Source organism: Ranitomeya imitator, chromosome 2 (genome assembly GCF_032444005.1).
Source record: "Ranitomeya imitator isolate aRanImi1 chromosome 2, aRanImi1.pri, whole genome shotgun sequence".
NCBI lineage: Eukaryota > Metazoa > Chordata > Amphibia > Anura > Dendrobatidae > Ranitomeya > Ranitomeya imitator.
The window spans coordinates 178767556-179218749 of record NC_091283.1 but is presented as its reverse complement, the minus strand read 5'-3'; the positions used below and the strand labels follow the sequence as shown (position 1 = coordinate 179218749).

Below are 451194 nucleotides of genomic sequence, written 5' to 3'. Positions count from 1 at the left end.
ACTGCATATAAAACATTCCAAGCTTGACATGTTCATCCGCTATCAGGTTTTGTCCTGTGTGACTGTGAAACGCGTTGACTTTGAAAACCTATTTGAATAAACGTTTTTAAGGAAATCTCCATATCTGATCTTCATCAGCAGTGCAGGTACAGACACATTATACCCGGATCAGCTATTCTGCTCGGTCTTTGGCCCCGTGTCCTGCAGCAGCTGATTTATGCATTGAACATGTTGCTGAGGTGCCGCTCTATCAGGTGAGTGTAATACTCCTCTATTCTCATTACATCTTGTTATCAGATAAGACCCTATTTTTCTCTGTTTGTTCCTCAGTATCTCGACTACAAGAAATCTCTGTAACGCTTTCAGGTTACTTGGTTAGAAGCAATCAAGGACTGCTTGGACCTTAACGGGGTCCATCTGAAACCCCAATGCAGAAGCCAAATGTCCCGAGAACTGGACCTGCTGGACCACAAATTGCCATTTCTCCAGGTTAGCAAATAAATAGTTGTCACGCAGAACCTGGAGAACCTGTCTGACATGCTCACCATGCTCCTCCAGAGTACGTGAGTAACGCAATATATCATCCAGGAAAATTACCACAAATCTACCAATCAGGGAGAAAAAAATATAATGACATTTTCAGAGACTGCCGGAGCATTGGTTACCCCGAATGGCAGCATCAAATGTTCAATCTACCCCTCAGGTGTATTGTGTGCGGTCTTCCATCCGTCACCATGGCGATACGTATAAGGTTATATGTCCCTTTCACGTTAAGGCTGTAAAACCATTTATCTCCAGGTAATTGGCTAAACAGGTCAGGTGTAAGGGGTAAAGGACAGGGAAGGTGAGCTGTGATTTTATTACTCTCTCTGAAGTCCAAGCATGGACGCCGCCCTCCATCCTATTAACAAAACCCCCACAGCGACTGGAGAGGAGCATGGCCGTATATAACCCTTAGCCGAACACTGGAAGGGGTTAAATAAGCGAGATTTCGGCATTTTAGCTCCCGGTGTGGAGGCGATAGCACAATCATATGCCGCCATATACTAGACGTCCGGTAACCGGTAATAATTCCCTCATGTGTGGGGTCTATTTGTCTCCAGAGAAATCACACGTTACATTCCACACATAACATTGTGTAGAAAAGGCGACGCGAGGTAATTGTGCCAGTAGTGAGGGCGAATAATGGCGGAAATGTCACTGACTGAGGAGAAGTCTCCATGTAGCGTCTTCACTGCAGATCACGTGACCCCTGACTCCTCCCCCTGTGACCTCATCACAGGTCCTGTGCGCACAGAGCAGCCATATATGTGGAGGGTTGTGGCTAAATCCAAGTCGGCTAAAGGACCTGGTCCCTCTGCCGACTTGGATTTAGCCGGCTCAGTATAGAGAAAGCTAAATTCCAGTCGGCTAAGGGACCTGGTCCTTCTGTGCACTGGGATTTAGCTTTCTCACACTGAGTCGGCTATTTCCAAGTCGGCAGAGGGACCAGGTCCTTTAGCCGACTTGGATTTAGCCTGCTCTATATAAGAAAGCTAAATCCCAGTAGATAGAAGGACCCTTATTGTATATAGATATATATGGATCCTGTCGTGTCATTTTTTTGAGCAGCAGACTAGATATGACATCTGATTACACATTTATTTATATGTGACAATTATACGCAAGAATTTTCCCCTTAATCCCAGTGTGTACAATATTCTGCGCCAATCTCATCCGCGTCTCGTTTTATTTTCTGGTGATCATTTTTGTAGATTACACAACCACAAATTTTTTTCCATGCATGCACCTAGGAGTGTTTTAACCCTCGGGCAATTTTCCGTTTTTTAACATTTTTTTTTTCCTTCCCATAACTTATTTTTCCATCCACATCGCCGTTGGGATTTTTTTTTTTATTTTCGCGGGACGTTATTATTGATACCATTTTGGCACGGATACATGTTTTGATCACCTCTTATTTCATTTTATTGCAATGTTGCGACGACAAAAAAAAACGTAATTATGGCGTTTCGAGTTTACTTCTCGTTATGCCGTTTACCAATCAGATTATTTTATATTTTGATTGGTCAGACCTTTCTGAACACATCAATTCCCAATTTATTTATTTATTTTTTTAATGGAGCAAAAGCGATATTTTTTTTTTCTTATATTTTTATGATATATGATGCAACTACATCATGTGAAGGGGTCAATTCTATAACTATTGGCCAAATGGACCAGGTCCTTCTGCCGACTTGGATTTAGCCTGCTCTCTGTGAGAAAGCTAAATCCCAGTTGGCTAAAGGACCAGGTCCCTGTGAGTGTTTTAATACTAGATCTAGTAGGTTAAAGGACCAGGTCCTTCTGCCAACTTGAATTTAGCCTGCTCTCTGTGAGAAAGCTAAATCCCAGTTGGCTAAAGGACCAGGTCACTGTGAGTGTTTTAACACTAGATCTAGCAGACTAAAGGACCAGGTCCTTCTGCCAGCTTGAATTTAGCCTGCTCTCTGTGAGAAAGCTAAATCACGGTCGGCTAAAGGACCAGGTCCCTGTGAGTGTGTGAGTGTTTTAATACTAGACCTAGCAGGCTAAAGGACTAGGTCCTTCTTTCAACTTGGATTTATCCTGGTCTCTGTGAGAAAACTAAATTCCAGTTGGCTAAAGGACCAGGTGCCTGTGAGTGTTTTAATACTATAGGAGGCTAAAGGACCAGGTCCTTCTGCCAGCTTGAATTTAGCCTGCTCTCTGTGAGAAAGCTAAATCCCATTCGGCTAAGGCCTCTTTCTCACTTCCTTTTCTTGCAATCCGTCGCAATCCGTCATTATGGGCAAAAACGGATCCTGCAAATGTTCTCGCAGGATGCGTTTTTTTAACCATAAACTTGTATTAGCGACGGATCGCGACGGATTGCCACACGTCGCGTCCGTCGTGCTACGGATCCGTCGTGTTTTGGCGGACCGTCGTCACAAAAAAATGTTCAATGTAACGTGTTTTTGTACATCGCGTCTGCCATTTTCGACCGCGCATGCGCGGCTGAAACTCCGCCCCCTCCTCCCCAGACTGCAGAATGGGCAGCGGATGCGTCGAAAAACTGTATCCGCTGCCCACGTCGTGCAAAACTTTCACAACGTCCGTCGGTACGTCGGCCCGACGCATTGCGACGAAAGATGATCTACTAGATCTAGCAGGCTAAAGGACCAGGTCCTTCTGCCAACTTGAATTTAGCCTGCTCACTGTGAGAAAGCTAAATCCAAGTGGGATAAAGGACCAGGTCCCTTGAAGTGGTTTAATACCAGACTTAGGCTAGGGTCACATTGTGTTATGTGACCGCGATTAATTGACTATGTTACACCGCGGCATAACGTGGTGTAACGTAGTCCGTTAACGCCGCCATAGCCTGTAATGGCGAACGCATCGCTAGCGCACGCCCACATTGGGCGTGCGCTAGCGATGTGCCGTCATTTGAGTGTCGGACCGCGAACACTGCTTTCAGCGTTCGCGGTCCGTTCCTCGCTAGCGCAGATCGGGGATCTGCGCTAGCGGGATCGGCTAATGCCATCCCTTTTGGGACATTGCGTTAGCGCAGTCCATAGCGCTATGCGCTAAACGGACTGCCCTAACGCAATGTGACCCTAGCCTTAGTAAGCTAAGCTAAAACAACAGGTCCTTCTGCCCACTTAGATTTAGCTTGCTGTATGTAACAAATTCTAGTGGGCAACGCAGTCCAACAGTGATTCACCAACTGATGCACTGTAATGATTCCACTGGTTCACTGTCGGACTTCCGTACTGTAGTGCCCCTGTGTCACGCAGGGGGCAGTCCGGCAATCCAACCTACTACAATGTTTCCGCCAGGTTATGCATATTGCCGGTCACTGTGCTCCTTGAGTTCACCTCAAGTGACAGTTGACAGCTCAGAGGGTTCTGTGATAACCGCAAACTGTAATCTCCAGTGACCTCACAGGTGGTGGCTTCCATGCCACCCTTAGGCCGGGGTCACACTCGGCGTAAGACAATACGGTCCGTAATTTACGGCCGTAATACGCAGAAAAGTCCCCAAAATAGTGGTCCGTAGCTCCTCCGTAGGCAGGGTGTATCAGCGTATTTTGCACATGGCATCCTCCGTATGTAATCCGTATGGCATCCGTACTGCGAGATTTTCTCACAGGCTTGCAAAACCGACCTATGGACATACAATGGATCCATGTGCTCAAAAAATTGTAACAACATATATACTGTCTAATATATATATATATATATATATGTCAGTAGACACATATATGTATATATATTAATATTTCATCCAGCGCGAGATAGCAAAAGCCGGCAATTGAATTATCGGCTTTAAAGCTATCTCCTTCCTAAGCCCGACATGATATGAGACATGGTTTACATACAATGAATGAACAAAACGCACCAACCCATTTCCTCAGGTTACCAATGGGCCACATTCCAAGCTCAATATAAACATATTGACCATAAGGTAATAAACCCTAGTCACGAAGTGTATTCTTTAAGACAAAATCTTTATTTAACATACATAAAACAACATATAAATATTAAAACAGTGCCTCACAATCAGATGAAATACTACACCAAGGTGCACAGCGAACATCACAGGTATATAATCTTAAGTGTATTTTATAGTTACCTAGAAATCATTGGATAGATATTTCCTATTTCATATCTCCACCAGAGTAGTAAAGCCAGTGACTGAGGGCAGATAGTCCATGGTTATTGGCCCCCTCCCTGGCTAAAAACATCTGCCCCCAGAAAAGGCACATCTGGAAGATGCGCCTATTCTGGCACTTGGCCACTCTTTTCCCATTCCCGTGTAGCAGTGGGATATGGGGTAATGAAGGGTTAATGTCACCTTGCTATTGTAAGGTGACATTAAGCCAGATTAATAATGGAGAGGCGTCAATTATGACACCTATCCATTATTAATCCAATTGTATGAAATGGTTAAAATACACACACACACACACACACACATTATTACAAAGTCTTTTAATGAAATACAAACACAGGTTGTTGGAATATTTTATTATCCTGGTAATCCACCTGAAGACCCTCGCTCTGTAACAAAGGAAAAATAAAAAAACAACAATATCTCATACCTTCCGATGATCTGTCACGTCCAACGATGTAAATCCATCTGAAGGGGTTAAAATATTTTACAGGCAGGAGCTCTGCTATAATGCAGCTGTGCTCCTGCCTGTAAAACCCCAGCGAATGAATGTAAAGTAGGTCAATGACCTGTAGTTACCTTCATTCGCGGTGATGCGCCCTCTGCTGGTTGTCCTCATATGACTTCGAGGCTGGGAGAATATTCTGAAAAGTTCCCACGCTCGAGGTCATATGAGGACAACCAGCAGAAGTGTCTATCAGCCATAGGCCGGCATCACACTCAGCGTAAGACAATGCGGTCCGTATATTATGGCCGTAATACGCAGAAAAGTCCCCAAAATAGTGGTCCATAGCTCCTCCGTAGGCAGGGTGTTTCAGCGTTTTTTGCGCATGGCATCCTCCGTATGTAATCCGTATGGCATCTGTACTGCGTGTTTTTCTCACAGGCTTGCAAAACCGACATACGGCTATACAAGGGATCCATGTTTAAAAAAAAACAAAAAACATATATACTGTCTATATATATATATATATATATATATGTCAGTAGACACATACAGTATATGTATATATATATTAATATTTCATACAGCGCGAGATAGCTTTAAAGCCGGTAATTCAATTACCGGCTTTTGCTATCTCCTTCCTAAACCCGACATGATGAGACATGGTTTACATACAGTAAACCATCTCATATCCCCATTTTTTTGCATATTCCACACTACTAATGTTAGTAGTGTGTATATGCAAAATTTGGCCGTTCTAGCCATTAAATTAAAGGGTTAAATGGCAGAAAAAATTGACGTGGGCTCCCGCGCAATTTTCTCCGCCAGAGTAGTAAAGCCAGTGACTGAGGGCAGACATTAATAGCCTGGAGAGGGTCCATGGTTATTGGCCCCCCCCGGCTAAAAACATTTGCCCCCAGCCACCCCAGAAAAGGCACATCTGGAAGATGCGCCTATTCTGGCAATTGGCCACTCTCTTCCCATTCCCGTTTAGCGGTGGGATATGGGGTAATGAAGGGTTAATGCCACCTTGCTATTGTAAGGTGACATTAAGCCAAATTAATAATGGAGAGGCATCAATTATGACACCTATCCATTATTAATCCAATACTAGTAAAGGGTTAAAAAAACACACATTATTAAAAATTATTTTATTGAAATAAAAACAAAGGTTGTTGTAATAATTTATTCTACGCTCAATCCTTCTGAAGACCCTCGCTCTGTAACAAAGTAAAAATAATAAACCAACAATATACATACCTTCCGAAGATCTGTAAGGTCCCACTATGTAAATCCATCTGAAGGGGTTAAAACATTTTGCAGCCAGGAGCTCTGCTAATGCAGCGCTGCTCCTGCCTGCAAAACCCCGGGGAATGAAGGTAAAGTAGGTCATTGACCTATATTTACCTTCTTTTGCGGTGAGGCGCCCTCTGCTGGCTGTTCCTGGAGCGTGGGAACTTTCCTAGAAAGCTCCCTGGCTCGAGTTCATATGAGGGCGCCCTCTGCTGGTTGTCCTCATATGAACTCGAGCCTGGGAGCTTTCTAGGAAATTTCCCACGCTCCAGGAACAGCCAGCAGAGGGCGCCTCACTGCGAATGAAGGTAAATATAGGTCATTGACCTACTTTACCTTCATTCCCCGGGGTTTTGCAGGCAGGAGCAGCGCTGCATTAGCAGAGCTCCTGGCTGCAAAATGTTTTAACCCCTTCAGATGGATTTACATCGTGGGACGTTACAGATCTTCGGAAGGTATGTATATTGTTGGTTTATTATTTTTACTTTGTTACAGAGCGAGGGTCTTCAGATGGATTGAGCGTAGAATAAATTATTACAACAACCTTTGTTTTTATTTCAATAAAATAATTTTTAATAATGTGTGTTTTTTTAACCCTTTACTAGTATTGGATTAATAATGGATAGGTGTCATAATTGACGCCTCTCCATTATTCATTTGGCTTAATGTCACCTTACAATAGCAAGGTGACATTACCCTTTCATCACCCCATATCCCACCGCTACACGGGAGTGGGAAGAGAGTGGCCAAGTGCCAGAATAGGCGCATCTTCCAGATGTGCTTTCTCTGGGGTGGCTGGGGTCAGATGTTTTTAGCCGGGGGGGGGGGGGGGCAATAACCATGGTCCCTCTCCAGGCTATTAATATCTGCCCTCAGTCACTGGCTTTCCCACTCTGGCGGAGAAAATTGCGTGGGGGCCCACGACAATTTTTTCCGCAATTTTACCCTTTAATTTAATAGATAGAGCCCCAAATTTTACACCAAGACACTTCTTACATTACTAAAGAGGAATATGTAATAAAAGAAGAGATATGAGATGGTTTACTGTATGTAACCATGTCTCATATCATGTCGGGTTGGGGAAGGAGATAGGAAAAGCCGGCAATTGAATTACCGGCTTTTCTGCTATCTAGCGCTGCATGAAATATATATATATATATATATATATATATATATTAATATATGTGTCTCACTGACATATATATATCCTTATACTATGTATAGACATTTATTTTAGCTATTCTATTCTAACCTGTCAGTGTGATTTAACTGTACACCGTACTGAATTGCCGGCTTTTCTATAGAACACCGCTGCGTCTTTCTCGCAAGACACACTGTTGGTCCGTGTGTAATCCGTATTTTTCTCGCCCCCATAGACTTTCATTGGCGATTTTTTTTTTTTTGCGCAATACGCTGACAAACGCAGCATGCTGCGATTTTCTACGGCCGTAAAAGACCGTATAATACGGATCTATAAAATACGGCAGATAGGAGCTGGGCCATAGAGAATCATTGTACCGTGTGCAATCCGTATTTTCTATACCTCTCATACATCCGTAAAACTCGCTAGTGTGACGCCGGCCTAACTCTCCACTCTGCCCTGTCCATCAAACCACACGTCCAAACTCTTGCCACCTCCTGTTGCCTCCAACTCAAACATATTGCCAGAATCCGCCCCTTCCTCTGCCCTCAATCTACTAAAACGCTTGTGCATGCCCTCATCATCTCTCACCTTGACTACTGCAACACCCTCCTCTGTGGCCTCCCTGCTAACTCTCTTGCACCACTCCAGTCTGTCCTCAACTCTGCTGCCCGGCTAATCCACCTCTCTCCTCCCCTCTGCAAATCCCTCCACTGGCTCCCAATTCCCCAACGAATCCAGTTCAAACTACTAACACTGACCTACAAAGCCATCCACAACCTGTCCCCTCCCTATATCTCTGAACTATTCTCCCAATATCTTCCCTCACGTAATCTTCGATCCTCCCAAGACCTCCTACTCTCCTCCACACTTATTCATTCCTCACACAACCACCTCCAAGATTTCTCCCCAATATCCCCCATCCTCTGGAATTCAACACCTCAACACGTCTGATTAGCCACTAGTGCCACCACCCTCGGATCCTTCAGACAGAACCTGAAAACCCATCTCTTCAGGAAAGCCTACAGCCTGCAATAACCATTCTGCCGCCTCCCCACCACCAGAGCTGCTGCACCCCCGACCTTCTGTCTCTTTCCCATTATCCCATAGAACATAAATCCGCAAGGACAGGGTCCTCTCCCCTCTGTACCCGTCTGTCATTGTAAATTTGTTCACTGTAAATGATATCTATAACCCTGTATGTAACCCCTTTCTCATTGACAGCACCATGGAATTAATGATGCTATATAAATAATAATTCATGCCAGGCTGCCCAGAGGCAAAGACAAACTGTCCTCTGTGGGAGGTGTACAGGTCCTTCTCAAAAAATTAGCATATAGTGTTAAATTTCATTATTTACCATAATGTAATGATTACAATTAAACTTTCATATATTATAGATTCATTATCCACCAACTGAAATTTGTCAGGTCTTTTATTGTTTTAATACTGATGATTTTGGCATACAACTCCTGATAACCCAAAAAACCTGTCTCAATAAATTAGCATATTTCACCCATCCAATCAAATAAAAGTGTTTTTTAATAACAAACAAAAAAACCAACAAATAATAATGTTCAGTTATGCACTCAATACTTGGTCGGGAATCCTTTGGCAGAAATGACTGCTTCAATGCGGCGTGGCATGGAGGCAATCAGCCTGTGACACTGCTGAGATGTTATGGAGGCCCAGGATGCTTCAATAGCGGCCTTAAGCTCATCCAGAGTGTTGGGTCTTGCGTCTCTCAACTTTCTCTTCACAATATCCCACAGATTCTCTATGGGGTTCAGGTCAGGAGAGTTGGCAGGCCAATTGAGCACAGTAATACCATGGTCAGTAAACCATTTACCAGTGGTTTTAGCACTGTGAGCAGGTGCCAGGTTGTGCTGAAAAATGAAATCTTCATCTCCATAAAGCATTTCAGCCGATGGAAGCATGAAGTGCTCCAAAATCTCCTGATAGCTAGCTGCATTGACCCTGCCCTTGATGAAACACAGTGGACCAACACCAGCAGCTGACATGGCACCCCACACCATCACTGACTGTGGGTACTTGACACTGGACTTCAGGCATTTTGGCATTTCCTTCTCCCCAGTCTTCCTCCAGACTCTGGCACCTTGATTTCCGAATGACATGCAAAATTTGCTTTCATCAGAAAAAAGTACTTGGGACCACTTAGCAACAGTCCAGTGCTGCTTCTCTGTAGCTCAAAAGTGGCTTTACCTGGGGAATGCGGCACCTGTAGCCCATTTCCTGCACACGCCTGTGCACGGTGGCTCTGGATGTTTCCACACCAGACTCAGTCCACTGCTTCCTCAGGTTCCCCAAGGTCTGGAATCGGTCCTTCTCCACAATCTTCCTCAGGGTCCGGTCTCCTCTTCTCGTTGTACAACGTTTTCTGCCACATTGTTTCCTTCCAACAGACTTACCATTGAGGTGCCTTGATACAGCACTCTGGGAACAGCCTATTTGTTGAGAAATTTCTTTCTGGGTCTTAAGGTACCGTCACACTAAGCGACGCTGCAGCGATACCGACAACGATCCGGATCGCTGCAGCGTCGCTGTTTGGTCGCTGGAGAGCTGTCACACAGACCGCTCTCCAGCGACCAACGATCCCGAGGTCCCCGGTAACCAGGGTAAACATCGGGTAACTAAGCGCAGGGCTGCGCTTAGTAACCCGATGTTTACCCTGGTTACCATCGTAAAAAAACAAACAGTACATACTTACATTCAGCTGTCTGTCCCTTGCCGTCTGTTTGCTGCACTGACTGCTGGCCGTAAAGTGAAAGCAGAGCACAGCCACAGCGGTGAGTCACCGCTGTGTGACTCACCGCTGTGCTGTGCTTTCACTTTCACTTTGCGGCCAGCAGTCAGTGCATCAAACAGACGGCAAGGGACAGACAGCTGAATGTAAGTATGTACTGTTTGTTTTTTTACGATGGTAACCAGGGTAAACATCGGGTTACTAAGCGCGGCCCTGCGCTTAGTTACCCGATGTTTACCCTGGTTACCAGTGAAGACATCGCTGAATCGGCGTCACACACACCGATTCAGCGATGTCTGCGGGGAGTCCAGCGACGAAATAAAGTTCTGGACTTTCTTCCCCGACCAGCGATCTCCCAGCAGGGGCCTGATCGCTGCTGCCTGTCACACTGGACGATATCGCTAGCGAGGACGCTGCAACGTCACGGATCGCTAGCGATATCGTCTAGTGTGACAGTACCTTTACCCTCTTGCTTGAGGGTGTCAATGATGGCCTTCTTGACATCTGTCAGGTCGCTAGTCTTACCCATGATGGGGGTTTTGAGTAATGAACCAGGCAGGGAGTTTATAAAAGCCTCAGGTATCTTTTGCATGTGTTTAGAGTTAATTAGTTGATTCAGAAGATTAGGGTAATAGGTCGTTTAGAGAACCTTTTCTTGATATGCTAATTTATTGAGACAGGTTTTTTGGGTTATCAGGAGTTGTATGCCAAAATCATCAGTATTAAAACAATAAAAGACCTGACAAATTTCAGTTGGTGGATAATGAATCTATAATATATGAAAGTTTAATTGTAATCATTACATTATGGTAAATAATGAAATTTAACACTATATGCTAATTTTTTGAGAAGGACCTGTATGGTCTATGTCCTCCCTGCCATGCTCCAGTGATGCCTGTGAGCTACTTTGAGTGCCACCCTGTTGTGTTCACGACATGGTGAAGTGTTGTTCCACAGAACTACTCACCCGTGCGTGCTGCAGCTGAAACTCCAGTATTGCTTCTGCTCGCACAGCCTCTACAGCGTATGCAACTTTTGAGTTCCACCTTGTTGATATGTCGCATATGAGGCGCTGATCGAGAAGGTAGAAGTGAAGCTGCAGTGCAGACCGTCGAGCAGCTGCAGGGTGTGAACGCCATAATTGTGCACAGACGACCTCTCACATATGGGTAATTTTTAAGAAAGATTTGCACCACTAAACTTGACACATGTGCCAGGCAAGGGATGTGGTCAAACCAGCTACGCCTAGAGGTGCTACCAGATTTCGCCCGTTATTGCACACCACCAGGCCTGGATTTAGGTCCAGCAGCACCAACCACTCATCAGTCTCGTTTATTCCTTGTCCACAGCTCTTGAGCAGTATGGAACTTGTCCCCCAAAATGATGAGTTTGAGAACAGCCTACTGTCTTTTCCCCCTGGCTGTGTTAAAGTTGCTGGTGCAAGTCTTACTGCTAGGTGATGGAGTAAGTGGAGTAGGCCACATGGGCGGAGCAATGTCCAACAATAGATGTAGGACATGCGCTAGAACGCCTTCCTCCTCTGTCCCAGCTGCAACATTTACCCAGTGTGCAGATAGGGAGATATAACGTCCCTGCCAATACTTACTGGTCCACGTATCGGTAGTTATCTGGACTGTGCCACTGATGGCGTTGCACAGTGCACACCTGATTTTGGTTGCAACATGTGTGTGCTGGGCAGGGATGGCCAACTTGAAACATTAGTGGTGGATGGGAACCATGTACTTAGCAACAGCCACCACCATCATTTATTTAAAATGTTTTTTCTCCATCAGCTGGAATGGCAGTGTTTCAAAGGCCAGGAATTGGTAAGTGCTGTTATTCAGGACCAGGGCCTGTGGGCGGGTAGTGGAGTATTTCCTCTTTATGGGGTTTGGGTGATGAACAGTTCCATGGGACAGGGTGGAGATGCTTGGTGACACTGCTGGTGCTGTCACATCCTGTCTTTGCGGGTAGGCTGTTGTTCGTGAGCTGGATGAAGAGGTCAAGACAGCAGCAGAAGAGGGAGCAGGAGGAAAGCTCACATCTGTCATGTTTTTTTTTTTTTTTAAGGTGTCTACTCTACTGCTGCTCGTACTTAGAACTCAGATGCAGGTGGTGCTCAGGTTCAGAAAATGTTAAAAAAATAATTTAAAAAATCAGAAGAGACTGCTTCATGACTTTGGGCTGATACTGCTTGGCCAATTTGCAAAGGGGTGAGGTGGTAGAAAGATGCCCACAGTCCTCAGGTGAAAACTGCGCTTTCAGCAGTGGACCCAGTGGAAGGAACTAGAGGCGCTCTCAGCCATCATAGATGAGGAGGTTTTATTGTCCTGTGATTTAGGTCTGATCCAGGGTTGTGAAGTCTCCAGGAGGTCTGAGGGAAACATTCCTTAATTGATGGAGCAAGACAAATACATGCGACACATTCATTCCAGCTGTGTCACAGGTCGTCAGAATTTTGTAAACCATTAGTACAAAAAAAATAAAAAAGTATGTAAATATTGCCTAACATTCCAGAGATACATTATTCCTCTGGAAAATATGTCACAGCCTGTCCCATCAGTGGTGGCAGCAGCACCCTCAGAGGAAGCCAGTTTATGTCTTTTACAGAAAAAACAATTATGGATTAAAAAAAAAACACCCAAGTGCGGGTCCGGTCTACTGGTGAGGACATCCCTACAGATAGTTTCCCCAATAACCTGCAATGTGTAAACTCAGCCTGATACAGATCCAACTCCTTACTCTCCACTAATGTCACCCCGCGCTTAAGAATTATAGAAATGAAAATTCAACTCATAGCTGTCAAACAATTTTATTACAAGTCAAATAGTTAGATATAAAAGAGATATATAAATATATGCATAAATACAAATGAATAAGTTGTGTTTTAGAAATCAAAACAATAAATTAAACATTAAAGACAGATTAATGATAAAAAAGCAAAACACATTTTGTACCAAAGTCCCCTGTGCTTTAGCTGCAAAAATTGTATTGTGGTGCTTAAAGGGAACCTGTCACCCCCAAAATCAAGGGTGAGCTAAGCCCACCAGCATCAGGGGCTTATCTACAGCATTCTGTAATGCTGTAGATAAGCCCCCGATGTATCCTAAACAAATGAGAAAAAGAGGTTAGATTATACTCACCCAGGGACAGTCCCGATCCTGTCCGATGGGCATCGCGGTCCGGTCCAGCGCCTCCCATCTTCATCAGATGACGTCCTCTTCTTGTCTTCTCACTGCGGCTCCAGCACAAAGTACTGCAGTGCGCAGGCCCCAGGCATCTCTGACCTTTCCCGGCACCTGCGCACCGCAGCGTGAAGACAAGAAGAGAACGTCATCCTAACAAGATGTGAGGCCCCGGACCGCGACGCCCATCAGATCGGACTGCCTGCGTGAGTATATTATAACCTCTTTTTCTCATCTTTTAGGATACATCGGGGGCTTATCTACAGCAACAGCATTACAGAATGCTGTAGATAAGCCCCTGATGCTGGTTGGCTTAGCTCAACTTGAATTTTGGGGGGAGGCGGAGGGACCCGACGGGGCCGGGGAGGCGGAGGGACCCGACGGGGCCGGGGAGGCGGAGGGACCCGACGGGGCCGGGGAGGCGGAGGGACCCGACGGGGCCGGGGAGGCGGAGGGACCCGACGGGGCCGGGGAGGCGGAGGGACCCGACGGGGCCGGGGAGGCGGAGGGACCCGACGGGGCCGGGGAGGCGGAGGGACCCGACGGGGCCGGGGAGGCGGAGGGACCCGACGGGGCCGGGGAGGCGGAGGGACCCGACGGGGCCGGGGAGGCGGAGGGACCCGACGGGGCCGGGGAGGCGGAGGGACCCGACGGGGCCGGGGAGGCGGAGGGACCCGACGGGGCCGGGGAGGCGGAGGGACCCGACGGGGCCGGGGAGGCGGAGGGACCCGACGGGGCCGGGGAGGCGGAGGGACCCGACGGGGCCGGGGAGGCGGAGGGACCCGACGGGGCCGGGGAGGCGGAGGGACCCGACGGGGCCGGGGAGGCGGAGGGACCCGACGGGGCCGGGGAGGCGGAGGGACCCGACGGGGCCGGGGAGGCGGAGGGACCCGACGGGGCCGGGGAGGCGGAGGGACCCGACGGGGCCGGGGAGGCGGAGGGACCCGACGGGGCCGGGGAGGCGGAGGGACCCGACGGGGCCGGGGAGGCGGAGGGACCCGACGGGGCCGGGGAGGCGGAGGGACCCGACGGGGCCGGGGAGGCGGAGGGACCCGACGGGGCCGGGGAGGCGGAGGGACCCGACGGGGCCGGGGAGGCGGAGGGACCCGACGGGGCCGGGGAGGCGGAGGGACCCGACGGGGCCGGGGAGGCGGAGGGACCCGACGGGGCCGGGGAGGCGGAGGGACCCGACGGGGCCGGGGAGGCGGAGGGACCCGACGGGGCCGGGGAGGCGGAGGGACCCGACGGGGCCGGGGAGGCGGAGGGACCCGACGGGGCCGGGGAGGCGGAGGGACCCGACGGGGCCGGGGAGGCGGAGGGACCCGACGGGGCCGGGGAGGCGGAGGGACCCGACGGGGCCGGGGAGGCGGAGGGACCCGACGGGGCCGGGGAGGCGGAGGGACCCGACGGGGCCGGGGAGGCGGAGGGACCCGACGGGGCCGGGGAGGCGGAGGGACCCGACGGGGCCGGGGAGGCGGAGGGACCCGACGGGGCCGGGGAGGCGGAGGGACCCGACGGGGCCGGGGAGGCGGAGGGACCCGACGGGGCCGGGGAGGCGGAGGGACCCGACGGGGCCGGGGAGGCGGAGGGACCCGACGGGGCCGGGGAGGCGGAGGGACCCGACGGGGCCGGGGAGGCGGAGGGACCCGACGGGGCCGGGGAGGCGGAGGGACCCGACGGGGCCGGGGAGGCGGAGGGACCCGACGGGGCCGGGGAGGCGGAGGGACCCGACGGGGCCGGGGAGGCGGAGGGACCCGACGGGGCCGGGGAGGCGGAGGGACCCGACGGGGCCGGGGAGGCGGAGGGACCCGACGGGGCCGGGGAGGCGGAGGGACCCGACGGGGCCGGGGAGGCGGAGGGACCCGACGGGGCCGGGGAGGCGGAGGGACCCGACGGGGCCGGGGAGGCGGAGGGACCCGACGGGGCCGGGGAGGCGGAGGGACCCGACGGGGCCGGGGAGGCGGAGGGACCCGACGGGGCCGGGGAGGCGGAGGGACCCGACGGGGCCGGGGAGGCGGAGGGACCCGACGGGGCCGGGGAGGCGGAGGGACCCGACGGGGCCGGGGAGGCGGAGGGACCCGACGGGGCCGGGGAGGCGGAGGGACCCGACGGGGCCGGGGAGGCGGAGGGACCCGACGGGGCCGGGGAGGCGGAGGGACCCGACGGGGCCGGGGAGGCGGAGGGACCCGACGGGGCCGGGGAGGCGGAGGGACCCGACGGGGCCGGGGAGGCGGAGGGACCCGACGGGGCCGGGGAGGCGGAGGGACCCGACGGGGCCGGGGAGGCGGAGGGACCCGACGGGGCCGGGGAGGCGGAGGGACCCGACGGGGCCGGGGAGGCGGAGGGACCCGACGGGGCCGGGGAGGCGGAGGGACCCGACGGGGCCGGGGAGGCGGAGGGACCCGACGGGGCCGGGGAGGCGGAGGGACCCGACGGGGCCGGGGAGGCGGAGGGACCCGACGGGGCCGGGGAGGCGGAGGGACCCGACGGGGCCGGGGAGGCGGAGGGACCCGACGGGGCCGGGGAGGCGGAGGGACCCGACGGGGCCGGGGAGGCGGAGGGACCCGACGGGGCCGGGGAGGCGGAGGGACCCGACGGGGCCGGGGAGGCGGAGGGACCCGACGGGGCCGGGGAGGCGGAGGGACCCGACGGGGCCGGGGAGGCGGAGGGACCCGACGGGGCCGGGGAGGCGGAGGGACCCGACGGGGCCGGGGAGGCGGAGGGACCCGACGGGGCCGGGGAGGCGGAGGGACCCGACGGGGCCGGGGAGGCGGAGGGACCCGACGGGGCCGGGGAGGCGGAGGGACCCGACGGGGCCGGGGAGGCGGAGGGACCCGACGGGGCCGGGGAGGCGGAGGGACCCGACGGGGCCGGGGAGGCGGAGGGACCCGACGGGGCCGGGGAGGCGGAGGGACCCGACGGGGCCGGGGAGGCGGAGGGACCCGACGGGGCCGGGGAGGCGGAGGGACCCGACGGGGCCGGGGAGGCGGAGGGACCCGACGGGGCCGGGGAGGCGGAGGGACCCGACGGGGCCGGGGAGGCGGAGGGACCCGACGGGGCCGGGGAGGCGGAGGGACCCGACGGGGCCGGGGAGGCGGAGGGACCCGACGGGGCCGGGGAGGCGGAGGGACCCGACGGGGCCGGGGAGGCGGAGGGACCCGACGGGGCCGGGGAGGCGGAGGGACCCGACGGGGCCGGGGAGGCGGAGGGACCCGACGGGGCCGGGGAGGCGGAGGGACCCGACGGGGCCGGGGAGGCGGAGGGACCCGACGGGGCCGGGGAGGCGGAGGGACCCGACGGGGCCGGGGAGGCGGAGGGACCCGACGGGGCCGGGGAGGCGGAGGGACCCGACGGGGCCGGGGAGGCGGAGGGACCCGACGGGGCCGGGGAGGCGGAGGGACCCGACGGGGCCGGGGAGGCGGAGGGACCCGACGGGGCCGGGGAGGCGGAGGGACCCGACGGGGCCGGGGAGGCGGAGGGACCCGACGGGGCCGGGGAGGCGGAGGGACCCGACGGGGCCGGGGAGGCGGAGGGACCCGACGGGGCCGGGGAGGCGGAGGGACCCGACGGGGCCGGGGAGGCGGAGGGACCCGACGGGGCCGGGGAGGCGGAGGGACCCGACGGGGCCGGGGAGGCGGAGGGACCCGACGGGGCCGGGGAGGCGGAGGGACCCGACGGGGCCGGGGAGGCGGAGGGACCCGACGGGGCCGGGGAGGCGGAGGGACCCGACGGGGCCGGGGAGGCGGAGGGACCCGACGGGGCCGGGGAGGCGGAGGGACCCGACGGGGCCGGGGAGGCGGAGGGACCCGACGGGGCCGGGGAGGCGGAGGGACCCGACGGGGCCGGGGAGGCGGAGGGACCCGACGGGGCCGGGGAGGCGGAGGGACCCGACGGGGCCGGGGAGGCGGAGGGACCCGACGGGGCCGGGGAGGCGGAGGGACCCGACGGGGCCGGGGAGGCGGAGGGACCCGACGGGGCCGGGGAGGCGGAGGGACCCGACGGGGCCGGGGAGGCGGAGGGACCCGACGGGGCCGGGGAGGCGGAGGGACCCGACGGGGCCGGGGAGGCGGAGGGACCCGACGGGGCCGGGGAGGCGGAGGGACCCGACGGGGCCGGGGAGGCGGAGGGACCCGACGGGGCCGGGGAGGCGGAGGGACCCGACGGGGCCGGGGAGGCGGAGGGACCCGACGGGGCCGGGGAGGCGGAGGGACCCGACGGGGCCGGGGAGGCGGAGGGACCCGACGGGGCCGGGGAGGCGGAGGGACCCGACGGGGCCGGGGAGGCGGAGGGACCCGACGGGGCCGGGGAGGCGGAGGGACCCGACGGGGCCGGGGAGGCGGAGGGACCCGACGGGGCCGGGGAGGCGGAGGGACCCGACGGGGCCGGGGAGGCGGAGGGACCCGACGGGGCCGGGGAGGCGGAGGGACCCGACGGGGCCGGGGAGGCGGAGGGACCCGACGGGGCCGGGGAGGCGGAGGGACCCGACGGGGCCGGGGAGGCGGAGGGACCCGACGGGGCCGGGGAGGCGGAGGGACCCGACGGGGCCGGGGAGGCGGAGGGACCCGACGGGGCCGGGGAGGCGGAGGGACCCGACGGGGCCGGGGAGGCGGAGGGACCCGACGGGGCCGGGGAGGCGGAGGGACCCGACGGGGCCGGGGAGGCGGAGGGACCCGACGGGGCCGGGGAGGCGGAGGGACCCGACGGGGCCGGGGAGGCGGAGGGACCCGACGGGGCCGGGGAGGCGGAGGGACCCGACGGGGCCGGGGAGGCGGAGGGACCCGACGGGGCCGGGGAGGCGGAGGGACCCGACGGGGCCGGGGAGGCGGAGGGACCCGACGGGGCCGGGGAGGCGGAGGGACCCGACGGGGCCGGGGAGGCGGAGGGACCCGACGGGGCCGGGGAGGCGGAGGGACCCGACGGGGCCGGGGAGGCGGAGGGACCCGACGGGGCCGGGGAGGCGGAGGGACCCGACGGGGCCGGGGAGGCGGAGGGACCCGACGGGGCCGGGGAGGCGGAGGGACCCGACGGGGCCGGGGAGGCGGAGGGACCCGACGGGGCCGGGGAGGCGGAGGGACCCGACGGGGCCGGGGAGGCGGAGGGACCCGACGGGGCCGGGGAGGCGGAGGGACCCGACGGGGCCGGGGAGGCGGAGGGACCCGACGGGGCCGGGGAGGCGGAGGGACCCGACGGGGCCGGGGAGGCGGAGGGACCCGACGGGGCCGGGGAGGCGGAGGGACCCGACGGGGCCGGGGAGGCGGAGGGACCCGACGGGGCCGGGGAGGCGGAGGGACCCGACGGGGCCGGGGAGGCGGAGGGACCCGACGGGGCCGGGGAGGCGGAGGGACCCGACGGGGCCGGGGAGGCGGAGGGACCCGACGGGGCCGGGGAGGCGGAGGGACCCGACGGGGCCGGGGAGGCGGAGGGACCCGACGGGGCCGGGGAGGCGGAGGGACCCGACGGGGCCGGGGAGGCGGAGGGACCCGACGGGGCCGGGGAGGCGGAGGGACCCGACGGGGCCGGGGAGGCGGAGGGACCCGACGGGGCCGGGGAGGCGGAGGGACCCGACGGGGCCGGGGAGGCGGAGGGACCCGACGGGGCCGGGGAGGCGGAGGGACCCGACGGGGCCGGGGAGGCGGAGGGACCCGACGGGGCCGGGGAGGCGGAGGGACCCGACGGGGCCGGGGAGGCGGAGGGACCCGACGGGGCCGGGGAGGCGGAGGGACCCGACGGGGCCGGGGAGGCGGAGGGACCCGACGGGGCCGGGGAGGCGGAGGGACCCGACGGGGCCGGGGAGGCGGAGGGACCCGACGGGGCCGGGGAGGCGGAGGGACCCGACGGGGCCGGGGAGGCGGAGGGACCCGACGGGGCCGGGGAGGCGGAGGGACCCGACGGGGCCGGGGAGGCGGAGGGACCCGACGGGGCCGGGGAGGCGGAGGGACCCGACGGGGCCGGGGAGGCGGAGGGACCCGACGGGGCCGGGGAGGCGGAGGGACCCGACGGGGCCGGGGAGGCGGAGGGACCCGACGGGGCCGGGGAGGCGGAGGGACCCGACGGGGCCGGGGAGGCGGAGGGACCCGACGGGGCCGGGGAGGCGGAGGGACCCGACGGGGCCGGGGAGGCGGAGGGACCCGACGGGGCCGGGGAGGCGGAGGGACCCGACGGGGCCGGGGAGGCGGAGGGACCCGACGGGGCCGGGGAGGCGGAGGGACCCGACGGGGCCGGGGAGGCGGAGGGACCCGACGGGGCCGGGGAGGCGGAGGGACCCGACGGGGCCGGGGAGGCGGAGGGACCCGACGGGGCCGGGGAGGCGGAGGGACCCGACGGGGCCGGGGAGGCGGAGGGACCCGACGGGGCCGGGGAGGCGGAGGGACCCGACGGGGCCGGGGAGGCGGAGGGACCCGACGGGGCCGGGGAGGCGGAGGGACCCGACGGGGCCGGGGAGGCGGAGGGACCCGACGGGGCCGGGGAGGCGGAGGGACCCGACGGGGCCGGGGAGGCGGAGGGACCCGACGGGGCCGGGGAGGCGGAGGGACCCGACGGGGCCGGGGAGGCGGAGGGACCCGACGGGGCCGGGGAGGCGGAGGGACCCGACGGGGCCGGGGAGGCGGAGGGACCCGACGGGGCCGGGGAGGCGGAGGGACCCGACGGGGCCGGGGAGGCGGAGGGACCCGACGGGGCCGGGGAGGCGGAGGGACCCGACGGGGCCGGGGAGGCGGAGGGACCCGACGGGGCCGGGGAGGCGGAGGGACCCGACGGGGCCGGGGAGGCGGAGGGACCCGACGGGGCCGGGGAGGCGGAGGGACCCGACGGGGCCGGGGAGGCGGAGGGACCCGACGGGGCCGGGGAGGCGGAGGGACCCGACGGGGCCGGGGAGGCGGAGGGACCCGACGGGGCCGGGGAGGCGGAGGGACCCGACGGGGCCGGGGAGGCGGAGGGACCCGACGGGGCCGGGGAGGCGGAGGGACCCGACGGGGCCGGGGAGGCGGAGGGACCCGACGGGGCCGGGGAGGCGGAGGGACCCGACGGGGCCGGGGAGGCGGAGGGACCCGACGGGGCCGGGGAGGCGGAGGGACCCGACGGGGCCGGGGAGGCGGAGGGACCCGACGGGGCCGGGGAGGCGGAGGGACCCGACGGGGCCGGGGAGGCGGAGGGACCCGACGGGGCCGGGGAGGCGGAGGGACCCGACGGGGCCGGGGAGGCGGAGGGACCCGACGGGGCCGGGGAGGCGGAGGGACCCGACGGGGCGCGGGGAGGCGGAGGGACCCGACGGGGCCGGGGAGGCGGAGGGACCCGACGGGGCCGGGGAGGCGGAGGGACCCGACGGGGCCGGGGAGGCGGAGGGACCCGACGGGGCCGGGGAGGCGGAGGGACCCGACGGGGCCGGGGAGGCGGAGGGACCCGACGGGGCCGGGGAGGCGGAGGGACCCGACGGGGCCGGGGAGGCGGAGGGACCCGACGGGGCCGGGGAGGCGGAGGGACCCGACGGGGCCGGGGAGGCGGAGGGACCCGACGGGGCCGGGGAGGCGGAGGGACCCGACGGGGCCGGGGAGGCGGAGGGACCCGACGGGGCCGGGGAGGCGGAGGGACCCGACGGGGCCGGGGAGGCGGAGGGACCCGACGGGGCCGGGGAGGCGGAGGGACCCGACGGGGCCGGGGAGGCGGAGGGACCCGACGGGGCCGGGGAGGCGGAGGGACCCGACGGGGCCGGGGAGGCGGAGGGACCCGACGGGGCCGGGGAGGCGGAGGGACCCGACGGGGCCGGGGAGGCGGAGGGACCCGACGGGGCCGGGGAGGCGGAGGGACCCGACGGGGCCGGGGAGGCGGAGGGACCCGACGGGGCCGGGGAGGCGGAGGGACCCGACGGGGCCGGGGAGGCGGAGGGACCCGACGGGGCCGGGGAGGCGGAGGGACCCGACGGGGCCGGGGAGGCGGAGGGACCCGACGGGGCCGGGGAGGCGGAGGGACCCGACGGGGCCGGGGAGGCGGAGGGACCCGACGGGGCCGGGGAGGCGGAGGGACCCGACGGGGCCGGGGAGGCGGAGGGACCCGACGGGGCCGGGGAGGCGGAGGGACCCGACGGGGCCGGGGAGGCGGAGGGACCCGACGGGGCCGGGGAGGCGGAGGGACCCGACGGGGCCGGGGAGGCGGAGGGACCCGACGGGGCCGGGGAGGCGGAGGGACCCGACGGGGCCGGGGAGGCGGAGGGACCCGACGGGGCCGGGGAGGCGGAGGGACCCGACGGGGCCGGGGAGGCGGAGGGACCCGACGGGGCCGGGGAGGCGGAGGGACCCGACGGGGCCGGGGAGGCGGAGGGACCCGACGGGGCCGGGGAGGCGGAGGGACCCGACGGGGCCGGGGAGGCGGAGGGACCCGACGGGGCCGGGGAGGCGGAGGGACCCGACGGGGCCGGGGAGGCGGAGGGACCCGACGGGGCCGGGGAGGCGGAGGGACCCGACGGGGCCGGGGAGGCGGAGGGACCCGACGGGGCCGGGGAGGCGGAGGGACCCGACGGGGCCGGGGAGGCGGAGGGACCCGACGGGGCCGGGGAGGCGGAGGGACCCGACGGGGCCGGGGAGGCGGAGGGACCCGACGGGGCCGGGGAGGCGGAGGGACCCGACGGGGCCGGGGAGGCGGAGGGACCCGACGGGGCCGGGGAGGCGGAGGGACCCGACGGGGCCGGGGAGGCGGAGGGACCCGACGGGGCCGGGGAGGCGGAGGGACCCGACGGGGCCGGGGAGGCGGAGGGACCCGACGGGGCCGGGGAGGCGGAGGGACCCGACGGGGCCGGGGAGGCGGAGGGACCCGACGGGGCCGGGGAGGCGGAGGGACCCGACGGGGCCGGGGAGGCGGAGGGACCCGACGGGGCCGGGGAGGCGGAGGGACCCGACGGGGCCGGGGAGGCGGAGGGACCCGACGGGGCCGGGGAGGCGGAGGGACCCGACGGGGCCGGGGAGGCGGAGGGACCCGACGGGGCCGGGGAGGCGGAGGGACCCGACGGGGCCGGGGAGGCGGAGGGACCCGACGGGGCCGGGGAGGCGGAGGGACCCGACGGGGCCGGGGAGGCGGAGGGACCCGACGGGGCCGGGGAGGCGGAGGGACCCGACGGGGCCGGGGAGGCGGAGGGACCCGACGGGGCCGGGGAGGCGGAGGGACCCGACGGGGCCGGGGAGGCGGAGGGACCCGACGGGGCCGGGGAGGCGGAGGGACCCGACGGGGCCGGGGAGGCGGAGGGACCCGACGGGGCCGGGGAGGCGGAGGGACCCGACGGGGCCGGGGAGGCGGAGGGACCCGACGGGGCCGGGGAGGCGGAGGGACCCGACGGGGCCGGGGAGGCGGAGGGACCCGACGGGGCCGGGGAGGCGGAGGGACCCGACGGGGCCGGGGAGGCGGAGGGACCCGACGGGGCCGGGGAGGCGGAGGGACCCGACGGGGCCGGGGAGGCGGAGGGACCCGACGGGGCCGGGGAGGCGGAGGGACCCGACGGGGCCGGGGAGGCGGAGGGACCCGACGGGGCCGGGGAGGCGGAGGGACCCGACGGGGCCGGGGAGGCGGAGGGACCCGACGGGGCCGGGGAGGCGGAGGGACCCGACGGGGCCGGGGAGGCGGAGGGACCCGACGGGGCCGGGGAGGCGGAGGGACCCGACGGGGCCGGGGAGGCGGAGGGACCCGACGGGGCCGGGGAGGCGGAGGGACCCGACGGGGCCGGGGAGGCGGAGGGACCCGACGGGGCCGGGGAGGCGGAGGGACCCGACGGGGGCCGGGGAGGCGGAGGGACCCGACGGGGCCGGGGAGGCGGAGGGACCCGACGGGGCCGGGGAGGCGGAGGGACCCGACGGGGCCGGGGAGGCGGAGGGACCCGACGGGGCCGGGGAGGCGGAGGGACCCGACGGGGCCGGGGAGGCGGAGGGACCCGACGGGGCCGGGGAGGCGGAGGGACCCGACGGGGCCGGGGAGGCGGAGGGACCCGACGGGGCCGGGGAGGCGGAGGGACCCGACGGGGCCGGGGAGGCGGAGGGACCCGACGGGGCCGGGGAGGCGGAGGGACCCGACGGGGCCGGGGAGGCGGAGGGACCCGACGGGGCCGGGGAGGCGGAGGGACCCGACGGGGCCGGGGAGGCGGAGGGACCCGACGGGGCCGGGGAGGCGGAGGGACCCGACGGGGCCGGGGAGGCGGAGGGACCCGACGGGGCCGGGGAGGCGGAGGGACCCGACGGGGCCGGGGAGGCGGAGGGACCCGACGGGGCCGGGGAGGCGGAGGGACCCGACGGGGCCGGGGAGGCGGAGGGACCCGACGGGGCCGGGGAGGCGGAGGGACCCGACGGGGCCGGGGAGGCGGAGGGACCCGACGGGGCCGGGGAGGCGGAGGGACCCGACGGGGCCGGGGAGGCGGAGGGACCCGACGGGGCCGGGGAGGCGGAGGGACCCGACGGGGCCGGGGAGGCGGAGGGACCCGACGGGGCCGGGGAGGCGGAGGGACCCGACGGGGCCGGGGAGGCGGAGGGACCCGACGGGGCCGGGGAGGCGGAGGGACCCGACGGGGCCGGGGAGGCGGAGGGACCCGACGGGGCCGGGGAGGCGGAGGGACCCGACGGGGCCGGGGAGGCGGAGGGACCCGACATTATCAGACACCCACAGTGTCATCACTTTGGGTCCTCACATGGATTGTGAGGCACAAGCATTCCACTTGGTGAAGAGAAGTCCAGTGATGAAATGACATCTGTAGGGAGGTCACTGCTCTGAGCGACACAGGATGGGGAAAAGCCACAATACCTAGAATAAAACAGAAAAAATCATGTAGAAAACTCAAGTAGTGGCTGACACCAGTGGCCACCAGGCTAATACTGAACAGAATAGCGTGCGAGGAGAGAATAAAGCCCGGGATCTGGAGACATTATCACGCAGTTTTGCTCCCAGAGGTCATAGGTCAGTCATCAACCTGACGTCATGTGCGCCCAATAATATTAATAAGAAAGTTTTATGTAAAAAACAAAACACACAACAGGACCGACTCACCATCAGGCAGAGATTCTCATGTTAAGTAATATCAATCCCTCAGATCTCCATCATCATTCATTCCCTCCCCTGTTCGTCCCCTCACACTATTCTTCCCTACACACACCCCACCGCAAGTGACATCACACACTGACCTGCACAGTACGTGACAACAGCCCCCCACACCATGCAGACCCATGCAAATAACATCAGCCCCACTCTGCAGGTAGACCCCCCTGCAAACAGATCCCCCACGCATGCAACATGACCCCCTTCCCAACAGAGACTCCAGCACACAGCCTCTCTTCCCCAGAGACCCCCAGGACGCAGCCCCCCTTCCCAACAGACACACAGCCCCGCTCGCAAGGAACATGACCCCCTTCCAACAGAGACCCCCAGCATGCAGTCACCCTTCCCCAGGCAGGCCCCTCCAGCACGCAGTCCCAGGCAAGCCCCTCCAGCGTGCAGTCCCATGCAAGCATCACCGCCGTCCCTAGGCAGGCCCCTCCAGCGTGCAGTCCCACACAAGCATCACCCCTTTCCCCAGGCAGACCCCCAGCACGCAGTCTCACGCAAGCATCACCCCCTTCCCCAGGCAGACCCCCAGCACGCAGTCTCACGCAAGCATCACCCCAGCACGCAGTCTCACGCAAGCATCACCCCCTTCCCCAGGCAGACCCCCAGCATGCAGTCCCACGCAAGCATCACCCCTTTCCTCAGGCAGACCCCCAGCACGCAGTCTCACGCAAGCATCACCCCCTTCCCCAGGCAGACCCCCAGCACGCAGTCCCACGCAAGCAATGTCACCACCTTCCCTAGGTAGTGCCCCCAGCACGCAGTCCCACGCAAGCTATGTACCCCCTTCTCCAGGCAGACCATCAGCACGCAGTGCCATGCAAGCATCACCAGCTTCCCCAGGCAGACCACCAGCACACAGTCCCATGCAAGCACCATCTCCCCTGGCAGACCCCCCCTTCCAGCATGCACATGCAGCCCCATGCAAACATCACCCCCTCCTCCCCAGACAGACCCCCTCCAGCATGCACATGCAGCCCCATGCAAGCCCCCTCCAGCATGTGCATGCAGCCCCATGCAAGCCCCCTCCAGCATGCACATGCAGCCCCATGCAAGCATCACCACCCCTTCTCCCCAGGCAGACCCCCCTCCAGCGTGCACATGCAGCCCCATGCAAGTATCACCCCCTTCTCTCCAGGCAGACCCCCCCTCCACTATACACATGCAGCCCCATGCAAGCATCACCACCCCTTCTCCCCAGGCAGACCCCCCTCCAGCGTGCACATGCAGCCCCATGCAAGTATCACCCCCTTCTCTCCAGGCAGACCCCCCCCTCCACTATACACATGCAGCACCATGCAAGCAACATTACCCCCTTCTCCCCAGGCAGACCCGCGTCCAGCATGCACATGCAGTCCCACGCACATGCAGCCCCATGCAACATCACCCCTTTCTCCCCAGGCAGACCCCCCGTCCAGCATGCACATGCAGCCCCATGCAAACATCACCCCCTCCTCCTTAGACAGACCCCCTCCAGCATGCAAATTCAGCCCCATGCAAAGCCCCCTCCAGCATGCACATGCAGCCCCATGCAAGCATCGCCACCCCTTCTCCCCAGGCAGATCCCCCCCTCCAGCGTGCACATGCAGCCCCACGCAAGCATCACCCCCTTCTCTTCAGGCAGACCCCCGTTCAGCACACACATGCAGCCCCATGCAAGCATCACCCCTTTCTCCCCAGGCAGACCCCCGTCCAGCATGCACATGCAGCCCCATGCAAGCAACATCACCTTTTTCTCCCCAGGCAGACTCCCACTTACCTGATCTGTGACTATGGAGAACGACCCAAAACACTCCAAATCTTGTACAAAATCCGGCCATAACATCAACAGCTCCCGCCTGTCTGCTCTGCTCTATGGAGGAAGAGGCAAATCCTGCACAAAACACTCAAAATCCAAATCCTGCACGAAATCCCGCCATGACATCCACAGCTTCCTCATATCTGCTCTGTCTGCTCTATGGAGGAAGAAGCGCCGCCCCTTCCGGTCACATGGGCACGACGTCAGCAGAGGTCCCTTAGCCGACTTGGATTTAGCCTCTACCCTGGGGATATGCTGCTGACAGCCGGGAGTCGGACGCTGGTGGTCGGCTGTGGGGGTTTAGCTGCCCGTGTCGGGAGGAGGCTGGGGTGGACATTACTGGGGGCGCGCACAGAGAAGTGTCTCCTCCGCCCGCCATTACCTGCCCCCGGGCACCGCCAGGCTGCAGCGTGGAGAAGGCTCTGTACTGTGGGAGCTGCCCCCGGCGCCCAGTGTGTGGGGAGAGTGCAGACATCCCATTACCAGCTGGTATACACCTGCAAGGTAGGTATAGAGCGCCCCCTGCAGACAGGGGCCTGACGGACAGCGCCACCGCAAAAATAATACCACACCATTATTTTGGGGGGTGCTCTCTGCATAGAGTGCCAGAAGGGGAGAGCGCCCCCAATAATAACAAAATGCCCACAGGACAATGGCAGACAGGCAGCACACCTCTCCCCTCACAGGATGACGGCGGATAGACAACACCTCCCCTCACAGGATGATGGCGGATAGACAGCACACCTCTCCCCTCACAGGACGATGGCGGATAGACAGCACACCTCTCCCCTCACAGGACGATGGCGGATAGACAGCACACCTCTCCCCTCACAGGACGACGGCGGATAGACAGCACACCTCTCCCCTCACAGGACGATGGCGGATAGACAGCACCTCCCCTCACAGGACGATGGCGGATAAGACAGCACACCTCTCCCCTCACAGGACGATGGCGGATAGACAGCACACCTCTCCCCTCACAGGACGATGGCGGATAGGCAGCACACCTCTCCCCTCACAGGACGATGGCGGATAGACAGCACACCTCTCCCCTCACAGGACGATGGCGGATAGGCAGCACACCTCTCCCCTCACAGGACGACGGCGGATAGACAGCACACCTCTCCCCTCACAGGACGATGGCGGATAGGCAGCACACCTCTCCCCTCACAGGACGATGGCGGATAGACAGCACACCTCACCCCCCACAGGACGATGGCGGTTAGACAGCACACCTCTCCCCTCACAGGACGACGGCAGATAGACAGCACACCTCTCCCCTCACAGGACGACGGCGGATAGACAGCACACCTCTCCCCTCACAGGACGACGGCGGATAGACAGCACACCTCTCCCCTCACAGGACGACGGCGGATAGACAGCACACCTCTCCCCTCACAGGACGACGGCGGATAGACAGCACACCTCTCCCCTCACAGGACGACGGCGGATAGACAGCACACCTCTCCCCTCACAGGACGACGGCGGATAGACAGCACACCTCTCCCCTCACAGGACGACGGCGGATAGACAGCACACCTCTCCCCTCACAGGACGACGGCGGATAGACAGCACACCTCTCCCCTCACAGGACGACGGCGGATAGACAGCACACCTCTCCCCTCACAGGACGACGGCGGATAGACAGCACACCTCTCCCCTCACAGGACGACGGCGGATAGACAGCACACCTCTCCCCTCACAGGACGACGGCGGATAGACAGCACACCTCTCCCCTCACAGGACGACGGCGGATAGACAGCACACCTCTCCCCTCACAGGACGACGGCGGATAGACAGCACACCTCTCCCCTCACAGGACGACGGCGGATAGACAGCACACCTCTCCCCTCACAGGACGACGGCGGATAGACAGCACACCTCTCCCCTCACAGGACGACGGCGGATAGACAACACCTCCCCTCACAGGACGATGGCGGATAGACAGCACACCTCTCCCCTCACAGGACGACGGCGGATAGACAGCACACCTCTCCCCTCACAGGACGACGGCGGATAGACAGCACACCTCTCCCCTCACAGGACGACGGCGGATAGACAGCACACCTCTCCCCTCACAGGACGACGGCGGATAGACAGCACACCTCTCCCCTCACAGGACGACGGCGGATAGACAGCACACCTCTCCCCTCACAGGACGACGGCGGATAGACAGCACACCTCTCCCCTCACAGGACGACGGCGGATAGACAGCACACCTCTCCCCTCACAGGACGACGGCGGATAGACAGCACACCTCTCCCCTCACAGGACGACGGCGGATAGACAGCACACCTCTCCCCTCACAGGACGACGGCGGATAGACAGCACACCTCTCCCCTCACAGGACGACGGCGGATAGACAACACCTCCCCTCACAGGACGATGGCGGATAGACAGCACACCTCTCCCCTCACAGGACGACGGCGGATAGACAGCACACCTCTCCCCTCACAGGACGACGGCGGATAGACAACACCTCCCCTCACAGGACGATGGCGGATAGACAGCACACCTCTCCCCTCACAGGACGACGGCGGATAGACAGCACACCTCTCCCCTCACAGGACGACGGCGGTGGATAGACAACACACCTCACACCCCCCCCACAGGACGATGACGGACAGACAACACACCTCACCCCCCCACAGGACGATGGCAGACAGACAACACAACTCGCCCCTCACAGGACGACGGCAGACAGACATCGTGTACCCCCTCAGAGCGATGGCGGATAAACAGTTCTCTCCCTCCCCCTCCCAAGAGAGTACGCCCCACACACGCTAGACAGTGCTTGAAAGACAGTGCGCTCCCTGCAATACAGATCTTGTCTGTTTATTATTTGTATTCAGGTTTGTTCAACAAGATCCACGAAAAAGATCTCGAAATCGGCATATCGGAGCGGCGTGGTGATTGTGAGGTGCCCCGGCTGCCAGAACCACCACATCATCGCCGATAATCTAGGCTGGTTCTCCGACCTGGATGGGAAGAGGTAAGTTGTGCGGGGCCTCATATAACTGCACATAAAGAGGGTTCCCGCCTAGGGTATTAGTCACTTACCCCCTATTATGGGGGTTTTCCCACTTTTAGAAGTGCGCACCCCGACCCAAATTAAATTGTTAGAGCTAATACTCTCCTCTTGCTGGGTCCAGCGCTGATTCTTCACCACTACTTCGGTCTCAGTCTTTTTGGCTGCGGTGTTGATGATGCTGACCTGTAGTGAGTGATGTCTTTTGTTTTTTAAAGTGGAAACCTCCCCCATTGAAGCCTTATTTCCATGTCCATGTAGTAATTGTGCTGTGATAATGGACTGGATGTATCACAAAGGCCCTGTAAGTGGTGGTCCCAAAGATGAGAACCCAAGATGGTGACCCTGCCACCCTGATAAGCTACATCATGGCAGTATCTCTCCTCATAGGATGCACAGCTGTCCGTGGTTGTATGTAGCCCCCTCCAGTGAAGTCTTTGGGAGTAATGGACAGACAGAACCCTGCTGGAGGCCCGTGTCTTTGCCATCTTGCTTCTTCTTTGAAGCTTAGTTAAATGATTGGATTCATAAAAGGATCTGTGTTTTTTTTTTTTCTACATTCTGCAAAACTATTGACCCTGCAATAATTTAATCAATGTAAGTCCCCTAAAATAAGTTTTAAAAAAGTTTAAATCGGCCCCTTTTTCACCATTCCAAAATGAATAAACTTACAAAATTCCATTTTTTTTTTTTTACCTTTTCCCCACACTTTTTTTTTTTTTCGTGTTTTTCAGCAGATTCTATGATGTCAGTGAAAGTTGCAATTTCTCCTGCAAACTAACAGCCCTCATTCGGATGTATCTACAAAAAAATTAAAAAGTTACGGCTCTTGGAAGAAGGAGAGGAGAATATGAAAAATGTCTGGGTCCAGTCTGTCACCCCTGGGACGTGTATGACCTGTTAATATGAGCATACAGGTTATAGAAATCTTACACTAGTTCTTCCTGTATGCCTCATAGCTGACGTCTTGTTGTGGAGAAATCCTCTTTTATTTCTGTATGGTAATGATTTCTTCCATGTTCTCGGGTGTGCAGTGCCTGGAAGAAATCTGTGCCTCCTGTCTTCATTATCATACCACCCCCCTGTCCTCCTCCCATCAGCGTCACTGGAGGCAAGAGATTTTCTTCCAGGCACCGCACTCCCCGGAGCTTGGAAGAAATCATTAGCATACAGAAATAAAATACAATTTCTCCACAACAAGCCTGCAAATATGAGGCAAGCAGGTAGGACTAGTGTAACATTTCTATTCCCTGTATGCCCATATTAATAGGTCATATACCTCCCTGGGGGTGACAGATTCCCTTTTAAAGTGTTAGTATGTTCATTTGCAGACACTATATGGATATTTTCCATAGACAACAGCACCACCTAGAGGATAGAATGTGAAATGACCACTGCTAATACTATGCAAGGTAGGGGTGCGCAGCCCATTGGATCATAACAAGTAACATAGTAACATAGTTAGTAAGGCCGAAAAAAGACATTTGTCCATCCAGTTCAGCCGATATTCCATCATAATAAATACCCAGATCTACGTCCTTCTACAGAACCTAATAATTGTATGATACAATATTGTTCTGCTCCAGGAAGACATCCAGGCCTCTCTTGAACCCCTCGACTGAGTTCGCCATCACCACCTCCTCAGGCAAGCAATTCCAGATTCTCACTGCCCTAACAGTAAAGAATCCTCTTCTATGTTGGTGGAAAAACCTTCTCTCCTCCAGACGCAAAGAATGCCCCCTTGTGCCCGTCACCTTCCTTGGTATAAACAGATCCTCAGCGAGATATTTGTATTGTCCCCTTATATACTTATACATGGTTATTAGATCGCCCCTCAGTCGTCTTTTTTCTAGACTAAATAATCCTAATTTCGCTAATCTATCTGGGTATTGTAGTTCTCCCATCCCCTTTATTAATTTTGTTGCCCTCCTTTGTACTCTCTCTAGTTCCATTATATCCTTCCTGAGCACCGGTGCCCAAAACTGGACACAGTACTCCATGTGCCACAGTAAAACTTAATTTACATATACATGTGCCCTGAATATTGGAGCCCTTATTGCGTATGGTATAGGGGGAGGTTTCTTATGGTGTGGTGATTTTTTTTTTTTTTTTTTTTTTTAACTCGTATGATAATATAATATTCTTCATTCTGCACTGAAGGAATATTGAGCAAATCTTGGCAGCTAAAGGAGAGAAGGTTCGTCGGCTGGTGGGTGAAGAGGCGCTGGAACTAGTGGCGGACGACGGTATAACAGGCGATGACACAGGCCCACCGGAGGAGGAGGACAAATCGGCGTCTCCTGCTCCCTGCGAGAAGACAGTGACTTGACAAGAAGAAGGCGGTAGACATTTCTTATTTTTATAAAGACACTCTATAATAATGGTATCATAACAGAGAAGATATCGTATCTGTACCCATCATTCCTTATATTACTGCACAATGGAGAAGATAATGACAGTCTGCGCCATAAGACTACAAGCCGTATTTGCCAGATACAATTTCTTGTAATTTTACATCGGGACTCGTGTTCTTACAATCCTGCCGCCCCCCCTACATCTCTATATGAGGCTGGATTTTGAGAAGCTCTATACCAGAGTACCACAGGGGGGCGCTGTAATGTGTGTGTGTGTCTCTCTATATATACACATACAGTACTTAGCAAACATTTTAGGCATGTGTGGGAGAAACGGCTGTAAAGTAAGAATAGTTTCAAAATAGAAGTGTTAATTTTTATCAATTCGCAAAATGCAAAGTGAATGAACAAGAGAAATCTAAATCCTATCAATATTTGGTGACCACCCGTTTGTTCATCACTTCTTCTCACTCACTTGCACACAATTTTTGAAGCAACTCTGCAGGAGGTTGTTCCAAACATCTTGGGAGAACTGACCACAGATCATCTGGGGATGTCACTCACTTGCGTAAATCCTTCTGTGTCTTTATGTGATGACAGACTGGATGATGCAAGATCAAGGATCTGAGGGGCCGGATCATCACTTCCATGACCCTTTGTTCCTGGGTTCAAATCCCACCAAGTACAACTCTGCAGGGAGTTTGGATGCTCTCCCTGTGTTTGCGTGGGTTTCCTCCGGTTTCCGCCCACATTCCAAAGACCTACTGATAGGGAATTTAGATTGTGAGCCCCAATGGGGACAGTGATGTGCAAAAAAAAAAAACTGTAAAGCACTGAGGAATATGTTGGTGCTATATAAATAAAAATATTATTATTGGCTAGATGTTTGGGGTCGTTCTGCTGCAGAATAATTTTGGAGCCAATAATTTACTACCATCAGTGAGGTGTCAGACTGCAAATTTATTCCACAGCAGAACCCAAACATCCAGCCAATGTCATCATGAAGTCATGGAGCCCTGATCTCACATCATCCAGTCTGTCTGGACTCGCATTAAGAGACAGAAGGATTTGCAACAAGTTTCGTACACAGAAGATCTGGGGTCAGTTCTCCAAGATGTTTGAAACCACCTCCTGCCGAGTCCCTTCAAAAACTGTCCTCAAGTCTACCTAGAAGAAATAACACTTCTTCTATTTTGGAAATCATTCTTACTTTGCGGCATTTCTTTTACAACTGTCTAAAGTTTTTTTACCGTACTATATACATACATTTATTACAATTGCCTTTAATGACCTGTAATAAAAGGTTGATTATGCAAATAAAGGTTTTTTTTTTTACAGGATGGTAATTACCTAGTGTCTCTTCCTGGCTGTTAAAGGGGTGTACAGTCAGGAAATGTTATAATAACCTTTCCATGTGATAGGTCGGCAATATCGGAATGGTGCCGTCAGATCTCATGCACCCTCACTCAATAGCTGTGGCCACAGACCCATACATGGAATGGGATGTCCTATCCCATGGATAAGTTATCTATATGTTCTATTCTAGCCAACTACTTTAACCCCTTTCTGCCATCAGACGTACTATTGCGTCCATGGGGGGTGGGCCCTACTTCCCAAGGACGCAATAGTACGTCATATGCGATCGGCAGCGCTCACGGGGGGAGCGGCGCCGATCGCGGCCGGGTGTCAGCTGCCTATCGCAGCTGACATCCGGCACTATGTGCCAGGAGCGGTCACGGACCGCCCCCGGCACATTAACCCCCGGCACACCGCGATCAAAGATGATCGCGATGTGCCGGCGGTACAGGGAAGCACCGCGCAGGGAGGGGGCTCCCTGCGGGCTTCCCTGAGACCCCCGCAGCAACGCGATGTAATCGCGTTGCTGCGAGGGTCTTGCCGCCCTCCCTCCCTGCTCCAGGTCCCGGATCCAAGATGGCCGCGGATCCGGGTCCTGCAGGGAGGGAGGTGGCTTCACAGAGCCTGCTCAGAGCAGGCACTGTGAAGCCTGCACTGCTGCATGTCAGATCAGTGATCTGACAGAGTGCTGTGCAAACTGTCAGATCACTGATCTGTGATGTCCCCCCCTGGGACAAAGTAAAAAAGTAAAAAAAAAAATTTCCAAATGTGTAAAAAAAATTAAAAAAAAATATTCCTAAATAATGAAAAAAAAAAAAAAATATTCCCATAAATACATTTCTTCATCTAAATAAAAAAAAAAAAAAACAATAAAAGTACACATATTTAGTATCGCCGCGTCCGTATCGACTCGCCCTATAAAACTGGCACACTAGTTAACCCCTTCAGTAAACACCGTAAGAAAAAAAAAAAAAAAAACGAGGCAAAAAACGACGCTTTATTATCATACCGCCGAACAAAAAGTGGAATAACACGTGATCAAAAAGACAGATATAAATAACCATGGTACCGCTGAAAGCGTCATCTTGTCCCGCAAAAAACGAGCCACCATACAGCATCATCAGCAAAAAAATGAAAAAGTTATAGTCCTGAGAATAAAGCGATGCCAAAATAATTATTTTTTCTATAAAATAGTTTTTATCGTATAAAAGCGCCAAAACATAAAAAAATGATATAAATGAGATGTCGCTGTAATTGTACTGACCCGAAGAATAAAACTGCTTTATCAATTTTACCAAACGCGGAACGGTATAAACGCCTCCCCCAAAAGAAATTCATGAATAGCTGGTTTTTGGTCATTCTGTCTCACAAAAATCGGAATAAAAAGCGATCAAAAAATGTCACGTGCCCGAAAATGTTACCAATAAAAACGTCAACTCGTCGCGCAAAAAACAAGACCTCACATGACTGTGTGGATCAAAATATGGAAAAATTATAGCTCTCAAAATGTGGTAACGCAAAAAATATTATTTGCAATAAAAAGCGTCTTTCAGTGTGTGACGGCTGCCAATCATAAAAATCCGCTAAAAAACCCGCTATAAAAGTAAATCAAACCCCCCTTCATCACCCCCTTAGTTAGGGAAAAATAAAAAAATGTATTTATTTCCATTTTCCCATTAGGGCTAGGGTTAGGGCTAGGGTTAGGGCTAGGGTTAGGGTTAGGGCTGGGGTTAGGGTTAGGGTTGGGGCTAGGGTTAGGGTTGGGGCTAGGGTTAGGGCTAGGGTTAGGGCTAGGGTTAGGGCTACAGTTAGGGTTGGGGCTAAAGTTACAGTTAGGGTTTAGATTACATTTACAGTTGGGAATAGGGTTGGGATTAGGGTTAGGGGTGTGTCAGGGTTAGAGGTGTGGTTAGGGTTACCGTTGGAATTAGGGTTAGGGGAGTGTTTGGATTAGGGTTTCAGTTATAATTGGGGGGTTTCCACTGTTTAGGCACATCAGGGGCTCTCCAAAAGCGACATGGCGTCCGATCTCAATTCCAGCCAATTCTGCGTTGAAAAAGTAAAACAGTGCTTCTTTCCTTCCGAGCTCACCCGTGTGCCCAAACAGGGGTTTACCCCAACATATTGGGTATCAGCGTACTCAGGACAAATAGGACAACAACTGTTGGGGTCCAATTTCTCCTGTTACCCTTGGGAAAATACAAAACTGGGGGCTAAAAAATAATTTTTGTGGGAAAAAAAAGATTTTTTATTTTTACGGCTCTGCGTTATAAACTGTAGTGAAACACTTGGGGTTCAAAGTTCTCACAACACATCTAGATAAGTTCCCGGGGGGGTCTAGTTTCCAATATGGGGTCACTTGTGGGGGGTTTCTACTGTTTAGGTACATTAGGGGCTCTGCAAACGCAATGTGACGCCTGCAGACCATTCCATCTAAGTCTGCATTCAAATGGCACTCCTTCCCTTCCGAGCCCTCCCATGCGCCCAAACAGTGGTTTCCCCCCACATATGGGGTATCAGCGCACTCAGGACAAATTGGACAACACATTTTTGGGTCCAATTTCTCCTGTTACCCTCGGGAAAATACAAAACTGGGGGCTAAAAAATAATTTTTGTGGGAAAAAATTTTTGTTTTATTTTTACGGCTCTCCATTATAAACCTCTGTGAAGCCCTTGGTGGGTCAAAGCGCTCACCACACATCTAGATAAGTTCCTTAGGGGGTCTACTTTCCAAAATGGTGTCACTTGTGAGTGGTTTCTACTATTTAGGTACATTAGGGGCTCTGCAAACGCAACATGGCATCTCATCTCAATTCCTGTCAATTTTGCATTGAAAAGTCAAACGGCGCTCCTTCCTTTCCGAGCTCTCCCATCCGCCCAAACAGTGGTTTACCCCCACATATGGGGTATCAGCGCACTCAGGACAAATTGTACAACAACTTTTGGGGTCCAATTTCTTCTCTTACCCTTGGAAAAATAAAAAATTGGGGGCGAAAAGATAATTTTTGTGAAAAAATATGATTTTTTTATTTTTACGGTTCTGCATTATAAACTTCTGTGAAGCACTGGGTGGGTCAAAGTGCTCACCACACCTCTAGATAAGTTCCTTAGGGGGTCTACTTTCCAAAATGGTGTCACTTGTGGGGGGTTTCAATGTTTAGGCACATCAGTGGCTTTCCAAACGCAACATGGCATCCCATCTCAATTCCTGTCAATTTTGCATTGAAAAGTCAAACGGCGCTCCTTCCCTTCCGAGCTCTCCCATCCGCCCAAACAGTGGTTTACCCCCACATATGGGATATCCGCTTACTCAGGACAAATTGTACAACAACTATTGGGGTCCAATTTCTTCTCTTACCCTTGGAAAAATAAAAAATTGGGGGCGAAAAGATAATTTTTGTGAAAAAATATGATTTTTTATTTTTACGGTTCTACATTATAAACTTCTGTGAAGCACTTGGTGGGTGAAAGAGCTCACCACACCTCTAGATAAGTTCCTTAGGGGGTCTACTTTCCAAAATGGTGTCACTTGTGGGGGGTTTCAATGTTTAGGCACATCAGGGGCTCTCCAAACGAAACATGGCGTCCCATCTCAATTCCAGTCAATTTTGCATTGAAAAGTCAAATGGCGCTCCTTCGCTTCCGAGCTGTGCCATGCGCCCAAACAGTGGTTTACCCCCACATGTGGGGTATTGGCGTACTCAGGACAAATTGTACAACAATGATTGCGGTCCATTTTCTCCTGTTACCCTTGGTAAAATAAAACAAATTGGAGCTGAATTAAATGTTTTGTGAAAAAAAGTTAAATGTTCATTTTTATTTAAACATTCAAAAAATTCCTGTGAAGCACCAGAAGGGTTAATAAACTTCTTGAATGTGGTTTTAAGCACCTTGAGGGGTGTAGTTTTTAGAATGGTGTCACACTTGGGTATTTTCTATCATATAGACCCCTCAAAATGACTTCAAATGAGATGTGGTCCCTAAAAAAAAATGGTGTTGTAGAAATGAGAAATTGCTGGTCAACTTTTCACCCTTATAACTCCCTAACAAAAAAAAATTTTGGTTCCAAAATTGTGCTGATGTAAAGTAGACATGTGGGAAATGTTACTTATTAAGTATTTTGTGTGACATATCTCTGTGATTTAATTGCATAAAAATTCAAAGTTGGAAAATTGCGAAATTTTCATAATTTTCGCCAAATTTCCGTTTTTTTCACAAATAAACGCAGGTACTATCAAAGAATTTTTACCATTGTCATGAAGTACAATATGTCACGAGAAAACAATGTCAGATTCACTGGGATCCGTTGAAGCGTTCCAGAGTTATAACCTCATAAAGGGTCAGTGGTCAGAATTGTAAAAATTGGCCCGGTCATTAACGTGCAAACCACCCTTGGGGGTAAAGGGGTTAAAAGGGTTGTTCACCTCCTGGGATTTTTTTTTACATTTTTGGGGTTAAAACCATTTTTGTCATTGGGTTTCTATTAAAAAAAAAAAAAAAAAAGTCCTGTTTTGCCTTGTCTAACCTCTTTGTTGTGCTGTCTATTGTAGGCTGCAGATAAGATTTCCTGGGATTCAGTCAGTGAGCTCATCTGTGACGGGGAGTTTATAAGGCTATGTGCATACGTTGCGGCTTCATGTGTGGATTTTTCCGCAGTCCTTTTGCAAAATCCGCAGGTAAAATGCACTTCGGATTTCCTGCGGATTTCCTGCGTTTTTTTGTGCAGATTCCACCTGCGGTTTTACACCTGCGGATTCCTATTGAGGAGCAGGTGTAAACTGCTGTGGAATCCGCACAAAGAATTGACATGCTGCGGGAAATACAACGCAGCTTTTCCGCACGGTATTTTCCGCAGCATGTGCACTGTGGATTTTGTTTTCCATAGGTTTACATGGTACTGTACACGGCATGGAAAACTGCTGCGAATCCGCAGCAAAATCCGCAACGTGTGCACATAGCCTAACTCGTCTGACTTTTTCTGAGCTCATCCCTTGAAATTTAAATATGCAGGAAAACAAAAAGCCTGTAGATGCCAAACGGTGGAAAATATTCAGACACCCAACTGTAAAAATAATTTTTTGTAAGCTAAAATACATGCAGTAAAAAAAAGTCTGCAAAATTGGACGAAACCTTTTTTATGTGTTAGTATGAGGAAGGCGAGGGCTCTGTTCGCATCATAATTTACTTGTGTATCTATAAAGACTCCATTCATCCAACGGAGACCAAAATGGTGTCCTTTGTCAGTCCAGTTACTTTTTTTTTTTTTTTCTTCACTGTATAAAAGTGTATGTCAGAGAAAGTCTAGCTCACCTTCCGATGCATTTACTTGTGTATATGAATATGAGCCTACAGATGACTGTGCCACAGGTGCCCACTGTATATAAGGGGTGCCCACTGTATATAAGGGGTCCGCACTGCCCCAAAGTGAGTGACCAGAAGGAAAATGGAATAGCCCCTTATAGAAAAAACAACCTTCGGCACCAGATAAGTTATGTTACTATATTATTTCAACTCTTGTGAGACAGATTGCCACTAACATTACTCTCCTTCTGGCCTTTAAAACAAGAAAAGAAACCCCAGGCACAGTGGACTATCATAAAATACAGACCAGAAATATTCAAATAAAATTGCCTTTATTAACTAGACAGTGACAAACAGTAGTACTGCATAAAACCATGTGCACGTATCTGTCTATTATATGGATTCAATTTAATAAATGGCGGACAAAAAATGGAAAAATATATAAAATAAAAGGTATTTACCCTTCGCCACGACAGCACCCACAATGAGAGAGGGACCCGCCCATAGCAACAGGAAACCTACAGAGATAAAAATGGCGGTCCCCCTCTCCTCCTCCTCAATTGGTTTCCTGTTCCTATCGGAAATCCCTGGAATACCTACATTGACGGAGGTGGTTGGAGCACCTCCAGATTACCTGAGCCTGTGCACCCGCATGTGTGGTCTCCGTGCGAACAGCAGGAGCTGCGGCGTCAGTAGCAGCGTCGGGGGAGCCACTGCGTGCAGCCTCCCCCCTCGTCTGATCACATTCCCGGCAGGTTCCAGGTAGCAGGCCCGGCCTATGGAGTGAAGGACGCAGAAGCGGTCGCTTTTAGGAGGCGGCGCCGGTGGCATCTCCTGGGTAAATGCGCTCTGCCTCACTGAACCGGAAGTAGTGGGATCACTTCCGGTTTGCGGCCCCGGCACGTTGGAAAAAAAAAAACCCGCCGCACAGTTTAAATATGGAGCCGGAACACAGAGCAATCGTGCGCAGGAAGAGTATCCACCAGCGGTGAAGCAGGATAGCGCTGGCAAGGACAGCAGCGCAAAAGGCTCAAAGTCTGCAGCAAAGCCTTTGAGAGAGTGGTCATACAAGAAGTAGAGATATGGATCTACTTAGACTCCGCACAGCGTCTCCACCTTCAAGATTGGTATAATGAATGCTTCACTGGGTGAGTGTATATAATCCTCTACCTATAATCTGATCCCTTCCTTCTCTATCCCTCTCCCCATAGGCTAAGAAAACCAGTAAATCGAAGCATAAGGAGTGCACCCTGGGTGTACAGCCCCTGCCTGATTCATGTCCAAAAAGGTTGTGTCCAAGCTGCATAAATCAAACCTTACAGGACGAGGCTGCGGTTACAACCACTAATATCAGGGCCATAATTAGGCAGGAGATCCATTCTTTGGGATCAAAAAGCCTAAAAAAAACAAGGCAAAAATCTTTCCCTCGTTTCTAGTTCATAGTCTGAGGAGGGTTTAATCCGGTCCTCTAATACCTCACGATCATCATCCAGTTCTTCTGAGGATGAGGGCGGAGCATGCTTTCCGCTTGACAGTATAGACAATCTTATAAAATCTGTGAGAAACACTATGGGTTGTCCAGACACTAAAGGGGTAAGATCAGCCCAGGATATCATGTTCGCAGGCCTAGGTCGCAAAAACGGCGAGCTTTCCCAGTTGTTTCCGCCATCAAAGACCTTGTAAAAAAAGAATGGAACAAACAAGGGACGGGGTTTCTCCCATCCTCTTCTAAAAGGCGTTACCCCTTGTAGCATGGCTAAAGGGTGTGTAGTCGATGGGAGGTATGTGCCACATAAGTGCCTTGTTGCTGTAATGTAGCCTGGAGTATTTCTTTGTTGTACATAACCATGTATATATATGTGTTTCAGGACCTGTGGTGATGTCAGACCACATGGCTAATCATGTGATGGGTTACTGGGTGTGGTTAGCTCTATATAAGACAGGCTAATGCTTAATACAGCAGATGTGTGTGGAGGTGAAACCCTCCTGAGTGTGTTAAAGGGACTCTGTCACCTGAATTTGGCGGGACTGGTTTTGGGTCATATGGGCGGAGTTTTTGGGTGTTTGATTCACCCTTTCCTTACCCGCTGGCTGCATGCTGGCTGCAATATTGGATTGAAGTTCATTCTCTGTCCTCCATAGTACACGCCTGCGCAAAGCAATCTTGCCTTGTGCAGGTGTGTACTATGGAGGACAGAGAATGAACTTCAATCCAATATTGCAGCCAGCATGCAGCCAGCGGGTAAGGAAAGGGTGAAACGAACACCCGAAAACTCCGCCCATATGACCCAAAACCAGTCCCGCCAAATTCAGCTGACAGGTTCCCTTTAAGGCTCCAGGACTGAGCCTGATGGACTGGACACTTTGTTTTCTTTTCCTGAGCTAAAGGCTATTTGTTTGCTGTTATTGTGCCATGTGGTTTATGAAGTAATAAACCCTGTGAACTTTTAAAGGAACGTGCCTCCTGAGTGTCAGCCGTCGCACCTGAGTGAGTGAAATCCCTACACCCGTCAGTGATGAAGAGTTTGCAGTATGGTCCAAGGTTCCAAAAGTAGATGCGGCGGTGGCATCCACCTCAAAACAGTCATCTCTCCCTGTGGAAGATGCAGGAATCTTACTAGACTCATTAGACCGTAAAACCGAAGCTCTTCTTAAAAGGTCTTGGGAGACAAATACAGGAGCCTTTAAACCCGCCATATCAAGTACATGCACAGCTAGGTCATTATTAGTATGGATAGACCAGCTGGAGCAACAGGTAAAAGGCAAAGTGACGAGAGACAAAATCTTACAAGCAGTTCCATTGATTAGAAGTGCTGCGGCATTCTTAGCTGATGCTTGAGCAGATTCTCTAAGGCTGGCAGCAAGATCAGCGGGCCTTGTCAATACAGCTCGTCAAGCCCTCTGGCTGAAAGGATGGAAGGGGGATGCACAGTCTAGATTATGTACAATCCCGTGCCAGGGTGAGTTCCTGTTTGGAAAGGTTCTTGATGACCTACTCAATAAAGCTGGAGAAAGAAGGAAGGGTTTTCCTTCCTTATCAGTTTCTTCCTTCTAAAGGCCCCTTCACATTAAGCGACGCTGCAGCGATACCGACAACGATCCGGATCGCTCCAGCGACCAACGATGCCGGTAACCAGGGTAAACATCGGGTTACTAAGCGCAGGGCCGCGCTTAGTAACCCGATGTTTACCCTGGTTACCAGCGTAAAAGTAAAAAAAAACCAAACACTACATACTTACCGCTGTCTGTCCCAGGCGCTCAGCTTCTCTGCACTTCTGCACTGGCTGTGAGCACAGCGGCCGGAAAGCAGAGCGGTGACGTCACCGCTGTGCTTTCCGGCTGACCGACGCTCACAGCCAGTACAGGAGGAGTGCAGAGCACAGCGCCGGGGACAGACAGCGGTAGGTAAGTATGTAGTGTTTTTTTTTTTTTTTTACTTTTACGCTGGTAACCAGGGTAAACATCGGGTTACTAAGCGCGGCCCTGCGCTTAGTTACCCGATGTTTACCCTGGTTACCAGTGAAGACATCGCTGGATCGGTGTCACACACGCCGATCCAGCGATGTCAGCGGGAGATCCAGCGACGAAATAAAGTTCTGGACTTTGTTCAGCGACCAACGATCTCCCAGCAGGGGCCTGATCGTTGGTCGCTGTCACACATAACGATTTCCTTAACGATATCATTGCTACGTCACAAAAAGCAACGATATCGTTAACGATATCGTTATGTGTGAAGGTACCTTTATAGGAGAGCGTTTAGAAGACGACCATTTAACAGAAGGAGGCCGTATGAGCCGCAAAGAGAACTTTGGGAAACGAAGGAAACAAAACCGAAAGGTGCCTTATTCAGTAACCCCGAAACATCTAGACGTGGGGATGGTACTTTTTGTACTATAATAAACCTAAAAAAAGTAATTCCTTTTTGCATGAACACACCTTTAAAATGGAATCAATAAGGTCTACTATTAAACTTTTTGTTTCCAAGGTGCTTTATGACTGGTCTAGATTTGAAGGATGCGTACTATCATCTTCCCATTTATGCAAAAATCACTGCACTCGTATGGTTTTCAAATGCATTAATTGGAAAGTTTATTTAAATTGGTGAAAAAGGAGATAATAGGCGAATTGACGTTTCGGCCAACCCGTGGCCTTGTTCACAAAACCGCCTGTTAGAACTCTGTTGTATATAAAGAAGGATCCTTTACTTTGTGTTGAGTCATACAAAAATGGTATGGAGGTATACCTAGCGGGGACGCTAGACAACGTGTGCCCACGCACAAAAGCCGTATCCTGCGGCCGGAACAAATCTTGTGGCTGGACTGTGGGTATAGTGAGCAAAAATATATCAGGTACTGTTCGTCCCGTATGTTCTGATATGTCCTCAAGGTCACATAGAGATATAGTGCTATGTTAAGTACGCATACAGTGGACCCAATGTGTTCTGGTGAGTTCTCATAGAGAAGACCCTCCTTAGGCATATGGTATGCTGCCAGTGGATGAAGGAACGCGTTCCACTGCCTAGACACAGGATTGTGTCGGCCTCCTCCACTACGCCACCAACGCTTGTGCCCTGCCTGCACGATAACTGAAACGGACGAGATTCCTTCATCCACTGGCAGCATACCATATGCCTAAGGAGGGTCTTCTCTATGAGAACTCACCAGAACACATTGGGTCCACTGTATGCGTACTTAACATAGCACTATATCTCTATGTGACCTTGAGGACATATCAGAACATACGGGACGAACAGTACCTGATATATTTTTGCTCACTATACCCACAGTCCAGCCACAAGATTTGTTCCGGCCGCAGGATACGGCTTTTGTGCGTGGGCACACGTTGTCTAGCGTCCCCGCTAGGTATACCTCCATACCATTTTTGTATGACTCAACACAAAGTAAAGGATCCTTCTTTATATACAACAGAGTTCTAACAGGCGGTTTTGTGAACAAGGCCACGGGTTGGCCGAAACGTCAATTCGCCTATTATCTCCTTTTTCACCAATTTAAATAAACTTTCCAATTAATGCATTTGAAAACCATACGAGTGCAGTGATTTTTTCTGACTTTATGACGTATGGGATTTAACATCCCGTTCACTGGCACCGTGAACTATACTGATTGAGTGCTAGCTTTCATTTCTTCTCTAAAGTTCCCATTTATGCAGAACACCAACAATACCTCAGAGTAGCGGTAAACCTACAAGGCCGGATCCGTCACTTCCAATTTACAGCCATGCCATTCGGCCTTTCCATGGCTCCTCGGGTTTTCACAAAAGTTATGCTCGAAGTGATGGCTTATCTGCGTCATCAGGATACGTACGTTAATTGTGCCTTATCTAGATGACTTCCTAATAATTGGAAATTCCGCCTCACAATGTAAATAACGCTTGACTAATAGCATTTCATCGTTACAGGCTTTAGGTTGGATTGTGAACTTCAAAAAGTCCAGACTACATGGCCAAAAGTTTTGAGAATGACACCAAAATTATATTTTCACATGATCTGCTGCCCTCTGGTTTTTATTAGTGTTTGTCTGATGTTTATATCACATACAGAAATATAATTGCAATCATATTATGAGTACCAGTAGGTTATATTGACAGTTAAGGTACCGTCACACATAACGATATCGTTAACGATATCGTTGTTTTTTGTGACGTAGCAACGATATCGTTAAGGAAATTGTTATGTGTGACAGCGACCAACGATCAGGCCCCTGCTGGGAGATCGTTGGTCGCTGAAGAAAGTCCAGAACTTTATTTCGTCGCTGGATCTCCCGCTGACATCGCTGGATCGGCATGTGTGACACCGATCCAGCGATGTCTTCACTGGTAACCAGGGTAAACATCGGGTAACTAGGCGCAGGGCCGCGCTTAGTAACCCGATGTTTACCCTGGTTACCAGCGTAAAAGTAAAAAAAAAACAAACAGTACATACTTACCTACCGCTGTCTGTCCCCGGCGCTGTGCTTCTCTGCACTCCTCCTGCACTGGCTGTGAGCACAGCGGCCGGAAAGCAGAGCGGTGACTGAGGAGTGCAGAGAAGCACAGCGCCGGAGGAGAGACAGCGGTAGGTAAGTATGTACTGTTTTTTTTTGTTTTTTTTAAATTTTTTTTACGCTGGTAACCAGGGTAAACATCGGGTTACTAAGCGCGGCCCTGCGCTTAGTAACCCGATGTTTTCCCTGGTTACCCGGGGACTTCAGGATCGTTGGTCGCTGGAGAGCTGTCTGTGTGACAGCTCTCCAGCGACCAAACAGCGACGCTGCAGCGATCAACATCGTTGTCGGTATCGCTGCAGCGTCGCTTAGTGTGACGGTACCTTTAGAATGAGTTAATGCAGCAAGTCAATATTTGCAGTGTTGACCCTTCTTCTTCAAGACCTTTGCAATTCTCCCTGGCATGCTCTCAATCAACTTCTGGACCAAATCCTGACTGATAGCAGTCCATTCTTGCATAATCAATGCTTGCATTTTGCCAGAATTTGTTGGTTTTTGTTGTCCACCCGTCTCTTGATGATTGACCACAAGTTCTCAATGGGATTAAGATCTGGGGAGTTTCCAGGCCATGGACCCAAAATCTGTTTTGTTCCATGAGCCATTTAGTTATCACCTTTGCTTTATGACAAGGTGCTCAATCATGCTGGAAAAGGCATTGTTGGGTGCCAAACTGCTCTTGGACGGTTGGGAGAAGTTGCTCTTGGAGGACATTCTGGTACCATTCTTTATTCATGGCTGTGTTTTTAGGCAAGACTGTGAGTGAGCCGATTCCCTTGGCTGAGAAGCAACCCCACACATGAATGGTTTCAGGATGCTTTACAGTTGGCATGAGACAAGACTGGTGGTATTGCTCACCTCTTCTCCGAATAAGCTGTTTTCCAGATGTCCCAAACAATCGAACCTTGAAACCAGGCCTTGCTCAAAGAGTCTCCGCCTCACAGTGCGTGCAGAAGCACTCACACCAGCCTGCTGCCATTCCTGAGCAAGCTCGGCACTGCTGGTAGTCCGATCCCGCAGCTGAAACAGTTTTAAGAAACTGTCCTGGCGCTTGCTGGTCTTTCTTGGGCACCCTCGAGCCTTTTTGACAACAATGGAAGCTCTCTCCTTGAAGTTCTTGATGATGCGATAGATTGTTGACTGAGGTGCAATCTTTGTAGTTGCGATACTCTTCCCTGTTAGGCCATTTTTGTGCAGTGCAATGATGGCTGCACGTGTTTATTTAGAGATAACCATGGTTAACTGAAGAGAAACAATGATACCAAGCACCAGCCTCCTTTTAAAGTGTCCAGTGATGTCATTCTTACTTAATGATGACTGATTGATCGCCAGCCCTGTCCTCATCAACACCCACACCTGTGTTAATGGATCAATCACTAAAACAATGTTAGCTGCTCCTTTTTAAGGCAGGACTGCAATCATGTTGAAATGTGTTTTGGGGGTTTAAGTTCATTTTCTGGGCAAATATTGACTTTGCAAGTACAGTAATTGCTGTTAAGCTGATCACTCTGACATCAGGAGTATATGCAAATTGCCATTAGAAACAATGAAGCTGTAGACTTTAAAAAAATTAATATTTGTCTCATTCTCAAAATTTTTGTCCATGACTGTACATCCGGAAACCCTTCAGTCCTTCCTAGGACTAATCTTGGACTCTGTAAAGGTACCGTCACACATAACGATATCGTTAATGATATCGTTGCTTTTTGTGACGTAGCAACGATATCGTTAACGAAATCGTTATGCGTGACAGCGACCAACGATCAGGCCCCTGCTGGGAGATCGTTGGTCGCTGGGGAAAGTCCAGAACTTTATTTCGTCGCTGGATCTCCCGCAGACATCGCTGAATCGGCGTGTGTGACGCCGATTCAGAGATGTCTTCACTGGTAACCAGGGTAAACATCGGGTTACTAAGCGCGGCCCTGCGCTTAGTAACCCGATGTTTTCCCTGGTTACCCGGGGACTTCAGGATCGTTGGTCGCTGGAGAGCTGTCTGTGTGACAGCTCTCCAGCGACCAAACAGCGACGCTGCAGCGATCAACATCGTTGTCGGTATCGCTGCAGCGTCGCTTAGTGTGACGGTACCTTTAGAATGAGTTAATGCAGCAAGTCAATATTTGCAGTGTTGACCCTTCTTCTTCAAGACCTTTGCAATTCTCCCTGGCATGCTCTCAATCAACTTCTGGACCAAATCCTGACTGATAGCAGTCCATTCTTGCATAATCAATGCTTGCATTTTGCCAGAATTTGTTGGTTTTTGTTGTCCACCCGTCTCTTGATGATTGACCACAAGTTCTCAATGGGATTAAGATCTGGGGAGTTTCCAGGCCATGGACCCAAAATCTGTTTTGTTCCATGAGCCATTTAGTTATCACCTTTGCTTTATGACAAGGTGCTCAATCATGCTGGAAAAGGCATTGTTGGGTGCCAAACTGCTCTTGGACGGTTGGGAGAAGTTGCTCTTGGAGGACATTCTGGTACCATTCTTTATTCATGGCTGTGTTTTTAGGCAAGACTGTGAGTGAGCCGATTCCCTTGGCTGAGAAGCAACCCCACACATGAATGGTTTCAGGATGCTTTACAGTTGGCATGAGACAAGACTGGTGGTATTGCTCACCTCTTCTCCGAATAAGCTGTTTTCCAGATGTCCCAAACAATCGAACCTTGAAACCAGGCCTTGCTCAAAGAGTCTCCGCCTCACAGTGCGTGCAGAAGCACTCACACCAGCCTGCTGCCATTCCTGAGCAAGCTCGGCACTGCTGGTAGTCCGATCCCGCAGCTGAAACAGTTTTAAGAAACTGTCCTGGCGCTTGCTGGTCTTTCTTGGGCACCCTCGAGCCTTTTTGACAACAATGGAAGCTCTCTCCTTGAAGTTCTTGATGATGCGATAGATTGTTGACTGAGGTGCAATCTTTGTAGTTGCGATACTCTTCCCTGTTAGGCCATTTTTGTGCAGTGCAATGATGGCTGCACGTGTTTATTTAGAGATAACCATGGTTAACTGAAGAGAAACAATGATACCAAGCACCAGCCTCCTTTTAAAGTGTCCAGTGATGTCATTCTTACTTAATGATGACTGATTGATCGCCAGCCCTGTCCTCATCAACACCCACACCTGTGTTAATGGATCAATCACTAAAACAATGTTAGCTGCTCCTTTTTAAGGCAGGACTGCAATCATGTTGAAATGTGTTTTGGGGGTTTAAGTTCATTTTCTGGGCAAATATTGACTTTGCAAGTACAGTAATTGCTGTTAAGCTGATCACTCTGACATCAGGAGTATATGCAAATTGCCATTAGAAACAATGAAGCTGTAGACTTTAAAAAAATTAATATTTGTCTCATTCTCAAAATTTTTGTCCATGACTGTACATCCGGAAACCCTTCAGTCCTTCCTAGGACTAATCTTGGACTCTGTAAAGGTACCGTCACACATAACGATATCGTTAATGATATCGTTGCTTTTTGTGACGTAGCAACGATATCGTTAACGAAATCGTTATGCGTGACAGCGACCAACGATCAGGCCCCTGCTGGGAGATCGTTGGTCGCTGGGGAAAGTCCAGAACTTTATTTCGTCGCTGGATCTCCCGCAGACATCGCTGAATCGGCGTGTGTGACGCCGATTCAGAGATGTCTTCACTGGTAACCAGGGTAAACATCGGGTTACTAAGCGCAGGGCCGCGCTTAGTAACCCGATGTTTACCCTGGTTACCATTGTAAATGTAAAAAAACAAACACTACATACTTACATTCCGGTGTCTGTCCCCCGGCCTCAGCTTCCTGCACTCTGTGAGCACCGGCCGGCCGTAAAGCAGAGCACAGCGGTGACGTCACCGCTCTGCTTTACGGCCGTCCGGTGCTGACACAGTGCAGGGAGGCTGATGGCGCGAGACAGACACCGGAATGTAAGTATGTACTGTTTTTTTTTTTTTTTTTTTTTTTTTTTACATTTACAATGGTAACCAGGGTAAACATCGGGTTACTAAGCGCGGCCCTGCGCTTAGTAACCCGATGTTTACCCTGGTTACCAGGGGACTTCGGCATCGTTGGTCGCTGGAGAGCTGTCTGTGTGACAGCTCTCCAGCGACCACACAGCGACGCTGCAGCGATCGGCATCGTTGCCTATATTGCTGCAGCGTCGCTTAATGTGACGGTACCTTAAAGGGGTTGTCCACTACTTTCATGTAACCCCCCAATGTATCCCCCCAGGACCCCTATTGAATTGTGTAAATACCTTCTGTTGCCGTTTTCGCCTGTGAGCGGCGCTATTGCTGCGGCTGGGTACGGGTCACATGACCCCCAGGCTGCAGCCGCCGCTTATTTCCGCCGACGTCACGTCAATTTCCAGACTCTGGAAATTGACGTGACGTCAGCAGCAGTTGTGACCAGCAGTCACTCAGCAAGAGTGACTGGGCTGTGGGCGGTCCTGGGGGGGGGGGGGGGCAGGGCTGTTCTGGCTCTGCTGGGATGATTGTGTGGACGCCGGGGTCTATGTGCCGCTCGGCGCCGGGGTCTGCGTGCCGGCGTGTGCCGCTCGGCGCCGGGGTCTGCGTGCCGGCATGTGCCGCTCGGCGCCGGGGTCTGATGTGCTGATGTGTGTGTGTGTGTGTGTGTGTGTGTGTGTGTGTGTGTGGGCATCGTCCGATGGGACTACAAGTCCCATCGGGCTCTGCCTGCTACACTGACAGTGACTGGCACATTAGCCAATGATGGGACAGTTGTAGTCCCATCATCTGGCTAATGTGTTGAATGAAAAAAAAAAAAAACCACTCAGTACATACATACATACGTACGTACATACTTGCATACATACAACACGCACCATGCGACGGCATGCGCCATGCGACGACATGCGAACTGCACAATGCGACGACATGCGCCATGCGATGACATGCACCATGCGGCGACATGCACCATGCGACAGCATGCGACATGCGTCACGGGACATGCGACATGCGTCACGGGACATGCGACATACAGTAGATACATACATATACAGACATACAGTACATATAACATAGAGTACATACTCACCATCACTTGTCACTTTGTTCCCCGAAGCCAGTGTCACCTGTAAAAAATATTAAAATAATAAACAAACAATATACTCCCAGATCTGCAGAAATCCAATTAAAACGAGTGTCCCACGACGATCTCCCGTGGAGAGCAGGAGCATCAGCTGATGCGACCACTCTCCAGGGGCTCCAGGAACACAATGATGGAAGGTATCCTTCAGCAATGTATTCCTACGCCCCTGTGAGAAAATAGTCCCTAGTCTCACTTTTGGCTTTGCTGGGTGAGACATTTTCCCATGCAGCAAATGCCATAAAGTGAGACCAGTGAACTAGAGTAACCTCAGTGATGCACCGCCTCCAGAACCGGTACCTGTCAGCTTCACTGGGTGAGTTTTTGAAACAGTCTCTTCCTATATGCTGATATATGTTCCTCCTGTATCCTTCCTCTAGACTAAGAAAAGGACACACAAATCTAAGCACAAAGAATGCGCTTTATGTACGCAACCCCTTCCGGATGATTATGCTAAAAAACTATGTTCGGAGTGTATCATGCAAACTCTACGGCAGGAAAATATTATGACTCCGTCAGATGTCAGAGCTATTATCCGGGAAGAAATGCAGGGTTTGGCGCAGACAAGTAGCGCCAGTACCCATCAGCTCAGCAGGTCCCAATCTCCAGTTAGTTCGGAGTCAGGGGATGTATGTATATCCTCAGGCGAAGTGGGATCTCAGTCGAGCTCATCCGAAACTGAAGGGGGACTTTGTCTTCCCAACAGTAGTGTGGACAACTTAATAAAATCTGTCAGGAGCAGGGCTGCCACTAGAAATTTCGGGGCCCCATGCTGGCAAAATTTTCGGGGCCCCCTTGAGACTCCGCCCAGGCTCCACCCCAGCCCCGCCTCCAGGCTCCACCCCTCGAACTGTCCACAGTCCCACCGCTCTCTCTTGGAAAAACTCCACTTCTCACCAATCACACATTAACAGTTCCCATCACCAGATCACACATATAGCAGGCAGCTTTTGTTTTGGCCAAAAGATTTTTTTAAGCCGCCACCATAACACGGTAGACACTTTTGGCCGGGCCCTACTCTGCTGTAACCTATTAAATATTTGTTAAAATATGCAATACAATTTAGGTATATTTTTATTTATTTTTCAATTTTTAAAATGCCCAATAATATCACATAGAAGGAACAAATACCACAACACCATGACCAGATGACATATTACCACCACAGTGATCGAATAATATCACATACAAGGAACAAATACCACAACACCATGACCAGACCACATATTACCACCACAGTGATCGAATAATATCACATACAAGGAACAAATACCACAACACCATGTCCAGACCACATATTACCACCACATAGTGACTGAATACTACAATTCTGATCAGTAATTTTTAAAAAAGCACCATACTATCACCATAAGTGCCATTATACACAGGAGATCTGTACTTAGTATGCAGTGTCTGTGTACAGATAATATAGTGATCACTAGTGAAATTATACACAGGAGCTCTGTATACAGTGTATAGTGTCAGTGTATAGGTAACACACTGACTCACCAGTGACGTCTCTAGGTGAAGTCCTTCATCTTTCATCCAGCACAGACCGCCATCATTTCATCCAGCCAGGACTTCTCTCTGCAGGAAATAACACAGTTATCTCGAGCTCCGCTTGTAGAATACATTACTTAATTTTTCACAACTTCTACATTACACCACATGAAGAAGGCGACATAGTATCACTCTATACAGTAACAGGACCGCCCCCCATTTAAAACAGTATACTCAAAAAATAAAATAAATACATCACTGCAGTAATAATATCCCTAAATTAGCCCCTATGGTATTAATAATATCACCCAGCCTGGCCCCGTGTGTCTCATTCCTGGCGTCAGCCAGATATTCTCCCATCCTGCCCTCATGAGTATCCATTCTGCCCCATATGATCTCCTTATCCTGCCCCATATGATCGCCCCATGTGATCTCTCCATCCTGCCCCATCTGTCTCCATCATATCCATCCTGCCCCATGATCCTGCACGATCTGTCTCCAATTCTTCCCCCAGTGTCTCCATTCTGCCCCATCTGTCTCCAATCCTGCCCCATCTGTCTCCAGTCATGCCCCCATGTCTTTCATCATGCCCCGTATCTCCATTCTGCCCCGTGTCTGTCTGCCCCTGTGTCCAGCATTCTGCCCCTGTCACTGTGTCCAGCATTTCTGCCCCACTGTGTCCAGCATTCTGCCCCAATGTCCAGCATTCTGCCCCTGTCACTGTGTCCAGCATTTCTGCCCCTGTCTCCAGCATTCTGCCCCACTGTGTGTCCAGCATTTCTGCCCCTGTCTCCAGCATTCTGCCCCACTGTGTGTCCAGCATTCTGCCCCACTGTGTGTCCAGCATTCTGCCCCACTGTGTGTCCAGCATTCTGCCCCACTGTGTGTCCAGCATTCTGCCCCACTGTGTGTCCAGCATTCTGCCCCACTGTGTGTCCAGCATTCTGCCCCACTGTGTGTCCAGCATTCTGCCCCACTGTGTGTCCAGCATTCTGCCCCACTGTGTGTCCAGCATTCTGCCCCACTGTGTGTCCAGCATTCTGCCCCACTGTGTGTCCAGCATTCTGCCCCACTGTGTGTCCAGCATTCTGCCCCACTGTGTGTCCAGCATTCTGCCCCACTGTGTGTCCAGCATTCTGCCCCACTGTGTGTCCAGCATTCTGCCCCACTGTGTGTCCAGCATTCTGCCCCACTGTGTGTCCAGCATTCTGCCCCACTGTGTGTCCAGCATTCTGCCCCACTGTGTGTCCAGCATTCTGCCCCACTGTGTGTCCAGCATTCTGCCCCACTGTGTGTCCAGCATTCTGCCCCACTGTGTGTCCAGCATTCTGCCCCACTCTGTGTGTCCAGCATTCTGCCCCACTGTGTGTCCAGCATTCTGCCCCACTCTGTGTGTCCAGCATTCTGCCCCACTCTGTGTGTCCAGCATTCTGCCCCACTCTGTGTGTCCAGCATTCTGCCCCACTCTGTGTGTCCAGCATTCTGCCCCACTCTGTGTGTCCAGCATTCTGCCCCACTCTGTGTGTCCAGCATTCTGCCCCACTCTGTGTGTCCAGCATTCTGCCCCACTCTGTGTGTCCAGCATTCTGCCCCACTCTGTGTGTCCAGCATTCTGCCCCACTCTGTGTGTCCAGCATTCTGCCCCACTCTGTGTGTCCAGCATTCTGCCCCACTCTGTGTGTCCAGCATTCTGCCCCACTCTGTGTGTCCAGCATTCTGCCCCACTCTGTGTGTCCAGCATCCTGCCCCCCGGGCCCCCCTGGATCGCAGCAGCTCTCAAAGAAAAAAAAAAAACACAACTTCTTACCTGGCCAAGCTCCAGCGCCGGGTGAAGCTCCCTCTCCAGGCTCCACACAGACGCACTCGCCGCCGGGCCCGGCGGCTGACAATGACGTCAGACGCCGGCGGCGGCGAGTGCGCACTGCGGCCCTATTCAGCCGCCAGCCTCAGACTGGCTGGCGGCTGTTAACTATTGACGTGCGGGCGCGGGCCCGCACGTCAATAGTGTGCCGCAGCGCCTGCAGGGGGGGCCCGGTGACCAGATGAGACGGGGCCCGATGCGGGCCCCCTCTGCTCACCGGGCCCCATACGCCAGTCACGGCTGTCATGCCCTGATGGCGGCCCTGGTCAGGAGCACGATGGGGTGCCCAGATGAAAAGGAAAAGAAATCGGCTCAGGACATAATGTTCGCGGGGCTAGGACAGAGGAAACTTAGGTCCTTCCCCGTCATACAAACCATTAAGGAAATCATTAAAAAGGAGTGGGATAAGCAAAATAGAGGTTTTCTACCATCGTCCTCTAAAAGACGCTATCCCTTCAGCGATGAGGAGCTGAATACCTGGTCAAAAGTGCCGAAGGTGGATGACGCTGTAGCCTCCACAACCAAGCAGTCGGTCCTACCAGTGGAGGATTCAGGGGTCTTGACAGACCCGCTGGATCGTAAAGCAGAAGCTTTACTAAAGAGGTCGTGGGAAGCCAATATGGGGGCGTTCAGGCCCGCCATATCTAGTACCTGCACTGCAAGATCACTACTAGTATGGATGGAGCAATTGGAGGAACAGATTAGAGGTAAAACTTCGAGGGAATCTATCCTGCCGAAATTTCCTCTAATTAAAGAAGCAGTAGCATTCCTGGCTGATGCCTCGGTGGACTCGCTACGTCTTGCAACCAGGTCAGCCGGCCTAGTGAACACAGCCCGGCGTGCACTCTGGCTAAAGAACTGGAAAGGGGACGCACAGGCCAAAGCAAAACTTTGCGCGATTCCCTGCCAGGGTGAGTTCCTTTTTGGAAAGACGCTGGATGAACTCCTGAATAAAGCGGGAGAAAGGAAAAAAGGCTTCCCTAACCAGTATCTTCCATCCTACAGGAGAGCCTTCAAAAGACGCCCCTTTACCAGGAACAAGCCATTTGAACAAAGGGAACGATGGGAGTCGAAGGACCCGAAGCAAAAAGGTGCCTTTTTTAGCGGGTCCCATAATCCGAAGCGCAAATACCGCTAACCAGGGAGTGGGCGGCAGATTAAAATTCTTCCTTCCCCAATGGGAACGGATAACATCCAGCCAGTGGATTCTGGACATTGTGCAATACGGCCTAAAATTGGAATTTAACCGAATCCCTTGGGATTCCTTTATAGTAACATCACCAAAGGGTCAAGACCAACAAAGGGCTCTGGAATCAGAGATCCTATCTCTTCTATCTAAAAAGGTCCTGATAGAAGTTCCCCAGGATCAAGAAGGGAAGGGGTTCTATTCTCCTTTATTCTTGATCAATAAGCCAGATGGTTCATTTAGAACCATCATAAATCTTAAAAGATTAAATTCCTTCCTGCGTAATCATACCTTCAAAATGGAATCCATTAGTTCTACCATAAAACTTTTATTTCCTAGGTGTGTCATGGCCGGAATAGACTTAAAAGATTCCTATTATCATCCTCCCATACATGCCGAACATCAGCGGTACCTAAGGGTGGCAGTCACCCTGGAGGGACAGGTTCGTCACTTTCAGTATGTAGCAATGCCATTTGGGCTTTCTATGGCTCCTCGCGTCTTCACTAAGGTGATACTAGAAGTGATGGCTCATCTACGCCAACGAGATACCTTGATAATACCCTACCTAGATGACTTTCTAGTAGTAGGAAACTCTATACTTCAGTGTAAAACTCGTTTATCTAATACGATCTCGTCCCTACAGGAGTTAGGTTGGATCGTCAACTTCGAAAAATCTCGGCTGAATCCAGAAACCGTTCAGACATTTCTAGGAATCCAGCTAGACTCTGTAAGTCAGAAATGCTTCCTTCCTCAGTCAAAAAGACTGACTATACAATCAAGGGTATCAGACGCAATAAGCAACCCCTACATGACACTAAGAAAAGCCATGTCCTTACTGGGGTCATTATCATCATGTATCCCTGCTGTACCTTGGGCGCAATTCCATACTCGTCAATTGCAGTACGAAGTATTGTCGGCTCAGGGAAAAGACGGATATCTAGAAAGTAAAATAGCTCTTTCCAAAGATGTCTTAGAATCACTATCCTGGTGGCTAGACATGGACCACCTATCGGGGGGTGTGCCATGGATAATGGACCCGTCTAAAATAATTACCACCGACGCCAGCCCTATTGGGTGGGGAGCTCATATGGAAGACAATCTGGCCCAAAATACTTGGGACCAGGCAGAATTAACGTGTTCCTCCAACTGGAAGGAGTTAAAAGCAGTAGAATATGCCTTAAATCATTTTCTTCCGCAGATTCATGGAGCAAATGTAAGAATTTACTCGGACAATTCCACCGCAGTGGCATATTTGAATCGTCAGGGTGGTACAAGGTCAGGAAGTCTAATGACCATAGCTGCAGACATCTTTCAGCTGGCGGAGACTCATCTAACATCCCTAACAGCCCTGCACATCAGAGGTGTAGAAAACATCAGGGCAGACTACCTCAGCCGGAACGAGTTACGTCAAGGGGAATGGACCTTAAACAAATCCATATTCAGAATAATAACAGAATCATGGGGGATACCACAAATCGACCTATTTGCCACAAGAGACAACCGGCAAGTAGAAAAGTTGGCTTCCCTGAACACCATGGATTACCCAGATATGTTGGACTCTCTCCACCATCCTTGGAAGTTCAGACTGGCTTACGCCTTTCCTCCAATGTCTCTAATTCCTCTAGTGATCAGAAAGATCAGGAGAGAACAAGCAAGAGTAATCCTCATTGCACCATTCTGGCCGAAAAGACCATGGTTCTCTTGTCTCCAGACCATGTGCCTATGCGATCATGGATTCTCCCATCAGACAAGGAGCTGTTGTTCCAAGGCCCCTTTTTCCACCCACAAGTGAAAGGTCTTCACTTGACGGCGTGGAATTTGAGATGCAACTACTAAGTTCAAGAGGGTTCTCAGCAGAACTAGTAAACACCCTCTTATTGAGCAGAAAAAGATCTACCACCCTAATATATAGCAGGGTATGGAATAAATTTTTATACTTTTACACGGTACCGTTCACTAAACAAGTTCCAATTACACCTATTCTAGAGTTCTTGCAAAAAGTCCGAGAGTTAGGGTTATCTGTAAATACCTTAAGAGTTCAGGTCTCGGCATTAGGAGCCCTATATGGATGCAATATAGCAGCTAATAGGTGGATCTCCAGATTCATAAAATCTTGTGAACGTAGTAAACCGGTCCATATTCCCCGTCTACCTCCGTGGGATCTAAATCTAGTATTAGAGGCCTTAACCAGCTCCCCATTTGAGCCACTAGATTCAATACCTTTAAAAGTCCTGACATATAAAGTAGCCCTCTTGGTAGCCCTAACCTCAGCTAGACGGGTTAGCGACATCCAGGCCCTATCAGTAGACCCACCCTTCTTACTGATATTTCCTGATCGGATAGTCCTAAAACCAGACCCCTCATACCTCCCTAAGGTAGCGTCCACCAACCACAGGTCACAAGAAATATTTCTCCCTTCCTTTTTTTATTCACCTGTGACTCCAGAACAACATAAGTTCCACACCTTAGATGTCAGAAGAGCCATCCTGACTTACATAGAAAGGTGTCACACATGGAGGGAGAGTAGGGCTCTGTTTGTCTCCTTTCAGGGCCACAAGAAAGGACATGGGGTCACGAGAGCTACCATATCTCGGTGGATCAGAGATGCTATCTGCTTGGCCTATACGTCAAAAGGCGAGATTCCTCCAGTGGGTATAAAAGCGCACTCAACACGAGCCATGGCTTCCTCCTGGGTGGAACAAGCGGATGTACCGATCCATTTAATATGTAAGGCCGCAACTTGGTCTACACCTTCTACCTTTTACAACCATTATAGACTTGATCTATCTACATCTTCTGATCTGACCTTTGGTAGAGCTGTTCTTAATACAGTAATCCCACCCAAATAATGACTCTCTGAAAATCTCTCATGTGGGGTGCTGTCGTGGCGAAGGGTAAAAAGCCGGATTACGTACCGGTAATGCTCTTTTAATGAGTCCACGACAGCACCCATGTATTACCCTCCCTAAATTATGCACAGCTCTTTCCTTTAAGTTCACAAGTAATGGTTGTATAGAGTTAAGAATTTTATGTTACTGAATAAGAATGAATACTAACACTTTTGCGGTTCCCTTTTTATACTCTGTAAACTAAACTGAGGAGGAGAGGGGACTGCCTCCTTTTATTCTGTAGGTTTCCTGTTCCTATGGGCGGATCCCTCTCTCTCATGTGGGGTGCTGTCGTGGACTCATTAAAAGAGCATTACCGGTACGTAATCCGGCTTTTTTTCCCAAATGTGTGCGTGTTTTATTAACCCTTTTCTACTATTGGATTAATAATGGATAGTCGTCTTATTGACGCCTCTCTGTTATTAACCCGGCTTAATGTCACCTTACAATAGCAAGGTGACATAAACCCCTTATTACCCCATATCCCACCGCTACTCGGGAGTGGGAAGAGAGGGGCTAAGTGCCGGAATTGGCGCATCTTATAGATGCGCCATTTCTGGGGCGGCTGCGGACTGGTATTTGTAGCCGGGGGGGGGGGCAATATCCATGGCCCCTCTCTAGGCTATGAATATCAGCCTGCAGCTGTCTGCGTAGCCTTTCTGGCTATAAAATATAGGGGAACCCCACGTCATTTTTTTTTGGGGGGGTCCCCCTATTTTAATAGCCAGTAAAGGCTACGCAAACAGCTGCGGGCTGATATTCATGGCAGGCTACAGATATTGGCCCCGGCCGTCGGCTTTCCCCATCTGGCGCAGAAAATTGTGCGGGAGCCCACGCCGTTTTTTTTCGCTTTTTTTTTTTTTTTAAATTCAACGCTCATTAAGGCCTCTTTCACTCTTGCGTCGGTACGGGTCCATCGCTATGCGTCGGGCCGACGTACCGACGCACGTTGTGAAATTTGTGCACGACGTGTGCAGCGGATGCAGTTTTTCAACGCATCCGCTGCCCATTCTTAAGTGCGGGGAGGAGGAGGCAAAGTTTCTGCCGCGCATGCGCGGTAGAAAATGGCGGGCGCGACGGCCCAAAAATTTTTCAATTGAACGTTTTTTCGTGCCGACGGTCCGCTAAAACACGATCCGTAGCACGACGGAGGCGATGTCTGGCCATCCGTCACGATCCGTCGCTAATACAAGTCTATGGGTAAAACGCATCCTGGGAGCACATTTGCAGGATCCGTTTTTTTTGCACCGGATGGTTTTTTTCCGCCAGATCCGTTTTTTTTCAACCGGATCCTTTTTTATCCGCCGGATCCATTTTTTTCCGCCAGATCTGTTTTTTTTCTCCTAGAGTTGTATTAGCGCCGGATTGCGCCTGATGGCCACACGTTTAATCCGTTTTTGCAGGATCCGTCAAAAAAGCTGTTTCTGCCGGACGGAAAAAACATACAGAGGAACGGTTTTTCGGTACGTCGAAAAAATGCACAGCGACTGATCTAGCAATTAACGGATGAAACGTGTGGCCATCAGACGCACTCCGGCGCTAATACAACTCTATGAGAAAAAAACGGATCTGGCGGAAAAAAACGATCAGGTGGAAAAAACGGATACGGCGGAAAAAAAAAGATCCGGCGAAAAAAACCGGATCTTGCAAATGTGCTCGCAGGATGCGTTTTGTACCCATAGACTTGTATTAGCAACGGATCCATCGTGTTTTGGCGGACGCGACGCACAAAAAAAGTTCAATGTAACGTTTTTTGTGCGACGTGTCTGCCATTTCCAACCACGCATGCGTGGCTGGAACTCCGCCCCCTCCTCCACGCTCATCACAATGGGCAGCGGATGCGTTGTAAAACTGCATCCGCTGCCCTCGTTGTGCTAAATTTAGCATAACGTCCGTCGGTACGTCTGGCCGAAGGTTTGTGACGGCCCTGTACCGACGCAAGTGTGAAAGTAGCCTTACATCTGAATTTGCTGAGTATAATGTAACCCCCCAAAGAATATAATGCAGCCCCCCATAGAGTATGATGCAATCACCCCTCATAGAATATAAATATAATACAGCCCCCCATAGAATATAATGTAGCCCCGAATAGAATAGAATGCAGCCCACCTCACCATAGAATCTAATGCAGCCCCATCAAAGAGTATGATGCAATCATCCCTCATAAAATCTAATACAGCCCCCCATAGAATATAATGCAGCCCACCTCCCCATAATATATAATGTAGCCCCCATTGAATATAATGCAGCCCCCCCATAGTATATAAGACAGCCTCCCCCATAGAATATAATATACCCCCCATAGTATATAAGACAGCCTCCCCCATAGAATAGAATATACCCCCGCAATAGTATATAACATAGCCACATAGTATATAACAGGGCCTCCCCCATAGAATATAATATACCTCCCATAGTATATATCAAAGCCCGCATATAATATAGCACAACTTGCATAGTATATAGCACAGCCTGCATAATATAGCACAGCCCGTGTAGTAGTATACAGCACAGCCCGTGTAGTAGTATACAGCACAGCCCGCGTAGTAGTATACACAGCACAGCCCACACAGTGGTATATACATAGCACAGCCCGGGTCGTAGTATATACAGCACAGCCCGCGTAGTAGTATACACAGCACAGCCCACACAGTGGTATATAAACAGCACAGCCCACACAGTGGTATATACACAGCACAGCCCACACAGTGGTATATACAGCACAACCCACATCTCATCCCCCCGATAATGGCTCCACAGTCCAGTAAAAAAAACAAAATCCTCTCCTCACCTTTCTTCTTGCCCGCGCTTCTCCTGTCTCGGCGGCGGCAGTCTGCCCGGGACACAGCAGGTGTGCGATGATATGACGTCATCGCGCACCCGCAGTGTCAGAGGCAGAGCGGGGAATGATGGGAGAGGGAGCGTCAGCGGACGCTCTATCCTCCATCATTGCATTGAACTATACCGGCGTCATAGACGCCGGTATAGTTGAATGCGGCGGCGGCACTGGCGGGAGTAGGGGGGGGGAAGAGTGCAGCGGCCCACTACTGGCACCGGCCCTTCTGGCATTTGCCAGAAGTGCCCGATGGCCAGTCCGGCCCTGGTCACCACCCACACACTTCCTTCCTCCTGAACTGCAGCGTTTCTCGGACCCACGTCCGCAGCAAAACTGCAGATATTTGTTACATCTCAATGAAAGTCTAAGGCCGGAGTCACACTACAGCGAGATACGGCCGAGTCTCGCAGGTTAAATACAAGCTCTGGCACCGGCACTCCGGAGCGGAGCGTGCGGCTCCATGTATTGCTGTGCGGCCGCACGCTCTGCTCTGGAGTGCCGGTGCCAGAGTTTGGTTTTAACCTGCGAGACTCGGCCGTATCTCGCTGTGTGTGATCCCGGCGTAAGGGTGCAGAAACGCTGCAGTTCGGCACAAAAGAAGTGACATGCTGCGGAAAAAAAAAAGCTGCGTTTCTGTGCGGCCTTTTCCGCAGTATATGCACAACAAGTCTGCGGCTCCCATAGACTTACATTGGTTGTGCACAACACTGTGGATTTAATGCAATTCCGTACGGCAAAAAACGCTGCGGATCTGCAATCAAATCCGCAACGTGTGCACACAGTCTTAGCATTTAGTGAACCTAGCAAAAAGGCAAGCAAAAAACAAGTGTGGGATTGCACTTTTTTAGCAATTTCATTGCACTTTGAATTTTTTTCACATTTTCTGTTACACGACATGGTAAAACCAATGGTGTCGTTCAAAAGTAGAACTTGTCCCGCAAAAGATAAGCCCTCACATGGCCATATTGACGGAAACATTATGGCTCTGGAAAGAAGGGGAGCGATAAACGAAAAAAGCTCCAGGGGTGAAGGGGTTTAGAAACATGGATATGGACATATCTATGGAAATAGATATATAGATATATAGATATATCTGTATGTATTTATCCCATATCTATCTGTCTGTCTGTGTCTATATCTATCTATCTATCTATCTATCCCATATCTATCTATCTATCTATCTATCTAATATCTATCTATCTATCCCATATCTATTTATCTAATATCTATCTATTTATCTATCTATCCCATATCTATCTATCTATCTAATATCTATCTATCTAATATCTATTATCTATCTATCTATCCCATATCTATCTAATACCTATCTATCTAATATCTATCTATCTATCCCATATCTATCTATCCCATATCTATCTATCCCATATCTATCTATCCCATATCTATCTATCCCATATCTATCTATCTAATATATATCTATCTATTATCTATCTATCTATCTATCCCATATCTATCTATCTCTATCTATCTATCTAATATCCATCTATCTAATATCTATCTAATATCTAATATCTATTATCTATCTATCTATCCCATATCTATCTATCCCATATCTATCTATCCCATATCTATCTATCCCATATCTATCTATCCCATATCTATCTATCCCATATCTATCTATCCCATATCTATCTATCCCATATCTATCTATCCCATATCTATCTATCCCATATCTATCTATCCCATATCTATCTATCCCATATCTATCTATCCCATATCTATCTATCCCATATCTATCTATCCCATATCTATCTATCCCATATCTATCTATCCCATATCTATCTATCTATCTATCCCATATCTATCTATCTATCTATCCCATATCTATCTATCTATCTATCCCATATCTATCTATCTATCTATCTATCCCATATCTATCTATCTATCTATCCCATATCTATCTATCTATCTATCCCATATCTATCTATCTATCCCATATCTATCTATCTATCCCATATCTATCTATCTATCCCATATCTATCTATCTATCCCATATCTATCTATCTATCCCATATCTATCTATCTATCCCATATCTATCTATCTATCCCATATCTATCTATCTATCCCATATCTATCTATCTATCCCATATCTATCTATCTATCCCATATCTATCTATCTATCCCATATCTATCTATCTATCCCATATCTATCTATCTATCCCATATCTATCTATCTATCCCATATCTATCTATCTATCCCATATCTATCTATCTATCCCATATCTATCTATCTATCCCATATCTATCTATCTATCCCATATCTATCTATCTATCCCATATCTATCTATCTATCTATCCCATATCTATCTATCTATCTATCCCATATCTATCTATCCCATATCTATCTATCCCATATCTATCTATCCCATATCTATCTATCCCATATCTATCTATCCCATATCTATCTATCCCATATCTATCTATCCCATATCTATCTATCCCATATCTATCTATCCCATTATCTATCTATCTATCCATTATCTATCTATCTATCCATTATCTATCTATCTATCCATTATCTATCTATCTATCCATTATCTATCTATCTATCCATTATCTATCTAATATCTATCTGTAATGGAGTGTGGGTTGGACAAATGTAAAAGAGGAGTTGGACAGAAATGACATCACAAATCTTTTGAAGAGAGAGGGGGAGAGGAGGGAGGGGTTTGGGTGTGTTTTTGGAGTGGGTGTGCCAGGTTCGGGCTTAGTGGCAGTGCAAAGCATCATGGAACTTGTAGTATTAGAGCACAATAACTCAGGAGAAAGGAAGTTGTCGATTAACCCCATAAGAGCTGAATCCAGCACTGAAGATGTGCTGCTACAGCATGATAACAGGTAATATTGCTAAAATAAACACAGTAGATGTTTTCAGTGGCACATAATAGCAAGATTTATGAAAAAAAAAACTTTATAGTAGTGGACAACTTCTTTAAGTCAAAGATGTCTCTTACCAGAAACCAAAAAATTAACCATAATCTCAAAAGTAACTATGGCAAGGTCTAATCCTCAAATGTCCCTAAGAGATGCCATGTCTCTCTTGGGTTCACTCTCCTCCTGCATTCCTGCGGTTTAATGGGCCCAATATCATACTAGAGCCAGATTCTTTATACACAATCACATTGCCATGGTCATTTAAATACAAAAATTACCGTCTAAAGACGTGCTTGCTTCACTCCTTTGGTGGTTAGATAAAACCCATTTGTCCAGAGGAATCTCATGGACGATAACACCCTCGAAATTAGTCACTACTGACGCAGGTCCAGAGGGGTGGGGGGCCCATCTGGATCAAAATATAGCTCAAGGCCGCTGGAATTCTGAAGAAATTCAGCCGTCCTCCAACTGGAAAGAACTAAATGCGATTTATTATGCCTTGAATTTTTTCCTTCCCCCAGCTCCGAGGATCTATATCAGGATCCTGTCAGACAACACGACGGTCGTCGCATATTTAAATTGTCAAGGCGGAACGCGATCGGGAAGTCTGTATTCAGCGGAAAATATCTTCAACTTAGCAGAACCCAATTTTCTATCACTCACAGCTCTCCATATCAGAGGAGTAGAAAACTCAAAGGCCGACTTCCTAAGTCGCCACACGCTCCACGAGGGAGAATGGACTCTCAATCCTCAAATATTCAGGAGCATAGTGGACATATGGGGTCTTCCACAAATAGATTTGTTTGCAACCAGGAACAACAGACAGGTACCGATATTTGCCTCCTTAAATACAGCAGATCATCCAGACATGATAGACTCGCTCCAGTATCCGTGGAAATACGATCTGGTCTATGTCTTCCCACCAATGATGTTAATCCCGTTAGTCATCAACCAGATACATCATATCTCCCTAAAGTAGCAACACACTACCATAGATCTCAAGAGATTTTTCTGCCTTCCTTTTATGACAATCCATCAAATCCAGAGGAAGAGAAGCTACATATGTTGGATGTTAAAAGAGCAGTCTTAAAGTATATAGAGAGAACCCAGGCCTGGAGACAGAGTAGGGCTCTGTTTGTATCTTTTCAGGGTCACCAAAAAGGCCACGGGGTCACAAAGGCTACCTTGCCTCGCTGGATCAGAGATGTCATCTGTCTAGCCCACCTAACTAAAGGTAAAGATCCTCCACAAGGAGTAAAAGCACATTTAGCTCGGGCCGTATCATCTTCTTGGGCGGAGAATAAAGACATCTCCATCGAGCTTATATATAAGGGCGCAACCTGGTCGTTGCCTTCAACATTTTATAGACATTATAGGCTTGATCTATCTTCTACATCTGACTTGGCATTCGGGAGAGCTGTCCTCAGCACGGTGATCCCACCCAGGTGAAGGTTCTCTGTAAATCTCTCATTGTGGGTGCTGTCGTGGCGAAGGGTAAAAAGCCGGATTACTTACCGGTAATGCCCTTTTAATTCAGCCACGACAGCACTGTCACTTCCCACCCTAGTTAGTAATGTATAGTTATTTATACAAAATATTCTCATGGGTGAATATAAATAAGATGAAATGTACAAACAAATTATGGACATCGGCGGTTCCTCTTGTACTCTGAAAAAAAACTGAGGGGAACCGGCCTTTTTATCTCTGTAGGTTCCCTGTTCCTATGGGTGGGTCCCTCTCTCCTTGTGGGTGCTGTCGTGGCTCACTAAAAGGGCATTACCAGTAAGTAATCCGGCTTTTTTGGTTACTGATCACAATATAAAAAACTTATTTAAAAAATGCATATGTGATCACATAGATCAACTCCCCCCAAAAATATAAAGTATAAGTGGACAAATACATAAAAAATATAAGAAAGCAAGAGTGGAGAAAAAAAAAATGGTGAAGCAATTACATAAAAATGAAGTTAAATCAACCCCCCAAAAAATATACATACTGTGGTGCACTAAAAGGTGTAGTGCTGGACGGAAGATATGTTTCTCCCAGCAGGATAAGTTTTGGCCTGTTATTTCCCTAAAGTTGAGGACCTGCAGTGATGTCACGATCATGTGATCAGCCCATGTGATGGATACCTCACCTGTGGGTGTGGCTATAGACTATGTAATGGAGTTTCTTTTGTTTGGCACATGTTATTCTGGGGATGGAACTAGGCTGGAAGGAGCCTGAACTGTTTTCTCTCCCACACATGTCACAAAGGTTGGTGACACGACTGTTAGCAGCCCTGGGAATGGCACCTGGCGGAAGCCGCTGACCGGGCAGCCGCTTAGTTAAGCCCGTCCCGTGTAAGGGTGAGTCTGAGACCAGTGGTTCTCCAAGCTGGAGTATGTTTGGTTTTTTCTTACTTTCTGTCTCGGACTGTTTAAAGTGACAATAAACCACTGAAGTTTTGACTGGAAGCCTGCGTGTTGCCTCATTACTGCGGCCCAGCCATTGCTCACCTGAGCTAATCCCTACAATAAATACATACATACTGTGTGTGTGTGTGTATGTGTGTGTGTATATGTATACACATATATGTATATGTGTGTATATATATATATATATATATATATATATATATATATATATATATATATATATATATATATATATATATATATATACACATACACACAGTACAGACCAAAAGTTTGGACACACTTCCTCATTTAAAGAGTTTTCCGTATTTTCATGACTGTGAAAATTGTACATTCACACTGACTGCATCAAAACTATGAATTAACACATGTGGAATTATATACTTAACAAAAAAGTGTGAAACTACTGAAAATATGTCTTATATTCTAGGTTCTTCAAAGCTGCCACCTTTTGCGTTGATGACTGCTTTGCACACTCTTGGCATTCTCTTGATGAACGTCAAGAGGTAGTCACCGGGAATTGTCTTCCAACAATCTTGAAGGAGTTCCCAGAGATGCGTAGCACTTGTTGGCCCTTTTACCTTCACTCTGCGGTCCAGCTCACCCCAAACCATCTTGATTGGGTTCAGTTCTGGTGACTGGTGGCCAGGTCACCTGGCGTAGCACCCCATCACTCTCCTAGGTCAAATAGCCCTTACACAGCCTGGAGGTGTTTAGTGCTTAGTGTCCGTAGGAGGCACACTGCGTCTGTTTTTTTTTTCTTTTTTCCAGACCTTATTTTTATTTTTTACTTTGCGCAAGAGGATGAAGGGGGCGACGGACCCTTTTAAGGGGGCCGATCTCCCCCGCAACATCAACAAGCGAGCACGGTGAGTTTAGTAGTACCCTTTCCTGCGACGTGGGATGTTCGGCTGTGGACTAGCCCTGTGAAATCCTAGGGGAGCAAACCCTTAGGATACACAGAGGCCACCTTCCCATGAGCACAGTCCGGCCGCCCTCGCTCTGCACTACCACTGTAGAACAGCGGTGCTGAAGGGAGTTTACCAGTCCCTCTCCACCTCCTCAAGAGGGCGGCGGAGCGAGGTTGACTGCACCTTCCCTCATACTTCGCCTGAAGAGGACCTAAGCGGTGAGTCTAGCAGGGGTGGGGGGGCTCCCGAGCGCACCGTGGGCTCAGCCGCATCTTGCGGCCGGGCACTGCTAATTTAGTCCCCGGCTTAGGCTTCAGCTAGGCTGCGTTCCGCACACAGCGTGCATCCCGCGCGCCGCCCGTCCACCGGTTCAGCGCTTCTCACACACAGCAAGAAGCGCCCCACAAACTCTCGACGGCCCCCCCCCCGATCTCAGTGCGGCATGTGGACACAGGACTGGGTAGGTGCGCAGCACGCTGACACAGGCCCTCATACTCCCGCACAGTGCTCCGCTTTACTAGCTGCACAGGTGCTCCACAGCCCTGCACGGAGGTTAACAGACAACATATCTCTGCCTAACCACAAAAAGTCTGCAAAACACAGTGTTCTTCACTTCTTGCACCTCCTGTCAGGCTGCGCTACCAAACGGGCATACTACTCCGCTCTGTAATGCTTGTGACCCTAAATGCGCTCAGGAGCCCCCTGCCGCAAACGAGCCCGCAGTGACCAGTCCCCCTGAGTGGGCTTTACTTTCGCAATCTATGGCTTCTTTGACTAAAGCTATCGAATCCCTCCAGGATCCAACGAGGAGCAGGGCCACTAATCCGTCTATTCAGGAAACTTCTCCTATGGCTGCGGAATCTTCAGCCTGCAGGTGCCGCTCTCATTCTAAGCACAGGCGGGCATCTAGGAAGCACGTCCGTAGCTCGTCCCCCAGGCCCTCTGGTGCCTCGGCATCCGTTAGCTCCGCTTCCCGCTCTCGCTCCCCAGGCACCTCTTACGACCAGGACTCTGATTCTGAGTCTGATGGGCCTCTAGATCTGGAGTCGCCAGGTTCAGAGCACTATAGATAGTCTCATTGAGGCCGTCAACCAGTCTCTTCAGGTTGTTGAGGAACCGGCAACCTCCAGTATGGATAATTCAATGTCTTTCAAAAGGACCAAACAGGGTGTTTGCCAATCACCCGGAATTCCAGGACATAGTCCAGCGACATAGGGAGCGTCCAGACAAACGCTTTCAGGGTCAGAGATCTCTGGAGTTCAAATATCTTTTTTTTTTCTCCTAATCTCTGCAGACAGTGGACAGAATCCCCTCCTGTGGATCCTCCTGTCTCACGTTTGTCCTCTAAAACTATCCTATCCATGCCGGAGACGGATCCTCTGTCAAAGATCCCACAGACCGCCTAGTTGACACTCACCCGTTCAGCTTTTGAGGCTTCAGGCTCAGCATTTTTTCCCTCCTTCGCTGCTACCTGGGTAGCCAAAGCCGTGACTTGTTTGGGCAGACTCTCTGCATAAGGCCTTACTGAACAGTGACCTTCCTTCTGACATAGTGGAGCTAGCAAATCAAATTTCCTTGGCTGGCGATTACTTAGCAAACGCTTCCCTGGACGCTGCAAACTGCTCTGCACTTACGGCTTCAAACGCTGTGGCAATTAGGAGAGCGCTATGCCTGAGGAATTGGCGAGCGGACTCAGCATCTAAAAAGTCCCTCACGTCCCTGCCATATCTCAGTGGCCGTCTATTTGGTGAAAAGATGGACAAACTAATTTCAGATGCTACGGGGGGGAGGGGAAGTACTTCCCTTCCCCAGCAGAGATTCAGGCAACCGTTCCGACGACAGCCGCAGGCTCGTTTTCGGCCCTTTCGTGGATCTTACGCATGGCATTCCTCAGCCAGTTCCTCTGGTTCGGGGCGCCGCGCCGGCAGAGACAAAAGCCCTCAGGCTTCATACAGGCTCAACCATTCCTGGAGGGGCTGCTCCACACAGTCTAGGTCCAGGGGATCCAGACCCCAAACATCTTCTAAATGACTCGCAATCTCGTCCGGACGACACCAGCAAAGAAGGCGGACGCCTTCTTTTGTTTCGTCATGCCTGGCTCGCAGTCGTTCACAACGAGTGGGTCTCGGATCTGGTGTCCTCCAGTTACAAAATCGATTTTCCTTTCCTCCTCCAACCCGTTTTTTCGCTTCTCGCCCTCCCGAAGCGGTATTGCGCGCTCGGGCTTTTTCCCAGGCCCTCCAGTCGCTCCGACAAGATGGAGTGATTGTCCCTGTCCCAGAGGACAGGTTCTGCGGTTTTTATTCAAATCTGTTCATGGTCCCCAAAAATGATGGAAAAGTATGGCCCATTCCGGACCTAAAGCTCTTGAACAGAGTTGTCAAAGTCCGTCATTTCAGGATGGAATCTCTCCGTTCCGTCATTGCCTCGATGGAACACGGCGAATTCTTAGCATCCATCGACATCCAGGATGCGTACCTCCACATCCCAATCTTCCCACCTCATCAAAGGTTTCTTCGCTTCACCATTGGAGAGGAACCTTTTCAGTTCACGGCCTTGGCTTTCGGCCTCTCCACCGCCCCCAGAGTTTTCACAAAGGTCATGGCGGCGGTCATGGCTATTCTGCATTCTCGGGGTCTAGTCATGCTTCCCTACATAGACGACTTGCTAGTCAAATGTCCATCTTTCCTGAGCCTGCGAGGAGTGCATCCGCATTTCCTTGGATACTCTTTCTCGGCTGGGCTGGTTTATCAACTTAAAAAAGTAATCTCCTGTTCCAGCTCAACGGATCTCCTTCCTGGGCATGACCATGGACACCTCCCTAGGGTTGGTGCTTCTTCCTCAGGACAAGGTCCTGGCTCTTCATCAGGGGGTCTGGAAGCTTCTTCAGCCGTCCCCCTGTTCCATCCGTTTCGGCATGAGGATTCTCGGGAAGATGGTGGCCGCAATGGAGGCGATTCCATTTGTGCAACTACACCTCTGTCCCCTCCAGCACGCTCTGCTGGACGCATGGGATGGCAGTCCGTTTTCCCTCGACCGAATGTGTCCTCTCTCTCCTCGGGTCAAGCAGACACTCCAGTGGTGGATGCTCCGATCCTCTCTTCTCCAAGGGAGGTCCTTCCTCCCAGTCCATTGGCTGGTGGTCACTACCGACGCCAGCCTCCTAGGCTGGGGAGCGTCTTTCGCCATCGCACTGCGCAAGGAACCTGGACTCATCACAAGTCTCGTCTTCCAATCAATATCCTGGCGATACATGCAATTCGGCTGTCCCTAAAGCGGTTCCATCATCTCCTAGCAGGCCGCCCCATCCGAATCCAGTCTGACAATGCCACGGCTATCGCTTATATAAATCATCAGGGGGGCACCCGCAGCAGAGCTGCAATGCGCGAGTTAGCGCACATCCTTCGCTGGGCCGAACACAACCACTCAGTCACATCGGCCGTTCACATTCCAGGAGTGGAGAATTGGGCTGCGGATTTCCTCAGCCGGCAAGGTCTTGCCTCAGGAGAGTGGTCTCTCCATCAGGACGTATTGCAACAAATCTGCCTTCGTTGGGGTACTCCGGACGTAGACTTGATGGCTTCCTGGTTCAATGCCAAGGTACCTCCAGTTTGTGGCCCGGTTTCAGGATCCCAGAGCAATCGGGGCAGACGCGCTAGTCCTTCCTTGGAGTTAGTTTTGCCTCCCTTACCTGTTTTCCCTCCCTGCCCCTCCTTCCCAGAGTCATCAGTAAGATCAGGGCAGAGGATGTCCCGGTAATTCTCATCGCCCCGGATTGGCCTCGCCGGGCGTGGTATGCAGAGCTGGTCCAGCTCATCGCAGACATTCCTTGACGCCTACCAGATCATCCAGATCTACTTTCTCAGGGCCCAATCTACCACCAGAACTTAGGGGCCCTGTGTTTGACGGCATGGCCGTTGAATCCTGGCTCAAGCGGGTTTTTCCCATGAGGTAGTTTCCACCTTGATCAATGCCCGAAAGCCGGCGTCATCGCGCATCTACCATCGGACCTGGAGGATCTTCTTTGATTGGTGCAGAAGCAGAGGTCGCCCTCTGATGGTTTTCCGCATCCCTACCATCCTGGATTTCCGCCAATCCTGTCTGGACTTGTGGCTTTCGCCGAGTTTCCTTAAAGGGCAGGTCTCGGCCTTGTTAGTCCTTTTTCAATGAAGAATTGCTTCCAAACCTCAGGTCAGAACATTTTTTTCAGGAAGTCTCTCACGTCGTACCTCCCTACAGACCGCCTCTAGAGGCTTGGGACCTTAATCTGGTCCTAGGTGTCCTGCAGGAATCTCCCCTTTGAGCCGTTGCAGCTCATCTCTCTTATCTCTTCTTTCATGGAAGGTGGCCTTTCTCGTCGCTATTACCTTGATCAGACGAGTCTCGGAGTTGGCTGCCCTTTCCTATCGGACACCGTTCCTTACGTTCCACCGGGACAAGGTGGTCCTCAGACCGTCCCCTACTTTCCTCCCGAAGGTGGTGTCTTCCTTCCACCTCAATGAGGATATCGTACTTTCGTCCCTTTGCCCTACTCCAACGCACCGAGTGGAGAAGGCTCTTCACTCCTTGGACCTTGTTAGAGCTCTCAGGAAGTACGTGTCCAGGACAGCATCTTTTCGACAGACGGATGCTCTGTTCGTGCTCCTGGCGGGACACCGGAAGGGACTGGCCCCTTCTAAGTCGACAATCGCCAGATGGATTCGGTCGACTATTCAAGAGGCTTACCACGTCAGAGGCAAGCCTATCCCTGCGGGCCTCAGGGCACACTCCACTTGGTCGGTGGGTGCTTCCTGGGCCATTCGGAATCAAGCGTCTGCAGAGCAGGTTTGCAAAGCTGCGACCTGGTCTAACCTGCACACCTTTTCAAAGCATTACCATGTCCATACTCAGGCATCTTCAGATGCAAGCCTGGGTAGGCGTATTCTGCAGGCACCGGTAGCGCACCTGTAGACAGCAGGTGCCATAAGTTTACACTGTTGGGTTGTTATTTCCCACCCAGGGACTGCTTTTGGACGTCCCATGGTCCTGTGTACCCCTATGTGGCGATGGAGAAATAGGGATTTTTGTGTACTCACCATAAAATCCTTTTCTCCGAGCCTCTCATTGGGGGACACAGCACCCACCCTTGTTTTGGCTTGTTGCCTATGATAAGAATTTTAGTCTCTGACATGTTGTTTCTACGGTTAAATCTTGTTAATCTCCTACTGCTTTGCTACGAACTGGTATTATCTGGAGCCAGTGGGTGGTGTATACTGCAGAGGAGGAGCTAACCATTTTTGTATTTACTTAATGTCAGCTTCCTAGTGGCAGCAGCATACACCCACGGTCCTGTGTCCCCCAATGAGTGGCTCGGAGAAAAGGATTTTACGGTGAGTACACAAAAATCCCTATTTTACCATGAAGGCCTGCTGCACAAAGTCTCCTCTTAACAGTTGTTGTAGAGATGTGTCTGCTGCTAGAACTCTGTGTGGCATTGACCTGGTCTCTAATCTCAGCTGCTGTTAACCTGCGATTTCTGAGGCTGCTGACTCAGAAAAACTTATCCCCAGAAGCAGAGGTGACTCTTGGTCTTCCTTTCCTGGGGTGGTCCTCATGTGAGCCAGTTTCTTTGTAGCACTTGATGGTTTTTGCCACTGCACTTGGGGACACTTTCAAAGTTTTCCCAATTTTTTCGGACTGACTGACCTTCATTTCTTAAAGTAATGATGGCCACTCGTTTTTCTTTACTCACCCCAAACCATCTCGATTGGGTTCAGGTCTGGTGACTGTGGAGGCCAGGTCATCTGGTGTAGAACCCCATCACTCTCCCTCTTGGTCAAATAGCCCTTACACAGCATGGAGGTGTGTTTGGGGTCATTGTCCTGTTGAAAAATAAATGATGGTAAAACTAAACGCAAACTGGATGGAATAGCATGCCGCTGCAAGATGCTGTGGTAGCCATGCTGGTTCAGTATGCCTTCAATTTTGAATAAATCCACAACAGTGTCACCAGCAAAGCACCCCCACACCATCACACCTCCTCCATGCTTCATGGTGGGAACCAGGCATGTAGAGTCCATCCGTTCACCTTTTCTGCGTCGCACAAAGACACGGTGGTTGGAACCAAAGATCTCAAATTTGGACTCATCAGACCAAAGCACAGATTTCCACTGGTCTAATGTCCATTCCTTGAGTTCTTTAGCCCAAACAAGTCTCTTGTGCTTGTTGCCTGTCCTTAGCAGTGGTTTCTTAGCAGATATTTTACCATGAAGGCCTGCTGCACAAAGTCTTCTCTTAACAGTTGTTGTAGAGATGTGTCTGCTGCTAGAACTCTGTGTGGCATTGACCTGGTCTCTAATCTGAGCTGCTGTTAACCTGCGATTTCTGAGGCTGGTGACTCGGATAAACTTATCCTCAGAAGCAGAGGTGACTGTTGGTCTTCCTTTCCTGGGGTGCTCCTCATGTGAGCCAGTTTCTTTGTAGCTCTTGATGGTTTTTGCCACTGCACTTAGGGACACTTTCAAAGTTTTCCTAATTTTTCGGACTGACTGACCTTCATTTCTTAAAGTAATGATGGCCACTCGTTTTTCTTTACTTGGCTGCTTTTTTCTTGCCATAATACAAATTCTAACAGATCGTTCATTTTCAAAAGTCACCGACTTTTGGCAAAGTCGGGCTTCATGAAACCCGACCCGATCCCGATGTGTGGGGTTGGCCATGCGGTACGCGACTTTCGCGCCAAAGTCGTGTTTCGTATGATGTGCTTGGCGCCATTTTTTCAGCCAATGCAGGAGCGTGGGCAGAGTGATGACATAGGTCTTAGGGGCGTGGACGCCTATCGTCATCTTGTCGATTGTGCGCAGTAGCGATTTGCAATGTGTAACACCAGCTTTTCTGTTCAGGGACAGAGAGAGAGGGGGAGAGGAAAAAATAACTAAAACAAAAATAAAAAAAATAAAAAATTCCCATTGACTTTGCATTGGGTTTCGTGTTTTGGTCGATCCCCGACTTTTCGCCATAATCGGCCGATTTCACTCAACTCGACTTTAGAGATAGTCGGGTTTCGCGAAACCTGACTCGACCCTAAAAAAGTAAAAGTCGCTGAACCCTACCCAACACCATTTATAAGGCAAGAAATCCCACTTATTAAACCTGACAGGGCACACCTGTGAAGTGAAAACCATTTCTGGTGACTACCTCTTTCATGGCCGTGACGTCATGGCAGGTCCTTCTCGCGCAGGTGCGCAGGACCTGTGATGAGGTTGCGGTCACATGCCCGTGACGTCATGGAAGGTCCTTGTCGCATACCATCCTTGCCACCGGAACCTAGCGCTTGCATGGAGCGGTTACCGGAGCGTCGTGAGGAGCGGGAAAGGTGGCGGAAGGTGAGTATATAATAATTTTTTATTTTTATTATTTTTAACATTCGATCCTTTTACTATTGACGCTGCATAGGCAATAGTATCAGCGACTTGGATTCCATGACAGACAGAAGCCGCGACCAATGAATATCCGTGACAGACAGACAGAAGGACAGAAAGACGAAAGTGACCCTTAGACAATTATATAGTAGAGATATATATATAGAGAGAGAGTCTTTTGGGTTGATTCAGATCATAGTTGTTGATCAATAATAAAAATAATCCTCTAAAATACAACTTGCCTAATAATTGTGCACAGAGTATACAGAATATGTCTGACACTAGTGTCTCTCTATGGTAATGATTACACAGGAAAAGTAATATCCTGGCAATCGGAGTTGTAGAAAAATACGATGGGGCTACAGGCAGCCATATATAAGTAGCACGCAATAGCATTAGCCTACCCTGTGTGTTACATGTCAGGGCTGGAGTAATAGCCCCATGTGTCTCATGTAATAATATCGCTCAGTCCTGCAGACAGTCATATCCTCTAAATCCGTAAGTGGCTCATGAAAAAGAGATGGTGGAAATGGAAGCTGCGAATGCTGTGTCAGCGCCCCCACAGCTCTCATCTTGCCTCTTGTAAACTTCTTGAGTGGAAGCCCACGTTAAAAACATCCTGGAAGTGTATCTTTAATGGCAGTGGACACCCCGCCAGCATCTCCATTATTTCATTTACTAATCCCTGCAGCCTCCTAAGAATCAATGATTGAGAGACAGAGAGCGTTCTGGACAGAGGTGGAAAGATGGCCGAGGTACGGAGGAAGGGCATCTCCATCTTGGCCTCATTGACCCTTACTTAGGCAGGAAGAGATCAGGCGCAGGCTGCACAGAGACATAAGAAAATACAGGTGCTTCTCACTAAATTAGAATATCATCAAAAAGTTTATTTCAGTTCTTCAATACAAAAAGTGAATGGTCATTACAGAGTGATCTATTTCAAGTGTTTATTTCTGTTAATGTTGATGATTATGGCTTACAGCCAATGAAAACCCAAAAGTCATTATCTCAGTAAATTAGTATAATTAACAAAAACACCTGCAAAGGCTTCCTAAGCGACTAAAAAGGTCCCTTAGTCTGTGTCAGTAGCTCCACAATCATGGGTAAGACTACTGATGTGACAAATGTCCAGAAGGCAGTCATTGACACACTCCACAAGGAGGGTAAGCTAAAAAAGGTCATTGCTAAAGAAGCTGGCTGCTCACAGAGTGCTGTATCCAAGCATATTAATGGAAAGTTAAGTGGAAGGAAAAAGTGTGGTAGAAAAAGGTGCACAAGCAACCGGGATAACCGCAGACTTGAAAGAATTGTTAAGAAAAGGCCATTCAAATATTTGGGTGAGATTCACAATGAGTGGACTGCTGCTGGAGTCATTGTTCCAAGATCCACCACACACAGACGTATCCAGGACATGGGCTACAAGTGTCACATTCCTTGTATCAAGCCACTCATGACCAATAGACAACGCCAGAAGCGTCCTACCTGGGCCAAGGAGAAAAAAAACTGGACTGTTGTCAGTGGTCCAAGGTGTTTTCAGATGAAAGTAAATTTCATTTGGAAATCAAGGTCCCAGAGTCTGGAGGAAGAGTGGAGAGGCCACAATCCAAGCTGCTTGAGGTCTAGTGTGAAGTTTCCACAATCGGTGATGGTTTGAGGAGCCATGTCATCTGCTGGTGTAGGTCCAGCCATCTACCAGGAAATTTTAGAGCACTTCTTGCTTCCCTCTGCGGACAAGCTTTTTGGAGATGGAAATGTCATTCTCCAGCAGGACTTGGCACCTGTCCACACTACCAAAAGTACCAATACCTGGTTTACAAACAACAGTATCACTGTGCTTGATTGGCAGCAAACTCGCCTGACCTTGACCCCATAGAGAATCTATGGAGTATTGTCAAGAGGAAGATGAGACACCAGACCCAACAATGCAGACGAGCTGAAGGCTTCTATCAAAGCAACCTGGGCTTCCATAACACCTCAGCAGTGCCACAGGCTGATCACCTCCATGCCATGCCGTATTGATGTAGTAATTGATGCAAAAGGAGCCCCGACCAAGTACTGAGTGCATTTACTGAACATACATTTCAGTAGGCCAACATTTTGGATGTTAAAATAATTTTTTCAAGCTGGTGTTATAAAGTTTTCTGATTTACTGAGATAATGACTTTTGGGTTTTCATTGGCTTTAAGCCATAATCATCAACATTAACAGAAATAAACACATGAAATAGATCACTCTGTGTGTAATGACTCTATATCAGGGGTCCCCAACTCCAGTCCTCAAGGCCCACCAACATGTCATGTTTTCAGGATTTCCTTAGTCTTGCCCAGGTAATAATTGCATCACCTGTGCAATGCAAAGGAAATCCTGAAAACATGACCTGTTGGTGGGCCTTGAGGACTGGAGTTGGGGACCCCTGCTCTATATAATGAGTTTCACTTTTTGCATTGAAGAACTGAAATAAATTAACTATTTGATATTCTAATTTTGTGTGAAGCACTTGTATGTCTGCATGGGAGCTGTAAACAGAAAACTGCGTTTTTTTTTTTTAAAGCTAATATATTTACAGAGTTGAATCTAATTCTTACTACAGTAAGTTGTAGTGAGCCTTTACTCCAATATCCATCATGCTGTGACAGCCTGCAGCGCCCACGATGTGCTGGCTGGTAGTTTGCTGATCTCTGCTACTGATGCTGCACTAACCCTTCTCTACAGATGAGCGACTTGTAGCCGCCATAGACCCTCATCTTGACTCGGGTTGTGTTTTTTCTCTCTTTTGTCTTCTTTCTCCTGGTTTCCCATGATATTGGCGGCATCGATGTGCCCTGAAGCGCGGGCAGTAATGAGTCGAGCATGGCAGCCACCTCTTCAGTGGCGGAGACGGCTGTCAAGTGTTTACACACAGTGCTCCAGGTGTGGAGCGGACCCTTCAGCACCAGATACTTCTGAGTATGGAGAAGAGGACGCTGATCTTCAGTCTTATAGTCATTGAATGCACTTATATATTATCTGATTTATTTTCGTGCAGTTAAAGGGGCTTTTTTACTATTTAAAGGGAGAAAATAATAAGCAACCAGAAACTGATGAGAGGACTCTGAGGTCCTGCAGCTCCTGGAGACCCCAGCAATCTGCAGTGCTTAGCCATCGTTTCATACTTTATCATTTTATATCCGGCGAGTGGAAATTTCTGAATTGCAAGACAGATTTAGTTGTACATAACCCATTCACTGTGCGAAATTCATATTTTATGGGTCAGTTTTCTACCTAGTAATGAAGTGTGATTTTATCAGTGATGAGTCAGCAGCAGAATGATGGGGGTTTGAATACACAGAGAGGCAAAAGACAATGGGGTCTGGTTTGAAGAGGACGGCAAGTAAAAATGTATTGTAATCTGTCATTAGAGATTCTTCCAGATTCTCCATATCAGCTTGAGACATCTTCCTGGTTGTCCTTGGAGGTAGACAAAGTTAGACTATGCCTGCATGGTGGCGTCTCGTGATGAGGCATTCTTGCCGTTTGTGGCACGATGGGACCACCACTGACACAAGGAGAATAAGGTGAGTAACGTTTTTGTTTTATGCTTTTTTTTTATATATATTTTTTTATATATATGATTTATTATTATATTTGGAAACCATAAGTGGTTGGATCTGCTTCCTCCGTTTAGTACTTTAAATTTAATCGGCTGAGTTTTCGGAGCAGGTTTGTGTCCAATTGGACAGGTGCGATGGTGAATGGGCTGTGCACAAGTTTGCCAGTAAAACACGAGATGTTGATTTGGATGCCACCACTGGAGATGGCAGCGTGGCTGTATACAGGTGTCAGTAATAGGCAGACATGGGAACATTGTCTAGGACTCTGTGATACAGGAGATGTGTAGGATGATGATTGTACATGGGCGCCACAGCCTGTCCTGTAAAACCCACACAGCCGTCACATATGGCTCAATTACCTGCCGGCGCGGGACTTAATAACATTTACAAATGGCCCCCAGCCTTCCCGCCCGCACATAATACATTTCTGACACCAAGTTTTCTGGCACTTGTAATGAAAACGATCTCTCGCTGACATTGAAGTTCAACCAGCTGAAGCGAAGAGATTAATACTGCTTGACAGAGCGTCCTCTGCCCTTTATCAGAGGAATACAATTATATGGAAACTTCAAGGTAAATCCCTGGATAGAGGACGGGGTTAACCCCTTCACAACATATTCAGTGTAGCAGTGCAAGCTGTAACCAACTCTACCAGGGGTCTCCGATATCAATTGGATAAGGGGTGTCTCATAGAAGTAATGTCCTCTGGTGTGTAGTGGATGTAGTGTCCTCTAGTCCATAGTATCTAGTGGATGTAATGTCCTCTGGTGTCTAGTGGATGTAGAGTCCCCTGGTGTCTACTGGGTGTAGAATCCCATCATGTCTAATGGATGTAGCGTCCTCTGGTCCTTGGTGTCTAGTAGATGTAGCGTCCCCTGGTCCCTGGTGTCTACTGGGTGTAGCGTCCCATCATGTCTAGTGGATGTAGCATCCTCTGGTCCTTGGTGTCTAGTGGATGTAGCGTCCCCCTGTACCTGGTGTCTACTGGGTGTAGCGTCCCTGGTGTCTAGTACATGTAGCGTCCTCAGGCCCCTGGTGTCTAGTGGATGTAGTGTTCCCGTGTGCCTGGTGTCTTGTCAATGTAGCATCCTCTGGTCCATAGTGTCTATTGGATGTATTGTCCCCCTGTACCTGGTGTCTAGTGGATGCAGTGTCCGTCCTCTGGTCCCTGGTGTCTGGTAGATGTATTGTCCTCCAGTCTTTGATGTCTAGTGGATGTAGGGTCCTCCAGTCTTTGGTGTCTAGTGGGGGTAGCATCTGTCCTCTGGTTCCTGATGTCTAGTGGATGTGGCGTCTTCCAGTCCCTGGTGTGTAGTGGATGTAACGTCCTCTAGTCCCTGGTGTCTAGTGGATGTAGCATCCTCTGGTCACTGGTGTCTAGTGGATGTGGAGTCCTCCAGTCCTTTGTATTTACCGAATTTGGCATCTAGTGGTTGTAGCGCATCCTAGTCCCTGGAGACTAGTCGGTGTGGCGCATTCTAGTCCCTTGTGGCATCCTAGTCTCTGGTGGCTAGTTGGCGTAGCGCATCCTAGTCCCTGGTGGCTAGTGGGTGCGGCGCATTCTAGTACCTGGCTAGTGGGAGTAACGCATTCTAGTCCATGGCAGTTAGTGGGTGTAGCGCATTCTAGTCCCTGGCAGCTAGTGGGTGTAGCGCATTCTAGTCCATGGCAGTTAGTGGGTGTAGCGCATCCTAGTCCTTGGTGTCTAGTTGGTGTAGCGCATCCTAGTCCCTGGTGGCTAGTGGTTGTAGCGTATCCTTGTCCTTGGCATCTAGTGGTTGTAGCTCATCCTAGTCCCTGGTGTCTAGTGGTTGTAGCGCATCCTAGTCCCTGGCAGCTAGTGGATCTAGTGCATTCTAGTCCCTGGCATCTAGTGGGTGTACGCATCCTAGTCTATGGCGGCTAGTGGGTGTGCGGATCCTAGTCGCTGGCGGCTAGTGGTTGTAGCGCATCCTAGTCCCTGGCGGCTAGTGGTTGTAGCGCATCCTAGTCCCTGGCGGCTAGTGGTTATAGCGCATCCTAGTCCCTGGTGGCAAGTGGTTGTAGCGCATCCTAGTCCCTGGCGGCTAGTGGGTGTAGCGCGCATCCTAGTCCCTGGCGTCTAGTGGATGTAGCGCGCATTCTAGTCCATGGCAGTTAGTGGATGTAGTGCATTCTAGTCCCTGGGGTCTAGTGGTTGAAGGGCATCCTAGTCCCTGGTGGCTAGTGGTTGTAGCGCATCTTAGTCCCTGGTGGCTAGTGGGTGTAGCGCATCCTAGTCGCTGGCGGCTACTGGGTGTAGCGCATCCTTGTCCGTGGCGGCTAGTGGTTGTAGCGCATCCTAGTCCCTGGCGTCTAGTTGGGTGTAGTGCATCCTAGTCCCTGGCGTCTAGTGGGTGTAGCGCACCCAAGTCCGTGGCAGCTTGTGGTTGTGCCGCCTCCCACAGTCCCAAGAGTCTAGTGGTTGTAGCGCATCCTAGACCCTGGCGGCTAGTGGGTGTAGCGCATCCTATTGCCTGGAGTCTAGTGGTTGTAGCGCATCCTAGTCCCTGGCGGCTAGTGGTTGTAGCGCATCCTAGTCCCTGGCGGCTAGTGGTTGTAGCGCATCCTAGTCCCTGGCGGCTAGTGGTGGTAGCGCATCCTAGTCCTTGACATCTTATGGGTGCAGCGCACCCTAGTCCGTGGCAGCTAGTGGTTGTACCGCCCCCACAGTCCCAGGAGTCTAGTAGTTTTAGAGCATCCTAGTGCTTGGCGTCTAGTGGTTGTAGTGCATTCTAGACCCTGGCGGCTAGTGGGTGTAGCGCATCCTATTGCCTGGAGTCTAGTGGTTGTAGTGCATCCTAGTCCCTGGCGGCTAGTGGTGGTAGCGCATCCTAGTCCTTGACATCTTATGGGTGCAGCGCACCCTAGTCCGTGGCAGCTAGTGGTTGTACCGCCCCCACAGTCCCAGGAGTCTAGTAGTTTTAGAGCATCCTAGTGCTTGGCGTCTAGTGGTTGTAGTGCATTCTAGTCCCTGGAGTCTAGTGGTTGTAGCGAATCCTAGACCCTGGCAGCTAGTGGGTGTAGCGCATCCTAGTCCCTGGCGGCTAGTGGTTGCAGCGCATCCTAGTCCCTGGCGGCTAGTGGTTGCAGCGCATCCTAGTCCCTGGCGGCTAGTGGTTGTAGCGCATCCTAGTCCCTGGCGGCTAGTGGTGGTAGCGCATCCTATTGCCTGGAGTCTAGTGGTTGTAGCACATCCTAGTCCCTTGCGTCTAGTGGTTGTAGCGCATCCTAGTCCCTGGCGGTTAGTGGTTGTAGCGCATCCTAGTCCCTGGCGGCTAGTGGTTGTAGCGCATCCTAGTCCCTGGTGGCTAGTGGTTGTAGCGCATCCTAGTCCCTGGCGTCTAGTTGGTGTAGCGCATCCTAGTCCCTGGCGGCTAGTGGGTGTAGCGCGCATCCTAGTCCCTGGCGTCTAGTGGGTGTAGCGCATCCTACTCCCTGGCGGCTAGTGGCTGTAGCGCATCCTACTCCCTGCCGTCTAGTTGGGTGTAGCGCATCCTAGTCCCTGGCGTCTAGTGGGTGTAGCGCGCATTCTAGTCCATGGCAGTTAGTGGATGTAGTGCATTCTAGACCCTGGGGTCTAGTGGTTGAAGGGCATCCTAGTCCCTGGCGTCTAGTTGGTATAGAGCATCCTAGTCCCTGGTGGCTAGTGGATGTAGCGCATCCTAGTCCCTGGCGGCTAGTGGTTGTAGCGCATCTTAGTCCCTGGTGGCTAGTGGATGTAGCGCATCCTAGTCCCTGGCGGCTAGTGGGTGTAGCGCATCCTTGTCCGTGGCGGCTAGTGGTTGTAGCGCATCCTAGACCCTGGTGGCTAGTGGTTGTAGCGCATCCTAGTCCCTGGCGTCTAGTTGGGTGTAGTGCATCCTAGTCCCTGGCGGCTAGTGGTTGTAGCGCATACTAGACCCTGGCGGCTAGTGGGTGTAGCGCATCCTATTGCCTGGAGTCTAGTGGTTGTAGCACATCCTAGTCCCTGGCGTCTAGTGGTTGTAGAGCATCCTAGTCCCTGGTGGCTAGTGGTTGTAGCGCATCCTAGTCCTTGGCGTCTAGTTGGTGTAGCGCATCCTAGTCCTTGGCAGCTAATGGTTGTACTGCCCCCCCACAGTCCCAGGATTCTAGTGGTTTTAGCGCATCCTAGTCCCTGGAGTCTAGTGGTTGTAGAGCATCCTAGTCCTTGGCATCTAGTGGTTGTAGCGCATCCTAGTCCCTGGCGGCTAGTGGTTGTAGTGCATCCTAGTCCCTGGCGTCTAGTTGGTGTAGTGCATCCTAGTCCCTGGCGGCTAGTGGTTGTAGCGCATCCTAGTCCCTGGCGGCTAGTGGTTGTAGCGCATCCTAGTCCCTGGCAGCTAATGGTTGTACTGCCTCCCACAGTCCCAGGATTCTAGTGGTTTTAGCGCATCCTAGTCCCTGGCATCTAGTGGTTATAGCGAATCCTAGTCCCTGGCGGCTAGTGGGTGTAGCGCATCCTAGTCCCTGGCGTCTAGTTGGTGTAGCGCATCGTAGTCCCTGGCGGCTAGTGGGTGTAACGCATCCTTGTCCGTGGCGGCTAGTGGTTGTAGCGCATCCTAGACCCTGGTGGCTAGTGGTTGTAGCGCATCCTAGTCCCTGGCGTCTAGTTGGGTGTAGTGCATCCTAGTCCCTGGCGGCTAGTGGTTGTAGCGCATCCTAGACCCTGGCGGCTAGTGGGTGTAGCGCATCCTATTGCCTGGAGTCTAGTGGTTGTAGCACATCCTAGTCCCTGGCGTCTAGTAGTTGTAGAGCATCCTAGTCCCTGGTGGCTAGTGGTTGTAGCGCATCCTAGTCCTTGGCGTCTAGTTGGTGTAGCGCAGGGGTCCCCAACTCCAGTCCTCAAGGCCCACCAACATGTCATGTTTTCAGGATTTCCTTAGTCTTGCCCAGGTAATAATTGCATCACCTGTGCAATGCAAAGGAAATCCTGAAAACATGACCTGTTGGTGGGCCTTGAGGACTGGAGTTGGGGACCCCTGGTGTAGCGCATCCTAGTCCTTGGCAGCTAATGGTTGTACTGCCCCCCACAGTCCCAGGATTCTAGTGGTTTTAGCGCATCCTAGTCCCTGGAGTCTAGTGGTTGTAGCGCATCCTAGTCCTTGGCATCTAGTGGTTGTAGCGCATCCTAGTCCCTGGCGGCTAGTGGTTGTAGCGCATCCTAGTCCCTGGCGTCTAGTTGGTGTAGCGCATCCTAGTCTTTGGCGGCTAGTGGTTGTAGTGCATCCTAGTCCCTGGCGGCTAGTGGTTGTAGTGCATCCTAGTCCCTGGCGGCTAGTGGTTGTAGCGCATCCTAGTCCCTGGCAGCTAATGGTTGTACTGCCTCCCACAGTCCCAGGATTCTAGTGGTTTTAGCGCATCCTAGTCCCTGGAGTCTAGTGGTTGTAGTGCATCCTAGTCCCTGGCATCTAGTGGTTATAGCGAATCCTAGTCCCTGGCGGCTAGTGGGTGTAGCGCATCCTAGTCCCTGGCGTCTAGTTGGTGTAGCGCATCGTAGTCCCTGGCGGCTAGTGGTTGTAGCGCATCCTAGTCCCTGGCGTCTAGTTGGTGTAGCGCATCCTAGTCCTTGGCGGCTAGTGGGTGTAGCGCATCCTAGTCCTTGGCGTCTAGTTGGTGTAGCGCATCCTAGTCCCTGGCGGCTAGTGGGTGTAGCGCATCCTAGTCCCTGGCGGCTAGTGGGTGTAGCGCATCCTAGTCCTTGGCATCTAGTGGTTGTAGCGCATCCTAGTCCCTGGCGGCTAGTGGTTGTAGCGCATCCTAGTCCTTGGCATCTAGTGGTTGTAGCGCATCCTAGTCCCTGGCGGCTAGTGGGTGTAGCGCATCCTAGTCCTTGGCATCTAGTGGTTGTAGCGCATCCTAGTCCCTGGCGGCTAGTGGTTGTAGCGCATCCTAGTCCTTGGCATCTAGTGGTTGTAGCGCATCCTAGTCCCTGGCGGCTAGTGGGTGTAGCGCATCCTAGTCCTTGGCGTCTAGTTGGTGTAGCGCATCCTAGTCCCTGGCGTCTAGTGGGTGTAGCGTGCATTCTAGTCCATGGCAGTTAGTGGATGTAGTGCATTCTAGTCCCTGGGGTCTAGTGGTTGAAGGGCATCCTAGTCCCTGGCGTCTAGTTGGTATAGAGCATCTTAGTCCCTGGTGGCTAGTGGGTGTAGCGCATCCTATTGCCTGGAGTCTAGTGGTTGTAGAGCATCCTAGTCCCTGGCGGCTAGTGGTTGTAGCGCATCCTAGTCCCTGGCGGCTAGTGGTTGTAGCGCATCCTAGTCCCTGGCGGCTAGTGGGTGTAGCGCGCATCCTAGTCCCTGGCGTCTAGTGGGTGTAGCGCATCCTACTCCCTGGCGGCTAGTGGCTGTAGCGCATCCTACTGCCTGCCGTCTAGTTGGGTGTAGCGCATCCTAGTCCCTGGCGTCTAGTGGGTGTAGCGCGCATTCTAGTCCATGGCAGTTAGTGGATGTAGTGCATTCTAGTCCCTGGGGTCTAGTGGTTGAAGGGCATCCTAGTCCCTGGCGTCTAGTTGGTATAGAGCATCCTAGTCCCTGGTGGCTAGTGGTTGTAGCGCATCTTAGTCCCTGGTGGCTAGTGGGTGTAGCGCATCCTAGTCCCTGGCGGCTAGTGGGTGTAGCGCATCCTTGTCCGTGGCGGCTAGTGGTTGTAGCGCATCCTAGACTCTGGTGGCTAGTGGTTGTAGCACATCCTAGTCCCTGGCGTCTAGTGGTTGTAGAGCATCCTAGTCCCTGGCCGCTAGTTGTTGTAGACCATCCTAGTCCTTGGCGTCTAGTGGTTGTAGCGCATCCTAGTCCCTGGTGGCTAGTGGTTGTAGCGCATCCTAGTCCTTGGCGTCTAGTTGGTGTAGCGCATCCTAGTCCTTGGCAGCTAATGGTTGTACTGCCCCCCACAGTCCCAGGATTCTAGTGGTTTTAGCGCATCCTAGTCCCTGGAGTCTAGTGGTTGTAGAGCATCCTAGTGCTTGGCATCTAGTGGTTGTAGCGCATCCTAGTCCCTGGCGGCTAGTGGTTGTAGCGCATCCTAGTCCCTGGCGTCTAGTTGGTGTAGCGCATCCTAGTCCTTGGCGGCTAGTGGTTGTAGTGCATCCTAGTCCCTGGCGGCTAGTGGTTGTAGCGCATCCTAGTCCCTGGCGGCTAGTGGTTGTAGCGCATCCTAGTCCCTGGCGTCTAGTTGGTGTAGCGCATCCTAGTCTTTGGCGGCTAGTGGTTGTAGTGCATCCTAGTCCCTGGCGGCTAGTGGTTGTAGTGCATCCTAGTCCCTGGCGGCTAGTGGTTGTAGCGCATCCTAGTCCCTGGCAGCTAATGGTTGTACTGCCTCCCACAGTCCCAGGATTCTAGTGGTTTTAGCGCATCCTAGTCCCTGGCATCTAGTGGTTATAGCGAATCCTAGTCCCTGGCGGCTAGTGGGTGTAGCGCATCCTAGTCCCTGGCGTCTAGTTGGTGTAGCGCATCGTAGTCCCTGGCGGCTAGTGGTTGTAGCGCATCCTAGTCCCTGGCGTCTAGTTGGTGTAGCGCATCCTAGTCCTTGGCGGCTAGTGGGTGTAGCGCATCCTAGTCCTTGGCATCTAGTTGGTGTAGCGCATCCTAGTCCCTGGCGGCTAGTGGGTGTAGCGCATCCTAGTCCCTGGCGGCTAGTGGGTGTAGCGCATCCTAGTCCTTGGCATCTAGTGGTTGTAGCGCATCCTAGTCCCTGGCGGCTAGTGGTTGTAGCGCATCCTAGTCCTTGGCATCTAGTGGTTGTAGCGCATCCTAGTCCCTGGCGGCTAGTGGGTGTAGCGCATCCTAGTCCTTGGCATCTAGTGGTTGTAGCGCATCCTAGTCCCTGGCGGCTAGTGGTTGTAGCGCATCCTAGTCCTTGGCATCTAGTGGTTGTAGCGCATCCTAGTCCCTGGCGGCTAGTGGGTGTAGCGCATCCTAGTCCTTGGCGTCTAGTTGGTGTAGCGCATCCTAGTCCCTGGCGTCTAGTGGGTGTAGCGCGCATTCTAGTCCATGGCAGTTAGTGGATGTAGTGCATTCTAGTCCCTGGGGTCTAGTGGTTGAAGGGCATCCTAGTCCCTGGCGTCTAGTTGGTATAGAGCATCTTAGTCCCTGGTGGCTAGTGGGTGTAGCGCATCCTATTGCCTGGAGTCCAGTGGTTGTAGCGCATCCTAGTCCCTGGCGGCTAGTGGTTGTAGCGCATCCTAGTCCCTGGCGGCTAGTGGGTGTAGCGCGCATCCTAGTCCCTGGCGTCTAGTGGGTGTAGCGCATCCTACTCCCTGGCGGCTAGTGGCTGTAGCGCATCCTACTGCCTGCCGTCTAGTTGGGTGTAGCGCATCCTAGTCCCTGGCGTCTAGTGGGTGTAGCGCGCATTCTAGTCCATGGCAGTTAGTGGATGTAGTGCATTCTAGTCCCTGGGGTCTAGTGGTTGAAGGGCATCCTAGTCCCTGGCGTCTAGTTGGTATAGAGCATCCTAGTCCCTGGTGGCTAGTGGTTGTAGCGCATCTTAGTCCCTGGTGGCTAGTGGGTGTAGCGCATCCTAGTCCCTGGCGGCTAGTGGGTGTAGCGCATCCTTGTCCGTGGCGGCTAGTGGTTGTAGCGCATCCTAGACTCTGGTGGCTAGTGGTTGTAGCACATCCTAGTCCCTGGCGTCTAGTGGTTGTAGAGCATCCCAGTCCCTGGCCGCTAGTTGTTGTAGACCATCCTAGTCCTTGGCGTCTAGTGGTTGTAGCGCATCCTAGTCCCTGGTGGCTAGTGGTTGTAGCGCATCCTAGTCCTTGGCGTCTAGTTGGTGTAGCGCATCCTAGTCCTTGGCAGCTAATGGTTGTACTGCCCCCCACAGTCCCAGGATTCTAGTGGTTTTAGCGCATCCTAGTCCCTGGAGTCTAGTGGTTGTAGAGCATCCTAGTCCTTGGCATCTAGTGGTTGTAGCGCATCCTAGTCCCTGGCGGCTAGTGGTTGTAGCGCATCCTAGTCCCTGGCGTCTAGTTGGTGTAGCGCATCCTAGTCCTTGGCGGCTAGTGGTTGTAGTGCATCCTAGTCCCTGGCGGCTAGTGGTTGTAGCGCATCCTAGTCCCTGGCGGCTAGTGGTTGTAGCGCATCCTAGTCCCTGGCAGCTAATGGTTGTACTGCCCCCCACAGTCCCAGGATTCTAGTGGTTGTAGCGCATCCTAGTCCCTGGCATCTAGTGGTTATAGCGCATCCTAGTCCCTGGCGGCTAGTGGGTGTAGCGCATCCTAGTCCCTGGCGGCTAGTGGGTGTAGCGCATCCTAGTCCCTGGTGGCTAGTGGTTGTAGCGCATCCTAGTCCTTGGCATCTAGTGGTTGTAGCGCATCCTAGTCCCTGGCGGCTAGTGGGTGTAGCGCATCCTAGTCCTTGGCATCTAGTGGTTGTAGCGCATCCTAGTCCCTGGCGGCTAGTGGTTGTAGCGCATCCTAGTCCTTGGCATCTAGTGGTTGTAGCGCATCCTAGTCCCTGGCGGCTAGTGGGTGTAGCGCATCCTAGTCCTTGGCGTCTAGTTGGTGTAGCGCATCATAGTCCCTGGCGTCTAGTGGGTGTAGCGCGCATTCTAGTCCATGGCAGTTAGTGGATGTAGTGCATTCTAGTCCCTGGGGTCTAGTGGTTGAAGGGCATCTTAGTCCCTGGTGGCTAGTGGGTGTAGCGCGCATTCTAGTCCATGGCAGTTAGTGGATGTAGTGCATTCTAGTCCCTGGGGTCTAGTGGTTGAAGGGCATCCTAGTCCCTGGCGTCTAGTTGGTATAGAGCATCCTAGTCCCTGGTGGCTAGTGGTTGTAGCGCATCTTAGTCCCTGGCGTCTAGTTGGGTGTAGTGCATCCTAGTCCCTGGCGGCTAGTGGTTGTAGCGCATCCTAGACCCTGGCGGCTAGTGGGTGTAGCGCATCCTATTGCCTGGAGTCTAGTGGTTGTAGCACATCCTAGTCCCTGGCATCTAGTGGTTGTAGAGCATCCTAGTCTCTGGCCGCTAGTTGTTGTAGACCATCCTAGTCCCTGGCGTCTAGTTCGTGTAGCGCATCCTAGTCCTTGGCGGCTAGTGGGTGTAGCGCATCCTAGTCCTTGGCGTCTAGTTGGTGTAGCGCATCCTAGTCCATGGCGGCTAGTGGGTGTAGCGCATCCTAGTCCCTGGCGGCTAGTGGGTGTAGCGCATCCTAGTGCTTGGTGTCTAGTTGGTGTAGCGCATCCTAGTCCCTGGCGGCTAGTGGTTGTAGCGCATCCTAGTCCTTGGCATCTAGTGGTTGTAGCGCATCCTAGTCCCTGGCGGGTAGTTGGTGTAGCGCATCGTAGTCCCTGGCGGCTAGTGGTTGTAGCACATCCTAGTCCCTGGCGTCTAGTTGGTGTAGCGCATGCTAGTCCTTGGCGGCTAGTGGGTGTAGCGCATCCTAGTCCTTGGCGGCTAGTGGTTGTAGTGCATCCTAGTACCTGGCGGCTAGTGGTTGTAGCGCATCCTAGTCCCTGGCGGCTAGTGGTTGTAGCGGATCCTAGTCCCTGGCGGCTAGTGGTTGTAGCGCATCCTAGTCCTTGGCGGCTAGTGGGTGTAGCGCATCGTAGTCCCTGGCGGCTAGTGGGTGTAGCGCATCGTAGTCCCTGGCGGCTAGTGGGTGTAGCGCATCCTAGTCCTTGGCATCTAGTGGTTGTAGCGCATCCTAGTCCCTGGCGGCTAGTGGGTGTAGCGCATCCTAGTCCTTGGCATCTAGTGGTTGTAGCGCATCCTAGTCCCTGGCGGCTAGTGGTTGTAGCGCATCCTAGTCCTTGGCATCTAGTGGTTGTAGCGCATCCTAGTCCCTGGCGGCTAGTGGGTGTAGCGCATCCTAGTCCTTGGCGTCTAGTTGGTGTAGCGCATCCTTGTCCCTGGCGTCTAGTGGGTGTAGCGCATCATAGTCCTTGGCATCTAGTGGTTATAGCGCATCCTAGTCCCTGGCGGCTAGTGGGTGTAGCGCATCCTAGTCCTTGGCATCTAGTGGTTGTAGCGCATCCTAGTCCCTGGCGGCTAGTGGTTGTAGCGCATCATAGTCCTTGGCATCTAGTGGTTATAGCGCATCCTAGTCCCTGGCGGCTAGTGGGTGTAGCGCATCCTAGTCCCTGGCGTCTAGTTGGTGTAGCGCATTGTAGTCCCTGGCGGCTAGTGGTTGTAGCACATCCCAGTCCCTGGCGTCTAGTTGGTGTAGCGCATGCTAGTCCCTGGCGGCTAGTGGGTGTAGCGCATCCTAGTCCTTGGCGGCTAGTTGGTGTAGCGCATCCTAGTCCCTGGTGGGTAGTTGGTGTAGCGCATCCTAGTCCCTGGCAGCTAGTGGTTGTAGCGCATTCTAGTTCTTGGCATCTAGTGGTTGTAGCGCATCCTAGTCCTTGGCGTCTAGTTGGTGTAGCACATCCTAGTCCCTGGCAGCTAGTGGTTGTAGCGCATCCTAGTCCTTGGCGTCTAGTGGGTGTAGCGCATCCTAGTCCCTGGCGGCTAGTGGGTGTAGCGCATCCTAGTCCTTGGCGTCTAGTTGGTGTAGCGCATCCTAGTCCCTGGCTGCTAGTGGGTGTAGCGCATCCTAGTCCCTGGCGGCTAGTGGGTGTAGCGCATCCTAGTCCTTGGCATCTAGTGGTTGTAGCGCATCCTAGTCCCTGGCGGCTAGTGGGTGTAGCGCATCCTAGTCCTTGGCGGCTAGTGGTTGTAGTGCATCCTAGTCCCTGGCGGCTAGTGGTTGTAGCGCATCCTAGTCCCTGGCGGCTAGTGGTTGTAGCGCATCCTAGTCCCTGGCAGCTAATGGTTGTACTGCCCCCCACAGTCCCAGGATTCTAGTGGTTTTAGCGCATCCTAGTCCCTGGAGTCTAGTGGTTGTAGCGCATCCTAGTCCCTGGCATCTAGTGGTTATAGCGCATCCTAGTCCCTGGCGGCTAGTGGGTGTAGCGCATCCTAGTCCCTGGCGTCTAGTTGGTGTAGCGCATCGTAGTCCCTGGCGGCTAGTGGTTGTAGCGCATCCTAGTCCCTGGCGTCTAGTTGGTGTAGCGCATCCTAGTCCTTGGCGGCTAGTGGGTGTAGCGCATCCTAGTCCTTGGCGTCTAGTTGGTGTAGCGCATCCTAGTCCCTGGCGGCTAGTGGGTGTAGCGCATCCTAGTCCCTGGCGGCTAGTGGGTGTAGCGCATCCTAGTCCTTGGCATCTAGTGGTTGTAGCGCATCCTAGTCCCTGGCGGCTAGTGGGTGTAGCGCATCCTAGTCCTTGGCGGCTAGTGGTTGTAGTGCATCCTAGTCCCTGGCGGCTAGTGGTTGTAGCGCATACTAGTCCCTGGCGGCTAGTGGTTGTAGCGCATCCTAGTCCCTGGCAGCTAATGGTTGTACTGCCCCCCACAGTCCCAGGATTCTAGTGGTTTTAGCGCATCCTAGTCCCTGGAGTCTAGTGGTTGTAGCGCATCCTAGTCCCTGGCATCTAGTGGTTATAGCGCATCCTAGTCCCTGGCGGCTAGTGGGTGTAGCGCATCCTAGTCCCTGGCGTCTAGTTGGTGTAGCGCATCGTAGTCCCTGGCGGCTAGTGGTTGTAGCGCATCCTAGTCCCTGGCGTCTAGTTGGTGTAGCGCATCCTAGTCCTTGGCGGCTAGTGGGTGTAGCGCATCCTAGTCCTTGGCGTCTAGTTGGTGTAGCGCATCCTAGTCCCTGGCGGCTAGTGGGTGTAGCGGATCCTAGTCCCTGGCGGCTAGTGGGTGTAGCGCATCCTAGTCCTTGGCATCTAGTGGTTGTAGCGCATCCTAGTCCCTGGCGGCTAGTGGGTGTAGCGCATCCTAGTCCTTGGCATCTAGTGGTTGTAGCGCATCCTAGTCCCTGGCGGCTAGTGGTTGTAGCGCATCCTAGTCCTTGGCTTCTAGTGGTTGTAGCGCATCCTAGTCCCTGGCGGCTAGTGGGTGTAGCGCATCCTAGTCCTTGGCATCTAGTTGGTGTAGCGCATCCTAGTCCCTGGCGGCTAGTGGGTGTAGCGCATCCTAGTCCCTGGCGGCTAGTGGGTGTAGCGCATCCTAGTCTTTGGCATCTAGTGGTTGTAGCGCATCCTAGTCCCTGGCGGCTAGTGGGTGTATCGCATCCTAGTCCTTGGCGGCTAGTGGTTGTAGTGCATCCTAGTCCCTGGCGGCTAGTGGTTGTAGCGCATCCTAGTCCCTGGCGGCTAGTGGTTGTAGCGCATCCTAGTCCCTGGCAGCTAATGGTTGTACTGCCCCCCACAGTCCCAGGATTCTAGTGGTTTTAGCGCATCCTAGTCCCTGGAGTCTAGTGGTTGTAGCGCATCCTAGTCCCTGGCATCTAGTGGTTATAGCGCATCCTAGTCCCTGGCGGCTAGTGGGTGTAGCGCATCCTAGTCCCTGGCGTCTAGTTGGTGTAGCGCATCGTAGTCCCTGGCGGCTAGTGGTTGTAGCGCATCCTAGTCCCTGGCGTCTAGTTGGTGTAGCGCATCCTAGTCCTTGGCGGCTAGTGGGTGTAGCGCATCCTAGTCCTTGGCGTCTAGTTGGTGTAGCGCATCCTAGTCCCTGGCGGCTAGTGGGTGTAGCGCATCCTAGTCCCTGGCGGCTAGTGGGTGTAGCGCATCCTAGTCCTTGGCATCTAGTGGTTGTAGCGCATCCTAGTCCCTGGCGGCTAGTGGGTGTAGCGCATCCTAGTCCTTGGCGGCTAGTGGTTGTAGTGCATCCTAGTCCCTGGCGGCTAGTGGTTGTAGCGCATACTAGTCCCTGGCGGCTAGTGGTTGTAGCGCATCCTAGTCCCTGGCAGCTAATGGTTGTACTGCCCCCCACAGTCCCAGGATTCTAGTGGTTTTAGCGCATCCTAGTCCCTGGAGTCTAGTGGTTGTAGCGCATCCTAGTCCCTGGCATCTAGTGGTTATAGCGCATCCTAGTCCCTGGCGGCTAGTGGGTGTAGCGCATCCTAGTCCCTGGCGTCTAGTTGGTGTAGCGCATCGTAGTCCCTGGCGGCTAGTGGTTGTAGCGCATCCTAGTCCCTGGCGTCTAGTTGGTGTAGCGCATCCTAGTCCTTGGCGGCTAGTGGGTGTAGCGCATCCTAGTCCTTGGCGTCTAGTTGGTGTAGCGCATCCTAGTCCCTGGCGGCTAGTGGGTGTAGCGGATCCTAGTCCCTGGCGGCTAGTGGGTGTAGCGCATCCTAGTCCTTGGCATCTAGTGGTTGTAGCGCATCCTAGTCCCTGGCGGCTAGTGGGTGTAGCGCATCCTAGTCCTTGGCATCTAGTGGTTGTAGCGCATCCTAGTCCCTGGCGGCTAGTGGTTGTAGCGCATCCTAGTCCTTGGCATCTAGTGGTTGTAGCGCATCCTAGTCCCTGGCGGCTAGTGGGTGTAGCGCATCCTAGTCCTTGGCGTCTAGTTGGTGTAGCGCATCCTAGTCCCTGGCGTCTAGTGGGTGTAGTGCGCATTCTAGTCCATGGCATTTAGTGGATGTAGTGCATTCTAGTCCCTGGGGTCTAGTGGTTGAAGGGCATCCTAGTCCCTGGCGTCTAGTTGGTATAGAGCATCTTAGTCCCTGGTGGCTAGTGGGTGTAGCGCATCCTATTGCCTGGAGTCTAGTGGTTGTAGAGCATCCTAGTCCCTGGCGGCTAGTGGTTGTAGCGCATCCTAGTCCCTGGCGGCTAGTGGTTGTAGCGCATCCTAGTCCCTGGCGGCTAGTGGGTGTAGCGCGCATCCTAGTCCCTGGCGTCTAGTGGGTGTAGCGCATCCTACTCCCTGGCGGCTAGTGGCTGTAGCGCATCCTACTGCCTGCCGTCTAGTTGGGTGTAGCGCGCATTCTAGTCCATGGCAGTTAGTGGATGTAGTGCATTCTAGTCCCTGGGGTCTAGTGGTTGAAGGGCATCCTAGTCCCTGGCGTCTAGTTGGTATAGAGCATCCTAGTCCCTGGTGGCTAGTGTTTGTAGCGCATCTTAGTCCCTGGTGGCTAGTGGGTGTAGCGCATCCTAGTCCCTGGCGGCTAGTGGGTGTAGCGCATCCTTGTCCGTGGCGGCTAGTGGTTGTAGCGCATCCTAGTCCCTTGCGTCTAGTTGGGTGTAGTGCATCCTAGTCCCTGGCGTCTAGTGGGTGTAGCGCACCCAAGTCCGTGGCAGCTAGTGGTTGTGCCGCCTCCCACAGTCCCAAGAGTCTAGTGGTTGTAGCGCATCCTAGTCCTTGACATCTTATGGGTGTAGCGCATCCTAGTCCTTGACATCTTATGGGTGCAGCGCACCCTAGTCCGTGGCAGCTAGTGGTTGTACCACCCCCACAGTCCCAGGAGTCTAGTAGTTTTAGAGCATCCTAGTGCTTGGCGTCTAGTGGTTGTAGTGCATTCTAGTCCCTGGCGGCTAGTGGTTGTAGCGCATCCTAGTCCTTGGCATCTAGTGGTTGTAGCGCATCCTAGTCCCTGGCGGCTAGTGGGTGTAGCGCATCCTAGTCCTTGGCGGCTAGTGGTTGTAGCACATCCTAGTCCCTGGCGTCTAGTTGGTGTAGCGCATGCTAGTCCTTGGCGGCTAGTGGGTGTAGCGCATCCTAGCCCTTGGCGGCTAGTGGTTGTAGTGCATCCTAGTACCTGGCGGCTAGTGGTTGTAGCGCATCCTAGTCCCTGGCGGCTAGTGGTTGTAGCGGATCCTAGTCCCTGGCGGCTAGTGGTTGTAGCGCATCCTAGTCCTTGGCGGCTAGTGGGTGTAGCGCATCGTAGTCCCTGGCGGCTAGTGGGTGTAGCGCATCGTAGTCCCTGGCGGCTAGTGGGTGTAGCGCATCCTAGTCCTTGGCATCTAGTGGTTGTAGCGCATCCTAGTCCCTGGCGGCTAGTGGGTGTAGCGCATCCTAGTCCTTGGCATCTAGTGGTTGTAGCGCATCCTAGTCCCTGGCGGCTAGTGGTTGTAGCGCATCCTAGTCCTTGGCATCTAGTGGTTGTAGCGCATCCTAGTCCCTGGCGGCTAGTGGGTGTAGCGCATCCTAGTCCTTGGCGTCTAGTTGGTGTAGCGCATCCTTGTCCCTGGCGTCTAGTGGGTGTAGCGCATCATAGTCCTTGGCATCTAGTGGTTATAGCGCATCCTAGTCCCTGGCGGCTAGTGGGTGTAGCGCATCCTAGTCCTTGGCATCTAGTGGTTGTAGCGCATCCTAGTCCCTGGCGGCTAGTGGTTGTAGCGCATCATAGTCCTTGGCATCTAGTGGTTATAGCGCATCCTAGTCCCTGGCGGCTAGTGGGTGTAGCGCATCCTAGTCCCTGGCGTCTAGTTGGTGTAGCGCATTGTAGTCCCTGGCGGCTAGTGGTTGTAGCACATCCCAGACCCTGGCGTCTAGTTGGTGTAGCGCATGCTAGTCCCTGGCGGCTAGTGGGTGTAGCGCATCCTAGTCCTTGGCGGCTAGTTGGTGTAGCGCATCCTAGTCCCTGGTGGGTAGTTGGTGTAGCGCATCCTAGTCCCTGGCAGCTAGTGGTTGTAGCGCATTCTAGTTCTTGGCATCTAGTGGTTGTAGCGCATCCTAGTCCTTGGCGTCTAGTTGGTGTAGCACATCCTAGTCCCTGGCAGCTAGTGGTTGTAGCGCATCCTAGTCCTTGGCGTCTAGTGGGTGTAGCGCATCCTAGTCCCTGGCGGCTAGTGGGTGTAGCGCATCCTAGTCCTTGGCGTCTAGTTGGTGTAGCGCATCCTAGTCCCTGGCGGCTAGTGGGTGTAGCGCATCCTAGTCCCTGGCGGCTAGTGGGTGTAGCGCATCCTAGTCCTTGGCATCTAGTGGTTGTAGCGCATCCTAGTCCCTGGCGGCTAGTGGGTGTAGCGCATCCTAGTCCTTGGCGGCTAGTGGTTGTAGTGCATCCTAGTCCCTGGCGGCTAGTGGTTGTAGCGCATCCTAGTCCCTGGCGGCTAGTGGTTGTAGCGCATCCTAGTCCCTGGCAGCTAATGGTTGTACTGCCCCCCACAGTCCCAGGATTCTAGTGGTTTTAGCGCATCCTAGTCCCTGGAGTCTAGTGGTTGTAGCGCATCCTAGTCCCTGGCATCTAGTGGTTATAGCGCATCCTAGTCCCTGGCGGCTAGTGGGTGTAGCGCATCCTAGTCCCTGGCGTCTAGTTGGTGTAGCGCATCGTAGTCCCTGGCGGCTAGTGGTTGTAGCGCATCCTAGTCCCTGGCGTCTAGTTGGTGTAGCGCATCCTAGTCCTTGGCGGCTAGTGGGTGTAGCGCATCCTAGTCCTTGGCGTCTAGTTGGTGTAGCGCATCCTAGTCCCTGGCGGCTAGTGGGTGTAGCGCATCCTAGTCCCTGGCGGCTAGTGGGTGTAGCGCATCCTAGTCCTTGGCATCTAGTGGTTGTAGCGCATCCTAGTCCCTGGCGGCTAGTGGGTGTAGCGCATCCTAGTCCTTGGCGGCTAGTGGTTGTAGTGCATCCTAGTCCCTGGCGGCTAGTGGTTGTAGCGCATACTAGTCCCTGGCGGCTAGTGGTTGTAGCGCATCCTAGTCCCTGGCAGCTAATGGTTGTACTGCCCCCCACAGTCCCAGGATTCTAGTGGTTTTAGCGCATCCTAGTCCCTGGAGTCTAGTGGTTGTAGCGCATCCTAGTCCCTGGCATCTAGTGGTTATAGCGCATCCTAGTCCCTGGCGGCTAGTGGGTGTAGCGCATCCTAGTCCCTGGCGTCTAGTTGGTGTAGCGCATCGTAGTCCCTGGCGGCTAGTGGTTGTAGCGCATCCTAGTCCCTGGCGTCTAGTTGGTGTAGCGCATCCTAGTCCTTGGCGGCTAGTGGGTGTAGCGCATCCTAGTCCTTGGCGTCTAGTTGGTGTAGCGCATCCTAGTCCCTGGCGGCTAGTGGGTGTAGCGGATCCTAGTCCCTGGCGGCTAGTGGGTGTAGCGCATCCTAGTCCTTGGCATCTAGTGGTTGTAGCGCATCCTAGTCCCTGGCGGCTAGTGGGTGTAGCGCATCCTAGTCCTTGGCATCTAGTGGTTGTAGCGCATCCTAGTCCCTGGCGGCTAGTGGTTGTAGCGCATCCTAGTCCTTGGCTTCTAGTGGTTGTAGCGCATCCTAGTCCCTGGCGGCTAGTGGGTGTAGCGCATCCTAGTCCTTGGCGTCTAGTTGGTGTAGCGCATCCTAGTCCCTGGCGGCTAGTGGGTGTAGCGCATCCTAGTCCCTGGCGGCTAGTGGGTGTAGCGCATCCTAGTCTTTGGCATCTAGTGGTTGTAGCGCATCCTAGTCCCTGGCGGCTAGTGGGTGTATCGCATCCTAGTCCTTGGCGGCTAGTGGTTGTAGTGCATCCTAGTCCCTGGCGGCTAGTGGTTGTAGCGCATCCTAGTCCCTGGCGGCTAGTGGTTGTAGCGCATCCTAGTCCCTGGCAGCTAATGGTTGTACTGCCCCCCACAGTCCCAGGATTCTAGTGGTTTTAGCGCATCCTAGTCCCTGGAGTCTAGTGGTTGTAGCGCATCCTAGTCCCTGGCATCTAGTGGTTATAGCGCATCCTAGTCCCTGGCGGCTAGTGGGTGTAGCGCATCCTAGTCCCTGGCGTCTAGTTGGTGTAGCGCATCGTAGTCCCTGGCGGCTAGTGGTTGTAGCGCATCCTAGTCCCTGGCGTCTAGTTGGTGTAGCGCATCCTAGTCCTTGGCGGCTAGTGGGTGTAGCGCATCCTAGTCCTTGGCGTCTAGTTGGTGTAGCGCATCCTAGTCCCTGGCGGCTAGTGGGTGTAGCGCATCCTAGTCCCTGGCGGCTAGTGGGTGTAGCGCATCCTAGTCCTTGGCATCTAGTGGTTGTAGCGCATCCTAGTCCCTGGCGGCTAGTGGGTGTAGCGCATCCTAGTCCTTGGCGGCTAGTGGTTGTAGTGCATCCTAGTCCCTGGCGGCTAGTGGTTGTAGCGCATACTAGTCCCTGGCGGCTAGTGGTTGTAGCGCATCCTAGTCCCTGGCAGCTAATGGTTGTACTGCCCCCCACAGTCCCAGGATTCTAGTGGTTTTAGCGCATCCTAGTCCCTGGAGTCTAGTGGTTGTAGCGCATCCTAGTCCCTGGCATCTAGTGGTTATAGCGCATCCTAGTCCCTGGCGGCTAGTGGGTGTAGCGCATCCTAGTCCCTGGCGTCTAGTTGGTGTAGCGCATCGTAGTCCCTGGCGGCTAGTGGTTGTAGCGCATCCTAGTCCCTGGCGTCTAGTTGGTGTAGCGCATCCTAGTCCTTGGCGGCTAGTGGGTGTAGCGCATCCTAGTCCTTGGCGTCTAGTTGGTGTAGCGCATCCTAGTCCCTGGCGGCTAGTGGGTGTAGCGGATCCTAGTCCCTGGCGGCTAGTGGGTGTAGCGCATCCTAGTCCTTGGCATCTAGTGGTTGTAGCGCATCCTAGTCCCTGGCGGCTAGTGGGTGTAGCGCATCCTAGTCCTTGGCATCTAGTGGTTGTAGCGCATCCTAGTCCCTGGCGGCTAGTGGTTGTAGCGCATCCTAGTCCTTGGCATCTAGTGGTTGTAGCGCATCCTAGTCCCTGGCGGCTAGTGGGTGTAGCGCATCCTAGTCCTTGGCGTCTAGTTGGTGTAGCGCATCCTAGTCCCTGGCGTCTAGTGGGTGTAGTGCGCATTCTAGTCCATGGCATTTAGTGGATGTAGTGCATTCTAGTCCCTGGGGTCTAGTGGTTGAAGGGCATCCTAGTCCCTGGCGTCTAGTTGGTATAGAGCATCTTAGTCCCTGGTGGCTAGTGGGTGTAGCGCATCCTATTGCCTGGAGTCTAGTGGTTGTAGAGCATCCTAGTCCCTGGCGGCTAGTGGTTGTAGCGCATCCTAGTCCCTGGCGGCTAGTGGTTGTAGCGCATCCTAGTCCCTGGCGGCTAGTGGGTGTAGCGCGCATCCTAGTCCCTGGCGTCTAGTGGGTGTAGCGCATCCTACTCCCTGGCGGCTAGTGGCTGTAGCGCATCCTACTGCCTGCCGTCTAGTTGGGTGTAGCGCGCATTCTAGTCCATGGCAGTTAGTGGATGTAGTGCATTCTAGTCCCTGGGGTCTAGTGGTTGAAGGGCATCCTAGTCCCTGGCGTCTAGTTGGTATAGAGCATCCTAGTCCCTGGTGGCTAGTGTTTGTAGCGCATCTTAGTCCCTGGTGGCTAGTGGGTGTAGCGCATCCTAGTCCCTGGCGGCTAGTGGGTGTAGCGCATCCTTGTCCGTGGCGGCTAGTGGTTGTAGCGCATCCTAGTCCCTTGCGTCTAGTTGGGTGTAGTGCATCCTAGTCCCTGGCGTCTAGTGGGTGTAGCGCACCCAAGTCCGTGGCAGCTAGTGGTTGTGCCGCCTCCCACAGTCCCAAGAGTCTAGTGGTTGTAGCGCATCCTAGTCCTTGACATCTTATGGGTGTAGCGCATCCTAGTCCTTGACATCTTATGGGTGCAGCGCACCCTAGTCCGTGGCAGCTAGTGGTTGTACCACCCCCACAGTCCCAGGAGTCTAGTAGTTTTAGAGCATCCTAGTGCTTGGCGTCTAGTGGTTGTAGTGCATTCTAGTCCCTGGCAGCTAGTGGGTGTAGCACATCCTAGTACCTGGCGGCTAGTCGTTGTAGCGCATCCTAGTCCCTGGCGGCTAGTGGTTGTAGCGCATCCTAGTCCCTGGCGGCTAGTGGTGGTAGCGCATCCTATTGCCTGGAGTCTAGTGGTTGTAGCGCATCCTACTCCCTGGCGTCTAGTGGGTGTAGCGCGCATTCTAGTCCATGGCAGTTAGTGGATGTAGTGCATTCTAGTCCCTGGGGTCTAGTGGTTGAAGGGCATCCTAGTCTTTGGCGTCTAGTTGGTATAGAGCATCCTAGTCCCTGGCGGCTATTGGGTGTAGCGCATCCTTGTCCGTGGCTGCTATTGGTTGTAGCACATCCTAGTCCCTGGCATCTAGTGGTTGTAGAGCATCCTAGTCCCTGGCCGCTAGTTGTTGTAGACCATCCTAGTCCTTGGCGTCTAGTTGGTGTAGCGCATCCTAGTCCCTGGCGGCTAGTTGGTGTAGCGCATCCTAGTCCCTGGCAGCTAGTGGTTGTAGCGCATCCTAGTCCTTGGCGTCTAGTTGGTGTAGCGCATCCTAGTCCCTGGCAGCTAGTGGTTGTAGCGCATCCTAGTCCTTGGCGGCTAGTGGGTGTAGCGCATCCTAGTCCCTGGCGTCTAGTTGGTGTAGCGCATCGTAGTCCCTGGCGGCTAGTGGTTGTAGCACATCCTAGTCCCTGGCGTCTAGTTGGTGTAGCGCATGCTAGTCCTTGGCGGCTAGTGGGTGTAGCGCATCCTAGTCCCTGGCAGCTAGTGGGTGTAGCGCATCCTAGTCCTTGGCGGCTAGTTGGTGTAGCGCATCCTAGTCCCTGGTGGGTAGTTGGTGTAGCGCATCCTAGTCCCTGGCAGCTAGTGGTTGTAGTGCATCCTAGTCCTTGGCGTCTAGTTGGTGTAGCGCATCCTAGTCCCTGGCAGCTAGTGTTTGTAGCGCATCCTAGTTCTTGGCATCTAGTGGTTGTAGCGCATCCTAGTCCCTGGCGGGTAGTTGGTGTAGCGCATCCTAGTCCCTGGCAGCTAATGGTTGTACTGCCCCCCACAGTCCCAGGATTCTAGTGGTTGTAGAGCATCCTAGTCCTTGGCATCTAGTGGTTGTAGCGCATCCTAGTCCCTGGCAGCTAGTGGTTGTAGCGCATCCTAGTCCTTGGCGTCTAGTTAGTGTAGCGAATCCTAGTCTCTGGCGGCTAGTGGTTGTAGCGCATCCTAGCCCTTGGCGGCTAGTGGTTGTAGTGCATCCTAGTACCTGGCGGCTAGTGGTTGTAGCGCATCCTAGTCCCTGGCGGCTAGTGGTTGTAGCGGATCCTAGTCCCTGGCGGCTAGTGGTTGTAGCGCATCCTAGTCCTTGGCGGCTAGTGGGTGTAGCGCATCGTAGTCCCTGGCGGCTAGTGGGTGTAGCGCATCGTAGTCCCTGGCGGCTAGTGGGTGTAGCGCATCCTAGTCCTTGGCATCTAGTGGTTGTAGCGCATCCTAGTCCCTGGCGGCTAGTGGGTGTAGCGCATCCTAGTCCTTGGCATCTAGTGGTTGTAGCGCATCCTAGTCCCTGGCGGCTAGTGGTTGTAGCGCATCCTAGTCCTTGGCATCTAGTGGTTGTAGCGCATCCTAGTCCCTGGCGGCTAGTGGGTGTAGCGCATCCTAGTCCTTGGCGTCTAGTTGGTGTAGCGCATCCTTGTCCCTGGCGTCTAGTGGGTGTAGCGCATCATAGTCCTTGGCATCTAGTGGTTATAGCGCATCCTAGTCCCTGGCGGCTAGTGGGTGTAGCGCATCCTAGTCCTTGGCATCTAGTGGTTGTAGCGCATCCTAGTCCCTGGCGGCTAGTGGTTGTAGCGCATCATAGTCCTTGGCATCTAGTGGTTATAGCGCATCCTAGTCCCTGGCGGCTAGTGGGTGTAGCGCATCCTAGTCCCTGGCGTCTAGTTGGTGTAGCGCATTGTAGTCCCTGGCGGCTAGTGGTTGTAGCACATCCCAGACCCTGGCGTCTAGTTGGTGTAGCGCATGCTAGTCCCTGGCGGCTAGTGGGTGTAGCGCATCCTAGTCCTTGGCGGCTAGTTGGTGTAGCGCATCCTAGTCCCTGGTGGGTAGTTGGTGTAGCGCATCCTAGTCCCTGGCAGCTAGTGGTTGTAGCGCATTCTAGTTCTTGGCATCTAGTGGTTGTAGCGCATCCTAGTCCTTGGCGTCTAGTTGGTGTAGCACATCCTAGTCCCTGGCAGCTAGTGGTTGTAGCGCATCCTAGTCCTTGGCGTCTAGTGGGTGTAGCGCATCCTAGTCCCTGGCGGCTAGTGGGTGTAGCGCATCCTAGTCCTTGGCGTCTAGTTGGTGTAGCGCATCCTAGTCCCTGGCGGCTAGTGGGTGTAGCGCATCCTAGTCCCTGGCGGCTAGTGGGTGTAGCGCATCCTAGTCCTTGGCATCTAGTGGTTGTAGCGCATCCTAGTCCCTGGCGGCTAGTGGGTGTAGCGCATCCTAGTCCTTGGCGGCTAGTGGTTGTAGTGCATCCTAGTCCCTGGCGGCTAGTGGTTGTAGCGCATCCTAGTCCCTGGCGGCTAGTGGTTGTAGCGCATCCTAGTCCCTGGCAGCTAATGGTTGTACTGCCCCCCACAGTCCCAGGATTCTAGTGGTTTTAGCGCATCCTAGTCCCTGGAGTCTAGTGGTTGTAGCGCATCCTAGTCCCTGGCATCTAGTGGTTATAGCGCATCCTAGTCCCTGGCGGCTAGTGGGTGTAGCGCATCCTAGTCCCTGGCGTCTAGTTGGTGTAGCGCATCGTAGTCCCTGGCGGCTAGTGGTTGTAGCGCATCCTAGTCCCTGGCGTCTAGTTGGTGTAGCGCATCCTAGTCCTTGGCGGCTAGTGGGTGTAGCGCATCCTAGTCCTTGGCGTCTAGTTGGTGTAGCGCATCCTAGTCCCTGGCGGCTAGTGGGTGTAGCGCATCCTAGTCCCTGGCGGCTAGTGGGTGTAGCGCATCCTAGTCCTTGGCATCTAGTGGTTGTAGCGCATCCTAGTCCCTGGCGGCTAGTGGGTGTAGCGCATCCTAGTCCTTGGCGGCTAGTGGTTGTAGTGCATCCTAGTCCCTGGCGGCTAGTGGTTGTAGCGCATACTAGTCCCTGGCGGCTAGTGGTTGTAGCGCATCCTAGTCCCTGGCAGCTAATGGTTGTACTGCCCCCCACAGTCCCAGGATTCTAGTGGTTTTAGCGCATCCTAGTCCCTGGAGTCTAGTGGTTGTAGCGCATCCTAGTCCCTGGCATCTAGTGGTTATAGCGCATCCTAGTCCCTGGCGGCTAGTGGGTGTAGCGCATCCTAGTCCCTGGCGTCTAGTTGGTGTAGCGCATCGTAGTCCCTGGCGGCTAGTGGTTGTAGCGCATCCTAGTCCCTGGCGTCTAGTTGGTGTAGCGCATCCTAGTCCTTGGCGGCTAGTGGGTGTAGCGCATCCTAGTCCTTGGCGTCTAGTTGGTGTAGCGCATCCTAGTCCCTGGCGGCTAGTGGGTGTAGCGGATCCTAGTCCCTGGCGGCTAGTGGGTGTAGCGCATCCTAGTCCTTGGCATCTAGTGGTTGTAGCGCATCCTAGTCCCTGGCGGCTAGTGGGTGTAGCGCATCCTAGTCCTTGGCATCTAGTGGTTGTAGCGCATCCTAGTCCCTGGCGGCTAGTGGTTGTAGCGCATCCTAGTCCTTGGCTTCTAGTGGTTGTAGCGCATCCTAGTCCCTGGCGGCTAGTGGGTGTAGCGCATCCTAGTCCTTGGCGTCTAGTTGGTGTAGCGCATCCTAGTCCCTGGCGGCTAGTGGGTGTAGCGCATCCTAGTCCCTGGCGGCTAGTGGGTGTAGCGCATCCTAGTCTTTGGCATCTAGTGGTTGTAGCGCATCCTAGTCCCTGGCGGCTAGTGGGTGTATCGCATCCTAGTCCTTGGCGGCTAGTGGTTGTAGTGCATCCTAGTCCCTGGCGGCTAGTGGTTGTAGCGCATCCTAGTCCCTGGCGGCTAGTGGTTGTAGCGCATCCTAGTCCCTGGCAGCTAATGGTTGTACTGCCCCCCACAGTCCCAGGATTCTAGTGGTTTTAGCGCATCCTAGTCCCTGGAGTCTAGTGGTTGTAGCGCATCCTAGTCCCTGGCATCTAGTGGTTATAGCGCATCCTAGTCCCTGGCGGCTAGTGGGTGTAGCGCATCCTAGTCCCTGGCGTCTAGTTGGTGTAGCGCATCGTAGTCCCTGGCGGCTAGTGGTTGTAGCGCATCCTAGTCCCTGGCGTCTAGTTGGTGTAGCGCATCCTAGTCCTTGGCGGCTAGTGGGTGTAGCGCATCCTAGTCCTTGGCGTCTAGTTGGTGTAGCGCATCCTAGTCCCTGGCGGCTAGTGGGTGTAGCGCATCCTAGTCCCTGGCGGCTAGTGGGTGTAGCGCATCCTAGTCCTTGGCATCTAGTGGTTGTAGCGCATCCTAGTCCCTGGCGGCTAGTGGGTGTAGCGCATCCTAGTCCTTGGCGGCTAGTGGTTGTAGTGCATCCTAGTCCCTGGCGGCTAGTGGTTGTAGCGCATACTAGTCCCTGGCGGCTAGTGGTTGTAGCGCATCCTAGTCCCTGGCAGCTAATGGTTGTACTGCCCCCCACAGTCCCAGGATTCTAGTGGTTTTAGCGCATCCTAGTCCCTGGAGTCTAGTGGTTGTAGCGCATCCTAGTCCCTGGCATCTAGTGGTTATAGCGCATCCTAGTCCCTGGCGGCTAGTGGGTGTAGCGCATCCTAGTCCCTGGCGTCTAGTTGGTGTAGCGCATCGTAGTCCCTGGCGGCTAGTGGTTGTAGCGCATCCTAGTCCCTGGCGTCTAGTTGGTGTAGCGCATCCTAGTCCTTGGCGGCTAGTGGGTGTAGCGCATCCTAGTCCTTGGCGTCTAGTTGGTGTAGCGCATCCTAGTCCCTGGCGGCTAGTGGGTGTAGCGGATCCTAGTCCCTGGCGGCTAGTGGGTGTAGCGCATCCTAGTCCTTGGCATCTAGTGGTTGTAGCGCATCCTAGTCCCTGGCGGCTAGTGGGTGTAGCGCATCCTAGTCCTTGGCATCTAGTGGTTGTAGCGCATCCTAGTCCCTGGCGGCTAGTGGTTGTAGCGCATCCTAGTCCTTGGCATCTAGTGGTTGTAGCGCATCCTAGTCCCTGGCGGCTAGTGGGTGTAGCGCATCCTAGTCCTTGGCGTCTAGTTGGTGTAGCGCATCCTAGTCCCTGGCGTCTAGTGGGTGTAGTGCGCATTCTAGTCCATGGCATTTAGTGGATGTAGTGCATTCTAGTCCCTGGGGTCTAGTGGTTGAAGGGCATCCTAGTCCCTGGCGTCTAGTTGGTATAGAGCATCTTAGTCCCTGGTGGCTAGTGGGTGTAGCGCATCCTATTGCCTGGAGTCTAGTGGTTGTAGAGCATCCTAGTCCCTGGCGGCTAGTGGTTGTAGCGCATCCTAGTCCCTGGCGGCTAGTGGTTGTAGCGCATCCTAGTCCCTGGCGGCTAGTGGGTGTAGCGCGCATCCTAGTCCCTGGCGTCTAGTGGGTGTAGCGCATCCTACTCCCTGGCGGCTAGTGGCTGTAGCGCATCCTACTGCCTGCCGTCTAGTTGGGTGTAGCGCGCATTCTAGTCCATGGCAGTTAGTGGATGTAGTGCATTCTAGTCCCTGGGGTCTAGTGGTTGAAGGGCATCCTAGTCCCTGGCGTCTAGTTGGTATAGAGCATCCTAGTCCCTGGTGGCTAGTGTTTGTAGCGCATCTTAGTCCCTGGTGGCTAGTGGGTGTAGCGCATCCTAGTCCCTGGCGGCTAGTGGGTGTAGCGCATCCTTGTCCGTGGCGGCTAGTGGTTGTAGCGCATCCTAGTCCCTTGCGTCTAGTTGGGTGTAGTGCATCCTAGTCCCTGGCGTCTAGTGGGTGTAGCGCACCCAAGTCCGTGGCAGCTAGTGGTTGTGCCGCCTCCCACAGTCCCAAGAGTCTAGTGGTTGTAGCGCATCCTAGTCCTTGACATCTTATGGGTGTAGCGCATCCTAGTCCTTGACATCTTATGGGTGCAGCGCACCCTAGTCCGTGGCAGCTAGTGGTTGTACCACCCCCACAGTCCCAGGAGTCTAGTAGTTTTAGAGCATCCTAGTGCTTGGCGTCTAGTGGTTGTAGTGCATTCTAGTCCCTGGCAGCTAGTGGGTGTAGCACATCCTAGTACCTGGCGGCTAGTCGTTGTAGCGCATCCTAGTCCCTGGCGGCTAGTGGTTGTAGCGCATCCTAGTCCCTGGCGGCTAGTGGTGGTAGCGCATCCTATTGCCTGGAGTCTAGTGGTTGTAGCGCATCCTACTCCCTGGCGTCTAGTGGGTGTAGCGCGCATTCTAGTCCATGGCAGTTAGTGGATGTAGTGCATTCTAGTCCCTGGGGTCTAGTGGTTGAAGGGCATCCTAGTCTTTGGCGTCTAGTTGGTATAGAGCATCCTAGTCCCTGGCGGCTATTGGGTGTAGCGCATCCTTGTCCGTGGCTGCTATTGGTTGTAGCACATCCTAGTCCCTGGCATCTAGTGGTTGTAGAGCATCCTAGTCCCTGGCCGCTAGTTGTTGTAGACCATCCTAGTCCTTGGCGTCTAGTTGGTGTAGCGCATCCTAGTCCCTGGCGGCTAGTTGGTGTAGCGCATCCTAGTCCCTGGCAGCTAGTGGTTGTAGCGCATCCTAGTCCTTGGCGTCTAGTTGGTGTAGCGCATCCTAGTCCCTGGCAGCTAGTGGTTGTAGCGCATCCTAGTCCTTGGCGGCTAGTGGGTGTAGCGCATCCTAGTCCCTGGCGTCTAGTTGGTGTAGCGCATCGTAGTCCCTGGCGGCTAGTGGTTGTAGCACATCCTAGTCCCTGGCGTCTAGTTGGTGTAGCGCATGCTAGTCCTTGGCGGCTAGTGGGTGTAGCGCATCCTAGTCCCTGGCAGCTAGTGGGTGTAGCGCATCCTAGTCCTTGGCGGCTAGTTGGTGTAGCGCATCCTAGTCCCTGGTGGGTAGTTGGTGTAGCGCATCCTAGTCCCTGGCAGCTAGTGGTTGTAGTGCATCCTAGTCCTTGGCGTCTAGTTGGTGTAGCGCATCCTAGTCCCTGGCAGCTAGTGTTTGTAGCGCATCCTAGTTCTTGGCATCTAGTGGTTGTAGCGCATCCTAGTCCCTGGCGGGTAGTTGGTGTAGCGCATCCTAGTCCCTGGCAGCTAATGGTTGTACTGCCCCCCACAGTCCCAGGATTCTAGTGGTTGTAGAGCATCCTAGTCCTTGGCATCTAGTGGTTGTAGCGCATCCTAGTCCCTGGCAGCTAGTGGTTGTAGCGCATCCTAGTCCTTGGCGTCTAGTTAGTGTAGCGAATCCTAGTCTCTGGCGGCTAGTGGGTGTAGCGCATCCTAGTCCTTGGCGTCTAGTTGGTGTAGCGCATCCTAGTCCCTGGCGGCTAGTGGTTGTAGCGCATCCTAGTCCCTGGCAGCTAGTGGTTGTAGCGCATCCTAGTCCTTGGCGTCTAGTTAGTGTAGCGCATCCTAGTCTCTGGCGGCTAGTGGGTGTAGCGCATCCTAGTCCTTGGCGTCTAGTTGGTGTAGCGCATCCTAGTCCCTGGCAGCTAATGGTTGTACTGCCCCCCACAGTCCCAGGATTCTAGTGGTTGTAGAGCATCCTAGTCCTTGGCATCTAGTGGTTGTAGCGCATCCTAGTCCCTGGCAGCTAGTGGTTGTAGCGCATCCTAGTCCTTGGCGTCTAGTTAGTGTAGCGAATCCTAGTCTCTGGCGGCTAGTGGGTGTAGCGCATCCTAGTCCTTGGCGTCTAGTTGGTGTAGCGCATCCTAGTCCCTGGCGGCTAGTGGTTGTAGCGCATCCTAGTCCCTGGCAGCTAGTGGTTGTAGCGCATCCTAGTCCTTGGCGTCTAGTTAGTGTAGCGCATCCTAGTCTCTGGCGGCTAGTGGGTGTAGCGCATCCTAGTCCTTGGCGTCTAGTTGGTGTAGCGCATCCTAGTCCCTGGCGGCTAGTGGGTGTAGCGCATCCTAGTCCTTGGCGTCTAGTTGGTGTAGCGCATCCTAGTCCCTGGCGGCTAGTGGTTGTAGCGCATCCTAGTCCCTGGCAGCTAGTGGTTGTAGCGCATCCTAGTCCTTGGCGTCTAGTTAGTGTAGCGCATCCTAGTCTCTGGCGGCTAGTGGGTGTAGCGCATCCTAGTCCTTGGCGTCTAGTTGGTGTAGCGCATCCTAGTCCCTGGCGGCTAGTGGGTGTAGCGCATCCTAGTCCTTGGCGTCTAGTTGGTGTAGCGCATCCTAGTCCCTGGCGGGTAGTTGGTGTAGCGCATCCTAGTCCCTGGCAGCTAGTGGTTGTAGCGCATCCTAGTCCCTGGCGGCTAGTGGTTGTAGCGCATCCTAGTCCCTGGCGTCTAGTTGGTGTAGCGCATCCTAGTCCTTGGCGGCTAGTGGTTGTAGCGCATCCTAGTCCCTGGCGGCTAGTGGTTGTAGCGCATCCTAGTCCCTGGCAGCTAATGGTTGTACTGCCCCCCACAGTCCCAGGATTCTAGTGGTTGTAGAGCATCCTAGTCCCTGGCGTCTAGTTGGTGTAGCGCATCCTAGTCCTTGGCATCTAGTGGTTGTAGCGCATCCTAGTCCCTGGCGGCTAGTGGTTGTAGCGCATGAGTCCTTGGCATCTAGTGGTTATAGCGCATCCTAGTCCCTGGCGGCTAGTGGGTGTAGCGCATCCTAGTCCCTGGCGTCTAGTTGGTGTAGCGCATGCTAGTCCTTGGCGGCTAGTGGGTGTAGCGCATCCTAGTCCCTGGCGGCTAGTGGTTGTAGCGCATCCTAGTCCCTGGCAGCTAATGGTTGTACTGCCCCCCACAATCCCAGGATTCTAGTGGTTTTAGCGCATCCTAGACCCTGGAGTCTAGTGGTTGTAGAGCATCCTAGTCCTTGGCATCTAGTGGTTGTAGCGCATCATAGTCCTTGGCATCTAGTGGTTATAGCGCATCCTAGTCCCTGGCGGCTAGTGGGTGTAGCGCATCCTAGTCCCTGGCGTCTAGTTGGTGTAGCGCATGCTAGTCCTTGGCGGCTAGTGGGTGTAGCGCATCCTAGTCCTTGGCGGCTAATTGGTGTAGCGCATCCTAGTCCCTGGTGGGTAGTTGGTGTAGCGCATCCTAGTCCCTGGCAGCTAGTGGTTGTAGCGCATCCTAGTCCTTGGCGTCTAGTTGGTGTAGCGCATCCTAGTCCCTGGCGGCTAGTGGGTGTAGCGCATCCTAGTCCTTGGCGTCTAGTTGGTGTAGCGCATCCTAGTCCCCCCCCCCCCACCCCAGCCCACCCCCCCACAGTCCCTGGAGTCCAGTGGTTTTAGCGCATCCTAGTGTTTGGTATCTAGTGGTTGTAGCGTATCCACATCCTCGCCCTCTAGTGGTTGTAGCACAGTTCCCAGAGTCTAGTGGTTGTACCGCTTCCTAGTCCCTGGCGGCTTGTGGGTGTAGCGCATCCTAGTCCCTGGCATCTAATTGGTGTAGCACCATTTGGTCTCTGGCATCTGGTGGTTGTAGCGCTCTCTGGTATCTAATGGATGTAGTGCCTTCTAGTCCCTAGTGGGTAACACCGCCACTAAACTCTGTTGCATCCAGTAGGTAAAGGACTCCTCTATGTCTGATATCTAGTGGGTATAGCGTCTTCCATTCCAGTACCTGCCATGATGTGGGTGAAGTGCTCCCGTGAGTCTTTTGTATAATGGTCCCCGGTTTTGTTTTCTTCTTTTGTGGGGGGGGCAGTGGTTTTAGTACCAAACTATAATGGATTTTGCCTTCTGAGCTTCCTGTGTCATCACCTTTTCTGCAGGCCCAAAGTGTCATTGAGTCAGTCAGAATCTGCATCCGCTGTAATGTGACGGACGTTTCCCTCTGATCTGTCTCCGTATATACAGGGACTGTGTCGGGGACTGGGGTACTTGGTTAATGACAGTCTGTATAGGATGGCACCACTTTTAGGCAGCCATTGCCTGGCAGCGTACAGCTTCCATAGTGGAAGATAACATCTCCAATATTGTGTACACGTTGTATTTGTGAAGGAACATGACTGTGGCGCCCCTGGGGGGCGATGAGCAGAGGCACAAGGTAAAGCTGACAATATGTTCTAGGCTTTATTCAGCTGCTAGATGCATTTTCTACTTTGTCTTGCAATTTATGGTAATTTTTTGTATGTTCATCCTAGAAGAGTTTTCCTTGTGATGTGCCCTAGATTATGTATGTGTATACAAATATCCAGAGCTGAGTGCAGAGGTGAGCTTCGGGTGATGAGTCCAAAATGTCATCAATTCAGGGTTCATGTAGCGATTTATTTGATATGCATGTGTGGTTAATACAAAGGACTGGCACATGATTTGTAAGAAATAAAGAACATGGGGACATTCATTACTGGTGGATGAAAGGGTTCTTTACAGTTAGAGCAGTCAGACTGTGGAATGCCGACCACAGGAGTAGTAATGGCAGATCGTATATCAGCATTTATAAAGGGGCTGACTGCTTTTCTCACAGCAAATGGCATTGTGGCTTATAAATGATGCAGCAATAGAGAATGTAGAACTGGTGGAGGAAGCGGATAAAGGGAAGCCCAGTGTCCGCCCCATGGTGCAGCGCCAGCAGTGTTATGTTTTGGCGCTGTCTCATGGTCAGGTTATGAGAATGTGTGTACAGGACTCAATGCTGATTGTATGCTCCAAGACCCACTGTCACTGCACCACGTAAGCTCTCAGACATGAAGAACACAGTCCACGCCATTAGACCACAAAATATGTTTTATTAATTAAGCACAAAAGAACAAAGTCTTTAGATATTTGGCAGATGTCAGGAAAAAGTCAAGTACCGTATATTATTTAATTCTTGTTACAAATCAAACTTTGAAAAAAAAAAAGAAAAACTCTGCAAATGCACATTGGAAAATAAATAGCTTTATTACATTCAAGTATGTGGCATTTCCGCTGTATTTGGAGTCCGGCGCCTACTTCCAGTTTTGGACTGAGTGCTCCCCTCCCGCCCCCCCATGTTATGGAGCAGAGGCTGCTCTGGTTTATTGCAGTGTTGGTCTCGTACCATAGACCGAGAAGAGGTGCCGTGGTCACCTTCTGCCCTGATTGCCTGGTAGGTGGTAGCTTACGCCTTACAATAATGGACTTGGGTGACGTCTCGTCGGCCATAAAGAGATGGTGCTAGAGCTGAGCGACGCTGCTGAATGCTGGCTGCCACAATTGCACAGGCCACGTCTAGGGGTAAATCGTGCACACATCCCATTAATTAGAATATGGTTCATGCATGTTACCCACCAGCGTCCAGTGGTTGCCTCTGCAACTGTCCTCAGCGAGCACCATCCCTTTAACCTGGACACATTGAGACCAAGGCTTAATTTTCAAGACCTTTTCCTTTTCTGTATTCTTACATGGATATTCTCCACTTGGGACGCTCCTCCTCGCTATGATCCATTGGTGGCCAACATGTAATGCTACATGTGTAGAAATATGCTGCCTAATTGGGCCCAACCCTTGGCGTAACCTGGAATATTCTGCTATATTATTACTGTTAATGTGTTAGGCCCAAACATTAGCGCAAATCACTGAGGACGTGGCCCCATTTATATAATGGGTCTGTGCTATATAATACACCAGGACCTTGGAAATCTATATTCTCAGTCTGGTAGAAGGGACGGACCTCTCCGATCATGGGAACAGGATCCAGAAATAGTTTTGCTCAACTCTAAACCCATCGCATGATGTAATAAATGGACGTGATACTTGTATGGTAATTATTATTATAACCAGAGAATCGTGACCTCATTATTATAGTGATTAATCTGTAAGGCCGGCGTCCGTCTCTATAAAACGTTACTGCTTATATTACTGAACTCTTTAGTGCGTGTTATAGGGGTCTTCTGCTATGGGATAGGATCATCTATAAATGTCTGATAGGCGAGGAGAACTGCGATGATGGGTAGAAGGCTTGCAGTACCATTCTCGGCCACTGCACATTATACGGCGCTGTCCTGGGGCTGGGGCACCTGCAATCAGCTGATCGCTGAAGGTGCCAGAAGTCACCCGGCAATGCGTTTTGGTTTTTTAACCGGCTCTGCTGTGTTAGTGAATGGGAACATTCGTGTTTATGCAGGAACACGGTCCAGGCCCTGCTACTTCTCACTGCTGAGGGATTGCTACAATAGATAATGCTTATCCTCTGCAATCTGAATCCATCCACATAACAGTGGAGTTGGCCACAATCCACGGGAAATTTGCGTGCGAATACTTTGGACTATTCCTATTGGCCAGTATGCCATCCCCGATCCTTACCCCTTTATTCTGTGTGTGTCCCGCTGTTGGGTTGTACTCTCATTGCATGCGCCTCGGCGTTCAGCAGTGAACACTGCGTCCGAGCGCTCACAGAGAAGAAATTAATAGGCCGGAGGTCATCAAAATACAGCTGCCCACGGGCCTGAGGCTCCCCACCCCTGCCTTAAATTAAGGATGGCTCTAATTAATAACTAGGATGCTAAAAATCAAGAGTAAAGCGCATTAAAAAATACTTCATATAAATCTGCACAATGAATGCTGACCTAGTAAAGTAGATATGGATTAGATATTGGTCCCGTGGTGGGTCGGTGAACACGGCCTCAGCCCATTAAGAGATTGGGGACACAACGGCAGTAAAATGAGTCTGGGCAAAGTTTTGGGACTGCACAGGTCTGCAGCCCCCCGACAAACTGGAATGTTTCCATTCACTGTGATAAAGCAGAGGTTTTGAAAAATGTAAATTGATCAGTTATGTAATACCCTGATAATAACAATCATACCTTTTTGATTTTTTTTTGGTTTTTTTTCTCTGCTATGTCTAGGTCCAGTTGTACCTTTTGCTCTGGGGGGCATAAAGCAGCATAGCGCAGACCCCTGATTTCCTAGCGTTGTGATTAGAGGAGACCCGGTGGGACGGACAGATTGCTCCAGCGTGCTGGCAGTTTGTAGCTTGCGATCTCTAGGCCTCATTCACTGAAGGGCAGTAAATCTAGGTCAGCGCCTGCCAGCTGCCTGGGGTATTATTGCCAGAATGCTCACAGTAGTACCTGCTAACCTGGTCCCTGCCAGGTCCGACACGCGCGTTCTAGGTTGTACGCTCTCGTTCCTTACGGGCGTCGTGTAGAGTTTTGTTCTTTAAAATCCATAAAGAATATAATATATATATATAAAAAAAAAAATCTGAAATCTACAAAATACAATTATTGCCATTTAGTGAATAAGGCCCTTGTGAGCTGGTCTGGTGTAACACCTGCTGTGATTCTTACCCGCTTACAACATACAGTAGTAACACCATCATCTCCCAGTAGACTCCTGTCAGGGGTCTTGTCCGCGACACCCCCCGTCTGTGACACTTGCACAGAAGTCTTCATGTGCTGTAAATATCATCCATCTTAAATCCGCTCCACTGTTACTACTTTTCCTGCTTTTGGCAGACTCTGCCTGGTGTCGCCTACTACAAATAAAGTCCTAGAAAAATGGAAGGTCCTTGTCATTTACTAATTGTCCGAAGACACTTGGATATGTCACATACGGTAACGATGCGCCTCAGCTATGCAAATACACGGGTTTCTAATTGAAAAGTCGTTGTTCTCTGCTTTCAGATACTACGTGGAGTCGCATCCTCAGGGGCTCACCTCCTAAAGGCTGGCGAAGAGCTAACACTTAGCTATTGTTTGGCCTCCGTTGATTACTATGATGTTCACCATCTTCTTCGCTGGACCCGATATCTACTCGCTGTTCATCCATCCTCTTGGCCTGGACTCTCTGGATGAGGCTGAAGAAGTCTTCGTCTGGCATTGTGGGTCCTCTGGGCGTGGGGTCCGGCGGGGCGCATCTTTGGTCGTCTATCCGTGAAGACTGCAGAAAAAGGTGAACAGCAAAATGTGAACGTAGAAAGGACTTAAAACTTTTCATTTTATCTGATCATCTGCAGAATAACAAGGTTCAAGAAAGTGAGGCAAGCCCTCGGGCGCAGCACAGGGAGATTTCTGATACTGAAAATCTTACAATATTAGAAGTAATCTGGCCTTGGTGGGCAGAAGATATTCTGCTAACACCCTGCTTAGGCTCTTACCAAGTGCCAATATTGTGGTGTAAATCATTAATACATGTGCTTTCTTGTAAGACTCCACATTTCTAGTCAGTGTTAACATTTCACTAAATCTGCCCAATGTGTCTGGATTCCAGTAAGAGAAATCTCTGCACAGTATTTGCTAGACCAGTGCCTGGCGAACCTCCTCGCTCCTGTGGGCATCCCTGTGCCTCTTCTGATTAGTTTGCCCAGCGTAATGTCATGTTCACGCCGGAGTATGGGGCTACTAATCAAGAGGCACAGGGGCTGTCAGCGGGTACTGGCAGGTTCGCAGGGCTCGGGCCTGTGCCGCTGGACCAGGGTCCTGCAAATCTTTTTGCTCTACTCTTGCCTCTTCATTAAATCTTCCCTCGCCAGGAGTTTGTATGTTCTCCCATTGTTTGCATGGGTTTCCTCTGGGTTCTCCGGTTTCCTCCCACACTCCACAGACATACTGATAGGGAATGTAGATTGTGAGCCCCAATGGGGACAGCAATGATAATGTGTGCAAACTGTAAAGTGCTGCGGAATATGTGAGCGCTTTATAAAAAAAAAAAAAAGAAATAAAGAAAAAGATTGACCTAAAAAAAAGAGAAAAGAGACTAAGTTGGCAAATTCAGGACCATTGCCAACTACACATCAGGTATTTCAAGGTGGTCTTCTGGTGGGTGATGCAAGTGCTCCCTGCGTTTTATGGAGTTAATCCAGAATTAGAAAAATATCAGAGCTTGTCCAGGGGTTGTCTTGTATTGCATGTTATCAGCAGGGACGCTGCAGTACCAGACACGGCCTGTAGATAGGAATGGCGCTGTATCTACAGGATTGGAGCTGTGACAATTTCTTATTCTGAATTTCTATTAAAGCAACAGTCGTGCTCTCAGTCAGACAGGAATCGGGGATGTGACAGAGGCTGATGGTAGAATATAGGATTTGCATCATTTACAGTAATGCTGGTCTGACCCCACAGAGGTCCGGACATGGTCACTCCTCTCTCTGGACGTTATCTACTCCTCCATTCTAGCATCTCCAGCTATAATGGTAGTCACAGACTCCAGCCACTGATGGAGCGCCACAATGAAAACCTGCTTGTGCCCTGGATCCTCCACTGACCGGAAAATGATCCTTCCTGGGCAGTAATGTGAGGATTTCACAGAAATTCCCAGAATGCAGGAATCCGATCATTAGATGGCAATGGAAAATCTGTGCGGAGAGGACTTATATCAAACAAGTGTGGACACCAGGGGGTGCTGTCCCATTGGAATCTATGCAATATGCACTATAGGAGAAAAGTATCGGACGCGCGTATTAATTATTGAGTTCAAGTTCTCATTCAAGGGGATAACGCTATGAGATTGTTATCAGGGGGCGGCCTCGGCTCCTTAGTCCCAGTGATGGGAAATCCTAATCCTTCAGCACAATACATTGTGGACCATTGTAGCTTCCAGCTTTGTGGGAACAATTTGGGGAAGACCCTTTTCTGTCCCTCATGACTGTGCCCAGTGCACAAGGACCATACAGACATGGAGGGGGAGTTTGGTGGAAGAACATGAGCGGCCGCACAGAGCCCGGACCTCAGCCCCATCCAAGAGCAGAGATTGTGACCCCAGCCTCCCCCAACATCAGGGACCGGCCACCACAAATGCTCTCCTGGATGAAGGGCAACAATTCCCACAGACGCCTCCAAAATCTTGTAGCAATCCTTCCCAGAAGAGCTGAGAGCCATTATATCTGCAGAGGGGCGACTCCATATTATGTCTATGGATGTAGGAGGGGAGGTGAGAACATTTCTGGAGAGTAATGTGGAGGGCACATCCTTCTCTCCATATAGTGTATGTTCCATGGCTGCTAACTTTCATATTAACAGGTTAAAGTGTCCCCCTCAGGCCTTAATGCCACAGTAGACCCCCAGTACCAAGTTGTTTTGCAGACACCCACCTGGCATTTCATCAGCATGTTGAAGAACTCGTCCCCGGGCTCGTGTCGGTCTCCTTCTACTCTCAGATGTCCCATGTTGTTGTGCGTTAATCGTAGCCCGGGCAGATTGCCCACACTCGCCCGCTGGTCGTCCAGACGTCTGCTCTGTGAGCTGGCTATCAGGTCAAAAAACTCTTCTGTCTGCGGTGAGGCCATTAATGATGAAGCAGCTGGAAGGGTAAAGGAATAAGGGGTTAAGTGGTCTCGCTGCTGCGGAGTCCTGTCCTATGGAGGGGATCAGTATTTATCTGTGGGGCAGTCACGTCATCTCTTCACCACAGGAGTGTTGGGAGGATGTGGCGTCATGTTTGTAGAATGGGCAGATAATTGGGAAATGAGAGTTTGTGGTAACGCTCGTTCCCTAGTATCAGGCTGTGTAAACAGGTGTATAGATCATCGATCTCGGCAGCACAGTGACCTGTGTAAACAGGAGATGTGCTGCCGATAACATTATATACTATGCGTGCAGAACGATGGTACTGTGCACATGGGAGTGCGGCTGATCGCCTATTTCGTGTCATGTGAGCCCGCCATTATCCCCCTCCCCCGGTGTCAGTACAGGCTGTACACTGCTCATGTTGTTACACTCTCCCACAATCCCCTGGGGTGGCTTTTCTATATCCTCTCATTAGTTTTGTGAGTGATGTAAAGTGCCCCTGTCCCACGTAATGACGCCCCACGGCTGAGCGATCGTGTGAAGGGGATAATTGGAGCGGCCCTCCTCCCGGTGGTGTACGGCGATGTGTGACACATAACACCAGTGATTACTGCGCAGTGCGCCGCTCTCTATTGGCGCCGGTATTGCCGGGCAGTGACCGGTACTAACACGTTCAGATGCCGTCACTGCAGTATAATCACACATTACAGCACAACCTCTAATAATCCGCTACTGAGGTGACAACATGAAACCTCACATTATAGGAAGGGGGATAATGATGGGAATAGCACAATGGTGCCAGTTATTTATCCTGTAGGTGGCGCTATAGCTTCGCCGTGGCTGATGTGCTTCGCCTCTTTGCCACACGGCCATAGAGGGGCAGAGAAGAAGCGTCTGCTTCTACCAGCCACACTGATGGGTCCCATCTGCCAGGATCCTGGCTGCGACAGGGACGTTCACATCTACACATTTTGCAGGGCTCCGATGTGTAAAAGCTACTTTTGCACCTCCTCTGACTTCACTGTAATCCCTTCTCAGTGTCCATCTCTGCCATATTTCATTGGTTAAGGGGTTAAAATACCACGATGGGAGAATGGGGGCAAATAGACAAGCGAAGGCACACGTCACAATAGCCAGAGCGGCCATTACAATGGCCCTTCACAGTAATACAAAACCATTGCTGGGCTGGGGAATGTAGTATATTGTCCCACTTTTGGCTAAAGATGAGAGAACCAATCCCCGACATTGGGATTCATTGGGTGAATTGGATTTTCGCTAGTGGTTGAACTTCTACTTACCCCCAGCGTTTGCTTCCTCTGCAGGGCTCGGTGACACCCTGGTCACTGCTGCAGAATGTGACAGCCGGTGGCAGGTCCCAGCTGGTCGTGTCTCTGCCGCCTCACGCTGCGTGTGCTTTATTAGTGATTAGATTGCCATGTCCCCAGACAAGACTGAGGAGCGAGCTGGTGGGGAAGAGACATCCGGCCATGTCTCTACGGTCAGCTAATGATCTGCTCTGATGTGATGTGACAGTCAATGCTGGTGCGAAAGCATTGCTGGAATCCCCCAAACAGCTGTCACATAGCGACATCTGATCACACGTGGCCAGCGTGGGCCGGAGGAAAAGGCGACATGTAATACTGAGAAGTGCTGAGCCTGTGGCCGCTGTCCAGCACCGACCCCGTGAGCGTATATACCTGGGAGTGGGCACTTACTGCAATGGAAACTTGCTGTGCCAGATATACTTTACTGTGTGCAGGCAGTAAAAATTAATATTCTTGTCTGCATCTAAAAGCGGGATCCCACACAGACCCCGATACCCAAGGTACGTGCTACAGTCGTTTCTAGATCGTCCGCTGTAAGCCAGACAGACGACACAGAGATACATCAGGAGAGAGGTCACAGAGGATTGTCTGCAGCGGTGGCACAAACCAGTTGCCTTCAGCCTCTGGATGGAAGAGTGCACCTATCCACCGACAACAAGCAGATGTTTACAGGTGTATAAGCTACTTTTGTTTTCCTTAAACATTTATTAAAGGGGTATTTCCAACTTACAAAGTGATGGGATGTGTTATGATCATGGTGGTCTGAGACCCGCAATGTTCCTAAAAATGAAGGGGGTACCAAAGCTGGCACAGCGCAGCGTATTCGTCCCCTGCTTTCCCCTGTGCGGTGGTGCTCCTGAACACCTCATGTCTAGTCCGCTGCCAATAAAGGGAATGGCGCTACATTGCCGTTCGCTGTACAGCCAAGTGTCGGGAGGACCACCGCACAGGGAAACAGCTCTACAAGCACCTTCATTCCTGGGACCTCAGAAATCAGACCCCCCCAATCCTAACACTAATCCATCACTTTGTAAAATGCCCCTTAAACCCCTTCACCATCTTGGGTTTTTCCGTTTTTTGAGTTTCTGTTTTTTTGTTCCTCTTACCAGAAGCCATAACTTTTTTATTTTTCCGTCAGTATGGCTATGTGAGGGCTTGTTGTTTTGCGGGACGAGTTGTCCTTTTGAACAAAACCATTGTTTTTACCATTTAAATGTACGGGAAAAACTCAAAGTGCAGTGAAATTGCAACAAAACCATATTTACTAAATACTAAAACTGACCGGCCATTATGATTTTCCAGGTTATTTTGAGTTCATAGATACCAAAAATGTATAAGTTCTTTTTTATTTAAGTGAATGAAAAAAAATCAAAAGTTTCTCCAAAAAAACAAAGTCAACACTTTTTGTGATTTGGGGCTGGGTGAAGGCTTGTTTTCTGTGCTCCGAGCTGATGTTTTTATTGATACCATTTTGGTGCAGATACGATCTTTTGATCACCCGTTATTGCATTTTATTGCAATGTTGCGACGACCCAAAAAAGTCTGGCGTTTAGATTTTTTTTCTTGTTTCGTCGTTTACCCATCAGGTTAATTATTTTTATATATTGATAGATCGGGCGATGCTGAACGCGGCAATACCAAATATGTGTATTTCTTTAATTATTTTTTTTCTCGAATGGTGGGTGATTTAAACTTTTATTTTTTAAAATATTTTTAAAACCTTTTTTTCACTTTTCCCTGGCTTCAATAATCACCAGAGGACAGTAGAAGCTGCGATCATACGATCGCCTGTGCTACGCAGAGCAGGAACATGGTCTGATCATATCGCAGCTTCTGGGCAGGGGGGGGGGAAGCAAAAAAAAAGTATACAGGTGTCACAGCACAGGATCACAGAAGATTCTTTTTGTGAGTAAAGCATTTCCCTGTCTGGGTATAAGCAATTTTTTTTTTTTCTTCAAAGAAAGAATCAGCTGTGATCCTGTGCTGTAATATCTGTATATTATTTTGCTTTCCCCCCTACCCAGGAAATATGGTATGATCCAACCATGTTCCTGTACGGTCAGACACAGCCATTACACAGTACACAGCAGGGGCACGTGTATAAGATTATCTCAGCACAGGAACATTTTATTTAAACACATCCAATGGTGGAACTTATTATTATTATTCCAAGATCTATTGATTAAAATGCCCTTTTGTTCTTGGGAAACCCCTTTAAGCTTTATTTATGTAAATCACTTTTCGGAGGCTTCCTGCAGAGCAGTAGTTTACCACAAATTACTAACATTTTCTTATAAGAGGTTGCATGGTTACAGATGACAGAATTGGTGTTTGGCGCTTTGTCTTTCCTCACTCCGTCTTAATCAGGTGATTTCTCCACTTTGTGGCAACTCACAGAACATCTCGTCTCTAGAAGAACATTTTTGTCTTCCTAATGACAGAACATTAGTTGTGACTTTTAGAACAATGGCAGCGCTGTGCTACTGACTCACATATCCGGTCGTCCAGTGCGGGCACAGGTGTCTCGGTCGGCTCCGGTCCTCCGCTCTGACTTTCTTCTAACGTACATCTTTGATCATCCATCCGGTTACTCTGAAATTTACTTAAGAGGTCAAAGAAGCATTCTTCATCAGAAGGAGCCCGATTGATTTTCTGCAAAACAATCCAGAGAAGCTAATTTAATACGGATTTCCTTGGCACTTCCAGCTTCTTGGGGCTATTTCTATAGCGATCAATGCCGCGTGCGAGTCTCCCTATTGATTGGAGATGGGTGCGCACCTCACAGTAGTCTACGGCACCTGGGAACATTTAAAAAAAAAAAAAAGTAAAATCACAAAATATTTTCTGATACAATGACCAATACTTCACTCTCTCCCGCCCCCATCCAAGTCAGGGGAGAGTAGGTACAACCCAAACACATCAGTGATCTGCTGCGATCGGTAGGTTAGGCAGAGGTCTGTGAAATGTGTGCGGCCTATGATTGTGCTGTAAGCGGACCGACCCAAAACATTCAGATGTGGATGGCAGATCATGTTCTGACCTGTACACGGTGGATTAACAAAAATCAGATCTGGAGTCAGTTCTCCGACATCCCCTCGTGTTAGTAGACGTGTCATAAATCTCATCTGTTTACCTGAGATCTCGCCACGTACACGTTTATTATGGATTTATCTTATAGGTTCCTGTTTCTCTCCCAAGTGATGAATGTAGCAGTGAATTATCTGAGCACAGACAGCAATCATGGCGGAGTCACTTCTGCACGAAACAGCTAAAATACAGGAATACTTTTCCCTGCACCCAGTGCGGTAGCAAGACTGTAGACTGTACTGATGAGAGATGGATGCCTACAGCCAAAGATGGCTGAACATTTGCTCAGCCGAAAACTATTCATGACCACTCCTATACACATGAATGTCCCAGCTTCTTTTCCTGTTCAGTGTATGTGTTTCCAATGTGGAATGAGGAGTATCCTGCTATCAGACATCTCTAGCAGCGGTTAACACCCCAAGACCAAAATAATTGGGCATATTGAAACAATATGCCCAATCTGTCATTTTCCACTAATATCTTCTGTTAGGGGAGAGTCAGGAGGCTCCACATACACATTAAATAGACATCCAGTCCCACCAAATTCAGCATGTTCAGGCAGCATTCATCCCCTGTGTATACAGGAGCACCTGGGGCCTGTGCGGCTGAGCAGTGGGCACTCCATGTGCCAACGGTGTCATTTCTTCGCACAGTCCCTTTCCCACATGTGACTCTCATAGTACAAGTTTGCGTCTCAATGTCCAGATTTGCTGTGACTCACATAAGAGGCTGCCGAGTTACGCTGCGCCATACTCTTATTGTGAAAGTGAAATATATGAGCCCAGCCCTACGGGGTTCTTCTTTCCTGGAAGCAATACTGCAGAAGGAGAATATCTAATTAATGTGGCATCTAATACAAGACAGATATATACAATTGTGCCCATACAAGTCCATAATAACCCACATGATTCATTCACCATATCCTAGTAAAGACAACTTCCTGATATATGGCAGCCGTACACATTGGAAATTTTCACCCCATGTTATAAGCAGAGAAATAGTTATTCTTAGTCCTTCATAAATATGGATTAGACCTGATAAAAGCCACCTTGCTCCTGTCAGCTGCTCTCTGGGCCCCTCCAATTCTCAATATTAAGGGTCCTTCAGGCAAATTACCACACCCCTTATGTAAACCTCATCTGTCTCCGCAAAACAAGACATTTCTTCCTCATGCTATACTTTGCAGGAGACCTAATGCCTGCAGCTTGTCTAAGGGTGGTGCGGCCGCTCTTCATTACATGGGCTCAGTTGGAAGCTGCTGATCCACAAGTGGAGGATTATACAGTCATCCCACATCTACTAAGCACATGATGAATTGGTAATGAGCACCTCACGATGGCGTCCCCCGGGGGGTCATGTACAAGTCATGTCTGTATGGAGGATGCAGAGGTAGCCACCTCCACCTAAAAGTGGCCATACAACTTAGATAAATATACTTCCTCAGTATGTGAATTTTACTGCATAGGATGTATTATATGGGGTCAAAGGTCAATATATGGATTGGGGCCTATAGATATGTTAGGAGTGTGCCCAAAGCCCTCCAGCAACATATGTAATAGTAGCAAAGTGTGAATGGAGGCTTACTGAGACACGACGTGACTCAGTGGTTAGCACTGCAGCCTTGCAGCGCTGGGGTCCTGTGTTCAAATCCCACCAAGGACAACATCTGCAAGGAGTTTGTATGTTCTCCCCGTGTTTGCGTGGGTTTCCTCCTGATACTCCGGTTTCCTCTCACATTCCAAAGACATACTGATAGGGAATGTAGATTGTGAGCCCCATCGGGGACAGTGATGATAATGTGTGCAAACTGTAAAGCACTGCGAAATATGTTAAACGCTATATAAAAAAAAAATAAAGAAAAATTACGTTGGCCGGCTCCAACAGTTATCTTCTGAATCCCCAGTTGACATACCGTAGATGGACACAGCTCCCATACATTGTGCCGTATACAGTGTACTGGTATGTTTTTACATTGCATTTTTTTTTTACAGGTGAAAATATTGTAAGTTTCTGCAGGCGCTGGAGGCTTTTATTGGTTCTCCACCATAGATATCTCGTGTATCTGGAATAAAGGTCATTGGTTTTAATTTTTTACCAAATTCTACAAAAAGTCTTCCAGCTCACAACATACAGTTGTGTGAAAAAGTGTTTGCCCCCCTTCCTCCTGATTTCCTATTCTTTTGCATGTTTGTCACACTTAAATGTTACAGATCACAAAACAAATGTAAATATAAGACAAAGATAACACAAGTAATCATACAATGCAGTTTTTAAATGAAGGTCTTTATTATTAAAGGAAAAAGATATCCAAACCAATAGGACCCTGTGTGAGAAAGTGATTGTCCCCTCCCCTTAAAACATAAATTAACTGTGGCTTATCACATCTTTAGGAATCTAAGTTCTCATTCCCTAGCCACACCCAGGCCTGATTACTGTCAGACCTGTTCTCAATCAAAACATCACTTAAATAGAACCTGCCTGCCTAAGTGAAATAGACCAAAAGATCCTCAAAAGCTAGACATTCTGCCATGATCCAAAGAAATTCTGGAACAAATGAGAAACAAAGTAATTGAGATCTATCAGTCTGGAAAAGGCTATAAAGCCAATTCTCAAGCTTTGGGACTCCAGCGAACTACAGTGAGAGCCATTATCCACAAATGGCAAAAACATGGAACAGTGGTGATCCTTCCCACTAGTGGCCAGCCAACCAAAATTACCCCAAGAGTGCAGCGATGACTAAAGCAAGAAGTCACAAAAGACCCCACAACATCCAAAGAACTGCAGTCCTCACTTGCCTCAGTTAAGGCCAGTGTTTCTGACTCCACCATAAGAAAGAGACTGGGCAAAAATGGTTTGCATGGCACAGTTCCAAGATGAAAACTACTGCCGAGCAATAAGAACGTAATGGCTAGTCTCAGTTGTGCCAGAAAACATCTTGATGGTCCCCAAGCCTTTCGGGAGAATACGCTGTGGACTGACAAGACAAAAGTTGAACTTTTTTGAAGGTGTATGTTCCATTACATCTGGCGTAGAAGTAACACAACATTTCAGAAATGGAACATCATACCAACAGTAAAATATGGTGGTGGTAGTGTGATGGTCTGGGCTGTTTTGCTGCATCAGGCCCTGGAAGACTTGCTGTCTGTTCATGACCTCAAGCTGAAGTTCACTGGGAACATTGTCCTGTTGCATAACCCAAAACAAACCAGCAAGTCCACCTCTGAATGGCTTAAGAAAAACAAACTTAAGAATTTGGCATGGCCTAGTCAAAGTCCTGAATTTAATCTGATTGTGATGCTGGTGCATGAATTTAAAAAGGCTGAAACCCTCCAATGTGGCTGAATTAAAACAATTCTGCAAAGTTGAGTGGGCCAAAACTCCTCCAGAGCGTTGTAAAAGGCTCATTGACAGTTATCGCAAATGCTTGATTGCAGTTGTTGCTGCTAAGGGCGGCCCAACCAGTTATTGGGTTTAGAGGGCAATCACTTTTTCACACAGGGCCCTGTAGGGTTGAATTTCTTTTTCTCTTAATAAAGACAGTCATTTAAAAACGGCATTTTGTGATTACTTGTGTTATCTTTGTCTAATATTTAAATGTTGTTTGGTGATCTCAAACATTTCAGTGTGACAAACATGCAAAATAACAAGAAATCAGGAAGTGGGCAAACACTTTCACAAAACTATATGTCTGTAGCACTACAAGCTGTCCCATAACTGGTATCGTTTCAGGTCTGACATGTTATTCTCCCTCTCCAAGTCAGTGTGACAAATGACATTCGCTGTCCTAAAACATTTAGAAATATCTTGCATGATGGTGCTGAAAATAAATCCTAATGTCAAGAAATGTTCCATATTTGTCACATGGTAGAGACGAGAGCTTACAAGTGACTCTCCTTCTTATGACTGGTAAATCTGCCCTAGTGCCCCCTTCTGCTATTCACAGATACAAGGGGACTGAATCATTGGTGACGCCAGCGTATTATTGACGCAGCACCAGGACTCTGTAGACTTCAATATTTGGTTCGCAGGAGGCTGAAAACATAATACAGACACCAATATGAAGCCCTATTACATAAAAAAGGAACTGGTCTCCCCAAAAAGGATAAAAAAACACCAAGGTTACTTATCAGTAGCCGTTTTTTCTGGAACCCGTTACACCACACCTGAGAAAGGGATTCGCCCAGCCAGGGCAGGAAACCTACTGAAATAAAATGGCGGTACCTGCCCCCTGCTTCAGTTGGATTACAGAGGATGAGAGGACCTCATATTAATTTACACACATAACCAACACCACATTATAAAAAAACACCCAAACTATAGTGCACACCCAGAAGGTGAGAAGAGGGAAATATAGAGGTGCTGTCATGGGTTCCGGAAAAAATAACTACTGGTAAATAACCTTGGTGTTTTCCCTTCATCCATGACAGCACACCTGAGAGATTTTTGGAGAAATGAAACACCTTATGGAAGGACCAACCCTTGCAGCACCCTTCTACCAAAGGTCATGTCAGCAGAGGACAGATTCAGTCTATAGTGCTTAAACAAAGTAGATGGTGAGGACCAGGTAGCGGCCTGACAGATCTGATGAATTGATACCTCCATCTTTTCTGCCCAGGAGGCAGCTTCGGCTCTGGTGGAATGAGCCTTGATGACTTCAGGAACCAGAGCACCACTCGTAGAGGAAGACAAACTAATTACCTCCCTGATCCATCTGGCAATGGTATTCTTAGACACCCCATATGCCTTTCTGCTACCCAGAAAGGCTGTCAATAGGGACTAGTCCTTTGTTTACTGACTGGTCATGGACATATATTTTAACATGGACCTTCTCACGTCTAACATATGGAATTGTTCTTCCCCTGGAATTTTAGGGTCATTACAAAAGGAGAGCAAAGTAATTTCTTGGCTCTTATGGAATTTAAGAACCACCTTGGAGTGATATGTGAAGTCCGGCCTTAGAACAACTCTGTCATCGTACACCTGTGTGTAGGGGGACATATGGACAGGGCTTGAATATCGCTCACCCTGCGGGCTGATGTTAGGGCCACTAGCAACACTGTCTTAAGCGTGAGAAACTTCGCAGATAAATCCCAAACTAGGTACAGGTCCCATGGAGGAATTTTTGGGACTATAACCAGTCTTGATCTACTACAGGATCTTGTAAACAGAGACACCCATTTATTTGCTGCTAGGTTGCAATTATACAAGGCACCCAGGGCCAACACCTGCACCTTGAGTATTAGTTGCTAACCCTAGTTCAAACAATGACTGCAGAAACTCTAGAATGGACCCAATCGGGTCCTCATCCCCTAAGAGCTGCTCTAAAAACTCCAGGAATTTCTTCCATGTTCTACCATAGATCCATGATGTAATCAGTTTCCTACTTTTCAACAGGGTGGAGACTAGCCCTGATGGAGAACCCCTGCCGACTCAGGAATGCCCTCTCAAATTCCATGCTCCTTGATGGAAGCCCTTCACTCGAGAGTGGCACATCAGTCCCTGGGTAAGAAGGGCCGGGATCTCTGGTAGAATCCATGGACTGGACCCGGACATTAGCCTTAGAAGGCAAAACTACGTTCTCTTCGGCCAGAATGGAGCAATTCGAATTACCCTCACCTGATCCTCCCTGATCTTCCTCACGACTGCTGGAATTATTGCTGTTGGGGGAAATTCGGCCATCCTGAACTCCCAAGGAATCTGAAGAGCATCCACTGCGAATGGTTTCTCCCTTGAGTTTAATGAACAGAAGTTTCTCACCTTCCTGTTGTGTAAACTGGCAAACAGATCTATATCCAGCCGCCCCCATGCCAGCACTATCTGCTGGAAATTTAGAGACCATTCCACGTCTAAATTTCTTGTGACTCAGGAAGTCTGCCTTTCTGTTGTCTATTCCCCTTATGTGAAGTACCGTAAGGGACAGTAGGTGTTGCTCCAGTAGCTGGAGTAGAATGTCTGCTGCTATCATTAGGGTGTGGGACCTTGTTCCCCACTGGTGGTTGATATAAGTCACGACTGCATGATTGTCCAACATGACTCGGACATGGCGAAGCTGGGGGAAGGGGAGAAAGTGTCTCAAGGCTCTTTCAAATTCAAACCCTGGCCTCTGTCTAGAGGTGACCAGGTCCCCTGAACTGAGTGAGACCTCAGATGTGCCCCCCCCATCGGGTATTGCTTGCATCTGTCATGATAAGGTCCTCCACTGGTCTTATCCATTGGACTAATGACAAAGAATGTTCTCTTACTGTCCACCAAGACAGGGAATCCCTTATTGCAGAAGATGTAACTTTCCCTCTAAATGCCCTTTTAACGACCTCTGTGCAGACTGGACCTCCCACTGTAGCTGCCTTAGGTGAAAGTGGGCCCATCTTACTTCCGGGATACAAGATGTTAGGGATCCTAGCAAGGACATTGCTTTTTAGTGTCATTTTTGGCTGATGTATCACTGACACTGCCAGAGCCATTATCTTGGCTACTTTGTTCTCTGGTAGGAGACTGATCTGGCGCTCGGAGTCCAAAACCAACCCAAGGAAGGATTGTATCCTTTTTGGTTTTAGTATTGATTTGAGAGTATCTACTATCCAGCCCTGCTCTTCCAGGACCACCGTTACCTCCCTCACCTGCTCTGCACAGTGATCTTCTGACCTTCCGACTATAAGGAGGAAGTCCAGGTACGGAATGATAACAGTGTTTTGAGAATGAAGGTAGGCCATCACCTCCGATATTACCTTGGTAAATACTCTCTGAGCTATTGACAGTCCGAATGGAAGGGCTGTATACTGGTAATACTTGACCCCTCCCTGGACATACAGAGACACCCTCAGGAATTTTTGATGGTCCCGATGGATTGGGACATGATAATCGGCATCTTTAAGTCGATGACTGCCATGAAACAAATCTGAAATAACAGCTTTATAGCTGTGCACACTGACTCCATTTTGAAGGAATAATTCACAATCCATCGGTTGAGCTTCCTCAGGTTGATAATAGTTCTTAGAGAACCATCCGGCTTCTTTATCCAAGAGAGGGGGGAATAAAATCCCCTTCCTATCTCTTCCACCAGGACTTCGCACAGAACCTGCTTTTGTAAAGTCTCAAGATTTCTGCCTCCAGGGCCAGCTGTTCTCTTGGTGATTTTGTGCGGGGTGTTAATACAAAGGTCTGGCGAGGTGGATGGACAAAGTTTATCTACATCCAGTGACTGGGGGAGATGTTCACCAAGGCAAGGAGAAAGAGGGAGAGCCTTCCCCCTACTGCTGACCTGACGTCATTGGGAGGACTTTTTAGAACATGTAGAGGGGCCTCTAAACATATATCCTGACCCCTTTCTATCCTTGAACTCCCAGCTCTTCCTTTCTCCCGGAGGACGTCCCCTATTAAATTTCCTCCTCCAAAAAGAAGGCTTCCTCGCTTCAGCCAGGAAATGGGGGAATCCCTTCTTTTTGTCGCCTGCCTTCTCCAAAATGTCTTCTAGCTCCTATCGTGGAATTAACAGGAAAAGTGCGCTTTCCTGAAGGTGCTTTCTCCTCCTTCAGGCCCATTGTTGACCTGACTGCCCTAATAAACCTATCCGTGTCCTCAGCCGGAAAGCAAGGTCAGCCACCTATATCACTGTCCAAGGAGGAGGATGGGGATTCATTATGGTATTCTCCAACAGACTGTGGAGAGGCCTCCATTACGACCTTCTGAGCTCTCTTGTTCCCCTTTTTAAACAGGGTCTTTAGGGAACCTTGCACCTCAGCCCTGATCATGTCTCATCCCGTATAGTTTTTTGATTGCAGTCAGAGCAGAGATTTTTCTGCAAATGAACTGCCAGGGTCCTACAAAGAGCACATTCTTTATTCTTTTTGGTGCTCTCCTTCCTAGGCCCCTAGTGATTTAGGCAAGAAATGGCCCTTATGAAGACGCGCTTCTTCTGTGGTCATCCTCCATTTTATGAGGGATTCACTGCACTTCACGCCTCCTCCGATGCCCACAAAGATGACTTCCCTCTCCCCCCATCGTCCCTGCCAGGATGTGCCAAGTCTCCATGCTCATTTGTCGATTATCAAATGTGGCTGGATGTAATTCCTGCAGTTTGACGTTGTCCCAGGCACAATCTCAGTCAGTTTAATGGCCAATCAGCCACATTACATCACACCGGTTTTAGGCTGTATGCACACATTCAGGATTTTTCGTGGTTTTTTTCACGTTTTTTTTCTAAAAACGCATACAGGTCCTTCTAAAAAAATTAGCATATAGTGTTAAATTTCATTATTTACCATAATGTAATGATTATAATTAAACTTTCATATATTATAGATTCATTATCCACCAACTGAAATTTGTCTGGTCTTTTATTGTTTTAATACTGATGATTTTGGCATACAACTCCTGATAACCCAAAAAACCTGTCTCAATAAATTAGCATATTTCACCCATCCAATCAAATAAAAGTGTTTTTTAATAACAAACAAAAAAACCATCAAATAATAATGTTCAGTTATGCACTCAATACTTGGTCGGGAATCCTTTGGCAGAAATGACTGCTTCAATGCGGCATGGCATGGAGGCAATCAGCCTGTGACACTGCTGAGATGTTATGGAGGCCCAGGATGCTTCAATAGCGGCCTTAAGCTCATCCAGAGTGTTGGGTCTTGCGTCTCTCAACTTTCTCTTCACAATATCCCACAGATTCTCTATGGGGTTCAGGTCAGGAGAGTTGGCAGGCCAATTGAGCACAGTAATACCATGGTCAGTAAACCATTTACCAGTGGTTTTGGCACTGTGAGCAGGTGCCAGGTCCTGCTGAAAAATGAAATCTTCATCTCCATAAAGCATTTCAGCCGATGGAAGCATGAAGTGCTCCAAAATCTCCTGATAGTTAGCTGCATTGACCCTGCCCTTGATGAAACACAGTGGACCAACACCAGCAGCTGACATGGCACCCCACACCATCACTGACTGTGGGTACTTGACACTGGACTTCAGGCATTTTGGCATTTCCTTCTCCCCAGTCTTCCTCCAGACTCTGGCACCTTGATTTCCGAATGACATGCAAAATTTGCTTTCATCAGAAAAAAGTACTTGGGACCACTTAGCAACAGTCCAGTGCTGCTTCTCTGTAGCCCAGGTCAGGCGCCTCTGCCGCTGTTTATGGTTCAAAAGTGGCTTTACCTGGGGAATGCGGCACCTGTAGCCCATTTCCTGCACACGCCTGTGCACGGTGGCTCTGGATGTTTCCACACCAGACTCAGTCCACTGCTTCCTCAGGTTCCCCAAGGTCTGGAATCGGTCCTTCTCCACAATCTTCCTCAGGGTCCGGTCTCCTCTTCTCATTGTACAGCGTTTTCTGCCACATTGTTTCCTTCCAACAGACTTACCATTGAGGTGCCTTGATACAGCACTCTGGGAACAGCCTATTTGTTGAGAAATTTCTTTCTGGGTCTTACCCTCTTGCTTGAGGGTGTCAATGATGGCCTTCTTGACATCTGTCAGGTCGCTAGTCTTACCCATGATGGGGGTTTTGAGTAATGAACCAGGCAGGGAGTTTATAAAAGCCTCAGGTATCTTTTGCATGTGTTTAGAGTTAATTAGTTGATTCAGAAGATTAGGGTAATAGGTCGTTTAGAGAACCTTTTCTTGATATGCTAATTTATTGAGACAGGTTTTTTGGGTTATCAGGAGTTGTATGCCAAAATCATCAGTATTAAAACAATAAAAGACCTGACAAATTTCAGTTGGTGGATAATGAATCTATAATATATGAAAGTTTAATTGTAATCATTACATTATGGTAAATAATGAAATTTAACACTATATGCTAATTTTTTGAGAAGGACCTGTACATTAAGCATTCTATTATTAGAATGCAATCCGCAATTTTTGTGCACACGTTGTGTTATTTTTCGGCGGCGGAATCGCATTCCGGAAAAAAATGCAGCATGTTCATTCTTTGTGTGGAATCCCGGGGATTCCGCACACATAGGAATGCATTGATCCGCTTACTTTCCACATGTGGCTATGCCCACCATGTGGGAAGTAAGCGGATCATGTGCGGTTGGTACCCAGGGTGGAGGAGAGGAGACTCTCCTCCAGGCCCTAGGAGCCATATTTCTGTAAAAAAAAAAAAAAAAAAAAAAAAAAGAATTAAAATAAAAAATTGTGATATTCTCACCTTCCGGCGGCCCCCGCAGCCTTCCCACTCCTCGCGATGCTCCAGTTCCCAGGGATGCTTTGCGGCAATGACCTGTGATGACGTAGCGGTCTCGCGAGACCGCTACGTCATCTGGGGTCATTGCCGCGAGGCATTACTGGGAACGGAAGCTGCTGGGAGCATCGCGAGGTGCGGGAAGGCTGCAGGTGATGCCGGAAGGTGAGAATATCATGATTTTTTTTTTTTTTTTTTAGTATTTTTAACCCCTTCATGACCCAGCCTATTTTGACCTTAAAGACCTTGCCGTTTTTTGCAATTCTGACCAGTGTCCCTTTATGAGGTAATAACTCAGGAACGCTTCAACGGATCCTAGCGGTTCTGAGATTGTTTTTTCGTGACATATTGGGCTTCATGTTAGTGGTAAATTTAGGTCAATAAATTCTGCGTTTATTTGTGATAAAAACGGAAATTTGGCGAAAATTTTGAAAATTTCGCAATTTTCACATTTTGAATTTTTATTCTGTTAAACCAGAGAGATATGTGACACAAAATAGTTAATAAATAACATTTCCCACATGTTTACTTTACATCAGCACAATTTTGGAAACAAAATCTTTTTTTGTTAGGAAGTTATAAGGGTTAAAATTTGACCAGCGATTTGTCATTTTTATAACGAAATTTACAAAACCATTTTTTTTTAGGGACAACCTCACATTTGAAGTCAGTTTGAGGGGTCTATATGGCTGAAAATACCCAAAAGTGACACCATTCTAAAAACTGCACCACTCAAGATACTCAAAACCACATTCAAGAAGTTTATTAACCCTTCAGGTGCTTCACAGCAGCAGAAGCAACATGGAAGGAAAAAATGAACATTTAACTTTTTAGTCACAAAAATTATCTTTTAGCAACAATTTTTTTATTTTCCCAATGGTAAAAGGAGAAACTGAACCACGAAAGTTGTTGTCCAATTTGTCCTGAGTACGCTGATACCTCATATGTGGGGGTAAACCACTGTTTGGGCGCACGGCAGGGCTTGGAAGGGAAGGAGCGCCATTTGACTTTTTGAATCAAAAATTGGCTCCACTCTTTATCGGACACCATGTCACGTTTGGAGAGCCCCCGTGTGCCTAAAAATTGGAGCTCACCCACAGGTGACCCCATTTTGGAAACTAGACGCCCCAAGGAACTTATCTAGATGCATAGTGAGCACTTTGAACCCCCAGGTGCTTCACAAATTGATCCGTAAAAATGAAAAAGTACTTTTTTTTCACAAAAAAAATCTTTTAGCCTCAATTTTTTCATTTTCACATGGGCAACAGGATAAAATGGATCCTAAAATGTGTTGGGCAATTTCTCCTGAGTACACCAATACCTCACATGTGGGGGTAAACCACTGTTTGGGCACATGGTAAGGCTCGGAAGGGAAGGAGCGCCATTTGACTTTTTGAATGAAAAATTATTTCCATCGTTAGCGGACACCATGTCGCGTTTGGATAGCTCCTGTGTGCCTAAACATTGGCGCTCCCCCACAAGTGACCCCATTTTGGAAACTAGACCCCCCAAGGAACTAATTTAGATGCCTAGTGAGCACTTTAAACCCTCAGGTGCTTCACAAATTGATCTGTAAAAATGAAAAAGTACTTTTTTTTCACAAAAAAATTATTTTCGCCTCAATTTTTTCATTTTCACATGGGCAGTAGGATAAAATGGATCATAAAATTTGTTGGGCAATTTCTCCTGAGTACGCCGATACCTCATATGTGGGGGTAAACCACTGTTTGGGCACTCGGCAGGGCTCGGAAGAGAAGGCGCGCCATTTGACTTTTTGAATGGAAAATTAGCTCCAATTGTTAGCGGACACCATGTCGCGTTTGGAGAGCCCCTGTGTGCCTAAACATTGGAGCTCCCGCACAAGTGACCCCATTTTGGAAACTAGACCCCCCAAGGAACTTATCTAGATGCATATTGAGCACTTTAAACCCCCAGGTGCTTCACAGAAGTTTATAACGCAGAGCCATGAAAATAAAAAATAATTTTTCTTTCCTCAAAAATGATTTTTTAGCCTGGAATTTCCTATTTTGCCAAGGATAATAGGAGAAATTGGACCCCAAATATTGTTGTCCAGTTTGTCCTGAGTACGCTGATACCCCATATGTGGGGGTAAACCACTGTTTGGGCGCACGGCAGGGCTCGGAAGGGATGGCACGCCATTTGGCTTTTTAAATGGAAAATTAGCTCCAATCATTAGCGGACACCATGTCACGTTTGGAGAGCCCCTGTGTGCCTAAACATTGGAGATCCCCCAGAAATGACACCATTTTAGAAACTAGACCCCCAAAGGAACTAATCTAGATGTGTGGTGAGGACTTTGAACCCCCAAGTGCTTCACAGAAGTTTATAACGCAGAGCCATGAAAAAAAAAAAAAAAATTATTTTCTCAAAAATGATCTTTTAGCCTGCAATTTTTTATTTTCCCAAGGGTAACAGGAGAAATTTGACCCCAAAAGTTGTTGTCCAGTTTCTCCTGAGTACGCTGATACCCCATATGTGGGGGTAAATCACTGTTTGGGCACATGCCGGGGCTCGGAAGTGAAGTAGTGACGTTTTGAAATGCAGACTTTGATGGAATGCTCTGTGGGCGTCACGTTGCGTTTGCAGAGCCCCTGATGTGGCTTAACAGTAGAAACCCCCCACAAGTGACCCCATTTTGGAAACTAGACCCCCAAAGGAACTTATCTAGATGTGTGGTGAGCACTTTGAACCCCCAAGTGCTTCATAGAAGTTTATAATGCAGAGCCGTGAAAATAATAAATACGTTTTCTTTCCTCAAAAATAATTATTTAGCCCAGAGTTTTTTAATTTTCCCAAGGGTAACAGGAGAAATTTGACCCCAATATTTGTTGTCCAGTTTCTCCTGAGTACGGTGATACCCCATATGTGGGGGTAAACTACTGTTTGGGCACATGCCGGGGCTTGGAATTGAAGTAGTGACGTTTTGAAATGCAGACTTTGATGGAATGCTCTGCGGGCGTCACGTTGCGTTTGCAGAGCCCCTGATGTGCCTAAACAGTAGAAACCCCCCACAAGTGACCCCATTTTGGAAACTAGACCCTGAAAGGAACTTATCTAGATGTGTGGTGAGCACTTTGAACCCCCAAGTGCTTCATAGAAGTTTATAATGCAGAGCCGTGAAAATAATAAATACGTTTTCTTTCCTCAAAAATAATTATTTAGCCCAGAATTTTTTATTTTCCCAAGGGTTACAGGAGAAATTGGACCCCAAAAGTTGTTGTCCAGTTTCTCCTGAGTACGCTGATACCCCATATGTGGGGGTAAACCACTGTTTGGGCACACGTCGGGGCTCAGAAGGGAAGTAGTGACTTTTGAAATGCAGACTTTGATGGAATGGTCTGCGGGCGTCACGTTGCGTTTGCAGAGCCCCTGGTGTGCCTAAACAGTAGAAACCCCCCACAAGTGACCCCATTTTGGAAACTAGACCCCCCAAGGAACTTATCTAGATATGTGTTGAGCACTTTGAACCCCCAAGTGCTTCACAGACGTTTACAACACAGAGCCGTGAAAATAAAAAATCATTTTTCTTTCCTCAAAAATTATGTTTTAGCAAGCATTTTTTTAGATTCACAAGGGTAACAGGAGAAATTGGACCCCAGTAATTGTTGCGCAGTTTGTCCTGAGTATGCTGGTACCCCATATGTGGGGGTAAACCACTGTTTGGGCGCACGTCGGGGCTCGGAAGTGAGGGAGCACCATTTGAATTTTTGAATACGAGATTGGCTGGAATCAATGGTGGCGCCATGTTGCGTTTGGAGACCCCTGATGTGCCTAAACAGTGGTAACCCCTCAATTCTAACTCCAACACTAACCCCAACACACCCCTAACCCTAATCCCAACTGTAGCCATAATCCTAATCACAACCCTAACCCCAACACACCCCTAACCACAACACTAATTCCAACCCTAACCCTAAGGCTATGTGCCCACGTTGCGGATTCGTGTGAGATATTTCCGCACCATTTTTGAAAAATCTGCGGGTAAAAGGCACTGTGTTTTACCTGCGGATTTTCCGCGGATTTCCAGTGTTTTTTGTGCGGATTTCACCTGCGGATTCCTATTGAGGAACAGGTGTAAAACGCTGTGGAATCCGCACAAAGAATTCACATGCTGCGGAAAATACAACGCAGCGTTCCCGCGCGGTATTTTCCGCATCACGGGCACAGCGGATTTGGTTTTTCATATGTTTACATGGTACTGTAAACCTGATGGAACACTGCTGCGAATCCGCAGCCAAATCAGCACCGTGTGCACATAGCCTAATTCTAAAGGTATGTGCACACGCTGCGGAAAACGCTGCGGATCCGCAGCAGTTTCCCATGAGTGTACAGTTCAATGTAAACCTATGGGAAACAAAAATCGCTGTACACATGCTGCGGAAAAACTGCACGGAAATGCAGCGGTTTACATTCCGCAGCATGTCACTTCTTTGTGCGGATTCCGCAGCGGTTTTACAACTGCTCCAATAGAAAATCGCAATTGTAAAACCGCAGTGAAATGCGCAGAAAAAAACGCGGTAAATCCGCCATAAATCCGCAGCGGTTTAGCACTGCGGATTTATCAAATCCGCAGCGGAAAAATCCGCAGAGGACCAGAATACGTGTGCACATTCCTAACCCTAACCCTAGCCCTAACCCTAGCCCTAACCCTACCCCTAACCCTACCCCTACCCCTAACCCTACCCCTACCCCTACCCCTAACCCTACCCCTAACCCTACCCCTAACCCTACCCCTAACCCTAACCCTACCCCTAACCCTACCCCTAACCCTAACCCTACCCCTAACCCTACCCCTAACCCTATTCTAACATTAGTGGAAAAAAAAAAATTTCTTTATTTTTTTATTGTCCCTACCTATGGGGGTGACAAAGGGGGGGGGTCATTTATTATTTTTTTTATTTTGATCACTGAGATAGATTATATCTCAGTGATCAAAATGCACTTTGGAACGAATCTGCCGGCCGGCAGATTCGGCGGGCGCACTGCACATGCGCCCGCCATTTTGGAAGATGGCGGCGCCCGGGAGAAGACGGACGGGACCACGGCTGGATCGGTAAGTATGATAGGGTGGGGGGGGACCACGGGGGGGGGGATCGGAGCACGGGGGGGGGAATCGGAGCGCGGGAGGGGTGGAACGGAGCGCGGGGGGCGTGGAACGGAGCACGGGGGGGCTGGAACGGAGCACGGGGGGGTGGAACGGAGCACGGGGGGGGGTGGATCGGAGTGCAGGGGGGGTGATTGGAGCACGGGGGGGTGATTGGAGCACGGGGGGAGCGGACACGAGTACGGGGGGGAGCGGAGCACAGGGCGGAGGGGAGCCGGAGCAGTGTACCGGCCAGATCGGGGGGGGTGGGGGGGCGATCGGAGGGGTGGGGTGGGGGCACACTAGTATTTCCAGCCATGGCCGATGATATTTCAGCATCGGCCATGGCTGGATTGTAATATTTCACCCGTTATAATGGGTGAAATATTACAAATCGCTCTGATTGGCAGTTTCACTTTCAACAGCCAATCAGAGCGATCGTAGCCACGAGGGGGTGAAGCCACCCCCCCTGGGCTAAACTACCACTCCCCCTGTCCCTGCAGATCGGGTGAAATGGGAGTTAACCCTTTCACCCGATCTGCAGGGACGCGATCTTTCCATGACGCCGCATAGGCGTCATGGGTCGGATTGGCACCGACTTTCATGACGCCTACGTGGCGTCAAAGGTCGGGAAGGGGTTAACATTAGATCTTTTTACTATTGATGCTGCACAGTATCAATAGTAAAAAGTTGGTCACACTTGTCAAACACTATGTTTGACAAGTGTGACCAACTTGTCAATCAGTTTTCCAAGCGATGCTACAGATCGCTTGGAAAACGCTAGCATTCTGCAAGCTAATTACGCTTGGAAAACGCTAGTGTTTAGCGGGAAAACACATGCAAATTCCGCATGCGTGTTACCCGCGGCACAGTTGCGGAATATCCACAGCAATTCCGCACGTGTGCACATAGCCTTAACGTGCTAAGAAACGAATGATACTCATAGGCAACAACGCTCATAACCCACACACCATGTCCTTTACCACAAAATGTGTACCAAGGAAAATCATACAATTCTACTACTAGAAGTTGAAATGGAGAGAAGAAGTGAACACTGCTGGTTCCTGCCCGAGGATGCGGCATTTTCAGCTCTCTGGGACGTTAAAGGTTTGTAAATATATAAGAATCTCACTGATGAAATGTAAACCATGGTCCTGCGAGCGGTATAATGAGGGATAGATACAGAAATCATTACTGCATCTCTGGGCGGTGGGAGGGTCACATGGCGAGTGGTCAGGTTGGCAGCTGTAATCGCCAGTCCTCTGTGCACTGGCATCCCGTCCCTTATTCTTCCTTGTGTGACTGATGGCAGCTCTTTGTTACCATTTTTTTTTTTTTCTTTCATGGAAAGAGATGTTGCTCCCTCCCGGCTGCGATGCGCTGCTCGCATTTGGCTGCAATTTCATGTGAACATAGCTGACTTTCCACCGGGATACACGGCCAATTACCGTAAAAGAAAAACTTGGGCTTCTCAAACCACCACACGTATGTCACTGTCATCGTGGGTTTTGTTCCAAGGCAACACATTAATCCTTTGATGAACCATCTAGAGATGCGGTGGCCTCCACATTGGCGCAGGCAGCATCAGAGGAGCAGCCTCCACCAAAGAAAGCAGATAATAATCAGCGCCCCTGTAACGTGTCATCTGCTGGTAACGTCTGGGCCTTCGCTAACACGGGAATCAGTTTTTGTAGATATTTATTCCTATTTTCTTCACCCGTACACACTAATGGTTGCCCTTGTAAACAGAAATTAATTAGAGGGGTTGTCCATCTTTGGGGCACTTTTTATGATAAATGCATGTATTTTGGGCCAAAATTCATTTTTGCAATCCCATTAAATATTTAAACCGTTTGGCTTTTACAGTCATATTGTTTCCTGGCACATTCAACTATGATGTGATATGTGACCATAAATCAGCTGTGGGGAGCTCAGAGAAAGCAAGACAGATAAGACTCTTTCTTCAGACCAACAGAAGGAGCTCACTGACGGATTCTCAGTGAACTCATTCTGCAGCCAGTAATAGACAGTGCAACGCAGAGGCTATGTAAGGCAAATGGTGCAAGCTTTTACAGAAATGTAATTGCAAAAAAATATTTCTAGCCCCAAATACATGCATCAAATTAAAAAAAAAGAACAAATTGGCCTCAAGGTAGACAACTGATTTAAGATATACCCCTGTATAGAAAATGTGACCAAATGACTGGACCACTGGAAGGTCCTATTTGAGGGCCGTTCAATCAGCGCAGACTATGTATGGACACACCGCTTTGGAAAGGGGAAGGGTAATGCCCAGTTGTTAGTTTATCCATACATTTCCAGAAAACAAAATATAATAGTGATACAATGCAAAGTCATGGAGTATTTGGTTAAAGCTGTGGGCGGCTCAACACTCGGTGCAGATTTCTCCAGTGTACCCCCAAACAAATCATCTGTAGTGTTGGTGCACATAGAGCCCCAACAGTCATCCTGTGCCCGAGCTCCTGTAATAGGGCCTCATCTTACATAGGCCAGAGAGAGGAGGGAACTGGACAACACCTTTTCATCTGTTAGTAGTGGTACGTCTTTATTGGCGCTTGTCCCCCAAATTAAACTATGCCTTTTCTGTAAAGATCCAATGTACCAGTCATGAAAAATCGAGTGTATAAGTCGAATCAGACTGGAAGCGTACTGGGGTCGTGTCACTGCACTTACAATGTTTCTTCCAAGTGCATTGACAGGCCACACTGTCCTTCCACTCGGATATGCATATGACTTCTACACTTGATTTCTCATGAGGGATACCTTTAGTTTTTTGTAGATATCCAGTGTATCATTATTATTGGGGGAAAAGCACCTACACAGTCATACTACTACTGCCATGTGTAATAAGATGCCTTTAAGTTCCATCTTACTTTCAGGCCAAAGCAGGCCATGTCGTAAAGGACTTGTACGTCTCCTGTCCTTTGTTTCCGCTCCTAGGTTTGCCTTAAAAAAGGCATCAAAAACTGCACGTCAATCCAGCCTTATGGGTTGCACATTAGCAAGTGCAACACTCATTAATGTATTTCCATCATTTGTCATTGTGTTAAATAGTTTTGTAGGGGGCGGGGGGGAGGGTGAGCCCCTGCCAAGATGCTCCCTTCTGATTTGTGGGCACTTGGACTAGTTCTCCCTCCCGCCTGCAGTTTGCGGTTTGTTGGTTTGAATTACAAACAGGAAGTGTCTGCTCAGGAAGTGAAGGGGCAGACTGGTGCCTGTGAGAGAGACAGGACAATAAGTGTGCCCTAACACTAGAGAGCTTCAAAGGAAAAGATTGTGTCCGATTACCGCGGCATCGATCACCAGAACTGTGTCAGAAGGAAAGAGTCGCATAGCACAGCAAACGTGGTTCTTTCTGAGCACATGTAACCTGAAAGAGAAAAAACGCTGTGGTACCGGTAATCCTTCAACATTGAAAGTGGAAACCTGAAGGAAGAGCTCAACACAATAAACTCGGCTGCACTACATCAGGACCAAGAAGCAGCTACTAAACATTCTCCTAAGCGCTACAGAACTGTGAGAGAGACACCGGTGTTCAGCTGTGTTAGGGTGTAGAGCAGGTTCCTTTAGCTAGGACACTATGGCAGAGTGTCTCGACTATCGGAAGCCAGGCAGGACGTTAGAAGAGAGTAGTTTGTAGAAATTGTTTATACTGTTTGCATTGCTATAGCTGGAGCGCGCAGTTTGGGTGACTGTATCTAATATTGATTTCATTTCAGTAACTGTTAGTCTTATTTTCTGGCATATAATCCGCTGTCTTTCAATAAAGGTGGTGTTTTGTTTCTGTCTCCTCATATACTGTACCATATTTGAGCCCTGCCAAGCGGTGTTTTTCAGTTTCTCAATTATTCCAACTGGAAATGTGTAATTGAATGGACAACTCCTTGTTAAAGGGACGTTGACAGCACTGTTTGGATAGTGTCAGACTTTATGAAAACGCCCTGAACTAGTACCTCCTAGTTGTCAATATGCTCCTACATTTCCAGGAGGAATAACAGAGGGAGGAGATATATCATGTCCGATTTAAAGTAAAGAAAAAAAAAGGGCTCTCTACTTACATTACTAGCTGGTTTTATTAATTTGATTTCATAACATTCCCTAAATAATATTCGGTGTCTGTCATCAAACAAGTTCACACTAGACCTGGTAATTTCTTCATATTCGATATAATATCTGGGAGTATCTCTGAGTCCCAGGAACACAGGCACAGGCCCCTCAGCAGCGCTGGCAAACAGCCACATGAGTGGTCTTCATGGATTATGAGTGTGAGACGATCTGTAATATTTAGATGTATCTATCAGGAGAGGTGCAATAATCTGCAGATCTCTGGAGACAATGAGGGTCTATTCCAGGAGGGGCCTATACATTCTAGAAATACACATCACAAATAAGTGGGAAATAGATCTCTGCTCATCCCGATCCCTCTGGTGCATGGAAAGACATTGATGTAAATCTATCAGATAATGAGGGCTGTTAGAGTGGGGTCCCAGGAGCACCGGGTTGGCGTAAGCCGGTAGGGCATGTGATGGGCAGACAGTATAAGACCACATGTAGAAGCGATGCCATACTAGACATTTTCTTCAGAATTGTGCTCCTTGTTCACAGGTCAGAGCCTTTAATTAGAGGCAGCGGTGACTGGAGAAGGTTGCAATAAATGTTAAATGAAGAGTGCAGGGGCGATGAAGCTTGGAAGTGCCGGGCCCCAGATACAAGCTGCAGACAAAGAACATGTACTTCAATTTGACAAACATCCCAGAAGGATTTTAATTCGTTCATGGCGATCAGACAGCGGCTTTTAGAGCTGCAAAATCCACAGGCAGAACACAGACCCCGGCTGCCCTGAGCTGTCACTGGCATCACAGGCGCGGGAGGGCAAGGGCACATGGAACCGGCCATTATGTACTGCACCCTCCAGAACCAGCTGCACGAGAAGACCCCCCAACCACACCACCTCCTACAGGCTGGAGTCACTTTCCATTGTCAATATTAAATACGGTATTTGATCTCGTGGTTTCCCGGAGAAACTGACAACCAATATGATTGCTATTACAGCTTCTACAGAGACTGTTATGGATATATTCTGGCTGCAATCTGTCATTGAAGAAAACTCTTTTAGGCTATGTGCACACGTTGCGGATTTTGCTGTGGATCTGCAGCCGTTTTCCATGCGTTGTACAGTACCATGTAAACCTATGGAAAACAAAATACGCAGTGCACATGCTGTGGAAAAAAAACGCGCTGAAACGCAGCCGTGTATTTTCAGCAGCATGTCAATTCTTTGTGTGGATTCCGCAGCGCTTTACCCCTGCTCCACAATAGGAATCCGCAGGTGTAAAACCGCAGGTGTAATCCGCACAAAAACTGCGGTAAATCCGCGGGTAATCCGCAGTGCGGTTTACCTGCGGATTTTGCAAACATAGTGCGGAAAAATCAGCAACGTGTGCACATAGCCTAAAGAGATTGTTCAGTTAACACATATCACCTATAAATAACACTGGTGAGGGTCCGACTGCTGGGACCCGGCAAGGACAGAACGGAGCAGCAGTGCATGTGCCCGACCGCTGCTCCAATCATTCCCCATGGGGCTGGCGACTGCTGTGCTTCGCTGTTCTCGGCAGCCGCACAGATCATAAATGGTTTGCAGTGCCACCTGGTAATAGGGAGAAAAGTTCCCCGATTTACCGATTAGTGTAGGGTCCTGACGTGGGACCCCCAAGGATCAGCACATTCTCCCCTATGCTGTGGACAGGCGATTACTTATTTTAGCCAGAAAAGACTGGTTTCATACATGGCGTTTATTCTGAAAAATTATACTTTTTATGTCAGTTTTTAACCTTTTTTTCTGATGTTGCATGCGTTTTGTTTTTGTGGCATCTTTACAGCCAGTGGCCTTTTTTGTTATGTACATGGCATTTTTTTCCCATTTTTATATAATAAAACACATGCATGTTATAAGTGTGACGAAATATAAACCGCTACCATAAAGGCTTGTAAAAACACTATGAAAAATACTTGAAACACATGGTGCTTATTACAATGCTGGGAAAGAATGTCTGTTAAGGGTTACATAGGATTAGAGGAAAGGGTTTTTTCTTCCAGAAACCGCGCCACACTTGTTCGTAGGTTACGTCTGGTACTGCAATTCTCAATCACCTCCATGGGGATAAGCTGGGGTATCACACGGACAAGAGTGGGAACCTCAGGTGAAATATTGTCTAATGGTGTCTACACACCCTATAAACATGTATGCTTGGCCGAGCGTTCAATGGGGAGAGTGGAGTAAGACTGTCAGACTCTTCTGGTGGGGACTTCTCTTGGCTGGGTAGTAACATGATTGGGCATTTTACCTCAATATGTCAGATTCCCTCTACTCCAACCAAAATCATTTTTTATCTAGCGTGCAAGAGCCTTTAACTATGCGGGAGTCCGTTGACTTATCAGAGCCGCGGGTAGCATTTAAGGTCTGGCTCGTAGCGGGGCAAATTCCACACTATGTAAGGTTTTTATTCTCGCTTTGACCACATGGGCATCTTTCTGAGAGCTGACCAAAGCCCATTTTAGATTTAGGGAGTTTGGATCTTTTTTTGCCAACACTTCTTAAAAATCAGTGTCCTATCTAAAAATCAGTGGGCGCTTCAAAGTTTGAATGGACGACTCCAATCTCTGCCATCTAGCTCATGGAGACAGAGGTCCAGTGGGGCACATAGAGAGGGGTGGTCTTATACACAGGGAGTCTGCGGGTCAGACTGCTCGGTAATCTAATGATTAGATGCCATTTGCAGATAATCACTTCAGTTGCTCTAGTTGTGTCTCCCATCCAGTGCAAGCCATTTCATATCTCGGCCCAGCGGCTGTATGTTCCCACATCTCAAACACAGAATATCAGTTCAGCTCAGCTGCATAAGGAAACTGCCAGGAAAAGACTTGTGTAAGGCTGTGTGCACACGATGCAGATTTAGTGCAGATCTGCAGCGTTTTTTCCGCGCAGAAACGCTGCAGACCCGCACTGTGATTTACAGTACAATGTAAATCAATGTGAAAAAAAAAAAGCTGTGTGGAAAAATCTGCGCAGAAACGCTGCGGATTTAAAAAAAAACTGCATGTCACTTCTTTTGTGCGGATCTGCAGCGTTTCTGCACCCCTCCATTAATAGAAATCCGCAGTGGTAAAATCTGCAGAAAATCTGCACAAAATCTGCATCAATTCCGCACTAAAACCGCAGAAAATCCGCAGCTGCGGATTCGGCCAGGAGATGCGGATTTTGTGCAGAAAATTCTGCACCTCTTTTCTTACGTGTGCACATAGCCTTAATCAGTAAGTGCTGCACAAGAAATAATGACTGGAGCAGCAGGAAGGAGCGAACGTCGCCATTTCCCAATCTCCTGCCAGGCTTCATGCCCTAGAAATAAGCAGGGCATGACCAAGGCTGCCTTGTAATTAGGAGACTCTGTACAGGCTGCCGGGTGACTGATTATAATAACAGGGACGACTAATTAACAAGGAATCTCACAAAAAGAAAAATAAAGGGTGACTAGAGACAAGATAAGAGGCAGCCGACGACCTTGACAATGTTCTGCTGGGAGATTGATGGCTTGTGGACAGATTTTCCTGAACAGATATGACTCCATTATGATCATCACATACCAGGACAGATTCTGTTGCTCTGGAAGGGAATGAAGTTTCCATTCACTGACAAGAAGCAGAAATATTCAAAATTAGCATAAAAAAACAGCAAAACCGCCCTGTATGAACTTACCCTTAAGCAAGTTGAAGATGAAATGATCTCTGAAGAAGGCAAAGTTAAAGATGACACATTTCCTTTGCATTTTAGGCAAATATATATACAAAATACTGTATAACACACAATTAATAACACTCCAACCTCTCCACCATGGCCAAGATCAAACAGCTGTCTAAGGACACCAGGGACAAAATTGTAGACCTGCACAAGGCTGGGATGGGCTACAGGACAATAGGCAAGGAGCTTCTGAGAAGGCAACAACTGTTGGCACAATTATTACAAAAATTGAAGAAACACAACAGGACCGTCAATCTTCCTCAGTCTGCAGCTCCATGTAAGATCTGGCTTCATGGGGTAAGAATGTTTCTGATAAAGGTCAGGAATCAGCCCAGGACTACATGGTAGGACCTGGTCAATGACCTGAAGAGACCTGGGACTACTGTCTCAAACATTACCTTTAGTAACACACTACGGCGTCATGGATTAAAATCCTGCAGGGCATTCAAGGTCGCCCTGATCACACCAACACATGTCTAGGCCCGTTTAAAGTTCACCAATGATGATCCAGAGGAGGCATGGGAGAAGGACATGTGGACAGATGAGATCAAAACAGAACTTTTTGGTATCTACTCCATTTGCCATGTTTGGAAGAAGAAGAAGGATGGCTACAACCCCAAGAACTCCGCCCCAACCATGAAGCATGGTGGGGGAAACATCATACTTTTCAGATGCTTTTATACACAGCCAGGGCAACTAAGGAGTGGCTCCTTAAAAAGCATTTCAAGGCCCTGGTGTGGCCTAGCCAGTCTCCAGACCTGAACAAAATAGAAAATCTTTGGAGGGAGATGAAATTCAATGTTGCCCTTTGACAGCCCCGAAACCTGAAAATTCTGGAGGAGTGGGCCAAAATCCCTACTGCGTTGTGTGCAAACTTGGTCAAGAACCACAGCAAACATCTGACCTCTGTAATTGAAAACAAAGGTTTCTATACCAAATATTAAGTTCTGTTTTTCTATTGTATCAATTACTTATTTCATGGAACAAAATGCCAATTAATTATGTAAAAATCATACAATGTGATTTTCTGGATTGCTTTTTTTTTTAAGATTCTGTCTCACAGTTTAAGCGTACCAACGATAAAAATTACTGACCTCTCTATTCTTTGTAGGTGGGAAAACTTGCAAAATCGTTTGTGCATCCTTGGAGATATGTGTGCTCAGATAATTTTGACCAAGGTTTCAGGCCTTAATTAGACTGTTCGGTTTAAGGCTTGTTCACCACCATCATCAGGAAAGACCTGGAGATACCAATTTCCCTGGTTTATAGAAATCCAGCCTCTAACCTTGTGCCAAAAAACAGCAGCCATGGGTTCTTCTAAGCACTCTGAAAATGAAAATAGCGGAGGTCGACAAAGAAGGAGAAGGCTATAAGAAGATAGCAAAGCGTTTTCAAGTTGCCCTTTACTCCCTTCGAAATGTAATTAAAAAATGGCAATTAACAGGAATAGTGGAGGTCAAGAGATAAGGTCTGGAAGACCAAGCACAATTTCAGTGAGAAATGCTCATAGGATTACTAAAGAGGGCAATCAGAACCCCACTTGACTGCAAAAAACCTTCAGAAAGATTTAGCAAACTCTGGAGTTGTGGTACATTATTCTACTGTTCAGAGACACCTGCACAAATGTGGCCTTCATGGACGAGACACCTCTCCTGTGTTCACACCATAAAATTCAGCATCAGAAGTATGCAAAAGAACATCTAAACAAGCCTGCTGCATTTTGGAAACAAGTCCTGTAGACCGATGAGGTTAAAATAGAACTCTTTAGCCACAATGATCAAAGGAACATCTCTCCAACCATTAAGCATGGAGGAGGATCAATCGTGCTTTGGGGTTGTGTTGCAGTCAATGGCACGGGGAACATTTCACAAGTAGAGGGAAAAGTGGATTCAATGCCAACTTCAACAAATTCTTGATGCAAATATAACACCTACTATAAAAAAGCTGAAGTTGAAAAGAGGATTCTACAAATGGAAAATGATCCTAAACACACGTCAAAATCCACAATAGATGACCTCAAAAGAACAAGCTGAAGATTTTACAATGGCCCCCACAGTCCCCTGATCTGAACATCATTGAAAATCTGTGGTGAGACCTCAAAATAGCAAAGGATGCAAGACGACCCAGGAATCTCACAGGACTGGAAGAATTCTCCAAGGAAGAATGGATGGAAATCCCACAAACAAGAATTGAAAGACTCTTGGCTGGCTATAAAAAGTGTTTACAAGCTGTGATACTTGCAAAAGGGGGTGCTACTAGGTATTAACTAGGTACTTTTTGTTTATTTTTTTTGCATATAGGTATTAACCATGCAGGGTGCACAAACCTTTGCCTCGAACCATTTTCCTTTTTGTAATTTTCAAAATGTAAAAGATGAAAATATATATATTTTATTCTTAAAATACAAAGGAGATGTGTCATATTTAACTTTAGGCCTTTTAGAGACAATTTAATCTTCAACTTGCTTAACTGTGCACAATAACAGTAATTTTGACCAAGGGTGCCCAAATTTTTACATACCACTGTACGCTAACTGGATAAAAAGTATAGTACACACGTCATAATCACTGAATTCAGGTTACTCAATCAGCCACTTGCTCACAATGTATAATATCTGACCCATTGCCTCCTGGTATATAACATCTGGCCCACTGCACCCCAGTATAAAACAGCTGGCCCCTCTCACCCCCCTCCGTGTATAACATCTGGCCCCTCGTCCCCCCAGTGAATAACCTCCATCCCCCGCCATGACGTCTGCCTTTACTAACATGTGACAGAGCGGTCGGTGGTGCAGAGCTCACTAATACCAGCGCGGTCCTGTAATAGGAGCCACCGGGGTAACAAGTCCGTTCATGATGTTTCTTCCTCCTAAATCTTCCCCATCACCTGTGATTAATATTATTGAGAAGTGGAAGGAACCGCAGCAACTTAGCCACGAAGTGGAGACCCTGTAACGTTACAGAGCAGGGGGTCTAGTGCTGAGGATCTGAGGGCAGAAAAGTCACCAACGCTCTGCTGATTCCATAACTGCAGAGTCCAGACCTCCTCTCGTATTAACATCAACACAAACACTGTGCATCCATTGGGAGCTTCATGGCCATGCAGCCTTGCATCAACAAGCACAATGCTGAGCGTGAGATGGAGTGGTGTAAAGCCGCCACCTCTGGAGCAGACTATTTCTGTGCAGTGACGGATCACACTTCTCTATCAGGCGTCTGATGGAGGAGTCTGGGTTTGGTGATTCCAGGAGAACGTTACCCCCTGACTGCATTGTGACCCCTGTACAGTTTGGTGGAGGAAGATAATGCTATAGGCTTGTTATAAGTGGTCGGCCTCGGCCCCATAGTTCCACTCAAGGGAAATCTTAATGCTTCAGCACAAGACATTGTAGACAAGTCCCTTTACTCTTCCCAATGACTGTGCCCAGTGCAGAAAATCAATGAAGATATAGCTTGGAGTTTTGTTGGGAAGAACATGACCGTCCGCACAGAGCTCAGACCTCAGCCCCATCCAAGACCAGAGATTGTGAGCCCGGCCTCCCCCCAACATCAGGGTCTGACCCCACAAATGATATTATGGATTGAGGGGCAAAAATTCTCCCAGACGCCTCCAAAATCTTGAGAAATCCTTCCCAGATGAGCGAGAGATTTTTAGCTACAAAGGGGGAACTAACTCCATATTAATGTCTATGGATGTACAATAGGAGGTCAGAGAAGCCCCTTTAGGTGTTATGTGGAGGGAGGTGTAACAATACTTTATTCCATATGCATAAACCGCTCCCGACATGGTAACGCACAACTGATCATCTTGTGACATATGGGAAGTTTCTAGTCAAGAGGAGAGGTAAAGGAGGACACACCTGTACATGGTTCAGGACCACCATCATAGGGAACCCCAAAAATATTAAAGTGGCTGCACCCACAGGTCTGGCTGCTGAGACTTTCTATAGATGTTCCTTATTTACCCAGCATAGGCCAAGAGAGTATTGTTCTGAGTTCAGTTGGGCCTTACTTGGATAGATGTGTCCTCCAGGGTGAAAGATGCATCATAGTAGCATCTCTGTCATCTAACATAAAGATCCCCCTCAGCGACATCCATGTGGCTTGATAGATGACAGGGTATAAGGGGGCACTTTGGGGGCACCGTGGGACTGCGTTCAGGCTATAGTTCACAGCAGCCTGTACTCTGCCTCCCTTTTGTTCCCCCTTGCAGAGGCAGCGGTTCTTTTAATACTCGCTGAATTGTCTCCAAATCATATCAATGTGTTCCTGTTTTATCAAATCATATCAATGTAGAGACAAATCCTCTTCTTGGTGGTCACGGTTCCGGATTCTAAGCTGGGAGTAGATAAGGAGAGGAAGTCACTTTGATATAGTCACAGAGTCAGCACATCCACTGCCGTCATCGCTGGAGGCAACAGGACCCAAAACAACAAACCAACAATAGCCGGCTCCGGGGAATCCACAGATCCGCTCCTGCTACAGAACAAGGAACTGTGTATGGAAAAGCCACGGAAAAGTTACATAAGCGCTGAGCAAGGAGGACGTTTTCACAGCAAAAATGGGCAAGTGCCATACACAGTCCGCACACTCACAAGGGACCGAGCTTCATTCTCAGAAAACATTTTCTGCTTAGAAGTAAAAATACGACAGTAATAATAAAGACACTCTCTTCTGTTCAGTCACAACGCTGTACAGCTGTACTGTTCAGGTGTCTGGGAAAGCAGGGTGGCAACCAACATGGCAGTCACTGCAGCCCCCATAGATATATTGCTAATCGGGACAAGTCTAAAAATCCTGACACCTCACTGAGCAGCCCAGGAGAACATTATGTTAAAGGGTCTTCCCAGCACTTTGGGATGACAATACGTGTATTTTTTTTTACCTGGTGTAAATGTCGCCGCTCTTCGTTCCTGCGGTATGGCCCCATCTTCTCTTCATATAAATTGAGTACTTTTATCCAAATGGGCGTCAGCTTCAGGACCACACCCACAAGGGCTTGATTTACACAAAAGGAAGAGAGGGCCATATATTCGGACCAGAAGGGAGCAGGAACAAAAGAAAAACAACGCTGGATTCAGACATTTACACCAGGCAAAAATACATATTTATGGCAAGTGACAGGTTCCCTTTAATATTGTTAGGATAGGACATCCATACCGGATTGTGGGGGCTTAAAAGGAATCTGTCACCTCATTTTGGCCCTATAAACTGCGGCCACCGGCATCAGGGGCTTATCTGAAAGAAACCTGAAAGATGAGAAATAAAGGTTATATTATACTCACCCAGGGGCGGTTTGATGGTCGTCGTGGTCCGGGGCCTCCTATCTTCATACGATGACGTCCTCTTCTTTGCTTCCTGCGCAGGCGTACTATCTGTCCTGGTGAGGGCAGAGCAAAGTACTGCAGGGGCAAGGAAAGGTCAGAGAGGCCCGGCGCCTGCGCACTGCAGTACTTTGCTCTGCCCTCACCAGGACAGATAGTACGCCTGCGCAGGAAGCAAAGAAGAGGACGTCATCGTATGAAGATAGGAGGCCCCGGACCGGACCGGAGACGCCCATCGGATCCGGACCGCACGGGACCGCCCCCTGAGTGAGTATAATATAACCTCTTTTTCTCCTCTTTCAGGATACATCGGGGGCTTATCTACAGCCTTACAGAATGCATTACAGAATGCTGTAGATAAGCCCCTGATGGTGGTGGCCACAGTTTATAAGGCCAAAATTAGGTGACATTCCCTTTAATCCCTGTAACCCCAACCATCAGCTGATTGGAGGGTCCATGGTGCACCAGAATTGGCACAGACAGTACTGCAGTTCTCTCATATACACAAATAGTACACAACATTTCCCCCATAGATTTTAATGCAAAACGTGAGAGATTGCATGGTAACGGTATATGATTTAGTTTTTTGTTTTGTGGCCAATTTTATCATAGTGGTTCGTCGGCAAGTCACAAAACCAAAGTGGTAATGTAGCCCTGGGCTTAAGTCAAAAGTGATCAATCAGAGCTCCAGTTTTATATAAATCAGTAACTAATGTGTGATGATCATCTTTAACCATTTCATACACTTTGCGGGAACATTTACATAAAACCGGCGTTCCAAATACAAAATCAATGAAAGCAGCGCCGGAGCGACATATACCAAACTTATTAAGCAGCGCACACTTTCTGACGCATTTTATGTAGCCTGTGCGCCACAGTCCGAAATCAATGCCAGCCATGAATTGGTTGACACTTCTGCTATAGATCACATTAGTTTTTAGTGAAGAACTGGCTAAACCATGCCCAGTTTAGAAAAGCATGGAGGGAATTGGTCAAAGAGTTGCAAATTTTACCGCAATAAACTTCTTAATGCCACACTATTGCTGAAAGACCCTTCATACTTTTTTTTCCCATTTCTTGACAAAATCTCTGCTTGCTGTCAGTGGATTCAATATATTTTTTTTTTCCCACCGGAGCCTGAAATCTACATATATAAGGCTGGTGATATTGGGCCAGGAGATCTGGACATCACAGTCGGTACTTGAACCGCGAATGTTGGAAACATGAAGCCAACCTTAGCTGGACAGCCTGGACTCCAGACTGATTGATATATTTGTCTGCGCTGATACACTGCAACAAAACCTCAGGACAGCGGAGATTCACAATACTTCTCATCTGAAAAAGGAGAAAGACCCAAAGTCCACAACTTTACAGAAAGCTCCATAGTCATCAGTGGATGAGCTGGACCCCGTCCCCCCTCCATCCTCCGGAAACAAGGACAGAGAGGAGCAGGTGAAAGTCAAGCGTTCCTATAGGTCCTGAATCAATTCCAGCTCCAGATAATGGACAGCGGGGGTCAATTTGTCCTGATGGATTAGTGATTGGCCTTTAATCTGGCAGCATATGTACAAGACAGATCGAGTGCAGAATTATTAAAGCACACCTAATCCACAACCTCTGCACCTACTGAGGCAGCTGCACAAAGCAACAAGACTAACGTGCAACCTTGTAACCAATTATTAATGTACAGGCAAAAAAATAGCAATATTTTATCTAGATGTGCAAAAACAAACAAACAAAACAACTGAAAATGTCAAGATTAAAGCTGTCATTTAAAGGGACAGTAACATAGTATGGGTGGCTATCAAAATGGACATCAGAAAAAAAACCTCGTCAGGTCTGTTTTGGACTCCTGAATGCAGCGATGTGGGGGGTGGGTATCAGTACACAGATTTGCCTTTCTGGGGTCTGGGAAAGCTGAGTACTGAATCCTGAGAGATGAGTAATTCAAGCCGCTGAATAGATATATTTCACAATAAGAAGCTGTCTAGTCCTCTCTCAGATGAGACTATAGTCCAGATAATGCCCTATATTTAACTAGTTCATCTCATGTCAGAGTTTGGGCCACATGGACGGTACTCTATACTTTATGTGTAGTGGTCCCTTTAAATTCCCTACATGAAAAGTCTTTCAATGAAGCAATGGATGCTCCCTACAGAACGCCATGTGGCGGCAGCAATAGGTGACAATGTAATATCTCTCCGGTGGATTGTCACAGACACACACCGATCTCGGTGCCATCGGCTGAACTCGTCCTCGGTGATAAAGTGTCCATTACCGCTCTGCAGAATGCTTGAGTTGCCGGAGACAGGCATTTCATGTTCAGTCCAATCTCCACCAAGTCATGCAAGAAGCGCCGAGCCGGCTAGAGCTAAAAGTCCCTTTCTTAAAAGATTTAGTAGTAGGTTAACCCATCGCTGCCCGATTCCATCCGCCTCCGATCCACGCACGCATTAGCTCGAAGCGCAAAGTTTAATTTACCATTTTTTACCCCCAAATATAAAGTAAATTAAAATACGTAATAATCCTAATTAAAAAGCAAAGCAAAAACCCAAATGTAACAAAGCCTCGGTCGTCCAGGATGCGCAATTCTTAAAGATCTGATCCTGTGCTGTAAAAGTGGGCTAATAAGTGGTACTTACATTAGGGGTTTCCAGAGTCTTGGGGGGAGAAGCAGGGAATGTCCTCTGTGATGTGCAGCTCTGCACAGGGACACACAGCTCCTGCTAGATTCCTTTGCAGCATCCAGCCATGTGGAAAGCACAGACAGTGACCTGCTATATAGACAGGCTGTGGGGATGATGAGGAGGATACACAACTTAGGGAGAAAAGAACACAAGGATATTGGTGGCTGAGGTACCAACCCACCCAGTAAACAAGTTCACACACCCTCCGGCACTCCTACTGGCAGGCTGGGCAAATAAAATCAGCCACATGCAGGGCTTATATAGAGCAGGTAGGAGCTTTAACCCCTTCAGGAAAGGAGTAAGTGGCAGAGATTCACCAGAACCATAGAGTGAGACTATATTATATAACTGGGGTGAAGGCTTTCCTCTGATGCTTCTGATACTCTTGGGACGTTCATCCCTCATCCACTGGTTTGTATTGTGGGAAACATTGTATCCTTAAATTACTATGGAAAGCCACCATCATGGTCTGCGGTGGGACCCCCACTGATCCCAAGAATGGGACACTGAAATGCCCCGTTGACATGGAGCGGTGGTCATGCATCTGCATAAAGGCTCCACTCTGCATCTGTGAGGCTTCCAGCGAAAGCTGTAATGGGGGCATCTCGCACCCGGACAGAGCCTCATACTCTGAAAATAAACACTGGAGGTCCCATCAATGCCAGAAACGCGTCTCATGTCACAAAACGTAACTATTATTTAATAAACGTGTCTTCTCTGCCAGTGATACATACTTAGGGCAGTTACCCTTTAAAAATAGACCTGTCACCAGATTTCACAATACAATCTGCACAGATTATTAAATAGATCTCTGAGACCTGTTGACATTGCTGTACTTACTTTAAAATTTAGGTCAGAATGGTTGCCTAAACATTTATGAAGATTTAACTTAATCTTCACCCCCCGAGGAAGCCCAACGCGAAACGCGCGTCGGGGCTGCTGGCAACACGCACTGGCACATGTATTCGGGTAAGAATGGTGGAATACCTATTGCTATTTACTTATTTCTCTTGACCACCCTAGGTAGGATTGATCACATGCCATGATCAGCACATGCTGATGGGATATAGCCTCATGCATCTTGGCACCTTATCTTTGCACTTAGCACTTTAGGATCACATGTTGTACTATATCAGGTTATAGGTTATCCGCCTGCCATGCCTTTGGTGTTACTACAGTGTTAGTGTTTTTGTATACGCGATCATCCCTGTATCCTGTTCTGCTGATTTGTTTATATGTGATATACATGTTTAATAAAATTACTGTTTATATTTGTATACTTGTTTATGGGATGTTATTACTCCTTGGTTTTTGTAGGATTGGTTCTGCTGAATCTCTGCAGCCTAGCCTCATTGAAGAAAATACTCGCAAAAGCAGTCGGCATGACGTCATATAAATATATAAATATTTAGAAAAGGTCGACCATAATGGATAACCAGCTGCACACAACGGACTACACAGTAAGGGCTAGTCGCTAATGAAATATGGAAACAGAGAACAAGGCTAGCAAGCCAAGAAGAACAACCAGAAAAGCCCATATGGTATATAAAAATGAAAATTCTTTATTCAATAAATAATGACACAGACAAATGGCTATCAGGATGGGAGACAGTATGCAAAACAAGTGACCCAAAGATAGCAATGGTAAAAAACCGAAACTGTGTGCGCACATACCAGAAATACCCCGCATATAATACTAGATACATAATAAACTCCCCATCAACTCATCACGGTATAGGAGAGGTTACCTAGATGAAATTACGTGACTATAGGTAAAGTGAGAAATACTCCAAGAGTTAAGAGCAAATGGCAAATACCAGACCTAAAATTAGGCTATAGATAAAAAGATGCCAAATAAACTATACCTTATTTCAGCTGGCAACAAATGCAGGGACTCCTGGGATGTGCGCACACACCCCAACGCACGTTTCGGATGTTATCCTTCCTCAGGGGGCCTAGCCTCATTGCTCAGTATTCCTCCTCCCTGCTGCTGATTCTCTGTGGCTTAACCTCATGTCTGCTCAGTATTCCTGCCCCCTGCTGCTGCTAAATCTCTGTAGCCTAGCCTCATTATCTGCTCAGTATTCCTCTTCCCTGCTGCTGCTGAATTTCTGCAGCCAAGCCTCAATATCTGCTCAGTGTTCCTCCTCCCTCCTGCTGCTGCTGAATCTCTGCAGCCTAGCCTAATTATCCGCTAGGTATTCCTCCTCCCTGGTGCTAAATCTATGCTGTCTTGCCTCATTGTCTGCTTGGTATTCCTCCTCTCTGCTGCTGCTGAATCTCTGCAGCCTAGCCTCATTATCTGCTCAGTATTCCTCCTCCCTGCTGCTGGTGAATCTCTGCAGCCTAGCCTCAATGTCTGCTCAGTGTTCCTCCTGTTGCTGAATCTCTGCAGCCTAGCCTCATTATCTGCTCAGTATTCTTCTTCCCTGCTGCAGAATCTCTGCTGGCTCCGTTCTGCTACTGAATCTCTGCTGGCTAGCCTCATTGCTTGGTATTCCTCCTCTGCTGCAGCTCAATCTCTGCAGCCTAGCCTCATTATCTGCTCAGTATTCCTCCTCTCTGCAGCTAAATCTCTGCAGCCTAGCCTCATTATCTGCTCAGTATTCCTCCTCCCTGCTGCATTTCTGCAGCCTAGCCTAATTATTTGCTCAGTATTCCTGCTCCTGCTGAATCTCGGCAGCCTAGCCTCATTGTCTGCTCTGTATTCTTCCTCTCTGCTGCTGCTGAATCTCTGCAGCCTAGCCTCATTATCTGCTCAGTATTCCTCCTCTCTGCAGCTAAATCTCTGCAGCCTAGCCTCATTATCTGCTCAGTATTCCTCCTCCCTGCTGCATTTCTGCAGCCTAGCCTAATTATTTGCTCAGTATTCCTGCTCCTGCTGAATCTCGGCAGCCTAGCCTCATTGTCTGCTCTGTATTCTTCCTCTCTGCTGCTGCTGAATCTCTGCAGCCTAGCCTCATCTGCTCAGTATTCATCCTCCCTGCTGCTGGTGAATCTCTGCAGCCTAGCCTCAATGTCTGCTCAGTGTTCCTCCTGTTGCTGAATCTCTGCAGCCTAGCCTCATTATCTGCTCAGTATTCCTCCTCCCTGCTGCTACATTTCTGCAGCCCAGCCTCATTTGCTCAGTATTCCTGCTCCTGCTGAATCTCTGCAGCCTAGCCTCATTATCTGCTCAGTATTCCTCTTCCCTGCTGCTGCATCTCTGCAGTCTAGCCTCATTATTTGCTCATTATTCCTGCTCCTGCTGAATCTCTGCAGCCTAGCCTCATTGTCTGCTCAGTATTATTGCTCTCTGCTGCTGCTGCTGCTGAATCTCTGCAGCCTAGCCTCATTATCTGCTCAGTATTCCTCCTCCCTGCTGCTGGTTAATCTCTGCAGCCTAGCTTCAGTGTCTGCTCAGTGTTCCTCCTCCCTCCTGTTGCTGAATCTCTGAAGCCTAGTCTCATTATTAGCTCAGTATTCCTCCTCCCTGCTGCTGAATATCTGCTGGCTCCTCCCTGCTGCTAAATCTCTGCTGGCTAGCCTCATTGTCTGCTCAGTATTCTTCATCCCTGCAGCTGAATCTCTGCAGCCTAGCTTAATTGTCTGCTCAGTGTTCCTCCTCCTGCTGCTGCTGAATCTCTGCAGCCTAGCCTCATTGTCTGCTCAGTATTCCTCCTCCCTGCTGCTGCATCTCTACAGCCTAGCCTCAGCAGTTTTTCCAAATCAGTCAGGAAAAAAATCCAATGTGTGTGTGAGATTTCTGAAATCTAATAGCTTTTGCTGGTACTGTAAAGCGCAGCTTAAAATTTGAATTAAAAAATGCAGCAAGAACGCAACGTGTGAACATAGCCTTAGGCCAGTATCTCGCAGTGGTGATATGCACTAATTTTAAGGTCCTAATTAAAACGAACACCCCCGTTCCCTGCAGTTTCTCATAAATGGCAGACATCTTACAATATGCAAATTGCCTCTTCTGAGAAAAAGAGGACTTAAACTCTATAGCGCCACCTATTGGAAGTAGCGATCCTACAAGTCACAATCAACCCTTTAACGAGTCGTGCAATATGACTTAGAATAAAAGCTAAAGAGATATCTCAATTCGCAGACACGGTGTTTCGGGCTGTTGGCCCTTGTCAGTGCGAAGCATGAGAACTAATTTGGCTAAGTGAGAAGCTCTGGACTGGGGTCTAAGGGGTATCGTTAGACAATCTTACAGTGATCTTAAAGGTCCCTATACACCTTAGATAGTAGTATCAGCCAAACAAGCCATCTCTGAACTCCCCCCATACACACATTTGATTTACTTGAGCACTCATATGTTTTCAATTAGGAGAGGGGAGTAGGCTGGAGGAATAAAAAATTGAAAATGATTTACGCAAGAATTTAGCAACTTTTGGTGTTTGTACACCAATTCTTGACAAGTCCGACAATTTTTTGAAAAGTAGATGGAGCTGAGGTGAGAGGTGGAGGGGAAGTGGCCCAAGGCAGCCGACAAATTCACTAACATTTACATTTCTTATGATGGCGCACAGCAGTTTAAAGATGTGTCAAATTCATTAAAAGGAGCACAGCCCTTGATGAATTTGGTGCAAATTTCTCCAGTGCATTCATCAAAACATCATTCTCAGACAAAGGGGAGGCATAGTTCGGACTTTGCTTGTTCCCCCCATGCCTCTGTGATGACCATTTTGGAGAAGGAAACGAGCTGCCAATATTACAGAGAGGCAGCAGAAGAGATGGTTCAGCTCAGGGCATTTATGCATTTCAATCGTAAATCAGACCCTAAAATGTGGATGTGTTTCTTCTTGTCATAGGCAGGTGTGGTACACAGTATTGATATCCATCAGGACTGCGCAGGTCCAAATGTCCTGCCCTTGAGCTGCTGTATTCTATACATTCAGTCTGTTAGATATTAACATGAAACGTGTAATTATTCTCTCCACACAAGGTCACGGGCAGAGAAACGAGAACATGCAGCTCGGCGGCAAGGCCTCACTGACTATGGAAATATATCATTTATATAACTAAAGAACTTGGACAACATCTGCAAGGAGCTTGTATGTTCTCCCAGTGTTTGCGTGGGTTTCCTCCGGTTTCTCCAGTTTCCTCCCACATTCTAAAGACATACTGATAGGGAACCTAGATTATGAGCTCCATCGGGGACAGGGATGATAATGTGTGCAAAACTGTAAAGTGCTGCGGAAAATGTTGGCGCTATATAAAAATAAAGATTACATATATATAATTGCCTACTTCTCGGCCATGAACTAAGTTAACCGTTTAAAGCCAGGTATCTCACCTGCTGAGCATGTAGTAATGCTATAGAGGAACCCATGAAGTCTTCACATCGGCAATTTGAACATTTCTCTTTGGTTGCCCACCCCTCATAGTAATCTTTTTTTCCTATTTCCATATTACGGTTTAATTTATTTCTTCCACATTGAAAGAAAAAGCCAGGGGTAAGATAAGCTGCTAGACCTGAGGGATTCCTGCTCTCCTGTCTTGTATAATGTCCTCCATGCTGCAGCTTCTGGACACAGCAGTACTGAACAGTGTAGCTGTTAATCCAGCACTGAGGTGAGATAAATCACTTACTAGAAAGCTGCGCCACTAGAAAACTGTCTCCATCTCCTCTAGTCTTCAACAGTCTGATCCCTCAGTGAGTTGACAGTCCATCTTGCTTTGATCACGACATTTTTTAGCTGTTTTCTGATCAGATAAATAACCAATTTTCCTATGCTTGCATGTATTATTGATTTATGCAAATCGTGCTGAAAGCACAGAGACCCTATAATCTACTAAAATGCCTGTGACGGGAAATACAGGTCGTGTATCCTGCTTGCCTCATTCATTTGTTTGGACAGATAATACCTCTTCCATCCTGTGCCACTGTTTTCTGAAACACTTGCTGTTTATGGGGGTCTGTGAAGGCTGTCTTGTTGGATGACTATGCCATAAGGAAGGCTACAGATCAGGCCCTTGATCTGTGTCCTGGACTGGTCTTTAGAATCCTAATATTGACCAGAAAAAAAAAAATAAATAACACGGAACTTCTTTTCAGGACTCTCAAATCAGCACTGTACGGTCACAAAGGTGGACAATGAGGCTGGTCGTCCCATAGATTGAGAAAAGTAGGTGCAGCTGGGGGTGGTGCATTTCTATGTTACTGCTGGTCCCCAGAGCCAGGGCATGGGTATATCCCAGTATGGGAATGGGGTAGTGACTTGTAACGTGGCGGTCTAACAACCCTGTTATCCTTAGGAAAAGAAGCCCTAGGGGATTATACCATCAAGTACCCCAAATACTCAAAGTTTTCACTATTGTCACATTTTAGTTCCCAAGATAAAATATTCGGTTCATATAAAGTATGGAAGGAATAGAGAATCCCAGCTAGTAGAATAGTAATCCTGCCCTGTAATTATGAGCCACTCAGAGGCTTGTACAATGGTATAATCAGCCGAGAAGCCAGGTATTAAGCTTTCCTCTGCGAGTGAGCATCTCTGTGCATTGACAGCGCAGGATCTGCTCAGATTACAATGTTTAGCTTGCTTTTATTCTTAAGAGTCAATTATCTGCTCCTGTGAAGTGTTGACAATATCGCTCTTGGGATGGGATTAGCCACCAATAACCAGAGAACGAATTGTCCCCCACCGACACAAAAACACAATGGAAACGGTAAATAATGTACAAATACAAGGAGCCGTGACAAAAGACATGTACTTGGGGGATAAAGACATACGTGATCAATATTATAAATCATATTTACTGACTACGGACACGTTCCCTAGTATATGGCATGGTAACATTTCCCAATCCAAGCCATGGCTGCCTTCTGAATGGCAATCTAACTGGTAGCAGGGCAGATCTGCTCACTCATTGCATGCAAAATTGGCAGCCAGACCCCTCTGAAGCCAGTAAACAGCTAAGAAAAAAGCTCAAACCCTTCATAAAAAGTTAGGCCTGCTTTATACTCCAGAGCTGTACTCATAATCCTTGCTGGCTGAGTGCGTAGCAATCTGTGTGACCTAGTCCCTGCATTAAAAAAGATCATCCATGGGTGTCACCACCAGTCATCGCAGCGGCTAAAGGTACCTTCACACATAACGATATCGTTAACGATATCGTTGCTTTTTGTGACGTAGCAACGATATCGTTAAGGAAATCGTTCTGTGTGACAGCGACCAACGATCAGGCCCCTGCTGGGAGATCGTTGGTCGCTGAGGAAAGTCCAGAACTTTATTTCGTCGCTGGACTCCCTGCAGACATCGCTGGATCGGCGTGTGTGACACCGATCCAGCGATGTCTTCACTGGTAACCAGGGTAAACATCGGGTTACTAAGCGCAGGGCCGCGCTTAGTAACCCGATGTTTACCCTGGTTACCAGCGTAAAAGTAAAAAAAACAAACACTACATACTTACCTACCGCTGTCTGTCCCCCGGCGCTCTGCTTCTCTGCACTCCTCCTGCACAGCCTGTGAGCGTCGGTCAGCCGGAAAGCACAGCGGTGACGTCACCGCTCTGCTTTCCGGCCGCTGTGCTCAATCAGTGCAGGAGGAGTGCAGAGAAGCAGAGCGCCGGGGACAGACAGCGGAAGGTATGTAGGGTTTGGTTTTTTTACTTTTACTTTACCCTGGTTACCCGGGGACCTCGGGATCGTTGGTCGCTGGAGAGCTGTCTGTGTGACAGCTCTCCAGCGACAAACAGCGACGCTGCAGCGATCTACATCGTTGTCGGTATCGCTGCAGCGTCGCTGAGTGTGAAGTTACCTTTAGAGGCACGGAAACTCTCAGGTAAAGGTAAGGGGATGGACATGGAGGAAGGAGAGGCCACAAACAAGGAAGAGACGACAAGATCCAGAAGACAGAGCAATGACTATCGTAATTAGAGCCTTTCCATTTATTGAAAGCCAATCTGTCAGAAGAATTTCACCCCCAAAATTATTTATATGTTCATGTAGCTCTTTCAAAGACAAGTGCAGCAATAAATTTACAGTATATTGTCAGTCCGTTCCCCCGAAACGGAGAAATCAGGGTTTGAATTAAAATGTAAATGAGGCTGAAGGGCTATTGTAGATGCCAGCACTGACTGACACACTCCTTCACCTGTTCTCCTGGCCATGATGTTTTAAACGTTGAAATAAAGCAAGATTTTTATGGATCGGTGAGTGCTATCCGTTTTTTCTATTTTCTGCATACTCTTTATGATGTTTTTTCTTGGATAAGCACCCGGTATCCTATGGTATATTGGCCACACACTGGGGAACACAATTTTTTAGGAGTTAGGTCAGACAACTGTTCTTAATTAAGTTTTGGATGCTGAATCCAGAAATGATCTCAGTATTTCTCTATCACGTCAAGTTTTTGAACTATAGGATTTTTGTCTTCTCAAAACTATGTAAACTACTGTACCTAAAAAGTGTTTTTTTTTTTTAATTAAATAGTACAAATATGAACAAAAAATGAAATATATAAGAAATAGGCATGACAAAGTTGTGACTACTCTTACAAGTTGCCACGTAGCTCTATAGAAGTCGAATTGTAATCAGATAACAAGTCTTATTACAGATATCAGTGCAATTGTGCTTCTCTGGCAGGTAAGTTGTGTAGGAAAAACTTGACGTGCTAGAAAAAAACTGACTACATTTTTGGAATCAGCATGCCAATTTTAGTATAAATCAGCTCAAAAACCTAACTCAACAGAAATTTTTTTTCAAATTGTTCCCCTGTGATATGTGATTATCAGACTTTGCTGCAAAGTGGCGCCGTCACCTTTTTTTTTTCTCTCTCCTTTTTTATTGTCTTTAAAAGAGCTGCATGCACATAATAGTTTAGAGTGTGAAATTCTGCCGACATAATAAATTTATATAGCTCCAACATTTTCCGCAGCGCTTTACAGTTTTGCACACATTTTTTTATCACTGTCCCCATTGGGGCTCACAATCTAAACTCCCTATCAGTATGTGTTTGGAATGTGGGAGGAAACCGGAGTACCAGGAGGAAACCCACGCAAACACGGGGAGAACATACAAACTCCTTGCAGATGTCCTTGGTGGGATTTGAACCCAGGACTCCAGCGCTGCAAAGCTGCAGTTCTAACCACTAGGACACTGTGCTGCCCTACGTATTCACTTTAAACATGCTCAGGAGCTCCATCAGGCAGAAAAGTGAGTGCAGCTCTGCAATATAATGTGGGAGGTAAGTCGGGTTCAGTCAGGGTAAGTAATGTAAAGTAAGTACACAGTGACTCCACCAGCAGAATAGTGAGTGCAGCTCTGGAGTATAATACAGGATGTAACTCAGGATCAGTTATGTAATGTATGTACACAGTGACTGCACCAGCAGAATAGTGAGTGCAGCTCTGGAGTATAATACAGGATGTAACTCAGGATCAGTAATGTATGTACACATTGACTGCACCAGCAGAATAGTGAGTGCAGCTCTGGGGTATAATACAGGATGTAACTCAGGATCAGTACAGGATCAGTAAAGTAATGTATGTACACATTGACTGCACCAACAGAATAGTGAGTGCAGCTCTGGGGTATAATACAGGATGTAACTCAGGATCAGTACAGGATCAGTAATGTAATGTATGTACACAGTGACTGCACCCGCAGAATAGTGAGGGCAGCTCTGGGGTATAATACAGGATGTAACTCAGGATCAGTAATGTAATGTATGTACACAGTGACTGCACCAGCAGAATAGTGAGTGCAGCTCTGGAGTATAATACTGGATGTAACTCAGGATCAGTACAGGATCAGTAATGTAATGTATGTACACAGTGACTGCACCAACAGAATAGTGAGTGCAGCTCTGGGGTATAATACAGGATGTAACTCAGGATCAGTACAGGATCAGTAAAGTAATGTATGTACACATTGACTGCACCAACAGAATAGTGAGTGCAGCTCTGGGGTATAATACAGGATGTAACTCAGGATCAGTACAGGATCAGTAATGTAATGTATGTACACAGTGACTGCACCCGCAGAATAGTGAGGGCAGCTCTGGGGTATAATACAGGATGTAACTCAGGATCAGTAATGTAATGTATGTACACAGTGACTGCACCAGCAGAATAGTGAGTGCAGCTCTGGAGTATAATACTGGATGTAACTCAGGATCAGTTTAGGATCAGTAATGTAATGTATGTACACAGTGACTGCACCAGCAGAATAGTGAGGGCAGCTCTGGGGTATAATACAGGATGTAACTCAGGATCAGGACAGGATCAGTAATGTAATGTATGTACACAGTGACTGCACCAGCAGAATAGTGAGTGCAGCTCTGGAGTATAATACTGGATGTAACTCAGGATCAGTACAGGATCAGTAATGTAATGTATGTACACAGTGACTGCACCAGCAGAATAGTGAGGGCAGCTCTGGGGTATAATACAGGATGTAACGCAGGATCAGTACGGGATCAGTAATGCAATGTATGTACACAGTGACTGCACCAGCAGAATAGTGAGTGCAGCTCTGGAGTATAATACTGGATGTAACTCAGGATCAGTACAGGATCAGTAATGTAATGTATGTACACAGTGACTGCACCAGCAGAATAGTGAGGGCAGCTCTGGGGTATAATACAGGATCTAACGCAGGATCAGTACAGGATCAGTAATGTAATGTATGTACACAGTGACTGCACCAGCAGAATAGTGAGTGCAGCTCTGGGGTATAATACAGGATGTAACTCAGGATCAGTACAGGATCAGTAATGTAATGTATGTACACAGTGACTGCACCAGCAGAATAGTGAGTGCAGCTCTGGAGTATAATACAGGATGTAACTCAGGATCAGTAATGTAATGTACGTACACAGTGACTGCACCAGCAGAATAGTGAGTGCAGCTCTGGGGTATAATACAGGAGGTAACTCAGGATCAGTACAGGATAAGTAATGTAATATTGTAATACATATACACTGTGACTGCACAAGCAGAATAGTGAGTGCAGCTCTGGAGTATAATACTGGATGTAACTCAGGATCAGTACAGGATCAGTAATGTAATGTATGTACACAGTGACTGCACCAGCAGAATAGTGAGGGCAGCTCTGGGGTATAATACAGGATCTAACGCAGGATCAGTACAGGATCAGTAATGTAATGTATGTACACAGTGACTGCACCAGCAGAATAGTGAGTGCAGCTCTGGAGTATAATACAGGATGTAACTCAGGATCAGTAATGTAATGTACGTACACAGTGACTGCACCAGCAGAATAGTGAGTGCAGCTCTGGGGTATAATACAGGAGGTAACTCAGGATCAGTACAGGATAAGTAATGTAATATTGTAATACATATACACTGTGACTGCACAAGCAGAATAGTGAGTTCAGCTCCGGAGTATAATACCGGATATAATTGAGGATTTGTACGGGATAATCCAGTTTACTTAGAAAGTTACTCAGGATTTTACACAGATTATTTCTGGTCGTAGTTTAAGCCTACAGGCACTCAGTATTGCCGGACTGTGTTTATGAATGGAGTTAGCAACATAAAATCCGGTACCTCCCCCCATTTCTACAAACTCGTGTCTCGTAATATATTTCATGATGATGTGTCGGTGATACAGTCCCCAGACAGAAATACACTATATACTGTGAGTAATTCAGTGCCGACAATCTGTGGTTTATAAAGTGATGGGACTTGCACGCAGCGCTGTATATTTTATTGGTGTTGACACCCTACAGGCACTTTCACTTGTATCATCCATTAATGGAGCAGATTAACCCTTGCAATGAATTGTGGTGGGTCTGACAGTGGCGCTGACAGCATCCTCGCTTTACAAGGTGCTTACAGGAACAGCAGCGTTCAAGTAAAAGGATCTGTCATTTAATGTGATGGCAAAACCATGACAAGGTTCCTATTTCCCATGAGTATTCGTCCCTGTTTTATGTCATAAGGATCACATTCCCCCATCAGTCAAATTATACAAACAGACGAGACGAGAAAGGAAGAGGCTTGGAAATTATCAGCGACCTTGAGAAATGTAATGTTCCAAGGTCGTCTCCCATAGAAATACAGAGGAGGCTGCGGCTGTCACGTGACCTCCATCTGAACATTATCATACATTGTTACAGACAATGGTGCTGGATCAGAGCAGTGCTTTACCCCAAAGTGAAGCCCCCGCTACTCACACAGAACATTAGGGCACCGCGCGAGGAGCAATTTCCCATCATCTTTCTATTAGCAGCACCGTCCCAGATTTACAAACGCTTCTACTTGCTCTCAGATCACTTCTATAACTGATATTAACATTTTTTACACTTTCAAGGTAATTATGCATTTTGTGCTTTATCTAAATTGGTTGAAAATTTGTGCAGATTAATTTTTGACAAAAAGCACCAAATCCCTTGTGCAGATGTGTCATGTTATATGTGTCACACTTTTTGCAGGAGCAAGCAGGTTATAGAGCGGGAGTAGAGGAGCAGATGGATAGTTTTATGGGTAAGGATTCAATACAATTAGTGTTTATTAATTAAAATACCTTGTTTTTCTGTCCTTAAGAGTCCAGTGGGCGGTCCTAATCACTGATTGACAGGATCAGTAAGAACAGATGCCTCAGCAGTGGCTGACCTAATGACATATCTTACTATATGATACTATATGTCTAGTATATTACATTACACTTCAATTTGGAGAATATACACCATATGGAGAAAGAATTGGGTCCCACATCTTAACAGAATTCAGGTTTTTCATTCAGCCCCATATTAGGTCTATGGATGTAGGAGGGGAGGTCACAAACTTTTGTCCAAATATCGTATGTTACCTTTGTACCAAGCACTCCAGTTTTTATGATACAAGCTTAGTGCGGTAATAAGTTTAAAGAAATTCTCCACAGGCTGCAAGTCCACTCACAGCCACAGAGAGACATATAGCATAACTATCACAAGAAATAATATTGTCAAAATCAAACTGTATGTTATGTGATATATGACGAGTAAGACTTTACACAACTTCATTTTGATTTTTTTTCTTTAAAGAATGTTCTTAAACTTTTTCCAATTACAAAAACATAACGTATATATAAACAATAGGTGAAAAAACAAAACAAACGCTGGAGTGGTGCTATACAGTGACATCAAATGAGCACCGATAACAACAATTGTCCATGAGAATTATAGAGATTGTTAAGGAAATAGTAGTAGAGAAGCTTTTATTTTATTTTATTTTAGAAAGTTATCTGTAAAAAAATACTTATATACTTATATGTGTAGGTCTACAAGTTGTAAATTGAGGGGATTCTTGTCCGCAAAGCTGACAACTACACATTCGCTGACACCCCTCACTAAGCTTTCTGTACCTATGAGCATTACTCAACATAATTATCGCTCAGATCAGTCATTATTGCACTTTCCACCCCATGCCTCATGAAAGGATGGACAATAACTCCAGGGAGGGTCAGTCAGGGAAGAACACAAGATGTATTACATAGGTGGCAGGCTACACTCCACCCTATGATGCAGAAGAGGATAAATGGCTGCCCCCTCCAGCCAAGTTATAAGAAGGATGCCGGCAGCATATCGGTGTGAGACTATACACACGTATGGTCCGTATGAGAAGCTGTATATATCTGCAGAAACACCGCCCGGGGCTGGAGCAGTCTATCAGAGCCTAGGAGCACCCAGCTGGTGCTGCGGGGCATTTTCCCGGGCAGATGCCTTAGAAGACCCTTACGCAGCGTCATACCAAGAATTGCTTAAAGTCAATGTCATGCCTCGAGCCGCCCATTAGCACAGTGCACGTTGTTTAATGTTTCTAAGAAATCCCAGCAAACATAATGCAAACAGATGGAATCAGATGAAACATTCAGAAGAAAAGGGGTTGCTGAAACTAGGCAAAAAAAACAACCCTGAAACATTACTCCGGCAATAAATGTCCGCCCCCCAATAATCTATTAATTTTGTTTTAAGTGGTGATGTACCGTACATATATAGGTGACAGCTATAGCCAATCACAGACTTCAGAATAAGTGTCACTAGACTGCTGACGCTAGTGATGTACGTGAGGTCATCAGTGCAGCAAGGTTCAATAAGGACCATAATAGTGGGGGAAGTCATGATTCCTCTGCTCTCATCCTAGACATTCATGGCTATGCACCAGTAGCGTAGCTACCGGGGGGCAGAGGGGGCCATCGCCCCAGGCCCCGCGCTCTGAGGGGGCCCACCGGGAGCTACGCTACTGTAACTGCATCGGCGCGCAGCGCGATCTCCCTACTCTACCGCTATGGGGCCCCTGAGCAGGCGGGGGGGCCCGGTGCCAGCAGTGGGTCCCCTGCCCATCATCGCATGGTGAGCTGTATAGGCATCTAGCCGATACAGCTCACCGCAGTGATGAGGGAAGCAGCGCTGCGCTGCGCTCCTTCCCCCATCATCCCCCACACCGTCTGACAGCGGGCGCGATGACGTCACCGCCCAGCGCCCGCTGTCAGATGAGCGGGAGCAGGAAGCACCACTGGAACAAGGAGGAAGAGAGGTGAGTAGTTATTTACTGTGTTTTTATGGGGGCTGCCTTATTCTACAGTATCTGCCTATAGGGGAGGGAGTGCTGCCTTATATAGAGGATCTGCCTATGGAGGGAGAGCTGCCTTATATACAGGATCTGCCTATAGGGGGGGACTGCTGCCTTATTCTATAGTATCTGCCTATGGGGGGAGTGCTGTCATTCTACAGTATCTGCCTATAGGGGAGGGAGTGCTGCCTTATATACAAGATCTGTCTATAGGGGGGAGTGCTGCCTTATATACAGTATCTGCCTATAGGGGAGGGAGTGCTGCCTTATATACAAGATCTGTCTATAGGGGGGAGTGCTGCCTTATATAGAGGATCTGCCTATGGAGGGAGAGCTGCCTTATATACAGGATCTGCCTATAGGGGGGGGACTGCTGCCTTATTCTATAGTATCTGCCTATGGGGGGAGTGCTGTCATTCTACAGTATCTGCCTATAGGGGAGCGAGTGCTGCCTTATATACAAGATCTGTCTATAGGGGGGAGTGCTGCCTTATATACAAGATCTGTCTATAGAGGGGAGTGCTGCCTTATATACAGGATCTGCCTATAGGGGAGGGAGTGCTGCCTTATATACAGGATCTGCCTATAGGGGAGGGAGTGCTGCCTTATTCTACAGTATCTGCCTATGGGGGGGGGGGGGGGGGGAGTGCTGCCTTATATAGAGGATCTGCCTATGGAGGGAGTGCTGCCTTATATACAGGATCTGCCTATAGGGGAGGGAGTGCTGCCTTATATACAGTATCTGCCTATGGGAGAGGGAGTGCTGCCTTATTCTACAGGATCTGCCTATGGGGGGTGCTGCCTTATTCTACAGGATCTGCCTATGGGGGGTGCTGCCTTATTCTACAGGATCTGCCTATAGGGGGGAGTGCTGCCTTATTCTGCAGGATCTGCCTATAGGGGGGAGTGCTGCCTTATAATACAGGGTCTGCCTATGGGGGTGCTGCCTTGTGCTATATTGAGGACTATCTGGCACATTATACTATATGGCGGGTATCTATGGGGCCATCATACAGTGTGGGGATTACAGTGTTGGAGCCATCAAACATTTTGAAGGCTACTAAGGGGTCAGTATACTGTGTGGGTGGTACTATACAGTTAGGAGGCATCATATTGTGTATAGGGGAGCTGTACGGGGGGAGACTCGGGACATTATTAAATTTAAAGTGGGCATTTATTGTAATAGGGGAACTCAGGTTACTGCGACTATCAAAGGGGCACACAGAGGGCATTATTACTTTCAAGGGGGCAAAATGTGGGCTCTGTTTTCTAGGGCACTTGCACCCGGCATTACTATATTATAGAGGGGTGCTTTAGAATTTAGAGGGTACAGAGAACCACAGAGTAGGTGCAGTAATAGGGTCACATACGGCAGCAGCGGCTCAGTATCGGGGTATCAGGTGCAGTAATGGGGTCACATACGGCAGCAGCGGCTCAGTATTGGGGTATCAGGTGCAGTAATAGGGACACATACGGCAGCAGCAGCTCAGTATTGGGGTATCAGGGGCAGTAATAGGGACACATACGGCAGCAGCGGCTCAGTATTGGGGTATCAGGGGCAGTAATAGGGACACATACGGCAGCAGCGGCTCAGTATTGGGGTATCAGCAGGATGAGGGGTTTGTGCAGGTTGGGAATAGATGGTGATGGCTGGAATGTGAGAAGTGAAACCTAGTGTATCCTCACCCATCCCCTGTAGACTGTGAGCCCTCGCGGGCAGGGTCCTCTCTCCTCCTGTACTTGTGTGTGCCTTGTTTTACTCATGTTTATTGTACTTGTCTATATTTGCCCCATTCACATGTAAAGCGCCATGGAATAAATGGCGCTATAAAAATGAATAATAATAATAATAATAATAAAGTGAAACATGTCTTTGTTGTTTTCTCTGCAGACAAGTTGTAGCTGGAAGAAGTTGTCATGTCGGTCTGGGCCAGATGGAAAAGACGGGAAAAGTGACGATTCCATCATAAAGAACGTCAATGGTAAGTCATTATCTATAACTGTGCTGTGATCTCTTATATGCTCTGTAGGGCTAGTATCTACCACTGACCATATGGCGGTAATATCCATGTTGGTCGTTATATAGAGACTAGATGGTGGCCCAATTCTAACGCATTGGGTATTCTAGAATATGCATGTCCACGTAGTATATTGCACAGCCCACGTAGTATATTGCCCAGCCACGTAGTATATTGCACAGCCCACGTAGTATATTGCCCAGCCACGTAGTATATTGCCCAGCCTCGTATATTGCCCAGCCACGTAGTATATTGGCCAGCCACGTAGTATATTGGCCAGCCACGTAGTATATTGGCCAGCCACGTAGTATATTGGCCAGCCACGTAGTATATTGCCCGTCCACGTATGTCACAGGTTAAAAAAAAAAACAACAAAAAAAACCATATACTCACCTTCCGAGGGCCAGTTGTAGTTCGATCACATGACCGTGACGTCATGGCAGGTCGTTCTCGCGCAGGGCCTGTGATGATGTCGCGGTCACATGACAGTGACGTCATGGCAGGTCCTTCTCCCGTACCACCAGAACCTGCCGCTTGCATGGAGCAGTCATCGGACCGTAGCCAGGAGCGGGAAAGGCGGCGGAAGGGGAGTATATAATGATTTTTTATTTTTTTTAACATTAGATGTTTTTACTATTGAGGCTGCATAAGCAGCCTCAATAGTAAAAACTTTGTCACACAGGGTTAATAGCAGAGGTAACGGAGTGAGAGTTACCCACAGCATAACGCGGGCCGTTACCGCTGGCATTAACCCTGTGTGAGCGGTGACTGCGGAGAGTATGGAGCGGGCGCTGGGTGCTGACTGCAGGGGAGTAGGGAGGGACTAATCGGACTGTGGCCGTCGCTGATTGGTCGCGGCAGCCACGACAGGCAGCTGGCGAGACCAATCAGCGACTTGGATTCCATGACAGACAGATGCCGCGACCAATGAATATCCGTGACAGACAGAAGGACAGACAGAAAGACGGAAGTGACCCTTAGACAATTATATAGTAGATTATCTTCAGTAATAGTGCGGTCATCTGCTGAGGTTCTCCTCCACTATTAGGGGGCGTCACCGAGTTGTAATCAAGGTTACCTGGTTAGAGGCCCACTCAGAAGCATCACCCCCCCTGGACCAAAACCCTAGCTACGCCTCTGCTATGCACAGAATGTGCCATATGTCCGACAGCTGCAGGTCCATTGCCAGTAGAGAGGTGGCCGAGCATGCGCAGCTCTCTCCATTGGATTCTATAGGACAAGGAACAATTGCGAGGCAGCCATTTTTGCAGGTGTAACAAGTTCCCACCTGCCGAGCTCTTACAGTGTCTTGTCATCCTTCTGAAACGATAGTGATAGATGGAGGTCTGGAGACCTCGGCGTTTTTTGCATGTACCCAGGTGGTATAAATCAGAGGCACATAGCAAAACACTGGCCATTTTCTTACAAAGATAGCCATAAACTCCTTAGAAAAAAAAAAAAAAAGACAGGCTTATCAGCAGACAGCAGATTATATTCACACTCGGCCAAAAAAAGAAGAAAAAAAAGTAACCAAGAAGAAAATTGCTGGAAAAGCAGAGATAAACACAGGTCTGAGCTAAGAATAAGCCATTAATGTACAAAATGGGCAGACGGCGTGTATCAATTAGCCTTTATCTGCCAACAACATTCAGACTTTCTGTATAATAAATGGACTGACTGGCTGAGACGTTCTTGTTATCAAGTTACCAAACGGCAGTTTCTGAATATTTACTGTGAAGAACGTGTGGCCATTGCATAATTTAATATTTATGGATATTTTGCCTTTGTTATTTATATATTTCCTATACTCCAGTCACATCCAGAGCAGCATTTTGGAATTTTCCTGTCCTTCTGTTAGCGCTCAGGCTGCATACACTGAAATAGGACAGCAGCCACCAACAAGCACAATGTCTCCAGAAGGCATCGTCTACACTTCATCCACAGTTATAGATGCTGTATGAGTTCTTAGGAGCATTGGATTTTTAGACTAAGAAGTGATAGGTGTGCAAGTGGCGATGAGCTCTGGGGGAATTAGATCAATAGTTCTGACCTTGAGTGAGCAGCAAGAAAGCATTGATCCCAAGGGACACTGCATATACACAATAGGGAGCATGCAGTAAACAAGATGCAATTACTGATTGAGTCTCTGAACCAGGCAGATCTTTATTGGTTATAGCCCCAACCATTCCCTTTCTAAGCCCTCTCTGGGTTATACCAAGGATGGACAGTAGATACACAGGCGCAGTAGTCCTCGCAGATGATGGTGTCATTTCTGCATGTGACTGTATAGAGATCGATTGCCTTATGCTTGCAGCAGAGCTATGGGTGAGAAGTCCCTTTTGCCACCTAATTGCCACTGTACCCAGGAAAGTACAGTGTATTGAGCTGTGCTGTCCTGGCTCCATATAAATAAGTTGTACATTCAGCTAATATGAGAGCTGAAAACAGCTGATCACTGGGGATCAAAGCTGTAGCACCCCACCAATCGGATAGGTCATCAAAATGAAAAGCCTGGAAAACACCTTTAATGGGAAAAGGGGAAGAAGCCGCTGCCAAACACCTTTTCTCTCATAGTATGAGAAATGTTGATTTTTACGAGTCCCATCCCTTCCCTCCTTCTGCCACCAGTCCAGTACAAGACATTCCACAAAAGAAAAAAAGATTGAATACTCTTGGTAAGAAAAACACAATGATAATCTTCTAGGTGTGATATCTCCAAGATTATCTTTTTGAATGAACACTTATTTTATGATAACCTTTCAGTGGAACCCGGCTACAAATCACAGGATAAATCACAAAACACTGGGCGAAATTATCTTTTGTGCTGCACAAAAGATCATCGTCTTCGGCAACACATTGAACTGTGTAAACAGGACCTGCGTTACCGTCAACGATGACAGCCTATGCGCGCAGTGAACGATCTATTACCTACCGTCCAGTGCGAATTGATAAAGTGGTCGGCCAACCTACGCTATTAAGCCGCAAACAATCGAAGGTCGTTTATTGCTGCCAATTAATTTGTTTTTACAGAGAGCAATCAAGAAATCCTTGTTCATTAGACGGACTGCAGGTTCAGCCAAATTGAAAGTATTTGACCAACATTTGTATAATATATATTGTCACCTTAGGCCGAGTTCATACGATCGAATGGAAAATTGCCTATTTTTCGTTCAATGGATTATGCGGTCTTCCACTTCGGCAAGTCATTTGCACAACTGATGAAAAGCAATGATCTACAAGGCAAGGTCCTGTATTGGGAGCTTCTATCCGGCTGCATTGTCCCCATGTAAAGACCCGAGTGCTCCGGACTCCACACCTTGCGTTGACGTCTTCCTGTCCATTTCTATGCACCATGAATGATCCTTGATCTGCTTTTTGTATAGCGTCAAAAAATTGATGGAACTGTTCTTTCCTGTTTTGTGTTTCTAGTGACTGTTTATCTCTTGGGAATAAGAAATCGATAACGTGCCGGACCGCCACACATTACCACTCCCCGTTCAGGGGGAGATTTTCCTTTCAGGAGTCGTTGAGTTTTCCTCTATTTTCTGACCACTTCCTGGCGCAATGAACAGAAATGTAAATGCTGCCATACAGATGAGCGGAGAGACGGATACATCGCAGAGTTTCAGAGCAGTTGAGGAGGCATTGCTTATGGCACAGTGCCCAAAATCTTCTGGATTATGTAATTGTCCTCTAAAAGTTCTACTTAAAGTTTGAATATCTTTGTGAATATCTCTGTGAATACATCACTTAGCTTAATTGCTAGTGATTGTGAGTTGCAGCCTGTATTGTACTCCAGAGCTGCATTCATAATACTGGCCTAATACAAAATATCCAGCAGTTATCTCACCGGGCTCTTCTTTTTTATTAGGTGGTGGTGGGGTAAAGAGCCATTTCTAAGATTTTTTTTCACTGAGGGCAAAGCTTTGTTCTAGTGCCTTACCGCATCTAAATACCTTGACCAGTGGCTTTTTGGCACCCCCTGGGCTGGCACCAAGCACCTAGGATACCTGCCCTGACTGTCCCCCTCTGGTTTTGCCCTGAGGGCGATGTACAGCTGCAAACCAAACTTGAAGATTGAGGTTAGTTTGCTAAGAACAAATGTTGCCTGGCCAAAGTTCACAGTAGGACAATGCTACCACGCAACAAAATTAAAGCCAATGTGGTCGAGTTGCCACCCGCCAGCTGCAAGAAATTCATTGGGTTTAGGGCTCTTTTCCAACTTGTGTTGTGACCAAATTCGCCATGTAGCCCCAGCAATTAAAAAAAAAAAGAAAGATACTTGCATGATCCTGGCGATTGTGCAGCAGATGTGAGGGGTCGTAACATCAGTGGCACCAATGTGGATGTGAGCAGCTTGGGACGGCGCCACTTTAATCTCCTAGTCTTGCATCATAAAGTAGATTATCAGGTCAGGAGTTCATAGCCTGTCCGTAATGCGTAATGGTGGTCAGATTGGTTGTCACCCAGCTATTCCCAAACGATAATAACATAAAACTGAACGTGACACATGAGGAGAATTGTTTGATTTCAGGGGAAAATGACATAAGAAAAGCAGTTACCTGCCAATAACACCACAAACAGCAGAAGGTCACACTGACGACGCTGAAAGCAATGAGGGCTGCGATATAATGAAACATGGCGTGTCAGTCCGTCCTTGGCAACCACTTCCAATTTGCAAAAACGTATTCAGGATCCGCGAATGAATGATAATAGGACTGCTGGAGGCCGGGACGTCAGCAGAAAGTTTATATTTTAAATTGGTCGGCGCTGGTGTTTTATTTATTGCATTTTTCGTGCTGTTTTTTTTTTTTTTTCTTTTGCATCTTTTGAAGTTGTTTGCAATACTCAGAACATTGCATAATTTTACTCTTCATTTCGGTCCCACCGTGGTTCTTTTAATTTATTTGCAGATCATTTTTTTTTTTACTTTTTCCCATCAATTTCTGTGATATAAAGCAAGGCATAATTCTTTATGTACACATTGCACTAAAGAACAAAACTCCATCGGGGGCAGAAGCTTTCTTTAAAAGACGGTCTCCCTTTTTATGGAAATTAAAAATGGTTATACAGATGAAAAGTGATGAAAAGTCATGCAACTTTCTAAAAGATTCATCCTTAATTTTAAGATCACTGCTTTCTTCCAGTGAATAGAAACACAGTTGTTTGGGAGGTTAAAAAACAATCCTGTTGATAACCTGCTGATGCCAGTGCACCAGGAGTCCTAAGGCTATGTTAGCGCCTAGCAAAAATACGGCAACTGTGTAATCATTCGTGGAAGGTCCCCTCAAGTGCAAGCTGAAATAAATATCTGCAAATAAAAACTGGCAAGAGCTGTGGGTGTAAAAGCAACATAAAATCACCAAAAACCTTCCATGCACTTAGGTCGTATCACGTAACCAAATAATAATTGTTTTTTCTGATGTTATTACACTTTGCTTCCTAGAGTCCGGCACCCCTCCAGCATCGCCACCATCCAAATACTGCTACCCTCACAGTACATTACCCCCCCTAATGATTACACTGACGGCTTGTAAACACAGGAATTTATGCGGATCATTAGACAATTACAATGCGAACCCTCCCCGTGGAACTTACTGAGGTGAGAGTACTACTACTCACATCATCTGCGTTCTTCCTTGCTTCGTTTAATCCACCTGGGCGGCCCAACCCTTGTCGTACAGTAAAGAAGGACGATGATGCAGATGGTGGTCTCGTTTCTATGGCAGCTAGCTAGGAGGTAACCTAGGAGAAGGCCCCTATATGTCTCAGAACGTAGAGACTTATTTTCGTCCATTCGCCTGTGAATTTAATAAGTCAATACAAAAGGAGGAAAATCTGCTTCATTCTCTACGGTAATGTGAAATTCATGCTGCTCCAAAACCTCCACACAAAAAAAAAACTGCTCCAAAATAGCATGAAACACTCTTCCTATTTACTCGACAAGTGAGGAGTTTTTTGAGCGCTTTTATTTTTCCTGAAAATGTTTTAAATAATGTCTAGTGGAAAGAATTAAAAACCCACATGTCACGTCTTTGCAGCGGATCCTGATGGATTCTGGTCCAAATTAACCACTGTCCAATCAGAAGGCTACAAAGGATAGTTTAATCCCCAAATTCTTTAGGAAAAGAAAAATTCCTCCAAAAACTTCCCAACAAAAGAAGCATTTCCTGCTTGAAAAAACTTCTAATTTTTCAACAACTCATAGATTGAGTAGAGAAAATCATCTAATCCGCAGCAAAAACCCACACGAGTTACCAGCTGATTTTGCCCTAGGTAACGCAAGAGGTGAAATCCGTAGCATCGATGACCATGCTGCAGACGTAAAATGGGCACCATTGGTATGGAAAATCTCAGTGAAAGACGCTATGATTTTTCCACCCTGAAGGAACATCGCAGCATGTCCACGATATCAAATATGCCATTACACTTGTATCCGGTGACTCTACTGATAGAATGGGCATCGTTGGCTACTCTGCGGACCGATCCTCTTTGTCCTTCACACCACCCCTGAATCCACAGTATGCTGCCTGCCCTCCTTACACACAGGAACGATAATTGTTGTCTTTGATAGAGATCTGACAATAATCGTCTCTTTTTTGAATAATTAGCATGTAAATAAAATGTACTTCTCTCAGCTCCATCTCACCTCTTGCGTACCTCATTTAATGCAATGATAATTAAATCCATTCTTGAATGTTAGCACTCGGCCCCTTGCGGCACAGAGAACAGGAGGAATATTGTGAGGTGCAATTTAACCTGTTAGATGCTGGGAGCTGCACTCGAGTTTTATTATGAGATGTGGATGGAAATCGTTACGTACAGATTAAAGGTGTCGTCCAGGACTTAGATAGCCTTTCCCTAGGATAGATCATGAATGTCAGATTGGTGAGAGATCAACATCCAGTACCCCCCAAAGATCAAGTGTTATCACGTCATGGCTGGAAGTACACAGAGAGCAGATTGGAATAGTGCAGCACCATATACTGGGCTCAGATCAGAAGCACGTCAATAGTAGCTAGGCTGTAGTAACAGAGAATGGCCACTAGGGCGTTACTGCGGCTGTGCTGGTCTGGCTCACTGCACTGTGTATTTGTGTCCAAAGCAGGACCTACAATTACATAATCTGCCACCAATCGGTTATTGATGACCCTTCCTAAGGATAGACTAAGTCCTAAACAACCTCTTTAAGGTCATATTAGATTAGGGATTCGTGTTCTTTCATTTTTATAGTGTTACAGCCCTAATTGATCATAATTAAGTTTATCAGTCACATTATCTAACGGGCAATGGCTTACGCAAAGGAGTATTACCAGGCTGCCAAGATATGCAACTTCCTTGTTTCCTGGTTTCTAGCAGGGCGGGATCTCTTCCTTGAATGATAGATCTGGTAAATAGTACAACTGTAGTATTAGAACTATAAAGCTCAGCACAAGTTCTGCTATAACAGATTCAGCCATGGGTGGTTTGTTCCGGACTGCGTGCACGGTTATCACTATATTTACACATAGAAATAACAGGGCTCGTAGCTCCCTACAGTAAGGAACAAAGAGTTGGACCGGGAGGGCAATGATTAGGAGACCTGCTGTGAAAATCGGTGTTTTATAACTGCATCTCTTCAGAAGATAAGAGGGAGAAGGAAGAAGGTGAGGGAGTAACTGCTACATAGAAATCAATTAGGCTTAGAGAGATGACTGTGACGTTAAGAGTTTACCACTCTCCTGGAATGTAACTACTGAGCACTGTCGGCCAGGTTCTGGTGGCAGATTTCCATAGAAACCAGCTGTACACTATCGAAGATAAAAGCTGACAAAGAAGGAGAATGACAGCAGATCGAAATATCAAGACAATTGCAAACTTGCTTTAAGAAATTTAAGAACTTGATAAGACCTCTAATTATCCACTTTTGAATACCTTTTTTAATCTATAAAAAGGTCCAGTTGTATGCAGAATAATTTCTTAATGTTAATCTTTATATCTATCTGAGATCCCCAAAGCTGATCGCATCTCTTCCGCATAGACACAAATTCCTCTCTTCATGCAGCCAACACAAGCAGGAGCTGAGTGCATACATGTATACATTGACGACAGTAATAGAACAGTATCTCATGAAAACTGTTCAGCAAAAAGGACTGAAGATGGGTGGGAGTAAACTGGGTGGTCACAGGGAGTGTCTTTAACTTATAATACAGCTATGAATTCTACTGCTTGTAAGGAACGCCTACATTTATGTATGGAACATGTATGGAGCATGTTTATGTAACATAAACCAGAACTCCGGCATGTGCTGGAGGTTGTTGGAAATCATAAGCTGTGAATTTATCTTCTCACCAGCTGTAAACTGGACTACAACTACCACTAGGTTGGAGATAGGACTAAGAGCCTTAACATCCTACAATCCGGTCCCCTCTGTATAAGGCACAAAGGAGAGCTGCTCTGTACAAACCAATTGCCCCAGGGCTGCAGGACTTTTAGGACAACTCCTCTTTAACTTGAAAGAAGGGGCAAACTAGAAGTCACTGCACCCTCTCCAGTCTAGAAGAGTTTACAGTTCCCCAACAAGACATTGACAGAATCAGGAAAACTTAAGCTTTATCCACATTGTCAGATATACAAACCCTCCTTTTCTAGCCCACCTGGGCTGGTGTCACTACTTGGTCTTTGCTTCTACTCTGTCAAAGAAGTCTCTCGTTTCAGTGAAGCCAACACACAAACCAGTCACTATGGTGGCTCTTGGTTCAGGTCCTCAACCACTGCTTAGGCTTCTCGTACTCCTTCTGGACAGTCCACTTCCGAACACTCGATCGACCAGACCCTCTGTCACAGATCACTCAGACAGTACTCTCTCAATTCATTAATTTCACACATTTCTAATTTAGGTCATGTACTAATTTAGTACCCAAGGGTAAACCTGAAGGATGGTGGCTGCCCATCAGTATATACATGTGCTTTGTTTAAAGACACAAGCCTCTTATTAGGTACTGAAGCCATACATGATACAGGTATATACATAAGTCATTAGACATCTTCTAAAACAAGTCACATTCACTGAACAGGGGATGTGGTTTAGGCTTCGACCTTATATGACTCCCAGTAATCACCTGTAATCTGTCTGTTAGCCCACTAGCAACTGTGCAATTCTCTGCAGCGCCACCACAGATGAAGTGAAGCATTACACTGGTCTCATTGAAAGCAACCAGCTGTCTGTGTAATGCATGGAGGTGCCAGGTCATCCAGAGCAAGGGACGTTCTTTGTAGCCAATGGGAGTGATTCCTAGACAGGGACCCCCTACTCTAGAAAAACTAAAAATGCATTGAAAGGGCACGTAAAAGAGAATCCCACAATGATAATATTTTCTACAAAGCACAGTATCTGCATAACAAATATGCAGCACAACCCAACACACCTTTGTATCTTCTTTTCTTTCATCTCCTGTGCATCTAACTTCACAGAGCAGAAGGGGTGGTCATATTGGGGGGGACTGATGGTAAAGAGAGCCCTGGGGAGATGGAAGGTAAAGAGAGTTCCAGGGGGACAGAGGGTAAAGAAAGCTCTGTGGGGACCAAGGGTAAAGTAAGCCCTGGGGGAACAGAGGGTAGAGAGAGCCCATTGGCATACTTGATTAATTCTGTATGTACAGAAAGCGGAGACCACATTAGGATTTTGCGAATAACTCTTTCAAAATGAGTTTTCTAGATCAGATAACCTTATGATTAGGCAAAACAAAGAGCCACTAAAAAGAGGAGGCCTTTATCATGGGGACCTGTCACCTGTGTGTACTTCAGAGAAACCCCCATTGTATCAATCTATTTCTAATAAATGGTATATAAACCCCATAACAATAATCTCATCATGTTCGGAACATGCCAGTGTGCCATCATAGCATACACTGAAGCTGCGCACAGCTCCCCATTTACCCCATGAAAATGTCCTCTCACCTAATCACACCAAGTTCTGCTTAACTGACAGCTGCAAAAGCTTAAAAGTTGTTTACACCATCACATATAATTTTGTTTTATTGTTCATGTGCTTCCTTAAGTTAAGCAAGTCTCTAAATAGGCTTCTTAAAATAGTTCCAGCATAGTGTCCAAGTCCTTTATCTAGCTAATAGCTCTGCACAAATAGTCACTAATCAGACAGACCTCCAGTTCCTGACAGCTTTTTGCTCTTCTCCCTTCTCTTAGTGTTAGATATAACAGCAGGGAGAGGATGGGGCAAGCACAGACTTTCCCTCTGTGAAAAGGGAGAAAAGTACCTACAGTTTCATGGAGAGAAGAAAAAAAACACAGACTATAAACAAGGAGGAAATCGCATGGTCAGGAAATAAGTGCAGGATAGAAGCTGTGCTGATATATTATCTAATGAAGATAGCAGCACCCTGGATACACACAGACATCACATCCAGCCTGTATTGCTGGAATAATCACTCCTAAAAGAGAAAACTTTGAAACAACAGGACCACATCTCTAACAGGTCTTTAGCAGTATTGGCTTTGCCACATGGGTCAAAAGGAGTGTTTGGGTCCTCATGAAACCAGGTACAACCTCAGCCTTTGCACCAGCTAAATTTTTCCCCTGAAACACCAACCATGAGATAAACATGTTTGCAGAATTAATCAACCATCGTATCATAAAGAACCATATATCTGAGTATATGTCGAAAGTCATCTGTAATCATGCAAGCCCACCTCCAGGTTTTTTTCATCACCCCTACAGCCATCTCAGACCATTTTCCTTGCATTACATTACATCTATTTGTGTTTATGCCCTTGCAGGAGCGTTCAAGGCCATTAATATCCAATGGTGTTGGCTTAAGGGAAAAGTGACCAAGGCCAACAGGGATGTGATTGATTTGACATCTCTTCCACAGGCAAAGCTGAGGGCACGTGGGCCAAGGATAGAAGAGGTGAAAGTAATTCTAACTCTATCTGCTATTAAACAAATAAAACAGGGGAAAAAATATATTTACACCGTAATATACAAGATAAAACAGATATGTCATCTATACACATCAGGGAGGTACGTCATCAATTCTTGTGGACAGCAAGTGGGGGTGATCTAAAATCGTTGTCAGTCAAGTGCCGGGGTCCAATTGGATAGATTTCCATTGTCAAACTATTTATAAAAGTACACATGCTGCAGCCGTGGTCCCCCTCACAGCCCCGCCTTCTTCCTGCACTAAATAGCTTTTCCCCCTCACTCTGCCAGAGGGGTTGGACCAGATGACCCAGGAGGTCCCTTCCAACTCTACCATTCTATACCAGCTTGTGTAATCCTATACTCATTCCCCCTCCCTCAGGAATGTGTGCGTGATCAGAAACCAGTGTGCTGAGAGCAGGCCTACTCAGGCTTGTGCAAAAAGCATGGTTGGGGGAGGATTCCCTTTGTTCTCTTAAACTGGTATATAATCGTGCAGATTAGGACTGGAAGCAGGACAAATACATTTTTGGCCTCTGCATTGGCAGGGCCATCAAACAGTGCTTTTTCTAAACTCAGCGCCTGGCAGAATCTGGGAAACGCATTACTGCTTACCCGAGTCACAAAGCCAATCCATGTTTAGACTTATATGTAAGCTAATTTTGTGAGAAGTCATATAATACGTTCGTCGTCCTTCCACGAGCTTCTCCCAAAGAGATATGAATAATAGAAGTTTTTACATAACTTCCAGAAGGGGAGGGCATTACAGGGCGCAGCCCACTCAGTGAGGTCATCAAGCAGAGCATATACATTTAGGAGCTGAGTTAGGAGGTCTTTAGTCTTTGCCCAGGAAGTCAGCTAACAGAAACTGTGTTATCTGCATTGGGATGTGTCGCCCTTCCCCCAGATGCATGGCCAGTAATGATATGAGAGAACTGTAAGTGTTTTTTTACAACTTTAATCCCTTTTATTTTATAATCGTTCTGTACATACTATAATTGTCTCATCTTGTATTATCGTTTTTATACCTTTTGTAAACACTGCCTATTTTTTGGGGGGAGTAAAAGTCATAATATTTACTAGCTTTGTTTTCCTTGCTCTAAAAAGTACCTCCAAAGTCCTCTGAAGTAAATTATGCTACTGATTGGGTTGGATCCTGACCCGCTATTAATCATAGGAATAGGAGCTGGTGGCAGCAGAGCATACTGAGCTTGTTGGGTATGTTGGGTATAGCTGGCAGTGACAGCTTTATAAGAGTATTGCCCAGCCAGTACACAACCGGGCAGCCTTTCTGGTGACTAATTATCCTAGGTGCAGTTCCCTGACTGACCTGAGGGTAAGGGGGTGCCAGAGAGCTGCAAGTTCCAAACCAGAACTGGGAAGTGGGATATAAATAAATCCCTGAAGAAAGATCTGGGGCAACCAAATACCCCCGCTTCATCACAACACCCTACTCAATATTGAAATTGCAACACCAGGAAAGAAAAGTCGTGGAGTTATGAAAATCACGGGTCAACATTTCTCCAAAGTGTCCTTCAAGGAGCCTTTTTTCAATATGACAATACCAGGCAGCATGTTGTTTGTGCTACTATGAGCTGCACGAGTCATCTAAACGTTGCTGCGTCATCTCCGGATTTGTCTCCCATCAAGCACATTTGGGACGTCAGTGCTCAGGAGCTGCCAGCAGCGGATCTTGATGATTTTCATGCCCACAGTAAGTGCATTCAGCGGTAGAGCATCCCTCAGACGACCATTAATAAGCTCAGTATTAGCAGCCATGGCTGTAAGTGCTGTGATTTCTGCATTTGGTGCTCATACTTCAAACTGAATACATCAAGAGTTTTGAACATTTTGTTTTCATTTTTTCATCATTTGCAGATAATTACAATGTGTATCCATTAGTGATGGGCGAGTATGCTCGTTTCTCGGGTTTTCCGAGTATGCTCGGGTGGTCACCGAGTATTTTGGGTGTGCTCGGAGATTTAGTTTTCGTTGCCGCAGCTGCATGATTTGCGGCTGCTAGACAGCCTGAATACATGTGGGGATTGTCTGTTTGTTAGGGAATCCCCACATGTGTTCAGGCTTTCTAGCAGCCGCAAATCATGCAGCTGCGGCGACACAAACTAAATCTCCGAGCACGCCCAAAACACTCGGGAAACCCAAGTAACGAGCATACTCGAGCATCACTAGTATCCATCCTATGATTTCCACAACTCCACGACCTTTCCTCTTTGTTGTTGCATTTCCAGTCCTGAGGAGTGTACATATTACATAGATACACACATATTTATTTTTAAATTTACACCCTGCATGACATGCCTTGATATGGCACAGTTCATTTCATTTAATTAATTGATATGGCACACTGTCATACTTCAGGCCTTAACATTTGCTGTGAGATTTCCTCAGCATATACTTGGAATATTAAAGGGAACCCGTCACCCCGAAAATCGCGGGTGAGGTAAGCCCACCGGCATCAGGGGCTTATCTGCAGCATTCTGTAATGCTGTAAATAAGCCCCCGATGTTACCTGAAAAAGGAGAAAAAGACGTTAGATTATACTCACCCAGGGGCGGTCCCGCTGCTGGTCAGGTCAGATGGGCGTCTCTGGTCCGCTGCGGCGCCTCCCATCTTCATTACAAGACGTCCTCTTCTGATCTTCAGCCACGGCTCCGGCACAGGCGTACTTTGCTCTGCCCTGTTGAGGGCAGACAAAGTACTGCAGTGCGCAGGCACCGGGCCTCTGACCTTTCCGGCGCCTGCGCACTGCAGTACTATCCTCTGCCCTCAAGAGGGCAAAGTACGCCTGCGCCTGAGCCGTGGCTGAAGATCAGAAGAGGACGTCTTGTAATGAAGATGGGAGGCGCCGCAGCGGACCAGAGACGCCCATCTGACCTGACCAGCAGCGGGACCGCCCCTGGGTGAGTATAATATAACGTCTTTTTCTCCTTTTTCAGGTAACATCGGGGGCTTATCTACAGCATTACAGAATGCTGCAGATAAGCCCCTGATGCCGGTGGGCTTACCTCACCTGCGATTTTCGGGGTGACAGGTTCCCTTTAAAGGCAAAACATGACGAGACCACAGCAGGGAAATAAATATGTAAGATGGAAATAATGCCTGAGACAACATATCTTCATTGATGGCAATCTCACAAATTGGCATTACACATGAATGTCATAATATGAAAACTGTTTTCTAAACTATACCAACAAAAATAAAACAGATAGTCACCGGCATTTAAAAAAAACCTATCCAAATGTACAGTGGCATGTAAAAGTCTGGGCACCCCTGGTCAAAATTCCTGTTATTGTAAAAAGTTAAGCAAGTTGAAAATTAAACGTTCTCTAAAAGGCCTAAAGTTAAAGGCCTTTTTAAGGCAAAAAATATATATATTTTTGTCTTGTACATTATAAAAATTACAAAAAATAATGCAAAAGTTTTGGCATACTCCCTTTTGAAAGTATCACTGCTTGTAAACACTTTTTGTAGCCAGATAAGAGTCTTTCAATTTTTGTTTGAGGGATTTTCATCCATTCTTCCATGGAAAATTCTTCCAGTTCTGTGAGATTCCTGGGTCGTCTTGCATGCTCTGCTATTTTGAGGTCTAGCAACAGATTTTCAATGATGTGGGGGCCATTGTAAAACTTCAAGCTTGTGCCTTTTGAGGTCATCTATTGTGGATTTTAAGGTAGTGTTTAGGATCATTATTAGTGTTGAGCAATACCGTCCGATATTTGAAAGTATCGGTATCGGATGGTATCGGCCGATATCCGAAAAATATCGGATATCGCCGATACCGATATCCGATACCAATACAAGTCAATGGGACACAAATATCGGAAGGTATCCTCTATGGTTCCCAGGGTCTGAAGGAGAGGAAACTCTCCTTCAGGCCCTGGGATCCATATTCATGTGTAAAATAAAGAATAAAAATAAAAAATATTGATATACTTACCCTCGGACGTGCCCTGGTTGTCACCGCTGCAACCGCCATGCTTCCGTTCCTAAGAATGAGCGCGTTAAGGACCTTCGATGACGTCGCGGCTTGTGATTGGTCGCTGAGCGGTCATGTGATATCACAAAAATATCGGAACTCGGTATCGGAATTCCGATACTTGCGGTATTGGAATGCTCAACACTAATCATTATTCATTTGTAGAAGCCATCCTCTTATCAACTTCAGCTTTTTTACAGATGGTGTTATGTTTACACCAAGAATTTGATTGAATCCATTCTTCCCTCTACCCGAGAAATTTTCTCCATGCCATTTGCTGCAAAACAGACCCAACGCATGATTGATCCACCTCCATGCTTAATGGTTGGCAAAATGTTCTTTCCTGAAATTATGTGCCCTTTTTTCTCCACACATACCTTTAATCATTGTTGTTAGAGTGTTCTATTTTATCCTCATCAGTCCACAGGACTTTTTTTCCAAAATGCATCAGCATTGTTTAGATGTTCTTTTGCATACTTCTGATGCTGAATTTTATGGTGATGAAGGCCATATTTGTGTAGATGTCTCTGAACAGTAGAACAATGTACCACAACTCCAGAGTCTGGCAAGTCTTTCTGAAGGGCTTTTGCAATCAAGCGGGGGTTCTGATTTGCCTTTCTAGCAATCCTACGAGCAGCTCTCACTGGAATTTTCCTTGGTCTTCCAGACCTTATCTTGACCTTCACTGTTCTTGTGAACTGTCATTTTTTAATTACATTTTGAACTGATGAAATGACAACTTGAAAATGCTTTGCTATCTTCTTACAGCCTTCTTCTGCTTTGTGGGCCTCCAACATTTTCATTTTCAGAGTGCTAGGCAGCTTCTTAGAACCCATGGCTGCTGCTTTTTGGCATAAGGTTAAAGGAGGCTGGGTTTTTATGAAGCTGGGAAATCTGCATCACCTGGCCTTTCCTAACAATGATAGTGAACAAGCCATAAGCCTAACATGCTAATTAAGGTTTGAAACCTTGGTCAAAGTTATCTGCGCACACAAAGGGTGCCTACACTTTTGAATTGACCCAATTCCCTTTATGTAATTTTTAAAATTAAAATAATGACAATAAATATATATATATTTTTATATAAATACAAAAGGAAATGTGCCGTCTTTAACTTAAGGCATTTTTAGAGATCATTTCATCTTCAACTTGCTTAACTGCTCACAATAAAAGTAATTTTGACCAAGGGTGGCAAAAATTTTGTATGACACTGTATGAGAAACCAACTAATAGACAGCTCAGATTAATGGTTTTATCAGCATAGCATATTCTGTACTTGGACAGTATTGCCGCCATTACCAGCTCACCGTCGTCATGTGACCAACAGCCGCGCTGTCGCTGTGAGCGTAATGTCAGCTACAGCTACAGACTGTCCAGCTCCAATGACCAGAACGATCGGTGAAAACCCCTTTACGATTTATTGTTAAATTGTGTTACGCCCGATACCTTCTTATATGTTTCCTTTCTCTATCCATGTTCATCACGTAATCTGGAATTTTATACTTTTTTAATTTTGCAGTAGATAATGGTTTGTAATAATGATTTCTTACCAGATGAGGCATTTGGACTCTAACATCCATTGCATTCACCGCGGTCCCCTCCTGTGTTTTTGAGTCTGCAGAGCACTGATTTTCTTTATATTTTTTACTCCTCGCGGGTTTTGTAGAGAAGTCCTTTTTTACACCTGGGGTGTGGTGACTGTCACCATTTTGCGTCTTTGAAAAAAAAATGTATTTCTTAAGCCCTCAATTTGCATAAACCTCATCACACAAATCTTATACAAAGATTTCTGAAAGCAGAATAAGCAGCTAGCAGATATATCTGACAGCAACTTACGGTATCTCCTTTGGGAACAAAGGATTGTACATGTTGACATCTAACATGCCCCATTCCTCTCCTCCCCTCTCCCCCTAGGATCTCTGTGCTGCTGTTGACGTCAGTAGGCTCACCTTTTCTGAAGGAAACTTTATTAGGTCTAAGCTGTCCATACTTGTCCGATGCTGCCTTTTAGGTCTGGCTCCTACAAGGAAAAATAAAAAGGCACATTACACTTTGTTCAGCATCTCAGCAGACACCTTATTGGCATTATATTATTTCAGAACATGTACAAATTTCAACAGCGTTAGCAGTGACAGGCCCAGAACACATATTATTGCTTCACATTCGGAAAATGGAGACCTGTTAAAGATCCTTTTGATCCTCAAAGAAAGTCTGTAATTTTCCTTTCAAAGTCCTTATAGGACACTCTGCACTAAGCAAAACTTTGTGTCTCTTTTAAAAAGATGCAAGATAGTTTTTTGCAAACATTTTCTTTTGTCCATATGCAAATGAGGAATTAAGAGCATTGGGGGCAGGGCCATACAATTCGAAGCACCATCTCTGCGACTTTTACTGACTTTTTTTTACCCCCTCCTCCTAATGTATTGATTGACAACAGTTGATTCATTCGAGCCTGTGTGGCCTCCTCTGAAATCCCGCACAGGCTCCGATCACACATCATTCTTAAAAAAATGTCCTGCCTGATCATAAAAGTTTTTTTATTGCAAGCTTTCCTACAAGAACCTTAATAAGGATTTTGGAGATAAGACTCCCTTTAAGTAGTGCATGTTCAACTAAATATTTCATACAGTTTGATAATGCTTTATCATTTTTTAATTTCATGAAAACGTATAAAAAATTGAGGAAGACTGTGTAATGATTAGTGAGGGGGCCATGACATTGCTCCCTTAGGCCTTGCACTAGATAGACCAGGTCACGATGGACATACGTAGTGTGGGAAGATTTATACCTGATCTTGTGGGAACTTGTAATCTCAGCATATGTTACTGGTTATATCAATCTCAGGCCTCACGCATTTGCCCAGGTTGCCTAAACTTGCCCTACTCAGTGGATGATAGCTATCCATATATACAAACTGTTATAAAGAAGGCTGTCAGTCATGGACTCCCTCCACCTAATGGCACTCACTTGCACCACAGTGATAAATGCAGCGCGGTTTCTGACTGCTGAAAAACACAGTTTGTTTGTTTTCTAGGACTATTTTACACCATTTTTTTTTTGCAGCGCGTGAATTAAAATGTTACACACTGCTTGGTATGATGAAGCTTTGTGGCATATTACTTTTGTAGCTTGGTGTAGCGACTTTTTTTTTTAATGGACCCATAAAGACTTGCAGTGCAGACTTTGATACGACACTTGGATCAAGTTTTGGTTATGTCTCCATGATTTTGCGCTGAAATAAAAATGGGATGATGAAAATACTACATACAAGTTCTATCCATAAAAAAACAAAAATAGAGCTTGAACACGAAAAACGGATGTCTGATTCAACCCTTATAGGTATGGAGCCCAAATACATGCTTGCCAACAACCCTGATTTTGCTTCCTCGAACAGTCCAGCAAATGGGCCAAAAAAAGGATTTGGCATGGCAAAACCATACCCAAAATGGGTGCAGGGCCTTAAAGTATAACTAAACTTGTAAACTTTTTTTTTACATGTTACAGCTCCTTACGAGCCAAGTTGAAAATTTGGGCCCCGGCCTAGAGACCCCCACTGATTCCTCAATACATGAGTGCACGCACAGCATTGTACTGACGACTGGCTGTCAGTCATGCCTTACATCGCTATGTGTTCGCTAATGTCTTAGCTAGGCGCTTCTACCTTTAATTTCCGCAATAATGGGGGCCTCAGGACTCTCCCCTATCTATCAACAAGACATAAAAAGAGCATTATACGTTTAGCTGCCTTTTAAATGTATTGAAATTTGAAATGTACATGGTGACAATTACACAAATACTAGCCATAAGATATACAAGCAATATGGCCACCATTGCTCCGATTGGGATGCTCGCCAACATCTTATCCAACACCACAAGAGCGGTGTATCTGGAGCGATCTGCCATTCACTAAAATAATTAAAAAGCTGGGTGACATTGCTTACGGGATCTGTAATGGTAGCAATATTGGTTGTCACCAGATTTCCATATAAAATAATTTAAAAAAATTGCTAAAAAGGTTATTTTTAACAACTTGACAGATTTGTGGGAGAACCCCATATAATGTGATAACAAGTCTTAAGTCTTTAGTCTACAAATTGCGTTTATACTCCTTTAAGAGAACATTAAACTCACTAGCAAATGGACATGGAAAAAAAGGAAACCTAAAATAAGGTCCTGTATCTTCCAGATGATGAGATAATCTAGACGGCCGCCCGTCCACCATTAGATAGCCTGAGTTCAAAGTCTTTGGAGAAGTATGACATCCGTTGATGAAAGCTTTGCTCTACAGGCCAGGAAATGCTCTCATCTAATATTTTGCTTAGGGCTTTCATGCTCTTAGGCTCTCGTATGTGATTTACGGCACCTTTCTTGTGAACTGAACAAAGGTATGGAGGGCCACCTTTTATAATGATCGTAGAGGATAGCTATTAATGAGCACTCAAGATATTTTGCTGAGGCTTAGGTAATTATCTCAGGATATAAAGCCGTTGTGGATAATGACTCGGCGACTGTCCTTCTCATCCAAACAGCCAATGCTTTATATAGGACGAGTCTAAAGTCAGGAGAAGACCCACTTCCAATCTAAAATATTTACAACCTAGTCAAGATGGTGACTTTCGAGCTGGTGAAGAATTAAGCTGCCGCACAAAAGATCGCTGTTGGCCAAACATCCCCGACACCCCCACCCCTGTAATTGTAACTGCTCATGTGTTTTCAACTGGGAGAGGAAAGAAAGCTGCCGACAAACTCCATGTCCATTAGCTTATCTCCTCGGAAAGGAAAAGGATTGACTGAAATTTCTACAAGTTGGATTCTTCTCTTGTCTGACATCATCTGTCGGGAAGAGGTGGGATGCCCCTACACATCAACTGGAGGGCCAGCCCGACTGTCATTTAATGTGTATGGAGACCTTTAGGCGCAGGGGGGAGATATTGGGAACGTTTGGCTGTGACACACCTTGCATGGCCAAATATCATGCTTTACAGATGCTACGTCACACAATAATGAGAGAGAATGTGGTTTGGTTGTTACTCCCAACTAGCACTGCCATACTGTAGAGTTTTGCCAAGTGTTCTCTGTAGCCCCGGCTTTAGGGTACAAAAATTGCATACACACAACTAAAAAGTTATTGGAGAAAATTAACCTGGTTTGCCATTTTAAGACAGTTTTTCTCATAATTTCACAATATAGTAGAAAAATAATAAGTGTCATAAAATGTCCAAATAATAATCACCATAATAACAATGCCCAATGAAAATACTGAATTGTGTTAAGATCCCCATATTTGGCTGACAGCTGTCTCCCCTGACTCCTCCATACACAGCAATGCTCAGCTCAGGGAAGAAAAAGCTCAGCTTTTGGACTTCCAACAGGCCAGATGCTTCTCTCCCAAGACATCATGTGATAGAGAAGAGTCAGGAGGCCCCATACAAATTAGACTGTAAGCCAATCATGCCTATATTGGCCGGTTCGACCATCTGTAGCCTAATGTGTATAGGGGCGATTAGCCAGATAAAGCACTTGTGTGCAAAAAAAAGTACAAAAAGTATGACAGGACTTACACCTTTATTGCCGAACGAGAAAAATTACAATTGCAAACTTTCAGAATCCCATTCATACCATCATATAGTTGACACATAATAGTAGTAAAAAAAAGCACAAGGTCGTCTTATGACCTCTTACAAAAAAAAAAGTTACGGTAACTTTTGTTTTTATCTAAGTTCCATAAAATTGTTGGCATTAAATCTTTGTTTTAAGGGGGAAAAAAATGGCATTTAGCCTTTTCTTTAGCATGTTACAGTTTTAGCCCCCATCATGACCCATTCTGTATCTCAGAATTGAGTCCCTACTCCCTACTCATCTTATACCCCCCTGAAGATTTAATTAGAATACTTACAGTTTTAACTACTTAGGCCCATGTTAATAGTCACATTTATGTAAGCGGTTGCCTGATAGAGCCTGATGCTAATGGTGGTGGATGAAGGAGCTGGTGGCGCTGCTGTGTCCCGTCATCCGCTGCCCGTTCTCTTTCCAGCTCTCAGCAGCTTCTGAATCTAAATTCTGTCTTGGATACTTTGCAATGCATCCCCCCCTCCCTTAAAGTATTTATTGCAGCGATTGCCAAGCGGAGAGTAGACTAACGGAAATCCTCAGGGTATTTCTAAATGCTCTCTCTCTCTAAATGCTCTCTCTGTCTTGTAGGTTTTTTTTTTACAGTGATCTCAGAAAAAGTTTTCTTTTTTGCATTGAAAGAACTGGCCCGGATTTCAGGAGACGGTCCACTGTTGGGGGCGTGTTTCTGAAGAAATGATCATTGGCAAGAGGTTAAAAAATAAAAGGTGAACAGACACCAAGCTTGGATGGTTTGGATTCCGGATGCTGGGAGCTTTCGCTGTGTGGTTTACATGGAAATTATTTTAGATACATTTAACATTCACTGAACTGCTCCCATTTCAGTTCACTGGCTCTGCACAGCAAAAAAAACAAGAGAGGAGCTGCATGTGGGTCAAGTGGATTGGCACAATGAGCGGTGCGCCATTTACCCAAGGGGCCTGAAGCCACGGAAGATGGCACAGCAGACCTAGAGGGCCAAAAGTTGTTTTAATCCCTTTTTAATAAGGTGCAAGAGATAAAAAAAAAAGTTTGCACCACTAAGGTTAGATTACTTTGAACCTTAAAGTATCACTAAAACCGAGGCAGAATGTTATTATTCATATCTAATTTACGAGCCTGAATTTGCAGCCACCATAAGTCATGTTAGTGGAGTATATAAATATTGATTTATTCTGATTGATGAGAATAGGGAGTGGATGTCTAGTAACCAGCCACAACCAGAGCACGAAACGTGCGTCGGGGCTACGGCGTGTGCGTTCACCAGTAACTATTCCACATGGATAAGCACTGTTATTGGCAGTTTACGTTTATGTAGGCACTCTGACGATGTGCCTTACAGGTATTGTATGGTTGCATTTATGGATGGAGATTGTGGGAGCACCTGTGGGACACTACTCTTTGTAGAAATGACCAGCGTAGGACTGGAGTAGTTTAGGCCCACCAAAGAAAATCATTCTTGATGCCCACCATGCCTAAGGGGTACTAGTTGCAGAGTCTTCCCTTAGCTTCCATCTTGTCAAGCTGATAATCAGGGAATTTTTTCCAACTATATATCTGTCCAATCAATCACCTGATAAACCAGTAAAACGTTCATATGTTGGGTGCAATGATTTCTATGCTTGATTTAAAAACATCCTCATTGGCAGAAGATAATTTTGTGTAAACAAGTCAAGTGCTGCCGAGAACAATTATATTTCATAAGAACAGAAAGATTGCATTAATTAGACACGTGCCACATACACACACACCAGTCACATGCTAGACACAGGACACACACACCAGTTACATGCTAGACACAGGACACACACACACCAGTACTAAGAAAATATAAAGCTGCACTTTGGATTGTTTAGAATGGTAAATCTAAAAAATTGGAACTGCTTTACTGCCATAGAAAAAAATAAGTAAGTGCTATATTATGTATATGTGGAATTTTGAAAAATTGGAAATACAATATTGCTATAGGAGAATATACACACCAGTCACACGCTAAACACAGGACACACACACCAGTTACATGCTAAACACAGGACACACGCACACCAGTCACACTTTAGACACAGAATTAGAGATGGGCGGACCTCTGTATATTCGGGTCCAGTCAAACAGTTTAAAAAAAAGTTTGGGAACAATACCCGAACTCCATTCACTTGAATGGGGGACCAGGACATCAAGTGTTTGCCATGCTGTCATGTGCATGATGGCGCAGCAAACACCGCTTCTGATTGGCGATAAAATCATTACCACCAGTCAGACAGCTGCGATTCCAACGCTGTCAAATGACAGCATGAGCTCGCAGCAGTGATCGTATGTATAAAGTTTACCTCCGGTCACTGGTGTCGGCTAATGGGACTACTGCTCCCATCAGCCTACGCCTGCAGCTGCTAATAACAGCAAGAGCAGGAGCGGCTGATGGGAGTATTCATCAGTCTGTGCTCTAAATAATTAGAAAAAAAAGAAACGCATGGGTTCCTCTGTATTTTTGATAACCAAACAGGCAAAACTGACAGCTGTCAGCATTAGCAAGGCTGGTTATCAAGAACAGAGGGGTCCCCACACTTTTTTTTAAATTATTGAAATAAATAATTGCAAAAAATGACATGAGATCCCCCCCGGTTTTGCCAATCAGTCTTGCCAAAGCAGACAGCTGGGGGCTGGTATTCTCAGGCTGGTAAGGGGCCATTGTTATTGCCCACCTGGCCTAAAACAACAGACCACAGCCACCCAAAAAACGTGCATCTATTAGTTCTGCTAATTCTGGTCCTTTGCCCGGCTTTTCCCACTTGCCCTGTAGAGGTCGCAAGTGGGGTTCATATTTGTGGGGTTGATGTCACCTTTGTATTGCCCGGTGACATCAAGCCCACGGATTAGTAATGGAGAGGCGTCTATAAGACACCTATCCATTACTAATCCTATAGTCATATGGTAAATAAAGACACAGCCAGAATAAAGTTCTTTAATTGAAAGAATGACACAGACTCCTTTAATGAATCTAAATTAAACCATACTGACGACCTCACCTAATTCCACCGAAGCCCTCGTCTCCTGTAATAAAACAAAAATAAAAAACAACAATATCCCTCACCTGTCCGTTGTCCTGTCCCACGCTGTAATCCATGTCTGGGGGATAAACAGTTCTCAACCTGGACGGTGCCAAGATGCAACCTTCCAGGCTGAGATCCTCTGGTGAATGAGCTGCTGTGAGCATCGGTGAGCAGTGTTGGTGACGTCATCGAGATTGCCAGAGGTCACTGAGGATAAGTTCTCAGCCGGGCTGAACTGCGGTGACCTCGGTGAGATCACAACTAGCACAGTGAGAAAGTCGCCTGGTGCAGCTCTGAGTTCAGAGAGTTCACCGCAGTTTAGTTTGAGAAATTTCACGGACAGGCTTTTTCCTCACTCCACCCTTCTCCACATAGCCCCTCATCACCCCCCCCCCCCCGTTCTCCAAACAGCCCCTCATCATCTTTCCTTTGCAGCCCCAGTCAAGTTACATCAACCCTTTCCAAAATATATCCTCAGAGTACTCACACCGAGTCATGGGTCCTCACTACCATCTGTACTAGGGTCCATTATTCAGCCCCTCAGTCCTCTCCTCAATCCGCTCTATATTTCCCTCCTCTGAGTCCTCTCCAGCAGCCTGAGCAAAGCGCTGCTTCCTGCTATGGCCTCACCCCGTCTGGTAACATCATCCCCTTCAAAAATCACCTCAGTTCTAGACACCTGTGTTGTGTGCAGTCTCACAGTCACTGATGGAGCCGGCTGTGCTGTGAGTGCGTTATTCTACACCCGATGCCGGCCTGCACTGCTCAGCAACAAGTGACGTGAGTTGAGCACTTTCTCATCCCCTGCTGCTGTGGCTTCTACTGATCTCATTGAGCAGCTGAGAGAGCGACGAACGCAATGACATCAGTAGAAGCTGCAGCAGGTGAGAAAGTGTTCACCTCACATCACTTGTTGCTGAGCAGTGCAGACGGCCGTCACCGGGTATGGGATAACGCACTCACCGCTCTGCACCACATCAGAATACAGGGCAGAGCAGCCAAATGAAGGAGGCAGGAGTTGTGGTGCTGGCCAGGGGGTGGGCCCACTGGAGGGTTCTCCGGTTTCCCGATAGGCCAGTCCAACTCTAGAAACGATCCACCTGTTGGTAAATTGATGGTACTCACTGAAGTGTACACCGTTCGTTTGGTCCACTCCTAATACTCCATAATGCATTTTCATCTCCAAGACATAAGATGACATGGAACTTCTCTGAGCCTCAAACTATTATATATTATATAGTGATTTACAATATTTTGTACCAGGAATAGTTGATTGTCTGGGGTATTACACCTTCATCAATCAGACATTGATGATCTATCCGAAGGATGGGCCATCAACGTAAAAGTCCAGGTCAACCCCTTTAACCTCAATTATTTCTACTGCATGTGCCAAAATCCTTTAGCAGAATGTGGGCAAATCCCGGCCGATATAAAGCCATTCAGCAGAACCTGGGCCGCCTGTGTCCGCACTGCATTTTCAATCATACTTGACATATTTTTAGGATGGATATTAAGTGTGGCACACCTTTTTTGAAGACCATACCATCTCCAATGACCCAATAAACATCTTCGTAGAAAACTCAAATTAATTTTGGAGCTTCATCTAACCACAGATCATCCCAATGTCAGCCACAGGACATCATTCTTGAACATTTCCAGGATGAAGTGGTTTGTTATTGCAAGGGAAATTTGCCAACTCCCCTGGAGCCTCACAGATGTTTCAGGAGAGTTAGCAAATATGTTTTAAATAAAAAAATAAAAAAACAACAACAACTAAAAGATGGATAAAAAAAAAAAACTTTTAAACAACCAAATTCCACTCCTTCACTTTTAATTTGCCCCAGTTTTGATATATCCCAGGATCTTGCTGACAAGTCTTAGTGGACAACAAAGGAGGACCTGAAATTCCCTAAAAGGAATTAATGAAATAATTAAATTGTATTGAGAATTTAATCCGATCGTTGGATTATTTCTCCTCTAATGCAACCAGAGAGTGATCAATGTTCTCTCTAAGATAGAATTCCAGAATTGGGTCAAGGCCCTTTGTAAAGCTTCACTCCTAGAAATGACTGCTCCACAAAGGCCACGTGCAGCAAGAATATTTCCAATTTAGTATCCCATATAACAATAGCTGTATTCAGACAGTAGGAAAGGTTCCTCCGTATCTATAGATAATGGTCAACATTCCTTCAGCTACTAGTACAGGTCTAACGCCGGCTGACAGTAATTACCGTCAGGTCTCCTGTGGTCATTAAATCCTGTATCTCTGGAAGTTCAAAGCCTGTTCCTTGGCAATGTTCTTCCTTCAGGATCAAGAGAACTGCCTTGTCTCTAGGCCTCTATGATAACAATACACCAAGAAGCCGAGAGGAGCTTCACAGGGACTGAGGAAGATGGAGAACAATACTCTGCGACCGGAATTACATACCTCTGGGGAAATAATAAGAGCAGTGTAGGTGATCATGTAAAAGATTTCTTTGGCTCATCTGATATGACTCCTGTGTTGGTATTTAAGAGGCTGACCCCTTTGGACAGTCCCTATTTGTTAGAAGGGTCCTTTAATAATGAGCTGATCACAGATTATCTGGCTTCTGTGATCTCCAGGGAAGCTGTCATGTGAACCACGGACAGCATAAAAACTAGACGGGTTCCCCAATTTTATAAAAAAAAAGTGTTATAGTGAAATGTTTTGATTTGTGGAAAAAAGGTCACAGGAGCGCTGGAAGGAAAGTCAGACACAGGAATAGGGTTTAACCACAACGCATTTCGACGGAGGCTCCGTCAGCTGTGAAAAAGATCCATGTAGGATCGAAACGCGTAGCTGGATCATTAGTGCCTGCTCTGTGCATATTGTTATCCACAAGGGATTATGCCTACTGTGATATTTTAACTATTGGACAATAAAGAAATTTTTTTTTAAGGAGCTGGAACATTTACTCTTGGTATGCTGTGGATCACGCCTAGTCCTGACAGAGTTCCGAGCACCTGTGGCGGTCGGTGAGCTGGCTAGGGCTATACGCCCAAATTTTGCTTTTTCATGAACCGTAATACCCGTCATTGTAATACTGCCTCTGATAATTTGGAATAATGCTGTAAACTCTTCCTGAAAGGACAGTAAGTATGAGTCTAAAGATGTTCTGATCCGGTGACCTTAGAGCAGTATGAAAACTTTCACTGGAGTAGGTGGTAACTATACTGACCGCAAATCCTGATCTTAACACCGCAACTAGAAGTAGCCGTGGGGTGTACCTAACAAGCCCTAGACACCTCGTCACAGCCGGAGGACTAAATACCCCTAAACATGGAAATAGGAATAATATCTTGCCTCAGAGCAGAACCCCAAAGGATAGGCAGCCCCCCACAAATATTGGCTGTGAGTAGGAGAGGAAAGACACACACAGTCAGAAAACAGGATTTAGCACAAGTGGCCGCTCTAGCTAAAATAGGAAAGGATAGGACAGAGTTCTGTGCGGTCAGTATTAAAACCCTTCCAAAAATATCCACAGCAGATTATACAAAAATTCCTCCATCTAACTAAAGACGTGGAACGTATATCTGCAACTCCAGAGACTACTAAACTCAGAGTAGGAATACAATCAAAAACAAGCACACAGCTTGTGTGCCATAGAAAAAGAAACAGACACTTATCTTTGCTGAATTGGCAGATAAGCAGGAGAAGCCAGACAGAGATCAAATCCTTCCCAAGAAACATTGACAACTGGCAAGGACTAATGAGTCCTGCAAACCTAAATACTCCAGTCAGAACTGCAATCAGTAGATACACCTGTCCAGGACTGCAGCCCAGAGACAACTGCATTACCACCAACAACCACCGGAGGGAGCCCAAAAGCAGAATTCACAACAGTACCCCCCCCCCCCTTGAGGAGGGGTCACTGAACCCTCACCAGAGCCCCCAGGCCGATCAGGATGAGCCAGATTAAAGGCACGAACCAAATCAGCGGCATGGACATCAGAGGCAAAAACCCAAGAATTATCCTCCTGGCCATGGCCCTTCCATTTGACAAGGTACTGAAGCTTCCGCCTCGAAAAACGGGAATCCAAAATCTTCTCAACAACATATTCTAACTCCCCATCAACCAACACAGGGGCCGGAGGATCAACAGAGGGAACAACGGGCTCCACATATTTCCGCAATAAAGATCTATGGAAGACATTATGGATAGCAAAAGAGTCCGGAAGCGCCAGTCGAAAAGACACCGGATTAATAATCTCAGAAATCCTATAAGGACCAATAAACCGAGGCTTAAATTTAGGAGAAGATACCTTCATAGGAACATGACGGGAAGACAACCAGACCAGATCCCCAACCCGAAGCCGGGAACCAACACACCGATGACGGTTAGCAAAGCGTTCAGCCTCCTCCTGAGACACCAAATTGTCCACCACATGAGCCCAAATCAGCTGCAACCTGTCAACCACAGAATCCACACCAGGACAGTCAGAAGGCTCAACCTGCCCAGAAGAAAAACGAGGATGAAAACCAAAATTACAAAAGAAAGGCGAAACCAAAGTAGCCGAACTAACCAGATTATTAAGGGCAAACTCGGCCAATGGCAAGAAAGCCACCCAATCATCCTGATCAGCAGACACAAAGCATCTCAGGCACCAAATGAACCATCTTAGAGAACCGGTCACAAACAACCCAGATAACCGACATCCTCTGGGAAACCGGAAGATCGAAAATAAAATCCATAGAAATATGCGTCCAGGGCCTCTCAGGGACCGGCAATGGCAAAAGCAACCCACTAGCCTGGGAACAACAAGGCTTGGCCCGCGCACAAGTCCCACAGGACTGCACAAAAGAACGCACATCACGCGACAAAGAAGGCCACCAAAAGGACCTACCAACCAAGTCTCTGGTACCAAAAATGCCAGGATGACCAGCCAACACGGAACAGTGAACCTCAGAAATCACTCTACTAGTCCATCTGTCAGGAACAAACAGTTTCCCCACAGGACAGCGGTCAGGTTTGTCAGCCTGAAATTCCTGAAGAACCCGTCGTAAATCAGGGGAAATGGCAGAAAGGACCACCCCTTCTTTCAGAATACCAACCGGTCCTAAGACCTCAGGAGAATCAGGCAAAAAACTCCTAGAGAGGGCATCAGCCTTAATGTTCTTAGAACCTGGAAGGTACGAGACCACGAAATCAAAACGGGAAAAAAACAAAGACCATCGAGCCTGTCTAGGATTCAGTGGTTTGGCAGACTCGAGGTAAATCAAATTCTTATGATCGGTCAAGACCACAAGATGGTGCTTAGCTCCCTCAAGCCAATGTCGCCACTCCTCAAACACCCACTTCATAGCCAACAACTCCCGATTGCCGACATCATAATTGCGTTCAGCAGGCAAAAACTTACGGGAAAAGGCACACGGTTTCATTAAGGAACCAACAGGATCCCTCAGACAAAACGGCCCCTGCCCCAATCTCAGAAGCGTCAACCTCAACCTGAAACGGAAGAGAAACATCCGGTTGGCGCAACACCGGAGCAGAAGTAAATCGACGTTTAAGCTCCTGAAAGGCAGAGACAGCCACAGAGGACCAATTCGCCACATCAGCGCCTTTCTTCGTCAAATCGGTCAAGGGTTTAACCACGCTGGAAAAATTAGCAATGAAACGGCGATAAAAATTTGCAAAAAACAAAAATTTCTGAAGGCTCGTCACGGATGTGGGCTGAATCCAATCATGAATGGCCTGAACCTTAACCGGATCCATCTCTATCGACGAGGGAGAAAAATAAAGCCCAAAAAAGAAACCTTCTGCACCCCAAAGAGACACTTAGACCCTTTCACAAACAAAGCATTGTCACGAAGGATCTGAAATACCATCCTGACCTGTTGCACATGAGACTCCCAATCATCGGAAAAAATCAAAATATCGTCCAAATATACAATCAAGAATTTATCAAGATAAGTCCGGTAGATATCATGCATGAAGGACTGAAAAACAGATGGAGCATTAGTGAGCCCGAATGGCATCACAAGGTATTCAAAATGGCCTTCGGGCGTGTTAAACGCAGTTTTCCATTCATCACCCTGCTTAATACGAACAAGATTATATGCCCCCCGAAGGTCAATCGTCGTAAACCAACTAGCTCCCTTAATCCTAGCAAACAAATCGGTAAGCAAAGGTAAAGGGTACTGAAACTTGACCGTGATTTTATTCAAGAGGCGATAATCAATACAGGGTCTCAAGGAACCATCTTTTTTAGCAACAAAAAAGAACCCCGCTCCCAACGGTGAAGAAGATGGCCGAATATGCCCTTTCTCCAAAGACTCCTTAATATAGCTCCGCATGGCGGTATGTTCAGGCACAGACAGGTTGAAAAGTCGACCCTTAGGAAACTTACAGCCTGGAATCAAGTCAATAGCACAATCGCAGTCCCTGTGCGGTGGAAGGAAACTGGACTTGGGCTCATCGAATACATCCTGAAAATCAGACAAAAACTCTGGAATTTCAGAAGAGGAAGAAGAGGAGATTGACATCAAAGGAACATCATTATCAACCCCCTGACAACCCCAACTAGTCACAGACATGGACTTCCAATCCAACACAGGATTATGTACCTGCAACCACGGAAAACCCAGCACGATAGCATCATGCAAATTATGCAACACCAGAAATCGACAATCTTCTGATGGGCTGGCGCCATGCGCATGGTCACCTGTGTCCAAAACTGGGGCTTATTTTTAGCCAAGGGTGTAGCATCAATGCCCCTTAAAGGAATAAGGTTCTGCAAAGGCTGCAAGGGAAAACCATAACGCCTGGCAAACTCAAAGTCCATTAAGTTCAAGGCGGCGCCTGAATCCACAAACGCCATGACAGAAAATGATGACAATGAGCAGATCAAGGACACAGATAACAGAAATTTAGGTTGTACAGTACTGATGGTAAATGAACTAGCGATCCTCTTTGTCCGCTTAGGGCAGACTGAAATGACATGAGAAGCGTCGCCACAATAATAACACAACCTATTCTGACGTCTGAATCCTAGTCGTTCCGTTCTAGACAGAATCCTATCACACTGCATTGGCTCAGGAGTCTGCTCTGAGAACAACGCCACAGCGTGCACAGTTCTGCGCTCCCGCAAGCGCCGGTCAATCTGAATGGCCAGAGACATAGAATCACTCAGACCGGAAGGCGTGGGAAACCCCACCATAACATCTTTACCGGATTCAAAAAGACCCTTTCTGAAAATTGCCGCTAAAGCATCATTATTCCATTTAGTCAACACAGACCATTTTCTGAATTTCTGACAATACAATTCTGCCGCCTCTAGACCCTGAGACAAGGCCCACAAGGTCTTCTCAGCTTGATCCACAGAATTAGGTTCATCATATAATAATCCTAAAGCCTGAAAAAAGGAGTCTACATTAAGCAAAGCCGGATTCCCAGATTCCAGGGAAAACGCCCAATCCTGCGGGTCGCCACGCAGCAGGGAGATGACGATTTTAACCTGCTGAATGGAATCACCAGAGGATCGAGGTCTCAGAGCAAAAAATAGTTTACAGTTGTTTTTAAAACTCAAAAATTTGGACCTGTCTCCAAAAAAAAAAAATCAGGAGTAGGAATCTTCGGCTCTAAAACAGGAGTTTGAACAATATAATCAGAAATACCCTGTACCCTAGCAGCAAGCTGGTCTACACGAGAAACTAATTCCTGAACATCCATGCTTGCACAAGGCTCCTCAGCCACCCAGAGATAAAGAGGGAAGAGAAGATAAAGCAGACTGAAGGAAAAAAAAATGGCTCAACACCTTTCTTCCCTTCTTCTGAGATGCATTTAACTCATTATTGGCCAGTTGTACTGTTCTGATCCGGTGACCTTAGAGCAGTATGAAAACTTTCACTGGAGTAGGTGGTAACTATACTGACCGCAAATCCTGATATTAACACCGCAACTAGAAGTAGCCGTGGGGTGTACCTAACAAGCCCTAGACACCTCGTCACAGCCGGAGGACTAAATACCCCTAAAGATGGAAATAGGAATACTATCTTGCCTCAGAGCAGAACCCCAAAGGATAGGCAGCCCCCCACAAATATTGGCTGTGAGTAGGAGAGGAAAAGACACACGCAGGCAGGAAACAGGATTTAGCACAAGAGGCCGCTCTAGCTAAAATAGGAAAGGATAGGACAGAGTTCTGTGCGGTCAGTATTAAAACCCTTCCAAAAATATCCACAGCAGATTATACAAAAATTCCTCCATCTAACTAAAGACGTGGAACGTATATCTGCAACTCCAGAGTCTACTAAACTCAGAGCAGGAATACAATCAAAAACAAGCACACAGCTTGTGTGCCATAGAAAAAGAAACAGACACTTATCTTTGCTGAATTGGCAGATAAGCAGAAGCCAGACAGAGATCAAATCCTTCCCAAGAAACATTGACAACTGGCAAGGACTAATGAGTCTTGCAAACCTAAATACTCCAGTCAGAACTGCAATCAGTAGATATACCTGTCCAGGACTGCAGCCCAGAGACAACTGCATTACCACCTACAACCACCGTAGGGAGCCCAAAAGCAGAATTCACAACATAAAGAAAAGACTTCATGGCCAGTGTGAAAATTTCAAGATTACCTTTGTTTTTCATGATATGAAAAACAACAAAAAAAACATGTTAACACAAAAACCTGATATAAACAAACAGGTCATTTCCTGATTATTGCTTCCTTTTTAAAATGTTCTGTTGAATACTCCATAAAGCAGGGTTCAATGGGGGAACGTTTCTTCTTGCAGAGAGTGTCAAGTATAAGAAGACTCAAAGGCCATTCAATGCTCTTCGGGGAATTTAAATATACAAATAGCCTCTTCAGAGAGGAAAAGGACTTGATCTTTAGTGTCACCTTTTGGGTGCAGCAATCCTAAAAGTCAATATTGACACTTTAAATGGCCTTGAAACATGACTTAGGGTAAGAAGCCAAAACAAACTCCATTTTAAGACATGTGTTTCAGGATGTTTGCCGCTCCTCAGTGCAATGCACAAAATCTGATTTGGCTGTAAAAGAAGCCTCTGACTGGGTTCTAAAGAGGGAACCTATCTCCTTGCAGAGAGTGCTAAGCTGCTGTGAGGAGACTTACAGGCCATGCAATACTCCCCATGGAATATAACCAGCACAAGCCTATTCTCTTTTGTATTCAAATTCTGCTAATAATCGAGAATACTGATTTAAAAAAAAATACCTACGTTTTTGGCCTATTTACATGGCACTCCTGTTATAAAGTTGCCCATAATTTTGGCAATGATGAAAAATTGTCCCGGGATGGAGAGGGATAACCCCATTTAGCTTGTGCTACGTGGTTCCACTCACTGTTTTATGTATACCCACACAGGCACTATAGACTTTGCAGCAAATCTTTAGTAAAACATGGCACAACTGAAGTTGCCAGTTTGATATTCAACTTCGAAGGACATTTGCATTTGAAAAAAAAAAGAAAAACAAAACTTATTTTGCAAACTTTCATTGAGAAAGCAGCTGAAAGAAAATATATATTCCACAATACATTTCTCTTTAAACTCATGCATACGACTTAAAGACACAATGAAAGAATAACATGTGTCAACAGATCGGATAATGAGTCTGCTCAGCATTCAGAAAGCGGCTTGAATGGGAAAGCAGAAATGTTTTGTAACAGATGTATTTCTTCAGCCGACTATTGTAAAATTTCGCTGAGCATCTCTCGCTGTAGACCATTCTGAATCTCTCGGCAGCCTACATGCTCCTTTGTGCTGGATTCGATTCTCGTGACTTTCCGATTCAGATGGTTGATGAAGAAGTTTTTTTTTATTATACAACCTGGCAGTAAGTTTTCAACCGCCTTGAGTCACAATCCTAAGGGAAAAAGGATCTTAGGTTTACAAACAACTGCCCTAATATATCTCCAAACACCTCCACACAACGCCCACATAATAGTGCTATTCAGCGGCCAAATATTACTACCGTACAATGCACAAATACCGCCAGTGTTTAATCCCACATAGCACTTTTGAATATTTTCCACATAATAGTATCACCATACAATGCCCAAATAATAGAGCTCCATGCGGCGGGCAACCATATCACCATACAATGCCCAAATAATAGAGCTCCATGCGGCGGGCAACCAAAATGGTATGTGATGCATACTAATATTTGCAATTGGCAATAAGAATTTATAGTCTTGTCGCCATATCGCTGATACAGACTCCCCTTCCACATTTAGCTGATGCATGCAAGACATTTCTGAAAGGACCGCCACTGATGTCACAGACCGCTTCTCTCCACTTACTGGACTATTTTATACACTTTAATACATCTTATTACTGGCCTGACCAAATTGATACATAGGGGCAGCAGTATAGAATATTCTTGTACATAACTATCGAGTTGGGAAGCGCATGCTCATGTTCGTTTTGCTTCAAACTGGCTTCCATGGAGAAGATTTCGTTCAGCTGCTCCTTAATATTGCTACTAATGTCTTCTCAATAACGAGAATTTGTGCTACCGTACTGCTTGTTTTTTAGTGCTATAACCACGTGTACTTGAACTGTTATGTTCACTGCTCCCCCATCCCCCTTTTTCCCTATTTTGTCCCTTCTAACTATTATTCCTCAAACCATACCCCCCCCCCCCTCCTTTCCCAACCCTTCCTTCCTTACCCCCCACTTCCCTTTCCTCTCCTACCATTTTTCAAAGTTGGTGGCCTGGATTCGATTGCTGCCATTGTTAAAACAGTTATGTTTTATTTATTTACTTATTCTAACATTGCATGAATGTAATGTTTCCAGCTTCTACCTTAAATAAAGAATTTACAAAAAAAAAAGAATATTCTTGTACATAGGAGCAGTATTATAGTAGTTATATTCTTGTACATAGGGGCAGTATTATAGTAGTTATATTCTTGTATATAGGGGCAGTATTATAGTAGTTATATTCTTGTATATAGGGGCAGTATTATAGTAGTTATATTCTTGTATATAGGGGCAGTATTATAGTAGTTATATTATTGTACATGGGGCAGTATTATAGTAGATATATTCTTGTACATAGGGGAAGTATTATAGTAGTTATATTCATGTATATAGGGGCAGTATTATAGTAGTTATATTCTTTCATATAGGGGCAGTATTATAGTAGTTATATTCTTGTACATAGCAGCAGTATTATAGTAGTTATATTATTGTACATGGGGCAGTATTACTGTAGATATATTCTTGTACATAGGGGACGTATTATAGTAGTTATATTCATCTATATAGGGGCAGTATTATAGTAGTTATATTATTGTACATGGGGCAGTATTATAGTAGTTATATTCTTGTACATAGGAGCAGTATTATAGTAGTTATATTATTGTACACGGGGCAGTATTATAGTAGATATATTCTTGTACATAGGGGAAGTATTATAGTAGTTATATTCATGTATATAGGGGCAGTATTATAGTAGTTATATTCTTACATATAGGGGCAGTATTATAGTAGTTATATTCTTGTACATAGCAGCAGTATTATAGTAGTTATATTATTGTACATGGGGCAGTATTATAGTAGATATATTCTTGTACATAGGGGAAGTATTATAGTAGTTATATTCATCTATATAGGGGCAGTATTATAGTAGTTATATTATTGTACATGGGGCAGTATTATAGTAGTTATATTCTTGTACATAGGAGCAGTATTATAGTAGTTATATTCTTGTACATCTGGAGCAGTATTATAGTAGTTATATTCTTGTACATAGGAGCAGTATTATAGTAGTTATATTATTGTACATGGGGCAGTATTACTGTAGATATATTCTTGTACATAGGGGACGTATTATAGTAGTTATATTCATCTATATAGGGGCAGTATTATAGTAGTTATATTATTGTACATGGGGCAGTATTATAGTAGTTATATTCTTGTACATAGGAGCAGTATTATAGTAGTTATATTATTGTACACGGGGCAGTATTATAGTAGATATATTCTTGTACATAGGGGAAGTATTATAGTAGTTATATTCATGTATATAGGGGCAGTATTATAGTAGTTATATTCTTACATATAGGGGCAGTATTATAGTAGTTATATTCTTGTACATAGCAGCAGTATTATAGTAGTTATATTATTGTACATGGGGCAGTATTACTGTAGATATATTCTTGTACATAGGGGACGTATTATAGTAGTTATATTCATCTATATGGGGCAGTATTATAGTAGTTATATTATTGTACATGGGGCAGTATTATAGTAGTTATATTCTTGTACATAGGAGCAGTATTATAGTAGTTATATTATTGTACACGGGGCAGTATTATAGTAGATATATTCTTGTACATAGGGGAAGTATTATAGTAGTTATATTCATGTATATAGGGGCAGTATTATAGTAGTTATATTCTTACATATAGGGGCAGTATTATAGTAGTTATATTCTTGTACATAGCAGCAGTATTATAGTAGTTATATTATTGTACATGGGGCAGTATTACTGTAGATATATTCTTGTACATAGGGGACGTATTATAGTAGTTATATTCATCTATATAGGGGCAGTATTATAGTAGTTATATTATTGTACATGGGGCAGTATTATAGTAGTTATATTCTTGTACATAGGAGCAGTATTATAGTAGTTATATTATTGTACACGGGGCAGTATTATAGTAGTTATATTCATGTATATAGGGGCAGTATTATAGTAGTTATATTCTTACATATAGGGGCAGTATTATAGTAGTTATATTCTTGTACATAGCAGCAGTATTATAGTAGTTATATTATTGTACATGGGGCAGTATTACTGTAGATATATTCTTGTACATAGGGGACGTATTATAGTAGTTATATTCATCTATATAGGGGCAGTATTATAGTAGTTATATTATTGTACATGGGGCAGTATTATAGTAGTTATATTCTTGTACATAGGAGCAGTATTATAGTAGTTATATTATTGTACACGGGGCAGTATTATAGTAGATATATTCTTGTACATAGGGGAAGTATTATAGTAGTTATATTCATGTATATAGGGGCAGTATTATAGTAGTTATATTCTTACATATAGGGGCAGTATTATAGTAGTTATATTCTTGTACATAGCAGCAGTATTATAGTAGTTATATTATTGTACATGGGGCAGTATTACTGTAGATATATTCTTGTACATAGGGGACGTATTATAGTAGTTATATTCATCTATATAGGGGCAGTATTATAGTAGTTATATTATTGTACATGGGGCAGTATTATAGTAGTTATATTCTTGTACATAGGAGCAGTATTATAGTAGTTATATTATTGTACACGGGGCAGTATTATAGTAGATATATTCTTGTACATAGGGGCAGTATTATAGTAGTTATATTCTTACATATAGGGGCAGTATTATAGTAGTTATATTCTTGTACATAGCAGCAGTATTATAGTAGTTATATTATTGTACATGGGGCAGTATTATAGTAGATATATTCTTGTACATAGGGGAAGTATTATAGTAGTTATATTCATCTATATAGGGGCAGTATTATAGTAGTTATATTATTGTACATGGGGCAGTATTATAGTAGTTATATTCTTGTACATAGGAGCAGTATTATAGTAGTTATATTCTTGTACATCTGGAGCAGTATTATAGTAGTTATATTCTTGTACATAGGGGGCAGTGTTGTAGAAGTTATAGCCTTGTATATAGGGGGTAGAATTTTAGTAGTTCTATTTTTGTACATGGGGGTTGTATTATAACAGTTATTTTCTTGTCCATTGGAGAATGAATAATAGTAGTAGGCAGCATTAGTATTATACCTTTCTATATAAAAAGCAGGAGCAAAGTAGTATTATACTACTATAGTTGTTAAAGCTAGGCAGGTCAATGAAAATTACGTGTTTATCAATTATATACACATTTAATGTTGGTGACTAAAAAACGTATTTGGCTCTTGTATTTTTTAGCTTAATAATGCATTTTACTTATAATCTGAAGTATTGCCAAATAGTTTGAGGTCGCATGCTACACACTCAGCTTGTTTATCGAATGCTTCGGAAGAGGGGCAGGAAGTTTAGGCCCTAAGCAACTGCCAAGTTTGCCATCCCCTGAAGTCTGTATAACACTACAAGCTACGATTCCACTATATGAATTTATAACACTTGCATTTTATGACACAATATAAATGTGAATCATGTATTTTATTCCATATAATACATTATATATTCTCATGAAATAAGCTCAAAGGTTAATGATAATTATTTTTGTAAACTCCAGATTCTATAAAATGTGTCTGGAGAGTCATTTTCCCCTAACACGTTTCCACAAATCAACCATACGGCTGAATGCAGTGATTTAACGCGGATCAGTTCACCTTCCCAAGTGTTTGTTGTGAAAGGTAAATACATTTTCATGATATAATTTTCACTCCGTCACTTTCATTGCATTTATTTAATGGAACCTGAGATCAAAGTTACAGTAAGAAACCCATCGGACAACAGAGTACAGGCTGGCTGGACCAGTTCAGGGATAAGCCGCTTCGGCTCAATGTAGCCTGTGTACCATAAATTTAAAGGGAAAAAAAAGAAAAAAAAAGAATCGCTGATAGTTGAGATAAATAAAGGTGTTTGAGTTAATGCTGCGGAGGAAAATCACCGATCACATTATAACTCTATTTTTTGACCGTGAGAGCAGAACATAACAAATTAATAACCTATACGGTGACATTACGGGACTTGTAAAGGGTTCTCGGTGGCCGTGAACCCAATTAAAACTCCAGTGAATAAATCAATGTAAGCATATTAGCCATGGACAGTTTCCATGGAGTGTTTTATACCAGCTCTGGGCAGCACTTGTAAGACTGTCAGAGATTTAGCAGATACCTATGAAACAACAGACACCGTGGCTGGCTAATAGTGGACATTAAAAATAAATAAGGAAATAAATACAGAAGGAACGTAAATAAATACCCTTTACAATCTTGGCACCACGTGCATTCGGGCAGAAGGCTGTCTCGGTGGGTAGCTTTGTAGGATATCTCCACCATGTTTGTTTTCGTTTCCTTCAAGACCACCAGAGGAGACCCAGGAACACAGAACAGGTGCGTGACCCCACTGGACAGCACAGGTTCTTTGGTGCTGAAATCTATAATTATTTGATGACTCGGGATCCCCTGAGTAGTATAACTACCTGGAGAACATGAAAGTGGTGTCTCCCCACCCCAATGTAGCTATACTACATATACCTTATTTTATTAGGTGTACCCCTTCATTATTGAGTGCTTGTATGCATGGATTGTTTTAGGGGATTGCCGTTCATAATTAGGTTATTGCTATTTGCTCTATTTACCATTGAAGCCAGGTGAATCAAGGCAATATTTATCACATTATTTACTAACAAAAAAAAAAATGTTCCTACCATGCTGATAGCTTTGGCTGTGTGTGTACCTGGTTAGAAATACGTCTGTGGAATTTTGTGGTGTCTCCTGGTGTGAGACATTTTCTGCTTTTTTAACTTTCTTTTTTCTACTGTCATCATTTTTTAAAGGATTATTAATAAATATTGTTTCTTTTACACATTCTGGATCTCTTTGTGCTTCAATTGAGGACTGTCAGTAGAAGAGTGACTATATGATTATGTTTGAAGTGCCAGTCCTACATGAATTTTGGACACATCCTTGTTGCTAATTAAGTCACAATATAAGTTGCATAGATCTTACATAGATCTTAGACCTGTTGAGGCTAGTGAAAATCCATGTTAGTATTAATTATTGAGAATTTTATAAGTCCATCTAAATAGTGGGAGAGCACATGTATTCAGTCACCGTACACCCTGCCTGACAGCTGCGGCATGTACTGAGCAGTGTGAAAGGTCAGTAGGAAGGAGGGACCCTGAGGGAAATGTCAATCAAGTGAGCAAATATTCAAAAGCAGCAGGGAGGAGGAACGCTGAGGAGCTGTCAATATGACGGTCACCAAAAATTCAGAAGAAACATGGAGGAGGGACAGTGAGGAATTGTCAATCAGGCTCAAAGCAGCAGAGAGGAGGAATGCGGAGATGTCAATATGGCTAGGTGAGCGAAAATTCAGAAGCAGCAGAGAGAGAGGAGGGACACTGAGGAACTCAATATGGCTAGGTGAGTAAAAGTTCAGAAGAAGCACGGTGCGGAGAAGTTGTCAATATGGCTAGATCAGCAGAGATTCTGAAGCAGCAGGGAGGAGGGACATTGAGGAGCTGTCAAAACAGGCTAGGAGGGCAGAAATGAATTTACACTTTCAGCTAAATTATATAGCCATTCTGACACTAATCTTCAAAGTAACTACACCAGCCTCATCAGAATTAGGAAATCTAATGACAGGTCCACTTTTAATAAAATTTGAGGCAGTCACAGAAGGGTTAACAAACGATCACTGCAATTTTCATCTAATATGTCTACACTTCTGGCTGTTGTCTAGGACTCTGGTTCGGTTTCATCGATTTAGAAATATCTTCCTGTTTTGCTGCTTCACACCAAAGTTACCACTTAATTTTTCTATCATAATTTGCAAAGGAAAAAAAAAATCTTACACCTTCTAATTCTGAATCTCAGCTCCCAGGCATCTCTTGAGAAGCAGCACTTACTTCACTTATTCCGACGTGCGTCTCCTAAAAATCTCCATGTAAATTGTCATTCCGCTGTCCCAATTCAGCACATTAGTCTACGTAGACATGATAAATGAATGCAGCAGAAGACCAGGGCTTGGAAGAGCAAACATGGACGTCTCTATCGTTACTGAATAGAAAATGCTGCATGCATAGATTTCTATAATTTCAGGGTAAACTCGCAGTAACAGAACTTTGGCAGCACTAGGCCCTGTGAGGCCTTTACTTAGTCTCTTAGGTATCGATTTTGTCGGAAGGGGGTCAGAATTCTGCCCACAGTTTCTAAGAGATGACCAACAAATCGCCCCATATCACTCAGCCATACAGATAGGACACAGTAACTGAAGGGCCCCATACACAAGACAGAGCTGCTGGCTGAACAATCGGCTGACAGCTACCATCCCATACACAAGTGCGATCCGATGGTTCAGCACTTGGGAGATGAAATTCAACAGGTCAGATCCTTCTCTCTCCCGACATAATCTATCAGGGGAGAGTAAGAAGGCCTCAGCACAAATTAAATGATTGGAGGGCTCGGATGACTTTTTACTTAACGTGTATATGAAAAAGCTTAGAGCAGGAAAAATAATTGTCATAAGTAATCACTTAATCCCTAAACCAGGGATTCAAGCTTCAGGAGGCTAATTTGCATATTCCAGGTGCCTTCTGGGAGAAGCGAAGTCTCCCTAAGCTAGAAGATCGTTGGGTACAGCCGGGACCAGCTGCTTCGAAAGCATCACCAAACCAGGGATTCAAGCTTCAGGAGGCTAATTTGCATATTCCAGGTGCCTTCTGGGAGAAGCGAAGTCTCCCTAAGCTAGAAGATCGTTGGGTACAGCCGGGACCAGCTGCTTCGAAAGCATCACCAAACCGCGCGCCTTACGGCGCGCAAATTTTTGCCTGTAGGACATTATTGCAAGAGAGCTTGGCTGAGTAGATTACACAAGAAGGAAAACACACAGCAAGTCAGCAGGATCTAGGAGCAACATGGCAGATGTGACAACCTACATGGTGAGCTGCAGCATGTGCTACATGTTCACAGATCGACCAGAAGAAGAATCCAATTTCACCTGTCAGAAGTGTAGACTAGTGGCCCTTTTAGAAGAAAAGGTGCGGGGTCTGGAAGAAAGAATAGCAACTTTGAAACTCATCAAAGAGAATGAAGACTTTCTAGACAGAACAGAAGCATCTCTACTGGTCACAGAAGGTGAAAAAAGTGTCAGAGAACCTCCAAAAGCAGATGAGTGGAAGCATGTGACCAAAAGAAGCAAGAAGACCATGGAGAAATCACCAACCACACAACTGAAGAACCGATATCAAATCTTTGTAGAGGATGAAGATGGCACACCTAAGAATGAAGCAATACCAGCAAGCAAAAAAGAAAAGGGCACACAGCAACAAGTGACAGCAAAAAGTACAGCCAAGAAGCAACGAAGAGTGGTGGTGGTGGGAGACTCACTACTGAGAGGCACAGAAGCAGCCATCTGCAGACCGGACATAACTGCAAGAGAAGTATGCTGCCTTCCAGGTGCGATGATCAAGGATGTGACCGATAGGATACCAAAGCTCTTCAGCTCCAAGGACGTCCACCCATTTCTTCTGATACATGTTGGCACCAATGACACGGCAAGGAAGGACCTACCGACAATCTGCAAGGACTTTGAAGAGTTGGGGAAGAAAGTAAAGGAACTGGATGCACAGGTAGTTTTTTCTTCTATCCTTCCAGTAGACGGGCATGGCACCAGGAGATGGAACAGGATCCTTGATGCAAACAACTGGCTAAGACGATGGTGCAGACAACAAGGATTTGGATTCCTGGACCACGGTGTGAATTACTGGTATGATGGACTCCTCGCCAGAGACGGACTACACCTCAACAAACCTGGGAAACACACATTCGCCAGAAGACTCGCTACACTCATCAGGAGGGCGTTAAACTAGAAGAAGAGGGGACGGGAAGAAAAACATTAGACTCGAACAAAGACGACCCAGGAAAACATACTCAGAAAGGAGGTAAGAACATTTCTAAAACAATCCACAGTGAGGAGATTGGAACAAAACAAAATCCTCTAAACTGCATGCTCGCAAACGCCAGAAGCCTGACAAACAAGATGGAAGAACTAGAAGCAGAAATATCTACAGGTAACTTTGACATAGTGGGAATAACCGAGACATGGTTAGATGAAAGCTATGACTGGGCAGTTAACTTACAGGGTTACAGTCTGTTTAGAAAGGATCGTAAAAATCGGAGAGGAGGAGGGGTTTGTCTCTATGTAAAGTCTTGTCTAAAGTCCACTTTAAGGGAGGATATTAGCGAAGGGAATGAGGATGTCGAGTCCATATGGGTTGAAATTCATGGAGGGAAAAATGGTAACAAAATTCTCATTGGGGTCTGTTACAAACCCCCAAATATAACAGAAAGCATGGAAAGTCTACTTCTAAAGCAGATAGATGAAGCTGCAACCCATAATGAGGTCCTGGTTATGGGGGACTTTAACTACCCGGATATTAACTGGGAAACAGAAACCTGTGAAACCCATAAAGGCAACAGGTTTCTGCTAATAACCAAGAAAAATTATCTTTCACAATTGGTGCAGAATCCAACCAGAGGAGCAGCACTTTTAGACCTAATACTATCTAATAGACCTGACAGAATAACAAATCTGCAGGTGGTTGGGCATTTAGGAAATAGCGACCACAATATTGTGCAGTTTCACCTGTCTTTCACTAAGGGGACTTGTCAGGGAGTCACAAAAACACTGAACTTTAGGAAGGCAAAGTTTGACCAGCTTAGAGATGCCCTTAATCTGGTAGACTGGGACAATATCCTCAGAAATAAGAATACAGATAATAAATGGAAAATGTTTAAGAACATCCTAAATAGGCAGTGTAAGCGGTTTATACCTTGTGGGAATAAAAGGACTAGAAATAGGAAAAACCCAATGTGGCTAAACAAAGAAGTAAGACAGGCAATTAACAGTAAAAAGAAAGCATTTGCACTACTAAAGCAGGATGGCACCATTGAAGCTCTAAAAAACTATAGGGAGAAAAATACTTTATCTAAAAAACTAATTAAAGCTGCCAAAAAGGAAACAGAGAAGCACATTGCTAAGGAGAGTAAAACTAATCCCAAACTGTTCTTCAACTATATCAATAGTAAAAGAATAAAAACTGAAAATGTAGGCCCCTTAAAAAATAGTGAGGAAAGAATGGTTGTAGATGACGAGGAAAAAGCTAACATATTAAACACCTTCTTCTCCACGGTATTCACGGTGGAAAATGAAATGCTAGGTGAAATCCCAAGAAACAATGAAAACCCTATATTAAGGGTCACCAATCTAACCCAAGAAGAGGTGCGAAACCGGCTAAATAAGATTAAAATAGATAAATCTCCGGGTCCGGATGGCATACACCCACGAGTACTAAGAGAACTAAGTAATGTAATAGATAAACCATTATTTCTTATTTTTAGTGACTCTATAGCGACAGGGTCTGTTCCGCAGGACTGGCGCATAGCAAATGTGGTGCCAATATTCAAAAAGGGCTCTAAAAGTGAACCTGGAAATTATAGGCCAGTAAGTCTAACCTCTATTGTTGGTAAAATATTTGAAGGGTTTCTGAGGGATGTTATTCTGGATTATCTCAATGAGAATAACTGTTTAACTCCACATCAGCATGGGTTTATGAGAAATCGCTCCTGTCAAACCAATCTAATCAGTTTTTATGAAGAGGTAAGCTATAGGCTGGACCACGGTGAGTCATTGGACGTGGTATATCTCGATTTTTCCAAAGCGTTTGATACCGTGCCGCACAAGAGGTTGGTACACAAAATGAGAATGCTTGGTCTGGGGGAAAATGTGTGTAAATGGGTTAGTAACTGGCTAAGTGATAGAAAGCAGAGGGTGGTTATAAATGGTATAGCCTCTAACTGGGTCGCTGTGACCAGTGGGGTACCGCAGGGGTCAGTATTGGGACCTGTTCTCTTCAACATATTCATTAATGATCTGGTAGAAGGTTTACACAGTAAAATATCGATATTTGCAGATGATACAAAACTATGTAAAGCAGTTAATACAAGAGAAGATAGTATTCTGCTACAGATGGATCTGGATAAGTTGGAAACTTGGGCTGAAAGGTGGCAGATGAGGTTTAACAATGATAAATGTAAGGTTATACACATGGGAAGAGGGAATCAATATCACCATTACACACTGAACGGGAAACCACTGGGTAAATCTGACAGGGAGAAGGACTTGGGGATCCTAGTTAATGATAAACTTACCTGGAGCAGCCAGTGCCAGGCAGCAGCTGCCAAGGCAAACAGGATCATGGGGTGCATTAAAAGAGGTCTGGATACACATGATGAGAGCATTATACTGCCTCTGTACAAATCCCTAGTTAGACCGCACATGGAGTACTGTGTCCAGTTTTGGGCACCGGTGCTCAGGAAGGATATAATGGAACTAGAGAGAGTACAAAGGAGGGCAACAAAATTAATAAAGGGAATGGGAGAACTACAATACCCAGATAGATTAGCGAAATTAGGATTATTTAGTCTAGAAAAAAGACGACTGAGGGGCGATCTAATAACCATGTATAAGTATATAAGGGGACAATACAAATATCTCGCTGAGGATCTGTTTATACCAAGGAAGGTGACGGGCACAAGGGGGCATTCTTTGCGTCTGGAGGAGAGAAGGTTTTTCCACCAACATAGAAGAGGATTCTTTACTGTTAGGGCAGTGAGAATCTGGAATTGCTTGCCTGAGGAGGTGGTGATGGCAAACTCAGTCGAGGGGTTCAAGAGAGGCCTGGATGTCTTCCTGGAGCAGAACAATATTGTATCATACAATTATTAGGTTCTGTAGAAGGACGTAGATCTGGGTATTTATTATGATGGAATATAGGCTGAACTGGATGGACAAATGTCTTTTTTCGGCCTTACTAACTATGTTACTATGTTACTATGTTACTGGGTATCCAATACCAACACTCTGCGATCCTGGAGCCGCAATCAGCTCACTTCCTGGTCACATAAAAAGACATAATAAAAGTCTGAGTTCTCTGATTAACTTCAGCTGATGGGCAATTAGTTTGAAGCAGTATCATTTCTACTTTTTTTTCTTCTGCAAATGAAAAGCACACTTGACCTTCATGGTTGCAATTAACAGCTACTGTCAGAAGAGTACGTCTGATGTCAACGGCACTCAGCGTTTGTGTCTTTTCCAAGGGGAAAAAACAAACAAAAATTGTTTGCAGGAAAGTCATAGCAAATAAATAAAGCACTAGATGGTGGCCCGATTCTAACGCATCGGGTATTCTAGAATATGCATGTCCACGTAGTATATTGCACAACCCATGTAGTATATTGCCCAGTCACGTACTATATTGCCCAGCCACATAGTATACAGCAGAGCCACGTAGTATACAGCACAGCCCACATAGTATATTGCACAGCCCACGTAGTATATTGCACAGCGCACGTAGTATATTGCCCAGCCACGTAGTATACAGCACAGAGCCACGTAGTATACAGCACAGCCCACGTAGTATATAGCACAGACACGTAGTATATTGCACAGCCCACGTAGTATATTGCACAGCCCACGTAGTATACAGCACAGAGCCACGTAGTATACAGCACAGCCCACGTAGTATTTAGCAGACACGTAGTATATTGAACGGCCAAGAAGTATATTGCAGCGATGTAGTATATAGCACAGCCACAGAGTATATACTCACCTTCCGTGAGCATGTGCTGCGCTGTTTCCTGCAGTCGCAGCTGTCATGAATAACCGCGGCCGTCATCACTGACTGCGGCCGCAAATTTAGTCCCCGGCTTTTGGCGGCGGTAGGCCGAACAGTGCCCATGGTCCCGGGCAGCTCTGCCTTCCTCATGGCGACTCCGCCCTCTTTACAGCGCTTCTGGCCGGGCCTGTACGGAGTGGGCGGGGACTCACTCTGCATACTTCCTGGCCTCTCCTGCCCTTTTGTCTACGCCCACTGGCTGGCCTCGACCAATGAATATCTGGGACAGACAGACAGAAGTGTCCCTTAGACAATTATATAGATAGAGGAGTGTAGAGCCTGCGGGCTAAAGACAACGCTTCTGTCTATGGCAGAGAAGAAGATAGATAGCCAAACAATGTTTCAAGTGTAAAGTTGAATAAAGCAAGACCTGATGGTGGATTCAACTCTTCCCAGTCACAGAGAAAACAGAGGACAGAAGTTATATGTTCTGATGATCTTTAGGGTTCCAACAGTGGCACCCACCCTGATCTAACACTCGTCACCGATCCTGAGATAGAGGACATCTTGGTTAGTCTGGGATACCCCTTTAAATGTGGCTTTGTGGTAAAATGAAAACAATCCACAGTACAGCCGAGTTTCCTTGGTGCATTACAGTCATGTAGCCCCTTATACCCAATTCTGGCAGTACGGTGAGCAAGCTCTTCCCATACAGTGTGCTGCATGGATGTAAGTCCTAAGAATCCTGCACAAGACAACCCCATTTATGGTTGACGTGGATCCCAACCACTATATTGTCTTGCAATACATTCACATGCAGCAGATTTTTTGCAGAACTTGTCCCAATGATCTGACTACAGCTTGCAGAAATATATGCACTTGCTCATTAAACAAGAATTTATAGACCGGCCCCAAAGACAAAGCTTCATTGCTACATGCAATATCATCTACTTCCGTGGCATGGAACATTTTCTCGAAGCTTGGTGTCCTGCAACTTTTGATTGGCACATTATTTTGCAATTTCAGGAAGGTCCAGTAACTGGAAAAGTTGGCATCACCCAATACTGGTTTTATTCCACCGTCCTTGCCTGAATGCTGGAAGCATATACGTGCATCTCTTGCTTCCTGGGCTGATCCTAGGGACCTGTATTCATTGGCATGCAGAAAGGACTCAGCTGAGTAAATATCGTTGAACTTAATAAGAAAATATCAAAAAATCTGCCCAGTTTAAGCTGTTTATTTTCTCTGGAAACTTCCTGGCTGTGCAGGACTCATCTGAAAATGTTTCTTTGCTAGATATTTACTGCACTGGTCTGAGAAGCAATAGTAGAATTATGATCATATGGGTGTGTAGACGCGTATCTGCCTCTTCTATCTGCGCGAATAGTGTGCTCCCCACGGAGGCCTCGTTCAGACTTTTGTTTCACGTAAATCTTCTATGTGTTTCACAGGAAGAACACATACCCATTATATAGCCTAAAAGCATGTTTACATGCACTTTTAAACAGAACCCCAAAATAATATTTTTTATCTGATTCAGAAATCAAACTAACCAATGCAAGTCAATTGCTTCTAGGCAAAAAAAAAAATAAGCAACACATTGAAAGGCATTATGTGTCTGGGTACGAACCCTTGAGAATGTGATTTGTGGTTGACTTCTCTCTCCGCCGAACTAGGTGTTTAGTTTCTGTTATCCTTGCTTCAGTCTTTTTAGGGTAACAGGTCTTTTCATTAACTCATTTGTCTGCCTGATCACCTTTCAGGTGCGGCTTTATATACTTTTCCTTGCTGGTATTTCCTCCTGTTGATAGTCACATTTGGATGTCCAGCCATACTGCTGTAGTTTAAGCCAGTCAGTGAAGGACCAGCTAGGGTTTATCTCTCTGCTGTTTATATTATTTACCCTGCACCTTTCTTCTCTTTCTTTTTAGGAAGTAGGTGGCATATTCTCTATTTTTTTATAATTTGAGCCAAAATAATAAGCATTGTGTCAATAAGAGGTGGATTTTAAGAACGAAATCTTCAGGAAATATTTATCTTGTATCATTAACTAGTTTTCTCCATAAGATAAGAATAGAACGTCAGAACGGATAGGACGAAAGTAAATATGATAATTGGAGGAATAACTTTGGTCTGACTGATACAGTGCACAACTCCCACCATCCCCACCACCACTGAGCCTGTGCGCTTATCTGGATGCGGCTACATGGCAACACGTTATGTGTGGCTGAAGCCGTCTTGATAAAAACTAATTAAAGAATGTATTAAGATGATGACTAATTCCCTTTATCTTATCCGGCTCGGTTAATTGGACGTACATCACAGGCTGTTTACTTTATCACAAAAACGTGGAGCTGGCAATGCTGGCAGGATAAGGTCATTTGGAGCAGTCTGGTCGGGAGCTGTTGCAGAAATATTCTTCTATGTTAAAAGAGTCTCAATTACAAACAAATGGCTTCGCCGAAAAGGAGAAAAAAAAAAAAAAAAACATTAAATGAAGCAACTTTTGTCTGCTAGATTATCCAGACTATTACTGTGCGGTGTCTGAATCTCAATAATAAAAAGGGAAGGAATATGTGACTGTGATCTTGTTCATGTCCAGGTGATCGCGGCCAGAAAACAAGTGTGAAATGAAGATAAAAAGGGTTTAATTCACCGCCGATTAGTGAGATAAAAGTCAAGAGCTGTGTTTCTGAAATTGGGCATGATGAAAGTGAGCAAGAGAAAATGAAGGCTGGTTTAGGACATTTTGACACACAAGATGCTTCATTGCAAAAGAAACCAATTCTACACTTTTCATACATTAGATAAGTCAAACACTAATCTCCATCAGGCTAAGAGCAAGATGACCTAAGGAAGCCACTACTTCACCAGCTTGAAGATAGGAGACTGCCCTCTCTCCTATGCAATATTTTATCCAAACTTGGGAGAACTCACAGATTTTTGCAAGAGGAGGCAAAACGTCTGGGCGCCAACAAAACATGATAGAAATCAGTGTTTCTACAGGGCGTCTTGGGTGTGATGCCGGATGCTTCTTTACCAAACTGGAGCCATGGAATCTAATGGAATATCAGGGGATGAGAAATAGGATATGAAGGGTGAAACGAGGGGCATTGCCTATGGGAAAAATGATCAACGGTGTGCCACGCACTAGCAGGGCCTCTTGGGACACCATCTGTAAAGGTTGCAGTCTGGCTGTACATGAGGTGGCACCTAGCAGTCTATTTTACCAGCTGTATATATAACTAGGGTACTGATCCTTTGGTTTTCCTCCCTCAATGCAACGTAACAATAAGGGTCTAAAAGATAAACCTTTCTCCGCTCATGTTAATTACTGTACTACAAAAGTCTTGCAGATTAAAGAAAGAAAGAAGCACGGTGTATGTATTGCCAAGAAACCATAACTATGTTACAGTGCCAATTCTCACCTGGGCTGCAGTCCCAAGTAAATGCACTCCCCGACAACCAGTGTGAGAAAGGAATCACCATGCAGGGACAAATAGTCCCATTTCAGTAAGACACCAGCCAATTCTCAGTAGTGAACATGACTTCAAATGAAGACTGGATACATGGATAATAGTGATGAGCAAATACACTCGTTACTCGAGATTTCCCGAACACGCTCGGGTGTCCTCCGAGTATTTTTTTTTGTCTGCTAGATTATCCAGACTATTACTGTGCGGTGTCTGAATTTCAATAATAAAAAGGGAAGGAATATGTGACTGTGATCTTGTTCATGTCCAGGTGATCGCGGCCAGAAAACAAGTGTGAAATGAAGATAAAAAGGGTTTAATTCACCGCCGATTAGTGAGATAAAAGTCAAGAGCTGTGTTTCTGAAATTGGGCATGATGAAAGTGAGCAAGAGAAAATGAAGGCTGGTTTAGGACATTTTGACACACAAGATGCTTCATTGCAAAAGAAACCAATTCTACACTTTTCATACATTAGATAAGTCAAACACTAATCTCCATCAGGCTAAGAGCAAGATGACCTAAGGAAGCCACTACTTCACTAGCTTGAAGATAGGAGACTGCCCTCTCTCCTATGCAATATTTTATCCAAACTTGGGAGAACTCACAGATTTTTGCAAGAGGAGGCAAAACGTCTGGGCGCCAACAAAACATGATAGAAATCAGTGTTTCTACAGGGCGTCTTGGGTGTGATGCCGGATGCTTCTTTACCAAACTGGAGCCATGGAATCCAATGGAATATCAGGGGATGAGAAATGGGATATGAAGGGTGAAACGAGGGGCATTGCCTATGGGAAAAATGATCAACGGTGTGCCACGCACTAGCAGGGCCTCTTGGGACACCATCTGTAAAGGTTGCAGTCTGGCTGTACATGAGGTGGCACCTAGCAGTCTATTTTACCAGCTGTATATATAACTAGGGTACTGATCCTTTGGTTTTCCTCCCTCAATGCAACGTAACAATAAGGGTCTAAAAGATAAACCTTTCTCCGCTCATGTTAATTACTGTACTACAAAAGTCTTGCAGATTAAAGAAAGAAAGAAGCACGGTGTATGTATTGCCAAGAAACCATAACTATGTTACAGTGCCAATTCTCACCTGGGCTGCAGTCCCAAGTAAATGCACTCCCCGACAACCAGTGTGAGAAAGGAATCACCATGCAGGGACAAATAGTCCCATTTCAGTAAGACACCAGCCAATTCTCAGTAGTGAACATGACTTCAAATGAAGACTGGATACATGGATAATAGTGATGAGCAAATACACTCGTTACTCGAGATTTCCCGAACACGCTCGGGTGTCCTCCGAGTATTTTTTTAATGCTCGGAGATTTCGTTTTCATCGCCTCAGCTGAATGATTTACAGCTATTAGCCAGGCTGAGTACATGTGGGGGTTGCCTGGTTGCTAGGGAATCCCCACATGTATTCAAGCTGGCTAGTAGCTGTAAATCATCCAGCTGCGGCGAAGAAAACAATCTCTGAGCATTAAAAAAAAATGCTCAGGAAATCTCGAGTAACGAGTATATTCACTAATGGATAATTAAAGGGGTCTTCTCATTTGTTAAACTGGTGACACTGTAAAGTGCTTGTAAAAACAGGCAACATTACAATCTACATCTTATTAATAGTCTTCTCTGTTCTCAAGAATGGAGGGATTTTTTTTCATCCATTCGTTTTCTGCGCATTACCTGTGGCTGGTTTCCTAAGCAAGTGCTGCTCTGTATCGGTTGGATATCTGGATATCGGTTCACCTTCTCAAATGCTGCGGAGGCAAAAGCTACATCTTTGTGCAGTATGGGAGAGTATACAGTTCGGGCCAACGCAGCAATCATGCCACCGGCCCAAACTGTCGATCATTATGAGGGCACCATCCCACCCACCACCGGCAAAGGTGAATGCCATAAAGTCAATTAGGTACTTGTGCAGTGGCTAAACAAGAGACCTTTCTAAGTGTACATCCTATCATCAGTACTGGAATAGCAGGATATAAATACCTCCAGAAATCACGCCAAAATGTCAGATTGATAAAAATGCACTTAACTCTTGGGCTCTTATCGGGTTTTGTTTGTATTGTTACAGTTAAAATGCCTTGAAACTAACTTTATCAGAATCCCATGTCCTTGGAAGCTGATGAACCGTGTGCCCAAAACACAGAACAAGGGCACATTCATTGCACAAGTGGATGAGCAGAGAGGTCCAGCCTTGTCCTCACAGTCCCCCTACACCATTACACCGATACTGCTGCACTTACTTCAAACCCATCTACATGATTCCACCAGACATAGGTCTTGGAGTGCTTGGACTTATTTTGTCTGGTGTGGGATGTCTAATTCAAAAATATCTTTATTTGTGGCAAAAGTATACATGTATAAAACTTATTGGTGAATTTAAAAGGAGTTGGTCAGCACAAAATGACTGTTCAAACCAAGCACAGGCGCTCAGTGCGCTCTTGGCGTGGCAAAAAAGTTCAGTACATCTGTCTCCACCCTCCTTTTCTTTGATTGACATCTCTTGCTTTACAGAAGTCAGAGGAGGGCAGATATTGATTGAAAACAATAGGTGGGAAGGAACACCAAACTGGTACGCCGTGCCAACGGTGCACTGACGCTCTGTGCTTGGTTTGAAAAGTCATTTCCAATCTCCATATATAACCGTCTGTCCTGGCAGCTCCACTTCTAGCTTGGGCTCGACTCAGGCAGGAGAGAATATTTTGTGTTGAAATGTGATCAGTCATGTATAGAAGATAATATTTTGCAAGACCATAAAAAGGAGGCGCTGAATGGCGCACCTAGTTGCACATGAGAAGTGCCATCCAATGTACTCCCGTAGACAATGAATGGAGCAGGGTAAATGTGGAACTGGTGGTTTTATTCAGCTCCTCCTTGCCATGGTCCTATAGCCAGAGGAGAACACAGGACACAAGTGTCTTCCGCTCTAGTGATCGATGGGGGTCCCTCTCGCATCAATATAACCAGTCCAGTGGATAGGTGGTCATTTTTGCAGACTAAATGATCGGGCTTCGTGCCTTTATCCTATCTGAGCATGTTTAATGTGAGTGATTCTCCGAAGAAAACCTCCAAAATAACATAGGGAGATTTATAGGACATGCAGTGGAGAAAAAAAGAATGCAAATAGCCTCTTCAAAGAGGAAGAGAACAGGTTCTCTTGTGCCATCCACTGGAAGTGGCAATCCTAGAAGTCAATGCAGCGCCCCAGAGATCTGGTCGTTGCAGTATGACACTCTGCCACTAAGGGGAGTGATGGTACGTCTGATGGCACTGAAGGAATTCTACACTTCACACTCCGGCCACTAGGGGGAGCAAAAGGCTTTATTTATTGGGCCACTCCTCACACTGGTAAAACTAGGGGTTGGATAGGAAGTTAGTCAGAAGCTGACTGGGTTGGATTCAGGCAACATCCCGTGGCAGGGGGTGTTGCAGGGAGAAGACACAGGGGGGTCTCTGTCAGGCGTGGGAACCTGGCAGGTGCCTAGCGAATAGAGCAGAACGTTACGGAACTGCGCCTGCACACCCCACGGCGGTATCCTAAGGGACAGACACGAAGGGAAGGATATTGTGGAACAGTGAGAAACGAGATCAAGCACAAAGGAGAACCAGTAGGAGTCGTGCCGTGAAACCGAGGCAACATCCTACTGAGGCGCGTAGCCGGTGGCCGGAACACCGCGGGAGTAACTGACTCTAGGCCTTACTTCAAACTCCGCAGGACAGTTAATTATAGGTTGGCTGTCTACCTTAAATTTCCTACGAAGACATAGGGGGCAACGCATGGAGAGGGGCGTCTCTAGGGTCCCGGAAGAGCTCCGAGCCTTCCCGTCACCTGGGGGATGAGAAACTAGTAACATCTGGAACAAGCGAGAGAGAATTAGAAAGAACGAACGAACGAGAACAGCAGTTGTGAGGACTATTCCGAATGCTCAGCAGGGTAGCACTACAACACACAGGCGCTAGTGGTAGACACTGATTTCCACCTGCAAAGGGAACTCTGGATGTGCCCATCGGACCGGCCGGTCTCAGATAGCCCTGTTAAGCGTGCTCTGGATTGAGGATCCTAAAGTCTTCAGTAAAGAGGTAAAGAGACTGCAACCTTGTGTCCTCGTTATTGACTGCACCTCACACCATCACCATCCACCTTACTGGGAAGCCCTGGGGACATACTTCACCTGTGGGAAGGTATACCATCCAGCTGCCATTCCATCACCCCAGCGGACCCCACAGCAGCGTCGGTCACCCTGACCGAACACCACAGGTGGCGTCACGAAACCTCGACAGACTCCTATCACCTTTTATTGGACGCCCCTTAGCAGGGTCACGGACCGGGTCTAGCCACCGTGACAGCCTCAGAACCGAACCAGAGGGGCCCGGTACGAGAATTCGTGGCCCTGTGTCTGGAGGCGCTCAATATTGACCCTTTAAATAGCCTTATGATCTGTGATATAAACCAAACCAGAATCTTCTCTAAAATGTAAAGGCCTCCATTTGCAGAGCGCGGTTTTGGAGGTTATTGCCCTTCATCAGAGCAAAGTTGGACACTGGATGGCTGGGTGTGAATCATTTAAAGAAAGATCTAGCAGGTGGATCTAGAGACCTTGTTCTCTTCCCATGAAAAGAGGCTATAAACTGAATGGCCAACAATATTTGCCCATCAGGCACCGCAATTAAGCGATGTAATTTGGTTCTGTGCTTGTAGATATTATTGACAAAGACAGGCAAGTCTGATCTCAAATTTTTTTGCATGACCCAGTACTACCACCCCACTTGCCTTTACAGCCACTCAAGGGTTAATCTCAATCTTTTCACAGTTTATGGAGCACCAAGGAACTGGAAAGCATCTGTATGAAGCACAGTAATTTTCCATTGTCACGGGTCTACTTTGTTTCAATATGCAGCATCTCTGATTATATGGAGCGCAGAGAGCTTGTAGTTTTGCAAATTAAGCTTTCTTCAATCCTTCCACCGCCCCTTTCCAGCCTCTGATTTGTCTTATTCTTTCCATGTCAGCGCTCATCCAAACTTGCTTCCTTCGTCTTCTATTCCTGTCTTGTAAATGTTTATTTTCTGCCAAACTGTTTTCTCCATCAAAATGACACTTGTGGCCTTTTTGCTTTGTAGGAAAGACTTTTTTTCTCCCCCTCCCCAGTATCGCACGTGAGCATTTTCTTCATATGCGTCGTGCTTAAACTACTTGCATTTTCATAATATTTTGACACAAGGCACGATCGTGTGATCTTCTATTAAATGCACAATGTCACCACCTAGCGTCTAAAGTATTAGGAAGCGCAGAAAAAAATGCTAATACTTCTAAGATATAATTGTTTAGTGTCCTGAATGTGAATATGTAAAAAAATGTATAACTGTTGGCTCTAAATTTAAATACACTGACCGGTAAAGTGAATAGTATTTTAGAACAATTTCTACATCTGTAAAAGACTTGAAAACAATTGGGTAAATGGCGAGATAGCGGGGTGACTGGGTCAAAGCATCTCCAAAATGGCTGGTACTTGTGGGATGTTCCTGACATACAATGAGTCTGGTGGGGTGTTTCTAGCACACAAAGGGTCTATCCAGGTGCTGCTAGTATACTGTAGGCCTTGTGGGGTGCTACTGTCATATGGCACGTCTTGTTGGGGTGTTTCTGCATGGTGTAGGGTTTGTCTGGTGTTCCTAAATTATTATAAGTCTTATGGTGTGTTTCTGGTATAAGGAGAGTCATGTGGGGTGTTCCTGGCATATGACAGGACTGGTAAGGTGTTCCTGGCATATGACGGGTCTGGTAAGGTGTTCCAGGCATATGACGGGTCTGGTGAGGTGGTGAGGTGTTCCTGGTATAAGGTGAGTCATGTGGAATGTTCCTGGCATATAACAGGTCTGGTGAGGTGTTCCTGGTATATGACGGGTCTGGTGAGGTGTTCCTGGCATATAACAGGTCTGGTGTAGAGTTACTGGCATATGACGGGTCTGGTGAGGAGTTACTGGCATATGACGGGTCTGGTGAGGTGTTCATGGCATATAACAGGTCTGGTGAGGAGTTACTGGCATATAACGGGTCTAGTGAGGAGTTACTGGCATATGACGGGTCTAGTGAGGAGTTACTGGCATACGACTGGTCTGGTGAGGTGTTGCTGGCATATGACTGGTCTGATGAGGTGTTGCTGGCATATGACAGGTCTGGTGAGTTGTTCCTGGCATATGACGGGTCTGGTGAGGTGTTACCGGCATATGACGGGTCTGATGTCTGATGAGGTGTTGCTGGTATACTACGAGTCTGGTGAGGTGTTGCTGGTATACAACATTTCTAGTGAGGTGTTGGTGGTATATAATTGGTCTTATGGGGTGGTCCCAGTTAGTACCTACCACAAGTGGTTCATAGAACAACAACTCGGAAACAGAGTTATGGGTTACTGATGCAAGTAGGAGAAAGGATTATCTCCCATTTTATCCAATCCCACAGAAAAGCTACTCTAGCCCAAGGTGTCAGAACACACAGAGTATGAGAGCATTTTCTCTATAGAGTTTTGTAGCAGCAGACTGGTGAGGTAACCCATGCTGACCCAAGATGACCACCAAAGCGACTATAATGGACATGTGAACATCAACACTGGAACAGGTTATGAGGAAAGAAGAAAGGTTTGAGGAACTTGAAAAAGATAAAGGTGATAACTTCTCTCTAAAGTTTTCAGATCTCAATTCAATCATCCCGTGGGATGTGCTGAAAAACAAGTCAGATCCATGGAGGCCTCACAAAGCATCTTACAGGACATAAAGGGACCTGCCTATCATTTTCTTTTGGCAAACTTCCTTTACCAGAAACGCCTCAATCTCCAGATGTCTGTGTCGGTCCTACCAGCTTCACTTGGTGTCAGATACCACAGGGCATCTTCACAGGTCTTAGGAGTCCGTGGGTCAGAGTGGCATGTATTTGGCATCAGATTTTCTCAAATGTGATATCTCTATCAGTCCTGTAGGGAATATATGAAGTTGAAGTGCGCAACGCTCAACCATAGTTCCATTCATACAGGAATCTATAGCATCAGTAGTCGGACCTCCAGCAATCAATTAGTTACCCCTTATGTTATTGATAAGGGATGTAAAACCCTTTAAAATTGGGATGCAATGGTTCACAGGAGTCAAAGAACACCAAAAACAGTTTTACTTTATCGTGTTCGGCCCCCTTATGCGTAGCACCTGGAATTAGATCTGCTCAGAGTATTGCAAAATATTTAGAATTGAGAGTCCTCAGTGGTTGATACCTTTTAATGGTTAACTGAAAAGATGGTAAATTGCAAGTTTTCGAGACTACACAGGTCTCTTCATCAGGCAAAGACTAAAACAAATTCTGAAGAATCACATATTTATGCACAACATAGCACAGAAAAAAAAAAGTGGTGTTCCTAATTATTTGTACTAAATGTCCAACTGGGGGTCTGTATGTGGGGGAGACAGGGCAAAAGCTTAGAACAAGGATGAACTCTCACCGCCACACAATAAGAGAAAAAAGAATGGATCTACCTGTGGCAATACATTTTTGTCTCCCAAATCATAACATTACGGACATGAAATTACTTGTGTTAAAAGGTAGCTTCAAATCTCAGAGAGACAGAAGAGTATGGGAATATAAACTGATGATGACCTTTGACACTCTCACTGCAGGAATGAATGTGTCGCACGGATTTATGTCTTTTTACATCAACTAAGGAACTTGCCCCTCAGACTATGAGGGGTCATCACAACAGAACCAGACCCCAATAAAACAATCTTTATCTAAGAGCTAGCCCAATATTTATGGACATAACCGTTTATCACTCATGGTAATTCTGCTTCATGTCACCTGTCTTATCCATGGTTTTCCCCCTTTTTTTTCTGTGCTATGTTGTGCATAAATATGTGATTCTTCAGAATTTGTTTTAGTCTTTGCCTGATGAAGAGACCTGTGTAGTCTCGAAAGCTTGCAATTTGTTACCATCGTTTCAGTTCGCCATTAAAAGGTATCAACCACTGAGGACTCTCAATTCTAAATATTTTTCTATCTACTGGCTAACACGGTACCAAGATATATTTCTTTCCTGTATCAAAATAGTGTATTGCAGAATTTTTATTTAGCCAAGTATCACATTGTGATGGCGTGCCAGGGGGAATAAGGACTCACTCCTTTCAAACCTTTGTGGTGAGAAAGTTTATGTTCTTGCTCCGGTAATAGGCATTCACAATAGACAGCCGATGCACATCCCGGAGGAAAGACGACCGAGCAGCAGTGTTCAGCCCTGACAGCTTGTTTAATTATGTCACTGAAGTAAAACGAGAGCGGGGACATGATGTTGTTGTTGTCCACCCGTGCAGAGCCTTATAATTTAGCTTGCCGTGCAGCCTCCTCTGTGTCAGTGTCATTTTGTCGTCTATGATAAACACGTTCCGCCGGCAGCGCTATTTACCCTTAAGGTTTCTTGGTTGTTATTGGCCTTCATCCTGGGGCTGAGATGTGGAATTAGTAAAATATTTTTCCATGCTGCAGAACATGTCTGTGTCATCGCTTAATTCAGTCATGACACTTCCTAAGATGGGGGGGAGGAGGGGGAAGAATAAACTGATGGAGGTAGCGTCTGCCTTTCCTTGGGGAAAATGTCATAAATCATGCACTACACAATCTTTTGCGTGAAGTCTTGATTTAACACTTTATTTTTGTCAGTGATACTTTTCAGAGACTATCACCTCCTGGTCATTGTGGCGGGGATGAGAAAATGTAGCAAGTCCTTCTTAAGGATAGAGGAGGCAATGTTTTGGGTGGGAAAATGACAAACATTTCGAAATGCAAGGGCTGAAGAGAAAAATGAAAAAAGAAGAATCTCCTTCTACAACTTTGGTCAACCATCGGCCATACAATGGCTCCGCGTAGCCGGATGCATTAGGGAAAATATCTGCATATGGCCCAAAATATAGAAGGGGCGTCAGAGTTGCATTCCACTCATTCTCAAGATCTATCGGGATCCCAGAAATCGGACCTCCACCTATCAAAGTGATGGCATATCCTAGCCATGTGTGTTATCAATTTACAATAATAATCCATTAAATGGCATCTGTCAGCTTTTTTTGTGCTATGTAACCTGGGAGCAGCATGATGTATGGGTCAAAAGCCTGATTCCAGTGATGTGTCACTTAACCCCTTCATGACCCAGCCTATTTTGACCTTAAAGACCTTGCCGTTTTTTGCAATTCTGACCAGTGTCCCTTTATGAGGTAATAACTCAGGAACGCTTCAACGGATCCTAGCGGTTCTGAGATTGTTTTTTCGTGACATATTGGGCTTCATGTTAGTGGTAAATTTAGGTCAATAAATTCTGCGTTTATTTGTGATAAAAACGGAAATTTGGCAAAAATTTTGAAAATTTCGCAATTTTCACATTTTGAATTTTTATTCTGTTAAACCAGAGAGATATGTGACACAAAATAGTTAATAAATAACATTTCCCACATGTTTACTTTACATCAGCACAATTTTGGAAACAAAATTTTTTTTTGTTAGGAAGTTATAAGGGTTAAAATTTGACCAGCGATTTCTCATTTTTACAACGAAATTTACAAAACCATTTTTTTTAGAGACCACCTCACATTTCACAAGTCAGTTTGAGGGGTCTATATGGCTGAAAATACCCAAAAGTGACACCATTCTAAAAACTGCACCCCTCAAGGTGCACAAAACCACATTCAAGAAGTTTATTAACCCTTCAGGTGCTTCACAGCAGCAGAAGCAACATGGAAGGAAAAAATGAACATTTAACTTTTTAGTCACAAAAATTATCTTTTAGCAACAATTTTTTTATTTTCCCAATGGTAAAAGGAGAAATTGAACCACGAAAGTTGTTGTCCAATTTGTCCTGAGTACGCTGATACCTCATATGTGGGGGTATACCACTGTTTGGGTGCACGGCAGGGCTTGGAAGGGAAGGAGCGCCATTTGACTTTTTGAATCAAAAATTGGCTCCACTCTTTAGCGGACACCATGTCACGTTTGGAGAGCCCCCGTGTGCCTAAAAATTGGAGCTCCCCCACAAGTGACCCCATTTTGGAAACTAGACGCCCCAAGGAACTTATCTAGATGCATAGTGAGCACTTTGAACCCCCAGGTGCTTCACAAATTGATCCGTAAAAATGAAAAAGTACTTTTTTTTCACAAAAAAATTCTTTTTGCCTCAATTTTTTCATTTTCACATGGGCAACAGGATAAAATGGATCCTAAAATGTGTTGGGCAATTTCTCCTGAGTACACCAGTACCTCACATGTGGGGGTAAACCACTGTTTGGGCACATGGTAAGGCTCGGAAGGGAAGGAGCGCCATTTGACTTTTTGAATGAAAAATTATTTCCATCGTTAGCGGACACCATGTCGCGTTTGGATAGCTCCTGCTTTCCTAAACATTGGCGCTCCCCCACAAGTGACCCCATTTTGGAAACTAGACCCCCCAAGGAACTTATTTAGATGCCTAGTGAGCACTTTAAACCCTCAGGTGCTTCACAAATTACATAGTTACATAGTTATTAAGGTTGAAGGAAGACTATATGTCCATCTAGTTCAACCCATAGCCTAACCTAACATGTTGATCCAGAGGAAGGCAAAAAAACCCCATGTGCAAAGAGTAAGCTCCACATTGGGGAAAAAAATTCCTTCCCGACTCCACATACGGCAATCAGACTAGTTCCCTGGATCAGCGCCCTATCAAGGAATCTAGTGTATATACCCTGTAACATTATACTTTTCCAGAAAGGTATCCAGTCCCCTCTTAAATTTAAGTAATGAATCACTCATTACAACATCATACGGCAGAGAGTTCCATAGTCTCACTGCTCTTACAGTAAAGAATCCGCGTCTGTTATTATGCTTAAACCTTTTTTCCTCCAACCGCAGAGGATGCCCCCTTGTCCCTGTTTCAGGTCTATGATTAAAAAGATCATCAGAAAGGTCTTTGTACTGTCCCCTCATATATTTATACATTAAAATAAGATCACCCCTTAGTCTTCGTTTTTCCAAACTAAATAGCCCCAAGTGTAATAACCTATCTTGGTATTGCAGACCCCCCAGTCCTCTAATAACCTTGGTCGCTCTTCTCTGCACCCGCTCCAGTTCAGCTATGTCTTTCTTAAACACCGGAGACCAGAACTGTGCACAGTATTCTAAGTGTGGTCGAACTAGTGACTTGTATAGAGGTAAAATTATGTTCTCCTCATGAGCATCTATGCCTCTTTTAATGCATCCCATTGAATTGAAATTGATCTGTAAAAATGAAAAAGTACTTTTTTTTCACAAAAAAATTCTTTTCACCTCAATTTTTTCATTTTCACATGGGCAGTAGGATAAAATGGATCATAAAATTTGTTGGGCAATTTCTCCCGAGTACGCCGATACCTCATATGTGGGGGTAAACCACTGTTTGGGCACTCGGCAGGGCTCGGAAGGGAAGGCGCGCCATTTGACTTTTTGAATGGAAAATTAGCTCCAATTGTTGGCGGACACCATGTCGCGTTTGGAGAGCCCCTGTGTGCCTAAACATTGGAGCAACCCCACAAGTGACCCCATTTTGGAAACTAGACCCCCCAAGGAACTTATCTAGATACATATTGAGCACTTTAAACCCCCAGGTGCTTCACAGAAGTTTATAACGCAGAGCCATGAAAATAAAAAATAATTTTTCTTTCCTCAAAAATGATCTTTTAGCCTGCAATTTTTTATTTTCCCAAGGGTAACAGGAGAAATTTGACCACAAAAGTTGTTGTCCAGTTTCTCCTGAGTACGGTGATACCCCATATGTGGGGGTAAACTACTGTTTGGGCACATGCCGGGGCTTGGAATTGAAGTAGTGACGTTTTGAAATGCAGACTTTGATGGAATGCTCTGCGGGCGTCACGTTGCGTTTGCAGAGCCCCTGATGTGCCTAAACAGTAGAAACTCCCCACAAGTGACCCCATTTTGGAAACTAGACCCCGAAAGGAACTTATCTAGATGTGTGTTGAGCACTTTGAACCCCCAAGTGCTTCATAGAAGTTTATAATGCAGAGCCGTGAAAATAATAAATACGTTTTCTTTCCTCAAAAATAATTATTTAGCCCAGAATTTTTTATTTTCCCAAGGGTTACAGGAGAAATTGGATCCCAAAAGTTGTTGTCCAGTTTCTCCTGAGTACGCTGATACCCCATGAGTGGGGGTAAACCACTGTTTGGGCACACGTCGGGGCTCAGAAGGGAAGTAGTGACTTTTGAAATGCAGACTTTGATGGAATGGTCTGCGGGTGTCACGTTGCGTTTGCAGAGCCCCTGATGTGCCTAAACAGTAGAAACCCCCACAAGTGACCCCATTTTAGAAACTAGACCCCCCAAGGAACTTATCTAGATATGTGGTGAGCACTTTGAACCCCCAAGTGCTTCACAGACGTTTACAACGCAGAGCCGTGAAAATAAAAAATAATTTTTCTTTCCTCAAAAATGATGTTTTAGCAAGCATTTTTTTAGACTCACAAGGGTAACAGGAGAAATTGGACCCCAGTAATTGTTGCGCAGTTTGTCCTGAGTATGCTGGTACCCCATATGTGGGGGTAAACCACTGTTTGGGCACACGTCAGGGCTCGGAAGTGAGGGAGCACAATTTGACTTTTTGAATACGAGATTGGCTGGAATCAATGGTGGCGCCATGTTGCGTTTGGAGACCCCTGATGTGCCTAAACAGTGGTAACCCCTCAATTCTAACTCCAACACTAATCCCAACACACCCCTAACCCTAATCCCAACTGTAGCCACAACCCTAATTCCAACCCTAACCACAACCCTAATTTCAACCCTAACCCTAAGGCTATGTGCCCACGTTGCGGATTTGTGTGAGATATTTCCGCACCATTTTTGAAAAATCCGTGGGTAAAAGGCACTGCGTTTTACCTGCGGATTTTCCGCGGATTTCCAGTGTTTTTTGTGCGGATTTCACCTGCGGATTCCTATTGAGGAACAGGTGTAAAACGCTGCGGAATCCGCACAAAGAATTGACATGCTGCGGAAAATACAACGCAGCGTTTCCGCGCGGTATTTTCCGCACCATGGGCACAGCGGATTTGGTTTTTCATATGTTTACATGGTACTGTAAACCTGATGGAACACTGCTGCGAATCCGCAGCGGCCAATCCGCACCGTGTGCACATAGCCTAATTCTAAAGGTATGTGCACACGCTGCGGAAAACGCTGCGGATCCGCAGCAGTTTCCCATGAGTTTACAGTTCAATGTAAACCTACGGGAAACAAAAATCGCTGTACACATGCTGCGGAAAAACTGCACGGAAACGCAACGGTTTACATTCCGCAGCATGTCACTTCTTTGTGCGGATTCCGCAGCGGTTTTACAACTGCTCCAATAGAAAATCGCAGTTGTAAAACCGCAGTGAAATGCGCAGAAAAAACGCAGTAAATCCGCGATAAATCCACAGCGGTTTAGCACTGCGGATTTATCAAATCCGCAGCAGAAAAATCCGCAGAGGACCAGAATACGTGTGCACATACCGAAACCCTAACCCTACCCCTAACCCTACCCCTAACCCTACCCCTAACCCTACCCCTACCCCTACCCCTAACCCTAACCCTATTCTAACATTAGTGGAAAAAAAAATTTCTTTATTTTTTTATTGTCCCTACCTATGGGGGTGACAAAGGGGGGGGGGGTCATTTGTTATTTTTTTTATTTTGATCACTGAGATATAATCTATCTCAGTGATCAAAATGCACTTTGGAACGAATCTGCCGGCCGGCAGATTTGGCGGGCGCACTGCGCATGCGCCCGCCATTTTGGAAGATGGCGGCGCCCAGGGAGAAGACGGACGGGACCCCGGCTGGATCGGTAAGTATGATGGGGTGGGGGGGGGACCACGGGGGGGGGGGATCGAAGCACGGGGGGGGAATCGGAGCGCGGGAGGGGTGGAACAGAGCACGGGGGCGTAGAACGGAGCACGGGGGGGCTGGAATGGAGCACGGGGGGGTGGAACGGAGCACCGGGGCGGGTGGATCGGAGTGCAGGGGGGGTGATTGGAGCACGGTGGGGTGATTGGAGCACGGGGGGAGCGGACAAGAGCACGGGGGGGAGCGGAGCCCTGTACTGAGGGAAGCCGGAGCAGTGTACCGGCCAGATCGGGGGGCTGGGGGGGGCGATCGGAGGGGTGGGGTGGGGGCACATTAGTATTTCCAGCCATGGCCGATGATATTGCAGCATCGGCCATGGCTGGATTGTAATATTTCACCCGTTATAATAGGTGAAATATTACAAATCGCTCTGATTGGCAGTTTCACTTTCAACAGCCAATCAGAGCGATCGTAGCCACGAGGGGGTGAAGCCACGCCCCCTGGGCTAAACTACCACTCCCCCTATCCCTGCAGATCGGGTGAAATGGGAGTTAACCCTTTCACCCGGCCTGCAGGGACGCGATCTTTCCATGACGCCACATAGGCGTCATGGGTCGGATTGGCACCGACTTTCATGACGCCTACGTGGCGTCATGGGTCGGGAAGGGGTTAATAGTCTGTGTTTCAATACAATCAGCCTTATTATCAGGAGATAATCACTACAGGACTAGGTGTCTTGTGCCTCCTGGTCCTCCTTCTCTGTGTAACTCCACCCCCACCACAGAACAGCAGCTTTCTGCCTATGCACAGTGTACAGAGAAATCAGTGGTGTGGGCGCGGTTATACAGGGATCAGCATTCTGAGCTCTGCTAGATCTGCACTGTGAGTGCATCCACATGACGGCAAGGAGAACATTAAGTGACACATCGCTGGAAAGAGGGTCTCTGCCCCTACATCGTGCAATGTTCACATTACATAGCAAAAAACTGCAGATTCCCTATGATGCTTGACCAGTAGTGACACATTGTCCCCGATAATAATCATCTTTTATAGATAAACACATTTTTTGTGATATGTCAATATTAGCGCAAATGTGTTGAAGAAGGAAACAGGAGCACAGAACAACATTTAGACTGACAATTATAAGCAGTTTTCAATCTTCTTGGAAAAGAAAATAAGTTGGAAGGATTCACCTCTATTCCACATCTCCGCTGACTTTCAATGCCTTCTATGACTCTCAGCCACATTCCGGGCACAGCGGAGAGAGGCCATTAATTATCCTACAAGTGGCGGCGGTCCAACGCTGGAAGAAGGTCCAAGAACCCCATCAGGCAGGAAGAGCGAGGGGTGCCTCGGAGCACTGAATGTCATTGGCTCGCTGGCAGATGACACATTCACATGTTAATTTTTTCAGCTAACTTTGAGAAGTTGAATGTGCTTAGTCACAGAGGGAAAAATGTTCTACAGCCTTCTATTTAAAGGAAAAATGAGTGTACATGTGAACACCAAGACGAGGGGACAGTTTTGGAATTTTCCTTTGCATATAAAAATTTTTTTATATATATATATACATACATATACATATACACATATACACACATATATATATATATATATACATACATATACACAGGGCCGGCGTCAGCACCCGGCGCACCCGGGCAAATGCCGGGGCCCTGGCAAGACGGGGGGCCCGCCGGCCGCCGCCCGCCCATTGGTCAGCCGCCAGCGCGCGTCACTCAGTGACAGTCACTACATCTACATGATCCCGACAACGCGACGCGACCACGTCCCCCGGCGCCGCCGCAGGCGGCGCCTTCGCCTTGGCTGCAGGGGGCCGGCCGCCGGGCGGGGCACAGTCAGCTGCTGTGTCTCTGACTCTGAGGACTGAGTGAGTCACTGAGACCATTTCAATAGCAGCTGCCTGCAATACGTCACCGCCGCCCGGCCCTGGCCTCACCATTGGAGAAGACACTTCTTCCGGTTCGCGCGACGCTGGGTGTGGGTCATCTCTCCTCCTTACATCCGGTCGGCGGGCGGAGAGGAGAGACATAGAGAGCTGCGGTTCGGAGTTGAGCAAGTTGGAGTGGACGTCCACCGTCCAGGCTGAGGCTGCGTCCACGGTCCACCATCCTCCAGATCATGATCCAGCACAGTCAGCCAGGAGGAGACTAGGACAGATCCGGACCGGCAGCCGCAGCGCCAAGCAGGAGGAGAAGAGGACGACGAGGGAATCTTCCAGAGTGACCGTAGTACGTGGGCTGCGCTGCTATATACTACGTGGGCTGCGCTGCTATATACTACATGGGCTGCGCTGCTATATACTATGTGGGCTGCGCTGCTATATACTACGTGGGCTGCGCTGCTATATACTACGTGGGCTGCGCTGCTATATACTACATGGGCTGCGCTGCTATATACTACGTTGCCTGCGCTGCTATATACTACGTTGCCTGCGCTGCTATATACTACGTGGGCTGCGCTGCTATATACTACGTGGGCTGCGCTGCTATATACTACATGGGCTGCTATATACTACGTGGGCAGTGTTATATACTACATGGCTGTGTTTATATGCGATCATGAATCGGGGTATGTGTAAAAGGGGGGGCCCACTGAGACTCTTTCGCCCGGGGCCCTCAAAAACCTGGAGCCGGCCCTGCATATACATATACACATATACACACATATATATATATATATACATACCGTATATACTCGAGTATAAGCCGACCCGAGTATAAGCCGACCTCCCTAATTTTGCCACAAAAAACTGGGAAAACTTATTGACTCGAGTATAAGCCTAGGGTAGAAAATGCAGCATTTACCGGTGAATTTCAAAAATAAAAATAGATGCTCCATACCGTTCATTATTGCCCCATAGATGCTCCATATACAACTGTGCTATATAGAATGCTCTGCACCGTTGATTATGGCCCCATAGATGCTCCTTATAATGCTGTGCCATATATGCTCTGCACCGTTGATTATGGCCCCATAGATGCTCCTTATAATGCTGTGCCATATATGCTCTGCACCTTTGATTATGGCCCCATAGATGCTCCTTATAATGCTGTGCCATATATGCTCTGCACCTTTGATTATGGCCCCATAGGTGCTCCTTATAATGCTGTGCCCCATATATGCTCTGCACCTTTATGGCCCCACAGGTGCTCCTTATAATGCTGTGCCCCTTATATGCTCTGCACCTTTATGGCCCCATAGGTGCTCCTTATAATGCTGTGCCCCTTATATGCTCTGCACCTTTATGGCCCCATAGGTGCTCCTTATAATGCTGTGCCCCATTTATGCTCTGCACCTTTATGGCCCCATAGGTGCTCCTTATAATGCTGTGCCCCTTATATGCTCTGCACCTTTATGGCCCCATAGGTGCTCCTTATAATGCTGTGCCCCATATATGCTCTGCACCTTTATGGCCCCATAGATGCTCCTTATAATGCTGTGCCCCTTATATGCTCTGCACCTTTATGGCCCCATAGGTGCTCCTTATAATGCTGTGCCCCATATATGCTCTGCACCTTTATGGCCCCATAGGTGCTCCTTAGAATGCTGCCCCATATATGCTCTGCACCTTTATGGCCCCATAGGTGCTCCTTATAATGCTGTGCCCCATATATGCTCTGCACCTTTATGGCCCCATAGGTGCTCCTTATAATGCTGTGCCCCATATATGCTCTGCACCTTTATGGCCCCATAGATGCTCCTTATAATGCTGTGCCCCTTATATGCTCTGCACCTTTATGGCCCCATAGGTGCTCCTTATAATGCTGTGCCCCATATATGCTCTGCACCTTTATGGCCCCATAGGTGCTCCTTAGAATGCTGCCCCATATATGCTCTGCACCTTTATGGCCCCATAGGTGCTCCTTATAATGCTGTGCCCCATATATGCTCTGCACCTTTATGGCCCCATAGGTGCTCCTTATAATGCTGTGCCCCATATATGCTCTGCACCTTTATGGCCCCATAGATGCTCCTTATAATGCTGTGCCCCTTATATGCTCTGCACCTTTATGGCCCCATAGATGCTCCTTATAATGCTGTGCCCCTTATATGCTCTGCACCTTTATGGCCCCATAGGTGCTCCTTATAATGCTGTGCCCCATATATGCTCTGCACCTTTATGGCCCCATAGGTGCTCCTTATAATGCTGTGCCCCATATATGCTCTGCACCTTTATGGCCCCATAGGTGCTCCTTAGAATGCTGTGCCCCATATATGCTCTGCACCTTTATGGCCCCATAGGTGCTCCTTAGAATGCTGCTGGTGCTGCCATAAAAAAAAAAAAAAAATCACATACTCACCTCTCTTCTCAGGACGCCGGCGCTTTCAATAATTACCTGCTCCTCTGCGGCTCCGTCTCCAGCACTGACGCTCAGCAGAGGGCGCGCACTGACTACGTCACAGCGCCCTCTAACCTGAGCGTCATTGCTAGAGGACGCTGGAGACGGAGCCGGAGCGAGGAGCAGGTAATAATAGCGCTGCGCTCCCCTTACCTGCTGCGGCGCGGTCCCTGCAGTCCCTGGCTTCTCCGGCGCTGCAGCTTCTTCCTGTAATTGAGCGGTCACATGGCACCGATCATTTACAGCAATGAATATGCGGCTCCTCCCCTATGGGGGTGGAGCTGCCTATTCATTTCTGTAATGAGCGGTGCCATGTGACCGCTCAGTGCAGGAAGAATCTGCAGCGCCGGAGAAGCCAGGGACTGCAGGGACCGCGCTGGGAGCAGGTAAGTATGATTACACAGCCCCCGCTCCCCCTCCCCTGCTGACACCCGGGTATATGACTCGAGTATAAGCCGAGAGGGGGACTTTCAGCCCAAAAAAATGGGCTGAAAATCTCGGCTTATACTCGAGTATATACACGGTATATATATATATATATATATATATATATATATATATATATATATATATATATATATATATATATATACATACAGTGGGGCAAAAAAGTATTTAGTCAGTCAGCAATAGTGCAAGTTCCACCACTTAAAAAGATGAGAGGCGTCTGTAATTTACATCATAGGTAGACCTCAACTATGGGAGACAAACTGAGAAAAAAAAATCCAGAAAATCACATTGTCTGTTTTTTTAACATTTTATTTGCATATTATGGTGGAAAATAAGTATTTGGTCAGAAACAAAATTTCATCTCAATACTTTGTAATATATCCTTTGTTGGCAATGACAGAGGTCAAACGTTTTCTGTAAGTCTTCACAAGGTTGCCACACACTGTTGTTGGTATGTTGGCCCATTCCTCCATGCAGATCTCCTCTAGAGCAGTGATGTTTTTGGCTTTTCGCTTAGCAACACGGACTTTCAACTCCCTCCAAAGGTTTTCTATAGGGTTGAGATCTGGAGGCTGGCTAGGCCACTCCAGGACCTTGAAATGCTTCTTACGAAGCCACTCCTTCGTTGCCCTGGCGGTGTGCTTTGGATCATTGTCATGTTGAAAGACCCAGCCACGTTTCATCTTCAATGCCCTTGCTGATGGAAGGAGGTTTGCACTCAAAATCTCATGATACATGGCCCCATTCATTCTTTCATGTACCCGGATCAGTCGTCCTGGCCCCTTTGCAGAGAAACAGCCCCAAAGCATGATGTTTCCACCACCATGCTTTACAGTAGGTATGGTGTTTGATGGATGCAACTCAGTATTCTTTTTCCTCCAAACACGACAAGTTGTGTTTCTACCAAACAGTTCCAGTTTGGTTTCATCAGACCATAGGACATTCTCCCAAAACTCCTCTGGATCATCCAAATGCTCTCTAGCAAACTTCAGACGGGCCTGGACATGTACTGGCTTAAGCAGTGGGACACGTCTGGCACTGCAGGATCTGAGTCCATGGTGGCGTAGTGTGTTACTTATGGTAGGCCTTGTTACATTGGTCCCAGCTCTCTGCTGTTCATTCACTGGGTCCCCCCGTGTGGTTCTGGGATTTTTGCTCACCGTTCTTGTGATCATTCTGACCCCACGGGGTGGGATTTTGCGTGGAGCCCCAGATCGAGGAAGATTATCAGTGGTCTTGTATGTCTTCCATTTTCTAATTATTGCTCCCACTGTTGATTTCTTCACTCCAAGCTGGTTGGCTATTGCAGATTCAGTCTTCCCAGCCTGGTGCAGGGCTACAATTTTGTTTCTGGTGTCCTTTGACAGCTCTTTAGTCTTCACCATAGTGGAGTTTGGAGTCAGACTGTTTGAGGGTGTGCACAGGTGTCTTTTTATACTGATAACAAGTTTAAACAGGCGCCATTACTACAGGTAATGAGTGGAGGAAAGAGGAGACTCTTAAAGAAGAAGTTACAGGTCTGTGAGAGCCAGAAATCTTGATTGTTTGTTTCTGACCAAATACTTATTTTCCACCATAATATGCAAAAAAAATGATAAAAAAACAGACAATGTGATTTTCTGGATTTTTTTTTCTCAGTTTGTCTCCCATAGTTGAGATCTACCTATGATGTAAATTACAGACGCCTCTCATCTTTTTAAGTGGTGGAACTTGAACTATTGCTGACTGACTAAATACTTTTTTGCCCCACTATATATATATATATATATATATATATATATATATATATATATATATATATATACACACACACACACACACAAAGAGAAAATAATCTTAGAAATATTTCTTTCATCAGCCGAAATTTTTTTTTTTAGTAAGACTTTGCCTCTCCATTTTAAAGGGAACTTGACAGCTGATATAAGGTGCCCGAGCCACGAGCAGCATGTATCAGACATTTGACTCAGAAAGGCAGTTCCATGGTAACTTACGTTACAGTCACAAGCCAAAAACTGAGTTACCGTAATAATGGCTACAGACTGTTCTTTGAAGGCAGGCACAAAAATTAGTGAATGTATATTGTACATTAAACTATTCTCAATAGATTTCAACAGTTTGATTTTTCAACAATACAAATTAAATACAAAATACAGTGTTGTTACTTTGTAACTTGCGTTACACAAAAAGGAAAGGCAATTGTCCATATCATGAGACTGCCAAATTTTCTGTTCTGTTAACAGGGGAGAAGCACTATTTTTATTGTATTAAAACACCATAGTCCAAGCAACTTTAGCAAATTTATTTTAACCTCAAGTTAAATGCAACAGTTTTTATTACAGAAAATGTAGCTAACTTACGTTACAACACAATATAGTAACTTAAGTTACAAAACAAAGCATGTGTTCAACTTTGTCACTGTTCATATTTGAGAAGGCAAACTGACTTTAGACAAAACATAGGCTGCATGTGAATTCATTGGTGTGAACTACATATGTAGACTAAAATTTAGTATAAAAATGTAATCAATCAATATTCATACTTCAGTTGTCAACATTTTTGCAGAGTGGAAATTTTGATTACAAAATATGACCGTTGATCAATTACATAATGTACACTAAATTTTAATCTAGGCCTACGTATGTGGTCCAGTCCAATGAATTCAGACACAGCTAATGATTCAACAAGGATGTAAATTTGTGCTCACTGCTCATTTAACTTCTAGGGACATTTGCGAATTTTTTGATTAGCCAAGAACACATTTTCAGGGGAGGATCAACCTTTCTTAAAATTTGACAGACATCATAATAAATTTCATCATCTTTAGATGGCCATTTCCAGGTATTTTTATTCTTGCCATAGAGTTCCATGGTTTTCACTTTCATCTCATTGCGTGCAACCTCAGTAACCACTCCACGATACAGTGCCTTGCGAAAGTATTCGGCTCCCTGGAACTTTTCAACCTTTTCCCACATATCATGCTTCAAACATAAAGATACCAAATGTAAATTTTTGGTGAAGAATCAACAACAAGTGGAACACAATTGTGAAGTTGAACGAAATGTATTGCTTATTTTAAATTTTTGTGGAAATTCAAAAACTGAAAAGTGGAGCGTGCAATATTATTTGGCCCCTTTAGGCTGGGTTCACATTGCGCTAGGGCAGTCCATCTAACGGACACGTTTTTAAGTAGGCAATGTAACGGACACTAACGCACCTGCAGCGTTTTCGGGTTCGGTCAAGCTAACGCAAGAGTAACAGAAGAGCTAACTCTGCCATTGAAGTCTATTGCTAACGCAGCCAGACGCAAATCAAGCAAAATGTCCAAATGAAACCATACGTTGAATTGCGTTAATGAGGGTGGTCCATGTGGTCATGTGACAGGAAATATGATTGCAGCCATTTCGGAGCATATACTCTGCCAACACATATTCTGAAAAAGACAGAAACACAGTGTGTGTGTCTTGCAAGCGATCAGAGGCAATGTAAGTACAGTTCTATGGATTATATTTTTCTATATACATCGTTTGAGTGTGTAGTGCCCGTCGGATGTGTGTACTAAATGTATGGTTTTGTTTGTACACAGATGTTGGATAGACAAACGGATGCTTCACAAACGGACATCAAAATGACAAAACGCAGTCACGTGCGTTAACGCAAGCATTAACGTGAAGCCAAATTTTTACCAAATTTGGCTCATTTCTGTACATGCGTTTAACGGATCCGTTAAACGGATTGTACTAAACGCAATGTGAACCTAGCCTTACCTTCAGTACAGCAAATTCCAGAAGTTCATTGTGGATCTCTGAATGATCCAATGTTGTCCTAAATGCCTAATGATGATAAATATGATCCACCTGTGTGTAATCAAGTCTCCGTATAAATGCACCTGCTCTGTGATAGTCTCAGCGTTCTGTTTGAAGCACTGAGAGCATCATGAAGACCAAGGAACACAACAGGCAGGTCCGTGATACTGTTGTGGAGAAGTTTAAAGCTGGATTTGGATACAAAATGATTTCCAAAACTTTAAACATCCCAAGGAGCACTGTGCAAGCGATCACATTGCAATGGAAGGATGGAAGGAGTATCATACCACTGCAAATCTAACAAGACCAGGCCGTCCCTCTAAACTTTCATCTCAAACAAGGAGAAGACTGATCAGAGATGCAGCCAAGAGGCCCATGATCACTCAGGATGAACTGCAGAGATCTACAGCTGAGGTGGGACAGTCTGTCCATAGGACAACAATCAGTCGTACACTGCACAAATCTGGCCTTTATGGAAGAGTGGCAAGAAGAAAGCCATTTCTCAAAATATCCATAAAAAGTGTTGTTTAAAGTTTACAACAAGCCACCTGGGAGACACACCAAACATGTGGAAGAAGGTGCTCTGGACAGATGAAACCAAAATCGAACTTTTTGGCAACAATGCGAAACTATATGTTTGGCGTAAAAGCAACACAGCTCATCACCATGAACACACCATCCCCATAGTCAAACATGGTGGTGGCAGCATCATGGTTTGGGCCTGCTTTTCTTCAGCAGGAGCAGGGAAGATGGTTAAAATTGATGGGAAGATGGATGGAGCCAAATACAGGACCGTTCTTGAAGAAAACCTGTTGGAGTCTGCAAAAGACCCGAGACTGGGACGGAGATTTGTCTTCCAACAAGACGATGATCCCAAACATAAAGCAAAATCTACAATGGAATGGTTCACAAATAAACGTATCCAGGTGTTAGAATGGCCAAGTCAAGACCTCAATCCAATCGAGAATCTGTGGAAAGAGCTGAAAACTGCTGTTCACAAACGATCTCCATCAAACCTCACTGAGCTCCAGCTGTTTGTCAAGGAAGAATGGGCAAGAATTTCAGTCTCTCGATGAACAAAACTGATAGAGACATACCCCAAGCGACTTGCAGCTGTAATCGCAGCAAAAGGTGGCGCAACAAAGTATTAAGTTAAAGGGGCCAAATAATATTGCACGCCCCACTTTTCAGTTTTTGAATTTCCACAAAAATTTTAAATAATCAATAAATTTCGTTCAATTCACAATTGTGTTCCACTTGTTGTTGATTCTTCACCAAAAATTTACATTTGGTATCTTTATGTTTGAAGCATGATATGCGGGGAAAGGTTGAAAAGTTCCAGGGGGCCGGATACTTTCGCAAGGCACTGTACTTTCTGCCATCATACATTACTTCAACCCAGTCATCATCCAGTAACTTACATTGAAAAGCTGAAGTAACTTACGTTACAATAAAGTTTACTTCATACAGAAACTGTGAAGCTTTTAGCAGCAACACGAAATAGTTAATACTTTCTGCAATATAAGAACTCTGCAAGTTACAACTTAATTTATGCTTAGTTCTCAATCCTACAAAAACTTTTTATCTTTTTGGTAACTTACGTTACTGAGAAAATGTCTACAATGGATATGTGCAAAATTTCTGGTAAACAATAATCATACAGAAGCAAAGATATTATAGTATTTTGGTTTCCTAACAGTACTTCTTTTATATTTACTGAACGTAAGTTATGCATGTTGCTAGTTAATAGTAATCCAGTTACCAGTATAGCCTGTTAATGTATGATTCCAGTAAGAACAGTAGGTGTTCACATTCAACCCTCTGCCATCTTGGAAATATATAGAATTTGAAAGAAACAGTGTTGCCACCTTATGCCATGTGTAATGAAGTACCAACTTACAAAAAATTAACGATTTCCAAAATATTTGAAAATTTTGAAAATATCCCTTCTCAGCATGGAACTGCCCAGAAACGCTGCAGCATTTCAGAGAAAAACATACTTTAAAAGCCGGGACCGAGCTGCACAGGAGACTAGTCGGACAGGCGTGTCCACGCAGCTTCTCTCCACCCAATGCCTTTGACTGACAGGTCTCTCTCTATGCATATACGCACGCAGAGAGAGATCGGTCACTCCAGGGCAGCGGGTGGTGAGATGCTACTGGTGACTCACTGATCGACTAGTCTCCTGTGCAGCTCAGTCCCCGGCAACTTTGAAAGTACGAATGCTGGAAATATGCATTTTGTGAGACATCCTGCCCATGGATCCCTTTAATATCTGCTTTCCTATTGCATGGCCAGTTTTGCATTTCAACTGAAATTTTTTTAACAAATGGACTGGCCAGTTCTCCTGATAAAATGGGGGACTTGTGTTGGGTTGAATGGAGCAACAGTCACATAAGCGCTGTTGCTCCATTCATTCTCTATAGGATCTGCTACAATTATACGCGAGAGATATGCCAAACTTGCGTGGTAGGCTGTGAGCTCGCATTTATGGAACTATACCTCCGAAAGCACAGACAAGACATAGTGTTATTAACGCCACAATGACACGTTCAGTATTGGTCAGTATTTTACATCATTATTTGTAAGTCAAAACCAGGAGAGGAACAATCAGAGGAAAAGTACCGTATATACTCGAGTATAAGCCGACCCGAGTATAAGCCGACCCCCCTAATTTTGCCACAAAAAATTGGGAAAACTTATTGACTCGAGTATAAGCCTAGGGTAGAAAATGCAGCATTTACCGGTGAATTTCAAAAATAAAAATAGATGCTCCATACCGTTCATTATTGCCCCATAGATGCTCCATAAACAACTGTGCTATATAGAATGCTCTGCACCGTTGATTATGGCCCCATAGATGCTCCTTATAATGCTGTGCCATATATGCTCTGCACCTTTGATTATGGCCCCATAGGTGCTCCTTATAATGCTGTGCCCCATATATGCTCTGCACCTTTATGGCCCCATAGGTGCTCCTTATAATGCTGTGCCCCTTATATGATCTGCACCTTTATGGCCCCATAGATGCTCCTTATAATGCTGTGCCCCATTTATGCTCTGCACCTTTATGGCCCCATAGGTGCTCCTTATAATGCTGTGCCCCATATATGATCTGCACCTTTATGGCCCCATAGATGCTCCTTATAATGCTGTGCCCCATTTATGCTCTGCACCTTTATGGCCCCATAGGTGCTCCTTATAATGCTGTGCCCCATATATGCTCTGCACCTTTATGGCCCCATAGGTGCTCCTTATAATGCTGTGCCCCTTATATGCTCTGCACCTTTATGGCCCCATAGGTGCTCCTTATAATGCTGTGCCCCATATATGCTCTGCACCTTTATGGCCCCATAGGTGCTCCTTATAATGCTGTGCCCCATATATGCTCTGCACCTTTATGGCCCCATAGGTGCTCCTTATAATGCTGTGCCCCTTATATGCTCTGCACCTTTATGGCCCCATAGGTGCTCCTTATAATGCTGTGCCCCATTTATGCTCTGCACCTTTATGGCCCCATAGGTGCTCCTTATAATGCTGTGCCCCTTACATGCTCTGCACCTTTATGGCCCCATAGGTGCTCCTTATAATGCTGTGCCCCATATATGCTCTGCACCTTTATGGCCCCATAGGTGCTCCTTATAATGCTGTGCCCCTTATATGCTCTGCACCTTTATGGCCCCATAGGTGCTCCTTATAATGCTGTGCCCCATATATGCTCTGCACCTTTATGGCCCCATAAATGCTCCTTAGAATGCTGCCCCATATATGCTCTGCACCTTTATGGCCCCATAGGTGCTCCTTATAATGCTGTGCTCCATTTATGCTCTGCACCTTTATGGCCCCATAGGTGCTCCTTATAATGCTGTGCCCCATATATGCTCTGCACCTTTATGGCCCCATAGGTGCCCCTTATAATGCTGTGCCCCATATATGCTCCGCACCTTTGATTATGGCCCCATAGGTGCTCCTTATAATGCTGTGCCCCTTATATGCTCTGCACCTTTATGGCCCCATAGGTGCTCCTTATAATGCTGTGCCCCATATATGCTCTGCACCTTTATGGCCCCATAGGTGCTCCTTATAATGCTGTGCCCCTTATATGCTCTGCACCTTTATGGCCCCATAGGTGCTCCTTAGAATGCTGCTGGTGCTGCCATAAAAAAAAAAAAAAAAATCACATACTCACCTCTTTTCTCAGGACGCCGGCGCTTTCAATAATTACCTGCTCCTCTGCGGCTCCGTCTCAAGCACTGACGCTCAGCAGAGGGCGCGCACTGACTACGTCACAGCGCCCTCTAACCTGAGCGTCATTGCTAGAGGACGCTGGAGACGGAGCCGGAGCGAGGAGCAGGTAATTATAGCGCTGCGCTCCCCTTACCTGCTGCGGCGCGGTCCCTGCAGTCCCTGGCTTCTCCGCCGCTGCAGCTTCTTCCTGTAATTGAGCGGTCACATGGCACCGATCATTTACAGCAATGAATATGCGGCTCCTCCCCTATGGGGGTGGAGCTGCCTATTCATTTCTGTAATGAGCGGTGCCATGTGACCGCTCAGTGCAGGAAGAATCTGCAGCGCCGGAGAAGCCAGGGACTGCAGGGACCGCGCTGGGAGCAGGTAAGTATGATTACACAGCCCCCGCTCCCCCTCCCCTGCTGACACCCGGGTATATGACTCGAGTATAAGCCGAGAGGGGGACTTTCAGCCCAAAAAAATGGGCTGAAAATCTCGGCTTATACTCGAGTATATACGGTAAAATAGAAACACATCACCACTTCTGCATTTACCACCCACTCCTGGTTTTGGCTTACAAGTGTCAATTTTACTCAGCAACAACATATTTACAGTCATTTTGTTGAAACTTTTCCAAAACAGACCTAAGGCTACTTTCACACATCAGGCTTTTTGTTTCAGGCACAATCTGGCAAATTTTGGATAAACGGATCAGTTTTTTTTTTACGCCGGATCCATTTTTTTCCCATAGATGTATTAACGCCGGATTGTGCCTGATGGCCAGACGTTTCATCCGTTTTTTTCCACATCCATCCATATGTCTTTTTACTGACTTGAGATATAAGAGAATAGTATCCCCACATAGATGACAATCCAGCAGCTGTCGGCTGTCCACTATCGCTGACAAGTTGCTGTATCAGCCACGATCGGTGTTGGCACCATCCATATCTGTTTAACCCCTTAGATGCTGCTGTCAATAGTGACTGCATCATATAAATGGTTAATAGAGTGTGGCTTCCCCCTCTTTATCCCCATCAGCACCCTGAGATCATGATTGTGTGGTCCTGATGTTTGCCATGGCAATTCACGAGCAAATAGCGGCCTTAGAGTCTGTCGGCTACAGTGACCTGTTCAGAAGTTACCGACATTTAGGCAATAAAAATACACTTCATTCCTGTCATGTCACTTTGCATTAATTCCTGAAAATCACATGAATGGTTAATAAACTACCTGACGGCAGTTTTCAATATGGCGGGGGATGTTGTTTTTAAAATGGTAATACTTTTGGAGGTTTCCCAATATATGAGACCCCCAAAGTCACTTCAAACGTGGATAGGTCCCTATGTTTGTAAATTTCCTTGAAAAAATGAAAAATTGCTGCTACATTTTTAAACCTCATAAAAGGCTGACAAAATAACATTTTACAAATGGTGCGTATATAAAGCAGATATGAGGGATATGTTATTTATTAATATTTTTCTATAGTATGACTATCTGGATTAAAGGGATAATTATTAAAAGTTTGAAAATTGCTAATTTTTTAACATTTTTGTCAAGTTTCTGCTATTTTTTGTAAATAAACACAAAACATATTGACCTAATTTTAACATTATCGTAAATTATAATATGCCACAAAAAAAAACAAATCTCAAAATCACTGGGATTTGTTGAAGCGTTCCAAAGTTATTTCCACATAAAGAGACACTAGTCAGATTTCAAAAATTTGGCCCAGTCACTAAGGGGTTAAACCATTTGTGTGTTGCTTTAGCAGTAGGCTTTGGGTCATTGTCTTGAGACAGGTTTTGTTTGGATGGATTATTTTACCCCATCCATCTTCACCTCGATTAGGCCCATTTTTCCTGTCCTTGCTACCATAAAACATCCTCACAGCATGATGCTGCCACTGCCATGTTTCACTGTGGGGATGGTGTTCTTGAGGTGATGAGCTGTGTTGATCTGGAGCCAGGTATAGCATTTACCTCGGTGGCCAAAAAGTAAAATTTTGGTCTCATCTGACCACAGCAACTTCATCCATACATTTGACGAATCTCTCACAGGTCTTTTGACAAACTCCAAATGAGCCTTACAATTTTGTGTGTGTAAATAAAGGCATTTTTCTTCCCACTCTTCCATAAAGGCCACCTCTATGGAGTGTATGACTTATTGTGGTCGTATGGACAGATACTCCAGTCTCTGCTTGGGAATGCTGCAGCTCCTTCAGGGTTACCTTTGGTGTCTGTGCTGCCTCTCTGATTAATGCCCTCCTTGCCCAGACTCAGAGATTTTGTGGCCAGCCTTCTCTTGGCAGGTTTGTTGGGGTACCATGTTATTTCAATTTGATGATAATGGATTTGGTGGTGCTCTGGGGGATCATTAGAGATTGGGATATATATTGTTAGTGGTGCCTCTTGCTTATTGGTGTTGCAGCCTCGGTGGCCTTTTAGAAAAGGTAAAGTGTATATACTAACATATATGTGACACTTAGATTGCACACAGGGGAAGTCCTGTCACGAAGCATGTTACTTATAATGGGAATAGCTTGCGCCAGAAATTATTAGGGTCTTCACAGCAAAAGAGGTGAATACACATGCCAATTTTTACTTATTTAATCCCATAAATTTAATTTATGCCTATGTTTTTCTCAATTCAACTTAGATAGATTGTAATGTAAGAAAATATGTAAAAGCTAAAAGGGGTGAAAACTTTCACAAGCCACTGTACACATAATTGCCACTCAGGCTCTTATCCCTTCAGTGGCTAACTTGTCACTCAGACTACAGTCACTCCGGGGCTGCAACCCTCCTTGCCACTTTCACTCCTTTGCTCCTCCACTCGCCACACCCTCCTTGCGACTACACATCCCTGCCTCCTCATAAGTCAGCTTCTCCTCACTCTATCTCAATGCTCCGACTCTCTGCCACCAAGACACAACTGCAGGCATCTATTCTTCCACGACAATGGATGGGATACCAGGGATGTCTCCTAATGACCTCTTCTGCCCAGGATTGTCACTGACAATCTTATCTCCATAACCTGGGGTAACACAACACTTCGGAGGTGGCCTCTTTCCATTTACAAGGCTCAGGGTGTATTGGACACTGGTGTTGCTACCTCTGCAATTGACCTCAAATGGAGGGACGCTTGCCCTTAAACAACCTCTGACCTCTCTAAGTTTCGCTCAGACAACAATCTTATTCGGGTTGTCCGGTGAAAACTCTGTGTAATCCCCACAACAAATTGGAAAGGTAGGTCAGATGCCCGATAGCAGCTCAATTCACTCTCTTAATAGGCTGCCAGAAAAAGCTAAGAGAAGCACTCGGTAGCCCCATAGGAAATTAAAGTAGCAGCGGTCCAGCATTTGTACTGCTGCTCCATGCTAACGGAGACAAAGATGCCTTGTTCTGCCAATCGGTGAGGGTACTGATAGTCGCACCACCACAGAGCAACAAGTTATTACCTTCCTGTGAATAACTTGTTTTCACCAGACAACTGCTTTAGCTCCTGACCTACAGGGCTGTTGAGGTGTCAGCTAGACACAGACGAAAATGAACAGACAGTAAAACAAACAAGTGCATTGAGCAGGAGACCAAGTAGGAAGCTCATAGCACACAAATTAAAAGGGGCTGAACAGTCATTTTCACCCTCTTACCTATAGGTACTATGTGTTCAACCACCACTGCAATCAAACTGGGGAGACACAAGCCCTCAAGTTTGGCAATCAGTGGAGGGTTTCAGAGGTTGGAGCCCCACTGATCTACTAATAATGACCAATCCTATGGATAGTTGATATCTGTAATATAATATATGTAATATAACAGTATAACAGTCATAATGGCAATATACCTGACTAGGCATATGGTTGATCAACATTAAAGCGCTATATGTGACCACGTTAGTGCCCACAGATCTAAGCAGTACATTCAACACGAGATCTTAGTAATGATCTTCGCACAGCTATTAACATTTATCTCTGCCATTGGGTTGGTCCCATCTCCTACACCTCAATCAGAGCATGCTGCAAAGTCCCTATTCAATCACTAGTTGTCCATGTACAAGTAACCTAATCACTGGTATAAGATACAGCAGTCATCCTGGACACAGGACTTGTCAGTGTGCGGCTGCGATGCCCACAGTGCTCCGTCTGTTACTCCCCGGGTCGCGCTAGGGCAGTGTAAATAAAGACACATTCACCAGATGAACATGGTGATCAACGTCACACAGTCCTGATCCCAAGAACGATGTGAAATCTTCAGTACAGATGTATGATAAAAACTTAGCAAATTGCTCTATTTGCAGAGAGTCCTGTGATGTGTAATTGGATCAAGTAATGTCTCTAAGTACAGCGAAAAGAGCAAGTGCCGTATCCCCACACCAAGCAAAACGACATAATAGCGGCTCTCACGTCAAGGACACAACAATCAAGGTAGGTTCATTTATCACTAAGGCTTCTGTAGGACAGACACTAAGTAAAGGGAATGTATCTCCAGAAAATTACCTACCATCATTTTTTAAATCCAGTTTTTATGCTAAATATATTTATTAAAAATAGAATTTTTGGTGATTTTATTTGAGCAATATATAATATACAGAGAGACATGTAATAGAATGACATGTTCTTTCCTGTCCAGATCACTTCTCAGCAGTCTCACTTTCATCACAGACTAGATAACAATTACTACACTTACAGGATAAGGGCACCGTCACACAGTGCAATTTTGATCGCTACGACGGCACGATTCGTGACGTTCGAGCGATATAGTTACGATATCGCAGTGTCTGACACGCTCCTGCGATCAGGGACCCCGCTGAGAATCGTACGTCGTAGCAGATCGTTTGAAACTTTCTTTCATCGTCTAGTGTCCCGCTGTGGCGGCATGATCGCATGGTGTAACATTAATCGTATACCATGTGCGCATAGTAACCAACGGCTTCTACATCGCACATACGTCATGAAATTATCGCTCCAGCGTCGTAGATTGCAAAGTGTGACAGCAGTCTACGACGCTGGAGCAATATTGTTACGATGCTGGAGCGTCACGGATCGTACCGTTGTAGCGATGAAAATTGCACTGTGTGACGGTACCCTAACACACACAAGCGCTCACCCCCTCCTCCTGTATAATGACTGATAACACCTCTATATACAGTAGATAACACAGGATGCACCATTCACAATAGGTGATGTCACAGCTCACCTCCTCCTCCTGTACAATGACTGATAACACCTCTATATACAGTAGATAACACAGGATGCACCATTCACAATAGGTGATGTCACAGCTCACCTCCTCCTCCTGTACAATGACTGATAACACCTCTATATACAGTAGATAACACAGGATCCACCATTCACAATAGGTGATATCACAGCTCACCTCCTCCTGTACAATGACTGATAACACAGGATCCACCATTCACAATAGGTGATGTCACAGCTCACCTCCTCCTCCTGTACAATGACTGATAACACCTCTATATACAGTAGATAACAGGATCCACCATTCACAATAGGTGATGTCACAGCTCACCTCCTCCTGTACAATGACTGATAACACAGGACCCACCATTCACAATATGAGCTTGGCCTTAATTACCGCATTTACAAGGGTCTGAAACATTCTATTGATGTAAATGTCCAAGTGATCAACAACAGTCTAATATTAGTCATAGCTGCCAATGTGAAAATTGCAAGATTTTAGATTTTTTTTAATGTTTTTATGACATTCCCTAAAAGCATGTAAGACAGTGGATGCTCAACTGATGGAAAACAGATCCATAGTCGAGGATTTATTATGGTCTGATGTGGAAATTCCCCAAAAGAGCACCTTTTTCCAGATTGACTTATCTTTGTTTGCAAGTTATTTTCCATGCTCCTGACTGGTGCTCTGAAGGCTGTTTACTTCCAAACTGACCACTCTCTCATTCTCTGTTTATTGGGCAGATTTTGGTTGTAGGTAGTAAGAAATATATGATATGTACTACGATCGGCATGGGTCATTTTTTTTTCATACTTTCAGCATTTTTTGTTTTTCTATATGTAGCCTGTTGTAGGTATGTTTTATTTATTTTATGGCAGGCTTCTCTATAAATGCTTGCATAAAAAAAACATGTTTGTTTAACAGTGGCATAGCGGGGGCCACAGAGGCGATTGCTCTGGACGGAAAATTGTTAGGGGCGTAAATTTCAAAAGAAAAACATTTTTTTTAATTTTTGTATTGAAATATTGTGCCCCTAAGAAGCGGTGAAGATCTGGGTGGCCTAGTACCCTGGATTCGCTACAGGTGAGGATGCTACGGACCCCCACAGGCCACCAGTGCCATCCTGCTCTGTTTGCAGTGGGAAGAAGAGGTCGCTCTGATTTGGCGAGCATACATTTTAGTATTTTATGGGGTTGGGGGGGGGGGGGGGCCTCCTTACTATTTAAAGGTATTAATCTAATATTTTCTAAAGGGTTATTTCTATGCACTGATTTTTGCCCGTCCATCAAAAGTGGAGGTAACCTGGCTATACTAAGGTTATTGAAACCTGAATTTTTTGATTTTTCTGACACTACAAGCTCTGCACATTTAATATGATCTGCTAACACATAAATCAAGCTGTAAGGATAGATAGAGAAAAGCAGAAATGCCCACAGATTACTACGTCCCTTCCATAAAGTGATCACGGGATTTACCTTTACTCCCAGCCATGCCTATGCAGAACTCTCTTTCTCGAGAGCGCTCTTTATGCAGTTTTCCCCGAGAACTTGAACGTAATAAGGCTGGATAAACACTCCGCTCTGAGAACACGCTGTACTTGTGTTTAGAGCAACCAAGACCTTGGAAACCTTGTCAATGCTGAAAGCTAATCAATGAGGTCATTATAAAAGGTGCATGAAGCAAACAAACCCTGGCAATGATCACATTGTGTGTGCCACACTGCTGGTTGCAGAATGAGTTAACTGAGGAACCCATCAGTCAGCTGGTTCTGATAAGAAGACTTTGCTACTCTTTTATCTATTTATTTTTCTATTTTTTGTAGTTCCTTTCTGCTGTTTTATGAAGCATGAAAGTTGATCGCCCAAGGAAACAAAGAGCTTGTAAAAATAAAACGCTGTAATAATTATTATTAGAACCCAACTGCAAAAATGAATTTTAGCCAGAAATACGGTAAATTAGAATAAAAAATTTCCCCCCAAATCCCAAATGAGGACAATCCATTCAAGTGCTTCCTGGCTCCTTTGATTTATCCCGTCATGGCCCCCACCCTATACACATTAGATAAAAGTCCTACAATTTATTTGGGGGGCTCCCGACTTTTCCCTGACATATCATGTTGGTGGGAAAAGAAATGTCGACCCTCAATCTTTCATTTCAGGAGAGACAAGCCACTGACAGAAGAGTCCGGCTGAAGCTTTCACCTCTCTGCCCATTGAAAACATGAATAAATGACACAGTGCGTATCATGGGAGCCATCATAGACTACGCTAAAGCTGGGGCTCATGAATATACACAATGACATAAAAGCTGAGTGCTGGGCGCTTTTCAGCTTAATTACCTTAACAAGATTTTTGTTATTAAAGCACATAAAGGTAAATAATTAGAAATAGATAAATGAAGAGTAAGAACTTGGCTGCAGAAGGAATGGGATCTGCGATGTGCTTGGAAATCCTGTTGCCTGAGGTGGCTGAATGATTCTAGGTCAAGATCTCCCCAAAGCAATCTATATTCCCTGTCTCCCAAAGGGGAAGAATGGATATTAGCATGAAAACCCTCATCGTGGCCTTTAACCCCCTCTACATTTTGCTATTTGGCTTCCCTATCTGTGCTATCTTAAAGGGAACCTGTCACCTGAATTTGGCGGGACCAGTTTTCGGTCATATGGACGGAGTTTTCGAGTGTTTGATTCACCCTTTCCTTACCCGCTGGCTGCATGCTGGCCGCAATATTGGATTGAAGTTCATTCTCTGTCCTCCGTAGTACACACCTGCGCAAGGCAAGATTGCCTAGCGCAGGCGTGTACTACGGAGGACGCAGCATGAACTTAAATCCAATATTGCGGCCAGCATGCAGCCAGCGGGTAAGGAAAGGGTGAATCAAACACTCGAAAACTCCGTCCATATGACCGAAAACTGGTTCCGCCAAATTCAGGTGACAGGTTCCCTTTAACTTGTCATAAAATGCTGAAGAAGACCTAACTATCTACAGACCTCTCACCAAAGTTGGGTAATGCTGCAAAATAACATTACTGATCCTGCACTGATCCTGAGTTACCCACTGTATTATACTCCAGAGCTGCACTCACTATTCTGCTGGTGCAGTCACTGTGTACACACATTACTGATCCTGAGTTACATCCTGTTTTATACTCCAGAGCTGCACTCACTATTCTGCTGGTGCAGTCACTGTGTACATACATTACTGATCCTGAGTTATATCCTGTATTATACTCCAGAGCTGCACTCACAATTCTGCTGATGCAGTCACTGTGTATATACACATTACATTACTGATCCTGAGTTACATCCTGTATTATACTCCAGAGCTGCACTCATAATTCTGCTGGTGCAGTCACTGTGTATATACATTACATTACTGATCCCGTACTGATCCTGAGTTACATCCTGTATTATACTCCAGAGCTGCACTCACTATTCTGCTGGTGCAGTCACTGTGTACATACATTACTGATCCTGAGTTATATCCTGTATTATACTCCAGAGCTGCACTCACAATTCTGCTGATGCAGTCACTGTGTATATACACATTACATTACTGATCCTGAGTTACATCCTGTATTATACTCCAGAGCTGCACTCACTATTCTGCTGGTGCAGTCACTGTGTACATACATTACATTACTGATCCTGAGTTATATCCTGTATTATACTCCAGAGCTGCACTCACTATTCTGCTGCTGCAGTCACTGTGTACATACATTACTGATCATGTACTGATCCTGAGTTACATCCTGTATTATACCCCACAGCTGCTCTCACTATTCTGCTGGTGCAGTCACTGTGTACATACATTACATTACTGATCCTGTACTGATCCGGAGTTACATCCTGTATTATACTCCAGAGCTGCACTCACTATTCTGCTGGTGCAGTCACATGTACATACATTACATTACTGATCCGGAGTTACATCCTGTATTATACTCCAGAGCTGCACTCACTATTCTGCTGGTGCAGTCACTGTGTACATACATTACTGATCCTGAGTTACATCCTGTATTATACCCCAGAGCTGCACTCACTTTTCTGCAGGTGTAGTCACTGGACACATATACCATATTACATTACTTATCCTGTACTGGCCATTCCCTGAGGAAGCATCTCTGCATTGCAGGGTGAGATGAGGGACAAGCAGTGCATTTTGACTCTATGGGTTTGTTAATCCTTTTATCATTCTTATATTTATGTGACCCCCTCATCTATGAACTTTTTATACCTTTAGGTGACCTATTTTTGGTTTTCCATCATTCATTATGAATTGAACTCTACATTCTTGTGAATTAAATGCTGCATGATTTTATTGTGCACTGGCACTTTATTAGTTGTATTTATCCATTTATATTTTTGCCCTCTGCACTTTCTTTGACTACTATATTAATAGACAGGGATATCAAGAACCAAGCACTTTTTGATCATTAACAAGGTCTATAGGATCTTCTATCTGGTCTTCTTGTCTAGGTCACTCTTTACTATATAGGTATTTACATCATCATTTTTGCACTGTACTCCTCCACCTTCATGTATCTTATCTGTTTATTCGTAAATGGTTTTAATTTAGGTGTCTTTTCCACTTTGTTTTCAATAAAGATTATTTTAATATTTCATTACCGGTCTTGTGCTGGATTTTTGGAGATGTTATGTTTCTTTATATTTCTAGCCGACTTATTTACTAGTCCATAATTTATGCTATTACTCGCTTCCTGTAGGTGTTAATATATCCTGCATTGTACTTCAGAGCTGCGCTCACTATTCTGCTGGTTGCCATTGAAGACAATCTTGTAGATACAACCTGTTGTAAAAATTGATATTCCCAGAATGCAAATTTTTCCTGAAAATGATGTAAAATATGCCATTTATATATCACTCTGTTCTAGTACCCATCAGATTTTTTTTTTACTCTATTAATTAAAAAACAAAGACTTCAATAATCGAGAAATAAAAAAGACACAAGATAAAGAATCCTAGAGGTAAATCTGTATGATGAGAGCACAGGACTTCTCCATTAATAATTCATGGCACGTGATCCATATATTGAGTGCTATTCTGATATTTACATTACAGGAACATACTTTGCATTATTTAACATTGTGCTTGTACTTTTCTTATAAACGCAGTTTGCTTCTGAATAGAAATCATAATGTAAAGAGAACTCTCAGATAACGCTCTTCTCAACCCTCTTCAATCTGGCTTCCGCTCTTAACACGCTACTGAAACTGCCCTCACTAAAGTCTCTAATGACCTACTAACAGCTAAATCTATTGGTCACTACTCCATGCTAATTCTCTTGTATCTCTCCGCAGCATTCGATACCGTGGATCATCAGCTCCTCCTCACTATGCTCCGCTCCATCGGCCTCAAGGACACCATTCTCTCCTGGTTCTCCTCCTATCTCTCTGACCGATCCTTCACTGTATGTTTTGCTGGTTCCTCCTCCTCTCACCTTCCCCTTACTGTTGGGGTTCCTCAAGGATCAGTCCTAGGCCCCCTCCTCTTCTCGTTGTATACTGCCCCTATTGGACAAACAATCAGTAGATTTGGTTTCCAGTACCATCTCTATGCTGATGACACCCAATTATACACATCTTCTCCTGATATCACGCCGACCTTTTTAGTAAACACCAGTGATTGTCTTATCGCTGTCTCTAACATCATGTCCTCCCTCTATCTGAAACAACCTGTCAAAAACTGAACTCCTCATGTTCGCTCCCTCTACTAACCTACCTTTGCCTGACATTGCCATCTCCGTGTGCGGTTCCACCATTACTCCAAAGCAACATGCCCGCTGTCTTGGGGTCATCCTTGATTCCGAGCTTTCATTCACCCCCCACATCCGATCACTGGCTCGCTCTTCTTATCTGCACCTCAAAAACATTTCTAGAATTCGCCCTTTTCTTACTTTCGACTCTGCAAAAACTCTTACTGTTTCACTTATGAATTCTCGTCTGGACTATTGTAACTCTCTACTAATCGGCCTCCCTCTTACCAAACTCTCCCAGCTCCAATCTGTCCTGAATGCGGCTGCCAGGATCATATTCCTCACCAACCGTTACACCGATGCCTCTACCTTGTGCCAGTCATTACACTGGTTACCCATCCACTCAAGAATCCAGTACAAAACTACTACCCTCATCCACAAAGCACTCCATGGCTCAGCATCACCCTACATCTCCTCCCTGGTATCAGTCTACCACCCTACCCGTGCCCTCCGCTCCGCTAATGACCTCAGGTTAGCATCCTCAATAATCAGAACCTCCCACTCCCGTCTCCAAGACTTTACACGTGCTGCGCTGATTCTTTGGAATGCACTACCTAGGTTAATACGATTAATCCCCAATCCCCACAGTGCCCTAAAAACTCATTTGTTCAGATTGGCCTACCGCCTCAATGCATTAACCTAACGATCCCTGTGTGGCCTATGATAAAAAAAAACAATCAGGTTCCTCGCATCATGTTCTCATACACTTTGTACAGTTAATAGCCTTTTGTGTCTGTACTGCTACATACAGTACTTAGGCAGTTAACTGGTTCATGCAGCTTTACATGAACACCCGAGCCTAAAGGTACCTTCACACTAAACGATATCGCTAGCAATCCGTGACGTTGCAGCGTCCTCGCTAGCGATATCGTTTAGTTTGACACGCAGCAGCGATCAGAATCCTGCTGTGATGTCGTTGGTCGGGGCTAGAAGGCCAGACCTTTCTTTGGTCGCTGGCTCTCCCGCTGACATCGCTGAATCGGCGTGTGTGACACCGATTCAGCGATGTCTTCGCTGGTAACCAGGGTAAACATCGGGTTACTAAGCGCAGGGCCGCGCTTAGTAACCCGATGTTTACCCTGGTTACCATCCTAAAAGTAAAAAAAACAAACGCTACATACTTACCTACCGCTGTCTGTCCTCGGCGCTCTGCTTCTCTGCTCTGGCTGTGAGCACAGCGGCCGGAAAGCAGAGCGGTGACGTCACCGCTCTGCTTTCCGGCTGCCCGGCGCTCACAGCCAGAGCAGAGAAGCACAGCGCCGAGGACAGACAGCGGTAGGTAAGTATGTAGCGTTTGTTTTTTTTACTTTTAGGATGGTAACCAGGGTAAACATCGGGTTACTAAGCGCGGCCCTGCGCTTAGTAACCCGATGTTTACCCTGGTTACCGGCATCGTTGGTCGCTGGAGAGCGGTCTGTGTGACAGCTCTCCAGCGACCAAACAGCGACGCTGCAGCGATCCGGATCGTTGTCTGGATCGCTGCAGCGTCGTTTAGTGTGAAGGTACCTTTACACTATGGCTGGTCCGAATAACTAAAGCAATTGTTACCATCCACCTCTCGTGTCTCCCCTTTTCCTCATAGTTTGTAAGCTTGCGAGCAGGGCCCTCACTCCTCTTGGATCTATTTTGAACTGTATTTCTGTTATGCTGTAATGTCTATTGTCTCTACAAGTCCCCACTATAATTTGTAAAGCGCTGCGGAATATGTTGGCGCTATATAAATAAAATTATTATTATTATTATGTAAAGGCAATGGCTCATTTCTTTACATACGTGACTGGTTTATGCCACCATTTTGTAAATTAAAGGAGGTTTTCGGGCCTCATTTGAAAAATAAGTATAAAATAGAATAAAATTAAAAGGCGTAATATTCACGTTCCTTGCCCCCCAGCTCCTGTCCGACCCTTCATGGTCAGTGCCGGTCTCTACTTCTTGTTCCCATTTCTACACACTGGAAACCGGTAGTAGTACCTGCTCAGCCAATCAGCGGCCACAACTTGTCGCGCTCACGCCCTGACTGGTGGGCGTGAGCTCGGGGGGTTTGTGGCCCCACTGTGCCACAAACCAGACTACCCTGGAAGGGGCGTGACTATGACAGCTGCCTGGGTTTTCACTGGAGCCTCTGATGGTGAGGACAGGCTTGTGCAGCAGGCAGCTGCCAGGTGCTACTCCAGGGTGGTGTCTGGCTGTGGCTGCTGATCCCACTTGGGAGACAGGAACACCAGGATTGGTGCGGGCATTAGGCAGGACTGGCAGAAGAGCACGGCTGGAACACAGACGAGTAGGCTGGCACGGCTGAGACAGGGCTGGCAGAGACACGGCAGGAAACAGGACTGGCTAGGACAGCAGGAACACAGGACTGGAAGGCAGGGCAGGAACGGCAGGAACACAGGATTGGGAGGCACTGCAGAGAACACAGGACTGGAAGGCAGGGCAGGAACGGCAGGACTGGCAGGAACACAGGATACACAGGACTGGTTGATGTGGTGTATGAATCAGGCTGCACTCAAAAGACACCCGAGTACAGTCCTATTGTGAGTGTGATGAAGGAACAGGTAGGGACCTGTACACACAGAAGATGCAGGTACGGAAACAAGCCAGAAGGAGAATGAAGGAACAGGTAGGGACCTGTTCACACAGGAGGTGCAGGAAAGGAAACAAGCAGAAAGGAATGAGGTATGAAGAAACAGGTAGGGACCTGTTCACACAGGAGGACCAAGTAACAAGTAGAAGGTGGAACTAAGAAAAGAGAAGAAGGCAGAGCCAAGAGCGGAGACGCTGGAGGCGGAGCCAAGAGCGGAGACGCTAGAGGCGGAGCCAAGAGCGGAGACGCTGGAGGCGGAGCCAAGAGCGGAGACGCTGGAGGCGGAGCCAAGAGCGGAGACGCTGGAGGCGGAGCCAAGAGCGGAGACGCTAGAGGCGGAGCCAAGAGCAGAGACGCTGGAGGCGGAGCCAAGAGCGGAGACGCTGGAGGCGGAGCCAAGAGCGGAGACGCTGGAGGCGGAGCCAAGAGCGGAGACGCTGGAGGCGGAGCCAAGAGCGGAGACGCTGGAGGCGGAGCCAAGAGCGGAGACGCTGGAGGCGGAGACGCTGGAGGCGGAGCCAAGAGCGGAGACGCAGGAGGCGGAGCCTAGAGCGGAGACGCTGGAGGCGGAGCCAAGATAGTACCACAAAGAGCGGAGCCAGATAGAACCGCAAAGAGCGGAGCCACAGAGCAAAGCCAGAGAGTGCGAAGCAAAGTCTGAGTGCAGAGCCGCAAGAGTGCGGAGTGAAAGCAGACAGAAAACACAAGGAAAGAAAGCAGGAAAGGAAGCCACAGAAAAGGAGACCGAGAAAAGACAAAGTACAGACAAGGCAATAGAACAAGACACAGGGACAAAGACACAGGGACCAGGATATTCTGTCTCCTGGAGGGCAGACTACAAGAACAAGGCAAAAGCACAGAGAAAAGCTCAGAGGAGTAACTCAGAGCAAGGCCAGGCAAACTCAGCAGCTAAACACTAACTGAGCTAACACATTGCACAGGCCCAGACCACAGGGTGGAGCTGCACTATATACAGGAGGCCTCTTGGTAATTGGTCAGGAACTGATTGGACAGGTGCACCTGATTCCTATAAGAACCAGAGAGTTCAGGCGCCGGCCCCCTATACACATAGCCATGAGGCATGCAGAGAGCAGAGACATAGAACATGGAGCTGGCATTAAAGAGAAAGCACATCATGGCCTGGAGCAGTGGGTAAGATTGTGTGAGAAATGTGAGGCCATGCTGTGATGCCAGCAGAGTTGTTACACAACTGTTACCCGCCCTAGCCAGTGATTGGCTGAGCCAGCATTTCCAGACCCTTTTTGGAATGTGAAGAAGGGACCAGGAAGCAGAGACCAGAGGGGAACAGGTAAGCACCAACACAGGATCATTGATGGCGAGAATCTCAGGTTTTATTAATATTAATCAGTCTAGGGACTCTTAAAATAATTTTTTACCTAAGCCATAATGGACAATCACCAGCAGGTTTGTCCCACTACATAAGCTCAGGACTTAGACGGCATACAGGGCATATTATACCACTATTGGTGTGCTCCATTATTGTTGTGGAGGTAAATACGCATTGCTTCTAAGGAGAATGCTTTTGCACTATGGTGAGAATTCGAGCACCACATGGCGGCATTCAGAGAATCAATACCTCTGTAACAACAGAGGGACTCGGTGTAACCTTTGTAAAGACGCTGTGAAGAACAAGCGAAGAGCCGGAGGACTTACAGAAGCGTGGTAATATAAACGGTTTCATTACTATCATTTCTGCCGTCCTTTATGTTTATTTCTATGTAGAGAAGAGCTCGGTGTTACACTCAGGAGCCTGGCACATCTACTGTTTACCCGGGTACACCCTAAAGATCAACACGTCTTGTCAATATATACTGTACACACACGTAGTGTTACTTTCCGATTATCTACTGACTGGCATCAAAGCCGAACTTCCCTAAACACTCTGCAAAAGCGATCATGCCCGATTTCCATCATCGGTCACAATTATGTACAATGTGCGGTGAACTACAGCACAACATAAACCCACCGGGTGCTGGTGAGTTATCTGCACTCGGATCAGCTTTCTTTACATTATTTTGTGGACAGGGAAACAAACTTTACCGATAATGCACGAGATCCTGGAAAGATCCTGGACATTTTTATTATGATTATTATTTATTTATATAGCACCATTGATTCCATGGTGCTGTAAACGAGAAAAGAGAAATTCCAGTTTTAGGTTAATAATTGTATAATTTTTAATATATTTGGTTTTTCAACTCATTGCAGTTCTAGAAGATCTCTGCTTGCTGTCATTGAGTAGGACCCTACGATACATCCAGAGGTTGAAAATCTAATATTGCTTATCACTGCATGTTTATTACAATGTGCCAAGCAGTCTAGACAGCAAACTACAAGTTTAGGCTCTGTTCACACTGGTACCATTGCATCTGGCCATTCAGCATGAATGGCTGAGTTTTCTAATAACCCTTTAAAATGTATCTCCGAAAAAGAGAGGGGACACTACAAACTGCAGCATACCTTGTGCTTCATATCCATCACATTGAGAAGAGTCGCCGTCATCTTCCCCGGCCCTTATGCCGAGTGCTGACTGCAGCTGTGTTACATTCATACGAGCCGTCAGCTCTCCATTTCGGTCACCAATCTACAATAGGAAACAGGGAGACTGTTAAAAAAATATATAAAATGGGTAATATATGGCTAAAAAGTTGTTGATTACGGACCTCTGTCCTCCTTTGTTTGTTATTTGTACTATGAGACAAGTGCACAATTTTTTGCATTCTATTTGCCCACACTTTATATAGACATTGTGCTTCAAAAGGGATATTTATATTTTCCGTATCTGTAGAGGTTAATTGTTCATTATTGCCTCTATTAAGGATACAATATCCCCTCTACTTATTATTTATGTTTTTTAATTTTTTCTTTTTATATTTTGTTGTGTTTTTTTTTCACATGGGCAATGGGTGTATTGGGACACACATCTAGTAACCATAGGGATTTATAGGGACATCAGGGCGAGCCGTCGTTGAGTGGGGGCGCCTACCGCTGAAACTTAGGGTGCCAGCCTCCAATGCCAGGCAGGGGTCAGTATGGTGTACCTGCAGGGCACAGTAGTACACACTACTGAGATATATTTTATTCCCTACGGTTAATTTTTAATATTTGTTGCTTTGTCTCCAATTTTGGAACATTTTTAAACTTTATTCATTAAAAGTTATATTTTAGGGATCCAACGAAGAGTGGTGGTGGTGGGAGACTCACTACTGAGAGGCACCGAAGCAGCCATCTGCAGACCGGACATAATTGCAAGAGAAGTATGCTGCCTTCCAGGTGCAATGATCAAGGATGTGACCGATAGGATACCAAAGCTCTTCAGCTCCAAGGACGTCCACCCATTTCTTCTGATACATGTTGGCACCAATGACACGGCAAGGAAGGACCTACCGACAATCTGCAAGGACTTTGAAGAGTTGGGGAAGAAAGTAAAGGAACTGGATGCACAGGTAGTTTTTTCTTCTATCCTTCCAGTAGACGGGCATGGCACCAGGAGATGGAACAGGATCCTTGATGCAAACAACTGGCTAAGACGATGGTGCAGACAACAAGGATTTGGATTCCTGGACCACGGTGTGAATTACTGGTATGATGGACTCCTCGCCAGAGACGGACTACACCTCAACAAACCTGGGAAACACACATTCGCCAGAAGACTCGCTACACTCATCAGGAGGGCGTTAAACTAGAAGAAGAGGGGATGGGAAGAAAAACATTAGACTCGAACAAAGACGACCCAGGAAAACATACTCAGAAGGGAGGTAAGAACATTTCTAAAACAATCCACAGTGAGGAGATTGGAACAAAACAAAATCCTCTAAACTGCATGCTCGCAAACGCCAGAAGCCTGACAAACAAGATGGAAGAACTAGAAGCAGAAATATCTACAGGTAACTTTGACATAGTGGGAATAACCGAGACATGGTTAGATGAAAGCTATGACTGGGCAGTTAACTTACAGGGTTACAGTCTGTTTAGAAAGGATCGTAAAAATCGGAGAGGAGGAGGGGTTTGTCTCTATGTAAAGTCTTGTCTAAAGTCCACTTTAAGGGAGGATATTAGCGAAGGGAATGAGGATGTCGAGTCCATATGGGTTGAAATTCATGGAGGGAAAAATGGTAACAAAATTCTCATTGGGGTCTGTTACAAACCCCCAAATATAACAGAAAGCATGGAAAGTCTACTTCTAAAGCAGATAGATGAAGCTGCAACCCATAATGAGGTCCTGGTTATGGGGGACTTTAACTACCCGGATATTAACTGGGAAACAGAAACCTGTGAAACCCATAAAGGCAACAGGTTTCTGCTAATAACCAAGAAAAATTATCTTTCACAATTGGTGCAGAATCCAACCAGAGGAGCAGTACTTTTAGACCTAATACTATCTAATAGACCTGACAGAATAACAAATCTGCAGGTGGTTGGGCATTTAGGAAATAGCGACCACAATATTGTGCAGTTTCACCTGTCTTTCACTAGGGGGACTTGTCAGGGAGTCACAAAAACATTGAACTTTAGGAAGGCAAAGTTTGAACAGCTTAGAGATGCCCTTAATCTGGTAGACTGGGACAATATCCTCAGAAATGAGAATACAGATAATAAATGGGAAATGTTTAAGAACATCCTAAATAGGCAGTGTAAGCGGTTTATACCTTGTGGAAATAAAAGGACTAGAAATAGGAAAAACCCAATGTGGCTAAACAAAGAAGTAAGACAGGCAATTAACAGTAAAAAGAAAGCATTTGCACTACTAAAGCAGGATGGCACCATTGAAGCTCTAAAAAACTATAGGGAGAAAAATACTTTATCTAAAAAACTAATTAAAGCTGCCAAAAAGGAAACAGAGAAGCACATTGCTAAGGAGAGTAAAACTAATCCCAAACTGTTCTTCAACTATATCAATAGTAAAAGAGTAAAAACTGAAAATGTAGGCCCCTTAAAAAATAGTGAGGAAAGAATGGTTGTAGATGACGAGGAAAAAGCTAACATATTAAACACCTTCTTCTCCACGGTATTCACGGTGGAAAATGAAATGCTAGGTGAAATCCCAAGAAACAATGAAAACCCTATATTAAGGGTCACCAATCTAACCCAAGAAGAGGTGCGAAACCGGCTAAATAAGATTAAAATAGATAAATCTCCGGGTCCGGATGGCATACACCCACGAGTACTAAGAGAACTAAGTAATGTAATAGATAAACCATTATTTCTTATTTTTAGTGACTCTATAGCGACAGGGTCTATTCCGCAGGACTGGCGCATAGCAAATGTGGTGCCAATATTCAAAAAGGGCTCTAAAAGTGAACCTGGAAATTATAGGCCAGTAAGTCTAACCTCTATTGTTGGTAAAATATTTGAAGGGTTTCTGAGGGATGTTATTCTGGATTATCTCAATGAGAATAAGGCCATGTTCACACAGTGCGTTTTTTACCGCGGAACCGCGGCGGTTTTGCCGCTGCGGTTCCGCAGCTGTTTTCCATGCAGGGTACAGTACACTGTACCCTATGGAAAACAGGACACACTGTGCACATGGTCCGGAAATTGTAAAAAAAAAGCCGCGCTGAATAGCTCCCGGAAAAAAGAAGGAGCATGTCAATTCTTCTTCCTGAACCGCAGCGGTTCTGCACCCATAGACCTCCATTGTGAGGTCAAAATCGCAGTAAAACCAGCAGATCAAAAATATATCTGCGGGTTTTACTGCGATTTGATGTGCAGAACCGCTGCAGCAGGAAGTGCGGGGGAGCGGGCGGAAGTGCGTGGGCGGAGTGTGGCTGCCCCCCCGTGCTCCGATCCCGCCCCCCCGTGCTCCGATGCCCCCCCCCGTGCTCCGATGCCCCCCCCCAGTGCTCCGATGCCCCCCCCCCGTGCCCTAATCTCCCCCCCTTATACTTACCCGGCGTCCCGGTGTCCGTCCGGCCGTCTTCTCCCTGGGCGCCGCCATCTTGCAAAATGGCGGGCGCATGCGCAGTGCGCCCGCCGAATCTGCCGGCAGGCAGATTCGCTCCAAAGTGCATTTTGATCACTGAGATATAACCTATCTCAGTGATCAAAATAAAAAAATAGTAAATGACACCCCCCCACTTTGTCACCCCCATTGGTAGGGACAATAAAAAAAATTAAGAATTTTTTTTTTTTTTTCACTAAGGTTAGAATAGGGTTAGGGTTAGGGGTAGGGTTAGGGTTAGGGGTAGGGTTAGGGTTAGGGTTAGGGTAGGGTTAGGGTTAGGGGTAGGGTTAGGGGTAGGGTTAGGGGTAGGGTTAGGGGTAGGGTTAGGGGTAGGGTATTTTCAGCCATTTTAGCCCTGAAAAGCTTCCTAGGAAACACACAGTAAAAAAAGGATAAAAAAACGCATCAAAAAACGCATCAAAAAACGCATCAAAAACGCATCAAAAAAGGACAAAAAAAGGACCTGCGTTTTCTGCCAAGAGCTGCAGTTTTTTAAAAAAACTGTCCTGAAAAAAAAAGGATGGAAATCCTGAACGTGTGAACATACCCTAACTGTTTAACTCCATATCAGCATGGGTTTATGAGAAATCGCTCCTGTCAAACCAATCTAATCAGTTTTTATGAAGAGGTAAGCTATAGACTGGACCACGGTGAGTCATTGGACGTGGTATATCTCGATTTTTCCAAAGCGTTTGATACCGTGCCGCACAAGAGGTTGGTACACAAAATGAGAATGCTTGGTCTGGGGGAAAACGTGTGTAAATGGGTTAGTAACTGGCTTAGTGATAGAAAGCAGAGGGTGGTTATAAATGGTATAGTCTCTAACTGGGTCGCTGTGACCAGTGGGGTACCGCAGGGGTCAGTATTGGGACCTGTTCTCTTCAACATATTCATTAATGATCTGGTAGAAGGTTTACACAGTAAAATATCGATATTTGCAGATGATACAAAACTATGTAAAGCAGTTAATACAAGAGAAGATAGTATTCTGCTACAGATGGATCTGGATAAGTTGGAAACTTGGGCTGAAAGGTGGCAGATGAGGTTTAACAATGATAAATGTAAGGTTATACACATGGGAAGAAGGAATCAATATCACCATTACACACTGAACGGGAAACCACTGGGTAAATCTGACAGGGAGAAGGACTTGGGGATCCTAGTTAATGATAAACTTACCTGGAGCAGCCAGTGCCAGGCAGCAGCTGCCAAGGCAAACAGGATCATGGGGTGCATTAAAAGAGGTCTGGATACACATGATGAGAGCATTATACTGCCTCTGTACAAATCCCTAGTTAGACCGCACATGGAGTACTGTGTCCAGTTTTGGGCACCGGTGCTCAGGAAGGATATAATGGAACTAGAGAGAGTACAAAGGAGGGCAACAAAATTAATAAAGGGGATGGGAGAACTACAATACCCAGATAGATTAGCGAAATTAGGATTATTTAGTCTAGAAAAAAGACGACTGAGGGGCGATCTAATAACCATGTATAAGTATATAAGGGGACAATACAAATATCTCGCTGAGGATCTGTTTATACCAAGGAAGGTGACGGGCACAAGGGGGCATTCTTTGCGTCTGGAGGAGAGAAGGTTTTTCCACCAACATAGAAGAGGATTCTTTACTGTTAGGGCAGTGAGAATCTGGAATTGCTTGCCTGAAGAGGTGATGATGGCGAACTCAGTCGAGGGGTTCAAGAGAGGCCTGGATGTCTTCCTGGAGCAGAACAATATTGTATCATACAATTATTAGGTTCTGTAGAAGGACGTAGATCTGGGGATTTATTATGATGGAATATAGGCTGAACTGGATGGACAAATGTCTTTTTTCGGCCTTACTAACTATGTTACTATGTTACTATGTTGTCTTTTTGGTTTTGGTGCTGGGATAATTTATCAACCAAAAAACGTATAAGTCCCATTATCCCCTGGCCGCAACACTGTAGCAAGGAGTTAAATAAAGCCTGGTAGACTAGTGATATATAGGCAGTGGGAGATCCCCAGGTATCAGTGTTTCAGCTTCGTATCATCACAGTAGAGAGTGACTGGTGTTAGTAAGTCATCAGTGCTGGCTCAGACTGTCTGGGACATTTAAATTGGCAAGGCAGCCCCCTTCTCCATCTATGTATCAGTCATCTATTGAGATGAACTGGCCAGCCAGCCCCCTTGACATACTGCAAGATCGCTCATGTTGAACCCTAGCCAAAAGTGGAGCGGCCTGGCGCTGATATCTTGGGGTTTCCATATTCAAGGTATGCAATGCAACCTTCTTACCTCACACGAGATTTCCATGTGCTTTCTTGCATAGCGCAGGGCTTCCTCATGGTTTCCTAAAGACACATAGGCATTTCCCAAACTCCAGGACGCTCTCCCTTCTCCTACTCTGCAAGAAATAAAAACAAAAAGTCATTAATGGGTAATCTATGTGCCACAACACACTAGAAAAAGCAAGTTATATGTAAAGAAATCAACCATTTTGACAAATTGATATTGTTATTTGTACTAAAATCAGAACAAAAAGGAGCGGATCCAATCAAAACAAAGTGGGAAGCAAAAAAGTAATGTGTGCCTCCCGCATGGTCCAAACTGGGCCACGTGACTCCTCCTAAAAGGCATGACATCCAGAGATAAAGTCTTTGTGATGTAGACAGCACTCCATACATAAGACACAAATACATATAGTGGTTCGGGCTGACAAGAATAACCTAAGGAGGTGGAAAGTGAAGACGTGCCTCAGAACCAAGATGAGGAGATATAGGTGTGAAGAATGGAAGCAATGACCGGGATGCTGGCAGAGAATGGTGAGCAGCCGAGGGTTTCATCCTAAGTGTCACATGGCGGAAACTGTGTAGATAGGGGAATTATCCTCCTTGCTGTAAATGAGGCATGAAAGTTGGAGAGCATGCATGAACACTTTACCAAAGGAAGAAAATTATGGATTTACAAAATGATATTGACATAAGTGATAAGAAGAATAAAATGCAATTATCGACTTGAAGAATGGGGACAGCACAAGAAGGTCAAGGCAATGTCATAGACGTGATGTTTTGCTGGCTGTCAGGACAGCGCTAGAGATGGCAGCCTCCATCATGTGAGAACCTGTGCTGACAGCTGTCATCCTGGAAGCATTTAGGCTGGGAGGCACTATCCTTGGAGCCCTGGGGTTGGCAGTGGCCATTCTTGGAGCCCTGGGGCTGGGAGTTACCATCATTAGAGACCTGGTGCCAGCAGTTTCTGTCCTTGGAGCCCTGGGGCTATCATGTGCCATCCTTGGTGCCTGGGGCCTGGCAGGTCCCATCGCTGGAGCCTTGGGGCTGGCAGGTCCCATCGCTGGAGACCTGGGGCTGGCAGGTCCCATCGCTGGAGACCTGGGGCTGGCAGGTCCCATCGCTGGAGACCTGGGGCTGGCAGGTCCCATCGCTGGAGCCCTGGGGCTGGCAGGTGCCATCCTTGGAGCGCTGGGGCTGTCAGGTGCCATCCTTGGAGCCCTGGGGACTGTCAGGTGTAGAGATCGGCGAATCCGTACAGTAAAGTTTGGCGTCTGTACCTAACACCTACTGTTCTGGCACGGACACCGAACACAGACTTCACTGGGATGTTCAGGTTCGGCCCCCGAAACCCTGTGTGTTTGTCACACTGTCATGTTCATGATATTGTAGCAAACACTGCTACTAATCAGTGGTAAAAACATTACTGCTGGCCAGACAACGGCGGTTCCCATGCTATCAAATAACAGTGTGAGCCCAAAGATGTGATTGGAAGTAAAAAGTTTACCTCCAGTCACTGGCATCGGCTGATGGGACTACTACTCCCATCATCCCACGCCTGCCGCCGCTAATAACAGCATGAGCAGGCATATGAGAGTATTCATCAGCTGGCGCCTTAACTCGAAATAAATAAGTTTAAAAAAAAGCGGCGTGGGGCCCTCTGCAGTTCTGATATTCAGCCAGGCAAAACTGACAGCTAGGGGCTGGTATTCTCAGGATGGTAAGGGGCCATGGATATTGCCTAAAAATAGCAGCCCGCAACTGCCCAGAAAAGGCGGATTGTCTGGGGATTAATAATTTTCAACCTGGACAGAGCCAAGATGTAACCGTCCAGGCTGTGAACCACTGATGAATGAGCTGCTGCGAGAGCTGTGGATTACAGTGTGAAACAGAACGTCTAACAGGTGAGGGATATTGTTGTTTTTAATTTTTGTTTTATTACAGGAGAACGAGGGCTTCGGTGGAATAGGCGTTAGTTGGATATAACTGTTTGTTATTTTTAAATTAAAAAAAGGAAAACTGTGTGTTTGTTTTTATTTCAAATAAAAGACTTTATTCTGGCTGTGTGTTTATTTACCATGTAACTATAGGATTATTAATGGATAGGTGTCTTATAGATGCTTCTCCATTACTAATGGGCTTGATGTCACCGGACAATAGAAAGGAAACAACTCCACAAACATGAATCCCACTTGCCACCGCTACAGGGCAAGTGGGAAAAGCCGGATAAAGGGCCATAATTTGCGCATCTAATAAGATGTGCCTCTTTTGAGCGACAGTGGGCTGCTGTTTTTAGGCTGGGGAGACAATATTTGTGGCCCCTTACCAGTCTGAGAATACCAGCGCAGCCCCCAGCTGTATTCTTTAGCAAGGCTGGTTGTCAAAACTGGAGGGATCCCACAGTGTTTTTTTTTTTTAATTATTTAAATAATTTAAAAAAAAAAACAGACTGGTGACCCCTCTATTTCTTGATAACCAACCTTGCTAAGGCTGACAGCTGAGGGTTGCTTCCCAAAGCCTTAAGGTACCGTCACACTGAACGATATCGCTAGCAATCCGTGACGTTGCAGCGTCCTGGCTAGCGATATCGTTCAGTTTGACACGCAGCAGCGATCAGGATCCTGCTGTGACATCGTTGGTCGGAGCAGAAAGTCCAGAACTTTATTTCGTCGCTGGACTCCCCGCAGACATCGCTGAATCGGCGTGTGACGCCGATTCAGCGATGTCTTCACTGGTAACCAGGGTAAACATCGGGTAAACGTAAAAAAAAAAAAAAAAAACACACTACATACTTACCTTCCGCTGTCTGTCCTCCGGCGCTGTGCTTCTCTGCACTGTGAGCGCCGGCTAGCCGGAAAGCAGAGCACAGCGGTGACGTCACCGCTGTGCTTTCCGGCTGGCGCTCACAGTCAGTGCAGAGAAGCACAGCATCGGGGGACAGACACCGGAAGGTAAGTATGTAGTGTTTGTTTGTTTTTTACGTTTACGCTGGTAACCAGGGTAAACATCGGGTTACTAAGCGCGGCCCTGCGCTTCGTAACCCGATGTTTACCCTGGTTACCAGGGGACCGGCATCGTTGGTCGCTGGAGAGCTGTCTGTGTGACAGCTCTCCAGCGACCAAACAGCGACGCTGCAGCGATCGTGATCGTTGTCTTGATCGCTGCAGCGTCGCTAAATGTGACGGTACCTTTAGGTGCCGACTGATGAATATTCCCATCAGCCGCTGCCTGCTCTCACTGTTATTACCGGCAGCAGGCATCAGCTGATGGGAGCAGGACTCCCATCATTCAAAGCCAGTGACTGGAGGTAAACTTTACCTACGATCACAGCTGCATGCTCACGCTGCAATTTGACTGCCTGGGAAACGTGGCTGTCTTATTGGCGGTAATAATTTTACTGCTGATCAGAAGCAGTGTTTGCCATGATGTCATGCACAAGTTCGGATCAAAATATCAGGGACCACCTGGAGATCTCCTGACCTGAACTCAACAGCCTTGTATATGCCTATGAATCTGCTGAGTTTGGCTCAGAAGACTGGCAGCTGGTTCAGACACTGCGGTCTGTACTTCGACTGTGAATACCAAATGCTTGAAATCGATCTAAAGGTACCGATATCGTTAACGATATCGTTGCTTTTTGTGACGTAGCAACGATATCGTTAAGGAAATCGTTAGGTGTGACAGCGACCAACGATCAGGCCCCTGCTGGGAGATCGTTGGTCGCTGAGGAAAGTCCAGAACTTTATTTCGTCGCTGGATCTCCCGCTGACATCGCTGGATCGGCGTGTGTGACACCGATCCAGCGATGTCTTCACTGGTAACCAGGGTAAACATCGGGTTACTTTGCGCATGGCCGCGCTTAGTAACCCGATGTTTACCCTGGTTACCAGCGTAAACGTTAAAAAAACAAACACTACATACTTACCTTCAGCTGTCTGTCCCCGGCGCTCTGCTTCTCTGCACTCCTCCTGCATCCTGTGTCAGCGCCGGCCAGCCGGAAAGCACAGCGGTGACGTCACCGCTCTGCTTTCCGGCTGACCGGCGCTGACAGTGCAGAGGAAAGCAGAGCGCCGGAGGACAGACAGCGGAAGGTAAGTATGTAGTGTTTGTTTTTTTTAACATTTACGCTGGTAACCATGGTAAACATCGGGTTACTAAGCGCGGCCCTGCGCTTAGTAACCCGATGTTTACCCTGGTTACCGGGGACCTCGAGATCGTTGGTCGCTGGAGAGCTGTCTGCGTGACAGCTCTCCAGCGACGCTGCAGCGATCGACATCGTTGTCGGTATTGCTGCAGCGTCGCTTAGTGTGAAGGTACCTTAAGGTGTATGGTCAGCTAAAGACTATCCCATATACAACAACGTTATGCAACTCTTGATAAAGAGCTTTAGATCTATGAATATTTTAATGGTCTGACCCAATAAACGACAGACTACGCGAGTGAAAAACCAAGAAAGCTTGACAAGGATATTGAATATTTTTGTTAGCTAGATAATCTGTGGATGTCACAGACCTGGACTCACATGCATAGTCTGACTCCTATTCTCTTTTTATATGGTGAATATGAGGTTATAGCGCCCTCCTGTGGCTACATGAGGTATAACATCAGCTGAAGATGCACATTAAAAATACATCTGCCAAACTGGCCGACTTCAGTGCAAGCTTTCGACCTTCTAATCTAATGTATGTGGTGGTGTCACGACTATTCTCCCTGGCAAAAGATATAAGGTTGACAGATATAGGGCAACTGGATTTCAACCATCTTACCCTTTCATTCTCGTGGAGATAAGTGACCGCCAGAAGTGTCTGGCAGCAGCTTCATGCCCCCATATACAGAAAAGTACCCTTAACCCTCCAATTTCAGTGGGAACTGATGACCATCTAAGAGAAGGATGGGGATGTTGGTATTTCAATGGCCGATCGTTTTGTTTGGCATGTAGACAAGCCAGGTGATTCTGGCAGCAGCTCCCATGTATAAGAACTGGCATAGTAACATAGTAACATAGTTAGTAAGGCCGAAAAAAGACATTTGTCCATCCAGTTCAGCCTATATTCCATCATAATAAATCCCCAGATCTACGTCCTTCTACAGAACCTAATAATTGTATGATACAATATTGTTCTGCTCCAGGAAGACATCCAGGCCTCTCTTGAACCCCTCGACTGAGTTCGCCATCATCACCTCTTCAGGCAAGCAATTCCAGATTCTCACTGCCCTAACAGTAAAGAATCCTCTTCTATGTTGGTGGAAAAACCTTCTCTCCTCCAGACGCAAAGAATGCCCCCTTGTGCCCGTCACCTTCCTTGGTATAAACAGATCCTCAGCGAGATATTTGTATTGTCCCCTTATATACTTATACATGGTTATTAGATCGCCCCTCAGTCGTCTTTTTTCTAGACTAAATAATCCTAATTTCGCTAATCTATCTGGGTATTGTAGTTCTCCCATCCCCTTTATTAATTTTGTTGCCCTCCTTTGTACTCTCTCTAGTTCCATTATATCCTTCCTGAGCACCGGTGCCCAAAACTGGACACAGTACTCCATGTGCGGTCTAACTAGGGATTTGTACAGAGGCAGTATAATGCTCTCATCATGTGTATCCAGACCTCTTTTAATGCACCCCATGATCCTGTTTGCCTTGGCAGCTGCTGCCTGGCACTGGCTGCTCCAGGTAAGTTTATCATTAACTAGGATCCCCAAGTCCTTCTCCCTGTCAGATTTACCCAGTGGTTTCCCGTTCAGTGTGTAATGGTGATATTGATTCCTTCTTCCCATGTGTATAACCTTACATTTATCATTGTTAAACCTCATCTGCCACCTTTCAGCCCAAGTTTCCAACTTATCCAGATCCATCTGTAGCAGAATACTATCTTCTCTTGTATTAACTGCTTTACATAGTTTTGTATCATCAGCATGTTCTGCTGAGTGTTCTTGTGTATGGGGGAGTCAGGAGAAATAGCCGTCGACTGAACGATCAATCAGCCAACAGCATTCTACTATATATGGCCAGCTATAATCTGCTCTTTCTACAGAAAAAGCTACAAACCAAAACAGGGAACACCACAAAATACAAAAGGTTTTATTGAATACACAACAGATAAATACCAATAAAAACATTTAAAAGGTCATAAACATGGCATATAAACTACCCAGGCGGCTTGTAATAAAGCCAAAGGCTATCCCTCAACAGGCCACAATATACGGGTATTAAATAGATGTATTTAACAAAATGTCAATGTGTATCATACATAATATTATTTCCAGCATCTATAACATTGAGGCTTTGCACCCCTCTATTTTTTGTCTTTGATTTATTGGTGTATCCGTATGGTATTGGGAGCATTTCTTCCCTCATATGGGGAGCTGTGTCTGCACTATTATGGTAGACATGGATTGCTGGTTTTATGGCGTCACAATCTGGTTTGTATTGATGTATATTGCTATATTGTCCAGTAAGTGGATTTAGCTAGTATCATATTCTTGCATTCTACTTTTTTTTCTATTTATCTGTTTATACATATGGACACTCAGTGTCATGAATAAAAGTTTTCATAGGATAGCACAATCTGTATGATATGCATTGACATTTTGTTAAATACATCTATTTAATATCTGTATATTGTGGCCTGTTGAGGGATAGCCTTTGGCTTTATTACAAGTCGCCTGGCTAGTTTATATGTCATGTTTATGACTTTTTTAATGTTTTTATTGGTATTTATCTGTTGTGTATTCAATAAAACCTTTTGTATTTTGTGGTGATCCCTGTTTTGGTCTCTAGCTTTTTCTTAGTATTAATTATAATGGTTTCTTACTGACTTCAGGTGTATCCCTGTATAAATTTTGTGGTGCCCTCCAGAAAATGTTTCTTTGTCCTCTTTCTACAGAAACACATCTGGTTTACAATGAGACCCTAACAATATGATAAAACAAGAATATTCTTGGTAGCAGAAGAAGCAAAAAAAATGCAACAAGTTCAGCATTATCCATGGCTAATGAGCAGAAAGGTTGCAAAGCGTAAAATATAAAAATGTATAATGGTCAAGTAGGAGCTTCGGCAATGTGAGAAGGTATAAACGTTTATAAAGTCGATAGAAACAAGGGTCCAGCAAAAGGCTAGACTAGATGCCGACCCCCGAGCAGCTGCACTCACCGGTCACCTAGTTCCTGGGCGATAGACAGATGCTTGAGATGGTATTCTATAGCTCGTTCATAGTCCCGGAGTAGGGTGAACGTGTTCCCCAGACTGTAACAAGCCTGCGCTTCCACCGCCTGATCCTTCAGCTGTCGGGAGAGCTGCAGCGTCTTCCTGGAAAAAAAAAAAAAAAGAATATTCTAAATTTCTATTATATTTGTCAGTCTTTCCATGAAAATTAATTCATATTTCTGGACAGTAATGCAAAGCTATAGATTCATGACGGGATTTAGGAAGTGTGGTTAGTACAGGATTGAACGAGGTAGTGGATGTGTCACGGGGACATTGGATTTAGGAGATATAGTCCATGTATACGGAATGGTAAAATATGAATTAATAAAGCATATATAATCCATTAATGAAGTAGATAGATAGATAGATATGAGATAAATAGATAGATAGTTATATAAAAAAAATTGAGGCAGCACACCAAATAGATTATAATATTGAAGTGTTATTTAATATTTTTCAAGGTTGAAAAAGGACCACAGTTCCATAACTCTGGACCGAAACGTCGCCATATGGGCTATTAAGGCTATGTGCACACGTATTCTTGGCCACTGCGGATGTTTCCGCAGCAGATTTGATAAATCTGCAAGGCAAAAACGCTGTGTTTTTGCTGCAGATTTATCGCGGATTTACCGTGGTTTTCACTGCGGTTTTACAACTGCGGTTTTCCATAGGGGCAGTTGTAAAACCGCTGCGGAATCCGCAGAAAGAAGTGACATGCTGCGGAATGTAAACCGCTGCGTTTCCGCGCGGCTTTTTCCACAGCATGTGCACAGCGTTTTTGGTTTCCCATAGGTTTACATTGAACTGTAAACTCATGGGAAACTGGTGCGGAAACGCTGCGGATCCACAGCAAAATCCATATCGTGTGCACATACCCTAAATACCACTTTAATATTTCCATCTATTTGGTGTGCTGCCTCTATTTTTTTGGATTAGGTAGATAGCTATACTCTATTAATGTTTTCATGCTTTATGTAAATTCAGATATTAGAAACTTACAGCATAAGGCTGAGATAAAAAAAGTTTTAACGATATAAAAAGTTTGGGCAGAAAGCATTGTAGGTGTCTCAATATTGGTTTCAGTCACTAGGTGGCAGCATAGAGCCTTCTATCAATAATAGCACTGTGCCCTGGCCTCCATTAGCATGGGGTTGGAGATCAATGCTCTGTAGCAGGGCTGCACTGGACATGATGGAAGTTTAACATTAGTCCTACAAGAGGATTTCCAAGCCTACATAATACTAATGCAGTCTACGTGGCTCTTCATCGGCTTCCATACATGGCAGACGTGGACACCATGTCTGGCCAGCATAGCACCCCATCATCACATCACAATGGGGGCGATCACTGCGGTCACTATTGACTGTAAATGACCTGGATCATTGGATTCTCTGATCTTGGCCATTAGCGCAGAAGTCCGGCTGTCATTAGACAGCCAAGGACCTCAATACCTGGTACATAAGTCCAAACGGATGTTTATTAAAGGGGAGCACTATTCCTAATACAGCCCAACAATGTGCGACTAGCGGGAGTTCTATCACTTTAATGGGGCGGCACCAGCTCACTGTAGCCCTTCTGAACAGCAGATTGGACCCCCAAATAGCCTAGATATCTAAAGCATAGTTCATCAATGTTACATGGCATGAAGCTGATAAATACGGAGATATATGACTGCAAATTGGCATGAAAATAAGAGGATCCCTACATATATAAACCCTTCCCCTGTCTATATGCACCCATATAATCCACCGCTACGGCTATTTACTCTCATAGGAATTTACTAATTTTGCCAGAGTTGCTCCATCATTTATATTTTGAGATACATAAGATATGATTTTATTCAATAAGATGGATCTGTCCAACCAAAAACACATCGGTACCTGCCCCAGATATCCCTCTGATGTGCCCCACAAGGGTTTCTTAACATAGGCAAACATTGGCTCACATCAGATCACATAGGGTCCATAGTTTACTTAAAGAGGACGCTCCACGGAGTGCGCTCCCATCTTGTACATTTGTGACGGATCCACAGGATAGGCCAATGGAACCTGCAGCTACAGTATTTTGGGGACCTCCATAATGATGCCAAGTTTTGCCGCCAGGATCTGGCATTTTGCCTCTTTTTGCCTCTCTATGACCAGCTAATTCCTCATTCTTTAAGGAGAGGAATCTAATGGATAATGATGACTTGCCAGTGTTAGGAGACTTATAGGCCATGTTATGCTCCTCTGAGAAATTAAATATGCAAATTGCCTCTTCAGAGGAAGAGTACTTGAACTCTAGTGCCACCTATTTTGCATAGCAAATCTAAGGCCATGTTCACACATTCAGTATTTGGTCAGTATTTTACATCAGCGTTTGTAAGCCAAAATCATAATTGTGGAACAATCAGGGAAAAAGGATCATAGAAACCCGTCACCACTTCTACAAATTTTCACCCACTCCTGGTTTTGGCTTACAAATCCTGATGTAAAAGACTGACCAAATACTGAATGTGTGAACGTGACCTAACAGTCAGTCTCGAACCTTTAACGAGCTTTGCTACATAATTTAGGATTAAAGCCAAACTAGAATCTCAATTTGCAAACACATGTTTTGGGAAGTTTCCACTCCTCAGTGCAAAGCACGAGATCTGATTTGGTTGTATGAGAGGACTCCGACTGGAATCTAAGGGGGAACATCTCTCTTTGTGGAGAGTGACATGCCTGAAAGGCCAGTGTAAGAAGACTAATAGGCCATGCAGTGGGTGCAGAAGACCCCATGGCAGACACAATCTTTGCGTTTCTATTACCTACTCTATTGCAGATCAGTGTCACACTGGCCATAAAAAATATAGCTGTGAGCCGAACAATAGTTGGACAGGCCGCCATCTCTCTCGTCTCCCCCATACAAGAGCTATTGGCTCAACTTAGAGGACAAAACGCAGCTTGACACCTCCAATAGCGGCTTTTCTCCTCTGAAGACAAGAAGATCTGGCAATGAAATTCTGTTCCCTCCACCCTGACACCATCTGTCTGGGGAGATTCAGGAGGCCCCATACACATCATCATATGGCCTACATTTGTAGAGAAAGGTATTTTTAATGGATAGGAGGCATAAGCTTTTTTTGTTTCTCTCCCCAAACCACAGCATGACCTTTCCTTAGCATATTGAGAACATGTGTGGTATTTTTCCTTAATGACTTCAATATGGAAACATTCTGTAATCTGTTTTTTTTTCTTTTTACAGGTGACTTCAGTTGTGGTTTTGCAAAAACCGCTATTAATGTGGTTGATATACTGTATATTTATGTACTACAGTTGTGGCCGTCTCCTGCCAAACATAAACGTGGTGTGCATAATCCAAATATCTGTGCAGTAGCCAGCGTGCACATCCATGGTGCTCATCGGCCTGAGCAGCCACGACTACGGAGCAATCTCCAGGACTGCGTAATGCACATCGACATCAGAGTTAAATCAATCTAATTACAGATCAGTCGGCAGAAATGAACTAGAAAATAATGCAGCTGTGCAGAGGCGACGGCGCAGCTGAGAAATGTCATGTCGGGCAGAGCTAGGAGGAATGAGGCCGGCACATGCGGCCCTGATGTAAATTGAGGACAGTGGGACGCAGAACTGAAGACTGGATCAAGATCTGAAAAACAGATAAATGCGGAGCGGATCTGTATAGCATTAACCAACTGATGGTATGGTTAGAAAATGCTGAATAGGGGAAACAATTGTAAAAGTAAAGAAAAAATGTAAAAGTGGTGATTCCATCGAGGGATATGTCTAACCTTCAGAATCTTCACCATTCCAGAGAAGGATGGGGACGCAGTGCTGTTCACTGCATGGACAGGAGGTCTCCATGCAGAGGATAACAGTGAAGAGGACACATTGGCCCCTTCGTGTTCAGGACCTGTAGTGTCCCAGTGACAATCACACAGTCATCATAAAGAGATGGCATAACCCTAGCAATAGGTCACGATTTATATGATTACATAAATATTTGAAAGATGTCTGCAACAAAGTGACAGCGGCACTAAACAGGTTGTGCAACTTTGGTCCATGCCACCGATCTTTTAAATATTTTTATTGAAATTTTGCATTAGAAATGGTAGTGGATAAAGGGAAGGGAAGATGGGGAAGGGGTTAACATTGGAAAAAGAGTGAGGGAAAAGGGAATCAATAAAATTAGAGAAACAAATATCAATCTCGAATAGACAAAAATGAAAAAAAGTCATTAATTATGATCTTTTGAATAGAAAATAATACAATTTATCTTCTGCAATGTATAGGAAAGAGATACAAAGTAACAATTTTTATCCATTTTGCAGGACTACAAAAGATTTACTCTTTACAAAACTTGGCATTCCAAATCTTCCATTTTTTCAGATATTTTCTAATACCATCGGTGTTGGCAGCGAATCTCCATTCTAATGCACTATGCTGATAGATTTTATCCAGAATATCCATAAAGTTAGGTGAATCCGATTTTTTCCACCAGAGTGCTATTGTACTTTTGACTACTAGAAATTAATGTATTATGATGTATTTAACCTGAGGATCAATTCCTTCCATCATGCCACCTCTCAAAAAAAGGTGAGCAGGACCCGAAATGACATTGCTTTATTCGTTAACCTAACACTCAGTTTTAGTAAAAAGTCAGACCACCAAAGATTGAATACAGATGGCTTACGCTAGCAATATGTCATGAATACCCAGTAAGAGGGGTTTTCTTATGACACGGATTAAACAATATCGGCTATGAATGAGGATGTCATGTGTATGGCGGATATCGAGGGGTCCCGTTTAGTTGGCCATAGATACGAGATGATTAACATTCAGCCTACAGCTACCTCTCCCAGGTTGGCCGAGCATCAATGAATTTTCATCAGAGAGGAACAACCTGCTGTAGACTCCTCCGGAAGCAGCTTTTCTTCCCTGAACATAATAGGATCTGCTATTGAAGTTCTATCTGCTTGATTCTTCTCTTCCCGACATCATTTGTGAGGAAAAAGCTGGGAGGCCCCATATGCATCAGACGGTAGACTAGTCGCACCAAAATCATTAATTTCAACTAACTTTCATCTAACATATATGGGGGCCTTTAGAAACGCACAGTGGGTGGTATTGTGCTCTGTAGGGAAAAAGTAGGTTACATTTCTGAGTCTCAAACAAATCTCGACTAAAATAAAAGACAATGAAGAACATGAGGGCACTCACTTGTAAAACTCTGCCGAAGCATCGAACTTGCCGAGGAATATGTGAGCGTTGCCTAAGTTGCTGTACGCTCTTCGCTCAGCGGCTTTATCTCCAAACTCCTTAGCAATAGATAATCTCTGAAGAAAAGGACAAGATTAAGCCAATGCACCAGGGCGAAAAACAGAGTGGTCTATGTTCACACAATTTTTCTACGAGGATTGTTAAGCGAATCGTTTGAATATCTAATTACCTATTTATTTGACACATATATTTAGATATAGAGCAAAAGCTAATATAATTTGTCTTACCTCTTTATGAAAAGCGATGGCCTCATTAAAGTTGCCTAAGAGGTAGTGTGTGTTACCAAGATTTCCGTAAGCTCGGCCCTGAGCAGCCCGGTCTCCCAGCTCTTTTACCAGAGCTAAATTTCTCCTAGAAGATAAGAAAGTCGGCGGTTATGGAAAGGTAACGGTTTCTCTGGCTTCTTTAAGTGAATATCTAAGGCAGAATTCAGATGTGGCCAACTACGGGCTGCGTTTTCAGGACTGATTGTGGATCTCCTTAACCAATCTCAACAGACTCATAGGCATCCATGAGGATGTTGAGTTCGGCCTGTAACTAGTCCTGAAGTTGTGGTCCGTACTCAGACTGATGTATGGACATCTGAAGTTGGCCTAATGTGTATAAGGACTTTCTTGACAGAGGCCAGAAGGGTCAGGCATGCTACATTTCAACATGCCCTATCATATTCTTCTTAATCTTCAAATCAACAGGATCCTCCTGCTGCCAGCACCCTGTGCAACTGCAAACCAATGATGTCCCAGATGTGGTTGATGAGACACGAGTCAAGAGACACTGCAGGCCCTGGGAACACGTTTAGGCCACACAGGCTGCTCAAAGTAACAGAAACAACATGCATCCTGGACTTGTCTTGTTGATAAATGGCTCCTGGGACACTTTGGTGTTCCCTTGTGAAGGCCTCTTCAGGGCGTAGCCTTTGCAGCACATCTGGAACGTCATTGGTCAGTGATTACACAGGAGCTTGGTCGGTGATTACACAGGAGCTGCCTGCAGCGGATCTTGATGATTTGCCCAAAGGCACTCAGTGGCAGAACTTTCCTCAGACGACCATTAATAGCCTTAGTGATAGCAGCCATGGCTATAAGTGCAAGGATTTCTCCACGTGGCGCTTCTGCTCCAGACTGAATAAATTGAGAATTTTTCAAATTTTTCTTTCATCATTCACAGATCAGTAACCTGTCTATCCATCCTGCGGTTTCCATAACTGCATGACTTTTCCTACTTGGTGCTGCAGTTTCAATGTTGAGGAGTGTAGATTGTACTTTATGGGTACAATAAGACAGTCCAATACTCACTCATAATAGTCGGTGGCCTTCAGCAGGGTTTCTTTGACTTCCTCTGACAGATCTCCTGGGATTTGAGGCATGTTCCATGACAACTGCTTGCCTTTTGCATGATATACATTTCCAGCATTGTACAGCGCCCGAGCTTCACCCACCTGCAGTCATGGGGAATTGTGTCATTAATTGGTTGACTCTAAGGCCAGCCATACACATTAGATAGCTGTCAGACAAACAAGCCATCTCCCGAGTCCCGACTCCTCCATACACAGGAACTTAGCGCTACTATGTTCTCCATGAGAGTGCTAATCACAGACCCCTCTGGCAATGACTTATTTCCCTGCTACAAAGATGGATAATTAGATGATTGGCCTATCACGCCAACATTTTTGTTTAATGGATAGAGAGGCCTTAAGTCTAATCCATAAACCAATAGGTTGTTCAGGCATCCAATGTAACTGGAAGCCACAACATTGATGTGACCAGAGACTTGGATCAATACTAAAATTTCATCATAAAAATCCACAATAAGAGCAAGCCAAAAATAACTTTACTTTGTACCTTGTCTCCCTGCTCCAGAGAAATGTCCAGATGCCTCTGACAGCAAGCAATGGCTTCATCATACTGACCAAGGATTTTCAGCGTGTTCCCAAGATTACCGCTTGCTTTTGCTTCCCCAATGCGATCTCCAATGGACCTGCAAATAGAAAAGACTGCATTGTATCGGGAAGTGTATGTGGTCAATAAACCACTGACAATTTTGCAAAAAAATGCTATAAAATGACCAGATAACTGGGATCTATTCACACTGTAACTGTAGTGTATCTCGGAGGTATACACTAGTAGGATTTCCTGATATATATCTCCAATGGACATTTCCATCACTATAAAGGCATATAAAGAGACTCCCATGTTGGTAGGTGAGTACAGTTAATGTTGGGAACAAGGCTTGCAATAATAATGTTGCACATTTACATAGATAATTTATGAACATATAGTCAGGTTATGGTTCCATATACCTTCATGCTATAAGTCTAGGATAAAATCTAATATTTTATAACCAATCAGCAGTTTGTTAATGCAAATAAACTGACTCAAAGGGTGAAAGCGGTAGGAAATGGGCCTAAAATGCCTGTTCTTGTCAGTTATATAAAAAGGCAAAAAAAGAACCAAAACATAAACAGTTGTGTGAAAAACGGTTTGCCCCCTTCCTGATTTCTTATTCTTATGCATGTTTATCACACTTAAGTGTTTCAGATCACCAAACAAATGTAAATATTAGACAAAAATAACACAAGTAATCACACAGAATGCAGTTTTTAAATGAAGGTCTTTATTATTCAGGTTAAAATAAATGCAAACCTACAGGGCCCTGTGTGAAAAAAGTGATTGCGCCTAAACCTAATAACTGGTTGGGCAACCCATGGCAGCAACAACTGCAATCAAATGTTTGCAATAACTGGCAATGAGTCTTTTACAATGCTCTGAGGGAATTGTGTCCCACTCATCTTTACAGAATTGTTGTAATTCAGCCACATTGGAGGGTTTCCGAGCATGAACTGCCTTTTTAAGGTCATACCACAGCATCGCAATCGTATTAAGCTCAGGGTTTGACTAGGCCACTCCAAAGTCTTAATTTTGTTTTTTCTTAAGCTATTCAGGGGTGGACTTGCTGGTGCGTTTTGAATCATTATTCTACTGCATAACCCAAGTGTGCTTCAGCTTGAGGTGACGAACAGATGGCCGGACATTCTCCTTCAGGATGTTTTGGTAGACAGCAGAATTCATGGTTCCATTTACCGCTGCAAGATTTCCAGGTCCTGAAGCAGAAAAATAGCCACAGACTATCACACTACCACCACCATATTTTACAGTTGGTATGATGTTCCTTTTCTGAAATGCTGTGTTACTTCTAAACCAGATGTAATGTACATACAACTTCCAAAAAATTAAACTTTGTCTTGTCAGTCCACAGAGTATTCTCCCAAAAGTCTTGGGGATCATCAAGATGTCTTCTGGCAAAACAGAGGAGCCTTCATTATTGCTCAGCAGTGTTTTTCATCTTTGAACTCTGCCATGCAGGCCATTTTATCCTAGTCTCTTTCTTATGGTGGAGTCATGAACACTGACCTTAACTGAGGCAAGTTAGACCTGCAGTTCTTTGGATGTTGTTGTGGGGTCTTTTGTGACTTCTTGGATGAACGGTCGCTGCGCTCTTGGGGTAATTTTGGTCGGCCAGCCACTCCTGGGAAGGTTCACAACTTTTCCATGATTTCGCCATTTGTGTATAATGGCTCTCATTGTGTTTCACTGGAGTCCCAAAGCTTTAGAAATGGCTTTATAACCTTTTCCTGTGTGATAGATTTCAATTACTTTGTTTCTCCTCTGTTCCAGAATTTCTTTGGATAGCAGCATGATGTCTAGCTTTTGAGATACTTTTGGTCTACGTCACTCTGTCAGGCACAGTGTTTACTTGTGTTATCTGTGTCTTATATTTAGAGTTGATTGGGGATCTGAAACATTTAAGGCTACTTTCACACTAGCGTCGTTTTCAATACATGGCAATGCGTCATTTAGGGGAAAAAACGCAGTTGTCTGCAGGCTGCGTTTTTTCCCCATAGATTAACATTAGCGACGCATTGCGACGGTTGTGCCGTGTTGTGGCGGACCGCCAGCAGCAAAAAAAGTTACATGTAACGTTTTTTGCTGCCGACGGTCCGCCATTTCCAACCGCGCATGCGCGACCGGAACTCCGCCCCCATCTCCCCGCACCTCACAATGGGGCAGCGGATGCGCTGGAAAAATGCATCCGCTGCCCCCGTTGTGCGGCGCATTCACTGCTAGCGTCGGTACGTCGGCCTGACGCACTGCGACGGGCCGAGTACGACGCTAGTGTGAAAGTAGCCTAAATGTGACAAACATGCAAAAGAACAGGAAATCGGGAGGGGCTAACAACTTTTCACACAACTGTATAATATGTGTGTGTATATATATATATATGTATATATATATATATATATATATATATATATATATATATATATATATATATATATATATATATATATATATATATATATATATATATATATATATATATATATACATATATACAGTGGGGCAAAAAAGTATTTAGTCAGTCAGCAATAGTGCAAGTTCCACCACTTAAAAAGATGAGAGGCATCTGTAATTTACATCATAGGTAGACCTCAACTATGGGAGACAAACTGAGAAAAAAAAATCCAGAAAATCACATTGTCTGTTTTTTTATCATTTTTTTTGCATATTATGGTGGAAAATAAGTATTTGGTCAGAAACAAACAATCAAGATTTCTGGCTCTCACAGACCTGTAACGTCTTCTTTAAGAGTCTCCTCTTTCCTCCACTCATTACCTGTAGTAATGGCACCTGTTTAAACTTGTTATCAGTATAAAAAGACACCTGTGCACACCCTCAAACAGTCTGACTCCAAACTCCACTATGGTGAAGACCAAAGAGCTGTCAAAGGACACCAGAAACAAAATTGTAACCCTGAATCAGGCTGGGAAGACTGAATCTGCAATAGCCAACCAGCTTGGAGTGAAGAAATCAACAGTGGGAGCAATAATTAGAAAATGGAAGACATACAAGACCACTGATAATCTCCCTCGATCTGGGGCTCCACGCAAAATCCCACCCCGTGGGGTCAGAATGATCACAAGAACGGTGAGCAAAAATCCCAGAACCACGCGGGGGGACATAGTGAATGAACTGCAGAGAGCTGGGACCAATGTAACAAGGCCTACCATAAGTAATAATAATATAATAATAATAATAATTTTTATTTATATAGCGCCAACATATTCCGCAGCGCTTTACAAATTATAGAGGGGACTTGTACATACAATAGACATTACAGCATAACAGAAATACAGTTCAAAACAGATACCAAGAGGAGTGAGGGCCCTGCTCGCAAGCTTACAAACTATGAGGAAAAGGGGAGACACGAGAGGTGGATGGTAACAATTGCTATAGTTATTCGGACCAGCCATAGTGTAAGGCTTGGGTGTTCATGTAAAGCTGCATGAACCAGTTAATTAATTTTTTTTTTTTTTTTTAATATAGGCCACACAGGGATCGTTAGGTTAATGCATTGAGGCGGTAGGCCAGTCTGAACAAATGAGTTTTTAGGGCACGCTTAAAACTGTGGGGATTGGGGATTAATCGTATTATCCTAGGTAGTGCATTCCAAAGAATCGGCGCAGCACGTGTAAAGTCTTGGAGACGGGAGTGGGAGGTTCTGATTATTGAGGATGCTAACCTGAGGTCATCAGCGGAGCGGAGGGCACGGGTAGGGTGGTAGACTGAGACCAGAGAGGAGATGTAGGGTGGTGCTGAGCCATGGAGTGCTTTGTGGATGAGGGTAGTAGTTTTGTACTGGATTCTTGAGTGGATGGGTAACCAGTGTAATGACTGGCACAAGGTAGAGGCATCGGTGTAACGGTTGGTGAGGAATATGATCCTGGCAGCAGCATTCAGGACAGATTGGAGCGGGGAGAGTTTGGTAAGAGGGAGGCCGATTAGTAGAGAGTTACAATAGTCCAGACGAGAATGAATAAGTGAAACAGTAAGAGTTTTTGCAGAGTCGAAAGTAAGAAAAGGGCGAATTCTAGAAATGTTTTTGAGATGCAGGTAAGAAGAGCGAGCCAGTGATCGGATGTGGGGGGTGAATGAAAGGTCAGAATCAAGGATGACCCCAAGGCAGCGGGCATGTTGCTTTGGAGTAATGGTGGAACCGCAAACGGAGATGGCAATGTCAGGCAAAGGTAGGTTAGTAGAGGGAGAAAACACGAGGAGTTCAGTTTTTGACAGGTTTAGTTTCAGATAGAGGGAGGACATGATGCTAGAGACAGCGGTAAGACAATCACTGGTGTTTTCTAATAAGGCAGGCGTGAGATCAGGAGAAGAAGTGTATAGTTGGGTGTCGTCAGCATAGAGATGGTACTGGAAGCCAAATCTACTGATTGTTTGTCCAATAGGGGCAGTATACAAAGAGAAGAGGAGGGGGCCTAGGACTGATCCTTGAGGAACCCCAACAGTAAGGGGAAGGTGAGAGGAGGAGGAACCAGCGAAACATACAGTGAAGGATCGGTCAGAGAGATAGGAGGAGAACCAGGAGAGAACGGTGTCCTTGAGGCCGATGGAGCGGAGCATAGTGAGGAGGAGCTGATGATCCACAGTATCAAATGCTGCAGAGAGATCCAAGAGAATTAGCATGGAGTAGTGACCATTAGATTTAGCTGTTAGTAGGTCATTAGAGACTTTAGTGAGGGCAGTTTCAGTAGAGTGTAAAGAGCGGAAACCAGATTGAAGAGGGTCGAGAAGAGAGTTATCTGAGAGATAGCGGGTAAGACGGGAGTGGACCAGGCGTTCGAGGAGTTTAGAGATGAAGGGAAGATTAGAGACAGGTCTATAATTAGCGGCACAGTTTTGGTCGAGGGATGGTTTTTTAAGTAATGGATGTATGATGGCATGCTTAAATGAGGAGGGAAAAATACCGGAAGTGAGGGAAAGGTTGAATATTTTAGTTAGGTGAGAGGTGACAGCCGGGGAAAGGGACTGGAGGAAGTGTGACGGAATGGGGTCACTGGTGCAAGTGGTCGGGCGAGAAGATGCAAGGAGCCTGCTTACTTCTTCTTCTGTAACTTTTTGCTGATTTCTCCTTCTGGACGGCTTTGTCCTATTGTCCTGGAAGAGCTGAGTACATCCCATGGACTGGGATGTATGGAAACTGCACTAGCCTGGATGCCTGCAATGCTTTTAATATGTGAGTGTTATCTTTTCTCATTTATTCCCTTTATGTTATAATTACCCATGTACATATTTGCAATTGTCTCATTTGTAACATCTTTATAAACTATTTTTGATAAAGCACGGCCTAATTATTTTTAAGGGGACATACTATTATATGTTAGTTCAGTTCTCCATGCTCTACACTTACCCAGTCTTCTGAAGTGAAATACGCTACTGTTACTGTTGTGTTGGGTTAGCTTCGGACCCGTTTAATCGAAGCTGGTGGCAGTGAAACCGATAGTGTGCAGACTTTTGGGTTATGTGGTAGCGGCTGCGGCTTTAATAATTATTGTTCCTGCCTGAGTGGGAGCAGTTATCGCGTCGCTGCAGCGTGCCCAATAGCCAGTACATAGCAGGCAGCCTTTCTGGCGACTAATTACCCAGGGTGCAGTACCTAATCTGACCTGAGACTAAGGGGGCGCCAGAGAGCTGCAAGTGTTAAGTGGAACTGTAAGCGGGATATACATAAATCCCTGCAGTTCGTGGTATATAGAAAAGCAGTGGGATACCTAGAATAAGCCCCTGCTGTAAACTAAGAGGTCAATAGCCTTGTGTGTGGTTTTTCATCACATTGTTAGCAGTGGAGGGATAACTAAGATAAGCCACTACGCCACCATGGACTCAGATCCTGCAGTGCCAGACGTGTCCCACTGCTTAAGCCAGTACATGTCCGGGCCCGTCTGAAGTTTGCTAGAGAGCATTTGGATGATCCAGAGGAGTTTTGGGAGAATGTCCTATGGTCTGATGAAACCAAACTGGAACTGTTTGGTAGAAACACAACTTGTCGTGTTTGGAGGAAAAAGAATACTGAGTTGCATCCATCAAACACCATACCTACTGTAAAGCATGGTGGTGGAAACATCATGCTTTGGGGCTGTTTCTCTGCAAAGGAGCCAGGACGACTGATCCGGGTACATGAAAGAATGAATGGGGCCATGTATCGTGAGATTTTGAGTGCAAACCTCCTTCCATCAGCAAGGGCATTGAAGATGAAACGTGGCTGGGTCTTTCAACATGACAATGATCCAAAGCACACCGCCAGGGCAACGAAGGAGTGGCTTCGTAAGAAGCATTTCAAGGTCCTGGAGTGGCCTAGCCAGTCTCCAGATCTCAACCCTATAGAAAACCTTTGGAGGGAGTTGAAAGTCCGTGTTGCCAAGCGAAAAGCCAAAAATATCACTGCTCTAGAGGAGATCTGCATGGAGGAATGGGCCAACATACCAACAACAGTGTGTGGCAACCTTGTGAAGACTTACAGAAAACGTTTGACCTCTGTCATTGCCAACAAAGGATATATTACAAAGTATTGAGATTAAATTTTGTTTCTGACCAAATACTTATTTTCCACCATAATATGCAAATAAAATGTTAAAAAAACAGACAATGTGATTTTCTGGATTTTTTTTTCTCAGTTTGTCTCCCATAGTTGAGGTCTACCTATGATGTAAATTACAGACGCCTCTCATCTTTTTAAGTGGTGGAACTTGCACTATTGCTGACTGACTAAATACTTTTTTGCCCCACTGTATGTATATATATATATATATATATATATATATATATATATAATACACGCAGTGTATAACACAGCCCACATAGTATATAGCACAGACACGTAGTATATTGCCCAGCCATGTATATTTCACAGCTACGTAGTATATAACACAGCCACGTAGTATATAACACAGCCACGTAGTATATAACACAGCCACGTAGTATATAACACAGCCACGTAGTATATAACACAGCCACGTAGTATATAACACAGCCACGTAGTATATAACACAGCCCATGTAGTATATAGCACAGCTCACGCAGTATATAACACAGCCACGTAGTATATTGCCCAGCCACGTAATATATATTGCACAGCTACGTAGTATATAGCACAGCCCACATAGTATATAGCAATGTGGGCACCATATCACTGTTATAAAAAAAAGAATTAAAATAAAAAATAGTTATATACTCACCTTCCGGTGGCCCGTGGATCCAGGCGATGCGTTTAGCGATGCTCCGGTTCCAAGAATGCATTGCGGTCTCGCGAGATGATGACTTAGCGGTCTCGCAAGACAGCTACGTCATCATCTCGCGAGACCGCAATGCATGGCCCGGATCGTCGCGAGGAGCAGGAAAGGCGCCAGAAGGCGAGTATATAATGATTTTTTATTTTTTTAACATTAGATATGGGTAAGTGCGTCTGGTGTAACAGAGTGAATAACGTCTGTGATTCTCTGTTTTAAGTGATTAATGTCATTGATACGGTGCTGGCATAGTGTGGAGGAGCGGCGTCCTGTTGAAAGATGACACCTTCTGGACATTGTGGCACTGCATACAATTCCAACATGTCAACATACCTGTTTGCCATCACAGACCGCTCCACGAAAAAAAATGGGCCTATCGACTAGCTCTACCCTCACCCATCCATTGTAGATTGTGAGCCCTCGCGGGCAGGGTCCTCTCTCCTCCTGTACCAGTTGTGACTTGTATTGTTTAAGATTATTGTACCTGTTTTTATTATGCATAACCCTCCTCACATGTAAAGCGCCATGGAATAAATGGCGCTATAATAATAAATAATAATAATATCACCTTATCATGCATCAGGCCACACCACACTATCACTTTAGGGTCATTCCATGTCAAGGGAACCAATGATTTTTACCTCTATATTTTTTATTCTTTTGAGATTTTGTTATTTGGTAATAGTGTATCAGAGAATGCAAAATGTGAATTAAAAAAAATTCTAGATATTTTTATTTTTTTTAAATTGATTTTCAAAGTTTGGAAAAAGTGCGAATTTCGGTGTTGCCTTCCTTCACATTTCTCCTCATAACTCAGGCTAGAAAAAAGATAGAGAAACCAAATAAACACCATTCTACTCAGAACTGTACAGGCTTTATCTTTAATAATATTTTACCCATGCGAAAGCAAACGCAAAACTTTAAAATGCATTTCCGAAAAAAACATTTAATTTAAAAAATTCAAAAACTGCACATGTGCCTGCTATGCTCCTAGCCTAATCTGCACCAAAATACAAGCTGGGATCGTGATGGGATCATATTTTAAAAAATAAAAATATTACAGTGTCAGTTCGAAACGCTCCAATTCAGATCTGTTCTGCCTGTGGTCTAACAGTGTGGGGTCTATATTTACCAAATAATGCATGATTTTTAGATATTACTGTATTATTTTATTATGTTACAGAGTATTAGAAGCAGGAGAGGACGGAGAAGAAGCTTTGTTAGGGCTGAGAATGACCAGGGGTAGACAGTGACTGCAGAGCAGATGACCGGCCGGCAGCTCCAGCCTCTAGAGGCCATATTCACACCAGATCTTAACATCCATGCAACTCCTCAAATGTAGGGAGAAAAATACTGTTAACGTCCAGTTCATGTATTGTACGAACCAGGACTACGAGGAGGAGGAGAGTTTGTGAAAACATCGGTTACAGGAAGCAGATCCCATCACAGGGACTTGGCAATACCGGACTGTCATCTCATGTAGTGGAAAATAAAGACAGTGACGACCATGACGTGGTAGAAGGCGGCACGAGGATCGGCCATGGATGACAGAACTGGTGATGTGACCTGTGAATATGATCGGCGCTGGTGGCAGCTACTGTACTTTCCAAAGATTGTGAAAATGAAGACGTAGAATTGACTTTTTTGCACCTTCTGGTCCAGCTCCGTCCTTTGTGTATCCAAGAAAACCAGACATTGTAAAAGTTACAAAAATCAGATATAACTCAGGTGGAGCCGAGCACCATGACCGGCTGCACATACTGGACACAGAAGGAAACGGCCATTGCTAGTAAGCGCTTATGGACAAGATGACATTTCACCCACTAGAAGGGACACATTGATGATAACAGGCCAGTGTAAAAACCTACTATTAATTGTTTGATTAGTTCATATTTTATAAAAAGAGGATTTAACTACTGTACTATTCTTCTTAAACACTTCATAAATGACATGTTTAGTGATATAATAGAAAAAACATTGTTCCATGTATAAATGGGTGGTAAAAATATTGGTTCTTTTAATCTTGTTTTTAACATATAATTAGGATGAGACCGTATTTAGAAAATCACACTTGAGGATATGATCACCTTTTTTCTTTTGGCTTGCTCAGCATTTTCAACCTGAATGCATTGAGCAAGTTGTGTTATGATTATGATTAAGATGTATTCTGGCACTTCAGTATTTGTTTTTTGTGTTTATTGTTGCATATAAATGTTGAATGCAATAAGTTGTAATTTGAAAAGAAAAAAGGAAGAAACTCGCACAAACAAAATCAGATTATTCGAGGCCTAAAAAAAAAAAAAAAAAATTTGATCGGTCCCAAGTTGAGTCCCTGTACAAATATAATCAAGAACACTAGTAACACACATGCATGTTTTCACAATTTTAAAATATAAGTTTTTTTCATAATTGCGCATCAAAATTTTGAATTTGATTTCTCCAAGACAAAATATAGAGAAACATAGTCTTGTGACATATCAAATGAAAGCCGATACCGTTCTGAGAAAAATGATGCCTCTCCCAACTCTTTATCTTAATTCTAGCCCGAGATGTGATAAAAAATGTAAAGCCATACCAGGCCAAAATCCGCACTTTATTGCAAATTTAGAAATCTGTAAAAAATTAACTGATGAAGAAAAAAATTCAAAACTTTTAATTTGTAATTAACGAAAGTTGTACTTCATAAAAACAAAAAAATAAAAAAAATCTAAAGATGTCAGGTAAAAAAAATATTCCTATTTAAATCACTTGATATGGAATGACCCTTTAGGCCGGGATCACACATGCGAGAAACACGTCCGTGTCTCGCATGTGAAATCCAAGCTCTGATGCCGGCACTTCGGAGCGGAGCGTGCAGCCGCATAGCAACACATGGAGCCGCACGCTCCGCTCTGGAGTGCCGACGCCAGAGCTTGGATTTCACATGCGAGACACGGACGTGTTTCTCGCATGTGTGATCCCGGCCTTGGGGGTGTTACGTTCGTACTCAATGTAGGCATGAGGATGTTCAGCAGCCCATATTCGGACGTTATGGAGAGGAACATGTCCACAGTTGTGGAAGGTCACCTAATCGCTAAACACAATCTTCTGCAAAAATCGTGCATCATTGTCGATCTCGTGAAGCATATCTGTAGTAAACGCGCATCATTTGGGTCTATCCGCCGGTTTGATAGCGTGCAACAGACGAAATTTGTACCCCGTAAAACACAGACATTTCTTTAACACCTTATGAACTGCAGTCTTGCTTAGGTGTAACTGTCGAGCACACGCACTCACAGATTTTTAGGGCTCCTTAGGTAGCTATCCTGTATAGCCTCTACTGACTGATGGCCTACTAGAACAGGGTTTCTCCACTGAACTGCCGGTTTCCTTCAACTGCTTATCCTACCAAGTAATGTTATTCCTATGTAGTGGCGCTTCGTTATAAACGTGCCGATATTCACGTAGCACTTTGGTCACGGATTCGAATTTAGCGAGCCACAGAACACACTGAAGTTTCCTCCAAAATGTAAACTATAAATAGATCCTGTGACTGGTCAAAAGTGCACCATGACTTTACGGACACACGGTTTTTTTGAGGCTTGGGTCAGTTCATGTTAAGAAAATGCCTACAACTGTGAATATTTGTTTCACAATAAAAAGAAAACCAAACAACAAATAGGACAAAATAATGGAAAACTTCGGTGTGCATAACTATTCACCCCCCTAAAGTCAGTACTTTGTAAAGCCTCCTTTTGAGGCAATTACAGCTGCAAGTCACTTTGGATAAGTAAGCTTTCCACATCTTGCCACTGGGATTTTTTACCCATGCTGCAAAACTGTTCCAGCACATTCAAGTTAGATGGTTTCCTCTAGTAAATAGCAATCTTCAAGTCTCACAACAGATTCTCAATTAGATTATGGTCTGGGCTTTGATTAGGCCACTCCAAAACATTTACACGTTTCCCCTTAAACCACTCGAGTGCTGCTTTAGCAGTATGCTTTGGGTCATTGTCTTGTTGGAAGGTGAACCTCCATCCAAATCTCAAATAACTGGCAGATAGAAACAGGTTTTGCTCAAGAATATCCCTGTATTTTGCACCATAACACATTCCCCTTGACTCTTGACCATTTTCAATGTCGCTGCTGCTGAAAAACAACCCCACAGCATAATGCTGCCACCATCATGTTTCACTGTGGGGATGGTGTTCTTGGACTGATGAGCTGTGTTGGTTTGATGCCAGACATAGCATTAACCTTGGAGGCCAAAAAGTTCAATTTCGGTGTCATCTGACCATATCACCTTTCTCCATACATTTGGGGAGTCTCCCACATGTATTTTGGCAAACGCAAAACCAGAGTTACAATTTTTGTGCATAAGTAAAGGCTTTTTTCTACCCGCTCTTCCATAAAGGTGTTGATTGGTTAGTGGTGCCTCTTGATAATGGAGTTGCAGCTTCTGTGGCCTTTCAGAAAAGGTGTATACTTACTGAGAGACATATGACAATTAGATTGCACACAGGTGGACGATCTGTCACCAAGAATGTGAATTATGAAGGAAATAGCTTGCACCAGAAATTTTTAGTGGCTTCATCGCAAAATGGGTGAATACATATGCACAGACAATTTTTAGTTATTCCATCCCATAAATTTAATGTATGCCTATATTTTCTTACTTCACTAAATTAGACTATTTAAGGCTGATGCATCACACATAAATCAGATTAGAAAAATATTTAAACACAGATTGTATTGTAACAAAATAGGTAATAAGCCAAGGGTGTTAATACTTTGACAAGCCACTGTATATATATCACTAAAAACTATTCTCACCTGGCAAGTGTAAGGTCATGTTTGTGATATTCCAGAGCCTTTGAGTATTCCTTCAGATAGAAATATGCATTTCCCAGCTGACTGTAGATGGCACTAAGTGTCTTCAGGTCCTCGGTTCCGACTTGGACAGCGGCTTCAAAGAAGGCAGTACCAGCCTTGAAATCCCCGGCTTTGCAGAGCCGTTCTCCTTCAAGTGCTAGCTCCAGACAGGAGGCCTCCATCCTGCAACACACAAGAGGAATACTGCTAAGTGTATCAAAATTTTCTTACAAAGTTCAATACCATTTTTGCTTATTATTTTAATGTATGAAAAAGTTTGAAAAAGTAACACAACATTATCACATTCCCCTGCTAGGACATGCCATACACACTGGCGGTCCAATGTGGCACCGCTGATTTGCAGATTGAAGGGTCTATAGAGAAAGCTCATATCCTTTGTCGCCGCAGAATCAGTTGTTGATACTGTAATCCTCTCACACTGTGACATAGCGGATCACTTACACTAGATTGACCCTTTTGGATATTGATCAAGTCGTACATTGTTAATGTCGGTAAATTAAATCCAGATATTTTAATGAATTGCTTTAATTGAATAAGATTAATCATACCAATTTACTCCCGACGGTCGAGTCTAAGTTTACGCTATCAATAAGCAAACTTGTCAAATCTCCTTGGATGCAACTGAAATGTCGCAGAGGCTTTGGCAACACTAAAAACAGATATTTACTTTGCATCATCAAGATACGGAGGAAGAGTGACCACAAAATTCAGAGTGGCTACAAAGGAAAACTTTTCAGCTGAGAACCGTGAACGTGCTCACTTTCCTCCCAAGATTGGTAAGCAATTATCTATTATGGTAATTAGCCCAAGAAATGTGAACCAAAAAGTTTAAAGGACAATGTAACTTCGCACTCACTTCAGACGTGAACGTCCCTCTTTTTTAATCATTATATTTAAAATTTGGCTTTGATAAAACATGTTTAATGGTATGCTAAAAACACAATAAAAAACAGCTTTGTGAAGGCACACAGTAATCATACACATAGCACCGGCCAGTGTGAAATGCATAGAAAACATTACAGAAGGCTTCTCCTAGGGAAGAGTTCAATCATCAGAAAATTTCCTATTGTTTAAGATTTTGTTAATTATATATACAACTAGCTGAAGAGCCCGGCATTGCCTGGGCATAGTAAATATCTGTGGTTAGTTATAGCACCTCACTTCTCTTATTTTCCCATCACGCCTCTCATTTTCCCCCTCACATCTCTCATTTTCTCCCTCACTCCTCTCATTCCCCCCTAACACTTGTCATTTCGACCTCACATCTGTCATTTTCTGATCACTCCACTATTTTCCCTCACTCCTCTCATTTTGCACTCACACCGTTTCATTTTCACCTCACACCTCTCATTTTCCCCTCAGTATATACCGTATATACTCGAGTATAAGCCGAGATTTTCAGCCCAAATTTTTGGGCTGAAAGTGCCCCTCTCGGCTTATACTTGAGTCAATGTGGGTGGCAGGGTCGGCGGGTGAGGGCGCTGAGGTATACTTACCTAGTCCCAGCGATCCTCGCGCTGTCCCTGCCGTCCCACGGGCTTCTGTGCTGCAGCTTCTTCCCCTCTTCAGCGGTCACGTGGGACCGCTCATTAGAGATATGAATAAGCGGCTCCACCTCCCATAGGGGCGGAGCCGCCTATTCATTCCTCTAATCAGCGGTGCCGGTGACCGCTGACAGGAAGAGCTGCGGCACCGAAGACCAGGCAGAGGGACAGCGCGAGGATCGCCAGGACTAGGTAAGTATAGCATATTCACCTGTCCTCGTTCCAGCCGCCGGGCGCCGCTCCATCTTCCCGGCCGGCGCCTCCATCTTCCCGGCGTCTGCGCTCTGACTGTTCAGGCAGAGGGCGCGATGACGCATACAGTGTGCGCGGCGCCCTCTGCCTGATCAGTCAGAGCAGAGACGCCGGGAAGATGGAGGCGCCGGAACGAGACGCCGGGAGCTGCAATCAAGGGAGGGGAGTATGTGGGTTTTTTTTTTTATTGCAGCAGCGGCGGCAGAGATTTCTATGGGGCACAATGAACGGTGCAGAGCACCGTATATGGCACAGCAATGGGGCACAATGAACGGTGCAAAGCACCGTATATGGCACAGCAATGGGGCACAATGAACGGTGCAAAGCACCGTATATGGCACAGCAATGGGGCACAATGAACGGTGCAGAGCACCGTATATGGCACAGCAATGGGGCACAATGAACGGTGCAGAGCACCGTATATGGGCACAATGAACGGTGCAGAGCACCGTATATGGCACAGCAATGGGGCACAATGAACGGAGCAGAGCACCGTATATGGGCACAGATATGGGGCACAATGAACGGTGCAGAGCACTGTATATGGCACAGCAATGGGGCACAATGAACGGTGCAGAGCACCGTATATGGCACAGCAATGGGGCACAATGAACGGTGCAGAGCACCGTATATGGCACAGCTATGGGGCACAATGAACGGTGCAGAGCACTATATGGGGCACAGCTATGGGGAAATAATGAACGGTGTAGAGCACTATATGGCACAGCTATGGGGAAATAATGATCTATTTTTATTTTTGAAATTCACCGGTAAATGCTGCATTTCCACCCTAGGCTTATACTCGAGTCAATAAGTTTTCCCAGTTTTTTGTGGCAAAATTAGGGGGGTCGGCTTATACTCGGGTCGGCTTATACTCGAGTATATACGGTACATGTTTGTCATCTCCCTTATATATAGTATACACCTGTATATCATCTCCTGTATATAGTATATACCTGTAAGTCATCTCCCCTGTATATAGTATATACCTGCTGTGTGTCATCTCCCCTGTGTATAGTATATACCTGTATGTCATCTCCTCCTATATATAAAGTATATACCTGTATGTCATCTCCTTCTATATATAGTATATACCTGTATGTCATCTCCTCCTGTATATAGTATATACCTGTGTCATCTTCTATATATAGCATATACCTGTATGTCATCTCCTCCTATATACAATATATACCTGTATGTCATCTTCTATATATAACATATACCTGTATGTCATCTTCTCCTGTATATAGTATATACCTGTAGGTCATCTGCTCCTGTATATAATATATACCTGTGTGTCATCTCCTCCTGTATATACCTGTATGTAATCTCCTCCTGTATATATATGTACCTGTATGTCATCTCCTCCTCTATATAGTATATATCTGTGTGTCATCTCCCCTGTATATAGTATATAACTGTGTCATCTCCTCCTGTATTAGACCTCATTCACACGTTATTTGCTCAGTATTTTCACCTCAGTATTTGTAAGCTAAATTGGCAGCCTGATAAATCCCCAGCCAACAGGAAGCCCTCCCCCTGGCAGTATATATTAGCTCACACATACACAATAGACAGGTCATGTGACTGACAGCTGCCGTATTTCCTATATGGTACATTTGTTGCTCTTGTAGTTTGTCTGCTTATTAATCAGATTTTTATTTTTGAAGGATGATACCAGACTTGTGTGTGTTTTAGGGCGAGTTTCGTTTGTCAAGTTGTGTGTGTTGAGTTGCGTGTGGCGACATGCATGTAGCGACTTTTGTGAGATGAGTTTTGTGTGGCAACATGCGTGTAGCAACTTTTCGTGTGTCGAGTTGCATGTGACAGGTTAGTGTAGCAAGTTGTGTGCAGCAAGTTTTGTGCATGGCGAGTTTTGCGCGTGGCGAGTTTTATATGTGGTGCCTTTTGAGTATGTGCAAGTTTTGTGTGAGGCAACTTTTGCATGTTTTGCAACTTTTGTGCATGTGGCAATTTTTCCGCATGTGCAAGTTTTGCGTGTGGCGAGTTTTCCATGAGGTGAGTTTTGCACTTGTGGCGAGTTTTGCGTGAGCCTAGTTTTTGCATGTGGTGAGTTTTGCGCGTGGCGAGTTTTGAGCGACGACTTTTGTGTTTCGACTTTTATGTGGCGAGGTTGGTGTATGTGTGGTGAAATGTGTCCTGAGGGTGGTATATGTGTTCAAGCACGTGGTAGTTTGTGGCGCATTTTGTGTGTGTGTTCATATCCCCGTGTGTGGTGAGTATCCCATGTCGGGGCCCCACCTTAGCAACTGTACAGTATATACTCTTTGGCGCCATCGCTCTCATTCTTTAAGTCCCCCTTGTTCACATTTGGCAGCTGTCAATTTGCCTCCAACACTTTTCCTTTCACTTTTCCCCATTATGTAGATAGGGGCAAAATTGTTTGGTGAATTGGAAAGCGCGGGGTTAAAATTTCACCTCACAACATAGCCTATGACGCTCTCGGGGTCCAGACGTGTGACTGTGCAAAATTTTGTGGCTGTAGCTGCGACGGTGCAGATGCCAATCCCGGACATACATACATACATACATACATACATACATACACACACACACACACACACACACACATTCAGCTTTATATATTAGATGGCATGTAAAAGTTTAGGCACCCCTAGTCAAAATTCATTTCAGTGTGAGCAATTAAGCAAGTTGAAGATGAAATGATCTCTAAAAGGCCTAACGTTAAAGATGGCATAGCGTATTATCTTTGTATTTTAGACAAAAAAAATATATAGATTCAGAGCAGAAAAGGAGTGGCTCAGACTGTTATATACAGGTGCTCAGGAAAAATATCTTAATAGTCTCGAAAAAAATCCGGCACACTGTTTTTCCAAACACGGTGAAATTTATTAGAAATTTATTCCTACCTCATGTGGATCTTGATACCTACTTTATGTACCTTTTTGGTCCTTTTTGTGCGCATTTTGCTTGAATACGAAATGAAATAAATTTACATTTCTAATAAATTTCACCGTGTTTGGAAAAACAGTGTGCCGGATTTTTTTCGAGACTAAAAAAAAAATATAGTCATCTTTTACATTTTATAAATTACAAAAATTAAAATGGGCCAATGGAAAAGTTTGTGCACCCTTGAAGATTTGTGTGCTCAGATAACGGACCAAGGTTTCAGACCTTAATTAAACGGTCAGGGTTATGGCCTGTTCACTACCGTCGCTATTAAAGGCCTGGTGATGCAAATTTCCCAGCTTTCTAAAAATACAGCCTCCTCTAACATTGTGCCAAAAAACAGCAGCCATGGGTTCTTCTAGGCAGCTGCCTAGCACTCTGAAAATGAAAATGGTGGAGGCCCACAAAGCAGAATAAGGCTATAAGAAGAGAGCAAAGCGTTTTTAAGCTGCCCTTATTGCAGTAATTAAGAAATGGCAGGTAACAGGAACAGTGATAAGATAAGGTCTGGAAAACCAAGATAAATTTCAGTGAGAGCTGCTTGTAGGACTGCTAAAGAGGCAAATCAGAAATATGGCCTTCATGGAAGAATCATCAGAAGAAAAACTCTCCTGCGTCCTCAGCATACAATTCAGTGTTAGAAGTATGCAAAAGAACATCTAAAACAAGCCTGATGCATTTTGGAAACAAATCCTGGGGACCGATGAGGTTCAAATACAACTCTATGGCCACAATGATCAAAGGTATGTGTGGACAAAAAGGGCACAGAATTTCAGGAAAAGAACATCTTGCCAACCATTAAGCATGGACGAGGATCAGTCATGCTTTGGGGTTGTGTTGAAGCCAATGACATGGGGAACATTTCACCGGTAGAGGGAAAAATGGATTCAATGCCAATTTCAACAAATTCTTGATGCAAACATAACACCTTCTGTAAAAAAAAGAAGCTGAAGTTGAAAAGAGGCTTCTACAAATGGATAATGATCCTAAACACACGTCACAATCCACAATAGGCTACTTCAAAATGCGCAAACTGAAGGTTTTACAATGGCCATCACAGTCCCCTGATCTTATCATTGAAAATCTATTGCTAGACCTCAAAATAGCAGAGGATGCAAGACGACCCAGAAATCTCACAGGACTGGAAGAATTCTCCAAGGAAACAAGGATGAAAACAAGAACTGAAGACTCTTAGCTGACTACAAAAAAAGGATGTGATATTTTCCAAAGGGGCTGCTACTAGGTACTATATATATATTGCCTAAAATACAAAGGAAATGTGTCATCTTTAACTTTAGGCCTTTTAGAGATAATTTAATCTTCAGCTTGCTTAACTGTTCACAATAACAGGAATTTTGACCAGGGGCGCCCATATATTTAGTAGGATGTAAAAGTTTAAGTTTTTTTTTTTGCTCAGTACCGCTGCTAAATTGTACAATACAACTGAAGTTCATTTCCAGAGCGAAGTTCCCATTATATTATGCTTTAGCTCAAAGTTGGGGCTCCATTTAACTGACAGAGCAGGAGCGGACACAGACACAAGAGACTCCTGTGCAAGAACAGTATATGGTCTTTTGCAGCACAAGAATTGTAAAAATTGGCCTGGTCAGGAAAGTGAAAACAGGCTTCGGGGCGAAACAATTATTTGATTTTCCGGGGGGAGATTTTGCAGAAGGAGCAGCTGTTTCACCCACAAAACTACATATCAAAATAATCAGCCATGCAGTTTTGGGGGGCAATTTTGACTGTAAAAGCAAATAAATGTTTAATATGCAATGTAAAAATCAGTGACACTTGGCAGCATCAAAGCCACGCCATGAACGGCTTTACCCTTTTAGTACCTGTTACCAATTGTCAATGAGCTGCAATAGTAACAAACTGATATAGGATGCTAACCTAAACCAGATAGAATGAAAACACTGGTTAGTCGTCTAGAATAAGAAAGCTCTGCTATAAACTACTCCTCTTTAGAGAATGTAGCAATGCTTTGTCACTAATAAATCTGCACTTTCTTTAAACAACTTGCAAACCCTGCTGATGACTCCTGGGACATAACGCCAAGACACATCTATAAAACATCTTTCTGAGACCATAGATTGAGAAGACATTGTTCTGTAAGGTACATTATTGTAACTGTGGCTGATCCAGCGGTCAAAGCTGTAATCTGCTTTGCTTGCATGGGTTAAAGAGGATTTTCCATAAATTTGCATGGCCTTATTACATTCCTGTTTGCTGGCTAGCCACCAAAATGACTGATTACACTTAAGTCGCGGCTTAATTACATCTAGCATTAGGAAGTCCTTGAATAAATGAGTCTCAGGATGCACATTCAATGTACCACAATAGTGCAAGGCAAAATTACATTACTAAAGCACAATTCATGGCATTCCCTTTTATTTTTAATAGATATGTCCAACTGTAGGTAAAGTGCCACCATTTTTCACCTTCATATTGCTTTTTTTTTTTTTAATTTTCTCATGTGCACCAACTCTCATTACAGGACTTTTATATCTAATCGGTGGGGGTGCGACACTTGGCACCCCTGCCGATCAGCTATTCCTGGTGCTGGCGGCGGCTGGATGTGTCTAGCTGCGAAGCTGCACAGCTCCATCAACTAATCAATAGGGGACGGTTGTGCAATATCTGGCGACGGCCACAATGAAACACAGCACATCCAGCCGCCACCAGAGAACAGCTAATTGTCGAGGGGTATCAGATGTCGCACCACCACCGTTCAGATATTGATGGCCTATCCTAATAATAGGCCATCGATGTAAAAGTCCTACACAACCCCTTTAATAGAACTCTTAGATCTGAAGGAATTCTAGAATGCTCATTTTAATACCAGGCTTTAGATTATACAACCATTCTGTCATGGATTTTCAAAGTATACCAGCCCTATCAGGTCTTAGAGCTCTGTTAAGTAATGTATGTAGTAATATACAGTCAAGGCCGAAAGTGTTGGCACCCTTGAAATAGTTTTAGAAAATGAAGTATTTTCTCCCAGAAAATTATTGCAATTACACATACTTTGTTACACACATGATCTTTTTTTGTGTGTGTATTGGATCAACACAAAAATAATGAGAATAAAGGCAAATTGGACATAATTTCACACAAATCCACAAAAATGGGCCGGACAAAATTGTTGGCACCCTCAACTTAATATTTGGTTGCACTCCCTTTGGATTAAATAACTGCAAACAATCGCTTAATATAAACCTCAACAAGCTTCTTACACCTCTCAACTGGAATTTTGGAGCACTCTTCTTTTGCAAACTGCTCCAGGTCTCTCATATATTTGAAGGCGCCTTCTCCCCAAAGAAATTTTAAGATCTTTCCACAGGTGGTCAATGGGATTTAGATCTGGACTCATTATTGAACTCTCCAGCGCTTCGTTTCCATTCATTTCTCAAGGCTTCCTAAAGCCTGTTTGGGGTCATTGTCCTGGTGGAATACCCAAGACCTAAAACCAGCTTTCTGACACTGGCCACTACATTGCGACAGAAGATCCATTGATAATCTTCAGTCAAGACACCCAGTGCCAGAGGAAGCAAAACAACGCAAAATATCTGACTCTAGGTACTGTGTTGTTTTCTTTGCAGGCCTCATTCCATTTTCAGTAAACAGAGTTTTTTGGTAAAGCACATAATTCTACTATCTTGTTCTCATCAGTCCACAAGACGCTTACTCATGTACATTTTTGCAAAGTGTAGTCTAGCTTTTTTATGTCTGTGTCAGAAGTGGAGTCCTCCTGGGTCTCCTGCCATAGTGTTTCATTTCATTCAAATGTCAACGGATAGTTTAAGCTGGCACTGATGAACCCTGAGCCTGTGGGACAGCTTGAATTTCTTGGGAACTTGATTGGGACTGCTTATCCACCACCCTTACTATCCTGCATTGCAACATTTCATTAATTTTTCTCTACCATCCGCGTACAGGAAGATTAGCTACAGTGCCATGGCTTCTAAACTTCTTGATTATGTTGTGCACTGTGGACAAAGGAATATCAAGATCTCAGGAGATGGACTTGTAACCTTGAGATTGTTGATATTGTTCAACAACTTTGGATCTCAAGTCCTCAGACAGTTCTCTTCTCTTTCTGTTCCCCATGCTTAGTGTGGCACAAACAGACACACAATGCAATGATTCAAGTCAACTTCTCTCCTTTATATCAGGTTTCAGGTGTGATTTTCATATTGCCCTCACCTGTTACTTGCACTTGCCACAGGTGAATTAGAACGAGCATCACATGCTTGAAACAAAGTTGTTACCCCCAATTTCGGAAAGGTGCCAACAATTTTGTCTGGCCCATTTTTGGGGTTTTGTGTGAAATTATGTCCAACTTGCCTTTTATTCCTCAGTTGTTTTTTTGCGTTGTTCAAAAACACACAAAGGAAATAAACATATGTATAAGAATACATGTGTAATTCCAACAATTATCTGGGAGAAATACTTCATTTTCTGGAACAATTTCAAGGGAGCCAGAACTTTCAGCCATGACAGTATGTATGTACAGTATGTATACATATACAGCTCTGGCAAACATTAAGAGACCACTGAAAAATGTTCAGTCTGATGTTTCTGTTTATAGGTATATTTTTTAGTAAAATGTAAATTGTTCTTTTATTCTATACACTTCTGACTAGTGTTGAGCATTCCGATACCGCAAGTATCGGGTATCGGCCGATACTTGCGGTATCGGAATTCCGATACCGAGATCCGATACTTTTGTGGTATCGGGTATCGGTATCGGATACATAGAGATGTGTAAAATAAAGAATTAAAATAAAAAATATTGATATATTTACCTCTCCGGCGGCCCCTGGACTCAGCGCGGGTAACCGGCAGGCTTCGTTGTTCAAAATCAGCGCTTTTAGGACCTGAGAATCACGTCCCGGCTTCTGATTGGTCGCGGGCCGCCCATGTGACCGCCACGCGACTAATCACAAGCCGCGACGTCACCGCAAGCTATTAACGCGCTCATTTTTAAAAATGAGCGCGTTAATGACTTTCAAAGACGTAGCGGCTTGTGATTGGTCGCGGCCACGCGACCAATCACAAGCCGCTACGTCTTTGAAAGCCATTAACGCGCTCATTTTTAAAAATGAGCGCGTTAATAGCTTGCGGTGACGTCGCGGCTTGTGATTGGTCGCGTGGCCGCGACCAATCACAAGCCGCTACGTCTTTGAAAGTCATTAACGCGCTCATTTTTCAAAAATGAGCGCGCTAATAGCTTGCGGTGACGTCGCGGCTTGTGATTGGTCGCGTGGCGGTCACATGGGCGGCCCGCGACCAATCAGAAGCCGGGACGTGATTCTCAGGTCCTAAAAGCGCTGATTTTGAACAAAGAAGCCTGCCGGTTACCCGCGCTGAGTTCAGGGGCCGCCGGAGAGGTAAATATATAAATATTTTTTATTTTAATTCTTTATTTTACACATCCCTATGGATCCCAGGGCCTGAAGGAGAGTTTCCTCTCCTTCAGACCCTGGGAACCATGAGAATACCTTCCGATACTTGACGTCCCATTGACTTGTATTGGTATCGGATATCGGTATCGGCGATATCCGATATTTTTCGGGTATCGGCCGATACTATCCGATACCGATACTTTCAAGTATCGGACGGTATCGCTCAACACTACTTCTGACATGTCTCCAAATTTCCAAGCAATAAATGTTATATTTTTTTTGTGTGACAAAGAAAAATGGTCAAAATTAAAACAAAAATCACAGTGCTTTCAGACCTCAAATAATGCAAAGAAAACAAGTTCATAATCGTTTATAAACAACAATACTAATGTTTTATGTCAGGAAGAGTTTAAAAATCATGGTTATTCCACAAAATATTGATTTCTGATCATAGCTTTCATGCGTCTTGGCATGCTTTCCATCAGTCTTTCACACTGCTTCTGGCACAAAAATGTAAGCAGTTCTCCTTTGTTTGAGGGCTTGTGACTATCCATCATCTTTTTGATTACATTCCAGAGGTTTTCAATGGGGTTCTGGTCTGGAGATCGGGCTGCCCATGACAGGGTTTTGATGTGGTGGTCTCTTAATTTTTGCCAGAGCTGTGTATTGAAAGCTGGTGACATCTCTTGTCATTTCTTCCTGTGTGACTTTAACCGTGACTCATGAATACAGGAGGAGAGTTCGTAACAAGCGTCAGTAAATGGGGTCAAATCTTGATAACATGTATTTGATCAGATGTTATCGCTGTTTATATTGTTCTCCCTTTATACTAATGAAGTTTGATTTAATAATAAAATCCTGTCTCGGCTGGACAAGTCGTGCTCATGTAAATTACATGGCTAATAAGGTCTGCTATAATAACACCAACGTGGTTGAGGAGGTTTGCTTTTCACTGCAAGGACAGAATAGGTACAGTTTAATATAGAAAAAAAAATAAAAAAGTGGGAATAACAAATAAAAAATAAATATCTTTAAATTATATCATGAAGAATTTTACCAGATCATTCTTTCGATAGGGCTAAATTGTCCCTACCTCATCCTATTGATAAATGCTGCCTAGCCGCAGAGGTTAGCACCCTAATTAATCATAATCTCTCCCGTTCCTCAATGGTCATCTCTAATGTGCCCTCTGTGTCACTAGCATAATAGCATTTGAAATATATAAGACAGTATGTGTCTATAACACCATACAACCTACACATGATACATCATGGATAGCCAATATTCATATCACATCTGGCATCCCTCTACTATGACACTATATCAGCCTCCTGATGAACCATTTGGGGAAACATGTTGAGGCAGGCTCTAAAGCCATGCTTTGATAAGTATTGTATAAGAATTTAGGATTCACCGCACACGCTATAGATAATTCAATGCAATATATTATTTTTATTCACATAACATCATCAAGCAGAAATGGTGTATGTACAGTAAGCGACCGAACTTTGAAGTTTCGACTCTCCCAAGTCTTACTCATAAAGTCGCTGTAAAAATGGTATACTATGTAGATTTGCATAGATCCCCAATGGGATATGGGGGTTGCTGCTGGTAAGTAGTAACGGAGGTTATAGATAGATTTGGACAGTGTCCAGTCAGGTAGGGGACCTGATAGATGATGTGTCTCAGCAGCGCTCCCGCGCCTAGCTGCTGGTGGCGTGCTGCATGTCAAGAGTCACTGAGCTCCGTTACTACTTACCAGCAGCAACCCCCATATCCCATGTATTGCATATAATTATCTATAGAGTGTGCGGTGTATCCTAAATTCTTACACTGTTTAGGACTTTCATAGTCCATAACACTTACACTTCGCCTTTTCCGATTGAGTGCACACCATTATATATTCTAACTATTGATAAGTAATGTGACAGAGTCACTGGCATAATATGGCATAGTATGTGAAGGAAGATACGTGTCACTCCACATACTGCGGTCAGTGATGTAAAACCAGAGTGTTTTTGCCTCCAGGACGCTAAGTGCTGAGAGGGTTAAGGCTATATTCACACATTGCGGTTTTTACCGCGGAACCGCGGCGATTTTGCAGCTGCGGGTCCGCAGCAGTTTCCATAGCGTTTACAGTAACATGTAAACCCTATGGAACCCGCAAACCGCTGTGCACATGCTGCGGGAAAAACCGCGCGGGAACGCAGCGGTTTGCAACCCACAGCATGTCACTTCTTTGTGCAGAATCGCAGCGATTCTGCACCCATAGAAATGCATTGATCCGCTTACTTCCCGCATGGGGCTATGCACACCATGCGGGAAGTAAGCGGATAATGTGCGGATGGTACCCGGGGTGGAGGAGAGGAGACTCTCCTCCAGGCCCCGGGAACCATATTTGAGTAAAAAAAAAAAAAATTAAAATAAAAAATCATGATATACTCACCTCTGAAGTCTCAGCGCTGCACGTGGCCGTCCGGTCTCAGGTTTGCTATGCGACCAGGACCTGCGGTGACGTCGCGGTCACATGACCGTGATGTCACGAAGGTCCTTCTCGCACAGCATCTTTGGAAGCGGACCGCCGCCTGCAGTGCCGAGGAGATTGGGACGTCAGAGGGTGAGTATAACATTATTTTATTATTTTTAACATTACTATTGATGCTGCATATTGCTGCATATGCAGCATCAATAGTTGGGGTAAAATCCCGCAGCGGAACCCGCAGGACAAACCACGATAAATCTGCAGGGATAACCGGAGCGGGTTTGCCCTGCAGATTTATCAAATCCGCTGCGGGAGAACCCGCAGGGACAGGACGCTATGTGTGCACATAGCCTAATAGGAACCTATGTTAAGGGCTGGTTTTAGTGGACCTTCATAGAATGGGTGGGATGGGGTCCACTGTATCTCCACCTGCAGAGTCCTGACAGAACCTGTGTGATGTCAAGGTTCTGTGATATCACATGGGGTGTTAAATATCTGGCTATGAGAGTCAGTGCTTGTCGTGTCTTGGGAAAGCAGGAACTCCCAGATAGCTCCCAGAGGACCTAAGGACTGTGCGAGTTACCTTCAGGTTGAAACCCGCAGAGAAAGGACTCTGCGATACTTTGATTTGTTTTCTGTTAAGCGAGGAAGAATGCGGACAGTGTTCCAGGAACAAGTATGGAGGAGCTTGTGAAACAGGTCATCCAAATACAGCAGCAAGCGGCGCAGCAGGAGACGAATAATGTTATGCTGAGATAATTCAGTACCACAATGGACATAAAAGTCAGAGCACATACAGTGATCTGACAATAACCCAAAAAACATAGAACAAGCTCTGAGACGTGGGAACTCTGCTGACCGCAATCCCTAATCCTCTCAAACCACAATAGAGGCAGCCGTGGATTGCGCCTAACGCTCCCTATGCAACTTGGCACAGCCTGAGAAACTAGCAAGCCTGAAGATAGAAAATAAGCCTACCTTGCCTCAGAGAAATACCCCAAAGGAAAAGGCAGCCCCCAAATATAATGACTGTGAGTTAGATGAAAAGACAAACGTAGAGATGAAATAGATTTAGCAAAGTGAGGCCCGACTTACTAAACAGAGCGAGGATAGGAAAGGTAACTTTGCGGTCAATACAAAACCCTACAAACAACCACGCAAAGGGGGCAAAAAGACCCTCCGTACCGAACTAACAGCACGGAGGTACACCCTCTGCGTCCCAGAGCTTCCAGCTAGCAAGGAAAAACAAATAGACAAGCTGGACAGAAAAAAAACAGCAAACAAAATAGCAAAGCAGAACTTAGCTATGCAGAGCAGCAGGCCACAGGAACGATCCAGGAGGAAACAGGTCCAATACTAGAACATTGACTGGAGGCCAGGATCAAAGCACCAGGTGGAGTTAAATAGAGGAGCACCTAACGACTTCACCACATCACCTGAGGAAGGAAACTCAGAAGCCGCAGTACCACTCTCCTCCACTAACGGAAGCTCACAGAGAGAATTAGCCGAAGTACCACTTGTGACCACAGGAGGGAGCTCTGCCACAGAATTCACAACAGTACCCCCCTTTGAGGAGGGGTCACCGAACCCTCACCAGAGCCCCCGGGACGACCAGGATGAGCCATATGAAAGGCACGAACAAGATCGGGAGCATGGACATCAGAGGCAAAGACCCAGGAATTATCTTCCTGAGCATAACCCTTCCACTTAACCAGATACTGGAGTTTCCGTCTCGAAAGACGAGAATCCAAAATCTTCTCCACAATATACTCCAACTCCCCCTCCACCAAAACCGGGGCAGGAGGATCAACAGATGGAACCATAGGTGCCACGTATCTCCGCAACAATGACCTATGGAATACGTTATGTATGGAAAAAGAATCTGGAAGGGTCAGACGAAAAGACACAGGATTAAGAACCTCAGAAATCCTATACGGACCAATGAAACGAGGTTTAAACTTAGGAGAGGAAACCTTCATAGGAATATGACGAGAAGATAACCAAACCAAATCCCCAACACGAAGTCGGGGACCCACACAGCATCTGCGATTAGCGAAACGTTGAGCCTTCTCCTGGGACAAGGTCAAATTGTCCACTACATGAGTCCAAATCTGCTGCAACCTGTCCACCACAGTATCCACACCAGGACAGTCCGAAGACTCAACCTGCCCTGAAGAGAAACGAGGATGGAACCCAGAGTTGCAGAAAAACGGCGAAACCAAGGTAGCCGAGCTGGCCCGATTATTAAGGGCGAACTCAGCCAAAGGCAAAAAGGACACCCAGTCATCCTGATCAGCAGAAACAAAGCATCTCAGATATGTTTCCAAGGTCTGATTGGTTCGTTCGGTCTGGCCATTAGTCTGAGGATGGAAAGCCGAAGAAAAAGACAAGTCAATGCCCATCCTACCACAAAAGGCTCGCCAAAACCTCGAAACAAACTGGGAACCTCTGTCAGAAACGATATTCTCTGGAATGCCATGTAAACGAACCACATGCTGGAAGAACAATGGCACCAAATCAGAGAAGGAAGGTAATTTAGACAAGGGTACCAAATGGACCATCTTAGAGAAGCGATCACAGACCACCCAAATGACTGACATCTTTTGAGAGACGGGAAGATCTGAAATAAAATCCATAGAGATATGTGTCCAAGGCCTCTTCGGGACCGGCAAGGGCAAAAGCAACCCACTGGCACGAGAACAGCAGGGCTTATCCCGAGCACAAATCCCACAGGACTGCACAAACGAACGCACATCCCGCGACAGAGATGGCCACCAAAAGGATCTAGCCACTAACTCTCTGGTACCAAAGATTCCAGGATGACCAGCCAACACCGAACAATGAACCTCAGAGATAACTTTATTCGTCCACCTATCAGGGACAAACAGTTTCTCCGCTGGGCAACGATCAGGTTTATTAGCCTGAAATTTTTGCAGCACCCGCCGCAAATCAGGGGAGATGGCAGACACAATTACTCCCTCTTTGAGGATACCCGCCGGCTCAGATAAACCCGGAGAGTCGGGCACAAAACTCCTAGACAGAGCATCCGCCTTCACATTTTTAGAGCCCGGAAGGTACGAAACCACAAACTCAAAACGGGCAAAAAACAGCGACCAACGAGCCTGTCTGGGATTCAACCGCTTGGCAGACTTGAGATAAGTCAAGTTCTTATGATCAGTCAAGACCACCACGCGATGCTTAGCTCCTTCAAGCCAATGACGCCACTCCTCGAATGCCCACTTCATGGCCAGCAACTCTCGATTGCCCACATCATAATTTCGCTCAGCAGGCGAAAACTTTCTAGAATAGAAGGCACATGGTTTCATCACCGAGCAATCAGAACTTCTCTGCGACAAAACAGCCCCTGCTCCAATCTCAGAAGCATCAACCTCGACCTGGAATGGAAGCAAAATATCTGGTTGACACAACAGAGGGGCAGAAGAAAAACGACGCTTCAACTCTTGAAAAGCCTCCACAGCAGCAGAAGACCAATTGACCACATCAGCACCCTTCTTGGTCAAATCGGTCAATGGTTTAGCAATACTAGAAAAATTGCAGATGAAGCGACGATAAAAATTAGCAAAGCCCAGGAACTTTTGCAGACTTTTCAGAGATGTCGGCTGAGTCCAATCATGGATGGCTTGGACCTTAACAGGGTCCATCTCGATGGTAGAAGGGGAAAAGATGAACCCCAAAAACGAAACCTTCTGAACACCAAAGAGACACTTTGATCCCTTCACAAACAAAGAATTAGCACGCAGGACCTGAAACACCGTTCTGACCTGCTTCACATGAGATTCCCAATCATCCGAGAAGATCAAAATGTCATCCAAGTACACAATAAGGAATTTATCCAGGTACTCGCGGAAGATGTCATGCATAAAGGACTGAAACACTGATGGAGCATTGGCAAGTCCGAATGGCATTACTAGATACTCAAAATGGCCCTCGGGCGTATTAAATGCAGTTTTCCATTCATCGCCTCGCTTAATACGCACAAGATTATACGCACCACGAAGATCTATCTTGGTGAACCAACTGGCCCCCTTAATCCGAGCAAACAAATCAGATAACAATGGCAAGGGGTACTGAAATTTTACCGTGATCTTATTTAGAAGGCGGTAATCTATACAAGGTCTCAGCGAACCATCCTTCTTGGCTACAAAAAAGAACACCGGCTCCTAATGGCGACGATGATGGGCGAATATGCCCCTTCTCCAAGGACTCCTTCACATAACTCCGCATAGCGGCGTGCTCAGGCACAGATAAATTAAACAGTCGACCATTTGGGAATTTACTTCCAGGAATCAAATCGATAGCACAATCACAATCCCTATGCGGAGGTAGGGTATCGGACTTGGGCTCATCAAATACATCCCGGTAATCAGACAAGAACTCTGGAACCTCAGAAGGGGTGGATGACGAAATTGACAGAAATGGAACATCACCATGTACCCCCTGACAACCCCAGCTGGACACAGACATGGATTTCCAATCTAATACTGGATTATGGACTTGTAGCCATGGCAACCCCAACACGACCACATCATGCAGATTATGCAACACCAAAAAGCGAATATCCTCCTGATGTGCAGGAGCCATGCACATGGTCAGCTGGGTCCAGTACTGAGGCTTATTCTTGGCCAAAGGCGTAGCATCAATTCCTCTCAATGGAATAGGACACTGCAAGGGCTCCAAGAAAAACCCACAACGCCTAGCATACTCCAAGTCCATCAAATTCAGGGCAGCGCCTGAATCCACAAATGCCATGACAGAATACGATGACAAAGAGCAGATCAAGGTAATGGACAAAAGAAATTTTGACTGTACCGTACCAATGGTGGCAGACCTAGCGAACCGCTTAGTGCGCTTAGGACAATCAGAGATAGCATGAGTGGAATCACCACAGTAGAAACACAGCCCATTCAGACGTCTGTGTTCTTGCCGTTCAACTCTGGTCAAAGTCCTCTCGCACTGCATAGGCTCAGGTTTAAGCTCAGGTAATACCGCCAAATGGTGCACAGATTTACGCTCACGCAAGCGTCGACCGATCTGAATAGCCAAAGACATAGACTCATTTAAACCAGCAGGCACAGGAAATCCCACCATGACATCCTTAAGGGCTTCAGAGAGACCCTTTCTGAAAATAGCTGCGAGCGCACCTTCATTCCATTGAGTGAGTACGGACCACTTTCTAAATTTCTGACAATATACCTCTATATCATCCTGAGCCTGACACAGAGCCAGCAAATTCTTCTCTGCCTGATCCACTGAATTAGGTTCATCGTACAGCAATCCGAGCGCCAGGAAAAACGCATCGATATTACTTAATGCAGGATCTCCTGGCGCAAGAGAAAATGCCCAGTCCTGAGGGTCGCCACGTAAAAAAGAAATAATGATCAAAACTTGTTGAACTGGGTCACCAGAGGAACGAGGTTTCAAGGCCAGAAATAGTTTACAATTATTTTTGAAACTCAGAAATTTAGTTCTATCTCCAAAAAAACAAATCAGGAATAGGAATTCTTGGTTCTAACATAGATTTCTGATCAATAGTGTCTTGAATCTTTTGTACTCTTGCTGAGAGCTGATCCACACATGAAGACAGACCTTTAATGTCCATCGCTACACCTGTGTACTGAACCACCCAAATGTCTAGGGGAAAAAAAAAGGCAAAACACAGTGCAGAGAAAAAAAAAATGGTCTCAGAACTTCTTTTTTCCCTCTATTGAGAATCATTAGTACTTTTGGCCTCCAGTACTGTTATGCTGAGATAATTCAGTACCACAATGGACATAAAAGTCAGAGCACATACAGTGACCTGACAATAACCCAAAAAACATAGAACAAGCTCTGAGACGTGGGAACTCTGCTGACCGCAATCCCTAATCCTCATAAACCACAATAGAGGCATCCGTGGATTGCGCCTAACGCTCCCTATGCAACTCGGCACAGCCTGAGAAACTAGCAAGCCTGAAGATAGAAAATAAGCCTACCTTGCCTCAGAGAAATACCCCAAAGGAAAAGGCAGCCCCCAAATATAATGACTGAGTTAGATGAAAAGACAAACGTAGAGATGAAATAGATTTAGCAAAGTGAGGCCCGACTTACTAAACAGAGCGAGGATAGGAAAGGTAACTTTGCGGTCAACACAAAACCCTACAAACAACCACGCAAAGGGGGCAAAAAGACCCTCCGTACCGAACTAACAGCACGGAGGTACACCCTCTGCGTCCCAGAGCTTCCAGCTAGCAAGGAAAAACAAATAGACAAGCTGGACAGAAAAAAAACAGCAATCAAAATAGCAAAGCAGAACTTAGCTATGCAGAGCAGCAGGCCACAGGAACGATCCAGGAGGAAACAGGTCCAATACTAGAACATTGACTGGAGGCCAGGATCAAAGCACCAGGTGGAGTTAAATAGAGCAGCACCTATCGACTTCACCACATCACCTGAGGAAGGAAACTCAGAAGCCGCAGTACCACTCTCCTCCACTAATGGAAGCTCACAGAGAGAATCAGCCGAAGTACCACTTGTGACCACAGGAGGGAGCTCTGCCACAGAATTCACAACAGAATAAGCTGTTTGCACAGCAGCTTCAACAACAGCTGCAGCAGCAGGCGCTAACACAGTAAATGGAGCTCCTCGCAGAAGCTGTTTGTGTAAGTCCGGCGGTCTCTTCTCCATCTTCAGGTGAGAAAGGTAATACGAGCCATACAGAAAATGACACCGTGGAATGATGTTGAAGCCTTTTTGACTAAGTTCGAGCAGGTAGCGAAGCCGGAGAGGCTACCGCCAGAGCAATGTGCAGAGGTGCTCACCCCCTATTTCACTGGTGAATCCCAAAAGGCATATTACGAACTAGCCCTCCAGGATGCCAAAGAGTATGTCAAATTAAAAAATTAAATTCTGGCATGCCTGGAAGTGATAATGTCTGTAAGGGCTCAGCGAGTCCACCGCTGGGCATATGCTGGTGACAAACCCCCACACACCCAGATGTTTGATCTGTTACACTTGGTTCAAAAGTGGCTGCAGCCAGAGACTTCTACTCCTGCACAAATGGTTGAGCGTGTGGTGATGGACAGGTTCATACATGCCCTCTCCAGGTCAATACAGACCTGGGTTGCCCAGGGTGACCCCCAAAATGCAGACGATTTGGTCGGCCTGGTTGAGAGATACCAGGTTGTGGAGAAATCCCTCGGGAAACCAGACCTCATTATTTCCCCATATTGGGATACCCAAAAGGAGGCGAGCTCACCACATAAGGTGGCTAGACCCATAACTGGGGGGTGTCCCAATCCTGCTGAGGGGTCACCTAAGCCTGTTATGAAGGATGTTGTCTGTTGGCAGTGTCACAATCCTGGACACGTCGCTGCCGGTTGTCATATGTCCCCTGAACCAATGGACTGTAGCTTTGGCAGGCGCTGCTCCTACTATGCCTACCCGACCTGCAGTATGGACTGTCAACCCGGCGAGGGTCCCCAGTCGTGTGCAGTGTCTGTCAATGGAGTAATGGTTCTGGGACTGCTGGACTCTGGAAGTCTGGTGACTCTAATCAGCGCTGCACTGCCCCACCAGTTGATCCCTAACAAGTTGTGGGTGTCAGCTGCATACACTGAAACGGCAAGGACTACCCTGTAGCCTGTGTAACCATGGAAACAGACTGTGGAGATAGAGCCCATGAGTTTGGGGTTGTAAAGGACTACATCCATACTGGGGCAGGATTTTGCTCTGTTTTGCAACTTGTGGCAAAAGGGCGCTGTACAGAGTGTCCCCGTCAAAAGCCAGGCCCCTCTGAAGGTGATTCCGTCAAAATCAGAAGTGAGCTTCCCTTATGCATCCTCGCTGGAGAGGAGGACGAGACTAACAGAAAAGCCCAGCTTCCCTTACTTAGATGTGCAGAAGAGAACTTTGGGACTGCACAACTTCGAGACCTTACATTGAAGGGGGCATTTGAGAATTTGACTGTATGCAATGGGGTTCTTTAAGAGCCGGAGGCAGACCCCAGGTTCCCTCATTTTGCAGTACATGGTGAGTTATTGCATCGGGTGACCAAACTGAGGGGGGAGAGATAGTGGAGCAGTTGTTAGTTCCAAGACCCTACCGGAGGGGTGTTTTTGACATGGCCCATTTACATGTTTTGGGTGGACATCTGGAGGTGAAGAAAACTCAGGAGAGTGTGTGTTACAGAGGTTCTACTGGTCAGGGTGTTACCGAGAGATCCTGAATTATTGTAGGTACTGCCCCACCTGTCAAATAACTGCTCCTACCTATCACTCCCGAAGCCCTAGTGCCCTTACCTGTGATAGAATTTCCCTTCGAGAGGCTTGCCATGGACCTGATAGGTCTCCTCGTTAAATCAATCAGCAGGCGACCATCAGTACATCTTAGTGGTCATGGACTATGCTTCCGAGTATCAAGTCGCGGTGTCACTGAGGAACGTCTCTGCTAACGGCATAGCCCGGGAGCTTGTCCATATCTTTGCCAGGACTGGTTTGCCAAAAGAGATTTTGATGGACCAGGGGACCTCGTTTATGAGAAAAGTGATGCGGGAGCTGTGTAGAGTCCCCAGATCTCACAGCTACAATCCTCCATTTACCATCTGCAGACCAATGGGCTGGTGGAGTGCTTCAACAAAACCTTGAAGGCCATGCTCAAGAGGGTTGTTGAGAAGGATGGTTGGAACTGGGACTCTCTGTTCCCGTTCTTGCTCTTTTTTATCAGAAAAGTCCCACAGGCCTCCACTAGTGATGACCGAGTGTACTCGTTGCTCGTGTTTTCCCGGGAACGCTCGGGTGACCTCCGAGTATTTGTTAGTGTTCGGAGATTAAGTTTTCTCACTCATCACTAGCCTCCACTGGTTTCTCGCCGTTTGAGCCCCTGTATGGCAGACATCCACGAAGGCTACCGGACATCACCACAGAAACTTGGGAAGCCGAGGTCATGCCGCACTGGGGTGTCGCTCAGCATGTCGCCCAGCTGCAAGAAAGGATGGCACACAATGCCTATTGTAAGGGAACATCTTCTCCAGGTACTGAAGGCCCAAGCGAGGGTATAAAACCGATTAGCGAGACTAAAGCAATTCCAGCCCGGGGACTGCGTGCTAGTGCTTATCCCTACGGTGGAGAGCAATTTCTTGGCAAAGTGGCAAGGCCCATATGAGATAGTGGACGTGAATTACAAGGTACACCAGCCCAGTCGCAGGAAGCCGCACCAGGTATACCATGTGAACTTACTCAATCCTTGGTGGGACCGTGAACCACTGGAAGCTCCTTAAGGTACCGTCACACTAGACGATATCGCTAGCGATCCGTGACGTTGCAGCGTCCTCGCTAGCGATATCGTACAGTGTGACAGGCAGCAGCGATCAGGCCCCTGCTGTGCTGCCGCTGGTCGGGGAAGAAAGTCCAGAACTTTGTTTCGTCGCTGGACTCCCCGCAGACATCGCTGAATCGGTGTGTGTGACACCGATTCAGCGATGTCTTCGCTGGTAACCAGGGTAAACATCGGGTAACTAAGCGTATGGCCGCACTTAGTAACCCGATGTTTACCCTGGTTACCATCCTAAAAGTAAAAAAAACAAACGCTACATACTTACCTACCACTGTCTGTCCCCTACAGCGGTAGGTAAGTATGTAGCGTTTGTTTTTTTTACTTTAACGATGGTAACCAGGGTAAACATCGAGTTACTAAGCGCAGCCCTGCGCTTAGTTACCCGATGTTTACCCTGGTTACCGGGGACCTCGGGATCGTTGGTCGCTGGAGAGCTGTCTGTGTGACAGCTCTCCAGCGACCAAACAGCGACGCTGCAGCGATCCAGATCGTTGTCGGTATCGCTGCAGCGTCGCTTAGTGTGACGGTACCTTTACCTGGAGGCCTGTCCCGAGGCCAAGATCGCGGAGATAATGATCGCTGAGATGCTAATGCCGGCCCAGAATCAACAATGTCGAGAAATGTTGCAGCAGAACTGTGACCTGTTCTCGAAGTTGCAAAGCGCACACAGGTTGTGGAACATGATGTGCTAACCAAGCCGCCTGTAAGGGTAAACCTCAAACCCTACGGAATCCCGAAGCATGCCGGGAGATAATCGCCAAGGAGGTGAAGAGAATGCTGGTGATAGAGGAATCAAGAAGTGGTTGGTCAAGTACCATCGTCCTCGTTCCGAGGCCCAATGGCGAATGGCGGTTTTGCAATGACTACTGCAAGATCTATGAGGTATCCCTTTTTGACACGTACCCAATGCCCTGCGTGGATAAACTCATTGAGCAACTGGGACCCGCAAGATACATCACAGCCCTTGACATGACGAAGGGGTACTGGCAGCTCCCCATTCCAAGAGCGCCAAGGAGAAGACGGCCTTCTTGACTCCGGATAGGCGTTTTCAGTACACCTGGATACCATTTTGACTGCAGGTGGCCCAGCTACCTTCCAGAAGGTGATGGATTGAATCTTAGCTCCACATAAAAAAATATGTCGCAGCCTACTGGGATAACATTGTCATCTTTAGCCCTGACTGGAGTTCTCACCTACCCAAAGTACAGGCGATCCTCGATGCAATGAGGAAAGCAGGATTTACCATCAATCCAAAGAACTGTGCCATAGGGAAGGAGGAGGTCAGGTACTTAGGCCACATCGTCGGGAAAAGAGAGATGAGGCACCAGTTGAAGAAGATAGAATCAATTCAGAAGTGGCCACAACCGCTATCCAAGAAACAAGTGGGGGCGTTTCTTGGAATTGTTTGGTATTACCGACGTCTTATCCAGAACTTTGCCATAATTGCTGCACCGTTAACAGATCTGCTTCTGGGCACCAAGTAGACGATGGTGAAATGGACTCCCGACACAGCGATGGCATTACAGGAACTCAAACAGGCTATGTGCAAGCACCCGGTTCTGATTGCACCAGACTTTAACAAACCAGACCGATGCTTCAGAGGTTGGATTGGGGGCCGTGCTGTTCCAGGAAATAAATGGTGAAGAGCATCCCATCCAGAAACACTATTCTTGCAAGAAGAACTACGCCATAGTCGAGAAAGAGTGCTTGGCTATAAAGTGGGCCGAAGACACCCTGAAGTACTACCTGCTTGCCTTAAATTTAAGTTAGTGTCAGACCATGCCCCTCTGCGATGGTTGAGAAAGAAGAAGGGTAAGAACGCCAGGGTGACTAGGTGGTTCTTACATTTCAAAAACCTGATCTGCACATCCAAACAGACTGAGTGTGAACAGGTGCTGAACCCAGAGTCGCCAACTCGTATATAGTTAAGTAAATAGGGCAGCACACTGCAGCGCCAAAACATGCAAACTTGAAAACACGAAATTTGAACTGCATTACTGCACTAGAAATATGAAAAATGAGAGCTTTTAGCGCATAAAAATGGCCAATTTTATGTGTACCTCGTAGCCACTTTACGGCATCTCTCTTATACGAGGTCCTACGCTTGACCTACCTCGCTGAGAATAACGTCTCTATCTGAATGGGTACATGTGAAACCTCTTCTTGGACTCAAAGGTACACATAAAATTGGCCATTTTTATGCGCTAAAAGCTCTCATTTTTCATATTTCTAGTGCAGTAATGCAGTTCAAATTTCGTGTTTTCAAGTTTGCATGTTTTGGCGCTGCAGTGTGCTGCCCTATTTACTTAACTATATACGAGTTGGCGACTCTGGGTTCAGCACCTGTTCACACTCAGTCTATGTTTGGATGTGCAGATCAGGTTTTTGAAATGTATTCTCTAGCCTTCTGATCGTGCACTCCCTGCCTCCTAGCTTCAGGTGTTTTAATTATAGTAGGTCCAATACCCCTCCACAGAGAGAGAGAATTTGAGTCCAAGAAGAGGTTTCACATGTACCCATTCAGATGGAGACGTTTATTCTCAGCGAGGTAGGTCAAGCGTAGGACCTCGTATAAGAGAGATGCCGTAAAGTGGCTACGAGGTACACATAAAATTGGCCATTTTTATGCGCTAAAAGCTCTCATTTTTCATATTTCTAGTGCAGTAATGTAGGTGGTTCTTAGGCCTCCAGGACTTCACTTTCCACGTAATGCACAGGCCAGGGAGGTTACATGGCAACGCAGATGCTCTCTCCCGAATTCCCTGTTTGATATCTGAAGGTACCAAAAACCCCAGCTTTGGGCAGAGGGGGGGGGGGAATATGTGACCGAGTCACTGACATAGTATGTGAAGGGAGATACGTGTCACTGCGCATACTGCGGTCAGTGATGTAAAACCAGAGTGTTTTTGCTTCTAGCACGCTAAGTGCCGAGAGGGTTAATAGGAATCTATGTCATGGGCTGGTTTTAGTGGACTTCCATAGAGCGGGTGGTTAAGGGTCCACCGTATCTCCACATGCAGAGTCCTGGCAGGACCTGTGTGATATCAAGGTCATGTGATCATCACATGGGGTGTTAAATGCCTGGCCAGAGAGTCAGTGTGAGTCGTGTCTTGGGAGAGCAGGAACTCCCAAATAGCTCCTGGAGGACCTAAGGACTGTGCAGGTTAAGGCTACGTTCACATTAGCGTTTTGCGCGGCTGCGTCGTGCGCAGCCGCAGTGACGCATGCGTCATGCGCCCCTATATTTAACATGGGGGGCGCATGGACATGCGTTGTGCTGCGTTTTTTTTGCCGCAAGCGTAGGGCGCGGAGGACGCAGCAAGTTGCATTTCGGCAAATTCGGCAAAAAAGGACGTATGCGTCGCAAAACGCTGCGTTTTAGCGTGCGTTTTGTTGCGTTTTTGTTTGCGTTGTACGTTGCGTCTCCGACGCAACATCGCACAACGCAAGTGTGAAAGTAGCCTAACTGCAGGTTGAAACCTGCAGAGAAAGGACTCTGATACTTTATTTGTTTTGTGTTCCATTAAGCCAGGAAGACTCTGCTTTTGTTTTTCTAAACCCTGCCTTGGTGTATGCTGACGTTAATAAACCAGCAGGTGTTTCACCACCAAAGTGTTCCTGTGTTCACCTGAAGAAGCTGCTAAGTGTGTCAACCCCTCACAGTATCTACATACTTTTATCCCCTTTTTGAACTGAAATTTTGCATCCTTTAAATACTAAACTTTTTTTATGAATATTGGCAATGCATATTTATTAGGGTGCCAACGTCAATAAAAAAAATTTTATATGTTTTTTTCTATGTTAGACTGTACCTAATTGAGTCAATCCCTTTTTGTGGTAAGGACAGAAAAAGGTCCAGACTATACAACCCCTATAAATGTGGCAATATGTAGATTATTTACATATATATAGGATTAAGAGATATAATGTGTAATGTTACAGCCCCGAACGTATCCATCAGTACCTACTATATGTTATATCTTACCCCATCAGGCCATGCGCTTTGTTAAATCTTACCCCATCATGCCATGCTCTGTTATATCTTACCTCATCAGGCCCTGCTCTATGTTATATCTTACCCCATCAGGCCCTGCTCTATGTTATATCTTACCTCATCAGGCCCTGCTCTATGTTATATCTTACCCCATCAGGCCATGCTCTTTGTTAAATCTTACCCCATCAGGCCATGCTCTTTGTTATATCTTACCCCATCAGGCCCTGCTCAATGTTATATCTTACCCCATCAGGCCATGCTCTATATCATATCTTACCCCATCAGGCCGTGCTCTATGTTATATCTTACCCCATCAGGCCGTGCTCTATGTTATATCTTACCCCATCAGGCCCTGCTCTATGTTATATCTTACCCCATCAGGCCATGCTCTTTGTTATATCTTACTATCATACATAACCAACACATTAATTCAGTAAAGTAAATGCACTTATCTACATTGTCATTGCACACCCATATCACACTCCGTGTGTATACTATGGCAACAGGAGAGCGTTACGCATCCGTATCCCACAGGGTATCTCTCACTGTTGTCATGGTTACTTGTCGGAAAGAATGAGAAAAACAATAGATCCAATCACAGCGTTCATCTGTACTTCTACAGACCCCCTTTGTGCCGCAGTCTCATCAGCCTGGCATAAGCTCATTGGGACCAATCATTTTCCAATCCAGGGATTCAAGCTTCAGGAGGCTAATTTGCATATTCCAGGTGCCTTCTGGGAGAAGCGAAGTCTCCCTAAGCTAGAAGATCGTTGGGTACAGCCGGGACCAGCTGCTTCGAAAGCATCACCAAACCAGGGATTCAAGCTTCAGGAGGCTAATTTGCATATTCCAGGTGCCTTCTGGGAGAAGCGAAGTCTCCCTAAGCTAGAAGATCGTTGGGTACAGCCGGGACCAGCTGCTTCGAAAGCATCACCAAACCAGGGATTCAAGCTTCAGGAGGCTAATTTGCATATTCCAGGTGCCTTCTGGGAGAAGCGAAGTCTCCCTAAGCTAGAAGATCGTTGGGTACAGCCGGGACCAGCTGCTTCGAAAGCATCACCAAACCAGGGATTCAAGCTTCAGGAGGCTAATTTGCATATTCCAGGTGCCTTCTGGGAGAAGCGAAGTCTCCCTAAGCTAGAAGATCGTTGGGTACAGCCGGGACCAGCTGCTTCGAAAGCATCACCAAACCAGGGATTCAAGCTTCAGGAGGCTAATTTGCATATTCCAGGTGCCTTCTGGGAGAAGCGAAGTCTCCCTAAGCTAGAAGATCGTTGGGTACAGCCGGGACCAGCTGCTTCGAAAGCATCACCAAACCAGGGATTCAAGCTTCAGGAGGCTAATTTGCATATTCCAGGTGCCTTCTGGGAGAAGCGAAGTCTCCCTAAGCTAGAAGATCGTTGGGTACAGCCGGGACCAGCTGCTTCGAAAGCATCACCAAACCAGGGATTCAAGCTTCAGGAGGCTAATTTGCATATTCCAGGTGCCTTCTGGGAGAAGCGAAGTCTCCCTAAGCTAGAAGATCGTTGGGTACAGCCGGGACCAGCTGCTTCGAAAGCATCACCAAACCAGGGATTCAAGCTTCAGGAGGCTAATTTGCATATTCCAGGTGCCTTCTGGGAGAAGCGAAGTCTCCCTAAGCTAGAAGATCGTTGGGTACAGCCGGGACCAGCTGCTTCGAAAGCATCACCAAACCAGGGATTCAAGCTTCAGGAGGCTAATTTGCATATTCCAGGTGCCTTCTGGGAGAAGCGAAGTCTGTAGGACATTATTGCAAGAGAGCTTGGCTCAGTAGATTACACAAGAAGGAAAACACACAGCAAGTCAGCAGGATCTAGGAGCAACATGGCAGATGTGACAACCTACATGGTGAGCTGCAGCATGTGCTACATGTTCACAGATCGACCAGAAGAAGAATCCAATTTCACCTGTCAGAAGTGTAGACTAGTGGCCCTTTTAGAAGAAAAGGTGCGGGGTCTGGAAGAAAGAATAGCAACTTTGAAACTCATCAAAGAGAATGAAGACTTTCTAGACAGAACAGAAGCATCTCTACTGGTCACAGAAGGTGAAAAAAGTGTCAGAGAACCTCCAAAAGCAGATGAGTGGAAGCATGTGACCAAAAGAAGCAAGAAGACCATGGAGAAATCACCAACCACACAACTGAAGAACCGATATCAAATTTTTGTAGAGGATGAAGATGGCACACCTAAGAATGAAGCAATACCAGCAAGCAAAAAAGAAAAGGGCACACAGCAACAAGTGACAGCAAAAAGTACAGCCAAGAAGCAACGAAGAGTGGTGGTGGTGGGAGACTCACTACTGAGAGGCACAGAAGCAGCCATCTGCAGACCGGACATAACTGCAAGAGAAGTATGCTGCCTTCCAGGTGCAATGATCAAGGATGTGACCGATAGGATACCAAAGCTCTTCAGCTCCAAGGACGTCCACCCATTTCTTCTGATACATGTTGGCACCAATGACACGGCAAGGAAGGACCTACCGACAATCTGCAAGGACTTTGAAGAGTTGGGGAAGAAAGTAAAGGAACTGGATGCACAGGTAGTTTTTTCTTCTATCCTTCCAGTAGACGGGCATGGCACCAGGAGATGGAACAGGATCCTTGATGCAAACAACTGGCTAAGACGATGGTGCAGACAACAAGGATTTGGATTCCTGGACCACGGTGTGAATTACTGGTATGATGGACTCCTCGCCAGAGACGGACTACACCTCAACAAACCTGGGAAACACACATTCGCCAGAAGACTCGCTACACTCATCAGGAGGGCGTTAAACTAGAAGAAGAGGGGATGGGAAGAAAAACATTAGACTCGAACAAAGACGACCCAGGAAAACATACTCAGAAGGGAGGTAAGAACATTTCTAAAACAATCCACAGTGAGGAGATTGGAACAAAACAAAATCCTCTAAACTGCATGCTCGCAAACGCCAGAAGCCTGACAAACAAGATGGAAGAACTAGAAGCAGAAATATCTACAGGTAACTTTGACATAGTGGGAATAACCGAGACATGGTTAGATGAAAGCTATGACTGGGCAGTTAACTTACAGGGTTACAGTCTGTTTAGAAAGGATCGTAAAAATCGGAGAGGAGGAGGGGTTTGTCTCTATGTAAAGTCTTGTCTAAAGTCCACTTTAAGGGAGGATATTAGCGAAGGGAATGAGGATGTCGAGTCCATATGGGTTGAAATTCATGGAGGGAAAAACGGTAACAAAATTCTCATTGGGGTCTGTTACAAACCCCCAAATATAACAGAAAGCATGGAAAGTCTACTTCTAAAGCAGATAGATGAAGCTGCAACCCATAATGAGGTCCTGGTTATGGGGGACTTTAACTACCCAGATATTAACTGGGAAACAGAAACCTGTGAAACCCATAAAGGCAACAGGTTTCTGCTAATAACTAAGAAAAATTATCTTTCACAATTGGTGCAGAATCCAACCAGAGGAGCAGCACTTTTAGACCTAATACTATCTAATAGACCTGACAGAATAACAAATCTGCAGGTGGTTGGGCATTTAGGAAATAGCGACCACAATATTGTGCAGTTTCACCTGTCTTTCACTAGGGGGACTTGTCAGGGAGTCACAAAAACATTGAACTTTATGAAGGCAAAGTTTGAACAGCTTAGAGATGCCCTTAATCTGGTAGACTGGGACAATATCCTCAGAAATGAGAATACAGATAATAAATGGGAAATGTTTAAGAACATCCTAAATAGGCAGTGTAAGCGGTTTATACCTTGTGGGAATAAAAGGACTAGAAATAGGAAAAACCCAATGTGGCTAAACAAAGAAGTAAGACAGGCAATTAACAGTAAAAAGAAAGCATTTGCACTACTAAAGCAGGATGGCACCATTGAAGCTCTAAAAAACTATAGGGAGAAAAATACTTTATCTAAAAAACTATTTAAAGCTGCCAAAAAGGAAACAGAGAAGCACATTGCTAAGGAGAGTAAAACTAATCCCAAACTGTTCTTCAACTATATCAATAGTAAAAGAATAAAAACTGAAAATGTAGGCCCCTTAAAAAATAGTGAGGAAAGAATGGTTGTAGATGACGAGGAAAAAGCTAACATATTAAACACCTTCTTCTCCATGGTATTCACGGTGGAAAATGAAATGCTAGGTGAAATCCCAAGAAACAATGAAAACCCTATATTAAGGGTCACCAATCTAACCCAAGAAGAGGTGCGAAACCGGCTAAATAAGATTAAAATAGATAAATCTCCGGGTCCGGATGGCATACACCCACGAGTACTAAGAGAACTAAGTAATGTAATAGATAAACCATTATTTCTTATTTTTAGTGACTCTATAGCGACAGGGTCTGTTCCGCAGGACTGGCGCATAGCAAATGTGGTGCCAATATTCAAAAAGGGCTCTAAAAGTGAACCTGGAAATTATAGGCCAGTAAGTCTAACCTCTATTGTTGGTAAAATATTTGAAGGGTTTCTGAGGGATGTTATTCTGGATTATCTCAATGAGAATAACTGTTTAACTCCATATCAGCATGGGTATTCTCAATGAGAATAACTGTTTAACTCCATATCAGCATGGGTTTATGAGAAATCGCTCCTGTCAAACCAATCTAATCAGTTTTTATGAAGAGGTAAGCTATAGGCTGGACCACGGTGAGTCATTGGACGTGGTATATCTCGATTTTTCCAAAGCGTTTGATACCGTGCCGCACAAGAGGTTGGTACACAAAATGAGAATGCTTGGTCTGGGGGAAAATGTGTGTAAATGGGTTAGTAACTGGCTTAGTGATAGAAAGCAGAGGGTGGTTATAAATGGTATAGTCTCTAACTGGGTCGCTGTGACCAGTGGGGTACCGCAGGGGTCAGTATTGGGACCTGTTCTCTTCAACATATTCATTAATGATCTGGTAGAAGGTTTACACAGTAAAATATCGATATTTGCAGATGATACAAAACTATGTAAAGCAGTTAATACAAGAGAAGATAGTATTCTGCTACAGATGGATCTGGATAAGTTGGAAACTTGGGCTGAAAGGTGGCAGATGAGGTTTAACAATGATAAATGTAAGGTTATACACATGGGAAGAGGGAATCAATATCACCATTACACACTGAACGGGAAACCACTGGGTAAATCTGACAGGGAGAAGGACTTGGGGATCCTAGTTAATGATAAACTTACCTGGAGCAGCCAGTGCCAGGCAGCAGCTGCCAAGGCAAACAGGATCATGGGGTGCATTAAAAGAGGTCTGGATACACATGATGAGAGCATTATACTGCCTCTGTACAAATCCCTAGTTAGACCGCACATGGAGTACTGTGTCCAGTTTTGGGCACCGGTGCTCAGGAAGGATATAATGGAACTAGAGAGAGTACAAAGGAGGGCAACAAAATTAATAAAGGGGATGGGAGAACTACAATACCCAGATAGATTAGCGAAATTAGGATTATTTAGTCTAGAAAAAAGACGACTGAGGGGCGATCTAATAACCATGTATAAGTATATAAGGGGACAATACAAATATCTCGCTGAGGATCTGTTTATACCAAGGAAGGTGACGGGCACAAGGGGGCATTCTTTGCGTCTGGAGGAGAGAAGGTTTTTCCACCAACATAGAAGAGGATTCTTTACTGTTAGGGCAGTGAGAATCTGGAATTGCTTGCCTGAGGAGGTGGTGATGGCGAACTCAGTCGAGGGGTTCAAGAGAGGCCTGGATGTCTTCCTGGAGCAGAACAATATTGTATCATACAATTATTAGGTTCTGTAGAAGGACGTAGATCTGGGTATTTATGATTTATTATGATGGAATATAGGCTGAACTGGATGGACAAATGTCTTTTTTCGGCCTTACTAACTATGTTACTATGTTACTATGTAATGTTGTGAGGACAGTAATATATCAGGTATCACCAAATTATTCCACTTAAAGGGAATCGGTCGGGACATTTTAACTACTGAAACTAGTGACACGGCTGTATAGCTCTTACTACAACAATACAAATTATACCTCTTTTGTAGTAATCAGATTTGCCAGCGCTGAGAAATCAAGCTTTGAAGACACATACTAATTAGACTGGAAGTACTTTGGGGGCATGTCACTAAACTAAGTTACATCGGCACGCCCATAGTGTTATTCCTTTGTAAAAGCAGCAAGGGGAGCGCTCCTGTCAGACGAGGACTAGTTTGAGTGTGGTACAAGTCGGTCCAAGTGCTATTTAACTTTGGTACTGGAGTATAAAATGGTATTCCTCGTTAAAAACCCGGGATAACTGTGTTTCTCTAAGGATTCACGATAGCACAATGTAAAAATAATGTAAGTCCTCCAATGGGGAAACTGTAAGTGACCTTGACTAGCAACAGCTCATATTTGCTCACTTTCCAGATAATGTTTTGTAAAGGGTCATTTGTCTGGGCCGATGATCATTACAGATATTGGACCACTAACCGTTCCTTGTGTGTGGTCCTTTAACCCCTTCCCGACCTGTGACACAGCGTATGCGTCATGAAAGTCGGTGCCAATCCGACCTGTGACGCATATGATGTGTCACAGAATGATCGCGTCCCTGCAGATCGGGTGAAAGGGTTAACTCCCATTTCACCCGATCTGCAGGGACAGGGGGAGTGGTAGTTTAGCCCAGGGGGGGTGGCTTCACCCCCCCGTGGCTACGATCGCTCTGATTGGCTGTTGAAAGTGAAACTGCCAATCAGAGCGATTTGTAATATTTCACCTATTATAACTGGTGAAATATTACAATCCAGCCATGGCCGATGCTGCAATATCATCGGCCATGGCTGGAAACATTGATGTGCCCCCACCCCACCCCACCGATCGCCCCCCCAGCCCTCCGATCTGTCCTTTACACTGCTCCGCTCCCCTCCGTCCTCCTGTCCGCTCCCCCCGTGCTCCAATCACCCCCCCGTGCTCCAACCGTCCCCCCTGCAATCCGATCCACCCCCCCTGCAGTCCGATCCACCCCCCCTGCAGTCCGATCCACCCCCGATGCTCCAATGCACCCCCCCGTGCTCCGATTTACCCCCCCATGCTCCGATCCACCCCCCCGTGCTCCCCCCCACCCCATCATACTTACCGAGCCTCCCGTGGTCCGTGGTCTTCTTTCCTGGGCGCCGCCATCTTCCAAAATGGCGGGCGCATGCGCAGTGCGCCCGCCGAATCTGCCGGCAGGCAGATTCGTTTCAAGTGCATTTTGATCACTGCGATAAAACCTATCGCAGTGATCAAAATAAAAAAAATACTGAATGACCCCCCTCTTTGTCACCCCCATAGGTAGGGACAATAATAAAATAAAGATTTTTTTTTTTCTTCCACTAAGGTTGGGGTAAGAATTAGGGTTAGGGTTAGGGGTAGGGTTAGGGGTAGGGTTAGGGCTAGGGTTAGGGCTAGGGTTAGGGCTAGGGTTAGGGTTTCGGTATGTGCACACGTATTCTGGTCCTCTGCGGATTTTTCCGCTGCGAATTTGATAAATCCGCAGTGCTAAACCACTGCGAATTTATGGCAGATTTACCGCGGTTTTTCTGCGCATTTCACTGCAGTTTTACAACTGCGATTTTCTATTGTAGCAGTTGTAAAACCGCTGTGGAATCCGCAGAAAGAAACGACATGCTGCGGAATGTAAACCGCTGCGTTTCCGTGCAGTTTTTCTGCAGCATGTGTCCAGCGATTTTTGTTTTCCATAGGTTTACATTGAACTGTAAACTCATGGGAAGCTGCTGCGGATCCGCAGCGTTTTCCGCAGCGTGTGCACATACCTTTAGAATTAGGCCATGTGCACACGGTGCGGATTTGGCTGCAGATCCGCAGCAGTGTTCCATCAGGTTTACAGTACCATGTAAACCTATGGAAAACCAAATCCGCTGTGCCCATGGTGCGGAAAATACCACGCGGAAACGCTGCGTTGTATTTTCCGCAGCATGTCAATTCTTTGTGCGGATTCCGCGGCGTTTTACACCTGTTCCTCAATAGGAATCCGCAGGTGAAATCCGCACAAAAAACACTGGAAATCCGCGGTAAATCCGCAGGTAAAACACAGTGCCTTTTTCCCGCGGATTTTTCAAAAATGATGCTGAAAAATCTCACACGAATCCGCAATGTGGGCACATAGCCTTAGGGTTAGGGTTGGAATTAGGGTTGTGGTTAGGGTTAGGGGTGTGTTGGGGTTAGGGTTGTGGTTAGGGGTGTGTTGCGGTTAGGGTTGTGATAAGGGTTATGGCTACAGTTGGGATAAGGGTTAGGGGTGTGTTGGGGATAGTGTTGGAGGTAGAATTGAGGGGTTTCCACTGTTTAGGCACATCAGGGGTCTCCAAACGCAACATGGCGCCACCATTGATTCCAGCCAATCTTGTATTCAAAAAGTCAAATGGTGCTCCCTCACTTCCGAGCCCTGACGTGTGCCCAAACAGTGGTTTACCCCCACATATGGGGTACCAGCATACTCAGGACAAACTACGCAACAATTACTGGGGTCCAATTTCTCCTGTTACCCTTGTGAAAATAAAAAAATGCTTGCTAAAACATCATTTTTGAGGAAAGAAAAATGATTTTTTATTTTCACGGCTCTGCGTTGTAAACGTCTGTGAAGCACTTGGGGGTTCAAAGTGCTCACCACATATCTAGATAAGTTCCTTGGGGGTCTAGTTTCTAAAATGGGGTCACTTGTGGGGGGTTTCTACTGTTTAGGCACACCAGGGGCTCTGCAAACGCAACGTGACACCCGCAGACCATTCCATCAAAGTCTGCATTTCAAAAGTCACTACTTCACTTCTGAGCCCCGACGTGTGACCAAACAGTGGTTTACCCCCACACATGGGGTATCAGCGCACTCAGGAGAAACTGGACAACAACTTTTGTGGTCCAATTTCTCCTGTAACCCTTGGGAAAATAAAAAATTCTGGGCTAAATAATTATTTTTGAGGAAAGAAAACGTATTTATTATTTTCACGGCTCTGCGTTATAAACTTCTGTGAAGCACTTGGGGGTTCAAAGTGCTCACCACACATCTAGATAAGTTCCTTTGGGGGTCTAGTTTCCAAAATGGGGTCACTTGTGGGGGGTTTCTACTGTTTAGCCACATCAGGGGCTCTGCAAACGCAATGTGACGCCCGCAGAGCATTCCATCAAAGTCTGCATTTCAAAACGTCACTACTTCACTTCCGAGCCCCAGCATGTGCCCAAACAGTAGTTTACCCCCACATATGGGGTATCACCGTACTCAGGAGAAACTGGACAACAAATATTGGGGTCAAATTTCTCCTGTTACCCTTGGGAAAATTAAAAAATTCTGGGCTAAATAATTATTTTTGAGGAAAGAAAACGTATTCATTATTTTCACGGCTCTGCGTTATAAACTTCTGTGAAGCACTTGGGGGTTCAAAGTGCTCACCACACATCTAGATAAGTTCCTTTCGGGGTCTAGTTTCCAAAATGGGGTCACTTGTGGGGGGTTTCTACTGTTTAGCCACATCAAGGGCTCTGCAAACGCAACATGACGCCCGCAGAGCATTCTATTAAAGTCTGCATTTCAAAACGTCACTACTTCACTTCCGAGCCCCGGCATGTGCCCAAACAGTAGTTTACCCCCACATATGGGGCATCACCGTACTCAGGAGAAACTGGACAACAACTTTTGGGGTCAAATTTCTCCTGTTACCCTTGGGAAAATAAAAAATTGCAGGCTAAAAAATCATTTTTGAGAAAATAATTTTTTATTTTATTTTCATGGCTCTGCGTTATAAACTTCTGTGAAGCACTTGGGGGTTCAAAGTCCTCACCACACATCTAGATTAGTTCTTTTGGGGGTCTAGTTTCCAAAATGGGGTCATTTGTGGGGGATCTCCAATGTTTAGGCACACAAGGGCTCTCCAAACGTGACATGGTGTCCGCTAATGATTGGAGCTAATTTTCCATTTAAAAAGCCAAATGGCGTGCCTTCCCTTCCGAGCCCTGCCGTGCGCCCAAACAGTGGTTTACCCCAACATATGGGGTATCAGCGTACTCAAGACACACTGGACAACAACATTTGGGGTCCAATTTCTCCTAATACCCTTGGCAAAATAGGAAATTCCAGGCTTAAAAATCATTTTTGAGGAAAGAAAAGTTATTTTTTATTTTCATGGCTCTGCGTTATAAACTTCTGTGAAGCAGCTGGGGGTTTAAAGTGCTCAATATGCATCTAGATAAGTTCCTTGGGGGGTCTAGTGTCCAAAATGGGGTCACTTGTGGGGGAGCTCCAATGTTTAGGCACACAGGGGCTCTCCAAACGCGACATGGTGTCCGCTAACAATTGGAGCTAATTTTCCATTCAAAAAGTCAAATGGCGCGCCTTCCCTTCCGAGCCCTGCCGTGTGCCCAAACAGTGGTTTACCCCCACATATAAAGTATCGGCGTACTCGGGAGAAATTGCCCAACAAATCTTAGGATCCATTTTATCCTATTGCCCATGTGAAAATGAAAAAATTGAGGCGAAAAGAAATTTTTTGTGAAAAAAAAGTACTTTTTCATTTTTACAGATCAATTTGTGAAGCACCTGAGGGTTTAAAGTGCTCACTAAGCATCTAGATAAGTTCCTTGGGGGGTCTAGTTTCCAAAATGGGGTCACTTGTGGGGAAGCTCCAATGTTTAGGCACACAGGGTCTCTCCAAACGCGACATGGTGTCCGCTAACGATGGAGATAATTTTTCATTCAAAAAGTCAAATGGCGCTCCTTCCCTTCCGAGCCTTACCATGTGCCCAAACAGTGGTTTACCCACACATGTGAGGTATCGGTGTACTCAGGAGAAATTGCCCAGCAAATTTTAGGATCCATTTTATCCTGTTGCCCATGTGAAAATGAAAAAAATGAGGCTAAAAGAATTTTTTTGTGAAAAAAAAGTACTTTTTCATTTTTACGATCAATTTGTGAAGCACCTGGGGGTTCAAAGTGCTCACTATGCATCTAGATAAGTTCCTTGGGGTGTCTAGTTTCCAAAATGGGGTCACTTGTGGGGGAGCTCCAATTTTTAGGCACACGGGGGCTCTCCAAACGTGACATGGTGTCCGCTAAAGAGTGGAGCCAATTTTTCATTCAAAAAGTCAAATGGCGCTCCTTCCCTTCCAAGCCCTGCCGTGCGCCCAAACAGTGGTTTACCCCTACATATGAGGTATCAGCGTACTCAGGACAAATTGGACAACAACTTTCGTGGTTCAGTTTCTCATTTTACCATTGTGAAATCAAAAAAATTGTTGCTAAAAGATAATTTTTGTGACTAAAAAGTTAAATGTTCATTTTTTCCTTCCATGTTGCTTCTGCTGCTGTGAAGCACCTGAAGGGTTAATAAACTTCTTGAATGTGGTTTTGTGCACCTTGAGGGGTGCAGTTTTTAGAATGGTGTCACTTTTGGGTATTTTCAGCCATATAGACCCCCTAAACTGACTTCAAATGTGAGGTGGTCCCTAAAAAAAATGGTTTTGTAAATTTCGTTGTAAAAATGAGAAATCGCTGGTCAAATTTTAACCCTTATAACTTCCTAGCAAAAAAAAAATTTTGTTTCCAAAATTGTGCTGATGTAAAGTATACATGTGGGAAATGTTATTTATTAACTATTTTGTGTCACATAACTCTGGTTTAACAGAATAAAAATTCAAATTGTGAAAATTGCGAAATTTTCAAAATTTTCGCCAAATTTCCGTTTTTATCACAAATAAACGCATAATTTATTGACCTAAATTTACCACTAACATGAAGCCCAATATGTCACGAAAAAACAATCTCAGAACCGCTAGGATCCGTTGAAGCATTCCTGAGTTATTACCTCATATAGGGACACTGGTCAGAATTGCAAAAAACGGCCAGGTCATTAAGGTCAAAATAGGCTGGGTCATGAAGGGGTTAAAGGGTTAATCTCAAGTACAACCTTTGTTAAAATTGCATATTGCTTGTAAAAAGAGGCAAATTTGAAATGTACTTGTCATTAAAAATCCTCTTCGTTCTAACGAACGGTGAGATTTTTATCTTTCATTGTTTACTGCTCACTGCCTAGGTTACTGGCCACCTCTGCAGTCTAATCAGCACTTACAAACACTCTTCTATTGAGATAGTAAGCGCTGCTCTCAAGCTGGCCAGAGCTTCTATGCAACTGCACTCGTCCGAAGCTACAGAGGAAAAGCTCTGCTTACAGTATGGAAAAGTTCAGATCAGTGGAACGACCATGCCACTGGTACTAATGATCCAACAGGGGCGCAACTCCCACCCCCACCAAGCACTCCTACCGAAAGAGAGACCGCATGCTTATTGAGTGCAGTGCAAAGACTTTGTTAGTTCTTTATATATTTCTAGGTGGATTAATTCAGGGAAGGCATGATTTGGAAATTGGAAAAGCTGCTCCAAAATCGGCCACACTTACTAACTCTCCTCGAGCATTTAGGAGACTTCCAAAAAAAATAAAGTAGAAACCTGCTGGACTGACGAATTGGAACATTCTGCTGCAGGAGCCTACTGGAAAACAAGTCCCCTTGAGTGTTTCCTGTGTGTGACGTCAGTATATCTCATCATCAAAGTGAGCAAAGGTGTCCAGTGAAAGGGAATAGGGCAGAAGAAAGTCATGATCATGAAAATTAGGTGCGTTTATGCGGAAAAAAACAACAACTTGGTAGCACAGTTCATGCCCTGTTCTTACCAGAAGAGAACTTCTAAAATTTGGCAAGTACGATTTAAGTATTTACTAACTCAGACATCAGGAGAACTGACAGGTCCTCCTTACTGGTGTTGTATGAGAAGAAAAGCAGAAATTAGAATGTCATCTCAAGCCTCTTTATCGGATTGTAATTCTTCTAGTAACTCAGATGATGTGACAGAGCACTTGTGCTTAGTCAGCAGATGGAGGCAAATATGCTGACGCAGATCATCTTTAGGAATACAAAGCACTTTTTGTTATTTTCCTGGTGAAGCAGAGAGATCTCATTATTAGGGCTCATTCCCTCTGGTGATAAAATCGGACGAATACAATCTGATTAAAAAAATCAGATTGCATTTGGACCAATGTTATTCTATCATTATGTTCATCTGCGTTTTTTTTTTTTTCAGCTCGGATCAGATTACCATCGAACTGGAAAAAACTCGCAGCATGGTGCGATTGTAATCGTAATCCCGCAATAGAAGTCACTGAGTCACATTGTATGAAAACACAGACACCCAGATGACGAGGGCATTGGGGGAATGGGCGAGGTCGTAAGTATGGTTTAACTAAGATTTATTAAAGGAGTCTGTGTCATTCTTTCAATTATAGTACTTAATTCAGCGTGTACGTTTTCATACAATGTGACTACAGGGTTAGTAATGGGGGCGTCAACACCCCCCCCCAATTATCACCCCACTTGCCACCACTACAGGGCAAGTGGGAAAAGCGAGGCTAAGTGCCAGAATTGGCACATCTTAGAGATGCAGGTTTTCTGGGGTGGCTGAGAGCTGATGTTTGCAGCCTTTGGGGGGGGGGGAACCAGTATCCATGGCCCCCTTTGTAATTTTTTTTAGGGTTCTCCAACTTAATAGCCAGTAAAGGCTACATATACAGCTGCGAGCTGATATTAATAGCCTGGGAAGCTCCATGGTTATTACCCCTTCCCAGGCTATAAACATCGGACCCCATCCATCGGCTTTACCCTCTGCTGCTTAAGATAATTGCGTGGAAGCCCATGCCATTTCTTTAACAAAAATGATCTTTTATTAATTAAATACATGTACAGTGCGCTGCACACACACTGTACTAAATGTATTTGTATTTGTCATAGGCAACTGTATATCTACTTATTCTATTTGTGTTTACCGTATGTAATCCATCTCTTCTATGCTGTCAGCTCCTGCTGTGATTTTACAGTACACGGCAGATGAATTGCCGGCTTTTCTTCTATGTAATAAATATTATGTGTGTGTTTGTGTCTGACATCTATATATTTATGCATTCTATGTGTATAATTGTATATGTGTAATGGTGACCACTCTGCTCATTCTTCAAGACCTTTATGCAACTTTCGACACGGTTGACCACCATCTCCTACTGTCTAGGCTCCAGTCACTAGGATTAAGGACACTGCTCTCTCCTGGTTCTCTTCCTATCTTTCTGACCGCTCCTTCAGTATATCATTCGTTGGCTCCACTTCGTCCCCTCTTCCTCTCACTGCCGGGGTACCTCAGGGCTCAGTCCTTGGCCCACTTCTTTTCTCCCTCTACACAGCCCCAATTGGACAGACCATCAGCAGATTTGGCTTTCAGTACCATCTTTCTGCTGATGACACACAACTATACACGTCATCCCCTGACCTTACTCCCGCTGTACTACAGAACGCCACTGACTGTCTGTCTGCAGTCTCCAACATCATGTCCGCTCTCTATCTGAAACTCAACCTCTCCAAAACTGAACTTCTTCTGCTCCCACCATCTACTAACCTACCTAAATCTGACATTTCCCTCTCCGTGGGTGGCACCATAATAACGCCCCAGCAACAGGCATGCTGTCTGGGTGTTATGTTTGACTCTGATCTCTCCTTCACATCCCATATACAATCTCTTGCCCGCTCTTGCCGCTTACACCTAAAGAACATCTATAGAATCCGTCCTTTTCTCACCATAGAAACAACAAAAACCCTCAATGTTGCCCTGATCCACTGCCGCCTGGACTAATGCAATGCTCTATTAATTGGCCTCCCCCTTACTCGACTTTCCCCTCTCCAGTCTATCCTTAATGCAGCAGCCAGGGTCGTCTATCTGGCTATTCGGTATTTAGACGTGTCCGCTCTTCGCCAGTCGTTACACTGGCTGCCCATTCATTACAGGATACAATTCAAACTACTTGTTCTCACCCACAAAGCTCTCCACAGTGTGGCACCCCTTTACATCTCTTCCCTTATTTCTGTCTATCGGCCTAGCCGACCGCTGCGCTCTGCAAATGACTTTCGACGAACCTCTGCACTAATCCGTACCTCCCACTCTCAACTCCAAGACTTCTCCCGCGCTGGGCCAATCCTCTGGAATGCTCTACCCCAAGATATTAGGACCATTCAGAATTTGCATAGTTTTAGGCGCTCCCTCAAAACATTTGTTCAGAGCGGCCCATCACGTTCCCTAATAAAAGTCATTTTATGTGTAACGGCGCGTGTGTAGCCCAATTCACCATCTCCACCTATCCCCCACCCCCTGAAGATGGCTGGACCATCATTGTAAATGCATCATTGTAAATAAGCTCCTGTACTTTGTATCACCCCCACCTCATTGTAGATTGTAAGCTCACAAGCAGGGTCATCTTATTGTGCTTTAATTATTGTATTAACGTTGTTACTTATGAATTGTGTTTGAAACTGTTAAACTGTAATGCGCTGCGGAATATGTTGGCGCTACATAAAGATGATTATTCTATCTACTAGATGGTAGCCCGATTCTAACGCATCGGGTATTCTAGAATATGTATGTAGTTTATTTATGAAGATTTTAGAATAATAAATTGAATACACAGGATTTGACCGGCCGCAACCAATTAGCGAAGCGTGGTTCAACTCCCGTGCCAATTCGCTGCCATACTGTGCCTGTCGCTGATTGTTCGCGGCCGGCCACGTAGTATATAGCACAGCCACGTAGTATATTGCACAGCCATGTAGTATATAGCAGAGCCACGTAGTATATAGCACAGCCACGTAGTATGTAACACAGCCCGCCACGTAGTATATTGCACAGCCACGTAGTGTATTGCAGAGCCACGTAGTATATAGCAGAGCCCATGGAGTATATAGCAGAGCCAAGTAGTATATAACAGCCCGCCACGTAGTATATTGCACAGCTACGTAGTATATTGCACAGCCACGTAGTATATTGCACAGCCACGTAGTATATAGCACAGCCCATGGAGTATATAACACACCCACGTAGTATATAACACACCCACGTAGTATATAACAGCCCACGGAGTATATAGCACAGCCCACGGAGTATATAGCACAGCCCACGGAGTATATAGCACAGCCCACGGAGTATATAGCACAGCCCACGGAGTATATAGCACAGCCCACGGAGTATATAGCACAGCCCACGGAGTATATAGCACAGCCCACGGAGTGTATAACAGCCCACATAGCATATAACACAGCCACGTAGTATATAACAGGCCACGCACGTAGTGTATAACACAGGCCACGTAGTGTTAGTGTAGGATTCGGCTGGCTGCGACCAATTAGCGAAGCATGGTTCAAATCCCACGCCAATTCGCGGCCGGACTGCACCTGTCGCTGATTGTTCGCAGCCAGCCACGTAGTATATAACAGCCCACGTAGTATATTGCACAGCCACGTAGTATATAGCACAGTCACGTAGTATATAACAGCCCACGGAGTATATAACAGCCACGTAGTATACACTCCGTGGGCTGTGCTATATAACAGCCCACGTAGCATATAACACAGCCACGTAGTATATAACAGCCCACGTAGTATATTGCACAGCCACGTAGTATATAGCACAGTCACGTAGTATATAGCACAGCCAACGGAGTATATAGCACAGCCAACTGAGTCTATAGCACAGCTACGTAGTATATAACACAGCCCGCCACGTAGTATATTGCACAGCTACGTAGTATATTGCACAGCCATGTAGTATATAGCACAGCCACGTAGTATATAACAGCCCACGGAGTATATAGCACAGCCACGTAGTATACACTCCGTGGGCTGTGCTACATAACAGCCCACGTAGCATATAACACAGCCACGTAGTTTATAACAGCCCACGTAGCATATAACAGCTCACGTAGTATATAACAGCCCACGTTGTGTATACCACATCCCACAAAGTATATAGCACAGCCCACGTAGTATATAGCACAGCCACGTAGTATATAGCACAGCCATGTAGTATATAGCAGAGCCACGTAGTATATAGCACAGCCACGTAGTATATAGCACAGCCCGCCACGTAGTATATTGCACAGCCACGTAGTATATTGCAGAGCCACGTAGTATATAGCACAGCCACGTAGTATATAGCACAGCCACATAGTATATAGCACAGCCACGTAGTATATAGCACAGCCACGTAGTATTTAGCACAGCCCACATAGTATATTGTTATGATCAGGTGACCTTGGAGCAGCATGAAAACTTTCACTGGAGTAGGTGGTAACTATACTGACCGCAAACCCTGATCTTAACACCGCAACTAGAAGCAGCCGTGGGGTGTGCCTAACAAAACCTAGACACCTCGACACAGCCGGAGGACTAAATACCCCTATAGATGGAAATAGGAATTCTACCTTGCCTCAGAGCAGAACCCCAAAGGATAGGCAGCCCCCACAAATATTGACTTTGAGTAGTAGAGGAAAAGACACACGCAGGCAGGAAACAGGATTTAGCAAATGAGGCCACACTAGCTAAATAGGAAAGGATAGGACAGGATACTAAGCGGTCAGTATTAAAAATCCTTCCAAAAATATTTACAGCAGAAAATACAAAAACTCCACCATCTAACTAAAGATGTGGAGCGTATATCTGCAACTTCAGAGAATCCAACAAGACTGAGAAAACACTGACAGTCTAAGCTGGACAAGAGAAAAACAAATGAATAGCACAGAATATAAGCACACTGCATGTGTGCCACAGAAAAAGAAACATACACTTATCTTTGCTGAATTGGCAGCTAAGCAGGAGAAGCCAGAAAGTGATCCAACACTTCCCAAGAAACATTGACAACTGGCAAGGACTAATGAATCCTGTACACCTAAATATCCCAGTCAGAACTGCAATCAGCAGATACACCTGGCCAGGACTGCGACTCAGAGACAACTGCATTCCCACCTACAACCACTGGAGGGAACCCAAAAGCAGAATTCACAACAGTATATAGCACAGCCCACGCAGTATATTGCACAGCCCACGCAGTATATTGCACAGCCCACGCAGTATATTGCACAGCCCACGCAGTTTATTGCACAGCCCACGCAGTTTATTGCACAGCCCACGCAGTTTATTGCACAGCCCACGCAGTATATTGCACAGCCCACGCAGTATATTGCACAGCCCACGCAGTATATTGCACAGCCCACGCAGTATATTGCACAGCCCACGCAGTATATTGCACAGCCCACGCAGTATATTGCACAGCCCACGCAGTATATTGCACAGCCCACGCAGTATATTGCACAGCCCACGCAGTATATTGCACAGCCCACGCAGTATATTGCACAGCCCACGCAGTATATTGCACAGCCCACGCAGTATATTGCACAGCCCACGCAGTATATTGCACAGCCCACGCAGTATATTGCACAGCCCACGCAGTATATTGCACAGCCCACGCAGTATATTGCACAGCCCACGCAGTATATTGCACAGCCCACGCAGTATATTGCACAGCCCACGCAGTATATTGCACAGCCCACGCAGTATATTACACAGCCCACGCAGTATATTGCACAGCCCACGCAGTATATTGCACAGCCCACGTAGTATATTGCACGGCTCACGTAGTATATAGCAATGTGAGCATCATATCCCTGTTAAAAAAAAGAATGAAAATAAAAAATAGTTATATACTCACCTTCCGTTGGCCCCCGGATTCAGGCGAAGCGTTTACCGATGCTCCTCGCACGCTCCAGTCCCAAGAGTGCATTGCGGTCTCGCGAGATGATGATGTAGCGGTCTCGCGAGATTGCTACGTTATTATCTTGCGAGATCGCAATGCATGGAGCGGTCATCAGAGCATCACGAGGAGCGGGAAAGGCCTGTTCTGGATCTGAGGGGCCGATGGACGGTGAGTATATAACTATTTTTTTTATTATTATTATTTTTAACATTAGATATTTTTACTATTACTATTTTACTAGGCAGCATCAATAGTAAAAAGTTGGTCACACAGGGTTAATAGTAGCATTAACGGAGTGTGTAACACCGTGGCATAACGCGGTCCGTTAACACTGCCATTAACCCTGTGGGATCGCTGACTGGAGGGAGTATGGACTGTGGGCACTGACTGCAGGGAGTAAGGAGCGGCCATTTTGCCGCCGGACTGTACTCATCGCTGATTGGTCGTGGCTGTTTTGCCGCGACCAGCCAGCTACTTAGGATTTCCGTTACATACAGACAGACGGAAGTGACCCTTAGACAATTATATAGTAGATTCTAACCTATATCATTCTGTGATTTCACTATAAGCGGCATATGAATTGCCAGCTTTTATTCTATCTAAAGGGGCAGCACGGTGGCGCAGTGGTTAGCACAGCAGCCTTGCAGCGCCGGAGTCTCTAACCTATATCACTCTGTGATTTCACTATAAGCGGCATATGAATTGCCAGCTTTTATTCTATCTAAAGGGGCAGCACGGTGGCGCAGTGGTTAGCACAGCAGCCTTGCAGCGCCGGAGTCCTGGGTTCAAACCCCACTAACATCTGCAAAGAGTTTGCATATTCTCTGTGTTTGCGTGGGTTTCCTCCGGGTTCTCCGGTTTCCTCCCACATTCCAAAGACATACTGATAGGGAATTTAGATTGTGAGCCCCAACAGGGAAAGCGCTGCAGAATATGTTAGCGCTATATAAAGATTATTATTATCGAATATATCTGTGTGTTTTGAAGAATATTTCCTTTGAAAATGATGTGTACAAGAAAGAGGATTGCTCTATGTTTAAGCTCATGTTAAAATCACATTGCAGTTACAAAGCAATCACACTGCATTCGGATGTAAATCAGATGCTAGGTGTGAAAAATCAGATTGTACTTGAATGAAAAACTCATGACACTCCCAAGACACTTGTCTGACACTCCTGCATGAAAATCTGACCAATTTTAAAATATGCTAGTCTGACTCCAGCCTTAGAGACGTGACCATGGGCAGATTGAAGACAGTCTGAAGGTCCAGAGGAGAATCACCACGTAATGGGACCTGGTATCTGAAAAAGTAAGCAAGTCCCTTGACAACATCCCTTACAAAAAACTGGGCCCAGTAACCTACTTTGTGAACCCAAAAAATCAGAGTAATAGTATAGGCTAGGTTCACACTACGTTAGTGCAGTCCATTCAACATATCCGTTAAACGGACTACACTAACGCAAGTGCCGGCGCTTGCACAGCGCTAGCGCAGATGGAGCTTCTGCTAGCTCCATCTGCGCTAGCAGTGACGGACCCGGAAACGCTGCAGCCCGCGTCTTGGGTCCGTCACTCAAATGACGGCACATCTCCAGTGTGGGCGTGCGCTAGAGATGCGTCCGACATTGCAGTCTATGGCGGCGTTAACGGACTACGTTACACCGCGTTATGCCGCGGTTTAACGTAGTCCGTTAAACATAGAGCGATAGCGCAATGTGAACCAAGCCTTGGGTTTGGCCAAGAGTCTCACATGGGTTGTCATTTTGCCTCCATCACCAATAGGGGGTCCCCTCCACCTCACAGTATATATTGTATATCCCAGTCAGTGAATCTATTTATTTACGGTATTTGTCCTTGACAAGACTAGACTGGCATTGCAAAGTTTTATGTGGCACATGCCCCTATTACCAGGCTGCCTTCTTATACACTGCTCAAAAAATAAAGGGAACACTTAAACAGAATATAACCAAGTAAATCAAACTTCTGTGAAATCAAACTGTCCACTTAGGAAACAACACTGTTTGACAATCAATTTCACATGCTGTTGTGCAAATGGAATAGACAACAGATGGAAATTATTGGCAATTATCAAGACACACTCAATAAAGGAGTGGTTCTGCAGGTGGGGACCACAGACCACATCTCAGTACCAATGCTTTCTGGCTGATGTTTTGGTCACTTTTGAATGTTGGTTGTGCTTTCACACTCATGGTAGCATGAGATGGACTCTACATCCCACACAAGTGGCTCAGGTAGTGCAGCTCATCCAGGATGGCACATCAATGCGAGCTGTGGCAAGAAGGTTTGCTGTGTGTCAGCGTAGTGTCCAGAGGCTGGAGGCGCTACCAGGAGACAGGCCAGTACACCAGGAGACGTGGAGGGGGCTGTAGGAGGGCAAGAACCCAGCAACAGGACCGCTACCTCAACCTTTGTGCAAAAAGGAACAGGAGGAGCACTGCAAAATGACCTTCAGCAGGCCACAAATGTGCATGTGTCGGCACAAACTGTTAGAAACCGACTCCATGAGGATGGTCTGAGTGCTCGACATCCACAGATAGGGGTTGTGCTCACAGCCCCACACCATGCAGGACGCTTGGCATTTGCCACAAGACACCAGGATTGGCAAACTCACCATTGGCGCCCTGTGCTCTTCACAGATGAAAGCAGGTTCACACTGAGCACATGTGACAGACGTGACAGAGTCTGGAGACACCGTGGAGAGCGAACTGCTGCCTGCAACATCCTTCAGCATGACCAGTTTGGCAGTGGGTCAGTAATGTTGTGGGGTGGAATTTCTTTGGAGGGCTGCACAGCCCTCCATGTGCTCGCCAGAGGTAGCCTGACTGCCATTAGGTACCGAGATGAGATCCTCAGACCACTTGTGAGACCATACGCTGGTGTGGTTGGCCCTGGGTTCCTCCTAATGCAGGACAATGCCAGACCTCATGTGGCTGGAGTGCATCAGCAGTTCCTGCAAGATGAAGGCATTGAAGCTATGGACTGGCCCACACGTTCTCCAGACCTGAATCCGATTGAACACATCTGGGACCATCCACCAACGTCACATTGCACCACAGGCTGTCCAGGAGTTGGTGGATGCTTTAGTCCAGGTCTGGGAGGAGATCCCTCAGGAGACCATCCGCCGCCTCATCAGGAGCATGCCCAGGCATTGTAGGGAGGTCATACAGGCACATGGAAGCCACACACACTACTGATCATAATTTCCATGTCTTGAAGCATTTCCACTGAAATTGGACCAGCCTGGAATTTGATTTTCCACTTTGATTTTGAGTATCATTCCAAATCCAGACCTCCATGGGATATTAATTTTGATTTACATTGATCATTTTTATGTTTTATTGTTCTCAACACATCCCACTATGTAACGAATGAAGATTTGTAACTGAAATATTTCATTTAGTGATATCTAGCATGTGGTATTTTAGTGTTCCCTTTATTTTTTTGAGCAGTGTATATCATTCTGCATGGCCGGCCTTCTGAAAGTTTCCAGTGATGCCTTGAAAACATAGATCAAAGCTACCTTGAAGCCAATCTGCCAGATGGTTTAGTTTGGGCCCATTTTGATATATTAGAAAATGTGTCAATGGTACTGGATGTGGGTCCTGCAAAACAAGTTACAATAGCCTGTGTCTGGAAGATAGAATACAGCCTGCAATAAACGGCTCTGTTCTCTGCTGATGGTGTACGGAGGCTACAGGCAGTCTATATAGAGTAAAATACAGAATGAATGAAATCAATGCAATGCCCATAACAAAAAAAAAATAATTCAGAGGTGCAGATCATACACCCGGTTTTCCACAGACGTCCTTGCAGTTTTTATCTCTGTGGATTCAGGAGAGCTGATGTGGAGCTATACAGTTACACATGTTATGCATGGAATATTGAAAGGCTGCATGCCCACAATCAGTAATAGTAGCGTTTTGGAAGCAGGGCATTTTTGCAGCATCCAAAACTCTGTGTTCTAATTACCAAACTTGTTTTAAAGGTACATGATGCAGATTTACGTCATGTAATGTCATTCTATTGTTGAAACTACGCAGCGGAGACTAGTGTCTCCGTTACAGAAATTGACATGCAGTGGCTCGTAAACCTGCACCGTGGGTGATTTTCTGCGGAGCTAAATAGAAGCACAGTGGACAGGAGATTTCTGTAAATCCCATCCGCAGTGCTTCTAATGTACAACACATCGGTTTGGACCCAGCAAAAATACAGAGTCCAAAACGCTGCTATTCCTGATTGTGGGCACGTAGCCTAAGGGCATGGAAAGGCAGGGTGTAACCCACCTCTGTAACCAGTTTATGACTCCTTTTGGAATATAATTTCTGAAAAACACTTTTGCCCCTTTGGGACAGATAATAAAATACAGAAGCAAAGGGACACAACGCCAGATTTCTTCTAATCCAGCCCGTACCAACACTGATAAACTTCTTCAAAGAGTAGGAATAGAAATGCAGCTCTCATATCCTTGGAAGTATAAGTCCTTTATTCCACACACATGGACAATGACATGGACAATGACATGGACAATGACATGGACAATGACATGGACAATGACATGGACAATGACATGGACAATGACATGGACAATGACATGGACAATGACATGGACAATGACATGGACAATGACATGGAGCCCCGCCAGCGTAGACTGACCCTATTGGCCCTACCTATTGAGTCCATTTCTAGTAGTGTCACTCCACTAAATGCCGCTTCAAAAACAACACCACCATGTTAAAACAATGGCTAGGAAAAAAAAAATTCCTTTCTTGGCAGTTCCGGAAGACAAGGATAGTTTGGAGGTTAAGATAATTTGCTCAGTACCAAACATATTAGGACACTTCAATAAGAACACCACAACGCGTTTCAGCCCACAACGGCCTTCATCAGGTATAGTATGTGCGGAAGCGCCAAGAAAGCAAATTTTTTTTCTAACCATTGTATTCACATGCAATCCTTGGATCAAGGCTGGCATAGTTCCTGCAATTGTGCTGCATACCGGAATATTATAAGGAGTGGATCCATCATACGGATCAATTGAATGTACATACAAGACATCCAAAGGGTGAGTGCCACAATATATATTTCTTGCTGTGAATATACACCTACACTTAGACTCTGTGCCCCTTGTCTCCCCTTTATATCTCCGTCCGACCACCATGTTAAAGGTACACAAAGTGAAAAAGCCAAACAGGTGAGGAAGGAGAAACGGATAGCTCTCTGGGGCCTAGATACACCCCTATGCCTGTCAGTGGTGGTTAACACCCTAATTTAAATTAGCGCCCCAGCTCCTCGTCGGCTGATCCTATTAATCCCTATAAGGCCTTATTGAAAAAAAGAGGGCCAACCAGAGGTGACAAGGGAAAAGGACAAATCGCCTTAAATACTATTAGTGACACCACATCACCACTCAAAATCTATTAATATACATTAGAAACACCAAAAATAGAGATAATGTCTCAAAAAATGAAAATTCAGATAGTCAGGCCCTTTAAAAATTCTGCTCCACTGAGGTGTACAGATGTTAGGGACTCATTCTAGTCCTCCTATTGATATAAACCCATAGTAGTAATTACAGCTCTTACCATCATCCCCTGATGAAGCTCTAAAATGAGGAAGGTGGAAACACGTAGGTTTGGTTCTTGAGCAAGATTAAGATAAGTGATTACCCTTGTTTTAATGCACATTTTATTTAAAACTTAATGCATATTTATGTAAAATAATACAAAGGATATTGGATCATGCAGAAGAGCTGTAATGACTACTATGTGTGCACATTAAGTGTGCCTAACACGGTGGTGATGTTTTTGAGGAGGCATTCAGTGAAGTAACACCACTACAAATGGACTATAATTTTGCAATTTCATGTTTATCTGTGTGGTGTTATTATTTTGATTTTTAAGAGGGCTTTAATAAAGAAGCATTTTAGAGGGGTGATGTCACAGGTCACCTCCTCCTAACACCTCTATATACAGTAGATAACACAGGATCCTCAATCACAATAGGTGATGTCACAGCTCACCTCCTCCTCCTGTACAATGACAGATAACACCTATATATATATACAGTAGATAACACAGGATCCTCAATCACAATAGGTGAGGTCACAGCTCACCTCCTCCTCCTGTACGACCGATAGACTGATAACACCTCTATATACAGCAGATAACACAGGATCCACCATTCACAATAGGTGATATCACAGCTCACCCCCTCCCCCCTGTACAATGACTGATATAACACTCTACATACAGTTGATAACACAGGATCCTCAATCACAAGCTTTCAGTAGATTAGCGCATGTTCAGATAATGCTTGGATTAGGTGTATATTAGGCCATTGCTACTAATGTCCATATGAAGAGCAGGATGTACAAGTCTAGTATTAGATCTAAAATTGCAAGATTTTCTATTTTTTTTTAAATAAAGATTGTGACATGAAAAGTAACTACTCACATTTAACATAACATCATTTGAACAATACGTCAATACTTATTAACATATATAACTGTGCTCGAACAGCATAAAAAGTAATCCCTGAAAGTAATGTTTTGATATTAATAATTCACTTTGAACCCAGGGTGATCTGATAACAACCCTAGAAGAGAAGCAAAGCAGAATGATCCTGGCAGCATTGATGAAAGCCGTACGTAATGGAGATTCAGTGTAAATATGGATCACTAATAAGGTGATAAACCTCTACAGAGTATTATCTGCCTCAACCTGGCACTGATCATAGGGCTCACTAGGCCCATAATTAGAGGCTCCAGTGATCGCTGTTTCTGAAGACCTGAGACTGTGGTAATTGAGCAGAATTACTTTTAATGAGCTGCTGTTATCACTTCTCTCTTAATTGCTGTGCTCCTATCTCTTACTCCCTGCCAAATGTTACAACACAGGAGGATAGTAAGGAAGTTTAGAGTATGGGGGAGAAAATTGGAAAAATCTGTTGCAAATCCACCTGTGCATTAAATTGCACGCTGGCGTAACGCAGATGTAAATGGTCGTTGTCATTTCAAGACATGTTTACATCTAAAAACGAGACAAATTTATCAAAATAATTTGCAACACACTTTGACAAACTGGGCGGAAATAACGACAGAAGCAAAACAGAATTAGAAAAATTCCCTGCATGATACCTTACAGTATTTTAAGGAAAAAAAATTCAGATTTTTTTAATTTTTTTTATGCACAATCCTATGTGGACAGATGTTTGCTCGCAGTCAATAAGGATTTATTAAACATAATACAAACATTGCATTTTTATGGCTATTTTTTATATTTTTAGCTTATTTTATTATACATCATTCATTTGTCTGGGAATTTCTGCATAGAAAAAAAATCTAAAAAAAAAAAATGCATAAAATTCACGTCATATTTTACAAGCATCATTTTTAAAAAAGTCACAAAAAGAAGTTTAAAATAGTCTCAGAAAGCAATACCGCCCAATACTTATGTCTGCAAGCTAATAATCCCAGTAGGTTACCGGCTTGCTGACCCTACGGTAGTATTGTCTCACCTTTTCTTGTGCATACTCCTGGTTTTCTGCACATAAAGCCACAGCTCCAAGGCCATAGGAAGCAAAAGGACCCTAGGACGCGGCCCACAGTGAACAATCCGACACACTGCCTTTTCCCCGAGGCTTAAGCTGGATCCGACACGTTCTACATCCGATTCGGGCATTTTAGAGAAATTTCGCCTTACGGTAAGTAAAGAGCAGTTTCCCTAATGACTTCTTCAGCAGCACGCACAGTCAGATCTATGGGTCTGGAAATTTACATGACATTTCTTCCAAAATTTCTAAATAAAAAAAAAGAAGTGATCATTGATCGCTGAGGACTCTTTAGCCTCCCTCGCTCTCTCTTAGCAGGTGCGCAGGAAGTCTGCCCCCCAGTTGACTGCAGACATGAATACTTTCTCCCTCATTAACTGAAGGGGACAGTGAGCAGCGGAGACTGATGAAGGGACAAATCGAGTCTCTATGTACAGAATATTTTCATTTCTTGCAGAGATGGGTTTTTCATTTCACCAACCAAGCTAGGCCTCCCATCAAAGTATTCCAACCCCGTCACAAATTTGTGTTGATCCTCTGTGGCATCCTCCACCTCAGCTGTCAGAAGATACACCCTGCTCTGGTCGAGGCTTCCTATAGCTTTTCGTTCCAGTTTAATGTTGACAGCTGATGGGGCTTAGTATTATCCCAAGGCAAGGTTGCTTCTTTCAGCATCACTTTCCAAAAAACCTGTGGGTCTCCTTTAGTCGTCTGCAACTGATTTTTTACTCTCCTTTTTAAAGTAATTAGGACCCTACCGGCTACCAGAGAGAAGCAGCACAGACATGGCCGTTCACCCACAACATACTGGGCTCGTCTAGCTGTAAAGAACAGAATCCGCTCTGATCCTTCAAATCTCTGATATCAGAGAGGATCTATGCAAGGCTGAACATATGTTGTCATTAAAAAGCCAACCTCAAATGCATCTGGAACGATGGGTCACATAATCAAACCGCCTGTCATTTTCACACAATGGGTTTCTGGAGTTTTCAGCACCATGCATTCAGGACTGCGCTCTATAAACGCTGCCTGATATAAAGACTACCAAGTCACCCGCTAGTGAAAACACCTGTCCACACAGGAGAATCGTAAGCTGGTTTTCTGTGTATTTTGGTTTAGGTCATAAAACCTGCCAGTTCTCTAAAGGGATCAAAAGATAGCTACCTACTGAAGTCTAAGGAGAGGACAGGTTAGAAAGGGAGGAAGAAGCAGAAACACAAACATCATGCTGCTCCTTTCTTGTGTTTTCCCTCTAGTGCTGGATTCACAGCTACACAGCTCACACACGTCCACTTTAACCCCTCTGTGACCTTAGACGTACTATCCCGTCGAGGTGCCCTGGACTTATCTGACCCTGGACGGGATAGTACGTCATAGCCGATCGGCCGCGCTCACGGGGGGAGCGCGTCCGATCGCAGCCGGGTGTCAGCTGCTTATCGCAGCTGACATCCGGCACTATGTGCCAGGAGCGGTCACGGACCGCCCCCGGCACATTAACCCCTGGCACACCGCGATCAAAGATGATCGCGATGTGCCGGCGGTGCAGGGAAGCACCGCGCAGGGAGGGGGCTCCCTGCGGGCTTCCCTGAGCCCCCCGCAGCAACGCGATGTGATCGCGTTGCTGCAAGGGTCTCCTCACCTCCCTCCCTGCTCGAGCCGCGGATCCGGGTCCTGCAGGGAGAGAGGTGACTTCACAGAGCCTGCTCAGAGCAGGCACTGTGAAGGCTGCAGCGCTGCATATCAGATCAGTGATCTGACAGAGTGCTGTGCAAACTGTCAGATCACTGATCTGTGATGTCCCCCCCTGGGACAAAGTAAAAAAGTTAAAAAAAAATTTTTCCAAATGTGTAAAAAAAATTAAAAAAAATATTCCAAAATAATGAAAAAAAAAAAAAATATTATTCCCATAAATACATTTCTTCATCTAAATAAAAAAAAAAAAAAAACAATAAAAGTACACATATTTAGTATCGCCGCGTCCGTAACGACCCGACCTATAAAACTGTCCCACTAGTTAACCCCTTCAGTAAACACCGTAAGAAAAAAAAAAAAAAACGAGGCAAAAAACAACGCTTTATTATCATACCGCCGAACAAAAAGTGGAATAACACGCGATCAAAAGGACAGATATAAATAACCATGGTACCGCTGAAAGCGTCATATTGTCCCGCAAAAAAAGAGCCGCCATACAGCATCATCAGCAAAAAAATAAAGTTATAGTCCTGAGAGTAAAGCGATGCAAAAATAATTATTTTTTCTGTCAAATAGTTTTTATCGTATAAAAGCACCAAACCATAAAAAAATGATATAAATGAGGTATTGCTGTAATCGTACTGACCCGAAGAATAAAACTGATTTATCAATTTTACCAAACGCGGAACGGTATAAACGCCTCCCCCAATAGAAATTCATGAATAGCTGGCTTTTGGTCATTCTTCCTCACAAAAATCGGAATAAAAAGGCGATAAAAAAATGTCACGTGCCCAAAAATGTTTTCAATAAAAACGTCAACTCGTCCCGCAAAAAACAAGACCTCACATGACTCTGTGGACCAAAATATGGAAAAATTATAGCTCTCAAAATGTGGTATTGCAAAAAATATTTTTTGCAATAAAAAGGGTCTTTCAGTGTGTGACGGCTGCCAATCATAAAAATCCGCTAAAAAACTCGCTATAAAAGTAAATCAAACCCCCCTTCATCACCCCCTTAGTTAGGGAAAAATAAAAAAAAATGTATTTATTTCCATTTTCCCATTAGGGCTAGGGCTAGGGTTAGGGCTAGGGTTAGGGTTAGGGCTAGAGTTAGGGCTAGGGTTAGGGCTAGGGTTAGGGCTAGGGTTAGGGCTAGGGTTAGGGCTAGGGTTAGGGCTAGGGTTAGGGCTAGGGTTAGGGCTAGGGTTAGGGCTAGGGTTAGGGCTAGGGTTAGGGCTAGGGTTAGGGCTAGGGTTAGGGCTAGGGTTAGGGCTAGGGTTAGGGCTAGGGTTAGGGTTGGGGCTACAGTTAGGGTTGGGGCTAAAGTTAGGGTTAGGGTTTAGATTACATTTACAGTTGGGAATAGGGTTGGGATTAGGGTTAGGGGTGTGTCAGGGTTAGAGGTGTAGTTAGGGTTACCGTTGGAATTAGGGTTAGGGGTGTGTTTAGATTAGGGTTTCAGTTATAATTGGGGGGTTTCCACTGTTTCGGCACATCAGGGGCTCTCCAAACACGACATGGCGTCCGATCTCAATTCCAGCCAATTCTGCGTTGAAAAAGTAAAACAGTGCTCCTTCCCTTCCGAGCTCTCCTGTGTGCCCAAACAGGGGTTTACCCCAACATATGGGGTATCAGCGTACTCAGGACAAATTGGACAACAACTTTTGTGGACCAATTTCTCCTGTTACCCTTGGGAAAATACAAAACTGGGGGCTAAAAAATAATTTTTGTGGGAAAACAAAAAGATTTTTTATTTTCACGGCTCTGCGTTATAAACTGTAGTGAAACACTTGGGGGTTCAAAGTTCTCACAACACATCTAGATAAGTTCATTGAGGGGTCTAGTTTCCAATATGGGGTCACTTGTGGGGGGTTTCTACTGTTTAGGTACATTAGGGGCTCTGCAAACGCAATGTGACGCCTGCAGACCAATCCATCTAAGTCTGCATTCCAAATGATGCTCCTTCCCTTCCGAACCCTCCCATGCGCCCAAACGGTGGTTCCCCCCCACATATCGGGTATCAGCGTACTCAGGACAAATTGGACAACAACATTTAGGGTCCAATTTCTCCTGCTAACCTTGGAAAAATACAAAACTGGGGGCTAAAATATAATTTTTGTGGAAAAAAAAAAATTTTTTATTTGCATGGCTCTGCGTTATAAACTGTAGTGAAATACTTGGGGGTTCAAAGCTCTCACAACACATCAAGATGAGTTCCTTAGGGGGTCTACTTTCCAAAATGGTGTCACTTGTGGGGGGTTTCTACTGTTTAGGTACATTAGGGGCTCTGCAAACGCAATGTGACGCCTGCAGACCATTCCATCTAAGTCTGCATTCCAAATGGCGCTCCTTCCCTTCCGAACCCTCCCATGCGCCCAAACGGTGGCTCCCCCCCACATATGGGGTATCAGCGTACTCAGGACAAATTGGACAACAACTTTTGGGGTCCAATTTCTCCTGTTACCCTAGGGAAAATACAAAACTGGGGGCTAAAAAATAATTTTTGTGGGAAAAAAATTTTGTTTTATTTTTATGGCTCTGCATTATAAACTTCTGTGAAGCCCTTGGTGGGTCAAAGTGCTCACCACACATCCAGATAAGTTCCTTAGGGGGTCTACTTTCCAAAATGGTGTCACTTGTGGGGGGTTTCAATGTTTAGGCACATCAGTGGCTCTCCAAACGCAACATGGCGTCCCATCTCAATTCCTGTCAATTTTGCATTGAAAAGTCAAACGGCGCTCCTTCCCTTCCGAGCTCTCCCATGCGCCCAAACAGTGGTTTACTGCCACATATGGGGTATCAGCGTACTCGGGACAAATTGGACAACAACTTTTGAGGTCCATATTCTTCTCTTACCCTTGGAAAAATAAAAAATTGGGGCAAAAATATAATTTTTGTGAAAAAATATGATTTTTTATTTTTACGGTTCTGCATTATAAACTTCTGTGAAGCACTTGGTGGGTCAAAGTGCTCACCACACATCCAGATAAGTTCCTTAGGGGGTCTACTTTCCAAAATGGTGTCACTTGTGGGGGGTTTCAATGTTTAGGCACATCAGTGGCTCTCCAAACGCAACATGGCGTCCCATCTCAATTCCTGTCAATTTTGCATTGAAAAGTCAAATAGCGCTCCTTCCCTTCCGAGCTCTCCCATGCGCCCAAACAGTGGTTTACTGCCACATATGGGGTATCAGCGTACTCAGGACAAATTGGACAACAACTTTTTGGGTCCAATTTCTCCTGTTACCCTTGGTAAAATAAAACAAATTGGAGCTGAAGTAAATTTTTTGTGTAAAAAAGTTAAATGTTCATTTTTATTTAAACATTCCAAAAATTCCTATTAAACACCTGAAGGGTTAATAAACTTCTTGAATGTGGTTTTGAGCACCTTGAGGGGTGCAGTTTTTAGAATGGTGTCACACTTGGGCATTTTCTATCATATAGACCCCTCAAAATGACTTCAAATGAGGCGTGGTCCCTAAAAAAAAATGGTGTTGTAAAAATGAGAAATTGCTGGTCAACTTTTAACCCTTATAACTCCCTAACAAAAAAAAAATTGGTTCCAAAATTATGCTGATGTAAAGGAGACATGTGGGAAATGTTACTTATTAAGTATTTTGTGTGACATATCTCTGTGATTTAATTGCATAAAAATTCAAAGTTTGAAAATTGCGAAATTTTCAAAATTTTCGCCAAATTTCCGTTTTTTTCACAAATAAACGCAGGTACTATCAAAGAAATTTTACCACTATCATGAAGTACAATATGTCACGAGAAAACAATGTCAGAATCACCAGGATCCGTTGAAGCGTTTCGGAGTTATAACCTCATAAAGGGACAGTGGTCAGAATTGTAAAAATTGGCCTGGTCATTAACGTGCAAACCACCCTTGGGGGTAAAGGGGTTAAAGTTATTTATAATATTACAAAGTTTTATCCCTGAGCTAGTAATGGCCAGCATAGTTGGAAGGCTCATGGTCAGGCCATTATCTGAATGCATTAATGTGCCCACAATATGGCCATTAGGATAATGGATGAGGCCTCAATGATCACGATCGCTTCAACAAATTTTGCGTAAATCAATACTATAAGCAAAACAAAAGAAAACAATGCTACTTTCTCTGCTTATAACTTCTTCTTTGCTCTCTGCCTTCTGTATGCATTCATTTATTCTAAAATACAGCTAAAATCCATCTGGATTAAAACATGAACTGTCATATCACTAAGGGATCAGATTACAGCTACCTATTCAATTCTATTGAGAAAGAATGGTGTAGGAGGAGGAATGAGCAGAGAGGGAGAGAAAGGCACAGACATAGTATAAAGCAGCAGCATGGTCTGTGTAAGGCTGGTTTCAGACTTGCGTTCTTCCTCCGTGAAGCCCCGCCCACTGCCACACCTCTTCCTTCAGCTCCGCCTACATCTGCATGTGTCCTGCGTACCCCATCTTTAAAATTGGGTACCTCCGCATGTGTCGTCTTGACGCTGCGCTGACCTGCGTCGAAAGCAACATGTTGCATTTTGTTGCGGTCAGCACAGCGTGAAAACGACGCATACGGAGGTATCCGCATACATCCGCATGACCTGCGTACCCAATGTTAAAGATAGGGTACGCAGGACGCATGCAGACAAAGGCAGAGCTGAAGGAAGAGGCGTGGCAGTGGGTGGGGCTTCACGGAGGAAGAAGGCTGCCATCTGCAGCCCTGCCGAACGCTAATGTGAAACTAGCCTAAATGTTTTCTCTCAATCCCGTGCTGGATTCACAGGTACACAGCCCGCACATTTTCACTTTAAAAGTATTTATAATATCACTAAGTGTTATTCCTGAGTTTGCACTGTCCAGCATAGTTGAATGGCACCACAAATCTAGCAATATGATTTTAAGACTGTTCCACTGACATCCATTGGGTGCTGCATTACCAGATATTTTGGATCAATTCTATTGGATGGGTATAAAAAAAGCATATACGGTAAATCTCACTTCTGGATCAAGAGAGACTTCAAAAACAAGGTGTATCATACATTCTGTATGTGTGTGCATTATAAAAAGCGCAAACAGGATGTATTACTGGTTTCATAGTTTGTTTTTTCTAAGGTTAAAAGCAGTCATCATAAGTACATCAAGTTTATCCTATAACCTAACATGTTGATTCATGGGACGACAAAAAAAAAAAAAACACACAAGGCAAAAGCCAGTTGCCTCATTTTAGAGGAAAATTCCTTCCTGACTCCACATATGGCAATCAGACTAGTTCCCTGGATCAATGTCCGATTGCAGAATTTAGTGCCCTCTATATGTATGTAAACCAGGAAAAAGGAGGAGAAAGTCAGAATAGACAACATTTTCCAGAAACCTCCTGTGCACATGATGTGTGTGTAATCTATCTTATCAAGCCCATTTCAGCAGGAAATCACATTCGCATTATAAAACCCATTATATTTAATTGTAGGTGTACTTTAATGAGAAGACCCATCAGGGAGTGAAGGAAAGAGGATATAAGAGGTACATCAGGGATAGGGGAAATTCATCCGGTTTCTGCATACAACAGCTGTGCAAACTTTCATCTGGTAACAGAAATCACAAAGGGGATGTCCATTATTGTACCCCACATTTTTTTTTAAGTTCAACATTCTCTGAAGATTTATTTCTTAAATGTATTATAGTGGTTGAAGGTTTAATTTTTCTGATACAGAGCTTAAAATACATGTTCAAAATACATGATCATACAAGTGCAACACAGAAGTGTGGAGTTATGAATTAATCCAGAATTGAATCAGAAGAGAACTAAAGGTAACTGGATACATAGTCACAGTAAACAACATTTCTGTTTGTTTTCACTCTCATCCCTATAATCCGTCACGTTCTACTAGCCCCCTAATCCCTAGTAAGGAACTGGTCATATCTCCCTCCATCCTCATTCCTACTGGAACACCACGTTCATTTCGAACTGTCCTCCCACCTCTCTAACTGCTCGACCGCTTACAATCAGGCTTCTGTCCGCACCACTCCACTGAAACTGCCCTAACTAAGGTCACCAATGACCTATTCACCACCAAAGCCAAGCGACATTACTCTGTCCTCCTCCTCCTGGACCTGTCCCCTGCCTTTGACACAGTGGGCCATTCCCTATTATTACAGACCCTCTAATCCCTTAGCATCACAGACTTGGCCCTATCCTGGATCTCATCATACCTAACAGACCGGACATTCAGCGTCTCCCACTCCCACACCACCTCCTCACCTCGCCCCCTATCTGTCGGAGTCCCACAAGGCTCAGTCCTTGGGCCCCTGCTCTTCTCCATTTACACCTTTGGCCTGGGACAGCTCATAGAATCTCATGGGTTTCAGTATCATCTCTATGCTAATGACATACGGATTTACTAACCAGAATCCCTCAATGTCTGTCCGCTATTTCATCCTTCTTCGCTAGATTTCTGAAACTTAATATGAACAAAATGGAATTCATCATCTTTCCCCCATCTCACGTGACCCCCTCCGAACAGACCTATCCATTAAAGTAAATGACTGCCCACTCTCCCCAGTCCTACAAGCTCACTGTCTCGGGGTAATCCTTGACACTGATCTCTCCTTCAAACCACATATCCAAGCCCTTTCCACTTCCTGCTGACTTCAACTAAAAAATATTTCCCGGATCGTACATAACTCAACCAAGAATCTTCAAATACTCTAGTCCATGCCCTCATCATCTCCCGCCTTGACTACTGCAACCTCCTGCTCTGTGGCCTCCCCTCTAACACTCTCGCACCCCTCCAATCTGTTCTAAACTCTGCTGCCCGACTAATCCACCTGTCCCCCCGCTATTCCCTGGCCTCTCCCCTCTGTCAATCCCTTCACTGGCTCCCCATTATCCAGAGACTCCAGTACAAAACCCTAACTATGACATACAAAGCCATCTGTTGTGAGTCCTCGCGGGAAGGGTCCGTCTCTCTCCTCCTGTACCAGTCATGACTTGCAATATTTAACATTATTGTTTTTTTTATGCATATCCCTTTTCACATGTAAAGTGCCATGGAATAAATGGCGTAATAATAATAATAATAATAATAATAATAATAATAATAATTGTAAACTCCAGATACCTGCAGCAACCACTTGGGGGAAGTTATGAACTTTCTGTGCTATGAATGAGATCAACATGTACATTGTATGCAGTGTGGTGTGCTCCCTCTAGTGGTGGCGGCAGACGGACAGAATTGTACTATTTAGTCCCTGTACATGTAGACAACTTGATCTCATTTCACACAATGTTGGCAAATCACCTTGTTATAAAATTATGTTGTGGCCTGTAGGTGTCTTCCCTTTAACTAGCTTGCTGTCCACTGCATGTTTTCAAGTGTAATCCACCTAGATAAAGACAGGTTACAGGTTTCAGCGGGGGTTGGGAGGTGGTATTTCCCTAACTTCTGCTCTACTGTCTACACTAAATACTGGCAAGAGAGGTTGGCATTTGGTTAAAGGCAAGCTATTATACAATGGCAGAATAAATATTTTACTTGGAAGCTAAGCAAATTGAAGCTCCGGCACCTATAGTACTGGCAGAGTGCTGGAAGGGGGAAAAGGGCAACTTACGCAACATGAGAATTGAGACAGCTTCTGGATATATTAGACTGATGTGTTCACCAACAGCAACTGTAACTTATCGCTGTTGCTGAACATACATTTGTACAGTTTTTATATGAAAGGACCTTCACACTTTAGCTACAAGTCTATGTAAAAGATTTGCAACTTTGCATAAAAAAAGAACCCCTGTATTTAAAACTAGCCATACACAGGAGATGACAATCGAACAATAAAAGATCGTTTGTTGTTTGTATGAATCTTTGTACAACTGCACCGTACATATTGTACGAAAATCATTTAGATTAACCCAGACATTCATAATGAATATCGAACAAAAAAATTCCATAATCAGTGGCATGGAGCTACCGTAATTAAGTAACATTTTCCTAACGATAAGCACATACACATTATGCCATGCATGATAGTTGTTTGCATCTCAAAAATCGATCGCTTGCCTCCTAACAAGCATATAACAAATGATCGATTTGGTTGAAATCGTTTTTGAGGACCTTAAGGGTGGACATTCAATCTGACATAATTGCAGCTGAAACCTGCCTGATCCGGGATTGTTTTTTTTTTAGAACCTTGTAGGGAGATAAGCATGCTTTTAATTGTAAAAAATATTGTACCTATTATTGCCCCAAAGTAACACAACAAAAATAGTAAATGCTACAACAATGTCTATTCATTTAATAAGAGACCGAGTGCCATGCAGACGGAAATAACACAAATTCCTGAATATTTAGAGCACATGTCACCAACAGAAGTATTATTGGTGAGGACTTTGTATTAAGTGACACGAGAGAAATAAAATGAGCTCATTTGTCCGCAGGCCCTAGAGGTAGTCGGGCTTTGTGCTCACCTGCTACGGATCAGATTGCACTAAGAGGATTTGCTGGAGAAGCAGTAAAGTAAGTATTAAACTCGGCAGCACATTCAGTAGCTTTACCATAGATTCTTATTAAAGGGAGCCGTCAACAGTTTTAACCCTGCAGAATGGCTGACAACGCTATAGATAGGGAGACCTGGCGTGCAATTTAGTCAGTTTTATTAATCAGTATTACTGAGAAAGCTTTAATCTGGCGCAAGAATCACAAAGGTTGGCCACTAACGGCAAAGTGTTCTCCAGTCTCTGCAGTATGTAGGAGATTTTTTTCTAGGAGAATTTAGAGAAGAAAAAAAATGCATGCAACCTGGTTACCGATGATGAAAATGTAGAAAACACAGTTATGGTAAGCAATGATGCAAACACAAAATCTACGTCAATTAAGCTTTAAAAAAAAAAAAAAAAAAAAAAGAAGATTAAAAATAGCAATAAAACTGCACTATTCACTAATCAAAACAAAGTAAAGAAATCAGGAAACAGAGGAAGTGTATGAGCGAGAGGCCGGTACAGACACAGACTTGTTTTCCTTCTGTCATTAAATATCACTAAGGCAAATTTCATTCGTTAGGAACAGACTGGCAGCTAATACCCATCTGATGGCAAGAAAGACTTCCTTCCTTCCTCCATGCAGGCAAATTAAGAGACTTGGCTAGTAAAGAGGAGTCTGAACATTACACAAAGCGCTTCCTCCGGAGAATTCAATTACAAGCTCATCCCGGCCATAGGATCCAGGCCTACCGCGCTCCTATCAACCGGTGGACAGTACAGGACTACAAGAATGAGTAAATCCAGGGTCACTGATAAATCTGCAAACATTTCTTCAGTTTGGTTTTTTTATTATATTGTGTGATACCTGGATGGCGATAAACTAAAAGCAGAAGTGAACGGTCCCCCACATTTCCTACAGTCCCGAGTGAGCGGTCACCCACATTTCCTACAGTCCCGAGTGAGCGGTCACCCACATTTCCTACAATCCCGAGTGAGCGGTCCCCCACATTTCCTACAGTCCCGAGTGAGCGGTCCCCCACATTTCCTACAGTCCCGAGTGAGCGGTCCCCCACATTTCCTACAGTCCCGAGTAAGCGGTCACCCACATTTCCTACAGTCCCGAGTGAGCGGTCCCCCACATTTCCTACAATCCCGAGTGAGCGGTCCCCCACATTTCCTACAGTCCCGAGTGAGCGGTCCCCCACATTTCCTACAGTCCCGAGTGAGCGGTCCCCCACATTTCCTACAGTCCCGAGTGAGCGGTCCCCCACATTTCCTACAGTCCCGAGTGAGCGGTCCCCCACATTTCCTAGAGTCCCGAGTGAGCGGTCCCCCACATTTCCTACAGTCCCGAGTGAGCGGTCACCCACATTTCCTACAGTCCTGAGTGAGCGGTCACCCACATTTCCTACAGTCCTGAGTGAGCGGTCACCCACATTTCCTACAGTCCTGAGTGAGCGGTCACCCACATTTCCTACAGTCCTGAGTGAGCGGTCACCCACATTTCCTACAGTCCTGAGTGAGCAGTCACCCACATTTCCTACAGTCCTGAGTGAGCGGTCGCCCACATTTCCTACAGTCCTGAGTGAGCGGTCGCCCACATTTCCTACAGTCCTGAGTGAGCGGTCGCCCACATTTCCTACAGTCCTGAGTGCGCAGTCGCCCACATTTCCTACAGTCCTGAGTGAGCGGTCACCCACATTTCCCACAGCCCTGAGTGAGCGGCCACCCACATTTCCCACAGTCCTAAGTGAGCGGTCACCCACATTTCCTACAGTCCCGAGTGAGCGGTCACCCACATTTCCTACAGTCCTGAGTGAGCGGTCACCCACATTTCCTACAGTCCTGAGTGAGCAGTCGCTCACATTTCCTACAGTCCTGAGTGAGCAGTCGCTCACATTTCCTACAGTCCTGAGTGAGCGGTCACCCACATTTCCTACAGTCCTGAGTGAGCGGTCACCCACATTTCCTATAGTGGGCTCAGCCCATCCAGGCATTACAGGGATGGTCATTCATATGAATGGATGCCAAATATGCTACAGTTCTTTTACGGAAGTACGGATTACTGGTGGTATATAAACCAGACCTGTGAAAATTAGCTGATTGCTACTCTGACTTTCAGAAAAAAGGGAGTTGTTTTCATTAAACCTCTTTAAACACCTTTGTTCCAAGCAGCCAACTCCAGTGATTTTGGCCAACATTGTCCTGGCAATGCCTTGCAAGAGCCCTTCTTCCTCACTGGCCTCTACAACATTTGCAAACCCCTTGCTGGCTATGAAAGACACCCAATAAAGGCTATGCCTGTCTGTCTCGATACATATACCATATTCTCATTGAGAACGAATCTACAGCGATTGACAGGGAGGAGAAACGAGAGGGGCGGAGTACTCAGCAAAAATGCTAATGCAGTTTGCTTAAAGTAAAACTCTCATATATAAAGCTGCATCTCCTCCAGAAATTTGGAAGCATGGCGGGTGATGGCATAGCAGAGAGGACAGTCAAAATGCTGAGACAATCGTGACAGCAGTAGATCGCTCACAAACACGGTGATATAATTTAAAAGAACAACACACAGAAAAAGTGCACACACAAAAAATCAAATACATTCAAGAATTTCCTAGCATAATGCTATTCTGTCTCGTTACAATTAAAACTGAGCAATATATGTATAAAAAAAACCTTCCCTGTATATCTCGAACTCAGTAAAGTCTCCCACCTTCTCTTCACAGACCTGTAAGACAACTAGCTGCAGCAGGAACCTCCCCCCTCTGCACTTTTTGCAGAAGGTCAAGAGACTGCTAAGCCGTACCCCTCTGGCAAGGAGGCAGCCCTGCGAGATCAAGTTTAAGGCTACTTTCACACTAGCGTCGGTACGGGCCCGTCGCAGTGCGTCGGGCCGATGCACCGACGCATGCTGTGAAGTAAAATCACAACAGGGGCAGTGGATGCAGTTTTACAACGCATCCGCTGCCCCATTGTAAGGTCCGGGGAGGAGGGGGCGGAGTTCTGGCCACGCATGCGCAGTCGGAAAAAGCGGACCCGACGGACAAAAAAGCGTTGCAAGCAACGTTTTTTTTGTCCCGACGGACTGCAAAAACACGTCGCATCCGTCGCACGACGGATGCAACGTGTGGCAATCCATCGCAATGCGTCGCTGATTAAAGTCTATGGAGAAAAAACGCATCCTGCAGGCAACTTTGCAGGATGCGTTTTTTCTTCAAAACGACGCTAGTGTGAAAGTAGCCTTACTTCCATGCTTTCATTTAAACGGCGCTGACCAGACAGCACGAAAACTAAATTCAGAGTAAGAGAAATGGCACGACAGTCCTGCAAACATACATTCACATCTCCTCCACTTGCTTCACAAACGCTTCTTTGAAATGTTTGGATCAGGTATGAATTACTAACATAACACAGTGGATTAAATGGTTTTATATCCACGCTTCAGTAACACTTGGATCTGTCTGGCAGCCAGAGGAAGATCAAGACATGTGGGTATACGTGGGTGGTAGCTGATGAGAGCCTCACCATATGCTTCCCTGGCTCTCGCAAACCCACTGTTTGCTTGTGTGGCTAAATGTAACGGCACAGTGGGGTTTTTCACAAGAGCTCAGACACCAGCATTTAACACCGTTATTAACTGTTATGGAAATATTATGACTGCAAAATGGAAATTTTGGTTTTGTTTTTCATGAATGCAAACTAGTCTGCCCGTCCGATTCTTGCACAAGAGAATTCACGGCAACCTATAAGATAGAATTGCTAATGGATGATAAGTGGTTTTATAAATGGCTGCATTTACAAGAAAGGAAACACACAAATATCAGGACTGATTGAGGCGTCCATTGTTCACACACATGGCACCCCCCCCCCCCCCCCACCACCACCACCAAAAAAAAAAAAAAAAGCGGATATGTCTTTTTAATTTTTTTTTTTATAGGTGCCACCATTATACCTGCTGGCTGTTCTTAACATTGTAATGGGTAGAAGTTTTGCAATATTTTTTTTTTTTTTTAAAGCATATGAAAAATTTACTGATTAAACACTGCTGTTATAAACTAATGCACTGACCAAATACTGAGAAAAATCTGATCCAAAGCTCTGATTAAGGTCATAGTTTTTCATGCGCATGAAAAAAAATCAATGAAGTCTGACTATGGCTTTAGTGGTGATAATTGGCAGTCATATGATGGACAGCTCAGGAGCAAACTGGAACCGAAGTGCTGGAGGCGAGTATTGGTTATTTTATTAGTTTACAACATTTCTTGGCTGTTTGAAAAAAAAATAATATTTGTATACTGGACAACTCCTTAAAAAGGAAAGGTCCTGGATTACTGTACTTTTTTTTTTTACTAAGGGCATATAAACTAAAAAGGCAGGTAGTTGCCAATAGAAGCATGCCTGTACCATGAGGTGCCAGCTCAGAGCGGTCACTGATTGCCAGCGATTGAGCTGCTTCAAGTCTACAGAGCAGCAATTTTTCTGCTCTGTTGACGGGGCGTGACTGCTGACGTCATGCTGATTGACAGCCAGCTTCCTACAGTTAGGCAGGAGCAGAGCGGAAGAGAAGTCACTGCCCTGACAACGTGATGGTAACGGAAGCCACTGAATCGCTGGCAGAGGTAGTCGGTGTCAGCAGAGATGCACAACAGGCAGGTACTTAGCAACTACCTGCCTCTTAGTTCTTAGGCCCATAGTAAAAAAACAAAACAGAAGTAGTCCTGGATAACCCCTTTAGGGGTGTATTCATATGGAGTCATTTTACTGACCTTTGATGAGCGGAAATTTGACAAAATCATAAAAAAAACTGGAGTTTCCACTCAAAACAATTTGGCAAAAAAAAAAAAGACTCCACGTGAACAAACTCTTAAGGGATTTTTTGCAATTAGAAAATTTAATTCTCAAATACTCTTTGAAATCAGAGAAATCATTCACAACGATCATCAATTAGCCAGAGATTATTTACAAACGTCTGTCCATGAAGGACCCAGGAAAACCTGCATTACACAGAGAGCTCATTAATTTCACCATGCAATACCCTCTTCCCCCAGCGGTGGTGCTGCAGCAGAATTAAACGCTTCTTATCGAGCTCCCCTGCAGATTAAAGATAATCACTCATACCCGTGATCAAGTTATTTTTGGGGAAGCAAATCTAAAGATCGCCCAAGGCACGCAACATTTTTCCTATGGCAAACATCAAAGATCTGGTAGCATTGAATATAACAAGTATGCTCTTAATTCTATGTCATGACCTAGTAAAAATGTCTACTCTTTGGTGGCCCTTTCACAAGCGAACATTACTTTTTCAGGGTTTCACTTTAGGTTAAATTGGGCTAAATTTGCTTATTCAGATGCCCCGACTGTGGTTGCAATAAAAAATATTTTCCATTTGAAAGGCATTTGATGAAAGCCTCTGCGGGTGTGAGTATAACTTCTCAGCCCCCGCCGATGACACACAGCTGCAGTAGGGATCGCGGGTTCTCTGTTCTGAACCTGTAATGAATTCAACATTAAAAATCACAAAGCCTGCAGATCTGATTTTGCTGACTTGTGAAAGATGAGAAGCGCTTTGCCTCCCTGAGCGTGGGCACTCAGAGCGCTCGCTTTCTTTTTTTTTTTTTTTTTTTGCAAGACTCCATTTAAATCTGGGTCTTACTCTGTAAAATGTACATCAACAGATATTGAAAAGCATATAGCAATATAAAGTGCACATTTCTGTCATAGTATATGTGGAAAAAAAATAAAAATGATGGATATGGTTGTCAAAATTTTCTAACATTTTTGCCCCCATGTGCATCCAAAGGACTCTAGTAGCTCATCACAGGCTGGTACTCCTTTCATTGAGTGCATTACTGGGGTCCGGGTTCCCAACGGACGGTTTTCATGACCATCATTAATTTTCCTCTGAAATAGAAAAAGTTTCTGTGGATGCTGGATGAGAACTACAGTCATGGACAAAAAATTTGAGAATGAGAAATATTAATTTTTCCAAAGTCTACTGCTTCATTTTTTCTAATGGCAATTTGCATATACTCCTGATGTCAGAGTGATCAGCTTAACAGCAATTACTGTACTTGCAAAGTCAATATTTGCCCAGAAAAGGAACTTTAACCCCCAAAACACATTTCAACATCATTGCAGTCCTGCCTTAAAAGGAGCAGCTAACATAGTTTTAGTGATTGATCCATTAACACAGGTGTGGGTGTTGATGAGGACAGGGCTGTCGATCAATCAGTCATGTAAGTAAGAATGACATCACTGGACACTTTAAAAGGAGGCTGGTGCTTGGTATCATTGTTTCTCTTCAGTTAACCATGGTTATCTCTAAAGAAACACGTGCAGCCATCATTGCACTGCACAAAAATGGCCTAACAGGGAAGAGTATCGCAGCTACAAAGATTGCACCTCAGTCAACAATCTATCGCATCATCAAGAACTTCAAGGAGAGAGCTTCCATTGTTGTCAAAAAGGCTCCAGGGCGCCCAAGAAAGACCAGCAAGCGCCAGGACCGTATCTTAAAACTGCTTCAGCTGCGGCATCGGACTACCAGCAGTGCCGAGCTTGCTCAGGAATGGCAGCAGGCTGGTGTGAGTGCTTCTGCACGCACTGTGAGGCGGAGACTCTTTGAGCAAGGCCTGGTTTCAAGGAGGGCAGCAAAGAAGCCACTTCTCTCCAGAAAAAACATCAGGGACCGACTGATATTCTGCAGAAGGTACAGGGAGTGGACTGCTGAGGACTGGGGCAAAGTCATTTTCTCTGATGAATCCCTTTTCGATTGTTTGGGACATCTGGAAAACAGCTAATTCGGAGAAGAAGAGGAGCGCCTCCACCAGTCTTGTCTCATGCCAACTGTAAAGCATCCTGAAACCATTCATGTGTGGGGTTGCTTCTCAGCCAAGGGAATCGGCTCACTCACAGTCTTGCCTAAAAACACAGCCATGAATAAAGAATGGTACCAGAATGTCCTCCAAGAGCAAACTTCTCCCAACCGTCCAAGAGCAGTTTGGCGCCCAACAATGCCTTTTCCAGCATGATGGAGCACCTTGCCATAAAGCAAAGGTGATAACTAAATGGCTCATGGAACAAAACAGAGATTTTGAGTCCATGGCCTGGAAACTCCCCAGATCTTAATCCCATTGAGAACTTGTGGTCAATCATCAAGAGACAGGTGGACAAACAAAAATCAACAAATTCTGGCAAAATGCAAGCATTGATTATGCAAGAATGGACTGCTATCAGTCAGGGTTTGGTCCAGAAGTTGATTGAGAGCATGCCAGGGAGAATTGCAGAGGTCTTGAAGAAGAAGGGTCAACACTGCAAATATTGACTTGCTGCATTAACTCATTCTAACTGTCAATATAACCTATTGGTACTCATAATATGATTGCAATTATATTTCTGTATGTGATATAAACATCAGACAAACACTAATAAAAACCAGAGGGCAGCAGATCATGTGAAAATATAATTTTGGTGTCATTCTCAAAAATTTTGGCCATGACTGTAGTATGGATAAATCAATTCCACCATTGTTTTTTTTTTTTGGAGGGGTTCTTGCTTCCAAGTGTGGTAAAAAAACAAAAAGCTGGATACATGATTCTTTAGGTCAGTACGCTTATGGTGATATCCAACATGTCGCGTTTTCATTTATATAGGTGAAAAAAAATTTAGAAAATAAAATTTTGCTTGTGTCGCTATATTTGGAGACCCCCTACATTTTTTTATTTTTCATCAATGGAGCTGTGCGAGGGCTTCTTTTTACATGCAGAGATGTAGTTTTTATTTATATTATTTTGGGGTAAATATTACCGCTTTTTTTAATCACTTTGTATTGGAATTTTCAGAGGAATGGGGTAGGAAGCGAAGCGTAACAGAAAAATAATTTTGTCGTTTCAAAAAAGTTTTCCCGGCGTTTACATTATGGGCTAAATCTTAAGATTTTGAAATATCGGACTTTTACTTGACAATACCAAAATGTGTTTATTTAATTAGTAAAAGGAGGGTTAATTAAACTTTTTTTTTTTCTTATTTATACTTTACTGTTTGGTTCCCTATGGGGTGTTCAACCTACGATTACTTGATCACTTGTATTATAATCTGCAATTCTTTGAGTAGTTCAGCATATAGTGCAATTACAGCTCCCTTCCTAGGAGCACCAAGATGGTGGCGATGTTGGCCTGCAGACACCGAGTGGGCAATAGAACTATTGCAGCTTACAATCGTTCCATTTAAACGCCAGTGCCAGAGACAGACTAATGTTGGAACAGGGTGTATGTGTCCAAATCTGCGCAGCTGATAAAGATGAATGGCGGACAATATTCTTCAAAGCTTTATTTAAAACAGGTTAATAGTCAACATGTTTCGAGGTTATGCAGGACCTCTTCCTCAGGACAAAACCTTACTGGGTAACACATGACCTCGAAACACGTTGAATATTAACCTGTTTGAAATAAAGCTTTGAAGAATACTGTCCACCATTCATTCATCTTTATCAGCAGCGCAGATTTGGACACAAACATCCTGTTCCACCATTGTCCTCGGTCTCTGGACCCGTGTCCTGCAGCAGCGGATCCATGCTTTTTACATGTTGCTTAGTTGCAACAAAACAAAGTAAGCGTACCTCTCCCCGATGCACCCCATGTTTTTAACCAGTTAACACCCTATTTGCGCTTTATTTGCTCTCCAGATTTTCTTCTTCTAGAGACAGATTAAGGCATTTTAAAGGGTTAAACAGCAGCGATCAGAGCTAGCTCTGGTTCCTTCTGTTAGCGGCAGGTGCTGAATGTATAACACAGCTGCCATCTGCTGAGTATAGAGTTGGTTCAGCTCCTGAGCTTGCTCAATACACATATTGGAAGGGGTTAAAGAGGCTGAATGAAAAAAAAACCATCAGTATAATAAATGGTAGATAGCAAGAGGGGGTAAGGGGTTAAGGAGGCAAGAGAGGGCCCTGCTACTAATTCTGTATTGGGGCCCGAATGCCAACTAGGCTGATTTCCTATAAAAATTGTTGCATAAAACAGCTAAGTATCATAAGAAAGTATTCGAGAAAGCTACCGTGTTCCCTTACCTGTACACGCACATAGTCTCTTTTGCAGAACGAAAGCACCTACAAAGCCTCCATTGCCATTTAATATGTTTAAAGCTCCTACAAGTCCAAAACGGAGGCATCCTGCAGCCCACCGTGCCGTGTGAAGCATTGGCGGCATATGCTGCATTTGAAACTCCAATTTCCACCCATGGAAGTTGGACTGACAGAACGCCTTTCAGTGAGATCATATCTGCAGGTCGGGACAACTACCTCCTTTCTAGATGTATGTTTTGCTGGAGGGTGAGGTGCTATTAGCAGGTGTGTCACTCAAACTGCATTGAGCACACAGACAATGTATAGTATTGTGGCATTGAAATGTATTGCATAGAGGATCAGCAAATCGTAGATTCAAGGTCCCCTAAAACTACTAATTAAAAATCTAAAAAAAAATGAACATAATATATAAAACCCTCAAAATATAAAACGCTAAAGGTTACTCTCTCTTTCCTCCAACGGAAATAGCAAAATGTAAAAGATAGCATAATTGTTAATGCGTCTGCATAACCGCCTGAGCTAATGAAATATTAAAAATATTTATTTAATAAGGTGAGCGTCCCCCAAAATTTGATGTAATCATACTGATGTGGAGAGTCATGCTACTACGTGAATTTTATTACACACTGAATACCAGAAAAACAGCCTCACCAAGAAAAAAAAAAAATAGTTGGATTATTTATCATTTCACAGTTTGCTTGGTTTTTTTTTTATTTTGAATTATTATTATTATTATTATATGGCAACTAGAAAAATATAAAATAAAGTTGTAGCTCTTGGTAAAGGGCAAGAAGAAAAACAAAGAGCAAAAAAACTCTCAGGCCCTAAGAGGTTAAAGTTTGGGAGATTTCTATACAGAACTTAGTGTGTCACTGATCATGACATACAAGTCTAGTATTGTAATAAGTTTTGTCAGAGGATCCAAGAATAAAGTGCGTTAATTACTTCATATCTCAAGCTGTACAGTGTAGGTTGTAAAGCGTTAAAAGTGAAGCTCTATCCAGACAGAGGGCTTTGGCCTCGGGGTCCCTCAGTAGCGGGTTATTAAGCCATGCAGCCTTTTCCTGCCCTGTCTCACCAATATAACAGCTGTCCGTCCCTGTAGACTTCAATGTTGGAGAGGAGATCTGATCCTCTGGCAGCAAGTGACAGATAGAAGCCATTTAAATACAGATCTTAAGTCATTTTCTCTCTCCTATGTGTAAAATCACAACTGCTTTTCAAGTACCTCTGTTCCAGAGTGACAGGGCCAAAGAGAATACAGTTGTAAGCCATGCACAGATAGAGGGTTTTTGGCAGGACGTCTATGAGAAAAACACAAGCCGCTTGTTTTCCTATGTTGGACAATGTGATAACATCTTTATAAACTAGATTTGTTTTTAAAGAGAAAACATTTTAAAGGGATTAGCTTAGCTCCTAAAATAAAATGGGTCCAACTGAAAATTGCTTGTAGAAAAACAAAAAACAAAACAAAAAAAACACTTAAATTTACTTATTAATGTTTCACTATTGTCAAAAATGAAGGTTTTTAATTCTACTGCTCTGTAATCTATCAGCGATGCTGCTCATTGCCGGCTCCCTCTGTAATCTATCAGCGATGCTGCTCATTGCCGGCTCCCTCTGTAATCTATCAGCGATGCTGCTCATTGCCGGCTCCCTCTGTAATCTATCAGCGATGCTGCTCATTGCGGCTCCCTCTGTAATCCATCAGCGATGCTGCTCATTGCCGGCTCCCTCTGTAATCTATCAGCGATGCTGCTCATTGCCGGCTCCCTCTAATCTATCAGCGATGCTGCTCATTGCCGGCTCCCTCTGTAATCTATCAGCGATGCTGCTCATTGCCGGCTCCCTCTGTAATCTATCAGCGATGCTGCTCATTGCCGGCTCCCTCTGTAATCTATCAGCGATGCTGCTCATTGCCGGCTCCCTCTGTAATCTATCAGCGATGCTGCTCATTGCCGGCTCCCTCTGTAATCTATCAGCGATGCTGCTCATTGCCGGCTCCCTCTGTAATCTATCAGCGATGCTGCTCATTGCCGGCTCCCTCTGTAATCTATCAGCGATGCTGCTCATTGCCGGCTCCCTCTGTAATCTATCAGCGATGCTGCTCATTGCCGGCTCCCTCTGTAATCTATCAGCGATGCTGCTCATTGCCGGCTCCCTCTGCAATCCATCAGTGATGCTGCTCATTGCCGGCTCCCTCTGCAACCAATCCCGATGAGGCTCATTGCCAGCTCCCTCTACAATCTATAGTGATGCTGGTCTGAGCTGTCAACCATAAGGAGCCCACTGTCCCTTGGCATACAATAAGGGCAGCAAAGGAGGGGTATGCTCTTGAAAACACAAAATTAGACAGCTCTTTTACTGAAGCACTCGACTTAAAAATCACAAACAATCCATTTTAGAAAATTGCAGAAAATAGTATAAATTAAAAAAGAAAATGCTCACTTGTTAAATTCCCCTATGCTACGGTCAGGTCCTGAAGCATGAACATGCCATACAACATTTGTGTGTCTGCTATATTCAATCTCTGGCCTCATCGGTTACATGCCAGCATCACCGCTAAGGGAAGTGATTGACTGCAGCGCTCACATAATTAATATACACCACATAATCACTGCAGGAAAAAGTGAGCAGACAATGGCCAATGCCTCCAAAGTGGCAGAGAATTACAGAGGAGAATATAGGGTTGTTGTTTTTTTTTTTTACAATTTGATCAACCCGTTCCCTGCGCTCTGTTGCTTTGTTTTTTTCTGTAAATCCCATTTCAGCTGACCACATGCTAAGCATACATGTTTATGGTGGGAGTGGAGTAAAAAACGGTCGTCTGCTGAACATTTATAGAAATGTTGTGGAGAGGATGAGCTCACAAATTGCCCTTTTCTGCAGTGCAATCATTATACAAAGAGATGGCAAGTGAAATCTATAATTATAGAAGCGAATGCCAACTATAAAACAGAACAGGAACAATCTCCGTCTCGTGAGATAATTGGTCGTAACTGGCAAATGTAAGATTTGCTTTCTTTCCATCTGTAACAAATGCTCTATTGTCTGTGTAGAAAGCATCCAGACCGTGTGGTATGTGGCAAATGTAACAAGGGCTCTGTGAGCGCTGCACTTACCCCCTCGCTCCTCTCTGATGGCCTCTTCCTAAATTTTCTATAATGGAAAGATCACAGGACGAAGCTTTATAGGACGCTCTTCTAGGATGAGGAAAAACAAGAGGTTGGAATAGGAGAATACTCCCCTTCTGGTTTTGTATGGTCACAATGTCATTTTGACACTAGGGTCAGCTATGCAACAAACAAAGGTAAAAAAAAGCACATGATATATTTAGCACAGAGAGTGAGGCATTGTCTGTAGTAACTGCCCTGTCAGAGAGAGGTACGAGTGGGTGGCAGGAAGACTATTAGCGAGACTGGCTACAAAAAGGAGCCAATATACCTGTCAGCTCCTTCCTGTCCAATACACAGGAAGGCAGGAGCACAAATGGCGGAGAAAGTCTAAATATAACTGCACTTGCTTTTTCAAACAAAAAAAAAAAATAAAAAAGCACAGTGATCCCAAATTTTGGCTTACAAAATATGAAAAACATACACAAGGTTGTGTTACAACTACAGTCCATACAACCTCCAAATTATCCAAAGCCGTGAAGTAACACAGCGTCAATAGAAGTGGGGAGAACTCTAGAAGAGGGGGTCTCCGAAGTGTAGCATCACAGTGAGCACCGTACCCCGACCTACGGCTCTGGATGATGACAGCAGTACGAGGGCCTAGGGTCATTTTTTATTTCCTCTGAATGCAGGACTCATCTGTTCACAAATTCTGATTGCACCCATACAAACGTGTACCTGCTCTCTATAATATAATAATTGGGCAGCCCATTAGTCACTGTCTTGGTTCCTGAAATGCTCCCCTACTGAATTCATAAAAGTAAGCCTTTTCTCAAAACTGCAGTAAAAAATGATTTTCGCCTCCAGAATACTTTTAATTTATTTCTCCGACAATGAAGTCGTTCATCTCTGCTGTATAAGAGCTCAGAGCCTTTATGTTGTCTAAAAGGCTTAATTTTGTTTTTTTCCTTCCAACATACGAACAAAAGGAAATTAAAAATACTCATGTGAAACTTGCCATCTCTCTGACTGCTGGAAGGCTTTGCAATCAAACATTGATGGGGGGTAAAAGCTGTATCAAGAGCATAAAGGGTAAAAAAAACAAAAGATAACTTTCAGATTGCTGGTGGTCTGACCTGAATGGACTGTATGAGAGTGATAGAAATAGCAGAGCACTCTGCTCCCCAGTGCCATAGACAATGAATGGAGTGGAGGCTGGGTATTCACATCCCCACTCCATTCTGGACAGGAGCCCCGTTCTTAGAACTCCAGGATCCCATTCTGAGGATCTCCAGTAGTCTGACCCAAACCCAAATAGGCACATTGGAGGCTGTCAAGTTTGGGCCATGAGACCGACAGCCAGTCCGGGCATCCAGGCTGTGGGGATGTAGGATACCGGCCTAAGCAGTGTAGATATTCAGGAACAGAGGTTTCTCTTTAGTACAGGTGATACGGTATAATATTGCAATACTACGGATAAAATACTTCACTTTATTACATTTTTTAGGGTTCCTCGGTAATTATGGGACATAAAAAAAAGGTACATTAATTGGAATCACAACGCTGAAAAAGACCAGTATATAATGCCAGTATCAAAAAACATGAAATTTTATTAAACATAAATACAGATTAAAATCACAAAGCAAGGTAACTACAACGAAAGCAGGGATCAAGCCACTCTTAGTATATAACTGATACCAGATCTAGTAAAGTGCCTACAGTACTAATAGTTTACAAAAAAACTTGTGTCCGCAATGCTAAAAACTATCCAGTGTAGGGGCACCATATATAGCCCTAGTAACTAACTAATAGCATTGACATAAAGAGAACACACATAACATAAGTAGGCACTTACATATAATCCTATCTTTGTGTGGCGTCCCTGCCGCCCCAACGCACGTTTCGCTTCTTCGTCAGGAGGCGTGCGTTGGGGAGGGGTGGACCTGTTTTTAAAGCACAGCCAGCCAATCATCTATCTATGCCGCGTAACTCCGGTGCGACCGCACAGCTGCTATGAGCCCGTCTGAGAGTCTGTTTCCGGGATTCCGATTGCGCACGCGCCGCCGACACCACTCGTCACTGAGATGCATGGGTTCGCGGCCGTGGAGCGCAAGCCAACATGGTCCGTCAAAGTAACCCTCCCAGACACAGTGACAAAATACATCATTGGATTCGATATATCGATGACATATGGTTTGTCTGGGAGGGCTCCATAGGTGAATTGAAATGTCTGATGGATGATCTAAATGACAACAATATAAACATTAAGCTCACCTATCAATATGGCCGCCATGTGAATTTCTTGGATGTTGATATACAGGTGACTGAAGATGGAGTGGTATACACGGATGTGTATCGCAAACCAACGGCCACGAACACTCTACTCCATGCGAAATCATCCCATCTACAATCAACAATCCGAGGAATTCCTATTGGGCAACACCTTAGGATTAAAAGGATATGTTCTACGGAAAGAGATTTTCAGAAGCAATCAAGGGACTTGTATTCCAGGTTCCGGGAAAGAGGTTATAGCCATCGCTCTATTCGCCATGGCTACCACAGGGCAAAAGAAGCTTCGAGGGATGACTTGCTCTATAAACCTTCTGTACGGCAAAATGGTGAGTCCCAACAGATTCGATTAATAACGACATACAATAATCAATGGGATCAATTGACTGACATCTTTAAAAGACACTGGAGAGTGTTAGAAATGGATCCCATTTTATGTAAAGAAATTCCAGCAAGGCCACTAATAACGGCAAAAAGAAGTAGAAACCTTCGGGATTTCCTGGTTCAGAGCCATTATGCTCCCATGGCCAACAGTACTAATGTTACGGTGCAGAATTTTTCACAAGGTTTTTTTCCTTGTGGGTTGTGCAAAGCGTGTAGGAACTTAGTAAAATCTAAGGAGTTCAGTAATTCCGAGGGTACACGCAGCTTTAAAATCTGGCACAGACTAACCTGTTCATCCTCTGGAGTTATATATTATGCCCAATGCCCGTGTGCAAAGATCTATATTGGCATGACTACCAGAGAATTTAAAATCAGGGTTAGGGAGCACATAAGGGACATTGAGAAGTCCAAGACAATGCGTCCCGATGAACCCCTAAAAACCCTGCCAAAACATTTTAAGGAGTGCCACAACTCTGATGCCAGTAAACACATTCTGAAGGCTATTGATCAGGTATCAATGGGACAGAGAGGAGGGGATCTGTTTAAGAAACTTGCGCAAATCGAGAGCAGGTGGATTTACCGGCTCCAGACAGTTGCACCATTAGGCCTCAACGAGAACTTTGGTTTTAGTTCTTTTCTCTGAATTGGTATTTGGATTTTAGTGGGTTGGGGGGGGGGGTGGTTTATGTTTTGTTATGTTCTTATGTTTTTAATGGTGTGATTATTAATTTTGTTTTTCTTTTACTCTAGTTTCGTAGTAGTTTAAATTATTTATCTGGAGAAATGAAGTATGGCGGGGCCCGATCGTCGTTATCGTACTCTTTGAATATATCTGTGCTGCTTGTCTACCTGGGAGGAGTATCCGAAAGATTTCTGAATAATTTGATTAGAATGGACACCAAAACATGAACGTGTATACACTCTGCACTTAACATGTGTACAATTACTATGTTGATGTCATGTCATTATGTCTTGGTGTAGGGGCATAGTAATGACCTACTGGTGTTTCACAACAATTTTTTCCACTTAATATAATAATTGTTCATTATTATGTATGTAGTATGGGTATGTAATTGGACTCATATTTTTGGGTTCAATTATGCATATATTAACAAATTCTGTTTCGGGGGGTTTTTAGTGTATTGGCATCCTTGCTTTGGCAATTTGAACAGCAATAGTTAGTTATCAGTAGTTTGTAATATATATATGCAGGGCACTTTTTGCACTATACACTTTGTTTCATTAAAATGCAGGGTAGGCCTCTTTCACACTTCAGTTATTTGGCGTCAGTCACTACCGACATAGTGACGGATTGACGGATCCGTCACAATTGTTGCGAAAACGGTTCTAACGGATCCGTTTTTTTGACGGATCAGTTACTTGGGGGTTGTCTGGGAGAAGTATCTACTTTTTGGAGCATGCGCAATTGAAAAAACGGATTGGGGCGACGGATCCGCCGAAAAAACGGTTGCGGCGGATCCGTCGCCCATAGGCGCCCATTCTATGGAATGGCGGACGCGATGGATCCGTCGCGATCCGCCATTTCGGCGTTGACAAAAAACGTTACAATGTCCGTCTATTTTCAGAAAACGTCCGCCAAATTTCGACGGATCCGTCGCATGGCGGATGGAACGGACGACCATCCGTCACAATCCGTCACTAATGCAAGTCTATGGGAAAATAACGGATCCGTCAAAAAAAATGACGGATCCGTTATTTGACGAAAATGGCGGTTTTAGACTGACGCCAAATAACTGAAGTGTGAAAGAGGCATGTACTCATTTAGAAGTTTGTGTATACAACCTTTTATTATTAGCAATTTTTCTTTGGCAATTTGAGTAGCAATAGGTAGTTGTCAGTATGTTGTAATATATACATGTAGGGCACTTTCTGCACTATGCACTTTGTTTCATTAAAATGTAGTTTATATGTACTCATCTGGAAGTTTGTGTATATAACCTTTTGATAAATCACACGACACAGATGTTGCAGTATCGTATTGATGTTGTTGTATGTTCATTTTCACTTACTCACGTTCTGGTTGCGGAGTTTCAGCGCACGCGTGGTTGCCCCGCTCTCAGATGCCTGGAGGAGTGGCCATTTGGAGACTCGCGCATGCGCCGTCACGCTGTGACGGACCATGTTGGCTTGCGCTCCACGGCCGCGAACCCATGCGTCTCAGTGACGAGTGGTGTCGGCGGCGCGTGCGCAATCGGAATCCCGGAAACAGACTCTCAGACGGGCTCATAGCAGCTGTGCGGTCGCACCGGAGTTACGCGGCATAGATAGATGATTGGCTGGCTGTGCTTTAAAAACAGGTCCACCCCTCCCCAACGCACGCCTCCTGACGAAGAAGCGAAACGTGCATTGGGGCGGCAGGGACGCCACACAAAGATAGGATTATATGTAAGTGCCTACTTATGTTATGTGTGTTCTCTTTATGTCAATGCTATTAGTTAGTTACTAGGGCTATATATGGTGCCCCTACACTGGATAGTTTTTAGCATTGCGGACACAAGTTTTTTTGTAAACTATTAGTACTGTAGGCACTTTACTAGATCTGGTATCAGTTATATACTAAGAGTGGCTTGATCCCTGCTTTCGTTGTAGTTACCTTGCTTTGTGATTTTAATCTGTGTATTTATGTTTAATAAAATTTCATGTTTTTTGATACTGGCATTATATACTGGTCTTTTTCAGCGTTGTGATAGTATTTCCTAGTTCAGATGCCCTGGATTTATGGTGGTTTTTTGTGGTATGGATTAATTGGAATCACTAGTATATTACAAATTAAATGAGATCCATGAAGAAGTTTCAGAGAAATGATTCCTGATGTATAATGCTTCAAATCCAAGGCGACAATTGCAGTTTAATTGTGTGTCATGCTTTCAGCTCCTATCAGACATTAATTAGAGCATTAATAATCAATCCTGACAAGTAAATATAACCATAGAAGAGATTATTGGCATAAACAACCATTAAAGTGTCTGCTCACAATCTTGCCAAGATAACGGCGGTAATTTTCATTGGAGATATTAGCAAAACGGTGCAGACGTGACCTATACAACGAAGGGGATGAGGCTCTTGCTGGTTCCTGCCTTCTGGTGATCTACAGGGTCCGACAGTTTGACATCCACCACTGAAAATCACATGTTCTCCGCTTTAATATGCCATCAATATCAAAGTCCTGAAAAATAGCTAGTAACAGCCCTGTATCAATATGTTTATGGCCACATCAGATTTCAGTTTAAAGGGGTATGCACTCTCTTAATTTGCAATCCATTCTGATCTTGTGGTAGACTAGCCGCTGTGATCTCTGAGATGCACAACACACATTGATTGTTGTTCTTCCTCCCTTTTTAGCACCCAGAGAGAAATAAAAGGGTAGGGAGGACATTATACTAAAATACTGACATGTGTGGATGTGAATCAAGCTCTCATGTGAGGTAAAAGACTTGTTAGAAAGCTTGTGTCTCCTTCTCTACCCTATCTCCACCTTCTGCTTCTCTGTCCTGCTCTCCACATAGTATAATGGGCTGTGTCACATAACACCACGGTTGACTGGTATTTCGACTTCAGATTTGAGCTGGTTTTTCAGAGTGGATGATAAGTTCAGCAGAGAAGAGTAGAAGAGACAGATAAGTGGGAAATCAGATTTCTCTGATAAGATACACTACTGTTCAAAAGTTTAGGGTCACCCAGACAATTTTGTGTTTTCCATGAAAACTCATACTTTTATTAATCAAATGAGTTGCCAAATGAATTGAAAATCTAGTCCAGACATTGACAAGGTTCGAAAAAAAGATTTTTATTTGAAATAATTTTCTCCTTCAAACTTTGCTTTTGTCAAAGAATGCTCCATTTGCAGCAATTCCAGCATTGCAGACCTTTGGCATTCTAGCAGTTAATTTGCAGAGGTAATCTAGAGAAATTTCACCCCATGCTTCCAGAAGCCTATCCACAAGTTGGTTTGGCTTGAGGGGCACTTTTTGCACCACACGGCTAAGCTGCTCCCACAACAGCTCAATGGGGCTGAGATCTGGTGACTGCGTTGGCCGCTCCATTACAGATAGAATACCAGCTGCCTGCTTCTTCCCTAAATAGTTCTTGCATAATTTGGAGGTGTGCTTTGGGTCATTGTCCTGTTGTAGGATGAAATTGGCTCCAATCAAGCACTGTCCACAGGTATAGCATGGCGTTGCAAAATGGAGTGATAGCCTTCCTTATTCAATATCCTTCTTACCTTGTACAAATCTCCCACGTTACCAGCATCAAAGCAACCCCAGACTATCACATTTCAGCTGTTCTGCGACTCACAAATATTCTTCGGTGTGATCCAAACACCTCAAACTTGGATTCATCTGTCCATAACATTTTTTCCAAACTTCCTCTGTCCAATATCTGTGTTATTTTGCTCATATTAATCTTTTCCTTTTATTAGCCAGTCTCAGATATGGCATTTTCTTTGCCACTCTGCCCAGAAGGCCAGCATCCCGGAGTCGCCTCTTCACTGTAGACGTTGACACTGGCGTTTTGCGCGTACTACTTAATGAAGCTGCCAGTTGAGGACCTGTGAGGCGTCAATTTCTCAAACTACAGACTCTAATGTGCTTGGTGCTCAGTTGTGCAGCGGGGCCTCCCACTTCTCTTTCTACTCTGGTTAGAGCCGGTTTGTGCTCTCCTCTGAAGGGAGTAGTACACACCGTTGTAGGAAATCTTCAGTTTCTTGGCAATTTCTCGCATGGAATAGCCTTCATTTCTAAGAACAAGAATAGACTGTCAAGTTTCACATGAAACTTTTTTTTGTGGCCATTTTGAGAGTTTAATGGATCCAACAAATGTAATGCTCCAGATTCTCAACTAGCTCAAAGGAAGGTCAGGTTTATAGGTTCTCTAATCAGTCAAACTGTTTTCAGCTGTGCTAACATACTTGCACAAGGGTTTTCAAACCATCCATTATCCTTCTTAAACAGTTAGAAAACACAAAGTACCAGGTAATGAATATTACAAAGCTTCTTAAAATAGCATGTAATATTGATTTATGCAAAGTTTGTTAAAGGTTCAGTTTCATTTTAATACTAAATACAGAAAGGGAAAAACTCCCACGTCCCCTTAGTATCTGTCACGGGTGTGTCAGTCATCCTGGATCCAGCTGTAGAAGGTCTTTGCGATTAGCTCAAGCTCCTTCTTGAATTTTTTTTTATCTCTGTTGTGGAGCGATATCCCTCTCCCTTTAGGACCCAAAAGTTACCTCCACCTTCTGCTGCTAATTAAACACCTGGCGGAAGGCTTAAATTCATTCAGCGTCTGCAGCATGTTGCTGGTGTTAGCTCATACTTGTCTCTGTCTAGTTAGAAGTAGACAGTCGGTTAGTGCCTTATCAGAAGACTCGGAGTATTTCTGGCGTGACATCTCGGTTGTATTTTCAAGCTAAGTGTTCCCCTCGTTTGTCATCCCTCTGTCTCTAGTTGTATTGGGGATTGACTAGTGCACACCCTGTCCTCTCCCTAACCAGGGCCTATCGCTAGGGTCAGGCAGGGATTAGGTTCCTGCTCAGCGATAGGTGCAGAACCTATATAGGGACGTTTAGGGCAGACAGGGTGACTTTAGATCTGCCTAGGGGTCTTCACTCCCCCATTTCCCTAGTGTTTGGGCTCCCCCTCCCTCCCTCCCTCTCGTTGTGCACTTACTTATCCTTCATCCATCATCCTTCCTTTCTACTTCTATATAAGGGTATGCTCACACTAAGTTTTTGGTGCATATTATTCGCCATGAAAAATGCACACTATGACCAGAAAACCATAGCAGAAATGTCTTCAACTTTTATTAGCTTTTGTTATTTATGTGCTTTTAGATCAATTGTTGTAACTACCGTAACCTGTTTAAATCTCAATGTGAAGAAATGCTGAAAGAATTGACTTGTTGCCCTTTTCTATAAAATGCAACACAAATCAAATTAAAGGAAAAAAGCACCATGCTAATAAGATTTTAGAAATGTTTATTTTACTGTTACTTTAAAATGCTGCACTTTTTCTGCATAAAAAACGCAGCTAAAAAAAAAATGCAACGTTCTTCAGAAAACACATATACCATAATTCAGTTTAGACCTGATTCCGGCCATTATGCAAGAAGCTTCAGCAGAAGCCATTCTCCACTACAATTTCTCCACCAGGAGACCAGGTGTGGTAAAGCTATAAACTGTGCCCTGTGAAACTTTGCCCCATTTAGCCATCAGCCTGTGAGAGCAAAAATAAAGTTAGAAGGGTCCCTTGATAACAGGTGGATCACAAAGTGTCCCCATGCTGGAATCCCAGTTATCAGCTGTTATGTATGGAGAAAGCTGGCAGCACCTGTTCAATTTTCTGGCAGCGACCCCACAGGGAGAGGTAACGTAAGGTATTATACTGTGCCCATTATTATGAAAGGATTGTCTGTGTTGCAGGACGGGACAGGTCCTGGAGAGCGAGAGATGTTCTTTTGTAACAGCGCTCTTCTCCGGTCAAGAAATGAAGATTCTAAACAGGAGACTCCTATGCCCTCTATAAACTCAGAATTACTTAATAGGGTATATAAAATGGGTTTCTAAGGTGGACAAGTCCTTTAACTCCATGGCTATATGTCAGTCTGCAGGTGCTATCAGTGCTCTATCTTTCTTGTGTTCACGCTCATTCATTTCTGAGTTTATAGTTTCTATATAGCTGCTAACAATGGACTCATTGTACCAGCAGTAGAGCTGGGAAAGCGAGTAGCTGAGTGACTATATTGCAGCTTATTTCTAGGGGTCCTTTACATCAGACAGGAAAAATGGGCTTCTTTCCTAAAATAAAAAATAGCTAAGGAACATATCACTCGAATAGGTCTGAGCAAAAATACTAACACAACCCACTGACATGAGTGGCATCATTTCTAGAACATGCAAGAAGGCAATTACAGCGTATTCGCATGGTCACATGCAAATAACATACATATCTGCAGGAACTACATTTTCTTTAAGATTTACAGATAAATGCAGTAGAAAAACTCTTGACATCCATATTGGTTAATCTGTGCAAAGTGATATTCTAGTCATAAGAGAATGAAAAAAACGGTAAGATCTACAAGCAATGGTCCAAGGTTGATGCTCAAGTTTGGTCTTTCCACAATGGGCATTTGTCACCTATCAGCTGGGATATGTGGGGCTAATTCATTTATAGGGATAGTCCCATTTCAGTCCTTCATGGTTGAAACAGGAACATCCAGCCCCCACCATGGAGTTGGATCAACGGAAACAGTCAAAAGCGGCCGAGCTACGGTGAGGCTCCCATAGAAACTAATGGGAGATATGGAAACAATGTACATCAGCTGCTCTTCAGCTATTTCTTGAAGACACAAAAAGAGCACAGCGAGGTCAAAAATACTCTGTTGTAAAGAAGTCACAGTAAATGAGCAAGTGCTAGTCAAAAAATGAAAAAAGTACAGGGTATTTAGTTAATGTTTTTTTGTGCTCTTTTTGTGTCTTCAAATTTCTTGGTGGTGTGAACAGGTTTCTACAGGCTTGTTCACTGTGCAAGTAGCCCATGTGTTTTTGGTTCTATAATTGTTCTCTTGTTTCTACAAGACTGGGGAGTCCACCACTCCTCTGTAGGCCATTTGCACTAAAGCTGTTCCATCCTGCATGTCCACATGGATATTTTCTCTCTGAACCCTGCTTATACAGGTACTATACAGATGATCAGGTTTTTAAATACATCAGATAGGGATTATATACATTAGTTAGGACTGCTCTATTATGGGTATACCTTGGCAATTGGCGGAGCAGCTTAACGTACATTTTTTTTTGCAAAAAAACGTATTAACTAAATACCCTGTACTTTTTTCATTTTTTGACTAGCACTTGCTCATTTACTGTGACTTCTTTACAACAGAGTATTTTTGACCTCGCTGTGCTGTTTTTGGTTCTTCAGCTATTTCTGTAGCTCCACTTCAATAGTTAGGCCCATGATCCTCAGACAGTGGATGATGCAGGACTCCTGTCATAGTGATAGGTGATAAATCTCTGATCACTGGGCACTCAAACATAGACAGGTAATAGATGTTCAACCCATTTAAAGTGCCTCCAAGCCTAACCATAAAAAAGCCTATTTCTTCTTGACTGTCATTTTGAGAAAAAGTATCTATTCCAAACAACCAAAGCTCCCTTCGACAAAAAATAAAAAATAAATGCTCAGAGGACCTTGGTTTCCTGTATCGGCTGAAGAATGTAGCGTAACAGACATCTCTACCCTGCAATTTCTTTCACTTTGAGTAAATGACAAGCTTAAATTTCACATAGTTACAGATTTGGTCTTGTGTAGGAAAGTTCCTGGAGGAGATGAGTCGGGGGTGTGAGGAAAGCCTACATTACCTTTCTTCCAATCCCCAACAACATTGTTTCCTATTAATCTCAACTCCCCACTGAGCTAAAAGTGAAATGACTTTCTAGAAGTTGGCCTTGTAAAACCAACCATCCCCAACAGACACAACATATCCAGAGTTACCGCCTCTCTGCTACAAACATTCTTCCTTTGGTTATAGTCGTCACCTTGGAGTCTATTGACATTTTAGAGGTTTTCTGCGTTTTACAAGCTTAGTAAATTGCGTTCCCTGTGAGTGGATTTGCGGTTGAGGTGTAATTTACATGCAAATATTAATGGGTTACGGTATGTTCACAGGTAGCGTATATGCTGCACTGGGTTCTTTGAATGTAAAAAAAAAACAAAAAACAAAAAAAGTAAATTGGATACAATTTTAACAACTTCCATGCACTCTTGAAGGAAAACTTCCAGTGCGTAAATTGAGCTGCAGTGGATCTGAAAGCAATATCAATTCATTCTGCAGATTTTCTCAAGGGATTTTACTATTTGCAATGCAGTGAAGTCTGCAACAAAATAAGCATTTTCCATCACGTGTGGTTGTACAGTGACAGTGTTTTCTGAAGGCCCTCAGGGGTCAGTGTATGACACGGGAATTTTCTCTTTGATTTCATCCTTCATGACAGAGAAACAAGAATGTCTTGCCCCACAGTGTTTCTTTAATCTCTATCCATGTAGAGATTCATGGCAATGAACCTGCATTTTTACATGGTTTACATTGTGGAAATGTCCCATCTGCAACATGTGACTACCGTAGACAATTACTGACCTCAGTAGCCCCCCCAAGATAAGTGGCACAAAACCAAGTATTACTTGCATGTCCTCCCATTTCTCATAAAAAGGACATTCCCATTAAACAATAATCTTTATTTTTATATAGCGCTAACATATTCCGCAGCGCTTTACAGTTTGCACACATTATCAATGGGATTGGGTTTGGTCACTGTCAATTCAACAAAATTTGCGTACAAAATCTGCTTCTTTCTCCACTTATGACCGGCTTCTCCTTCCACCTGCCTCCTGTACTCATCATTCACTTTATTAACCCCTTCCCGACCCATGACGCCACGTAGGCGTCATGAAAGTCGGTGCCATTCCGACCCATGACGCCTATGCGGCGTCATGGAAAGATCGCGTCCCTGCAGATCGGGTGAAAGGGTTAACTCCCATTTCACCCGATCTGCAGGGACAGGGGGAGTGGTAGTTTAGCCCAGGGGGGGTGGCTTCACCCCCTCGTGGCTACGATCGCTCTGATTGGCTGCTGAAAGTGAAACTGCCAATCAGAGCGATTTGTAATATTTCACCTATTATAACGGGTGAAATATTACAATCCAGCCATGGCCGATCCCCCCCCCCCACCCCATCATACTTACCGATCCAGCCGGGGTCCCGTCCGTCTTCTCCCTGGGCGCCGCCATTTTCCAAAATGGCGGGCGCATGTGCAGTGCGCCCGCCGAATCTGCCGGCCGGCAGATTCGTTCCAAAGTGCATTTTGATCACAGATTGATCACTGAGATATAACCTATCTCAGTGATCAAAATAAAAAAAATAATAAATGACCCCCCCCCCCCCCCTTTGTCACCCCCATAGGTAGGGACAATAAAAAAATAAAGAAATTTTTTTTTTCCACTAATGTTAGAATAGGGTTAGGGTTAGGGGTAGGGTTTAGGGGTAGGGTTAGGGGTAGGGTTAGGGGTAGGGTTAGGGGTAGGGTTAAGGGTAGGGTTAGGGGTAGGGTTAGGGCTAGGGTTAGGGCTAGGGTTAGGGCTAGGGTTAGGGCTAGGGTTAGGGCTAGGGTTAGGGCTAGGGTTAGGGCTAGGGTTAGGGCTAGGGTTAGGGCTAGGGTTAGGGTTTCGGTATGTGCACACGTATTCTGGTCCTCTGCGGATTTTTCTGCTGTGGATTTGATAAATCCGCAGTGCTAAACCGCTGCGGATTTATGGCGGATTTACCGCGTTTTTTTCTGCGCATTTCACTGCGGTTTTACAACTGCGATTTTCTATTGGAGCAGTTGTAAAACCGCTGCGGAATCCGCACAAAAGAAGTGACATGCTGCGGAATGTAAACCGCTGCGTTTCCGTGCAGTTTTTCCGCAGCATGTGTACAGCGATTTTTGTTTCCCGTAGGTTTACATTGAACTGTAAACTCATGGGAAACTGCTGCGGATCCGCAGCGTTTTCCGCAGCGTGTGCACATACCTTTAGAATTAGGCTATGTGCAGACGGTGCGGATTTGGCTGCGGATTCGCAGCAGTGTTCCATCAGGTTTACAGTACCATGTAAACATATGAAAAACCAAATCCGCTGTGCCCATGGTGCGGAAAATACCGCGCGGAAACGCTGCGTTGTATTTTCCGCAGCATGTCAATTCTTTGTGCGGATTCCGCAGCGTTTTACACCTGTTCCTCAATAGGAATCCGCAGGTGAAATCCGCACAAAAAACACTGGAAATCCGCGGAAAATCCGCAGGTAAAACGCAGTGCCTTTTACCCGCGGATTTTTCAAAAATGGTGCGGAAATATCTCACACGAATCCGCAACGTGGGCACATAGCCTTAGGGTTAGGGTTGGAATTAGGGTTGTGGTTAGGGTTAGGGGTGTGTTGGGGTTAGGGTTGTGGTTAGGGGTGTGTTGCGGTTAGGGTTGTGATTAGGGTTATGGCTACAGTTGGGATTAGAGTTAGGGGTGTGTTGGGGTTAGTGTTGGAGGTAGAATTGAGGGGTTACCACTGTTTAGGCACATCAGGGGTCTCCAAACGCAACATGGCGCCACCATTGATTCCAGCCAATCTCGTATTCAAAAAGTCAAATGGTGCTCCCTCACTTCTGAGCCCCGACGTGTGCCCAAACAGTGGTTTACCCCCACATATGGGGTACCAGCATACTCAGGACAAACTGCGCAACAATTACTGGGGTCCAATTTCTCCTGTTACCCTTGTGAATCTAAAAAAATGCTTGCTAAAACATAATTTTTGAGGAAAGAAAAATGATTTTTTATTTTCACGGCTCTGCGTTGTAAACGTCTGTGAAGCACTTGGGGGTTCAAAGTGCTCACCACATATCTAGATAAGTTCCTTGGGGGGTCTAGTTTCTAAAATGGGGTCACTTGTGGGGGTTTCTACTGTTTAGGCACACCAGGGGCTCTGCAAACGCAACGTGACACCCGTAGACCATTCCATCAAAGTCTGCATTTCAAAAGTCACTACTTCCCTTCTGAGCCCCGACGTGTGCCCAAACAGTGGTTTACCCCCACTCATGGGGTATCAGCGTATTCAGGAGAAACTGGACAACAACTTTTGTGGTCCAATTTCTCCTGTAACCCTTGGGAAAATAAAAAATTCTGGGCTAAATAATTATTTTTGAGGAAAGAAAACGTATTTATTATTTTCACGGCTCTGCATTATAAACTTCTATGAAGCGCTTGGGGGTTCAAAGTGCTCACCACACATCTAGATAAGTTCCTTTCGGGGTCTAGTTTCCAAAATGGGGTCACTTGTGGGGGGTTTCTACTGTTAAGCCACATCAGGGGCTCTGCAAACGCAACGTGACGCCCACAGAGCATTCCATCAAAGTCTGCATTTCAAAACGTCACTACTTCACTTCCGAGCCTCGGCATGTGCCCAAACAGTGGTTTACCCCCACATATGGGGTATCAGCGTACTCAGGAGAAACTGGACAACAACTTTTGGGGTCAAATTTCTCCTGTTACCCTTGGGAAAACAAAAAATTGCAGGCTAAAAGATCATTTTTGAGAAAATAATTTTTTTTTTTATTTTCATGGCTCTGCGTTATAAACTTCTGTGACGCACTTGGGGGTTCAAAGTCCTCACCACACATCTAGATTAGTTCCTTTGGGGGTCTAGTTTCCAAAATGGTGTCATTTCTGGGGGATCTCCAATGTTTAGGCACACAGGGGCTCTCCAAACGTGACATGGTGTCCGCTAATGATTGGAGCTAATTTTCCATTTAAAAAGCCAAATGGCGTGCCATCCCTTCCGAGCCCTGCCGTGCGCCCAAACAGTGGTTTACCCCCTCATATGGGGTATCAGCATACTCAGGACAAACTGGACAACAATACTTGGGGTCCAATTTCTCCTATTATCCTTGGCAAAATAGGAAATTCCAGGCTAAAAAATCATTTTTGAGGAAAGAAAAATTATTTTTTATTTTCATGGCTCTGCGTTATAAACTTCTGTGAAGCACCTGGGGGTTTAAAGTGCTCAATATGCATTTAGATAAGTTCCTGGTTGGTCTAGTTTCCAAAATGGGGTCACTTGTGGGGGAGCTCCAATGTTTAGGCACACAGGGGCTCTCCAAACGCGACATGGTGTCCGCTAACAATTGGAGCTAATTTTCCATTCAAAAAGTCAAATGGCGCGCCTTCCCTTCCGAGCCCTGCCGAGTGCCCAAACAGTGGTTTACCCCCACATATGAGGTATCGGCGTACTCGGGAGAAATTGCCCAACAAATTTTATGATCCATTTTATCCTACTGCCCATGTGAAAATGAAAAAATTGAGGCGAAAATAATTTTTTTGTGAAAAAAAAGTACTTTTTCATTTTTACGGATCAATTTGTGAAGCACCTGAGGGTTTAAAGTGCTCACTAGGCATCTAAATAAGTTCCTTGGGGGGTCTAGTTTCCAAAATGGGGTCACTTGTGGGGGAGCGCCAATGTTTAGGCACACAGGAGCTATCCAAACGCGACATGGTGTCCGCTAAAGAGTGGAGCCAATTTTTTATTCAAAAAGTCAAATGGCGCTCCTTCCCTTCCAAGCCCTGCCGTGCGCCCAAACAGTGGTTTACCCCCACATATAAGGTATCAGCGTACTCAGGACAAATTGGACAACAACTTTCGTGGTTCAGTTTCTCCTTTTACCATTGGGAAAATAAAAAAATTGTTGCTAAAAGATAATTTTTGTGACTAAAAAGTTAAATGTTCATTTTTTCCTTCCATGTTGCTTTTGCTGCTGTGAAGCACCTGAAGGGTTAATAAACTTCTTGAATGTGGTTTTGAGTACCTTGAGGGGTGCAGTTTTTAGAATGGTGTCACTTTTGGGTATTTTCAGCCATATAGACCCCTCAAACTGACTTCAAATGTGAGGTGGTCCCTAAAAAAAAATGGTTTTGTAAATTTCGTTGTAAAAATGACAAATCGCTGGTCAAATTTTAACCCTTATAACTTCCTAACAAAAAAAAATTTTGTTTCCAAAATTGTGCTGATGTAAAGTAAACATGTGGGAAATGTTATTTATTAACTATTTTGTGTCACATATCTCTCTGGTTTAACAGAATAAAAATTCAAATTGTGAAAATTGCAAAATTTTCAAAATTTTCGCCAAATTTCCGTTTTTATCACAAATAAACGCAGAATTTATTGACCTAAATTTACCACTAACATGAAGCCCAATATGTCACGAAAAAACAATCTCAGAACCGCTAGGATCCGTTGAAGCGTTCCTGAGTTATTACCTCATAAAGGGACACTGGTCAGAATTGCAAAAAACGGCAAGGTCTTTAAGGTCAAAATAGGCTGGGTCATGAAGGAGTTAAAACAAACAAAAAAAAATTACTGCAGGATCAGATTACAGCTGCCTACGTACAGTCTATGTAGAAGGGAAAAGCAGTGGAAGAAAGGAAATGCACAAAGATGATGCTTTCTAGTAAGTGTTTTTATTTCACGCCAATGCTGGATTCACAGCAACATTTCTCAGCATTACGGTAAAATGTCCTCCATGTTGCTGTTGCTGTTCCTGGGCATGTGCTGTATAGAAGCATGAGAGGAGGAATCGCTTTTGAGTGTGTTGCTGTGTATGGAAGACATCACAGCAACTTCCAGAATCCATCCTTTTCTCAACCCTGAATTTACTAAAATGTTAGTGTGTGCCATTGTACTTCAATATCCCCATCTGTAGCCTTCCTGCTAACACTCTGGCACCTCTCCAGTCCGTCATTTACTCCGCTGCCCGAATAATCCACCTCTCTCCACGCTACTCCTCCGATTCTCCCCTCTGAAAATATTTTCATTATCTCCCAATTCCCCAACACATCCGGTACAAACTAATAACACTGACATACAAAGCCATCCAAAATATGTCTCCTGCATATATAGTATCTACAAACTAATCTCCCGTTATCTTCCAACACAATCTCCACTCCTCCCAAGACATTTTTCTCTCCTCCACACTCCAATCGTTGCCAAAACTTCTCCCGGGTGTCCCTCATCCTCTGGAATTTTGTGCCCCAACACATCAGATTATCAACGACATTCAGAACTTTCAGATGGCACTTGAAAACCCATCTCTTCAAGAAAGCCTGTAGTGTTCCCCTGCCACCTCACCACTACCGGGGATGACACAACCCCCCACCACCTAAACTTATTGTCTCCTTCCCCCTTATCCCGTAAGCCGCTCTCTCCTCTCTTTACTAGTTGGTCACTGTTAGCTGTGTATATACCAATAACACAGGTTGCATGAAGGAGGGGGAACAATTAAAAATGGAATACATGTGCGTCCCACCCAAATAGGTTTCATTACTATATTACTATATCAAAATAAAGATTATTATTATTATCTATTTAATATTATTACCAAGTACAAGCATGACTAGTCCTGAAAAAGGGGTGTTTTCTTATGCTAAATCCACCATGTAAAAAAGAGGGAATTATGTAATAATTTTCTTTACAAGATTAATTAAATAAACACTATCTATTTAAAGAAAATCCCTGTGAAGTGAAAGGCAGAGGCTTCTGGTGAGCAGCGGGAGGTTCCTCCATGCCCGGCAGGAGTCAGAGTGCTGTATAAAAGTACTCCCAGCAGATGGCTGTGATACTGTGTAATTCTGCCAATTCATGGCTAAAAGCGGAATTTCTAATAGAAAGTGCAAATTGCCATCCAGAGCATGGCAGCCAACCTGTGTCACATCAGAGCAGGACACAGCTGACAATAGTCAGATACCCTCAAGGCAATCCCATTAATGTCTACAATGCAGAACACCATAAAGGTTTCGATCCGCAAGTAGGGAAGCTGCAGACTGATGGAAATTCAGCCAAAAACGGCCCATCTCTATTGTGACTGTCAAATTGGGGAGGAAAAGCCAGGAAAACGGTACAAGTGATTTACTGATGTAAAAGCAAGACAAGACGCTGGAAAAAAGGAAATCAAAGTCAACGCCCAATGCAGTTCACACGGTTATAAACAGAGCACATGGGGAACCTAGGACCACCATTAAAGCTCCCACAGTGCACAAAAATATTTTAGATGTCTAAAAAAAGGAAAAAAAAGCAGCTGAGATATGGATATAAATGACAGGAAGTGGGGGCGGAGCTTTCTCTTTAGAGGAAGTGGGGGCGGGGCTGTCTTTACAGGAAGTGGGGGGGGCGGTGGGGTCTTTTTCTCTGCTCCTATGCAATTAGACTTAGGAATAACATGGACAGTGTTTCAGTTCAGGGTAGGCAAGGCTTTGAACAATGGCAGTAGCAACACATGCTAAGAAGAAAAAGAAAGCAAGCATTATAGAACCAATCATGCTGGCAGAAGGCTGATGAAGAGGAACCACCAGCTGAAGAAGAGTGTAAGGCAAGCTAGAGTATAAAGTTTGGGACAGACCTGGACTTGTATGTACTCCAAAGGCAGGATTTATCTTATTTTAGGGAATGAGAGAAGCAAACAATGGTTTTCTACAGGGTTAGTTCTAACTGCAATCAATATCCAAGAGCCTATATAAATTCCAATGTCATACGTAAAGGGTAACTAAACTTTTAAATACCTTTTCAGTTGTCATATGTGTATGTGATGAAAAACAATATTTCAGGCAATTATATTATTACTAGATGGTGGCCCGATTCTAACGCATCAGGTATTCTAGAATATGTATGTAGTATAAAGCACAGTCCACGCAGTATATAACAGCCCACGTAGTGTATAACACAGCCCACGTAGTGTATAACACAGCCCACGTAGTGTATAACACAGCCCACGTCATCATCTCACGAGATGATCTCGAGTCATTGCCGCAATGCATTCTTGGGATCGGAGCGTCGCGAGGAGCGGGAAAGGGTGCCGCAGACGCCGGAAGGTGAGAATATAATGTTTTTTTTTATTATTATTTTTAACATTATCTGTTTTTACTATTGATGCTGCATAGGCAGCATCAATAGTAAAAAGTGAAGCAGTCTTTAACTCCCGCCCCAATATCGCGGCCGGCCGCGACCAATCAGCCACCCAGGATTTCTGTTACGGAAGTTACAAACAAATAGATGAAAGTGCCCCTTAGACAATTCTATAGATTATAGCGCAATTTATTCCATGGCGCTTTACATGTGAAAAGGCGTGTACATAATAAAGAGGAGTACAGTAATCTTAAACAATAAAAGTACAGGAGGATAGAGGACCCTCCCACAAAAGGCTCACAATCTACAAGGGATGGTTGAGGACACGAGATGAGGGAAGAGCTGGTCATGCAGCGGTTTGGTGGATTGGTCGTTACTGCAGGTTGTAGGCTTGTCGAAAGAGGTAGGTCTTCAGGTTCTTTTTGAAAGTTTCCACAGTAGGCGAGAGTCTGATATATTGGGGTAGAGGGTTCCAGAGTGCAGGAGAAATCTTGTATTCGACTGTGGGAATAGGAGATAAGAGGGGAGAAGAGAAGGAGATCTTGTGAGGATCAGAGGTTGCATGCAGGAAAGTACTGGGAGACGAGCTCACAGAAGTATGGAGGAAACAGGTTGTGGATGGCTTTGTATGCCATGGTTAGGGTTTTGAACTGGAGTCCCTAGGTAATAGGGAGCCAGTGCAGGGATTGACAGAGGGGAGAGGCCGGTGAATAGCAGGAGGACAGGTGGATTAGTCAGGCAGCAGGGTTTAGAATTGGAGTATGATTTGTATCCTGCATTTTCACCAGTTGGTTGCTCTGACGGCTACATCTCTTAATTGGCTATGGACACCGAGCTGGTGGGATGAAACTAGCTGCTATGATGTCTCCCATACACAGCACATAAGAGAGGGATTACTGCTATTCATTCCTTAAGTAGCACACAGACAAAAGCAACAACATCATGAAGGACATTACACAGCAGTACTAAGCTGTGTAGATGTGGATCCATCTTTGGGGTGAGGTAATAGACTTGTTAGAAAGCTCAGCATGATCTGTGCCTTCCTCTTCTTGTTCTTTTACTCCACTTGTCACCTCACACTTGACACCAAAACAGTGCACTTGAGAATTTTCTCTCCTCCCATAGTGGAGAATAAATTCAGGAGGTTCGGAAGAAGTGGCTAATAAGTGGACAGAAAAAAAAAACATATGTTTCTGATAAGATATGTTACAAGTGTATTATATTCAATTGCACTATTATTCATAGATGGCTGAAAGTGCAGTTCCCATTTAAAAGGGGCAGACAATATTGATGACCTACCATTAGAATAGGTCTTTAATATGAAATAATGGAGATCCACATCAATTGGTTAAGGCTGCTGGATGTATACACAGCACCATTCAATGTGCAGTGCCAGATGACAAGTCATCACTAAATAACAGTAAGTGGCGCCGGACCCAAGTGACCAACAAGAAAAATCAGAGAAACTAAGACTTAAAACCTATTAATGTGAAATTGCATGCTTGTGTCAAGAATCGTTAGTATAAGAACAATCAAAAAATTACCTACCATATAAAAAAGGAAATGTTCTCTGCTTATACATATAAACACATTGCATCTAAATTGCCTTGCAATTAGTACAACTGCTAAGATTCACACAGAAGCTATCATTTTATCATTACAGCATTTCTAATGAAACAGCGGGTAAAGAGCCAATTGGATTGGATGTTTTCCCAGTGTCTATTAAATATAAATTATATATATAAGTGATAAGTGAACTTGCTTGGATGACATGTTTTCTGAGTATCTTGGGCACGCTCAAATAATATGTTTGGGCACGCTCAAATAATATGTTTGAGCACTTGCGGCTGAATGATTCGGGGCTTGCCTGTTTGATAGGCAATCCCATCATGTGCTGCGGCTGCCTAACAGTCACAAAACATGCAGCTGCAGGGACTGAAACACATTATTGGAGCATGCCCAAGATATTCGGATAACATTAGACAAAGAAAACACAAAATGCAGTTTTTAAATGAAGGTCTATATTAAGGGAAAAAGAAATCCAAACCTACAGGGCCCTGTGTGAAAAGGTGATTGCTCCCCCCCCCCCCCTTAAAACAAAAATTAACTGTGGTTTATCACATCTTTGGAAAGTTCAAAATCCCTAGCCACACCCAGGCCTGATTACTGCCACACATTTTCAATCAAGAAATCACTTAAATAAAACCTGCCTGACAAAGTAAAGTAAACGAAAAGATCCACAAAAGCTAAATCATGCTGTGATCCAAAGAAATTCTGGAACAAATGAGAAACAGTAATTGGGACCTAGCTGTCACGGGGTTACGGCAATGGAGCGGAGCCAGAAGACCGCAGCATCTAGTTGCTCCTACTACGCTGAGAAGAAGCACTTCAGTGTATTAAACGTGTTCATTTCTTCCAACAGAACAGGGGTTAATCGGCCATATTGGAAACTCCTATATTCAGCTGTGCTCAGTTAGCCACTTTTTCCCTATAAAATCTGGGCTTGATTATCAAGTCCTCGTCAGAGTTAGCACTTGCTGCATGACACTGGTTTTGAGAAGGCGTGCTAGAGGAGTTTATTAGCGACTGTTGTCTGGTTTGTAAGCTTGGAAATTCTTTATCCTTCCCTGTTTGCTATCTTCCCCCTCCCTACACACCCTGTTGAATACCTCTGTTCTATGTGAGTGTGTATTTTGTGTTGTTGAGTTTTCAGTTTACCCTTGTCTTTGTTACCCTGTCTGTCGGGTTGGTGTACTGCTGTTCACAGTAGTGCCTCTCTTCCCTGGGTGGGGGAAGTGTTATGATCAGGCGGCCTTGGAACAACATGAATAGACTTTCGCTGGAGTAGTGTTAACTATACAGACCGCTAACCCTGAACTTATCACAGACACTAGAAGTAGCCGTGGGGTGTACCTATCAGACCTAGACACCTCGACACAGCCGGAGGACTACATTTCCCTAAAGATGGAAAATAGGAAAACTGACTTGCCTCAGAGTAGACCCCCAAAGTATAGGCAGCCCCCCACAAATAATGACGGTGAGTAGGAGAGGAAAAGACACACGCAGGCAGAAAACAGATTTAGCAAAGGAGGCCACTTCTACCTAGATAGGAAAGTATAGTACAGGATACTGAGCAGTCAGTACAAAATCTACAAAATATCCACCGCAGAAAAATACAAAAACTCCACCACCTAACTTAAGGTGTGGAGAGTATATCTGCAACTCCAGCGAATCCAACCAGACTGAGAAAACAACAGGACAGTCGAAGCTGGAACAAAATAGAAACTAAGAACGGGACTGAAAAAATAGACACACAGCCTGTGAGCCTAAGAAACAGAATCAGACACTTATCTTTAGCTGAAATGGCAGCAGGCAGGAGAGGCCAGGAGAGAACCATTACTGGCAATAGTACATTGACAACTGGCAGGGACTAATGAGTCCTGCACAGCTAAATACCCCAGTCAGCTTTGCAATTAGCAGATACACCTGTCCAATCCTGCAGTCCAGGCACAACTGCATTACCATCTACAGCCACCGGAGGGAGCCCAAAAGCAGAATTCACAACAGGGAAGGGAACAGACAAAGGGCTGTACTAGGAGATAAGGCAAGGGCGGAGGTCCCGGCTTCTTCGCCATCTGAAGTATCCCGGGAAACAGGGTGAGCTAGTGTGCCCCCTAGTGTTAGGGCCAGAAAAGGTACCGCTGGTCCTAGGTCACTCACCAGTCAAATCATGACACTAGCAGTCTGGAAAAGGTGATAAAGCCATTTCTATAGATTTGGGACTCCAGCAAACCACAGTGAGATCCATTCTCCACAAATGGCGAAAACATGGAACAGCGGTGAACCTTCCCAGGAGTAGCCGGCCAACCAAAACTACCCCAGGAGCGCAGTGATGACTCATCCAAGATGTCATAAAAGACCCCACAACAACATCCAAAGAGCTGCAGGCCTCACTTAAGGTAAGTGTTCATGACTGCACCATAAGACTGGGCAAAAATAGCCTGCATGGCAGAGTTTCAAGACGAAAACCACTTATGAGCAATAAGAACACAAAGGCTTTTCTCAGTTTTACCAGAAAACATCTTGATGATCCCCAAGACTTTGGGGAAAATACTCTGTGGACTAAAGAGACAAAAGTTGATCTTTTTGGAAGGTGACTGTGCCATTACATCTGGGGTAGAATTAACACAGCATTTTAGAAAAGAAGCATCATACCAAAAGTAAAATATGGTGGTGGAAGTGTGATGGTCTGTGGCGGTTTTACAGCTTCAGGACCTGGAAGTCTTGCTGTGGCAAATGAAAACATGAATTCTGCCGTCTAACAAAAATCCTGAAGGAGAATGTCAGGCCATCTGTTTGTGACCTTAAGTTGAAGAGCATTTGGGTTATGCAGCAGGACAATTATTCAAAATACACCAGCAAGTCCACCTCTAAACGGCTTAAGAAAAACAAAATTAAGACTTTGGAGCGCCTAGTCAAAGTCTTCACAAGAGAAATTTACATGCTGTGGTCTTGAAAGATGTGCTGCGTGTCAGTTTTCGCCGGTGATCCAAAGGCGCACATGCATGCATTATGGACATGGGATTTCTAAAATAAGAAAAATGCCTTCTCCATGCAAAGCTTCCTAAAACAATGGACTTAATAGTGTGAATACTTTACATTTTACATCAAGACCAAGGGTCGGGGGATGTGATTTCCAAACTATTAGGTGCATTTTAGTGCCCATACCAGAATTCAATACTCTGCTCCTAGTGCATTCATTGAATGTAGATCACTATGGGCCACATAGATGATGACAGATGATATCCGACAGGCCACAATAATTGCTCTCTTTACTGTATAAAAGAAGTGCATCCTATTCCCATTGGTTTCTTAAACAGTCAGGCCCGGATGACACATGCACCAAGTTTTAGACCACAGGAATCATCCACTCAAAATATTTCATAGTGCATATTATCTCCCTAAAGCAAATGAGAGGCGGGGGGAGGGGAGGGGGAAATACTATTCTAAATGTACCAGAATTTTTGATTCATATAGGGGGCAGATGTGCAGTACCAGGCCACGGCCACTATACGGTTAACGGAGTTGTGCTCTATCCGCCTACCGAGCTGGATGACTAACTCCAGCCGATTAGATTTAGATGACCTGACTTAAGGATAAGCCATCTATGTAAAAATCACAGAAAAACCCTTTGTGCATTGTCTAAATATTGGCTTTATGGCTGAATACAAATCCACATCCTAAAACTTAATGTAAAAAAAAAATAATTGCGGCACGTAGGCGAAGAGAGGCCGTACGGGACAGCTGGCCCTCAAGGGAGGCCGACATGACGGGGTAAATTGCGAATGTAATGAGCCTTAATGTTGGGTAGGTGTTCGGGGTTAACAGAAGGATATATGTGGTGAAGGGATGTTGAGTCAGGGGGGTAGGAGGGGTTTGGAGGTGGAGCATAGGGACACTATACAAGGGGTCGGCCATTTTGCTGTGGGAACCATTCCACCTACCTCTCTTGAGCGCGTGTGAAGCTCGCACCCACCATCCCTTTGTTTGTAACAGTGGTCTTCGGTTACAAAATTTAATCTTTGGGCCTGTAATTTGTCACGGCAGTGGGGCTTGGTCCTCGAAGTTGGTGGAATTGGGGAATGGTGGATTGGAGGGGGGGGGGGGATCTCTAGTGGTCCTGGACTCCCCCTGGGTTGATTTCAAGCGGACGGGGTAAATCATCCTGTGGAAGGGATCATTAAGGGGCTTGTTAATCGGTGTTGGCTTGGCCGGGTTGGTGACAATCTGCCTCCGAGATGGCGCATAGCGGCTGGGGGTAAGACTAAACCTAGAGGCCAAGGTGGAATTTGCATATCTGCAGTGTATTTATTTCGGGGCTTTGAGGACCACCCCTCCTGGGGGAATATTGTTGAATTGTTTGTAATTTAATGTTTAATAAAAGGCTGCTGTGGCCATTTAATCCAATTGGAGTCTCATGTCTTATTTGGAAGGGGGATTTTTCTAGGCAAAAGAGAATTTTCTGAAAGTCTAAGTTTGAACACGTAGGTTAGAAAGGCTCACGAGTCGCGTGTACCCCTTACGTCATGTGCTGCGGAATATGTTAGCGCTATATAAAAATAAAGATTATTATTATTATTATGTGTTATATAGTTGCAGTGTGACACACACACACACAACGTTGTATCAGGCTGGCTAATGAAAAGAGTAGCTGAAGATGTCAGCAGGCGTTTCACAGGGCTCCTGGACCAAGGTTCTGCAAATTTAGTCATTAATTTCTAGTATTTCCCCACTGATATGAATATAAATCTTATTCAGAAAGTATTTGAAGTGGGTTTTTATGTGGATTTTGGAACAAATGCCACTTCAAAATCCATGGAAAAAAATAAAACATGAGAGCCCAGTCATATCCAGAGTATTTCTTATGTGGAACTTCAGAATTTTCCATTGAAAGAAATTGGAAGAATCCTCATGTTGCTGCTTTTTCTACATGTTAAAATAACAAACAAAACAGCACTACATGCAGGTTTTCCCACTGAAATTAACAGGAAGCTTATTCAGAAAGTACCCTTCGTGGATTTTGATGAATAATAATCCAAATTAAAAAAAACTTAGTGTGAACATACGGTAAAGGTACCTTCACACTGAGCGACGCTGCAGCGATCCAGACAACGATCTGGATCGCTGCAGCGTCGCTGTTTGGTCGCTGGAGAGCTGTCACACAGACAGCTCTCCAGCGACCAACGATGCCGGTAACCAGTATAAACATCGGGTTATTAAGTGCAGCGCCGCGCTTAGTAACCCGATGTTTACCCTGGTTACCAGCGTTAAAGTAAAAAAAACAAACACTTCATACTTACCTTCCGCTGTCTGTCCCCAGCGCTGTGCTTCCTGCACTGGCTGTGAGCGCCGGCCAGCCGGAAAGCAGAGCGGAGACGTCACCGCTGTGCTTTCCGGCCGCTGTGCTCACAGTCAGTGCAGAGAAGCACAGCGCCGGGGACAGACAGCGGAAGGCAAGTATGAAGTGTTTGTTTTTTTTACTTTAACGCTGGTAACCAGGGTAAACATCGGCTTACTAAGCGCGGCGCTGCGCTTAGTAACCCGATGTTTATCCTGATTACCAGTAAAGACATCGCTGAATCAGCGTCACACACGCCGATTCAGCGATGTCTGCAGGGAGTCCAGCGACGAAATAAAGTGCTGGACTTTCTGCAGCGACCAACGACATCACAGCAGGATCCTGATCGCTGCTGCGTGTCAAACTGAACGATATCGCTAGCCAGGACGCTGCAACGTCACGGATCGCTAGCGATATCGTTCAGTGTGAAGGTACCTTAATACAGCTGTGCATGAGGAGTCCATCTGCCTATCTGTAGCAAAGCAGACAAAGGGAATCAGAAGACTGTTTCCTGTTTTAAATTGATATATATAAAATGCAAAGTACTGCCTGATTCATTGGTTGGCCCAACAAACTAGAAAAATGGTAAACTTACCTACAGAAACATATCGGCACACAGCTGCATTTCTAAGCATGCTACGCCATGTCATTTACTGCATGTGTTGCTGGGGCGACCTTGGAGATTTAATAAAACAGAACAAAGGGGTGTAAGTGCTGGAAGTGGTCGGCTCTTCAGCATATGCTTGTTTCCAGGCTGCAGTATATATAACAATCAGTGACTAGAGCCGACTCCTTGTACAGGCCATGTCTACAATATTCAACCATGCAGGCTGAATACGTCATCATTTAATGTCACTTCTAAAGAATGGGGCTGCAATACCAAGCCACACCCTATGAAAAAGGGTGGCGCCATTTCTAAAATAATGTGACTATAGAGCGCCCTCACATTACTTTACAAAGCACAATTTTTAACAACTAAGGCCTCTTTCACACTTCCGTCACAATCAGTCAAAATGTTGAAAAGACAGATCCTGTGTACATTGTAAAAAAACTGATGCACTGGATTCATTTTTTTGACGGATCAATAGCGTTTTCCAAGCGATCTGTAGCATCGCTTGGAAAACTGATTGACAGGTTGGTCACACTTATCAAAACATAGTAAATAGATATATAATGTTAAAAATAATTTAAAAAATCTTGATATTCTCACATTCCGGCGTCCCCCAAAGCGTTCACGATGCTGCCGGCAGCTCTCGTTCCCAGTAATGCCTTGCGAGACAATGACCTGTGATGATGACGTATCGGTCTCGCTTATTTTTTTATTATTTTTAACATATCTTTTTACTATTGATGCTGCATAGGCAGCATCAATAGTAAAAAGAGAGAGAGCGAGAGAATTTTCCTGATGGGAAATTCTTCCACGCACGCTCAGTTTCAAAACACGTAACACGTCGCTGGATTCCTGCTTTTGACACACAGCGATGGATCCTGCGTCCATAGGCTTCCATTATAGCCAATGACAGACAGTGCATGATCCGTCGCTGCGCGATTTTCCGACGTGCACAAAAAACGTTTCTATGTGCGTTGTCTCCGCCCGACGGACAGCGATTTTACAACGGAACCACTGCACGACGGATGAAACGGAAGGCCATCCGTCACAATCAGTCGCTAATACAAGTCTATGAGAAAAAAAATGGATCCAGCAGAAACATTTGCTGGATCCGTTTTTTTCACAAAACAATGCATTGTGATGGAAAAAGAAAGACGGAAATGTGAAAGAGGCCTTATGTTTCAGTGCAATTAAGTAACAACTTTCATGCGGATTCTGATTTATAACACTGAAATTCCTCAAACATAGCCATCCAGTGGCTTAAAAAGATTACAAAAAAAACAGTGACGGGTCCTTTTGCCAAAAAAAAAAAAAAACCTGTGCCCCAGAATTTGTCTATCCAGTCTGATGCAGACTTTGCCTTAGTGCTCGCTCACACGAGTGTGTACATCGGACGAGTGCCATCCCATATTTTATCAGGTAGCATTAGGCCCAATGTTATTATATGGGGCAGTGCTGATCAGCGTTTTTTTTTCTCATACCAGTTCGGCAAAAGAAAAAAAAAAAATTTGCAGCATGATGCTGATTACTTCTGATTACTAGGCCAGGCGGGATGTCATGCTGAAATGACAAAGATATTGCAGCAAACCTACAAAATCAGCCGAGACCAGAAGCATACTGGAAGGTAGGAGGAAGTTCGGAGGGTTCTCGTCCAGCAGCCAGTATTCTGGCTGCTGGACCTGGGTCCTGTGAATCTTTTTGCTCCATTCTAGTCATGGCCCCTTCAATTAGATGTGGGAAGTGGGACCAGATCTGATATAGAAAGCCTACTCCAAGGATAAGCCATCAATATTAAAAGTCTAGGAAACAAACTTTAGTACTTATTCTATGCTATGGAGCTCCGTTTTAGGCCGGCTTCATACATTTGCACTTTATGGTCTGTGTACAGACTATGCTTTCCAGGGGCTATGTGCCTTTTGGTTCACGTGAAGAGGCTTGCAGATGGTCGAAAGCAGACCGGAAAGTGCGGACATGTAGGGGAAGTCACAGAAAAAAAATGAGTCGTGATCCCTGGTGACCTTCAATCTCAAGTCAGCATGATGCCATCAGAAATTCAACCCCAGGATTTCTCTAGGAAGATGGTGGCCATTCTTCGGAGCTGCTAGGTGGAGGAACGAAGGCTTTTTCCACTGTACATGACACAGGGATGTGATTCAACAAGTCTTGTCCCCCGTATTACCGATGTCACCATTTTTTATGCAGCATCTCACCAATTGATGGATCAACATCTTACTGAATAAACATTATATAAATGGTAATGTTTATGAATGTGCGGCTTCCTGACAAATGTTTGGCCGGTGCCATATTACCAATTCCACATATCACAGCGATGCTTGCTGTCTAGAGTTTTATGCCCAGACCGATAGCTTTGGAAGGAACTTTCTCAGACTAGATCAGCCAATATTAGAATATATATATATATATATATATATATATATATATATATATATATATATATATATATATATATATATATATATATATATATTTATTTATTTTTTTATTACACACATATATACACAGTCATGGCCAAAAGTATTGACACCCCTGCAATTCTGTCAGATAATACTCAGTTTCTTACTGAAAATGATTGCAAACACAAATTCTTTGGTATTATTATCTTCATTTAATTTGTCTTAAATGAAAAAACACAAAAGAGAATGAAGCAAAAAGCAAAACATTGATCATTTCACACAAAACTCCAAAAATGGGCCAAACAAAAGTATTGGCACCCTCAGCCTAATACTTGATTGCACAACCTTTAGCCAAAATAACTGCGACCAACCACTTCCGGTAACCATCAATGAGTTTCTTACAATGCTCTGCTGGAATTTTAGACCATTCTTCTTTGGCAAACTGCTCCAGGTCCCTGATATTTGAAGGGTGCCTTCTCCAAACTGCCATTTTTAGATCTCTCCACAGGTGTTCTATGGGATTCAGGTCTGGACTCATTGCTGGCCACCGTAGAAGTCTCCAGTGCTTTCTCTCAAACCATTTTCTAGTGCTTTTTGAAGTGTATTTTGGGTCATTGTCCTGCTGGAAGACCCATGACCACTGAGGGAGACCCAGCTTTCTCACACTGGGCCCTACATTATGCTGCAAAATTTGTTGGTAGTCTTCAGACTTCATAATGCCATGCACACGGTCAAGCAGTCCAGTGCCACAGGCAGCAAAGCAACCCCAAAACATCAGGGAACCTCCGCCATGTTTGACTGTAGGAACCGTGTTCTTTTCTTGGAATGCCTCTTTTTTTCTCCTGTAAACTCTATGTTGATGCCTTTGCCCAAAAAGCTCTACTTTTGTCTCACCTGACCAGAGAACATTCTTCCAAAACGTTTTAGGCTTTTTCAGGTAAGTTTTGGCAAACTCCAGCCTGGCTTTTTTATGTTTCGGAGTAAGAAGTGGGGTCTTCCTGTGTCTCCTACCATACAGTCCCTTTTCATTCAGACGCCGACGGATAGTACGGGTTGACACTGTTGTACCCTCAGACTGCAGGGCAGCTTGAACTTGTTTAGATGTTAGTCAAGGTTCTTTATCCAACATCCGCACAATATTGCGTTGAAATCTCTTGTCAATTTTTCTTTTCCGTCCACATCTAGGGAGGTTAGCCACAGTGCCATGGGCTCTAAACTTCTTGATTACACTGCGCACGGTAGACACAGGAACATTCAGGTCTTTGGAGATGGACTTTTAGCCTTGAGATTGCTCATGCTTCCTCACAATTTGGTTTCTCAAGTCCTCAGACAGTTCTTTGGTCTTATTTCTTTTCTCCATGCTCAATGTGGTACACACAAGGACACAGGACAGAGGTTGAGTCAACTTTAATCCATGTCAACTGGCTGCAAGTGTGATTTAGTTATTGCCAAAACCTGTTAGGTGCCACAGGTAAGTTACAGGTGCTGTTAATTACACAAATTAGAGAAGCAGCACATGATTTTTGAAACAGTGTCAATACTTTTGTCCACCCCCTTTTTTATGTTTGGTGTGGAATTATATCCAATTTGGCTTTAGGACAATTTTTTTTGTGCTTTTTTCATTTAAGACAAATTAAATGAAGATAATACCAAATAATTTGTTTGCAATCATTTTCAGGAAGAAATTGAGTATTATCTGACAGAATTGCAGGGGTGTTAATACTTTTGGCCATGACTGTAATATATATATAATTTCTATCTCCGCTATGGAGGCAGGGGATGTAAAAGTGATCGTAGGGCTGTCGACAGCTCTTTAATACATGTAAACTGCAGTTGCCATAAAGTTAGGGCCTTTGTCCATCTTTATAACCAGATTTTGCTATTGTATCTCAAATGAAACAACTATGCAAATATTTATTTTCCTTAAAAAAAAATTACTCTACGGTTTTGTGTCCCCAGCTCTTGGGCAGTTGCATGTCTTTCCGTAGTGACAGGCTATACACCAAACTGATCCTACAAGTAGGTTAGTAGGACTTAGGAGACATTAGGAAGCATCACTGAAAGGTCAGACTACACCGGACTTCTTTGTAGTCTGTAGTCTGGAGACATGGGAAATCTACTAAAATCATACGGAATGATGGAATCTTGTGGAATTTTTCGTTTACCTCAGTTAATTATTTTTTTTCTCCTTGCATTCAATTTATGATCCTCCCTGCTAACTTGCATTATTTGTTTTTAAACACTAAAAATGGTCCTGCTGTACTAAAGCATGGTCGCTCTTTTTTTTTCCAATGTCGCCCACGTAGCCGTAAAGTGTGTATGTTGGGCGAAGAGATATTTGAATTGTAAAGATCTTGAGAATTACTGTAATCTACCACCTCCTCCCACAGCCCAACTACGTGAGAGCAGGACCAGAACATATGGAGCAAGCGTGCACAATCTTCCCTACAGCGTGGGCAGCAATCACCTGTTCTGAGACCCTCTGTGTATGAGAAATATTTTGGATCTTTTTTGAGCTGTATTTATTGATACTTTTCCTGGTGACTCTAAAATATCATCACACTCCTCTGAATAAATTTTTTCCCATATCCTCCCCCACCTGGATTTAACTACAGCCATAGGGTCTCCCATAATTTTTAGTAACAAGTTATACATGAAAGATATAAGACCTTTAGTATTTTTTGCATTTACCACAGTATCCAACACCCTATTCAAGGTGATGGACAGATCGGAGATAAACTTCTTACCTCTAATGGCGTGCTGTAATTGTAGATACTTGAAGAAATCAGAGTTACGCAAATTAAAAGTCTGTTTAAATGCCCAAAAAATAACACTCCTTTCATAATTGTTTTAAGTATCCTAATCCTCTCCTTTTCAATTTCCAAAATCTTCCAAATGTTGCAAATCCCTCAAACAGGGATTATTCCAGATAGGGTTGAACTTGGAATTTTCTCCCATTCCCAACCATTTCTTACATGCCCACCAAATTCTATGGGCAAGATTTAAAGTTGGGAATTAAGCCTGCATGACTCTAGTAGTTCTACTATATTACCTCCCCCTAAAGAAATGCACTTGGACACCTACCCCCTGCACTCCCTTCAAAGCCCATCTTTTAAAATGTTGAAATGGACGGGCTAGAAATTAACCCCAAGTATGTGGCAAGGCCAAATCACCCATATTTCTGGGCAACTGTAGCTTCTCCAACTTCATCCCGGCTATACCCCTTTTCCAAATCAAGTTCTTAAAAATGTTATGCATACCCAATATTTGGGAATCCAAAAGAGAGAATTATGGAGTACATAAAGAATGCAAATTTTGACAGGATTCGTCCTTCTCAAGGCTGAAAGCGGCAATTTCCCCCATGCTTCAACTTTATTTCTGGAACTTGCCAATGGACTCAGGTTTAGAGGGATATAATCTTTTGCCTCTCTTGAAATATATATATGCAAAGATATTTAAATGGGGAGACTGCTGGGACCATGAAAGAACTTCATAGTCTTCAGATGTTTTTTTATCGTCCAAGGGAAGCAGAGCAGACTTTGCAAAATTTATGGTCAATCCCAAGACCCCAAATCTCAACGTAAGTCCCATTATAATTGGAAGCAAAATATTTATATAATTGACAAATAAGAGATCGTTTGCATGCAAAGCAATTTTTTCGTCAGAATTTACATATTTAAAACTCTCTATCCCATTAGGTTGTCTAATAAGTAACGGTTCAAAAAGGAAGGGTGACATTCGACAGCCCTGTCTTCCCCTCTGAAGCTCCAGGTTTCCAGAAACATATCCATTTCCTCTTATTTTAGCAGTTGGTGCTTATACATCAGCATAACCCATTTAAGAAAGTTAGGGCCATATCCTTTTTTGCTCTTTTTTTAAACACTGCCCAAATACAACCCCATTTGACACTTTCAAATACTTTGGTGGCACCTAAGGATAAGACGTCCTTCCGACTAGAATCCACCTGTGGCGCCTGCAAATTAAAAGTCTACGTAGGTTTGTAGCAGTTTACTTACAGGGCATAAAGCCAGCCTGATCTGGATGAATTACTGATTCAATAACCGTACTCAGTCGGGAGGCTGGAATTTTAGCCATTATCTTAACATCTGTCATCAGCAATGAGATAGAGAACTACATGACTCTTACAGAACTATTTTTTTTTTACATCCTTGGGCAGAATAACCGTTATCGCCTTATGTAACGAATTTGGTAACAGTCCTGATAAAAATGCATTATTAATCATTTTCAGGTAGCTCAGTAATTTTTCGTCCTCAAAATGTCTATAGATTTCTAGTGGAAGGCCATCGATCCAGGGGGGTTATCATTAGCCATTTTCCCTACAGTCTAACTTCTTCCAAGGAAATTGGATGTAGAACAAAAAAAAAAAAAAAAGCCATCTTTATCCACCAGACAAGGGAGAGTTTTCCCCAAGAGGTAATCCGACAAATCATCTTGCGAGTAATTGACCTTAGACAAATATAGATTAGAATAGAAGCAACGCAAGATCTTTAGTATTTCTGGGATCCTGATGACCATATTGACCGCTACATCCTTCAATTAATATATAAAAGCCAATGATAAATTTCATAGAGAAAAGTAGAATGGCACTAGGTTACACCTGCAGTTTTCTGTGGCTGCAGCAGCAAAAGTTCCCCGTACAATATCAGGTGGTATCTTGCATTGGCTTTGTGGTGCTCAACATTGATTAGCAGTGAATATAAAAACAACGGTGGACATATGCTCTACATGTGCATATCAGGACACGAGCGACGCGTTTCGATCCTGCACGGAGCTTTGATAAAGCTCTGTGCAGGATCGAAACGCGTCGCTCGTGTCCTGATATGCACATGTAGAGCATATGTCCACCGTTGTTTTTATATTGGCTTAATAAAGTTGGAATTTGGATTTTACTATTTGGAGCTGGAACGATTTTTTCTTTTCTTCATGAGATGACCGCGTGGATCAGCGTTGGGTTCCGTGCTCCTGCGGTGGCTACTCGGTGAGCTGGCTTTTTTTCTTCTTTGCTATTGATTAGCAGTCCAAGAGCATCATATACAAAGAAAGAAGAAAATGTGGCGAGGTCCTCGGTTACCTTGCACCCTCGCATATACCTGCAGCTGTTATGATGTCCTCAGTCCACGCTATGGTGCAAAAAAGGACTTCTTTATCGCAGCACAAGCTGGTGAGTGCCATATTTTCTTCTTTCTTTGTAATATATAAAAGCATTTTCTTTTTGGGCCTCAGCCATCTTTGCAAGTAACTGACCCATGGTCCCTCCCTTGTCATAGAATTACTGTTTTATAAACATATGTTTATTATTGTCCTGCTCTATTTGGAATGCTCAAAGCAGTTTTTGCGGTTCCTTCCACCGTGATAACTTTTCAGGGCTATTATGAATAAACAACAATTCAGTATCCCAAACTCTGTTTTTCAAGTCTATCCCTCTCTTTTGTGAGCTATCCTTAACCGACTTTATTTCTCTTATTATCACGCCCCTCAAGAAGGCCTTCATTGCATCCAATTACAAGCTTATGTGTGCCGAGCCCAAATTAGTGGAAAAAAAAAATCCGATAGCTGTCCCCTGACATTGTTACAGTCAATAATTTTAAGCCAAAATGGATTAAGCCTGCACCCTTGAGTGAAACTAGCCCTCATCAGATCCACCTGTAGCTGAAACTGTAGGGGAGAGTGATCCGATAACAACCTGGGAGAGCATTCTATATTAACAATCTCCGAGATCGTAGAAGGATTACATAACACCAAATCAATGTTTGAGAGGGATTGATATGTCGATGAGGCACATGAGTAAACCTTTGCATTAGGAAACTTCTCTCTCCAGATATCAAGCAGGCCCACCTCTTTAATAAAGCAGCCAAAGGGGGACAGAGAATTCTCTCCTGCAGGAAATTTGTCTATAAATACATATACAGTTTTGTGAAAGTGTTTGCCCCCTTCCTGATTTCCTAGTCTTTTGCATGTTTGTCACACTTAAAAGTTTCATGTCACCAAACAACATTTAAATGTTAGACAAAGATGACACAAGTGAACACAAAATGCAGTTTTTAAATGAAGGTCTTTATTATTAACCCCTTAGTGACAGGGCCAATTTGGTACTTAATGACCAAGCCAATTTTTACAATTCTGACCACGGTCAGAGCAAAGTGAAGGTTCTGGAGAGGACATCTCAGTCTCCTGACCTCTATATCATTGAGCCACTCTGGGGAGATCTCAAGCACACAGTTCATACTAGACAGCCCAGAAATTTACAGGAACTGGAGGCTTCTTGCCAAGAAGAGTGGGCAGCTTTACCATCTGTGAAAATAAAGAACCTCATCCACAACTACCACAAAAGACTTCAAGCTGTCATTGATGTTAGAGGGGACAATACACGGTATTAAGAAATGGGGTATGTGAACTTTTGATCAGGGTCATTTGGATGTTTTTGGTTGCCATTAAGATTTAAAAAGAGAAAAAACAGTAGTTTGACAATAAATGGCTTCACCCAACCACTAACCATGAGTGGAGAAAAAGGTTTTGCCTATGAAGTGAGTGACTGGGCTGCCAAGAATTACAACGCACCCCAATACCCCTTTCACGAGAGGTACAGGAGGGCTTCCTTAAAAAATGTTGAATTGAAAGCAAGGCCTGCCCTGCTTTCAAGTCATATGCATCCCAATAAGTCTATGCACCCAGGTACTGGATGGCCACAGGAAAGCCCACTTCACATTATTCAGTTGGTCCTGCCATACTGTTTTCTTATGCATTGAATGCAAGAGCCGCCTTGACCCAAATTTGCACGCACCCCAATCCCCTTTGGAAGAAACATGGAGGAGGGCCTCATAGAAAAAAAAAAAGTCCCATTACAAAGGAATGGGTCTCCTAGACTCGTAATACCCATACACTAAGTGTATGGGCTGACAACCATTTCACCATGGGGGTACATTTTTAAACACAATTTTTATGGGGATCATAGACACCCTTGCCAAAAAATTGACTGGCTGTAGCAGCACGGAACACGTTAACCCTGGTGATCTAGTGGCAGTGGATGATGAGATGTGGAGGAAGGCCCTTACACTGAGGCTATGTTCACACGTTGCAGATTTTGCTGCGGATCTGCAGCGGATTGGCCGCTGTGGATTCGCAGCAGTTTTCCATGAGTTTAGAGTACCATGGTTACAGAACCGCCGCGCAACCTGCCCTACCCTCTCCTAGTGTTTCATCACCCATCCCCTGCAGACTGTGAGCCCTCGCGGGCAGGGTCCTCCCTCCTTATGTACCCGTGTGCCTGTTATCTGCTCATGTTTAATGTATTTGTCTATATTTGACTCGTATTCACATGTAAAGCGCCATGGAATAAATGGCGCTATAAAAATGTATAATAATAATAATAAATAATAATAATAATAATCATTCATATTCTCTGAAAAAAGGCCAAGAAAGCAAAAATTCTGCAGGGGTATGCAAACACTTGAGCACAACTGTATATCCAATATGGCACCAATGTGAATTCTGAACACACAGCTTTGCCTATAATAATAGATGGCACACCATTTGGGCTTTAGGGTAAAATTGAACAAGTTCCAGGACCCACTCTAAGCTTACAGAGACATTGAGCAAACAAGAAAATCCTTCCTGGAATAATTACTCATGCTCCTAAAAACACATTGGCTGATTATAAAACTTGGTCTTGCTAACTAAACAGTTGCCCCGCATTTGAGTATATGGCCGCAGGAAGAATAAACTGTTGTAATGAAGGGCAAAATGTACAGATAAATGCAGCCAACTGTGTGGCAAAGCGGAGTTTGTTCCAAACATGAAAGATCACAAGCAGGGCTAGAATGGCAGACACTTTCAGAGACTGGTCATACAATGTCCGTTTAGCTCCATCAATCACTATATGAGAGACAAATGTGCCAATAGACGTGGTACACCATAGCAAGTTCCCACATGCCAAGGTAGGAACCACCATATGCACAAAACAACCAGTTCTCTACAGAATCCGCAAAGTATTATCTGGTACAAGAGGTTTGGCAAGAAAAACCATATGGTAAAGCCCATAGTGTATAAGTATGGAACTTCCTCATTATTAGAGATCCTCTAATAAAATGATCATGCCCGTATCACCAACATAAATATAAATAATATAAATGAAAGCAAAAGTTTTGTGCAGCAAGACATAGTCGTAAAACAGTCAAAGTTAGATAAATGGTCGAAAATGTTTGTGAGTATTCAAGTCCCAGAAATTATTTTCAGATGACCTGACTTTTCAAGAACATTTGTGGGGTCCACACTCGGGAGTGTACAGAAGTGGGTTAAAATTTGTTGGAGTACTAGTTTGGTATGTGATTGATCAAGCCCTGGAATTGTGAAATGGGGTAAAATGGGATTTACTGATGAAAATATTCTCTTCACTACTGGTTCCATAAAAATTACTCTACTGGGGCCCACTAAGCAGAAAATATAAATTATTGAAAGAAAAAAACAAACTAATAATTGTAAGATGTGTGGTAGGTCTCAAAACTGGGGGAGATACAAAGGCCTGGTTGGGATGGGCTTGTGGGGCAATAGTACAGGGAATCACTCCGTCTACCATGCTTCCTACAAACCTGGCATCCTTTTTGGGGATACTTTTGGGTGGGAGTGTGTTGTGAATTCTGTGGTCAAGCTCCCTCCTGTGGTCATGAGTGGTACTTCGGCTGGTTCTGTCTATGAGCTTCCTCTGGTGGATGTGAGTGGGGCTGCGGCTTCTGAGTTTCCTTCCTCAGGTGACGAGGTTAAGTCGTTAGGTGACGAGGTTAAGTCGTTAGGTGACGAGGTTAAGTCGTTAGGTGCTGCTCTATTTAACTCCACCTAGTTCTTTGTTCCTGGCCTCCAGTCAATGTTCCAGTATTGGTCTTGCTCTCTCCTGGATCGTTCTTGTGGCCTGTCTGCCCCGCATAAGCTAAGTTTTGCTTGTGTTACTTTTGTTTGCTATATTTTCTGTCCAGCTTGCTATATTGGTTTTTCTTGCTTGCTGGAAGCTCTGAGACGCAGAGGGAGCACCTCCGTACCGTTAGTCGGTGCGGAGGGTCTTTTTGCGCCCTCTGCGTGGTTTGTAGGTTTTTGTGCTGACCGCAAAGCTATCTTTCCTATCCTCGGTCTATTCAGTAAGTCGGGCCTCACTTTGCTAAAATCTATTTCATCTCTGTGTTTGTATTTTCATCTTTACTCACTGTCATTATATGTGGGGGGCTGCCTTTTCCTTTGGGGAATTTCTCTGAGGCAAGGTAGGCTTATTTTTCTATCTTCAGGGCTAGCTAGTTTCTCAGGCTGTGCCCGAGGCGCCTAGGTCTGGTCAGGAGCGCTCCACGGCTACCTCTAGTGTGGTATGATAGGATTAGGGATTGCGGTCAGCAGAGTTCCCACGTCTCAGAGCTCGTCCTATGTTATTAGTAGCTATCAGGTCACTTTGTGTGCTCTTAACCACCAGGTCCATTGTGGTTCTGAATCACCAGTTCATAACAGGAGTGACAGGGACAGGGCAAGGAAAATGGCGCTCTGCAAGTCTCCGGACATCCTCAGACTCGAAGGCTTCCCCCGTGTCCTTGACTCAAATATGAGATGCTCAACAATTTGTTCCTGGGACTGGAGGAAAGTGAGCGGTTCTTGGGATTTTTTGTACAAGACAAAACTTTTGTATGTAGCAATTTGGATGGGGTAGATTGCCACTTTTTTGTACCAGGCCCTGGTCTTCCGATTCACCAGCTATGGTTGTTGAACCTGGTCTGACAGATCAACGCCACCCATAAATTTGTTAGAATCTGTGATACAGATTAGTTTCCATTTGTCCCTGGTGGCACCCGTCTCTGACCGTCACAGTGGTGTCCGCATGTGGTGTGGTCAGCAGGCAGACATCCCTCCTATCTTCACTGCAAGAAGTTGGTCAATTGCGAAGGAGAATGACGCCCCCTTCTCCAAACGTCTGGACACCAAATGTGACGGAAACCCCACTCGGCTTTTCCTAACTGTCCCTCAGGCCCCTGTATTTGCAGCGTGGAGGGATTTGCATAGGGGGATGCTCGTGTAGTAGTTGTCAGTATACATGTGGTACCCTTGATGGAGAAAGGACGTCATTAGCTAGATAATTTTGTCTGGGATGCCAGTTGTCTGGGGGCGGTTTGGGGGGTTAATTTGGCAGTCCCTACCTTCATAAATTAGGAAGGTGGAAGTGTACCCTGATGAGCTCTTACATGTTTTATACAGTTTGATGCCGTATTTGGCTCGCTTGTAGGGGACAAATTGGCTGAGTGACAGACGTCAGACTCGTCGACTGCCACATTTTGCTCTGGGGTATAGGAATTTAGAAATTAATTTTGTAGGAGGGAAACCAGGGGTGTCAAGGACAACGCACTGCACTTGCTTACTGAGTCAGTGCGCATGTCCTGAGTTGGGCAAACAGTGCCCAAAGATTCCAGAGGAACGAGGCGGCCGCGGTGGTGAAGCGTGCTTCAGGTAAGAAGCATCTGAAGCACGTGACTGCAAGAGGAGTGTTAGGGGGCGGAGACCAGCATCAGGGCTCCGGGGACCGGAGCTCGGGCTAGGGAAGCCCAGGGGGATATCAGACAGGCATGGGTCAACCAGGAGATGACAAGGTACAGAAGGAGACAGACAGAGACGTGGTCAGTAACAATCCAGGGTCAGAAAGCCAAAGATAGCAGCGAAGTATCAGGTGGGAGAAAAAAAGCGGAAGGTTAGGGACAAGCAGAGGTCGAAACAGAAAGACTAAGAAAATACAGATTCAGGTAGCAAACTCAGAAACAGGAATGAACCGGGTCATACACAAGCAATCATACAAAGGCAGACAGTATCCACAGATACACGGGGATCAGGAACTCAGCCGGGGTCAAAAGTATCACGGACAATGGACAGAGCCCAAAAGAGGCTATTTAAAGCCCTCCCACACCCAGTAAGAGGCCAACAGCATTAACCCCTGGAGCACTAAACAAGAACTTCCATACAGACTATGACAAGGGGTCTCAATTTGTTTAACTAATCATAGTTGGGGTCAGTTTTTTTGGGGTGGGCATGTAGGAATCTCATTAGGGCTTCATAACGGACTCGGGACATGATGGCTGCAAATACAGGGGTGTTGTGGGCAGCTATGGTTGCCTAGTAGGAGTGGAGTGTATTTATTTTTTTTTTTTTTTACCAATCCCACATTCAGAGTAAGGCCCCCCCAATTCTTTATTTCAGGGATTTTGTGGGGATGCAGGAACAGGAATGAGGAATGAAAGGCAGTGGATTTTTGGGAGATATATTGACAGGTATATAAGTTTGTTTGGTGGGCGATCAATTGTAGGACTTCTGGGCTAACGAAAATTTGGAAAAAAATCAATGGGGTAAAATTGTGAACAGTGATCACTAGGGTTGAGCGAAACGGATCGTTCATTTTCAAAAGTCGCCGACTTTTGGCAAAGTCGGGTTTCATGAAACCCGACCCGATCCCTGTGTGGGGTCGGCCATGCGGTACGCGACTTTCGCGCCAAAGTCGCGTTTCGTATGACGCGCTTGGCGCCATTTTTTTCAGCCAATGAAGGGGCATGGGCAGAGTGATGACATAGGTCTTAGGGGCGTGGACGCCTATCGCCATGTTGTCGCTTGTGCGCTGTAGCGATTTGCACTGTGTAACACCAGCTTTTCAGTTCAGAGAGAGAGAGAGAGAGAGAGAGAGAGAGAGAGAGAGAGAGAGAGAGAGAGAGAGAGAGGGAGAGGGAGAGGGAGAGGGAGAGGGAGAGGGAGAGGGAGAGGAGAGAGACTTTTCGCCATAATCGGCCGATTTCACTCGACTCGACTTTTGAGATAGTCGGGTTTCGCGAAACCCGGCTCGACCCTAAAAAAGTCAAGGTCGCTCAACCCTAGTGATCACATGACTGCGTGTCACACATGAAGCGTGTCCTCTGGGGTCTCAGCTACCCCAGGTGAATTATCACATCTTTGGGAAGCGGAGTTCAAATTCCCCAGCCATACCCAGGCCTGATTACTGCCACACCTGTTCTCAATCAAAAATCACTTTAATAAGACCTGTCTGACAATGTGAAGTGGACCAAAAATTCTCAAAAGCTAGACATCATGCCGTGACCCAAAGAAATTCTGGAACAAATGAGAAACAAAGTAATTGAGATCCATCAGTCTGGAAAAGGTCATAATGCCATTTCTCAAGCTTTTGGACTCCAGTGAACCACAGTGAGAGCAATTATCCGCAAATGGCAAAAACATGGAACAGTGGTGAACCTTCCCAGGAGAGGTAGGCAATCCAAAGTTACTCCAAGAGTGAAGCGACATCTCATCCAAGAGGTCACAAAAGACCCCACAACGATATCCAAAGAAATGCAGGCCTCACGTGCCTCAGTTAAGGTCAATGTTCATGATTCCACCATAAGGCCGGGATCACACATGCGAGAAACACGTCCGTGTCTCGCATGTGAAATCCAAACTCTGGCGCCGGCACTTGGGAGCGGAGCGTGCGGCCGCATAGGAACACATGGAGCCGCACGCTCCGCTCCCAAGTGCCGGCGCCAGAGCTTGGATTTCACATGCGAGACACGGACGTGTTTCTCGCATGTGTGATCCCGGCCTTAGAAAGAGACTGGGCTAAAATGGCCTGCATGGCAGAGTTCCAAGACGAAAACCCCTGCTAAGCAATAAGAACATAAAGGCTCGTCTCAGATTTGCCAGAAAACATCTTGATGATCCCCAAGACTTTTGGGAGAATATTCTGTGGACTGACGAGACAAAAGTTGAGCTTTTTTGAAGGTGTATGTAGGCGCAGAAGTTACACAGCACTTCAGAAAGGGAACATCATAGCAGCAGTAAAATATGGTGGTGGTAGTGTGATGGTCTGAAGCGGTTTTGCTGCTTCAGGACCAGGAAATACGTACGCTACTCACCTGGTAGCAGTGTTTTTTCAGGAGCCATGACAGCACAACGAGAGAGGGGATCCGCCCTTCAGGGACAGGAAACCTCAGACATAAAAGGGCGGCACCTCACTCACCCGCCAGTTGGTTTACAGAGTATGAAAGGACCTTCTAGGTTAGTAGCACATAAACAATATTAATATATGGTACAATTCACCCAGTGAATAAACTTAGGAATTTTTCTAAAGGAAGTGTTGAACCCATAAACAAAGAGGGTAGGGAATATAAGGGTGCTGTCATGGCTCCTGAAAAAACACTGCTACCAGGTGAGTAGCGTACGTATTTATTCAGTCGCCATGACAGCACAACGAGAGACTTTCAGAGAAGTGAAAAAGTGACTAGGGGGGGATAATAGCTTCCAGCACCCTTCTCCCAAACGTGAGGTCGGAGGAGCCACCTAGATCTAATCTATAGTGTCTAAGAAAGGTGGATGGAGAAGACCATGTGGCCGCCTTACAGATGTCCTCAATCGATACTTCTGCTCTCTCAGCCCAGGATGTGGCTACCGCACGAGTGGAGTGAGCCTTTATACCTTCTGGAATTTCCACGCCACCTGCGGTATAAGCAAGAGATATCGCCTCCCTAATCCATCTGGCTAGGGTATTTTTTGATACTCTAAGTCCCTTCCTAACCCCCTGGTAGGATAAAAATAAAGCGTGGTCTTTTTTCCAGGTGTCGGTTACCGAAATGTATTTGAGAAGGCACCTACGTACGTCCAAACAATGAAATCTCTGCTCCTTATTGTTAGAGGGATTAGGACAAAATGAAGGTAGGATCACCTCCTGGGATCTATGAAATTTTGAGGCAACCTTTGGAAGATAAAGAGGGTCAGGCCTCATCACCACTCTATCTTCCAAAAATTGCATATATGGACGTTGCCTGGATAATGCCTGAAGATCACTAACCCTTCTTGCCGATGTAAGGGCAACTAAGAGGGCTGTTTTGACCGACAGGATCTTGATTGGAACAGAGTCAATAGGCTCGAACGGAGCTTGTGTTAGAGCCGAGAGCACAAGATTTAGATCCCATGGCACTATCTTTTGTTTAACAACCGGCCTGGATCTGGTGACCGCTTTGAAAAACCTTGTTATCCAGTGATTACTGGCTATGTTGGAATTATATAGTGCCCCTAGAGCTGAAACCTGAACTCTAAGGGTGCTGGTGGCTAAGCCTAACTCTAGGCCCTTCTGTAAAAATTCTAGGATTTGAGCAATATCAGGTTTTTGATTGATTTGTGCTCCTGAACTTGATAGGAACTTCCTCCATACCCTAACATAAATGCTAGTCGTGGAGGCTTTCCTACTTTTAAGTAGAGTATTTACAAGATTTTGGGAGAATCCCTTTCCTTTCAGAAGTGACCTCTCAAGTTCCATGCTGTCAGGTGCAAGTTGGTTACTCGTGGATGCAAGACTGGACCCTGGGAAAGGAGGTCCGGTATTTCTGGGAGGATCCATGGCTGGGAAATGGACATGCTTCTCAACCATGGGAACCATGACCTTCTGGGCCAGAACGGGGCTATTAAAATCACTCGGGCTCCGTCTTCCCGAATTTTCCTCAGAACTATAGGAATGAGATTCAGAGGAGGGAAAGCGTAGGCGAGACTGAAATTCCAGGGGATCAGAAGAGCGTCGACTGCGTACGGGTTGTCCCTTGGGTCTAGGGAACAGAATTGATGGAGTTTCTTGTTTCCTCGACTGGCAAACAGATCTATCTCTGGACATCCCCACAACCGTACGATCTGATTGAAGACAGCCGGTTTTAGAGACCAGTCCCCTTGTTTGAGCTCGTTGCGGCTTAAGTAATCGGCCATGGTATTTAGATTTCCCTTTATATGAAGGGCCGTAAGGGAGAGCAGGTGATTTTCGGCCATCTGAAAAATATGATTTGTAACGTTCATTAATGACCTAGACCGTGTACCTCCTTGGTGGTTCACATAAGCAACGGTCACCTGGTTGTCAGAGAGTAGTCTAACATGTCTACCCTGCAGAGGTATAAGGAACCTATCTAAGGCGCGTTCCACCGCCATCAATTCCTTCAAATTGGAGGACGTGTCTCGCTCCGATTGGGACCACAGACCCTGAATGTAATTGTCTTCCCAGTGTGCCCCCCAACCCGTGGGGCTAGCATCAGTTGTTATCACCCGTGTTATCTGATTTGTCCAAGGTACACCTCTACGAAGATTAGGGATGTGCGTCCACCAACTTAGGGAACCCGTGGCGTCTACAGATAGGGAAAATTTTTTATCAAGGTTAGCGCCCAGCCGCCGAAAATTATGCAGAACATCCCATTGCAGAGACCTGGAGTGAAACTGTGCCCACATCACCGCCGGAAAACAAGAAGTAAGTGAACCTAAGAGTGACATAGCATTTCTTAAGGAGACTACGGGATTATTAATTGCTCTGGAGGCCAGCCGACGAATAGAATCGACTTTTGAGTCTGGCAGGCGACATTCCTGCTGACCCGAATCCACCGTAAGACCCAAAAACTGCTGTGACGTTGAGGGCTGAAGACGCGACTTTTTGAGATTGATAATCCATCCTAAGTTGTGTAATGCTGCTATCACTTTCTCCAACTGCTCTTTACAGTGTGACTCTGAACGCCCAACAATCAATAAATCATCCAGGTAGGGAATTATTAGTACGTTTTGCTCATGAAGGTGTGCCATAACCTCTACCATAATCTTAGTGAAAACCCGAGGTGCGACTGCAACACCAAAGGGGAGTGCCCGATATTGAAAGTGCTCTACTGTGCCGGCAAGAGAAACCGCCACCCTGAGAAAGCGCTGATGAGTTGCATGTATCGGGACATGGTAATAGGCGTCTTTCAGATCTAAGACAACCATGAAGCAATTGTGAAAAAGAAGCTTTATTGCCGACTTCACAGATTCCATTTTAAAGGATGGGACCCGCAGGAATACATTCAAGCCCTTTAGATTGATGATGGTACGATATGATCCATCTGGCTTCTTTATCAGGAATAAAGGGGAGTAAAACCCCGTACCTTGTTCCTTCGTAGGTACTTTAACGAGAACCCCCTTTCTTTGGAGATCTCGAACTTCTGACTCCAACGCCAATTGTTCTGCGGGAGAAGAACGGATAGGGGTTAATTTAAATTTGTCCTGGGGGGTATGGTGGAATTGGAACTTTAACCCCTCTTTAATGATACTGAGTATCCATGGACTATTGGTGATTTTCAACCAGGCTGGGTAGAAGGCCAACAGCCTACCGCCCACCTGGTCCGCCAGTCATTGAGGCTTTTTAGAGTCTCTAGAGGAGTTAAACATATAACCTCTACCTCTTCTTCTATAAGAGTTATATCTGGTCGAATCTCTATTTGAATCTCTGTCCGATCTTCGGCGATACAGCCCTCCTCTGTTGTAGTCTCGTCTATAGAAGGGTCTTGTTAGAAGAGGGAATCGCTTTTTATTGTCACCTGCTTTTTCTAGAAGCTCATCCAGGACTGGGCCAAACAAATGAACCCCCTCACAGGGGATGCCACATAGTTTCGATCTGGCCTGTAAGTCTCCTGGCCAGCATTTTATCCAAAGAGCTCTACGGGCCGCATTAGACAGTGCTGATGACCTTGCAGCTAGCCTAACGGAATCGGCTGACGCATCCGAAAGGAAGGCTGCTGCATCCTGAATCATAGACATAGATGATAGGATCTCGCACCTAGGAACCTTATCCTTGAGCTGGTCTTCTAGATTACCCAACCATACCATCAACGACCGGGCAGTGCAGGTGGCCGCAATCGCCGGTCTCAGGGAACCTGCTGATGTTTCCCAAGCTCCTTTAAGGAATACCTCAGCTTTCCTATCAAGCGGGTCCTTTAGGTTTCCCAGATCCTCAAATGGGAGAGACGTTTTTTTACAAGCTTTGGCCACCGCCGCATCCAGCTTCGGGACCTTGTCCCAGGAGGAAGAAGCCTCTTCCTCAAAGGGATATCTTCTTTTGAATGCTGGTGGGAGTGACCCCTTCCTTTCGGGTTTCTTCCATTCTCTCGTAATCAGTGATTTAACTTTATCAACTACCGGAAATACTCTTTTGGATTTGCGATCTATGCCTTTAAACATTATGTCCTGAATGGAACATTCCGCCTGGGTCTCCTCAATGCCCATGGTGTTGTTGACAGCTTTGACCAAGCGGTTAATCCTATCAAGTGATAGACAGGCTCGACTAGATTCCATGTCCTCTGATGATGATGACGGATGAGAATCCGAGCTTACACCACCCGTGTCTGAATCCACATCTGAGGCTGGGGATAATATCTCCTTCCTCTTTTTTGAAACTGACTTCTGAGACCTCATGGAATATCTGACCTCCTGTCTAACCAGATCCCTAAGAGTAGACGTAAGGTCAGGGGCCTCGTCCTCAATTAACCGTTGAATGCAGATGCTACACAATTTCTTTTCATGTCCATCTGGAAGTGGCTCCGTACAGATGGCACACTCCCTATGTTTGGATTTGGACACAGATTTCCTCCCCTAATAAGGAGAGAGGGAATACAAGGAGGGACAGCTATCAGAAACGTACTTTCACGAAGCTCACTTACCCATCCCTGCAGCGAGAGGTACCGTGATCGGGGGGTCCTTCTTAGCCGGAGATCTCTTACGGCCTGAGGACTTAGTTGGTTTCTGAGCCTCTTTAGCTCTACCAGCGCGACTACTGCCACTAGAACGCCGCTGGGAGCTGCTCAAAGGCTGTTCAGGTTGCTGCTGCTGATCACCGCCCAGCTGCGGTGTTCCTTCCAGAGACTCCATATTGGAAATGGTGGACAGGAACAAGCTGTGGCTTCAGTACGCCGTTTAAATTCCTCCCCCTGGGTACCACCCCCGGATGGGGGCCAGCAGGGAAATCACTTGCCGACGACCGGTACTGCGCTGGTAGGGTCGTGACCGCTAGGCGTCCGCTTAAAGCGCTGGACCCCTCGTGGCCAGAAAATCCCTCCTCAGACGCCGGGCGCCGCCATTAGCCAAAAGAAGTCGCTACCGCGCATGCGCGGCCGCGTCATCGCCCCGCGCCGCTCGCGACGTCATCCGGACACGCCTCTTCCGGACGCCGCTGCGGCGCTGAGAGCGGACGCGCCGGACAAGGACGGCAGCTCTCCCTAGCCACCGCAGACCCCGGCGCAAGCGGCGGACCGACCCCGGAGGCCCCAGCAGAAGCGGCACCCTGGAGACCCCCAGGTAAAAAGCAGCTGTCGTAGAAGCAAGGCCCTTAATGCCTCGGGCCGCTTCCTCCTGCCGACACCTACACCAACAGTACCCCTGCCGTGTGGTGCTTCCATCTACCTGACCAGGCCGAGGTAGGGGGACCCCGCTACCTGCATCGGTCTGTCAGGCGTGGGATAAATTCTTTCTTCGACCCTCTTCTCGGGGCCTGTCTGAAGAGGTTCCACTGTCAGGGACAGGAAACCAACTGGCGGGTGAGTGAGGTGCCGCCCTTTTATGTCTGAGGTTTCCTGTCCCTGAAGGGCGGATCCCCTCTCTCGTTGTGCTGTCATGGCGACTGAATAAAACTTGCTGTGGTAAATGGAACCATGAATTCTGCTGTCTACCAAAAATCATGAAGGAGACCGTTTATAGTTTATAATGCAGAGCCGTAAAAATAAAAAATCATATTTTTTCACAAAAATGATCTTTTCATCCCCAAGGGTAAGAGAAGAAATGGGACCCCAAAAGTTGTTGTGCAATTTGTCCTGAGTACGCCGATACCCCGTATGTGGGGGTAAACCACTGTTTGGGCGCATGGCAGAGCTCGGAAGGGAAGGAGTGCAGTTTGACTTTTCAATGCAAAATTGACTGGAATTGAGATGGGACGCCATGTTGTGTTTGGAGAGCCACTGATGTGCCTAAACATTGAAACCCTCCAAAAGTGACACCATTTTGGAAAGTAGACCCCCTAAGGAACTTATCTAGGTGTGTGGTGAGAGCGGTGAAAATAAAAATAAAAAAATTCCCACAAAAATTATTTTTAGCCCCCAATTTTTTATTTCCCCAAGGGTAAGAGAAGAAATTAGACCTCAATTGTTGTTGCGCAATTTGTCTTGAGTATGCCGATACCCCATATGTGGGGGGAACCACCGTTTGGGCGCATGGCAGACCTCGGAAGGGAAGGAGCGCCATTTGGAATGCAGACTTAGATGGATTGGTCTGCAGGCGTCACGTTGCATTTGCAGAGTCCCTGATGTAACTAAACAGTAGAAACCCCCACAAGTGACCCCCATATTGGAAACTAAACCCCCCAAGGAACTTATATAGATGTAGTTACAACAAAACCAAAAAAATGGTAGCCGTGCGGCACAAGATCCGCAAATTATTCACAGGTGTGAAAATGAGCGGCGGCAGAGCAGACTGCAACACTATCCAGAGAAAACAGCTCGGGGTGGTGCTCAATGAAACAATCCACAGAGGACCAAAGACTTGACTGATGATGAATCAAAAAAAGAAAATATGGCACTCACCCCTAAAGATGCTGTAGTGAAGTCCTTTATTGGAAGCGCTTTGCGCGAAACGACCGTAGTCCTTACCTGTTCCCCGCACCCTCTCCTCTTCACGTCCTGCCGCCTCTCCATGTGTACCTGATTGCTGTTCGTAGCAAATAAAGGACTTCACTACAGCATCTTTAGGGGTGAGTGCCATATTTTCTTTTTTGATTCACTTATCTAGATGTGTTGTGAGAACTTTGAACCCCCAAGTGTTTCACTACAGTTTATAACGCAGAGCCGTGAAAATAAAAAATCATTTTTTCCCCACAAAAATGTTTTTTTAGCCCCCCAAATTTTTATTTTCCCAAGGGTAACAAGAGAAATTGGACCCCAAAAGTTGTTGTCCAATTTGTCCTGAGTACGCTGATACCCCATATGTTGGAGTAAACCCCTGTTTGGGCACACAGGAGAGCTCGGAAGGGAAGGAGCAATGTTTTACTTTTTCAACGCAGAATTGGCTGGAATTGAGATCGGACGCCATGTCGCGTTTGGAAAACCCCTGATGTGCCTAAACAGTGGAAACCCCCAATTCTCACTGAAACCCTAAAGGTACAGTCACACTGAACGATATCGCTAGCGATCCGTGACATTGCAGCGTCCTGGCTAGCGATATCGTTCAGTTTGACACGCAGCAGCGATCAGGATCCTGCGGTGATGTCGTTGATCGCTGCAGAAAGTCCAGCACTTTATTTCGTCGCTGGACTCCCTGCAGACATCGCTGAATCAGCGTGTGTGATGCCGATTCAGCGATGTCTTCGCTGGTAGCCAGGGTAAACATCGGGTTACTAAGCGCAGAGCCGCGCTTAGTAACCCGATGTTTACCCTGGTTACCAGCGTAAAAGTAAAAAAAAAAAAAACACTACATACTTACCTTCCACTGTCTGTCCCCGGCGCTGTGCTTTCCTGCACTGACTGTGAGCGCCGGCCAGCCGGAAAGCACAGCGGTGACGTCACCGCTCTGCTTTCCGGCCGCTGTGCTCACAGCCAGTGCAGGAAAGCACAGCGCCGGGGACAGACAGCGGAAGGTAAGTATGTAGTGTTTGTTTTTTTTTTACTTTTACGATGGTAACCAGGGTAAACATCGGGTTACTAAGCGCGGCTCTGCGCTTAGTAACCTGATGTTTACCCTGGTTACCGGCATCGTTGGTCGCTGGAGAGCTGTCTGTGTGACAGCTCTCCAGCGACCAAACAGCGACGCTGCAGCGATCGACATCGTTGTCGGTATCGCTGCAGCTTCGCTTAGTGTGACGGTACCTTAACCCTAGCCCCAACCCTAGCTTTAACCCTACCCCTAATGGGAAAATGGAAATAAATACATTTTTTTTAATTTTATTATTTTTCCCTAACTAAGGGGGTAATGAAGGGGGGTTTGATTTACTTTTATAGCTTTTTTTTAGTGGATTGTTACGATTGACAGCTGTCACAGACTAAAAGACGCTTTTTTTGTAAAAAATAGTTTTTGCGTCTCCACTTTTTGAGAGCTATAATTTTTCCATATTTTGGTCCACAGAGTCATGTGAGGTCTTGCTTTTTTGCAGGACGAGTTGACGTTTTTATTGGTAACATTTTTGTGCACGTGATATTTTTTGATCGCTTTTTATTCCGATTTTTGTGAGGCAGAATGACCAAAAACCAGCAATTCATTAATCTCTTTTGGGGGGGGCGTTTATACCATTCCACGTTTGGTAAAATTGATAAAGCAGTTTTATTGTTCGGGTCAGTACGATTACAGCGATACCTCATTTATATAATTTTTTAATGTTTTGGCACTTTTATATGATAAAAACTATTTTATAGGAAAAATTATTTTTGCATCACTTTATTCTGAGGACTATAATTTTTATTTTTTCGCTGATGATGCTGTATGGCGGCTCATTTTTTGCAGGACAAGATGACGTTTTCAGTGGTATTTATATCCGTTTTTTTGATGGCGTGTTATTCCACTTTTTGTTTGGCGGTATAATAAAGTGTTGTTTTTTGCCTCTCTTTTTAACCGCGTTCACTGAAGGGGTTTAGTAGCGGGACAGTTTTATAGGTGGGGTCGTTATGGACGCGGCGATACTATATGTACACTTTTTTTATTATTTAGATAAAGAAATGTATTTATGGGAACTATATATATATATATATATATATATATATATATATATATATATATATATATATATTTTTTTTTTTTTTTTACACATGTGAATATTTTTTTTTTACTTTACAACATTGCCCCATTGTTATAGGGTCAGATTGCTGATCTGACACTTTGCAGAGCACTGTCAGATCAGCGATCTGACATGCAGGGCTGCAGGCGCTGGTAAGCCACCTCCCTGCAGGACCCGGATGTAGCCCAGCGGCCATTTTGGATCCAGGGCCTGCAGGGAGAAGAAGGTAGGAGACCCTCGGAGCAACGTGACCACATCACGTTGCTCCGAGGGTCTCAGGGAAGCCCACAGGGAGCCCCCTCCCTGCGCAATGCTTCCTTATGCCGCCAGAACATTTCGATCATGTTTGATCGCAGTGTGCTGGGGGCTAATGTGTCGTGGGTGGTCCGTGATCACTCTTGGCACATAGTGCCGGATGTCAGCTGCGATAAGTCAGCTGACACCTGGCCGCGATATGACGTACTATCCCGTCACTGGGAGTTAAGTTCCAGGTCACCTCGATGGGATAGTACGTCATATGGGATTAAGGGGTTAAACAGTATGAACCTACCCTTACCTGTAAGGCTAGGTTCACATTGCGTTAATGGGTTAAGACTAACGGACTGCGTTGCACGGCAAAATTGTCGCAATTAACGCTGTGCAACGGGTCCATTAGCGCACCCATTGACAGCAATGTGATTTTTCTCTGTAGCGCATCGCTAGCGCATGCCATTTTCGGCACGCGCTAGCGATGTGCCGTTATTTTGTGACTGACCTCGGACGCTGCTTGCAGAGTCCGATGTGCGTCCGAGGTCCATTCCTCGCTAGCGCAGATCGGGGATCTGCGCTAGCGGGAACTACAAACGCGACCCCTATAAAGACATTGCGTTAGCGCAATCCGCTAGTGCTATGCGCTAAACGGATTGCCCTAACGCAATGTGAACCTAGCCTAAGGGATGGAGTCAAAAGTAGCTCACAACCATTTGGTGCATGCTTAAAAAAACAAACAAAAACAAACCCTAAAACAAAATATTCTTTATCAATTTTCTCCCACATAGAACCTGCAGCACTACAGATAAACCATATAACTTGCATATATGGATGATTAACCATAACACACTATTACTTGCAACTTCCACATTGAACCGGTAAGGCTAAGTGCACACGCTGCGGATTCCACTGCGGAAGTTTCCGCAGCGGATTTGCAAAATCCACAGTGAAAAACTGCTGCGGTTTTTACTGCGGTTTCTTTTGCAGTTTCCTCTGCGGGTTTTCACCTGCAGATTTCTATTGGAGCAGGGGCAAACCCGCAGCGGAATCCGCAGAAAGAATTGACATGCTGCGGAAAATAAACCGCTGCGTTTCCGCGCGTTTGTTTTCCGCAGCATGTGCACTGCGAATTTCATTTCCCATTGCTTTACATGGTACTGTAAATGCATGGGAAACGGCTGCGGATCCGCAGCAAAATCCGCAGCGTGTGCACATACCCTTAGGGAGAAAGCATACAGCTCAGGCAAAAATTAAGAGACCACTGCAGAATGTTCAGTTTGTCTGATTCTTCTCTTTATGAGTACATTTTTGAGAAAAATATAAATTTCTCTTTTATTCTATAAGCAACAAGTCTCCGAATTTCCAACAATACATTTTGTATTTTCTTTCTAAAAAGGAGAAATGGTAAAAATTAAAAAAAAAATCCTAGTGCTTTTAGACCTCAAATAATGCAAAGAAAACAAGTTCATAATTTAGAAACAACAATACTAATGTTTTATCTCAGGAAAAGTTCAGAAATCAATATTTTGTGGACTAACCATGATTTTTAATCAGAGCTTTCATGTGTCTTGGCATGCTTTCCACCAGTCTTTCACACTGCTCCTGGCGCAAAAATTTAAGCAGTTCTTCTTTGTTTGATGGCTTGTGACTATCCATCATCCTCTTGATTACATTGCAGGTCCGGACCTCTTGCGGATCCGCAGCAGTTTCCCATGAGTTTACATTACAATGTAAACCTATGGGAAACAAAAAACGCTGTGCACATGCTGCGGAAAAAAACGCGCGGAGACGCAGCGGTTTATATTCCGCAGCATGTCACTTTCTGCGGATTCCGCAGCGGTTTTACAGCTGCTCCTATGGAAAACCGCAGTTGTAAAACCGCAGAAAAAACCCGGTAAATCCGCGATAAATCTGCAGCAAAAATGCAGCGTTTTTGCCATACAGATTTATCAAATCCGCTGCGGAAAAATCCGCAGTGGACCAGAATACGTGTGCACATAGCCTTAATGTCTATGTACTGGGATCTTTTATACTGGACGTCCACAGAGAAGTCGGAAAAAAGGATACCCTGCCCTCCAAGTCATCTGTGCGGTTTGCCTGTCTTCCTCAGTAAGATATCCCAGTCTTTATAACCTAAGATTTTAACCAGGATAGGCCGAGCAGGTCTGCCCACTGAGCTGGGTCTTGTGGGAACCCTGCAAACAGAGGAGGACTGAGAACTTCTTTGAGGAAGGTATTTAGCAGCCACTTAAAAAAAAAAGCCATCCAATTCTCTCCCTTCCACCTTCTCAGGAACACCCACCAGCCCGATATTATGCCGCAGGTGGTTTTCCAACTCATCATTCCTGGCCATTAAAGCGGTATCTGCTTGTTTTGACTCTGAATGTCTCTGTGGACAGGAGGGAGGGCGTCCTCCAGTTCACCAACTCTCCCCTTCACAGCAGTTGTACGATCTGCCATTTTTTGCGCATCGTGCTGGATTGTCAGAATAGTCGTGTGACGCTAATCATTTCTCACGACCAAGCAGTGAGTCAGTATGGTCAAGGAGTCCAAGATCAGAAGCCAGGAGGGTACATCATAAACAGAAGGAAAATACAAAAGCATAGTCAAGTAACGTTACGAGGTAAGAGTATCGGGAGGATAACGGATCAGAGCTGAAGGGGATAAACAGGCGGATGGTCAGAACGCAGTCCAACATACAGAATCATACAGATCAACCATACAGAACTCAAGGCACAGGAGAACAAGCCTAACAATAGTCGAGCTGTCAATCAACACACTGACAGCTCAGAAGACCCCTGTACCAGACTGGATGGCCAAGCTGTTAGTAACTGAATCCCAGGCACACTGAGGGGTGGAACCGTGACAGGTCTCCTGTATATAGCCTATCTTTCCTCTTAGCGTGGTCAGTGTGGAATTACATTTGTTAAGTGTGTTTAAAACATCCATTAAACATGGTGATCCCCCTAAAGATTTTACACCACGGGTGCTCCCGGCGTGCTTGGACGTCAGTTCTACATTGTTGTGCACGAGGGAGTGCGATGCTGTGTAATGGGGGGATATCATCCCCCTCCTCATGAACTAATGCAGCAGATCTAGATCCTTTTGAGGACATTATGTTGTCATTGACGTCCATTTCTGCGAGCTGTGGGCGATGCTCTAAGAGCGTATTGCTCCAGTTTGGCTGCTGCATCTCCTCCTACATCTCTCTGCCTCTGGCCACAGGACGTGAGGGCACCATCTTGAATGTCTGATGGCTCCGCTCCATCCTCCGTGCTGATCTTTCTGCTTTGGGTCACCTTTACCACCAAAGATCAATTCAGCACCTCCAGCATCCAAGAACCATCAGCCACCAGGTAGAGGTCTATTCTCCCAGAAATTGCGCCTCAGGACGTGTCTTACAGGATGAAAGCAGTGACAGCACTCCGGAGACACGTCCTCACCGCTTGCATGCAAGGCTATGTTCCTATGGTTGCTTTTTTTCAAAGGTGTAGGAGGTTCTCTCCTTCTACAATTGGTCATCTTAAAGACTTGTGGTAAATACTATTTTGTTTAGCCCAGTGTTAGCTGCGCTTTCTCCTGAACCCAGAGTTGTTTTTCTTTTGTTCCTGCTAATCTGTGTTCTTGAGATATGGCCTCCTCTGACTTGTGTATACATCTAGTTGTCTTATAAGTCAACTGGACGTGTTCGCAAGAAGACTCCCACAGAAACTATCTTGGCTAACAAAACTACAGGGAAGAAGGACACCATATGCATCTTTAGTGTGTTTACACTGGGAAAACGCAAAAAAAAAAAGCATGTATTCAACACATGACTATCAATAAAGTTTTTCCAAAACTAAGGAACAGGTAGTATTCAAAATGAAGGAGTTTTGTTTAAAACATGACATACCAATAGGGGACAAAAAGGTAGCTGAAAAAATGTAAAAAAAAACTAAACAAAAGTAACCGTATTTTGCTAATTGATGTAGAAATATTCACCATGTGAACTTAGCCTTAGGCCGGGGTCACACTTGCAAGTGCAATACGAGAAACTCGCACGAGTCTTTGCATCAATACCCGGCACTTCTGCCGGCACTCGTGACCTGAGCGTGCGGCTGCATGTATTTCTATGTAGCTGAGCGCTCCAGTCCCAAGTGCCGGCGGCAGTGCTGGGTATTGATGCGAAGACTCGTTCGAGTTTCTCGTATTGTACTCACAAGTGTGACACCGGCATTAGTCCTGGTATGTGACATCCAATTTCACTTGAAGTACAAAATGGATTAATCATGGACCTAGCGGTGCGGCCATTTTTCCAATATGACACAGGAGTTGTTTTCAATGTGACACCAGGCTGCGTGTTGCGTTGCTCATCCTACTGTGAGCAGCCTATGTTGCCTTTATGAAACACAAAAAAACTAACCACTCGGATAGTATATTATAAATTAGGGGATCATAGTGTCACATGACAATCCAAGATTGTTATTGATTTCAAGTCCTTTGCCTGTTACCATTACACATCACTGGAAGAATATCCGTAACACATGAGGAGACAGAAAATGCATCATGTATACTGTGGAACAAGTCACAGAAGAAAGTTCACTTTCACATTATCTTCTCCTCATACCTTCATTACCGGTCTTGTACTCGGTCTGCTTTACAGGGAAGGCGTTTTGTCCCGTGGCTTCAGAGCAACCAGTCTAGCAGGATATTGTAAGAAGAAACATTTATTGCTGCAAGTTAATGAATTGCATGGCTCAGGGCCTACCGACCTGTTAAACTATCTGGGCCCATGTTCACTAGCACATGGTCTGAAAGGGTTATTTATATCTCACGCCATCACCCCCTTCAGGTGTAGCAGAGTGTGTCATTTTGAGTATTAAAATTACACCGAAATTCAAACAGATTTAAGATTTAAGTGGTATTCACATAAAAGTTTGCGGTGACATCCAGTAAACCCAAGAACCGTCCTGGAATGGAGTGGAAGTGTTCAACCTACACTCAATTCATGGTCTATGGCTTTCTGAGGATAGCAGAATATAGCGCTCTGCTTTTTTCTGCAAGTCCCATAGAGAATAAATTGAGCGGATTTTGAGCCTGCGCACCTTCACTCCAATTAAGACAGAGCCCCAATCTCAGGATCGCTGAGGAACCCAGTGGTCAGATCCCCAGTGTCCAGTAAAATATAGGATAGCGGATAAAAAAAATTCTCCAAATACCCCTTTAGATGGAATGTCTGACTGCTGAACCCAAAGCAAAGCAATCGGTATACCCACACTTCTGCTGTATTTTACTATTACACAGCACCTGTATAGGCGTCCTCCAGCATTTCCAAGCTGGAGTCTGTTGTCCATTCTTTTTAATAAGACATGTGGACAACCCCTATAAATATTCTGGCCTACATGATCTCAGATGCACATATTACAACTTTCTCATAATTATGCTGGATTTCTTTAACATCCAGGTACAAAGTCATAAAAATGAAATATGCTGAAACTAAAGGGGTTATTCCCAAAACATCAAGTTGTCCCTTGTCCTGATCACTGGGAGCCCGACCGCTGGGATCCCCAATAACCCCAAGAACATGACTCGGCCAGTATCCAATGCTCGACCTCTGCTCTATTCATAGTCAATTGGTTGGCCGGAAAAAGAAGAGTTGAGCGCACTGCTAATTGCCAATTTTTACTCCTTTCTTGGCATAGAATTTCCAACATGTCTGAGTTAAAGGGCCATTAAACCTTAATATACAACTTTCTTAACATATCCAAGGTTTAACACTGTTATTGTTAGAAAAGTTTTAGTTGAGTCATTAAAGAGGTTTTACAAGATTTGTGATTGGACGGGTAGTCCATGAGTCTCCTCTGTCAATGGAGAAGTCATACGGGTGCTCAATCGTTGCTCCATTCTATTCTATGAAATGGCAATATACCAAAGCAAAGCAGTGAATGGCGTAGAGCTACACCCAGGTCTTTTGGACCCAACGATCTTCCTGTGCCTTGGTGATAAAATTTATTTTGTGGGAAATCTCTTTAAAAGTTGTCATGTACATTTGTATGAAAATCAGAAATTTTGGATGCTGTCCTAACAATTCTTAGGAAGACTTTTAAGGATATAGATAGATAGATAGATAGATAGATAGATAGATAGATAGATAGATAGATAGATAGATAGGATATACGTCATTGTGGGACACATGCAATAGATCCATGGTGAAGAAACTTAGTGAAAAAAAAAAAAAGTATATTTCAATGTTTTTGCTTTCCGGATGTTCATTATTACACGGCTAATCCCAAAATAAGAAAACATCTGGTATCTCATGGTTTGCTCCAGCACAGGAAACCTGCTGTACACAGGTAAAAAACTTCTCCTTTCCTGTGCGTAACACAATATCTTCCCCCTACCATGCTGCCAACATACGAGATAATTAGTTCTGGTATTGGTAAAAATAAACCAATGTGCAACCAATGTCAGTGGTGTCACCTGCCTTGTACACACCTTGGATATATCCCGAGTACCTGTTCTAGGACTCCAGGCCAGTAAAGCCAGCAGTTTGGGCAATGAGATTCTGCTCACATCCCCTCATTGTTGGATGCCCTTGGCTAAGGATATCAATGTGCCTGACAAGCCGGCAGCTCCTGAATGCAATAATCCAGCCACGGTTATGAAAATATACACGATAGGTGAAGACTTACTACTATCCTCCCATCCCAATTATATAGCCAGCCCTCCCCATGACTGCATGCAATGTATACAGTGCATGTCTCCGCTACATACCTTGAATACACTCTCCTGGCTGGAGGATGGTGCAATCCATTGTTAGGTAGGAAAGCCATGTATTGTAGGTGGAGGTCATACAATCAAGTCAATTGTGTCCAACATCCAGATAGACGGTGAAGGCAGAGGGAGGCTGTGCAGCCAGGGTGCCCCTTCTATAATAGTTGTATTATGGCAGCTAGGAAGTGATGTATGTTAACACAAAGTCTACAGTAGCCACAAATCACTCCCCCTCCATGTGATGTCATCCAATGCTGGTATTGTCAGGGGAATATAAGGAGGGGTAGGTCTTTTTTTCCTCCTTCTGCACTGTGACCCTGCCCTCCCCCTTGTTTCTCTATTTCTCCTACCGATCACACAATGTCTGGATGCAGCAGGCGTCTTCCTGCAGAATTGGTCCAAGGAAGGACTATAGCAACAGCTGCCCGCAGATTAACCTCTTCCCGACTGGAGAACAGTCCTCATCGCTAGCACAGCCGGTCTGGATACAAGCGATAAGCCCTGCCCTGCAATAGCCATATCGCTTCCCAGAGAATTTGGCCAGCAGGGTCCTCCAAAAGCGATGTCTGTGCTTCCTATCAGGACACCAATGATTAGACACTGAAAAGGAAAGAGTTTGTTACAAGTGTCAGGAGGCCATGAATCACTTCCTTGTCAGGACACTGGAAGGTTTAACCCCTTTCAAGCCAAAGTTAGAAGAGACAAAGAGTAACGAAAAATAATGAGTATTTTCTTGTAATTAGTGTACATTTATCATTAAAAAAAATCCCCAGAAAACTATATAAAATGTTTATGGAATAGTTTTAATGTGTCAAGTTTTATAGCTTCCTGTATATCAGGGGTCAGCAACCTGCAGCTCTCCAGCTGTTAGGTATGTGCACACGTTGTGGATCCACAGCGTTTTTGGACACGCGGAATTGCACCAAATCCACAGTGTAGTGCACAACCAATGTTAATCTATGTGAATCCAAAATTGTTGTGCACATGCTGAGGAAAATAAAACGCTGCAAATTGGCGCGGATTTTTCTGCATTCTTTTTGCGGATCTGCAGCGTTTCTGCACCAATTGACTTCCATTGATTCAGTCAAATCCACAGCAAAACCGCAGGTGTAAAAAGATTTGCGAGTTTACTGCGGTTGTGCCTGCGAAAAACGCTGCAGAAAGGGAGGAGGAAAAGTGTGTGGGCAGAGAAGTGTGTGTGTGTGTGTGTGTGTGTGTGTGTGTGTGTGTGTGTGTGTGTGTGTGTGTGTGTGTGTGTGTGTGTGTGTGTGTGTGTGTGTGTAGGCATCGGCCGATGGGACTACTAGTCCCATCCGGCTATGTCTGCTATCAAATAAAACAGTGACAGCATTAGCCGATGAAGGGATAGTAGTTGTGTTGAATATTTAAAAAACATTTACATATACACATACATATACACAGAGTACATACTCAAACAGCTAATCCCCGACGTGCTCGATCACCTGCAAAAGAAACAAAATAAACCAACCCAATACTCCCTGTTCCGATGTAATCCATTTAATAACAAGTGTCCCATGACGATCTCCCTTATAGAGCTGTCACATCAGCAGATGTGACCGCTCTACAGGGGCTCCGGTGATACAGTGATAGGAGGTATCCTCCATACTGTAGCACTCTGCTGCCTGGAGGTCACTGGAGTTCATCCTGTCACTTGCAAAACCGCTGCATCAGAAAATTCTCACTCAGCTATAGTGCCATAAAGTGAGAGCACGAACTCCGATGAACTACACTGCGGGAGTATTATCTCTCGTCAGTATGTCATCGGAGGCCCCTGTAGAGCGGTCATAGCTCTTGATGTTACAACTCTACAAGGGAGATAGTCGTGGGATAGTCATTATTAAGTATATTACATCAGAACAGGGAGTATTTGTGTTGGTTTATTTTTTTTCTTTGCAGAAGAACGAGGGCGTCACAGGAATTAGGCGTATAATATATATAGGAAACTGTGGTGTTTTATTTCATTAAAATACTTTATTCTGATTGTATCTTTATTTACCATGTAACTATAGGATTAGTACTGGATAGGTGTCTTATAGACTATTCTCCATTACTAAGCCGTGGGCTTGATGTCCTGTTGTGAATTCTGTGGCCAAGCTCCCTCCTGTGGTCGTAAGTGGTACTGCGGCTGGTTCTGTCTATAAGCTTCCTTTGGTGGATGAGAGTGGTACTGCGGCTTCTGAGTTTCCTTCCTCAGGTGATGAGGTTAAGTTGTTAGGTGCTGCTCTATTTAACTCCACCTGGTGCTTTGATCCTGGCCTCCAGTCAATGTTCTAGTATTGGTCTTGCTTCCTCCTGGATCGTTCCTGTGGCCTCTCTATCCTGCATAAGCTAAGTTCTGCTTGTGTTATTTTTGTTTGCTATATTTTCTGTCCAGCTTGCTATATTGGTTTTTTCTTGCTTGCTGGAAGCTCTAAGACGCAGAGGGAGCACCTCCGTACCGTTAGTCGGTGCGGAGGGTCTTTTTGCCCCTCTGCGTGGTTGTTTGTAGGTTTTTGTGTTGACCGCAAAGCTATCTTTCCTATCCTCGGTCTATTCAGTAAGTCGGGCCTCACTTTGCTAAATCTATTTCATCTCTGTGTTTGTATTTCATCTTTACTCACTGTCATTATATGTGGGGGGCTGCCTTTTCCTTTGGGGAATTTCTCTGAGGCAAGGTAGGCTTATTTTTCTATCTTCAGGGCTAGTTAGTTTCTCAGGCTGTGCCGAGTTGCATAGGGAGCGTTAGGCGCAATCCACGGCTACCTCTAGTGTGGTGTGTTAGGATTAGGGATTGCGGTCAGCAGAGTTTCCACGTCTCAGAGCTTGTCCTATGTTTTTGGTAAATGTCAGGTCACCTTGTGTGCTCTGAACTTCAAGGTCCATTGTGGTTCTGAATTACCTGTTCATAACAATGTCCCCAAACAATACAAAGGTGACATCATCCCCACAACTATTACCCCACTTGCCACGGCTACAGAGTAAGTGGGAAGAGAGAAGCCAAGTGCCCGAATTGCCTGAGAAGCTCCACGGGTATTATCCCCTTCCCAGGCTATAAACATCGGCCCCCTGTCGCTGGCTTTCCATATCTGTTTTGGAAAATTGCGCGGGAGCCAACGCCATTTTTTTTTTTAAATTAAAACATATTGCGTTTAAGGCTGGGGTCACACTTGCGAGAAACTCTCACGAGTCTCGCACCTCAATGCCCGGCACTGCCGCCGCCATTCGGGACGGAGTGTGCGGCCGCATGTGTTTCTATGCAGCTAAACGCTCTGGTCCGAGTGCCGGCAGCAGTGCAGAGTATTGAGGTGCGAGACTAGTGCGAGTTTCTCGCAAGTGTGACCCCGGCCTAATGCAGATATTTTGTGTGTATGTGTGTGTCTTTATTTAAGTCTTTATGTACCATTTTATTATGTTTATTACTAAACATCGGACTTGGTATTATCTATCGATATATCTATCTACCTATGTGTCTAAACATTATTCTTCAATGGAGTATGTAAAAGAAGAGGTTAGACAAGGAAATTACATCACAATTTTTTTTTTTTTTGTTAAATATATCTTTATTTAGCTTACAAATCCACATGAAAACCCGCATCAAATCCGTGCGGATTTTCAACTGTGGTTTCTACCAAGAGAGGTAGAATCCGCGCAGAAAAATCCACAGGCAAATCTGCAACATGTGCACATACCCTTAAAGCGTTATTTCATCCCCTCTCCACAAAAAAAGTTATGCTCTATCCACATAATGGGGAAAGCTTGCCGATAGCTTGGAGTTAGACCACTAAGAGCCCAGGAATTCTGATATAGGGACTGAGGAGGAGGTGAGCTGTGACATCACCTATTGTAAATGGTGGATCCTGTGTTATCTTTTGCATATAGATGTGTTATCAGTCATTGTACAGGAGGAGGAGGAGGTGGTGAGCTGTGACATCACCTATTGTGAATTTAGATCCTGTGATAACTACTGTACATAGAATAGTTATACGTCATTGTACAGGAGAAGGTGAGCTGTTACATTTCCTATTGTGGATGGTGAATCTTGTTACCTACTGAATATAGAGGTGTTATCATTAGCATCAATTTGCAGGACTCTGGTCCAGCAGCGAAATCAATATTCAATAGTCAATAGAGGGATAACTGACCTGGCCACTAGACCAGTGTCATCACTATATATCAGTAATTGTACAGGAGGAGAAGGTGAGCTGTGACATCGATTGTGAATGGTTTAGCCTGTGTTATTGACTGCATATAGAGCCATTACCCTTCATCTTTCTGTAATGACAATGAGACTGCTGAAAACTCATCTATACAGAGCTTTATGTAGGAGGCTAGTATCCAGTGTAAATATTACTAGATTCTATATCTGTTCAAAAACATATTTATCATAAAACCCTGATTTAAACAACAGATCATTTGGTCATTGTCTGATGACATTTTCCCTTTAAACAGTAGGACATGCATTATTTCACCATTTGTATTTCATACTAATTCTTAGATTGATGCTCTAATCATTTATTGAAGTTTGCAGAGTAGTATGGCAGTCTTGGTCCATTGGGGCTCCATCCAGAAAAATGGCCTCATAACCACATTAGAAAAAAGAGTTAGCAAATGCACAGTAAGATGCATACTCAACCTTATATGATGTCATACATTCTGATATTGTTGTCACAGTGTTGATTTGACTGGGGGCAAAATCATTTGCTTGCGGAGCCAACTTACATAAAAAGTCAGCCTTTTAGGCAACAATACAGTCAGCTTTGAGGAGGCTAGCAGCATTGGGCCCAGTCTTAAAAGGATTTGATCCAAGGTGCAACTTCTCACCTTGCTGAGAATGACATACTGCTGTGAAAAGTCTCATAGATCATGCAATGTTCATCTGGGAAATCCTTCTATATTATTTGAAAACACTCTTTTTCGGTGATTACTTTGCATCTCCGTTCACACTGCACCCACACACACAAATGACACATCATTTGAAAGGTAAACTTGCCCCCTTCAACAAGAAAATAGCCAAACAAACCACACATCCACGATGTGATCACAAAATACACTTTAAACATTAATTTTCATAAACCTGAAGTAAGGAAAAATCACCTGCAAGGGGCACCACACTACCCCAAAGCATACTACCACAGAGCAGATAAATCCTAACATTTGCCTTAGGGGCTTTCCAGTTTGCTGAACTCCTTGCCCAGCTGATTTCAGGCAGGTACATATAAAATATTTGCTACATATGTGGAAGTAGAATAAAAGTAAAACTTTACCTGTTTAAGACTTCAGCTTTAAAACTGAAGATATAAATGAATGCAGCCTAAGACTATGTGCACAGGTTGCAGATTTTGCTGCGGATCCGCAGTGGTTTTGACGCTGCGGATCTGCAGCTGTTTTCCATGCTTTGTACAGTACCATGTAAACGTATGGAAAACAAAATCCGCAGTGCACATGATGCATAAAAAAAAAAGCACGGAAACGCAGCGTTGTTTTTTCCGCAGCATGTCAATTCTTTGTGTGGATTCCATGGCGGTTTTACACCTGCTCCATAATAGGAATCAGCAGGTGTAAAACCGCAGGTGAAATAGGCACAAAAACCGTGGGTAATCCGCAGTGCGGTTTACCTGCGGATTTTGCAAAAACAGTGCGGAAAAATGTGCACACCAATCCACAACGTGTGCACATAGCCTTAAAGGGACCAGAAAGGCTCTGAACCATCAGATTTCCCGTATTATTGGACAGTCATTGAAAAGTCTATCTTCCTTCTAAGGTTGCAGCTTATTGGTTACTTGGAGTCACCTCTGGTCCAAGTAAAAAACTGCAGCGTTGACATAACTCAGACTGTACAGTGTTTCCCAATGGGAGAGATTGGGATATTCCCATTTATTATACAATGGTGTAAATACACTCAGTTATGGGGTCAATTCTCCATTTTTACTGTCAAAGTGGCACTGCTGTACAGGGAGCTGCTCTGTTCACATACATAGGGCTGCGCGTTGCACTTCCCTACACTGCAGATGGCAGTGCTGCTGTGGAGGGGAAAAATGCTGCTGCCCCTGTTCTTTTGCAACGTCCTGACAATCTGACCCCTTCTGATCCGTAAGTAAAATACCATTAAGTTTAATGTTGGGGGGGATCTACTTTAGGCTGGAGTCACACACAATGTATGAATATCTGCATGGCGAGATTTTCTCACCGGCTTGCAAAATGAACATATACTGGATCCATGGGCTCAAATATTCGTGAAAACATATTTGTAAAAAGAGTTTTTGGCAAGGCCAGCTAAGGCTACTTTCACACTTGCGTCGTGTGGCATCCGTCGCAATTCGTCGTTTTGGACAAAAATCGGATCTTGCAAATGTGCTCGCAAGATGCATTTTTTGCCCATAGGCTTATATTTGCCGATGGATCACGACGGATGGCCACACGTCGCGTCCGTCGTGCACTGGATCCGTTGTGTTTTGGCGAACCGTCGTCACAAAAAAAACGTTCAATGTAACTTTTTTGTACGTCGTGTCCGCCATTTCTGACTGCGCATGCGCGGCCAAACTCCGCCCCCTCTTCCCCCTGGACATAGACTGGGCAGCGGATGCATTCAAAAACTGCATCCACTGCCCACGTCGTGCACAATTTTCACAACGTGTGTCGGAACGTCGGGCCGACGCATTGCAACGGCCCCGTACCCACGCAAGTGTGAAAGTAGCCTTACCGCTTTGAAGAAACAGGAATACATCCAACCTGTGGTTACGGTTCGCATGGAAAATGGATTGGGACAAATCCACACATGTAAAGAAAAAACTTTTTGCTTCTCCAGCGATCAGTCCAATGGTAGAGTAAAATATACCTTTTATTTATCCATTAAAAAGTTTCAGATTTCTTCAGTTACATACATTCAATCCCTTATGGACCATATGTATCAGTGAGACACATACCTCTCTGTGTTCATCATCTCATTTAATACATTTACATTTGACCAGCTTAAATTTTCCTGAAAATGCCTGCGCCCCCGACAACCAATGTGCGAAAATTTTGCACGGGCCAACTAGTCAAATATTTATTTTATCTATTTTACTCACTTACATAGCGCCATTAATTCCACAGCACTTTACATACATTATTGACACTGTCCCCAATGGAGCTCACAATCTAGAATCCCAATCAGTATGTCTTTGGAGTGTGGGAGGAAACCGGAGAACCCGGAGGAAACTCAAGCAAATAAAGGGAGAAAATACAGTTAAGTCCATATATATTTGGACAGAGACAACATTTTTCTAATTTTGGTTATAGACACTACCACCATGAATGTTAAACAAAACAATTCAGATGCAGTTGAAGTTCAGACTTTCAGCTTTCATTTGAGGGTATCCACATTAAAATTGGATGAAGGGTTTAGGAGTTTCAGCTCCTTAACATGTGCCGCCACCCTGTTTTTAAAGGGACCAAAAGTAATTTGACAGATTAAATACTTGGTTGAAAACCCTTTGTTGTCTATAACCAAAATTAGAAAAATGTCTGTCCAAATATATATGGACTTAAATGTACAAACTCCTTGCAGATGTTGTCCTTGGTGGGATTTGGACCCAGGACCCCCGAGCTGCAATGCTGCAGTGCTAGCCACTGAGCCACCATGCATGCAATTTGCTTCTTCAGAGAGGAAGTGGATTTGAACTCTAGCGCCACCCATTGTAAATAGAAATGCTTAAGGTCGCTATCGACCCTTTAACAGGCCTTGCAGCATGACTTAAGAAAAAACAAACTATATTTGCAGACACGTGTTTCGGGGTGTTTGCCCCTAATTAGTGCAAAGCAGGAGATTTAATTTGGAGACTTGAGGGATAAATCAAGTGACTGAATTTGCTGTCAATGAGCTGTGTATCTGAAGTGCTGCTGAAGACATGACTACAGTGGTGACATCCTGTTAACGCTTGTCAATACTGCAGTCAGTAATTTGGCTCAGAGGTCTCACGCCATCTATAACGACATGGGCTCTGGAGAGCACCTTAAGAACTGTTGTTTTTTTAATGTGTGATTAAATTGTAAGTTGGATGTACAATATATTAAGTAGAAAAATAATTACCTTTTGATGGGTAATTAGAAAATTGCCATTGTGTAGAGGTCATTCTGTTAGGAAAGCTTACGAAAAGCAGCTGGGCACCTGAGAAATGATAAAAAAACAAAAACAAAACAGTCATTTGTTTATTAAAATTAGACGGAATGTAACAGATTACCACAGATGGAGCGGCATCAATGTCAGTGATGGTACTTTGTATACAAGGTCAGTTTTATAATCCTTGACCCTGTTACACATGTTGAAATTTATGGCATAAAATTCCAAATCCAAAGCTCTATGATCAGTCGGGTGAGCATACACTTTTGGGTATCCTTGCCATGTATTTAAGGATACACTCTGAGCACTACATTGAAGGAAAGTATAGTATTTTCTTCTAAATATATTTTATACTTTGCAGAAAGTTTTTTTTTCTTTGATATTTTTTAAAGATATTGACAGATGTAATACAGATTTACCATAACATGTCAATATTCACATTTGTTTTACACAATATGTTGCAGATTCTCTCCCCTCTGCCCCCACCGCAATTTGTCTGAAAAATTTGCCATGTATTTGTTTAGTGTGAACATATCCTAATATGATAAATAAAAATTTGCCATCATCTTAACTCCCCTGTATAGAATGAACGAAGGTTGGTGGAACCCATCAATTACAGAGGGACCAGCCTACCATCTGATGTGTATGGGGGTCCTCCCAACTGTTTCCTGAGAGGTAACGTATAGGAAAACAAATATCAGGAATATGGAAGGAGATCCTTTTATTTTTTTTTCTTCCTTTTTCAGGGGATGTAAACTGCTGACAGAGGTGCAAGGCAGTGGATTATTCCTCTCCACCTGTACACTTGACTGCGCCAAGTGCTCACATGTATAGGCGGGTTAGGAGTAAGAGCAGTCTGCCGAACTAATGCTCGGCCAACAGACATTTCATGTGTATGGGAAGCTTAAGCTGACTGCTAATCTATGTTCACACGTTGCATTTTTTTATGCGTTTGTTTTCTCTGCAGGCAAAATCAGCTTACTGCAAAAAAAAAGCAGGTTTTGCTTCGTTTTTGTTGCGCTTTTGCTGTTGGGCAAGAAATAGTTGACAAAATAGAGCCTTGTACAGGTCAGCATTGCTGCCAAGGCTACATAACATGACAACTGATCTGTAATAGCTGCAGTTGGGGAGCTGCATTATACAACTCCACACAGGAGCAAATAAAGATATACTCTAATTCTACCTCCCCGAGGATCTGAGTTGTTTCTTACACACAAAGTCTAAAGAGAAAATATTAAACATCAAGTGGGAAATTCATCAATGTATTATAATAGCAGAAAAGTGGATGAACATTTTTACAAAATCACATCCAAAATTCAGCATGGAAATTGATCTGTGGTGCGGATTTAAAGGGAATCTGATTCATGCTACCCAGCCAGGTACATATTTCTCTGAATCGCTCCCGCTGACTAGTTTTGTCCCCGGCTATCTCTTCTCAGCGCCGCGCCAGGTCCCTATATGCACATGAGTGATAGACATGTCAATCATGTGCAACAGCGCTGGTAAGAGCTGGCAAGCGGCGGAGCTGGACTAGTCTGTTCCCTGGCTTTGGTCCCCAGCTGGATGGAGCATTAGGCCATGTTCACACATTCAGTATTTGGTCAGTATTTTACCTCAGTATTTATAAGCCAAAACCAGGAGTGGAACAATCAGAGGAAAAGTATAATAGAAACATATGCACCACTTCTGTATTTATCACCCACTCCTGGTTTGGGCTTACAACTACAGAGGTAAAAAAAAAAACTCACCAAATACTGAACGTGGCCTTTCAGAAAAATACACTGCTTAAAAAAAAATAATGGGAACACTAAAATCCCACATCCATAGTGGAATGTGTTGAGAACAATAAAACCTAAAAATTATCAACGTAAATCACAACTAATATCCCACGGAGGTCTGGAGTTGGAATGATGCTCAAAATCAAAGTGTAAAATGAAGTTACAGGCTGATCCAACTTCAGTGGAAATACCTCAAGACAAGGAAATGATGTTCAGTAGTGTGTGTGGTCTCCACGTGCCTGTATGATCTCCCTACAATGCCTGGGCATGCTCCTGATGAGGCGACGGATGGTCTCCTGAGGGATCTCCTCCCAGACCTGGACTAAAGCATTCGCCAAATCCTGGACAGTCTGTGGTGCAACATGACGTTGGTGGATGGTGCGAGACATGATGTCCCAGATATGTTCAATCGGATTCAGGTCTGGGGAACGGGCGGGCCAGTCCATAGCTTCAATGCCTTCATCTTGCAGGAACTGCTGACACACTCCAGCCACATGAGGTCTGACATTGTCCTACATTAGGAGGAACCCAGGGCCAACCGCACCAGGATATGGTCTCACAAGGGGTCTAAGGATCTCATCTCGGTAACTAATGGCAGTCAGGCTACCTTTGGCGAGAATATGGAGGGCTGTGCGGCCCTCCAAAGAAATGCCACCCCACACCATTACTGACCCACTGCCAAAACGGTCATGCTGAAAGATGTTGCAGGCAGCAGATAGCTCTCCACGGCATCTCCAGACTCAGTGTGAACCTGCTTTCATCTGTGAAGAGCACACGGTGCCAGTGGCGAATTTACCAATCCTGGTATTCTGTGCAAATGCCAAGTGTCCTGCACGGTGTTGGGCTGTTAGCACAACCCCCATCTGTGGACATCGTGCACTCAAACCATCCTCATGGAGTCGGATTCCAACCGTTTGTGCCGACACATGCACATTTGTGGCCTGCTGGAGGTAATTTTGCAGGGCTCTGGAAGTGATCTTCCTGTTCCTCCTTGCACAAAGGCTGAGGTAGCGGTCCTGCTGCTGGGTTGCTGCCCTCCTACGGCCCCCTCCACATCTCCTGGTGTACTGGCCTGTCTCCTGGTAGCGCCTCCAGCCTCTGGACACTATGCTGACAGACACAGCAACGCTAATTGCACATCTCGCATTGATGTGCCATCCTGGATGAGCTGCACTACCTGAGCCACTTGTGTGGGTTGTAGAGTCCGTCTCATGCTACCACTAGTGTGAAAGCACAACCAGCATTCAAAAGTGACCAAAACATCAGCCAGAAAGCATTGGTACTGAAATGTGGTCTGTGGTCCCCACCTGCAGAACCACTCCTTTATTGAGTGTGTCTTGATAATTGCCAATAATTTACATATGTTGTATTTCAGATGCTGTTGTGCCAATGGAATACTGATTGTCAAACAGTGTTGTTTCCTAAGTGGACAGTTTGACAGTTTGATTTCACAGAAGTTTGATTTACTCAGAGCTATATTCTGTTGTTTAAGTGTTCCCTTTATTTTTTTGATCAGTGTATGTACCTGGCTGCAATCATGCAGCCTGTGATATTGTCAGCATGAATCAGATTACAGGATCTCTTTAAAATCTGCAAAATGCATTTTACTCTCTTTAATTTCTAAAGTGGGAGATCTGGTTTGGCTCTTATCCTAAGGGTATGTGCACACGTAGAACGGTCCTCTGTGGATTTTTCCGCAACGGATTTGATAAATTCGAAGGGCAAAAACACCGCATTTTTCCTGTGGGTTTACCACGGTTTTTGTGCGGATTCCACTGCGGTTTTACACCTGCGTTTTTTTCTGCAGCATGGGCACAGCGTTTTCGGTTTCCCATAGGTTTACATTGTACTGTAAACTCATGGAAAACTGCTGTGGACCCACACCTGCAGATCAGTTGCGGATCGGCAGCAAAATCCGCATCGTGTGCACATAGCCTAAGTCATGTGTGTTAGGATTGTTACTTCCATTAGGTGGCACTAGAGTTCTAGCCCTCTTCTTCTCTGGAGACAATTTGCATAATTTCTAAAGTGAAATCCAAAGAGAATCCGCAGCAAAATCTGCATGAGATACATTAAATCCACAACATATATTTTTTTGCATCACTAGTGGATGTACGTCAAGGCGGACACATCGCAAAACTTCAGACCTAAATTATGAGTCAGGACGCAGTTCTTAGAGGGATTTGGCACTGAAGGAGAGCTGTCTTTTTTTTCCCCGTCTGCTTTAATCTGTTCAGATGGCTGAAGCCCATATTATGCACATGGTATTTGCAGCATATTTCAGTCTAATGATCTGTTTATTTCCCAGGAGTGGAAACTGCTTCTTCTATTCTGTTCATTGTTGATACCACAACAGGCAAACTACCATCGCTGAAGCTGCCCATGATTATGTCATCTGCAAAGACAGCATGGCGAAGGCGAGGAGAAAACACAAAATATGCAGACGCACTCTGAAGGCAATAGTATCAAGAGGCTTTGCTTCTACGGACTGTGGTGGCATTTCGTAAATATGTTATAGCCACGTAGTTATATTGCACAGCCCACGTAGTTATATTGCACAGCCCACGTAGTATATTGCACAGCCACGTATGTAACAGGTTAAAAAAAAGACTTAAAATAAAAATAAACATATACTCACCTTCCGAGGGGCCCCTTGTAGTCCTGGCGCCTGTGTGTGGGCACGCGCCAGCTTCCGGTCCAAGGGTTGGTATGAGCACAGGACCTGTGATGATGTCACGGTCACATGACCATGACGTCATGGCAGGTCCTTCTCGCATAGCATCTTTGGCACCAGAACCTGCCCCTTGCACTGCCCAGGACAGGGCGCGACGTCGGAGGGTGAGAAGAACATTTTTTTTTAAATTATTTGTAACATTAGATATTTTTATTATTGATGCTGCATACACAGCATCAATAGTAAAAAGTTGGTCACACAGGGTTAATAGCTGTGTTAATGAAGTGCGTTAAACTGCGATCCATTAACGCTGGCATTAACCCTGTGTGAGGGCTGACTGGAGGGGAGTACGGAGCGGGCAATGACTGCGGGGAGGAAGGAGCGGCCATTTTGCCGGCGGATTGTGCCCGTCGCTGATTGGTTGTGGGCAATGGTTGTGGGCGTTTTGCCATGACCAATCAGCGACTTGGATTTCCATGACAGAGGCCGCGACCAATGAATATCCGTGACAGACAGACAGAAGGACAGACAGAAAGATGGAAGTGACCCTTAGACAATGATATAGTAGATGCCTGAGGGCTCATACAGGTGTCCAAGCACGGAAGATCCGCAGTTCTCCTGACGCGAGCGAGACAGCCTCATAGATATATATGAAGCTGTCATGTTCAGGTTTTGAGAGCAGCGAACAATCCATGAAAAAAAAGTCACAACCTAGTTTGGTCTGAATGTCGTCTGTGATGTGAATGGACAGCACAGTGGTAACGTGGAGGCATCTGTGTGCGGCCTACGACCACCCGGGCCTCATTCAGACTTCCGTTTTTGTCGTGCCTCAAAAACAACTAATTGAGTTTCAGAGTTTGGTTAGAGTTTCATAGGTTTATTTCACTCACAAAAGAAAAACCATTCTAGCACATTCTCCTATTAGTTAGTGAAAACCAGATGGCACATAGGGGACATCTGATTGAGGTCTGATTTTTTTCACAGACCCTTAGACTTTCATTGCCTATTTTGTTCCACTGCTTGGATCAATACAAGTCTCCATGATCATGGACGTGTGTACAGCCCAATAGACTGTCATAGGTATATGTGAGAAACTGATGTGTGAATAAGCCCTTAACCTGGACATGGCTACCTTTCTGCTGTAGTGCAGCTTTTGCTGGATAAGGGTACGATCAGGTAAATCAAACAGGTAACATCTGCCACACTTCCACATCAATTAACTTTGTTTTAGGCAGAAGTCACACATCAATGTTTTGCGGCTCGGACACAGATCTTGAAACACTGACCAGCTGCGAGTATCGCAATGGATCCATAAAAATGATATGGAATATGGTGGCTCTGGATCCGATTTGTTTTGAGCACCCATAGACTTGAATGGACGAGTCACATCACAACTACAGAACAGACTAGTGCATGCTACGTGGATAATTGGTCCTTGAAATAAGGATGTGAATACAGCCCAAGGGCCTCCATGCGTTGTCACAGCCAAATAATGTCGCAGAGTGAGCAGCATGAGCGGTAATAATCAGCAAACATGGCCACATCACATGATCACCTGTCTCTTACACATGGTATGGCGTCTGATGCCGGCATCCTCCATCAGCAGTGAGGGGAGGGCGCCACCTGCTGTCCTAAGGGAGCAAACACATGGCAGCTCTGCTGCAGGTGCGAGGAAAGAAGGGAATCGCCTTGTATGTCAGGATCTGTGCACACAGACATGTTTTAGTTGGAGGCACTACACTCCCCCCTCCCCCCCCCCCCCCCAAGAAAAAAAAACACCTGAAAATAAAAAAAAATAAAAAATGACTGCAAGATTATTTCCATGGTTCCTTGTTGCAGGTCCCATGCTCATTGTTATAAGCTTCAGGGAAAAAAAAAAAACCTTCAGAGATCCACAGCGTTTCCATGGAAAATGCGACAACTTTGCCCTAAAAAAAACTGAGTGAACAGTGGCCTAACAGAGGACAAACTGCCATCATTCTCTACTGATAAGCAGATGCGAAACTACAACCCCCAGCATTCACAACAGCTTTCATCACCACGTGCTGGGAGCAGAGGCGTAGCTAGGGTTTTGGTCAAGGGGGGGGGGCGAAGCTTCTGAGTGGGCCCCTAACCAGGTATCCTTGATTACAACTCGGTGACGCGCCCCAATAGTTGAGGAGAACCTCAGCAGATGACCGCGCTGTTACCGAAGATAATCTCTATATAAAGACCAATATGGATATTACCGCCATATGGTCAGTGGTAGATAACAGTCCTGTGGAACATATAAGAGATCACAGCACAGTTACAGATAGTGTCTTACTGCTGACGTTCTTTCTGATGGAATCGTTCATTTTTCCCGTCTTTCCCATCTGGCCCAGACCGACATGACAACTTCTTCCAGCAATGACTCACCTGCAGAGAAAACAACAAAGACACATATAACTTCTCATATTCCAGCCATCACCATCTATTCCCAACCTGCACAAACTCCTCATCATGCTGATACCCCAATACTGAGCCGCTGCTGCCATATGTGTCCCTATTACTGCCCCTGATACCCCAATACTGAGCGCTGCTGCCTTATGTGTCCCTATTACTGCACCCGATACCCTGATACTGAGCCGCTGCTGCCGTATGTCCCTATTACTGCACCCGATACCCCGATACTGAGCCACTGCTGCCGTATGTCCCTATTACTGCACCTGATACCCCAATACTGAGCCGCTGCTGCCGTATGTGTCCCTATTACTGCACCTGATACCCCAATACTGAGCCGCTGCTGCCGTATGTGTCCCTATTACTGCCCCTGATACCCCAATACTGAGCCACTGCTGCCGTATGTCCCTATTACTGCCCCTGATACCCCAATACTGAGCCGCTGCTGCCGTATGTGTCCCTATTACTGCACCTGATACCCCAATACTGAGCCACTGCTGCCGTATGTCCCTATTACTGCACCTGATACCCCAATACTGAGCCACTGCTGCCGTATGTCCCTATTACTGCACCTGATACCCCAATACTGAGCCGCTGCTGCCGTATGTGTCCCTATTACTGCCCCTGATATCCCAATACTGAGTTGCTGCTGCCGTATGTCCCTATTACTGCCCCTGATACACCAATACTGAGCCGCTGCTGCCGTATGTGTCCCTATTACTGCACCTGATACCCCAATACTGAGCCGCTGCTGCCGTATGTGTCCCTATTACTGCCCCTGATACCCCAATACTGAGCCGCTGCTGCCCTATGTGTCCCCATTACTGCCCCTGATACCCCAATACTGAGCCACTGCTGCCGTATGTCCCTATTACTGCCCCTGATACACCAATACTGAGCCGCTGCTGCCGTATGTGTCCCTATTACTGCACCTGATACCCCAATACTGAGCCACTGCTGCCGTATGTGTCCCTATTACTGCCCCTTATACCCCAATACTGAGCCGCTGCTGCCCTATGTGTCCCCATTACTGCCCCTGATACCCCAAAACTGAGCCGCTGCTGCCGTATGTCCCTATTACTGCACCTGATACCCCAATACTGAGCCACTGCTGCCGTATGTGTCCCTATTACTACACCTGATACCCCAATACTGAGCCACTGCTGCCGTATGTGTCCCTATTACTGCCCCTGATACCCCAATACTGAGCCGCTGCATGTGACCCTATTACTGCCCCTGACACCCCAATACTGAGCCGCTGCTGCCGTATGTTTCCTTATTACTGCCCCTGATACCCCAATACTGAGCCGCTGCTGCCATGTGTCCCTATTACTGCACCTGCTGTGTGGTTCTCTGTGCCCTCTAAACTCTAAAGCACCCCCTCTATAATATAGTAATGCCGGTTGCAAGTGCCCTAGAAAACAGTGCCCATATTTTGGCCCTAGAAAGTAATAATGCCCTCTGTGCCCATTTGATAGCCACAGTTACCTGAGTTCCCCTATGACAATAAGTGCCCACTTTACATTTAATAAAGTCCAGAGTCTCCCCCTGTACAGCTCCCCTTTACATGGCATGATGCTCTCTTACACACAGTATACTGACCCCTTAGTAGCCCCCAAACTGTTTGATGGCTCCAACAATGTATGACCCCCACACTGTAATCTCCATACTGTATGATGGCCCCCTAGAAAGCCTCCATATACAGTAGCATAATGCACCAAATAGATCACAATATAGTATAATGCACTCCCCATAGGCAGACTCTATAGCATACGGCAGCCCCCATAGTCAGACCCTGTAATAAGGCAGCACCCCCATCAGGGCCGGCTCCAGGTTTTTGAGGGCCCCGGGCGAAAGAGTCTCAGTGGGCCCCCCCGTTTAGCACTGCCCACGCAGCAGTAGACAGCACTGCCCACACAGCAGTATAGCAGCCCACGCAGTATATAGCGCAGCCCACGCAGTATATAACGCAGCCCACGCAGTATATAACGCAGCCCACGCAGTATATACAGCAGCCCACGCAGTATATACAGCAGCCCACGCAGTATATAGCAGCCCACATAGTATATAGCAGCCCACGTAGTATATACAGTAGCAGCCCACGTAGTATATAGCAGTATAAACATAAGGATGAATGACCTCGGTGAGATCAAAACATCCAACACCGGAGACACCATCACGTGTTTCTCAACGCAGTGATCCAGAACACTGCCCCCATCCCTTATGGGAAATATGCAAATGCATGTAGAAAAGCCACGGAGACACCATCACGTGTTTCTTAACGCAAGCAATAAATAGCCAGGTCTTTCACCGGGAAGGAACAACCACGGGAAGGGCAGCATCCAAAAGGAGAACCACCTATGCCAAAACATGGTATCCATCCACAGACAGCTGTTTCCCCTTGAGGAAGGTTGAACTGAAACGCGCGTCGGGAGGGTGGTGACGGTGTGGTGCAGCGTCCACTATTCATTACCACTGGGTATGTAACATTGTATGTATTTTTCATCTATACACTTTGTTGCTTGTGTTTATATGGGATTTAAATATTGTCTTGTACTCTTGATGTAATAGGACATTATCCTCTGGGCAACATTGTAGGTACTATTATGAGTAGTGAGATGTCTCTTCCGCTCTGGTCTCCATTGGGCAGTTTTCATGTGTTTGCCAATTTTAGCCTTTGTTGTCACTTATGGACCATGTATATTTATATTGATATCTAATAAAATTTATATTTTACTATTTTTTGGACTAGTACACTAATTCTTCTTCTGTGGTGCTGTAGTCTCTTTAGTGTGTCCTGCACATCCTAGATATTTGGCTTCAACATCATTTTGTTATGATGTTAGTCTATTTTTGTAGAAGCCTTGTATGTTTTCTTTGTGTGTTCCTGTAATGATAGCTCAGAAATATACATTTCAAAAACCTGACCGGCACATCCAAACATAGACACAGTGTGAACAGGTGCTGAACCTAGAGTCGCCAACTCGTATATAGTTAAGTAAATAAGGCAGCACAATGCAGCGCTAGAACATACAAACTTGAAAAACGAAATTTGAACTGCATTACTGCACTAGAAATATGAAAAATGAGAGCTTTTAGCGCATAAAAATGGCCAATTTTATGTGTACCTGGTAGCCCCATTACGGCATCTCTCTTATACCAGGTCCTAAACTTGCCTTACCTCGCTGAGAATAAACGTCTCCATCTGAATGGGTACATGTGAAAACCTCTTAGGGTATGTGTTCATTTTCAGTATGGCCGGCGGTATCGCCGGAGCGGCTTAGCCGCTCTGCGGTAAGCCCCGCCCCCTTTCTGGGACGCGATGATGCCGGATGTGTTCACAGCACACATCCGGCATCATCGCTCCCCACCATAGGGCCCTGTGCTATATCTTGCGGTGACGCAGCGTCGCCGCAAGATATACGGACATGCTGCGATCTGAAAAGACGCGCAGCATGTCCGGAGTCGCAGGGCCGCCGCGTGCGTGTTACCACGCATAGTGGAGACAGGATTTCATTAAATCCCCTCCACTATGCTGTAACATCTGGACGCTGCGTGTCTGACGCTGCGGCTCTATGCAGCGCCAGACACGCAGCGTTTCCTGCACGTGGACACATACCCTTACTAGACTAAAATTCTCTCTCTGTGGAGGGGTATTGGACCTGCTGTAATTAAAACACCTGAAGCTAGGAGGCGGAGTGCACGATCAGAAGTCTAAAGAATACATTTCAAAAACCTGACCTGCACATCCAGACATAGACTCAGTGTGAACAGGTGCTGAACCTAGAGTATTCTTTAGCCTTCTGATCGTGCACTCCGCCTCCTAGCTTCAGCTTTACTTAGCTCAGAAATATACCTCACAAGTGGAATATCATACAAAGTATGAACAATTTATAGTGTACATAAACAACGTAGCATCACTGTACAAATGCAATTATAAAACGTTATGAACAAATGACGTTTCGGACCCTCCGGGTCCTTAATCATATCGCTTTGGTAAAGTGATGAGTGGTAAACGAACACACCTAAAAAGGAAGGAATAAATGTACTCAGTCCGTTTGCTAGAGACATGGTACGCAGCGTTTGTATGAGGAATATGTCACATAGGCTGAACCTTAAGTGACTGCCAAGGAAAGAGGCGCTCCCGCGCCCTGCTACTGCTGCGCCGTTTCCTTGGCAGTTATTCCTTCCTTTTGGGTGTGTTCGTTTACCACTCATCACTTTACCAAAGCGATATATGATTAAGGACCCGGAGGGTCCGAAACGTTATTTGTTCATAACGCGTTATAATTGCATTTGTACAGTGATGCTACGTTGTTTATGTACACAATAAATTGTTCATACTTTGCATGATATTCCACTTGTGAGTGCGGTATATTTCTGAGCTATTAGTATTTGGGACCTTTGTCCACTATACCAGCACCACCAATCTACCTTAAAAAGTGTGCAGACCAATTATCTATATTGTTCCTGTAATGAGGCAGCCCCCCCATAGTCAGACCCTGTAATGAGGCAGCCCCCCCATAGTCAGACCCTGTAATGAGGCAGCCCCCCCATAGTCAGACCCTGTAATGAGGCAGCACCCCCATAGTCAGACCCTGTAATGAGGCAGCACCCCCATAGTCAGACCCTGTAATGAGGCAGCACCCCCATAGTCAGACCCTGTAATGAGGCAGCACCCCCATAGTCAGACCCTGTAATGAGGCAGCACCCCCATAGTCAGACCCTGTAATAAGGCAGCCCCCACAGTCAGACCCTGTAATAAATATAAACAATATACACCGCACACTCTGGGAGTATATAATGCAAAGAGAATGAAATGTATTTGTATTACATTAGACATAAGACTCAAAAATGTAGAGGACGACCAGAAGCATAGGCTGACGTTTCGACTCTTCCCGAGTCTTTGTCAAAATAGGTCGCTTAACAAGTAAAAATAGAAGTAAATGTAGGAGGATCCCTTGTAGGGATAGAATATCCTGTGAAGTTGTATTAACCCCTTCATGACCCAGCCTATTTTGACCTTAATGACCTGGCCGTTTTTTGCAATTCTGACCAGTGTCCCTTTATGAGGTAATAACTCAGGAACGCTTCAACGGATCCTAGCGGTTCTGAGATTGTTTTTTCGTGACATATTGGGCTTCATGTTAGTGGTAAATTTAGGTCAATAAATTCTGCGTTTATTTGTGATAAAAACGGAAATTTGGCGAAAATTTTGAAAATTTCGCAATTTTCACATTTTGAATTTTTATTCTGTTAAACCAGAGAGTTATGTGACACAAAATAGTTAATAAATAACATTTCCCACATGTCTACTTTACACCAGCACAATTTTGGAAACAACATTTTTTTTTGCTAGGAAGTTATAAGAGTTAAAATTTGACCAGCGATTTCTCATTTTTACAACGAAATTTACAAAACCATTTTTTTTAGGGACCACCTCACATTTGAAGTCAGTTTGAGGGGTCTATATGGATGAAAATACCCAAAAGTGACACCATTCTAAAAAATGCACCCCTCAAGGTGCTCAAAACCACATTCAAGAAGTTTTTTAACCCTTCAGGTGCTTCACAGCAGCAGAAGCAACATGGAAGGAAAAAATGAACATTTAACTTTTTAGTCACAAAAATTATCTTTTAGCAACATTTTTTTTATTTTCCCAATGGTACAAGGAGAAACTGAACCACGAAAGTTGTTGTCCAATTTGTCCTGAGTACGCTGATACCTCATATGTGGGGGTAAACCACTGTTTGGGCGCACGGCAGGGCTTGGAAGGGAAGGAGCGCCATTTGACTTTTTGAATGAAAAATTGGCTCCACTCTTTAGCGGACACCATGTCACGTTTGGAGAGCCCCCGTGTGCCTAAAAATTGGAGCTCCCCCACACGTGACCCCATTTTGGAAACTAGACGCCCCAAGGAACTTATCTAGATGCATAGTGAGAACTTTGAACCCCCGGGGGCTTCACAAATTGATCCGTAAAAATGAAAAAGTACTTTTTTTTCACAAAAAAATTCTTTTAGCCTCAATTTTTTTCATTTTCACATGGGCAACAGGATAAAATGGATCCTAAAATTTGTTGGGCAATTTCTCATGAGTACACCGATACCTCACATGTGGAGGTAAACCACTGTTTGGGCACATGGTAAGGTTCGGAAGGGAAGGAGCGCCATTTGACTCTTTGAATGAAAAATTATCTCCATTGTTAGCGGACACCATGTCGTGTTTGGAGAGCCCCCGTGTGCCTAAACATTGGAGCTCCCCCACAAATAACCCCATTTTGGAAACTAGACCCCCCAAGGAACTTATCTAGATGCATATTGAGCACTTTAAACCCTCAGGTGCTTCACAAATTGATCTGTAAAAATGAAAAAGTACTTTTTTTTTCACAAAAAAATTCTTTTCGCCTCAGTTTTTCATTTTCACATGGGCAATAGGATAAAATGAATCCTAAAATTTGTTGGGCAATTTCTCCCGAGTACGCCGATACCTCATATGTGGGGGTAAACCACTGTTTGGGCACACGGCAGGGCTCGGAAGGGAAGGCGCGCCATTTGACTTTTTGAATGGAAAATTAGCTCCAATTGTTAGCGGACACCATGTCGCGTTTAGAGAGCCCCTGTGTGCCTATGCATTGGAGCTCCCCCACAAGTGACCCCATTTTGGAAACTAGACCCCCCAAGGAACTTATCTAGATGCATATTGAGCACTTTAAACCCCCAGGTGCTTCACAGAAGTTTATAATGCAGAGCCATGAAAATAAAAAATAATTTTTCTTTCCTCAAAAATGATTTTTAGCCTGGAATTTCCTATTTTGCCAAGGGTAATAGGAGAAATTGGACCGCAAATGTTGTTGTCCAGTTTGTCCTGAGTACGCTGATACCCCATATGTGGGGGTAAACCACTGTTTGGGCGCACGGCAGGGCTCGGAAGGGAAGGCACGCCAATTGGCTTTTTAAATGGAAAATTAGCTCCAATCATTAGCGGACACCATGTCACGTTTGGAGAGCCCCTGTGTGCCTAAACATTGGAGATCCCCCACATATGACCCCATTTTGGAAACTAGACCCCCAAAGGAACTAATCTAGATGTGTGGTGAGGACTTTGAACTTCCAAGTGCTTCACAGAAGTTTATAACGCAGAGCCATGAAAATAAAATAAAAATTTTATTTTCTCTAAAATGATTTTTTAGCCTGCAATTTATTATTTTCCCAAGGGTAACAGGAGAAATTTGACCCCAAAAGTTGTTGTACAGTTTCTCCTGAGTACGCTGATACCCCATATGTGGGGGTAAACCACAGTTTGGGCACATGTCGGGGCTCGGAAGTCAAGTAGTGACATTTTGAAATGCAGACTTTGATGGAATGCTCTGCGGGCGTTACGTTGCGTTTGCAGAGCCCCTGATGTGGCTAAACAGTAGAAACCCCCCACAAGTGACCCCATTTTAGAAACTAGACCCCGAAAGGAACTTATCTAGATGTGAGGTGAGCACTTTGAACCCCCAAGTGCTTCACAGAAGTTTATAACACAGAGCAGTGAAAATAATAAATACGTTTTCTTTCCTCAAAAATAATTTTTTAGCCCAGAATTTTTTATTTTCCCAAGGGTTACAGGAGAAATTGGACCCCAAAAGTTGTTGTCCAGTTTCTCCTGAGTACGCTGATACCCCATATGTGGGGGTAAACCACTGTTTGGGCACACGTCGGGGCTCAGAAGGGAAGTAGTGACTTTTGAAATGCAGACTTTGATGGAATGGTCTGCGGGCGTCACGTTGCGTTTGCAGAGCCCCTGGTGTGCCTAAACAGTAGAAACCCCCCACAAGTGACCCCATTTTGGAAACTAGACCCCCCAAGGAACTTATCTAGATATGTGGTGAGCACTTTGAACCCCCAAGTGCTTCACAGACGTTTACAACGCAGAGCCGTGAAAATAAAAAATCATTTTTCTTTCCTCAAAAATGATGTTTTAGCAAGCAATTTTTTATTTTCTCAAGGGTAACAGGAGAAATTGGACCCCAGTAATTGTTGCCCAGTTTGTCCTGAGTACGCTGATACCCCATATGTGGGGGTAAACCACTGTTTGGGCACATGTCGGGGCTCGGAAGTCAAGTAGTGACGTTTTGAAATGCAGACTTTGATGGAATGGTCTGCGGGCGTCACGTTGCGTTTGCAGAGCCCCTGGTGTGCCTAAACAGTAGAAACCCCCCACAAGTGACCCCATTTTGGAAACTAGACCCCCCAAGGAACTTATCTAGATATGTGGTGAGCACTTTGAACCCCCAAGTGCTTCACAGACGTTTACAACGCAGAGCCGTGAAAATAAAAAATCATTTTACTTTCCTCAAAAATGATGTTTTAGCAAGCAATTTTTTATTTTCTCAAGGGTAACAGGAGAAATTGGACCCCAGTAATTGTTGCCCAGTTTGTCCTGAGTACACTGATACCCCATATGTGGGGGTAAACCACTGTTTGGGCACACGTCGGGGCTCGGAAGGGAAGGAGCACCATTTGACTTTTTGAATAAAAGATTGGCTGGAATCAATGGTGGCGCCATGTTGCGTTTGGAGACCCCCTGATGTGCCTAAACAGTGGAAACCCCTCAATTCTTACGCCAACACACCCCTAACCCTTATCCCAACTGTAGCCGTAACCCTAACCACAACCCTAACCGCAACACACCCCTAACCACAACCCTAACCCCAACACACCCCTAACCCTAACCACAACCCTAATTCCAACCCAACCCTAACCCTAAGGCTATGTACCCACGTTGCGGATTCGTGTGAGATTTTTCCGCACCATTTTTGAAAAATCCGCGGGTAAAAGGCACTGCGTTTTACCTGCGGATTTACTGCGGATTTCACCTGCGGATTCCTATTGAGGAATAGGTGTAAAACGCTGCGGAATCCGCACAAAGAATTGACATGCTGCGGAAAATACAACGCAGCGTTTCCGTGCGGTATTTTCCGCACCATGGGCACAGCGGATTTGGTTTTCCATAGGTTTACATGGTACTGTAAACCTGATGGAACACTGCTGCGGATCCGTAGCGGCCAATCCGCTGCGGATCCGCAGCCAAATCCGCACCGTGTGCACATAGCCTAATTCTAAAGGTATGTGCACACGCTTTGGAAAACGCTGCGGATCCGCAGCAGTTTCCCATGAGTTTACATTTCAATGTAAACCTATGGGAAACAAAAATCGCTGTACACATGCTGCGGAAAAACTGCACGGAAACGCAGCGGTTTACATTCCGCAGCATGTCACTTCTTTCTGCGGATTCCACAGCGGTTTTACAACTGCTCCAATAGAAAATCGCAGTTGTAAAACCGCAGTGAAATGCGCAGAAAAACCGCGGTAAATCTGCCATAAATCCGCAGCGGTTTAGCACTGCGGATTTATCAAATCCGCTGCAGAAAAATCCGCAGAGGACCAGAATACGTGTGCACATACCGAAACCCTAACCCTACCCCTAACCCTACCCCTACCCCTAACCCTACCCCTAACCCTACCCCTAACCCTACCCCTAACCCTACCCCTAACCCTAACCCTAACCCTAGTTCTAACTCCAACCTTAGTGAAAAAAAAAAAAAATTCTTTATTTTATTATTGTCCCTATCTATGGGGGACAAATGGGGGGGGTCATTTACTGTTTTTTTATTTTGACCACTGTGATAGATTATATCACAGTGATCAAAATTCACATTGGAACGAATCTGCCGGCCGGCAGATTCGGCGGGCGCACTGCGCATGCGCCCGCCATTTTGGAACATGGCGGCGCTCGGGGAAGAAGACTGACGGACCTCGCCAGGATCGGTAAGTATAAGGGGGGGAGATCAGGGCACAGGGGGGGGGGAGATCAGGGCACGGGGGGGCGTCGGAGCACGGGGGGGGAGGGATCGGAGCATGGGGGAGAGTGATCGGTGTGCGGGCGGGTGGATCGGTGTGCAGGGGGGGGGGATCGGTGTGCAGGGGGGGTGGTTCGGAGCACGGGGGGGGGATCGGAGTGCGGGGGGGTTTGATTGGAGCACGGGGGGGTGTGATTGGAGCACGGGGGGAGCGGACAGGAGGACGGGGGAGCGGAGCACAGGACGGAGGGGAGCGGACCACCGATCGGGGGGCTGGGGGGGCGATCGGAGGGGTGGGGTGGGGGCACATTAGTATTTCCAGCCATGGCCGATGATATTGCAGCATCGGCCATGGCTGGATTGTAATATTTCACCATTTTTTTAGGTGAAATATTACAAATCGCTCTGATTGGCAGTTTCACTTTCAACAGCCAATCAGAGCGATCGTAGCCACGAGGGGGTGAAGCCACCCCCCCTGGGCTAAACTACCACTCCCCCTGTCCCTGCAGATCGGGTGAAATGGGAGTTAACCCTTTCACCCGGCCTGCAGGGACGCGATCTTTCTGTGACACAGCATATGCGTCACAGGTCGGATTGGCACCGACTTTCATGACGCATACGCTGTGTCACAGGTCGGGAAGGGGTTAATGGGGTGGGGGTATGAGTAGCCGTCCTGACAAGTATAGGGTCTAGATGGAAACTGAAGTCTTAGCGGTGCTCCCGCGCCTAGCTGAGTGTGGCCTCAAGCCCCCATAGTCAGACCCTGTAATAAGGCAGCCCCACCATAGTCAGACCCTGTAATAAGGCAGCCCCCATTAAAAAATAAATACATACTCACCTCTCTTGTTCCTGGTTCCTGCGCTGCTCCCGCTGATCTCCTGACAGCGGGCGCCGGGCAGTGATGTCATCGCGCCCGCTGTCACTGTCGGCGACGTCAGATGCCGGCACTGACAGGGGGATGATGGGAGAAGGAGCGCAGCGCTCCTCCCATCATTGCGGTCAGCTGTATCGGCTAAATGCCGGTACAGCTGATCTTCCGATGACGGCACCGGGCCCCCCGCCTGCTCAGGGGCCCCATAGAGAGCAACTGTATTGGCGCGCTGTGCGCGCCGATACAGTTGCAGTAGCGTAGCTCCGGGTGGGCCCCTCAGAGCACCGGGCCCGGCACGCCCGCCCCCTCTGCCCCCCCGGTAGCTACGCTACTGGCTGGGAGTAGTAGTTTTACCACAAACTACTGACACAGCATGTCGGGAGTAGCAGTTTTACCAGAGATTACTGACACAGCATGCTGGGAGTGGTAGTAGCTTTTCCAGAGATTACTGACACAGCATGCTGGGAGTGGTAGTAGCTTTTCCAGAGATTACTGACACAGCATGCCGGGAGTAGTAGTTTTACCACAGATTACTGACACAGCAAGCCGGGAGTAGTAGTTTTACCACAGATTACTGACACAGCATGCCGGGAGTAGTAGTTTTACCACAGATTACTGACACAGCATGCCGGGAGTAGTAGTTTTACCACAGATTACTGACACAGCATGCTGGGAGTAGTAGTTTTACCACAGATTACTGACACAGCATGCCGGGAGTAGTAGTTTTACCACAGATTACTGACACAGCATGCTGGGAGTAGTAGTTTTACTGACAGAATGGTGAAAGAAAGTAATATTTACCAAATCACTGACATGTAGCACCCATCCCCATCTTTGCTGTGCCCACTGTTTCCTAATTACCACAGACTACAGACAGGATGCTGGGTGTGATGGTTTTACCACGTATCATTACTTACATAGCCATATAACTGGAGTAAGTGGTGTTACCACAAATTACTGCCTCAGGATGCTGGGAGTAGAATATGTCTCTGCTGTTGATATGTAATGAAGGACGACACTCTTACATCCGCCCAACTCCGCAGCTTCGCGCCTAAACTGCCGCCTGAGCACAAGCCCCGCCCCCACACCTGTCCACCCCGCCCCCACACCTGTCCGCCCCGCCCCCACAGCTGTCCGCCCCGCCCCCACAGTTGTCCGCCCCTCCCTCACCTGGTAGCTCCGCCCCTCCCTCGCCTGGTAACTCCGCCCCTCCGTCCAGTGTCCAGTGTCCGCCGTGTTTTCCAGCCGCGGCTCCGGTGCCGGTGAGTCCCGTCCGCCTCACAGCCGCGTCACTCAGGTCTGTGCCTATAGACAGAGAATAAGGGCAATGGGAAATCCTGTACACGGATGTGACTGGGGCCAGCAATAGACTGTAGTCAAGCAATGGCCATCATTGCCATTAGTTGTGGTATTTATCTGTTCTAATAATAACATACAAATTAATAATTATAGTATTATAAACTATATTTCATTCTCTACAATCATGTATAATGCAATGATTGCATTTATTTGTGTCCATTGTATAGTAACCATATAATTATAGCAGCGGACGCTGGATATTGTCGTGCACATCCCCTCCCCCGCAGCGTGTACAGGTTCAGTCACACACTGCATTTTTGATGCGTTTTTTTTTTTTTTGTTTCTGCATGAAAAACCCAGTCAATGGCCATAAATATAAAATCTAAATTCTACACATTTTTTTTTTTAAAGACAATAAACTGCAAGGAAATAAACACATTCTAGAAGTCTCATTTATTTGGCTGTTACTGTTTTTTTTCCCATGCTTAAAAAATAAAAAAATAAAATAAAAAATTGCAGCATGTGAACGAGCCCTTACAAATCCAAAAAGTGGATGCAATTTTATTTGAAATTCACAGATGTGCCCACCTTTTTTTGTTTTTTTTCTACACCGGGTAAACTAACCAGCGGTGCATCGTCGCAGTCCGCAGCGCGTCGGCTTTTTCTTGTGTGACGCGTTTTCTTGAATTAGATGAGGTAAATCTCCATATAAGACAATGCAAATAAGTCTTTATTGTTTCCGAGCCGGAAGTGCGGTATAGACGAATGGAATGTCATTAGTAGCGATGAGCGAGCGCTCGCTGACCGTCCTCAGTGAGCTCCAAAAATACGTTTCAGCAGCAAAAAGGAACAAACCTGATTATGGAGGAAGCTTTATGAAAATTCATGTGCATCCTACAGGGAAAGCCGGCAGTATACCTGCAGTGTTCACATAGTGGAAGCCGGGACAAATACACTATGTGGTCCATATGCCCTAGAAAAAAAACAGGCAAAAAATATAGAGAACCCACCAAAAAAGGTGCGCATGCATTAATGAATCTGGCCCTGAACCTTCCCAATGCATTAGTGGGTGCACTGGTCGTAATCACACCTGGGTGTGGGCCCTAGAGGGGTCAAGAAGGGCCCGTATGAAAAAGAACAATACTGTTAGACACCTTAGGCTACTTTCACACATCAGGTTTTCGCTGTCAGGCTAAATCCGGCTAAATTTAAAAAAAAACAGATCTGGCGAATGTTGCCTCCGGATCTGTTTTTTTTTCCCATAGACTTGTATTAGCGCCGGATTACCTTGCGTTTCATCTGGCTTTCTCCAGATCCGGCAAATTTGCCGATCCCGGTTTCTGGAAAAAGCGTCCATAGCAACGTTTTTTGTCTCCGGCGAATAAGCCGGAAGCGCCGTATCCGGCGCTTCCAGCTGTTTGCTAGAATGAAAGCCTATGGGAGCTGGATCCGGAAAATGACAGATTCCGGCGCCGGATTCCGTTTTTTTTTAACTGAGCATGCTCCAAAATTTTTTTTTTATCCAATAATCTAGATATGCTAGCCGTCTCCGTCTCATCAGTTTTTCACAATCTGTGCCGGATCCGTTTTTTCCAACGTTCGCCAGATTGTGCCTGATGCAAAAAACCTGATGGGTGAAAGTAGCCTATGTTCACACGTTCCTGATTTCCATCCTTTTTTTTTCAGGACTGTTTTTTAAAAAACTGCAGCTCTTGGCAGAAAACGCAGGTCCTTTTTTTGGCTGCTTTCACACATCAGGTTTTTGGTTTCAGGCACAATCCGGCAGTTTCAGGCACAATCTGGATCAGTTTTTTTCTTACGCCTGATCCATTTTTTCCCCATAGAGTTGTATTACTGCCGGATTGTGCCTGAAGGACATGCGTTTCATCCGTTTTGTGCCGGATCCGTCCCTTCAGGCTTTTTTGCCGGACACAAAAAACGTCTCCTGCAACGTTTTTTGTGTCTGGCGAAAAAGCCTGAAGGGACGTTTCCGGCAATAAACGCATGGGACTGATGTGTGA

The 451194-nt window shown here is 46.0% G+C and overlaps 2 protein-coding genes across 9 annotated transcripts; one reads left to right on the top strand and one right to left on the bottom strand.

Moving 5' to 3' along the window:
* The first annotated feature begins 26520 nt into the window (after positions 1-26520).
* Positions 26521-33078, top strand: DNLZ (DNL-type zinc finger). The gene is made up of 3 exons (XM_069748133.1): positions 26521-26865; positions 29214-29353; positions 31550-33078. The coding sequence occupies exons 1-3, from the start codon at positions 26521-26523 to the stop codon at positions 31716-31718; spliced, it is 654 nt and encodes a 217-aa protein (XP_069604234.1). The 3' UTR covers positions 31719-33078.
* A 75009-nt stretch (positions 33079-108087) lies between these two features.
* Positions 108088-422844, bottom strand: GPSM1 (G protein signaling modulator 1). 8 transcript variants are annotated; one of them, XM_069748155.1, is made up of 15 exons: positions 422187-422270; positions 391161-391240; positions 289971-290192; positions 277864-277999; positions 277318-277460; positions 276250-276373; positions 275963-276078; positions 270705-270860; positions 263562-263670; positions 257801-257924; positions 182491-182561; positions 182092-182256; positions 117385-117544; positions 113372-113580; positions 110894-111222 (listed from the first exon to the last, which is right to left on the bottom strand). In XM_069748155.1, the coding sequence occupies exons 3-15, from the start codon at positions 290189-290191 to the stop codon at positions 111028-111030; spliced, it is 1929 nt and encodes a 642-aa protein (XP_069604256.1). In that variant the 5' UTR covers position 290192; positions 391161-391240; positions 422187-422270; the 3' UTR covers positions 110894-111027. The 8 variants fall into 8 exon arrangements, with proteins under 8 accessions (XP_069604255.1, XP_069604259.1, XP_069604260.1 ...); XM_069748154.1 differs by lacking the exon at positions 391161-391240 and having other exon boundaries at positions 108088-111222; positions 422187-422844; XM_069748153.1 differs by lacking the exons at positions 391161-391240; positions 422187-422270 and adding an exon at positions 361372-361514.
* Between the last annotated feature and the right edge of the window lie 28350 nt (positions 422845-451194).

Coding starts and splice junctions, on each gene's coding strand:
- DNLZ (XM_069748133.1), top strand. CDS start 26,521: ATGGAGGAAGAAGCGCCGCCCCTTCCGGTCACATGGGCACGACGTCAG. Junction 26,866..29,213: donor AGCTGGTATACACCTGCAAG/GTAGGTATAGAG, acceptor ATTTGTATTCAG/GTTTGTTCAACAAGATCCAC. Junction 29,354..31,549: donor TCCGACCTGGATGGGAAGAG/GTAAGTTGTGCG, acceptor TCTGCACTGAAG/GAATATTGAGCAAATCTTGG.
- GPSM1 (XM_069748153.1), bottom strand. CDS start 361,472: ATGCCTCCGTTTTGGACTTGTAGGAGCTTTAAACATATTAAATGGCAA. Junction 278,000..289,970: donor CATGACCTTACACTTGCCAG/GTGAGAATAGTT, acceptor TTCTATTTGCAG/GTCCATTGGAGATCGCATTG. Junction 270,861..275,962: donor GCTTCGGCAGAGTTTTACAA/GTGAGTGCCCTC, acceptor TTTTTTTTCCAG/GAAGACGCTGCAGCTCTCCC.